The 576,716-nt window shown below is 45.3% G+C and overlaps 2 protein-coding genes across 3 annotated transcripts; one reads left to right on the forward strand and one right to left on the reverse strand.

The window, feature by feature from the left end:
- Positions 1–462,897: 462,897 nt before the first annotated feature.
- zic3 (zic family member 3 heterotaxy 1 (odd-paired homolog, Drosophila)) lies at positions 462,898–466,479 on the reverse strand. Of its 2 annotated transcripts, XM_063061463.1 has the most exons (3): positions 465,284–466,479; positions 463,981–464,144; positions 462,898–463,771 (listed from the first exon to the last, which is right to left on the reverse strand). In XM_063061463.1, the coding sequence occupies exons 1-3, from the start codon at positions 466,275–466,277 to the stop codon at positions 463,589–463,591; spliced, it is 1,341 nt and encodes a 446-aa protein (XP_062917533.1). In that variant the 5' UTR covers positions 466,278–466,479; the 3' UTR covers positions 462,898–463,588. The 2 variants fall into 2 exon arrangements, with proteins under 2 accessions (XP_062917533.1, XP_062917534.1); XM_063061464.1 differs by lacking the exon at positions 463,981–464,144.
- A 13,166-nt stretch (positions 466,480–479,645) lies between these two features.
- LOC134352576 (zinc finger protein ZIC 1-like) lies at positions 479,646–483,156 on the forward strand. The gene is made up of 2 exons (XM_063059829.1): positions 479,646–480,540; positions 482,035–483,156. Exons 1-2 carry the CDS (start codon positions 479,646–479,648, stop codon positions 482,982–482,984), a joined length of 1,845 nt encoding a protein of 614 aa, XP_062915899.1. The 3' UTR covers positions 482,985–483,156.
- The last annotated feature ends 93,560 nt before the right edge of the window (positions 483,157–576,716 follow it).

Here is a 576,716-nt window from a genome sequence, read left to right on the forward strand (position 1 = left end):
AGTGTAGCAGTAAGTTCAAAGTTCAAAGTAAATTTATTATCAAAATACAATTATGTCACCATATACAACCCTGAGATTCATTTCCCTGCGGCTGTTCACAGTGAACACAACAGAATCAATGAACGACCACACGCAACGAGGTGGACAAACAACTGATTTGCAAAAGACAACAAACTGTTCAAATACAAAAAAAACCCACCAGAATAAAAGTAAAATAAAAATTCAAGAACATGAGATGAAGAGACCTTGAAAGTGAATTCATCGGTTGTACAAGTGTTGAGGTGAGTGAAGTTGAGACCACTGGACAGTAAGATATAGGTGCAGAATTAGGCCATTTGGCCCATCAAGTCTGCTCAATTTCAATGGATCAGTCCCAATCTTCTGCCTCATCCCCGTATCCCTTCATGCCCTGACCATTCAAGAATCTATCAACCTCTACCTTAAATATACATAAAGACATGGCCTCCACAGCTGCTTCTGGCAAAGGATTACACAGATTCACCATTCTGTGACTGAAGAAGTTCCTCATCTCCATTCTAAAAGAACACCCCTCTATTCTGAGTCCTCTGGACTTAGACACTCCCATCATAGGAAACATCCTCTCCACATCCACTCTAACAAGGCCTTTCACCAGTCGATATGTTTCAATGAGGTCACCCCTCATTCTTCTGAATTCTAGTGAATACAGGCCATCAAACACTCTTCATGTGACAAGCCATTCAATCCTGGAATCATTTTTGTGAACCTCCTTTGAATCCTATCCAATTTCAAAATACTCCAAGTGAGGCTTCATCAGTGCTTTGTTAAGTCTCAACATTACGTCCTTGCTTTTATATTCTAGTCTTCTTGAAATGAGTACCTTCCTCACCACAGACTCAAGCTACAAATTAACCTTTATAGAATCCTGCACAAGGACTCCCAAGTTCCTTTGCAACTCAGCTTTTTCTATATTTTCTGTCCTTTTAGAAAACAGTCAACCCTTTCATTTCTTCCCCGACACTGTATTCCATCTGCCACTTCTTTGCCCATTCTCCTAATCTGTCTACGTCCTTCTGCAGCCTCTCAACTTCCTCAAAACCACCTGCCCCTCCACCTATCTTTGTATCATCTGCAAACTTTGCAACAAAGCCATCAAATCCATCATCCAAATCATTGACATATGACATAGAAAGAATTGGTCACAACACAGACCCCTGTGGAACACCACTAGTCACCAGCAGCCAACCAGAAAAGGCTCCCTTTATTCCCATTGTTTGCCTCCTGCAGCCACTGCTTTATCCATGCTAGTATCTTTGCTCTAATACATGGGCTCTTAATAAGCAGCCTCATGTGTGGCACCTTGCCAAAGGCCTTCTTAAAATCCAAGTACACAACATCAGCCAATTCTTCTTTGTCAGTCCTGCTTGATATTTCTTCAAAGCACTCCAGCAGATTTTCCCTTGCTGAAACCATGCTGACTATGGCCTATTTTATCATATGCCTCCAAGTACCCCAAAACCGCATCCTAAACAATCAACTCCAACATTTTCTGAACCACTGGGGTCAGACTAACTTTATACTTTATACTTTATTGTCGCCAAACAATTGATACTAGAATGTACAATCATCACAGCAATATTTGATTCTGCGCTTCCCGCTCCCTGGATTACAAATCAATAGTAAATATTAAAAATTTAAATTATAAATCATAAATAGAAAATAGAAAAATGGAAAGTAAGGTAGTGCAAAAAAACCCAAGAGACAGGTCCGGATATTTGGAGGGTACGGCCCAGATCCAGGTCTTATCACAGTTGGAAAGAAGCTGTTCCCAAATCTGGCCATATGAGTCTTCAAGCTCCTGAGCCTTCTCAGGAAGAGGGACGAAAAGTGTGTTGGCTGGGTGGGTCATGTCCTTGATTACCTTGGCAGCACTGCTCCGACGGCGTGCAGTGTAAAGTGAGTCCACGGACGGAAGATTGGTTGGTGTGATGTGCTGTGCTGTGTTCACAATCTTCTGCAGCTTCTTCCGGTCTTGGACAGGACAACTTCCGTACCAGGTTGTGATGCACCCCAGAAGAATGCTTTCTACAGTGCATCTATAAAAATTAGTGAGGGTTTTAGGGAACAGGCCAAATTTCTTTAGTTTCCTCAGGAAGTAAAGGCGCTGGTGGGCCTTCTTGGCAGTGGACTCTGCTTGGTTGGACCAAGTCAGGTCACTTGTAATATTGACCACGAGGAACTTAAAGCTTTTGACCTGTTCCACTTGCTCACCACTGATGCAAATTGGGTCGTGCGGTCCGCTACTCCTTCTGAAGTCAACAACCAATTCCTTCGTCTTGCTGACGTTGAGGGATAGGTTATTGTCTTCGCACCATGCCACCAGGTTCTTAATTTCCTCTCTGTACTCAAACTCATCGTTACCCAAGATATGGCCTATGGCCTATTAGTCAGATTTTAGATGTAATGTTGAATTTCTTCTGGCTAGTTTTGACGTTTGATCATTGAAGCATTTTCTTTGCCCATCAGGGGTTAGAAATGAAGTCAGAAAATACTGGAAACACTCATCAGATCAGTCAGCATCTGTGGAGCTCATCCTTCCTCAGCTGGATCCATCTGTCACTTACAGGTTCTTAGAACATAGAACATTACAGGAACTTTAGCCCATGATGTTGGGCTCACCTTATAACCCACTCTAAAATCAACCTAACCCTTCCCTCCTAACTAGCCCTCCATTTTTCTATCATCCATGGGCCTATGTAAGAGTTTCTTAAATGTCCCCAATATATCTTCCTTCACCATCATCCCTGACAGCATGTTCCATTCATTCACCATTCTCGGTGTAAATCATCATCAGCGATCACTTGTAGTCGAGTATGATTCTTCACCTGGTGGTTGTTCTGGTCACTTGTGGGTCTTGAGATGGCTGAAGAGGCCAATCTGTGATCCACGTGTCCTATTGCAATGTTGGCAGGTGTAGGTCATTGGGGTGGTAGTGGATGTAGCTGGTTGGGCCTTTCCCAGTCTCTCCTTACAGTCTCTCCAAATCATGCGCTAGTCTCGACACCATCATAATGGTGTCGAGGTCCTCATCGATGTTGACGATGGACAAACGGTTTGTGGGTCTTAAGATGGCTGAAGAGGCCAATCTGTGACCCACGTGTCCTATTGCAATGTTGGCAGGTGTAGGTCATTGGGGTGGTAGTGGATGTAGCTGGTTGGGCCTTTCCCAGTCTCTCCTTACGATGAAGCCGTTTAGTCTCAACGGCATACTGGAAGTGTTCATTGAGCTGTGCAGACCCCTCATGAACAGTCCTTCTCTAGCTTTCCCTATAACCATATAACAATACAGCATGGAAACAGGCCATCTCGGTCCTTCTAGTCCGTGCCGAACTCTTACTCTCACATCCTCTGCTAGCTTCTCACATCCATTCAGGTTGATGTGGCACTTCCTGAGGTGGCTCTTGATATTGTCCTTGAACCGCCTTTTCTGTCGTCCGGGAGTGTGCTTTTCATCCTCGAGTTGGCTGAAGAGGAATTGTTTATGGAGGTGGGAGTCAGGCACACAGATGATGTGGCCGACCCATCACAACTGTGTTGAGTCACGATTGTGGCCGTGGAGTTAATGTTAGCTTCCTCCAGGATGCTGGAGTTATTGCGCCTGTTCTTCCGTCTAACTCTCAGAATCTTTCAGAGGCATGTAAGTTTCTTGATGATAAGTTTTGAGGGATTTTATGTGCCTGCTGAATGTTGTCCATGACTCTGCTCCATATAGCAAGGAGGGGAGGCCTACAGCTTTATAGAGCAGAAGCTTAGTGCTGGTCTTGATATACTGATCTTCAAAAATTCACTTTCTCAGCCTGGCAAAAGCTCCACTCTGTCAGCTTATTGCAAGTTAATTCTGCGATTTATCTCAAGGTCAATGTTGGATCTTGAAGAAAGAAGGCTGCCAAGATATGGGAAATGATGAGTGTTCTCCAGAGAGACGTTGTCATCTTGGATGGCTGGCAGTTTAGGAGCTTGACGTGGAGCAAGTTGATGTGGAACTTGGGATTACTTCATGTTTAGTCAAGTTACAGGAGCTTGTATGCTCTGGCAAAAGAATCCAATATGCACTGCAGATCCTCCTCAGAAAGAACTACAATGGTGTTGTCTGCTACAATTTGGAGCTCCATGATAGAAGTAGTTGACACTTTACTCTTTGCCTTGAACCTGCTAAGGTTAAAAAACCACCCATCTGTCCTAAATAACCTGCCTCTGACATCTCCCACGAAGGTACATGAGTCACCCGGACCAGATGAACCGCATTCTACGGTTCTGAAAGAGGTAGCGTTAGAGATTGTGGAGGCATTAGTATGATCTTTCAAAAATCATTGGATTCTGGCATGATGCCAGAGGACTGGAAAATTACAAATGTCACTCCACTCTTTAAGAAAGGAAATTATAGACCAGTTAGCCTGGTGGTTGGGAAGATGTTGGAGTCAATTGTTAATGATGAAGTTATGGAGTGCTTGGAGACTGAGGACAAGTTAGTACAAAGTCAGCATGGTTTCCTTAAGGGAAAATCTTCTGTGACAAACGTATTGAAATTCTTTGAGGAGATTACACAAAGAATAGATAAGGGGGTTGAGTGGATGTTGTATATTTGGACTTTCAGAAGGCCTTTGACAAGGTGCCACATATGAGGGTGCTTACCAAGTTAAGAGTCCATGGTATTACAGGAAAGTTACCGACATGGTTACAGCATTGGCTGATTAGTAGGAGGCAGTGAGTGGGAATAAAAGAATCATTTTCTGGTTGGAATGCCAGTCACTAGTGGTGTTTTGCAGGGGTTGGTGTTGAGACCACTCCTTTTTATGCTATATACCAATAGTTTAGATGATGGAATCGATGGCTTTCTGGCAAGTTTACAGATGATATGAAGATTGGTGGAGGGTCAGGTAGTGCTGAGGAAACAGATAGGCTGCAGAAGGACTTAGACGGATTAGAAGAATGGGCAAGAGAGTGGCAAATGAAATACAGTGTTGGAAAATGCATGGTCATGTGCTTTGGTAGTAGAAATAAATGTGTGGACTATTTTCTAAATGGGGAGAAAATCCAAAAACCTGAGATTCAAAAGGACTTGGGAGTTCTTGTGCAGAACACCCTGAAGGTTAATTTGCAGACAGAGTCAGTGGTGAGGAAGGCAAATGTAATGTTAGCATTCATTTCAAGAGGTCTACAATACAAGAGCAGGCTGTGATGCTGAGGTTTTATAAGGCACTGGTGAGGCCTCACTTTGGGTATTGTGAACAGTTTTGGGCTACTTATCTAAGATAAGGTGAGCTGGGATGGGAGAGCATTCATAGGAGGTTCACAAGGATGATTCTGGGAATGAAAGGGTTATCATTCAAGCAATGTTTGATGGCTCTGGGTCTGTACTTACTGGAATTTAGACGTATGAAGGGGCATCTCATTGAAACCTATTGAATGTTGAAAGGCCGAGACAGAGTAGATGTGGAAAGGATGTTTCCCATGGTGGGGGAGTCTAGGACAAGGGGGCACAGCCTCGGGATGGAGGGGTATCCATTTTAAACAGAGATGCAGAGAAATTTCTTTAGCCAGAGGGTGGTGAGTTAGTGGAAGCTATTACCACAGGCAGCTGTGGAGATGGAGATGGAGACCCAGCCATTGGGTGTATTTAAGGGAAACCTTGATATGTTCTCAATTGGACATGGAATCAAAGGTTACGGGGAGAAGGCCGAGGAGTGGAGGTGAGAAGGGGGAGAAGTATTAGTCGTGATTGCATGGCGGAGCAAACTCAATGGGCCAAATGGCCTAATTCTGTTCCTATATCTTATGGCCTTATGACCTTATACTTTCCTCAAATCACCTTAAAATTATGCCCCCCTGTATTAACCATTTCTATTCTGGGGAGAAGTCTTTGGCTATCCGCTTGATCGATGCCTCTCATAACCTTGTACACCTCTCTCAAGTCTCCTCTTGCTTGACCGCTTCCCTTCACCTCTTCATACTATCTGTCTCCCCTGCATCTTTCAGTCTTGATGAAGGGTCTTGACCTGGCATATCGACTGTCCCCTGCATAGATACCGCCTGACCTGCTGAGTTCCTCCAGCATTTTGTATCTGTAGCTTCAGATTACGGTATTCAAGATCTCCAACAGCTGAAAGCTGATAGACTGAAGAGGTAAAGAAGGAATCTGATAAGAGGGAATGGGAAGTTGAATCGAAATGGGTGGCTCTACCAAGAGATCTTGCCTTCTATGTCGATGTGCTTGACAAAGTGGTTCCTCAATCTGCAATGGGTCTTACGGATGCAGAGGAGGCTGCATTGGGGGCATTGGACCCTGACTGACTCACAGGTGAAGTGTTGCCTCACCTGGAAGGATTTTTTGGGGCCATGAAAGATCGTGACATTCATCGCCGAGATCAGCCGGCAATTGGCTTTTATTGAAGTCGCAGGGTGTGTGGCTCAGTTTGATCTGACCGAGTGGAGGAGCAGCCTTATGGGCACACAGCGTGTCAAGCTGCTCCTCGTCTTCTGCTTGCTCTTTGATGCATCTTCTGTAAATCACTTTGGAGGATTTTATATCACTAAACATAACAAATAAATACCTGTTGTTGTTGCTCTTGTTCTCCAATCTCTCAGAGAGCTCAAAGTTCAAACTCTGGCTGGAAATGTCATGATCCATGTTTCACCAATCAGTCCTTCACATCCCATCCTTCCAGAGACAGGCCAAACAATCTCTCAGCCTAATGTTTCTTGTCTTACCAACATCATTAAAAGTAGTTGAAGTGCTCAGTCCTTATTCGTGATGCATCGTGTAAGTAACCATAGTTTCACAAAGATTCATTGACCGTTGACAGCTGTGCAACCTTGAACACAAGGAATTCTGTGGATGCTGGAAATCCAGACTAACACACAAAAACTGCTGGAGGAATTCGGCAAGTCAGCAGGGGTCTGTGGAGGGAAATAAGCCATCGATGTTTCAGGCTGAGACCCTTCATCAGGACTCGAAAGGAAGGGGGAAGGTGGGGGTAAGGGAAGGCGTGCAAGCTGGCAGGTGATAGGTGAGACTCAATGAGAGGAGATGTGGGCGGGTGGAGAAGGAGAGATGAAATGAGAAATGAAGAGGATAGGTGCAAAAGGTACGGGGATGAAGAAGAAGAAATTGGAAAGGAGAGGACAGTAGATCATGGGAGAAAGGGAAAGAGGAAGGGAACCAGACGGAGGTGACAGGCAGGTGAGGAAAAGAGAAGAGATGATACAGGAGACAAAATGGGGAATGGAAGAAGAGAGGAGGGTGAGGGGTTGAGATGACCAGAAGTTAGATAATTCAGTATTCATGCTGACAGATTGGAGGCTACCCAGAAGGAATATAACGTGTTGCTCTTCCAGCTGAAGTTGGCCTTATTATGGCAGTAGAGGACATGTTGGAATGGGAATGGAAGATGGAATTAAAGTGAATGGCCAATGGAAAATCCTGCCTTTCATGGCAGACAGACTGCAGGTGCTTGACAAAGCAGAATCTCACCAATACAGAGGAGAATGCATCAGGAGCAGCAGATGCAGTAGATCTATATCCTGAAGGGCTGATATCATAATACAATATGAAAATATAGAATCTGGTCCAGGACCAGATTCCCTGGGTCCAATAATGTATCATATTTGATAGAAAAACAAATCACAAGCAGGTGAAGCTGGTTGTGAAACAGGTAGTGTATGCTATCACTGGAATATGCACAAGGCAAAAGAGGATTAAATTATTCAGAGAGGCTGGATAAATATAATTGATATTCTCTTGAATTTCAATTATCATTGATTGGGCTGTGTAAAATGTTAAAAAGATTCGATGAAGAAACTATTTTTATCCCACAATCAAAGAAAATGGAAGGAAGCTTAAATGTCGATTTCAACTGTTCAGACTGGCAAAGAGGCTCAGAAAGTCGAATGTTCAGACGAGCCATGAGGCTCAGTAAGTGGGGTGTTCATCTTAATTCTCAACACTGCAACTGAGGGATTCTTCATAGAATAGGACATCTTAGGATGTCAGGCAAAGATGAGGAATGGAACTGCAATGAAGAATTTGATTTCAGAACACACTCACTGGGTTAAAATCTTTTTATGTTTGCCACTCCAAACACATTGCAAGAAGCTGCAGTAAATTGTGGGCACAGAATGTCACAGAAATCAGCCTTCCTTACATGGTCTCTGTCTACACTTCTCACTGAATCAGTAAAGCAGCTAAAATAATCAAAGATCTTACCCACCCTGGAGATTCTCTCTTCTCCCCTATCCCATTGGAAAGCACTTACGACCAGGTTCAAGGACAGCTTCTAGCTGCTGTTATAAGCCCATTGAATGGTTCCCTACTGTCATAAGACAGGCTCTTCTCTCACAATCTAAATGTTTTATTCCCGCAATGTATCGTCTACCTGTGCTGCACTTTCTCTGTAACTGTGACTCTTTATTCAGTATCCTGTTATTGTTTTACCTTGTTCTACTCTGCACTGTGTGATGACCTGATCTGTATGAACAGTGTGCAAGACAAGTTGTTCACTGTACGTTGGTGCATGTGACAATAATAAACCAAAATCAATCCCAATCCAGTTTCAGATCCATTTATAAAACCATAAGACTGAAGAACAGAATTATGTCATTAGGCCTATCGAGTCTGCTCCACCATTCCATCATGGCTGACTCATTATCCCTCTCAATCCCATTTTCCCGCCAAATCCCTGCAACCTTTGACACCTTTACTAATTATGAATGAATTAAACGTTAAGCCTTGAACGTAGCTTTTGGCCAGCAGCAATTTATTCTGTCATTATCCCGGACCGGATGGCTGATTTGGGACTGATCTGACACCTCCCTAATGATTTTGCATGATGAACGAGAATCTGCTTGTACGTCTCAGTATTGAAGATTCAATTTATGCTGAGCAGATAACCAACTCAATTTGCAGAAAAGCAGCCCCAAACCTGCAGGGCACTTCCGCTGGATTTTACTGCTGGTTGCAGACATACGTTTGTACATCCATGTTATGCTCTCTGCTATTCTACAGACAAACTGCCTCCTGTTTGAGCCAAAAATTTCAAATTTTGACTCATCAGTCTGGAGCATTTGCCATTGTTCAGCACGGCAGTACTTGTGCTTTTGTGTGTAGGAAAGTCTCTTGGTTTTGTTTCCACTTCAGAAGAATGGCTTTTTGGCAGCAACTCTTCTATGAAGACTGCTTCTGACTCAGACATTTACATAGAACATAGAACATAGAATAGTACAGCACAGTACAGGCCCTTCGGCCCACAATGTTGTGCCGACCCTCAAACCCTGCCTCCCATATAACCCCCCACCTTCAATTCATCCATATGCCTGTCTAGTAGTCTCTTAAACTTCACTAGTGTGTCTGCCTCCACCACTGACTCAGGCAGTGCATTCCACACACAAACCACTCTCTGAGTAAAAAACCTTCCTCTAATATCCCCCTTGAACTTCCCACCCCTTACCTTAAAGCCATGTCCTCTTGTATTGAGCAGTGGTGCCCTGGGGAAGAGGCGCTGGCTATCCACTCTATCTATTCCTCTTATTATCTTATACACCTCTATCATGTCTCCTCTCATCCTCCTTCTCTCCAAAGAGTAAAGCCCTAGCTCCCTTAATCTCTGATCATAATGCATACTCTCTAAACCAGGCAACACCCTGGTAAATCTCCTCTGTACCCTTTCCAATGCTTCCACATCCTTCCTATAGTGAGGCGACCAGAACTGGACACAGTACTCCAAGTGTGGCCTAACCAGAGTTTTATAGAGCTGCATCATTACCTCACGACTCTTAAACTCTATCCCTTGACTTATGAAGGCTAACACACCACAAGCTTTCTTAACTACCCTATCCACCTGTGAGGCAACTTTCAGGGATCTGTGGGCATGTACCCCCAGATCCCTCTGCTCCTCCACACTACCAAGTATCCTGCTATTTACTTTGTACTCTGCCTTGGAGTTTGTCCTTCCAAAGTGTACCACCTCACACTTCTCCGGGTTGAACTCCATCTGCCACTTCTCAGCCCACTTCTGCATCCTATCAATGTCTCTCTGCAATCTTTGACAATCCTCTACACTATCTACAACACCACCAACCTTTGTGTCGTCTGCAAACTTGCCAACCTGCTATGTACATACATCTATTGATGCTTCTGGACACATCTTCAGTGATGTTCCTGGAATCATCGGGTGTTTCAGGTCTTTCAACATCATACAACCTCCTCCAGGTGACCCAGCCGGGGCTGATCAGACCCCAGCTTGTGTCCAGATGGCTAGCTACTTATGACTCCATGGCTCCCCTCTTTTGAGCCACAGCCATCTTGAGGCCCTCTCTGCCGCATCGGTGGTACTGTGGATGGCTCTCCTCTTCCTCTCTCCCTCGATGCCCAAATTGCTGAAGGCTCTAACTAAAGAACGGGCTGCAAATCCCCTACAACCAACCTGCACTGGGCTTGCAGCTTCCTATCAACCCCTCCCTTCGTCGTTGCCTCCAGAATTTGGTTAACATCTTCATCAAACTGCTTCCACAGTGAAGTCATGTCAGCTGCAGGCCATTTGATCCGCCTCCTGTTAGACTTCATGTTAGAGGGATTAGTTTGAAACACTTGGAGTTTCCAGGCACTATGGGGTCCACACTTCCACCCCCACATCCCGGTCGTTAATAAAAATCACAAAAAGTAGAGGTCCCAGAACCGATCCTTGTGGGACACCGCTAGTCACAGCACTCCAATCCGAATGTACTCCCTCCACCACGACCCTCTGCATTCTGCAGGCTAGCCAATTCTGAATCCATCATTTTAGAGAGGTAAAGATTAGTGCAACGCTATTACAGCTTGGCATCGGAGATTGGAGTTCAAGTCTGACATCTTCTGTAAGGGTCTGTCCGTCCTCACCATTTCCTCCAGATCATTGTAGGTTGTCCTGTGATGAGGCTCAGGTTAAATAAGTGGGTGGCTGGGCAGTGAGGTTCATTGAGTTGAAAGGGCCTGTTCCAGATAAAAATAAAATAAATAAAATTGAACACAAAGTCTGCAGATGCTGGAAATCCAAGCAACACACATAAAATGCTAAAGGAACTCAACAGGAGGCATTTACGGAACAGAGGACAGTCGACATTTTGGGCTGAGGTCCTTCAGTGGGACTGGAGAAAAAAGATGCAAAGTAGATTATAAAATAAAATTAAATGCCAGCTTCCAGGTAGAAACTCACAGTAAATTCAGAGTCTGGCCTTTGACCTCTGGCCAGTGCTGAAGAGCATTCTTATCAACCACACGCTGCTAAAGCGATGGATTTTCTAATTGTCGGCTGGTAAAAGCTGACAAAGAAGTAAAATGAATAATTGATTGCCAAGAAAACACTTCAAGAGCCAAAAATAGTGTCAGATTGTATAGCTGAGTAGGAGGCCGTCACGAGAAGCATTTCATCCGTGGTCTTCAATTCCTCTTCAAATGTAAATCGTGTTCCACTTTGCACAGGGTAATGAAGATTCAAACACGGCAGCACAACCAGCAAACGTTAAACACCAGCAGGCTGCCCGGGTACTCCAGAAAGCAGTTTGCAAAGAGGCACTCTAATATTCATCAAGGTACAATGCCTTAGAGAAAGGACAAAAACACAGTTAATTGTAACTAGGCAGCACGGATTATAATCAGTTGCAAATTACTTTAGGCTGTCAGTGCCAGTGTGTGTACAGTGGGGAGGGGTGTGTGTAGTGGGGAGGGGTGTGTACTGGGGAGGGGTGTGTGTAGTGGGGAGGGGTGTGTACAGTGGGGAGGCGTGTGTGTACATTGGGGAGGGGTGTGTGTACAGTGGGGAGGGTTGTGTGGTGGAGAAGGGTGTGTACAGTGGGGAGGCGTGTGTATACATTGGGGAGGGGTGTGTAGAGTGGAGAGGGGTATGTGTAGTGGGGAGGGGTGTGTACAGTGGGGAGGCATGTGTGTACATTGGGGAGGGGTGTGTAGAGTGGAGAGGGGTGTGTGTAGTGGGGAGGGGTGTGTACAGTGGGGAGGGGTGTGAACATTGGGAAAGGGTGTGTGTAGAGTGGAGAGGGGTGTGTGTAGGGGGGGGTGTGTGTGTAGTGGGGAGGGGTGTGTGTAGTTGGGAGGGGTGTGTGTACAGTGCGGAGGGGTGTGTGTAGTGGGGAGGTGTGTGTGTAGTCGGGAGGGGTGTGTAGAGTGGAGAGGGGTGTGTACAGTGGTGAGGGGTGTGTGTACAGTGGGAAGGTGTGTGTATAGTGGGGAGGGGTGTGTGTAGTGGGGAGGGGTGTGTACAGTGGGGAGGCATGTGTGTACATTGGGGAGGGGTGTGTAGAGTGGAGAGGGGTGTGTGTAGTGGGGGGGGTGTGTACAGTGGGGAGGGGTGTGAACATTGGGAAAGGGTGTGTGTAGTGGGGAGGGGTGTGTGTAGTCGGGAGGGGTGTGTGTACAGTGCGGAGGGGTGTGTGTAGTGGGGAGGTGTGTGTGTAGTCGGGAGGGGTGTGTAGAGTGGAGAGGGGTGTGTACAGTGGTGAGGGGTGTGTGTACAGTGGGAAGGTGTGTGTATAGTGGGGAGGGGTGTGTGTGTGTGTAGTGGGGAGGGGTGTGTACAGTGGGGAGGGGTGTGTATAGTGGGGAGGGGTGTTATAGTGGGGAGGGGTGTGTACAGTGGGGATGGGTGTGTGTACAGTGGGGAGGTGTGTGTAGTGGGGAGGGGTGTGTGTAGTGGGGTGGGGTGTGTAGTGGGGAGGGGTGTGTGTAGTGTGGAGGGTGTGTACAGTGGGGAGGGGTGTGTGTACAGTGGGGAGGGTTGTGTAGTGGGGTGGGGTGGGGTGTGTACAGTGGGGAGGGTTGTGTAGTGGGGAGGGGTGTGTGTACAGTGGGGAGGTGTGTGTAGTGGGGAGGGGTGTGTGTAGTGGGGTGGGGTGTGTAGTGGGGAGGGGTGTGTGTAGTGTGGAGGGTGTGTACAGTGGGGAGGGGTGTGTACAGTGGGGAGGGGTGGTTGTTGTGGGGAGGGGTGGTTGTAATGGGGAGGGGTAGGTGTCATGGGGGAGTGTACAGTGGGGAGAGTTGGTGTAGTGGCGATAAGCTCCCACAACCTACTAAATGCCCCCAGTCACATGCATCTCAAGTAGCCTCTGACAACCAGGTCTGACTCTTGCCCTTCACGTGTGGCTCTGACTGATCCTGGCAGGAACATGTCTGCTGACAGGAGGAGGGCAAAGGTGGGTCACTGCCACCTTAAAACAAGTTGCACTGGGCAGATGGCACTCATCGGCCTGGGTTTGCAGTTCATCCAGGAGAAGGAAAACTCTGCTCTCAAACTCCACTCACTCGCAGCTATTCCCACTCAAGGGGAAGACTTTGGGAGTAAACGCCGGGGAAAACCCCAGAGCTGGAGTCTACTGCATGGACAACAGCTTGGTCTCCATATCAAACTGTCTCGACAATGGAGGGCCTCAGAATAAAACTGGTTGTTTTCCCAGGAGTTTCAAAGTTTCTAGGAGTTGATAATTGGACAAGAAGAGGCTTTTCCCCTCACACTAGGAGTTTGTAGGTTTAGTGAACCATAGTACAGTGTAGTCAGATCATCAAATGCTAAAAACTTCATCATCCCAGAACATTGAATTATCTTGCTCCTTATCGCTGGAGCAATTGATGCAGTCACTGGACATTGTGTGACTGTGGGAAAAATTGGAAATCTGCCTTCTGCAGTTGACACAGAAGGTTGGCTTCTCTCTGACCACACAGCAGACCAGGCAAAGCTTCACCTCACTTCAGCAGCATCTCCACTTCCTGAGAAGACTGAGGTGAGTGAGGCTCCTCTCTTGCCTCCCCATTCTAATCAAGTTTTTCAAAAGCATCATTGAGCGTGTCCTGGCCAGTTGCCTCACCGTCTGGTACAGGAATTGCAAGGCATCTGACCGTAAGACCCTACAAAGGATTGTGAGAACCGCCGAGCGGATCATCGGGATCTCTCTTCCACTCGTCAGACATATTTATCAGGAGCAAGAGTATGCAGGGCTCTTAGCATTGTCAGTGATCCCTCCCAGCCATCCAACAATCTCTCTGACCCCTACCATCAAGCAGGACATGCAGTAACACTAGGACGAGAACTATTAGGATGAGAGTCAGCTTCTTCTCCCAGGCCGTAAGATAACTGAACTTCCTGCCACCATCCAGGTCTTATCACATGAGAAGTTCCAGTGCCATTATACTGTTTGCTTTCTAACTTGTGTCATAAATGCACCTTATTATTTGTTAATTTATTTCTGATAATATTGGTCTGGAGAAACGTTGTTTCGGTTGATGGTACACATGTGTATGGATGAATGACAATAAACTGAATGTGAAGTTGAACATTCTGTGGAAGAGTTGGTGACCCCCACTTAGCTCTCAGCAACCCAGAGAAGCTACAAGTCTGAAGTAGAAGTGAGTTATCCTTGGTCCCCAGGGGCTGTTTTATAACAAGATCAGATCTTTAAATTTTTGTTATTGCCTTTTATATCTGTCATTTTCACCTTGAGATTTGAATTTAGAGTGTTTCTTCAGGCATTTTTAATGGAAACAGACTTGGCACAGTGCTTTAGAATGAGGTTACCAGCTGTGCCAGGTTCAAATTTGGGTCCCACACTACTGTTACTGGTTCATTTCTCCTCATCAGCTTGTGTCAGTTGACACCATTAATTCAGATTTAGATAAATAATCTTAAAATGAGATCTGGCCTATTTAGGATTGAAGTCAGGAGGTGAAATTTCATTCAATGATATTAGAAATCTGAAATTCTATCAGAACTCTGAATGCTTGGGGCTGAGTGAAGTTTCAGGCTAGGCATTGATAGATTTTTGTTCATATGTTGATGTTACAAGATGGCGACGCGCACAGTCACCATGGCCTCTCCAGCTCCAAGCAACGGTGAAATTTCTTGTTCTGTTCCTCTCTTATATGAAGGAAACACACTGCTGATCATGAAGTTCACTGCTGTTTACGTCGACTGTACCTCTTCCTAGAGATGTTGCCTGGCCTGCTGCGTTCACCAGCATCTTCGATATGTGCTGCTGTTTACTGTTTACTGGTGCTGCACACTACAAGAATTTTGCATTATATTTTATTAGTTTATTTATGGTAATACTTTCTTTTGCATGCTGCTTGTGATATATATTTGGTGCGTGCACCGTGGTCCAAAGGAATGTTGTCTCATTTGATTGTGTCTATGTAGTCAGATGGCAATAAACTTGAACTTGAATTTGTTGCCTAGCCCCATCACCCTAATTCTTTCTCCCTTTCCCTTTTCATCTGTCGTCACCCATACACTCCCACTGGTTTCTCTCCCCACCTCCCTCCCTATATTCCATGGTCCACCTTCCTCTCCAATCAAATTCCATCATCTTCAGCCTTTTGTCAGTTCCATCCATCACGTCCCATCTTCTCACATCATTTCACACTCCCCCTCCCCCTTACCCCAACTATGCATGATATCCCCTCTCTTATACCCCTCCTTTTCTTGCTGCAGCTCTCACCTCCGCCTCATTATACTGGCTATCTTCACTCTATCTTGAACACAAGAGATTCTGTAGACACTGGAAATCCACAGCGACACACACAATGCTGGAGGAACTCAGCAGGTCAGGCAGCATCTATGGAGAGGAATAAACAATTGACATTTCTGGCTGAGGCTTTTCATCAGGAGGGGTCTAATAGAAGGATGTCATAAGACTAAAAGAGCAGAACAAGGCCACTCAGCAAGTTGACCTGCATGTGAATGTAACAAGAGCTGTATAGCTCATCTCCTTCTACCTTAGGTCACAAACTTATCAATCACCCCTTCTGTGGACCACCTGGAGGTCCAAGACGTTCTCGTTACATGCACGTGCAGTTCAACTCTGAGTGAAAATGCAGAAAGTTTGAAGTTAATAACTCATCTCCTTCTACCTTAGGCCACGAACTTACCAATCACCCCTGCTGTAGACCAATTCTACAAAGAAGGGATCCATATGCTCCACGACCGCTGGACTAAGTGTGTACATGTAGGAGGGGACTATGTTGAAAAATAAATGTTCTAGGTTTTCTGAAATTGACTCCTTCTACCTTAGGCCATGAACTTATCAATCACCCCTTGTATTTTGAAGAACACACGGCAATGCCTCTACTTCCTTAGGAGTTTGTGGATATTCAGCATGACATCTAAATCTTTGACAAACTTCTATAGATGTGTGGTAGAGAGTATATTGACTGACTGGAAACACCCATGCCCTTGAACAGAAAATCCTACAAAAAGTAATGGATATGGCCAGTCTATCACAGATAGTCATAGCCATACTTTATTGATCCCGGGGGAAATTGGTTTCCGTTACAGTTGCACCATAAATAATAAATAGTAATAAAACCATAAATAGTTAAATAGTAATATGTAAATTATGCCAGTAAATTATGAAATAAGTCCAGGACCAGCCTATTGGCTCAGGGTGTCTGACCCTCCAAGGGAGGAGTTGTAAAGTTTGATGGCCATAGGCAGGAATGACTTCCTATGACGCTCTGTGTTGCATCTCGGTGGAGTGAGTCTCTGGCTGAATGTACTCCTGTGCCCACCCAGTACATTATGTAGTGGATGGGAGACATTGTCCAAGATGGCATGCAACTTGGACAGCATCCTCTTTTCAGACACCACCGTCAGAGAGTCCAGTTCCATCCCCACAACATCACTGGTCTTATGAATGAGTTTGTTGATTCTGTTGGTGTCTGCTACCCTCAGCCTACTGCCCCAGCACACAACAGCAAACATGATAGCACTGGCCACCACAGACTTGTAGAACATCCTCAGCATCGTCCGGCAGATGTTAAAGGACCTCAGTCTCCTCAGGAAGTAGAGACGGCTCTGACCCTTCTTGTAGACAGCCTCAGTGTTCTTTGACCAGTCCAGTTTATTGTCAATTCGTATCCCCAGGTATTTGTGATCCTCCACTATGTCCACACTGACCCCCTGGATGGAAACAGGGGTCACTGGTACCTTAGCTCTCCTCAGGTCTACCACCAGCTCCTTAGTCTTTTTCACATTAAGCTGCGGATAATTCTGCTCACACCATGTGACAAAGTTTCCTACCGTAGCCCTGTACTCAGCCTCATCTCCCTTGCTGATGCATCCAACTATGGCAGATGAAGCTCTCCTTACCACTGAGCACATCTACCAAAGACACTGTCACAGGAGAGCATCATCCATCACCAGCGACGCCCACCGCCCACTCTCTTTTCACTGCAGCCAAGGAGAAGGTGTAAGAGCACTGGCGGTTACTACCCTCAACCAACAGCCCTTGAACCAAAGAGAATAACTTCACTCATCTTCACTTGCCCCATCACTAAATGTTCCCACAACCAATAGACTCACTTTCAAGGACTGTTCATCTCATGTTCTCGATACTTATTGCTTATTTATTTATTACTATTGCTTCTTCATTTTGCATTTGCGCAGTTTATTGTCTTCTGCTCTCTGGCTGAACACCCCAGCTGGGATGTCTTTCATTGATTCTGTTATAGTTATTATTCTATAGATTTGTTGAGTATGCCCACAAGAAAATGAATCTCAGGGTTATAGATGGTGACATTTATGTACTTGGATTATAAAATTTACTTTGAGCTGTATCACATCTGATCCCCCACTCTCTCTGTCACCCTGCTACCCCACTCCAGTGCCACATCAAGCCCTGCCTCCAGATCAGGTGGAGTGGAGTCCTCCCCTCAGCTGATCACAACAGATGGCTCCCCTGCAGCTTCCAGGTTGCCTGCATGCACTGGGATTGCTTGTGATGAAAGTCAACCATATTCCCAATTGTCTCTAGATACCTCTGAAAATCAGACATTTGGACTCAAACATGTTCAAAAAATACTTGTATTTACTGATGATTGCAATTTAGGTTAGTGTTCCCATTCAAGGAAGGAGTCATGCTCCAAATAACAACTATTGAATAGGCTGTGCAACAAACAAAAGCCAATGAATAGGGTTGTGCTACAAACAGCCAATAAATGGGGCCGTGCCCCAATTGACGGCCAGTGACTAGGGTCATGCTAGAAATGACAGCCAAAGAATGGGACACTACTGAAAATGACAACTGTTAATGAGGCTGTGTAACAAATGATAGCCAATGAATGGGACTATGCAATAAATGACAGCTAATGAGTGGGGCTGTGCTTCAAATGACAACCAACGAATGGAGCTATGCTCCAAATGATGACCATACATATGCTTCAGCCAATGAATCGTACCGGGGAAGTATTTCCGTAGTTGCCACACTGCCCACTGAGTTGCAGCATTCTTCTGAATTCGGAGGAGTGTGTGAAGATCAAGAATGCACTGAACCCACAGGGCTGTCAGTGGAACCAGACCCAGTACTGTCGGTGTGATATAGACTGATGGAAGGGATTTCCCCTCTCTGCTGATCTCAGTCACACAGCTACAGTAAGTTGGCAGTTTAACAGATCACACGTGTGATAGAGCAGGCTTGAAGTTGACTCCAGTAATGAAAATCATAAAGCTGGATATTCCAGGCTTCATATAAACGCAGTCCTGATAAGTGGTAAAATGGCAATGTGCCAATTTATACTCCTTACCCTGCCCCCACCCAACTACTCTGGCTTCTTAGTCCCACTCACGATCCACACGTGTGTCTTAGCTACTAACCCGGCAGATCTGTTTCTAATAACAGAAGGGGCAAAGGCAGGTTACTGGCACCTTCAAACCAGTCACTCTGGGTAATGGGGTGACTGACAGTTCATCAAGAAGGAAACTCTGATCTCAGACCTTTGCTGCTTTGTGTCTATACCCACTCAAGGGAAAGCCTTTGGAAGCAAACCCTGAAGAGAAATTGGAGCTTTGACCAGTGAGCAAATGGGACATCATTGAGAGGAGGGAATTTCATTTGGTTTGCTGACCGAATATAAAGGACAGCAACTCACAGTCGTTTCTTTGGAGCTTTAACCAGCTGATTTGGGATTGATTAGCAAGAACAAATCAAGGGAAGGCAGGGGCAAGTTGAGTGGCCATCATCGGAATGGACAGTTGGAGTGGAGAATTTGAGGCTTCAGCAAAGAGAGGTTTCAGACATAGAAGGCAAAAAAGAAAAGCTGTCGGTAGAGTTTTTTCAACCCTATCCCTTCTTTACATTTAGGACAGTAGAGATGCCAGGCAGGGTAGTTGAATGTGGGATGTGGGAAGACAGGGAAATCTCTGTATCCCTGACAACTGTAACTGTGAGAAGTTCATCCACCTGCAGCTTCTAACCATCCGCATTAAGGAGTTGCAGCTGGAACTGGATGAACTCCAGATCATTCGGGAGCCTGAGGGTGTTATAGGACATATGGAGAGGTAGATACACCCAAGGTGCAGGACACAGGAAACTGGGTGACAGTCAGGAAAGAGAGAGGTTAAGGAGCCAGTGCAGAGTACCCCTGTGGCCATCCGCCTCAACGACAGGTATATCACTTTGGATACTGTTGGGGGGCTGACCTAGCAGAGGTCTCTGGCACTGAGTCTGGCTCTGTGACTCAGAAGCGAAGAGGGGAGAACAGACAAGCTATGGCGATAGGGGATTCGATAGGGGAAAAGACAGGAGGCACCGTGGCAGGAATGAGATTCCCAGATGGTATGTTGCCTCCTGGGTATCAGGGTCTGGGGTATCTCACATTGAGTCCTCAGCATTCTTAAGTGGTCCATGCAGATATCAATGACATGAGTAGAACGTGTGATGAGGTTCTGCATAAAGAGTTCACGGAGATAGCTGCTAAATTAAAGGCAGGACCTCCAGGGTTGTGATCTCAGGATTGGTACCCATGTCCCATGCTAGTGATAGCAAAACTAGCAATATTATACAGATTCATATGTGGCTAAGGAGTTGGTGTAGGGGGGAGGCATAGGATTTTTGGATCATTGGGCTCTCTTCCAGGGAAGGTGGGACCTGCACAGAAGGGATGGTTTGCACCTGAACTGCAGAGGGACTGATATCCTACCGGGAAGGTTTGTTAATGCTGCATGGTGGGGTTTAAACTGGAGTTGCAGGGGGATGGGAAACAGATTGTTAGAACAGTTCATGCAGAGATTGTGGAGATAGATGTTGATAAGAGCTCAGACAAGGTCAGGAATCAAAAGTGTGAGCATGGTGTGACTGGTGTGCTGAGCTGCAACACAAGAGGTATTGTAGGAAATGCGGATGAGCTCAGAGCACAGATCAACACCTGGAATTATGATGTTGTAGCCATTAGTGAGACTTGGTTGCAGGAGGGGCAGGGCTGGCAGCTCTACATTCAGGGGTTCAGTTATTTTAGACATGACAGAGCAGGAGGGATTAAAGGAGGAGGGTGGCGTTACTAGTCAGGAAAAATGTCATGGCAGTGCTCAGTCAGGATAGACTAGAAAGCTCATCCGGTGAGGGGTTATGAGGAATGAGAAAGGCATAGCACGTTAATGGGGCTCTATTACAGACCACCCAGCAGACTGAGGCATTTAGAGGAACAAATGTGTCGAGGGATTGCAGACTGTTGCAAGAAACATAAGGTTGTTATAGCAGGTCACAGAGGAGGAGCAAAACGTCAGATCCATCGGCGTGTGCAGCTCCCGCCCGAACATGAGCACAGCCGGCGTGCACCTGGTGCTCTCCTGAACTGCTGTCCGGTATGCCCACAACACGAGGGGCAGGAGATGATCCCAATCACGCTGGTGTTGGCTGATGAGGACAGCAAGCTGTGTAGCCGCAAGCTGGTTAAACGCTCCACCAGCCCATCACTTTGCCAGTGAAGGGGGCGGTCTGCATTTTGGTGATTCCCAGCCACCTGTAGGCCTCGCCAAACACCTGCACCTCAAAGTTAAACCCCTGGTCACTGTGGAATTCCGCAGAGATGCCCAAATGGCAGAAGAACTCCTCCACGAGGCTGTCAGTGGTAGTGTTGGGGCTCTGGTCTGGGACTGCGTGTGCTTCTGGCCACTTTGTGAAGCAGTCCATGGCCATGAGAACATAGCGGTTCCTGGAGTCAGTGCGAGAAATCCATCTCTGTGCGCTCCATTGGGGCCCCCACCTGGTACTGCTGCACTGGTGCCCTAGACTGGCAGCCCGGCCCCTTCGAGGACATGCGAGGGTCACAGCAGTGCGCGAACAGCTCCACATCCTGCCTGCACACAAGCCAGCAGAAGTATTTGTGCAGCTCGCCTGCACCAGCCCGTACACCGACGGCAGCACTGAGGCACGTGGCCAGCTGCAGGAGATGTCTGTCTCCTCCAGTGGAACAGCAACCCGTCGCACACCTCCAGCACGCTCCACTGAGGGTGTAGGGCTGAGTCTGCAGATCCAGGGTGGAGGACTCCCCCACCCTGGCTGTTGTTGCGTGCTCAGGGCAGCTGAAGATGCGGCTGAAATACACCACAACACGATCCCCTTGGCCCCCTCGCGGTGAGAGCATTGCTCGGAGCCCCCATTGCTGGCGTCTGTGTCAGCAATGAACGGGGCGTGCTGGATCGCGATACTGTGCTCTGTGCTAGCACAGCTTGGAGCTGATCCCAGCGCGGTTGTTAGTCTAGGCAATGGGCCTCCCCTTTTTGGTGAGCTGGAATAGGGAACTGGCGATGGTGGCAAAGTCTTTAATAAACCAGTCGTAGTAAGATGCCAGCTCCTGGAAGCTGTGAATCTCAGAGACATCCCTGACCACCACCACTCTTCGGGGTCTGTTACCACTCCTTCCGTACTCACCACGTGCCCCAGGAATTTTGTCTGGCGGCACAGCGGGTAGCATTTTGCAGGGCTGAGATGCAGGTTTGTTGGGCAGATAGTGGCAAAGGCATCTTGCATTGGGCACCATCAAAAACAGAAGATTGTCCAAACAGATGACACAGCGACTCCACAGAATGTGAGCCAACACCCCCTCCATCAGTCTCTCGCATGTGGCAAGGACATTACACACGCAAACGACATTTCCTGGATGTGTCACAGCCCTTGACCAATAGTGAAGGCAGTTCGACCTGCCAGTAGTCACTGTGGAAACCCAGAGAGCTGAAGCAGGTCAAACCTGCAATACTGTACTGGGCATCATCAATTCAGGGCAGCAGGAAGGAGTCCTACTAGGTCATGACACTGAGACAGCGGTAGTCTACGCAGAACCACCACAACCCGTCTTTCTCCCTGACCAACACCGCTGGGACTGCCCATGGTCTGTCAGATGGGTTGATAATGCCAGCCGTTGCCACCGCTTTGATCCACTGCTCCTCTCCCTGGCGTTTGGCAAGGGACAGGCAATGAGGCTGCAGGTAGAAGGGCTGGGTGTCCCCAGTGCTAACATGCTGTTGGACCAGCCCTCTGCATCTGCACTCCTCGTCTCTGGCTGCAAAGGTGTTGAGGAGCTGGTCCAAGAGGTCTTTTTGCCGCCGTCACTGGTCCTGATCTGAGCCCTGGCAGCTCCACCACCACAGCCCTCGCACTGCTTGGACAGTATCACTAAAGGACGGCGAGGTCGTGCTGGCGATGTCAACACGTTGTGAAGATGTGATTGCTGATAACAGGGACGCAGTGAGCTGCACTTGGTTGGCCAGTTGTAGTTGTAGCCACACCAGCCTGGTCTGCTCCCTGGAGATGCCCGGCCAGGGAGCCACGGCTTCAGCGCCACGGTAGAGTGCTGCCCCCGGCACATCCTCAAGGGACCCCAACGGGACAGCAGGTCAAGGCCAACGATGCAGGACTCCCAGATGTCGGCTTGCCACACCTAATGCTCCACTGTGCTTATCCTCACTGTGATACGCAGCCTTCACTTCCCTCACATCGCCGGTGACTGTAGCCTGCTGGACCACCATCGCTGACCACCCAGGTGGAGATGGCTGTCCATGTTGGGGAGGACACCCGGACAGAGGATGGTGATGGTGTCCACCAACACACGCCATCTGATGTCCTCCACCACTCAGTCCGTGTATCACCCTTGCTCTTCACCCAAACGGGTAGGCAACTACAGAGAGATTCCACTGGTGGTGTCAAGCAGCACCGCCCATTCAGCATCTCCTAATGGCCGTGGCATGGCACTGGTGCAGAGCAGTGCTGGGGCACATGGCCTGCCTCACCATACCAGTGGCAGCAATCGCTCCTTGGCTCACGGCGGGGTCAGCGTGACACTGGCCTTACGGGTCTCAAGGGGTCCTCCTCGTCAGTTTCCTCCTCCACCTCAATGACACAAACCCGGGCTCGCAGCTTGCGGGGGGACGCTGGAACGCCTTGGGGGGCTAAAATTACTTCTGCCCTCTCCGCCTCAGCCAGCAATGATGATACAAGCTTTTCCTGGACAGCGGGAAGGAACTGGGGTAGCTATACCAAGCACAGTGGCAGAGATCTGCTGTGACCGCCCCATTATTCCTTCATGTCCTGACCAATCAAGAATCTATCAACCTTGGTCTTAAATATACGTAAAGACGCGGCCTCCACAGCAACGTGTGGCAAAGACTTCCACAGATTCACCACTCTCCGGCTAAAGAAATTCCTCCACATATCTATTTTAAAGGATGCCCCTCGATTCTGAGGCTCTGTACTCTAGTCTTAGACTCTCCCACCATTGGAAACGTCCTCTCCACATGCACTGTTTCAAGGCCCTTCAACATTCTGTAGGTCTCAATGAGGTCGAGGTGTTGGATTCTTCTGAATCCTAGTGAATAAAAACCCACAGCCATCAAATGCTCTTCATACGACATGTCATTTAATCCTGGAGTCATTTTTGTGAATCTACTTTGAACCCTGTCCAGTTTCAGCATACCCTTTCTATGAAAAGGGGCCCAAACTGCTCACAGTTCTCCACGTAAGGCCTCGCCACTGCTTTACAAAACCTCAACATAACATCCTTGTTTTTATACTCTAGTCCTCTTGAAATGAATGCCAACATTGAATTTGCCTTCCTCACCACAGGCTCAACCTGCAAATTACCCTTTAGGGAATCCTGCACAAGGACTCCCAAGTCCCTTTGTGTTTGTTTTTTATGGTTTTTCTCAATTTAAGAAACAGTCAACCTTTTCATTTCTTCAACCAAAGTACACGACCATACTCTTCCTAACATTGTATTCCATCTGCCATTTCTTTGCCCATTCTCTTAATCTGCCTGTCTTTCTAAAGCAATTCTACTTCTTCAAAACTACCTGCACCTCCACCAAACTTCATGTTGTTTGCAAACTTTTCAACAAAGCCATCAATTCCATCCTTCGTATCATTGACATATAACATAAAAGAATCAGTCCCAACACAGAAGCCTGTGGAACACCACTAGTCACTAGCAGCCAACTAGAAAAGTCCGCCTTTATTCCCTCTCTTTGCCTCCTGCCAATCAGCCATTGCTTTTTCCATGCTAGAATCTTTTATGTAATACCATGGGCTCGTAGCTTGTTAAGCAGTCTTATGTGTGGCGCCTTGTCAAAGGACTTCTGAAACTCCAAGTACTCAGCATCAACCGATTCTCATTTGTCTATCCTGCTTTTTATTTCTTCAATAAATTGCAATGTATTTGTCAGGCAAGATTTTTCCTTGAAGAAACCATGCTGACTATGGTTTATTTTATCATGTTGTCCAAGTACCCCGCAATCCTAAATAATCAACTCCAACATCTTCCCAACCACTAAGGTTAGACTAACTGGCTTATGATTTCCTTTTTCTGCCTCTGTCCCTTCTTGAAGAGTAGAGTGACATTTGAAAATTTCAAGTCTTGCAGAACCATTCCAGATTCTTGAACAATCATTACTAATGCTTCCATAATCTCTTCAACCACCTCTTTCAGAACTCTGGGGTGTGCACCATCTGATCCAGGTGACTTATCTACCTTCAGACCTTTCAGTTTCCCAAGAAACTTTTCTTTAGTTATGGTAGCTTCACACACTTCATGACCTTGAAACCTGGAACTTCCACAATACTGTCAGTGTCTTCCACAGCAAAATACTTATTTAGTTCATCCGCCTTTTTGTTGTTCCCATTACTACCTCTCCAGCATTATTTTCCAGTGGTCCAATATCCACTCTCTTTTACACTTTCAATGTCTTCTTTAATATTTTTGGCTTGCTTCCTTTTGTATTCTGTCTTTGCCTTCTTTAATAACTTTTTAGTTGCTTTCTGTTAGTTTTTAAAAACTTCCCATTCCTCCAGCTTCCCACTAATTTTTGCTGTATTATATAAATATATAAATTGCATAGGTTATCGCTCCACTACGAACGTGCCTCGCTTAAAGTAAACACCAAGTTAGGCTCACATTTCAGACTCCCGTGTCTTCCTTTGAATTAGTTTTGAAGTTACAGAACATAACAATGGAAATGAGGTATTTTTAAAAACTAATCCGAGATGGCTACCAACTTGATGAAGCGCAGTGAGAAATGGCGAGTGAAAAAGCAACTCAGCATGTGCAGAGTTTAAAAAAAGGCAGTAAATGGAAGAATTCGGGGTTCATAAACAGTGAATGCCAGGTAATAATAATCACAAATAAAAGCGGAAATGGCTGGCTACAATGGAAAGACTGACATATCTGATCAACTACTGCACAGAGTCTTGTCATCTTCAGAAGTTTTCGGATGACTCTGCCATAGTTGGATGCATCAGCAAGGGAGATGAGGCTGAGTACAGGGCTACAGTAGGAAACTTTGTCATATGGTGTGAGCAGAATTATCTGCAGCTTAATGTGAAAAAGACTAAGAAGCTGGTGGTAGACCTGAGGAGAGCTAAGATACCGGTGACCCCTGTTTCCATCCAGGGGGTCAGTGCGGACATGGTGGAGGATTACAAATACCTGGGGATACGAATTGATAGTAAACTGGACTGGTCAAAGAACACTGAGGCTGTCTACAAGAAGGGTCAGAGCCGTCTCTATTTTCTGAGGAGACTGAGGTTTTTTAACATCTGCCGGACGATGCTAAGGATGTTCTACGAGTCTGTGGTGGCCAGTTCTATCGTGTTTGCTGTTGTGTGCTGGGGCAGCAGGCTGAGGGTAGCAGACACCAACAGAATCAACAAACTCATTCGTAAGGCCAGTGATGTTGTGGGGATGGAACTGAAATCTCTGACGGTGGTGTCTGAAAAGAGGATGCTGTCCAAGTTGCATGGCATCTTGGACAATGTCTGCCATCCACTACATAATGTACTGGTTGGGCACAGGAGTACATTCAGCCAGAGACTCATTCCACCGAGATGCAACACAGAGTGTCATAGGAAGTCATTCCTGCCTGTGGCAATCAAACTTTACAACTCCTCCCTTGGAGGGTCAGACACCCTGAGCCAATAGGCAGGTCCTGGACTTATTTCCTGGCATAATTTACATATTACTACTTAATTATGTATGGTTTTATTACTATTTAATTATTTATGGTGCAACTGTAATGAAAACCAATTTCCCTCGGGATCAATAAGGTATGACTATGACTATGACTACACAACAGATAACTGGATTTTATATACTGAGCTAATGGAACAAATTGTGTTACTGTTGTGGCAGGGACTCACATAACCCAAACAAATGCAGGTTTAAACATGAAATTTGCAGAAAATGCAGCAAAGTAGGACACATGCAAAGAGCATGTCAGGCATACAAAAATAAATGGACTACTCAGGGAAGAGAAAAAGCTAATAAGTCAAGTTGCAGTTTCAAAACAGTGCAATAATTTGCATGCTGTTGATGAAAAATCTGATAATGATGGGAGTGACACAGGAAAGGGTAGTTTTGAGATTTACAATGAGAAAACAAACAATAGACAAACAATCTAGCTTACACTAGAAGTGAATGGAAATTTAATCAAAATGGAATTGGGCACTTGCTTGGCTGTTTCAGTCATTCCACAAAATGAGCTACGGGTCTCCAATGCTCATTGTGAAGGAGGTTGAGATTCACCACTCTCTGGCTAAAGAAATTCCTCCTTATCTCCATTCTAAAAGGATGCTCCTCTATTCTGAAGCTGTATCCTCTGGTTTCAGACCTATCCACAACAAGAAATCCTCTCCACATCCACTCTATCAGTACGTCTCGACATTCGATAGGTTTCAATGATGTCACCCCTATTTCTTCTGAATTCGAGAGAGTACGGTTCCAGAGCCATCAAATGCTCCTCATATGACAAGCCTTTTTAAACCCAGAATCATTTTTGTGAACCTCCTTTAAATCCCTTCCAATGTCATCAAATCCTTTCGAAAATAAGGGGCCCAAAACTGCTCACAATACTCCAAGCAAGGCCTCGCCAATGCTTTACAATGCCTCAACATTACATCTTTGCTTTTATACTCTAGTCCTCTTGAAATAAATGTTAACCTCACATTTGCTTTCATCTCCACTGACTCAACTTGCAAATTAACCTTTAGGGAATTCAACACGAGGACTCCCAAGTCCCTCTGCTTCTCTCTATTTAGAAACTTCTATTTCTTTGATCAAAGTGCATGACCGTACTATTTCTGAAATTATATTCCATCTGCCAATTCTTTGCCCATCTCCTAATCTGTCTGAATCTTTCTGTGGCCTCTCTTCTTCCTCAAATCTACCTACCCCTCCAACTATCTTCATATTTTATGCAAACTTAGCCAGAAAGCCATCAATTCCATATTCCAAATCTTTGACATGTAACGTTAAAAGAATCGGTCCCACACAGGCTCCTGTGGAACACCACTAGTTATGGGCAGCCAATGAGAAAAGACTCCCGTTATTCCTACTCTTTGCCTCCTGCCAATCAGCCAATACTCTATTCATGAAGTATCTTTCTTGTAACACCATTGGCTCTTAAATTGTTAAGCAGTCTCAAGGGAGGCACCTTGTCAAGGGACTTCTGAAAATCCAAGTAAGCAACATCCACAGATTCTACCTTGTCTATCTTGCCTGTTATATCCTCAAAGCATTCCTAAAGATTTGTCAGCCAAGATATTCCCCTCGGGAAACAATACTGTCTACAGCCTATTTTATCATGTGCCTCCAAGTACACTGAAGCCACATTCTTAACAAATCAACTCCAACAGCTTCCTAACCGCTGAGGTCAGACTAATTCTTCTATATTTCCCTTCTTCTGCCCCTCTCCCGTCTTGAAGAGTGAAGTGATGTTTACAATTCCCCATTCTCTGGAACCATACCAGAATCAATTGATTCTTGAAAGCTCATACCAACCCCTCCAGAATCTCTTCAGCCACCTCTTTCAGAACCCTGGGACAGAGACACTCTAGAAACTCCCCTATTAGGATCTAACACCAACCTAACTGCATATTGAAGTCCCCCATACTATTGAAACATTGCCCTTTTGGCATGTATTTTCTATGTCCTGTTGCCATTTGTAGACCACATCCTTACTACTGTTTGAGTCTGTATACAATTCCCATCAGGGTCTTTTTATCCTTGCAGTTCCTTAGCTCTATCCACAACAATTCAACACCTTCTGATCCTATGTCACTTTTTTCTCATGATTTGATTTCATTTTTTATCAACAGAGCCATGCCACACCCTCTGTCTCCCTGCCTGTCTTGTTGATACAATGGGTCTGCTTGGATGTTAGGCTCCAGCTATAATCTTCTTTCACCCACGATTCAGTGATGCCCACAACATCATAAATGTCAATCTGTAACTGTGCTACAAGTTGGTCTAACTTTTTCTGTCTACTGCGTGCAGTCAAATATAACACCTTCAGTCCTGTATTCACCTTTTTCAATTTTGTCCGGCTTTTGTGTTGCAACTCATCCTGTTGACTGTAATTTTGCCCTATCATCAGCCTCTCCTTGCTCGGAGTTTCAGTACACACTGCCTTTATTTGTAAACCAACAACCTCATACTCAGCATTATCACTCTGGTTCCCATCCCGCTGCCAAATTAGTTTAAACCCTCCCAAGCAACTCTAGCAAACCTGCCCATAAGGATATTGGACCCCCTTTAATTCAGGTGCAATCTGTCCCTTGTGTACAGTTCATACCTTCCTCAGAGAGATCCCAGTGATCCATAAATCTGAAACCCTGCTGCCCTGCACTAGTTCCTCATCTGCCAAGTCATCCTATTCTTGCCCTCACTGGTGCGTGGCACAGGCAGCAATCCAGCAATTACTACCCTGAAGCTCCTGATTTTCACCTTTCTACCTAGCTCCCTAACATCTCTCTTCAGGACCTCCTCACCTTTCCTACCATGTCATTGGTGCCAATATGTACCAAGACTTCTGGCTGCTCATCCTCACACTTTAGACTGCTGCGGACCCAATCTGAGACATTCCTGACCCTGGCACCAGGGAGGCAACGTACCATCCGAGTATCTCTGTCGCATCCACAGAACCTTGTCTCTGTTCCTCTGACTATGGAATCTCCAATGAACACTGTAGTCCTCTTCATCACTCTTCATTTCTCAGTGACAACACCAGATTTAGTGCTAGAGGCCTGGTCACTGTAGCTATCCCCTGGTAGATTGTTCCCCCCTCCCCCAATAGTATCTAAAATGGCATACTTATTATTGAGGAGAACGGCCACAGGGGGGTACTCACACTGCCTGTCCATTTCCCTTCCTTATTCTGACTGTCACCCAGTTATCTGCCTCCTGCAGCCTAGGGGTAAGTACCTCCCTGTCGCTCCTATAATCACCTCCTCATTCTCCCATATGAGTCGAAGGTCATTGAGTTGCAGCTCCAGATCCTTAACACATTCTCTGAGGAGCTGCAGCTCAGTGCACCTGGTACAGGTGTGGTTATCCGGGAGGCTGGAGGTTTCCCAGAATCCCCACATCTCACACACAGAACAAAACACTGCCCCTGCAGCCATTCTCACTGCACTAACTGTGCCCTTACAGGTAGGGAATGAAGAATAAAGAAAAGAAAAGAAACTTACCAAATGCTGTACGTACCTCACCCAAGCCTGGTCTCACCTGAAGCCTGATGAGCCAAATCCACTTTAACACTGGCCACTCACACAATGGCCGCTCCACTTGCACTTGCCTTAATCTTATTTGTCTTTTCTAATGAATCCCACTCGGTGATTCTTTGCATTACAACTCTGAATAACTGAATCAGAATCAAAATCAGGTTTATTATCACCAGCATGTGTCGTGAAATTTGTTAACTTAGCAGCAGCAATTTAATGCAGTACGTGGTAATATGGAAAGAAAAGATAAGTAAATCAATTACAGTAAGTATATGTATGTATACTGAATAGATTAAAAATGGAAATAATATATATATATTTAAAACAGTGCTGTAGTGTTCATGGGTTCAATGACCATTTAGGAATCGGATGGCAGAGGGGAAGAAGCTGTTCCTGAATCGCTGAGTGTGTGCCTTCAGGCTCCTGTACCTCCTACCTGATGGTGATAGTGAGAAAAGGGCATGCCCTGGGTGCTGGGGTGTTCCTAATACAGTAAAGGATGTCGCCTTTCTGAGGCACCGCTCCTTGAAGATGTTTTGGATACTACAGAGGCTAGTATCAAAAATGGAGCTGACTGCAGCTTCTTTCAGTGCTGTCCACTAGCCCCCACCCCCTTCCAGACAGTGATGCAGCCTGTCAGAATGCTCTCCATGGTACATCTATAGAAGTTTTCAAATGTTTTAGTTAACAAACCAATTCCTTCTTTATAACTGCTTCGATATGTTGGGACCAGCTCAGATCCTCAGAGAACATGACACCCAGGAACTTGAAATCACTCTCTATCTCCACTTTTGATCCCTCTGTGAGGATTGGTTTGTGTTCCCTCATCTTACCCTTCCTGAAGTCCACAATCAGCTCTTTTGTCTTACTGACATTGAGTGCCAGGTTGTTGCTGCAACACCACTCCACTAGTTGGCATATCACACTCCTGTACACCCTCTCGTCACCACCTGAGACTCTACCAACAATGGCTGTATCATCAGCAATTTTATAGATGGTATTTGAGCTATGCCTATTCACACAGTCATGTGTATACAGAGAGTAGAGCAGTGGGCTAAGCACACACCCCGAAGTTGCACCAGTGTTGATCATCAGCGGGGAGGAGAGAATTAGGTGCAAAACTCTGAGCTATAGTCAATGAACAGCATGCCGACATAAGTGTTTGTATTGTCCAGGTGCCCTAAGGCCATGTGTGTAAATGCCCAAACAATAAAGACACGCTTTACTTTTGTTTAAACAACTTTCTTTCAATGTCTCAGTTCACCTTTTCATCCCACAAACCCCGCCCCCCCACCACCACCGGTGCGCACTTGCATAACGGGGAAAGTGTACATGCCTACTAAATGCTTACATAGTCCAAATGAAGAGAACTCAACAGTCTCCCATCCTTTTTTATGTATATATTTAAACATTTTTTTTAATTAAAGACAATTCAGATGTCCATTAGGACATGTGAATTAATTCTAACCCTTGATGTTAATGCATCCTTGAGGTACCAAATGCCTTTGCTAAACTGGTGCTCCCTTTGTGAGACAGTCAGCCAGGTGGTCCTTTCTAGTTGACCTAGAACGTGATGGATTTTCTGTGCTTGGACAAGTGCTTTGATGCTGCTTATCGCTCTCTTTTCTGTAACTGACTTGGTGGATTGGATGGCACCAACCAAAGAGTAGCTGGCTGTGACACAAGTTATATGCAGACTGTTCTTCTTTGGGTCCCATTGGAAAAGCACAGAATAGAGTGTGGCCAGAAAAACAGCATTGCCAATACCTTCAGACATTGCAAGGGTTTCTCCTGTCTGCGTACTCTGTACACCTCTTCAGATCTTTTTTTGATCGTCAATAGAGAGGTGAAAATCTTCCCTCTTCTCCCATCAGTACAATAAAATGTCCCCTTTGAGTCCTCCCCATCGGGGAGATTTCCAAGTGAGATTACTAGATTATTAGATTATGAGGACACGCAGTCCTCTTTTATTGTCATTTAGTAATGCATGCATTAAGAAATGATACAATATTCCTCTGGTGTGATATCACAGAAACACAGGACAGACCAAGACTGAAAAACTAACAAAAACCACATAATTATAACATATAGTTACAACAGTGCAACAATACCATAACTTGATGAAGAATACGCCATGGCACAGTAAAGAAGTTCAAAGTCTCTCAAAAGTCCCACATCTCACACAGACAGGAGAAGGAAGAAAACTCTCCCTGCCATGCCCGACCACAGTCCAACTCTGAGTCGTCCAAAAACTTTGAGTTCTGATCAGCCCTCCGACACCGAGTACCTAGCACCATCTCTATCTGAAAGCTTCGACCTCAGCCTCGGTCACCAGCAGCAGGCAAAGCCGGGGATTCTGGGGCCTTCCCTCCGGAGATTCTCGACCACACAGTAGCAGCAACAGCGAACAGGCATTTCAGAAATTTCTCCAGATGTTCCTCTGTGCTTTCACATCTGTCTTCATCAAATCAGAATTGTCCACGGCCCCTATTTGACAGAGGCATCACTGAAGACAACTAACCTCACCGAGCAGTCTTTCTCTTTCTGTTGAAACTTCAAGACTTCTTCTTCAGATTGAATTTTGCGCACCATCTTGTTTGTCTCATGTAAAGTTTATACTATCGGCATTTTTTGTGCTGGATGCCAAGTTGCAGGTCTGCTCGGCCTTGCCATCCATAGAATTTGACCTGTCTCTTACCCAAGTTTCTCAGCTTCAGCTTCACTGAGGGGTGCATGCCGTTGTGTGGCACGTGAATACATGCGTATTGTCTGAAGTTTCCTGATGCAGGTTTCTGGGTGCAGTTGTACTGTTCCAGTTGTACTGAATCTGTCATATTCCCTGCACCCAGCCTGAACGGCTGACTTGAGCTGTTGTGGCAAAGTTTTGTAAGCATCCCCATATGAAGCCAAGCACTCCAATCACATGATATCCTGAATCTTGCCAGTAAAAAAAAACAGTTGGATCCACTTATGATATTTTTCCATCTGTTATCAACATTATTTCCTTGATCTTTTTATACCAGTAGTGTGATGCATCTGCTATCCCATACACACACTTCTGAGTTTCCACATTGTTCCTTCACTTCTGGCTTCAGGCAGGAGTTGAATGTCAATGTCCATTCCCTGTAAGAATGTCCATGCAATGGGGTTGCCAGTGCTTTTGACCTATCACTGAGAGAAGTAGTTGTAGAGACTCTGATGCACATGTTGGTGAGGTTCTTTTTGGAGTTCTTTTATGTTCAGTTCCTCAAAACCTCTAGCCACAAGATGTGCTTTTGGTATAATTCCTTTCAGGGTGCACACCCATCTTGTAGACACTGTCTTTTGGCCAATGTCTCTGGCTTCCTCAAACACTCCATTATTTCTCCAACTTCTGATTTCATCCTGTTTTGCAGATTCAAATGACACCTCTTTAGTTACTAGGTCATCTTCATCTTGACATTTCTCAGATGGTCCAGACTGGTCTATACTTGATTCAATATGAAGTCTGCCTACACATGACATAGCGACTGACCCTGCAGTGCCAGCGACCATGACTAGTTCTATGTAATTCAAGTTGTAACAACTTCTGTTCCTCCCAGTGGCTTTGCCTGCTCATCTTAAGACTTCAGCTTTGTGTGAGGTACCTGTGTTTTGTCTACAAATCTCACAGTTTGTCCTCTTAAGACTGAAACTTCCATGTTATCTTTGCACTTGTGATCATTTCTGTTCAAGGAAGTCCGTTGAGTCTGCATCTGCACTCTCTTCCACACGTTCTGTGGCACTGTTGAACGACTCTCTTGGGCCCTTAGCTGCACTCCCCTCATCCCTGTCTGTGCTATGTGACAGTGTGCCAGGTAAATGCTTTCCAATTTTTGTATCATTCTCCATGGAGTTCCGGTGGTCTTCAATTTGTGCTCTACGTAGTGTGGAATGATGCTCTTCCACATATGTACCTCCATGTCTCACGAATACCACAACTCCATCCTGACCAATGGTGACTCCAGGACCTTTCCATTCTGTACAGTCCGCTCTTTTGTAATGCACTTTGTCCCCTGTGTCATATTTGTCATTTGTACCTCTATGTCTCACGAATACCACAACTCCATCCTGACCAATGGTGACTCCAGGACCTTTCCATTCTGTACAGTCCATTCTTTTGTAATGCACTTTGTCCCCTGTGTCATATTTGTCATTTGGAGGATAGACCTGTGCCCTCAATGCTCTTTGAAATCTCTCTGAACATTCTGCTTCAGTGACAGCCTTCCTTGATGCATGCAGTGCTGAAATATGTTTCCCTACCCACTCACTCCTTGTAGGGCCCTCTACAGCAGGTGGTCTGTCAACCAGTTCAGAGGGAAGGTTTGGATTCTGGCTGAACACCAATTGTTATGGGCTATAGCCATATACATTGTGCATGGTATAAAGGTCCAGTCCAGGGCTGTGTTCCAGTCATAGCCATTGTTTTTCTTTACCTTCAGCATTATTTTAGAAAGCATTTGATTGTGTCACTCCAGAAGCCCATTACTCCAAGGACTATCTACCACTGATGATTTTGTTCCAATGTTAAAGTTCTGCGCCATATCTCTGAATTCATCATTGTTAAATTCACCACCATTATCTCTGAATACTTTCCGAGGTGGGCCATGCACACAAATCCAGGAATGGGTGAAGTTTTTTTGCTATCTCTTGGGGTCTCTGTATTTGTGCTGGTACCAGCACTGAAACGTGTGAACTCATCCAAGATGTGGAGATACCACACTCTTTGCTCCAGTTCAAGTAGGTCTACGGCTACTGTTTCATTGTATTCAGATGCTAGTGGCAGACCAACTGGAGGCTTGGGTTTGGACTTTCCAAATTTTTGTCATTTCTCACAGCTGTCAATTATCTGCTTTAGAATGGGAAAATAATCTGCATCTTCGTTTCTTCAAATCCTGAGCAGTTTCTGAAGTCTATCAACTGGAGTGTGTCCAAACTACTTTTAAAGTTTGAGCAACACTTTTTACTTTTTGTCTATGGTCATGTTTCATGTGACAGCCAGTACTTCATTCTCACATTGGTTCTCGCTAATGTCTTTATCTAGGATGTTCACACAGCAGTGTCCAGAGCTGGTGAGCTCAAGAGAGATCATTGCTTGGTCATTCTCCAGTACTGCTCCTGCTTTCTTTAGGGAGGTTTTACTCAAGAGTAATGGAACGTTCACTGGTACCATCTCCACTTCAAGGTAACATTTTGTCTGCCCTATTTCTGCAGGAATTTTCACTCTTTTCGGTGAAACGTACAATCTTTCCATCACCAAATTTGAATGCTTTGTTACTAGGCTTATCTGTGTTCACAGTTTCTGCTCTTCGTTTCGGTTTAGTTCACTTTTCATCACACACTGTGTGTGTGCGTGCTGTATCAATAGCCGCAGATCCTAGAGACTCTATCATCAAAACCTCTGCCTCAGATGTCTCGGCAATAGTAAGTGATTCCTTCACAAACAATGTGATATGGCACTCTTCTACATCTTCAGATCTGTTATTTTCTTCAGTTCGTCTAACTTGTTCGGTTTAGTTCGGACAGTTTCTTGCCCAGTGGTAAATACTTCAACGTAACACACACTTTGATCTCCTACTGTACTTGTTTATTGGATTTGTGCCTGATAATGTTACCCTTGTCTGGTCCTTCGTGGATCTACACTTGTTAAACTTTTTTTTCTGTTCAGTGAGGTATAAGAACATAAGAAATAGGAGCAGGAGTAGGCCATCCGGCCCATCGAGCCTGCTCTGCAATTCAATAAGATCATGCTGTTTCCTGACTCAAACTAATTCTGACATAGCGGTCTTCTCTCCAATAAGCCTCTTCAGTGTTGATTTCCTGGATGCAAACGTAAGTTCTGTACATGCAGTCATTGCACATGTCTGTCCTTTATGTTTAGACATGCAGTATCCAACAATTTAAAGGCTAATACAGCATCAGGAAGTTCCATTTAGTATTAACACATGTGAGTGTACATTTGTTCAAAATCAATAACATAATCAACCATATTTTTAGAATTGTCTCTGTAAATTTTGTCAAAGTTTGAATATGCCTCATTCATCCAATCATTTCCTTCCATCAAAAACAACAAAGTCAAGTGTACAAGCAACACACATAAAAGTTGCTGGTGAACGCAGCAGGCCAGGCACCATCTCTAGGAAGAGGTACGGTCGACGTTTCGGGCCGAGACCCTTCGTCAAGTGTTTTTATTAGCATATTCGTGCATTCATTTTTGTTCAAGACTTCCACCGAAATTCCCGTCGCGATCTCTGTCGTTCTTCCTGAAAGTGACACCACATCAGCCAAGGCTCGTTGCTTCCTCTCCAGTTCCGTAACATGAGTCTATATTCCAATTTCATTTTTCCAGCTTTCGTAAGGCTTGCTCCCATCAAGTGCCAGCAGGATCCTATAATTGGACCTATCCTCTGCTACCACTGTTAACGCCCAAACATTAGACACGGTTTTTTTTTGTTCAAACAACTTTTTTTTCAACGTCTCAGTTCAATACATGAGGTCCGCCACCTTTTGACCCCACAATTCCCCCTTTCCCCCTGGTGTGCACCTGCATTACAGGGAAAGTGGGCGTTCCCACTAAATACTTATACAGTCCAAATGAACAGAACTCAACAATGGGAGGAGCCACTGAGTTTGTGTCTGCCATAGACCTATTGTGGCGACAGACAAATTGCAGTGGGATATTCCAGTGGTGCCGCCACAGAAAACTAGTGTGTCGTGGGAATACACGGAAGATCGAAAGCGGCGAACTGGCTGCTGGCTGTGTGAACAGAGACCCAAGATCTTTGTGCACAGAGCTCGGAAAAAGCAACACAACAGACTTTTAATACCATAAATCGGCGAGTTGTTTTGTTATGTCTCCCCTCTCGCTGTAAAATGGGGATACCTTTTTTGCCCTTATTAGGGAGAGAGCGAGCCTGTGGTATGTTGAATACCAGGTGAACAAGTAGTTTTTGGGGTACTGCAAGTCTTTGTCTTTATTGATGCTTTGCTGCACGCTTGAGTGCTCGGTGGAGGGGTAGGTGCTTTTTTGCTGGTGGGGGATGGGGGCCGTCGCTTTGCTGTTGCTTATGTGTGAAGGGGGAGTTGGGGGGCTTTGGGGTTCTAACATTTAACTGTCATTCATTCTAGATGTAAATTGTATACATTTCTCTGACATTAATTGTACCTATTATGTACCATCCTGGTTCATCCACGGCTTTTGGTTTGAGAATGTACAGCAAGTTTTTGTAGGCACACGCTCGTCCACACAGGTTTTGATGAAGTTGGTAACAACTGCAGTATACTCATCCAGATTTGAAGATGAATCCCTGAATACAGTCCAGTCCACCGATTCAAAGCTGTCCTAGAAACCATAGAAAACCTACAGCTCAATACAGGCCCATTGGCCCACGATGCTGTGCCAAACATGTACTGACTTTAGAAATTACCTAGGGTTACCCATAGCCCTCTATTTTTCTAAGCTCCATGTCCTGTAAGCACTCCTGTGCGTCCCTTGTCCATACCTTCTTGGTCCTCACCGCTGGGGCTGCAGTTTTCAGTCTCTGGGAGTAGAAATACAGCCAGGTGATCAGACTTCCCGAAGTGAAGGTGTGGACTAGCACAGTAGGCATTCTTGATGGTGGTGTCACTCTGGTCCAGTGTGTTGTTTCCTCTGATACTGGAAGTGATTTGTTGTTGGCAATTATTTAGTGACTTTTTCCAGCTGGCCTGGTTAAAATCTCCCAAAACGATGATGAAGGCATCAGGGCGTGCTGTGTCGTGCATGTTGATCCCGTTGCTTAGATCATCCAGAGCCTGTTTGACATTGGCCTGAAGTGGAATATACACCCCTGCCAAAATGAGCGCAGAACTCCTCACAGCAGGTAAAATGGCTGGCACTTAATTGCGAGATATTCCTGGTCTGGTAAACAGAATTGGGACAACACTGATACATTTGCACACCAGGAGGTGTTGATCATGAATAAACACCTCCACCTCTGCTTTTGAGAGACTCAGCAGTCCTATCCTGACGGTGTATAGTGAACCCGTCAATCCGAATTGCTGTGTCCGGTACGGAAGGTGTTAAGACCATAGACCATAAGACGTAGGAGCAGAATTAGGCCATTTGGCCCATCGAGACTGCTCCACCATTTAATCATGGCTGATCCTTTTTTCCTCTCCTCAGCTCCACTCCTGGGCCTTCTCGCCATAACCTTCAATGCCACATCCAATCAAGAAGCTATTAATCTCTGCCTTCTCTGCTTTTGAGAGACTCAGCAGTCCTATCCTGACGGTGTATAGTGAACCCGTCAATCCGAATTGCTGTGTCCGGTACGGAAGGTGTTAAGACCATAGACCATAAGACGTAGGAGCAGAATTAGGCCATTTGGCCCATCGAGACTGCTCCACCATTTAATCATGGCTGATCCTTTTTTCCTCTCCTCAGCTCCACTCCTGGGCCTTCTCGCCATAACCTTCAATGCCACATCCAATCAAGAAGCTATTAATCTCTGCCTTAAGTACACCCAACGACCTGACCTCCACAGTTGCCTGTGGCAACAAATTCCAGAAATTCACCACCCTCTGGCTGAAGAAATTTCTCCACATCTCTGTTTTAAATGGACACACCCTCTATTCTGAGGCTGTGCCCTCTTGTCCTAAACTCTTCCACAATGGGAAACATCTTTCTACATCTATTCTGTCTAGGCCTTTCAACATTCCAAAGTTTTCAATGAGATCCCCCCTCATCCTTCTGAATTCCAGTGAGTACAGACCCAGAGCCATCAAATATTCCTCGTATGATAACGCTTTCATTCCTGGAATTATCTTTGTGAACCTGCTCTAGACCCTCTCCAATGCCAGCACATCTTTTCTCAGTTGAAACGAAGCACGTTCACAGTCCTAATGTCCCTCAGGTACAGCTCCCTAGCTCTGAGATCTTTGATTTTATTTACTGGAGCCTGTATACTTACCAGCAAGGTAGTTGGTATTAGGGGTCTAACATTCTGTTTTCTTAAACACATGTATTCCTGACCTGCAGCCACATTTCCTACGAGGAATCCGGCAAGATGTATGGCCACATTCGGCATTGTTTCTATTGTTTTTAAGCAGTGATAGTTTATTCAATCACATTTAGTCATCTTTATTAACTGTACAGACCTTGGAAGTAGTTGTGATTCTAAGCTGCATGAGGCTGAAATGGGAATATTTAATCGTATCCATTGAGCTGTGCTGTACAAGATCACCATTCCAAGTGCTGCCTTTTAACCTTGAGTACAAACCTAAGTGAAAAGGTAGCTCTCTTCTCGTGTCGCTGCTAGTGAATGGGCACAGATTAACTCACAAGTGCTCTGCCAGATTCCACTCAAACCGTATCATCAAGTTCGCTGATGACACCACAGTGGTTGGCCTCATCAACAACAATGATGAGTCAGCGTGCGGAGAGGAGGTAGAGAGACTTGTCAAATGGTGTGAAAATAACAACCCGGGTCTCAACATGGACAAGACAGTAGAGATGATTATGGGCTTCAGGAGGGCGCAGGCTGACCACTCTCCAATGGCTCAGCCACTGGGCTCAGAGTGAAAAGCACAAAGCTCCTTGGTGTGAACATAACAGACGACCTAACCTGGACCCACAACACCTCCTCACCAGTCAAGATGGCACAGCAGCATCTTCACTTTCTGAGGAGATTTGGACATGCAAGTCTCCCTGTCCCCATTCTAATAGCTTTCTACAAATTGAGTTCCTTTTCCCAATCCTGTTTAATCTTAGATAAAGCACATCTTTCCCTCCTCCCCTCTTTCTGCTTTCCGCAGGGATCGCTCCCTATGCGACTCACTTGTCCATTCGTCCCCCCCATCCCTTCCCACTGATTTCCCTCCCGGCACTTATCCGTGTAAGCAGAACAAGTGCTACACCTGCCCTTACACTTCCTCCCTTACCACCATTCAGGGCCCCAGACAGTCCTTCCAGGTGAGGCATCACTTCACCTGTGAGTTGGCTGGGGTGATATACTGCGTCCGTTGCTCCCGATGTGGCCTTCTATATATCGGTGAGACCCGACGCAGACTGGGAGACCGCTTTACTGAACACCTATACTCTGTCCGCCAGAGAAAGCAGGATCTCCCAGTGGCCACACATTTTAATTCCATGTCCCATTCCCATTCCGATATGTCTATCCACGGCCTCCACTACTGTCAAAATGAAGCCACACTCAGGTTAGAGGAACAACACCTTATATTCCATCTGGGTAGCCTCCAACCTGATGGCATGAACATCGACTTCTCTAACTTCTGTTAATGCCCCTCCTTCCCTTCTTACCCCATCCCTAATTTTTTTTCTCTCTGTCCCTCGCACAATAACTCCTTGCCTCTTCTCCATCTTCCTCTGGTGCTCCCCACCCCCTTTCTTTCTTTCAAGGCCTGCTGTCCTGTGATACTCCCCCTTCTCCAGCCTTGTATCCCTTTTGCCAATCAACTTCCCAGCTCTTGGCTTCATTCCTCCCCCTCCTGTCTTCTCCTATCATTTCGGGTCTCCCACTTTCAAATCTCTTACTATCTCTTTTTTCCGTTAGTCCTAACGAAGGGTCTCGACCCGAAACGTCAATTGTACTTCTTCCTAGAGATGCTGCCTGACCTGCTGCGTTCACCAGCAACTTTGATGTGTGTTGACTGAGAGTGTCCTGTCTGGCTGCATCATTGCGTGATAAGGAAGCTGCATGGCATCAGACTGCAAGATCCTACAGAGGACAGTAAAAACCGCTGAGAGGATCACCGGGGTCTCCCACCCCGACTATTTGTGACATTTACCAGGATATTTACAGACAAACAGCCCAAAGCATTGCTGAGGATCCCTACCACTTTGACTCACTACCATCGGGGGGGGGGGTACAGGAGTATCAGTACTAGGACTGCCAGACTGGGTAACAGCTTCTTCTCTCAGACTGTGAGACTAATGAATCCCCTGTCACCACTGAGGTCTTGTCACCAGGACAGCAAGCTGTTTGCTGTTTACCTAACCCTGATGTGCATTACATGCATTTTGAATTATATTTTAATAACTTACTTGTTGAGGTATTTTGTTTTATATGCTGTGTGTGATGTATGTTTTGTGGGAGCACAGTGGTCTGGAGGAATGCTCTTTTGTTTGGTTGTATATATGTACAGTTAGATGACAATAAAGTTGACCTTGATATCCCTCCTTGTTACCCCAGTCAATGAAATCCTTCATGGAATTCTCTCCTGTAAGTAACACAACATCACACCAGCTCGGTGCAGATTAAGAGCCGGACGATGCTGAGGATGTTTTACGAGTCTGTGGTGGCCAGTGCTATCATGTTTGCTGTTGTGTGCTGGAGCAGCAGGCTGAGGGTAGCAGACACCAACAGAATCAACAAACTCATTTGTAAGGCCAGTGATGTTGTGGGGATGGAACTGGACTCTCTCACAGTGGTGTCTGAAAAGAGGATGCTGTCTAAGTTGCATGCCATCCTGGACAATGTCTCCCATCCACTACATAATGTACTGGGTGGGCACAGGAGTACATTCAGCCAGAGACTCATTCCACCGAGATGCAACACAGAGTGTCATAGGAAGTCATTCCTGCCTGTGATCATCAAACTTTACAACTTCTCCCTTGACACCCTGAGCCAATAGGCTGGTCCTGGACTTATTTCATAGTTTACTGGCATAATTTACATATTACTACTTAACTATTTATGGTTCTATTAATATTTATTATTTATGGTGCAATTGTAACGAAAACCAATTTCCCCCGGGATCAATAAAGTATGACTAAATATTCATGTTAAACTCATTAAGTTTTCTCTCCCATCAAATGCAAAGGAGTTGCAGCATGAACCCTCTGTAGCCTGTGAAGATCATACGACCATAAGACACAGGAGCAGAATTAGGCCATTCGACCCATCGAGTCTGCTCTGCTATTCCATTAGCACTAATTTATTATCCCTCTCAACCCCATTCTCCTGCCTTTTCCCCATAGCCTCTACTTACATAGAACATAAAACATCAAAACACAACATAAGTTCAAAGGACAGTTATTATCAAGGTATGTATACTCTATACAACCTTGAGATTCGTCTCCTTACAGCCGTCCATAGCAATGACTTCCACAGATTCACCACCCTCTGGCTAAAGAAGTTCGTCCTCATCTCTGTTCTAAATGGTCGTCCCCCTGTTCTGAGGCCGTGCCCCCTGGTCCTGTGTGACAAGATGCAAAGCTTGTATCCCATCAGGATGCATCCAGTCATCCACACGTTGCCTCCAGTTTGAAGTTACGATTTATTATTTATACTTATGTCTGGTACTTTGATCAGATGGGAAAGATTCTGCCAGTGTTTATTTTATTGAGCACCAGTAAAGTGCAGTCCCAGAAAATATGAAGAGTTTAGAGTACTCTCATGTCCAAGAGAGTTGATAATATTCGACAGCATTGAAAATTATTTAATTAGGCCTGGCCTTTCCTTGCTCTCGAACCCGGCATCAATTCAGCCTGTTGCTGATTTTCCCAATCTCATAGTCATAGTCATACTTTATTGATCCCGGGGGAAATTGGTTTTCGTTACAGTTGCACCAGAAATAATTAAATAGTAATGAAACCATAAATAGTTAAATAGTAATATGTAAATTATGCCAGGAAATAAGTCCAGGACCAGCCTATTGACTCAGGGTGTCTGACCCTCCAAGGGAGGAGTTGTAAAGTTTGATGGCCACAGGCAGGAATGACTTCCTATGACGCTCTGTGCTGCATCTCGGTGGAATGAGTCTCTGGCTGAATGTACTCCTGTGCCCAACCAGTACATTATGTAGTGGATGGGAGACATTGTCCAAGATGGCATGCAACTTGGACAGCATCCTCTTTTCAGACACCACCATCAGAGAGACCAGTTCCATCCCCACAACATCACTGGCCTTACGAATGAGTTTGTTGATTCTGTTGGTGTCTGCTACCCTCAGCCTGCTGCCCCAGCACACAACAGCAAACATGGCCCAGTGCTTAAACTGGCCAAGCTTCGGCTAGTTCCTCGCTCCCGGACCCTGGCCCTGCTGCTTCGATTCAGTCCCAGGCTCTCTCCAGCAATGGCCAAATATCAGTTTATTCCTCCCTCTCATGCCCAAGCCCCGCTGCCTTGATTCGGCCCTTACCCGCTGCTCCGCTGCACTGCGCCTTCGAGATTCCGGTCACCGAATGCCAAGTCATACAGGTGGTTCAAAAGTACAACTCCAAAAAGGGAATTTACAGGCTATTGATTGCAGTGATCATTGGCCAAAAATATATGATTAATAGCGTAGTCAGTAGATTTGTTTGTTGCCAGGAAAGTATCACTGTGTCTCACCAGCACCATCTTAAACTGGAAGATTCTGCCATTTCACATCTTAACCCCCATTTTCCTGTCTTTTCTCCATAACATTTGATGCCCTTTGAAAACCAATAATGAATCCCCAATTATTGAAAAACAAAATACCAAGTCAAGTCAAGTCAAGTTTATTCGTCATTTTGACCATAAGCTGCTGGTATAGTACACAGTAAAAACGAAACAACGTTCCTCCAGGACCATGGTGCTACATGAAACACAAAACTACACTAGACTGTGTGAGACAGCACAAGGCTACACTAGGCTACGTAAAACAACATAAAAACTGCACTAGACCACAGACCTGCACAGGATTGTTACCAGTGCCACGTGCAGGCAGATTTAGAAATAGTAAGATAGCGCAGATCAACACGTGGCTGAAGACATGGGGCAGGAGGGAGGGCTTCAGGTTTATAGATAATTGGGCAGTTTCCCAGGGAAGGTGGGACATGTTCCAGTGGGATGGTTTACATCTGAACTGGAGGGGGACAAATATTCTTGCAGGTAGGTTTGCGAGAGAGGCTCCAGTGGATTTAAACTAGATATAAGGGGGAGGGGAACCAGAGTGTAAGAACAGATGTACGGGAGAAGGAAGAAAACGGAGATAGTAAAGTTGTTTGCACCGTTAGTGATAAACAGAGAGTAAGAGGTGGAAAGTTTCTTAAATGCATTTATTTTAATGCTAGGAGCATTGTAAGAAAGGTGGATGAGCTTAGAGCATGGATTGATACCTGGAAGAATGATGTGGCAGCTATTAGTGAAACATGGTTGCAGGAGGTGTGTAATTGGCAACTAAATATTCCTGGATTTCATTGCTTCAGGTGTGATAGAATTGGAGGGACAAGAGGGGGAGGTGTTGCATTGCTTGTTAGAGAAAATATTACAGTGGTGCTCTGACAGGATATATTAGAGGGCTCATCTAAGGAGGCTATGTGTGTGGAATTGAGGAATGGGAAAGGTGTGGTAACACTTATAGGGGTGTATTATAGACCACCAAATGGGGAGCGAAAATTGGAGGAGCAAATTTGTAAGGAGATAACAGATATTTGTAGTAAGCACAAGGTTGTGATTGTGGGAGATTTTAATTTTCCACACATAGATTGGGAAGGCCATACTGTAAAAGGGATGGATGGTTTGGAGTTTGTAAAATGTGTGCAGGATAGTTTTTTGCAGCAATACATAGAGGTACCAACTAGAGAAGGGGCAGTGTTGGATCTCCTGTTAGGGAATGAGATAGGGCAGGTGACGGAGGTTTGTGTTGGGGAGCACTTCAGGTCCAGTGATCACTAATGATCACCATTAGTTCCAGTATAATTATGGAGAAGGATAGGACTGGACCCAGGGTTGAGATTTTTGATTGGAGACAGGCTAACTTTAAGGAGATGCGAAAGGATTTAGAAGGAATGGATTGGGACAATTTGTTTTATGGGAAGAATGTAATACAGAAATGGAGGTCATTTAAAGGTGAAGTTTTGAGGGTACAGAATCTTCATGTTCCTGTTAGGTTGAAGGAAAGGTTAAAAGTTTGAGAGAGCCATGGTTTTCAAGGGATATTGGAAACTTGGTTCGGAAAAGGAGAGATAGCTACAATAAATATAGGAAGCATGGAGCAAATGAGGTGCTCGAGGAATATAAAGAATGTAAAAAGAAGCTTAAGAAAGAAATTAGAAAAGCTAAAAGAAGATACGAGGCTGCTTTGGCGAGTAAGGTGAAAATAAATCCCAAGGATTTCTACAGTTATATTAACAACAAAAGGATAGTGAGGGATAAAATTGGTCCCTTAAAGAATCAGAGTGGACAGCTATGTGTGGAGCCAAAAGAGATGAGGGAGATTTTGATCAATTTCTTTTCTTTGGTATTCACTAAGGAGAAGGATATTGAATTGTGTAAGGTAAGGGAAACAGGTAGGGAAGTTATGGAAACTATGATGGTTAAAGAAGAGAAAGTACTGGTACTTTTAAGGAATATAAAGTGGATAAGTCTCCGGGTCCAGACAGGATATTCCCTAGGACCTTGAGGGAAGTTAGTGTGGAAATAGCAGGGGCTCTGACAGAAATATTTCAAATGTCATTAGAAATGGGGATGGTGCTGGAAGACTGGTGTATTGCTTATGTTGTTCCATTGTTTTAAAAAGATTCTAAGAGTAAACCTAGCAATTATCGGCCTGTGAGTTTGACGTCAGTGGTGGGTAAATTAATGAAAAGCATTCTTAGAGATGGTATATACAATTATATGGATAGACAGGGTCTGATTAGGAACAGTCAACATGGATTTGTGCGTGGAAGGTCATGCTTGACAAATCTTATTGAATTTTTTTGAAGAGGTTACTAGGAAAGTTGATGAGAGTAAAGCGGTGGATTTTGTCTATATGGACTTCAGTAAGGCCTTTGACAAGGTTCCACATGGAAGGTTAGTTAGGAAGGTTCAATCGTTAGGTATTAATATCAAAGTAGTAAAATGGATTCAGCAGTGGCTGAATGGGAGACGCCAGAGAGTAGTGGTGCATAACTGCTTGTCAGATTGGAGACCAGTGTCTAGTGGTGTGCCTCAGGGATCTGTACTGGGTCCAATGTTGATTGTTGATTGTCATATACATTAATGATCTGAATTATGGGGAGGTGAATTGGATGAGTAAGTATGCAGATGATACTAAGATAGGTGGAGTTGTGGATAATGAAGTAGGTTTTCAAAGTTTGCAGAGAGATTTAGGCCAGTTAGAAGAGTGGGCTGAATGATGGCAGATGGAGTTTAATGCTGATAAATATGAGGTGCTACATTTTGGTAGGACTGATCAAAATAGGACATACATGGTAAATGGTTGGACATTGAGGAATGCAGTAGAACAGAGGGATCTAGGAATAATGGTGCATAGTTCCCTGAAGGTGGAATCTCATGTGGATAGGGTGGTGAAGAAAGCTTTTGGTACGCTGGCCTTTATAAATCAGAGCATTGAGTATAGGAGTTGGGATGTAATGTTGAAATTGTACAAGGCATTGCTAAGGCCAAATTTGGAGTATTGTGTACAGTTCTGGTCACTGAATTACAGGAAAGATGTCAATAAAATTGAGAGAGTACAGAGGAGATTTATTAGAATGTTACCTGGGTTTCATCACCTAAGTTACAGAGAAAGGTTGAACAAGTTGGGTCTTTATTCTTTGGAGAGTAGAAGGTTGAGGGGGGACTTGATAGAGGTATTTAAAATTATGAGGCGATAGAAAGAGTTAATGTGGATAGACTTTTTGCATTGAGAGTGGGGGAGATTTAAACAAAAGAATATGAGTTGAGAGTTAAAGGGCAAAAGTTTAGGAGTAACATGAGGGGGAACTTCTTTACTCAGAGAGTGGTAGCTGTGTGGAACGAGCTTCCAGCAGAAGTGGTTGAGGCGGGTTTGATATTGTCATTTAAAGTTAAATTGGATAGCTATATGGACAGGAAAGGAATGGAGGGTTATGGGCTGAGTGCAGGTCGGTGGGATTAGGTGAGAGTAAGCGTTCGGCATAGACTAGAAGGGCCAAGATGGTCTGTTTCTGTGCTGTCATTGTTATATGGTTATATGGACTACATAAAGTGCACAAAACAGTGCAGGGCAGTACAATGATTAATAAACAAGACAATAGGCACAGTAGAGGACAGTAGAGGACACAATAGTGGTAATATCAGAATGTAGAGGTTTGTAATTTAACAGCAGCAAAAGTGGCAAAAACAACTGTCTGCCAAATTATTGCTGGCCAGATTATTAGTGTGTGGAGTTTTGAGCTCTCTACTTTTGAATTTCTTTCACAGGGATATGGTTTTATGAACCTGTCACACACTTGGCTACCCAAACAAAAGTATAATTGATGAGTCATTTGCTGCCAACAATATCAGTGTATGTTGGTGCCTGTAGTATGATGTCACCCATCTCGAGATTCCCTGAACCATGAGATTTATGACCCCGTCACATGGTTGTTGCCCAGATATATGCGCTTGTCAAACAGCAGCAGATAAAATGAAGCAGGAGCTCTTTCACTGCTCTAATTTCACTGCAGTAAGTTTTTGTTAGGTGTATTCAGACTCCCACACCAGACCTGTCTGATGTACCTCGAATGAATTTTCCATAAGACCATAAGACATAGAGTCATAGCAAAATACTGCACAGAAACGGGCCCTTCGGCCCTTCAAGTCTGTGATGCATCATTTAAGCTGCCTACTCCCATCGATCTGAACCAGAACCATAGCCCTCCATACCCCTACATCCATGCACCTATCCAAATTTCTCTTAAAAGTTGAAATTGATCTTGCATGCACCATTTGTGTTGGCAGCTCATTCAACACTCTCACCACCCTCTGAGTGAATGAGGTTCCCCTCTTGTTCCCCTTAAGCTTTTCACTTTTCACCCTTAACCCATGACCTCTGGTTGTAGGCCCACTCAATTTCAGTGGAAAAGCTTGCTTGCCATTACCCTATCTATACCCCTCATCATTTTGTATAACTCTATCAAATCTCTTCTCACTGTTCTACACTCCAAGGAATTAAGTCCTAACCTATTCAATCTTTTCTTATAACTCAGGTCCTCCAGACCCAGCAACATCCTTGTAAATTTTCTCTGTACTCTTTCAACTGACCAAAACTGCACACAATCCTCCTTACTACACCTCACCAATGTCTTACAAAACTTCAACATTAGAACTCATCTCCTGTATTTGATACTTTGATTTATGAAGGCCATTGTGCCAAAAGCTTTCTTTATGACCCTATCAACCAGTGACACCACTTTCAATGAATTATAGACCTATATTCCTAGATCCCTTTGTTCTACCACATTCCTCAATGCCCTGCCAGTCATTGTGTAAAACCTACCCTGATTGGTCCTACCAAAATGCAACACCTAACACTGGTCTGTATTAAATTCCATCTGCCATTTTTCAGCCCATTTTTCCAGCTGATGCAGATCCCTCTGCAAGCCACGATAACCCTCTTCACTGTCCATTACACCCTCAATCTTGGTGTCATCCACAAATTAACTGATCCATTTAACTACATTATCAACCAGATCGTTGATATAAATGACAAATAACAAAGGACACAGCTCTGATCGCTGCAGTACTCCAGTCAGAGAGGCAACCATCTACAACCACTCTCTGACTTCTCCCACAAAGCCAATGTCTTATCCAACTTATTACCTCCCTCAAATGCTGAGCAACTTGAAAAACCTCCCATGTAGGACCTTGTCAAAATTTTACTGAAGTCCATGTAGGCAACATCCACTGCCTTGCCTTCATCAAACTTCCTGGTAAATTCCTCGAATAACTGTATAAGCTGGCCATCAGAAAATTGTCTCCAACACCACCACTGACCTCATCAACTCTGGAGAATCCCATCCACTGCTACCAAACTCATAGGTCCCGTGCCCCACACTTCTCGTCTCTACCTCCTGCCCAAGATCCACATGCCTGACTGACCAGGTAGGCCCATTGCCTCTGCCTGCTCCTACCCTCATATCTTGATTCTATTCTACCCCACTTGATCCAGTCCCTTCTCACCTACATCCATAACACTTCTCAGGCTCTTGATCATCTCAGTAACATTCAGTTCCATAGCCCTCATTGTCACCTGGATGTGCAGTTCCTATACACTTCAATCCCTCAAAGCTTTCTGCTTCTTTCCGAACAAACAAACCAGCCAATCTCCCACCACCCTTCTCTGTCTGACAGAACTGATCCTCACCCTCCACAATTTTCCTTTTGCCACATGGAATATTGAGCTGCCAGTCCTGCTCCTCCTGCAACCACATCTTACTAATGGCCACAAAATCATAATTCCATGTGTTGGTCCTTGGCCTGAGTCCAACTGCTTTCTTACAATACCTCTTGTATTGAAATTATATGCAGCTCAGGACAGGAGTTGACCATGCTCAACCTGTAGGTTCCTAACTTTGAGTTCTGAACAACATCTGTCTGCATGACCTCTCCACTACCTGTTCTGGCACTCTGGTTCCCATTCCCCCAATCTAGTTTAGACACCACCTTCCTCCCCACCCCCACCACCCCATGCCGCACTAGCAAACCTTCCTATGAGGATATTAGTCCCCCTCCAGTCCATGTGCAAACTGTTTCTTCTGTACAGGTCCCACCTTCTCTGGAAGGGAGCTCAATGATCCAAACATCTGCCACCCTTCCTCCTACACCAACTCCTTAACCACATGATACACTTCAACACACACAAAATGCTGGAGGAAGCGACCAGGTCAGGCAGCATCTATATTGCTGTGGAGTAGAAGGAATTACAGAGGCATGAGAGAGGAGATGGCCAGAATTGAATGGAAAAGAACACTGACAGAGATGAGTGCAGAGCAGCAATGGCTGGAATTTCTGGAAGCAACTCGGAAGGCACAGGATATATATATATCCCAAAGAGGAAGAAGTATTCTAAAGTCAAGATGATGCAGTCGTGGATGAGAGAAGTCAAAGCCAACATAAGAACCAAAGAGAGGGCATAAAACAGGGCAAAAATTAGTGGGAAGTTAGAGGATTGGGAAGCTTTTAAAAACCAACAGAAGGCAACTAAAAAAGTCATTAAGAAGGAAAAGGTGGAATATAACAGTAAGCTATGTGGACCAGTAACTAGAAAGTGTAGATACAAGACAGAAAGGGAGATTCTGGGAAGAGTTCCCAGCTGAAGGAGTGGACACCAAGAGGACTCCAAAACTGATCAAGAATAACCAGGAGACGAGATGTGGAGGAGCAGAAAGGTCTTGATAGGGCATTGTTCCATTGGGGTCAGGTAGGAAACTCTTTGGGAGATGGAGATTTAATCTCCTTTGGTGTCTATTTTTCATTGATTTTATTGTGTCTCTCTGTACCACTGTGAATACCTACAAGAAAATGAGTCTCCAGGTAGTATATGATGCGCTCCTTCCCTCTCCTAGCCTGCAGGTCACCCTTGGGCAAGGTGTAGCACCTGCTTAGCTCCCTCCCCCAGTCAGGGTCACATGAAGCCATGGGAGCAGGTGGTGGATGGTCGTGTGAGCAGCTAGTGTACATCACAAGTGCTGGTTATGCAACCACTCACACCAGGCAGACAAGCTCTGAAGAGTATTAATAACAGCTGGAGTCACCCATCTTGTAAAGACACTGTCCAGAAAAAGGCAATGGCAAACCACTTCTGTAGAAAATTTGCCAAGAACAATCATGGTCATGGAAAGACCATATTAATGCATGTCATATGACATGGCACTTAATGATGATGTTGATGATGATATGTACTTCCATAATAAATTAACTATCAAGATCAGGAGCAAAATGATCCCAGACCTCTCAGGAAGGATTAACCATTTCCTGCCAACTTCCTGTCAATTCCATGCCAAATCTGTTCCCTGAGTTGCCTGAAAGCTCAGTGTCCACCCCTGAGAAAACCATCCCACAGCTGAACAGAACTTTTATTCTGTATAAGAACCATAAAAAATGGTAAGATTCCAGAGACTGGTAATTCCAGGGTTTACCCTGAGCTATTTGATTAGACATTAGAGATTAACTTTCTTTGTCACATCTACATTGAAACAGTGAAAAGTATTGTTTGCGTCATCGATGAACACTGTCCGAGGGTACGTTGGGGCAGCCTGCAAGCGTTGCCAAGGTTCCGGCCACCAAAAGAGCATGTCTACAATTTACTAATCCTAACCCGTACATGTGGGAGGAAACTGGAGCTCGTGAAGAAAATTCATACAGTCACGGGGAGAACAGAAAACTCCTTACAGACAGTGGCGGGAATTGGTCCTGGGAGGCTGAAACGATAACAGGGTTTCAGCAACTGCTGCACTATTGTGCTGCAAAGCCTATCGAACCCAGCATTTAGCAACAATAATCCACAGTGCTGGAAACCACGTTAAGCTTCTGCTGTGGACTTCTGGCCCTGCTCAGTCTCCATATCAGGTTGTTACACAGAGCTAACCTGTACGGTTTTGGAATGTGGAAGGAATTCAGGGCACCTGGAGGAAACCCACATGGTCACATGCAAACACCTTACAGGCAGAGAAGGGAATTGATGGGCATTGTAAAGACCTATGCTAACCACAACACTACTGTGCCTACGTTCAGATCAGAATAGAATTATCAATTGTTGCAGAAGTAGGTCATTCAGCCCATCAGGACTGTGCTAGTTGTCTCATTCCCCACAGACCATAGACTATTATCTCACTGCCTTGACTGATTCTGCTCCCAGTCTGCAATCAAAAACCTGGAAAATTAAAATCAAGTATAAGCTGTTACAAATACGCATAAAGTTTCTGGCCTGTGGAAAATCAGGGAGAGTGTGTGTTACAGCCAAGTGTCTGCAGCTGGTGGGTATGAACAACAAGTGATCTATGATCTCAACAAGTGAGCAGTTCGCTCCATGGTACAGAACAGGGCTGGCAACCAGCTGCCTGGCACTCTCACCTCTCAGTCACACTCAGGGGAATCAAGGCCCTCAGAGGGCCTGAATTGGTGCATGAGATTAACCCCTTCTTTACGCTCCATCATATGATCTTAAGACCAAAAGGCATAGAAGCAGAATAGGCCATTTGGCCTATTGAGTCTGCTCTGACATTTCATCATGGCTGATACAATTTTTCCTCTCAGCCCCAATCTCCTGCCTTCTCCCCATATCCCTTCATGTGGAGGGAATGTTTCCTATCATGGGGGAATCTAGGACCATTGAGTATATCTAAAGTGGAGATTGATAGGTTCTTTATCAGTAAGAGTCAAAGATTTCAGGGAGAAGGCAGAGGAATGGGGTTGAGAGAGAAAATAAATCAGCCATGCTAGATTGACAGACAAGACTCAAGGTGTAATGGCCTGATTCTGTTCCTACGTCTTATGATTTATGTTTACTGCTGGAGTGAGTAAATATGGACATCCATCTCCTTTGCAATAGAATCCACTAATTACATCACTGACATTACATCACTTACATCAGTGACATCATTATATTACAGAATTACATCACTGGCATTACTGAACATAGAAACATAGAAACATAGAAAATAGGTGCAGGAGTAGGCCATTCGGCCCTTCGAGCCTGCACCGCCATTTATTATGATCATGGCTGATCATCCAACTCAGAACCCAGCCTTCCCTCCATACCCCCTGACCCCTGTAGCCACAAGGGCCATATCTAACTCCCTCTTAAACATAGCCAATGAACTGGCCTCAACAGTTTGCTGTGGCAGAGAATTCCACAGATTCACCACTCTCTGTGTGAAGAAGTTTTTCCTAATCTCGGTCCTAAAAGGCTTCCCCTCTATCCTCAAACTGTGACCCCTCGTTCTGGACCTCCCCAACATCGGGAACAATCTTCCCGCATCTAGCCTGTCCAATCCCTTTAGGATCTTATACGTTTCAATCAGATCCCCCCTCAATCTTCTAAATTCCGACGAGTACAAGCCCAGTTCATCCAGTCTTTCTTCATATGAAAGACCTGCCATCCCAGGAATCAATCTGGTGAACCTTCTTTGTACTCCCTCTATGGCAAAGATGTCTTTCCTCAGATTAGGGGACCAAAACTGCACACAATACTCCAGGTGTGGTCTCACCAAGGCCTTGTACAACTGCAGTAGTACCTCCCTGCTCCTGTACTCGAATCCTCTCGCTATAAATGCCAGCATACCATTCGCCTTTTTCACCGCCTGCTGTACCTGCATGCCCACTTTCAATGACTGGTGTATAATGACACCCAGGTCTCGTTGCACCTCCCCTTTTCCTAATCGGCCACCATTCAGATAATAATCTGTTTTCCTATTTTTGCCACCAAAGTGGATAACTTCACATTTATCCACATTAAATTGCATCTGCCATGAGTTTGCCCACTCACCCAACCTATCCAAGTCACCCTGCATCCTCTTAGCATCCTCCTCACTGCTAACACTGCCACCCAGCTTCGTGTCATCCGCAAACTTGGAGATGCTGCATTTAATTCCCTCATCCAAGTCATTAATATATATTGTAAACAACTGGGGTCCCAGCACTGAGCCTTGCGGTACCCCACTAGTCACCGCCTGCCATTCTGAAAAGGTCCCGTTTATTCCCACTCTTTGCTTCCTGTCTGCTAACCAATTCTCCACCCACACCAATAGCTTACCCCCAATACCGTGTGCTTTAAGTTTGCACACTAATCTCCTATGTGGGACCTTGTCAAAAGCCTTTTGAAAATCCAAATATACCACATCCACTGGTTCTCCCCTATCCACTCTACTAGTTACATCCTCAAAAAATTCTATGAGATTCGTCAGACATGATTTTCCTTTCACAAATCCATGCTGACTTTGTCCGATCATTTCACCGCTTTCCAAATGTGCTGTTATCACATCCTTGATAACTGACTCCAGCAGTTTCCCCACCACCGACGTTAGGCTAACTGGCCTATAATTCCCCGGTTTCTCTCTCCCTCCTTTTTTAAAAAGTGGGGTTACATTAGCCACCCTCCAATCCTCAGGAACTAGTCCAGAATCTAACGAGTTTTGAAAAATTATCACTAATGCATCCACTATTTCTTGGGCTACTTCCTTAAGCACTCTGGGATGCAGACCATCTGGCCCTGGGGATTTATCTGCCTTCAATCCCTTCAATTTACCTAACACCACTTCCCTACTAACATGTATTTCACTCAGTTCCTCCATCTCACTGGACCCTCTGTCCCTTACTATTTCTGGAAGATTATTTATGTCCTCCTTAGTGAAGACAGAACCAAAGTAATTATTCAATTGGTCTGCCATGTCCTTGCTCCCCATAATCAATTCACAGTAGAGACAGGTCTGAGCAATGGAGAAGGTAATACAAACAGGGGATTGGAGTGGAAGGGTGGTGATGGGGAAGCCAGCTCACTTCCGTTACACCATCAGGATCACGAGCTTATCACCTGTTTCACTCAAACCATGAGACACCGCACTGCAAAACAGGTTTTGGAATGTTTCAGCTATAGGAACAGCAGGACATTCATAGTTCAAAGTAAGTTTATTATCAAAGTATGTAAATATTACCATATACTACCCTGAGATTTGTTTTCTTGCAGGCATTTACAGGAAAATAAAGAAAAAGAATAGAATTTATGAAAAACTATACATAAATAAATACTGAAAACATGAGTTGTAAAGAGTTCTTAAAAGTGAGGCCATAAGTTGAGAAATTAATTCAGTGTTGAGATGCGTGAAGTCATCTACTCTGGTTCAAGAGCCTGTCTGGTCTGAACCTGGTGCTGTCACACCAAAGGCTCCTGTACTTCCTTCCTGATGGCAACAGTGAGAAGAGAGCGTGGCCTGGACGGTGGGGATCTTTGATGAAGGACGCTGCTTCCCTGTGGCAGCGCTCCTTGTGTGTTCAGTGATGGGGAGAGCTTTGCCTGTGATGGAATTGATCCTATGATCTGTTAATACCATCAGTTAGCCCCTCAAGCCTATTGCACTGGAACAGGAGGAGGCCAATCAGCCCCTTGAGGCTATCCCATAATTAAACATGATCCAGGAATATCAGCTGAGACTTTGTGCTGCGTAACACACACAAGATGCTGGAGGAACTCAGCATGTCAGATAGCATCTATGGAGAGAAATAACCAGTCGATATTTCAGGCCAAGACCCTTCATCAGGACTGGAAAATAAGGGTAAAATTGCCAAAATAAGAAGATGGGGGATGGGAAGGGGGACAAGCTAGAAGATGATAGGTGAAGCCAGGTGGGTGGGGAAAGGGGAATGAAGTAGGAAACTGGGAGGTGATAGGTGGGAAAAGTGAAGGGCTGGAGAAGAAGGAATCTGATAGGAGAGAAGAGTGGGCCATGGGAGAAAAGGAAGGAAGAGGGGCACCAGGAGGAGGTGATGGGAAGGTGAGGAGAAAGGTAAAAGGCCAGAATGAGGGAAGGGGAAGGGAGAAAAACATTTACCAGAAGTTGGTGAAATTGATATTCATACCATCAGGTTGGAGGCCACCTGGACGGAATATACTGTAAGAAGTTGCTCCTCCAATCTGAGAGTGGCTTCATCATGGAAAAAGAGGAGGCCATAGACCAACATGTCGGAAGGGGAATGGGGTGGACTTACAGTGGTTGGCCACCCGGAAATCCTGTCTTTTGAGTAAACTACAAAGGTGCTCAACAAAACACTCCTCCAATTTATGTCGGGTTTTGTACCGGGTCTCTGAGTTCAGGTCAAAGTACACAGCCTTCTGACAGGCAGGTGAGGCAGGAAAAGAAAGAACTTCTGTTGTGATTGCACCATAACAAGAACATAATAGACAAGAGAAAGTGTGAAGTATTATACAGTGAGCGGTCAAGCTTTGCAGAGTGTTGTAGAACAGAGGGATCGAGGAGTACAGGTACGTTGTTCACTGAAGGTGTTGTCATAGGTAGAACATAGAACATTACAACACAATACAGGCCCTTCAGCCCACAGTGTTGTGCAGACCTTTTAATCTACTCCAAGATCAATCTAACTCTTCCCTCCCTGCATGTATTCCTCCATTTTTCTTTTATCCGTGTGTCTAGCTAAGAGTTTCTTAAATGCCGCTTATGTGTCTGCCTCTACCACCACTCCTGATAATGTATTCTACACACCCACCACTCTCTGTAGAAAAAACCATCTCTGATATCATAGAAACATAGAAACATAGAAAATAGGTGCAGGAGTAGGCCATTCGGCCCTTCGAGCCTGCACCGCCATTTATTATGATCATGGCTGATCATCCAACTCAGAACCCAGCCTTCCCTCCATACCCCCTGACCCCTGTAGCCACAAGGGCCATATCTAACTTCCTTTTAAACATAGCTAATGAACTGGCCTCAACAGTTTGCTGTGGCAGAGAATTCCACAGATTCACTACTCTCTGTGTGAAGAAGTTTTTCCTAACCTCGGTCCTAAAAGGCTTCCCCTCTATCCTCAAACTGTGACCCCTCGTTCTAGACCTCCCCAACATCGGGAACAATCTTCCCGCATCTAGCCTGTCCAATCCCTTTAGGATCTTATACGTTTCAATCAGATCCCCCCTCAATCTTCTAAATTCCAACGAGTACAAGCCCAGTTCATCCAGTCTTTCTTCATATGAAAGACCTGCCATCCCAGGAATCAATCTGGTGAACCTTCTTTGTACTCCCTCTATGGCAAAGATGTCTTTCCTCAGATTAGGGGACCAAAACTGCACACAATACTCCAGGTGTGGTCTCACCAAGGCCTTGTACAACTGCAGTAGTACCTCCCTGCTCCTGTACTCGAATCCTCTCGCTATAAATGCCAGCATACCGTTCGCCTTTTTCACCGCCTGCTGTACCTGCATGCCCACTTTCAATGACTGGTGTATAATGACACCCAGGTCTCGTTGCACCTCCCCTTTTCCTAATCGGCCACCATTCAGATAATAATCTGTTTTCCTATTTTTGCCACCAAAGTGGATAACTTCACATTTATCCACATTAAATTGCATCTGCCATGAGTTTGCCCACTCACCCAACCTATCCAAGTCACCCTGCATCCTCTTAGCATCCTCCTCACTGCTAACACTGCCACCCAGCTTCGTGTCATCCGCAAACTTGGAGATGCTGCATTTAATTCCCTCATCCAAGTCATTAATATATATTGTAAACAACTGGGGTCCCAGCACTGAGCCTTGCGGTACCCCACTAGTCACTGCCTGCCATTCTGAAAAGGTCCCGTTTATTCCCACTCTTTGCTTCCTGTCTGCTAACCAATTCTCCACCCACACCAATACCTTACCCCCAATACCGTGTGCTTTAAGTTTGCACACTAATCTCCTATGTGGGACCTTGTCAAAAGCCTTTTGAAAATCCAAATATACCACATCCACTGGTTCTCCCCTATCCACTCTACTAGTTACATCCTCAAAAAATTCTATGAGATTCGTCAGACATGATTTTCCTTTCACAAATCCATGCTGACTTTGTCCGATCATTTCACCGCTTTCCAAATGTGCTGTTATCACATCCTTGATAACTGACTCCAGCAGTTTCCCCACCACCGACGTTAGGCTAACCGGCCTATAATTCCCCGGTTTCTCTCTCCCTCCTTTTTTAAAAAGTGGGGTTACATTAGCCACCCTCCAATCCTCAGGAACTAGTCCAGAATCTAACGAGTTTTGAAAAATTATCACTAATGCATCCACTATTTCTTGGGCCACTTCCTTAAGCACTCTGGGATGCAGACCATCTGGCCCTGGGGATTTATCTGCCTTCAATCCCTTCAATTTACCTAACACCACTTCCCTACTAACATGTATTTCGCTCAGTTCCTCCATCTCACTGGACCCTCTGTCCCTTACTATTTCTGGAAGATTATTTATGTCCTCCTTAGTGAAGACAGAACCAAAGTAATTATTCAATTGGTCTGCCATGTCCTTGCTCCCCATAATCAATTCACCTGTTTCTGTTTGCAGGGGACCTACATTTGTCTTTATCAGTCTTTTCCTTTTTACATATCTATAAAAGCTTTTACAGTCCGTTTTTATGTTCTCTGCCAGTTTTCTCTCATAATCTTTTTTCCCCTTCCTAATTAAGCCCTTTGTCCTCCTCTGCTGAACTCTGAATTTCTCCCAGTCCTCAGGTGAGCCACTTTCTCTGGCTAATTTGTATGCTACTTCTTTGGAATTGATACTATCCCTAATTTCTCTTGTCAGCCACGGGTGCACTACCTTCCTTGATTTATTCTTTTGCCAAACTGGGATGAACAATTGTTGTAGTTCATCCATGCAACCTTTAAATGCCTGCCATTGCATATCCACCGTCAATCCTTGAAGTGTCATTTGCCAGTCTATCTTAGCTAATTCATGTCTCATACCTTCAAAGTTACCCCTCTTTAAGTTCAGAACCTTTGTTTCTGAATTAACTACATCACTCTCCATGTTAATGAAGAATTCCACCATATTATGGTCACTCTTCCCCAAGAGTATATCCCCCTATACTTTCCAAGTTCAAGTCCAAGCTCAATTTATTGTCATTCAACCTTACCACTAAATTAAGCAACGTTCCTTCCTTCAACCATAAAATTATGCCCCATTGTATTTGCCATTTCCACCCTGGGTAAAAGGCGCTGGCTGCCCACTCCATCTTAGTATCTCATAGACAGGGCAGTGAAGAGGCATTTGATATTCAGGTCTTCATTGGGACAATGAGTATGCGAGTTGGGGATGTTTGGTTGCAATTGTACAAGACATTGGTGAGGCTGCACTGTGTTCAGTTATAGCAAAATAGACAATTACATTGGAGAAAGTGCAGAAATTTACAAGGTGTTTCCTGCACCTTCAGGGCCTGAGTTGCAGGGAGATGTGGGGCAGGAAAGGACTTTATTCCTGGAACACAGGAGACTGAGGAGTGATTTCAAAGTGGAGTTTTAAATCATGACACATACTCCATAATTTTTTCAGGAAAAAGAAACCAAAAACTAGAGGGAATAGAGTTAAGATGAGGGGAGAAAGATTAAAATGAACCAGAAGAACAATTCTTCACGCTGAGGGTGGTACGTATATGGTGTGTGCCGCCAGAGGAAGTGGTTGAGGCAGGGACGACTGCAACATTTAAAAGACATTTGGAAATGTCTATGGATAAGCAGGGGTTCCCAATCTCTATTATGCCACTGACCCTTACCATTAACTGAGGGGTCCTTGGTAAACCCGGACTGGTGGACATCTTGGTGAGATGGGCCAGTGGGACCAAAGGGCCTGTTTCTGTGTTGTGTGACTGTCTAACTTAACGGATTTATTTAAAAAGAATATTGGAAGGTATGGAGACAGCTCAGGAAACAGGATTAGATTATGAAGACACAGAGTCCTCTTTTATTGTCATTTAGTAATGCATGCATTAAGAAATTATACAATATTTCCTCCGATGTGATATCACAAAACACAGGACAGACCGAGACTGAAAAAACTAACAAAACCACATAATTATAACATATAGTTACAACAGTGCAACAATACCATAACTTGATGAAGAAGTCCATGAGCACAGTAAAAGTTCAAAGTCTCTCAAATGTCCCACATCTCACGAAGACGGGAGAAGGAAGAACTCTCCCTGCCATGCCGACCACAGTCCGACTCTGAGTCATCCGAAAACTTTGAGCTCTGATCAGCTCTCCAACACTGAGTACTGAGCGCCATCTCTGTCCGAACGATTCGACCTCCTTCTTGGTCACCAAAAGCAGACAAGGCCGGGGATTTTGAGGCCTACCCTCCAAAAGAGTCCCGACCACGCAGTAACGACAGCAGCAAATGAGCTTTTTAGAAATTTCTCCAGGTGTTCCTCTGTGCTTTCACGTCCATTCTCCATCAAATCAGAATTGCCCATGGCCCCTATTTAACAGATACGATATCATTTTACACTGGAGGGCTGCGCACGCGCAGGCACGTCGCCATCTTCTCCTCAGTGATATCCCGAAGGAAATAGTATCAAACAGAACGTAGAACAGTACAGCACAGGAACAGGCCCCTTGGCCCACAAAGTCGTGTCAAAGCAATAAAATTATTAATCAAATGGTCAACTAAAGTAATACCTCTGAGTCCATATCCTTCCATTTTCCTCACATTCATGTGCCTATCTAAACATTTCTTAAAAGTCTGTAATGTATCTGCCTCTATCACCACCCCCGGCAGTGCATTGCCCCTCACATCTCCATCTCATCTTAAATGCTTGCCCTCTGGTATTAGATATTTAATCTTTGGGAAAAAGATATTGTCTGTCTGCTCTATCAATGCCTCTCATAATCTTATAAACCTCTATCAGATCTCCTCTCAGCCTCTGCCGCTCCAGCGAAAACAACCTAAGTTTGTCCAAACTCTTGTCCTCTAATCGAGGCAACATCCCGGTAGACCTCCTCTGCACCCTCTCTAATTCCTCCATATCCTTCTTACAATGGAGTAACCATAACTTTTTGAACTACTTGTTTAATTTTTATTTATATTCCTTCCTATAAGTTATAGCTTTTTATTATGTATTGCAATGTACTACTGCCACAAACAACAAATTTCACGGCAGATGCCAGTGATATTACACCTGATTCTGATTCTGATCTGAGAACCGTATACAATACTGATATGGGAAGGATGGGCTGAATGCTTTCTGGCAGTAAAGTCAGTGCTTTAAATGTTAAGGAAGAATAAACAAGAAGGTAACAGAAAGTAACTCGGGACAATTGACTTCAGGAAGGCAGAGTTCCTGAACAAATCTCATTATTCATAAGTGGTAAGGCAGTGGGAAGGGGCTTCAGTTTTACTGAAGTCTATGTGTGGGAATATGCAGAGGGATGATGTTACAGGGTCCATGTGCTATCAGTTCAGGCAAGCAGCTAACAGCATCCAAAACATAAACTCCTGGAAGGAGTGTTGTGACCATCATAAGCTTCAAAGAAGGGCAAAGGAATGAGCTCCACATTGCTGGCCTCACAAGGGGAGGATGTATTTCACTGAACGTTTGCAGAAAGGGCATTTATTCAATATATCTTACAAAGATCAGAGGTAATTCAGCCCAGAAAATAAGAACATGGTGTGACATCAGTGACCTACAGTGACCTCAGGGTCATGAGACATCATAGAAATCACTATTTGGTTTCAAAAAGAGACTGGCAGAAATTCGGTTTGTTAGCAAAGGGTCAGTGAGAGATGTTGTCAACATCCTTGAAAATGTGCTTTAAGAGCTCAGCTAAAATTATGTGCATTCTGGCTAGACTTTGCCAGTGACTAATGACAGAGAAGTTGGATACAACAGAAGAAATCTGCTCACAAGACACAGATCTGTTCCTGTTGTGGTCCACTTTGAGGACTCTGTAGTACACACTATATGCTGGAGGAACTCAGCAGCTCAGGCTGAATCTATGGAAATGAATGAACGGTTGATGCTCCAGGCTGAGATCCTTCATCAGGACTGGAAAGGAAGGAGGCAGAAGCCAGAATTTTTTTTGTGGGGGTGAGGGGTGGAAGAGTACAGACTGGCAGATAATAGGTGAAACTAGGTGAAAATGGTGAAGTTGGGTGGGCGGGGGAGGCAGATGGTGAGATGCTGGGAGGTGATAGGTAGAAAAGGAAAAGTGCTGAAGAAGAAAGGAATCTGATCGGAGAAGTGAGTGGACCATGGGAGACAGGGAAGGATAAGGGGCACCAGAGGGAGGAGATGGGCAGCTGAGGAGAAGAGAAGGGATAAGAGGGGTGCCAGATTGGGACAATGGTGGCAGTATTGCTGGGTTCACTTACTGCTTGCTGTAGACAGAATGAGAAAGCACAGTGAGAGATGACATCAAAGTCAGACCAGGGAACATCGAACACAGAACACTACAGCACAGGCCCTCAGCCCACGATTCTGTGCTGACCATCATGCCAAATTAAGCTTATCTCATCTGCCTGCCCATGATCCATTTCCACCCTTCTGTGAGCTAAGTATAGGGTTGTCCATACAGATCGATTCATTATTTGTTTATTTAGCGATACGGCATGAACTGGCCCTTTGGGCCCTTTAAGCCACACCACCAGTAACCTTCAATTTAACCCCAGCCCTATCACAGGACAACTTACAATGACCAATTAACTTACCCATCAGTACGTCCTTGGAGTGTGGGAGGAAACCAGAGCACCCAGAGGAATCTCATGCATTCTATGGGGAGAACATACGAACTCCTTACAGAGGACCCCAGGATTGAAATCCAAACTCCAACAGCCTGGGTTGTAATAGTGTCGCGCTAACCGCTAAACTTGCATGGCGCCTTACATTGATCAGTGCTCAGTGCATTGAGGTAGTACAAGGTAAAACAGTAGCAGAATGCAGAATAAGGTGTTGCAGGTACAGAGAAAGGACAATGCAGGTAACCAATAAGGTGCAAGGTTGTAACGAGATAGGTTGTGAGGTGAATTATTGTATTAGGGGACTGTTCAATGTTCAATGGTCTTATAGCAATGGGATAGAAGCTGGCCCTGAGCCCAATGGTATGTGCCTTCAGACTTTTGTATCTTCTGCCTGATGGGAGGGGAAAGGATTATGCTGGCTGCTTCACTGAGATACAAGAAGTGTAGACAGAGTCCCTGGAGGGGAGGCTGGCCTCCATGATGTGGTGAGCTGTGTTCACAACTCTCACAGTTTCTTGCATTTTTGGACAATGTAGTTGCTGTACCAAGCCATGATGGATCTCGATAAAAATTGGTGAAGGTCAGAGGGGACCCGCTAGATTTCTCTTCGGAGTTGGTGTGGTACCATCTCCACTCTCAAGGTGCTCAATATTGGTACAAAGTACAAGTTGAAAGTCTAAATGGTGCTGTCAAGAAGCAAGACCATGGTAGGAGGACACAGGTAGCACCTGGATGCAACAATTATATTACTGAGAGCTATTGGACAACCTGGGAACGGTGAAGTAGGGGTGTGGTTAGAAGAGGGCCTGCATTAGATCAAGGACAGGGGGAGAGCGCTGTTGGCCGAGGACATGATGGTTTGGCCAGACCAGAGCTCAGTCAGGAATGAAAACAGGCACTATGGTAGGGTAGTGGTTAGCGTATTGCTGTTATACTTCCGGGAATCAGAGTTCAATTCTGACAACATCCTGTAAGGAGTTTGCACGTTCCTCCCTGTGCAGCATCTGGGCTCCCTCCAGGTGCTCCAGTTTCCTCCCACAGTCCAAAGACAAACCAGTCACTAGGTTAACTGGTCGTTGTAATTGTCCTGTGACTAGGCTGGGGTTCAGACAGTGGTTGTCTAGGCAGTGTGGCTCAATGGACTGGACGAGCTTGTTCCACACTGTTTCTCAAAATAAAAGTAAATAAATAAATAAAGATAAGTGAAGGTAGGGGTGGGTTATAGTACAAGTCCTGAGATGAGACTATGTGGGAAAGGGAGTAAGAATGTGATTAGTAAACGTAAATCATAGAGCATACCATGAGATCATAAGGCTATAAGATATAGGAGCAGAATTAGGCCATTTGGCCCATCGAGTCTGCTCCACCATTTCATCATGGCTGATCCAATTTTCCCCTCAGCCCCAATCTCCAGCCTTCTCCCCACATCCCTTCATGCCCTGACCAATCAAGAATCTAGCAACCTCTGCCTTAAATATACACAAAGAATTCCACAGATTCACCACAGTCTGGCTAAAGAAATTCCTCCTCATCTCTGTTGTTAATGGTCACCCCTCTATTCTCAGGCTGTTATCTCTGGTCTTAGACTCCTCCACCATAGGAAACATCCTCTGCATGTCCACTCTATCAAGACCTTTCACTATTCGATAGGTTTCAACCAGGTCACCCCTCACCCTTCTGAGTTCTAGTGAACACAGGCCCAGAGCAATCAAGCTCTCTTCATATGTCAAGCCATTCAATCCTGGAATCATTTTTGTGAACCTCCTTTGAACCCTCTCCAGTTTCAGCACAACCTTTCTAAGATAAGGGACCCAAAACTGCTCACAATACTCCAAGTGAGGCCTCGCCAGTGCTTTATAAAGTCTCAACATTACATCCTTGCTTTTAAGTTCTGGTCCTCTTGAAATGAATGCTAACATCACATTTGCCTTCCACACAATATGGAACATAGAACAGAGAACATTACCGCACAGTACAGGCCCTTCAGCCCACAATGTTGTAACGACCTTCAAATCTGCTCTAAGATCAATCTAATCCTTCCCTCCTACATAGCCGTCCATTTTTCTATCATCCATGGGCCAATCGAAGAGTATTTTAAGTATCCCTTTAGGGGTTGCGGTAACAAGTAACGAGAGTGAGCAGTGTGATAAGAATTTACAATGGGCTGCATATGTTACTCTGTAATTTAAACTACAGATGTTAAATTACCACGGAAGTATTATTTACTTGCCTGACAGTAATTATTACCAAGTGTTCAGGAAAACAAACACTTTGCAATGAGTTGAAATGTGCTAATTAATGAATTAAAAACCGAAGTAGTAATCTCAATAACGTACAGAACACAAACAGAACTGTGCTTAAACTGGCAGTGATTGTGACACTATCCATGAACCACTCCAATCACCTGTATGTTCCGAGAATGAGTCAGTATTGTAGGTCACTCAGCCCCTTCGTGACTGTCCTGTCTCACAAATGAATCCCACACTCTGCTCTTCCCCTGGGCAGCCCCGTGAACAGGCCCTTTTCCCAAATCAGTCCAATGCCCCTTTGAAAGAACGGGAAGCTGCTGAGGGAACTCAGTCTGCTGCCGGCTGATGGTAGACAGACACATGAACAGACAAGGAAAGGAGCAGTACAGATGAGGGGTCTCAACCTGAACTATGGAACATTCCTTTCCCTCCACAGACCTGCTGAGTTCTTCCAGCTTCTTGCTTTGTAGCTCCAGATTCCAACAGTAGCAATCTCTTGTTCCTCCCATCCCATTTTAATGCACTTAACGTATTTGTTCATACTCCCAATCAAAGCAACTCCTGCGATAACAGAATTCTCCCGAACTCTAGCTGGGGTTCTTCCTCATCTCCTTCCTCCCCCAGTTAGGAAACAGTCTCCACAATCTACTAAATCAAAACTCTTCCTAATCTTTCACACTCTAAGTAAATCCTCCTTCAACCCTCTTGTCAGAAATCGAAGTCATTTCTTCTTCTGATCAAGATAGCACTGAGCAGTCCATCGAGATCGGAAGGATGGTTTTTAGGGGTGTTAGGAGTCGGGTTGTGGTCTAGGGACAGAGATGTAAGGAAAGGAAAATCATGTCTGACGAATCTCATAGAATTTTTTGAGGATGTAACTAGTAGAGTGGATAGGGGAGAACCAGTGGATGTGGTATATTTGGATTTTCAAAAGGCTTTTGACAAGGTCCCACACAGGAGATTAGTGTGCAAACTTAAAGCACACGGTATTGGGGGTAAGGTATTGGTGTGGGTGGAGAATTGGTTAGCAGACAGGAAGCAAAGAGTGGGAATAAACGGGACCTTTTCAGAATGGCAGGCGGTGACTAGTGGGGTACCGCAAGGCTCAGTGCTGGGACCCCAGTTGTTTACAATATATATTAATGACTTGGATGAGGGAATTAAATGCAGCATCTCCAAGTTTGCGGATGACACGAAGCTGGGTGGCAGTGTTAGCAGTGAGGAGGATGCTAAGAGGATGCAGGGTGACTTGGATAGGTTGGGTGAATGGGCAAATTCATGGCAGATGCAATTTAATGTGGATAAATGTGAAGTTATCCACTTTGGTGGCAAAAATAGGAAAACAGATTATTATCTGAATGGTGGCCGATTAGGAAAAGGGGGGGTGCAACGAGACCTGGGTGTCATTATACACCAGTCATTGAAAGTGGGCATGCAGGTACAGCAGGCGGTGAAAAAGGCGAATGGTATGCTGGCATTTATAGCGAGAGGATTCGAGTACAGGAGCAGGGAGGTACTACTGCAGTTGTACAAGGCGTTGGTGAGACCACACCTGGAGTATTGTGTGCAGTTTTGGTCCCCTAATCTGAGGAAAGACATCTTTGCCATAGAGGGAGTACAAAGAAGGTTCACCAGATTGATTCCTGGGATGGCAGGACTTTCATATGAAGAAAGACTGGATGAACTGGGCTTGTACTCGTTGGAATTTAGAAGATTGAGGGGGGATCTGATTGAAACGTATAAGATCCTAAAGGGATTGGACAGGCTAGATGCAGGAAGATTGTTCCCGATGTTGGGGAAGTCCAGAACGAGGGGTCACAGTTTGAGGATAGAGGGGAAGCCTTTTAGGACCGAGATTAGGAAAAACTTCTTCACACAGAGAGTGGTGAATCTGTGGAATTCTCTGCCACAGGAAACTGTTGAGGCCAGTTCATTGGCTATATTTAAGAGGGAGTTAGATATGGCCCTTGTGGCTACAGGGGTCAAGGGGTATGGAGGGAAGGCTGGGGTGGGGTTCTGAGTTGGATGATCAGCCATGATCATAATAAATGGCGGTGCAGGCTCGAAGGGCCGAATGGCCTACTCCTGCACCTATTTTCTATGTTTCTATGTTTCTATGTGGGGGGATCTGAGGTCAGATTCGGGTTTAGGATCAGGGATGTTGAGGAGTTAGAGGTTACTGAAGTCGTGGCCTGTGCTCCACTTCCTGTGTGATGTGGATAGATAATGAAGGGCATCCAGAGTCAAGGCCTCCATTCCAGCAACGTGGATGGATGATGTGTCATGTCCTAGGGTTGGACTCCGTGTGTGTGCGCGCGCATGTGTGTGTGTGTCTGTGTGTGTGTGTGTGTGTGTGTGTGTGTGTGCGCGCGCATGTGTGTGTGTGTGTGTGTGTGTGTGTGTGTGTGTGTTTCACTGCACGTTTTGATGAATCACACACCGCAAAGTAGAGAAGTAGAGTACAATCTATAAGAGTGTGGGTCTAAAGTGGACGAAGAGGCACAGAAGTGACTGACAGTGGGGATGCAGGGGAAAGATGAGGCTTCAGTACAGATGCTCTAATGGTGGCATCACTGGCTCACATCCCCGCCGGATGTTTTCAGCAGGAGTCTGGCTGAGGTCCCTCCTGCTCAAGCACCAACCCCTAACAAGAGAAGGTTGAGTATTGTGCATCCAGTGTCCTGTGTTGCATAAATGTCGATGCAAGAAGCATTGTTGGAAAGTCGGGCTGAAAGGTCAACTGTACTTTTTCTCCATAGACACTGCAAGGCCTGCTGAGTTCTTCCAGCATCTTGTGTGTGATGTTACAATATTCATGGGGGATTTCATTATGCGGGTCAGTTGGGAAAATTAGGTTAGTGCTGGATTCCAGGAGGGGGAGTTTCTAAAATGCCTATGAGATGGCTTTTTGGAGCAGCTCGTGGTTGAGCCCACTGGAGGATCAGTTATTCAGGATTGGATGTTGTGCAATGAACCAAAGTTGATTAGAGAGCTTAAGGTAAAAGAACCTTTAGGGCTAAGTGATCATAATAAGACCAAACTCACCATGAAATTTGAGAAGGAGAAGCTAAAGCAGTATGTATCCATATTATAGCAAGTAAAGGGAGTTACAGAGGCATGAGAGAGGAGATGGCCACAATTGATTGGAAAAGAACACTGGCAGGTATGGCTGGAATTGCTGGAAGCAATTCGGAAGTCACAGGATATATATACATCCCAAGGAGGATGAAGTATTCTAAAATACTGGTGACACAACTGTGGCTAACAAGAGAAGTCAAAGCCAACATAAAAGCCAAAGAGAGGGCATATAACAGAGCAAAGAATAGTGGGAAGTTAGAGGATTGGGAAGCTTTTAAAAACCAACAGAAGGCAACTAAAAAGTCATTAAGAAAGTAAAGATGGAAACAAAAGTAAGCTAGCCAATAATATGAAAGAGGATACCAAAAGTTTCTTCAGATGCATAAAGTGTAAAAGGGAGGCAAGAGTGGATATTGGACTGCTGGAAAACAATGTTAGAGAGGTAGCAATGGGAGACAAGGAATAGCAGACGAACTGAATAAGTATTTTGTGCCATTCTTCACTGTGGAAGACGCTAGCAGCATGGTGGAAGTTTCAGGTTTCAGGAGGCATGAAGTGCGTGAAGCTATCATTACCAGAGAGAAGGTTCTTGGGAAACTGAAAGGTCTTCAGTCACCTGGACCAGATGGTGTATGCACCAGGGTTCTGAACGAGGTGGCTGAAGAGATCATGGAGACATTGATAATGATCTTTCAAGAACCACTAGATTCTGGAATGGTTCCATAGGACTGGAAAATTGCAAATGTCACTCCACTCTTCAAGAAGGAGAGAGAAGCAGAAGAAAGGACACTATACATAATTCAGTCTGATCTCTGTGGTTGGGAAGATGTTGGAATCGACTACTAAGGATGAGGTCTCAGAGTATTTGGAGGCACATGATAAAATAAAGTCAGCATGGTTTCCTGGAGGGAAAATCTTGCTTGACAAATCTGTTGGAATTCTTTGAAGAAATAACAAGCAGGGTAGTCAAAGGTGAATCGATTGGTGTTGTGTATTCAGATTTTCAGAAGGCCTTTGATAAAGTGCACCATATGAGGCTGCTTAACATATTATGAGCCCATGCTATTACAGAAAGTATTCTAGCATGGATAAATCAGTGACTAATTGGCAGAAGGCAAAGAATGGGAATAAAGGGAACCTTTTCGGTTTAGCTGCCAGTGACTAGTGGTGTTGCACAGGGATCTGTGTTGGGCTGATCCTTTTTACGTTATATGTCAATGATTTGGATGAGAGAATTGATGGCTTTGTTGCAGAGTTTGCAGATGATATAAAGATAGGTGGAGGGGCAGGTAATTTTGTGGAGGTAGAGAGGCTACAGAAGGATTTAGACTTAGGAGAATGAGCTAAGAAGTGGCAGATGGAACACAGTATGGGAATTGTAAGGTCATACACTTTGGTAGAAAAGATGAAAGTGTAGACTACTTTCTAAATTGAGAGAAAATACTGAAAAACAGATGTGCAAAGGAACATGTGTAACCTTGTGCTGGATTCCCTAAAGGTTCATTTGTAGGTTGAGTCCATTATGAGGAAGGCAAATGCAATGTGGGCATTTATTCCAAGAGGACTAGAATACAAAAGCAAGGATGTAGTGTTGAGGCTTTATAAAGCACTGGTGAGGCCTCACTTGGAGTATTGCGAGCAGTTTTGGGCCCCTTATCTTAGAAATACTACTACTACTACTATGTCGACTCAGGCCTAGGGGGCCGGTTAACCGAAGTGCACCAGGGGGTGTGCTGGTTGAGTCACACCCAGTCTTAGAAATGATGTGCTGTAACTGGAGAGATTTCAAAGGAGGTTCATGAAAATGATTCCAGGACTGAACGGCTTGTCATATGAAGAGAAAGGGAAATGACAGTGCGATAGTGGACAGTATGATACCCTGAAGAAATATGCCTCCTCTCTTCCTCAAGAGTTCTGTGAGAGCCTCTCTCCAAGTACCCCCTTTGACTTCAACCATGTATTCCCGCAGTCTTGTTGCCACAGGCATATGTTCTTCCTGGTCCCTTGTCACTAGCACCACCTATTGTCCCATCACCACCAGCTCGTCCTCCTGCTCCTCCCCTTGCCTTTCATTCTGGCTTCTTCCCACTTCGTTCCAGTGGTGATTAAGGGCCTCAGCCCAAAATGTTGACTTTTCATTCAGCCCGTCACCTCATTCAGTTATCTCCTCCCAGCTTCTTACTGCTCACGTGGTCTCACTGATCACCTGCCAACTTACACTCCTTCCCTGCCCCCAACCTTCTTATTCTGGAATCTTCCCATTTCCTTTCCACTCCTGATGAAGAGTCTTGGCCTGAAACATCAACTGTTTAATTACTTCCATGGATGCGGCCTGACCTGCTGAGTTCCTCCAGTGTTTCGCGTGTGTAGGCCAATGTTTTCAGCGTATACTTGCACACATGACAGCAATAAACATTTTACCAGTTCAGAGCATCAACCCAGATTTTGTGCTCCAGTATTTATCGGAGGAGTCGAGTATACATCCTTCTGAAATATAAGTGGGAATATCTCCCTTGGCCCTTGACCATCCCATTATTTGACGGGGTCACTGGAGGAATTGTAAGGTGCTATGTGCTAATTTTGTCTTTATCCAATAATCTGAGTATAACAATAGCTGTCTCTCTGTCCCCAGTTTCATGTCCTGGTCTTGACTGTATGGAGCAGAACAAGGTAAAATATCAGTATTGTCCCTGATATACAGGGTCCATATGAATCAACTTATCCCTACATGCGGGACAAGTGCTACACCTACCCCTACACCTCCTCTCTCACCACCTTTCAGGGTTCCAAACAGTACTTCCAGGTGAGGCTGTATTTCACAAGTCTGTTGGGGTTGTCGACTACATCCCAGTATAGGTTCCTCTACATTGGCGAGACCCAACATAGATTGGAAGACTGATCCACTGTCCGGATCCAACCAGTAGATGCCACAGTTAAGAAAGTTCACCAGTGCAAAGAGCCATACCCTCTTTGACCCTCATCAATTTTTATTGATACAGCACAGAAAGCATCCTACACAAGATGCATTATGCTTTGGTATGGCAAATACTCTACCCTTGACCACAAGAACTTGTAGAGAGTTGTGGACACAGCTCAGCACATCATGGAAACCAGCCTCCCCTTTGTGGACCTTGTCTATATTTCTCACTGCCTCAGTAAAGCAGCCAGCATAATCAAAGACATTCTCTCTCCTCCTCTCTTCCATTGGGCAAAAGATACAAAAGCCTGAAGCACATATCACCAGCTCAGGGAGGCTTCGTTCCAACTATTATAAATCTATTGAACAAAACTACATGTATGAGATGGACTGTACACCTCACAATCTGACTTGTTATCTTACAATTAATCTACAATGTACCATCTTGCACTTTATTGTCTACCCACACTGTACTTTCTCTGTAACGGTAACACTTTATTCTGCATCCTGTTGTTGTTTTCCATGTACTCCCCAATGCACTACAGCCTGAAAGATCGACTGATTATTCATTTCCACAGATGTTGCCTGACCTGCTGAGATTCACCAGCATTTTGTGTGTGTTGTAATGAAGTGGAGTACAAAACAAACGTACGTACGTATAAGTGACAATAATAAAACAATTTATGAACTTAGATAGGCTGAAGAATTCAATCATTTTCAAAAGCCTGCAATAACTGTCTCTAATATCATCATCATCATTGTGTGCTGTGTTGTATGACGTGGGCAATCACGATCTACATGACCATGACTTTTCTTGACTAACTTTTCTACAGAAGTGGTTTGCCAATGCCTTTTTCTGGACAGTGTCTTTACAAGTCGGGTGACCCCAGCCATTATCAATACTCTTCAGAGATTGTCTGCCTGGCATTACTGCTCACATAACCAGGACATGCTATGTACCAGTTGCTCATACCACCATCCACCACCTGCTCCCATGGCTTCATGTGACCCAAATCGGGTGGGTGGGGGGCAGGTGCTACATCTTGCCCAAGGGTGACCTACAGGCTCGTGGAGAGTGCCTTACCTCCTAACACCCCCCCCCCCCAACTTTGGTATGATGTTTCTCCACTATGCCGCGTGTGATGCTAATGATCAGAATGTTTTAACAGGTTAATATCCAATGTCAAAATATATCAAAATATATCTTAAATTAACTAATTTTGATTATTGGTTCAGTAAAAGGGACTCTTCTCTGTAAGACCATAAGACACAGGAGCAGAAGTAGGCCATTCAGCCCATCGAGTCTGCTCCGCCATTCAATCATGGGCTGATCCAATTATTCCAGTCATCACCGCTCCCCTGACTTCTCTCCATACTCTTTGATACCTTGGCTAAGCAAGAACCTATCTACCTCTGCCTTAAATGAACCCAATGACTTCGCCTCCACAGCTGCTTTTGGCAACAAATTCCACAGAATTACCACCCTCTGACTAAAGTAATTTCTCCACATCTCTGTTCTAAATGGATGTCCTTCAATCCTGAAGACATACCTTCTTATCTTAGACTCCCTTACCATGGGAAATAACTTTGCCATATCTAATCTGTTCAGGCCTTTTAACATTCAGAATGTTTCTATGAGATCCCCCCTCATTCTCCTGAACTCCAGGGAATACAGCCCAAGAGCTGCCAGACATTCTTCATACAGTAACTCTTTCATTCCTGGAATCATTCTCGTGAATCTTCTCTGAACCCTCTCCAATGTCAGTATATCCTTTTTAAAATAAAGAGCCCAAAACTGCACACAATACTCCAAGTGTTGTCTCACGAGTGCTTTATAGAGCCTCAAAATCACATCCCTGCTCTTATATTCCATATCTCTAGAAATGAATGCCAACATTGCATTCACCTTCTGCACCACTGAATCAACCTGGAGGTTAACCTTTAGGGTATCCTGCACAAGGACTCCCAAGTCCCTTTGCATCTCTGCAATTTGAATTCTCTCCTCATCTAAATAATAGTCTGCCCATTTATTTCTTCCACCAAAGTTCATGACCATGCACTTTTCAATACGGTGGGAGGAGAAGATGGCGGTGCGACGCAGCGTGCGCAGCTCTCCAGTGAAAGGATATCGTATTTGTAAGTAGGATGCCGTGCACAATTCTGATTTGATGGAGACAGACGTGAGAAGCACAGAGGAACATCTGGAGAAACTTCTGAAATGCCCGGTTCACTTCCACTGCTACTGTGCGATCGAGAATCTCCGGAGGGAAGGCCCCAAAATCCTCGGTTTTGCCTGCTGCTGGCGACTGAGGCTGAGGTCGAAGCGCTCGGCAGAGATGGTGCTCGGTACTCAGTGTCGGAGGGCTGATCAGAGCTCGAAGTTTTCGGACGACTGAGTCGGACTGTGGTCAGGCATGGCAGGGAGAGTTTTCTTCCTTCTCCCATTTGCGTGAGATGTGGGACTTTCAAGAGACTTTGAACTTTTTTTACCGTGCCCATGGCCTGTTCTTCATCAAGTTATGGTATTGCCTGCACTGTTGTAACTATATGTTATAATTATGTGGTTTTTGTCAGTTTTTCAGTCTTGGTCTGTCCTGTGTTTCTGTGATATCACACCGGAGGAATATTGTATCATTTCTTAATGCATGCAAATGACAATAAAAGAGGACTGCGTGTCCTCATAATCTAATCTAATCTAATATTGTATTTCATTTACCACTTTTTTGCCCATTCCCCTAAACTATAAGTCTCTCTGTAGGTTCTCTGGTTCCTCAAAACTACCCGCTCCTCCACTTATCTTTGTATCATCGGCAAATTTAGTCACAAATCCATTAATCCCATAGTCCAAATCATTGACGTACATCGTAAAAAGCAGCGGTCCCAACACCAACCCCTGTGGAATTCCACTGGTAACCGGCAGCCAGCCAGAATAGGATCCCTTTATTCCCAGTCTGTTCTCTTTTCTTTTTCAATATTTTTATTGATTTCTTACATAAAAGAATACAGAGGCAGTGATCATAATATGATTAAGTTCGACCTGAATTTTTATAAGGAGAAAGTAAAGTCTGACACAGCTATATTTCAGTGGAGTAAAGGAAATGACAGTGGATGAGAGAGGAGTTGGTTAAAGTAAATTGGAAGGAGATGCTGGCAGAGATGACAGCAGAGCAGCAATGGCGTGTGTTTCTGGGAAAAATTATGAAGGTGCAGGATAGATGTATTCCAGAAACAAAGCATTACTCAAATGGCAAAATATTACAACTGTGGCTGACAAGGAAAGTCAGAGCTCATGTAAAAGCAAAAAACAGGGCATACAACAAAACAAAAATTAGTGGGAAGACAGAAACTTTTAAAAACCGACAGAAAGCAACTAAAAGAATCATCAGGAGGGAAAAGATGAAATATGAAAGCAAGCTAGCAAACAATATGGATAGAAAAAGCTTCTTCAAGTATATAAAACATAAAAGAGAAATGAGAGTGGATATAGGATCACTAGAAAATAAGGACAGAGAAATAATAATAGGGGACAAGGAGATGGCAGATGAACTGAATGAGTATTATGCATCAGTCTTCACTGTGGAAGAGACTAGCAGAGAGCCTGATGTTGAAGGGTGTGAGGGAGGAGAAGTGAGTGCAGTTACTATTACAAGGAAGAAGGTGCTCAAAAGCTGAAAGACCTAAGGATGCATAAGTCACCCAAAACAGATGAACTGCAGCCTAGGTTTCTGAAAGGCATAGTGGTACAGACTGTGGAACAGGAGCAGACACTGTGAGGAAGTTCACTTGTGCAGCAAAGTTTCTATGTATGGTATTCTGCTTCAGTAGTTTGCTTTCATTGTTAGTTACGTCACTGTATCTGACACTTCCTTGAAAGTTGCATCACGGATAGATATGGTTGTAAAGAGGGAGCTTAAGTTCAAGTTCAAGTTTATTGTCATCTGATTGTACAAATATACAATCAAATGAAACAACGTTCCTCCAGACCATGGTTACCCACAAAACATATATCACAATATGTAAAACAAAATATTATACTATAAGTTAATAAAATATTAATTCAAAATGCAGCAAAGGTAAACAGTAAACAGCTTGCTGTCCTAGTGAGAGGCCTCATTGGTGACAGGGTATTCATTAGTCTCACAGCCTGAGGGAAGAAGCTGTTACCCAGTCTGACAGGCCTAGTCCTGATGCTCTTGTACCTCCTTAGTGGTCAAAGAGACTGTGGGATGGGTCATAGGGATATTCACCAGTGATTTGGGCTCTTTATCTGCAATGCTCCCTGTAAATGTCACAAATAGGATGGACTTCAAAATTCAAAGTATTGAGTTGAGGAGTTGAGTTTTTTTTAAATCATCATCATCATCATTATGTGCTGTGTCATATAACCTGGGCAATCATGCTTTCATGATGATTATTCTCGGCAAACTTTTCTACAGAAGTGTGGTTTGCCATTGCTTTCTCCTGGGCAGTGTCTTTACAAGATGGGTGACCCCAGCCGTTATCAATACTCTTCAGAGATTGTCTGCTTGGCGTCAGTGATCACATAATCAGGACTTGTGATCTGCACCAGCTGCTCCTATGACCATCCACTACCTGCTCCCATGGCTTCGCATGACCCTGATCGTTGTGGGGGGGTGGGGGCTAACCTTGCCCAAGGGTGACCTGCAGGCTACCAGGTGGAAGGAGTGCCTTACACTTCCTTTCCTTTGGTAGAGACATATCTCCACCCCACTAATCACTGAACATATGATGTAAAATTTGTTGGTTTTCAGCAGCAATACAGAGCAAAGACACAAAATTACGATGAATTATAAAATAAATAACTAGTGCAATGAGGTTGTGCTGAGAAATCTGATGGCGGAGGGAATTAAGCTGTTGCTGAATGACTGAGTGTGGTTTTTAAGCTCCAGTACCTCCTGTGCAGAGGTAGCAAAGTGAAGATCAAGGTCAGCGCGGTTCTGCCACAGCAGGGCAGAGGGAAGTGCCCAGTGTCCCAGGTACGGACAGAGCTGCAGAAACTCCACTCTCTGTTCCGCTCCACTCATGCCAGTGTTGGCATCGACACAATGAGGCAGACTTACAGGAGGGGACCGGGCTGCCCACAGGCAAGGCTGCTTGTCCAAGCCCTCCCACAATCTCACTGCTTTGCCCTGGATTATCTGGGAGAAACACTTTGAAGATCAAAGGATCATGAGGAATCAAATAACAGAAGCAGATGGAGTCCCATCTCTCTCTCTCCCCCCTCTCTCCCTTCCTCTCTCTCTCTCTCTCCTCTGACCTCAGAGAACCATAAAAAACATACAGCAGCTCTTCGGCCCATCAGGTCTGTACTAGTGGAGAAACATGCTCCCGCCTCACTCTATTGGAAACTTCAGAGAGTTGTGGACACAGCGTAGAAAGCAGCTGCATCAGCGTGGACTCGGTTGCCACTTGTCACGGCCTCAATATCGCAGCCAGAACAATCAAAGCCCCCACCCGCCCTGCACGTTCTCTGTTCCGCCCCCTTCGTCCGGAAAAAGATACAAAAGCTGGAAAGCTCACACCACCAGGATCATGGGCAGAGTCCACCCCACTGTTATCAGATGACTACATGGATCCCCCCTATGGTAACATGGTCTCTCGGCCTCACAAACTATCTCATTATGATCTTGCACCTTAATGTTTACCTGCACTGCACTTTCTCTATAAATGTGACAGTTTATTCTGCATTCTGTTATTGTTTTAACTTGAAAAGCCTACAGCACAATACAGGCCCTTCAGCCCACAAAGCTGTGCCAAACATGTCCCTACTATAGAAATTACCTAGGGTTACCCATAGCCCTCTATTTCTAAGCTCCATATACCTATGTTATCCTATCCTTAGTGGGTAGTGGCTCCATATGTCACTACTACAGGGGGTGACGACCCTGCCTTACACGAGTCCCGGGCTCAGCTGGCTCCAGCTGACAGTACCCGGTATGGGCCCCTATCCAGGGTTACGGATCCCACTGCCTTGTGGGTATCTTCGGGAGAAGAGGAGGCTCAGGAGTAAATCCTACACAAATCCGGAGTGGAGCCCCTAAGGCGGTTGGATGATGTATCACGTCACCTCCCGGCAGCTCCTGCAGCCAAGCTGATGCCAAATGTACCGCTTCACATTCCTTCAGACCACATCCGCAAGGCTGAGAGGGGGATCTTAATGTCTGGGCAGCCCAGGATCTCTATATTCATCACCCAGGTCTGCGCCCCGGAAAACCGGGTGCATCCGTTGTCTACTTAGACAGACGGAGCCATTAGATTAGATTATTTGTGGTATAATTGTGTGAATTCTATGTACTGTGTTGTGCACCTTGGTCAGGATGAACATTGTTTTGTTTGGTGGTGTACATGTGTACAGTTGAATGACAATAAACTGAACTTGCACTTGAACTAGAACATGGAAGAAACAGTTTAGTGAAAAAATGTCAGTGTTCTAACAAATGTTTGGACGTTTTGGTTGCCCCCTTGTACTGATCTCTGAGATGGGTCAGAACATCACAGCAGTGAATACACTTCAAAAAAATCGACTGTAAATCATGTTGGGACCTCCAGCACATTCTCTTTCTTAATATCTATATGCTCAAGCTTTTCAGTCCGCTGTAAGTCATCCCTACAATTGCCAAGATCCTTTTGCATAGTGAATACTGAAGCAAAGTATTCATTAAATACCTCTGCTACCTGCTCTGGTTTCATACACACTTTTCCACTGTCACACTTGATTGGTCCTATTCTCTCACATTGTATCCTCTTGCTCTTCACATACTTGTAGAATGCCTTGGGGTTTTCCTTAATCCTGCTCGCCAAGGCCTTCTCATGGCCCCTTCTGGCTCTCGTAATTTCAATCTTAAACTCCTTCCTGCTAGCCTTATAATCTTCTAGATCTCTATCAGTACCTAGTTTATTGAACCTTTCGTAAGCTTTTCTTCTTGACTAGTTTTTCAACAGCCTTTGTACACCACAGTTCCTGTACCCTACCATCCTTTCCCTGTCTTATTGGAACGTACCTATGCAGAACTCCACATAAATATCACCTGAACATTTGCCACATTTCTGCTGTACATTTTCCTGAGAACATCTGTTCCCAATTTACGCTCCCAAGTTCCTGCCTGATAGCTTCATATTTCCCCTTACTCCAATTAAATACTTTCCTAACTTGTCTGTTCCTATCCCTCTCCAATGCTATGGTAAAGGAGGTAGAATTGTGATCACTGTCTCTGAGATGTTCTCCCACTAAGAGATCTGACACCTGACCAGGTTCATTTCCCAATACAAGATCATGTACAGCCTCTCTTCTTGTAGGCTTTGCTACATGTTGTGCCAGGAAGCCTTCCTGAATACACCTAACAAACCCCACCCCAAATAAACCCCTTGCTCTAGGGAGATGCCAATCAACCTTGGAGTTTAGAAGAATGAGGGGAGACCTCATAGAAACATTTTGAGTGTTGAAAGGCATGGACAGAGTGGATGTGGCAAAGTTGTTTCCCATGATGGGGGAGTCTAGTACGAGAGGGCATGACTTAAGGATTGAAGGGCGCCCATTCAGAACAGAAATGCGAAGAATTTTTTTTAGTCAGAGGGTGGTGAATCTATGGAATTTGTTGCCACAGGTGGCAGTGGAGGCCAAGTCATTGGGTGCATTTAAGGCAGAGATTGATAGGTATCTGAGTAGCCAGGGCATCAAAGTGTATGGTGAGAAGGCGGGGAAGTGGGACTAAATGGGAGAATGGATCAGCTCATGATAAAATGGCGGAGCAGACTCGCTGGGCCAAATGGCCGACTTCTTGCTCCTTTGTCTTATGGTCTTATGGTTTAATATTTGGGAAATTAAAATCTCCCACCACGACAACCCTGTTATTATTATACCTTTCCAGAATCTGTCTCCCTATCTGCTCCTCGATGTCCCTGTTACTATTGGGTGGTCTATAAAAAACACCCAGTAGAGTTATTGACCCCTTCCTGTTCCTAACTTCCACCCACAGAGACTCAGTAGACAATCCCTCCATGACTTCCTCCTTTTCTGCAGCTGTGACACTATCTCTGATCAACAATGCCACGCCCCCACCTCTTTTGCCTCCCTCCCTGTCCTTTTCAGAAGGCCTTTGACAGGGTGCCGCACATGAGGCTACTTAACAAGATAAGAGCCCATGGAATTATGGGAAAGTTACATACGTGGATAGTCTGTGCAGGAAACAGAGAGTGGGAATAAAGGGATCCTATTCTGGTTGGCTGCTGGTTACCAGTGATGTTCCACAGGGATCCATGTTGGGGCCGCTTCTTTTTACATTGTACATCAACGATTTGGATTATGGAATAGATGGCTTTGTGGCTAAGTTTGCTGACAATACGAAGATAGGTGGAGGGGCCAGTAGTGCTGAGGAAACAGAGAGTCTGCAGAGAGACTTGGATAGATTGGGAGAATAGGCAAAGAAGTGGCAAATGAAGTACAATGTTGGAAAGTGTATGGTTATGCACTTTGGCAGAAGAAATAAACGGGCAGACTATTATTTAAATGAGGAGAGAATGCAAAGTTCTGAGGTGTAACGGGACTTGGGAGTCCTCGTGCAGGATACACTTAAGGTTAACCTCCAGGTTGAGTTGGTGGTAAAGAAGGCAAATGCAATGTTGGCATTTGTTTCATTCATGTTTCCCATGATGGGGGAGTCTAGTACGAGAGGGCGTGACAAGGATTGAAGGATGCCCATTCAGAACAGAGGTGCGAAGAAATTTTTTCAACCAGAGGGTGGTGAATCTGTGGAATTTGTTTCCATGGGCAGCAGTGGAGGCCAAGTCATTGGGTGTATTTAAGGCAGAGATTGATAGGTATCTGAGTAGCCAGGGCATCAAAGGTTATGGTGAGAAGGCGGGGGAGCAGGACCAAATAGGAGAATGGATCAGCTCATGATAAAATGGCGGAGCAGACTCGATGGGCCGAATGGCCAACTTCTGCTCCTTTGTCTTATGGTCTTATGGTTTTTCTGAAACATCTATAGCCTGGCACTCTAAGTAACCATTCCTGCCCCCGAGCCATCCAATTCTCTGTAATGGCCACATCATCATAGCTCCAAGTACTGATCCATGCTCTAAGCTCATCCGCTTTATTCATAATACTCCTTGCATTAAAATAGACGCATCTCAAACCATCAGTCTGAGCGCGTTCCTTCTCTATCACCTGCCTATCCTCCCTCTCACACTGTCGACAAGCTTTCTCTATTTGTGAGCCAACCGCCTCTTCTTCCGTCACTTCAGTTCGGTTCCCACCCCCCAGAAATTCTAGTTTAAAGTCTCCCCAATAGATGTAGCAAACCTCACTGCCAGGTTATCGGTCTCCTCGGATTCAAGTGCAACCCGTCCTTTTTGTACAGGTCTCATCTGCCCCAAAAGAGGTCCCAATGATCCAGAAATCTGAATTCCTGCCCCCTGCTCCAATCCCTCAGCCACGCATTTATCCTCCACCTCATTCTATTCCTATACTCACTGTCACGTGGCACAGGCAGTAATCCCGAGATTACTACCTTTGCAGTCCTGCTTCTCAACTTCCTTCCTAACTCCCTGTAGTCTGTTTTCAGGACCTCCTCCCTTTTCCTACCTATGTCGTTGGTACCGATATGTACCACGACCTCTGGCTGTTCTCCCTCCCACTTCAAGATATTGTGGACGTGATCAGAAACATCCCGGACCCTGGCACCTGGGAGTCCAGCTACCATCCGTGTTTCTTTCCTGCAACCACAGAATCACCTGTCTGACTCCCTAACTATAGAGTCCTCTATCACTGCTGCCTTCCTCTTCCTTTCCCTACCCTTCTGAGCCACTGGACCAGACTCTGTGGCGCGGCCACTGTTGCTTTCCCCAGGTAGGCTGTCCCTCCAACAGTACTCAAACAGGAGTACTTATTGTTAAGCGGGACAGCCACAGTGGTGCTCTCTGGTATTTGACTCTTGTCCTTTCCTCTCCTGACTGTTACCCACTTCTCTGTCTCCTGTGGTCCCCGGGTGACTACCTGCCTATAGCTCCTCTCTAATCACCTCCTCACTTTCCCTGACCAGACGAATGTCATTGAGCTGCATCTCCAGTTCCCTAGCCCAGTCCCTTAGGAGCTGCAGCTCGACACACCTGGCGCAGATTTGGCCGTCCGGGAGGCTGGGAGTCTCCAGGACTTCCCACATCTGACACCGAGCGCAGAACACTGACCTCACACATGTATTCCTGTCTGCATTCTACACAGGCAACCTACCTAACTTGTTCTATCTCAGTACACTATGTAATGATCTGAACAGTAGACAAGAAAAGTCTTTCACTGTATCTTGGTACATATGACAATAACAACCAATTCCGATTTCAGCAGCACTGCCTACTGTGCTACTGTGCTGCTCTCTCCGAGCACAGACACAAGATATCACTGCAGGGTTCTCGGTACCAATGGAATTCAGTCAATCTCCAGCACGGCGGGCGATCTAGTGCTTCCCAGGGCTGTTGCCTTCAGGACAAAGGCCAGGAGAGATAGAAGGAATTAATCATTTTAAAACAACAGTTGTCTTTGTGATAGATGCAAATCGGGGTAAAGTTTCAAACACCGACTTAAAAGTTCCGAGTAAATTTATTCTCACAGTTCAGATACACTTCGTGGCTGCTTGATTAAATACACTCAGTACCCAATAAAGTGGCCTCTGAGTGTATTTCGTGATCGTCTGCTGCTGTCGCCCATTCACTCAAAGTTCGACATATTGTGCGTTCAGAGATGCTCTACAGCACACCGCTGTTGTAATGCGTGGTTATTTGAGTTGCTGCCGTCTTCCTGTCAGCCTTTACCAGTCTGGCCATTCTCCTCCGACTTCTCTCTTTCACAGGGTGTTTTCATCTGCAGTGGTGGGGGCAGATCCACACGTGAAGTTTAAGAGACTACTAGACAGGTATATGGAGGAATTTAAGGTGGGGGGTTATATGGGAGGCAGGGTTTGAGGGTCGGCACAACATTGTGGGAACAAAATTATATGTTCTATAATTGCTGCTCACCTGATGTTTTTTGTTTTTTTGCACTGTTCTCTGTAAACTCTAAAGACTGTTGTGTGTGAAAATCCCAGGGGACCAGCAGTTTCTGAGATACGCAAACAACCACCCTTGGCTGACACCAACAATAATTCCACGGTCAAAGTCACTTAGATCACATTTTCCCCCATTCTGATGTTTGGCCTGAACAACAACTGAACCTTTTGACAATGTCTGCGTGCATTTATGTACAGAGTTGTTCAGGTGGCCCTGAGGATATGTCACCATACTCACCATATGTCACCTGAGATTCATCTTCTTGGTAGAACAAATAATTACAGCAGAATCAGTGAAAAGCTATGCCGTAAACACTGACAAACAACTAACGTGCGGAGGCACATGAACTGTGCACACGATAACAATAAAAGGAAGTAAATGATACTGAGTTGTAAGGTCCTTGAAAGTGAGTCTGCAGGTTGTGGATTCAGTTTGGTGTTGAGTGAGGTGAGTGAAGTTAATCACACAAGGTTCAGGAGCCTGATGGTTTGAACACCACCATGGCCACAATGCAATTTAAATTCTGTTAATTAAATTTGGAAGCAATAAGCTTGTAGTAATAGTTTTGTAATTTATTAATGACTTAGAATTATCTGGAGCGGAATAATCGTGGATCCAGTGTTTGAATGTGTGGGTGATGGTGAGAAGGGAGGTTCCACATGGCAGGGAATTAGAGACAGAGTAATCAGCTGGCCAGAAAAATGGGAAACACACTTTAATCCAGAGGTGGCTGAGGTGTGACCACAGACAATGTACAATAAGCAGGTGGATTTTGAGTGGCAGAGAGTTACAGATTGTCCACAAATCCTTAAAGACCAAGTGCCAGTATAGTGGTTACAAAGGGCATGAAATACTTCCATTCATTAGCTAAAGAGGTGGTTTTCTTGAATATTAAATCAAACATTAATATTTCTTGAACTTCCAGTAATGCCCCCCTCTCCTTCGCTATCACCCATCTCCTTTTCCCTCTCTCACCTTATCTCAGTGCCCCCTCTCATCGCCTCCCTCTGGTGCTCCTCCCCCCTTTTCTTTCTTCCATGGCCTTCTGTCCTCTTCTGTTAGTCTCCCCCTTCTCCAGCCCTGTATCTCCTTCACCAATCCACTTCCTAGCTCTTTACTTCATCCCTCCCCTTTCAGGTTTCACCTACCACCTTGTGTTTCTCTCCCCCACTCCCCCCACTTTTAAATCTACTCCTCAGCTTTTTAATATCAACTGTACTCTTTTCCATAGATGCTGCCTGGCCTGCTGAGTTCCTCCAGCATTTTGTGTGTGTTGCTTGGATTTCCAGCATCCGCAGATTTTCTCTTGTTTGTGATTAATATTAATGTTAATGTTACTTTAAGTAATGTAACATTAATAACATTACTATTATTTAATGTACAACACCAGTAAACTTCGGAACTGCTCAATGCTTTGGTCATCGCATTACAGAGAAGATGGAACATCACATAAAGGGAAGCCTGGGGCCAGGCCCAAGAGCATAAAGCAACTGATGTTTAGTTGATTTAAGCACTGAAATTAAGACGATTAAGGTGTCAAGGCTGAGGGCGAAGGACAAACCGGTGTTCAGCTGACTGCTCCAAGGTGTACTCAGCTCAGCGCTGAACTGACTCTGCACCTGTGGCCTGCATTCATCGGGCTCCTAGACTGGCTGCAGCACCGAACCGGCCCCGTGGCTGTGGACTCACCTCTAAGGACTATCGTTCATGTTCCTCAGATTCTTTGATTGCTTTTTTTTATTGTTTGCACAATTTGTTCTTTCTTTTCACACATTTGATATTTGACAGTCTTTGTGGTGTGAGGCTTTCTCATGAATTCAATTATGTTTCTTTGTTTTGTGGTTGCCAGCAAGAAGACGAATCTCAAGGTTGTATATAGATAGACAGATATTTTGATAATAAATGTGCTTAGGACTTCTAAACTTCTCTTGAAATGGGAAATGGGATAAACTGGGGGCTACACCGTAAAATGGCGGCTAGTCTAACACTATAGCAGCGGCAGCTTTCCGGGCTTAACTCCCACACTGTTTGAGAGGAGTTGATACATATTCCCCGTGACCGCGAGGGCTTTTCTCCAGCTGCCCCAGTTTCCAAAGACAGACCAGCTACACGGTCACATGGGTGTAATTTGCCAGTGTGGGCTCATTGGGCCGGGAGGGCCTGTTAATTAAACAAAGAGATGCTGACAAGGTGACTAAGGTAGGGAGTTAAATATCTGGGGATAGTTCAACTTTAGAAGAAAAAGGCAAAATGGGAAATCTAAGCAACACACGCAAAATACTGCAGGAGCTCAGTAGGCCAGGCAGCATCTATGGGAAAGAGTACAGTCGAAGTTTTGGGCCGAGACCCCTCATCAGGACTGGAGAAAAAAGTATGAGGGGTCAAAGTTAGAAGGTGGGGAGAGGGAAGGAAGAAACACAAGGTGATAGGAGAAACCAGGGGCGGGGGGGTGGTGGCAGGGATGAAATAAAGAGCTGGGAAATTGTTTGTTGAAAGAGATACAGATCTGGAGAAGGGGGAATCTGATAAGAGAGGATTGAAGGCCATGGAAGAAAGAAAAGGGGGAGGAGCATGAAAGGAAGGTGCTGGACAGATAAGGAGATAAGGTGAGAGAGGGAAAAGGGAATGGGGGATGGTGAAAGAGGGGGTGGGGCATTACCAGAAGTTCAAGAAATCAACTTTCTTGCCATTAGGTTAGAGGCTACAGAGACGGACTATAAGGTGTTGCTCCTCCAACCTGAGTGTGGCCTCATCATGTCAGTGGAGGAGGCCATGGATGGACATGTCAGAATGGGAATGGGAAGTGGAATTAAAATGGGTGTCACTGGGCCGCTGGGAGATCCCACATATTCTGTTGTCGCCATTTGACGTAACAATAATGCCCCCCCTTTTAACCATTCCCCATTCCCTTTTCCATCTCTCACCTTATCTCCTTACCTGCCCATCACCTCCCGCTAGTGCTCCTCCCTCTTTTCTTTCTTCCATGGCCTTCTCTCCTCTCTTATCAGATTCCCCCTTCTCCAGCCCTGTATCTCTTTCACCAGTCAACTTCCCAGCTCTTTACTTCACCCCTCCCTCTGCCCGGTTTCTCCCATCTCCTTGTGCTTCTTGCTCCCCTCCCCACATTCTCTAGCTCTGACTCATCATCTTTTTTTTTGCCAGTTCTGATGAACGGTCTCAGCCCAAAACTTCGACAGTTCTCTTTTCCTAAATGCTGCCTGGCCTGCTGAGTTCCTCCAGCATTTTGTGTGCGTTGCTTGCATTTCTGGCACCTGCAGACTTTCTCTTGTTTATGGTGGTAAAGGAGAGATGTTAATAAAGGAGGGGAGGAAAAAAGTGAAGGGGAAAATAATTTAGCTCGGAAAACCTAATTTGATGAGCTTTAAAGAACCAATGACTGCAAATGTTGTTGAACCTCTTCACAGGGCAACATTATTGGAGGAGCAACTCCTAACAGTCCGACTGGGTAGCGTTCAGCCTGACTGCATGAACATTGAATTCTCTAAATTCTGGTAATTTCTTCCTATTCCCCCTTCTCCCTTTTTCCATTGCCCATTCTGACTCCCCTCTCATCCTGTCTCTTCTCCTCACCTGCCCTGCACCTTCCCCTGGTTCTCCTCCTCTTTCCCTTTCTCCCATGGTCCACTCTCCTCTCCTATTAGATTCATTTTTCTTTAGCCATTAACCTTTTCCACCTATACCCTCCCAGCTTCTTATGTCATTTCTCTTTCCTCACCCACCCACCTTCCCCCTCACCTGGTCTCACCTATTACCTGCTTTCCCTCCTTTCCCTCCCCCACTCTTTTATTCCGGCTTCTTCTCCCTTCCTTTCTAGTCCTGATGAAGGGCGTCAACTGTTTATTCCTCTCCGTAGACGCCACCTCATCTGCTGAGTTCCTCCAGCATGTTGTGTCTGTTGCCATGATGGGAATGTTACGACCGGTAAAAATCCAGAAATTAGGACAAAATGTCTCAATAATCATGTGGGATTTGATTGACACTGAGATGGGACAAATAACTAGCAGTAACAAAGTTCAAATTTCAAAGTAAATTTATTGTCAAAGTACATATATGTCACCATATAGGCATCCGTTAGTCTTGCGAGACCATGGATTTGCGCCTGGAAAGTCTTCACTCTCCAAGGTGCAGGCCTGGGCAAGGTTGTATGGAAGACCGGCAGTTGCCCATGCTGCAAGTCTCCCCTCTCCACGCCACCGATGTTGTCCAAGGGAAGGGCATTAGGACCCATACAGCTTGGCACTGGTGTCGTCGCAGAGCGATGTGTGGTTAAGTGCCTTGCTCAAGGACACACACGCTGCCTTAGCCAAGGCTCGAACTAGCGACCTTCAGACCACTAGACAAACGCCTTAATCACTTGGCCACGCGCCAACTGAGGGTTGTATATGTCACCATATACAACCCTGAGATTCATTTTCTTGCTGGTATATGCAGTAAAAACAAAAAAACATAATAAAATCAATGAAAAACCTCGCACAAAGGCAGATGAGCCAAAGAAGATAAACTGTGCAATTAAAGATAAGAATAATAAACAATATTGAGAATGTGAGATGAAGAGTTTTTGAAAATGAGTCCATTGGTTGTGAGAACAGTTCAGTAATGGGGTAAGTGAAGTTATCCCCTCTGGTTCAAGAGCCTGATGGTTGTATGGTAATAACTATTCCTGAACCTGGTGGTGTGGGTCCTGAGGCTCCTGTATCTCCCTTCCGATGGCAGCAGCAAAAGGGAGCATGACCTGGATTGCGGGGTCCTAGATGATAGATGCTGCTTCCTTGTGGCAGAACTCCTTGTAGATGTGTTCAATGATGAGGAGGGCCCTTCCTCCTTCCTGATATCTCATGGTCCACTGTCCTCTCTTCTCAGATTCCTTTTTCTCTAACAGGCAGACATCAAAGTCATATAGTACATGAGAGATGGTTTTCTAGAACAGTCTGCAGAGAGACAATGAGGGATAGGGTATTTTGAGTATGGTTTTCGAGATCAGTCTGCAGGATAGATAATGAGGGACAGGGTATTTTGAGTATGGTCAGACAGGCGATTCTGTGGATGAAGAAAAGAAACATGGATGGTAGTTTGCCTCCCAGGTGCCAGGGTCCAGGTTGTTTCCGATCGGATCCATGATATCCTGAAGTGGGAAGGTGAACAGTCAGAGGTTGTGGTACATATTGGTAGCAACGACATAGGTAGAAAAAGGAGGAGGTCCTGAAAACAGACTACAGGGAGTTAGGAAGGTAGTTGAAAAGCAGGACCTCAAAGGTAGTAATCTCGGGATTACTGCCTGTGCCACGTGACAGTGAGTATAGGAATAGAGTGAGGTGGAGGATAAATGCGTGGCTGAGGGATTGGAGCAGGGGGCAGGAATTCAGATTTCTGGATCATTGGGACCTCTTTTGGGGCAGGTGTGACCTGTACAAAAAGGCAGGTTGCACTTGAATCCCAGGGGGACCAATATCCTGGCAGGGAGGCTTGCTAAGGCTACTGGGGAGAGTTTAAACTTGGATTGCTGGGGGGTGGGAACTGAACTGGAGAGACTGGGGAAGGGGTGGTTGGCTCACAAATAGAGAAAGCTTGTAGACAGTGTGAGAGGGAGGATAGGCAGGTGATGGAGAAGGGATGCGCTCAGATCGATGGTTTGAGGTGTGTCTATTTTAATGCAAGGAGTATCATGAACAAAGCGGATGAGCTTAGAGCGTGAATCAGTACTTGGAGCTATGACGCTGTGGCCATTACAGAGACTTGGATGGCTCAGGGGCAGGAATGGTTACTTAGAGTGCCAGGCTTTAGATGTTTCAGAAAGGACAGGGAGGGAGGTGAAAGAGGTGGGGGCGTGGCACTGTTGATCAGAGATAGTGACACAGCTGCAGAAAAGGAGGAAGTCCTGGAGGGATTGTCTATGGAGTCTCTGTGGGTGGAAGTTAGGAACAGGATGGGGTCAATTACTCTACTGGGTGTTTTTTATACACCTCCCAATAGTAACAGGGCAATCAAGGAGCAGATAAGGAGACAGATTCTAGAAAGGTGTAATAATAACAGGGTCATTGTGGTGGGAGATTTAATTTCCCAAATACTGATTGGCATCTCCCTACAGCAAGGGGTTTAGATGGGGTGGAGTTTGTTAGGTGTGTTCAGGAAGGTTTCCTGACACAATATATAGATAAGTCTACAAGAGGGGAGGCTGTGCTTGATCTGGTATTGGGAAATGAACCTGGTCAGGTGCCAGATCTCTTAGTGGGAGAGCATTTTAGAGATAGTGATCACAATTCTATCTCCTTTTTTGGACAACAGACAAGTTTGGAAAGCGTTTACTTGGAGTAAGGGGAAATACAAAGCTATCAGGCAGGAACTTGGAAGCATAAATTGGGAACAGATGTTCTCAGTGAAATATATGGCAGAAATGTGGCAAATGTTCAGGGGATATTTGCGTGACGTTCTGCATAGGTGTGTTCCAATGAGACAGGGAAAGGATGGTAGGGTACAGGAACTGTGGTGTACAAAGGCTGTTGAAAATCTACTCAAGGAGAAAAGAAAAGCTTACAAAAGGTTGAAAAAACTAGGTAACGATAGAGATCTTGAAGATCATAAGGCCAGCAGGAAGGAGTTTAAGATTGAAATTAGGAGAGCCAGAAGGGCCAAGAGAAGGCGTTGGCAGACAGGATTAAGGAAAACCCCAAGGCATTCTACAACTATGTGAAGAGCAAAAGGATAAGACATGAGAGAATAGGACCAATCAAGTGTGACAGTGGAAAAGTGTGTATGGAACCGGAAGAGATAGCGGAGGTACTTAATGAATATTTGCTTCAGTACTCACTACAGAAAAGCATCTTAGTGGTTGTAGGGATGACTTACAGCAGACTGAAAAGCTTGAGCAAATAGACATTAAGAATGAGGATGTGCTGCAGTTTTTGGAAAGCATCAAGTTGGATAAGTCTCCAGGACTGGACAAGATAATACGCCAGGCTACTGTGGAAGGCATCATCAATGGGGACGGAGAGGTTCCAGAGGATTGAAGGGTTGCGGATGTCATTCCCTTATTCCAGAAAGGGAGTAGAGGCAGCCCAGGAAACTTGGCCTTTTCTCCTTGGAGCGACGGAGGATGAGAGGTGACCTGATAGAGGTGTATAAGATGATGAGAGGCATTGATCGTGTGGATAGTCAGAGGCTTTTTCCCAGGGCTGAAATGGTTGCCACAAAAGGACACAGGTTTAAGGTGCTGGGGAGTAGGTACAGAGGAGATGTCAGGGGTAAGTTTTTTTACACAGAGAGTGGTGAGTGCGTGGAATGGGCTGCTGGCAAAGGTGGTGGAGGCAGATACGATAGGGTCCTTTAAGAGACTTTTGGACAGGTACATGGAGCTTAGAAAAATAGAGGGCTATGGGTAACTCTAATTTCTAAGGTAGGGACATGTTCGGCACAGCATTGTGGGCCGAAGGGCCTGTATTGTGCTGCAGGTTTTCTATGTTTCTATGTCTCTATGAAATTATAGACCAGTGAGTCTTACTTCAGTGGTTGGTAAGTTGATGGAGAAGATCCTGAGAGGCAGGATTTATGACCATTTGGAGAGGCATCATATGATTAGGAACAGGTAGCATGGTTTTGTCAAAGGCAGGTCATGCCTTACGAGCCTGATTGGATTTTTTGAGGATGTGACTAAACACATTGATGGAGATAGAGCAGTAGATGTAGTGTATATGAATATCAGCAAGATATTTGATAAGGTACCCCATGCAAGGGTTTCTTGAGGAAGTAAGGAGGCATTGGATCCAAGGGGACCTTGCTTTGTGGATCCAGAACTGGCTTGCCTACAGAAGGGAAAGAGTGGTTTAGATGAGTCAAATTCTGCATGGAGGTCAGTCACCAGTGGTGTGCCTCAGGGATCTGTTCTGGATTCCCTTCTCTTTGTGATTTTTATAAATGACCTGGATGAGGAAGTGGAGGGATTTTGCTGATGACACAAAGGTTGGGGGTGTTGTGGATAGTGTGGAGGGCTGTTAGAGATTACAGCGGGTCATCGATAGGATGCAAAACTGGGCTGAGAAGTGGCAGGTGGAGTTCAATCCAGATAAGTGTGAGGCGGTTCATTTTGGTAGGTCAAATATGATGGAGGAGTATAGTATTACTGGTAAGTCTCTTGGCAGTGTGGAGGATCAGAGGGATCTTGGGGTCTGAATCCATAGGACACTCAAAGCTGCTGCGCAGGTTGACTCTGTGGTTAAGAAGGCATACGGTGCATTGGCCTTCATCAACCGTGGGATTGAGTTTAAGAGCCGAGAGGTAATGTTACAGCTCTATAGCACCCTGGTCAGACGTCACTTGGAGTACTGTGCTCAGTTCTGGTCATCTCACTACAGGAAGAATGTGGAAACCATAGAAAGGGTGCAGAGGAGATTTACAAGGATGTTGACTGGATTGGGGAGCATGCCCTGTGAGAATAGGTTGAGTGAACTTGGCCTTTTCTCCTTGGAGCGACAGAGGATGAGAGGTGACCTGATAGAGATGTATAAGATGATGAGAGGTATTGATCATGTGGATGGTCAGAGGCTTTTTCCCAGGGCTGAAATGGCTAACACGAGAGCGCACAGTTTTAAGATGCTTGGAAGTAGGTACAGAGGAGATATCAGGGGTTAAGTTTTTACGCATAGAGAGGTGGGTGTGTTGAATACACTGCCGGCGAAGGTGGTGGAGGCGGATACGATAGAGTCTTGTAAGAGACTCTTGGACAGGAACATTGAGCTTAGAAACATAGAGGGGTATGTGTAACCCTAGGATTTCTAAAATAAGTATGCGTTCGGCATGGCATCCTCGGCCGAAGGGCCTGTAATGTGCTGTAGGTTTTCTATGTTTCTATCTTTCTATGGTTTTTGAGATCAGTCTGTCAGAGAGATAATGAGGGACAGGGCATTTTGAGTATGGTTTTCGAGATCAGTCTGGTAGAGAGACTGAGGGTGTTTCAGATCCAAAAGCAATAGCTGTAGGTAATAAAATCTGAAGCTAAACAGAAAATGTTGGAAATACTCATCAGATCATGCAGCATCCATGGTGAGAGAAACTGAGTTAGAACTTCAGGCCTTCATCAGTTCTACTCTACTAACACATCCCAGCATTGGGAGTGACAGGAGAGACGGCAAATGCTGGAAATCTGGAGCAACGCACAAATGGCTGGAGGAACTCAGCAGGTCAGGCAGCATTTGTGGGCAGAAATGGACAGTCAGTCTTGCATTTCAAGTTCAAGTTTAATTGCCATTCAGCCATACACATGCATACAGCAGAACGATACAGCACTCCTCCGAGGCCAGGGTGGAAAACACAGCACGTACCGTCCCCACAGTGCACACATGATAGCACATATAGTTACAAAAATAATGTTAGCAATATCAGGTCAGGCACTTAATCAGGGCTGGAGTCCTGATCTAGTCCTGATAAGACCATAAGATATAGGAGCAGAATTAGGCCATTTGGCCCATCAAGTTTGCTCTGCCATTTGATATTGGGTGATCCAATTTTTCTCTCAGCCCCAGTCTACTGCCTTCTCCCCGTATCTCTTCATGCCCTGACCAATCACGTATTTATCAACCTCTGCCTTAAATACACATATAGACTTAGCCTCCACAGCTGCCTGTGGCAATGAATTCCACGGTTTCACAAATTCCTCCTCATTACCATTCTAAAAGGATGCCTCTCTATTCTCTGGCTGTCTCCTCTAGACTCTCCCACCCTAGGAAATGTCCTCTCCACATACACTTTATCCAAGACCTTTCACCATTTGATAGGTTTCAATGAAGTCACCCCTCATTCTTCTGAATTCTAGTGCATACGGGCCCAGAGCCATCAAACATCCTCATATAACAAGCCATTCAATCCTGGAATCATTTTCATGAAACTCCTTTAAACCATCTCCAGTTTCAGCACATCTTTTCTAAGATAAGGAGCCCAACACTGCTCACAATACTCCTCGTGAGGCTTTATGAAGTTTCAACATTTCATCCTTGCTTTTATATTCTAGTCCTCATGAAATGAAAGCTAACATTCAACCTGCCTTCCTCACTGCTGACTCAACCTGCAAATTAACCTTTAGGGAATCCCAAGCCCCTTTGCATCTCAGTCTTTTTTGTATTTTCTCTCCATTTCGAAAATAGATAACCCTTTCATTTCTTCTCCCAAAGTGCATGACCATAGACTTCCCAACACCATATTCTGATATTTCTAAATCCTGTATTCTGTCTAAATCCTTCTTTAGCTTCTCGATTTCCTCAAATCTACCTGCCCCTCCAGCTATTTTCATATTGTCTGCAAACTTTGCAACAAAACCATCAATTCCATCATCAAAATCATTGACATGTAAAAAGAATCGGTTCAACACAGACACCTAATGAACACCTTTAGCTACTGGCAGCCTGTCAGAAACGGTTCCTTTTATTCCCACTCTTTAGCTCCTGTCAATCAGCCACAGCTTTATCAATGCTAGAATCTTTCCCATAACTCCATGGGTTCACAATTTGTTAAGCAGCCTCATGTGTGGCACCTTGTCAAAGGCCTTTGAAATTCCAAGTACTTAGAAACATAGAAACATTGAAAGCCTACAGCACAATACAGGCCCTTCGGCCCACAATGCTGTGCTGAACCTGTACTTACTTTAGAAATTACCTAGGGTTACCCATAGCCCTCTATTTTTCTGAGCTCCATGTACCCATCCAGGAGCCTCTTAAAAGACTCTGTTGTATCCACCTCCACCACCATCGCTGGCAGCCCATTCCACACACTCACTACTCTCTGCGTAAAAAAACTTATCCCTGACATCTCTGTAACGTCAATCGATTCTCCTTTGTCTTCCCTGCTTATTATTTCTTCAAAGAATTGGAATAAATGTGCCAGGCAGTATTTTCCCTTGAGGAAACCGTGCTGACTGGGGATGGTGGCTGGCTCTTTGCGTGCAGAGAGCTGGAGAGAAGGAGAGTCCTCCGGAGCGCCGGCACAATCGTTGGTGACTGTAAAGAATTGCCAATTCTGGATCCGCAGACACGGCAACAGCTGGAACGTGGGCGCTTGGGAAGTTGGATCCTTCCTCTATCTCCCCTTCCCTTCAGCAGTCGCTCTTTGGGATTCCTCAGAATTCCTGGCTGCTCCGTGGATCAGCGTTCTCCAGCGGTCTCTGTCACAAGCCAGCTGCTGCCGCTCAGTGACCTCAATGTCCGCCTGAGAGAGCTGCTGCTTAAGTTGGTCTTGGTCCCTCTTGTGCAGGGCACCAGGATCTCTCCTGCCCTGAGAGAGTTCTCTGTAGAGTACTGTTTGTCAGTAACCTGGCATTGTCCATGTGAGACACGTGGCCTGACCAGCAGAGCTGCTTGAGCAGCAAAGTGGCTTCACTGCCTGGAAGTTAAACCTTCTCTGGGACCTGATTGTTGGACACACGATCCTGCAAGCCGATACCTACGATGGAGCAGCGGCAGTGCTGATGGAAGCATTCGGACAATTGGATTTGCTTGTGGTACGAGACCCAGGCTTCGGAGCCGTATCGCGGTGTTGTAATAACGGTAGTTCTGCATACCTGGATTTTTGTGGGTGGGTGCAGCAGGTGACTCTTCCACACAGGTTTCTCAAGCCTACTCTGGGAAAGGCTATCTTAGACTGGGTGTTGTGTAATAACCCAGATCTTATGGGGGAGTTTAACCTAAATGAACCCTTAGAAGCCAGTGATCATAATATGATTGAATTCATACTGCAATTTGAGAGGGAGAAGCATAAGTCCCATTTATCAGTATCACAATGGAATAGAGGGAATTACAGAGGCATGAGAGAGGAGCTTGCCCGGGTGGATTGGAGGAGGATACTGGTGGGGATGACGGCAGAGCGGATATAACTAAACTTTCTGGGAATAGTCCACAAGGTGCAGGATAGAAATGTCCTTCCCCTCTGCCACCGATTCCTAAATGGACATTGAAACTTGGGACACTACCTCACTTTTTTTACTATCCAGTATTTCTGTTTTTGCACATTTAAAAAAATCTACTCAATATACGTAATTGATTTACGAGTTTATTTATTATTGTTTTATTTCATTTATTTATTTTTCCCTCTCTTTTCTATATTATGTATTGGATTGAACTGCTGCTTGCCTCCCATATAAGCCCCCACCTTAAATTTCTCCATATACCTGTCTAGTAGTCTTCTAAACTTCACTAGTGTATCTGCCTCCACCACTGACTCAGGCAGTGCATTCCACACACCAACCACTCTCTGAGTAAAAAACCTTTCTCTAATATCCCCCTTGAACTTCCCACCCCTTACCTTAAAGCCATGTCCTCTTGTATTGAGCAGTGGTGCCCCGGGGAAGAGGCGCTGGCTATCCACTCTATCTATTCCTCTTATTATCTTGTACACCTCTATCATGTCTCCTCTCATCCTCCTTCTCTCCAAAGAGTAAAGCCCTAGCTCCAATCTCTGATCATAATGCATACTCTCTAAACCAGGCAGCATCCTGGTAAATCTCCTCTGTACCCCTTCCAATGCTTCCACATCCTTCCTATAGTGAGGTGACCAGAACTGGACGCAGTACTCCAAGTGTGGCCTTTGGTTGGGACAGTGCCGATCACAGGGTGATGTAACACAGAAATCAAATGTAGCTAACAGTAGATGTAACAACAGAGAACAGACTGCTTGGTGTAACCTTCCCATGGCAGTGTTCCGCCCATACTGTCCTCCTCCCACCCCACCACCCTCTCTCTCATTCCTTACAGTACACCTCAGCCTCTGTTTATGGTGGCCAGTTTCACTACCATCTGGGACCAGACTATCATCTTCCTATAGATTCTTTTGTAGACAGATGCAGAAATTATAGCTGCTACCATCAACAGATACGTACAAAATGCTCAGATCTCCAGACTCACACAAAAAAACAACAAAAATAACTGAAATACAAACAAGAGAAAATCAGCAGATGCTGGAAACCCAAGCAACACACACAAAACCACCAGTATTTTGTGTGTGTTGCTTAAAAAGATTTGAAAATAACCTCCATGAGTGTAAAACAAAAAACTGAATGAATTAAATTTGAATCAAAACGATGACAAAATAATTGCTTACAACAAAAGCATCTGCCTATCTAAGTTTGAACAATAATTGGCTCGAGAATTGATCTCAGATTATAATTAAAGTAAAATTATCCTTCAATTTTCCACAAGTCGACAATTTACTTAACCCCCAAGATAAGAGTAACATTGCAGTAAATGCCATCTCCTGTGATATTAATTTCACAGTATGTCTCCCGAGTGCTTAAATCAGTTTCAAAGCTGACAAGCAAAGAAAGGATTTCATGTAATTAATTTCTACGGAGTCTGTTATATTTCTATAACTTGAAGCCTGGATTTAAAAATAAGCCAAAATTTTTCTCCAACATCCTTTTCAACTATGAATCATAGATATTTTTAGCAGAAAAAGCCAATTCCATTTGACATGTTGCATACAGTGAGAGCTGAGATTGTACAATTGACCAGTGTACCTGGAACTCAAACTAACAACGAACAGAAAGAAACAGCTGACATCAGAGATCTGAGGACATGAAATATTAACTTTTCATAGATGGTGCCTTATCTGTGAGTGTTTGTAACACTTTATGTTTGTATTTCCGATATTACTACGTCCTACACAGACTGTACTTAAGATATTGACCTGTACTCTCACAGAGTTAACCTCTTGAAATCCTGAAGTCTTTTTTAAGCTAAAATTCTCTGCTCTTCAACCCGCCTTGCTTCCTTGCATGCACTCTTTACTGAGGACGGATGCCTGCGATCATGTCTTCATTGACGAGTATTTCACTGAGGGAGACCGTGTGGATTTGACCTTGAACTCAGAGTGTCCCAGAGCGCCTGACAGCGCATGCAGCTGTGATTGACGTCACTGCGGCGGTTGTAGAGAGCATGGCCGCGAGTTTTCGTAGAGCATGCGTCAGAAGACAGAAGCAGAATTAGGCCATTCAGCCCACTATTCCATCATGGCTGATTCATTATCCCTCTCAACCCCACTCTCCTGCCTTCTCTCCATAACCGTTGATGCCCTGACAAGCAAGAACCAATTAACCTCCACCTTAAATATACCCGGTAACTAGGCCTCCACAGCCATTTGTGGCAGTGAATTCCACAGATTCACCACTCTCTGGCTAAAGAAATTCCTCTTCATCTCGGCTTTAAATGGAACAAATGTCCCTCCATTCTGAGGCTGTGCCTTCTGGTCCTAGGGAGGGGAACGTCGAGGGGAGGGGAGTCGAGGGTCCTAGAGTCACCCACGAGAGGAATCATCCTCTCCACATCCACTCTGTCCTGACCATTTCAATATTCAATAGGTTTCAATGAAATCCCCCCTCATTCCTCTAACCTCCAATGAGTACAGGCCCAGAGACATCAAATGTCTCTCATACATTAACCTTTTTGTTCCCGGAATCATTCTTGTTAATCTCCTCTAGACCCTCTCCAATACCAGCACACCTTTTCTTAGGTAATGGGCCCAAAACTGCTCACAATACTCCAAGTGCAATCTGACCAATTCCTTCTAAAGCCTCAGCATCATATTGTGCTTTTATATTTTAGTTTTTACGATATATTCCCGAGAAGCGCATTGCCTGTGTTAATGAGGGGAAGGTGGTAAATAAATGCAGATTGTACACCAGTAGAGTAAAACACCAAATGTATCCTAAACCGAGGAAGCATACAGACCACACACATAAAAATTGCTGATGAACGCAACAGGCCAGGCAGCATCTCTAGGAAGAGGTACTGTCGATGTTTCGGGCCGAGACCCTTCGTCAGGACTAACTGAAAGAAGAGATAGTAAGAGATTTGAAAGTGGGAGGGGGAGGGGGAGATCCAAAATGACAGGGGGAGACAGGAGGGGGAGGGATGGAGCCAGGTAGCTGGACAGGTGACTGGCAAAAGGGATATGAGAAGATTATGGGACGGGAGGCCTAGGGAGAAAGAAAGGGGGGGGGAAGCCCAGAGGATGGGCAAGGAGCATAGTGAGAGGTTCAGAGGGAGAAAAAGGAGAGAGAGTAAAAAAAATTAATAATAATAAAAGATAAATAAATAACTGACCTCCACCTTGCCGAGGCACAACGACAACTCGCGGATACCTCCTCTTATTTACCCCTCGATCATGACGCCACTAAGGAGCACCAGGCCATTGTCTCCCACACCATCACCGACTTTATCCGCTCAGGGGATCTCCCATCCACTGCTAACAACCTTATAGTTCCCACACCTCGCACTTCCCGTTTCTACCTCCTACCCAAGATCCACAAACCTGCCTGTCCTGGCCGACCTATTGTCTCAGCTTGCTCCTGCCCCACCGAACTCGTTTCTGCATACCTCGACACGGTTTTATCCCCCCTTGTTCAATCCCTTCCGACCTATGTTCGTGACACTTCTCACGCTCTTAAACCTTTCGATGATTTTAAGTTCCCCGGCCCCCACCGCTTTATTTTCACCATGGATGTCCAGTCCTTATATACTTCCATCCCCCATCAGGAAGGACTCAAAGCTTTCCGCTTCTTTTTGGATTCCAGACCTAATCAGTTCCCCTCTACCACCACTCTGCTCCGTCTAGCGGAATTAGTCCTTACTCTTAATAATTTCTCCTTTGGTTCCTCCCACTTCCTCCAAACTAAAGGTGTAGCTATGGGCACCCGTATGGGTCCTAGCTATGCCTGCCTTTTTGTTGGCTTTGTGGAACAATCTATGTTCCGTACCTATTCTGGTATCTGTCCCCCACTTTTCCTTCGCTACATCGACGACTGCATTGGCACTGCTTCCTGCACGTATGCTGAGCTCGTTGACTTCATTAACTTTGCCTCCAACTTTCACCCTGCTCTCAAGTTTACCTGGTCCATTTCTGACACCTCCCTCTCCTTTCTTGATCTTTCTGTCTCTATCTCTGGAGACAGCTTATCTACTGATGTCTACTATAAACCTACTGACTCTCACAGCTACCTGGACTATTCCTCTTCTCACCCTGTCTCTTGCAAAAATGCCATCCCCTTCTCGCAATTCCTCCGTCTCCGCCGCATCTGCTCTCAGGATGAGGCTTTTCATTCCAGGACGAAGGAGATGTCTTCCTTTTTTAAAGAAAGGGCCTTCCCTTCCTCCACCATCAACTCTGCTCTCAAACATATCTCTCCCATTTCACGCACATCTGCTCTCACCCCATCCTCCCGCCACCCCACTAGGAATAGGGTTCCCCTTGTCCTCACCTACCACCCCCCCCCAGCCTCCGGGTCCAACATATAATTCTCCGTAACTTCCGCCACCTCCAACAGGATCCCACCACTAAGCACATCTTTCCCTCCCCCCCCCTCTGCTTTCCGCAGGGATCGCTCCCTACGCGGCTCCCTTGTCCATTCGTCCCCCCATCCCTCCCCACTGATCTCCCTCCTGGCACTTATCCGTGTAAGCGGAACAAGTGCTACACATACCCTTACACTTCCTTCCTTACCACCATTCAGGGCCCCAAGCAGTCCTTCCAGGTGAGGCGACACTTCACCTGTGAGTCGGCTGGGGTGATATACTGCGTCCGGTGCTCCCGATGTGGCCTTCTATATATTGGCGAGACCCGACGCAGACTGGGAGATAGTTTCGCTGAACACCTACGCTCTGTCCGCCAGAGAAAGCAGGATCTCCCAGTGGCCACACATTTTAATTCCACATCCCATTCCCATTCTGACATGTCTATCCATTGCCTCCTCTACTGTAAAGATGAAGCCACACTCAGGTTGGAGGAACAACACCTTGTAGTCCGTCTGGGTAGCCTCCAACCTGATGGCATGAACATTGACTTCTCAAACTTCCGCTAATGCCCCACCTCCCACTCGTACCCCATCCGTTATTTATTTATATACAGGCATTCTTTTTCTCTCTCTCCTTTTTCTCCCTCTGTCCCTCTGACTATACCCCTCGCCCATCCTCTGGGTTCCCCCCCCCGTCTTTCTCCCTGGGCCTCCTGTCCCATGATCCTCTCGTATCCCCTTTTGCCAATCACCTGTCCAGCTCTTGGCTCCATCCCTCCCCCTCCTGTCTTCTCCTATCATTTTGGATCTCCCCCTCCCCCTCCCACTTTCAAATCTCTTACTAACTCTTCCTTCAGTTAGTCCTGACGAAGGGTCTCGGCCCGAAACGTCGACTGTACCTCTTCCTAGAGACGCTGCCTGGCCTGCTGCATCCACCAGCAACTTTGATGTGTGTTGCTTGAATTTCCAGCATCTGCAGATTTCCTCGTGAAGCATACAGACATAAGACTTCAGTCCACCATCTCTGTGCCAACATCAGCTACGCATTAACACTAATCTCATCTTAATCGTAGTTTTTATTCTTCCCACATACGCCTCATCTCCTGCCCACTGACCCCCCCCCCCCCCCGATTCTACCACTCACCTAGACATTGGGGCAATTCACAGTAAACAAATTCATTTACCAATCTGCTTACCCTCGGAAATGTGGGAGTTGTAAACTCAGCTCCATCACGGGCATGAGCCTCCCAGAATCAAGGACACCTTAAAGGCAATGCCTCAAAAGAGCAACATCCATCATTAGGGATTCCCCATCACCCAGGACATGCCCTCTTCTCATTGCTACCATCAGGGTGGAGGTACAGGAGCCTGAAGACACTCACTCAACAATACAGGAACAGCTTCTTCCCCTCTGCCATCAGATCTCAGAATGGACCATGAACCCATGAACTATTTATGTAACTTAGTTTTATATATATGCGTTTTATTGTATCTTATAATTTTTATATGTACTGCTGCCGCAAAACAGCAGATTTCACAACGTAGGCCAGTGATATTAAACCTGATTCTGATTCTGAAACCAGAGCCTCTGAGTGAATCCCACGCGGCTGCTGGGAGAACCTGCAAACACCACTCAGACAGCACTGAGGCCAGGACTGACCCCCAGTCTCTAGCAGCAGGTTAGTACTAGCTGTGATGCAGATGTATGGGACAGGGTATGAAGAAGGGACGTCGCATGGTAACATGACGGTTATTGTAATGCTGTCAGGGACCGGGGTTCAATCACCGATGCTGTCTGTAAGGAATGTACACCTTCTTCCCGTGACTGCACGTTTCCCCTGGGTGCTCCAGTTCCCGCCAACATACCCACTGGTCGGTCAATTGGTCATATGGGTGTTATTGGGTGGCAAAGGTTTGTTGGGCCGAGAGGACTCGTTCTCGGGCTGTATCATTAAATAAATAATTTAAAAGCCTTCATCACTGACTGATGACCAGTCCTGATGAGTGTTTCACCCTGAAACGTCGACTGTTCATTCTCCTTCATAGATGTCGTGTGACCCGTTGAATTCCTCCAGCATTACTCTAAATTTCCAGCGTCTGCAGAATCTCGTGTTTATTCTTCACTGCCTCTTTGTGTCCAGAGGAAGGATCTCACCTCGAATGTTCGACTGTCCGAAGATGCTGCTCAACCTGTCTCAACTGTCCAGTGTTTTTGTGGGTTACTCCGAATTCCAGCAGCGTCTGGTCCCCCTCTAGATCTGTACTGGCTGTCATCCCAAGAGTTAACTGCCATGTGGCTGTCACAATTGCTCCTTTCTCCTGGGCTGCTCCAGCGCACTGAATCTCATCTGAGGAGTTAATTTGCCCTGCAATGATTGTTGGGGTGTGATTCTCAGAATCCTTGCCTTCCTCTGTCACCACTCCCAGACGGTACCTCTGTGATCTACTGCCATGCTGGGCATTTCCTCTCTCTCAAAGCATCGGTGCGGCAATTAACTGGCTGGAAAAGCTTAATGAGGAAGTAATTAAGAGGTGTCAAAGTCCAATTCACACTCTGCTGTGCATTAAAGGGGTGAGAGGGTATCGATGTTTATTTGTCGTTGATAGCTGGTGGTTTTGTTATTTGTCTCCTGTTACTGAGCAGGGTCTGTGCTCCTTTGTCTTACACCCTCAGCCCAATACCAGACAACTAATTAGCTACTCTCTGCTCAAACACCCCACCATAATTGCCGCTTCTTTGACTGAAGTGTTAGTGGATAAAACCCATGTCCCTTTCAGCCAAGGAAAGGCTCCCTAAAATGGCAGAGTGGGTGATGTCAGGGAGGTCTGGACAGATATAGAACGTTACAGCACAGCATCATCACAGGAGATTCTGCAGAGTAACATACATATAGTGCTGGAGCAACTCAGCAGGTCAGGCAGCATCTCTGGAGAGGAATAAACAGTCAGCATTTTGGGCCGTGTCCAGCTGAACGGTTCTTGGTCCAAAACATTAACTACTTACTCCTTTCCATAGATGCTACCTGATCCTTGAGTTCCTCCAGCATTTCATGTGTGTTACATTGCATTACAATGGTCCTTTGGCCCATGATGTTGTGCTGACATTTCAACCTTCTTCAGGATCACTCTAACCCTTCCCTCCCATTTTCTATCATCCATGTGCCTATCTAAGAGTCTCTTAAATGTCTCTATTGTATCTGCCTCCACCACCAAGGTGTTCCACATGTGAACCACCCTCTGTGTGAAAAAACTACCCCTGACATCATCTTAGAATTATACTCCCTGGCCATTCCTGCCCTGGTAAAGTCTCTGACTGTCCCCTCATTCTTTGTCTAGAGATGATCATCTTGTACACCTCTATCAAATCACCTCTCATCCTCCTGCACTTCAAAGAGAAAGCTCTGCTCACTCAGCCCGTCTTCGTCAGACACGATCTCTAATCCAGGCAGCATCCTGGTGAATCTCTTCTACACCCTCTCTAAAGCCTAAAGTTTTAGATGATTTTATACCATGTGCTCTTTGTTCTGCAGTCAGTATTTATATTGGTATGAAGGCCGGAAGGCATAATTATTGCTGTTGGTTTATTTTTGACACAGATACCAAGAAACAGTGGGAGAACTTGTTTTGTGAACTGTTCATACAAATCAAATCTTCACACTATGCATTGTTTGAGGCCCTTGTTGGTCGGGGTCAGCCGTGGATGCTGTGTCTAAGCTGTCCACATGGTACGCAAACCAGGGCAGTACGATATGGAGAGCAAGCTGTTGCCCATGTAGCAGGCTGCCCCATCCACGCAGCTGATGAATCCAAAGAAACGGCAAAGACCGATATAGTTTGGCACTAAAGACATCGCGGGCATAGCCAGTCAGCATTGAACTCAGTGTTGGACTGCCTTAGGGTTTCCAGCTCTGGATCTTCCCTCAGGGTTTTCTCCCGAAGCCTTCCCCATGAGTGGGTACAGCCACAAGGCAGCAGAGCTTTGAGATCAGAGTTTCCTTCTCCAAGGTGAGCCCCATCAGTCCAAAGCAGCTGGTTTTAAGGTGCCAGTAACCCATTTTTGCCCCTCTGCCAGTAGAAAGGTCTTTTCTGAGCTAAGTTACATGCGACAGCCAAGAGCTGGACTTGGTAGTCAGAGGCTCTTTAGGATGCACGCCATTGGAGAACACTCAATAGATTGTGGGAGTTTATCTCCACTACCTCCCCCAGCTATGGCAACTTTAAGGAACTGAGCTAGAATAAGGTAAAACATTTATGATGCAGAGTTAAGTGTAAAGCTGTAAAGGAATCAAAAGCTGCAGGGAGAAGGGGTTGAAAGGGACATCATGGAATGACACACACAAAGTGCTGAAGGAACTCAGCAGGCCAGGCAGCATCTATGGAAAAGAGTGCAGTCTGGTATGGAAGTTGTCCTGTCCAAGACCGAAAGAAGCTGCAGAAGATCGTGAACATGGCGCAGCACATCACACAAACCAATCTTCCGTCCTTGGACTCACTTTACACCGCACGCTGTTGGAGCAGTGTTGCCAGGATAATCAAGGACACGACCCACCCAGCCAACACACTTTTCATCCCTCTTCCCTCCAGGAGAAGGTTCAGGAGCTTGAAGACTCGTACGGCCAGATTTGGGAACAGCTTCTTTCCAACTGTGATAAGATTGCTGAACGGATCCTGACCCGGATCTGGGCCGTACCCTCCAAATATCCGGACCTGCCTCTTGGTTTTTTTGCACTACCTTACTTCCCATTTTTCTCTTTTCTATTTATGATTTAAAATTTAAATTTTTAGTATTTACTAATGTTAACTATTTTTAATATTTAATATTTGTAATCCAGGGAGTGGGAAGCGCGGAATCAAATATCGCTGTGATGATTGTACGTTCTAGTACCAATTGTTTGGCGACAATAAAGTATAAAGTATCAAGTTGATGTTTCTCAGCAGGCTCAATTGGCTGGATGGCCTCATTCTACTCCATGGCATTACGGTCTTATGGTCTTTCTGCTTCACCCTCAGTTCTGCATACATTAATACGGTTCTCGTTGACTTTGTTTGTTTTCATGGTTAGCTATGGCAGGGAGAGTTTGCATCTGGTGTGGTTTGAAGAGTTGTTGTTATTACACCAGTTTGCTGACAGCTGTCCCCAATCCAGTGAAGTGAACGCTGTTGGATTGACTTCGTATTGAAGTTCTATGGCTCTTCATCACTTCCACTGCTTGCAGAAACTATTTATCCTCACCCCTACATGCATTTCCAGCACTGCTCGCTCCTGTGAGAGAGACTGAAGGGAAATGACAACTCATTCAGAGTCCAATCATATTTACAATATGTCCAAGGCTTGCATTTCTATCCTGCTTTTAACACAGCTGGTTTGCTCATTACAGAGGAACTATAAATATCCCTCTCAGCACAAAGCAACACTTAATGGTTTCAATGTGCAGGAAGGAAACTGCTCCCATTTTTATTCAGAAGTGGTTGACATAATTATTAGGTGTCAGTCACCATGTTCATTGTGTTTTCTGTTGTATGGGTGCAGTTGCACATAGTTATCAATAGATGGCAGGCTTGGCCAGTTAACTGAGCTGAGAACCATTGACTGGGTGGATTAGCAGTGTAGCTGGTCCTGAGGTTAATTTGCTTGTTATAGGGGCATCCACCGCACTTGTGTCCTGAGATGTTGTGGAGAGAAAGGTCACACAAGGGCTCACTCCTTGCTGGGATGTGAAAAGATATAAAGATCACCGGGGTCTCCCTCCTCCCTACTTGTGACAATTATCGGGAGCATTGTAAACAAAAACCCCAAAGCATTGTTGAGGATCCCTCCCACCCATCCGACGCACTCTTTAATCCACTACTGAAAGGAAGGAGGTACAGGAGTATCAGGACTAGGACTGCCAGACTGCCACCACTGAGGTCTCATCATTAGGATAGTGAGCTGTTGACTTCTTACTGTGCTGCACACGTCACATGCATTCTGAGTTATATTTATTAACTTACTTATGGCAATATCTTGTCTGATGTGCTGTGTGTGATATATGTTTTGTGGGTGCACTGTGGTCTAGAGGAACATTGTTTTGTCTAGTTGTATATTTGTACAGTCGGGTAACTATAAACTTGAACTTAAACTTTCACTTGAATAACTTCAAGGGAATCTGTAAATATTTGATCTGTAAAACTAAATTAGGACAATAAATTCTGTGCACAACTGATTCTGCAGATGTTGAAAATGATAAGGAACACACATGGGATCTCAGTCCAAACCGTCAACTGTTTATTCCTCTCCACAGATGCTGCCTGACCTGCTGAGTTCCTCCAGCCTTTTGTGTACATTGGCCAGTTAACTCTGTGCTCTTCTTCGGAGGTAATTCCTTGGGACCGAGGATGACAGATGACATAAGAATCAAAATCAGATTTATTATCACTGACGTAAGTTGTAAAATTTGTTGTTTTACGGCAGCAGTACATAAAAAAGATATTGTAAGTTACAAGGCTAAACAGTGAAGAAGAAGAATAGTGAGGTGATGTTCATTGGTTCGTTTTCCATTCAGAAATCTGATGGTGGAGGGGAAGGAGCTGTTCCCGAAACATTAAGCGTGTGTCTTCAGGCTCCGACTTGTACCACCTCCCTGATGGTGGTAACAAGACGAGAATATGTCCTGGATGGTCGATGCCACCTTCCCGAGATATCGCCTTGCAAAGGTGTCCTGGAGCCTGGGGATTGTTGTGCTTGTGATGAAGCAGCCGGAGTTTACAACTCTCTGCAGCTTTTTTCCATCCTGTGTAGTGGCCCCTCCCCACTAGACGCTGGTGCAACCAGTCAGGATGGACCCATGCTACATCTTGGAGATTTTCTAGAACCTTTGATACTGTACGATCTACATCATGGTCCCTCAACTACCATAGTCCTCTTGAGCTGCACTATTCATGTATAATCCTCACAGATAAGGTCAGGACAACTCTGGGGGTTGGAGGGTCCGTACTAAGCTGCACTCTTCTATGTTTTGTAATATGTTAAACTTTGTGAGATTTAAAGGCTGCAGTCTGTGAGCATTAATACTAATGTCTGAACAACTGCTAGGTCCCAAAAGCTCACCTTTCATGTCGCCTACCTGAAGTGTTGCAGCTTCTGAGGTGCATCAAATGCAGGAAGAGCAAGCGTACACAAAACTATCATGATAATGGCATTACTGTGGTTCTGCTGGAGTGTACTGGGTATCCAAGGAGGGATAGTGCCTCTGTTGAAGGGGCTTGCCATGTCCATTGTGGGGAGGCTCACTCATGTTTTGGCCCCACTGGACTCTCAGCATTTACCTGTGGCTCTAAGGAGTTGTTTGCATGCGACAACAGCCACAGCCCAGTACATGGCTTCAGCCGGTGGCCTGAATCAGGTGAGGGTAGCCACCTGGCCTGATACACCGGTGAGGCAGGACCGTGCCTGTGCTAGCACATGAAGTCAGCCCCAGCGGACTGGGCAGATGAGACCCACAGTGAGATCCAGTGAGGGCGGTTCGACAGTGCCTCATGGAGAGCATTAGGTTCATAGGTCATGTGTTAAGGGTAAAAGGAAAAATGTTTAAGGAGAAGATAAGGGGGAATCTTCTTCACTCGGAAGGGAATGAGCTGCCAGCAGGAATGGGGGGCTATGGGTTCGATTGTGACATTTATGAAAAATTTGGATAGAGTCATAGATACACAGAAATCATTTAAACTGCCTAGTCTGATCAACCTACACTGTGATCGTAGCCCTCCATACCCCTCTATCCACGTACCTATCCAAATTTCGCTTAAATGCTGAAATCCAGCTCACATGCTCTACTTGTGCTGGCAGCTATTTCACACTCTCACAGCCCTCTGAGTGAAGAAGCTTCCCCTCATGTTTCCCTTAAACATCTCACCTTTCACCCTTAACCATGACCTGTGGTTGTGTCCCACCTAACCTCAGTGAAAAAAGCCGACTTGCATTTACCCTATCTGTAGCCCTCATAATTTTGTATAGTTCTATCAAATCTCCTCTCAATCTTCTAAATCCCAGGGAATAAAGTCCTAACGTATTCATTCTTTCCTTATAACTCACGTCCTCCAGACCCACCAACACCCTTGTAGATTTTCTAGATACTCTTTCAATCTTACTTACATCTTCCCTGTAGATAGGTGACCAAAACTGCACACAATACTCCAAACTCAACAACATCTTATACAACTTCAACATAACATTCCATTTCTTTGCTCAATATTTTCATTTATAAAGGATAATACACCAAACACTTTCTTTACAATGCTATCTATTTGTGACACCACTTTCAATGAATTATGGATCTGTATTCCCAGATCCTTTTGAATTGAAGTAAATTGGATTGAATTGACTTTATTCCTTACAACCTTCATGTACGTGAGGAGTAAAAATCGTGTTACGCCTCTGTCTAAATGTGCAATGTGCAATTTATAGTAATTTGTAATAAATAATATGTACAACAGGACAGTCAATGTAACAAAGAAATACAGTTGTGTCAGCATCAATTAATCTGTCTGCTGGCCTGGTGGAAGAAGATGTCCTGGAGCCTGTTGGTCCTGGTTTTTATGCTGTGGTACCATTTCCCGGATGGTAGCAGCTGGAACAGTTTGTGGTTGGGGTGACTCGGATCCCCAATGATCCTTCAGACCCCTTTTACACACCTGTCTTTGTAAATGTCCTGAATAGTGGGAAGTTCACATCTACAGATGCACTGGGCTGTCCACACCACTCTCTGCAGAGTCCTGCGATTGAGGGAGGTACATTTCCCATATCAGACAGTGATGCAGCCAGTCAGGATGCTCTCAATTATGCCCCTGTAGAAAGTTCTTAACTCTTTGTTTTACCACACTCCTCAGTACCCTACCATTTATTGTGTGAGACCTCCTGTGGTTGGTCCTACCAAAGTGAAACCCCTCAGATTTGTCTGCATTAAATTCCATCAGTTATTTTTCAGCCCATTTTTCCAGCTGATACAGATCCCTCTGCAAGCCATGATAGTCTTCCTCACTGTGCACAACATCCCCAATCTTGGTGTCATCTGCAAATCTGCTGGTCCAGTTAATCACATTATTATCCAGATCGTTGATATAGATAATAATCAACAATAGACCCAGCTCTGACCCCTGCGGCACACCACTAGTTACAGGACTGCAGTCAGAGAGGCAACCATCTACTACCACTCTCTGGCTTCTCCCACAAAGCCAACGTCTAATCCAATTTACTACCTCATCCTGAATGCCAAATGACTGAACCTTCTTGGCTATCCTTCCATGCAGGATCTTGTCAAATGCCCTGCTAAAGTCCAGGCAGGTAACATCCACTGCCATGCCTCCATCCACTTTCCTGGTAACTTCCTTGAAAAACTCTGTAAGATTGGTTAGACACAACCAACCATGCACTAAGCCATGCTGACTATCCTTAATCAGTCCATGTCTATCCAAATACTATTACATCCAATCCCTTAGAATACCTTTCAATAACTTTCCCACAACTCATGTCATACTTACCAACCTATAATTTCCGTGTTTAAGTTTAGAGCCTTTCTTAAACAGCAGAACAACACTGGCTATCCTCCAATCCTCTGGTACCTCTCCTGTCTCTAAAGATGTTTGAAATATCTCTGCTAGGGCTCCGACAATTGTCAGGCCGTGGGGACTTATCCACCCTGATTTACCTCAGGGCAGCAAAGACCTCCTCCTCTGTAATCTGAAAGGGTCCATGAAGTTGATGCTGCTTTGCCTCACTTCTGTAGACTCTGTATCCGTCTTCTGTGTAATTTTTTTGTGTGTGCCAGACTCTGCCAGAGCCTCAGTGACCACTTTTCAAGTAGATGTCTTGGAGGAAAGATTCTGTGAGTGGTTCCCCACGTCCTTCTCACAGCACAGTTTTTTTTTTTACGAGGCCGAGTTGCGAGCTCGACACTCAACCCGGCGGGGATGGAAAGCGTGCCCGGGAGCGGCCCGACAGGATTCAAACTCGGGAACCTTCGCTCCAGAGTATGGTGCTGATGTCACTGTGCCACCAACCTGCGTAAATACAGGTGCAGAAAATCTATTTAAGATCTCCCCCACTTGTTTCAGCTCCACACATCGGTTACCATTCTAGTCTTCCAGAGGATCCATTTGATCCCTAGCAATCCTTTTGCTCTTAACACATCTGCAGAATCCCTTAGGATTCTCCTTCACCTTGTCTGCTAGGGCAACCTCTTGCCTTCTTTTAGCCCTCCTGATTTCTTTCTCGTGTTCTCTGTCATTTCTTGTACTCTGTAAGCCCCTCATTTGTTCCTACCTGCTATGCACCTCCTTTCCTGTTAACCAGTGACTCAATATCTCTTGAAAACCAAAAGGTTCCCTAAACCTGTTATCTTTACCTTTTACTCTGACAGGCACAGACAAGCTTTGTACTCTCAAAATTTCTTTTTTGAAGGCTTCCCACTTACCAAGTATACCTTTGCCAGAAAACAGCCTGTCCCAATCCACTCTTTTCAGATCATTTTCTCTAATTTAGAATCTCAACCCACAGACCAGACCTCTCTTTTTCCATGTTTGCTTTGAAACCAGTGGCATTGTGATAACTAGATGCAAAGAGTTCCCCTGCACAAACTTCTGTCACTTGCCCTGTCTCGTTCCCTAATAGCAGATCAAGTATCACACACTCTCTGGTTCAGACTTCAATGTACTGACTAAGGAAACTTTGCTGAATACATTTGACAAACTCTATCCCATCTAGTCCTTTTACAGTATGGGACTCCCTGTCACTATGTGGAAAGTTAAAATCACCTACTATAGCAATCTTAACTTGTAACTGTCTGTCATCTCTTGTTCCTCTAAATCCCCAGGACTGTTGGGTGGTCTGAAATATAGCCCTATTAACATGATCATACCTTTCTTATTTCTCAGTTCCACCCATATCGTCTCACTAGATGAGTTCTCCAGTCTATTCAGATGGAGCACTGCTGTGACATTTTCCCTGACTAATAACACCATCCCTCCTTCTTTAATCCCTTTTGCCCTGTCACGGCTAAAACAACAGATCCCCAGAATACTGAGCTGCCAGTCCTGCCCCTCCTGCAACAAAATCTCACTGACGGTTACAATATCAAAGTTCAAAGTAAAATTTATTATCAGAGTACATACAGGTCACCACACACAACCCTCAGATTCTTTCTCCTGTGGGCATACTCAGCAAATCTATAGAACAGTAACTGTAACCAGGATCAATGAAAGAGCATAGAAGTCAACAAGCTGTCAAAATGCAAAAGTAGGTAAAGAGCAACGAATTACAAGTCAAATAGTCCTTAAAATGAGATAATTTGTTGTGGGAACACCAGAAATAGAATGACTGTAGTTATTCCCTTTTGTTCAAGAGCCTGATGGTTGAGGGGTAGTAACTGTTTTTGAACCTGGTGGTGTGTGTCCTGAGCACCTGTACCTTCTACCTGATGGCAGCAGCGAGAAAAGAGCTTGGCCTGGGTGGTGAGGATCTTAATGATGATGGATGCTGCTTTTCTACGGCAACATTTCATGTAGAGGAGCTCAGTGGTTGGATGGGTTTTATCCGAGATGTACTCAGCTGAATCCACTATCTTTTGTAGGATTTTCCACTCAAAGGGATTGGTGTTTCCATACCAGCCCATAGTGCAGCCAGTCAATACACTGTCCACCACATATCTATAGGGGTTTGCTAAAGTTTTCAATGACATGCTGAATCTCTGCTGACTCCTGAGGAAGTTAGAGGCCCTGTCGTACTTTCTTTGCAATTACATTGACATGATGGGTCTGGGACAGCTCCTCTGAGATAGTGACACCCTGAAACTTAAGTTTACTGATCCTCTCCACCTCTGATCTTCTGATGCATACTGGCCTCTGATTGCCCTTTCCTGAGTCTACTATCAGTTCCTTGATCTTATTGACACTGACTGAGAGGTTGTTGTTATGACACCACTCAGCCAAGTTTTCAGTCTCCCTGATGACTGTATGCTGATTCATCACCCCCTTTGATACAGCAAACTTGTATATGGTGTTGGAGTTTTACTTAGCCACACAGTCATAGGTGTAAAACGAGTCAAGCAGGGGACTAAGCACACATCCCTGCTGTGCACCAGTGCTGATTGAGATTGTAGAGGAGATGTTTTTGCCAATCCGAACTGACTGGGGTCTGCAAGTGAGGAAATCCACGATCCAATTGCACAAGGGCGTATTGAGGTGTATGCCCTGGAGTTTACTGATTAGTTTTGAGGGGATGATGGTGTTAAATGCTAAGTTGTAATCGATAAAGAGCATCCTGATGTATGCATCTTCGCTGTCTAGATGTTCCAGCATTGTGTGAGGAGACAATGAGACGGACCAGTTGCTCTGACAGCCAAATTGGAGCGGATCCAAGTCACCAATCAGACAGGAGCTGATCTGCTTCAACACCAGCCTCTCAAAGCACCTCATCACTGTGGGTGCAAGTGCCACTGGGCGATAGACATTTAGACAGGTTACCATGGTCTTCATGGGTACCGGTACGACTGAAGGCTGCTTGATGCAGGTGGGTACATACAGTGCTGGAGTGAGAGGTTAAGGATATCTGTGGACACACCAGCCAGTTGGTCAGCACTCTGAATTCACTGTCCGCACGTCATCTTCAGATACTGACACCAGAGGATCACCAGGGTGCACCATGGTTCCTCCCTGTTCTACTGGTCAAAGCAAGCATAGAAGGCATTGAGCTCATCATAATTCCAGATGTTGATCCATGCCCTGACCTCGCCTGCCTTTCCTATGATATTTCTTGCATTGAAATATAAGCAGCTCAGGACACGAGTTCCACCATGGTCAACCTTTTGATTCCTGACTTTGTCTGAGAATAAGTTCATGGATAGGACAGTACTAACAGTCCACCACAGGGTCAAGGTACCAACAGTCATGGTCATCCACTGCAACTGAGGAATAGCCCAGTTGTGATGACCACTTGACCCACTGAACCAGGATTTCTGAAGTTGAGAGATTGGATTGCCCCAGTGCAACGTATTTTCCATTTTAAAAACTCCCCCGCACAGGTTTCCTGGTCATCGTCGGACATGATGAACAACCAACAAGAACTGGCTTTGCTACAACTGGTGAAGGAGTAGATACTCTACATTCCTCGAAAGAAGACCCCCAGTGTAACATCTCACCCAAAAGCTGCCACTCTAACGGGCACAGACCTGTGCTAGATTTTTGAAATTAAATTGCTAAGATTATCTTCATTTGTCATCTGTACATCAAAACACTGACATGTACGGTGAGATGTGTCATTTGCATCAGCAACCAATACAGTCTGAGGTAAAGTCGAGGGCAGTCAGCACCTGTCACCGTGTTACCATGCCAACATAACGTGCCCACAACTCACTGACCCTAACCCCTATGTGGGGGGGGGGATATCAGAGGAAACCCATGTGGTCACAGGGAGAATGTACAAACTCCTTACACACAGCTTCAGGAATTAAAACCCTATTGTGATCACTGCAATTACACTAGCCACTATCTACTGTACCGCCCTAGACTGGGATTGGAACCCAGCATGTTTAACTCAGGGGGGAGAACTTTCAGCTGAGACTACAAGTGAGTGAAGATAAGGCAATGCCAGTGCTGTCTGCGGGCACACTCCCTGACATTTACCTTTGAGCCATACCTATAAGACCATAGAACAGTCCTCTAGTTCAATCAGAGACTCTTGATTCACAATCCACCTTGTCTCGGCATTGCACTGTCTTCATTATCTGCCTGCACTGCACATTCTCTGTAAATGTTACAATTTACTCCGTATCCTGTCACTGTTTTCCCTTGATTGTCTCGAAGGACTGTTGTAATGAATTGATCTGTATGGATGGCATGCAAAACGTTGTACGTCAGTACGAGGCATAATAAAACAGTTTGCTAATTTACTGCTCAACATTTTAAATTTGGTCTCACCAGCCACTGTGCCAAACATCAGCTCTTCCTTTCCCCTGGCACAGGACATAGTTTCTTGAAACACACGGTGCATCCCTTCCAGGCCGACGTCAGTCTGTGAAGCACTATGAAGAAAAGATTGAATGCATGTCGAGGAACAAACAGATGGTACGTCCATACTATATGGAATTGCTACCATGTCACTGGAGAAACTCACTAAACTTCACCACCTGTGAAAAGCTAATCACACCCTAATGAACACGTTTCGATCTGTCTGGGTTTCATTAGTCCTGGTAGGAATTGGCCTACAGGTACGAGACTCTCTCAAAGGATTGTATAGTCAGTGTAAAAAAACAGGAGACCTTTAGCTAGATTGTCTAATTAAGAAACACGTGTTTGTTCTTTCTCAGAACTGCCTTTTCCTTACACAGCTTATAAAAGGTGTTCTATCAGAACTCAATTCAGCAAATAAATGGTGTGAAACACTGAAGACTTAACACCTGCTAAAATATACCACTCTTAAAATAAAATGACATCTTTACGTTCTTTAATTCTCGAGGAACATCTCAGCCTTTTTTCCTTTTTTAATCTTGTCGGCCGGAGTTATTCGGTTTTGGCCAGATCTTCACATCTGAGCATTTCCAAGGCTGCCCTGACTGTTAATTGCAGTGAATTTCCATGTAACTTCAAAATGGAAAAAATGTTCCTCAGGAGATTACAGAGAAGACATTTCCGTTGCTGGTATTCGCGTGTGAATACTTCCCATGTCATTTCTCAGTGCTGTAAATTACTGGAGGTGCTGGTGAACATCTGCCTGGGGTGGTGGTCGACACAGATACATTAGTGACCGTTAAGAGATGGTTCAATTGTACATGAATGTGAGGAAAATGGACAGATATGGACATTGTGTAGACAGAAGGAATTTGCTTAGTTACCCATTTAGTTACTGATTATTTGGTTCAGCACAATGCTGTAGGCTGAATAATCTGTTTCTCTGCTCTACTGCCTGTCCTATGTTCTACTTTTCAGTTCTATCTCTAATGGAAAATCAGACAGAGGATCATCATTTCAACCACATAAAACATCTATCAGCTAAATATGCCAGCGATCTTTTCCAGACCCTCACAGCACTGAAGCTTTATACATTAAAACCAAAGTTTCTACTGGTTTTGTTTTAAAGTTCACCACTTGTAGATGCACATGTCTATAAGTGCAGTTGTTGCCCTACGACCATCGGGCAGGAGGCGCAGGAGCCTGGGGTCCCACACCATCAGCTTCAGGAACAGTTGTCCCCTACGACCATCGGGCAGGAGGCGCAGGAGCCTGGGGTCCCACACCATCAGCTTCAGGAACAGTTGTCCCCTACGACCATCGGGCTCTTGACCGGCAGGAATGGCTTCACTTGCCTCGGTGGTGAATAGACTCTGTGGCTGTAGACTCACTTTCAGGATCTCTGCAGCTCAGAATCTCACTGTTATTTTTTATTGATTGCACGATTTGCCCTCCTTTACAGTTTGGATGTTTGTCTGTCTTTGTTTTGTGTGTGTTTTTGCTCATGGAATCTGTTTTTGTTTTCCTGTGGGTGCTCACAAGAAAATGAATCTCAGGGTTGTATATGGTGTGCACTTTCAGTGATAGACCAAGACATCTGCACTGCTCCAAAGAGCGCTGTATAAGGTCATTCTTACCGTCAACCATTAGCTCTATAATGAGTCACCCTACAGCCGGGGAAGGGTTAGACTGTTATTAACCTCTGTTTACCAGAGCTCTGTTTAACTCTGTTTACTAGACCCTGCTATTGCAGACTCCCTGTACAATACTGTGCAATACCACCATCACTTCTTAACTGGACGGTGTGAATGTGTACTGTATACTGTTGCAGTAATTCTTGCACTTCCATCTGATCAGCGTGAACTTGGAAATCTTGTACTCTTTGACTTGTAAATCCGGTACATCTTATTTTTAAGGTAACTTATTTTATTCTTTCTTACTTCTCTTCTAATATTTGTATATCTGTGCACTTGTAATGCTACTGTGACACTGTAATTTCCTTTGGGGTCAATAAAGTATCTATCTATATATCTATCTATCTATACTATGATAATAGTTCCTTTGTACCATTGAGAGCATACTCACCAGTGTAGTATGACAATTGTCCCGTATCGGGCCACAAAGCACTCCAGCGTGTGGTGAAAACTGCCCAGCGGATTATCGGCACCCAGTTGCCCACCATTGAGAACATCTACCATAAACGCTGCCTGGGCAGGGTGAAAAGCATTATCAAGGATGCATCTCACCCTAACCATGGACTTTTTACTCTCCTCCCATCCGGTAGGCACTACAGGAGCCTCCGCTCCCGCAGGCACAGGAAGAGCTTCTTCCCTGAGGCTGTGACCCTGCTGAACCTCACATCACAGCGCTAAGCAGTATTGCACCCATATTGTACTGTCTCAGTACTTTTATATTTGTGTGTGGTAACACTTACTTTTTATTCGCAGTTATCTTGTAAATAACACTATTCTTTTGCACTTTTGGTTAGATGCTAATTGCATTTCATTGGCTTTGTATCTGTACTCGGCACAATGACAATAAAGTCGAGTCTAATCTAATCTAATCTTAAAGTTGTCATTGACAGCTAGGGGTGGGTAGTGGGGACAAGCTCCCACTACCTATTAAATGCTCCCAATGACTTGCGTCTCACATAGCCTCTGACAACCAAGTCCAGCTCCCAGCCTTCACATGTGGTTTAGCTACTAAGCCCGGCAGATTCATCTTTACTGACAGGAAAAGGGGCAAAAATGGGTTACTGGTGCTTTAATACCAGTCACTTCAGGCAGATGGGGCTTGTCAGCTGTGGTTGGCAGCTCATCTAGAAGGAAAACTCTGATCTCAAATCTCTGCTGTCTTGTGGCTAAACCCACTCATAGGAAAGGTTTCAGGAGTATACCCCAAGGAAAAATCCGGAACTGGAGTCCCGAAGGAAGTCCTACGTTGAGTTCAACTCTGACTGGCAACTCCTGCGATGCCGCTGGTGCCAAACTGTGTCGATCTCTGCCAATCCTTTTCTGCATTGAGATCGGGCGGGGGAGGGGGGGCTTCCACATGAGCAATAGTTTACTCTCCATATCGTACTGTCCCATATTGCACGCTAGCTTACATATCTAATGTCGACAACTAGAACGCGACATCCATGACCAACCCTGACGAATAGAGGCCTCGACTTCGATAGTAAATTCACTTTGAACATTGAATTTTTCTCCTTAAAGCAGAGAGGTAATTTTTCATTATTGCTCTTTGTAGCCAATACCTTATTCTGGCCACTCTGCCAATACCACTGAGGTTGAAACATGCTGGTTTGAAACTGCCTCCGTTCTTTTATGTCTAATGCAAGCCTGCTGCTAAAAGTGCAAACCGGTGTAAAGCAACAGTACAAAGTATTCCTAGCTACATATAAAGAGCTTTCTTAATGATTTGTTTCAAACTTTGCCAATTCCAATAATTGTATAAATAGGCTAGGGATATAAAATGAATATAATCAGCAGAGTGGTAGAATATTTACAACATTTGACCTGCCCTGGGCAATACTATTATAGCTCAAAATCCTATTAGCAGATCTGCCTGGGTTTAGCACTCTGACGATGTCATTCACTTCAGTTCTTTGAACTTTCAGAAAATGCACAGACTTCTTCCGATACTCAACACTTTAATGTTCGCTGTTTCAAAGGGTTGTGTAATCTTTCATGTTTCTTGGTTGAAAGTGGTAAATAGTGCGAGGTAGCTCAGAAACAATGTGAATGCTGACAGGTAAACATAGATGATGAAACATAGAACGTGGAACAGTACCGATTAGTGCAGGCCCTTCAGCCCACAATGTTGTGCTGACCCTTTCAGAATCGGGTTTAACATCACCAGCATATGTCCCGAATTTGTTGTCTTTGCAGCCGCAGTACATTGCAATACGTAATAATAGAAAAAGTGAATTACAGTAAGTACATAGTAAGTGCAAAAAGAGAGGCAGTGTTCATGGGTTCAATGTCCATTTAGAAATCGGATGGCAGAGGGGAAGAAGCTGTTCCTGAATCACTGAGTGCGTGACTTCAGGCTTTGACCCTTGGATGCTGCCCGACCTGCTGAATTCCTCCAGCGTGTTGTGCGTGCCTGAGTCACTGAGTGTGTGCCTTCAGGCTTCTGTACCTCCTCCCTGATGGTAGCAATGAGAATGAGGCATGAAATTTTAACCTATCCTAAGAGCAATGTTACCCGTCCTTCCCACATAACCCTTTATTTTTCTTCCATCCATGTCCCTAAGAGTCTCTTAAATGTTTAATTATTCATTTTATGTGGAGATTCAGAACGGAACAGGCCCTCTGGACCTTTGAACCAGGCTGCCCAGCAACCCATCGATTTAACTGTAGACTAATCACAGGGCAATTTACAGTGACCAATTAACCTACTAACTAATACGTCTTTGGGCTGTGGGAGGAAACACACATGCACAGGGGAAGGGCTTAGTATAAGATTTAATATCACCAGCAAATGTTGTAAAATTTGATGACTTTGCGGCAACAGTTCAATGTGATACATAATACAGAAAATGTGAATTACAATATGAATATATATATTGAATGGCTAACTTAAATTAGTGCAAAAAAAATAGAAATAAAAATATAGTGAGGTAGTGTCCATTCAGAAATTGAATGGCAGAGGGGAAGAAGCTGTTCCTGCATCACGGCGTGAGTGCCTTCGGGCTTCTGTACCTCCTTCCTGGTGGTAGCAATGACAACAGGGCATGTCCTGGGTGGCAGGGGTCCTTAGTGATGGACACCACCTTTCTGAGACACTGCTCCTTGAAGGTATCCCAGATACTACAAAGGCTAGTGCCCATGATGGAGCTGACTAAGTTTACAACTTTATGTAGCTTACTTCAATCCTGTGTAGTAGCCTCCCCCCATACCAGACAGTGATGCAGCCAGTTAGAATGCTCTCAACGGTACGTCTGTCAGAATTTGCGACTGTTTTGATGACAGACCAAATCTCCTGAAACTATTAATGAAATATAGCTGCTGTCTCGCCTTCTTTATACCTGCACCGATACGTTACATTCAGTTTAGGTTCTCAGAGATACTGACACTCAGGAATTTGAAACTGCTCACTCTTTCCACTTCTGATCTCTGAGGATGTTTGTGTGTTCCCTTGCTTTACCCTTTCTGAAGTCCACAATCAGTTCTTTGGTCTTAGTGACATTGAGTGCAAGGTTGTTATCACAACACCACTCAACTAGCTGGTATATTTTGCTCCTGTACACCATCCCGTCACCATCTGAGATTCTGCCAACAATGGTTGTACCAGCAGATGGTTTTCGAGCTGTGCCTGGCCACACAGCCATGGATGTAGAGAGAGTAGAGCAGTGGGCTAAGCACACACCCCTGAGGTGTGCCAGTGTTCATTGTCAGCAAGGTGGAGATGTTATTTCCAACCTGTACAGATTGAGGTCTTCCAGTTAGGAAGCCAAGGATCCAGTTGCAGGGGAAGGTACAAATTTCTTGCAGACAGTGTTGGAGTTGTACTCTGAACTATAACACCCTGAGCTGTAAAAGCCTTGCACTAACCCCAGTGCTAATGCACCTCATGGTAAACTTACCCCTAACATTCCCTTACACTTTCCTCCAATCACATTAAAATTATGCCTTCTCATATTAGCTATTTCCAACCTTGTAAAACATCTCAGGCTGCCTGCTCTATCTATCGCCCTAATCATCATATACATCTCTATCACGTCATCTCTCATTTGCTCCAGAAAGAAAAGCCCCTAACTTGCTTAACGTATGCTTTCTAATCCAGGCGGCATCCTGGTAAATCTCTTCTGCAACCTCTCAATAGCTTCAACATCCTTCTTATAATGAGGTGACCAGAACTAACATAATCGCCCAAGTGTGGTCTAACCAGGGTTTTATAGAGTTGCAACATTACCTCAGCTCTTGAACTCAATCCTCCGAATAATAAAGGCGAACATATCATTTGCCTTCTTAACCACCCTGTCACCTTGCACAGAAACTTTGAAGAACCTCTGGATGTAGATCCCAATATGGTTGTTAACGTACAACACATCAAAGTTGCTGGTGAACGCAGCAGGCCAGGCAGGGTCTTCATCAGGGTCTCGGCCCGAAACATCGACTGTACCTCTTCCTAGAGATGCTGCCTGGCCTGCTGCGTTCACCAGCAACTTTGATGTGTGTTGCTTGAATTTCCAACATCTGCGGAATTCCTCGTGTTTGCATGATTGTTAACATATTTGGCAATAGCAAGAAAATAAGGATATTCAGCCTCTCAAACCTTTTCCACTTTGGCTGATCTGTATAGCTCCATTGCATAGTATTGTGTTACACAATATTACAACAGAGAAATAGGCTATTCATTCCACCAGTCCATGTGTCACGTACCCCGTGACGGGTTAAAGAACCAGCAGAGATGGAAAACACTTTGGAGTCCAGTATTGCTATTAACTATTATTTATTAGTATCTACGCAATGCAGTAATTTAAATGCAGATAAATCTAACAGGTTAGCAATGATTATATCTAAGTAAGTGTGGAAATTATAGGAAAACCAAGCTTCTTCAAGTCTAGGGGTAAATAGATAGTCTTACGACAATGAGTAAAGTTCAGTTCAGTCATGGTGTTGAGTTGAGTAGTGATGGAGAGAGAAAGGGAGAGATTTGAGTCTTCAGGTGAGCTGACACCGTTGATTTTCCTGTTGTCCTCCGAAATCCTTTAAAAGTCACCAACTGTGACTTCAACAAAGGGGAACGTTTTTCTGTGGTGGAGCTATCAACCCAGGCAAGGGTGGACACATGGACAACTCCCCACCGGTCACACCCTTTTCACACTGCAAGAGCCACTGATCGATCCGCCTGATTGATCCTCCAAAAACCCACTTTTTCTCTGGGCACCACAAAGCTCATTCAGTGTCCAAAAACATGTGCCTGAGGTCTATCATCTGACCTCCTATTGATCTCACCGTACTAAGTACCAATTGTCTCTCAAATAACTCCTCCTTCCTTTGTCTGTGTTAGAAATGTACAAGCAGGCAATGTCCTTGGAGAAAGTATAAACATACTCTGGAGAAACTATAACATCGATTGTCCATCAATTAACACCGCCCTCGGTCACTATGGTGATTTACGAGCTGTTCAGTGCTTTCTCTCTCTCCAACTCAGCAGAAAAGTTGGTCTCAGTTCCTCCTCGTGCCTTAAAGTGACAGTCCAACAGTTAGTCTTCATCTCTCTTCAAAACAAGATGTTGGTGTCACACATGCTAGTACATATCCTCCACTTGTCTACCTTCTGTTGTTTCATCTTGAGCTTCCTCAGTGCACTGTGTAATAATCTAATCTGTAAGACAAGCTTTTCACTGTATCTCAGTATGTGTGACAATAATAAACCAATTCCTTGTGTAAATCTATTAGCTCTTCCTCTATCACAAAGAAGACGTAATAACACCTCTACTTGCTTTGAAGTCTGGGTAGATGTGTAGATGTCTCACAATGTCTAAAGCTTTGACAAACTTCTCTAGATGCAGAGTGGAGAGCATCTTGTTTGGTTGCATCACAGCTTGGTATAGAAACTGAATGCTGAGGAATGGAAACGTCCAAAAGAAAGTGATGGATACAGCCCAGTCCATCAAAGGAAAAGCCCTCCCCACTATTGAGCATATTTACAACAAGCGTTACCACAAGAAAGCAGCATCCACTATCCAGGCCATGTCCTCTTTTAACCACTGCATTCAGGGAGAGGTACAGGAGCCTTAGATCCCACACCACCAGGTTCAGGAATGGTTGTTATCCTACCGACAACACACACAAAATGCTGGACGAACTCAGCAGGCCAGGCAGCATCTGTGGAAAAGAGTACAGTTCGATTCCTGCCGAGACCCTTCACAAGTCCTACTGACAGGTCTCGGTCCTATCTGAGCTGGGGAATTCCTCCAGCATTGTGTGTCTGTCTGTGGGTGTTGTTTGGGTTTCCAGCATCTGCAGATTTTGTGATTATCCTACAGCCATCGTGCTCCTGACCAGAGTAGGTAACTTCACTCACCTCAGTACGGAACTGATTACACAACCTACGGACTCACTACCCAGCACTCTACAGCTCACCTCCTCAGTATTATCTTTTGCACAGTTTGTCTCCTGCATGTTGGCTGTTTGTCAGTCTTTGTTCATGTGTAGTTTTTCATAAATTCTCTTGTATTTCTTTGTTTTTCACCCTACTCAGTTCTTTCAGCAGTGTGCACTTTGATTCCTTTCCAATAACCTTGAGTCACAGTTGCTGAGCATGAATGTCTAATTCTGTCTCGCAACTTATTAAGAATTCTACAATTCCCAGAGAGCCAGTAATCTGTTCCACAAGCTCATGGCTCTGTTGTAAGAGATTCCTCCTTCATTTCTAATTTCCTTTTCGTGTCTTTAATCTCCAAATGTGACCCTTTCTGTGTTGTGCTCCTAGCACCTGGCTTATTAAAACCTTCCCTAATTTCAGACACTTCCACTATAATAAACATTCTAACAGCAAGGCATCTCGTGTTTTTAGACTGCACATTATCCTCTGATTTCAATCCTCGGAAACGGTGACTTCAAGGTCATTGAGCCACAAGTTGAGACAGCACGAGCTGCCCATTCAGCCCTTCGTACCAGGAAGCGCCCTGTTGGTCACGCTGGACCGTGGATGTTGTATCCTAGCTGTCAAGGCAGCACAGTATGAAGCGCAAGCTGCTGCCCGGGTAGTAAGCTTCTCCTCTCCACACAGCTGATGATCGGAGGAAATGGCTGCCAGCGATACAGTCTGGCACCAGCAGCGTCACAGGAGCTGCCAGTCAACATAGGACTGCCGTAGGAATTCCAGCTCCAGAGTTTTCTCGCAGGATTTACTCCCGGCGCCTCTGAGGCAGAGGAGATTTGAGATCAGAGTTTTAAGGTGCCAGTGGTCCACCTTTGCCCCTTCTCCAGTCAGTAGAAATGGTTCTAACAGGCTTAGTAGCTAGGCCCACGTGAAGGCCCCAAGCTGGACTTGGTTGTCAGAGGCTATTGGAGACGCACACCATTGGGAGCATTTAATAGGTAGAGGGAGCTTGTCCCCATCATTCCCTCCCCACCTACAGCAATCTTAAGCAGCTCTTTGTACCAATGGCCTCTTTCAATTAGCTTACGGCTCAGTCCCTCTCTTCAACCTGCAGGGTTTATCTTCACAATTATATGGAGTTTGAAGAGGAATTATTTGTCAAACCAGGCTCAGGGATCGATACTGCCCTGCTGTTAAAAGATTCTTAGATGAGAAAAGTGATCTCTTCATCTCAGTCTGTCTTTGCACCTCATTAACTGCCCTTACCATGCTTTCTCATGTCCATGGGCAGCACCAAGTGATCACTGTATCATCATCATCATCATCAGGTGCCGTGCCCAGTTTGAGCTTTGACTGCCATGGCCCACACACTCCTGTTTCGGGTCAAGTGGATCAATTCATTGGAATTCATTTCCAGTTCTCTGGCTGCTGTCTCCATCATCATTTGTCTTTGTCTTCCTCTTGCTTTCTTCCCTTCAATCTTTCCCATAATTACCACGCATTCTAACTCTTCTTTCCTAATCACATGTCCAATGAAGTTACGTTACCTTTTCATGATCTCATACAAACTCCAGGCCGGGTCTTTATGTGCTGCTATTGTGACTCCCATCTCCCTTTCCCCCACCGCCACTCTGCAACCCCCGTCACCCTCAGATCCCACCGTCAGCTCCTGGCCCCTCAGAGGCTCCATCTTCCTCTCACCCCAACCCTCCCCTCTCCACTGACACCCCCAGCCTCCCCCCTCCCCCCTCTGATCCCAGCTCTCATCCGTGCCGGGTCTTTACCATCCCCTCCGACCTTCAACTGTCAGAGGCAGAACGCTCTGTTCTCAGTAAGGGCCTCACCTTTGTCCCCCTTCGCCCACACCTCAGCGAGTTCCGTGTTCGCCACGATGCGGAACTTTTCTTCCGCCGTCTCCGAGCCTACTTCTTCGGCAAGGACTCTTCCACCCCCACCGATGACCCCTTCTCCCGTCTTCAACCCTCTTCTTCATGGACACCCCGCTCTGGTCTTCTGCCTGCTCTGGATCTCCTTATTGCTAACTGCCGACGGGACATCAACCGTCTCGACTTCACCGCACCTTGTTCCCATTCCAACCTCACTCCTTCGGAACGCTCTGCTCTCCACTCCCTCCGCACTAATCCTAACCTTACTATTAAACCTGTCGATAAGGGGGGTGCTGTTGTAGTCTGGCGTACTGACCTCTACCTTGCCGAGGCACAGCGTCAACTCGCTGATACCTCCTCTTATTTACCCCTCGATCGTGACCCCACTAAGGAGCACCAGGCCATTGTCTCCCACACCATCACCGACTTTATCCGCTCAGGGGATCTCCCATCTACTGCTACCAACCTTATAGTTCCCACACCTCGCACTTCCCGTTTCTACCTCCTACCCAAGATCCACAAACCTGCCTGTCCTGGCCGACCTATTGTCTCAGCTTGCTCCTGCCCCACCGAACTCGTTTCTGCATACCTCGACACAGTTTTATCACCCCTTGTTCAATCCCTTCCGACCTATGTTCGTGACACTTCTCACGCTCTTAAACTTTTCGATGATTTTAAGTTCCCTGGCCCCCACCGCTTTATTTTCACCATGGATGTCCAGTCCCTATATACTTCCATCCCCCATCAGGAAGGTCTCAAAGCTCTCTACTTCTTTTTGGATTCCAGACCCAATCAGTTCCCCTCTACCACCACTCTGCTCTGTCTAGTGGAATTAGTCCTTACTCTTAATAATTTCTCCTTTGGCTCCTCCCACTTCCTCCAAACTAACGGTGTAGCTATGGGCACCCATAAGGGTCCTAGCTATGCCTGCCTTTTTGTTGGCTTTGTGGAACCATTTATGTTCCAAACCTATTCTGGTATCTGTCCCCCACTTTTCCTTCGCTACATCGACGACTGCATTGGCACTGCTTCCTGCACGCATGCTGAGCTCGTTGACTTCATTAACTTTGCCTCCAACTTTCACCCTGCCCTCAAGTTTACCTGGTCCATTTCCGACACTTCCCTCCCCTTTCTAGATCTTTCTGTCTCTGGAGACAGCTTATCCATTGATGTCTACTATAAGCCTACTGACTCTCACGGCTATCTGGACTATTCCTCTTCTCACCCTGTCTCTTGCAAAAACGCCATCCCCTTCTCGCAATTCCTCCATCTCTGCCGGCCGCATCTGCTCTCAGGATGAGGCTTTTCATTCTAGGAGGAGGGAGATGTCCTCCTTTTTTAAAGAAAAGGGCTTCCCTTCCTCCACTATCAACTCTGCTCTCAAACACATCTCCCCCATTTCACATACATCTGCTTTCACTCCATCCTCCCACCACCCCACTAGGAATAGGGTTCCCCTGGTCCTCACCTACCACCCCACCAGCCTCTGGGTCCAACATATTATTCTCCGTAACTTCCGCCACCTCCATCGGGATCCCACCACTAAGCACATCTTTCCCTCCCCCCCCCCCGCTTTCCGCAGGGATCGCTCCCTACGTGGCTCCCTTGTCCATTTGTCCCCCCCATCCCTACCCACTGATCTCCCTCCTGGCACTTATCCGTGTAAGCGGAACAAGTGCTACACATGCCCTTACACTTCCTCCCTTACCACCATTCAGGGCCCCAAGCAGTCTTTCCAGGTGAGGCGACACTTCACCTGTGAGTCAGCTGGGGTGATATACTGCGTCCGGTGCTCTCGATGTGGCCTTTTATATATTGGCGAGACCAGACACAGACTAGGAGATAGTTTCGCTGAACACCTATGCTCTGTCCGCCAGAGAAAGCAGGATCTCCCAGTGGCCACACATTTTAATTCCACATCCCATTCCCATTCTGACATGTCTATCCATGGCCTCCTCTACTGTAAAGATGAAGCCACACTCAGGTTGGAGGAACAACACCTTATATTCCGTCTAGGTAGCCTCCAACCTGATGGCATGAACATCGACTTCTCTAACTTCCGCTAATACCCCACCTCCCCCTTGTACCCCATCTGTTATTTATTTTTATACACACATTCTTTCTCTCACTCTCCTTTTTCTCCCTCTGTTCCTCTGAGTATACCCCTTGCCCATCCTCTGGGTCCTCCCCCCCCCCCCCGTCTTTCTTCTCGGACCTCCTTTCCCATGAGCCTCTCGTATCCCCTTTGCCAATCACCTGTCCAGCTCTTGGCTCCATCCCTCCCCCTCCTGTCTTCTCCTATCATTTTGGATCTCCCCCTCCCCCTCCCACTTTCAAATCTCTTACTAGCTCTTCCTTCAGTTAGTCCTGATGAAGGGCCTCGGCCTGAAACGTCGACTGTACCTCTTCCTGGAGATGCTGCCTGGCCTGCTGCGTTCACCAGCAACTTTGATGTGTGTTGCTTGTATTTTTGTGTTTGCTCTTTTCATGACATCCTCGTTAGATATTCGTTCTGTTCATGATATTCTTTGCATCCTCCTCGAAAACCACATCTCTGCTGCTACAATTCGTTTCCTCATGTTACTAGATATTGTCCAGTATTCTGAGCCATATAACATAACTGGATAAACGTAACATTTCAGTACTCTGAGACGTGTTGTCATGCCTAGTTTAGTATTGGTCAGTATACTCTTCATTCTCGTAAAGGTGTCTTTTGCCATCCCTATTCTTCTTTTGATGTCCATGTCGCACCTGCCATCTGATGTCACCCAGCTTCCTAAGTAGCAAAAGTTCTGTACTTGTTTTATGTCTTCCCCATTTATTCTCAGCCTGCAGATAGGATTCTCCTTCTTTTTGGATATGACCATACATTGTCTTTTTGCAATTGATAGATAGACCCATTTTTGCACTTTCTTCAACAATTATATCAATTAAGTTTTGTAGTTCTTCCTCTGTACTTGCAATTAACAGTGTCATCTGCATATCTGAAATTATTGATGCTTTCACCGCCAACTTTGATTCCAGGGTGTCTTATTTTTTGTAATATTGTTTCACTGTACACGTTAAATAAATCAGGGGAGAAAACACACCCTTGTCTAACATCTCTCTTGATTTTCGTAAACTGACTACTCGCTTCTCCATCTATTCTTACAGCGGCAGTTTGCTCCTAGTACAGATTTCTGATTAGGCGAGGTCTTTCAAATCTAGATCTAGAGTTTTCTGTAATATTTCAAATAACTTATTGTGCTTCACTTTATCAAATGATCACTGCATAGCATCATTATATGAACACCGGAGGGCAGCACCGAGGTCCTCTCTGAGCAAACACCAGAGGGCAGCACCGAGTGATCACTGTAGAGCAGCATCTTATGACCAGCAGAGGGCAGCACTGACTGCCTCTGAGCAAACACTGAAGATCAGCACCGAGTGATCACTGAAGGGTCAGCCTCCAATGCAGTTGCTCCATTTCAAGAATTTTAAATGGCAGTTACACCACAAGTCCTTAAGACATAGAAGTAAAATTAAGCCATCAAGCCTGCTACACCATACCATCATTATTTTCCCACTCAATCACATTAGGGTCACAGAGTCATAGAACACTACAGAACAGAAACAACAGCACACATAAAAGTTGCTGGTGAACGCAGCAGGCCATGTAGGGTCTCGGCCCGAAACATCGACTGTACCTCTTCCTATAGATGCTGCCTGGTCTGCTGCGTTCACCAGCAACTTTTATGTGTGCTGCTTGAAATTCTAGCATCTGCAGATTTCCTCGTGTTTGAAAACAGAAACAACTGTTTCACCCATCTAGTCTGTTCCACCATACCATCATTATTTTCCCACTCAGTCACATTAGGGTCATAGAGTCATAGAACACTACAGAACAGAAACAGGCTGTTTCACCCATCTAGCTGGTCCAAACTATTATCCTGCCTAGTCCCATCAAACCACACCCAGACGATAATCCTCCACACCCCTCCCCTCCACATATCTATCCAAATTTCTCTTAAATGTTGAAATTGAACCCACATCCACCAATTCCACCCTCTAAGTGAAGAGGTTCTCCTCATATTCCCCTTAAATATTTCACCTTTCACCCTTAATCCACTCTTCTGTCTTTTCCCTGTAACCTTTGATGTCCTTATTAATCAAGATCTTATCAACCTCCACTTGAAACATACCAAAGGACTTGGCCTCTACAGCCGTCCATGGCAATGAATTCCACAGATTCACTACCCTCTGGCTAAAGAAATCCCTCATCTGTTCTGAATGGGCATCCCTCTATCTTAAGTATGTTCCCTCGGGTCTAGACTCTCTCACCATAGGAAGCATCTTCTCCACGTTCACTCTATTTTCAGACTTTCAATATTTGATAGGTTCAAATAAGAGCCCGCTCCCGCATTCTTCCAAACTCTAGTGAGTGCAGACCCACCCTGAGGCATCAAACACGCCTCATATGTTAACCCTTTCATTCCTGGAATCACACTTGTGGACTTCATTTGGAGCCTCCCCCACACCAACACATCTTTTTTTAGGTAAGAGGCCCAAACCTGCTCTCAATAAGGCTCATGGCAATGATGCGGAAAGACCCAAAGGCATCTGTCTGGAATGAGAACCACATGAATATCTCTACCTCTCCCTCTCAGCTCACCATAGAAAAAAAAACCATAGAAACTACAGCACAGAAACAGGCCCTTTGGCCCTTCTTGGCTGTGCCAAACCATTTTCTGCCTAGTCCCACTGACCTGCACACGGACCATATCCCTCCATACACCTCCCATCCATGTATCTGTCCAATTTATTCTTAAATGTTAAAAAACCTGCATTTACCACCTCGTCTGGCAGCTCATTCCATACTCCCACCACACTCTGTGTGAAGAAGCCCCCCCCAATGTTCCCTTTAAACTTTTCCCCCCCTCACCCTTAACCCATGTCCTCTGGTTTTTTTCTCCCCTTGCCTCAGTGGAAAAAGCCTGCTTACATTCACTCTATCTATACCCATCATAATTTTATATACCTCTATCAAATCTCCCGTCATTCTTCTACGCTCCAGGGAATAAAGTCCTAACCTATTCAACCTTTCTCTGTAACTCAGTTTCTCAAGTCCCGGCAACATTCTTGTAAACCTTCTCTGCACTCTTTCAACCTTATTTATATCTTTCCTGTAATTTGGTGACCAAAACTGAACACAATACTCCAGATTCGGCCTCACCAATGCCTTATACAACCTCATCATAACATTCCAGCTCTTATACTCAATACTTCGATTAATAAAGGCCAGTGTACCAAAAGCTCTCTTTACGACCCTATCTACCTGTGACGACACTTGTAGGGAATTTTGTATCTGTATTCCCAGATCCCTCTGTTCCACTGCACTCCTCAGTGCCTTATCATTAACCCTGTATGTTCTACCTTGATTTGTCCTTCCAACATGCAATACCTCACACTTGTCTGTATTAAACTCCATCTGCCATTTTTCAGCCCATTTTTCCAGCTGGTCCAAGTCCCTCTGCAGGCTCTGAAAATCTTCCTCACTGTCTACTACACCTCCAATCTTTGTATCATCAGCAAACTTGCTGATCCAATTTACCACATTATCATCCAGATCATTGATATAAATGACAAACAACAATGGACCCAGCACTGATCCCTGTGGCACACCACTAGTCACAGGCCTCCACTCAGAGAAGCAATCCTCCACTACCACTCTCTGGCTTCTTCCATCGAGCCAATGTCTAATCCAATTTACCACCTCTCCATGTACACCTAGCGACTGAATTTTCCTAACTAACCTCCCATGCGGGACCTTGTCACCATTAACTAGGTTTGCATCCTCATGGAATCTCCTCAACTTTTGAACTTCAATTCATGTTTATCTTTCTGAGGAAGCAGAACAGAGCGAGATAATGCAGGGTGTGATAGTGTGCAGTCTCAGAGTTCCCTCCAGGTAGCAAGTACAGGATACTACACAAGCAGGAAAGCTCGTCAATGCCACTACGTGCTGAGGAGGTTGAAGATGGCTGGACTATGCACATGTCTGACTACAGACGTGCAGTAGAGAGAAACCTAACAAGCTGCATCCCTGCATGGGATGGAAACTGTCCTGCACTGGACAGGAGGGATCCACACGGAATAGTAAAAACTGCCCCACTCATCAGCAGCACCAGTCTAGCCACCATCAAGGACATAGATCGATACTTTATTGATCCCAAAGGGAATTACAGTGTCACAGTAGCATTACAAAAAGGTACTGAGAAAAGGACAGTAACCTCATAAGGAATCCCTTCCACAACAATGAATTTGTTCTCCTTTAACACTAAAACAACCTTGAAACTTGAATCTTAAAAAATAAATTTCTTCACATCCTCACACTGGCAGAATCTTTAAAGATTCTGCAGGTCAAATAAAACATTTTTTTTTTGGAAATTTATTGGGAAATTCTTCTTCAAAATAGCAACAACCTTTGGTCTGTTAGTCTGAACTCTTTGTTGGTCCACTGCCTCCTCTATTGCCATGATGAGGCCAAATTCAGGTTGGAGAAACCACACTTCATACTCCAACTGGCATGAACATCGATTTCTCAAACCTCCAGTGCCTCTCCATCCTCCATCGTTCTCTCTTGTTATATTTCCCCATCAGACCTTTTCTTCTGCTAGGCTGCCTATCCCTGCCCCCCGGTACCCTCCACCTTGCCCATCACTGCCCCCCAGTACCCTCCACCTTGCCCATCACTGCCCCCCGGTACCCTCCACCTTGCCCATCACTGCCCCCCGGTACCCTCCACCTTGCCCATCACTGCCCCCCGGTACCCTCCACCTTGCCCATCACTGCCCCCCGGTACCTTCTACCTTCCCTATCACTCATGTTTCACCCTCATCTTCTATTAGATTCCCTCTTGTTCAGCCCTTTACCTCTTCCACCTCTCACCTCACTTCATTACCTCCTCCACTACTCTCCCACTTTCCCTTTCACCTGGCCTGCCGTCTTGTTCTCCTTCCTCTCCCCCCACCTTCTTATTCTGGATTCTGCCTGCTTCCAAATGGAGAGTCCTGATCCGAAACATTGTCTGCTGATTCATTACCATAGATGCTGAATGACCTGTTGAGTTTTCCCGTCAGTTTGCGTGCAGTTCTGGATTTCCGGCATCTGCAGAAACTCTTGTGTTTCGTCCGTTTACTGGGAAGTTGCAGTGTGATGTGTCAGCATCAGAGAGCAGCAAATCAGCCACCAGTCTGGTCAGGTGAGAATCTGCTGGGGAACCTCAGTAAGATTGAGGTGAGACAATCTGCTGGGGAACCTCAGTAAGATTGAGGTGGGACAATCTGCTGGGGAACCTCAGTAAGATTGAGGTGGGACAATCTGCTGGGGAACCTCAGTAAGATTGAGGTGGGACAATCTGCTGGGGAACCTCAGTAAGATTGAGGTGAGACAATCTGCTGGGGAACCTCAGTAAGTTCAGCAGCATCTGTGGAGAAAGGAATGCTACTTTAGGAGACGAAATATCGACAACTCCCTCCACAAATGCTGCTCCACCTGCCGAGGCCCTCCAGCAGATCATAAACACAAGAGGTTCTGTGGATGCTGGAAAGGAAGGGGGAAGCAGCTGGAATAAGGAGGTGGGGGTTGGGAGGGGGACAAGCTTGAAGGTGATAGGTGAAGCCAAGTGGGTTGGGGAGGGGACTCCCCCCCATTTCCCTCTTCTTCACTTCCCCACTGTCCTCTCTGCTTCTCTACACCTCCCTCCTTCTCTTCCTCCATCTTCTCCAAACTTCCCATTACTTCCCTCCTTCTCTGCTATTCCACTCCCCTCTCCTACCAGATTCCTTCTCCAGCCCTTTACCTTTCACCTCCCAGCTTCTTGCTTCATCCCCTCCTCTGCCACCCATCTCGTTTCAGCTACCACCTTCTAGCTGGACCTACTACCCCTCCCCATCTTTTCTGGGGGGAGGGGGAGGGGGAGGGGGACTACAGCACAATACAGGCCCTTCAGCCCACAATGATATGCTGAACATGTACGTACTTTAGAAATTACCGAGGGTTACTCATAGCCCTCTATTTTTCTGAGCTCCATGTACCTGTCCAGGAGTCTCTTAAAAGACCCTATTGTATCCATCTCCACCACCACCGCCAGCAGCCCATTCCACACACTCACCACTCTCTGTGTAAAAAAAAATACCCCTGACACCTCCTCTGTATCTACTCCCCAGCACTTTAAAACTGTGCCTTCTCATGCTAGCCATTTCAGACGTGGGAAAAAGCCTCGACTATCCACACGATCAATGCCTCTCATCATCTTATACACGTTTTCTGTGCCAAACTAACATGCCCACAACTTACGAAACCTAACCTGTATATCCTTGGAAGGTGGGAGGAAAGCAGAGCACACAGGTGAAACCCACAAGGTCACAGGGAGAATATACAGACAGCACTGGTCACTATTGCTGTAATAGCACAAAACTAACTGCTACGCTACATGCTGTCCAAACTGTAACCCTGTGTACTCAGCTCAAAGAAAAAAATTGTGCTGCAATTTGTTTTTTTAACTGGACTGTTTTTCACCGCACTTTGTTGTTTAATTCGAGCATCTCGCAGCGCTTCAACAGGTAGGTAGTCACCTCGGGTTCATTTTAAAATAACTCATCGCCACTGTTATATTTTGCAACTCCAAAACATAAAACAAGGGAGCTCAAAATCTAAAAACGCAAACACGAGGAAATCTGCAGATGCTGGAAATTCAAACAACACACATAATAGTTGCTGGTGAACGCAGCAGGCCAGGCAGCATCTCGAGGAAGAGGAGGTACAGTCAACGTTTCAGGCCAAGACCCTTCATCAGGACTCAACGAAGTCCTGACGAAAGGTCACAGCCCAAAACGTCAACTGCACCTCTTCCTAGAGACGCTGCTTGGCCTGCTGCGTTCACCAGCAACTATTATGTGTAGCTCGAAATCTAACCTCATTTTTACTTTAAGCAAGGCGCAAATGTATGACATGATGGCTTAATGATGTATGCCATTTACGTACTGTTACATATAATCCACAATGCATTACCTAAACAACAAAGAATTCTTAATCAAACAATATTACAGGAAAGATTCTAGCAAGGATAAAGTGGTGGCTGATGGGCAGGAGGCAAAGAGTGGGAATAAAGGTAACCTTTCCTGACTGACTGCCAGTCACTAGTGGTGTTCCACAGGGGTCTGGGCTGGGACCAGTTCTTTTTACGTTATATTTCAATGATCTGGATGATGGAATCAATGGCTTTGTTGCAAAGTTTGAAGACGGTAGGGTGAGGGGCAGATAGTTTTGAAAATAGGCTACAGAAGGATTTAGACAGATTAGGAGAATAGGCAAAGAAGTGGCAGGTGGAGTATAGTGTCAGGAAGTGTATGGTTGTGCACTTTGGAAGAGGAAATGAAAGGGTTGACTATTTCTAATTGGAGAAAGAATACAAAAATCTGAGGTGCAAAGGGATTTTGGAGTCCTCGTGAAGGATTCTCTAATGGTCAATTTGCAGGTTAAGTCTTTGGTGAGGAAAGCAAATGTTAACAGTCATTTCAAGAGGTTTAGAATATAAAAGCAAGGACGTAATGTTGAGACTTTATAAAGCACTGGCAAGGCCTCACTTGGGGCATTGTAAGCAGGTTTGGGCCTCTTATCACAGTGTGAACTCTCTTTTGTGAACTTCAGTACTGAATGTTTTTTGCATATTATTTTCTCTTTCTCTCTCTCTGAACATTGGGCATTCGACAGACTTTTGTTTTAATGGGTCCTATTGGGTTTCTTTGTTTTCCTACGCTGGTAAGAAGGCGAATCTCAAGGCTGTATAAAGTATACATGCAGTACTTTGAGAATAAATGTGCTTTGACTTTGTCTTGACCTTATCTTAGCAAAGATGTGCTGAAACTGTAGAGGATTCAAAGGAGACTCACAGAAATGATTCCAGGATTGAACCGTTTGTCTTATGAAGAGTATTTGATGGTTCTGGAACTGTATTCACTAGAATTCAGATGAATGAGAGGTGACTTCATTGAAATCTATCGAATGGTGAAAGGGTGGGTGTGGAGAGGATGTTTCCTATGGGGGAAAGAGTCAAGGACCAGAGGGGACAGGCTCAGAGTACAGGGGCAACCTTTTGGAACAGAAATAAGGAGGAACTTCAGCTAGAGAACAGTGAATCTGTGGAATTCTTTACTAATATTACTGAAATATTAAATACATACTAGTAGCTAACCACTTAACTCCCAGACCCATTCGCATTCCGCATGTCGGTTCATGCCACGATGAAGCCACGTTCAGGTTAGAGCAGCAACACCTCATATTCTGTCTGACAGCATGAACGCTGATTTCTCCGACTTTCAGTAATTTCTCCACCCTTCCCCTTCTCTCTTTTCCATTTCCTATTCTGGCTCCTCTCTTACCCCTTCCCTCCTCCATCAACTCCCTCCGGTGCCCCTCCTCCTCCTCCCTCCATCACCTCCCTCTGGTGCCCCTCCTCCTCCTCCCTCCATCACCTCCCTCCTTCCCTCCTCCTCTCCTCTGTCACCTCCCTCTGGTTCCCTTCCTCCTTCCCTCCATCACCTCCCTCCTTCCCTCCTCCTCTCCTCCATCACCTCCCTCTGTTGCCCCTCCTCATCTAGTCTCACCTATCACCTTCCAAAGCGTACGCCTTCTCCCCCCACCTTCAAAGTCTGGCATTTGCCCCCTTCCTTCTCCTGATGAAGGGTCTCGGCCTGAAACGTTGACTGTTTATTCCTCTCCATAGATGCTGCCTGACCTGCTGAGCCTCTGCGGTATCTTGTGGGCATTAACCAAGGATAGGGTAATGGATACAAGTGAGGCTGATTGCTAGAGTGATTATACATTGTTGTACATAGGTAATCCCATTTATGAGTGATAAATTTGTTTGTACATTTTTGTTGAGATGCGGCGGAATGGGCCTGTCCGGCCTCTTCAGCCACTCCACCTCGCCTAATCATGGGACAATTCATCATGATCGATTAATCTACCAACCAGCGTGGGAAGAAACTGGGGCACCCGGAGGAGGCCCTCGGGGTCACGGAGAGAACAGACAGTGGCAGGAATTGAAGCCAGTTCGTTGGTCCTGCAAAGAGTTGTGCTCACCACCCATGCAACTAGACAACCCAGTGTATTGCTGCCGTGCCACAGCAGAAGCAATGAAAGTGACTGGAATCAAAGAGCATACGTGACCCCTACAAGGTTCACAGGACCAAAGAGGGGGCGAGGGGAGATGCGTCTTTACTTCGCAAGCTGCCACACATCAAGGATGTGCTGCTGGAAGCAGAGAATGAAAGTCAATTGGAACTTTCACTTTAGATTCAAGTTTATTTGTCACACCTACAGGTACATCAAAACGTACAGATAAATGCATTGTTTGTGTTAGCAGCCAATGCACCTGAGACTGAAGCTTTGTAAGGCATTGATCAGACCTTGCTTGGAGTGTTGTGAGCAGTTTTGGGCTCCTTATCTCAGAAAAGTTGTGCTGGCATTGGAGATTGTCCAGAGGAGGTTCACACCAATAATTCAAGGGATGAAAGGGTATGAGGAGTGTTTGATGGCTGTGGGCCTGTACTTGCTGGAGTATAGAAGAACCAGGAGGGGCGGGGGGCCAGTTGAAACTGATCCAATACCGAAAAGCCCAGATAGCGTGGATGGTAGGTGTGGAGTGGATGCTTCCTATAGTGGTGGACTCTAGAACCAGAGGGCACAGTTTCAGAATAGAGGGACCTCTGCTTAGAACAGAGAAGAGAAGAAATTTCTTTGGCCAGAGGGTGGTGAATCTGTGGAATTCATTGCTAGAGATGGCTTTGCAGGCCAAGTCACTGGGTATATTTAAAGCAGAGGTTGGTAAGTTCTCGACCAGTCAGGGTGTCAAAGGCTACGGGGAGAAGGTAGGAGAAAGAGATAGTGTAAGGAATAATAATCAATCGTGATGGAACAGTAGAGCAAACTCAAGAGACTGAACGGCCCAATACTCTATGTCTTATAGTCTAATATGGTCTTACACCCACGGATGTGCTGATAGCAGACCACGTGTCTCCACACATTTGGATGCCAAAATAACATGCAGACAGTATTCAGCAGAACACAGAACAAAACAAGTCCCGTTTTCCCCTCCCACCCATGTGCACACACAGCCCTCCAGTGCCAAGTCTGTTTTTGGCCCCCAGCCTCCAGTGCATCCAGATTCGGACTTGACCTCGCAGACATTAGACCTTTGACAACTACAGTGGACTTACAGAAATTTGCAGACCCAGTGCTCCGACCAATGGGTCTAAACCTCCAATTTGACCCAGATCCTCCATCTTTGGCATCAATCACAGTAGCCGCCGATCACCAGGCTTCAAACCCCAGACTCACCAATGCTGGGACACTGAATACTAGGCCTTAAACTCAGTCTCAGTGACTCTTTGGAAAAGGGAAATCATCAGGGAACACGTAACCCCAAGATGCTGAAAGCATGAAATCAAAATGTAAAAATGTAAGAAAATTCCAACAACTCAGCTAATATCTACAGAGAAAAAATTAGCTGATGTTTCGGGTTGATGAACTTCCACTAGAGATAAAAACCATAGAAAATCAGCCTGCATGAAGTTGCAGAAAAGGAGGGTGAACTATGTGTCCCACCCTGCTCTTGTTGGTCAAACCCAGCCTGACCATCCCAGTGTGCACTGGAGCATGGCTGCATTTTCCTTCACGGGGTCAGTAACTGACTGACTGTTCAACACATGATGGTGGGTGAGATGGAGCACCACTACAAGTCCCTAGACAAATAACTTTCGAGATACACCGACACTAGCTCCTGTAATTAAATCTGCAGATCAGTCCCTATCCTGTCAGTAACTGTCCTCAGTGCAGGCGGTTGCTCCAAGTACCACAGGGCAGAGAAGAGGCAGTCTGTACTTCTTCCATTCCAGAAAACAATTACTCTCTGCTGTAGCAGAATGCCCTTATACCAAGTTTGTTTTCTTGCCTTGTGCCTCAGCAACGCAGAGGAAGCCACTTGCGGGGCTCTGCTGTGGAGAACATGCTGATCTTCACACCCTGGCGTCTCTACTCTCAGATGTTTGCAAAGATTCAACACGCTATCTAAAATTTTGCCAGACCTCTATAGATGCGCAGTGGAGAGTATATTGACTGATTCCATCACAGCCTGGTGTGGAAACATAATGCCCTTGATTGAAAAAGCCTACAAAATGTAGTGGATACAGCCCAGTCCATCACAGGTAAAGCCCACCCCACCATTAAGCACATCTACATGGAGCATTGTCACAAAAAAGCAGCATCAGGGACCCCACCACCCAGGCTATGCTCTCTTCTCACTGCTGCCATCAGGAAGACACAGGAGCCTCAAGATTCACACCGCCAAGTTCAATGACAGTTAGTATCCCTCAACTATCAGGCCCTTGAACCAGTGGGGAAAACTTCACTCGCCCATCACTGAACTGTTCCCACAACCTATGGACTCACTTTCAAGGACACTTCATCTTATATTCTTGATACTTATTCTTTATTTATTATTATTTTGTTTGTTTTGTTCCTTTTTGCATTTGCTCAGTTTATTGCTTTTTGTACATTGGTTGATTACCTGTCTTTGTGTGTGCAGTTTTTCGTTGTTTCTATTAAGTTCCTTTCTATTTACTGTGAATGCCCACAAGAAAATGTACTTTGATAATAAATTTACTTTGAACATTGAACGGACTAGCTGGTCCTGCGGAACGCATCTCCAGGCTCGTTTTCCCACTGGTTCTCCGGGCTGGTCCTAGTCCACATTCAATCGTCATTCTCTCTTCCCTTCCCCCCTCCACCTTTCAAATCTACTCTTCAGCTTTCTTCTCCAATCCTGACGAAAGGGTTCAGCCCAAAACATCAACTGTAATTTCTTCCATAGATGCTGCCTGTCCTGCTGAGCTGCTCCAGTATTTTGTGTGTTGCATAAGAATCACTGTAAGGCACAATAAATAAGTGGTAGATAGATAGTCAGTACAGAAGAATAGTGTCTCAGTGTTCATGGGCTCATGGACAGATCAGAAATCTGATGGTGGAGAGGAGGAAGTAGCTCCTGAATCCTGTCCTCAGGCTCCTGTACCTTCTCTCTGAGGGAGTAGTGAGTATGTCTGAATCTGATTGTGAACCCTCACCACAGCTCAGCGGTAGCTAGTTAAACCTTTGCCAAGTTTGTGAATAAGACTGGGAAGACGGCCCTCCTACATCGAACAGCATTCCACAACATTCCACACCATTCAAACACCGACTGGAGACGAGTTCAAATGACAAACAGTATTTTTGAGCCCAAGAATTTCTTTCTTTGTAACTGAAAGGAGCATCTCAGAATATAATTGTAAATGTATTCAGTATGCACAGGTGCTAGAACTGTGGGTTCATGGGTTACTAAAGAGTACAGATCTCTACAGTCAACACACGTCTAAGTGGCTGGTGAACGCAGCAGGCCAGGCAGCATCTCTAGGAAGAGATACAGTCGACGTTTCAGGCCAAGACCCTTCGTCAGGACTAACTGAAGGAAGACCTAGTAAGAGATTTGAAAGTGGGAGGGGGAGATCCCTCTACTGTATAGGATGGACCTCTCACTCTGATGGTTAACCTCAGTCTTCAGTGATGATTCACAGAAGGGCAGCATCCCTCACCATCCGGGATGTGCCCTCTTCTCATTCTACCCTGAAGACCCACACTCAGCATTTTAGGGGCAGCCTCCCACCTCCTGCCCATCGCTCACCATCAGATTTATGAACGGGCCATCAACATCCTCTCACTTCTTGCTCTGTTTTTGCACTTATTTATTTTTAATATATATTTCTTGTGTACCTTGTTGTAATTTTTGTCACATTGTCAAGCACTTTCTCAGTGACCAACCATTTTAATTTTAATCCCCATTCCGACATGTTGGTCACTGGCTTCCACTACCACTGGGAGGAGGCCACTCTCAGGTTGGAGGAGCAACACCTCATTCATTCTAGGTAGCCTCCATCCTGATGTTATTTCTTCAACTCCTGGTTATTCCTTCCCTCCCTCTTATCTCTTCTTCCATTCCCCATTTAGACCCCCTCAACTTTTTTCTACTCTTCACCTGTCCATCACCTCCCCCTGGTGCCCCTCCTCCTTCTCTTTCCCCCATGGTCCACTCTCCTCTCCTATTAGATTCCATCTTCTTCAGCCCTTTAGCTTTTCTACCCATCACCTCCCAGCTTCTTACATTATGCCCCTCCCTCACCCATCTACCATATCCATCACCAGGTCTCAAAATCACCTTTTTGCTTGTACTCCTTCCCCTCCCCATACCCCGCACCTCCTTACTCTGGATTCTTCCCCCGAAGGAGGGTCTCTGCCCAAAATGCCGACTCTTTAACCCTTTCCTTCAAGGCTGCCTGACCTGCTGAGTTCCTCCAGTGTTTGTGTGGACTGCCCTCCATTTCCAACATCTCCACAAACTCTTGTCTCTGTAATATTTATTATTATTATGAATTGCAATTTATGGCTGCCTCAAAACAACAAATTTCATGACACATGCTGGTGATATTAAACCTGATTCTGTAGAGAGATGCACAGGTAAAGTTACCGCAATCCCCATAGCTGTTTCAATTATTTGAAGACAATGCTTGTTTTTGAAGGATATGGTTAAATTCTGAATGCTCTTTATATTCTGGAATAAAACTCACTGGGGAAGTGTCAGTACGGGCACAAGAAATCTGTCTTGCAACCTGCAGCTTTACAATGATTAAAAGCTCATTGGCCAATTTAAAAGCTCAAAAATAAAATCCTATTGTCCTAATGAAGAGAGAAATTTCAGGCTAATCAGGCAGACAGGAAATGCAGCATTATGAAACATTGCCATTAGGTACAGTACTATAATCCAACACCCAGACAGTGAAATTTCACACAGGCTGCTATTGGCCAAGAGACAAAAGCCCTGATGAAGAGTCGCACTCAAAACAGCAACTGATTATTCATTTCCATAGATGCTGCCTGACCTGCTGAGTTCCTCCAGCATTTTACATGTTGCAAAAGATGTGTTTCAACCTAGCATTTCCGCAGTAATTCCTGAAGGTCCATGTGGAATGTTAATGGTTGGGAGAACAGAGGGATTGTGTACATTGGATTCAGTGCTGTCATTGAAGAGGCCAAGGTATGGAGCTGATCTTATGCTCTTGTTCTGTAACCCTGAGGAACAGTCTGATATGAACATGAGTCCAAAGCAGAAGCCCTTAGGTCCCACACACCTAAGTTCAGGATCTGTCCTGGGCCCAGCTCATAAGTGACATTACAAAGAGCACAGCAGTGACTACTTTCTTAGAAGTTTGCTTAGATTTGGCATGTCAGATGAAACTTTGACAAACTTCTATAGATACGCAGTGAAGAATATAATGACTCTGCATCATGACCTGGTATGGAAACACTAATGCCCTTGAATGGAAGGGTTAGACCTAAGAATAGATAAGTCTCCTGGTCCAGATGAGGTGCACCCAAGGGTTCTGAAGGAGGTGGCTTTGGAGATTGTGGAAGCATTGGAAATGATCTTCCAGGAATCAATAGACTCTGGCATGGTTCCAGAAGACTGGAAGGTCGCAAATGTAGTTCAACTATTTAAGGAAGGAGGCAGCAAAAAGAAAATTACAGACCTATTAGTCTGACATCAGTGGTTGGAAAGATATTGGAGTCAATCCTCAAGGACGAGGTTATGAAATACCTCGAGGTGCATGACAAGATAGGCTGAAGCCAGCATGGTTTCATGAAGGGAAGATCCTGCCTCACCAACCTTTTGGAATTTTTTTGAGGTAATCTCGAATAAGATTGACAAGGGAGAGGCTGTGGATGTTGTGTATTTGGATTTTCAAAAGGCCTTCGATAAGGTGCCGCATATGAGGCTGCTTAATAAGATGAGAGCCCATGGAATTATAGGAAAGATATTGAAATGGGTGGAGCATTGGCTGATAGGCAGAAAGCAAAGGCGGGGGAATAAAGGGATCCTATTCTGATTGGTTGCCGGTTACTAGTGGTATTCCACAGGGGTTGGTGTTGGGGCCGCTTCTTTTTACGATGTTTATCGATGATTTGGATTATGGATTAAATGGTTTTGTGGCTAAGTTTGCGGATGACACCAAGATAGGTGGAGGAGCAGGAAATGTTGAAGAAACGGAAAGGTTGCAGAGAGACTTAGTCAGTTTAGGAGAGTGGGCAAAGAAATGGCAGATGAGATACAACATTGACAAATGTACGGTTGTACATTTTGGAAGAAATAATCAGGCAATTATTTAGATGGGGAGAAAATTCAAAAATCGGAAGTGCAAAGGGACTTCGGGGGTCCTTGTGCAGGATACCCTAAAGTTTACCCACCAAGTTGGATTGGCGGTAAGGAAAGCGAATGCTATGTTGGCATTCATTTCAAGAGGAATAGTGTATAAGAGTAAGGAGGTGTTGATGAGGCTCTATGGGGCACTAGTGAGACCTCATTTGGAATACTGTGTGCAGTTTTGGGCCCCCTATCTTAGAAAGGATGTACTGATGTTGGAAAGAGTTCAGAGAGGATTTACGAGGATGATTCCTGGAATGCAGGGGCTAACATATGAGGACTGTTTGTCGGCTCTTGGATTGTATTCATTAGAGTATAGAAGAATGAGAGGGGATCTCATAGAAACGTTTTGAATGTTGAAACGGTTGGACAGAGCAGATGTGGAAAGGTTGTTTCCCTTGGTGGACGAGTCCAGGACAAGAGGCCATAGTCTTAGGATTAGAGGGTACCCAGTTAAAACAGAGATGAGGAGAATTTTTTTTTTTTAGCCAGAGGGTCGTGGATTTATGGAATTCATTGCCACATACAGCTGTGAAGGCCCGATCATTGAGGGTGTTTAAGGAGGAGATTGACAGGTATCTAATTAGTCAGGGTATCAAGGGATATGGGGAAAAAGCCGGAAATTGGAACTAGATGGGTGAATAGTTTAGCTCATGGGGGAGCTGCGGAGCAGCCTCGATGGGCCGAATGGCCTACTTCTGCTCCTTTGTCTTGTGATCTGTGAGAACCACCTCCCCAGCTGTTGGAACTTACCATAGCTCTTATCCACCCAACATGTCCCTATTCCACCGGGGGGTGAGGCCCGCTAGCTACCCCCGCCTGGTTTAGCGGTGTAAAGGGGGTGTGGCCATTGCTGATTGGAGCCACAGGTGAGCTGAGTGTCTAGAGGGGTCAAAAGGTGAGTGAGCTGCCCCAGATTGGACAGGACAAGCCCATTCACCAGAGGCACTGCTCCTCCCAGGGCAGCCCATACATGCCAAACTGCCCTCCTGTACTCCTGAGATCTAGACCACCTACAGAGGGCACTTCAAGGAAATAAAAGAACCTCGACTCTGCGTCTGCAAAACCTTCCAAATACATTGTAAGGTCAGCCATGCTGATGGAGTAATATTGAAGGATGAATTCAGCAGTCCGGAATTCAAGATCGTTGAGATCCTAGATGTGTATTTACAGAATTTGGAGACCATTGAGAATCCTCAGTAATCTCCTTACCCAATCCATGTGGCCCACCTAACCCTAAACCAGTCACTGAATAGTCCTTTTCTGTGGGTTAGAAGATAATAGGTCATTCTTGCAAATTGTGAGCCAAAGATGTGCATTAAATCAGAAATATCCAATAGGAATGCCCAGGGCATGTGTGACAAATCTGCCAGATCGCAGCATTGTCTCAATTAATCGCAGAGTAACACTCATTTCCTTTGCTTATTAAGGGAAAATGCTCCATTTCCCATTCCAGTGTCAGACGGGGTCAGAATGTGTGGTGGGGTTGATATCAGTGTGTGAAACAGACCGAAGCCTCAGACCTCTGCAGCACTTCAGTATTGTATACAGCTTTGTACCTTTGATCAAGTAGTTTGATCAAACTACATCACTCACTGAAGCTTGGGAAGAAGAAATGCAATTGTTAAAATTCCTTCCTTTGGAAAGCACGAGTCAAACTCAGACAGCAATTTATTGTATTGCCAAAGAACGGTTTGTATGACTGAGAAGACCGTCATACATAGGAGCAATATTAGGCCATTTGGCCCATGGAGTGAGTTCCGTGCCCGCCATGACGCTGAACTCTTCTTCTGTCGCCTACGTAACCGAACCTACTTCTTTGGCAAGGATTCCCCCTCCCACTATTGATGACCCCTTCTCCTGTTTTCAACCCTCATCCTCCTGGACACCCCGCCCAGGCCTTCTACCTGCGCTTGATCTCTTCATCTCTAACTGTCGCCGAGATATCAACCGTCTCAACTTCACCACTACTATCTCCTATTCCAACCTCCCCCCCTCTGAACGCACTGCCCTCCACTCTCTCCGCACTAATCCCAACCTCACCATCAAACCCGTTGACAAAGGTGGTGCTGTAGTAGTCTGGCGGACGGACCTCTACCGCACTGAGGCCAAACGGCAGCTCTCTGACACCTCCTCTTACTTACCCCCAGAACAGGACCCCACCAAAAAAACATCAAACCATTGTCTCCCACACCATCACTGCCCTTATCAACTCCGGAGACCTTCCATCCTCAGCCACTAAACTCATTATTCCCACACCCCTTACCACTCGGTTTTACCTCCTCCCCAAGATCCACGAGCCTGACTGTCCCAGTAGACCCATAGTTTTGCCTGTTCCTGTCCCACCGAACTTGTATCTGCCTACCTGGACTCCATTTTGTCACCCATAGATCAGTCCCTCCCCACCTACATCCGTGATACCTCCCATGCCCTCCACCTCTTTATAACTTCCAGTTCCCCGGTCCCGACCGCTTCATTTTCACTATGGATGTCTAATCCTTATACACCTCCATTCCCCATCAAGAAGGCCTCAAAGCCCTCCGCTACTTTCTGGATAATAGACCTCACCAGTTCCCCACCACCACCACCCTCCTCTAGTTGGCAGAACTGGTTCTCGCACTTAATAACTTCTCTTTCAGCTCTTCCCACTTTCTTCAGACTAAGGGTGTAGCTATGGGAATTTGCATGGGCCCCAGCTATGCCTGCCTCTTCACTGGTTATGTGGAACAGTCTGTGTTCCAAACCTATTCTGGTACTGCTCCCCAACTTTTCCTTCAGTACATTGACGACTACATTGGTGCTGCTTCCTGCACCCATGCTGAGCTCGTCAATTTCATCCACTTTACTTCAAACTTCCACCCAACCCTCAAATTCACTTGGTCCATCTTAGACACTTCTCTCCCCTTTCTCGGTCTCCATCTCTGGAGACAGACTGTCCACTGACACCTCCAAGCCCACTGACTCTCATAACGACCTCGACTATACCTCTTCCCACCCTGCCACATGCCAAAATGCCATTCCCTATTCCCAGTTCCTCAGTCTCCACTGCATCTGCTCCCAGGATGAGGCTTTCCGTTCTAGGATATCTCAAAAGTCCTCTTTCTTTAAGGATCCTCCAAACTGATGGAATGAATATTGATTTCCCTTTCTGGTAAAATATATTTTCCCTCCACCTTTCTCCCACAATTGACACTTCCCTCCTGTCAGACTCCTTCCGCCCCAGCCCTTTGTTTCCCCTCCCCACCTGGATTCACCCATCACCTTCTAGCTTGTCCTGCTTCCCCTCCCCCACCTTTTTATTCTGCTCTCTTCCTTTCCAGTCCTGAAGAACAGTCTTGACCCAAAACATCAACAGTTTATTCATTTCTGTAGAAACTATCTGCGCTGCGGAACTCCTGCAGCATTCTGTGTGTGTTGCTTTGGATCTCCAGCACCTGCAGAATCTTTTATGTTGACAATTATTCTGTTCTCCTTTACCCTTGTACTGGAAATGACATCAAGCAATCCTGAATCTTGAACCCGGTTGCCTGCACCACACCTTTTCTGCATTAGGGCCATGGCCAGGTTACTGGGGCTGGTCTCAAATGCCGCCATCATTTGGGCAATATGATGGCATAATGGCCAGTGACACTGGTTCAATTCCTACCACTGACCGCAAGGTACTTTGTCCCCTGATCACGTGGGCTTTCTCTGGGTGCCCCGCTTTCCTACCACATTTCAAAGATGGTGCTCGGGTAATTAGGTAGTGTGGGCTTTTTGGGCTGGAAGGGCTCATTAATGTGCTGTAGCTCTAAGTAAATAAAAATAGGAAGTTATTCTTCAATCTGTTACCTTGTTTTAGCTCAATGCACCAAGTAATGATCTGATCTGTATGATCAGTATGCAAGACAAGCTTTTCCCTGTATCTCAGTAATCGTGACAAAAGCAAACCAATCCTTTTATTTCAGAAGTTTACTGATCTCATCTTGAGTCAAATTCTGATTCAGATTCATTTAATTATTGTTAGTACATCAAAATACCCTGGAGTCCACTCAATAATTGAGCATCTACATCCCTCTAAGATAAATGTAAGTTTCTTCATTTGCTATCCTTATCTTGTTTTAAATGGCCAATCCCTGAAACTGTGCCACTGAACTAGGTGAGGTGAGGGATCTGTAGTCTAGTGTAGTTTTGTGTTGTCTTACGTAGTTCAGTGTAGTTTTTGTATTGTTTCATGTAGCACCATGGTCCTGAAAAACGTCTCATTTTTACTGCGTACTGTACCAGCAGTTATGGTCAAAATGACAATAAAAAGTGTCTTGACTTTGGCTTGACTTGACAATATGTTCAGAGAAATATGGACCAATCTAGGCATTGTGGAAAACAAAACAGTTCCTACTGGAGGAGGTAAAAGATGAACTCCGAGAGATGGCAAGTGTTGTAAAGTGCAGGCTCCAACAGGCGGGTTTTGTTTGACCAACATTACTGAATATTTGGAAAGATAAATGAGTATGCCTGTCAAAGGCCAACCCCACGTCCTGACGTGAGAGGTGGAAATGGGCAAGGGCTTCAGTGAAGCTGTATAGACCGATCTCCTGTACAATGGACGGTAGTGATTGCAGAAGCGTTGATGAACTTCAAACACACCTTTGACATCAGAGGACGATGGAGGTGGGAGGGGCATCAGTGACCTGTGCTCCACTGGGAGATGAGGGCCCGAGTAAGTGACAGCATAGTCAATGGTATGAGCGAGGCTGCCAGTAATCTGGATTTCCAACAAGTGTTTGATGGGACACTCAGTGATAGGCAAGTAGGAAATGCAGCCAAGGACAAGTAAAAAGGATTTAGGGAGTGGAAGTAGGCAAATAGTCAGTGGGTAGACGTTGCTGGTCTTTTGCTAAGTTTCCAGATAGTACTAAATGGAGATAGTCAAGGGGCAGAAGATCATTACAGATTAATGTATTTCAAAGTTCAAATTTTAAAGTAAATTTATTATCACAGGGTTGTATCTGGTGACAGAATTACAGAATACACATGGACTAAGATGTTAACTGTCCTGTGCTATCACCAGTGGGATCATCAGTTGATCTGCCACCTGCCTTCAGGAACTTTGGCCCACTTGTGATCAAGACTCCCTCAAGGTGGTGGGCCTTGAGGGAGTCTTGATCATAAGCGGGCCGAAACTCCTGAAGACAGGTGGCAGATCAACTGATGGTCCCACTGGTGATAGCACAGGACAGTTAACATCTTAGTCCACGTGTATTCTGCAACTCTGTCACCAGATACAACCCTGAGATTCATTTCCTTGCAGGCATACTCAGTAAACACCAGAAACGTAATAGAATCTGTGAATGACTGCACCCAACAGGATGAACAGTGTGCAAAAGACAGCAAGCTGTGCAAATACAAAAGAACAAAAAATCAATAATACTAAATAAATAAGCAATGAATATCAAGAACATGAGATGAAGTCTCCTTGAAAGTGAGCTTGTAAAGATTTGGCATGTCATCTAAAAGAGTATATTGACTGGTTGCACCAATGGCCTTGAATGGAAAATCCTACAGAAAGTAGTGGATACTGCCCAGCTCATCATGGGTCAAGCCCTCTCCACTATTGAGTCCATCTACACCAGGTGCTTTTACAGGAAAGCAGCATCTGTTATCAGGGACCCCCAGTATCCAGAACGGATAATGGGTGATGGTCACTAATTGTGTCTTTCGTGATTCGTATTGTTATTTTATTTCTGTACTATTCTGTGTTCTATGTTTATTTCTAATTACTATAGAACATAGAATGGTACAGAACAGTACAGGCCATTCAGCCCATAATGTTGTGCTGACCCTTAAACCTTGCCTCCCATATAACCCTCCCCCCACCTTAAATTCCTCCATATACCTGTCTAGTAGTCTCTTAAATTTCACGAGTGTATCTGCCTCCACCACTGACTCAGGCAGTGCATTCCACATACTAACCACTGAGTAAAAAACCTTCCTCTAATATCCCCCTTGAACTTCCTACCCCTTACCTTAAAGCCATGTCCCCTTGTATTGAGCAGTGGTGCCCTGGGGAAAAGGTGCTGGCTGTCCACTATCTATTCCTCTTATTATCTTCTACACCTCTATCATGTCTCCTCTCATCCCCCTTCTCTTCAAAGAGTAAAGCCCTAGCTCCCTTAATCTCTGATCATAATGCATACTCTATAAACCAGGCAGCATCCTGGTAAATCTCCTCTGTACCCTTTCCAATGCTTCCACATCCTTCCTATAGTGAGGCAACTAGAACTGGACATAGTAGTCCAAGTGTGGCCTAACCAGAGTTTTATAGAGCTGCATCATTACATCGTGACTCTTAAACTCTATCCCTCGACTTATGAAAGCTAACACCCCATAAGCTTTCTTAACTACCCTATCTACCTGTGAGGCAATTTTCAGGGATCTGTGGACATGTACCCACAGATCCCTCTGCTCCTCCACACTACCAAGTATCCTGCCATTTACTTTGTACTCTGCCTTGGAGTTTGTCCTTCCAAAGTGTACCACCTCACTTCTCCGGGTTGAACTCCATCTGCCACTTCTCAGCCCACTTCTGCATCCTATCAATGTCTCTCTGCAATCTTTGACAATCCTCTACACTATCTACAACACCACCAACCTTTGTGTCGTCTGCAAACTTGCCAACCCACCCTTCTACCCCCACATCCAGGTCGTTAATAAAAATCACGAAAAGTAGAGGTCCCAGAACAGATCCCTGTGGGACACCACCAGTCACAATCCTCCAATCTGAATGTACTCCCTCCACCACCACCCTCTGCCTTCTGCTGGCAAGCCAATTCTGAATCCACCTGGCCAAACTTCCCTGGATCCAATGCCTTCCAACTTCCTGATTAAGTCTACCATGTGGAACCTTGTCAAATGCCTTACTAAAATCCATATAGATCACATCCCACTGCACTACCCTCATCTATATGCCTGGTCACCTCCTCAAAGAACTCTATCAGGCTTGTTAGACACGATCTGCCCTTCACAAAGCCATGCTGACTGTCCCTGATCAGACCATGATTCTCTAAATGCCCAGAGAGCCCATCTCTAAAAATCTTTTCCAACAGCTTTCCCACCAAAGATGTAAGGCTCGCTGGTCTATAATTACCAGGACTATATCTACTACCTTTTTTGAAAAAGGGGACAACATCCGCCTTCCTCCACTCCTCCTGTATCATTCCCGTGGACAATGAGGACATAAAGATCCTAGCCAGAGGCTCTGCAATCTCTTCTCTCGCCTCGTGGAGCAGCCTGGGGAATGTTCCGTCAGGCCCCGGGGACTTATCCATCCTAATGTATTTCAACAACTCCAACACCTCCTCTCCCTTAATATCAACATGCTCCAGAACATTAGCATCACTCATTGTCCTCATCATCATCAAGTTCCCTCTCATTGGTGAATACCAAAGTATTCATTGAGGACCTCGCTCACTTCCACAGCCTCCAGGCACATCTTCCCACCTTCATCTCTAATCAGTCCTACCTTCACTCCTGTCATCCTTTTGTTCTTGGGGTTTTATTTTATCCTACTCGTCAAGGCCTTCTCATGCCCCCTTCTTGCTCTTCTCAGCCCCTTAAGCTCCTTCCTTGCTACCCTATATTCCTCAATAGACCCATCTGATCCTTACTTCCTAAACCTCATGTATGCTGCCTTCTTCCACCTGACTAGATTTTCCACCTCACTTGTCACCCATGGTTCCTTCACCCTACCATTCTTCATCTTCCTCACCAGGACAAATTTATCCCTAATATCCCGCAAGAGATCTCTAAACATCAACCACATGTCCATAGTACATTTCCCTGCAAAAACAGCATCCCAATTAATACCTGCAAGTTCTAGCCTTATAGCCTCACAATTTGCCCTTCCCCAATTGAAAATTTTCCTGTCTTCTCTGATTCCATCCTTTTCCGTGATAATGCTGAAGGCCAGGGAGCGGTGGTCACTGTCCCCCAGATGCTCACCCACTGAGAGATCTGTGACCTGACCCGGTGACTATATCTCACTGCTTACTTGTGGGTTCACAGCTGATGCTGATTCCTCAGTATCGCATTGTTAAACAACTAGTGTTCACCATCAAGCTGTCCATTTTATATTGTTTGTACCTTTGATTTAGTAGTTAACTGCACTTGTTGGAGGTGCAAGGAATTTCAATCAACATTGGAACCTGAGCAACACACACAATGCCCTTTATTCGAAGACTGAGAAGTACTGTTGTTTTACATGGGCTCTTTGTGCAGTGTAACACGTCGGGGAATAATAAAACCGCCTTCAACTGCAACTCTGTCAGAACTGGAGTGAGCTTTTCGTCTGGCTTCAGAAAATGGGAAAAACACTTGCTCAAGGTCAGAATACTAATTATTTGGAAGTTTCAGATTCAGATTTATTTAGCACATCTACATGGAAACAGACAGTGAAATACCTCATTTGTGTTAACAACCAACACACCTGACGATGTGCAGGGGACCCCTGCAAATGCTGTTCCTCAGTCCAGTGGCAACACAGCACGTCCACAACATTCAATAGAACACAAGCAGGAACATCAAAACAAGCCAACAACAGCAAAACAAACCCATTTCAGGCACACACAAACCTTTACACACTCACATGGACAAACGCACACAAATACACAAGACACTCAGAAACAGTCACACACACACATACACAAAAATTGACAAATACACAGCCACATACATACACATACATAGACACACAAATGCACACATACACAGACACACAGCTAGAACTATACACACATACAGACACACACAAAACAGACACACAAATATGCATATTATTTTTTGTGTTCTATCACTGAGCATCAGTGAACCATCTGATTGGACTATCAGTTCTCTTTGGGAACTAGTTGACTTGATCAGCATTTCTGATTTGCCTATTGTTCACAATTGCACTAAAAAAACAACAGATGCATAGGGACCCACACACTCACACAAAAACAGACACATGCATACAGACGCACATAGAGATACACAGTCACACAAACAGACACACAGACACATACAACAGGCACACACACACACAGACACATACACACACACCCCAGGACTCCAAGCACAGGAGTTCTGAACTCCAAACTACCTCTAGTCATTGGCCCTGGTCTCTCAAATTTGCATGTGTCAGGCCTCAGTCCTCTGAATTTGGCAGGTGTGGGTGGGGTAATGGACCAGGGGGAAATTTTTTTAAAGACAAAAGTGACTGTTGCAGCATCCTCATACAGAAAAGTCCAAGGATCTAACACAGATCCATTGGACCATTAAGCACATTGGACATTCAGTCATTCCTGTGCAGTCTGTCATGTGTACCGTGTGAAGGCAGAGATTCGAGAAGCTGACTCAGGAGCATCAGGGCTAGGACTGTTGACTGGGTAACAGCTTCTTCCCTCAGGCTGTGAGACTAATGAATGTCCTGCCACCACCGAGGTTTCATCACAGGGACAGCGAGCCGCGACTGTTTACGATTTACATATGCTGCACACTACATGCACTTTAAATTATATTTTATTACCATATTTGTGGTAATATTTTGGTTTATGGGCTGTGTATGTATATGTTTAGTGGGTGCACCGTGGTCTGGAGGAATATTGTTTAGATTGATTGTACAGTCAGATGACAAACTTGAACTATGTTACTTTGTCAAATTTCCGAAGACTTGCAGGTTTTGTCCGAAGCACAGTGCACAGTGGGTAATAGAACAGTACAGCCTAGGAAAAGGCCATTCAGCCCACAATGTTGTGCTAAACCAGCCTAAAACCAAATCAAAAATACCCAAACACTAATCCTCCTACACGATGTCCACATCCCTCCATCTTCCTTACCTCCATGTGCCTATCCAAATGTCTCTTACAGCCTCTAATATATTTGCCTCTACACCACATCAGGCAGCGCATTCCAGGCATCCATGGCTCTGAGTGAAAAACTTAGCCCGTGAACCTACCCACTCATTTTCAATGCATGCCCTCTAGTATTAGACATTTTAGGAAAGATACTCTGTCCACTCTATCTATGCCTCTCATCATCTTGTAAACCTCTGTCAGATCTCTCCTCAGGCTCTAGAGTTCCAGAGGAAACAGCTCAAGTTTACCCAGCCTCTGATGATAGCACATGATCTCTAAACCAGGCAGCATCCTGGTAAAACCTTTTCAGCATCCTCTTCAAAGCTTCAACATCCTGTGGGACAGTCTGAACTATAAGCAATACTCCAGATGTGACCTAACCAGAGTTTTATGAAGTTGTAACATAACCTCCTGACTTTTGAACTCAATGCTTCAACTAATAACAGCGAGCATTCCATAAGCCTTCTTAACCACCTTATTGACCTGTGTAGCCACTTTCAAGGAGCTCTGAACTTGGATCACAAGATCTCTCTGCTCAGCAACACTATTAAGGCAGAGGTTGATTGGTCAGGGCATGAAGGGATATAGGGAAAAGTCGGGAAATTGGGGCCAGGAGGAAAATTATGAAATGGCAGAGCAGACTTGCTGGGCCAAATGGCCTAATTCTGCTCCTATTGCTTATGGTCTTATGGGTAAGGATCTTGCCCTTAACAGTATACAATCTCCCTGCATTTGACCTACGAGGTGAAACACCTCACATTTATTTTGGTTAAACTCCATATCTGCAACCAATCTATATCATGCTGCATGTTTTGCCAGTCTTCTACTCTATCCACAACTCCACCAATCTTGGTATCATCCACAAATTTACAAGCATACCCATCTGAAATTTCATTCAGGTTATTTATAAACATCTGGGGTCCTAGCACAGATCCACGCAGAACTCCACTATTTACAGACCTCCAGCTTGAATGTCCCTTCAACCATTATGTGCAAGCCAGTTCCGAATCTAAACAGCCAATTTGCCACGGACTACATGTATCTTAATCTTTTAGATTTGACTTCCATGAGGGACTTCATCAAACATCTTACTAAAATACACGTAAATGCCATCCACTACCCTACATTCATCAATCTCTCTCATCACCTTGTCAAAAACTCAAGTCAAGTTGGTAAGGTATGACCTACCACACACAAAGCAATGATGACTCTCCCTAATCAGGCCATGGGTTCCCAAATACTCACATATCCTATCCCTATGAATTTTCTCCAGCAAGTTTCCTACAACTGATGTGAGACTCACCAGTCTATAGTTCTCAGATTTTCCCTTGTTTCCTTCTCAAACAGAGATAAGCATTAGCCACTTGCCAGTCCTCCAGGATCATGCCTGTGTCCAGGGAAGACAAAGATACTGGTCAAGGGCCCAGCAATTTCATCTCCCACCTCCTTCAATAACCTGGGGCAAATTCCATCAGATCCCAGGGTTTATCCACCTTAATATTCATTAGGAGGCCCACACCTTCCTCCACCTTGACCTCTAAACTCCCTAACGTATTTGTACACTCAGCACTGATATCCTGATCCTTTTCCTTGGTAAATACTGAAGCAAAGTATGCACTTAGTATCTCACTAACATTCTGTCATCCAAGTAAAGGTTCCCCACTCTATCCTTGTGGTCCCACCCTTTTCCTAGTTATCTTGTTGTATGTATAAAATGCCTTGCGATTCACCTTAATTTGACTTGCCAAGGTCTTTTCATGGCCTCTCCTGGCTTTCGTAATTCCCTTCTTTAGTTCTTTCATGGTTTCTTTATATGCCTCATGTGCTTCGTTTGATCCCAGCTTCTGAAGCTTCACACGCTTTTCCTTTTTCTTCTTGACAGAATTGATCACCTCTCTGGACATCCAATGTTCTCTTGTCTTTCCATCTCTATCCTTCCCTCTGACAGGAACACACCTTTCCTGCACTCTGTACAATTGATTGTCAAACGCCCTCCACATGTCTGATGTGGACTTGCCAAAAAGACGCTCCCAATTAATGCTTCCCAGTTCCTGCCTAATGCCTTCATAATTTTCAATTTAAAGCTCTCCCGCAAGGACCATACCTATCCTAATCTATAGCTATCTTGGAGGCCAAGGTCACTGTTGCCTAACTGTTCATCCACTGAAAGATCAGTCACCTGATCAGGCTCGTTACCCATCACCAGGTCCAGTACGGCCCCTCCTCTCATTTCACTGTCCACATACTGATTCAAGTAACCTTCCTGGATGTACTTAAACTCTGCCCCTTCTAAACACAAAATACTCTGCAGACGCTGGGCTCAAAGCAACACTCAACACGCTGGAGGAACTCAGCAGGTCGGGCAGCATCCATGGAAAAGATCGGTCGACGTTTCGGGCTGGAACCCTTCGTCAGGACTGTAGTGGGGGAAGGGGCAGAGGCCCTATAAAGAAGGTGGGGGGGGAGGGTGGGAAGGAGAAGGCTGGTAGGTTCCAGGTGAAAAACTAGTAAGGGGAAAGATAAAAGGGTGGGGGAGGGGAAGCAGGGAGGTGATAGGCAGGAAAGGTGAAGGAATAGGGGAAAACACAATCTAAATGTCCCATCTAAACCTTTCACACTAAGGAGGTCCCTGTTTGTATTAGGGAAAGTAAAATCCCCCATAACAACTTTTTTTTAATATATAAACACATTTCCTTAATCTGATTACTTTTCTGTCCTGGTGGCTGTTAGAGAGTCTGTAGTATAATCTCATCTGCACCCTTCTGTTCCTGAGTTCCACCCAAATGAACTCTGTGTTTGACCCCTCCATTAGGTCTCTCCTGAGTGGAGCTGTGATATTCTCCCTAGTTAGTTGTGCAACTCCCACCCCACCACTTGTATCTCTTCCTCTATCTTTTCTAAAACTTTGAAAACCTGGTACATTAATTATCCATTCCTGCTCTTCTCTCAACCAAGTTTCAGTAACAGTACAACATTGTAATTCCATGTACTGATCCATGCTCCAAGTTCATCACTCCTAGCATTAAAATAGATGCCTTCAAACTATCCAACCCATCATATCAAAAAAGTTTTGATTTTGCCTTTCAGTACTTTCCCTGACATCTGCCTGCTGGTCAGATCTTTCCCTCACTGACCTGGGGGCTTTGATACCCAGCCCCCTGTAAGATTAAACTCCCCTGGGTAGCACCAGCAAATCTCCCAGCCAGGATAATGGTTCCCCTCCAGTTCAGGTACAGCCCCTCCCTCTTATACAGATCACCCCTTCCCCAGAAAAAGTTCCGGTGATCCAAGAACTTGAACCCTTGTCCCCTGCACCATCTCAGCAGCCACTTGTTCATCTGTGCTGCACCCCATTCCGACCTGCACCCACCCATGGAACAGGGAGTAATCCAAAGATTACAGCCTTGGAGGTCCTTCCTTTCAGACTCTTTCCTAACTCTATATACTCATGCAAGAGGACCTTTTCCCCTTTTCTGCCTGTGACATTGGTGCCAATATGCACCATGAGATCTGGCTGTTCCCCTCCTGTCAGAATGTCCTGCAGCCTCTCCGATACATCAATGACCCTAGGGAGAGGCAAAGCACCATCCTGGTGTCTCTTCTGCAGCCACAGAATCTCCTTTCTGTCCCCCTAACTATCGAGTCCCCTATAACTGCTGCACTGGCTGACTTTACCCTTCCTTATGAAACATCAGAATTGGTCACAGTGCCACCAGCCTGGCTGCTGCTACCGTGATTTAATAGGTTATCCCTGCAAGCAGTGTCCTCGGAAGTATACTTTTTGCAGGGGATAATGGCCTCAGGGGTACCCTGCGCTGACTTCTTAATCACCTTTCCTCTCCTGGTGGTCACCTGTCACGGTCTGAAGCCTGTACCATGGGTGTGGCCACCTCTTCAAAAGTCCTGTCTACAATACCTTCAGCCTCCTGAATGATCTTGAATACATGTCAGCCCAGCTCCATTTCACTGACCTGGCCAGTCTTGCACTGAAGTTGTGTGCACTTCCCACAGATGTAGTCATCAGGGAAACTATCCAGTATTCTGAATTCCCACATCTGACAGAAGGACCATTCCATCCTGACCATTCTATACCAAAAAAAGGTTTGCTGCTTCTTAACTGTTCATGCTGAAGCCGGCTAAACCCAAGTCTTACATTCTATCACTGGCACACTCTGACAATGGCCTCTCCACTGGAGCCCACCCTCCAATAGACAATAGGTGCAGGAGTAGGACATTCGGCTCTTCGAGCCAACACCACCATTCACTGTGATCATGGCTGATCATCCACGATCAGTATCCAGATCCTGCCTTATCCCCATAACCTTTGATTCCGCTATCTTTAAGAGCTCTATCCATCTCTTTCTTGAAAGCATCCAGAGACTTGGTCTCCACTGCCTTCTGGGGCAGAGCATTCCATATATCCACCACTCTCTGGGTGAAAAAGTTTTTCCTCAACTCAGTTCTAAATGGCCTACCCCTAATTCTTAAACTGTGGCCTCTGGTTCTGGACTCACCCATCAACGGGAACATGCTTCCTGCCTCCAACGTGTCCAATCCCTTAATAATCTTATACGATTCAATAAGATCCCCTCTCAGCCTTCTAAATTCCAGAGTATACAAGCCCAGTCGCTCCAATCTTTCGACATATGACAGTCCCACCATCCCGGGAATTAAACTTGTGAACCTACGCTGCACTCAATAGCAAGAATGTCCTTCCTCAAATTTGGAGATAAAACTGCACACAGTCCTCCAGGTGTGGTCTCACCAGGGCCCTGTACAGCTGCAGAAGGACCTCTTTGCTCTTATACTCAATTCCCCTTGTTATGAAGGCCAGCATGTCATTAGCTTTCTTCACAGCCTGCTGTACTTGCATGCTTGCTTTCAGTGACTGATTGAGAAACTGACACAGGTCAGTCAGATGACTTTGAGCCTACAAAATTGAAACATCACAGATCAATCTGGTAAAGAATAAGAATGGAGGATTTTGAGAGCACGGGCAGAGCTAAAGGTGGCGCCAGAGTGTGGCTTCTCCCAGCTTATTAGTGAAGCAGTTAAATTCTTCCTGTCCTGATGCCTCTATTTCCCTTTTCAGGGTGGCAAGGGTCCTATCGGGATCTTTGATCTACAGAAGCACTCAGAATTGCAGCTCAGCACAACAGTGTGTTCCTGTTTTTGGAGTGTGCTGGTCAGCCGTGTCTCAATATCTCCATGTTCAAACCGAAGACGGGCGACTTCAGGGCCTAGTGCAGCCCTGTGGACACAAATTCTCGCTGGTGTCACAAACTGAACTGGAACATCAAAGAGAGTGAGAGTGGAGGTTGAAAGTCTCTGCACTGGGTAATCAATCGATCTGTCTCTGGCCGGTGAGGCAGAATGACTAACATTAAAACAGTGACCGTTGTCTCCCCTGTCACTGTGGAAGGAGTGATATCCATCTCTCCCTTGTTCGTGAGAGAGCCTGTGGGATGTGGAAATGTTGGAGTGAGCAGTTATTGTTAATGTACTGTTGGCCATGGTCTCTCTTTGGGGCCTGTACTATTTCCTGCATGGTGGGTGGTGGGAATGCTGATGCTTTATGCGAGAGCCAGCTGGGGGAAGAGGGGGAGGGCTAATGCTACTTCCTGCTGCTTGTGCATAGAGGGTGTAGGGGGCTTTGGGGTTCTTTTTTTCCTGTTATTCATTCTTTGGTGTTTTTCTTTTGTTTTGAGGATGTCTGCAGATAAGAATTTCAGGTTATATATTGTATAGATTATCTGACATTAAATGGAACTATTGAACAACTCTCCAGAGATGAACCATCACAGATGTGGAGGACCCCCACATTAGGACCCTGAGAAAGGTCTAGCCAGCATGAACTCCCTTTCATTGACTTCTTTGACTGTTCATGGAAACCGAGTAGATGTGAACACAGATGTTCAGTTGTGTAAGTTCTTGTGTTGTGAACCGAGTCAGTAAATGCAGATCCTGTGTCTAAATGACCATTATTATTGAGTCATCCTTGTTCACTGGGATGGAGCAGTTATGCAGAGAGGCTGGGTAGGCTGCCATATCCCAAATATTAACAACTTTTTAAAATCCACCATTTTCCAAATCAGACTCAAGAAAATCTGCAGATCCTGATGAAGGATTTCAGCCTGAAACTTTGACTGTCCATTCAATTGAGAGGTGGAAAAATGGCAGATGGAGTTTAACCTGGCAAAGGAGAAGCATTGTTCCTTGGTAGGTCAAATGTAAAGGAATTTACTTTATACTTTATTGTCACCAGTTGATACTAGAATGTACAATCATCACAGCGATATTTGATTCTGTGCTTCCCACTCCCTGGATTAAAAATTAGTAAATATTAAAAACTTAAATTGTAAATCATAAATAGAAAATACAAAAATGGAAAGTAAGGTAGTGCAAAAAAAAAATCGAGAGGCAGGTCCGGATATTTGGAGATACGGCCCAGATCCGGGTCAGGATCCGTTCAGCAGTCTTATCACAGTTGGAAAGAAGCTGTTCCCAATTCTGGCCGTACGAGTCTTCAGGCTCCTGAGCCTTCTCCCAGAGGGAAGAGGGACAAAAAGTGTGTTGGCTGGGTGGGTCATGTCCTTGATTATCCTGGCAGCGCTGCTCCGACAGCGTGCGGTGTAAAGTGAGTCCACGGACGGAAGATCGGTTTGTGTGATGTGCTGCGCCGTGTTCACGATTTAAAGCCCTTAACAGTGCTGATGAGCAGAGGGATCTTGAGGTTCAAGTTCATAGCGCACTGAAAGTGGCTCCACAGGATGATAGGGTGAGTAAGGCAGCTTATTGAATACTTACCTTTATTAGTCGAGACACTGAGTTCAAAAGTCAGGAGGTTATGTTGCAGCTTTATAAAACTCTAGATAGGCCGCATCTGGAGTATTGAATACTGTTCTGGTTACTCCATGACAGGAAAGATGTTGAGGCTTTGGAGAGGGTGCAGAAGAGGTTTATGAGAATGTTTCTGACGAAGGATCTCGGCCTGAAACGTCGACTGCACCTCTTCCTATAGATGCTGCTTGGCCTGCTGCGTTCACCAGCAACTTTGATGTATGTTGCTTGAATTTCCAGCATCTGCAGAATTCCTGTTGTTTATGAGAATGTTGCCTGGATTAGAAGGCAAGCACTATAACAAGAGGTTGGACAAACTTGGGCTATCTTCTGGAGCAGCTGAGGGAGATTTGGTAAAGATTTATAAGATTATGAGAGGCATAGACAGAATAGACAGACAATATCTTTTTCCCCAGGGTTGAAATGTCTAATACCAGAGGACCTGCATTTAAGGTGAGAGGGGGTAATTTCAAAGGAGATGCGAGGGGCAAGTTACCCCCCCACACACACAGAGAGCACTGGGTGCCTGGGGGTGGTGGTAGAGGTAGATACATTAGAGACTTTTAATAGACATGAATGTGAGGAGAATAGAGGATATGGAGATTGTGTAGACAGAAGGGATTAGTCTAGCTGGCCATTTGATTACTAATTTAATTTGTTCAGCACAACATTGTGGACCTGTTCTTGTTCTGCGTTCTCTGTTTGTTACCCTCCATATTTGCTGCTGGTCCTGCTGAGTTCCTCCAGCATTTTGTGCACAGTGCTCGCTATCAGATTCCCAACTATCAGAGTCTGCTGTCAGGCAGCTGGCCTGTATTTGTCCTGGTGCTCCTGTGTCTGAGTGTCTATTCATAACAAGCTGCTAAACATCAGAGGTTTCACAGCATGATCACAGGAGACTCCCCAAGCCCATCCACAGCAGTTAAAACAGACAACAGATGCGAGGGTAATGAACATTTAGTGCCCCGCCTCCCCCTTCGATTCTCAGTCTAACACACAACCTGAGTAATGATCATTTAAAAGGTGCGAGAGACATCTGGCTGTGTTTGTGTGACACCACCTTCATCCTCAGTCTGAGATTCCAGGGATGTTCATTCCAATGGTTGTTGCATTGAATCAGGTCAGAAATGCAGTGCAGACAAGACTAGTCAGGCCCACCACTGAGTTCAAAGTTCAACATTCAAAGTACTGTACATTCATTTCACCAGATACAACCCTGAGATTCATTTTCTTGGAGACATTCATCGTAAATACAAGAAACACAATAGAATCAATGAAAGACCACACCCAACAGGGCAGGCAAACCACCAATGTTCAAAAGTCAACAAACTGCAAATACAAAAAAGCAAAATAAGTAAAAAATGAGTAAGCAATAAATATTGGGAAGATAAGATGAAGATTAACTGGGCTGCATCCATTATGTTTTGTAGGGTTTTCCATTCAAGGCCATTGGTGCTTCTGTTCCACACAAGCCTTATACTTCCTACCCTACCACCACCCTTTCTATTCTTCACCCCCATGTTTATCTTCTTTAAAGCCCCCTTGCCCACTCAACAGAGATGCACACATCTCCACCAAGACATACTTACCAACTTAAACCCATCACCCTACTGAGCACAGGCCACTGACAGCAGCCTCAGCCTGCCACAGTCCTCTGTTCTGGGCTAGTCTTTCATGCTGTTTCCAGGTGCAGCCCATCTTCTTGTTGTACCCTTCCTCTCCCAGGGATGAGGACTTTGGAGCTTCTGTGGGCATTTCTGTGACTTTGGGTTTTTAAATAGGATGAGGTCACTGGCCCCATGCCCAGCACTCCTCCTTCCACATCTGGGATTGGAACTGTCCATGGTGAAGTTCCACCATAGTCAGTCATACTTTATTGATCCTAGGGAAAATTGATTTTCATTACAGTTGCACAATAATTAATAGTAATAAAACCATAGTAATATGTAAATTATTTATGCAGGAAATAAGTCCAGGACCAGCCTATCGGCTCAGGGTGTCTGACCCTCCAAGGGAGGAGTTGTAAAGTTTGATGGCCACAGGCTGGAATGACTTCCTATGACGGTCTGTGTTGCATCTTGGTGGAATGAGTCTCTGGCTGAATGTACTCCTGCGCCCACCCAGTACATTATGCAGTGGATGGGAGACATTGTCCAAGATGGCATGCAACTTAGACAGCATCCTCTTTTCAGACACCACTGTCAGAGAGTCCAGTTCCATCCCCACAACATCACTGGCCTTACGAATGAGTTTGTTGACATACTCAAGACAGAAATAGGAAAGATTAGTTTTATTTGTCACATGAGACCATACAACCATTAGACATAGGAGCATAATCAAGTCTGCTCATAATGGTGGATTTATTATCATTCTCCTTCCTTCTCCCTGTAACCCTTGAGGTCCTGACTAATAAAGACCCTATCAATCTTCAGTTCAAATATACCCAATGACTTGGCCTCCACAGCTGTCCGTGGTAAGGAACTCCATAAACTCACCACCCTCTGGATAAAGAAATTCCTCCTCATCTCTGTTCTAGATGGACATCTCTCTGTTCTGAGGTTGTGCCCTCTGGTTGTGGACACCCCCACAATAGAAAACATCCTCTCCACATCTGCTTATCTAGGCCTTTCAATATTCAACTGATTACTTCAATTAAAGAAAAAAATCATTATTCTAAACTCCAGTGAGAACAGGCCTAGAGCCATCCTACACTCTTCATACATTAACCCTTTCATTCCTGGAATTATTCTTGTAAACCACCTTTGAACCTTCTCCAATATCAACAGATTTTTTTTTTCTTAGATAAGGAGCCCAGAACTACTCAATACTTCAAGTGTGACCTGACCAATGCCTTATAAAGCTTCAGCATTATATCAACACTACTGTGCAAAAGTCTTAGGCACATATATAGCTATGGTGCTTAAGACCATTGCACAATACTGTATTTGTCAACAGAGAGCAAGTTTCTAAATTTGGCAGAAGCAAGGGATGTTGGAAACAGTGAGGGTGGAGCACCACAGGAGGGGTGTGGGATAGGTGGGAAAGAAGGAGTGCCAAGAGCAGGATGGGGGGGGGCAGTGTGAGGCAGTAGACACACCTAGCTCTCAGACACCAAAGTCTGTTGATTCCAAACAATTGGTGTACTGATTATTACAGAATGTCTCCCTTGTGCTCCTCACTCACCTGGAGAAGAGGGATGCATACATTAGAATGCTGTTCCTGGACTACAGTTCAGCTTTCAACACTATAATTGTTGGGTTTCAGTGGGACTCAAGTGCAGACCAATGAATACTTTTTCACCAGGGTTTGTTAGGGAGCACAAAGGCAACAGTCTTTCAAAAACAGAAGGCAGGCACAAATCCAAAATGGCAGGCAGAGGTCTTACCAGGAAAGGCCATCAGGCAAGGGCAGACAATCCAGAGCACACAGGCAAAATCCAAGACACAGAATCAGGCAAAATCAGTTGGCAGAAGTCACAATGACAGGTCAGAACTGGGACAAACTGGCAGAGAATACTGTCTGTCTGTATCTTGTTTTACGGCGGTTGGCATCCAGCTTAATGGTGCATTACCGCCACCCTCTGTTCCAGAATGTGCACTAGACATACATTCTAAATCCCTTCACCCAATCACACACACACGCACGCACACACACACACACACACAAAACCTACACTTCACCCTCCCATCTTTGACCATCCTAGTATCCTATTCCTGTTTATTCGTCATATTCTATAAAAAACCCCTGTACCCCTTAAAAACGCTAAAAATACCCGGACTTGTGCTCTCTCACCCATGCCCAGCAACCTTTTTAATGTAAATTCCTGCATCCCCAACTCCCTTAATTTATTTCTCATCATCTCTCTCTGTATCCCATATTTCCTGCAACTCAGAACTACATGTTCTACTGACTCCTCTTCCTGACATTCCTCACACAATCCTGTCTGGTGTTTCCCTATCATTTTCAATGTTTTGTTTAATGCACAGTGCCCCAGCCTTAACCTAGTCCACACAATTTCCTCTCTTCTGTTTCCATTACCTACCCTAGTAACTGCAATACTCTTTTGTATTTGATATAAATGCCTCCCTTTCCCCTCCCTGTCCCATCTTTCTTGCCACATTCAGTTGACTTTTTCCCAGATTACACACTTAACCTCTGCTTTACTGATACTAATGTGCATTTCCACATTTTCTGTCTTTAACGCCCTCTTTGCCAACTCATCCACCCTCTCATTCCCCTTCACCCCTACATGTGCTGGAACCCATAGAAATTTTACCTGACCTCCCTGATTTGCAATTCTTGTAACTAACTGAAGGACTTCATAAAGTACATCTTGCCGACTGTTTGTGTGAAAAGACCTTAAACTTGCTAGAACTGAGGATGAATCTGAACATATCAATGCTTTGGATGGTCTGGCTTTCTGCACCCATTGCAATGCAACCAACACTGCCAGCATCTCCACTGTAAACACCCCTAACTTATTAGATGTTCTTCTGCTGATTCCAATTTCTTTCGCTGGTATTACCACCCCAAACCCTGTCACTCCTGTTTCAGGTTCCTTCGCACCATCTGTATAAATGTGAGTATAATCACTATACTTTTCCATCACATGACAGTTAAATGCATTTACCAAATCTGTTTTATATCTTTCTTTCCTTTTTATCTCTAACAAATGCCAGTCTATGTCAGGCCATACAAGCTTCCATGGAGCTACAACCGGATAAACTACTGAAGGACTTATCCTCAGATCAAACACTCCACATTCTTTCACGATATCATTCCCTACCCGACTAAAGGTATCCCTCTGAAACCTCCCATTTTCCCAGCACTCCTGCAACACTCCTTTAGTAGGGTGAGAATCATTGTGCCCCTGCAAGTTAGCCCAGTAGTTTGCCATCAGTTGCATCCTTCTTAGTTCCAAAGGCATTATTCCCATTTCTACCTGTAGGGCTGACACTGGTGACGTTTTAAAAGCCCCACTGCACACTCTCAAGGCCTGAGCCTGAATCACATCCAGTTTCCTTATAAGAGACCTAGCTGCTGATCCATATACTATATTTCCATAATCCAATACAGATCTTACTAAAGCCACATACATTCTCTTCAAAGCTGAACAACTTGCTCCCCATTCCCTACCAGTCAAACATCTCATCACATTTATTACTTTTTTACATTTCTCCTCAACTTTCCTGATATGGTCTGCCCATGTTAATCGTGAATCAAATATAACTCCCAGAAATTTAAATGATGCAACCCTTTCTAATTCAACCCCATACATCCTTAACTTCTTCCCTACCTCAACCCTTTTCCTGGTAAAGAATACAGTTTGGCAGAGAATATTACTCAAGGCAGTGTTTAAATGGATGGGGTAATGAGTGAAAATTAGAAACAGGTGGGTGCAAATGAGGAGACAAGCAGGTAATTGGAGGAAGTCCAAAAAGGAAAGGGGCTGGGCCAGAGCCCCCATGGCCAGGTGAAAGAAAACAGAAATTAAAGACTGTCGTGATCCAGAGCTACCAGCAGAGGCCCTTCGACCCAGTGTTCAGGCCAAATCCTTAACAATAATTCCCTCCAGACTCAACAAGAAGTTCAGAGGCCTTGGCCTTGTGCAACTAATTCTTGGACTTCCTATTGGATTGCCAACTGGTAGTAAGGATGGGCTCCCTCACCTCTGAGCCTCAGCACAGATGCCCACTAGGATTGTGTCCTGAGTCCCGTCCTCTACTCCCTTTACACCCTGACTGTGCTGCCACACACAGCTCCAATCTGCTGATCAAATTTGCAGATGACACGACATTGATCGGCCTTATTTCTAGTGGTGATGAGACAGCCTACAGAGGAGAGGTTGACACCCTGCCACAGTGGGGCCAAGGTAACAACCTCTCCCTCAATGTCCAAAAAATAAAAGAGCTGACTGTGGATTACAGGAAGAACGGAGACAGGCTCGCCCTAATTGACATCAACGGGTCTGCAGTTGAGAGGGTGAGCGGTTTCTTGCTATACACGTCACCAATGATCTCACCTGGACTGTACACACCAGCTGTGTGGCAAAAAAAGCACAACAGTGTCTTTTCCATCTCAGGAGACTGAAGAAGTTCGGCATGAGTCCTCCAGATCCTCAAGACCTTCTACAGGGGCACCATTGAGAGCATCCTGACTGGCTGTATCACCACCTGGTACAGGAACTGCATCAACCTTGATTGCTGGGCACTGCTGAGAGGGGTACAGACAGCCCAGCACATCTGTGGATGTGAACTTCCCTCTATTGACGACATTTACAGCAGCAGGTGTGTAGAGAATGCCTGGAAGATAATCAGGGACACCAGTCACCCCAACAATAAACTGTTTCAGCTGCTTCTGTCTACAGCATTTAAAACCAGGACCAACAGGCTACAGGACAGCTTCTTACTACAAGTGATTAGACTTTTTATTCCTTACATTGTGGGACAGACATAAGATTTAAATAAATTCAATCAAATCCACTGAGAGAGTGTGCGATTATTGATCTGGTACTAGGGAATAACACAGGGCGGGGGACAGAGGTTTGTGTAAGGGAACATTTTACATTAGTGATTACAATGTCATTTGTCTCAAAGTAAGTATGGTCCTTGGGTTGAGATTCTGAACTGGAGAAAGGCCATTTTGATGACATCAGAAAGGATCTGGCAAGTGTGGATTTTCTGGCAGAGATGTACTTTGTAAGAGAGAAGTCCTCAAAAGTGAAATTTTGAGAGTACATAGCTTGGATGTACCTGTCAGAATGAAAGGTAAGGATAACAGGGAACCTTAGTTTTCAAGAGATATTGAGGCACTGGTTAAGTTAAAAAAAAAGAGGTGCATGGTAGCTATAGGCAGACACTTGTGGAGTATAAGAAATGTGAGAGTACTCTTCAGAAAAAAATCAGGAGGGCTAAAAGAAGGCATGAGGTTGCCCCAGCAGACAAGGTGAAAGAGAATCCTAAGGGATTCTGCAGATGTGTTAAGAGCAAAAGGATTGCTAGGGATCAAATGGATCCTCTGGAAGACTAGAATGGTAAACCATTTGTGTAGCCAAACTAGATGGGGGAGATCTTAAATGTATGTTTTGCATCTGTATTTACTCAGGAGACAGACACAGAGTCTATAGAAGTGAGGCAAAGAAGCGGTGGAGTCATGGACCCTGTACAGATTACAGAGGAGGAGGTGTTTGCTGTCTTGAGGCAAATCAGAGTGGATAAATCCCCAGGGCCAGACAAAGTATTCCCTCAGAGCCTGCAGGAGGCAAGTGCAGAAATTTCTAGTGCAATTACAGAGATATTTAAATCATCTTTAGTGACAGGTGAGGTGCCAGAGGATTGGAGGATAGCCAATGCTGTTCCACTGTTTAAGAAAAGCTCTAAAAATAAACCAGGAAATTACAAGCCGGTGATTCTGACATCAGTAGTGGGAAAGTTATTGAAAGGTATTCTGAGGGACCAGATATAGCAGTATTTGGATAGACGTGGACTAATTAAGGATAGCCAGCATATGGCAGGTCGTGTCTAACTAGCTTTATAGCAATTTTTCGAGGAAGTTACCTGGAAAGTAGACAGAGGAAAGGCAGTGGATGTTCTCTACAAGGATTTCAGCATGGCATTTGACAAGGTCCCACATGAAAGGTTTGTGAAGAAGGTTCAATCACTCGGCATTCAGGGTGAGGTCGTAAATTGGATTAGACATTGACTTTGTGGGAGAAGACAGAGAATTGCCTCTAGCTGGAGGCCTATGCCTAGTAGAGTGCCACAGGGATGGATGCTGGGTCCATTGTTTGTCATCTATATCAATGATCTGGATGATAATATGGTTAACTGGATCAGCAAATTTGAAGATGACACTGAGATTGGGGGTGTAGTGGACAGCAAGGAAGACTATCAGAGCTTGCAGTGGGATCTGGCCCAGCTGGAAAAATGGGCTGTAAAATGGCAGATAGAATTTATTGTAGACAAGTGCAGTATTGCACCTCAGAAGGACCACCCAGAGGGTTGTGAGAGTATAAAATGGGTTGACAGCACGTGGTACATGCAAGCTCAATTTCAACATTTTGGAGGTTTGGATAGGTACGTGGATGGGAGGGGTATGGAGGATTATGGTCCGTGTGCAGGTTGATGGGAGTAGGCACTTTAAATGTTTCAGCATGGACTAGATGGGCCAAAGGGCCTGTTTCTGTGGTGTACATTTCTATGATTCTATGACAAACACAATCCAAGGATGTCCTGGAGGGGCTCCCACAAGAGTCGCTACATTTCCGGTACCAATATAGCATGCCCATAACTTACTAAGCCTAGCCCGTATGTGTTTAGAGTACAGGAGGAAATTGTAACATCTGCAGGAAACCCACACCATCAAGGGGCGAACAAGGCTTTATAAGTCATTGGTCAGATTGCACTCGGAGTATTGCAACCAGTTTTTGGCTCCTTATCTAAGAAAAGATATGCTGGCATTGAAGAGGGTCTAGTGACGAAAATGATTCTGGAAATGAAAGTGTAACATATGAGGGGTGTATTAATGCTCCGGGTTGTACTCGGTGGAGTTTCGAAGAGTGAGTGGGGATTTCATTCAAACCTATTGAATAATTAAAGGCCAAGATAGAGTGGATGTGAAGAGAATGTTTCCTCTCATGGAAGAATCCCAAACCAGAGAGCACAGCATCAGAATACATGGATGTTCTTTTAGAACAGAGATGAGGAAGAATTTCTTTAGCCAGAGAAATCTGTGGAGTGCATTGTCACTGACACAGGAGGCCATATCATAGGGTATATTTAAAATGAAGGTTGATAGGTTCTTTTTTGATAGAAAGAAAGTAAAGTCTGACAGCACTATTTCAGTGTCGTAAAGGAAAGTGTAATAAAGTGGTATGAGAGAGGAGTTGGTGAAAGTAAATTGGAAGGAGCTGCTGGCAGGGATGTCAACAGAGCAGCAATGGCATGAGTTTCCGAGAAAAATGAGGAAGGTGCAGTATAGATGTATTCCAAAAACAAATAAATATTCAAATGGCAAAATAGTACAATCGTGGCTGACGAGGGAAGTCAAAGCAAATGTAAAAGCAAAAGAGAGGGCAGACAACAAAGCAAAAATTAGCGGGAAGATAGAGGATTGGAAGGCTTTTAAAAACTTACAGAGAGCAACTAAAAGAATCATTAGGAGGGAAAAGATGATACTGTATATGAAAGCAAGCTAGCAAACAATATCAAAGTGGATAGTTTAAATTTTTTAGAGTATGTAAAAAATAAAAGAGAGATGAGAGTGGATATAGGACCACTAGAAAATGAGACCATAGAAATAATAACGTAGATGGTAGATGAACTAAATGAGTATTTTGCATCAGTCTTCACTGGAAGACACTAGCAGTGTGCCAGATGTTGTAGCGTGTGAAGGGAGAGAAGTGAGTGCAGATAATATTACAAGGGAGAAGGTGCCACAGAGCAGAAAGACCTAAGGGTACACAAGTCACCTGGGCCAGATGAACTGCATCCTAGGGTTCTGAAAGACATAAAAACATAGAAATGTAGAAAATCTACAGCACAATACAAGCTCTTTGGCCCACAATGCTGTGCTGAATATGTACTTATTTTAGAAATTACCTGGGGTTACCCATAGCCCTCTATTTTTCTGAGATCCATATACCTATCCAAGAGTCTCTAAAAAGAATCTATCATATCCGCCTCCACCACTGTCGCCAGCAGACCATTCCACGCACTCACCACTCCTTACATAAAAAAATTTACCCCTAACCTCTCCTCTGTACCTACTTCGAAGCACCTTAAAATCGTGCCCTCTCATGGAAGCCATTTCAGATTTGGGAAAAAGTCTCTGACTATCCACACGATCAATGCCTCTCATCAATTTAAACACCTCTATCAGGTGACCTCGCATCCTCTGTTGCTCCAAGGAGAAAAGTCCAAGTTCACACAATCTATTCTCACAAGGCATGCTCCCTAATCCAGGCAACATCCTTGTAATATTATTTCTGCATTCTTTCAATCTTGTTTACATCATTTCTGTAGGTAGGTGACCAAAACTTCACACAATACTCCAGATTATGCCTCACCAACGTCTTTTTCAATTTGACATAACATCCCGTCGTCTGTATTTAAATACATTGATTTATGAAGGCCAATGTGCTAAAAGCTTTCATTATCAAATGTGGTTACATGTGACAAGAGTAGACCAATTTACCAATTTAACTTATTAAAATGAGTATTTATCTCCAAGCCTTGCTGGGAACTTTCTGGGCGTTCATCTATAACCCTAGTACTTCCTCTTGTTGAGGGAGGTGAGTCTCTGGCCTGTGAAGTTAGATTATGGGAGGGGGGTAGAGGGGGGAGAGGGTTTAAAGAGGTTTCTACAGACAGGAGAAGAGGAGAGGTGGGTTAAGGTTATGGCTATGGATCCCACAATGCACCTGGGTTATTGTATCGATGAGAGCTGCACCAGTTGCCTCCGTCTTCCACAGTTGTGGATGAATACCTGGGTTGCGACAAAGCTCTCTCTGGTCCACTCTGCAATATTGTCTGCCCATTTTTTCCTCTGTCTGTCCCTTTTTCTTTTCGCTGCACTATTCCCTGAAGAATGGTCTCTGAGAGTCCACTTGATCTTGTTATGTGGCCGTACCATCTCAGGCCCCTCTTCTTTACTGTGAGCAGTAGATCTTCGCCGTGTCTCGAGCTGGGTGATGGTTCGTCGTACTTCATCCTTTGAGACATGGTCTGTATAGGAGGTGCCAAGGAGCCTTCTGAAGCATCTCATTTCTACTGTCTGGATCTTCTTTTGCAGCTCTGCTGACAAAGTCCATTATTCGCATGCATACAAGAAGATGGCGAGCACAAGTGTATACAGGAGTTCAACTTGGATCTGAGCACAATGTGATTGTCTCACCAGATTGGTTTTAGTTTATCCAGCATCGTTGTTTGGACTGTTCTTGCAAGGACTTCAGGCTTTGATCCTTCTTGGTTGATGATGGTGCCAAGATACTTGAACTGTTTGACAGTCTCTCATTCTTGTCCACTGACTGTGGTATTTGTTGTGATTGGCTCCTCAATGTTTCTCATCAGTTTGGTTTTCTCTGTGCTGATCTCCATATCTGGTAGATGTATCATCCAGATAGTTCATGACGCAGGCCAATTCCTCCTCACTTCCTGCCAGCCTATCAATGTCATCGGTGAACTCGAGGTTGGTTATGATCTGTCCTCCGATGCTGACTGTACCGATATGGCCTTACAGGGCATCTGTTATTATTTGCTCCAGGAAACTGTTGAACAGCATGCATGAAAGTAGGCAGCCTTGTCAAACTCCTTCCATTGTGTGGAACCACTCTCCAACTGTGCCTTGAGCAAGTACCACACTGCTAGCTTTGGCGTAGAGCTGCTTGATGGCTTGGATCAGCATCTGGCCCATGTTGTATCTCTTCATTGTGGCCCAGACTGCATCGTGCCGTATCAAATGCCTTCTTGAAGATGTCCTGTTGATGTTGGTTGTATTTCTCACACAGTATCGGAGGTTGAATATCTGTTCTGTTGTATTTCTTCCACTTCTGAATCCAGCCTGCTCTTCGGTGATAATTTCTTCTGCCTGTGGTTTCAGTCTGTTCAAGATGACTTTCAACATCACTCTGCTTGCGTGGCTGATAAGACTTATAGTTCTATAATTCTGGCACTGCTGTAAGTTGCTTTTCTTGGGGAGAGTGATGACGAATGATTTTGTCCAGGGTGTTGGCCATTCCCTGATCTGCCAGATTTTGATGCAGATATTGGTGAGGATGTCTATCACTGTCTCTCCTCCATGTTTTATCAGCTCAGCTGGGATGTTGACTGTTTCTACAGATTTCTCATTCCTCAGCAACTTACTGCTGCTTCTACTTCTTCCTGCAGAACTGGAAAGTCATCGTCATTTGATGAGTCCTGGGTTATGAGTACACTGTGGTCTCCTTGGGTCTGATGGTTGTAAAGGTCTGAATAATACTCTGAATATCTTCTTCTTCCGTGAGACAGTATCCATCTTTGGTGCTGACTTGTGACGGTCTCTGTTTAGTGAGGTCCTTCACAATTTGAAATGCTTGTCTGCTGTTGTTCTTGTTCAGGCTATCTTCTACCTCTGAACACTCTCTCTCAATCCATTCTTCCTTGGCTTTGATCATGTTTTTCCTGATCTTGCTGATCTTTTTGTATGCTAGAGATCTAGTTGTTGTGTTCTCAGTTTTCAACAGGCCTCTTCTAGTGTCAAACATTTCTAGGATCTCCTCTGCTATCCAGGGTTAGGTTTTCTGGCAGTGTTTTCCAAGTATCTCATTGGCTGTTTCTATCATCACTTCATTGAACTTTGCTGTCAATGTTTCAGCATTTTCGTCAAGCGTCAGGAGTGGTGCAAGTTTTCAGCCAACTATAGCTTTGAAGGATTCGGCGATGGGGGTGTCCTTCAGTCTGTCGAAGTCTGTTCTTCAGCCTGATTTTAAAGTTCATAATCACCAGGTCATGGTCACTACCGATATCAGCACCTGGGAATGTCCTTGTTGTGCCTCTCTTGATCCCAGACCGAAGCCGGTTCTGCGCCAGTATGTAATCGATCTGGCTGTGATGTATTCCATTGGATGCGTGCCGGATCCAGCATCACAATGCCTTGTGCTCTCTTAGAGTGTTCACAAGCACCATGTTGTTGTAGCCGGCGAACTCAAGTAGGCGTAATCCTCACTCATTGGTTACGACAATACAGGAGGGGCCGCAGAATTCCTTCCAGTCTTTCAGTGTGTTTGTGTCCACCTTGTCAACGATGCCCTGGAGTTAGGAGTGGAATTCCTCCACTTGCTCATCTTCACAGTCAGTTGATGGTGTGTAGGCCTGTAATTACTGTTGAAAGGTGCTGATGTAAGGCAGATAGAAATAAGCCTGCTGGTTACTGTGCAGCACCTGAGTACTGAGTTCTTGATAATCTTATTGACAAGAAATCCTATGCCGCTGGTATGTTTGTCAAGTTCTCTACTGTTTACAGGATATGGCCTTCCTCAGTGAGATGGTCACCGAGGTTTTTCCACCTGATCTCACAGAGTCCCACAATGTGCCAGGTAGATCTCTCTAGATATGCAAGCCCCTGCAGTTTCCCTGACTGGGCAAGTGTTCTCACGTTCCATGTGGCTAATGAGATGTAGGCTCTCCCACAGGTACTCTGTGGTGAGGTTTCACCAGTAGCAAACTTGACACCTCTGCCCTGGTGTGCAACGGATGTCACGGTCCTTGGTGACCTGGGCAGCCACCAGTCCGGTATAGGGTCTGTTGCTGTGTTCATCATGTTGTGTGTCTTGGCCCAGTGGCGTCTATCCCTCTCCAGGCCAAAGGCGGGTTACTGGCTCTTAAAGCAAGTCACTTTAGACAGATGGAGCTCAACAGCCTTGGTTGGCAGCTCACCTGGGAGAAGGAAACCTCTGAACTCAAACCTCCATCACCTTGCGACTATACCCACTAATGGGGAAGGATAAGGCCGTCCTACGTTGAGTTCAACTCTGACTGGCAACTCCTCTGATGCTGCTGGTGCCAAACTGCATCAGTCTCTGCCATTCCTTTGGATTCATCATCTTCATGGAGAGAGGGAGAATGTTGCATGGGCAACAGCTTACTCTCCAAATCGTACTGCCTGGGCCCTGACACCCTGACCTTTTCATTCATAGACAGCTAGGAGGCAACATCCATGGCCCACCCCAATCAACAGAGGGCCTCCGAATGAGGTAGGCACATGTTTGATCGATCTGGCAACTGAGAGCCTTGCGGAACTCTGAGAGAAGAGGAGACCAAGGCCTACGGCAGATCACATTGAATGGCAGGGCAGGCTTGAGGGGTCAAATGGCCTAGTCCTGCTGCCATTTTCCCTTGTTCTCCTGTCATAGTAATTTGTCACTCTGAAGAGATTGATCAGTGACCTGCATTTACCCGGAGTTGCACAGACCTTGACAGAGAAAACAAGGAGAACTTCTTTCCTAAAGGGTGGAGAGTATCCTAACCAGTTGTATCATAGAAACACCAATGCTCAGGAACAGAAAGCCTGACAGAAATGACGGATACGGTCCAATCCATCACAGGTAAAGCCCATCCCAGCACTGAGTACATCTACATGAAATATTGTTGTGGGAAAGCATCATCCTTCATCAAGGACCACCCCCCCCCACCATCCCCATCCATGCCATGCTGTCTTCACACTGCTGCCATGAGGCAGGAGGTATAGGAACTTCAGGCCCTCACGGTCAGGTTCAGGAACAGTTATTATCCCTCAACCATCAGGCTCTTCAACCAGAGGGGATAACTTCACTCACCTCAGCTCTGAACTGATTCCATAACTCACTTTCGAGGACTCTACAACCCACGTTCTCAGCTTTTTTTTGTTATTTGCCGTTTGTCTTCCTTTCCAAATTGGTTGTTTGTCAGTCTTTGTTTGATTTTGTAAGTTCTTTATTTTTCCTATAAATGGTTGATAGAAATGGATCTCAAAAAATGTTGATAATAAATTTGCTTTGAATTTGAACTTTGAACTTAGAAAGTATTAGTTTTGAACATTGAGGGGATTACTTTTATATGGCAAATGACAATTTTACTGTCTGGTGGCTGTCTCTTTTTAAACTGAATTTAAATCCCCAGCAACACCCACCCCCAGATGCTGTTGTGGCATTTAAACCAGCCCTTCAAATATCAGTGCATTAACACAAGCACCATGCTACCACACCGTGATCAAGAAAGGTGAAGTACCTCATGAATTGTAGTTTAATCATGCAGTTTGAAGGGAACATTCATGTAATTGAACAAATCTACAGAGGGCACTGTCACAGAAAGGCAGCATCCATCATCAAAGTTCAAAGTGCATTTACGATCAAAGTATGTATGCCTTATGCAACCTTGAGGTTTGTCTCCTTACAGGCGGCCATAAAACAAAGAAACCCAAATGAACCCACTAAAAAAAAGACCAGTGAACACCCAATGTCCAGAGAGAGAGAAAAAATCATGCAACAATAACTGCAAGCAAGCAGCCTTCTGAACTGAAGTTCAGCGCAAAGCCGAGGAAACGTTGTGAAGCCGTGAGCTGAACCGGCCCATCCTTTGCTTCGGGCCCTGACAGCCTGACCTTTTCAGTCTGGCCTGTCACCTGAATCAATGCCCAAACATCGGTTCAATCACCTCGATACACTCTCTGCGGCCTGCAGCTTGCTGCCTCCATTCTGCCTGTGCCCAACCTTTCCGAGGCGGCACGGCATCTAAATCGGTCGAAACAAAGAAACCCAACAGAACCTATGTAAATAAAAGATTGTCAAACACCCCAACGTGCAGAGAGAAAAAAAATGTCCCAACAGTGAAAATAAGCAATTAGCATTCAGAGCAAAAGGGAGCCCATAGACACAGCATCAAGCTCAGTTCAGCCCAGAATCAAATAAACATCATGGAGCACTCATAAACAGAGCCCGGGGCCGCCATGGCAGGCCACAGCACCAAGCTCAGTTTAGTGCAGAGCCACGTTTACTCGCTGAGCACTCCTGAACCAGCCTCGCTCTCCTCAGCACTGAATTGGCTCTGTGGCTGCGGACTTGCTTTCCGGGACTCTGCAATTCGCATTATCTATTTGTTTTCATTTTTATTATTTGCACGATTTGTGCTTTTTTTCGCACATTGGATGTTTGTTGGCCTTGACTGTATGGTGTTTTTCATGGATTCTGATGTGTTTCTTGGTTTTGTGGCTGCTTGCAAGAAGATGAATCTCAAGGAGGTAGAAACATAGAAACATAGAAAACCTACAGCACAATACAGGCCCTTCGGCCCACAAAGTTGTGCCGAACATGTCCCTACCTTAGAAATGACTAGGCTTACCCACAGCACTCTATTTTCCTAAGCTCCATGTACCTATCTAAATGTCTCTTAAAAGACCCTATCGTATCCACCTCCACCGCCGTTGCCACAGCCCATTCCACGCACTCACCACTCTCTGCGTAAAAAACTTACCCCTGGCATCTCCTCTGTACCTACTCCCAAGCACTTTAAACCTGTGCCCTCTTGTGGCAGCCATTTCAGCCCTGGGAAAAAGCCTCTGACTATCCACACGATCAATGCCTCTCATTATCTTATACACCTCTATCAGGTCACCTCTCATCCTCCGTTGCTCCAAGGAGAAAAGGCCAAGTTCACTCAACCTATTCTCATAAGGCATGTTCCCTAATCCAGGCAACATCCTTGTAAACCTCCTCTGCACCCTTTCTATGGTTTCCATGTCCTTCCTGTAGTGAGGTGACCAGAACTGAGCACAGTATCATAGTCTGAGAGCAATTTTACTTTGGAACTTTGAAATTTTGAAAAGCCTCAGCCCCTGCCTGCTGGGTAAGGAGATAATGATTTGGGCAGATACGATCGGCTGTTCTCACAGCCTCTACATACCAGAGTCACGGGGGTTGAGACGTGACCTGGTCTTGCTCCCCCCAGGCTCCCAGTTTGATTTTCAACACCATTTGTCTCCTGAGCTGATCAAATGGCAAGGTGCGGACATCAGGGAGGGTGAGAGGAGCCATGTGTGAAGGGGGAAGACTGTGTGCAAACAACAACAAGCAGCAGTGAAAAACATTTCAATGATTTGCACAAATATGTGAAGTGCTTCAAATTGTTTGAGTTAGCAAGAACTTGTCAAAGCAAGTCAACAAAAGCAACAGCCCCACTGAGCGGTATTTACATCTGAGAGAGCTTTCAGCAGATCTGGGCTGTAGCCCATGGAATTTCCATGAATCAGAGAACCCAAATTATCAGTAAATTAGGAGATGACCCAAATATTTAATCAGTTATACACAGGGTGACTGATGTGACTTTCAATCTCTCCCCACCTCACTGTCCCTGCATGCTGTCAGAGTACCTTCTCTTCATCTGATCTCCCACCAGGGCCTCAATCACAATTGGGTACCTCAGGGAGCAGCAGGGGCGCAATTACAGAGTTAATGTGTGATCATTTGCCGCTCCGTGAGGACAACAGCTGACCATGTGTTCAGGGACTGTGGGATATCCACCTCCCGCTTCAGGTGGACAAATACAGACTGGGTTTCCTACGTTCATTCCACCATTCCAGCGAGAACTTCCTCGCTGATCAATAAAGCATGATTTCCCCTTCAACTCAATCAGAATCAGGTTTAAAATCATTGGCTTATGTCGTGGAATTTGATAACTTTGTGGCAGCAGTACAATATAATACATGAATTACACTAAGTATATCTATATATATACAAACGTACTTACTGTAATATATTTAAAAGTTAAATTAAGTAAGTAGTGCAAAAATATTTTTAAAAAGTAGTGAAGTAGTGTTCTGGGTTCAATGTCCATTCAGAAATCTGGTGGTGGAAGGAAAGAAGTTGTTCCTAAAACGTTGAGTGTGTGTCTTCAGCCTCCTGTACCTCTATTCTCATGGAAGCAATGAGAAGAAGGCATGAAGCGGGTGATGGGGGTCCGTGATGACGGATGATGAACACTATGTGCCCATGATGGAGCTGACTAAGATTACAAGTCTCTGCGACCTGCTGAGATTCTGTGCCGTAGTGCCCCCTCTCCCACCCCCATTACCAGATGGTGATGCAGCCAGTCAGAATGCTCTCCATGGTGCATCTGTAAGAATTTGAGAGTGTCTGTGGTGACATACCAAACCTCCTCAAACTCCTAATGAAATACAGCCACTGTCATGTCTTTTTGTAGCTGCATTGATACCTCAGGCCCAGGATAGATCCTCAAAGATAGTGAAACTGCTCACTCTTTCCACTTCTGATCGTTCTGTGAGGACTACGTATGTTCCATCGTCCTACCCTTTCTGAAGCCCACAATAGGTTTTTTTGGTCTTACTGATGTTGGGTGCAATGTTGTTACATTGAATAAGAAGAAATTTTCGAATGAATGAAGGACGCTACCATGACAGACAAGTGAAGTCAGAGCCAAAGTAAAAGCGAAAGAGAGGCCGTACAAGGAAGCCAAAGCTACTGGGAAGATATAAGATTGGGAAGTTTTTAAAACCTTGCAAAAGGAAACTAAGAAGGTCATTAGGAAGAAAAAGATGAATTATGAAAGGAAGCTGGTGACTAATATCTAAGAAGATACTAAAAGTTTTTTTAAGTATATAAAGGGTAAAAGAGATTCGAGGGTAGATATAGGACCAATACAAAATGACACTGGAGATATTGTAATGAGAGACGCAGAGATGGCAGAGGAACTGAATGTGTATTTTGCATCAGTCTTCACAATGGAAAACATCTGCAGTATACCGGACATTCAAGAGTGTCAGGGAAGTGAAGTATGTGCAGTGAAAATTACGACTGAGAAGGTGCTGAGGAAGCTTAATGGTCTGAGGGTGGATAGATCTCCTGGACCTGATGGAATGCACCCATGGGTTCTGAAGGAAGTAGTTGGAGAGATTGCGGAGGCATTAACAATGATCTTTCAAAAATTGATAGATTCTGCCATTGTACTGGATGACTGGAAAATTGCAAATGTTACTCTGTTATTTAAGAAGGCTGGGAGCAGCAGAAAGGAAACTATAGACCTGTTAGCCTGACATCAGTAGTTGGGAAGTTGTTGGAATCGATTGTTAGGGATGAGATTACAGAGTACCAGGAGGCACATGACAAGATAAGCCAAAGCCAGCATGGTTTCCTGAAAGGAAAATCCTGCCTGACAAACCCACTGCAATTCTTTGAGGAAATTACAAGTAGGGTAGACAAAGGAGATGCAGTAGACATGGTGTACTTGGATTTTCAGAAGGCCTTTGACAAAGTACCACACATGAGGCTGCTTAGCAAGATAAGAGCCCATGGAATTACAGGGAAGTTAATAGCATGCGTGGAGCATTGGCTGATTGGTAGAAAACAGAGAGTGTGAATAAAGGGATCCTATTCAGTTACCAGTGGAGTTCCACAGGGGTTGGTTTTGGGATCACCGCTTTTTACGGTGTATGTCAATGATTTGGACGATGGGATTAATGGATTTATTACTAAATTTGCTGATGATGCAAAGATTGGTGGAGGAGCGGGTAGTGTTGAGGAAACAGAGAGCCTGCAGAGAGACTTAGATAGTTTAGGGGAATGGACAAAGAAGTGGTAAATGAAATACAATGTTGGAAAGTGTATGGTTATGCACTTTGGTGGAAGAAATAAACAGACAGACTATTATCTAAATGGGGAGAGAATTCAAAATGCAGAGATGCAAAGGGACTTGGGAGTCCTTGTGCTGGATACCCTAAAGGTTAACCTCCAGGTTGAGTCGGTGGTGAAGAAGGCAAATGTAATGTTGGCATTCATTTCCAGAAGTATAGATTATAAGAGCAGGGATGTAATGTGGAGGCTCTATAAGGCACTCATGGAGTATCGTGTGCAGTTTTGGGCTCTTTATTTTAGAAAGCATATACTGACATTGGAAAGGGTTCAGAGAAGATTTACGAGAATGATTCCAGGAATGAAAGGGTTACTATATGAGGCACATCTGGTAGCTCTTGGGCTGTATTCCCTGGAGTTCAGGAGAATGAGGGGGGAATCTCATTGAAACATTCTGAATGTTAAAAGGTCTGAACAGATTAGGTATGACAAAGTTATTTCCCATGGTAGGGTAGTCTAGGATAAGAGGGCACAACTTCAGGATTGAAGGATGACCATTTAGAACAGAGATGCAGAAAAATTACTTTAGTCAGAGGGTGGTAAATATGTGGAATTTGTTGCCACAAGCGACTGTGGAGGCCAAGTCATTGGGTGCATTTAAGGCAGGGATAGATAGGTTCTTAATTAGCCAGGGCATCAAAGAGTATGGGGAGAAGGCAGGGGAATGGGGATAATTGGAAGAATTGGATCAGCCTATGATTGAGTGGTGGAGCAGACTCAATGGGCTGAATGGCCTACTTCTGCTCCTATATCTTAACACCACTCAACTAGCTGATGCATCTCACTCCTATATGCCCTCTCCTCGCCATCTGAAATTTTGTCAACAATGGTTAATTTATAGATGGTATTTGAGCTATGCCTAGCTACACCAACGTGGGTATAGAGTGATCAGAGTAGTGGGCTAAACACACATCCCTGTGGTGCACCAGTATTGACTGCCGGCGAGGATGGGATGTTATTTGCGATCCGCACAGATTGTGGTCTTCCGGTGAGGATGTCGAACATCCAGATGCAGAGAGAGGTATGGGGTCCAGGTTTTGGAGGTTTTCGATCAGAACTGTAGGGAAGTAACTCTCAGTAATACCCATGAGGGTGATTGGAACATGAGGGAGATTGAAGAGAATTGCACTGATGGGGGTATCTGAACACGAGGGAGATTGGATCGGGATTATATTCATGGGGATGATCAGAACACGAGACACTGGACCAGGATTGTACTCATGGATATGAGTTGAACACGAGGGAGATTAGAACAGGCTATACTCATGGGTGTGACCTGGAGAGAGATGAGGATACACTCAGACAGACCAGAATAACTGGCCCAAAGGATCACGTTCTATCATCGACCTTCTCTATGTTACCTAATTATGTCATTCAGGTCACTTGGTTTGGATAAACTTCAGAGTACAGTCCATCAATCTTTGCAACACTATAAAAGATTAAGGCACTGTTTTTTAAGTTCTTTTAAAATGTGCAGAAAATAAATACTGTGTTTCAAATGAATAAATGGCAGATGTTGAAAATGAGAAACAAAGAGTGGGGAAATACACAAAGCACTCAGCAGGGCAGATCAGACCCAACCCAGCAAACAACGTGGATTTAATACTTCCCCCTCTTCACCCTGCTGCATTTTCCATTCTAAATCCCAGAGGTTCATCGGGGTCTCTCTTCCACCCATTACAGATATTTTACAGGGCAATCTGTATGTCAGTGATCCTTCCCATCCATCCAACAATCTCTTTGACCCCCTACCACCAGGCAGGAGGTACTGTAGCATTAGGACAAGAGCTGTTAGAATGAGAAACAGCTTCTTCCCTCAGGCTGTAAGATCACTGAACTCCCTGCCTCCACCCAGGCCTCATCACAAGCGAAGTGCTAATAACATTATACTTTTAATCTGTATCAAAGAATATTCACACCTTTTTATTTGTTAATTCAGTTGTGTGTTTATGTGTTGTGTATGTGAGTTATATGTACTGTATTGTGTTGTGCATCTTGGTCCAGGGGAACTTTGTTTCATTTGGCGGTATACATGCGTATAGTTGAATGACAATAAAGTGAACTTGGACTTGATCAAGTATTGCTTAAAGTGTTCTGTGCGGTGACTGTACAGAGTAAGTCAGAGATGTGCACACACATCATTATGTTTTCACTGGCTAGACATACATCAATGAACACTTTCACTTGTCTTCATGTAAATTCAGCTCAGTTACAGAACTGAAGATGACAGAAGCTCAGAATCAGAATCAGAGTCAGGTTTTTTATCACCGGCATGTGTCGTGAAATCTGTTAACTTAGCAGCAGCAGTTCAATGCAATACCTAATATACAAGAAGAAACATAAATTAAAGATAAATAAATCATTCAATTACAGTATACGTATAATGAATAGATTTTAAATCGTGCAAAAACAGAAATAACATATATTAAAAAAGAGAGGTAGTGTCCAAGGGTTCAATGTCCATTTAGGAATCGGATGGCAGAGGGGAAGAAGCTGTTCCTGAATCGCTGAGTGTGTGCCTTCAGGCTTCTGTACCTCCTACCTGATGATAACAGTGAGAAAAGGGCATGCCCTGGGTGCTGGAGGTCCTTAATAATGGACACTGCCTTTCTGAGACACCGCTCCCTGAAGATGTCCTGGGTATTTTGTAGGCTAGTACCCAAGATGGAGCTGATTAGATTTACAATCCTCTGCAGCTTCTTTCGGTCCTGTGCAGTAGCCCCTCCATATCACCAACCAGATAGTGATACAGTCTGTCAGAATGCTGTCCATGGTACAACTATAGAAGTTGAAGATAGAGTTACAGAACAAAGTCTGTAGAAAGTGGTCGATACTGTCCATTACAAGCAAAGCCCGCCCCACTATTGAGTACATCTACATCAAAACACTGCCACAGGAAAGCAGCATCCATCATCAGGCACCCCCACCACCCAGAACATGCTCTCTTCTCCTTGATGACATCAGGATGAAGGTACAGGAGCCTCAGGGCTCACACCAGCAGGTTCAGGAACAGTTATTACCTCTGAACCATAAGGCTCTTGAACCAGAGTGGATAACTTCACTTACCCGAACACAGAACTGATTCTGCAACCTATGGACTCAACAAGTCGTATTCTCAGTATTACTTTCTTTTGTATTTGCATAGGTTGTCACCTTCTGCACATTTTTTTGTGTCAATCTTTGTTTATATACATTTTCTCATAGATTCTTTACTTCTCCCGTAAATACCCGCAAGAAAACAAATCTAAAGGTAGTATGTACTTTGATAATAAATTTACTTTGAACTTTGAACTTCCTTTAGAAGCTAACTCTGAGATGTGAGGACAGGAAGTGATACATTGGCATGTTATCAGTGGAAGAAGTAATTAGCATATTCATGAAAGCACTGTTTGCTTTAGGATTGTATCTTATCAGTAAAGTGTTTTGATTAGGAGTTGAAGCTGGTGGTCTCTAGAGTCCTGGGGTTTGGAGCAGCTGACATCTGCTTGTCAGACAGGAGAGTGTTCACTCAGAGAGCAGTGCCTGAAAACCACCTTGTCCAGTGGTGTAGTTGGGGAGCAGATTGTCAGTAGTGCAGAATTCCATGTGTCAGGGCCATGGTAACAAACAGCTATTCTTTAACCCCCATCCTCATCCCTTCCAAATCCTGTCAGCTGTCCAGTAAGGTCACAGCAAAAGTGTAATGTAATTCCAGTTGTATCTTTCCCCTTCATACTTTATTTATCAATTTTAAATCAAATTTCGCTAATCTATCACTTGCAGAAGAGATCTCTGCCCTCTGTGAGCTGAGGCGCTTCCCAAATTTAGTCCGAGGAAATGTCACTCCTTATCTCCGTGCCTTAATGTGGGTGCATTTCGAGATTCAAGATTGCTTAATGTCATTTCCTGTAAATAAGTGTAACAGAGAACAAAATAGTCATAGTTACTCTGGATCTGATGCTGCACAAAAAAACAAAAATAAAGAGCAATAATATTACAAAAATGTAATAAATATAAATACATAACATAACTTATACACATAGGTTGAGTGTATGTCCATAAAGTGACACTGTGACAGAAGTGTCTGTACATAAGGTGACTGACAGGAAATGATAAAGTCGTGGTGGAGTCAGTGGGTGGAGATGTTGATCAGTCTGACTGCCTTTCCAAAAGGGAGCACGATCTGTACAGTGAAAGTCATTCCCATGCCTACAGGTCCACGTGTGCACAAATGCCATGGAAACCTGGCTTGCTGCTGCGTCACAGAGCATCAGAAACACAACTTTCACCAAAAAACATCAATTATACTGGAAAGATCACAGCTGGAACTAAACATGTCAATTGTAGGACAAAGTAGTCAAAGTTGTCATTCTTCTTCTTCTTCAGTTGTCCATCGAAATCCAATGATGATGTCCACTCTTTTAACGGTGAGATCTTTGATGACTATACAGTCCTATCCTGGACCCACAAGCTCTATCATAGGTGGGACATGTATATGTGGTAGTGGTGGCAACCATGGCTGCATTTCTCCTGACTCCCTTCTGCTGTCTTCTGGTTGTTCTTTCCATCTCCAGAATACAAACCCCGTCCTTACACAGCTGTCGCCAAGTGGTACGGTCAGCAGCAACCTCCTCCAGGTCCTCGGGTCTGATCTTGCACTTCTTTAAAAGAAGTGTCATAGTGCTACTGTACACAGGCAGTGATTAGGTTTGGGCTCGCTGGTTCCAGAACTGAATGGGTGAAGGAAAGTAGCCATTCCTGAACCTGGTGATGTGAGACTTCAGGCTTCTGTATCTCCTGCCTGATGGTAATCAGAATCAAGTTTATTATCACCGGCATGTGACGTGAAATTTGTTAACTTAGCAGCAGCAGTTCAATGCGATACACAATCTAGCAGAGAGAGAAAAAATAAATAAAATAAACTAAAACATGACAATAAATAAACAAGTAAATCAATTACATATATTGAATAGATTATTAAAAATGTGCAAAAACTGAAATACTGTATATAAAAAAAGTGAGGTAGTGTTCAAAGCTTCAAGAAGAACTGCCCAAAACTGCAAGAAGAGGAGTATGGCCGGGTTGGTGGACATCTCCGATTATAGATGTTGTCGCCTTAAGGTAGCACCTATTCTACCCTACCTGTTCATATCCAGAGTGGGGAGGGATGTGCCCGGATATGGACCCAAAGCAAAAAGTTTGTCCATTGTATCGTGTGTGTGTGTGTGTGTGTGTGTGTGTGTGTGTGTCTCTGTACGATGTGTGAGTGTACATGTACGTGTGTGTATGCACGTGTATGTACGTGTGTATATGTGAGTGTGTGTGTGTGTGTCTGTACAATGTGCGTGTGTACGTGTGCGTGTGTGTGTACGTGTGTGTGTACGTGTGTATGTGTATGTATGTGCGTGTGTGTGTCTGTGTCTGTATGTATGTAAGATGTGTGTGTGTGTGTGTGACATAAATGACAACAATGCTACAGTTTTCTTGACAGTAGATGTCACTGAAAGATTTCAACTGAGGATACAACTGACTATGAACAGGTAGGCTACACATGACTATGTATAGTTGGGGTACAACTGACCATGTGAAGGTGGGGTACACCTGACTATGTACAGGTAGGGTATTTGACTGCATGTGGGGTACACCAGAATGTGTAGACGTGTGCACACCTGACCATGTAGAGGTGGTACACACCTGAAAATGTAGAGATCGGGTACATCTGACAATGTAGAGGTGGAATACACTCGACCATGTAGAGGTGGTATACAGCTGACCGTGTAGAGGCAATATACACCTGACCATTTTGCTGTACTTCCCCCAGTGAAAATGATCCTTGGAGCATCACAAAGCAAACATTTACTACATGTGTGAATTTCTATGTCTGTGTTATCTGCTACTGTACCTACAGTACATCCCACATTGCTCCAATCTCACATTTCGTTTCTCCACGGGGACCATCTTATTCCACTCTACCTCACCTTTGAGGCTGTCTGTTTATCGTGTCTATTACACCGAGGTTTTCTCAGCTCAAACAAGAGAAAATCTGTAGATGCTGGAGGAACTCAGCAGGCCATGCAGCATCTAGGAAAAGAGTACAGTCGATATTTCGGGTGAGACCCTACAGCAGGACTCACTGGCTGTATCTGTTCACTTCCTAGACAGTCTGTCTGAAGTAATAGTTACCCTCCTGAACTTGCAGCGTAGTATCTTCAAACAGTCATTTCTTTGGTAGCTACGGTAAGATCAGTGCCTCATATATGGAGTTTCACACTTGTAACTCAGACCCAAAATAATTCAAATTACTATTAATTCTTTGTAGATGTTGTCAATAAGATAGTTGTCTTCTGGCACACCAGAAAATAGTTTTCAGATGCTGGAATTCTTGAACAACACCCTTCTGAAATGTTGACCATAAGACCATGAGACATGGGAGCAGAATTAGGCCATTCAGCCCATTGAGTCTGCTCCACCATTCCATCATGGCTGATTTATTTTCCCTCTCAACCCTGTTCTCCTGTCTTCTCTCTGTAACCTTTGATGCTAATACTAATCAAGAACCTCCACTTTACAGTAAATATACCTAATGACTTGGCCTCCACAGCCAACAGTGGCAGTGAATTCCACAGATTCACCATTTTCTGGCAAAAGAAATTCCTCTTCATCTCTGTTCTAAAAGGATGTCCCTCTATCCTGAGGCTGTGCCCTCTAGTCCTAGACTCCTCACCACAGGAAACCATGATGCCGCCTGACCTGCTGAATTCCTACGGAATTTTGTGTGTGTGTGTGTGTGTGTGTGTGTGTGTGTGTGTGTGTGTGTGTGTGTGTGTTCTGAGTATTTATAATCCAGTTTGCTGATAATATTCAACCCACTGACATGAAGATTGGTGGTGGCTTGGGTAGTTTAGAAGGTTGCTATAGGTTACAACAGGGTTGGGCTGAGAAATGAAGTGGCAGGTGGAGTTCAACGTGGAAAAGTGGAAGTGATTCACTGTGGAAGGTCAAATTTGAAGGCAGAATACAGGGTATACAGAATACAAGGTTCTTGACAGTATGTAGGAGCAGTGGGGTCTTGGGGTCCACATCCGTAGATCCCTCAGAGTTGCAGTGCAAGTTGATAGGGTGTTGAGAAGGCAGATGGTGTGTTGGCCTTCGGTAGTCAGGGGACTGAGTCAAGAGCCACAGGTAATGTTGCAGCTGTGTTAAACACTGGTTGGACCACACTTGGAATACAGTACTGCATTCAGTTCCAGTCACCTTATTACAGGAAGGATGTGGAAGCTTTACAGGAAGCTCAGTGGAGATTCACCAGGATGCTGCCTGGGTTTGAGATCATGTCTGATGAGGATAGGTTGAGTGAGCAGAGCTTTCTCTTTGGAGTGAAGGAGGGTGAGAGGTGTATGTGATGATAAGAGACATAGATGGAGTGGATAGGCAGAGACTATTTCCTGTGTGGAAATGGCTAATACAAAGTGGGCATAATTTTAAGGTGATTGGAGATTTTCAGGGGGAATCTTTTACGCAGAGATTGGTGGGTGTGTGAAATGCCCTAGTGGGGTTGGTGGTATAGGCAGGGACATTAGGGACATTGAAGAACATGTTAGATAGGCACATGGATGGTAGCAATATTGGAGGGCTATGTGGGAGGGGGGTGGTTAAGTTGACCTTAGACTAGGTTGAAAGGTCAGCACAACATCGTAGACCCTGTGCAGTAACGCTCTATGTTCTATGCCCCAGATTTAACCATGGCAGCTCTGCGGCAAATAACCTCATTTCCTGCAGTCTGAAGTAGTGGACTGTGGCAAAGGCAGCCAAGTCCTAGCTTTCTGTGCCGTGACGGTTGTGGGACTCACACTATTCTCACATTGAATATCAATTCACTTTTTTGATGAATCGGCTGCTGTGCCAAGTTACAAACTGAAGCTGCTGAGATGCTTGAAGATGCCTGCTGTGATTTTATTGAGGAGCAAAATCTCCCAGCACCAGGGAGCGGGGGTGGCTGTACTCCACAACTACGTCACTCAATATAATCAGTAGGAATCTGTTCAATCAGCTTCCCCGGCCCAGTGAAGCATATGGGCAGCCTGACTCATTGAAAGAACCGTTGATCACTCACTGCCTCTGCACACAAGGACGGGCACAATTTAAAAAAGGGAGTGAGGGAGAAAGAGGCAGAAACCTCTGCCTGAGGTATGACTGGCTCCTCAAAAAAGTTGGAGAATCTTGCCTTGACACAATTCAGAACAGGGAAAACATGAGGTGTTCGGATGAGCCACCTTCTCGTCTTTAAACTTAGGCGAGTGAAGATCATCTCTAGATCAAGGTCAAAGGCAAAACCTGAGTTTACTGTCCTCTGCACAAATCCACATGTGCACAGATGCAATGAAAACCTGACTTGCAGCTGCATCACCGGCACAAATCATCAGATAAGCAGCATTCACAAGGAAACAGTAAATTAAACATAAGTTACATTTTTTTCACAAGAATGAACACAATTAGAACAAAATTAAACTGTCCATTTTAGGCCAAAGTGGTCACAGTGTTGCTAAACTGTTGTGATTAAGATTGTGCCGCCCTTGGTTCAGAACTGAATGTTCAGGTAGCTGTTCCTGAACCTAGTCATAGTCATAGAAAAATACAGCTCAGAAACAGGCCCTTCAGCCCATCTAGTCCATGCCAAGCGATTTAAACTGCCTGCTCCCATCAACCTGCACCAGATCCATAGCCTTCCTCGTACCCTACCATCCATGTACTTATCCAAACTTCTCTCAAACATTGCATACACCACTTCTGCTGGCAGCTCATTCCACACTCTCTCGACCCTCTGTGTGATGAAGTTTCCCCTCATGTTCCCCTTAAACTTTTAACCTTTCACCCTTAACCCATGACCTCTGGTTGTGGTCCCACCGAAATTCAGTGGAAAAAAGCCTGCTAGCATTGACCCTATCAATACCCCCCATAATTTTGTATACCTGTGTCAAATCTCCTGTCAATCTTGTACATTCCAAAAAATAGAATCGTCACCTTTTCAATCTTTCCTTAGTACTCAGGCCCTTCAGTCCATGCAACATTCTCTGCACTCTTTCAACCTTGTTTACATCTTTCCGCAGATCGGTGAACTGGTGAGGGGCTTCAGGCTTCTATATCTCCTGCCCGATGGTAGCTGGGAGAAGATGATGGGGATACTTGATGATGGATATTGCCTTCCTGAGGCAGCGACTCCTGTAGATACTATGGGTGGTGGGGAGGGAATTGTCCATGATGAATTGGACCAAATCCATTACTCCCTGCAGCTTTCAGTATTCAAATTGCCACACCAGACCATGATGCAATCTGTCAGGATGCTTCAACAGTGGATCTGTAGAGGTTTGCTAGAATGTTCAGTGACAAGCTGAACTCCTTAACCACCTCATTTAATCCAACCTGTACACGGTAAGATGTGTCGCACGTATACATGACCAGGTGTACTCTAACATGCACTGTCGGGTTTACCCACCTCTACATGGACAGGTGTACCCAACATCTACATGGTCTTGTGTACCCCACCTGCACATGTTCAGGTGTACCCACCTCTACACGGTCAGGGATACCCCAACTGCATGTATACATGGTCAGGTATGCCCCATGTGCTGAAGCTTTTGAAAAGCATTAAGGTAGATTAGTCACCAGGACCGGATGAGATGTACCCCAGGCTACTGTGGGAAATGAGAAGGAGATTGCTGAGTCTCTTGCGATGACCTTTGCGTCATCAATCGGGACGGGAGAGGTTCCGGAGCATTGGAGGGTTGCAAATGTTGTTCCCTTGTTCAAGAAAGGGAGTAGAGACAACCCAGGAAATTTAGACCAGCGAGTCTTACCTCAGCGGTGGGCATTGTTGGAGAAGATCCTGTGAGGCAGAACTTATGAGCATTTGGAGAGACATAATCTGATTAGGGATAGTCAGCATGGCTTTGTCAAGGTCAGGTCATGCCTTATGAGTCTGATTGAATTCTTTGAGGAGGTAACAAAACACATTGATGAAGGTAGAGCAGTGGATGCAGTGTATATGGATTTCAGTCAGACATTTGATAAGGTTCCCCATGCAAGGCTCCTTCAGAAAGTAAGGAGGCATGGGATCCAAAGAGACCTTGCTTTGTGGATCCAGAATTGGCTTGCCCACAGAAGATGGATGCAGATGGTTCATATTCTGCGTGGAGGATGGTGACCAGTGATGTTCCGCAGGGATCTGTTCTGGGATCTCCCCCCTTTGTGATTTTTATCAATGATCTGGATGAGGAAGTAGAGGGTGGGTTATTAAGTTTGCTGATAACACAAAGGTTGGGAATGTTGTGGATAGTCTGGAGGGTTGTCAGAGGTTACAGCAGGACATCGATAGGATGCAGAATGGGCTGATGGACGTCAAACCAGATAAGTGTGAAGTGGTTCATGTTGGTAGGTCAAATTTGAAGACAGAGTATAATATTAATGGTGAGACTCATGGCAGTGTGGAGGATCAGCAAGATCTTGGGGTCCATGTCCGTAGGGCACTCAAAGCTGCTGTGCAAGTTGACAGTGTTAGCACTCATCGGCTGTGGGACTGAGTTCAAGAGCCATGAGGTAATATAATGGCTATATAGGACCCTGGTCAGACCCCACTTGGAGTACTGTGTTCAGTTCTGGTCACCTCACTACAGGAAGGATGTGGATACTATAGAGAGAGTGCAGAGGAGATTTACAAGGATGTTGCCTGGATTGGAGGGCGTACCTTATGAGAATAAGTTTAGTGAACTTGGCTTTTCCTCCTTGGAGTGATAGAAGATGAGAGGTGACCTGATAGAGGTGTATAAGATGATGAAATGCATTGATCATGTGGATAGTCAGAGGCTTTTCCCCAGGGCTGAAGTGGTTAACATGAAGGGAATAGTTTCAAGGTGTTTGGAAAGAGGTACCGAGAGGATGTCAGGGGTAAGTTTTTCACACAGCGAGTAGTGGGTGCGTGGAATGCACTGCCGATGGCAGTGGTTGAAGCGGATACAGTAGGATCTTTTAAGAGCCTTTTAGGTAGGTACATGGAGCAGAAAAATAAAGGGCTATGCGTTAGGGAAATTCTAGGCAGGTTCTAGAGTAGGTTACATGGTCAGCATAACATTGTGGGCCGAAGGGCCTATAATATGCTGTAAATTTCTATGTTCTATGCACCTGTTTAAGTGTACCCCAAATGCACATGGTCAGGTGTACCCCATCTCTATGTGGCCAGGTGTAACCCACCTGTACATGTTCAGGGTACCACACCTATACATGGTCAGGTGTACCTCACCTCTATACAGTCAGGTGTACCCCATCTGTACACGGTTAAGAGCAGCCCATGTAAGACCATGGCCATAAGATATAGGATTAGAATTAGGCCATTTGGCCCATCGAGTCTGCTCTGTCATTCCCATGACCCAATCAGCAGTGGGAGCAGCACACAGTGAGGAGTAAATAAAAGTACAGAGGGGACAAACAGAGTGGCCATTGTTGGAGTGGGCCAGTGGTGAGAGTGGGAGCGTCACTCAAGGGAGACTTCAACTTGGAAAAGGGTTGGCTCTAGGTAAGATGTCAGGGTAAGTTTCTGTTAAGTTCCCCTTTTTACTTACTGTGTCAGGCATAGAGTAGTTTAAATGCCCGTTGCAGGTTCTCCGTGCTGAATGTTGGAGTCTTGGGAGACCCTGAGTCTCCTGGGGAACTACACCTGTGTGAAGTGTATAGTCATAGTCATAGTCATACTTTATTGATCCCGGGGGAAATTGGTTTTCGTTACAGTTGCACCATAAATAATAAATAGTAATAGAATCATAAATAGTTAAATAGTAATATGTAAATTATGCCAGTAAATTATGAAATAAGTCCAGGACCAGCCTATTGGCTCAGGGTGTCTGACCCTCCAAGGGAGGAGTTGTAAAGTTTGATGGCCACAGGCAGGAATGACTTCCTATGACGCTCTGTGCTGCATCTCGGTGGAATGAGTCTCTGGCTGAATGTACTCCTGTGCCCACCCAGTACATTATGTAGAGGATGGGAGTATCTGGCTGCAGCTCCTTGAAGACCGTGTTAGGGATCTGAAGCAGCAGCTGGATGACCTTCGGCTTGTATGGGAGAGTGAGGAGATCATCGATTGGAGTTACAGGGAGGTAGACACCCCGAAGTTGCAGGAAGTGAGTGTCTGGGTGACTGTCAGGAGAAGGGATTGGAAGTTGAATAGGCTGTTAGCGCAGAACACCCCTGTGGCCAGTGCCCTCAATAATAAGGATACGATTTTGAATATTGTTGTGGGGGATGATCTCCCAGGGGAATGCTATGGAGACCAGGTTACAGACACTGATCATGGGTTCATGGTGCAGAAGGAAAAGAGGGGGAAAAGGGGAGCAGTAGTGATAGAGGACTACATAGTCAGAGGAACAGACAGGAGATCTGTGGATGTGAATGGGACACCCGGATGGTACATTGCCTCCCTGGTGCCAGGGTCAAGAATATCTTGGATCACATCCAAAACATTTTGGAGGGGGAGGGAGAGCAGCCAGATGTCTTGTTACATATTGATACCAATGACTTAGGAAAGGAAAACAAAGAGGTCTTGAAGAGAGAGAGAATTTAGGGAGCTATGCAGAAAGCTGAGGAGCAGGACCTCCAGAGTAATAATTTCAGGATGAATTTGAGAAACAGGATGATTTGGTAGATGAATGCGTGGCTGAGAAGCTGGTTCAGGAGCAGGGCTTCAGGTTCATCGATCACCGGGATCGCTTCTGGGGGAGTTATGACTTGTACAAAGAGACGGGTTGCATCTGAACCCGAGGGGGACAAATATTCTCATGGGCGGGTTTGTTGGAGCTGTTGGGGAGGGTTTAAACTAATGTGGCAGTGGGGTGGGAACTGGAGTGAAAGTGCTCAGGGTAGGACGGATGCTTAAAAAAAGCAATGATAGCATGCAGTCGGACTGTCAGGAAGGGTAGGCAGATGATAGGACATTGCAGATGATAGGACATAATTGGTGGGTATCAGTGCATTAGGGATGCAGAATCGAGAAGGGCAGCAATTACGATACTCAAAGTGTTATACTGTATCTCAATGCACAGATTATAAGAAATAAGGTGGATAATCTTGTTGCACTGTTACAGATTGCCAGGTATGATGTTGTGGCCATCACTAATTTGCAGCTGAAGGAAGGTTATACTTGGGAGCTGAATGTCCAAGGCCACACATTGTATGAGAGAGACAGGAAGGTAGGCAGAGGGGATGGCATGGTTCTGCTGGTAAAGGTTGGCATCAAAACATTAGAAAGATGTGACATAGGATCAGATGTGGAGTCCTTGAGGGTTGAGTACAGAAAATGTAAGGGTAAAAGGACCCTGATGGCAGTTATATACAAGCCTCCCAGCAGTAAAACATAGAACATAGAACATAGAATAGTACAGCACAGTACAGGCCCTTCGGCCCACAATGTTGTGCCGACCCTCAAACCCTGCCTCCCATATAAGCCCCCACCTTAGATTCCTCCATATACCTGTCTAGTAGTCTCTTAAACTTCACTAGTGTATCTGCCTCCACCACTGACTCAGGCAGTGCATTCCACGCACCAACCACTCTCTGAGTAAAAAACCTTCCTCTAATATCCCCCTTGGACTTCCCACCCCTTACCTTAAAGCCATGTCCTCTTGTATTGAGCAGTGGTGCTCTGGGGAAGAGGCGTTGGCTATCCACTCTCTCTATTCCTCTTATTATCTTGTACACCTCTATCATGTCTCCTCTCATCCTCCTTCTCTCCAAAGAGTAAAGCCCGAGCTGGGATTTGGGCTACAGATTACACCAGGAAATAGAAAAGATGAGTCAAAAGGGCAATGTCATAACAGTCATGGGAGATTTTAACATGCAGATATATTGGGCAAATCAGGTTGGTGATGAATCTCAAGAGAGTGAGTTTGTTGAATGCCCAAAAGATTGCTTTTTAAAGCAGTTTGTCCTTGAGCCTTCTAGGGGATTGGCTATACTGGATTGGGTGTCATGCAATGAACTGGAGTTGATTCGGGCGCTAAAGGTAAAAGAACTCTTAGTAGGTAGTGATCACAATATGCTTGCGTTTAACTTGAAAGTTGATAGGGAGAAAGTAAAGTCTGACATAGCAGTATTTCAGTGGAGTAAAGGAAATTACAGTGGTATGAGAGGGGAGTTGACCAAAGCAAATGGGAAGAAGATGCTGGCAGGGATGACAGCAGAGCGGCAATGGCATGTGTTTCTGGAAAAAATGAGGAAAGTGCAGGATAGATGTATTCCAAAAATGAAGAAATACTCAAATGGCAAAATAGTACAACCATGGCTGACAAGGGAAGTCCAGGCTGATGTAAAAGCAAAAGAGCTTTTACAACAAAGAGTACAACAAAGCAAAAATTTGCATGAAGATAGAATTGGAAGGCTTTTAAAAACCTATGGGAATGAAGGATTTATCATACGAGGAAAATTTAATGGCTCTGATTCTTCTTCTGAATTCCAGGCCCAGAGCCACTGGACTCATTTTTGTGAACCTCCTTTGAACCCTCTCCAATGTCAACACATCATTTCTTAGATAAGGGCCTAAAGCTGTTTGCAATACTCCATGTGAGGCCTCATCTGTGCCTTATAAAGCCCTAACATTACATGCTTTTATATCCTAGTCATTTCAAATTGCATTTGCCTTCCTCACCACAGATTCAATCTGCAAATTAACCTTTAGGGAATCCTGCCCAAGGACTCCCAAGTCCCTTTGCAAATTAGATTTTTGAATTTTCTCTTTGTTTAGAAAATAGTCAACTCTTTCATTTCGTCTACCGAAGAACATGACCATACATTTCCTGACACTGTATTCCATCTGCCATTTCTTTGCCCATTCTCCTAATCTGTGTACGTCCTTCTGTAGCCTCTCTACTTCCTCAAAACTACCTTTGTGACAAACTTTGTGACAAACTTTGTGACAAAGCCTTCAATTCCATCACGTGTCATTGACATATTGTGTAAAAAGAAATGGTCCCAACACAGACCCCTGTGGAAGACCATGAGTCACCAGCAGCCAACCAATAAAAATTTCCTTCATTCCCACTCTGCTTTCTACCAATCAGCCAATTCTATATCCATGCTCGTATCTTTCCTGGAATTAATTGGCCTCTGAACTTGTTATGCAGCCTCATGTGTGATACTTGTCAAAGGACTTCTGAAAATCCAAGTACTGTACACAGCTTCCACCAATCGTCCTTGGTTGATCCTGCTTGTTATTTCTTCAAAGAATTCCAACAGATTTGTCAGGCAAGACTTTCCCTTGAGGAAACCAAGCTGACTACAGCCTATTTTATCTTGTGCCTCCAAGTACAACAAACCTACATCCTTAACAATCGACTCCAACATTCATCCAATCACTGAGGTTAGACTAATTGGCCTATAGTTTCCATTCTTCAGTCTCTCTCCTTTCTTGAAGAATGGAGTGACATTTGCAAATTTCCATTCCGCCAGATCCATGCCAGAATCAACTGATTCTTGAAAGCTCAGTACTAATGAGCTTATTACTAATGAGCAGACAGGATTAAGGAAAACTCCAAGACATTCTACAAGTATGTGAAGAGCAAGAGAATGAGACGTGAGGGAATAGGACCAATCAAGTGTGACAGTGGAAAAGTGTGTATGGAACCAGAGGAGGTAGCAGAGCTACTTAATGAATACTTTACTTCAGTATTCACTATGGAAAAGGATCTTGGTGATTGTAGGGATGACTTACAGCAGATTGAAAAGCTTGAATATATAGACATTAAAAAAGAGGATGTGCTGGAGCTTTTGGAAAGCATCAAGTTGCATAAAGCACCGGAACAGGATGAGATATGCACCAGGCTACTGTGGGAGGCAAGGGAGGAGATTGCCGAGCCTCTGGCAATGATCTTTACATCATCAATGGGGACGGGACAGATTCCGGAGGATTGGGGGGTGCCTTACAAGCCTGACTGAATTTTTTGAGGATGTGACTAAACACATTCATGGAGGTAGAGTAGTTTATATAGATTTCAGCAAGGCATTTGATAAGGTATTTCATGCAAGGCTTATTGAGAAAGTAAGGAGGCATGGGACTGTGCCTTGTGGATTCAGAATTAGCTTGCTCACAGAAGGCAAAGAGTGGTGGTAGACGGGTCATGTTCTGCATGGAGGTTAGTGACCAGTGGTGTGCCTCAGGGAATTGTTCTAGGACCCCTTCTCCTCGTGATTTTTATAAATGACCTGGATAGAGGGATGGGTTAATAAATTTTAGTAAATGGGTTAGTAATGACACAAAGGTTGGGGGTGTTGTGGATAGTGTGGAGGGCTGTCAGAGGTTGCAGCAGGACATCAATAGGATGCAAAACTGGGTTGAGTAGTGGCAGATAGAGTTCAACCCAGATAAGTGTGAGGAGGTTCATTTTGGTAGGTCAAATATGATGGGAGAATATAGTATTAATGGTAAGACTCTTGGCGCCTCTTTCACCTCAAACGGTTGAGGAAATTTGGTATGGGCCCCTAAATCCTAAGAACTTGCTACAGGGGCACAATTGAGAGCATCCTGACTGGCTGCATCACTGCCTGGTATGGGAACTGTACCTCCCTCAATCGCAGGACTCTGCAGAGAGTGGTGCGGACAGCCCAGCGCATCTGTAGATGTGAACTTCCCATGACTCAGGACATTTACAAAGGCAGGTGTATAAAAAGGGCCTGTATGATCATTAGTGACCCAAGTCACCCCAACCACAATCTATTCCAGCTGCTACCATTCGGGAAATGGTACCACAGCATAAAATCCAGGACCAACAGGCTCTGGGACAGCTTCTTCCACCAGGCCATCAGACTGATTAACTCATGCTGATTTGAGTGAACTCTATGTTACATTGACTGCTCTGTTTATCATCATCATGGCTTGGCTTCGCGGATGAAGATTTAGGAAGGGACCTGCCAACATCTGCTACAGGTTCACTGGTGGCTGACGAGGCCAATACAGGACAGGCAGGTCCGGCCACAGCGGCTGCAAGGGAAATTCTGTTCTGAGTTTGGTGCTGCTGTGTCACGGTTCTTCCTCCTTCTCCTTTTGTCCTCAATGTCAGCCCTGCGTGCGTTCTCGAAGGAGGAGACAGACTGATGAATGGTGTGTCATCAGTCCTCATGATCGGAGGCTAGATTAGATCATGTGACAGGCACCAAGGGATTTCTTCAGAGAAATTATAATAAATTACAGTAAATTCATAGTAAATTATAATAATTTATAAATTATTATAAATTACTATGATTGCACATTTAGATGGAGATGTAATGTAAAGATTTTTACTCCTCATGTATGTGAAGGATGTAAGAAATAAAGTCAATTCAATTCAATTCAATTCAATTCAGTGTGGAGGATCAGAGGGATCTTGGGGTCTGAGTACATAGGACACTCAAAGCTGCTGTGCAGGTTGACTCTGTGGTTAAGAAGGCATATGGTGTGTTGGCCTTCATCAATTGTGGGATTGAGTTCAGGAGCCAAGAGGAAATGTTGCAGCTACATAGGACCCTGGTCAGACCCCACTTGGAGTACTGTGCTCAGTTCTGGTCACCTCACTACAGGAAGGATGTGGAAACTATAGAAATGGTGCAGAGGAGATTTACAAAGATGTTGCCTGGCTTGGGGAGCATGCCTTATGAGAGTAGGTTGAGTGAACTTGGCCTTTTCTCCTTGGAGCAACAGAGGATGAGAGGTGACCTGATAGGGGTGTATAAGATGAGGATTTTTCCCAGGGCTGAAATGACTAATATGAGAGGGCACAGTTTTAAGGTGCTTGGAAGAAGGTACAGAGGAGATGTCCGGGTTAAGTTTTTTATGCAGAGAGTGGTGAGTGCATGGAATGGGCTGCTGGAGGCAGATACAATAGGGTCTTTTAAGAGGCTCCTGGATGGGTACATGGAGCTTAGAAAAATAGAGGGCTATAGGTAACCCTAGGTAATTTCTAAAGTAAGTACATGTTCAGCACAGCATTGTGGGCCAAAGGGCCTGTATTGTGCTGTAGGCTTTCTATGTTTCTATTTTTCTGATACCTGTACAATCTCTTCAGCCACCTCTTTCAGAACGCTGGGGTGTACACCATCTGGTGCAGGGGACTTACCACTTTCAGACCTTTCAATTTCCCAAGAATCTTCTCCCTCGTAATGTCAACTTCACGCCAACTTCACACACTTGTGCTTCCTGACATTCTCAAACCCCTGGCATATTGCTAGTGTCTTCCATAGTGAAGACTGATGCAAAATACGTATTCAATTCATTCACCATTTCCTTGTCTCTCTTTACTACCTCTCCAGCATCATTTTCCTATGGTTTGATATTCACTCTTACTTCTCTTTTATACTTCATGTATCTGAAGAAACTTTTAGTACGTTCTTTAAAATTATTGGTTAACTTACCTTCATATTCCATCTTTTCCTTCTTGAATACTTTTTTGGTTGTCTTCTGTCGGTTTTTATGAGCTAGTACACGGTTAAGTGTACGCCAGCTGTGCATGGTCATGTATACCCCACTTGTACATAGTCTGGTGTGCCCCCTTGTACATGGTTGAGTGTACCCCCCTGTATGTCATCATGTGTACCTCTCCGGTACACGATTAAGTGTTTCCCACTGTACATATTCAGGTCAGTGCCGGTTTTACTGGATGCCCTGCAATTGTACATCCTAACAGAGTCCTTCATTGACGCAAGTCGTCTGTAGACACTCCTGGCTCACAATATCAACCATGCAGAAGAGAAACTGATGGAATCGCAAGCCCTGAGGATCCTCTACTCTGGGCCCGGGCAGGCGGAGGTTTATTGACCTGGTGGGATTTGAACTCCTGACCTCTGGAATTTGGTGTCATTAGTCACAGATGGATCCCCCAGCACCAAGCCACTAATGTGATGTGAGTGAGCAGACATCACTTTCCTGTGCTGTGACTATCGCACTGCAAACATCACTCCAACTGAGTCTCACCTAGCCAATTTCGTTCATTAACAGTTCTCAAAGAGCAGGCTGTCTCACTGATCAACAGGTGATACAATAAACTCAAATGGTAATCCCTCCCTGGGTCATGCCACAGCTGTAGATCACTGGGTAGTGGGCGCTGTCTCACTTGAACAGACACCTTGGTTCTGACTACGGGTCAGAAGGACAGAGTGGGCTGTACGGTGTGTCCAGAAAAAGGTAGAACCTCTGGTGAAGGGGCTCGTCGTGTCCAGTCTGGGGCAGCTCACTCACCTTTTGTCCCCATTATGCACTCAGTGGCTCCAAGTAGCTATTTTCCTGCAACAGTGGCCACACCGCAGTACTCCTCTTCAGCAGGCGAGCTCCCCCAAGGAGATAGGGACGTGCCTATCCTAGCATGCAGTGTCAGCCCCAACAGATGAGATCTACAGTGAAAACCACCAGAAAGGTGATTCAGTGATGCTCCAGGGAGGGTGAAGGCACAGAAGAAGTCATCGTCATCCATTGCAACCAAGGATCACCCCAGTCGCGGCACTTGTTCATATCACTGGACCCAGACTTCCGAGGTTAGAGAGTGGAAGTGCCCCAGTGCAACCGCTTTTCCACTTCAGAAGCCTCCGGGACAGATTTCCTATCATCGTTGGATATGACAGACCAGCACAGGTCATTGTGAGCAGAATGCTGCATCATCAGTGGTATTGACCTCTCAATGAGATGTTGAATCTCTCAGGTGTCCCCAGAGCGTGATAGGATCAGAGAATCAGACAACACACAACGCAACACAGGCCCTTCAGCCTATTCAAGATTCCAAATTCACGGCAGCGTAGCGGCAAGCACGGTGTTATTACAGATCAGGGCGTCGGAGTTCAAACCTGGCCTCCTCCGGAAAGAGTTTATTTGAAATGCATGCATTTCCTCCAAGTGCTCTGATTTTCTCTCACAGCCCAAACACATTCTGGTTAGCGGACCAATGGGCTGAACGGCCTAATTTTGCTCCAATGTCTTAAGATCTTATTTGCTTAGAAGTTGGGGATTTCCAGATAAGATCTTTCTAACCACTGTGGTGATATGTTACATTGAGATTGAATATGTAGTCCAGTCTGATGCTTAATAAGCCCCAGGATGTGAGTTTCACACACAGTGAGGGTATTCTCACTCCCAGTTTGGGCAGAATCTCTCCTGGTGAAGGTATTCTCTCTCCCAGTGTGGGTAGTTTCACTCCCAGTGAGGATAGACTCACTGTCAGTGTGGATAGTTTTACTCCCAGTGAAGGTAGTCTCACTTCCTGAGTGGGTAGTCTCACTCCCAGTTTGGGCAGAATCTCTCCCAGTGAAGGTATTCTCTCTCCCAGTGTGGATAGTCTCACTCCCAGTGTGGATAGTCTCACTCCCAGTTTGGGCAGAATCTCTCCCAGTGAAGGTATTCTCTCTCCCAGTGTGGATAGTCTCACTCCCAGTGAGAATAGTTTCACTCCCAGTGTGGATAGTCTCACTCCCAGTGAGGATAGACTCACTCTCAGTGAGGGTAGTTTCACACACAGTGAGGGTATTCTCACTCCCAGTGTGGGCAGAATCTCTCCCGGTGAAGGTATTCTCTCTCCCAGCGTGGGTAGTCTCACTCCCAGTGTGGGTAGTCTCACTCTCAGTGTGGGTAGTTTCACTCTCAGTGTGGGTAGATTCACTCTCAGTGTGGGTAGTCTCACTCTCAGTGTAGGGAGATTTAAACTGTAATGGAGATATTTTAAGATTTTGTTACATGTACTGAATGAAAAATCTCTGCCATGGATGGTCCCAAGCCCAGCTATGAAAAGAGGAGTGTCGTGCATGGAACTATCAACGCCATCCCGTAAAACCCCAGAGCTACAGAAACACCAACAGAAGCTCCAAGGACCTCATCCCTGGCAGAGCAACAGAGAAAGGATCTTTGCTGAAAAGACATATGAAGTTATGTGGTGAAAGGTGCAGGTCAGTGGAAGCCATGGGGCCAATCATCCTTCCATCATCCAGGACCAGCACCACACTAACTCAGGAGAAACATAGAAACATAGAAACATAGAAAATAGGTGCAGGAGTAGGCCATTCGGTCCTTCGAGCCTGCACCGCCATTCAGTATGATCATGGCTGATCATCCAACTCAGAACCCTATACCAGCCTTCCCTCCATACCCCCCGATCCCTTTAGCCAGGACACTGTGGGAGTGCTGGGCTAGAGTAAGCACTGAGTGAAAGCGTTGTTTTGTATCATCTTACAAATGATTACATACATCAGTATATTGAGAAAGTACAGGGAAAACAAGAACAGAATGCAGAACAAAACACATAGTACAGTGCAGAAAGACAGAGTGGGTAAGACCATAATGAGGTAGATTGTTCAAATGGCTCAAATGATTCAATTTAATATCAGATAATGGATACAGTTACAACCTGAAATTCTTACTTTTCACAGACATTCCCATAGAGTGAATGATAGAAACATCAGAACCCCTAATCCCCGCTCCCCTGCCGTTGCACAAGCAGAAGCAGTAGCATTGACCCTCCCCCACCCCACTTGTGCCAGCAAAAGCACCAATACCCCCACACCCCCTCTATTCAAGCAGTGGCAAAAGCCCCCCAAAGTTACCTTGACCTAGAGTCCATCAAAACTACACTGCATAACCCCGCACTGGTTCCTGAGAGAGGCTCCCTCTCACCAGCGAGGGAGCGAGAGGTCACTCCCGCAACAAGAGTGGAAATCAGCAGCTCGCTGTTTCAGTGTTACACTTCCGCATTGCCACTCCAAGAGCCCCGACTCGAGGACCGAAAGTCTCCCACTCTTGATGAGAGGAGAGAGAGAGGAGGATCACTTGGGTACAGCCTGCTGTCCCAATGTTTCAGTCTTCCATGATGCTTGAGTTGGTGAAATCGGATCGACTGCGGGCCTGCTCCCTGAAGGCAGACATCTTCTAGGCCATTCCTGGAGGTAACAATGCACCGGGCCACACAGCTAGCCTGAAGAGCCACCACTGTGAGGAACCATTGTTCGAACTGCAGATCACGGACTCGGACACAACCCCAGCCACCCTGAGAGGAAAGGAAAGGCATGAGAAAAGAATAAGCTGTTTCATGGACAAAGTTGCCTGGATCTGCAAAAACCACTGGTGCCATCTTTCCACACTCATCCTCCTCGGATTAGCTTTATTTGTCACATATACATCAAAACATGCAGTGAAAATTGTTGTTTTGCCAATGTCTAAGGACATGCTGGGGAAAGCCCACAAGCTTCTGCAACACCACACAGAGCCCTGCATTTCATCATTTCCCCCAAAACGCACGCTCATAACTGAGTTACACACATCAAAGTTGCTGGTGAACGCAGCAGGCCAGGCAGCATCTCTAGGAAGAGGTGCGGTCGACGTTTCAGGCCGAGACCCTGACGAAGGGTCCTGACGAAGGGTCTCGGCCTGAAACGTCGACTGTACCTCTTCCTAGAGATGCTGCCTGGCCTGCTGCATTCATCAGCAACTTTGATGTGTGTTGCTTGAATTTCCAGCATCTGCAGAATTCCTGTTGTTTGCACTCTTAACTGAGTTGCTCCCTGATGTGGAAGCTCCTGGCTGGGTGGGATGTGTTGCCCATCACTAACTCTCTGAAATGGGCCATGTTGTTACAGTCAGACCAGTCATGTGCAGGACAGGAGTGGCCTGTAGGCCCAGAGTCCTCCTGTGGGCCCACACCAGGTGAGGATTCGGAGCTCCATTCCGAAGGCACATCTGTGGACCGGATTCAATGAGAATCAACAGATTCACAGCCATTTTCCCTCAGACTTTTCCTTACATTTTTACTTAAAAATGGGCAGAAGTACATGCCTCAGAAAAACTTCTACATCATTGTTTTATCACTACTCTATGGTTCCCTTGCACATTCATTGGACTCCTGACCTTACAGTCTGCCGCATTAGAGAGGGGCTACATTGCCCAGGGAGATATGATACTGTACAAAGTTCAAAGTTCAAAAGTGCATTAAGTGGTTAGCGTAAAACTACTACAGTGCCAGTGAACCGGGTTCAATTCACCGTGTGTAAGTATATCGAAGTGCACGTTGAAAAATGAAGCTGATCTTTATAATCGTTTTTATGTATCTTTACGCACATAATTGGTTTACACACTAGAGGGAGCCAGTGTCCTTCTCAGCGAAAAGTTTGATCACACTTTCAGAAAATACCATGTTATGAATTCAACTGCGCTGCTGCAGAGATGTGGCCATTCTTACCCTCAGCCATTAGGCTCTATAGTGAGTCAACCTATAGTGGGGGCTCGTGATGACCCCCTCCTGTCAGACTGTTTGTGGTAACATAGTTTTTATTCTTTCTACTTCTCTTCCAATATTTATACCTGTGCAGTTGTAATGCTACTGTGACACTGTAAGTTCCTTTGGGATCAATAAAGTATCTATCTATTTACTGTAGCATATTTAATATTTCAACTATATTTGAGTAATCTTGTAGAAACATTGTTTTGCTCCACCATTTCATCTCGTTTGCTCTCAGCCCCAATCTCCTGCCTTCTCCCCATATCCCTTCATCCCCTGACCAATCAAGAGTCTATTAACCTCTGCCTTAAATATACTTGGCCTCCTGAGCTGCCTGTGGCAAAGAATTCCACAGATTCACCATCCTCTGGCTAACGAAATTCCTCCTCATCTCTGTTCTAAAGAAAATGGCCAGTGAGTGAGTGGGCCAGTGAAGGAGTGGAGCTTTGAGGCTTTGACTCGAGAGGATTCGACGAGAAGAGGCGGAGGACAAGCTAGCTCGCAGTTAGTTTTTACAATGTCTCCTGAGACGGTGATGTGCCTCTCATGTGCAATGTGGCAGTCTTGGGGCCCCTCTATTCTGAGGCTGTGTGCTCAAGCCTTAGACTCTCCCACCACAGGAAAACATCCTCTCCACACCCACTCTGTCAAGGCCTTTCACCATTTGAAGGGTTTCAATGAGGTCACCCCTCATTTTTCTGAATTCTACAGACTACCAGCTCAGAGCCGTCAAAGGTTCTTCGTATCACAGCCCGTGCAGTCCTGGAATCATTATCTTTTAGAACCCCTGAGCATCAGGAGACTGACCTGTTCACAAGCACCAGGCTTGGATATTGAGTAGCGTCATTAAAACGCCTGTAGCAAGCATTCACACACATATTGAGCAGAAGCCAGATGTGATCAGGAGACACCTGGAGTTCAAGTGGGGCCTGTGCAGAATTCAGAATGTAGGAGCGTTGGGTTATTGATAATGAACATGGAGGGACAGGGGATAGCAGAGTTAATATCAGGGTTGTGGAGAACAGGGGCAGGAAGATGGAAGCAGCCTGGGGATCTGGGAATCTGGACATTGGAGTCTTGCCATGTACAGAGAGGTCTGCTGGAATATTAACTGGCCAGTGAGTGCATGATAGACAACCTGGTGAGACAGCAGCACCAGTCGGAGTGGATAATTTCACACGTCAGTGAGGCCCCAGAAGTGGGAGATTTCTCACAGACTCCCAAAGAAGTGCATGAGTTATCATCTCCCAACCCCTTCGTCCAGCCAGGATGAGTTTTACAGCTTCATGTGAAATTTTCCAATTTTATTATTCATTATCAGTATTTTGTGCTATGGTGTATAACATGGGCGATCATGGTCTCATAACCATGATTGTTCCTGGCAAATTTTTCACAGAAGTAGTTTGCCATTGCCTTCTTCTGGGCAGTGTCTCTACAAGATGGGTGACCCAGCCATTATCAATACTCTTCAGAGATTGTCTGCCTGCTGTCAGTGGTCGCATAACCAGGGCTTGTGATCTGCACTGGCTGCTCATATGACCATCCACCACCCGCTCCCATGTCTTCACGTGACCCTGATCTGGGGGCTAAGCGGGTGCTACACCTCGCCCAAGGGTGACCTGCAGGCTAGCAGAGGGAAGAAGCACTTTACACCTCCTTTGGTAGAAATTTATCTCCACCCAATTCTTATTCTTACTGAACTTATATTTCAGACACTGTGTGTCCAAGCTGAACAGGACACCATGGTAACATGGTGGTTAGCAGAGTTCAGAGTTTAGTTCTGCGTTCTATGAAGGCAATCTTATACGTTCCTTCCCAAGAGCACATAGGTTTCCCCCGGATGATCCGGTTTTCTCCCACAGTCCAAGGAAGTACCGGTTAGTATCTTAATTGGCTATTGTAAATTGTCCTGTGATTAGGCTGAGGTAAAATCAATGGATTGTTGGGTGGTGCAGCTCAAAGGGCTGGAAGGGCCTGTTTCACGCTGTATCCCTAAATAAATCAAAAGCGTCTGGAACTCTGTCAGCAGTTTCCTGCACATTCCTGTCGGTCCGGTAGCAATGAGAAGAGGGCATGTCCTGGGTGATGTAAGTCCTCAACAATGAATGTCGCATTTTTGAGGCATCGCTCCTTGAAGATGTCCTGGAAACTGGGGAGGCTGGTGCCCATGATAGAGCTGACTGAGTTTACAACTTCCTGCAATTGATTTTGATCCTGTGTCGTGGTCCCGCCATACCAGATGGTGATGCAACCTGTTAGAATCTCCTCAAACTACTTATGAAACATAGCCGCTGTCATGCTTTCTTTGTAACTGCATCGACATATTAGACCCAGGATAGATCCTCAGAAGCAAGACACACACACAAAACAGCAGGTCAGGCAGCATCTACGGAAAAAAGGAAACAGTTGATGCTTTGGGCCAAGACCCTTCATCAGGACTGGAAAGAAAGGGGGAAAATGTCAGAATAAGAAAGTGGGGGTCAGGAAGGAAGAAGTACAAGCTGGCTGGTGATAGGAGAAACCAGGAGAGGGGACGGGGTGAAGTAAAGAGGAGGGAAGTTGATAAGTGAAAGAAATAAAGGGCTGGAGAAGAGGGAATCTGATAGCAGAGAATACAACACCATGGAACGAGGAGGAGCACCAGAGGGAGGTGATGGGCAGGTAAGAAGAGAAGGTGTGAGAGAGAAACAAGAATGGGGAATGGTGAAGGAGAGGAGGTTGAGGTAATTACTCAAAGTTCAAGAAATCCAATTTGGAGGCTACCCAGACAGAATATAAGGTGTTGCTCCTCCAACTGAATGTGGCCTCATTGGGGCAGTAGAGGAGGCCATGGACTGATATGTTGGAATAGAAATGGGAAGTAGAATTGAAATGGTGGCCACCATGAAATCTCACTTTTTGTGGCAGACGGAGCAAAGGTACTCGGTGAAGCGCTGTCCCAGTCTATGCTGGCTACCACTGATATACAGGAGGCCACACCAGGAGCACCTGATGCAGTACATGACCCCAACAAACTCACAGGTGAGGTGTCGCCTCACCTGGAAGGACTGTTTGGGGCTCTGGGTGGTAGCGAGGGAGGTGTGGCATTTGATCTGTTCGCAAAAATAATTGGCAGGAGGGAGATCCATGGGGAGGGATGAGTGGACAAGGAAGTCACATGAAGGACAATCTCTGAGGAATGCAAAAAGTTAGGGAGAAGGGAAAAATGTACTTGGTGGTGGGATCCAGTTGATGATGGAGGAAATTACGGAGAATTATGTGCTGGATGTGTAGGCTTGTGGGGTGGTAGGTGAGAACGATGGGTTGTGGGCACTTGTGTACGAAATGGAAGAGATGGGGGTGAGGGCTACGTTAATGCTAGAGGAAGGGAAGCCCCTTTCTTTGAAGAAGGAGGACATCTCAGTTGCTCTGCAATGAAAAGCCTCACCCTGAGAACAGATTCAGTGGACACAGAGGAACTGAGAAAAGGGAATGTAGTTTTATAAGTGACAGGGTGGGAAGAGATAGAGTCAAGATAGCTGTGAGAGTCAGTGGGTTTATAAAATATATCAGTATATAGACTATCTCCAGAGAAGGGGACAGAGAAATTGAGAAAGGAGAGGGAGATGTCAGAAATGGACTAAGTAAATTTGAGGGCAGGGTGGAAGTTGGAGACAAAATTGATGAAATTGACAAGCTCACCATGGGCTCAGGAAGCAGCACCAATGCAGTCATCAATGTAGCAGAGGAAGAGTTGGGGAGCAATGCCGGTGTAGTCCTGGAATTTCGACTGTTCCACCTAACCAACGAAAAGGCAGGCATAGCTGGGGCCCATGGAATGCCTTGAGCTTAAAGGAGGTGGGAGAAGCCAAAGAAGAAATTTTTTAGAGTGAGGACCAGTTCCGTCAGATGAAGGAGAGTTGTGGTGGAGGGGAACTGGTTAGATCTGTTATCAGAAAAAGTGAAGAGATTTAAGGCCTTCCTGATGGGAGATAGAAGAGTATAGAGACAGAACATTCGTAGTGAAAATGGGACAAAATTGGGGCCAGGGAATTTAAAGTCATGAAGAGACCAAGAGCATGTGAAATGCATGGATGTAGGTAGGAAGGGACTGAATCAAGGGAGATAAAATGGAGTCAAGGTATGCAGATATGTGTTCAGAAGGGCAGGAGCAGGCAGAAACAACGGGTCTACCTGGACAGACAGTTTTATGGATCTTGGGTAGGAGGTAGAAATGGGAGGTGTGGGGTAAAGGAACTATAAGGTTGGTGGAAATGGCTGGGAAATCTCCAGAGTTGATGAGGTTGGTGATGGTGTGGGAGGCAATGGCCTGGTGCTCCTTAGTGGAGTCCTGTTTTAGGGGTATGTAAGAGGAGATGTTTGACAGTTGTCACCTGACCTCAGCAAAGTAAAGGTCAGTCCACCAGACCACTACAGCACCCCCTTTTCTGCAGGTTTGATGGTGAGGTTGGGATTAATGCAGAGAGAGTGGAGAGCAGCATGTTCAAAAGGAGTGAGATTTGAACTGGAGAGAAGAGTATTAAAGTCAAGACAGTTAATGTCTTATCAGCAGTTAGAGATATAAACATCCGGAGTCAGCAGAAGACAAGAGTGGGGTAGCTAAGAAAAGGAGGAGGGTTGAAGGCAGGAGAAGGGGATATTGGTGCGGGGAGGAGAGTCCTTGCCAAAGAAGTAGGCACGGAGATGGAGACAGCATAAGAAGAGCTCAGCGAGATGGCGGGCACGGAACTCACTGAGGTGTGGACACAGGGGGATAAAGGTGAGGCCCTTACTGAGGACAGAACATTCTGCCTCAGAGAGGAGAAGATCAGAGAGAATGTACAGACCTGGTGTGGATGGATGGATAGATCTTCAGAACTGTTGACACCCAGGAAGTTGAGATTAATCACCCTTTCCACTTCTGATCCCTCAATGAGGACTGGAGTGTGTTCCCTCGACTTACCCTTCCTGAAGTCCATAACCAGTCCTTTGGTCCGACTGATGTTGATGCAATGTTGTCGTTGCAACACCACTCAACCAGTTGGTATATATCTCGCTCCTGTATGCCTCATCACCATCTGAAATTCTGCCAACAAAAGTTGTGTCATCCGCAGATTTAAAGATGGCATTTGAGCTGTGTCTACCATGCAGTCATGGGTGTGTGAGAGTAGAGCAGTAAAGCATTCATCCTTGAAGTGCGCCAGTGTTGATTGTCAGTGAGGGGGAGATGTTTTTCCAATCCACACAGGCTCTGGTCTCCTGGTGAGGAAGTCAAGGATCCAATTGCAGAAGGAGATACAGAGGCCCCGGTTTTAGAGCTCATTGATCTGAACTGCAGGAATAATTGTATTGCATGCTCAGCTGTCGTCAATAAAAAACAGACTGACATAAGTACTAATATTGTCGAGGGGATCCAATGATCCAATCGATCATTGAAGAGCCAATGAGATCATGTCTGGCATAGACCTATAGTGACAGTAGGCACTTTGCAGTGGGTCCAGGTCCTTGCTGAGTCAGGAGTTGATTTTAGTCACAACCAACCTCTCACAGTACTTCATTACCTCAGATGACATTACAGGAAAAATACTGGCGTGGATAGAGGAATGGCTGACAGGCAGAAGGTGGTGAGTGGGAATAAAGGGGGTATTTTCTGGTTGGCTGCCGGTGGCTAGTGGTGCTCCTCAGGGGTCAGTATTGGGACCACCACTTTTCATATTGTTTGTCAGTGATTTGGATAATGGAATTCATGGTTTTGTGGCAAGTTTGCGGATGATACGAAGATAGGTGGAGGGGTAGGTAGTGCTGAGGAAGCAATGTGATTGCAGCAGGACTTAGACAAATTGGAAGAATGGGCAAAAAAAGTGGCAGATGGAATACAGTGCTGGGAAATGTATGATAATGCATTTTGGTAAAAGGAACAATTAGTGTGGACTATTATCTAAATGAGGAGAAGGTTCAAATATCAGAGATGCAGAGGGACTTAGGAGTCCTCGTGCAAGACTCCCAGAAGGTTAATCCACAGGTTGAGTCTGTGGTAAAGAAGGTAAATGCAATGTTGGCATTTATTTCAAGGAGAACAGAAAATAAAAAACAAATACATAATGTGAGCCTTTATAAGACACTAGTCAGGCCACACCTGGAGTATATGGCCCCTTATCTCAAAAAAGGATGTATTGTCATTGGAAAAGTTCCAGAGGAGGTTCACGAAGACGATTATGGGAATGAAGGGGTTAACATATGAGGAGTGTTTGGCAGCTTTGGGTCTGTACTCACTGGAATTTAGAAGAATACATGGGGATCTCACTGAAACCTACCGAATGTTGAACGGACTAGATAGAGTGCGTGTGGAGAGGATGTTTCCTATAGTGGGGGTATCCAGAACTAGAGGGCACAGACTCAGAGTTGAGGGGTGACCCTGTAGAGCAGAGGTAATTAAGAATTTCCTTATCCAGTAAATCTGTGGAACGCTGTGCCACAGACTGTGGTGGAGGCCAAGTGCATGTGTACATTTAAGGCAGAAGTTGATTGTTTCCTGATCGGTCAGGGCATCAAAGGATATGGCGAGAAGGCAGGAGTGTGGGGTTGAGTGGGATCTGGGATCAGACTCGATGAGCTGAACGGCAACCTCTCTCAGCATCATTTTACAGTGGTCCAATATCAACTCTCACCTCCCTGGAGTCCAAAGAGGGGAGGAGGATGGTTCCTGTGATGAGCTGAGCTGTGTCCACAAGGCTCTGCAGTTCCTTCCGCTCACGGACAGAGGGGTTGTTCTACCAAGCCGCGGTGTATCCAGAGAGAACACTTTTTATGGAGCACCAACATAAACTGGCAAAGGTCCGACGGATCATGAAAAATTTCTTTAGTCCGCTGAGGAAGAGAAGGCGTTTGTGAACTTCCTTGGTCATGACATCAACGTGATTGGACTAGGACAGAATGCTGGTGATATTCACTCCTAAACACTTGAAGCTCTCGACAGTCTCATCCTCAGCACCATTGACGTAGACAGGAGCATGTGTACTGCCTCCTTTCTGAAGTCAATGACCAGCTCTTTTGTTTTGAGGACATTGAGGATATTGCCATGACAACATGTTAGTATACTCTCTATCTCCTTCCTGTATGCTGACTCACCATGATTTGAGATAGTTATTGCTTTTCCCTCGATAATACTACCTCGATGTATGACCGTGAGACTATAATACATAGGAGCGTATTGAGAGTGTTATCTCTCTCAACCTCATTCTCCCCGGGAACCTTTGATACCCTTACTAATCACAAACTTACCAATCTCCATTTTAAATATATCCAATGACCTGGCTTCCACAGCTGCCTGTAGCAATGAATTCCACAGATACGCCACTCTTTGGCTGACAAGATTCATCCTCAATATACTGATGTTTGTCATGATCTGTAGAGATAGCATGATAACGCATTGATCATCGACACAAGAGATTCTGCAGATACTGGAAACCTTTAACAACTGAGGCAAAATGCTGGAGTAACTCAGCAGGTCAGGCAGCATCTATGGAGTCCTGGTGAAAGGTCTTGGCCTGAAACATTGACTCCTCCAGAAATGCTGCCAGACCTGCTGAGTTCCTCCACCATTTTGTATGTGTTGCTCTGGGGTTTTCGCTGTACAAGTGACAACAATAAAACAGTTTCCCAATTACCCTCCTGGGTACTGACAGCTCTTTCCTACAGTCCATCAGTCCTGATGAAGGGTCTCAGACTGAAACATCATCTGTTTATTCCTCTCCATTAATCTGCCTGAACAGCTGAGTTCCTCCAGTATCCGTGTGTGTTGCTCTGGATTTCCAGCACCTGCAGATCCTCTTGTGGCTCCTCTACATTCGGGTCCTGGGCACGCAGAGAACCCGGGCATTTCTCAGCAAGTCCATGATCTTCCTCTACATTTCAGTCAACATGTAGAATTGAGATGTATAATGTGCAGAAACAGGGCATTACACAGTCCATTTCCTGCCTGTGACACCCAATCACAAGAACTCTCCAGAGGAGAAACAGTGTGGTCGTCACTCACCAGTCGGTCTCTCTGCTCTTGGCTCAGGCTACTGGGCGTTACTGTCAAGGAGTTTTAAAGTGCTTCATTGTATTTTTCTGCGATACCACATTTGCAGACGGCTCTCCAGCAGACAGCTGAATAATAATTGTTCTAATGATTTAATCGGTGCTGCAGCCCAGCTTCATATCTTGTGATATTTTGACCACTGAGAACATTTTGACGGGGTCACTTGTACAGATTGTTGGTTTCTGCCTAACCAGGAGCCATTAGTTGTAACCCTGGACAGAAAGGAAAACAATGGGAATCTCAGCAGCGTTAATCTTAGCTTTTAGCAGGGGTTTTTAGCCATTATGACAGTGATGCCTGATGCAGCCAGAGTCCCTGCCTCCTTCTGTGCCTTTATACTTCTGTCAGGTGGAGTAATTTTACACTTGACTGAAGCAGACAGCCTGCTTCCAATTGTCAGATAATTTCACCAATGTGTGGCAGGGGGTGGGGGAGAGAGGTTACTGCATCTTATACTTCTCATTTCCATGCCTATGTACCATTTCAGGGTACCCAGCCATGCAGCCTGCACCTTCACAGCAGCCTGTGTGGACACTGCTTGGAATGAGGGTGAGGGAAGCCATTGCTGGGCTGGGAAGTGGGGCTGGTGACCAGGGTGACCACTTCAGATGTGACAATAGACCATACACCACAGAACACAGAACAGTACAGCACAGTACAGGCCCTTCGGCCCACAGTGTTGTGCTGACCTTTTAACCTACTCTCCCATCAATTTAACCCTCCCCTCCTACACAGTCCTCCATTTTTCTATCATTCATGTGCCTAAGAACCTCTTAAATGCCCCAAACGTATCTACCTCTACCACCACCCTTGGCAGTGTGTTCCACACACCCACCACTCTCTGGGTAAACAATCCACCTCTGATATACCCCCTGTACTTTCCTTCAGTCACCTTAAAGTTATACCTCATATTAGCCATGACACTATATCACCTCGTCCTTTAAGTCAGGTTCTGTAGTTCTGGCAACATTCTCATGAGTCTTCTCTGCACTATTTCCAGTTTAACCATGTCTCCTCACAGACAGGGTGACTAAAACCACACACAACTCTCCGAGTGTGACCTCACCAACAACTTACTCAACAGCATCATAATGTCCCAACAAGGCTAATATTGTAAACACCCATTTCACCACCTGTTTACCTGTGATGCCGCTTTCAATAACTATGTACTTGTACTCCTCAGTCCCTCTGTTCCATTACTCTCCCTAATATCCTACCATTCATAGTACAAGCTCTATGCAAGCTTGACTTTCCAAAATACATCACCTCACATTTATCTGTATTGATGTCCATTTGCCATTCCTCAGCCCACTTCCCTAAGCAATCAAGATTTCCCCCTGTAATCTACAATAATCTTCTTCATTATCAACTTCTCCAAACTGTTGGGTCATCTGCAACTTTACTAAATAGACCTTATGCATTTCTATAAATAACAAGGGTCCCAACACTGACTCCTGCAGCACACCACTGGTCAGCAGTCTCAAGTCCAAGAAACAACCTTCAAACACAACCCTCTGCTTTCTACTTCCAACCTCCAACACCTCCCTCTCTGTCCTACTTCCAAACCAATTCCAAGTCTAATCATCTCTTCCGACAAAAGAGTGAGGGGAGACCACATAGAAAGATTTTGAATGTTGAAAGGCATGGACAGAGTGGATGTGGCAAAGTTGTTTCCCATGATGAGGAAGTCTAGTACGAGAGGGCATGACTTAAGGGTTGAAGGGTGCCCATTCAGAACAGAAATGCGAAGAAATTTTTTCAGCCAGGGTGGTGAATCTATGGAATTTGTTGCCACAGGTGGCAGTGGAGGTCAAGTCATTGGGTGTATTTAAGGCAGAGATTGATAGGTATCTGAGTAGCCAGGGCATCAAAGGTTATGGTGAGAAGGCAGGGGAGTGGGACTAAATGGGAGAATGGATCAGCTCATGATAAAATGGCGGAGCAGACTCGATGGGCCGAATGGCCGACTTCTGCTCCTTTGTCTTATGGTCTTATGGCCTAATCCCTATAATGGATCTGCTGGCACTGAAGAGAGTCCAGACCAGTTATACAAGAAAGATAGGTTTAATATATGAGAAGCATTTGATGGCTCTGTGCCTGGACTAACTGGGATTTAGAAGAATGAAGGAAAAATTCATTGAAACCCATTGAATACTGAAAGGCCTAGAGAGAGTGGACATGGAGAGTATGTTTCTCATAGTGGGGGAATCTAGGACCAGAGGGCACAGCATCAGATTGCAAGTTCGTCCCTTGAGAACAGAGATGAGAAGGAAATTCTTTAGCTAGAGCATGGTGAATCTGTAGAATTAATTGCCACAGACAGCTGTGGAGGACCTTGGGAATATTTAAAGCAGAGGTTCACGTACTTAATTTTCAAAGGTTACGGGAGATAACAGGAGAATGGGTTTAAGAGGGAAAATAAATCAGCCATGATCGAATAGTAGAACAGACTTGATGGGTGAAATGGCTAATTCTGCCGTTACGTTTTATGGTTTTATGGTCTTAAAGATTCCATTGAACCCAACCATCCATACAGCTTGCCATGTGGGACCTTGGCGAAGACCTTGCTAAAGTCCAAATAGATACTGCCCTACCTGTATCTACTGTTTTGGTTATCTCTTCAAGCACGACTTCCCACACACAAATCCATGCTTGCTTATGCTAGTCAGCCTCTGTCTATCCAGATTCTGGTAGACAGTGAAACATCAGAACCTTTGCTCCGGGTTCAACTCTGAGACCCCCAGTACAACTGAAAGAAACTTCACCTGCCGAGTTCTGAGGTAATGGAGCCTAGCCTGGGGAGGTCTCAGTAAATTCTCCTCTTACCCATTCCTACGCCTCTCTATCAACTGTACCTTAGCTCAACTCCGATCTTGACATCCTTCCCCACCACCGCTCTCCTACCTCACAGTCATTATCAGTTTACCATGCCCTGTAATGGCCCTTCCATCCTCCCATTCCTCATTCAAATGCATTAGGGATATATCCTTATGCACCTAGTGCATTCAAGTGTCTATCTAAATGTAGAGAGTGTATCTGATTCCACCATCTCCTCTGGTAACAAGTTCGAAACATCAGATACTCTGCGTAAGAAACATTACCTTCAAATCCTCTTTAAAACTCCTTTCCCTCACCTTAAACCTGGGCCTCTACCTACCATGAGAAAAAGACACTAAACCTCTACTCCAAACACAAGAGATTCTGCAGATACTAGAGCAAAGCAACACACACAACATACTGGAGGAACTCAGCAAGTCAGACGGCATCTATGGAAATGAATAAACAGTAGACGATTTGGGCTGAGATCCTCCATCAGCCAGTCCTGATGAAGAATCCTGGGCCAAAGCTTCAGCTGTTTATTCATTTCCATACATGCTGCCTGGCTTGCTGAGTTCCTCCAGCATCTTCTGTGTGTAACTCTCTACTCCATCTACAGTACGCTTCTTATAATGTTGTATACTTGTATCAGTTCACCCACAGCCTCCAGCAGTGCAGGGGAAACAAGCCCAGACTGTCTGCTCTCTCCAGAACTGAAGTCCTCCAATCCAAGCAGCGTTGTTTTTTGTTTTGGAGAGTTTGAGGTTCATGTTGCATGTGTTCCTGATTCAGGTTACTTGGTTCCTTGCTATTTTTGGGCGGTTTGATCAGGGTGATAGGTGCGGACTGGGACACTTCGATGAAGAATAGCCCAGCGGTCTGCACTGGCTACAAGCAGGCCACTGAACTGAACTAACTAAACTGAATACGACAGGACTGCTGCTTTGATGTTTGATATTCTATGTGTTGTTCACTCATTTTTTTGCCATTTGCACAATTTGCTGCAAATCTCCTGGACCTGATGGAATGCACCCCTGGGTTCTGAAGGAAGTAGCTGGAGAGACTGTGGAGGCATTAACAATGGTCTTTCAAGAATCGATAGATCCTGGCATTGTACCGGATGACTGCAAAATTGCAAATGTTACTTCGCTATTTAAGAAGGGTGGGAGGCAGCAGAAAGGAAACTATAGACCTGTTAGCCTGACATCAGTGGTTGGAAAGTCGTTGGAATCAATTGTTAGGGATGAGATTACGGTGTACCTGGAGGCACATGACAAGATAGGCCAAAACCAGCACGGTTTACTGGAAGGAAGATCCTGCCTGACAAACCCACTGCAATTTTTTGAGGAAACTACATGCAGGGTAGACAAAGGAGATGCAGTAGATGTGGAGTACTTGGATTTTTAGAAAGCCTTTGACAAGGTACCGCACATGAGGCTGCTTAGCAAGATAAGAGCCCATGGAATTACAGGGGAGTTACTAGCATGAGTGGAGCATTGGCTGATCAGCAGAAAACAGAGAGTGGGACTAAAGGGATCCTATTCTGGCTGGCTCCTGGTTACCAGTGGAGTTCCACAGGGGCCAGTGTTGGAACCGTTACTTTTTACGATGTATGGTGGAATTCTTCATTAATATGGAGAGTGACATAGTTAATTCAGAAACAAAGGTTCTGAACTTAAAGAGGGGTAACTTTGAAGGTATGAGACGTGAATTAGCTAAGATAGACTGGCAAATGACACTTAAAGGATTGACGGTGGATATGCAATGGCAAGCATTTAAAGGTTGCATGGATGAACTACAACAATTGTTCATCCCAGTTTGGCAAAAGAATAAATCAAGGAAGGTAGTGCACCCATGGCTGACAAGAGAAATTAGGGATAGTATCAATTCCAAAGAAGAAGCATACAAATTAGCCAGAGAAAGTGGCTCACCTGAGGACTGGGAGAAATTCAGAGTTCAGCAGAGGAGGACAAAGGGCTTAATTAGGAAGGGGAAAAAAGATTATGAGAGAAAACTGGCGGGGAACATAAAAACAGGCTGTAAAAGCTTTTATAGATATGTAAAAAGGAAAAGACTGGTAAAGACAAATGTAGGTCCCCTGCAGACAGAAACAGGTGAATTGATTATGGGGAGCAAGGACATGGCAGACCAATTGAATAATTACTTTGGTTCTGTCTTCACTAAGGAGGACATAAATAATCTTCCAGAAATAGTAAGGGACAGAGGGTCCAGTGAGATGGAGGAACTGAGTGAAATACATGTTAGTAGGGATGTGGTGTTAGGTAAATTGAAGGGATTGAAGGCAGATAAATCCCCAGGGCCAGATGGTCTGCATCCTAGAGTGCTTAAGGAAGTAGCCCAAGAAATAGTGGATGCATTAGTGATAATTTTTCAAAACTCGTTAGATTCTGGACTAGTTCCTGAGGATTGGAGGGTGGCTAATGTAACCCCACTTTTTAAAAAAGGAGGGAGAGAGAAACCGGGGAATTATAGACCGGTTAGCCTAACGTCGGTGGTGGGGAAACTGCTGGAGTCAGTTATCAAGGATGTGATAACAGCACATTTGGAAAGCGGTGAAATGATCGGACAAAGTCAGCATGGATTTGTGAAAGGAAAATCATGTCTGACGAATCTCATAGAATTTTTTGAGGATGTAACTAGTAGAGTGGATAGGGGAGAACCAGTGGATGTGGTATATTTGGATTTTCAAAAGGCTTTTGACAAGGTCCCACACAGAAGATTAGTGTGCAAACTTAAAGCACACGGTATTAGGGGTAAGGTATTCGTGTGGGTGGAGAATTGGTTAGCAGACAGGAAGCAAAGAGTGGGAATAAACGGGACCTTTTCAGAATGGCAGGCAGTGACTAGTGGGGTACCGCAAGGCTCAGTGCTGGGACCCCAGTTGTTTACAATATATATTAATGACTTGGATGAGGGAATTAAATGCAGCATCTCCAAGTTTGCGGATGACACGAAGCTGGGTGGCAGTGTTAGCAGTGAGGAGGATGCTAAGAGGATGCAGGGTGACTTGGATAGGTTGGGTGAGTGGGCAAACTCATGGCAGATGCAATTTAATGTGGATAAATGTGAAGTTATCCACTTTGGTGGCAAAAATAGGAAAACAGATTATTATCTGAATGGTGGCCAATTAGGAAAAGGGGAGGTGCAACGAGACCTGGGTGTCATTATACACCAGTCATTGAAAGTGGGCATGCAGGTACAGCAGGCGGTGAAAAAGGCGAATGGTATGCTGGCATTTATAGCGAGAGGATTCGAGTACAGGAGCAGGGAGGTACTACTGCAGTTGTACAAGGCCTTGGTGAGACCACACCTGGAGTATTGTATGCAGTTTTGGTCCCCTAATCTGAGGAAAGACATCTTTGCCATAGAGGGAGTACAAAGAAGGTTCACCAGATTGATTCCTGGGATGGCAGGACTTTCATATGAAGAAAAACTGGATGAACTGGGCTTGTACTCGTTGGAATTTAGAAGATTGAGGGGGGATCTGATTGAAACGTATAAGATCCTAAAGGGATTGGACAGGCTAGATGCAGAAAGATTGTTCCCGATGTTGGGGAAGTCCAGAACGAGGGGTCACAGTTTGAGGATAGAGGGGAAGCCTTTTAGGACCGAGATTAGGAAAAACTTCTTCACACAGAGAGTGGTGAATCTGTGGAATTCTCTGCCACAGCAAACTGTTGAGGCCAGTTCATTGGCTATGTTTAAGAGGGAGTTAGATATGGCCCTTGTGGCTACAGGGGTCAGGGGGAATGGAGGGAAGGCTGGGGCGGGGTTCTGAGTTGGATGATCAGCCATGATCATAATAAATGGCGGTGCAGGCTCGAAGGTACCGAATGGCCTACTCCTGCACCTATTTTCTATGTTTCTATGTTTCTATGTCAATGATTTGGACTATGGGATTAATGAATTTGTGGCTAAATTTGCCGATGATACAAAGATAGGTGGAGGAGTGGGAAGTGTTGAGGAAACAGAGAGACTTAGATAATTTATGGGAATGGGCAAAGAAGTGGCGAATGAAACACGATGTTGGAAAGTGTATGGTCATGCACTTTGGTGGAAGAAATAAATGGACAGACTATTATTTAGATAGGGAGAGAATTCAAAATGCAGAGATGCAAAGGGACTTGGGAGTTCTTGTGCAAGATACCTCAAAGGTTAACCTCCAGGATGAGTCAGTGGTGAAGAAGGAGAATGCAATGTTGGCATTCATTTCTAGAGGTATAGAATATAAGAGCAGGGATGTGATGTTGAGTCTCTATAAGGCACTCATGAGACCACACTTGGGGTATTGTGTGCAGTTTTGGGCTCCTTATTTTAGAAAGGATATACTGACATTGGAGAGGGTTCAGAGAAGAATCACGAGAATGATTTTAGGAATGAGAGGGTTACCATATGAGGAACATCTGGCAGCTCTTGGGCTGTATTCCCTGGAGTTCAGGAGAATGAGGGAGAATCTCATGGAAACATTCCAAATGTTAAAAGGCCTGAACAGATTAGATATGGCAAAGTTATTTCCCATGGTAGGGGATTCCAGGACAAGAGGGCACGACTTCAGGATTGAAGGACGACCATTTAGAACTGAGATGTGGAGAAATTACTTTAGTCAGAAGGTGGTAAATCTGTGCAATTTGTTGCCACGAGTGGCTGTGGAGGCCAAGTCATTGAGTGTATTTAAGGCAGAGATAAATAGGTTCTTGATTAGCCAGGGCATCAAAGGGTATGGGGAGAAGGCAGGGGAGTGGAGATGACTGGAAGAATTGGATCAACCCATGATTGAACGGCGGAGCAGACTCAATAGGCCAAATGGCCTACTTCTGCTCCTATATCTTATGGTCTTAATGTTCTTTCCTCGTGCATTGGGTGTTTGATATTTTCTTGACCGGGTTCCATGGCGTTTCTGTGTTCCGTGGCTGCCTGTGGGAGGGCAAGTCTCAGAGTCGTATTCTGTTTATATTTTTCGATAATCAATGTACTTTGACTGAATTTGAAGATCTGGTGAATCTCCTCAGCACCTACCTCCAACCACTTCCTTCCTATAGTGTGATGACCAGAACAAACACAATGCTTGAAGTGAGTGGATCCTTTGGGTGATTCACAGTCTTCTAGAGAGTTTAACAAACTATGGCCACTTTGATCACTGTGATTCACTAGAATGAACTTTGTTTAATTTTGCTCATGCTGAGGGAGGGCTGAAGTGGGTGTAGTTACTGCAGAGGTTCAATGGGGAAAGCCCAGACTTTGGGAGCCTTCTCATGCATGCTGTGGGATGGTATCTACAGAAAAGGTATAGGACATAGGAGCAGAATTGGCTCACTAAGTCTGCTCCACCAATCCATCATGGCTGATTTATTACCCTCTTAACTCCATTCTCCTGCCTTCTTCCCATAGCCTTTGACACCCTGACTAACCAAGAACCTATCAAACTCTGCTTTAAGTATACTCAATGACTTTGCCTCCAAATCCACCTGTGGGAATGAATTCCACAGATTCATTACCCTCTGGCTAAAGAAATTCCTCTTCACTGCTGTTCTGAGACTGTGCCATCTGGTCCTGGACTCCCCTACTATAGGAAACATCTCTCCAGGTCCACTTCTGTCTAGTATTAAATAGATTTTAATGAAATCCTACCTCATTCTCCTAAACTCCAATGAGTACAGGGCCAGAGCCATCAAACACTCCTCATTTGTTAACCCTTTCGTTCCTGGAATCATTTTTTTCTTCTGCCTCCCTCCCTTCTTGAAGAGTAGAGTGACATTTACAAATTTCCAGTCCTCTGGAACCATTCCAGAATTTAGTGATTCTTGAAAGATCATTATTAATGCCTCCACAATTTCTTCAGCTTTCTCTTTCAGAACCCTGAGGTGTAGTCCATCTGATCCAAATGACTTATCTGTCCCTACCTCCAGACTTTCATCTTCCCAAGCAACATCTCCTTAGTAATAGCAACTGCACTCGCTTCTGCTCCTTGACACTCAAATTTCTGGCATACTGCTAGACTCTTCCACAGTGAAGGCTGATGCTAAGTACTTATTATGTTCATCTGTCATTTCCTTTTCCCCCATTAGCACCTCTCCAGCATCATTTTCCAGTGGTCTGATATTTACTCTCACCTCTCTTTTACTCTTCATATATTTGAAAAAACTTTTGGTATCCTCCTTGATATTATTAACTAGGTTATCTTCTTATTTCATCTTTTCCCTCCTCTTGGGTTTTTTTAGTTGCCTTCTGTTGGTTGCTAAAAGCTTCCCAAACTTCTAATTTCCCACTAACTTTTGCTCTATATTATGCCCTCTCTTTAGCTTTCATGATATCTTTGACTTGTCAGCCATGGTTGCCTCATTCTCCCTTTAGAATACTTATTTATCTTTGGAATGTATCTACCCCGTGCCTTCCAAACTGCCCCAGAAACTCCAACCATTGTTGTTCTGCCATCATTCCTGCTCGTCTCCCCTTCCAATCAACTTCCCTTGGACCAATGCTCAGGGAATGATGTGTAAAGGAAAACTGAACTTCCGCTGATGTAACATGAAGCGGAAAAAGTCACCAACATGTAACAATAAACTGCCACAGTGATGATTGTTTTATGAGAAAAGAGTCAGCATGCTAGGGCTTTTGTGTTTGGAGTGAAGGAGGATGAGCGGTGATAAGAGGCAGAGATAAAGAGGACAATCAGAGAGTTTTTGCCGGGGTGGAAATGGTTTATAAGAGGGGTGATAATTTTCAGGTGTTTGGAGGAGAGTACAGGGGATGTCAGAGGCAGGTTTTTTACACAGAGTTGTGCGGGCCTGATACACCCTGGCAGGGATGGTGGCACAGAGTTGTGCGGGCCTGATACACCCTGGCAGGGATGGTGGCACAGAGTTGTGCGGGCCTGATACACCCTGGCAGGGATGGTGGCACAGAGTTGGGCGGGCGTGATACACCCTGGCAGGGGTGGTGACACAAAGTTGGGCGGGCGTGATATACCCTGGCAGGGATGGTGGCACAGAGTTGGGCGGGCGTGATACACCCTAGCAGGGATGGTGGCACAGAGATGGGCGGACGTGATACACCTTGGCAGGGGTGGTGACACAGAGTTGGGCGGGCGTGATACACCCTAGCAGGGATGGTGACACAGAGTTGGGCGGGCGTGATATACCCTGGCAGGGATGGTGGCACAGAGATGGGCGGGCGTGATACACCTTGGCAGGGGTGGTGACACAGAGTTGGGCGGGCGTGATACACCCTAGCAGGGATGGTGACACAGAGTTGGGCGGGCGTGATATACCCTGGCAGGGATGGTGGCACAGAGATGGGCGGACGTGATACACCTTGGCAGGGATGGTGACAGAGGCAGATACATTGGCACTAAAGAGACTCTTAGACACATGGATGAATGAAAAATGGAGGGTATGTGGAGGGAAGGGTTAGGTTGATCTTAGAGTAGGTTAAAAGGTCGGCACAACACTGTGGGCTGAAAGGCCTGAACTGTGCTGTAACAGTCTGTGTTCTGTCTTGTACTGTGAGCAGCATCAGTGCATTGAAACAACAGTCCTGGTTCTATGCTGTCAGTGTCCATGACTGTATGAGAAACTGACAGATGATAGATTAGAGCTGGTGAGGAAGGGTGAAGCAAGAAGCTGAGAGGGGACAGGTGGAAGAGTAAAGGGCTGACATTGCAATGAAACAGGCCTGGAGCTGAGATGGCAACAATGTGCAGGTTAGAGAAGGAGAGAAATTTATGTAGTGTGTTCAGGAGGAATCTCAATCAACAGTAATTGAGCCAACAGTTGGACAGGTGCATGATTTGTGAAAATTGGCATGGATTGGTGAAAGGCAAACCTCAGCCGTTTTTTAATGAAGCTACAGAAGAAGTGATAAAAAATGTGACTGATGAGGTATCTGAGGTAGCCTTCAACCTGACGGTATGAGCACAATGCAGGTTACAGTTGGCAATGGCTTATTGGGTTAATGTAAGACAACAAAGTTGTTCAATATTAGTACAGCATTGGAAGCACAGCATTCGTAAGGTCTTTTGTTTTGGCTGCATGGGTAATGAATGGGCACAGACTCTTGGGTTGCTTAATGTGGATTATGGACTCAGTGTATCCCTTTCTGTCACTGCTCCATGGTTTTTCCATTTGACTGTGGTTGATCTGAGGCTTCAGGGAAAGATCAAGGTGAGAAGTGATTGAGTGTCTGTGGCCCAGGAAGTTCATCAATATATACAAGGCAGGTATTGCTCCTTACCTATCTACACAGGTGGTTCGAAAGATCCAGTGACAGGTCATTCAGGTGTTTCTGTTTCGGTTCCAAATTTCAGGTGAAAAGATTATCAAAATGTTTGTTTCACATCTGAGATGTATGCTATCATTTTAGCCTTGGAATGGGTCGAAGAAATTAGCCCTGCTTATGTATTTCTGTGCTCTGATTCGTTCTTGGTTTTGACATCTATTAAAACAGGATTTTAAACTGTGGGCAGACATTCTTCTAGAGATTCGCCAACATCTACGGAGGCTGCAGGGTCCCGGTGTGTGTCTGCATTTCTTATCGGTTCCTGCCCATGTTGTAGTTGAAGGAAGTGAGGTGACAGACACTCCAGCCAAGCCATCACTAAAATTAAGCATGTAAATGTAGTGGTGCCTTTGCATTAGCCTCCATTTAAAACACCATTTGATCACTGTGACAGCAAAGTTAGGATAAAGAAAAGAAAGGACAGCATTTATATAAAATTCAGAGAATGGTGAGAACTCAACTGGGGGGTGTGAATAAAAGGAGGGAAGATGTTACACTTACACATTTACATATTGGATGTACAGGGTTGAATAGTTCCTTGTTCAGAATTAATATGCATGATACAGTACTAGGATCTGCAGGGAGTGCATTTGTCAAGAAACACTGCAGCATATATTATTTGAATGCCAATCCTATCAGGTGCAAAGGAAACATCTAATTGCTAGATTGAAGTCTTTGGGACAGACACAGTTTAACATGAAGAGTTTGTTTGGACATCACTGCTGTTCTAATGTATATATGTGCAGATTTGAGTTTCTGAAAAAGCATTAGACTTTTAGAATTCTTTGTGATTTTTTTGGGGGAAAGGTGAACTTAGTGGGTATACTTCCTGTCTTGTTGCTCCACACCAACTCACTTTGTGGTGGTAATGTATTTTATGTTGGTCTGCCAACTGTCATTAAAGCTTACAAGAAGAAGAGGAACATGGCATGAACATCAACTTCCGGTAATTTTTCCCTCCCCCTTCTCTCTTCTATTCCCCACTCTGCCCTGTTACGTCTACCCTTCACTTGCCCATCACCTCCCCTCGTGCCCGTGCTTCTCTCATGGTATATCTTACTCTTCTATCTGATTCCTTCTTCTCCAGCCCTTTGCCTTTTCCACTCATCAACTCCCAGCTTCTTACTTCATTCCCGCCCCCCCCCCCCCACCAACCTGGCTTCCAGGCAGTGACTAGTGGGGTACCGCAAGGCTCAGTGCTGGGACCCCAGTTGTTTACAATATATATTAATGACTTGGAGGAGGGAATTAAATGCAGCATCTCCAAGTTTGCGGATGACACGAAGCTGGGTGGCAGTGTTAGCTGTGAAGAGGATGCTAAGAGAATGCAGGGTGACTTGGATAGGTTAGGTGAGTGGGCAAATTCATGGCAGATGCAATTTAATGTGGATAAATGTGAGGTTATCCATTTTGGTGGCAAGAACAGGAAAACAGATTATTATCTGAATGGAGGCCGATTAGGAAAAGGGGAACTGCAACGAGACCTGGGTGTCATTGTACACCAGTCATTGAAAGTGGGCATGCAGGTACAGCAGGTGGTGAAAAAGGCGAATGGTATGTTGGCATTCATAGCAAGATTCAAGTATAGGAGCAGGGAGGTTCTACTGCAGTTGTACAAGGCCTTGGGGAGACCACACCTGGAGTATTGTGTGTAGTTTTGGTCCCCTAATCTGAGGAAAGAAATTCTTGCCATAGAGGGAGTACAAAGAAGGTTCACCAGATTGATTCCTGGGATGGCAGGACTTTCATATGATGAAAGACCGGATCGACTAGGCTTATACTCACTGGAATTTAGAAGATTGAGGGGGGATCTTATTGAAACATATAAAATCCTAAAGGGATTGGACAGGCTAGTTGTAGGAAGATTGCTCCCGATGTTGGGGAAGTCCAGAACGAGGAGTCACAGTTTGAGGATAAAGGGGAAGCCTTTTAGGACCGAGATTAGGAAAAATTTCTTCACACAGAGAGTGGTGAATGTGTGGAATTCTCTGCCACAGGAAACAGTTGAGGCCAGTTCATTGGCTATATTTAAGAGGGAGTTAGATATGGCCCTTGTGACTAAAGGGGTCAGGGGGTATGGAGGGAAGGCTGGTACAGGGTTCTGAGTTGGATGATCAGCCATGATCATACTGAATGGTGGTGCAGACTCGAAGAGCCGAATGGCCTACTCCTGCACCTATTTTCTATGTTTCTATGTTTCTATGTAGATTAGATTATGAGGACACGCAGTCCTCTTTTGTTGTCATTTAGTAATGCATGCATTAAGAAATGATACAATGTTCCTCCAGAATGATATCACAGAAACACAAGACAAACCAAGACTGAAAAACTGACAAAAACCACATAATTATAACGCATAGTTACAACAGTGCAAAGCAATACCGTAATTTGATAAAGAACAGACCATGGGCACGGTAAAAAAAAGTCTCAAAGTCTCTTGAAGGTCCCATCATCTCACGCAGACGGTAGAAGGAAGAAAAACTCTCCATGCCATGAGCTTCCAGCGCCGCAAACTTGCCGATGCAGCACCCTGGAAACACCCGACCACAGCCGAATCTTGTGTCCGTCCGAAAACTTTGAGCCTCCAACCAGCCCTCCGACACCGAGCACCGAGCACCGAGCACCATCTCTGCCGAGCGCCTCGACCGGGCAACAGGCAATGGGCAAAGCCGAGGATTTGGGGCATTCCCCTCCGGAGATTCTCGATCGCACAGTAGCAGCGGCAGCTATAATAATAATAATAATAATATATAGGCATCCATTAGTCTCATGAGACACACATAAAGTTGCTGGTGAACGCAGCAGGCCAGGCAGCATCTATAGGAAGAGGTGCAGTCAACGTTTCAGGCCGAGACCCTTCGTCAGGACTAACTGAAGGAAGAGTGAGTAAGGGATTTGAAAGCTGGAGGGGGAGGGGGAGATGCAAAATGATAGGAGAAGACAGGAGGGGGAGGGATAGAGCCGAGAGCTGGACAGGTGATAGGCAGAAGGGGATATGAGAGGATCATGGGACAGGAGGTCTGGGAAGAAAGACGGGGGGGGGTGACCCAGAGGATGGGCAAGAGGTATATTCAGAGGGACAGAGGGAGAAAAAGGAGAGTGAGAGAAAGAATGTGTGCATAAAAAAGAGTAACAGATGGGGTACGAGGGGGAGGTGGGGCCTAGCGGAAGTTAGAGAAGTCAATGTTCATGCCATCAGGTTGGAGGCTACCCATACGGAATATAAGGTGTTGTTCCTCCAACCTGAGTGTGGCTTCATCTTTACAGTAGAGGAGGCCGTGGATAGACATGTCAGAATGGCCCCACCGCTTTATTTTCACCATGGATGTCCAGTCCCTATATACTTCCATCCCCTATCAGGAAGGTCTCAAAGCTCTACGCTTCTTTTTGGATTCCAGACCTAATCAGTTCCCCTCTACCACCACTCTGCTCCGTCTAGCAGAATTAGTCCTTACTCTTAATAATTTCTCCTTTTGCTCCTCCCATTTCCTCCAAACTAAAGGTGTAGCTATGGGCACCCGTATGGGTCCTAGCTATGCCTGCCTTTTTGTTGGGTTTGTGGAACAATCTATGTTCCGTGCCTATTCTGGTATCTGTCCCCCACTTTTCCTTCACTACATCGACGACTGCATTGGCGCTGCTTCCTGCACGCATGCAGAACTCGTTGACTTTATTAACTTTGCCTCCAACTTTCACCCTGCCCTCAAGTTTACCTGGTCCATTTCCGACACCTCCCTCCCCTTTCTAGATCTTTCTGTCTCTGTCTCTGGAGACAGCTTATCCACTGATGTCTACTATAAGCCTACTGACTCTCACAGCTATCTGGACTATTCCTCTTCTCACCCTGTCTCTTGCAAAAACGCCATCCCCTTCTCGCAATTCCTCCGTCTCCGCCGCATCTGCTCTCAGGATGAGGCTTTTCATTCTAGGACGAGGGAGATGTCTTCATTTTTTAAAGAAAGGGGCTTCCCTTCCTCCACTATCAACTCTGCTCTTAAACGCATCTCCCCCATTTCACGTACATCTGCTCTCACTCCATCCTCCCACCACCCCACTAGGAATAGGGTTCCCCTGGTCCTCACCTACCACCCCACCAGCCTCTGGGTCCAACATATTATTCTCCGTAACTTCCGCCACCTCCAACGGGATCCCACCACTAAGCATATCTTTCCCTCTCCCCCTCTCTCTGCATTCCGCAGGGATCGCTCCCTACACAACTCCCTTGTCCATTCGTCCCCCCCATCCCTCCCCACTGATCTCCCTGCTGGCACTTATCCGTGTAAGCGGAACAAGTGCTACACATGCCCTTACACTTCCTCCCTTACCACCATTCAGGGCCCCAAACAGTCCTTCCAGGTGAGGCATCACTTCACCTGTGAGTCGACTGGGGTGATATACTGCGTCCGGTGCTCCCGATGTGGCCTTTTATATATTGGTGAGACCCGACGCAGACTGGGAGACCGCTTTGCTGAACATCTACGCTCTGTCCGCCAGAGAAAGCAGGATCTCCCAGTGGCCACACATTTTAATTCCACATCCCATTCCCATTCTGACATGTCTATCCACGGCCTCCTCTACTGTAAAGATGAAGCTACACTCAGGTTGGAGGAACAACACCTTATATTCCGTATGGGTAGCCTCCAACCTGATGGCATGAACATTGACTTCTCTAACTTCCGCTAGGCCCCACCTCCCCCTCGTACCCCATCTGTTACTCTTTTTTATGCACACATTCTTTCTCTCACTCTCCTTTTTCTCCCTCTGTCCCTCTGAATATACCTCTTGCCCATCCTCTGGGTCACCCCCCCCCCGTATTTCTTCCCGGACCTCCTGTCCCATGATCCTCTCGTATCCCCTTCTGCCTATCACCTGTCCAGCTCTCGGCTCCAACCCTCCCCCTCCTGTCTTCTCCTATCATTTTGCATCTCCCCCTCCCCCTCCAGCTTTCAAATCCCTTACTCACTCTTCCTTCAGTTAGTCCTGACGAAGGGTCTCGGCCTGAAACGTCAACTGCGCCTCTTCCTATAGATGCTGCCTGGCCTGCTGCGTTCACCAGCAACTTTTATGTGTGTTGCTTGAATTTCCAGCATCTGCAGAATTCCTGTTGTTTGAGTCTCATGAGACCATGGATTTGTGCCTTGGAAGGTTTCCAGGGTGCAGGCCTGGGCAAGGTTGTATGGAAGACTGGCAGTTGCCCATGCTGCAAGTCTCCCCTCTCCACGACACTGATGTTGTCCAAGGGAAGGGCATTAGGACCCATACAGCTTGGCACCGGTGTTGTCGCAGAGCAATATGTGGTTAAGTGCTTTGCTCAAGGACACACACACTGCCTCAGCTGAGGCTCGAATTAGCAACCTTCAAATCATTAGAGGAACGCCTTAACCACTTGGCCACGCGCCAACACATAATAATAATAATAATAATAAAAAATAAATATTGAGAACAGGAGATGAAGAATCCTTGAAAGTGAGTCCATAGGTTGTGAGAACATTTCAGTGTTGGTGTGAGTGAAGTTTGAGTTATCCCCTCTGATTCAAGAGCCTGTAGGGTGAGGAGTAATAACTGTTCCTGAACCTGGTGGTGTGGGTCTAGAGGCTCCAATACCTCCTTCTTAATGGTAACAGAGAGAAGAGAGCATGGCCTGGATGGTGGGCATCCTACTTTCCCGTGACAGTGCTCTATGTAGATATACGGGGTGGTTTTACCCATGATAGATTGGGCCATACCTGTAATTTTTGTAGGCTTTTCTATTCAAAAGCATTGGTATTTGCATAGTAGACAATGATGTAGCCAGTCAATATAATCTCCACTGCACATCTAAAGAAGCTTATTGAAGTTTTAGATGATACGCCAAATCTTCACCTGCTTCTAAGAAAGAAGAGGTGATGCAATGTTTTCCTTGCAATGGCACTTACGTGCCGGACCCAGGACAGATAAACTGAGGAATTTCAGTTTGCTGACCCTCTCCACCTCTGACCTGCTCGATGAGAACTGGCTCAAGGACCTATGCTTTCCTCCTGCTGAAGTCAATAATCAGCTCCTGGGTCTTGCTGACCTGACAGTGATATTGTGGCGCCACTCGGCCAGATTGTCAGTCATCCCTCCTGTATGCTGATTCATCACCATCTCTGAGTTGGCCATCAACAGTGGTGTTGTCAGCAAACTTGAATACGGGTTTGGAGCTGTGCTCAGCCCGACAGTCATAAGTGTAAAGTGAGTAGAGCAGGGAGCCAAACACACAGCCTTGTGGTGCACCTGTGCTGGTGGTGATTGTGGACGAGATGTTGCCAATCCCAGCAACCACACCTCCTGCACAAGTTGTTGACACGGACCTTCTGTATATTTCACCAGCAGCCAGACGTTGGCGTAAATTCCTGCAGTCTTCTGCTCATTTGAGAGAGGTCGGTAGAGAAAAAGACTTGCATTTAATGTGAGTTGAGACAATTTAATGCCTTGCTAGGCTCACATTCTTTTAGTGCAGGACTAGATGCAACATGCTTTAGCAACTGAAAGGGTTCCGCTTGCATCTTTTGTTATTTTGACTCGGGATTCCCACTGTGCACCCTGAGGCAGGTGCAGCAGGGAGCAGATCAATAGCCTGGCTTGTTGGTCCTTTTATCCTGGGCACTTAATGCCGAATATTCAAATATTCACAGAATATTTTAGTCTTCTCAGTGGAGCCCTGCATTCGTAAGACAGTCAGCGCATATTTAGAATGAAAGACCATGAAACAGTTTTATTAAGGGGACAAAGCCTTGCCTGTGTTATCAATCATAAAGTACTCATGACCAAACATTCCCTTTGTTGTACAGAAGCCTTCTCCTCAGCTTAATTTTGGAGAACTGATTCCACTGAGTGGCGTGGAGAATCTTTTTATCACTTCAGTGGAAGTTTGATGAACGCTGCTAACTCACTTGTGTGAGTTATGATGGACAATGCCACAGACAGACATCTTCAATGTTTCAAGATTCCACCCGTTTCCAGCCCTGATGAAGGGTTTCAGACTGAAACGTCGACTGTTTATTCCTTTCCATAGATGCTGCTTGATCTGCTGAGTTCCTCAGGCATTACGCCACCCCGGATTTATCAGTGTGGATCATTACAGTTATAAATGGATAAAGTGTTCCAGTTTGCCTGGCTTTAGAATAAAACATACAGTAAATTTAAGTTTTTTATCAAAGTACGTATATGTCAAAGTATAATCCTCAGAGATTTGTTTTCTTGCAGGCATTCACAGAACAAAGGAACACAAGAGAACCGATGAAAAACTACACACAAAGACCAATGTGCAAAAGAAGGCAATCTGAGCAAAACAAAAATAAACATATTATAGTAATAAGTAAATAAATAACTCAGAACACAAGATGTGGAGTCCTTGAATGTGAGTCCATAGATTGTGGAATCAGTTCAGAGTTGAAGTTTAGTGAAGTTATCCCCTCTGGTACAAGAACTGGATGATTGTAGGGTAATAACTGTTTCTGAACAGGCTGGTGTGGGACCTGAGGCTCCTGTCCCTCCTACCCAGTGGCAGCAATGAGAGGAGAGTATGGCCTGGAAGCTGGCTCTCCATCCATTGGCTTTAATCCAGGATTAAACTGAAACCTGAAATCAAAGATCAGAATATCAGAAAAATTGCTGGAACACTGACTCTTTTTCTATCCTCACCAACGCTGCCTGACCTGCTGGGTATTACGTGCATTTTCTGGTTTTAGTCAGGATTTTACATAATTAATTTGGTGTCGTGGTTGACACATTGCTGACCTAAATTCTGTTCCTGTGCTATAAAGTTCAACCTGCAGAGTTTTTGATTTTAGTTAAACTGAAAGCTTGGTTTACCAGTTTAGGTCCACTGGCAAAGGAAGGAAACTCAGGTCAGTCACTAGAGTTTACTGTCACGTGCATGATACGTACACATGCAATGAAACAGCACCATCACAGGCACACATAGGCAGAACTCACAAGAAAAAACGTACCTTACACACCACTTTTACAAGAAAGGACACAATTAGAATAACAAAGCCCATTCGAGCGCACAAAACTATTCAGCTTCTGCTGATTGTTTCAAGAATTGAATGGTTCAAGGGAAGTAGCTCTTCTTTAACCTGGTGAGGTGAGATTTCAGGCTTAAACTATAAAACAGAGGAGCAGAATTAGGCTATTCAGCCCTTCGAATCTACCCTGCCATTTCATCATGGCTCATTTATTATCCCTCTGAGCCCCATTTTCTCCATAACCTGACTAATCAGAACCTATCAACCTCCATGGAAATATACCGAGTGACCTGGCCTCTACGGCTGTCTGTACCAATGAATTCCACAGACTCACTTATAAAGCAGGGCGAGGCCTCATTTGTAGTGTTGTGAGCAGGTTTGGGCCCCTTACCTTAGGAAGGATCTGCTGAAACTGGAGAGGGTTCAAAGGAGGTTAATGAAAAGGAGGTTAATGAAAATGATTCCAGGATTGAATAGTTTATCATATAAAGAGGATTTGATGGCTCTGGGCCTATATTCACTCGAATTCAGAAGAATGAGGGGTAACCTCAATGAAACCTATCATATGGTGAAAGGCCTTGATTGAGTAGATGTGGAGAAGTTGTTTCCTATGGTGGGAGAGTCTAAGACCAGAGGACACAGCCTCAGAAAAGAGGGGAATCGTTTTAGACTGGAGAAGAGGAGGAATTTCTTTAGCCAAATGTTGGTGAATCTGTGGAATTCTTTGCCTCAGGCAGCAGTGGAGGCCAAGACTTTATGTATATTGAAGGCAGAGGTTGATAAATTCTTGATTGGTCAGGGAATGAAGGGATATTGGTTGGGGGGAGGGCAGGAGATTAGGGCTGCCAGTAAAATTATATTAGCCATCATGAAATGGCAGAGCAGACTCGATGGGCCAAATGGCCTAATTCTACTGCTCTGTCTTAGGACTTTATATCTTATCTCTGGCTAAAGAAATTACTCATTCATTCCATATGACTATTAGGAATAGTCAACATGGCTTTGTTAAAGGCAGGTAGTGCCTTACAAGCCTGATTGAATTTTTTGAGTATGTGACTAACACATTAATGAAGGTAGAGCAGTAGAAAAAAAAATTAAAAAGAAAATTAGTGAGCAGGATTAAGGAAAACCCCAAGACATTCTACAAGTATTCAAGCAAGAAGGCCGCGAGTGGAACGGCTAAGGATTTCTGGAGCAAAGGCATTTTACTACTCGGGGTAAAGAGAGGCAAGACTGTGCAGGCATGTGACGACAGCCAGCAGAGCGGGAAACGTTTAAAAAGAAGTCCGCTATATCCAGCGGGCAGCCTTCGGAATGGACAGCAGAGTGAGAGGGCTTTGGCTCAATGGGACGAGGCAAGGTAGGTTTACCTGTGTTAATTGTGGAAAGGAAGTATGTGTGTGAGGCCGGTGTTCTGTTCTCGGTGTCAGATGTGGGAGGCCCTAGAGTCTCCCAGCCTCCCAAACGGCCATACCTGCACCCAGTGTGTCGAGCTGCAGCTCCCAAGGGACCACATTAGGGAACTGGAGATGCAGCTCGATGACTTTCGCTTGGTCAGGGAGAGCAAGGAGGTGATAGAAATGAGTTATAGGCAGGTGGTCACACCGGGGCCACGGGAGACAGACAGGTGGGTCACAGTCAGGAGAGGGAAAGGGAAGAGTCAGGTACTAGAGAGTACACCTGTGGCTGTACCCCTTGACAATAAGTACTCCTATTTGAATACATTTGAGGGGGGGACAGCCTACCTGGGGGAAGCAACAGTGGCCATCCTGGCACAGAGTCCAGCCCTGTGGTTCAGAAGGATAGGGAAAGGAAGGGGAAGGCAGTAGTGATAGTGGACTCTATAGTTAGGGGGTCAGACAGGCAATTCTCTGGATGCAGGAAAGAAACTCAGATGGTAGTTTGCCTCCCAAATGCCAGGGTCCGGGATGTTTCAGATCGCGTCCAAGATATCCTGCAGTGGGAGGGAGAACAGCCAGAGGTCGTGGTACATATTCGTACCAATGACATAGGTAGGAAAAAGGAAGAGGTCCTGAAAACAGACTACAGGGAGTTAGGAAGAAAGTTGAGAAGCAGGACTGCAAAGGTAGTAATCTCGGGATTATTGCCTGTGCTACACGACAGTGAGTATAGGAATAGAATGAGTTGGAGGATAAATATGTGGCTGACGGATTGGAGCGGTGGAAGGGATTCAGATTTCTGGATCATTGGGACCTCTTTTGGGACAGGTGTGACCTGTACAAAAAGGATGGGTTGCACTTGAATCCGAGGGGGACCAATATCCTGGCGGGGGGGGGGAGGGGTTTGCTAAGGCTACTGGGGACAGTTTAAACTAGAAATGTTGTGGGGTGGGAACCATACTGAAGAGACTGGGGGAGAGGTGGTTGGTTCACAAATAGAGAAAGCTTGTAGACAGTGTGTGAGGGAGGATAGGCAGGTGATAGAGAAGGGACGCACTCAGACCAAAGGTTTGAGATGTGTTTATTTTAACGCAAGGAGTGTTGTGAACAAAGTGGATGAGCTTAGAGCGTGGATCAGTACTTGGAGCTATGATGTGGTGGCCATTACAGAGACTTGGATGGCTCAGGGACAGGAATGGTTACTTCAAGTGCCAGGCTTTAGATGTTTCAGAAAGGACAGGGAGGGAGGCAAAAGAGGTGGGGGTGTGGCATTGTCGATCAGAGATAGTGTCACGGCTGCAGAAAAGGTGGATGCCATGGAGGGATTGTCTACGGAGTCTCTGTGGGTGGAGGTTAGGAACAAGAAGGGGTCAATAACTTTACTGGGTGTTTTTTATAGGCCGCCCAATAGTAACAGGGACATCGAGGAGCAGATAGGGAAACAGATCCTGGAAAGATGTAATAATAACAGAGTTGTCATGATGGGAGATTTTAATTTCCCAATTATCAATTGGCATATCCCGAGAGCAAGGGGCTTAGGTGGGGTGGAGTTTGTTAGGTGTGTTCAGGAAGGATTCTTGACACAATATGTAGATAAGCCTACAAGAGGAGAGACTGTACTTGATTTGGTATTGGGAAATGAACCTGGTCAGGTGTCAGATCTCTCAGTGGGAGAGCATTTTGGAGATAGTGATCATAATTCTATCTCCTTTACAATAGCACTGGAGAGAGATAGAAACAGACGAGTTAGAAAAGTGTTTAACTGGAGTAAGGGGAATTATGAGGCTCTCAGGCAGGAACTTGGAAGATTAAATTGGGAACAGATGTTCTCAGAGAAAAGTACGGAAGAAATGTGCCAAATGTTCAGGGGATATTTGTGCGGAGTTCTGCATAGGTACATTCCAATGACGCAGGGAGGTTATGGTAGGGTACAGGAACCATGGTGTACAAAGGCTGTAATAAATCTAGTCAAGAAGAAAAGAAAAGCTTATGAGAAGTTTAAAAAATAGGTAATGATAGAGATCTAGAAGATTATAAGGCTAACAGGAAGGAGTTTAAGAAGGAAATTAGGAGAGCCAGAAGGGGCCATGAGAAGGCCTTGGCAGACAGGATTAAAGAAAACCCCAAGGCATTCTACAAGTATGTGAAGAGCAAGAGGATAAGACGTGAAAGAATAGGACCTATCAAGTGTGACAGTGGAAAAGTGTGTATGGAATCAGAGGAAATAGCAGAGGTACTTAATGAATACTTTACTTCAGTAGTCACTGTGGAAAAGGATCTTGGTGATTGTAGGGACGACTTTCAGTGGACTGAAAAGCTTGAGCATGTAGATATTAAGAAACAGGATGTGCTGGTGCTTTTGGAAAGCATCAAGTTGGATGAGTCGCTGGGACCGGATGAGATGTACCCCAGGCTACTGTGGGAGGCGAGGGAGGAGATTGCTGAGCCTCTGGCGAAGATCTTTGCGTCATCAATGGGGACGAGAGAGGTTCTGGAGGATTGGAGGGTTGCAGAATTATTCAAGAAAGGGAGTAAAGATAGCCCAGGAAATTATAGACCAGTGAGTCTTACTTCAGTGGTTGGTAAGTTGATGGAGAAGATCCTAAGAGGCAGGATTTATGAACATTTGGAGAAGTATAATATGATTAGGAATAGTCAGCATGGCTTTGTCAAGGGCAGGTCGTGCCTTACATGCCTGATTGAATTTTTTGAGGATGTGACTAAACACATTGATGAAGGAAGAGCAGTAGATGTAGTGTATATGGATTTTAGCAAGACATTTGATAACGTACCCCATGCAAGGCTTATTGAGAAAGTAAGGAGGCATGGGATCCAAGAGGACATTGCTTTGTGGATCCAGAACTGGCTTGCCCACAGAAGGCAAAGAGTGGTTGTAGATGGGTCATATTCTGCATGGAAGTCAGTGACCAGTGGTGAGCCTCAGGGATCTATTCTGGGACTCTTACTGTTCGTGATTTTTATAAATGACCTGGATGAGGAAGTAGAGGGATGGGCTACTAAATCTGCTGATGACACAAAGGTTGGGGCTGTTGTGAATAGTGTGGAGGGCTGCCAGAGGTTACAGCGGGACATTGATAGGATGCAAAACTGGGCTGAGAAGTGGCAGATGGAGTTCAACCCAGATAAGTGTGAAGTGGTTCATTTTGGTAGGTCAAATATGATGGCAGAATATAGTATTAATGGTAAGATTCTTGGCAGTGTGGAGGATCAGAGGGACCTTTGGGTCTTGAGTCCATAGGATGCTCAAAGCAGCTGCGCAGGTTGACTCTGTGGTTGAGAAGGCATGCGGTGTATTGGCCTTCATCAATCGTGGAATTGAATTTAGGAGCCGAGAGGTATCGTTGCAGCTATATAGGACCCTGGTCAGACCCCACTTGGAGTACTGTGCTCTGTTCTGGTCGCCTCACTACAGGAAAGATGTGGAAACCATAGAAAGGGTGCAGAGGAGATTTACAAGGATGTTGCCTGGATTGGGGAGCATGCTTTATGAGAATAGGTTGAGTGAACTCGGCCTTTTCTCCTTGGAGTGACGGAGGATGAGAGGTGACCTGATAGAGGTGTATAAGATGATGAGAGGCATTGATCATGTAGATAGTCAGAGGCTTTTTCCCAGGGCTGAAATGGCTGCCACAAGAGGGCACAGGCTTAAGGTGCTGGGAGTAGGTACAGAGGAGATGTCAGGGGTAAGTTTTTGACTCAGAGAGTGGTGAGTGCGTGGAATGGGCTGCCAGCAACGGTGGTGGAGGTGGATACGATAGGGTCTTTTAAGAGACTTCTGGATGGGTACATGGAGCTTAGAAAAATAGAGGGCTATGGGTAACCCTAGTAATTTCTAAGGTAGAGACATGTTCAGCACAACTTTGTGGGCCACAGGGCCTGTATTGTGCTGTAGGTTTTCTATGTTTCTGTGTTTAATTATGTGAAGAGCAATAGGATAAGACGTGAGAGAATAGGACCAATCAAGTGTGACAGCGGAAAAGTGTGTATGGAACCAGAGGAGATAGCGGAGGTATTTAATGAATACTTTGCTTCAGTATTCACTATGGAAAAGGACATTGGCAGTTGTAGGGATGACTTACAGCGGACTGAAAAGCTTGAATATATTGACATTATGAAAGAAGATTTGCTGGAGCTTTTGAAAAGCATCAAGATGGATAAGTTACCGAGACCAGAGGAGATGTACCCCAGACTACTGTGGGAGGTGAGGGAGGAGATTGCTGAGCCTCTGGGAATGATCTTTGCATCATCAATGGTGACGGGAGAGGTTCCAGATGATTGGAGCATTGCAGATGTTGTTCCCTTATTCAAGAAAGGGAGTAGCGATAGCCCAGGAAATTATAGACCAGTGAGCCTTACTTCAGTGGTTGCTAAGTTGATGGAGAAGATCCTGAGAGGCAGGTTTTCTGAACATTTGGAGAGGCATAATATGATTAGGAATAGTCAGCATGGCTTTGTCAAAGACAGGTCGTGCCTTACGAACCTGATTGAATTTCTTGAGGATGTGACTAAACACATTTGTGAAGTTGGTGCAGTAGATGTAGTGTATATGGATTTCAGCAAGGCATTTGATAAGATACCCCATGCAAGGCTTATTGAGAAAGTAAGGAGGCATGGAATCCAAGTGGACCTTGCTTTGTGGATCTAGAATTGGCTTGCCCACAGAAGGCAAAGAGTGGTTGTAGACGGGTCATATTCTGCTTGGAGGTCGGTGACCAGTGGTGTGCCTTAGGGATCTGTTCTGGGACCCCTTCTCTTACTGATTTTTATAAATGACCTGGATGAGGAAGTGGAGGGAGAGTAAAGTTGCTGATGACACAAGGTTTGGGGTTGTTGTGGTGTCAGTACCTCCAGTTGAACTCTGTCTTTTTGTGTGTTTTCCTCAAGCTGTCAGTCTGTGGTTTTGTATTGCCATGTGTTCCTGTCCCCGCTCCTGCTCTACTCCGGCCTCTGTATTACTGAGTATTCCGTCTCTCATCTGCTTCTCATTATTACCTGTTTTGCTGTGGTTTCTGTCTCATTGTGCTCCACCTATCATCTGCCTCTCTGTTTATTGCTCAGTGTATTTCGGTCCTGTGTTTTCACCTGTTTTTTTGCCAGATTGTGCCAGTGAATTTTCCTGAGCCTTTCCAGCATTCGTATCTGTACTCTGTCTGTGTGAATATCAACTCTGACTGTTTCCCGATTCCGGTTTTTGGATTTCTCTGGATGTTTTGATCTCTGCCTGAACTCTGACACTGACCTTGTTTGCACCTTGGGATTTGTTACTCAATTAATATCACTGTGTGCACAGTACTGGGTCTGCGATTGGATCCCTGCTCCAGCATCCTGACATGTGGATAGTGTGGAGGCTGTCGTAAGTTACAATGAGACATTGATAGGATGCAAAACTGGGCTGAGAAGTGGCAGATGGGGTTCAACCCAGATAAGTGTGAGGTGGTTCATTTTGGTAGGTCAAATATGATGGCTGAATATAGTATTAATGGTAATCCTCTTGGCAGTGTGGAGGATCAGAGGGATCTTGGGGTCCGAGTCCATAGGACACTCAAATTTGCTACACAAAGTTGACTCTGTGGTTAAGAAGGGATTCAGTGCATTGGCCTTCATCAACCATGGGATTGAGTTTAAGAGCTGAGAGGTAATGTTACAGCTATATAGGACCCTACTCAGACCCCACTTGGAGCACTGTGCTGAATTCTGGTCACCTCACTACAGGAAGGATGTGGAGTCCGTAGAAAGGGTGCGGAGGAAATTTACAAGGATGTTGCCTGGATTGGGAATTTCCTTATGAGAATAGGTTGAGTTAACTCAGCTTTATTTCCTTGGAGCGACGGAAGATGAGAGGTGACCTAATAGAGATGCACAAGATGATGAGAGGCATTGATCATGTGGATAGCCAGAGGCTTTTTCCCAGGGCTGAAATGGCTCGCACGAGAGGGCACAGTTTTAAGATGCTTGGAAGCTGGTACAGAGGAGATGGTAGTTTTTTACTCAGAGGATGGTGTGTGTGTGGAATGGATTGCTGGCGATGGTGGTAGAGGTGGATACAATAGGGTGTTTTAAGAGACTCCTGAATAGGTACATGGAACTCAGAAAAATAGAGGGCTATGGGTAACCCTTGGTAATTTCCAAAATAAGTACATGTTCGACACAACATCATGGGCGAAGGGCCTGTATTGTGCTGTAGGTTTTCTATGTTTCTGTTCTGAACAGACGTCCCTCTATTCTTAGGCTGTGTCCTCTGGTCCTAGACTCAACCACAAAGGAAACATCCACACTGTCTCGGTCTTTCAATAATTTGGTAGGTTTCAATGAGATCAGAATCAGGTTTATTTTCACCGGCATATGTCGTGAAAGTTGTTAACTTAGCGGTACAGACCAATGCACGATAATATAGAAAAAAATAAATACTTAAGTAAATCAATTACATAAGTAAATCAATTACAGTAAATCTTTCAACCAAACACCTCCTTTCTCCACCACACTGTCTCAGGCATTACTGTATATATAACAGTTAGATTAAAAATAGTGCAAAATAGAAATAATAAAAAAGTGAAGTAGTATTCATAGATTCAATGTCTATTTAGGAATCAGATGGCAGAGGGGAAGAAGCTGTTCTTGAATCGCTGAGTGTGTGTTCAGGCTTCTGTACCTCCTTCCTGATGGTCTCAAGGAGAAGAGGGCATGTCCTGGGTGTTGCGGGTCCTTAATAATGGATGCTGACTTTCTGAGGCACTGCTCCCTGAAGATGTCTTGGATACTGTGGAGCCTAGCACCCAAGATGGAGCTGACTAATTTTACAACTTTCTGTAGCTTCTTTTAATCCTGAGCAATAAGCCCCGCTTACTCTTTGGTCTTACAGACACTGAGTGCAATGTTGTTGCTGCAACACCACCTCATCCCACGTTATCCTTCGAAACTCCAGAGAACACAGGCCCTGCACCATCAAACACTCCTCATATGTTAACCCTTTCATTCCTGGAACTACTCATGTCAATCTCCTCCGGACTCTCTTCAAAGCCATCCCATCTTTTCTCAGGTCAGGACCCGAAACTGCTGACATTATTTCAAGTGCAGTATAACCAATGCCTTACAGAGCCCCAGCATCACATCCTTGCTCTTGTACTCCATTTCTCTTAAAATGCTAGCATTGCCTTTGCCTTCCTTACCGTATCAAGCTGTAAGTTAACCTTTATGGAGTCCTACACAAGGACTCCCAAGTCACTTTGCAACTCGGATTTTTCAATTTTCTCCCGGTTTAGGAAATGGTTATGCCTTTATTCCTTCTACAAAAGTGCATGACTATACGCTTCCCTACACGATATTCCATCTGCCCCTTCTCCCAATCTGTCCAAGTTATACTGTAGACTTCCTGTTTCTTCAATACTACCTGCCCCTTCACCTATATCTGTATCGTCTACACACTTGGCCACAAAGCCATCAATTTCATCATCCCAATCATTGACATAGAAACATAGAAGCATAGAAAATAGGTGCAGGAGTAGGCCATTCGGCCCTTCGAGCCTGCACTGCCATTTATTATGATCATGCCTGATCATCCAACTCAGAACCCTGCACCAGCCTTCCCTCCATACCCCCTGACCCCCGTAGCCACAAGGGCCATATCTAACTCCCTCTTAAATATAGCCAATGAACTGGTCTCAACTGTTTCCTGTGGCAGAGAATTCCACAGATTCACCACTCTCTGTGTGAAGAAGTTTTTCCTAATCTCAGTCCTAAAAGGCTTCCCCCTTATCCTCAAACTGTGACCCCTCCTTCTGGACTTCCCCAACATCGGGAACAATCTTCCTGCATCGAGCCTGTCCAATCCCTTTAGGATTTTATACGTTTCAATCAGATCCCCCCTCAATCTTCTAAATTCCAGCGAGTACAAGCCTAGTTCATCCAGACTTTCTTCATATGAAAGTCCTGCCATCCCAGGAATCAATCTGGTGCACCTTCCTTGTACTCCCTCTATGGCAAGGATGTCTTTCCTCAGATTAGGGGACCAAAACTGCACACAATACTCCAGGTGTGGTCTCACCAAGGCCTTGTACAACTGCAGTAGTACCTCCCTGCTCCTGTACTCGAATCCTCTCGCTATAAATGCCAGCATACCATTCGCCTTTTTCACCGCCTGCTGTACCTGCATGCCCACTTTCAATGACTGGTGTATAATGACACCCAGGTCTCGTTGCACCTCCCTTTTTCCTAATCGGCCACCATTCAGATAATAATCTGTTTTCCTATTTTTGCCACCAAAGTGGATAACTTCACATTTATCCACATTAAATTGCATCTGCCATGAATTTGCCCACTCACCCAACCTATCCAAGTCACCCTGCATCCTCTTAGCATCCTCCTCACAGCTAACACTGCCACCCAGCTTCGTGTCATCCGCAAACTTGGAGATGCTGCATTTAATTCCCTCATCCAAGTCATTAATATATATTGTAAACAACTGGGGTCCCAGCACTGAGCCTTGCAGTACCCCACTAGTCACTGCCTGCCATTCTGAAAAGGTCCCGTTTATTCCCACTCTTTGCTTCCTGTCTGCTAACCAATTCTCTATCCACATCAATACCTTACCCCCAATACCGTGTGCTTTAAGTTTGCACACTAATCTCCTGTGTGGGACCTTGTCAAAAGCCTTTTGAAAATCCAAATATACCACATCCACTGGTTCTCCCCTATCCACTCTACTAGTTACATCCTCAAAAAATTCTATGAGATTCGTCAGACATGATATTCCTTTCACAAATCCATGTTGACTTTGTCTGATGATTTCACCGCTTTCCAAATGTGCTGTTATCACATCTTTGATAACTGACTCCAGCAGTTTCCCCACCACCGATCTTAGGCTAACCGATCTATAATTCCCCGGTTTCTCTCTCCCTCCTTTTTTAAAAAGTGGGGTTACATTAGCCACCCTCCAATCGTCAGGAACTAGTCCAGAATCTAACGAGTTTTGAAAAATTATCACTAATGCATCCACTATTTCTTGGGCTACTTCCTTAAGCACTCTGGGATGCAGACCATCTGGCCCTGGGGATTTATCTGCCTTTAATCCCTTCAATTTACCTAACACCACTTCCCTACTAACATGTATTTCGCTCAGTTCCTCCATCTCACTGGACCCTCTGTCCCCTACTATTTCTGGAAGATTATTTATGTCCTCCTTAGTGAAGACAGAACCAAAGTAATTATTCAATTGGTCTGCCATGTCCTTGCTCCCCATAATCAATTCAGCTGTTTCTGTCTGTAGGGGACCTACATTTGTCTTTACATACAACGTGAAATGAAGCGGTCCCAATACCAATGTCTGCAAACACCACTAGTCACCAGCAGCCAACCAGAAAAGGCTCCCTTTATTCCCCCCCCCCCGTTTGCCTGCTGCCAATCAGCCAATGCTCTATCCATGTTCATATCTTTCCTATTATACTATGAGTTGTTATCTTGTTAAGCAGCCTCATGAGCAGCACCTTGTCAAAGGCCTTCTGAAAATCCAAGTACTCAACATTCACCTATTCTCCTTTGTTTATCCTGCTTGTTATTTCTTCAAAGAATTCCAACAGATTTGTCAGGCAAGATTTTCCCTTGAGGAAACCGTGCTAGCTTTGGCCTCCCTTAACATTCCAGTAACTTGAATCCTCATTCTTAATAATGGACTCCAACATCTTCCTAACTACTGAAGTCAAGCAAACAGGCCTATAATTTACTTTCTTCTGTCTCCCTTCCTTCTTAAAGAGTGGAGTGACACTTGCAATTTTCCAGGCCACCAGAACCATTCTAGAATCTAGTGATTCTTGAAAGATCATCACTAATGCCTGCACAATCTCTTTCAGAACCCTGGGATATACACCATCTAGCTCTGGTGACTTGCCTTCAGACCTTTTAGTTTCCCAAGCACCTTCTTGTTAGTATTAGCAAGATCACTCAATTCTGCCCCCTGACACCTCTGAATTTCTGGCATATTGTTCATGTCTTCCACAGTGAAGACTGATGCAAAATACTTATTAAGTTCCTCTGCCATTTCCTTGATCCCAATTACTACCTCTCCAGTGACATTTCCCAGCAGTCCAATATCCACTCACTTCTCTATCACTCTTTACATATCTGAAAAAACTTTTGGTACGCTCTTTGATATTTTTGGGAAACTTACTTTCATATTTCATCTTTTCTCTCCTTATGTTTTTTTTAGTTCCCTTCTGTTGGTTTTTAAAAGCTTCACAATCCTCTAATTTTCCATCAATATTTGTATATTATATGCCATCTCTCCCTTGTTTTTATGCTCTCTTTGATTTCCCTTGTCAGCCACGGTCATCCACCTTTTAGAATATTACATAATCTTGGGGATGTACAGGGTATCTATCCTGCACCTTCTGAATTGACCCCAGAAACTCCAGCCATTGCTGTACTGCCATCATCCCTGCTGGTGTCCCCTTCCAGTCAACTGTGGCCAGTTCCTCACTCATACCTCTGTAATTCTCACTATTCCACTGTAATACTGATACATCTGACTCCTTCTCAAACTGCAGGGTGAATTCAATCATATTATGATCACTTGTTCCTAAGGATTCTTTTACTTTAAGCTCTCTCTCCTACACTTCCTCAGTGTCACATACCCCGTGACAGGAATAAAGAACCAGCAGAGATGGAAAACACTTTGGAGTCCAGTATTGCTATAAACTAATAATATTTATTAGTAACTATGCAATACAGTAATATCAAAGTAAATAAATCACACAGGTTAGCAATGAATATATATATAAGTACGTAAATCAGTAAGTGTGGAAATATATATGTATGAAAACCAAGCTTCTTTAAGTCTAGGGGTAAAAAGATACAGTCTTATGATGTTGAGTAAAGTTCAGTTCAGTTCAGTTCGTGGTATTTAGTTGAGTAGTGATGGAGAGAGAGTGAGTTGAGTCTTCAGGTGAGCTGATGCCGTTGATCTTCTCGTTGTCCTTCGAAATCCTTTACAAGTCACCGACTGTGACTTTAACCAGGGGGACCGGTTTTCCTGTGGTGGAGCTATCACCCTGGCAAGGGTGGACACATAGACAACTCCCCACCAGTCAACCCCTTCTTCAGCAGTGGAATGGTAATTTAGATCAATCCGCCTGTTTGATCCTCCAAAACCCCACTTTCTCTGCGGGCACAACAATGCTCATTCAGTGTCCAGATCATGTGTCTGAGGTCCGTACCATCTGACCTCCCATTTATTTCTCTGTGCTGAGCATCACCTGTCATTGAAAGAGTCCCTCCTTCCTTTGTCTGTGAAGAAATGCACAAGCAGGCAACAAGTCCTTGAAGAAATATCAACAACCTGCTAAAAATCATAATATCGAGTGTCCATTAAATAACACTGCCTTTGGTCACCATAACAACTTATGAGCTGCTCGGTGCTAGCTCCAACTCCAAACTCAGTAAAAATCCAAAGTTACTTCCAATGCCTTAAAGTGACAGTCCAACGGTTAATCTTCGTCTCTATCTCTCTCCTTTCCAAACAAACCATCAATGATAAATGTCTCTCTCCAAACAGTTAATAGGGGCACTCCTGGATCCCCTCACACTCAGCAAATAGTGCATCTTTCCAGGTTTCCATCGATGCAGTGTGTTGTTGTCAGCTCTCTGAGGTAGGTGGACGCATCTCGCGGGGATCAATTGGCAGGTCGCGTCGTCGTGCGCTCCGGGTCGGGCCGAGTAACAGGGGAGGCTCCGTTGCCACTTCCAGCTACTGGGGGCCCGGGCTGTCGATTGGGTCTGGCCTCGAAGCTGACTCTTAATCCCAGAGGGCCGGGCTCCTGGCTGAAACAAGTCCCGATTGCGGAGGCCTCCGCTCCAGTCGAGCCTCGGGCTCGATTTCCGAGGTCGGCGGCGGAGACCTCACTTCCGGCAGCTGTGGATGGCCACCAACGGGGTTTTATGGTGGTCGCTCCGGAGAAGTGTCTGTGTCCAGGTGCGGTCCGTAGTTTAAGAAGCAGTTCTGGTGCGGTGGTCTCCAGCTGGGTCAGTAGCTTCGCCAGGGTGTTGTTGATCTTGATCTTGCTAGATTGGAGGTTTAGAAGGGTTTCTCTGGTATAGGATAGTGGAGAGGGCAGTTTTCTCAGGAGAGCATGCGCAAAGTCGCCAGTTACCGGCGCCATCTTGCGATGAGGTGGAGGATAAATGCGTGGCTGAGGGATTGGAGCAGGAGGCAGGGATTCAAGTTTTTGGATCATTGGGACCTCTTTTGGCGCAGGCGTGACCTGTACAAAAAGGACGGGTTACACTTGAATCCTAGGGGGACCAATATCCTGGCAGGGAGATTAGCGGGGGCTAATTTAAACTTTAAACTAGAATGGTTGGGGGGTGGGAATCAAATTAAAGAGGCTAGGAGAGAGGAGGTTAGTTCACAACAGTGGGATGGGAACCAGTGCAGAGAGACAGAGGGGTGTAAAGTGAGGGTAGAAGCAAAAAGTACTAAGGAGAAAAGTAAAAGTGGCAGGCCGACAAATCCAGGGCAAGCATTAAAAAGGGCCACTTTTCAACATAATTGTATAAGGGCTAAGAGAGCTGTAAAAGAGCGCCTGAAGGCTCTGTGTGTCAATGCAAGGAGCATTCGTAATAAGGAGGATGAATTGAAAGTGCAGATTGTTATTAATGATTATGATATAGTTGGGATCACAGAGACATGGCTCCAGGGTGACCAGGGATGGGAGCTCAACGTTCAGGGATATTCAATATTCAGGAGGGATAGACATGAAGGAAGGGGAGGTGGGGTGGCGTTGCTGGTTAAAGAAGAGATTAACGCAATAGAAAGGAAGGACATAAGCCGGGAAGATGTGGAATCGATATGGGTAGAGCTGCGTAACACTAAGGGGCAGAAGACGCTGGTGGGAGTTGTGTACAGGCCACCTAACAGTAGTAGTGAGGTCGGAGATGGTATTAAACAGGAAATTAGAAATGTGTGCAATAAAGGAACAGCAGTTATAATGGGTGACTTCAATCTACATGTAGATTGGGTGAACCAAATTGGTAAAGGTGCTGAGGAAGAGGCTTTCTTGGAATGTATGCGGGATGGTTTTTTGAACCAACATGTCGAGGAACCAACTAGAGAGCAGGCTATTCTGGACTGGGTTTTGAGCAATGAGGAAGGGTTAATTAGCGATCTTGTCGTGAGAGGCCCCTTGGGTAAGAGTGACCATAATATGGTGGAATTCTTCATTAAGATGGAGAGTGACATAGTTAATTCAGAAACAAAGGTTCTGAACTTAAAGAGGGGTAACTTCGAAGGTATAAGACGTGAATTAGCTAAGATAGACTGGCAAATGACACTTAAAGGATTGATGGTGGATATGCAATGGCAAGCATTTAAAGCTTGCATGGATGAACTACAACAATTGTTCATCCCAGTTTGGCAAACGAATAAATCAAGGAAGGTAGTGCACCCGTGGCTGACAAGAGAAATTAGGGATAGTATCAATTCCAAAGAAGAAGCATACAAATTAGCCAGAGAAAGTGGCTCACCTGAGGACTGGGAGAAATTCAGAGTTCAGCAGAGGAGGACAAAGGGCTTAATTAGGAAGGGAAAAAAAGATTATGAGAGAAAACTGGCAGGGAACATAAAAATGGACTGTAAAAGCTTTTATAGATATGTAAAAAGGAAAAGACTGGTAAAGACAAATGTAGGTCCCCTGCAGACAGAAACAGGTGAATTGATTATGGGGAGCAAGGACATGGCAGACCAATTGAATAATTACTTTGGTTCTGTCTTCACTAAGGAGGACATAAATAACCTTCCAGAAATAGTAGGGGACAGAGGGTCCAGTGAGATGGAGGAACTGAGCGAAATACATGTTAGTAGGGAAGTGGTGTTAGGTAAATTGAAGGGATTGAAGGCAGAAAAATCCCCAGGACCAGATGGTCTGCATCCTAGAGTGCTTAAGGAAGTAGCCCAAGAAATAGTGGATGCATTGGTGATAATTTTTCAAAACTCGTTAGATTCTGGACTAGTTCCTGAGGATTGGAGGGTGGCTAATGTAACCCCACTTTTTAGAAAAGGAGGGAGAGAGAAACCAGGGATTTATAGACCGGTTAGCCTAACGTCAATGGTGGGGAAACTGCTGGAGTCAGTTATCAAGGATATGATATCAGCACATTTGGAAAGCGGTGAAATCATCGGACAAAGTCAGCATGGATTTGTGAAAGGAAAATCATGTCTGACGAATCTCATAGAATTTTTTGAGGATGTAACTAGTAGAGTGGATAGCGGAGAACCAGTGGATGTGGTATATTTGGATTTTCAAAAGGCTTTTGACAAGGTCCCACACAGGAGATTAGTGTGCAAACTTAAAGCACACGGTATTGGGGGTAAGGTATTGGTGTGGGTGGAGAATTGGTTAGCAGACAGGAAGCAAAGAGTGGGAATAAACGGGACCTTTTCAGAATGGCAGGCGGTGACTAGTGGGGTACCGCAAGGCTCAGTGCTGGGACCCCAGTTGTTTACAATATATATTAATGACTTGCATGAGGGAATTGAATGCAGCATCTCCAAGTTTGCGGATGACACGAAGCTGGGTGGCAGTGTTAGCAGTGAGGAGGATGCTAAGAGGATGCAGGGTGACTTGGATAGGTTAGGTGAGTGGGCAAATTCATGGCAGATGCAATTTAATGTGGATAAATGTGAAGTTATCCACTTTGGTGGCAAAAATAGGAAAACAGATTATTATCTGAATGGTGGCCGATTAGGAAAAGGGGAAGTGCAACGAGACCTGGGTGTCATTATACACCAGTCATTGAAAGTGGGCATGCAGGTACAGCAGGTGGTGAAAAAGGCAAATGGTATGCTGGCATTTATAGCGAGAGGATTCGAGTACAGGAGCAGGGAGGTACTACTGCAGTTGTACAAGGCCTTAGTGAGACCACACCTGGAGTATTGTGTGCAGTTTTGGTCCCCTAATCTGAGGAAAGACATCCTTGCCATAGAGGGAGTACAAAGAAAGTTCACCAGATTGATTCCTGGGATGGCAGGACTTTCATATGAAGAAAGACTGGATGAACTGGGCTTGTACTCGTTGGAATTTAGAAGATTGAGGGGGGATCTGATTGAAACGTATAAAATCCTAAAGGGATTGGACAGGCTAGATGCAGGAAGATTGTTCCGGATGTTGGGGAAGTCCAGAACGAGGGGCCACAGTTTGAGGATAGAGGGGAAGCCTTTTAGGACCGAGATTAGGAAAAACTTCTTCACACAGAGAGTGGTGAATCTGTGGAATTCTCTGCCACAGGAAACAGAGATGAACCGGACCTGGTGGCATCGAGATTCATCGTCACCGAGGAGGACGTTAGAAAGGCGTTCCTGAAGATAAATCCAAGGAAGGCGTTGGGCCCAGATGGCGTCCCAGGACGGGTTCTCCGGGCCTGTGCAAGCGAGCTATCTGGAGTGTTTGCTGACATCTTCAACTGCTCCTTGAGGCCAGTTCATTGCCTATATTTAAGAGGGAGTTAGATATGGCCCTTGTGGCTACGGGGGTCAGGGGGTATGGAGGGAAGGCTGGTACAGAGTTCTGAGTTGGATGATCAGCCATGATCATAATAAATGGCGGTGCAGGCTCGAAGGGCCGAATGGCCTACTCCTGCACCTATTTTCTATGTTTCTATGTTTCTATGTTAACGGAAAAAAAAAGTTGGAAGCACAGGCTAACCAAAGGGATGCCAGTAGACTATGGCAGGGTCTAAATGAGATCACTGGGCACAAAGAAAAGGCTGAGAATATCAATAACTGTGGCGCTTCTTTTCCTGATGAACTTAACGTATTCTACACAAGACTTGAACAGAAGAGGAGCGTCCCGCTCCCTCCAGATGAACCGGACCTGGTGGCATCGAGATTCATCGTCACCGAGGAGGACGTTAGAAAGGCGTTCTTGAAGATAAATCCAAGGAAGGCGTTGGGCCCAGATGGCGTCCCAGGATGGGTTCTCCGGGCCTGTGCAAGCGAGCTATCTGGAGTGTTTGCTGACATCTTCAACTGCTCCTTGCCTCAGTCTAAGATCTCCTCGTGTTTTAAGAAGGCAACAATAATCCCAGTGCCGAAGAAGAGCAAGGTGGCATACCTGAATGACTATTGACCTGTGGCTCTGACATCAATTGCTATGAAGTGCTTTGAGAGATTGGTTACGGCACACATCAACCACAGCCTACCGGTCAACCTCGACGCTTTGCAATTCACCTACCGGAGCAACAGGTCAATGACAGGTGCCATCTTGCTGGCCCCACATTCCCCCTTAGAACACTTGGAGAATAAAGATGCATACGTTAGGCTCCTTTTCATTGACTACAGGTCTGCCTTTAATACCATCATTCCAAATCAACTGATTCCTAAGCTCTGGAACCTGGGCCTTAGCACTGCAGCTGGATCTTCAACTTCCTCATAGATAGGACCCAGGCTGTAGAAACAGGGGACAAGCTCTCCTCTACAATCACTCTGAGCAACGGTGCCCCACAAGGCTTTGTACTCAGCCCCCTGCTGTACTCACTGTACACCCATGATTGTGTAGCCAAGTTTCCATCAAACTCAATGTATAAGTTTGCTGATGGCCCAACAATTGTAGGCCGTATCTCGGGTAATGATGAGTTTGAGTACAGAGAGGAAATTAAGAACCTGGTGGCATGGTGTGAAGACAATAACCTATCCCTCAACGTCAGCAAGACAAAGGAATTGGTTGTTGACTTCAGAAGGAGTAGCGGACCGCACGACCCAATTTACATCGGTGGTGCGCAAGTGGAAGAGGTCAAAAGCTTTCAGTTCCTCGTGGTCAATATCACAAATGACCTGACTTGGTCCAACCAAGCAGAGTTCACTGCCAAGAAGGCCCACCAGTGCCTTTACTTCCTGAGGAAACTAAAGAAATTTGGCCTGTCCCCTAAAACCCTCACTAATTTTTATAGATGCACAGTAGAAATCATTCTTTTAGGGTGCATCAAAATCTGGTATGGAAGTTGACCTGTCCAAGACCAAAAGAAGCTGCAGAAGATCGTGAACACGGTGCAGCACATCACACAAACCAATCTTCCGTCCTTGGACTCACTTTACACCACACGGTGTCGGAGCAGTGCTGCCAGGATAATCAAGGACATGGCCCACCCAGCCAATACACTTTTCATCCCTCTTCCCTCCAGGAGAAGGCTCAGGAACTTGAAGACTAGTACGGCCAGATTTGGGAACAGCTTCTTTCCAACTGTGATAAGACTGCTGAACGGATCCTGACCCGGGGATCTGGGCTGTACCCGCCAAATATCCGGACCTGCCTCTCGGTTTTTTGCACTACCATACTTTCCATTTTTCTATTTTCTATTTTGATGTATAATTTAAATTTTTAATATTTACTAATTTAAACTATTTTTAATATTTAATATTTGTAATCCAGGAAGTGGGAAGTGCAGAATCAAATATCGCTGTGATGATTGTACGTTCTAGTACCAATTGTTTGGCGACAATAACGTATAAAGTATAAAAGTATAATCAAATCTGTTTCATTACACATCACCCAATCCAGAATTGCCTTTCCCCTAGTGGGCTCAACTATAAGTTTTTCTAAAAAGCCACCTCATAGCCATTCTACAAATTCCCTCGCTTAGTATCTAGCACCAACCTAATTTTCTCAATTTGCCTCCATATTAAAATCCCCCATGATTATTGTAGCATCACCCTAATTACATACTTTGTTTTAATTCCTGTTATAATTTGTACCCCACATCCTGGCTACTGTTTGGAGGCCTATATATAACTCCCATCAGGTTATTTTTACCATTGTCGTTTCTTAACTCACAAGGATTCTACATCCTCTGATCCTCTGTCACGTCTTTCTAAGGATTTGATTTATTTATTTACCAACAGACCCACCCCTCCCCCTCTGCTTACCTGCCTGTGCTTTCTCGTTTCCATTCACAGGAAATACAAAGAAACAAACGAAATAACAATAATAATACATATATAAGCAATAAATATTGAGAACGTAAGTTGAAGAATCCATGTAAGTGGTTGTGGGAACAGTTCAGTGACGGGGAGAGTGAAGTTATCCCCTCGGTTTCAGGAGTCTGATAACTGATGAGTAATAACTGTTCCTGAACCTACTGGTGTGGGTCCTGAGGCTCCTATACCTTCTTCCTGATGGCAGCCGCAGGAAAAAGAGACCATACTCAGCGCTGTTGTCAGGCAGCCTGGTTTGTGGACAAGTTTAGTTTGTGATGAAGCTGAATTAACCCGGTTAGAAAAAGTTTGAGAACTCTGTGGGGAGCTGCATGGACACAGCTGCTCTCCATATTGTTCTGCCCTGTCTTGCATATTGACTGGAACGTACACAGCTAGGGTAAAGCATCCATGGTGGACCACAACCAATGGAGCACCTCAGCAACCGAACAGAGTGCAGGCACTTCATTCAGCCTATTAAAGCTCAATAAGACAAGATAATAAGACAAGATGATGCAGAAAGGAAATTATAGACCAGTTAGCCTGACCTCAGTGGTTGGGAAGATGTTAGAGTAAAATGAGGTGATGGAGTATTTGATTACACAGGACAAGACAGTACAAAGTTAGCATGGTTTCCTTCAGGAAAAATCCTGCCTGACAAACTTGTTGGAATTCTTTGAGGAGATTGCAAATAGGATAGATAAAGAGGATGTAGGGGATATAGCGGACGTTGTATATTTGGACTTTCAGAAGGCATTTGACAAGGTGCCACACATGAGGCTGCTTACCAAGATAAGAGCCCATGGTATTACAGGAAAGTTACTGACATGGTTAGAGCATTGGCTGATTGGTAGGAGACAGCGAGTGGGAATAAATGGATCCTTTTCAGGTTGACTTCCAGTGACTAGTGGTGTTCCACAGGAGTTGGTGTTGGGACCAATTCTTTTTGTGCTGTATATAAATGATTTAGATGATGAAATAGATGGCTTTGCAGATGATACGAAGATTAGTGGAGGGACAGATAGTGTTGAGGAAATGGGTTGGATGCAGAAGAACTTAAACAGATTAGGAGAATGGGCAAGAAAGTGGCAAATGAAAAAATAATGTTGGAAAATGCATGGTCATGTACTTTGGTAGTAGAAATAAATGTGCAGACTATTTTCTAAATGGGGAGAAGTTCCAAAAATCTGACATGCAGAGGGACTTGGGAGTCTTTGTGCAGAACAACCTGAAGGTTAACTTGTAGGTTGAGTCGGTGGTGAGGAAGGCAAATGCCATGTTAGCATTCATTTCAAGAGGTCTAGAATACAAGAGCAAGGATGTGATGCTGAGGCTTTATAAGGCACTGGCGAAGCCTCACCTTGAGTATTGTGAACAGTTTTGGGCCCTTCATCTCAGAAGAGATGTGTTGACTTTGGAGAGGGTCCAGAGGAGGTTCATAAGGAAGATTCCAGGAATGAAAGGGTTATCATATGAAGAATGTTTGATGGTTTTGGGTCTGTACTCGCTGGAATTCAGAGGAATGAGAGGGGATCTCATTGAAATTTTTGAGTGTTGAAAGGCCTAGACAGAGTAGATGTGGAAAGGATGTTTCCTGTGGTGGGAGAATCTAGGACAAGAGAACACAGTCTCAGGACAGAGGGGCGCCCCTTCAAAACAGAAATGTGGAGAAATTTCTTTAGCCAAAGAGTGGTCAATTTGTTGCCACATGCAGCTGTGGAGGCCAAGGTGTTTTCAAGGAAGAGATTGATAGGTACTTGATTGGACATGGCATCAAAGGTTACGGGGAGAAGGCCAGGAATTGTGGTTGAGGAAGAGATTTAAAAAAAGGATCAGCCATGATTGAATGGCAGAGCAGACTTGATGGGCCAGATGGCCTAATTCTGCTCCTAAGTCTTTTGGTCTTGTGGTCTTACGGTCTGACCATTATGCAACAGTGACGCTTTACTGCATGCTTGAGTGTTCAGTGGGGGGTGCCAATGCTTTTTTGCTGGGGGGGGGAGTGGGTGACGGAATCTTTGTCTTGATGCTGCTTATGCGAGGGACGGGGTGCTGGGGTGGGCTTTGGGTTTCTAGCATTTAACTGTCATTCATTCCTTGGGGAACTCCTCTGTTTTCATGGATGGTTGCAAAGAAAAAGAATTTCAGGATATATTATATACATTTCTCTGACATTAAATATACCTATTGAAACAGTGCCTCTCCACAGATACTCCCTAACATGCTGGGTTCCTTCAACATTTTGTGTGTGTTATCTAGAGAAGGCCAATCAGCCCATCACACCTGCTCCATCATTCAGTAAGACTACGTACATCATTTAACTCAGTGCTAAACCAAAGATTAAAAATTAGCCTTGTTTGTCATATGTACATCAAAACACCAAAACATACAGTGAAGTGTGTTGTTTGAGTTGAGGATGTGCTGGGACCAGCCCACAAGTGTTGCCATGCTTCCAGCACCAACATGCATGCCCACAACTCACTAACCCTAACCTGTACATCTTGGGAATGTGGGAGGAAACCAGAGCACCTGGAGGAAACCCACACGGTTACTGTGAGAATATACAAACTCCTTGCAGACAGTGGCAGGAATCGAGCCCTGATCCTACAGTTGGTGCTGTAAAGCATTATGCGAGCTGCTATGCTGCCATGCTACCCATTTCCTGTACTAATTCAGTGACCTTCTGATATCTCCCCAGAATGTAATGGGGTCTCCAGTGCCCTCCTGGACAGAGACATTCAAGCCCAGCTCCAGGCCTTCATGTGTGGTTTAGCTACCAAGCTTGGCAGAACTGTTTCTACTGCCAGGAGGAAGGACAAAGCTGGGTTATTGGTGCCTTGAAACCAATTGCTTCAGGCAGATGGGGCTCGTCAGCCGTGGTTGGCAGCTCATCTAGAAGAAGGAAAACTCTGATCTCAAACTTCCTCTGCCTTGTGACTATACCCACTCATGGAGAAAGCTTTTGGAGTAAATCCCAAGGAAAAATCCAGAGCTGGAGACCCTAAGGCAGTCCTGCGTAGAGCTCAGTGCTGACTGGCAGTTCCTGTAATGCCGTAATTCCTGTAACTGTATCGGTCTCTGCCGTTCCTTTGGATTCATCAGCTGTGTGGAGAGGAGGAGCTTGAGAAGAACGTAAGAAATATGTTTACACACTACTCTCCATACTGAACTATAAAGGTTTGCACACTGTCTTGCATATCACAACTAGGGCTCAACATCCATGGTTGATTCAGACCAATCGAGGGTCCTTAGAGAACATGCTTCCTGTCAGGGGCTCTGCTCCGACAGACAAAGACAAAAAACCTCTATCAACCTGCCTGGAAGGAGAGAGGAATCCCCTGAGGAATATGCACACACAATACAACCAAAATAACACTCACAGGGAATGACAAAACTTGCTTCAACACCTCTCTGTATGACCGTGGCCTTCAATGATGTCATGAGGGGAACTCAGAGGCTTAAAGTGGGACATTTTTCTTCTCATTACCTTTTCCTTGTTGATTCCTGTCTGAAAAGTGACAGGAAACCAGGGGGCAAATACATTCAATCTGTTCAAGGTATGCTGGCTCTGAAGGAGATGAAATCTTCTCTTCGATGGGAGTTCAGTGAAACCTTCTCTCACTGCCCCCTCTCTGTGATCTCTGCTGCCCTCCAACTCTTTGACCACGTACTCACCACAGCACCGTATACAGTATTCCTTCATATTCAGCATCTTGCCTTTCCAAGCTATCACCTCCCAGGTTCTTACTTCATCCACCCTCCCACACACGCTGGGCTTCACCTTTCACCTTCTAACTTCTCCTACTAACCATCCTCCCACATTTTTATTGTGACATCTACCCCCTTCCCGTCCAGTCATGATGAAGGGTCTCAGCTCAAACTGTCGACTGTTTATTCATTTCCATAGATGCTGTCTGACCTGCTGCGATTTTGTGTGTGGAGGTTGTGGTGACTACTTCTTCCCCTTGACTTGGAGAGGCTACAACTGAACCATTTTTCCCATAACCATTGACTAATTAAGAACTTATCAAACTCCATTTTAAATACACCGAGTGACTGACGCTCCATAGCTGTCTGTGACATTGAATTCCACAGATTCACCATTCTTGGGCTAAAAGAATTCCTCCTCATTTATGTTCCAAAGGGATATTCTTCTATTCTGAAGTTGTACCCTCTCGTCCTCAACTCACCTACTACAGGAAGCATGTTCTCGACAACCACTTGAACCAAGCATTTGAATTTTCAATAAGTTTCAGTGAGATTCCCCTCACTCTTCTAAACTTCAGTGAGTAGAGATCCAGAGCTTATGCATTAACCCTTTCATTTCTGATCTCTCATGAAACCCCTCTGGGCCTTCTCTTATGTCAATTCCCCAAGTATGGTCTGGATATAATAATCCACTGTCACTACACACTTTGGCAAATGAGAGGAAGCTGCAGAGAGGGACATGTGCAAGCTGCACACAGACAATATCAAAGAATAGGTTTGAGCCTTAAATTGTGGTGCTGAGAATGAGCAGCTCTACAATCAGGTCAGGACTGAAGAGTCTATGGTGTTGAGAGCGAGGGGATCAGCAATCTGGTCAGGATAGGACCATACTCTGTGGTGCCGAGAGCAAACAGCACTACTATCTGGTCCAGATAGAACATTATTCTGTGGTGCTGAGAGACAGCAGTTCCACAATCTGTAGATAATATGTAGATAAGCCTACAAGAGGGGAGGCTGTACTTGATATGGTTTTGGGAAATGAACCTGGTCAGGTATCAGATCTCTCAGTGGGAGACAATTTAGGAGATAGTGATCACAATTCTATCTCCTTTACCATAGCATGGGAGAGGGATAGGAACAGACAAGTTAGGGAAACATTTAATTGGAGTAAGGGGAAATATGAGGCTATCAGGCAGGAACTTGGAAGCATAACTTGGAAACAAATGTTCTTGGGAAAAGTACAGATGAGATGTGGCAAATGTTCAGGGGATATTTGCATGGAGTTAGAACATAGAACATAGAATACTACAGCACCGTACAGGCCCTTCGGCCCACAATGTTGTGCCAACCCTCAAACCCTGCCTCCCATATAAGCCCCCACCTTAGATTCCTCCATATACCTGCATAGGTACATTCCAATGAGACAGGGAAGGGATGGTAAGGTACAGGAACCATGGTGTACAAAGGCTGTTGTAATTCTAGTCAAGAAGAAAAGAAAAGCTTACAAAAGGTTCAGAAAACTAGGTAATGATATGAATCTAAAGATTATAAGGAACATAAGAATGAAATAAGGAGAGCCAGAAGGGGCCATAAGAAGGCCTTGATGGACATGATTAAGGAAAACGCCAAGGCATTCTACAAGTATGTGAGGAGCAAGAGGATAAAACATGAGAGAATAGAACCAATGTGACAGTGGAAAATGAGTATGGAACCAGAAGAGGTAGCAGAGGTACTTAATGAATACTTTGCTTCAGTATTCACTACGGAAAAAGATCTTGGCGATTGTAGGGATGATTTACAGTGGACTGAAAAGCTTGAGCATGTAGATATTAAGGAAGAGGATGTGCTGGATCTTTTGGAATGCATCAAGTTGGATAAGTCACTGGGACCAGATGAGATATACCCCAGGCTACTGTGGGAAGCAAGAGTGGAGATTGCTGAGCCTCTGGCGATGATCTTTGCATCATTAGAAGACGGTCCCTTATTCTTGGCAGCTGGGAACATGCATTACTGGACCAACTACGGTGATAGACCAGCCCCGAGTAGCTGTAAGCCGGGGTTTTATCCTGCAGTTTCAGATGAAGATCAGGTGCCCCAACCAAGGAGCCCGGTGGAACACAGGGAAAAGGAAATTAACTAAAATGAGTAGTTGAAGGACCGGACCATGACATGCAGAGAGAGAGCAGCTCAGCAACCTGCTCAGGGTTGAAATAATCTTTGATGATGAGAGCGAGCAGCTCTGCAAACTGGTCACGTCTGAACCGACCACGGTGCCCACACGATCAGCTCAACAATGCGGTGTGCTGAGAGTGAGCAGCTCTACCATCTGGTCTGGATTGAACAATCTATGGCTATACAATCTGTTCGAGATTGAGCTTTAGACTGTATCACCGAGAGCGAGCGGCTCGAGAATCTGGTTGGAATTTAACCCCATTTCCTGGCGCCAAGAGGAAGCAATCTGATCACAACAGAACCTTGACATGTGGAGCCGAGAGCGATCAGCTCTACAATCTGATCACAACAGAACCTTGACATGTGGAGCCGAGAGCGATCAGCTCTACAATCTGGAACGGATCGAACCTTAGTCAGTGTAGATGAGAGCAAGCAGATCTACAGTCTGGTCGGGATTGAACAGTCGGTGGGAGAAGGATCGAGCAGCTCCACAATCTGGTCAAAAGTTTGTAGCTTAGCCTGTGAATCTGAGAGAGAACAGCTCTACAATCTTATCAGCATTGAACAGTCTGTGGTGCTAAGAGCGTGCAGTTCTACAATCTCACCGGGATTCAACAGTCTATAGTGCTGAACAGGAGAAGATCTACAATCTCACTGGGACTGAACAGTCTGTGGTGCTGAACGGGAGCAATTGTCCAACCTGGCCTTGTTTGAACAGTCTGTGGTGCTGAACGGGATCAGATCTACAATCTCACCGGGATTGAACTGTCTGTGGTGCTGAACGGGATCAGATCTACAATCTCACCGGGAATGAACTGTCTGTGGTGCTGAACATGAGCAGATCTACAATCTCACCGGGATTGAACAGTCTGTGGTGCTGAACGGGATCAGATCTACAATCTCACCGGGATTGAACTGTCTGTGGTGCTGAACGGGAGCAGATCCACAATCTAGTCAGCATTGAGCGGTCTATGGTGTCAAGAGCGCGCAGCTCTCCAATCTGGTCAGGATTGACCAAACTGTGAAGTTGAGAGCGAGCAGCACCACATTATAGTCAGGATTGAACAGTCTGTCGTACTGAGACGGAGCAGATCTAAAGTCTGGTCAGGATAGGTTCTTAGAATGTGGTGCTGAGAGCTAGAGGGACTACAATCTGATCTGGATAGAAAATAACTCTGTGCTGCCAAGAGAGAGCACTTCTACAATCTGGTCAGGATTCAACATTCTGTGGTGCCGAGAGCAAACAGCTCCACAATCTGGTCTGGATTAAACAGTCTGTGGTGCCGAGACAGCGCAGCTCTACAATTTGGTCTGCATTGAACCTTAGTCTGTAGCGCCGAGAACGAGGAGGTCTACAACATCTTCAGGATAGGACCTTAGTCTGAGGTGCTGAGAGCGAGCAGCTCTACAATTTGGTCTGGATTGAATATTAGTCTGTGGTTCTGGGAGTGACAATCTTTACACTCTGGTCTGGATTGAACAGTCTGTGATGCAGAGAGCTAGCAGCTCTACAATCTGGTCTCGAAAGAACACTTGTAAATCCTCACAGAGGGATCAGAAGTGGAGAGAGTGAGCAGTTTCAAGTTTCTGGGTGTCAAGATCTCTGAGGATCTAACCTGGTCCCAACATATTGATGCAGCTATATAGAAGGCAAGACAGCGACTATACTTCATTAGGAGTTTGGCGGGATTTAGCATGTCAACAAATACATTTTAAAACTTCTATAGATGTACCATGGAGAGCATTCTGACAGGCTGCATCACTGTCTGGTATGGGGGTGAGGGGCTACTGCACAGGACCGAAAGAAGCTGCAGAGGATTGTAAATCTAGTCAGCTCCATCTTGGGTACTAGCCTACAAAGTACCCAGGACATCTTCAAGGAGCAGTGTCTCAGAAAGGCAGTGTCCATTATTAAGGACTTCCAGCACCCAGGGCATGTCCTTTTCTCACTGTTACCATCAGGTAGGAGGTACAGAAGCCTGAAGGCACACACTCAGCGATTCAGGAACATCTTCTTCCCCTCTGCCATCCGTTTCCTCAACGGCCATTGAACCCGTGAACACTGCCTCACTTTTTAAATATACAATTATTTCTGTTTTTGTACGTTTTAATCTATTCAATGTACGTAATTGATTTACTTATTTATTTTATTACTCTTTTTTTTTTCTTCTTCTTCTTCTATATTACGTATTGCATTGAACTGCTGCTAAGTTAACAAATTTCACGACACATGCCAGTGGAAAAAAAAACCTGGTTCTGATTCTGATAGTGCTGAAAGCGAGCAGCTCTACAATCTGATGAGGATCGAATTGTTTGTGGTGCTGACAGCGACCAGCTCTACAATCATACCAACCCTCCCCTCTCCACTGACACCCCCAGCCTCCCCCCTCCCCCCTCTGATCCCAGCTCTCAAGATTCCAGCCTTGAACTCCAGGCCGGGTCTTTATGTGCTGCTGTTGTGACTCCCGTCTCCCCTTCCCCCACCACCACTCCGCAGCCCCGTCTTCCTCAGATCCCACCGTCAACTCCTGGGCCCTCAGAGGCTCCATCTTCCTCTCACCCCAACCCTCCCCTCTCCATTGACACCACCAGCCTCCTCCCTCCCCCCTCTGATCCCAGCTCTCATCCGTGCCGGGTCTTTACCATCCCCTCCGACCTTCAAATGTCGGAGGCAGAACGCTCTGTTCTCAGTAAGGGCCTTACGTTTGTCCCCCTTCGCCCACACCTCAGCGAGTTCCGTGTTCGCCACGATGCGGAATTTTTCTTCCGCCGTCTCCGTCTCCGAGCCTACTTCTTCGGCAAGGTCACTTCCACCCCCACCGATGACCCCTTCTCCCGTCTTCAACCCTCCTCTTCTTCATGGACACCCCGCTCTGGTCTTCTGCCTGCTCTGGATCTCTTTATTGCCAACTGCCGACGGGACATCAACCGTCTCGACTTCACCGCACCTTGTCCCCATTCCAACCTCACTCCTTCGGAACGCTCTGCTCTCCACTCCCTCCGCACTAATCCTAACCTTATTATTAAACCCGCTGATAAGGGGGGTGTTGTTGTAGTCTGGCGTACTGACCTCTACCTTGCCGAGGCGCAGCGACAACTCGCGGATACCTCCTCTTATTTACCCCTCGATCGTGACCCCACTAAGGAGCACCAGGCCATTGTCTCCCACACCATCACCGACTTTATCCGCTCAGGGGATCTCCCATTCACTGCTACCAACCTTATAGTTCCCACACCCCGCACTTCCCGTTTCTACCTCCTACCCAAGATCCACAAACCTGCCTGTCCTGGCCGACCTATTGTCTCAGCTTGCTCCTGCCCCACCGAACTCGTTTCTGCATACCTCGACACTGTTTTATCCCCCCCCTTGTTCAATCCCTTCCGACCTATGTTCGTGACACTTCTCACGCTCTTAAACTTTTCGATGATTTTAAGTTCCCTGGCCCCCACCGCTTTATTTTCACCATGGATGTCCAGTCCTTATATACTTCCATCCCCCATCAGGAAGGTCTCAAAGCTCTACGCTTCTTTTTGGATTCCAGACCTAATCAGTTCCCCTCTACCACCACTCTGCTCTGTCTAGCGGAATTAGTCCTTACTCTTAATAATTTCTCCTTTTGCTCCTCCCATTTCCTCCAAACTAAAGGTGTAGCTATGGGCACCCGTACGGGTCCTAGCTATGCCTGCCTTTTTGTTTGGTTTGTGGAACAATCTATGTTCCGTGCCTATTCTGGTATCTGTCCCCCACTTTTCCTTCACTACATCGTCGACTGCATTGGCGCTGCTTCCTGCACGCATTCAGAACTCGTTGACTTTATTAACTTTGCCTCCAACTTTCACCCTGCCCTCAAGTTTACCTGGTCCATTTCCGACACCTCCCTCCCCTTTCTAGATCTTTCTGTCTCTGTCTCTGGAGACAGCTTATCCACGGATGTCTACTATAAGCCTACTGACTCTCACAGCTATCTGGACTATTCCTCTTCTCACCCTGTCTCTTGCAAAAACGCCATCCCCTTCTCGCAATTCCTCCGTCTCCGCCGCATCTGCTCTCAGGATGAAGCTTTTCATTCTAGGACGAGGGAGATGTCTTCATTTTTTAAAGAAAGGGGCTTCCCTTCCTCCACTATCAACTCTGCTCTTAAACGCATCTCCCCCATTTCACGTACATCTGCTCTCACTCCATCCTCCCACCACCCCACTAGGAATAGGGTTCCCCTGGTCCTCACCTACCACCCCACCAGCCTTCGGGTCCAACATATTATTCTCCGTAACTTCCGCCACCTCCAACGGGATCCCACCACTAAGCACATCTTTCCCTCCCTCCCTCTCTCTGCATTCCGCAGGGATCGCTCCCTACACAACTCCCTTGTCCATTCGTCCCCCCCATCCCTCCCCACTGATCTCCCTCCTGGCACTTATCCGTGTAAGCGGAACAAGTGCTACACATGCCCTTACACTTCCTCCCTTACCACCATTCAGGGCCCCAAACAATCCTTCCAGGTGAGGCAACACTTCACCTGTGAGTCAGCTGGGGTGATATACTGCGTCCGGTACTCCCGATGTGGCCTTTTATATATTTGCAAGACCTGACGCAGACTGGGAGACCGCTTTGCTGAACACCTACGCTCTGTCCGCCAGAGAAAGCAGGATCTCCCAGTGGCCACACATTTTAATTCCACATCCCATTCCCATGCTGACATGTCTATCCACGGCCTCCTCCACTGTAAAGATGAAGCCACACTCAGGTTGGAGGAACAACACCTTATATTCCGTCTGGGTAGCCTCCAACCTGATGGCATGAACATCGACTTCTCTAACTTCCGCTAAGGCCCCACCTCCCCTTCGTACCCCATCTGTTACTCATTTTTATGCACACATTCTTTCTCTCACTCTCCTTTTTCTCCCTCTGTCCCTCTGAATATACCTCTTACCCATCTTCTGGGTCACCCCCCCCCCCGTCTTTCTTCCCGGACCTCCTGTCCCATGATCCTCTCGTATCCCCTTTTGTCAATCACCTGTCCAGCTCTTGGCTCCATCCCTCCCCCTCCTGTCTTCTCCTATCATTTTGCATCTCCCCCTCCCCCTCCAGCTTTCAAATCCCTTACTCACTCTTCCTTCAGTTAGTCCTGACGAAGGGTCTCGGTCTGAAACGTCGACTGCGCCTCTTCCTATAGATGCTGCTTGGCCTGCTGCGTTCACCAGCAACTTTGATGTATGTTGCTTGAATTTCCAGCATCTGCAGAATTCCTGTTGTTTGAGCTCTACAATCTGGTCTGGATTGAATTGTTTGGGGTGCTGACAGCGACCAGCTCTACAATCTGATCAGGATCGAATTGTTTGTGGTGCTGAAAGCGAGCAGCTCTACAATCTGATCAGGATCGAATTGTTTGTGGGGCTGAAAGCGAGCAGCTCTACAATCTGATCAGGATCGAATTGTTTGTGGGGCTGACAGCGACCAGCTCTACAATCTGATCAGGATCGAATTGTTTGTGGTGCTGAAAGCGAGCAGCTCTACAATCTGATCAGGATCGAATTGTTTGTGGGGCTGAAAGCGACCAGCTCTACAATCTGGTCTGGAATGAACAGCCTGTGCTGCCGACAGCGAGCCGCTCTACAGCCTGCTAAGGATTGACAGATTGTGGTACCGAGACCGAGCAGTTCTACAAACTCGGTCGGACTTTAGTCTGTGGTGCTGAGAGCGAGCAGCACTACAATCTGTCCTGGACAGAACATTACTCTGTCGTGTTAAGAGAGAGCAGATCTACAATCTGGTTGGGATTCCACACACTGTGGTGCCAACAGCGAGAAGCTCCATAATTAGTTCAGGGTTGGACCTGAGACTGGTGCAGAGAGACAGCAGCTCAACAATCTGGTTAGAATTGAACAGTTTGGAAACTCGACAATCTGGTCAGGATTGAAATAATCTGTGGTGCTGGGAGCGAGCAGCTCTCTAACCTGGTCACGTTTGAACCGACTGTGGTGCCGACACGAGCAGCGCTGCAATTCGGTTTTGATTGAACAGACTGTGACGCTGAGAGCGACCTGCTTGAGAATCTGGTCAGGATTGAACCTAGCCGCTCTACAATCTGGTGAGGATTGAATCTTAGTCAGTGGTGCTGAGAGCGAGCCGCTCTACAATCTGGTTTGGACAGAACATTATTCTGTGGTGCCAAGAAAGAGAGAGAGAGAGAGCAGTTCTACTATCTTCGCAAACACAAGGAAATCTGCAGATGCTGGAAATTCAAGCAACACACACAAAAAATGCTGGTGAACGCAACAGGCCAGGCAGCATCTCTAGGAAGACGTACAGTCGACGTTTCAGGCCGAGACCCTTCGTCAGGACTAACTGAAGGAAGAGTGAGTAAGGGATTTGAAAGTTGGAGGGGGAGGGGGAGATCCAAAATGATAGGAGAAAACAGGAGGGGGAGGGATGGAGCCAAAAGCTGGACAGGTGATAGGCAAAAGGGATACGAGAGGATCATGGGACAGGAGGTCCGGGAAGAAAGACAAGGAGCGGAGGGGTGGGGGAGGGGACCCAGAGGATGGGCAAGGGGTATATTCAGAGGGACAGAGGGAGAAAAAGAAGAGTGAGAGAAAGAATGTGTGTATAAAAATAAGTAACAGATGGGGTACAAGGGGGAGGTGGGGTATTAGCGGAAGTTAGAGAAGTCGATGTTCATGCCATCAGGTTGGAGGCTACCTAGACGGAATATAAGGTGTTGTTCCTCCAACCTGAGTGTGGCTTCATCTTTACAGTAGAGGAGGCCATGGATAGACATGTCAGAATGGGAATGGGATGTGGAATTAAAATGTGTGGCCACTGGGAGATCCTGCTTTCTCTGGCGGACAGAGCATAGGTGTTCAGCGAAACTATCTCCTAGTCTGTGTCTGGTCTCGCCAATATATAAAAGGCCACATCGAGAGCACCGGACACAGTATATCACCCCAGCCGACTCACAGTATAAGTGTCGCCTTACCTGGAAGGACTGTCTGGAGCCCTGAATGGTGGTAAGGGAGGAAGTGTAAGGGCATGTGTAGCACTTGTTCCGCTTACAAGGATAAGTGCCAGGAGGGAGATCAGTGGGGACAGATGGGAGGGATGAATGGACAAGAGACTGGGAGTGAAAATGAAGCAACACACATAAAAGTTGCTGGTGAACGCAGCAGGCCAGGCAGCATCTCTAGGAAGAGGTTTCAGGCCGAGACCCTTCGTCAGGACGAACTGAAGGAAGAGTGAGTAAGGGATTTGAAAGTGGGAAGGGGAGGGGGAGATCCAAAATGATAGGAGAAGACAGGAGGGGGAGGGATGGAGCCAAGAGCTGGAGAAGGGAGAGGATCATGGGACAGGAAGCCTGGGGAGAGAGAGAAGGGGAGAGGGGAGCCCGGAGGGTGGAGAGCAGGCAAGGAGTTATAGTGAGAGGGACAAAGGGAGAAAAGAGAGAGACAGAGAGAGAGAAAAGGGGAAAAATAAAAAATATATTTAAAAAATATTAAATAAATAAATAAAGGTTGGGGTGTGAAGGGGTGGAGGGGCATTCACGGAAGTTAGAGAAGTCAATGTTCATGCCATCAGGTTGGAGGCTACCCAGACGGAATATAAGGTGTTGTTCCTCCAACCTGAGTGTGGCTTCATCTTTACAGTAGAGGAGGTCGTGGATAGACATATCAGAATGGGAATGGGATGTGGAATTAAAATGTGTGGCCACTGGGAGATCCTGCTTTCTCGGGTGTTCAGCGAAACGCTCTCCCAGTCTGTGTCGGGTCTCGCCAATATATAGAAGGCCGCACTGGGAGCACCGGATGCAGTATATCACCCCAGCCGACTCGCAGGTGAAGTGTCGCCTCACCTGGAAGGACTGTCTGGGGCCCTGAATGGTGGTGAGGGAGGAAGTGTAAGGGCAGGTGTAGCACTTGTTCCGCTAAGGATAAGTGCCGGGAGGGAGATCGGTGGGAAGGGATGGGGGGGGGGGTGGGGGAAGGAATTGTCAAGGGAGTCGTGTAGGCGTGTAGGGAGCGGAAGGCAGAGAGTGGGGTGAGGGGAAGATGTGATTGGTGGTGGGATCCCGTTGGAGGTGGCGGAAGTTAAGGAGAATAATATGTTGGACAATCTTGTCAGGATTGACGCTCAGTCTCTGGAATGGAGAGCGTGGACCACCGCAACCTGATCAGGATTGAACAGCCTGTGGTGCCGAGAGGTAACTGCTCTACCATCTGCTCTGGACTGAATCCTGGCGGTGCTGAGAGCTGAGCTGTGCTGTGGTGCTGAGAACGAGCAGCTCTACAGTCTGATCAGGTTGAATATTCGCTAGTGCGGAGGATCGAGCAGCTCTCTAGTCTGGTCAAATATTTGAAGTTTAGCCTGTGATGCTGAGAGAGAGCACTTCTACAATCGTATCAGCATTACACAGTCTGTGGTGCAAAGAGCCAGAAACTCTATAATCTGTTCAGGTTTGAACAGCCTGTGCTGCCGACAGCGAGCTGTTCTATGATCCGGCCAGGATTGAACAGACTGGTGCCGGGAGTGAGCAGTTCCACAATCTGGTCAAAAGTTTCAACCTTAGCCTGTAAAGCTCAGAGCGAGCAGCATTACAGACTGGTCGGGATCGAACTGTCGGAGGTGCAGTTCTACAATCTGTTCAGCTTTGAACCGACTGTGTTGCGAACACGAGCAGCTCGACGATCTGGTCTGGATTGAACAGTCCGTGGTGCCGAGACCGGACACCTCTGCAATCTGGTCGGTATCCTACAGCATGTAGAGCAGCTCTACATTCAGGGCAAGACTGATCAGTCTGTGGTGCGGAGACTAAGCAGATCTGCAGTTAAATTGGGATTGAAAAATTAGTCTGCGCTGCTGCGAGCAACCGCCTCCGCAACCTGATTTGGATTGACCATAAATTTGTGGTGCTGACAGCGAGCAGCTCTGCAATCTGGTCGGAATTCTACAGTCTGTGGTGCTGAGATCGCACAGCTCTACATTCTGGTCAGGATTGATCCTTTTTCTGTGGTGCTAACAGAGAGCGGCTCTGTAATCTGGTCTGGATTGAACAGTCCGCCGAGACCGAGCAGCTCTACTGTCCGGATAGGATTAAACAATTTGTGGTGCTGGGAGCGACCAGTTTTACAACATGGTGTGGGTTGAACCTTAGTCTGTGTTGCCGAGAGGTGCAGTCTGCAGTCAGGTCTGGAATGAACATGTCATGGTCCGGTCCTTGAAGTCCGCATTCGGGTTCACGGTCCGGTCCGTGGACTCAGGACTCCGGGCCTTCCAGCTGTCCCTTGTTTGAGTTAATCACAGGTAACTGATTCTCATCTTGTGGCTTGGAATATAAGTAGCCTTGGGGTTGAGTGTGAGCTGCTGGTTTGTTTTGTCAAGATCCCCTGGGAGCAACCTGCCGGTGGAAGGCTAGAGCAGCCAATTGCCATCTTTAGGCCATGTTGGGAAACCATTCCCTCATGGAGCCTTGCTGTCAGTGGTTGGAGCTGTCTTTGCGGTATGGATTCGGCTGTTTCTGGGGCCAGCTGAGTGGCTGCCAGCAACTCTGAGCTAGGGAGGGATCGGGCTGTTTCCATAGCAAGCTGAGGTTGCTGGCCGAACTGAGACTCGGAGCTACCCCGGAGCAGAGATGGAACTGTCTGTCGTACTTTGGTGTTGTCGCTTCTTGTCCTCGCCTCCGTGGGGTAAGCCAGGCCGTTTTGCCGTTGACCTGCGAGGGGATCTGTCTTGTCCTTGCCTCCGTGGGGTAAGTCAGGCCGTTCTGTTGTAACCTGATGGAGAGACTTGTCCCACCTTGGTGTGGAGATGAAGTTGAGTCCCGGCTTGTCTTAGGATAAATCCCGCCTCTATGTCTATGTTCTGTCCTGTCTCATGTTAGTGTCGGGTTAAAGATGAGTCCCAGCTTGTCGAAGGATACGTCCTGGCTCTATGTTGATGTTCGGTTCCCAGTCTGTCTCTGAGCTCCAAGAACCCAAGCCTCGAAGATCCAGCAGCCAAGCTCCAAGAACCCAAATCTCGACGATCCCGCAGCCAAGCTCCAAGAACCCAAGCCTTGAGGATCCCAAGCCAAGCTCCAAGAACCCAAGCCTAGACGATTCCAAGCCAAGCCCCAAGAACCCAAGCCTGCATCCAGCCTCAAGACACCAAACCTGTATCCAGCCTCAAGACATCAAACCTGCCTCCAAGCCTGTCTCCAAACTCAAGCCTCAAGACCAAGACCCCAGCCGGCCTCCAAGCTAAAACCTCAAGACCAAGACACCGGCTGGCCTCCAAGCTCAGGCCTCTAGTCCCCAGCCACGTCCTGTCCTGAAGCCATGTCATGTCCTTGCCTGGTTCTGGGGTCTGAGCCCGAGATAAGACCTAGGTTCTGGGTCCTTGTCCAGTCTCGGGCTCGGAGTTGATGCCTTGTCTCCTAGTCCATGGTGTCTAGTCCTGGTCCCGCTTTCCCTAGCCCAAGTCTGCGTACTTGTCCCTGCTCCTGGTCTGAAGCCTGTTGTGTCCCTACTCTAGTCAAGTCCTGTTCCTTGTACATAGGTTTGTACTTCAGTGTCTGTGTCTTGCATTTGGGTCCGTTCCCAGCATCCCATTGTGACAGAACATTAGTCTACGGTGCTGAGAGCGAGCAGCTCGAAAATGTGGTCAAGGATTGAGCAGTCTGTGGAGCCGAGAGCCAGCCCCAGTACATTCTGGACAGGACGGAAACTAATTCTGTCGTGCATCGTGCGAGCAGCTCGACAGTTTGGTCTGGGTTGAACAGACTGCGGTACTGAGAGGGAGCATCTCTACAATCTGCTCTGGATTATACAGAGCAGCTCTACAATCTGGAATGGACTGAACTTTAGACTGTGGTACTGAGAGCGAGAAACACAGCAGTCCAGTCAGGATTGAACAGTTTCTGCTGCTGAGAGTGAGCAACTCTACAAAAAAGGGCAGGATTAACCCCAAACAGCCCTTCCAGTTCAGGCGCCACTTCACCTGTGAGTCTGTTGGGGTCATGTACTGCGTCCAGTGATCCCGGTGTGGCCTCCTGTATATCCTGAGACCCGACATAGGCTGGGAGACTGCTTCGTCGAGCACCAACACTCCGTCGACCAGAGAAATCGGGATCTCCCAGTGGATTCCCATTTTAATCCCACTTCCCATTCCCATTCTGATATGTCTATCCATGGCTTCCACCAATATCGTGATGAGGCCACATTCAGGTTGGAGGAACAACACGAACCTGATGGCACGAACATCCATTTATCGAACTTCCTGTAATGCCTGCTCCTCTCCTCCCCTCCTCCTTCAACATTCGCCATCCCCTTTCCCCTCCCTCAGCTGATCTCTTTGCTGGGCCATCGCCTCCCTCTGGTGCTCCTCCCTCCTTTTCTATTTTCCTTGGTCTTAAACCATAGAAACCATAGAAACTACAGCACAGAAACAGGCCGTTTGGCCCTTCTTGGCTGTGCCAAACCTTTTTCTGCCTAGTCCTACTGACCTGTACACGGACCATATCCCTCCATACACCTCCCATCCATGTATCTGTCCAATTTATTCTTAAATGTTAAAAAAGAACCCGCATTTACCACCTCGTCTGGCAGCTCATTCCATACTCCCACCACTCTCTGTGTGAAGAAGCCCCCCCTAATGTTCCCTTTTAACTTTTCCCCCCTCACCCTTAACCCATATCCTCTGCTTTTTTTCTCCCCTTGCCTCAGTGGAAAAACCCTGCTTGCATTCACACTATCTATACCCATCATAATTTTATATATCCCTATCAAATATCCCCTCATCCTTCTACGCTCCAGGGAATAAAGTCCTAACCTATTCAACCTTTCTCTGTAACTGAGTTTCTCAAGTCCCGGCAACATCCTTGTAAACCTCCTCTGCACTCTTTCAATCTTATTTCTATCCTTCCTGTAATTTGGTGACCAAAACTGAACACAATACTCCAGATTCGGCCTCACCTGCATCATAACATTCCAGCTTTTATACTCAATACTTTGATTAATAAAGGTCAATGTACCAAAAGCTCTCTTTACGACCCTATCTACTTGTGACGCCACTTTTAAAGAATTTTGTATCTGTATTCCCAGATCCCTCTGTTCTACTGCACTCCTCAGTGCCTTACCATTAACCCTGTATGTTCTACCTTGGGTTGTCCTTCCAACGTGCAATACCTCACACTTGTCTGTATTAAACTCCATCTGCCATTTTTCAGCCCATTTTTCCAGCTGGTCCAAGTCCCTCTGCAGGCTCTGAAAACCTTTCTCACTGTCTACTACACCCCCATTCTTTGTATCATCAGCAAATTTGCTGATCCAATTTACCACATTATCATCCAGATCATTGATATAGATGACAAATAACAATGGACCCAGCACTGATCCCTGTGACCACCACTCGGAGAAGCAATTCTCTACCACCACTCTTTGGCTTCTTCCATTGAGCCAATGTCTAATCCAATTTACCACCTCTGCATGTATACCTAGCGACTGAATTTTCCTAACTAACCTCCCATGCGGAACCTTGTCGACGGCCTTACTGAAATCCATGTAGACAATATCCACTGCCTTCCCTTCATCCACTTTCCTGGTAACCTCCTCGAAAAACTCCAATAGATTGGTCAAACATGACCTACCACGCACAAAGCCATGTTGACTCTCCCTAATAATTCCCTGTCTATCCAAATGCTTGTAGATTCTGTCTCTTAGTACTCTCTCCAATAACTTACCTACTACCGACGTTAAACTCACTGGCCTATAATTTCCCGGATTACTCTTCGGTCCTTTTTTAAACAACAGAACAACCTGAGCCACTCTCCAATCCTCCGGCACCTCACCCGTAGACAGCGACATTTTAAATATTTCTGCCAGGGCCCCCGCAATTTCAACACTAGTCTCCTTCAAGGTCTGAGGGAACATTCTGTCAGGTCCCGGGGATTTATCCACTTTAATTTTCCTCAAGACAGCAAACACCTCCTCCTTTTCAATCTGTACAGTTTCCATGATCTCACTACTTGATTCCCTCAATTCCATAGATTTCATGCCACTTTCCTTAGTAAATACAGATTCAAAAAACCTATTTAAGATCTCCCCCATTTCCTTTGGTTCCACACATAGCCGACCACTCTGATCTTCAAGAGGACCAATTTTATCCCTTACAATCCTTTTGCTCTTAATGTACCTGTAAAAGCTCTTTGGATTATCCTTCACTTTGACTGCCAAGGCAACCTCATGTCTTCTTTTAGCCCTCCTGATTACTTTCTCAAGTATTTTCTTGCACTTCTTATACTCCTCAAGCACCTGATTTACTCCCTGTTTCCTATACATTTCATACAACTCCCTCTTCTTCTTTATCAGTGTTGCAATATCCCTTGAGAACCAAGGTTCCTTATTCCTATTCAATTTGCCTTTAATCCTGACAGGAACATACAAACTCCGCACTCTCAAAATTTCCCCTTTGAAGGCTTCCCACCTGCCAATCACATCTTTGCCAGAGAACAACCTGTCCCAATCCACGCTTTTTAGATCCTTTCTCATTTCTTCAAATTTAGCCTTCTTCCAGTTCAGAACCTCAACCTTAGGACCAGATCTATCCTTGTCCATGATCAAATTGAAACTAATGGTGTTATGATCACTGGAACCAAAGTGCTCCCCTACACAGACTTCCGTCACTTGTCCTAACTCGTTTCCTAACAGGAGATCCAATATTGCATCCCCTCTAGTTGGTCCCTCTATTTATTGATTTAGATAACTTTCCTGAACACATTTTACAAACTCTAAACCATCTAGACCCCTAACAGTATGGGAGTCCCAATCAATGTATGGAAAATTAAAATCCCCTACCACCACAACTTTATGTTTCCTGCAGTTGCCTGCTACCTCTCTGTAAATTTGCTCTTCCAAGTCTCGTTGACTATTGGGTGGTCTGTAATACAATCCCACTAATGTGGCCATACCTTTCCTGTTTCTCAGCTCCACCCATAAGGACTCAGTAGACAAGCCCTCTAATCTGTCCTGCCTGAGCACTGCTGTAATATTTCCCCTAACAAGCAATGCTACTCTCCCACCTTTCATTCCTCTGCCTCGATCACATCTGAAACATCGGAACCCTGGAATATTAAGCTGCCAGTCCTGCCCCTCCTGCAGCCAAGTTTCAATAATTGCTATAATGTCATAATTCCACCTGTCAATCCACGCCCTCAACTCATCCGCCTTCCCCGCAATACTCCTAGCATTGAAATATATACACCTCAGAAGATTTTTACCACCACTCACAACCTTTCTATCAGCGGATTTGCTTGAACTTTTAACATCATTTATTTTCACCCCAGCCACACTGTCAGCTCTGGCACTCTGGTTCCCATCTCCCTGCAAATCTAGTTTAAAGCCTCCCCAATAGCACTAACAAACCTCCCTGAAAGGATATTGGTCCCCCTGTAGTTCAAGTGTAACCCGTCTCTCTTGTACAGGTCCCACCTGCCCCAGAAGAGGTCCCAATGATCCTGAAATCTGAAATCCTGCCCCCTACACCAGTTCCTCAGCCACTTGTTCATCCTCCAGAGCATCCTATTCCTACCATCACTGGCACCTAGCACAGGTAGCAATCCTGAAATTACCACCCTCGAGGTCCTGCTTTTCAACTTCCTACCAAGCTCTCTATACTCACTGTCCAGGACCTCTTCACTCTTCCTTGCTATGTCATTGGTACCGATGTGCACCACTACATCTGGCTGATCACCCTCCCACTTCAGAATGTCATGCAAGCGATCAGAGACATCCTTGACCCTGGCTCCCGGGAGGCAACAAACTATCCTGGATTCTCTGTCACGACCACAGAACCTCCTATCTGCACCTCTAACTATCGAATCCCCTATCACTACCTCTCTCCTCTGTCGTCTGTCGTCTTCTCTGGACTCTGCCTTTCCGGCCCTGTATCTCTTTCACCAATCAACTTCTCATCTCTTTAATTCATCCCTACCCCTTCAGGTTTCACCAGTCACCCTGTGTTTCTCCCCATCTTATAAATCGATTCCTCAGTTTTTTTCCCTCCACCCTTGCCGTGAGGTCTTGTCCCGAAATGTCGACTGTACTCTTTTCTATATATGCTGCCTAGCCTGCTAACTTCCTCCAGCATTTTGTGTGTGTTGCTTGGATTGAACAGAATGCGGAGCCGAGAGCGAACAGCTCTACAATCCGGTTAGGATTGAACTGTCCGTGGTGCTGAGAGCTAGCTGATCTCCAGTTGAATAGTCTGTAGTGCCGAGGACTAACAGTTTAGCAATCAAGTCCAGATTGAACAGACTGGTGCAGCGAGTGAGCGGCTCGGCAGTCTGCTTGGGATCGAACAGTCTGCGGTGCTGAGAGCGAACAGCTCTCCAGTCTGGAACGTTAGTCAGTGGTGCTGAGAGAGACCCGCTGTACAACCTGATTGGGATCGAATCTTTGTCAGTTGTGCCGACAGCAAGCGGTTCTGAAATCTGGTCAGGATTGAACAGTCTCTGGTACGGAGAGCGAGCAGCTCTACAATCTGGTCTGGACTGATGGTCCTCCGGGTCCAACGTATAATTCTCCTTAACTTCCGCAACCTCCAACGGGATGCCACCATTAAGCACATCTTTCCCTCCTCTCCCCCTCCCCCCGCTTTCCGCAGGAATCGCTCCCCACGCGACTCCCTTGTCCATTCGTCCCCCCACCCCCATCCCTCCCCATCGATCTCCCTCTTGGCACTTATCCTTGTAAGCGGAACAAGTGCTACACATGCCCTTACACTTCCTCCCTTACCACCATTCAGAGCCCCAGACAGTCCTTCCAGGTGAGGCGACACTTCACCTGTGAGTCGGCTGGGGTGATATACTGTGTCCGGTGCTCCCGATGTGGCCTTCTATATATTGGCGAGACCCGACGCAGACTGGGAGATCGTTTTGCTGAACACCTACACTCTGTCCGCCAGAGGAAGCAGGACCTCCCGGTGGCCACACATTTTAATTCCACATCCCATTCCCATTCTGACATGTCTATCCACGGCCTCCTCTACTGTAAAGATGAAGTCACACTCAGGTTGGAGGAACAACACCTTATATTCCGTCTGGGTAGCCTCCAACCTGATGGCATGGACATTGACTTCTCTAACTTCCGCTAGTGCCCCACCTCCACCTCGTACCCCATCTGTTATTTATTTTTATACACACATTCTTTTTCTCTCTCTCCTTTTTCTCCCTCTGTCCCTCTGACTATACCCCTTGCCCATCCTCTGGGTTCCCCCCCCCCACCTTTCTATCTCCCTCGGCCTCTCGTCCCTTCTCCAGCCTTGCATCCCTTTTGCCAATCACCTGTCCAGCTCTTGGCTCCATCCCTCCCCCTCCTGTCTTCTCCTATCATTTCGGATCTCCCCCTCCCACTTTCAAATCTCTTACTAGCTCTTTTTTCAGTTAGTCCTGACGAAGGGTCTCGGCCTGAAACATCGACTATACCTCTTCCTACAGATGCTGCCTGGCCTGTTGCGTTCACCAGCAACTTTGATGTGTGTGGCTTGAATTTCCAGCATCTGCATATTTCCTCGTGTTTGTGCTCTGGACTGATCCTCAGTCTGTGCTGCCGACAGTCTGAGCATTCTATAATCTGGTCAGTGTTGTTGCTGAGAGTGACCAATTCTACAAGAAGGGCAGAATTGAACAGTTTGCGTTGCCGACACCGGGTAGCCCTACTATCTGGTCTGGATTGAACAGTCTGTGGTGCCCAGGACGAGCACCTCGACGACCTGGTCTGAGTTGAACCGACTGCGGTGCTGAGAGCGATGAGTTCTACAATCTGGTTTGGACTGAACAGTCCGAGTTGCCGAGTCTGTTCTGGATTGAACCTTAGTCTGTGCTGCCGGCAACGAGCAGTTTGCAATCTGGTCAGTTCTGAACAGGATGTGCTGCCAAGAGGGAAGAACTCTACGAGAAGGGTGGGATTGATCAGTCTGCGGTGCAGAGCGAGCAGTGTGCAGTTGGTTTGGATTGAGCATCAGCCTGCGGTGCTGAGAGTGAGCAGCTCTGTGGTGCAGACAACGTAGCAGTAGGCAGGTAGTGCAGGAGTCCCCTGAGGTCATCTCCCTCCTAAACAGATATACTGTTGGGGGAGATGTCTCATCGGGGAAGGCAGCAGCAGCCGAGTTCATGGCACCATGGGTGGCTCTGCGGCACGGGGTGGAAGGAAAAGGTGTGGGAGAGCTATAGTGATAGGGGATTCGATTGTAAGGGGAATAGACAGGCGTTTCTGCGGCCGCAAACGAGACTCCAGGAGGGTATGTTGCCTCCCTGATGCAAGGGTCAAGGATGTCTCTGAGCGGCTGCAGGACATTCTGGAGTGGGAGGGTGAACAGCCAGTGGTCGTGGTGCACATAGGTACCAACGATATAGGTAAAAAACGGGATGAGGTCCTACAAGGTGAATTCAGGGAGTTAGGAGATAAACTAAAAAATAGGACCACAAAGGTAATAATCTCTGGATTACGACCAGTGCCACGTGCTAGTCAGAGTAGAAATAGGAGGATATATCAGATGAATACGTGGCTTGAAAAATGGTGCAAGGGGGAGGGATTCAAATTTCTGGGGCATTGGAACCAGTTCTGGAGGAGGTGGGACCGGTACAAACAGGACGGTCTGCACCTGGGCTGGACTGGAACATTTGCTACTGTTGTTCAGGAGGATTTAAACTAATGTGGCAGGGGGATGGGAACAAGTGCAGAGAGACAGAGGGGTGTAAAATGAAGGTAGAAGCAAAAAGTAGTAAGGTGAAAAGTAAAAGTGGCAGACAGACAAATCCAGGGCAAAAATCAAAAAGGGCCACTTTTCAACATAATTGTATAAGGGCTAAGAGTGTTGTAAATCCCTTACTAACTCTTCCTTCAGTTAGTCCTGACGAAGGGTCTCGGCCTGAAATGTCGACTGCACCTCTTCCTAGAGATGCTGCCTGGCCTGCTGCGTTCACCAGCAACTTTTATGTGTGTTGCTTGAATTTCCAGCATCTGCAGAATTCCTGTTGTTTGCGTTTTTAAATTAGGGATAGTATCAATTCCAAAGAAGAAGCATACAAATTAGCCAGAAAAAGTGGCTCACCTGAGGACTGGGAGAAATTCAGAGTCCAGCAGAGGAGGACAAAGGGCTTAATTAGGAAAGGGAAAAAAAGATTATGAGACAAACCTGGCAGGGAACATAAAAACTGACTGTAAAAGCTTTTATAGATATGTGAAAAGAAAAAGATTGGTTAAGACAAATGTAGGTCCCTTACAGTCAGAACCAGGTGAATTGACCATGGGGAACAAGGACATGGCAGACCAATTGAATAACTACTTTGGTTCTGTCTTCACTAAGGAGGACATAAATAATCTTTTGGAAATAGTAGGGGACCGAGGGTCCAGTGAGATGGAGGAACTGAAGGAAATACATGTTAGTAGGGAAGTGGTGTTAGGTAAATTGAAGGGATTAAAGGCAGATAAATTCCCAGGGCTAGATGGTCTGCATACCAGAGTGCTTAAGGAAGTAGCCCAAGAAATAGTGAATGCATTAGTGATAATTTTTCAAAACTCTTTAGATTCTGGATTAGTTCCTGAGGATTGGAGGGTGGCTAATGTAACCCCGCTTTTTAAAAAAGGAGGGAGAGAGAAACAGGGGAATTATAGATTGGTTAGCCTGACATCGGTGGTGGGGGAAATGCTGGAGTCAGTTATCAAAGATGTGATAACAGCACATTTGGAAAGCGGTGAAATCATCAGAAAAACTCAGCATGGATTTGTGAAAGGAAAATCATGTCTGACGAATCTCATAGAATTTTTTGAGGATGTAACTAGTAGAGTGGATAGGGGAGAACTAGTGGATGTGGTATATTTGGATTTTCAAAAGGCTTTTGACAAAGTCCCACGCAGGAGATTAGTGTGCAAACTTAAAGCACACGGTATTGGGAGTAAAGATGTGGATACAGAATTGGTTGGCAGACAGGAAGCAAAGAGTGGGAATAAACGGGACCTTTTCAGAATGGCAGGCAGTGACTAGTGGGGTACCGCAAGGCTCAGTGCTGGGACCCCAGTTGTTTACAATATATATTAATGACTTAGATGAGGGAATTAAATGCAGCATCTCCAAGTTTGCGGATGACACAAAGCTGGGTGGCAGTGTTAGCTGTGAGGAGGATGCTAAGAGGATGCAGGGTGACTTGGATAGGTTAGGTGAATGGGCAAATTCATAGCAGCTGCAATTTAATGTGGATAAATGTGAGGTTATCCACTTTGGTGGCAAAAACAGGAAAACAGATTATTATCTGAATGGTGGCCGATTAGGAAAAGGGGAGGTGCAACAAGACCTGGGTGTCATTATACACCAGTCATTGGGCCCCTGGTAGAAGCAGAGATACAGAGGAGCAGATTGGGAGGCAGATTTTGGAAAGGTGCAAAAATAACAGGGTTGTTATCATGGGTGACTTTAACTTCCCTAATATTGATTGGCACCTGATTAGTTCCAAGGGTTTAGATGGGGCAGAGTTTGTTAAGTGTGTGCAGGACGGATTCCTGTCACAGTATGTGGACAGGCCGACTAGGGGGAATGCCATACAGATCTAGTACTAGGTAATGAACCGGGTCAGGTCACAGATCTCTCAGTGTGTGAGCATCTGGGAGACAGTGACTACCAGTCCCTGGCCTTTAGCATTATCATGGAAAAGGACAGAATCAGAGACGATAGGAAAATTTTTAATTAGGGAAGGGCAAATTATGAGGCTATAAGGCTAGAACTTGCGGATGTGAATTGGGATGATGTTTTTGCAGGGAAATGTACTATGGACATGTAATCGATGTTTAGAGATCTCTTGCAGGATGTTAGGGATAAATTTGTCCCAGTGAGGAAGATAAAGAATGGTAGGGTGAAGGAACCATGGGTGACAAGTGAGGTGGAAAATCTAGTCAGGTGGAAGAAGGCAGCATACATGAGGTTTAGGAAGCAGGGATTAGTTGGGTCTATTGAGGAATATAGGGAAGCAAGAAAGCAGCTTAAGAAGGGGCTGAGAAGATCAAGAAGGGGGCATGAGAAGGCCTTGGAGAGTAGGGTAAAGGAAAGCCCCAAGGCATTCTTCAATTATGTGAAGAAAAAAAGGATGACAGGAGTGAAGGTAGGATCGATTAGAGATAAAGGTGCAAAGATGTGCCTGGAGGCTGTGGAAGTGAGCGAGGTCCTCAATGAATACTTCTCTTCGGTATTCACCAATGAGAAGGAACTTGATGATGGTGAGGACAATATGAGTGAGGTTAATGTTCTGGAGCATGTTGATATAAAGGGAGAGGAGGTGTTAGAGTTGTTAAAATACATTAGGATGGATAAGTCCCCAGGGCCTGACGGAATATTCCCCAGGCTGCTCCACGAGGCAAGGGAAGAGATTGCTGAGCCTCTGGCGAGGATCTTTATGTCCTCGTTGTCCACGGGAATGGTACCGGAGGATTGGAGGGAGGTGAATGTTGTCCCCTTGTTCAAAAAAATGTAGTAGGGATAGTCCGGGTAATTATAGGCCAGTGAGCCTTACGTCTGTGGTGGGAAAGCTGTTGGAAAAGATTCTTAGAGATGGGCTCTCTGGGCATTTAGAGAATTATGGTCTGATCAGGGACAGTCAGCATGGCTTTGTGAAGGGCAGATCATGTCTAACAAGCCTGATAGAGTTCTTTGAGGAGGTGACCAGGCATATAGATGAGGGTAGTGCAGTGGTTGTGATCTATATGGATTTTAGTAAGGCATTTGACAAGGTTCCACACAGTAGGCTTATTCAGAAAGTCAGAAGGCATGGAATCCAGTGAAGTTTGGCCAGGTAGATTCAGAATTGTCTTGCCTGCAGAAGGCAGAGGGTGGTGATGGAGGGAGTACATTCAGATTGGAGGATTGTGACTAGTGGTGTCCCACAAGGATCTGTTCTGGGACCTCTACTTTTTGTGATCTTTATCAACGACCTGGATCTGGAGGTAGAAGGGTGGGTTAGCAAGGTTGCAGATGACACAAAGGTTGGTGGTGTTGTAGATAGTGTAGAGGATTGTCAAAGACTGCAGAGAGACATAGATAGCATGCAGAAGTGGGCTGAGAAGTGGCAGATGGAGTTCAACCCGGAGAAGTGTGAGGTGGTACACTTTGGAAGGACAAACTCCAAGGAAGAATACAAAGTAAATAGCAAGATACTTGGTAGTGTAGAGGAGCAGAGGGATCTCAGCCTACATGTCCACAGACCCCTGAAAGTTGCCTCACAGGTGGATAGGGTAGTTAAGAAAGCTTATGGGGTGTTAACTTTCATTAGTCGAGGGATACAGTTTAAGAGTCACGATGTAATGACGCAGCTCTATAAAACTCTGGTTAGGACACATTTGGAGTACTGTGTCCAGTTCTGGTCGCCTCACTATAGGAAGGATGTGAAAGCATTGGAAAGGGTACAGAGGAGATTTACCAGGATGCTGCCTGGTTTAGAGAGTATGCATTATGATCAGAGATATAAGGGAGCTAGGGCTTTACTCTTTGGAGAGAAGGAGGATGAGAGGAGACATGTTAGAGGTGTACAAGATAATAAGAGGAATAGATAGAGTGGATGGCCAGCGACTCTTCCCCAGGGCACCACTGCTTAATACAAGAGGACATGGCTTTAAGGTAAGGGGTGGGAAGTTCAAGGGGGATATTAGAGGAAGGTTTTTTACTCAGAGAGTTGTTGGTGCGTGGAATGCACTGCCTGAGTCAATGGTGGAGGCAGATACACTAGTGAAGTTTAAGAGACTACTAGACAGATATATGGAGGAATTTAAGGTGGGGGCTTATATAGGAGGCAGGGTTTGAGGTTTGGCACAACATTGTGGGCCGAAGGGCCTGTACTCTGCTGTACTATTCTATGTTCTATGTTCTATTGAAAGTGGGCATGCAGGTACAGCAGGCAGTGAAAAAGGTGAATGGTATGCTGGCATTCATAGCAAGAGGATTCGAGTACAGGAGCAGGGAGGTACTACTGCAGTTGTACAAGGCCTTGGTGAGACCACACCTGGAGTATTGTGTGCAGTTTTGGTCCCCTAATCTGAGGAAAGACATTCTTGCCATAGAGGGAGTGCAAAGAAGGTTCACCAGATTGATTCCTGGGATGGCAGGACTTTTATATGATGAAAAACAGGATCGACTAGGCTTATACTCGCTGGAATTTAGAAGAGTGAGGGGGGATTTCATTGAAACGTATAAAATTTAGAGGGATTGGACAGGTTAGATGCAGGAAGATTGTTCCCGATGTTGGGGAAGTCCAGAACGAGGGGTCACAGTTTTTGGATAAAGGGGAAGCCTTTTAGGACCGAGATGAGGAAAAACTTCTTCACACAGAGAGTGGTGAATCTGTGGAATTCTCTGCCACAGGAAACAGTTGAGGCCAGTTCATTGGCTATATTTAAGAGGGAGTTAGATATGGCCCTTGTGGCTACGGGGATCAGGGGGTATGGAGGGAAGGCTGGTGCAGGGTTCTGAGTTGGATGATCAGCCATGATCATACTGAATGGCGGTGCAGGCTCGAAGGGCCGAATGGCCTACTCCTGCACCTATTTTCTATGTTTCTATGTTTCTATGTTCTGAAGTCTGGTGGGGATTGACCAGACTGTGGGGAAAAGAGCGAGCAGCTCGATAATCTGGTCTGGATAGAACCGTCTGTGGGGCCAAACGAGCAGCGCTACAGTTTGATCTGGACTGAATCTTAGTCTATGGTGCCGAAAGCGAGCAGATCTACAGTCTGGTCGGAACTCTCCAGAATGTGGTGCTGAGAGCGAGCAGGTCTACAATGAACCTTCCTCTGTGGTGCCCTGAGCAAGCAGCTCTACGATCTGGTTTGGACCGAACGGTCTGTCTTTCTGACAGCGAGCACCTCTATAATCTATTCCGTATTGAACCTTGGTGCGGGGTGCCGAGGGCAAGCAGCAATCTGATCTGGAGTGAACCTTAGTCAATGGTGCTGAGAGCGAGCAGTTCGACATCGTGGTCCAGGATTGAACAGTCTGCAGAGCCGAGAGACAGCAACTCTGCATTCTGGATAGGACGGTTCCCAATTCCGTCGTGCACAGTGCGAGCAGCTCGACAGTCTGGTCTGGGTTGAGCAGACTGCGGTGCTGAGAGCCAGACCTCTACTGTCTACTCAGGACTGAGAAGTCTCAAAAAGTTTGAGAGAAAGCAACTCTGCAATCCGCTCTGGATTGAACGTTAGTCTGTGGTGCTGAGGGCGAGCAGTTCTACAATCTGGTTGGGGTTGACCTGCCTGTGTGTTGAGAGCGATCAGATCTGCAATCTGCTCTGGACTGAAACGTATCTCTTTAAACTGAGAGCGAGCCACTGTACAATCTGTTCTTGTTTAAACATTGGTCTGTGGTGCTGAGAGAGAACAGCCCTATAATCTTCTCTGCAATAAACCTTATGTCTGGTGCCGAGAGCGAACAGCTCTGCAATCTGCTCTGCATTTAACATTAAGACCACAAGACCATAAGATATAGGGGCAGAAGTAGGCCCTTCGGCCCATCGTGTCTGCTCCACCATTCAATCATGGGCTGATCCAATTCTTCCAGTCATCCCCACTCCCCTGCCTTCTCCTCATACCATTTGATGCCCAGGCTAATCAAGAACCTATCTACCTCTACCTTAAATACATCCAATGACTTGGCCTCAACGGCCGCTGGTGGCAACAAATTCCACAGATTTACCACCCTCTGACTAAAGTAATTTCCCCGCATCTCAGTTCTGAGTGAGAACAGCCCTGTAATGAACCTCACTCTATGGTGCCGAGAGCATAGAGAGAGAATGGATTAAACATTGCAGCTCTACAGTCTGGAATGGACTGAATTTTAGACGTTGAATGGATGAAACATTGCAGCTCTACAGTCTGGAATGGACCGAATTTTAGTCGATGGTGCCGAGAGCGAGCAGCTCTACATTCTGGTCTGGATTAGACAGTCTGCCGAGAGTGAGAAACTCGGCAATCAGGCGAAGATTGAACAGTCTATGGTGCCGAGTGCGTGCAAATTTACAGTCTCGTCAGGATTAAGCAATCTGTGGCGCTGAGAGCGACCAGTTTGACAGTCTGATCTGGATTAAACCTTGGTCTGTGTTGCTGAGAGCGTGCAACTCTGCAGTCTCGGCTGGATTGAAAACTGCAGCTGCACAATCTAGTCTCGACTGAACCTTAGTCTGTGGAGTTGAGAGCGAGCAGCCCTACAATGTTGTCAAGGAACGAACAGTCTGTGGAGCTGAGAGACAGCAGCTCTACATTCTGGACCAGATTGAATCTTCGTCTTTGGTGCTGAGTGCGAGCAGCCCGACAACCTGGTCCGGGTGCTGTTAGCAAGCAACTCTACAGAAAAATCGCAGGATTGAACAGTCTGTGGTGCCGAGTGCGATCAACTCTGCAATCTGATCGGCGTTGAACCTTAATCTATCGGTGCCGAGAGCGAGCAGCTCTGCAATCTGATTTGTATTAAACTGACTGCGTTGCTGAGAGCGAGCACTTTCCAAGCTGGTCCGGATAGAACCGTAGTCTGAACCGCCGTCAGTGAGCAGTTTGCAGTCTGTCGGGGACTGAACAGCCTGTGCTGCTGCGAGCGAGCAGCTCCACAAAAAGGGCGGGATTGAACAGTGTGCGGTGCCGACACCGAGCAGCTCCACAACCTTCTCTGCAGTGAACCTCCCCCCTTTTCTTTCTCCCATGGCTCTCTGTCTTCTGTCAAAGACCACCCCCCCCCCCACCTTCTCCAGCCCTTTATCTCTTTCATCAATCAACTTCCCAGTTCCTTAATTCATCTTTAATTAATTCCTTAATTAAAGCACACGGTATTGGGGGTAAGGTATTGGTGTGGGTGGAGAATTGGTTAGCAGACAGGAAGCAAAGAGTGGGAATAAACGGGACCTTTTCAGAATGGCAGGCGGTGACTAGTGGGGTACCGCAAGGCTCAGTGCTGGGACCCCAGTTGTTTACAATATATATTAATGACTTGGATGAGGGAATTAAATGCAGCATCTCCACGTTTGCGGATGACACGAAGCTGGGTGGCAGTGTTAGCAGTGAGGAGGATGCTAAGAGGATGCAGGGTGACTTGGATAGGTTGGGTGAGTGGGCAAACTCATGGCAGATGCAATTTAATGTGGATAAATGTGAAGTTATCCACTTTGGTGGCAAAAATAGGAAAACAGATTATTATCTGAATGGTGGCCGATTAGGAAAAGGGGAGGTGCAACGAGACCTGGGTGTCATTATACACCAGTCATTGAAAGTGGGCATGCAGATACAGCAGGCGGTGAAAAAGGCGAATGGTATGCTGGCATTTATAGCGAGAGGATTCGAGTACAGGAGCAGGGAGGTACTACTGCAGTTGTACAAGGCCTTGGTGAGACCACACCTGGAGTATTGTGTGCAGTTTTGGTCCCCTAATCTGAGGAAAGACATCTTTGCCATAGAGGGAGTACAAAGAAGGTTCACCAGATTGATTCCTGGGATGGCAGGTCTTTCATATGAAGAAAGACTGGATGAACTGGGCTTGTACTCGTTGGAATTTAGAAGATTGAGGGGGGATCTGATTGAAACGTATAAGATCCTAAAGGGATTGGACAGGCTAGATGCGGGAAGATTGTTCCCGATGTTGGGGAGGTCCAGAACGAGGGGTCACAGTTTGAGGATAGAGGGGAAGCCTTTTAGGACCGAGATTAGGAAAAACTTCTTCACACAGAGAGTGGTGAATCTGTGGAATTCTCTGCCACAGCAAATTGTTGAGGCCAGTTCATTGGCTATGTTTAAGAGGGAGTTAGATATGGCCCTTGTGGCTACAGGGGTCAGGGGGTATGGAGGGAAGGCTGGGGCGGGGTTCTGAGTTGGATGATCAGCCATGATCATAATAAATGGCGGTGCAGGCTCGAAGGGCCGAATGGCCTACTCCTGCACCTATTTTCTATGTTTCTATGTTTCTATCTACAGTATCCAGTTTCACCAATCACTTTGCGTTTCTCTCTATCCCCGCTCCCCACCTTTTAAATCTACTCAATTTCTTCCCCTCGAGTCCTGCCCGAAACACGACTGTACTCTTTTCCATAGATGTTGCCTGGCCTGCTGCGTTCCTCCAGCATTTTGTGTGTGTTGCTCGGATTGAACAGTCCGTGGTGCCGAAGGGGACTACTCTCCAATCTGGTCAGGATTGAATAGTCTGTGGTCCCAAGAGTTAACAGCTCGACCATCAGGTCAAGATCGAACAGTCTGTGGTGCTGAGAGCGAACAGCTCTCCAATCTGGCCTGGACAGGACATTAGTCATTCGAGCTGAGAGCGAGCAGCTCTACAATCCGGTCTGGACTGAACCTTAGTCAGTTTTGCCGACAGCGAATCGTAAACAGGGTAACCAGCGAGCAGCTCGGCAACCGGGTCAGGATTGAACTGTCTCTGGTGCCGACAGCGAGCAGCTCGACCATCTGGTCTGGACCGAAAGTCGGTCTCAGCTGCTGAGAGCGAGCAGCTCTGCGACCTCGCCTGGATTGAACAGTCCGCGGTGCCGAGAGCGAGCACCTCAGTAGTCTGGTCGGAATTCTACAGAATGTGATGTCGACAGCGAGCTGCTCTACATTCAGATCAGGAGTGATCCATTGTCGGTGGTGACCAGAGCAAGCGGCTCTACAATCTCCTCTGGACTGAACTTTTGTCAATGGTGCTGAGCGCGAGCAGTTCTACAATCAGGTCCAGATTCTACAAAAAGGCGGGAGGGGAAGATGGCAGCGCGATGCAGCTCGCAGCGGCCACTCCGGCGAATGTTATCTGTTATCTGTCAAGTTGGGTGCCGTGCACAATCCTGATTCGATGGAGACAGACGTGAGAGTATGGAGGAACATCTGGTGAAACTTCTGAAATGTCTGCTTCGCTGCTGCTGCTACTGTGTGATCCAGAATCTCCGGAGGGGAAGGCCCCGAGTCCTCGGCTTTGCTTGTTGCTCGGCGGCCGGGGCGGAGTCCAAGCGCTCGGCAGAGATGGTGCTCGGTGCTCGGTGTCGGAGGGCTGGTCGGAGGCTCGAAGTTTTCGGACGGACTCAGAGTCGGCTGCGGTCGGATGCTTCCAGGATGCTGCATCGGCAAGTTTGCGGCGCTTGGAGGTTCATGGCAGGGAGAAATTCTCCCTTCTACTGTCTGCGTGAGATGATGGGTCTATCGGGACTTGAGACTTTTTTTTTACCGTGCCCATGGTCTGCCTTTATCAAATTACGGTATTGCTTTGCACTGTTGTAACAATATGTTATAATTATGTGGTTTTGTCAGTTTTAGTCTCGGTTTGTCCTGTGTTTCTGTGATATCCCACCAGAGGAACATTGTATAATTTTTTAATGCATGCATTACTGAATGACAATAAACGAGGACTGAGTGTCCTCATAATCTAAAAAAGATTGCCAGTCTGTGGTACCGAGAGCAAGCAGCTCTACAATCTAGTTTGGATTGCAAGTCAGTCTGCGGTGCTGAGAGTGAGCTGCTCGGTAATCTAGTCTGGACTGAAATTTAATGTTTGATGCCCACCGCAAGCACTCTGTAATCTGCTCAGGATTGAACAGTCTGCGCTGCTGAGAGTGAATCAAACTCTGCCATCTGGTCTGGGTTTAGTATTAATCTTTGCTGCCGAGACCGAGCAGTTCTACAATCTGGTCAGGATTGATCCATTGTCTATGGTGCTGAGGGCGAGCAGGTGTACAGTCTTCTCTACAGTGAAACTTCCTCTGTGATGCTGAGAGCTAGTAGTTCTAGAGTTCGGTATGGATTGAACAGTTTCTGGTGCCGAGAGTAAGGAGCTCAATAAGTGTGAAGTGTTTCATTTTGGTAGGTCAACTATGATGGCAGAATATAGTAGTAAAGGTAAGACTCTTGGCAGTGTGGAGGATCAGAGGGATCTTAGTCCGAGCCAATAGCACACTCGAAGTTGCTGCACAGGTTGACTCTGTGGTTAAGAAGGCATATGGTGCATTGGCCTTCATCAATCGTGGGATTGAGTTCAAGAGTCAAGAGGTAATGCAGCTATATAGGACCCTGGTGAGACCCCACTTGGAGTACTGTGCTCAGTTCTGGTCACCTCACTACAGGAAGGATGTGGAACCCATAGAAAGGGTGCAGAGGAGATTTACAAGGATGTTGCCTGGATTAGGGAGCATGCCTTATGAAAACAGGTTAAGTGAACTTGGCATTTTCTCCTTGGAACAACGGAGCATGAGAGGTGACTTCAAAGAGGTGTATAAGATGATGAGAGACATTGATCGTGTGGATAGTCATAGGATTTTCCCCAGGGCTTAAATGGCTTACACAAGAGGGCACAGTTTTAAGGTGCTTGGAAGCAGGTATAGAGGATATGTCAAGGGTAAGTTTTTTTAACATAGAGAGCGGTGGACGCGGATACGATAGGAATTTTAAGAGACTCGTGGACAGGTGCATAGAGCTTAGAAAAATAGAGGGCTTTGGGTAACCCTAGGTAATTTCTAAAGTAAGTACATTTTTGGCACAGCATTGTGGACCAAAGGTCCTGTATTGTGCTGTAGGTTTTCTATGTTTCTATGTTTGTATGCTCGCTCTCAGCACCACAGACTGTTCAATCCTGACCAGATTGTAGAACTGCTCGCTCTGAACACCACAGGTATGAGGTTGAATGCAGAATGTATTGTAGAGCTGCTCGATCTCGGCACCAGAGACTGTTCAATCCAGACCAGATTGTAGAACTGCTCGCTCTCATAACCACAGACCTAGCTTCTGTCTAGACCAAATTGTAGAGCTGCTAGCTCTCAGCTCCATAGACTAACGTTCAGTCCAGACCAGCTGAAAAGCTGCACGATCTTGGCCCCACTTACTGTTCAATGCCGAAGAGATATTCGAGCTGCTCGCTCTCGGGACCAGAGACTAGTCAGTCCTGACCAAATCGGAGAGCAGCTCCCTCTCAGCACCACAGTCAGCTCAATCCAGACCATACTGTATAGCTGCTCACTCAGGGCACAAAGACTTGGATCCCGAATGGATCACTCTTGGCACCACAGACTGTTTTGTACTGTAGTGTTGCTCATTGTCAGCAGCACAGACTATTCAATCCTGAACAGATTGCAGGGTGCCTGCTGTTGGCAGTATAGGCTAAGGTTCAATCCAGACCAGATTATACAATTGCTCGCGCCCAGCACCACACATTAGGGTCAGTGCAAATCAGACCATAGCTCCTCGCTCTCGGTATAAATAGAGGGATAGCTCAAGTGAAGCAGCCAGTGCGTGAGTGGGCTAGTGAAGGAGTGGAGCTTTGAGGCTTTGACTCGAGAGATTCTGGCAGTCTTGGCAGTTGGTCTGTGCAATCAAGTCAATCAAGATTTGAATAGATCAGCAGAAAGCTGTTGATTAGACAATCAAGATTTGAATACCTCAGACTCAGCAGAAAGCAGCTGATTGGGCAATCGAGGTCAGGTGACCAAGCATTTTGAAAAGTTCAAACAGGTAAATAGAGGGATAGCTCAAACGGAGCGGCCTGTGGAAAGTGGCCAGTGACTGAGTGGGCCAGTGAAGGAGTGAAGCTTTGAGGCTTTGACTCGAGAAGCTTCGACGAGAAGAGGCTCGCAATGAGTCTTTACAATGCCTCCTGAGATGGTGATGTGCCTCTCATGTGAGATGTGGCAGTCTTGGGGGAATGCCCCTCTCCCACACAGTTACATCTGCCAGAAATGCATACGGCTGGGCGATCTGAAAGACAGTGTAAGGAATCTGGAGCAGCAGCTGGATGACCTTCGACTCATAGGGGAGAATGAGGCAGTCATAGATGAGAGCTACAGGGAGGTAGTCACACCTAGGCTGTCGGAAGCAGGTCGTTGGGTGACAGTCAGAGGGGGGAAAGTGAAGGTGAGCAGACAGGTAGTGCAGAGCACCCCTGTAGCCATTCCCCTGAATAATAAGTTTACCGTCCTGGATACTGTTGGCGGGGATGACCGACCAGGTGTGAGCCACGGTGGCAGGGCCTCCGGCACTGAGTCTGACCCTGTGGTGCAGAAGGGTGGGATGGCGAAGAGGAGAGCTGTCGTCATTGGAGAATCTATAGTCAGGGGAGCAGACAGGAGATTTTGTGGACGTGAGAAGAACACCCGCATGGTTTGTTGCCTCCCGGGTGCCAGGGTCCGGGATGTCTCTGACTGGGTGCACGACATCCTGGTATGAGAGGGAAAGCAACCAGAAGTCATGATACCCTGTTGGGACCAATGACATAGGCAGCAAAAGGGATGAGGTCCTGAAGTGTGAGTTTTGGGAATTAGGCAGAAGGCTGAAGAACAGGACCTCAAGGGTGGCATTCTCAGGATTGCTGCCAGTGCTACGTGACAGTGATGGTAAGAATTGGAGGAGATGGCAGTTGAATGCATGGCTGAGGAGTTGGTGCAGGGAGCAGGGTTTTAGATTTTTAGATCACTGGGATCTCTTCTGGGGAAGGTGGGACCTGTACAGATTGGATGGGTTGCACCTGAACTCGAGGGGGAGCAATATCTTTGCAGGTAGGTTTGCTAGCATGGTCCAGGAGGGTTTAAACTAATTTGCGAGGGGGATGGGACCCAGAGCGATAGAGCAGTGAAAGAAGTGCATGGAGTAAAGCCAGATCTAACATACAGAGAGGCTTTGAGGAAAGAGAAGCAGAATAAACGGTGTAAAGACAGTAAGGTAGAAGGGCTGAAATCTGTGTACCTCAGTGCAAGAAACATCAGGAACAAAGGTGATAAACTGAGAGCTTGGATACATACATGGAATTATGATGTAGTGGCCATTACAGAGACTTGGCTGGCACCAGGGCAGGAATGGATTCTCAATATTCCTGGATTTCAGTGCTTTAAAAGGGATAGAGAGGGCTAAAAAAGGGGAGGAGGGGTGGCATTACTGGTCAGCGATACTATTACAGCGACAGAAAGGGTGGGTAATGTAGCAGGATCCTCTTTTGAGTCAATATGGGTGGAAGTCAGGAATAGGAAGGGAGCAGTTACTCTACTGGGGGTATTCTATTATTCTATAGGCTCCCTGGTAGCAGCAGAGATACAGAGGAGCAGATTGGGAGGCAGATTTTGGAAAGGTGCAAAAATAACAGGGTTGTTATCATGGGTGACTTTAACTTCCCTAATATTGATTGGCACCTGATTAGTTCCAAGGGTTTAGATGGGGCAGAATTTGTTAAGTGTGTCCAGGATGGATTCCTGTCACAGTATGTGGACAGGACGACCAGGGGGAATGCCATACTAGATCTAGTACTAGGTAATGAACCGGGTCAGGTCACAGATCTCTCAGTAGGTGAGCATCTGGGGGACAGTGACCACCGCTCCCTGGCCTTTATAATTATCATGGAAAAGGATAGAATCAAAGAGGACAGGAAAATTTTTAATTGGGGAAAGGCAAATTATGAGACTATAGGGCTAGAACTTGCGGGTGTGAATTGGAATGATGTTTTTGCAGGGAAATGTACTAGGGACATGTGGACGATGTTTAGAGATCTCTTGCGGGATGTAAGGGACAAATTTGTCCCGGTGAGGAAGATAAAGAATGGTAGGGTGAAGGAACCATGGGTGACAAGTGAGGTGGAAAATCTAGTCAGGTGGAAAAAGGCAGCATACATGAGATTTAGGAAGCAAGGATCAGATGGGTCTATTGAGGAATATAGGGAAGCAAGAAAGGAGCTTAAGAAGGGGCTGAGAAGAGCAAGAAGGGGGCATGAGAAGGCCTTGGCGAGTAGGGTAAAGGAAAACCCCAAGGCATTCTTCAATTATGTGAAGAAAAAAAGGATGACAGGAGTGAAGGTAGGACCGATTAGAGATAAAGGTGGGAAGATGTGCCTGGCGGCTGTGGAAGTGAGCGAGGTCCTCAATGAATACTTCTCTTCGGTATTCACCAATGAGAGGGAACTTGATGATGGTGAGGACAATATGAGTGAGGTCGATGTTCTGGAGCATGTTGATATTAAGGGAGAGGAGGTGTTGGAGTTGTTAAAATACATTAGGACAGATAAGTCCCCGGGCCTGATGGAATATTCCACAGGCTGCTCCATGAGGTGAGAGAAGAGATTGCTGAGCCTCTGGCTAGGATCTTTATGTCCTCGTTGTCCACGGGAATGGTACCGGAGGATTGGAGGGAGGCGAATGTTGTTCCCTTGTTCAAAAAAAGGTAGTAGGGATAGTCCGGGTAATTATAGACCAGTGAGCCTTATGTCTGTGGTGGGAAAGCTGTTGGAAAAGATTCTTAGAGATAGGATCTATAGGCATTTAGAGAATCATGGTCTGATCAAGGACAGTCAGCATGGCTTTGTGAAGGGCAGATCGTGTCTAACAAGCCAGATAGAGTTCTTTGAGGAGGTGACCAGGCATATAGATAAGGGTAGTGCAGTGGATGTGATCTATATGGATTTTAGTAAGGCATTTGACAAGATTCCACACAGTAGGCTTATTCAGAAAGTCAGAAGGCATGGGATCCAGGGAAGTTTGGCCAGGTGGATTCAGAATTGGCTTGCCTGCAGAAGGCAGAGGGTGGTGGTGGAGGGAGTACATTCAGATTGGAGGATTGTGACTAGCGGTGTCCCACAAAGATCTGTTCTGGGACCTCTACTTTTTGTGATTTTTATTAACGACCTGGATATGGGGGTAGAAGGGTGGGTTGGCAAGATTGCAGACAACACAAAGGTTGATGGTGTTGTAGATAGTGTAGAGGATTGTCAAAGATTGCAGAGAGACATTGATAGGATGCAGAAGTGGGCTGAGAAGTGGCAGATGGAGTTCAACCTGGAGAAGTGTGAGGTGGTACACTTTGGAAGGACAAACTCCAAGGCAGAGTACAAAGTAAATGGCAGGATACTTGGAAGTGTGGAGGAGCAGAGGGATCTCGGGGTACATGTCCACAGATCCCTGAAAGTTGCCTCACAGGTGGATAGGGTAGTTAAGAAAACTTATGGGGTGTTAGCTTTCATAAGTCGAGGGATAGAGTTTAAGAGTCGCAATGTAATGATGCAGCTCTATAAAACTCTGGTTAGGCCACACTTGGAGTACCGTGTCCAGTTCTGGTCACCTCACTATAGGAAGGATGTGGAAGCGTTGGAAAGGGTACAGAGGAGATTTACCAGGATGCTGCCTGGTTTAGAAAGTATGCATTATGATCAGAGATTAAGGGAGCTAGGGCTTTACTCTTTGGAGAGAAGGAGGATGAGAGGAGACATGATAGAGGTGTACAAGATAATAAGAGGAATAGATAGAGTGGATAGCCAGCGCCTCTTCCCCAGGGCACCACTGCTCAATATAAGAGGACATGGCTTTAAGATAAGGGGTGGGAAGTTCAAGGGGGATATTAGAGGAAGGTTTTTCACTCAGAGAGCGGTTGGTGCGTGGAATGCACCGCCTGAATCAGTGGTGGGGGCAGATACACTAGTGAAGTTTAAGAGACTACTAGACAGGTATATGGAGGAATCTAAGGTGGGGGCTTATATGGGAGGCAGGGTTTGAAGGTCGGCCCAACATTGTGGGCCAAAGGGCCTGTACTGTGCTGTACTATTCTATGTTCTATGTACCACAGACTGGTCAATCCCAACAGGATTCTAGAATGGCTCGCCCTCAGGACTGTAGACTAAGGTTTAGTCCAGAGAGATTGTGGAGTTGCTAGCTCTCAGCATCATGGATTTAGGTTCAATCCAGACCAGATTGTAGAGCTGTTCGTTCTCGGCACCAGAGAGTAATGTTCATCCCAGAGCACATTGTGGAGCTGCACGCCTTTGGCACCACAGACTAATGTCCATTCCAGTCCAGATTATAAAACTGTTCCCTCTCAGCACCACTAACTGTTCAATCCCAATCAGACTGTAGACCTGTTGACTCTCTGTAGCAGGGACTATTCAATCTTGACCTGATTGTCGAGCTACTGGCTCTCGGCATCTCAGACTGCTCAATTCTGAGTAGATTGTAGAGCACCTCGCTCTCAGGACCCCCATGCAGAATATGATCCATCTAAACCAGTCTTTGCCTTCTGTGAGCAAGCTAATTCTGGGTTCACAAAGCAATGTCCCCTCGGATTCCATGCCTCCTTACTTTCTCAATAAGCCTTGCATGGAGTATCTTGTCAAATGCCTTGCTGAAATCCATATACACTACATCTACTTCTCTACCTTCAGCAAAGTGTTTAGTCACATCTTCAAAAAATTCAATCATACTCATAAGGCACAATCTGCCTTTGTCAAAGCCATGCTGACTATTCCTAATCATATTACGCCTCTCCAAATGTCCATAAATCCTGCCTCTCAGAATCTTCCCCATCAACTTACCAACCACTAAAGTAAGACTCACTTGTCTATAATTTCCTGGGCTATCTCTACTCACTTTCTTGAATAAGGGAACAACATCTGCAACCCTCCAATCCTCCCGTACCTCTCCCATCCCCATTGATGATGCAAAGATCATTGCCAGATGCTCAGCAATCTCCTCCTGGGTACATTCCGTCTGGTCCCGGAGACTTATCCAATTTGATGCTTTCCAAAAGCTCCATCACATCCTCTTCCTTAATGTCTATATGCTCAAGATTTAAATCAGCTATAAGTCATCCCTAACATTGCCAAAGTCCTTTTCCGTAGTGAATACTGAAGCAAAGTATTCATTAACTACCTCTGCTATCTCCTCCTGTTCCACACGCACTTTTCCACTGTCACACTTGATTGGTCCTATTCTCTCACGTCGTAACCTCTTGCTCTTCACATACTTGTAGAATGCCTTGGGGTTTCCTTAATCCTGCTCGCCAAGTCTTTCTCATGGCCCCTTCTGGCTCTCCTAATTTCCTTCTTAAGCTCCTTCCTGCTAGCCTTATAATATTCTAGATCTCTATCTTCCAGACCTAGTTTTTTGAACCTTTCATAAGCTTTTCTTTTCTTTTTGACTGGATTTTCAACAGCCTTTGTACACCATGGTTCCTGTACCCTAACATCCTTTTCCTGTCTCATTGGAACATATCTATTTAGAATTCCACGCAAATATCCCTTGAACATTTGCCACATTTCTGCCGTACATTTCCCTGATTACATCTGTTCCCAATTTATTCTGCCAAGTTCCTGCCTGATAGCTTCATATTTCCCGTTACTCCAATTTAACGCTTTCCTAATTTGTCTGTTCCTATCGCTCTCCAATGCTATGGTAAAGGAGATAAAATTGTGATCACTATCTCCAAAATGCTCTCCTACTGAGAGATCTGATACCTGACCAGGTTCATTTCCCAATACAAGATCATGTGCAGCCACTTCTCTTCTAGGCTTATCTACATATTTGTCAGGAAAGCTTCCTGAACATACTTAACAAACTCCACCCCATCTAAACCCCTTGTTCTAGGGAGATTCCAATCAACATCTGGGAAATTAAAATCTCCCACCACGACAACCCTGTAATTATTACACCTTTCCAGAATCTGTCTCCCTATCTGCTCCTCGATGTCCCTGTTACTATTGGGTGGTTTATAAAATACACCCTGTAGAGTTATTGACCCCTTTCTGTTCCTAACTTCCACCCACAGAGATTCAGTAGACAATCCTGCAATTACTTCCTCCTTTTCTGCAGCCGTGACACTATCTCTAATCAGCATTGCCATGCCCCCACCTCTTTTGCTCCCCCCTCTGTCCATTCTGAAACATCTAAAGCCTGGTACTCTAAGTAACTATTCCTGCTCCCGAGCCATCCAAGTCTCTGTAATGGCCACAACATCATAGCTCCAAGTCCTGATCCATGTCTAAGCTCATCCACTTTGTTCATGATGCTTCTTGCGTTAAAATAGACACATCTCAAACGATCGGTATGAGCGTATCCCTTTCTCTATCACTTGCCTATCCTCCCTCTTGCACTGTCTCCAAGTTGTCTCTATTTGTGAGCCAACCGCCCCTTCCTCCACCTCTTCAGTTCAGTTCCCAACCAGCAATTCCAGTTTAAACTCTCCCTTTGGCTTTAGCAAACCTCCTGCCAGGATATTGGCCGCCCTGGGATTCAAATGCAAACTGTTCTGTTTGTACAGGTCACGCCTGTCCCAAAAGAGATCCCAATGACCCAGAAATCTGAATCTCTGCCTCCTGTTCCAATCCCTCAGCCACGCATTAATCCTCCACCTCATTCTATTCCTATACTCACTGCCGCGTGGCACAGGCAGTAATCCTGATATTACTACCTTTGAGGTCCTGCTTTTCAACTATCTTCATAACTCCCTGTAGTCTGTTTTCAGGACCTCCTCCCTTTTCCTGCCTATGTCGTTGGTATCAATACGTACCACGACCTCTGGCTGTTCTCCTTCCCACTTCAGGATATCGTGGACACGATCAGAAACATTCCAGACCCTGACACCTGGGAGGCAAACTACCATCCGTGTTTCTTTCCTGCCTCCACGGAATCGCCTGTCTGACTCCCTAACTATAGAGTCTCCTATTACTCCTGCTTTCTTCCTTTCCCTACCCTCTGAGCCACTGGGCCAGACTCTGTGCCAGAGGCACGACCAATGTTGCTTTCCCCAAGTAGGCCGTCCCCCCTCCCCCAACAGTACTCAGACAGTAGTACTTATTGATAGATAGATAGATATACTTCATTGATCCCGAGGGAAATTGGGTTTCGTTACAGTTGCACCAACCAAGAATAGAGTAGAAAGGGGGACAGCCACTGGGGTACTCTCTAGTATCCGACTCTTGCCCTTCCCTCTCCTGACTGTTACCCACTTATCTGTCTCCTGAGGCCCCCGTGTGACTACTTGCCTATAGCTCTTCTCTTCACTTTCCCTGACCAGACGAAGGTTATCGAGCTGCATCTCCAATTCCCTAATGCGGTCACTAAGGAGCTGCAGCTCGACGCACCTAGCACAGATGTGGCCGCCCGGGAGGCTGGCAGTCACCCGGACATCCCACATCTGAAACCCAGTACAGAATACCGGCCTCACAGGCATACTTCCTGTTTCTATTCTTCACAGGTAATTTATCTCGCCTGTGACGCTGAGAACGAGTAGCTCTGTAATCTGGTCTGGATTGAATAGTCTGTGCAGCAGAGCGTGAGCAGTTTGACAATTCGGTTGGGATTGAACTGTCTGTGTTGCAAGAGTGAACAGTGTTAAAAATCCGGTCTGCACTGAGCCACAATCTGTGGTACTGAGTGAGGAAATCTCTGCAGTTTCATCAGGATGAAACAATCTGTGGTGCTGAGAGTACCAGCTTTACAATGTGGTCTGGACTGAACCACAGCGTGTGTTGCTGAGAGCGAGCAACTCTACAATTTGGCTGAGGCTTTGAATGACTATCTTGTGTTGGTCTTCATGGTGGAGGACATATCTAACATTTCAAAGAGAGGTGTTACAGATGCAACGAGATATGAGGACTTCGATACAACAGCTATCACTGAAGAGGTAATGATGAGCAAATTTGTGGGTCTGAAGATAGATAAGTCCTCTGGTCATGATGGAATGCATCCCAGAGTACTGAAAGAAAGGGCACAATTTACAGTAGAGGCTTTGGTGATCATTTACCAAAATTCTCTGGACTCTGGGCAGGTCCAGCAGATTGGAAGATGGCGAATGTCACACCACTGTTCAAAAAAGGATATAGGCAAAAGGCAGGTAACTATAGGCCAGTTAGTTTAATATCTGTAGTTGGGAAGAATGCTTGAAGCTATCATGCTGCCTTCATCTTATGAGAGATGGCGCACCACACGATCAAGTTTATCTGTGCCTGCTCATACCGTTTCTATGCCTGATGTGAGAACCTACACACTGGATAGAAGCTTCCTTCACTGTGCTATCAGAAGTTGGAACAGCCTTCCAGATGCTGTGGTTGGAAACATCTGCGACGATGGGATCCAAGCCTTCAAGAGTCGAGTGCACAAACACCTATCATCTCTGGGAGGGAAGTCACATGCTTCTTCATAAGCTGTCATGAAGGGGTAAGGATGGCAATGCTTGGTCGTTGGTTGACTTTCAAGAGCACTTGTGAGTTATGTTCCGGCTGGACTTAGTCCTTAAACTGCTGGAGAACAGTGCGGAAAGAACAGGTGCTGTTTTCTCCCGGTAGGGATTAGTTTTTAGTTCCAAGTGCTCTTGCCACGTTTTGTCACCCTGCAACCTTATCCTTCAATCTCTTTGAGTTATGGAGGACAGCATGTGTATAAATGTCTCTCTCCAGCAGACTTCATCATGATCATCATGACTCCAGTATTTCTACTATTTTTTACTGTTTCTTAATTGTACATCTGATTTTTTGTGTTCTATCGCTGAGCAGCAGTGAACCATCTGATCGGCGTATCAGAGTTCTCTTTGGGAACTAGATGACTCGATCAGCATTTCTGATCTGGCTATTGTTCACGATTGCACTTAATAAATAAAAAAGAAAATAGCGAGGCATCTGGAAAGAAATGGATCCATCAGGCAGACGCAGCATGGATTCACCAAAGGAAGGCACAGTTTGACAAATTTACTGTAGTTCTTTGAGGATGTAAAATGTGGATACAGGGGGACTTGGATTTCCAGAAGGTATTCGATAAGGTGTCACATAAAAGACTTATCCATAAGATAAGGATGCATGTAGTTGGGGGTGATGTATTAGCATGGATAGAGGATTGGTTAGCTAACAGAAAGCAGAGAGTTGGGATACATGGGTGTTACTCTGGTTGGCGATCAGTGGTGAGCGGTGTACCTCAGGGCTCAGTGCTGGGCCCACAACTGTTCACGATATACATTAACGATCTGGAAGAGGGGGCTGAGTGTAGTGTATAGAACTTTGCTGATGATATCAAATTGAGTGGAAAAGCAAATTGTGCAGAAGATACAGAGTGTCTGGAGAGAGATATAGATAGGTTACGTGAGTGGGCAAGGGTCTGGCAGATAGAGTACAATGTTGGTAAATATGAGGTCATCCACTCTGGAAGGAAAAATAAAAGTGCTGTTTATTATTTAAGTGGGGCCAAGATCGTGCAGCTCTTCAGTTTGGTCTGGACTGAACGTTAGTCTATGGAGCTGAGCGGTAGCAGCTCTACAATTTGGTCTAGACAGAAGCTAGGTCTGTGGTTATGCCAGCGAGCAGACCTGTAGTCTGGTTTGGATTGAACAGTCAGTAGCGCTGACTGCGAGGAACTTTGCAATCTGATCCGTATTGAACCTTAGTCTGTGGAGCCGAGAGCGAGCAACTCTGCAAAATGGTCGGGATTAATCCATTGCCCATGGTGCTGAGAGCGAACTGGCCTACAATCTTCTCTGCGGTGAACCTTCGTCTGTGATGCAGATTGCGAGCAGTTCTACAGCCTGGTCTAGATTGAACAGCCTCTGGTGGAAGAGCGAGCAGTTCTACAATCTGTTCTGCATTCAAATCTAGCCTGTGGTGCCGAGAGCGAACAACTAAACCGCCTGGTCAGGATTGAACAGTCTGTGGTGCTGAGAGCGAGCAGTTCTACAACTTGGTCTGGATTGAACCTTCGTCTTTGCTGCCAACAGCAAGCAGTTTTCAATCTGGTCAGGACTGAACAGTCTGCAGTGCAGACAGCGGGCAACTGTACAAAAAGCGTGTGATTGAACAGTGTGCAGTGCCGAGAGCGAGCAGCTCCACAATCTGGTCTCGATTGAACATTAGTCTCTGATGCTGAAAGCGAGCAATTCTTCAGTCTGTTTGGGATTGTCTGTACTGTGGGGTAGAGAGCGAGCAGCACTACAGTTTGATCTGGACTGAATCGTAGTCTTTGTTGCTGAGAGCAAGCAGATCTACAGTCTGGTCTAGAGTGAACCTTAGACTGTGGTGCTCAAAGGAAGTAGCCCTCCATTCTAGTTAGAATTCTACAGAATGTGAGGCCGAGAGTGATTCCTTCATTCAGGTAGGGATTAATGCATCACCTGTGGTGCTGAGAGCGAGCAGCTCTGCAATTTGGTCAAGATTACTCAGTGCAGCTCTATACCGCAAACAACAGGAAGCCTGCAGATGCTGGAAATTCAAGGAACACACATCAAAGTTGCTGGTGAACGCAGCAGGCTAGGCAGCATCTCTAGGAAGAGGTACAGTCGACGTTTCAGGCTGAGACCCTTGTACTTTACAAGTACAGTAAGAGGGTGGGACAAGGTAGCTATGAGAATCCGTGGGGCTATAATAGACATCAGTGGATAAGCTGTCTCTGGAGATAGAGACAGTGAGGTCGAGAAAGGAAGGGAGCTGTCGGAAATGGACTGGGTAATTGAGGGCAGGATGAAAATTGGAGGCAAAGTGGTTGAAGTCGATGAGTTCAGCACTGGTGCAGGAAGTAGAACCAATGCATTCGCGATGTAATGGATAAGTGAGGGACTGTGACCAGTGTAAACTTGGAACGTAGACTGTTCCACGTAGCCAACAAAAAGGCAGGCATAGCCGGGACCCATGCGAGCCCATGGCTACCCTTTTTGTTTGAAGGAAGTGGGAGAAGCTAAGGGAAACATTATTTAGAGTGCGGTCAAGTTCCGCTAGGTGGAGGAGAGTGGACGTGGAGGGGAACTGGTTAGGTCTAGTGTGCAGAAAAGAAGAATACCTTTCAGGTCTTCCTCGTGAGGGGTGGGTGGGTATAGGGACTGGATATCCAGAGTAAATATAAGATGTTAGGACACAGGGAACCTGAAATCATTGAAAAAAATCTGGAGCGAGTGAAGTGTCACGGTTGTAGGTAGGAAGGGACTGACTGGTGTGTGTTGCCGACGGCGTGTAGATCACAATCTGCTCTGGACTAAACCTTAATCTGTGACGCGGAGAGCGGGCAGATCTACAATCTGATCTGGATTGAACCGAAGCCTGTGCTGCCGACAGCGAACAACTCTGCAATCTGGTCGGGATTAAACAGTCTCCGGTGCCGACAGCGAGCAATTCCACAAAAAAAAAGGGCAGAATTGAACTGTCTGTGCCGCCGAGAGCGAACAGCTCTAAAGACTGGTCGGAATTGAGATGTGTGTTGCGCCGAACGCGACCTGCTCCAGTCAGGTCTGGATTGAACAGTCAGAGGGGTTGAGAGCGAGCAGCCCTTCAATCTGTTCTCGGTCGGAAGCAGCTCTTCAATCTGGTCAGGATTAAACAGTCTGCTGTGCTGAGAGGGAGAACCTCAACAACCCCGGTCAGGGCTGATCAGTCTGTGTTGCCGACAGCGAGTAGCTCTCCAATCCGGTCTGGACTGAACCCTTTTCTGTGGCGCCGAGAGCGAACCGCTCTGCAATCTGGTTTGGATTGAATTTTACACCGTGCTGCCGACATCAAGTACGCTGCAATCTGATCAGGGTTCAGCAGTCTGTGCTGCTGAGAGCGAACAACTCTACAAAAAGGACAGTATTTAACAGCCCGTGGTGCCGAGAGCGAACAGCTCTGCACTCTGGTCGGGATTGAACGGTCTGTGGTGAAGAAAGCGAGCAGCTCTACAATCTGGCCTGGACCGGACCATGTCTGTGGCACTGATAACGATCCTTTTACTGTATGGTCAGGATTAAACTGTAGTCTCTGCTGCCGACTGCTAGAATCTCTTTTGAGGGTTCAACTTTAGTCTGAGGTGCTGAGAGCGAGCAGCTCTACAATCTGGAGTGGATTGAGCGGTCTGAGGTGCTGAGAGCGAGCAGCTCTACAATCTGGAGTGGATTGAGCGGTCTGAGGTGCTGAGAGCGAGCAGCTCTACAATCTGGAGTGGACTGAGCAGTCAGTCTGTGGGGACGGGAATGAGCAGCTACAATCTGGACTGGTTGAAACCTTGGTCAGTGGTGCTGAGACTGACTGCCTCTACAGTGTGGTCGTATTGAACCTCAGTCTGGTGACAGGAGCGGCAGTTCTACAATCCTGGTCAGCAGAGAACAATCTGTGGTGTTGAGAGCGAGTAACTGTACGTTCTGGTCGCGATTGAATAGTCTTTGGGGGCGAGAACGAGCAGCTCCACTATCTAGTCGGAATTATACAAATCTGTGGTGCTGAGAGAGAGCAGATCTACAATCATAGAACATAGAGAACATAGAATAGTACAGCACAGTACAGGCCCTTCGGCCCACAATGTTGTGCCGAATCTCAAACCCTGCCTCCCATATAAGCCCCCACCTTAGATTCCTCCATATACCTGTCTAGCAGTCTCTTAAACTTCACTAGTGTATCTGCCTCCATCACTGACTCAGGCAGTGTATTCCACGCACCAACCACTCTCTGAGTAAAAAACCTTCCTCTAATATCCCCCTTGAACTTCCCACACCTTACCTTAAAGCCATGTCCTCCTGTAATCAAGTTGGTATTCTACAGTCTGTGGTGCCGAAAGCAAACAGCCCTACAATCTGTTCTGGATTGAACAGTCCATGGTGCTGAGAGCGAGCAGATCTTCAATATCTCCTGGATTGAACCTTAATCGGTGGTGCTGCAGGAAGCAGATTTACCATCTGCTCAGGACCGACAGTCTGTGGCGTCGAAAGCGAGCAGCTCTGCAGAAAGGGCGGGATTGAAGAGTCTGAGGTGCGGACAGCGAGCAGCCCTACAATCTGGTCTGGTTGAAGCCTTATTCTGTGGTGCTTTCAGTCGGCAGTCTGTGGTGCTGAGTCTCTGGTGCAGCAAGCGTTGAACAGTCTCTGGTGCCAAAGCGCGCATCTCCAAAATCTGTCTGGGTTTGAACACTCTTCGGTGCCGAGAGCAAACAGTCTACAGTCTGGTTGGGATTAAAATTTCTGTGGTGCCGAGTTGTGTTGGCGCGTGGGTTAAGGCGTTCGTCTAGTGATTCAAAGGTCGCTAGTGTCTAAGGCAGTGTGTGTGTCCTTGAGCAAGGCATTTAATTACACATTGCTCATCGGTGCCAAGCTGTATGGGTCCTAGTGCCCTTCTCTTGGACAACATCGGTGGCGTGGAGAGGGGAGACTTGCAGCATGGGCAACTGCTGGTCTTCCATACAACCTTGCCCAGGCCTGCGCCCTGGAAACCATCCAAGGCGCAAATCCATGGTCTCATGAGACTAATGGATGCCTATAAATAAGGTGCCGACAGTGAGGAACTCTTCAATTTGGTCTGTATTGAACACTAATCTGTCGCGCTGACAGCAACCAATCTGGTCAGTGGGCCGAGAGCGCGCAGCTCTACAATTTTGGTCAGGATGTAACAGTCTGTGGTGATGAAACATAGAACATAGAATAGTACAGCACAGTACAGGCCCTTCGGCCCACAATGTTGTGCCGAACCTCAAACCCTGCCTCCCATAAAAACCCCCACCTTAGATTCCTCCATATACCTGTCCAGTAGTCTCTTAAACTTCACTAGTGTATCTGCCTCCACCACTGACTCAGGCAGTGCATTCCACGCACCAACCACTCTCTGAGTAAAAAACCTTCCTCTAATATCCCCCTTGAACTTCCCACCCCTTACCTTAAAGCCATGTCCTCTTGTATTGAGCAGTGGTGCCCTGGGGAAGAGGCGCTGGCTAGCCACTCTATCTTTTCCTCTTATTATCTTGTACACCTCTATCATGTCTCCTCATCCTCCTCCTCTCCAAAGAGTAAAGCCCTAGCTCCCTTAATCTCTGATCATAATGCATACTGTCTAAACCAGGCAGCATCCTGGTAAATCTCCTCTGTACCCTTTCCAATGCTTCCACATCCTTCCTGTAGTGAGGTGACCAGAAATGGACACAGTACTCCAAGTATGGCCTAACCAGAGTTTTATAGAGCTGCATCATTACATCGCGACTCTTAAACTCTATTCCTCAACTTATGAAAGCTAATACCCCATAAGCTTTCTTAACTACCCTATCCACCTGTGAGGCAACTTTCAGGGATCTGTGGACATGTACCCCGAGATCCCTCTGCTCCTCCACACTACCAAGTATCCTGCCAGTTACTTTGTACTCTTCCTTGGAGTTTGTCCTTCCAAAGTGTACCACCTCACACTTCTCCGGGTTGAACTCCATCTGCCACTTCTCAGCCCACTTCTGCATCCTATCGATGTCTCTCTGCAATCTTTGACAATCCTCTACACTATTTACAACACCACCAACCTTTGTGTCGTCTGCAAACTTGCCAAACCACCCTTCTACCCCCACATCCAGGTCGTTAATAAAAATCACGAAAAGTAGAGGTCCCAGAAACAGATCCTTGTGGGACACCACTAGTCACAATCCTCCAATCTGAATGTACTCCCTCCACCACCACCCTCTGCCTTCTGCAGGCAAGCCAATTCTGAATCCACCTGGCCAAACTTCCCTGGATCCCATGCCTTCTAACTTTCTGAATAAGCCTACCATGTGGAACCTTGTCAAATGCCTTACTAAAATCCATGTAGATCACATCCACTGCACTACCCTCATCTATATGCCTGGTCACCTCCTCAAAGAACTCTATCAGGCTTGTTAGACACGATCTGCTCTTCACAAAGCCATACTGACTGTCCTTGATCAGACCATGATTCTCTACATGCCTATAGATCCTATCTCTAAGAATCTTTTCCAACAGGTTTCCCACCACAGACGTAAGGCTCACTGGTCTATAATTACCCGGACTATCCTTACTACCTAAAAGCGAGCAGCTTTTCGATCTTCTCTGCATTGAACATTATTCTGTGAAACTGAGAGCGAGCAGCTGTACAATCTGGCCTGGATTGAACTGTCAGTGGTGCTATGACTGACTGGCTCTACAGTCTGGTCAGGATTGAATAGACTATGGTGCCGAGGGTGAGAAGATCTGCATTCTTGGTAAGGATTGAACAGTGTGTGATGCTGAGGATGAGCAGCTCTACATTCTGGGCGGGATTGAATTGTCGATGGGGACGACAGCGAGTCTATTTGAGATTGAACTTTCTGTAGTGCCAAGAACGGGCAGCTCTGCATTCTGTCTCGATGGAACATTCTCTGGTTCAACAAGTGTTGAACAGTTGGTGGTGGTGGTGGGAGAGAGCAGCTCTACAGTCCGGCCTGGGCTGAACAATCTGTGGTTCTCAGAGCGAGCAGCTCTGTAATCTGCTCCGGATTGAACGGTCTCCGGTGCAGGAAGCGTACAACTCTGCAATCTGTTCTCGATTGAACATTAATCTGTGGTGCTGAGAGCGAGCAGCTCTATATTCATGTCTGTATTGAACTTTAGTTTGTACTGTTGATAGTGGCCGGCTCTTCAATCTGTTCTGGATTGAAAAGTCTGTGGTACTGACAGCGAACAGCTCTTCAGTCTGTTCTGGACTGAACCTTATTCTGTGCTGCTGAGAGCGAGTAGCTCTACAACCTGGCCCGCATTAAACAGTCTATGGTGCTGAGAGTCAGCAGCACTACAACCTTTGTCAGGTTGGAACGGTCTGTGGTGTCAATAGGTGAGCAGCTCTACTACCTGATCTGGTTGAAACATTGGTCTGTGGTGCCGAGACTGGGTCGCTCTACAGGCTGGTCGGTTTTGAACCTTAGTCTGTGGTGCCGAGAGCAGCAGCTCTAAAATCTTCTTCAGAATGGAGCAGTCCGTGGTGCCGAAGGCGAGCATCTCAGCAATCTGTTACCAGTCCGTGGTGCCGAAGGTGAGTATCTCCAAAATCAGGATCGGTTTCGAATAGTCTTCGGTGCCGGGACCGAACAGCTCCACAATCTGGTTAGGATTAAACGTTCTGTGGTGCTGAGAGCGAGCATCTCTACATTCTGATCTGATTAAAACCTTAGTTTGTGGTACTCAGGCTGAGTGGCTCTTCAATCTTTTCTGCATTGAAAATTAATCTGTGGTGTCGAGAGCGAGCAGCTCTACAATCTGGTCAGGATTCAGTAGTCTGCGGTGGTGCGACAGGCTGATCTACAGTTTGATCTGGTTGAAACTTTAATCAGTGATGTTGAGAGGGAGAAGCTCTAAAATCTGATCTGGATTGACCCTTGGTCTGTGGTGCTGAGAGCAGCAGCTCGGTGTTGAGAGCGATCTGTTCTACAATCTGATCTGGATCAAACAGTCTGGGGTGCTGAGAATGTTTAGCTCTACAGTCTAGTCGATATTGAACCTTAGTCTGTGGTGCTGAGAGCGAGCAGCTCTACAATGTGCTCCGGGTGGAACATGCGCTGGTGCAGCAATCGTACGTCTCTGCAATCTGTTCTTGATTGAATATTAATCTGTGGTGCTGAGAGCCAGCAGCTCTGTATTCAGTCAGGATTGAATCTTAGTCTGTGGTGCTGATAGTGAGCGGTTCTTCAGTCTGTTCTGGATTGAACAGTCTGTGGTACTGAGATCGAGCAGTTCTACAGGCTTCGTTGAGATTGAGCTATCCGGTCAAACTTTAGTCTGCGGTGCGCGACGGAGTAGTTCTACAATCTGGTCGGTATTGAACCTTAATCTCTGTTGCCGATAGCAACAGCTCTCCAATCTTGCTCAGTGTGGAACAGTTCGTGGTGCTGAGAGCAAGCATTTCTACAATTCGTTAAGACTGAACTGTCTGTGATGTCAAGAGCGAGCATCTGCAGAATCTGACTGGGTTTAAACAATCTTCGGTGCCGAGCGGGAAACAGCTCTACAGTCTGGCTGGTTTGAACTTTCTGTGGTGCCGAAAGCGAGCAACTCCACAATCTGGTTTGAAATTAACATTAATCTGTGGGTCTGACAGCGAGCCTCTCTACAATCTGGTCAGTATTGTACTGTAGTCCTCTGGTAAGCCTCGGGCTCGCTCAGCTCGCTCTCGTCTCGGGAAAGCAGCCTTCGGCCCCGCCAAACTGGGTAATCAAGTTTGTGTGGATGCTGTGTGATGTACCCCACCCCGCCAAATAACAGACAATACATCATATGCGAGTAAATGATTACAATTTATAGATCTTGCTGGAACTATGTAATTAATAGAGATAAAATATAAAAGGAAAATAAAAGGCGCCAAACTTATCAAAGTTCAACCACTTCATGCACAACAGTCGGAGCTCAAGTAACAGAGTCTTCTTTCCACCATTCGATCCCCTCCGACCACCTCGACCTGCCGCCTGGGACCAGCCACGGTGGTCCACCAGAGAGCTTCCTCCTCGGTTCTCCTCCCCACAACCCTGGGCCTCTGACTCCCGCTCGGGGTCCATCCCGCCACCCAGTTTACAGCATCGCGTCTCCTCTCTCTGTCCCCATCAGCCTTCTGCTCCAAAGCCCGCGAAAAACAACAGTTTACAGACACACAAGAAAGAATAACATCTATCCCAATTGGTTCGTTCACTCTCTTATCAATAATATAACCCAAACAAACAGAGAGAGAGAGAGAGAGAGAGAGAGAGAGAGAGAGAGAGAGAGAGAACTCCTTACATCGCAGGTATTATTACAGAAAATCCATTTTTATTATAACATAACAAAGAAGCCATTTTGTTAGCCTTCGCAGTAACATAAAAGAAGAAACCCCTTACATACAGACTGTGGAGCCGAGAGCGAGCGGCTCGACAATGTTGGTCAGGATAGAACAATTTTTGTTCGTCCATCATTGACGTCGATGAGGACCTTGACACCATAATGATGGTGTCCAGACTAGCGTGTGATTTGGATTTAAGTGAGGGAGAGTTGCGCAGCGTCAGCCTCACTCTTTCTTCCCAATTCCCATCTGTATCCAATGGCAAGACAGAGTCTAGACGGCTGGAGATGGGACTAGGCGCAGTGGATGACCAGGACGTCTTCTGTGTCTTGTCCTGCTCTACACATTCCACGACGCTTGCAGAGACCGCCTTCTTGACCGTTGGACCTTCCATTGGTCTCATCCGCTCAATCCGCCGGAGTCTGTCTTCACATGCTGGGATAGACAATTTATAGTGCTGAAAGCCAGTAGATCTTCAATATTTTCTGCATTGATCATTATTCTTTGCTGCTGAGAGCGAGCAGCTCTACAATCTGATCTGGTTGAAACCTCAGTCTGTGGTGTAGCTCTGAGTAACTCTCGAGTCTGGTTGGTATTCAGCTCTAGTCTGTGGTGCCGAGCAGCTCTACAAACTGGTCCGGATTAAATAATCTGTGCTGCCGAGAGCGAGCAGCTCTACAAAGGCATCCATTAGTCTTGCGAGACCAAGTCTTTACTCTCCAGGGCGCAGGCCTGGTCAAGGTTGTATGGAAGGCCAGCAGTTGCCCATGCTGCAAGTCTCCCCTCTCCATGACATCAATACAGCTTGGCACCCATGTCGTCGCAGAGCACTGTGTGATTTAGTGCCTTGCTCAAGGACACAACATGTTGCCTTGGCTGCGGCTCGAACTCACGACCTTCAGGTCACTAGTCCAATGCCTTAACCACTTGGCCACGTGCCCACAGCTCTATAAACCGGTCAGGATTAAATAGTCTGTGGTGCTGGGAGTGATCAGATCTACAATCTGGTCGGGATTGAACAGTCTGTGATGCCGAGAGCAAGCAGTTCCACAATCTGGTCTAAAATAAACCACTTGTGGTGCCCAGAGCAGCAGCTCTACAATCTTGGTCTGGATAGAACAGTCTGTGGGGCTGAGAGGGAGCAGCTCTGCGATCTGTTCAGAACACAACAGTATCTCGTACTGACAGCGAGTAGCTCTACCAACTGGCCTGGATTAAATCTTAATCTGTGGTGCTGAGAGCAAGCAGCTCTACAATCGGGACTGCATTAAGCAGTATGTGGTGTCGAAAGCGAGCAGCTCTTCAGACGGTTCAGGACTGGACCTTATTCTGTGCTGTTGAGCCGGGTAACTCTACAATCTGGTCGGTATTCTGCAATGTATGTCATAAGGAGGCGTTGGGAGTGGACCCAAATGCAAGCCACAGACACTGAAGTACCAGGAACAGGTCTAGGTTTGTCAAGAAATCAAGGGAAGAAACGAAGCCGGACATTGACACAGACCCTGGATGGGTCTGGGATTCGGGGCCTGGGCTAGGACTTGGGCTAGAAGCATGGGACCCGGACATGGAACTAGGAACAAGGAGCCTGGACTAGGAACTCGGATCTCCAGAACCAGAGCCTGGACAAGGACCCAGAACCTCGGTGTTGACTTGGAATCGGAACCCGGGTCTAGGCTAGGAGTTGGGACTAGGATCTTGGCAAGGACAGGACGTGGCTAGGCTACAGGACTAGATGTAGAAATCCTGCACAGGACGAGGCACATGGACAGGATGAGAACACAAAGCCTTGACTTAGATAGGACGAGGTTCTCCAGAGAAGGACAAGGTACTCCAGGCTTGGTTAGGCTTTTGGGTACGGAGCCAGCACTCATCCTAGGAGCGCAGGGCTGGGACCCTTTCTAGGACGCAGGGCCAGGATGACTGCCGAGGTAAATTGCTGAGGTAAGCTGCCGAAGATTCCGATGGGGACGATCCAGCACAGGATGAGGAATCTCCAGCACCGGACTGGGCGAGGTACTCTTGGGCTGGGCGAGGACACGAAGCTCAGACTTGGACAGGGCTGGAACACGGCACCTGGACTAGAAACACAAGAACACAGAAACACAGAGCCTTGGACTTGAGCACAGGAACAGGGAACACAGAATCAGGACCTCTCCTTGGGAACAGGACATAGGGCCAGGACTCATACACAGAAGACAGACACTAAACACGGGGACAGAGAGAGACAGCTCCAAACTCAATGACAGATAGCTCCTTCTCTTGGCATATCAAGGCTCTGCTCTCACTCTGGCAGTAGAACTTGATGGGGATACTGACGAGGTTGCAGGCAGAGGTGCAGAAGGGAAGGGAACAGTCCAGCGAACAATCCTTAGTTTGCAGAGGTATTTATGTGCCAGCCGAAATGAGAATCACCCAACAGAACAAGGGAGAAAACAGGAAAATCTGGAACAAGGTTCGATGGACTGGACCGTGAACCGGAAGGCGGACTTCACAGACCAGACCATGACAATGTGTGGTTCTGAGACCAAACAGCTATGCATTCTGGTCAGGACTGAATCTTAGTCTGTGGTGCTGAGAGCAAACAGCTCTACGGTCTGGACAGGATTTAGCAGCCTGTGATGCAGACAGTGTGCACAACAGGACTGGTCAGGACTGAACCTTAACCAGCGAGCAGCTCTACAATCTCTTCCATATTAAACCATAAGACATCAGAGTACAGATAGGCCATTTGGCCCTTCTAGTCTGCTGCACCAATCAATCATGGCTGATTGTTTTTTATAACCCTCCTCAGCCCCACTCCCCATCTTCTCCCCGTAACCTTTAATGCCATGCTCAATCAAGAGCCTATCAAGCTCTGCCTTAAATATACCCAACAATCTGGCCTCAACAGTTTCTGGTGTTAACAAATTCCCACAAATTTATCATGCTCTGTCTAAAGAAATTTATCAGTATCTCACTTTTAAATGGACGCCCCTCTATCCTGAGGCTGTGCTCTCTTATCCTAGATTCCCCCATTATGGGAAACATCCTTTCCACATCTGCTGTGTCTAGGCCTTTCAACATTCGGAAGGTTTCAGTAAGATCCTCCTCATCCTTCTAAATTCCAGTGAGTACAGACCCAGAACCTTCAAACTTTAGCCGTATGATAACCCTTTCATTCCCAGAATCATCCTTATGAACCTCCTCTGGGCCCTCTCCAATGCTAGCCCATCTTTTCTTAGATAAGGAGCCCCAAACTGCTCACAATACTCAAGACGAAGCCTCACCAGTGCCTTATAAAGCCTCAGCATCACATCCCTGCTCTTCTATTCTAGCCCTCTTTTTTTTAATATAATTTTTATTGAGTTTTCAAAAAGAATACATGAAAAGATAAAATCTACCCTCCCCCCTCCCCTTAACCCTCCCCCCCCCATATATATAGTCCTACCTAAAAAGGAAGAAAGAGAGAAAAAAGAAAAGAGCCACCTGGGTGTTGGAAGGTTTCCACATGCTCCATGGGATTCAAAATAAATTTGGTATAATTATTCGTTACTTTCCCCAAGGGACCAAGGTCTTTATCGGAGCACTTAAATATGCCATCCTATCTTTTGTAAATAAGGGCGCCAAATATTCAAAAATGTTACATATTTATCTCTTAAATTATAAGTAATTTTTTCGAGTGGAATAGAACTAGCCATTTCATTATTCCAACGATCCATACTTAAATACGAATCAGATTTCCAAGTAACTGCTATAGTCTTCTTAGCTACTGCCAATGCAATTTTTATAAATTCTTTCTGATATTTATTCAATTTAAGTTTCGGTTTTATCCCTTCAATATCACCTAATAGAAATAATACAGAGTTATGTGGAAGTTGAGTTCCAGTAATTTGTTCCAATAAGACTCTTAAATTTATCCAAAAGGGTTGAATTTTAAAACAAGACCAAGTAGAATGTAAAAAAGTACCAATTTCTTGATTACACCGAAAGCATTTATCAGATAGATTTGAATTTAATCTATTTATTTTTTGTGGTGTAATATATAATTGGTGTAAAAAATTATATTGTACTAATCTAAGTCGAACATTTATTGTATTTGTCATACTGTCAAGACAGAGTCTTGACTAATTTGTTTCATCAATATTAATATTCAAATCTGTTTCCCATTTTTGCTTTGACTTATGGGTTCCTTGTTTAATTGTCTGTTCTTGAATCAAATTATACACACAAGAAATAAATTTTTTAATTTTCCCTTTTTGAATTAAAATTTCAATTTCATTAGGTTTTGGCAAAAACATTGTTTGACCCAGCATATCTTTTAAGTAAGCCCTTAATTGAAAGTAATAAAAGAAAGTATTATTAGATATTTTATATTTATCCTTTAATTGTTCAAATGACATCAATATACCTCGTTCAAAACAATCTCCTATAAATTTAATCCCTTTTTGGTACCAATTATATAAAAGTTGATTGTCCATTCTAAAAGGAATAAGTCTGTTTTGAAACAAAGGTCTCCTTGCTAATAGAGATTTCTGTGTTTCATTATCATCATTTATCTTATTCCATAAATCAATCAAATGTGTTAATATAGGAGATTCTTTCTTTTCCCGTATCCATTTAGATTCCCATTTATATATAAAATCTTCAGGTCTATTTTCTCCTATCTTATCTAGTTCTATTTTAATCCATGCTGGTTTTTGATCATCGAAGAAAGATGCAATAAATCTAAGTTGATTTGCTTTATAATAGTTTTTAAAGTTTGGAAGTTGTAATCCTCCTAACCTAAATTTACATGTCAATTTTTCCAATGATATTCTTGACATTTTACCTTTCCAAAGAAATTTTCTCACACATTTATTTAACTCTTGAAAAAATTTCTGTGGCAGTTGTATTGGTAATGTTTGAAACAAATACTGTAATCTAGGAAATATATTCATTTTTACAACATTGACTCTACCTACTAATGTTATTGGTAGTATCATCCATTTGTCAAAATCTTCTTGAATGTTTTTCAACAGTGGTAAATAATTAAATTTATATAAATTCTTTACATCATTATCAAGTCTTATACCTAAATACTTTATACCATTTACCGGCCATCTACATTGGGTTACTAATCGACATTGACTATGGTCTCCTTTAGTAAGAGGTAAAATTTCACTTTTATCCCAATTTATTTTGTAACCTGATACCTTCCCATATTCATCCAATCTAGAAGATAGTTTATATAACAAATGTTGTGGGTTTGTTAAATAGATCAAAACATCATCGGCAAAAAGATTAATTTTATATTCCTCCTGATTAACTCTAAAACCCATAATATCTGGATCAATTCTGATTAGTTCTGCTAATGGCTCTAGCGCCAGTACAAATAAAGCAGGTGATAATGGACAACCTTGTCTAGTTGACCTTTTTAACTGGAATGGTGTTGAAATTTGAGAATTTGTCACTACTTTAGCTTTAGGGTTAGAATTTAAAGTTTTAATCCAATTTATAAAAGATGTTCCTAACCCATATTTTTCTAATACTTTAAATAAAAAATCCCATTCTAATCTATCAAATGCTTTTTCTGCATCCAAAGCTACTACTATACTCTTCTCATCCCTTTTTTGTGCCAAATGAATTATACTGAGTAGCCGGGTTACATTATCTGCCAGTTGTCTATTTTTAATAAATCCTGTTTCATCCATATGTATTAATTTTGGTAAATATTTAGATAATCTATTCGATAAAATTTTTGCTATTATTTTATAATCTGTATTCAATAATGATGTTGGTTTCATAGGGTCTCTGTCTTTTTTTGGCAATACTATTACAATCGCTGTTGAAAAAGATTCTGGAAGCTTATGTATTTTTCCTGCTTGACGTATTAGTTCCATAAAAAGAGGAAATAATAAATCTTTAAATTTTTTATAAAATTCAGGTGGAAAACCATCTTCTCCTGGAGATTTATTACTTTGGAGTGATCCTAAAGCTTCTTCAACTTCTTTTAATGTAAAAGGCATATCTAATCCCTTCTGTTCTTCCAAATTCAATTTTGGAAGAGAAAATTGTGATTAAAAACCTTTCTATCTCATTAACATCATTTTGGGATTCTGATTGATATAATTCAGAATAGAAATTTTCAAAAGTTTCATTTATTTCAAGAGGTTTATAAGATATTTTATTTGCCCTTGTTCTAATTGCATTTATTGTTCTAGAAGCTTGTTCTGTTTTCAACTGCCAGGCAAGAATTTTATGTGCTCTCTCACCTAACTCATAATACCTTTGTTTAGTTCTTATAATTGCTTTTTCCGTTCTATATGTCTGAAGCGTATTATATTGTAACTTCTTATTAACAAGTTGTCTTCGTTTTTCTTCTGACATATATCTTTGAGATTCTTTTTCTATTTTTGTAATCTCTTTTTCCAATTGATCTAGTTCTGCCATATATTCTTTCTTAATTTTAGACGTATAACTTATTATCTGGCCCCTAAGATATGCTTTCATCGCATCCCATAATATAAATTTATCATCCACTGAATGAAAATTTGTATCCAAAAAAAATTGAATCTGCTTTTTCATAAAATCACAGAAATCTTGACGTTTTAATAATGTTGAATTAAATCTCCATCTATAAGCCACTTCTTCCTTATCAGCCATTATTATTGTCATTAATAAAGGGGAATGATCTGATAATATTCTTGCTTTATATTCCATATTTTTCACTCTGTGTTGAATATGCATTGATAATAGAAACAAATCTATCCTTGAGTAAGTTTTATGTCTATGGGAGTAGAACAAATAGTCTCTTTCTTTAGGATTGATTCTTCTCCATATATCAATCAAATTTAAATCCTTCATCAGTGATAAAGTTAAATTTACTACCTTCGATTTTATAACAGCCTTGGTTGATCTATCTAAGACGGGGTCTAAGCAAAAATTAAAGTCTCCTCCAATTAATATTTTTTCATGTGCATCCGCCAAATTCAGAAAAGCTTCTTGTATGAATTTTGCATCATTTTCGTTTGGTGCATAAATATTCATAAAAGTCCATAATTCAGAAAAAAGTTGACAATGTATAATCACATATCTCCCCGCAGAATCAGTTATTACATTTTGTATTCTAATTGGTAACGTTTTATTGATCAAAATTGCTACTCCCCTCGCTTTTGAATTAAATGAAGCCGCAACAACATTTCCCACCCAATCTCTCTTTAGTTTCTGATGTTCTGTTTCTGTTAGGTGCGTTTCCTGTAAAAAAGCTAAATCTATCTTCATTTTTTTAATATGTGTTAAGATTCTTCTTCTTTTCACTGGTCCATTAAGCCCATTAACATTAAAACTCAAAAAATTCAATAAATTAGTCATTATTCTTAACAAAGTTACTCCAATCTAAAACATTACTTATCTTCTCAACTCTCATAGTTCCTTGGGGAATCTCTTTAAACTTCACCATGTTGCTATGTGTTTCCCTCCCAACCTTCCAGGCAAAAAGAAAAGAAAAGATAGAAAGAATACAAAAAAAGAAAAAACAAAATACCCCCCCCCCACTAATGTTGTGAATGAAAAGATACACAACACTACCCCCCTCCATTTTACGGGTCGTGGCAAAAGCCACGCTTGCACACATGATTATCGTAGCAATCGATCAGTGCTTCTTCCAGCTCCCCCGCAACAAAAAAAAATTATATATATATAGGCAAAATTAATGTTACTATTCCCAACTAATATTCCTCCAGTTTTAACCTTTCTTACCCCCCTCGTATAATTAATAATATATTTATACATTTATCCAGCTTCAGAAATCCAACAAGTCCATTCTTTAACCCAATCTTCATCTTCAATCTGTAAAGTAGTCTTACAAAGTTTATAAATAGTTTTCAGAAAATATTTACTAACTTTGTTTTGTTTAAACGGTACTTTACTGATTTTTGCAGGAGAGCTGGATTTACACATCTCAATCCCACGTCATCACGTGACGCCCCCCCCCCCCCTATTCTAGCCCTCTTGAACTGAATACTAACATGGCATTTGCCTTCCTCACCACTGACTCAACCTGCAAGTTAACCTTTAGGGAGATCGCCACAACAACTCCCAAGTTCCTTTGCATCTCAGATTGTTCGATTTTCTTCCCATTTAGAAAATAGTCTGCACATTTATTTCTACTACCAAAGTGCATGCCCATGCATTTTCCAACATTGTATTTCATTTGCCACTCTCTTGCCCATTCTCCTAATCTGTTTAAGTCCTTCTGAAGTGTACCTGTTTCCTCAACACTACCTGCCCCTCCACCAATCTTCATATCACTTGCAAACTTGGCAAAAAGCCATCTACTCCATCATCTCAATCATTTATTACAGCACAAAAGGAAGTGGTCCCAACACCAAGCCCTGCGGAACACCACTAGTCACTGGCAGCCAACCAGACAAGGATCCCTTTATTCCTACTTGCTGCCTTGTACCAATCAGCCAATGCTCTAACCATGTTAGTACCTTTCCTGTAATACCATGGGCTCTTAACTTGGTAAGCAGCCTCATGTGTGGCACCTTGTCAAAAGTCTTCTGAAAGTCCAAATATACGACATCCAATGCATCACCTTTATCTATCCTACTTGTAATCATCATGGTCCAGTCCGTGAAGTCTGCATTCCGGTTCACGGTCCGGTCTGTGGACTCAGGACTCCGGGTCTTCCAGCTGTCCCTTGTTTGAGTTAATCATAAGCATCTGATTCCCATCTTTGGGCTTGCAATATAAGTAGCCTTGGGATTGAGTGTGGGCTGCTGGTTTGTCTTGTCAGTCTCCCTTGGAGCAACCTGCTGACAGAAGGCTAGTGAAACCATTTGTGATCTCTAGGGCTGGTTGGAGGACCACTGCTTCATGGAGTCTTGCTGTTGGTAGTTGGAGTAGTCTTTGCAGCATGGATTTGGTTGTTTCTTGGGCCAGCTGAGTGGCTGTCAGCCACTCTGAGCTAGGTAAGGATCTGGCTGTTTCTGTAGCCAGTGAAGGTAGCTGGCTGAGCTGAGACTTGAAGCTACCCTGGAGCAGAGATGAAACTGTTGTTCTTTGGTGTTTGTTTCTTCTTGTCCTTGCCTCTGTGGGGTAAGCCAGGCCATTTTGCTGTTGACCTGCAGGAAGGGGGCTATCTTGTCTTGTCCTTGCCTCTGTTGGGTAAGTCTGGCCATTCTGCTATTACCTGATGGAGAGACCTGTCCCACCTTGGTGTGGAGATGAAGTTGAGTCCTGGCTTGTCTTAGGATAGTCCTGGCTGTTATGTCTATGTTCTGTCCTGTCTCATGTTAGTGTTGTGTTAAAGATGAGTCCTGGCTTGTCGAAGGATAAGTCCCAGCTCTATGTTGATGTTCAGTTCCCTGTCTGTCTCTGAGCTTCAAGAACCAAGCCTTGACGATGCAGCAGCCAAGCTCCAAGAACCCAAGACCCCAGCCTGCAACCATGTCATGTCCTTGCCTGGTTTTGGGGTCTGAGCCCGAGGCAAGACCTAGGTTCTGGGTCCTTGTCCAGTCTCGGGTTTGGAGTCTAAGCCTTGTCTCCTAGTCCATGGTTTCTGGTCCCGCTTTCCCTAGCCCAAGTCTGTGTTCTTGTCCCTGCTCCTTGCCTGTATCCTGTCATGTTCCTACTCTAGTCAAGTCCTGTTCCTTGTACTTCAGTGTCTGTGTCTTGCATTTGGGTCTGTTCTCAGCACCCCATGTGACAGTAATCTCCTCAAAGGATTCCAACAGGTTTGTCAATCAAGATTTTTCCTTAAAGAAACCATGCTGATGTTGTCCTATCTTGTCCTGTGTCACCAAGTACTCCATAACCTCGTCCTTAACAACTGACTCCAACATCTTCTCAACCACTAAGGTCAGGATAACTGTTCTGTAATTTTCTTACTGCTGTCTGCCTCCTTAGAGTGGAGTGGCATTTGCAATTTCTAGTCCTCTGGTACCATGTCAGAGTCCAATGTGTTTTGAAAGATCATTTCTAATGCTTCTACAATCTCTAGTGCTATCACTTGCAGAACCCTTGAATGCAAATCATCAGGTCCAGGTGGTTTATGTACCCTTAGGATTTCAGCTCTTTGAGAACCTTCTCTCTTGAAATAGTAACTGCACTCACTTCACTTCCCTTACATCCTTCAGCACCAGGGACACTGCTAGTGTCTTCCATGGGGACAACTGATGCAAAATACTCATTTAGTTTAGCAAGCAGTGGTAATCAAGGCAACAGGTCTTGCTTGTTTATGTAAGGGGGTTTCTTTTTTTTAATGTCACTGCTTAGTATAATTAAAATGACTTCTTTGTTATGTTATAATTGAAAGGGCTTCTTTATGTTAACTGCTGAGAAAGTCCTTCCTGCTAGCAGTCTGTTTTGGATTAACTGTTGATAAGAGGACAAATGAACCAATTGCAATGGTTATGTTTTTGGTGTATCTGAAGATATTGTATGCGTGGGGGTTTTGGGGCAGAAGGCGGGAGAGAGAGACAGAGGATGAACCAGGTGCTGTGAGTCCACTAACGGGGTCGGACCCCGAGTGGGGCGTTCTGCGAGGAGAGGGGACAGAGACGGACTCGTGTAGAGCGTCTGGTCGACCACCGTTGTTGATCCCAGGCGGCCGGTCGAGGTGGTCCGAGGGGTCGCAGGGTAAAGAAGGATCCTGAGCTCCAACTGTTTGTGCATGAAGAGATTGAACTTTGATAAGTGTGGTGCCTTTTATTTTCCTGTTATATTTTATTCTCTATTAATTATATAGTTCCAGTAATATCTATAAACTGTAAATCATTTAATCGTATCTGGTATATTGTCTGTTATTTGGGCAGGGTGGGGTACCTCACACAGCATCCACACAAACCCAGTTTGGTGGGGCTGAGGGCTGTTTCCCTTGACAACAGTGAGCTGAGCAACCCTGAGGGTGGCCAGGGGAGCTACATTGTGTGGGCTTTTGTCCGGGATTGGATCTACTGGTATGCTGTGTGGTGGCCCTGTTTAAATCAGTAATATGTGTCTCTGTGGGTTATTTGCTGGTTATTGCTGCGTGCATGGTGGGTGCGGTCTTTGTTTGAGTTCAGGTTGGAGGTGGCACTAGGGGCTGTCCATGCGGTTGGGAGAGAGAGGAAAGAGTGGTCTGATTTGAAGGTAGAGTCTGCGAATAAATGTTCTAGCTCTGGCAGGCTCCGCCTGGCGTTTGGGATTGTGTCCACCCCAGGAGGGGCAGAGGCATGTGAAACGTGGGCGGAGCAGATCTCACAGCTGTTACATGAGTGGCAGTGCTCGGTTGAGGGAGAGCGACAGGGATTGGTTGAAAGTTTAAGTAGGTGGGCTGGTGACAGTGTTAGAACTGTCAGGTTCACTTACACCGTAGTGACAGCTGTCAGTTATTTGAAAGGAGGGGGGGAAGTTTTCAGTGTGTCTTCTCTGGCTAGGAGGGCGGCTAAATTGCTTGCAGTGCCAGGGGGATCATTTCATGGGATCAGCCCCTCCTTCAGTTGTTCAACTGATCAGAGAGGTGTCGGGAAACTTAGTGGAGGCCCAGTGGGGGAACGGCTTGGGGTCTCTGAGGAAGCACGTTCCCAGCAATGTACCGATGAACTTCCGAAAGGAAAAGACCCCATTCCTGAAGGCTTAGAGGGACCACGCCCCAGGGTGTCGTTATGGATAGAGGGAAGCGATGCCAAAGCCATCCTTGACCCCAGGGCGCAGGTCAAGTTGTTGTACAGTTCATTTTACAACCAGTGTCTGAAGCAATTACCCTTGACAACTACAAGGGCACCGGAGTCTTTGGGTAACAGTGCCAGTAGTAATCCAGAAGATGATGATTGGTTAATGACCCTGGAGCTCTCCATCTCCTCTCCTCGCCGAACACCCTGCTCGGGGTCCGACCCCCGTTAGCGGACTCACAGCACCTGGTCCGCTCTCTCGCTCTCTCGCTCTCTCGCTCTCTCGCTCTCTCGCTCTCTCGCTCTCTCGCTCTCTCGCTCTCTCGCTCTCTCGCTCTCTCGCTCTCTCGCTCTCTCGCTCTCTCGCTCTCTCACAGGAACACCAAAAGCATAACAACCATCGCAATTGGTTCATTTGTCCTCTTATCAATAGATAATCCAAAACAGACTGCTAGCGGGAAGGACTTTTTCAGCATTTAACATAACAAAGAAGCCCTTTCAATTATAACATAACAAAGAAGCCATTTTAATTATACTACGCAGTGACATAAAAAAAGAAATGCCCTTACCTTTACAAGACAAATCATCCAAATCATCACCACTCATCCAAGAAGTTTCTCCAGTTCTGATCCATGATAGGTAGTTTATGATTTATAAACTGAATTGTTTAAAGGTATAGCAATCACATGAGGGTTTTTAAGGGGTGAACCTTGGTCTGTTGCATGAATGGAGTTGTGAGCTGTTGTGGAGATGCTGGGGTCGAGATGTTAGGACTGCATTGCAAGTAGCTGATAGGTGTTCAGGGATGGGTTTTCCAGTTTGACAAAGATGGCTTCTTTAACCAAATACAATGACCTGGATGACTGAGAACCTTTAAGGACATACTCCTTTAGTTCATCTGCCATCTCCTTCTCCCCGTTATTATTTCTCCAGCCCCATTTTCTCATGGTCCTATATGCACTCTCATCTTTTTTTATGTTCTTGAAAAAGCTTTTGCTATCCACTTTGATATTGTTTGATAGCTTGCTTTGCAACCAGCTTGTATTGTAACCTGAGTCTGTGGTGCCAACAGTGAGGAGCTCTACAATCTGCTCAGGGGTGAACCTTGGTCTGTTGCTGAGAGTGAACAGCTCTACAGTCTCTACAGGATTGAATACAGAATTTTAGAATTTAGAATTTATTTAAAATCTTGCATCCATCCCACAATGTGAGGGAGTAAAAATTTTTGTGTTATGACTCTTGCAATGACAGACATGTGAATTTAAAAGACTAATGGCTTGTAGAAAGCAGTTGTCACATAACATGTTGATCCTGGCTTTAATGCTATGGTAGTGATTGCCAGATGGAAGCAGCTGAAACAGTTTATGATTAGGGTGACTGGTGTTTCCGATTGTCTTCCAGACCTTCCTTCTGCACAATGGCCTCAGTGGAGGTAAGTTTACATCTACAGATGTGCTGGGCTGTTTGTTCCACTCTCTGCAGTGCCCAGTGATCAAGGTTGATGCAGTTCCTGTACCAGACAGTGATGCAGCCAGTCAGGATGCCCTCAATGGTGCCCCTGTAGAAGATCTTAAGGACCTGGGGACTAATGCCAAACTTCTTCAGTTGCCTGAAGTGGAAGAGGTGCTGTTGTGGTTTTTTTTTTTGCCATAAAGCCAGTGTGTACGGTCCAGGTGAGATCATCGGTGATGTGTATACCAAGGAACTTGAAACTACTCACCCTCTCAACTGTAGATCCATTGACGTTGATTGGGGTGACCCTATCTCTGTTCCTCCTGTAATCCACAATTAGCTCTTTTGTTTTTTGGACGTTGAGGGAGAGGGTGTTATCCTGGCACCACTGTGTCAGGTTGTCAATGTCTCCTCTGTACGCTGTCTCATTATTGCTAGTAGTAAGGCCGATTAGAGTCATGTCATCTGCGTGTAACAACCTGGGAAATGTTTCACTGCTAATGTAATGGTTTCTCCAGAGCAGTGTTTAGGTTATGACTAGAGATAACGGGGACTTTGGAATGTGCACTGGCCAATGAGGGCAGGTGTTTTTCTTTCTTGTGTGCTGGAGAGATGATTTCACTATCTTTTGTTCGGTGGAAGATGGAGGGAGAAGATGCTGGAATGGGGAAGTCGTAGACTGCAGGATGGAGTGGACTAGGAATGGGATCAGGAGTGGACATTGCACGGGGAATCGATGGAGAACAAACAGACGGGAAAACCGTGAGCTCCAACATTGCGAGTTAGACTGTTTCATGAAAATGGGCCCTTTTCTGTTTCTTTCCTAACCCTCTAGTCAAATTAAGAATTATAAATCTCAATTGTTTAATTACATATTGTGTACTGTTTGTTATTTCATGGTACTGTTTTCTAACAGGGGACACATCATGCAGCATCCACCCAAACAGATGTCTCAAGTTTAGCTGGGCCAGAGGCCATCCTTCTTGTGGGATTATTGTTCGGGATTGATTTCGTTGGATGCTGTGTGATTACCCTGAGCATTAAATCAGTGGGGTAGACATTCGTACTCCGGATGAATTGTTTAATTTGACTGTTAAGTACTGTTAAAGTTGTGAATGTGGGGTGCAGGTTTGATAAAATGGTGGGCGCAGCTCTCCTTTTAAGGCAGACCAGCGCTGACGTAGTGGCGGCGGGCCGGGGCGGGCCGAACCGCAAGCTGTGCCTCCCGTGGCTGGGGCTGGAGATTTCAAAGGCAGGGCTCTATTGTTTCTGAGGAGTGAGGGGAAGGAGTGTTTGGATTTGGGATGTCTAGTTAGTCCACGTCCCACATCCCCCAGGGAAGAGTGTGAGTTATGAGGTAGCATCCTCCATTATCTCACTGGCAAATAAATGGAAAAGTACCCAGGTTCAAAATCCTAGCTATGGCAGGCTCCACCTATTCTCTGGAATAACTCCCACCCCTAAAGGGGCAGAGGAGTATGAGACTTGGGCGGAGTGGACCTCAGTGGTTAGGTGAATGGCAGTGCTCTGAGGACATAAAACGACAGATTGGTTGCGAGTTTGAGTGGGCAGGCAGCTGACATTGTGAGAGCCGTCAGGTTACGGTATCCCATAGCTAAAGTTGTTGATTACATGAAAGCACTGGAAAGTGCCTTTGGCACGACAAGAAGCCCAATGAAGCTCATGGTGGGGTTTCAGAACATGCATCAGGAGAAGGGGGAGAAGATTTCTGCTTTTATTTTTTTGGCTAGAGAGGCAGCTAAATTGCTTGAGGCACAGAGGGGCCATTCAGGCGGCTGAGGTGGATCAGTTAAGAGTGAACCAGATAGCAAAGGGCGCCCAGGACCTGATCGTTTAGGGTCTCCGACTGTCTCGTAAGATGTGTCCCTCTCCCTTGTTTGTTGAGATGATCAGAGAAGTACGAGAGGAGGAGAATGTGTCGGAGGCGCGGGAGGTCTCAGTCAGCAGGGTAAAGTCCTCAGTAGTGGTCCCCTGCGGTGAAGTGACCACGGATAGCCTGTCCCAGAGAGTGGTAGAGGAGATTGTGGCAGAGTTGAGAATTGAGATGTCTTGGCTGTTATCAGCATATGTGACCCCCCCGCCCATATGATGGAACTGATGTGGGGCGGGGGGAGACGGCGTATTCCTGAAGGCTTACTGGGACCATGCTCCAGTGTATTGCGACAGATAGAGGGTATTTACGCTAAAGCCATACTCAACACTGGGTCACAGGTCACATCGTTTTACAGCCAGTATCTGACGCATTTACCCTTGACACCCTTCGGTGCACTGGAGATCTGGGGTCTCAGTGCTGGTGATTATCCATACGATGGTTATTTGTCACTGAAGTTGGAGTTCTTGGAGGCCGACGTGGGAGTGTCTGAAGTCCTTGATACATTAGTGCTGGTTTGTCCAGACCCTGTTGAGAAGGGCAGCGTTTCAATTCTGATGGGGACCAACACCCCTCTGTGAGGCGGTTCATGGGGGCCTGCAAGGAGAAGGCTGGCGAGAGCTTTCTGTGAACATTATCTGTGCACCTGGTGTTTCGAGCGGCTTTTGAGGAAGCTCATGGCTGCATTAGGCCGGATATCGAACTTAGACGAGTGACTGTGTGGTTCACCCAGTCGAAGCCAATGGTAGTACGGCCCGGGGAAGTAGCGAGACAGATGGGGACCCCCAAATTTCCTGGAGTGCCTGAGGGTGAAGCTCTCTTAGTGGACGTTCCGGAAGACCATGAGGTGGAGTCGGGATTTCTGGCTGGGGTACTGGTGAGACCCGAACAGCTGTACAGGCGAACAGGATGGCAGTGATTGTCAGGAACACTACGAAGCGAGAGGTCACCTTTAAGCAGGGGATGCCGCTGGTGGATCTGCTCCTGGTGACAGTAATGTCTAGTGTCCCTGTGAGACAAGCTGGGGAGAAACTATTGGGAAAAGGGGGGAAAGGTGACCGCTGAGTCATTCAACCAGGGATTACCCAGTTCCTGTGGGTTGGAAGAGGAGGTTGGTAGAGAAGATATTGACGCTGGGAGGTGTCTTTTCCATTGACGAGTTTGAGTGGGTTGTTCCTAGAGCACTTGTCACACTGCCCGGGTGACAGAGGACACCCTGATTAGATTAGATTATGAGGACACAGTCCTCTTTTATTGTCACTTAGTAATGCGTGCATTAAGAAATGATACAATGTTCCTCTGGTGTGATATCACAGAAACACAAGACAGACCAAGACTGAAAATCTGACAAAACCCACATAATTATAACATAATTACAACAGTGCAAGCAATACCATAACTTGATGAAGAACAGGCCATGGGCATGGTAAAAAAGTTCAAAGTCTCTCGAAGTCCCACATCTCACGCAGACAGGAGAAGGAAGAAAACGCTCCCTACCATGCCCCACCACAGTCCAACTCTGAGTCATCCGAAAACTTCGAGCCTCCAACCAGCCTTCCGACACCGAGCACCAAGCACCATCTCTGCCGAACGCTTCGACCCCAGCCCCGGCTGCCAGCAGCAGGCAAAGCCGAGGATTTTGGGGCCTTCCCTCCGGAGATTCTTGATCGCACAGTAGCAGCGGCAGCGAACCGGGCATTTCAGAAATTTCTTCAGATGTTCCTCCGTGTTTCTCCATCAAATCAGAATTGTGCACGGCATCCTTTAATACTTTATTGTCGCCAAACAATTGGTACTAGAACGTACAATCATCACAGCGATATTTGATTCTGCGCTTCACACTCCCTGGATTACAAATATTAAATATTAAAACTAGTTAACATTAGTAAATATTAAAAATTTAAATTTTAAATCATAAATAGAAAATAGAAAAATGGGAAGTAAGATAATGCAAAAAAACAGAGGCAGGTCCAGATATTTGGAGGGTACGGCCCAGATCCGGGTCAGGATCCGTTCAGCAGTCTTATCACAGTTGGAAAGAAGCTGTTCCCAAATCTGGCCGTCTGAGTCTTCAAGCTCCTGAACCTTCTCCCAGGGCGAAGAGGGATGAAAAGTGTATTGGCTGGGTGGGTCGTGTCCTTGATTATCCTGGCAGCACTGTTCTGACAGTGCGCGGTGTAAAGTGAGTCCACGGACAGAAGATTGGTTTGTGTGATGTGCTGGGCCATGTTCACGATCTTCTGCAGTTTCTTCTGGACTTGGACAGGACAACTTCCATACCAGGTTGTGATGTACCCTAGAAGAATGCTTTCTACAGTGCATCTATAAAAATTAGTGAGGGTTTTAGGGGACAGGCCAAATTTCTTTAGTTTTCTCAGGAAGTAAAGGCACTGGTGGGCCTTCTTGGCAGTGAACTCTGCTTGGTTGGACCAAGTCAGGTCATTTGTGATATTGACCCCAAGGAATTTAAAGCATCTTTACCTGTTCCACTTGCACACCACTGATGTAAATGGGGTCGTGCGGCCTGCTACTCCTTCTGAAGTCAACAACCAATTCCTTCATCTTGCTGACATTGAGGGATAGGTTATTGTCTTCGCACCATGCCACCAGGTTCTTAATTTCCTCTCTTACAAATATGATAGCATTTCACTGGCCATCTTGTCCTCCCGCCTCCTCAGAGACATCATGGTAACTGGCCCCTGCAGAGGTGGAAAATGTTCGGCAGCATTTGCATAAGTTGAAGGAAGCTGAGATCATTACCTAGTCCAGAAACCCCTATGCATCCTCAATAGTAGTGGCCAGGAAGGAGAACGTGAAGGTACGGATGTGTGTGGATTATAGGACTCTGAACAGGCGCACCATCCCTGACTAGTATACGGTCTCGAGGATTGAAGACACGCTGGCCTGTCTGAGTGGTGCAAAGTAGTTCAGTGTGCTGGACTTGACGAGTGCATATTACCAGATCCCCATGAGTGAGGCTGATGAAGAGAAGATGGCATTTGTATGTCCCCTGGAATTCTTCCAGTTCGAAAGGATGCCCCAGTGCATATCGAGAACCCCTGCAACCTTCCAGCGGGCCATGGAGAAGACGATGGGGATATGAACTTGAGGTATTGATGTACCTTGATGACTTCATAGTACGTGGGTCTACCTTGGAAGAACATAAAGTGAGGCCACTGAAGGTGCTGGGTCACCTGAAAGCTGAAGGGTTAAAACTTTCCCTGGAAAGTGCCTGGACAAGACGTCTGTCAGCTATGTTGGGCATCCACCCAAACAAGATTTCTCAAGTTTGGCCAGGCCGAAGGCTGTATCCCGCTAGATTAAGCCACTAGCCGAACCTAAGAGTTACATGCGAATTTGATCAGTGGATTGGAGCTGTGTGTGGCAGCACAGTCATTGGTGTAAAGGGTGAAGAGAAGGGGACTCAGGACACAGCTTTGAGGGGCACCTGTGTTGAGGGTCAGGGGCAGAGGTGAGGGATCCCATCCTTACTATCTGATGGCGATCTGATAGGAAGTCTAGCTGCACAAGGTGGAGAGCAGGTCAAGGTCTCTGAGCTTCTTGTCAAGGCTGGAGGGAATTATGGTGTTGAATCCTGAAGCGTAGTCCGGGAACAGCATTCTAACGTATGCATCCGTCTCCTCCAGGTGAGTGAGGGCCGTGTGCAGTGCTGTGGCTATGTCATCATCTGTCGATCGGTTGTGTCAGTAGGCAAATCATAGGGGGTCTAGTGTGGGCGGTAGCATGCTGAAGATGTAGCCTTTAACCAGCCTCTCAAAGCGTTTGCTTATAATTGAGGTGAGTGAGACAGGGCGCCAATGGTTCAGGCATGCTAACTGGGTTTTCTTGGGTACAAGGACAATGATGGATGATTTGAAACAGGAGAGCACTACACACTGGGGGAAAGAGAGATTAAAAATGTCCATAAACACTCCAGCCAGCTGTTCCCCACACACTTTGAGGACCCACCCTGCTGCCTTGTGACTGTTGACACGTTGGAATGTTCTACATACCTCAGCCTTGGAGGTGACCAGGGAGTAGGTCTCGTCCGCAGCTCTCTTCGGGGAGAGTCTATTGAGCTGAGAGTGAGCAGCTCTACAATCCAAACTTCTGTGCCACACTTTCACCCTTGACTGCCAATCAGCCCAAATGTATCATGAGCAAAGTCTCCAACTGACAAAACTCTTCATCTCTCACCACTGGTGCTGCCTAACCTGCTAAGTATTCAATGATTCCTGATTCAATGCAATGTCTCTTTCAGGTGGATGAGTAAATTCCTTAGACTTCATGGCAGAGCCAAAACTTTGCCCAAAAGTCACATCAAGTGGTAGGTCAAATATGATGACAGAATATAACATTAATGTTAAGACTCTTGGCTGTCTGGAAGATCAGAGGGATCTTGGGGTTCAAGTCCATAGGACACTCAAAATGGCTGTGCAGGTTGACTCTGTGGTTAAGAAGGCATACAGTGCATTGGCCTTCATCAATGATGGAATTGAATTTAGGAGCCGAGAGGTAATGTTGCAGCTATGTAGGACCCTGGTCAGACCCCACTTGGAGTACTGTGCTCAGTTCTGGTCACCTCACTACAGGAAGGATTTGGAAACCATAGAAAGGGTGCAGGGGAGATTTACAAGGATGTTGCCTGGATTGGGGAGCATGCCTTATGAAAACAGGTTGAGTGAACTCAGCTTTTCCTCCTTGAAGTGATGGAGGATGAGAGGTGACCTGATAGAGGTATATAAGATGATGAGAGGCATTGATCGTGTGGATAGTCAGAGGCTTTTTCCCAGGGCTGAAATGGTTGCCACAAGAGGACACAGTTTTAAGGTGCTGGGGAGTAGGTACAGAGGAGATGTCAGGGGTAAGTTTTTTACGCCGAGAGTGGTGAGTGCGTGGAATGGGCTGCCGGCAACGGTGGTGGAGGTGGATACATAGAAACATAGAAACATAGAAAATAGGTGCAGGAGTAGGCCATTCGGCCCTTTGAGCCTGCACCGCCATTTATTATGATCATGGCTGATCATCCAACTCAGAACCCAGCCTTCCCTCCATACCCCCTGACCCCTGTAGCCACAAGGGCCATATCTAACTTCCTTTTAAACATAGCTAATGAACTGGCCTCAACAGTTTGCTGTGGCAGAGAATTCCACAGATTCACCACTCTCTGTGTGAAGAAGTTCTTCCTAACCTCGGTCCTAAAAGGCTTCCCCTCTATCCTCAAACTGTGACCCCTCGTTCTAGACCTCCCCAACATCGGGAACAATCTTCCTGCATCTAGCCTGTCCAATCCCTTTAGGATCTTATACGTTTCAATCAGATCCCCCCTCAATCTTCTAAATTCCAACGAGTACAAGCCCAGTTCATCCAGTCTTTCTTCATATGAAAGACCTGCCATCCCAGGAATCAATCTGGTGAACCTTCTTTGTACTCCCTCTATGGCAAAGATGTCTTTCCTCAGATTAGGGGACCAAAACTGCACACAATACTCCAGGTGTGGTCTCACCAAGGCCTTGTACAACTGCAGTAGTACCTCCCTGCTCCTGTACTCGAATCCTCTCGCTATAAATGCCAGCATACCGTTCGCCTTTTTCACCGCCTGCTGTACCTGCATGCCCACTTTCAATGACTGGTGTATAATGACACCCAGGTCTCGTTGCACCTCCCCTTTTCCTAATCGGCCACCATTCAGATAATAATCTGTTTTCCTATTTTTGCCACCAAAGTGGATAACTTCACATTTATCCACATTAAATTGCATCTGCCATGAGTTTGCCCACTCACCCAACCTATCCAAGTCACCCTGCATCCTCTTAGCATCCTCCTCACTGCTAACACTGCCACCCAGCTTCGTGTCATCCGCAAACTTGGAGATGCTGCATTTAATTCCCTCATCCAAGTCATTAATATATATTGTAAACAACTGGGGTCCCAGCACTGAGCCTTGCGGTACCCCACTAGTCACCGCCTGCCATTCTGAAAAGGTCCCGTTTATTCCCACTCTTTGCTTCCTGTCTGCTAACCAATTCTCCACCCACACCAATAGCTTACCCCCAATACCGTGTGCTTTAAGTTTGCACACTAATCTCCTGTGTGGGACCTTGTCAAAAGCCTTTTGAAAATCCAAATATACCACATCCACTGGTTCTCCCCTATCCACTCTACTAGTTACATCCTCAAAAAATTCTATGAGATTCGTCAGACATGATTTTCCTTTCACAAATCCATGCTGACTTTGTCCGATCATTTCACCGCTTTCCAAATGTGCTGTTATCACATCCTTGATAACTGACTCCAGCAGTTTCCCCACCACCGACGTTAGGCTAACCGGCCTATAATTCCCCGGTTTCTCTCTCCCTCCTTTTTTAAAAAGTGGGGTTACATTAGCCACCCTCCAATCCTCAGGAACTAGTCCAGAATCTAACGAGTTTTGAAAAATTATCACTAATGCATCCACTATTTCTTGGGCCACTTCCTTAAGCACTCTGGGATGCAGACCATCTGGCCCTGGGGATTTATCTGCCTTCAATCCCTTCAATTTACCTAACACCACTTCCCTACTAACATGTATTTCGCTCAGTTCCTCCATCTCACTGGACCCTCTGTCCCTTACTATTTCTGGAAGATTATTTATGTCCTCCTTAGTGAAGACAGAACCAAAGTAATTATTCAATTGGTCTGCCATGTCCTTGCTCCCCATAATCAATTCACCTGTTTCTGTTTGCAGGGGACCTACATTTGTTCTCCATGTTAATGAAGAATTCCACCATATTATGGTCACTCTTACCCAAGGGGCCTCTCACGACAAGATCGCTAATTAACCCTTCCTCATTGCTCAAAACCCAGTCCAGAATAGCCTGCTCTCTAGTCGGTTCCTCGACATGTTGGTTCAAAAAACCATCCCGCATACATTCCAAGAAATCCTCTTCCTCAGCACCTTTACCAATTTGGTACACCCAGTCTACATGTAGATTGAAGTCACCCATTATAACTGCTGTTCCTTTATTGCACACATTTCTAATTTCCTGTTTAATACCATCTCCGACCTCACTACTACTGTTAGGTGGCCTGTACACAACTCCCACCAGCGTCTTCTGCCCCTTAGTGTTACGCAGCTCTACCCATATCGATTCCACATCTTCCCGGCTTATGTCCTTTAGGGTCTTTTAAGAGACTTCTGGATGGGTACATGGAGCTTAGAAAAATATAGGGCTATGGGTAAGCCTGGTAATTTCTAAGGTAGGGACATGTTCAGCACAACTTTGTAGGCCGAAGGGCCTGTATTGTGCTGTAGGTTTTCTATGTTTCTGTGTAATCTGCACCTGAGAGATCTGGAGCCACAGAAGTGTGTGATAACTAATAGATCAGTGACCTATTCAAACCATTATCTCATTAAACCAATGACCTCAATCATCCAATGATGTCACCAAACCAGTGACACCTTCATACCAAAGACCTCACCAGTGCAGTGACCTCAATGAACCATTTACACTCACTAGACAAGTGACATCAGTGACATCACAAAACCAAAAACTCTGATAAACCATTGACCCCCAGACCAGTATCCTCAGCGAATCAGCGATTTCATCTAACTACCGAATTAATTGGACTAGTGACCCTATCAGACCAGTGACCTCAGCAGACCAGCAAACTCAGAGAATCCGGGGCCTCGATGAACAAGTGATCTTAGTGATCTCACCAAGCCAGTGCCCTTAGTGACCTCCGTGATCCAGTGAGGTGTTTTGCAACAATGGGTGACTTCAATCTACATGTAGACTGGGTGAACCAAATTGGTAAAGGTGCTGAGGAAGAGGATTTCTTGGAATGTATGTGGGATGGTTTTTTGAACCAACATGTCGAGGAACCAACTAGAGAGCAGGCTATTCTGGACTGGGTTTTGAGCAATGAGGAAGGGTTAATTAGCGATCTTGTCGTGAGAGGTCCCTTGGGTAAGAGTGACCATAATATGGGGAATTCTTCATTAAGATGGAGAGTGACATAGTTAATTCAGAAACAAAGGTTCTGAACTTAAAGAGGGGTAACTTTGAAGGTATGAGACGTGAATTAGCTAAGATAGACTGGCAAATGACACTTAAAGGATTGATGCAACATACATCAAAGTTGCTGGTGAACGCAGCAGGCCAGGCAGCATCTATAGGAAGAGGCGCAGTCGACGTTTCAGGCCGAGACCCTTCGTCAGGACTAACTGAAGGAAGAGTGAGTAAGGGATTTGCAGGATTGATGGTGGATATGCAATGGCAAGCATTTAAAGGTTGCATGGATGAACTACAACAATTGTTCATCCCAGTTTGGCAAAAGAATAAATCAAGGAAGGTAGTGCACCCGTGGCTGACAAGAGAAATTAGGGATAGTGTCAATTCCAAAGAAGTAGCATACAAATTAGCCAGAGAAAGTGGCTCACCTGAGGACTGGGAGAAATTCAGAGTTCAGCAGAGGAGGACAAAGGGCTTAATTAGGAAAGGGAAAAAAGATTGAGAGAAAACTGGCAGGGAACATAAAAGCGGACTGTAAAAGCTTTTATAGATATGTAAAAAGGAAAAGACTGGTAAAGACAAATGTAGGTCCCCTGCAGACAGAAACAGGTGAATTGATTATGGGGAGCAAGGACATGGCAGACCAATTGAATAATTACTTTGGTTCTGTCTTCACTAAGGAGGACATAAATAATCTTCCAGAAATAGTAAGGGACAGAGGGTCCAGTGAGATGGAGGAACTGAGTGAAATACATGTTAGTAGGGAAGTGGTGTTAGGTAAATTGAAGGGATTGAAGGCAGATAAATCCCCAGGGCCAGATGGTCTGCATCCTAGAGTGCTTAAGGAAGTAGCCCAAGAAATAGTGGATGCATTAGTGATAATTTTTCAAAACTCGTTAGATTCTGGACTAGTTCCTGAGGATTGGAGGGTGGCTAATGTAACCCCACTTTTTAAAAGAGGGAGAGAGAAACCGGGGAATTATAGGCCGGTTAGCCTAACGTCGATGGTGGGGAAACTGCTGGAGTCAGTTATCAAGGATGTGATAACAGCACATTTGGAAAGCGGTGAAATGATCGGACAAAGTCAGCATGGATTTCTGAAAGGAAAATCATGTCTGACGAATCTCATAGAATTTTTTGAGGATGTAACTAGTAGAGTGGATAGGGGAGAACCAGTGGATGTGGTATATTTGGATTTTCAAAAGGCTTTTGACAAGGTCCCACACAGGAGATTAGTGTGCAAACTTAAAGCACACGGTATTAGGGGTAAGGTATTGGTGTGGGTGGAGAATTGGTTAGCAGACAGGAAGCAAAGAGTGGGAATAAACGGGACCTTTTCAGAATGGCAGGCGGTAACTAGTGGGGTACCGCAAGGCTCAGTGCTGGGACCCCAGTTGTTTACAATATATATTAATGACTTGGATGAGGGAATTAAATGCAGCATCTCCAAGTTTGCGAATGACACGAAGCTGGGTGGCAGTGTTAGCAGTGAGGAGGATGCTAAGAGGATGCAGGGTGACTTGGATAGGTTGGGTGAGTGGGCAAACTCATGGCAGATGCAATTTAATGTGGATAAATGTGAAGTTATCCACTTTGGTGGCAAAAATAGGAAAACATATTATTATCTGACTGGTGGCCGATTAGGAAAAGGGGAGGTGCAACGAGACCTGGGTGTCATTATACACCAGTCATTGAAAGTGGGCATGCAGGTACAGCAGGCGGTGAAAAAGGCGAATGGTATGCTGGCATTTATAGTGAGAGGATTCGAGTACAGGAGCAGGGAGGTACTACTGCAGTTGTACAAGGCCTTGGTGAGACCACACCTGGAGTATTGTGTGCAGTTTTGGTCCCCTAATCTGAGGAAAGACATCTTTGCCATAGAGGGAGTACAAAGAAGGTTCACCAGATTGATTCCTGGGATGGCAGGTCTTTCATATGAAGACCTGGATGAACTGGGCTTGTACTCGTTGGAATTTAGAAGATTGAGGGGGGATCTGATTGAAACGTATAAGATCCTAAAGGGATTGGACAGGCTAGATGCGGGAAGATTGTTCCCGATGTTGGGGAGGTCCAGAACGAGGGGTCACAGTTTGAGGATAGAGGGGAAGCCTTTTAGGACCGAGATTAGGAAAAACTTCTTCACACAGAGAGTGGTGAATCTGTGGAATTCTCTGCCACAGCAAACTGTTGAGGCCAGTTCATTGGCTATGTTTAAGAGGGAGTTAGATATGGCCCTTGTGGCTGCAGGGGTCAGGGGGTATGGAGGGAAGGCTGGGGCGGGGTTCTGAGTTGGATGATCAGCCATGATCATAATAAATGGCGGTGCAGGCTCGAAGGGCCGAATGGCCTACTCCTGCACCTATTTTCTATGTTTCTATCTCAATGGTTCTGATAGATGGTCATTTCTATTCCAGATCTCTGCCATGAATTTGCAGACTGACTGATTTAAGTTTGGACATGGGAATGTTGTCATGAGCTAGTGCTCACAGTCACTTACTGTCACCACTGCACACTAGACTCAGTGTCTACTTTACCTCCTGTACCTAATATAAGTGGCCACGGAGTGTATGTCCGTAGTCGTCTTCTGCTGCTGTAGCACAGCCTCTTCAAGATTCGATGTGCTGTGGGTTCAGAGATGCTGTTCTGCACACCACTGTCGTAACGTGTGGTTATTTGACTTGCTGTCAGCGTGAACTAGCCTGGCCGTTCTCCTTTGACCTTTCTCATTAACAAGGTGCTTTCATCCACAGAACTGCCACTGAATGCATGTTTTTTGTTGTTTTTCACACTATTCTCTGTAAACGCTGGAGATTGTTGTGCATGAAAATCCCAGGAGAGCAGCAGTCTGAGATAATCAAGCTACCCCATCTGACACCAAAAATTATTCCACAGTCAAAGTCACTTAGATCACATTTTTTCCCATTCTGATGTTTATTCTGAACAACAACTGAACCTCTTGACCATGTCTGCATGCTTTTATACACTGTGTTGCTGCCACCTGATTAGCTGCTTAGATATTTGAAATAGTGAACAGTGTACAGGTGTACCTAATAAAGTGACCACTGACTGTACATTTGCCATTTTCAATATGAACCAGGACACCGCGTGTATGTTCACACGTGTAAAACCAGACCCATCTGGAGTCACGGTCATTGATTTACTTAGCAACAGAGGATGGACATGTCTGAGACATTTGTTCTTTTATAGGTTCAGGACCATCACTGAGTTGTACAACACAGAAACAGGCCACTCAGCCCTTTGTACGCATGCTAGTTCCTTGCTGCAGACTTTGCATTACCCCTTATAAGTTCTCACAACTCTGAAAACTTCACATTCTTAAAAAATTCCTTTCAGAAAGTTCTGTCAAAAGCACCTGCTACCATCCCAGGCAGTACTTTTCAGATCCACTGTCAAAGTAAATTTATTATCAAAGTATATATGTCACTATATACTACCCTGATATTCATTTTCTTGCAGGCATTCACAGTAGAACAAAAAAAACACAAAGTCTGACAAGAGACTAATGGGCAATTGAAGACAAACTGTGCAAATGAAAATAATAATAATAAATACTGAGAACATCAGTTGTTGAGTCCTGGAAAGTGAGTTTACGGGTTGTGCTATCAGTTCAGTATTATGATGAGAGAAGTTACCCACAGTGGTTCAAGGGGCTGATGGTTGAGGGGTAATAACTGTTCACGAACCTGGTGGCGTGAATCCTGAGGCTCCTGTACCTCCCTCCTGCTGGCAGCAGTGAGGAGAGAGCATACAAGGATGGTGGGGTCCTTGATCATGGACATTGATTTCTTGTGGCAGCACACCTTGTAGATGTGGCCAGTGGTGGGGAGGACTTTTCTCATGATGGATTGGGCAGTACCCACCACTTTTTATTTACTGATTTATTGAGATACAGTCTGAAGTAGGCCCATCCAGCCCTTCAGGCCACGCTGCCCAGAATTTTTGTGATCTTTTCCGTTCTAGATGATGATGCAACCAGTCAGGATACTCTCCACTGTGTGTCAATAGATTATGTACAGATTACAGCAACACACTGTGGAAACCATTCCCTTTCTCTCCCTTCTGGATCATTTGCCAGTGCGCGCCCCCCCCCCCGCCACATCACTGGGACCTGTTTCTCATTATCTCCTCAGTCAAAAGGCTCTCGGATTGTACGTCTCCCCGAACCCTGTCTGAAGTCGAGATATTATTGTAAATGCTCAGTGCTGTCAAGTGAAGTTCTTCCCATGTCGTTATAACAGAGGCAATTAAAGACGGGTTTAATCTCACAGCTCTCCTATTGTTACCATCTCGTTCCTCTGATTTATTCTCTGATGTTTGTGCAACATATTAATAGAATGCCTTCATGTTTTGCTCATTATAATGCCGAGTCTATTCTTTCCACGTGCTCTCTGTTTCTATGGCAATATTATTTTGATATGTTCTGTATTTGCTCTCCCATCTTTGTACCTATTATGATCTGTCACCAGTTACTTGGTCTCTATTATTCCCTGGAGAACTCAGTGTCAAATCATCTTGTTTTGCTCCTGAGGTAATTTTGAGTTTGATGGGACAATCCAGTGCCTGATTTGATTGGGCATTTATATCTCTGCTTTATAGAAAGAACATCTTTTAAAAAAAAAAGGAAAGATGGTTAGGGAGAGATATTGAGAGACAACAAGAAACAGAAGGAGAAAGACAGTGAGCGGAAGAAGAAAGATTAAAAGAAACAAGAATTTCTATGAGGTATCAGAATTTTACAATCACCTGGTATCTGATTATCCATTTGACTAGATTCCAATTTATTTATTACATGCCCATCGAAACATAGAGCGTTATTTGCATTAACAACCAACACAACTACAGATGTGCTGGAGCCAGCACATCCTTGTCACTTTTTGAACTTCTAAAATCACTGCTGTAATGTGGGAAATAATACACACACTCACACTCATTCACACACACACTCACACACACATTCACACACACACTCACACTCACACACACACACTCACATTCACACACACTCACATTCACACACACACTCACATTCACACACACACAAACACAGGCACGCACACACACAGACACAAACACACACACACACAAACACAGGCACGCACACACACACACAACCACAGGCACACACACACATTCACAAACACACACACACACATTCACAAACACACACACACACACACAGACACACACGCGCGCGCATTCACAAACACACACATTCACAAACACACACACACGCATTCACAAACACACACACACACGCATTCACCAACACACACACACGCATTCACCAACACACACACACGCATTCTCAAACACAAACACAGACACACACACGCATTCTCAAACACACACACACACGCGCATTCACACACACACGCGCATTCACACACACACGCGCATTCACACACACACGCGCATTCACACACACACGCACATTCACACACACACGCGCATTCACAAACACACACACATGCATTCACAAACACAGACACACACACGCATTCACAGACACACACGCGTGCATTCACTGACACACACACACGTCCATTCACAAACAGAGACACACACACGCATTCACACACACGCATTCACACAGACACACACACACAGACACGCATTCACACACACACACACACACGCATTCACACACACACACGCATTCACAAACACAGACACACACGCATTCACAAACACAGACACACACACGCATACACAAACACACACACACGCATTCACACACACACACACACACGCATTCACACACACACATACACACACACACATTCACAAACACAGACACACACACACGCATTCACAAACACACACACATTCACAAACACACACACACGCATTCACAAACACACACACACGCATTCACAAACACAGACACACATGCATTCACACACACACACGCATTCACACACACACGCATTCACACACACACGCATTCACAAACACGCGCATTCAGAAACACGCACGCGCATTCACAAACACAGACACACACGCACACGCATTCACAAACACAGACACACACGCACACGCATTCACAAACACCCACACGCATTCACAAACACACACACACACACAGACACACACACACGCATTCACAAACACACACACACAAGCATTCTCAAACACAGACACACACACACGCTTTCACAAACACACACGCATTCACGAACACACACACACACACGCATTCACAAACACAGACACACACACACGCATTCACAAACACACACACGCATTCACACACACATGCTTTCACAAACACACACGCGCATTCAGAAACACACGCATGCGCATTCACAAACACACACGCATTCACAAACACAGACACACACGCACACGCATTCACAAACACCCACACGCATTCACAAACACCCACACGCATTCACAAACACACACACGCATTCACAAACACAGACACACCGCATTCACACACACACACGCATTCTCAAACACAGACACACACACGCATTCACAAACACACACGCATTCACAAACACACAAACACACACGCGCGCATTCACAAACACACACACACACACACGCATTCACAAACACACACACACGCACGCATTCACAAACACACACACGCACGCATTCACAAACACACACACACACGCACGCATTCACAAACACACACACACGCACGCACGCATTCACAAACACACACGCGCACGCATTCACAAACACACACACGCGCACGCATTCACAAACACACACACACACGCGCACGCATTCACACACACGCGCACGCATTCACAAACACACACACGCACGCATTAACAAACACACACACGCACGCATTCACAAACACACACACACACGCATTCACAAGCTCACACACACACGCATTCACAAGCTCACACACGCACGCATTCACAAACACACACACACACGCACGCATTCACAAACAAACACACACACACGCACGCATTCACAAACACACACACACGCACGCATTCACAAACACACACACACACACACGCACGCATTCACAAACACACACGCACGCATTCACAAACACACACACACACACGCACGCATTCACAAACACACACGCATTCACAAACACACACACACACATGCATTCACAAACACAGACACACACGCATTCACCAACACACACACGTATTCACAAACACAGACACACACGCACACGCATTCACAAACACCCACACGCATTCACAAACACAGACACAGACACACGCATTTACAAACACACACACATGCATTCTCAAACACAGACACACACACGCATTCACAAACACACACGCATTCACAAACACGCGCATTCACAAACACAGACACACACACACGCATTCACAAACACACACGCATTCACAAACACACACACATTCACGAACACACACACACGCATTCACACACACACGCGCATTCACAAACACACACACACACGCATTCACAAACACACACACGCATTCACAAACAGACACACACACACACGCATTCACAAACACACGCACACGCATTCACAAACACACACACGCATTCACAAACAGACACACACACGCATTCACAAACACACACACACACGCATTCAAAAACACAGACACACACACACGCATTCACAAACACACACACATTCACGAACACACACACGCATTCACACACACACGCGCATTCACAAACACACACACACACGCATTCACAAACACACACACGCATTCTCAAACAGACACACACACACGCGCATTCACAAACACACGCACACGCATTCACAAACACACACACGCATTCACAAACACACACACACACGCATTCTCAAACACAGACACACACACACGCATTCACAAACACACACACATTCACGAACACACACACACGCATTCACACACACGCGCATTCACAAACACACACACACACGCATTCACAAACACACACACACACATGCATTCACAAACACAGACACACACGCATTCACCAACACACACACGTATTCACAAACACAGACACACACGCACACGCATTCACAAACACCCACACGCATTCACAAACACAGACACAGACACACGCATTCACAAACACACACACATGCATTCTCAAACACAGACACACACACGCATTCACAAACACACACGCATTCACAAACACGCGCATTCACAAACACACACGCGCGCATTCACAAACACAGACACACACACACGCATTCACAAACACAGACACACCGCATTCACACACACACACGCATTCACAAACACACACACTCACACGCATTCACACACACTCTCACAAACACAGACACACACACACACACACACACGCATTCACAAACACACACACACATTCTCAAACACAGACACACACACACGCATTCACACACACACATGCATTCACAAACACACACGCATTCACAAACACACACGTGCATTCACAAACACACACGCGCGCATTCACAGACACGCGCGCATTCACAAACACAGACACACACGCACACGCATTCACAAACACACACGTGCATTCACAAACACACACACGCATTCACAGATACACACACGTGCATTCACAGATACACACGCGCGCATTCACAAACGCGCGCGCATTCACAAACACACACTCACATACATGCATTCACACAGACACACACACACGCACGCATTCACAAACAACACACACACACACGCACGCATTCACAAACAACACACACACACACACGCACGCATTCACAAACACACACACACACGCACGCATTCACAAACACACACACACACGCACGCATTCACAAACACACACACACACACACACGCACGCATTCACAAACACACACACACACGCACGCATTCACAAACACACACACACACACGCACGCATTCACAAACACACACACACGCACGCATTCACAAACACACACACGCACGTATTCACAAACACACACACACGCACGCATTCACAAACACACACACACGCACGCATTCACAAACACACACACACACACACGCACGCATTCACAAACACACACACACACACACGCACACATTCACAAACACACACACGCACGTATTCACAAACACACACACACATGCACGCATTCACAAACACACACACACACGCACGCATTCACAAACACACACGCATTCACAAACACAGACACACACACACGCATTCACACACACACACGCATTCACAAACACACACACGCGCGCATTCACAGACACACACACACACGCACATTCACAGACACACACACGCGCGCATTCACAGACACGCGCGCATTCACAAATAAAGACACACGCATTCACACACACACACTCACGCATTCACAAACACACACGCACGCATTCACACTCACACACACATTCAGAACACACACACACACGCTTTCACAAACACACACGCAGTCACACACGCGCACACACACATGCATTCACAAACACAGACACACACACACATGCATTCACAAACACAGACACACATTCACAAACACACACACGCATTCACAAACACACACACGCATTCACAAACACACACACACACGCATTCACAAACACACACACACACACGCATTCACAAACACACACACACACGCATTCACAAACACACACACACACGCATTCTCAAACACAGACACACACACACGCATTCACAAACACACACACATTCACGAACACACACACACGCATTCACACACACACGCGCATTCACAAACACACACACACACGCATTCACAAACACACACACGCATTCACAAACAGACACACACACACGCGCATTCACAAACACACGCACACGCATTCACACACACACACGCATTCAGAAACACACACACACGCTTTCACAAACACACACGCAGTCACACACGCGCACACACACGCATTCACAAACACAGACACACACACATGCATTCACAAACACAGACACACATTCACAAACACACACACGCATTCACAAACACACACACGCATTCACAAACACACACACACGCATTCACAAACACACACACACGCATTCACAAACACACACACACATGCATTCACAAACACAGACACACACGCATTCACCAACACACACACGTATTCACAAACACAGACACACACGCACACGCATTCACAAACACCCACACGCATTCACAAACACAGACACACGCATTTACAAACACACACACATGCATTCTCAAACACAGACACACACACGCATTCACAAACACGCGCATTCACAAACACAGACACACACACACGCATTCACAAACACACACACATTCACGAACACACACACGCATTCACACACACACGCGCATTCACAAACACACACACACACGCATTCACAAACACACACACGCATTCACAAACAGACACACACACACACGCATTCACAAACACACGCACACGCATTCACAAACACACACACGCATTCACAAACAGACACACACACGCATTCACAAACACACACACACACGCATTCAAAAACACAGACACACACACACGCATTCACAAACACACACACATTCACGAACACACACACACGCATTCACACACACACGCATTCACAAACACACACACGCATTCACAAACAGACACACACACACGCGCATTCACAAACACACGCACACGCATTCACAAACACACACACGCATTCACAAACACACACACACACGCATTCTCAAACACAGACACACACACACGCATTCACAAACACACACACATTCATGAACACACACACACACGCATTCACACACACGCGCATTCACAAACACACACACACACGCATTCACAAACACACACACACACATGCATTCACAAACACAGACACACACGCATTCACCAACACACACACGTATTCACAAACACAGACACACACGCACACGCATTCACAAACACCCACACGCATTCACAAACACAGACACAGACACACGCATTCACAAACACACACACATGCATTCTCAAACACAGACACACACACGCATTCACAAACACACACGCATTCACAAACACGCGCATTCACAAACACACACGCGCGCATTCACAAACACAGACACACACACACACGCATTCACAAACACAGACACACCGCATTCACACACACACACGCAGTCACAAACACACACACACACGCATTCATAAACACACACACACATGCACGCATTCACAAACACACACACATGCATTCACAAACACAGACACACACACGCATTCACAAACACAGACACACACACACGCATTCACAAACACAGACACACACACACACGTATTCACAAACACAGACACACACAGACACAGACACGCACTCACAATCACAGACACACACACACGTATTCACAAACACAGACACACGCACACGCATTCACAAACACACACACACACGCATTCACAAACACACATAGGCATTCACAAACACACACACACACACACACACACACGTATTCACAAACACAGACACACACACACACGCATTCACAAACACAGACACACACACACACGTATTCACAAACACATACACACACACACACATATTCACAAACACAGACACACACAGACACAGACACGCATTCACAATCACAGACACACACACATGTATTCACAAACACAGACACACGCACACGCATTCACAAACACACACACACACACATTCACAAACACACACACATGCATTCACAAACACAGACACACACACGCATTCACAAACACAGACACACACACACGCATTCACAAACACAGACACACACACACACGTATTCACAAACACAGACACACACAGACACAGACACGCACTCACAATCACAGACACACACACACGTATTCACAAACACAGACACACGCACACGCATTCACAAACACACACACACACACATTCACAGACACACACACGCGCGCATTCACAAACACGCGCGCGCATTCACAAACACACACTCACATACATGCATTCACACAGACACACACACACGCACGCATTCACAAACAACACACACACACACACGCACGCATTCACAAACAACACACACACACACACGCACGCATTCACAAACACACACACACACACGCACGCATTCACAAACACACACACACGCACGCATTCACAAACACACACACACACGCACGCATTCACAAACACACACACGCACGCATTCACAAACACACACACACACACACGCATTCACAAACACACACACACACGCACGCATTCACAAACACACACACACACACATGCACGCATTCACAAACACACACACGCACGCATTCACAAACACACACACACACGCACGCATTCACAAACACACACACACGCATTCACAGACACACACACACGCATTCACACACACACACGCATTCACAAACACACACACGCGCGCATTCACAGACACACACACACACACACATTCACAGACACACACACGCGCGCATTCACAGACACACACGCGCGCATTCAGAAACACAGACACACGCATTCACACACACACGCATTCACAAACACACACACACTCACGCATTCACAAACACACACGCACGCATTCACAAACACACACACACATTCACACACACACACGCATTCACAGACACACACACGCATTCAGAAACACACACACACACGCTTTCACAAACACACACGCAGTCACACACGCGCACACACACGCATTCACAAACACAGACACACACACATGCATTCACAAACACAGACACACATTCACAAACACACACACGCATTCACAAACACACACACACGCATTCACAAACACACACGCATTCACAAACACACGCATTCACAAACACACACACACACATGCATTCACAAACACAGACACACACGCATTCACCAACACACACACGCAGTCACAAACACACACACATGCATTCTCAAACACAGACACACACACGCATTCACAAACACACACGCATTCACAAACACGCGCATTCACAAACACAGACACACACACACGCATTCACAAACACACACACATTCACGAACACACACACACGCATTCACACACACACGCGCATTCACAAACACACACACACGCATTCACAAACACACACACGCATTCACAAACAGACACACACACACGCATTCACAAACACACGCACACGCATTCACAAACACACACACGCATTCTCAAACACACACACACACACGCACGCATTCACAAACACACACACACGCACGCATTCACAAACACACACACGCACGTATTCACAAACACACACACACACGCACGCATTCACAAACACACACACACACGCACGCATTCACAAACACACACACACACACACGCACGCATTCACAAACACACACACACACACACACGCACACATTCACAAACACACACACGCACGTATTCACAAACACACACACACATGCACGCATTCACAAACACACACACGCACGCATTCACAAACACACACACGCATTCACACACACACACGCATTCACAAACACACACGCGCGCATTAACAGACACACACACACACGCACATTCACAGACACACACACGCGCGCATTCACAGACACACACGCGCGCATTCAGAAACACAGACACACGCATTCACACACACACGCATTCACAAACACACACACACTCACGCATTCACAAACACACACGCACGCATTCACAAACACCCACACGCATTCACAAACACACACACGCATTCACAAACACAGACACGCACACGTATTCACAAACACAGACCCACACACGCATTCACAAACACCCACACACGCGCATTCACAGACACACACGCGCATTCACAGACACACACGCGCGCATTCACAGACACACACATGCGCATTCACAAACACGCGCACGCATTCACACACACACACACACATTCAGAAACACACACACACACGCTTTCACAAACACACACGCAGTCACACACACGCGCACACACACGCATTCACAAACACACATGCACACACACGCATTCACAAACACACGCACACACGCGCATTCACAAACACACACATGCACACATGCGAATTCACAAACACACACACATACACACGCGCATTCACAAACACAGACACACACGCACACGCATTCACACCCACACGCATTCACAAACACAGACACACACACACGTATTCACAAACACACACACACACACACACACACACACACGTATTCACAAACACAGACACACACAGACACAGACACGCATTCACAATCACAGACACACACACATGTATTCACAAACACAGACACACGCACACGCATTCACACACACACACGCATTCACAAACACACACACATGCATTCACAAACACAGACACACACACGCATTCACAAACACAGACACACACACACGCATTCACAAACACAGACACACACACACACACACGTATTCACAAACACAGACACACATAGACACAGACACGCACTCACAATCACAGACACACACACACGTATTCACAAACACAGACACATGCATTCTCAAACACAGACACACACACGCATTCACAAACACACACGCATTCACAAACACGCGCATTCACAAACACACACGCGCGCATTCACAAACACAGACACACACACACACGCATTCACAAACACACACACACACACACACGCATTCACAAACACACATAGGCATTCACAAACACACACACACACACACACACGTATTCACAAACACAGACACACACACACACGCATTCACAAACACAGACACACACACACACGTATTCACAAACACATACACACACACACACATATTCACAAACACAGACACACACAGACACAGACACGCATTCACAATCACAGACACACACACATGTATTCACAAACACAGACACACGCACACGCATTCACAAACACACACACACGCATTCACAAACACACACACATGTATTCACAAACACAGACACACACACGCATTCACAAACACAGACACACACACACGCATTCACAAACACAGACACACACACACACGTATTCACAAACACAGACACACACAGACACAGACACGCACTCACAATCACAGACACACACACACGTATTCACAAACACAGACACACGCACACGCATTCACAAACACACACACACACGCATTCACAAACACACATAGGCATTCACAAACACACACACACACACACACACTTATTCACAAACACAGACACACACACACACGCATTCACAAACACAGACACACACACACACGTATTCACAAACACATACACACACACACACATATTCACAAACACAGACACACACAGACACAGACACGCATTCACAATCACAGACACACACACATGTATTCACAAACACAGACACACGCACACGCATTCACAAACACACACACACACACATTCACAAACACACACACATGCATTCACAAACACAGACACACACACGCATTCACAAACACAGACACACACACACGCATTCACAAACACAGACACACACACACACGTATTCACAAACACAGACACACACAGACACAGACACGCACTCACAATCACAGACACACACACACGTATTCACAAACACAGACACACGCACACGCATTCACAAACACACACACACACACATTCACAGACACACACACGCGCGCATTCACAAACACGCGCGCGCATTCACAAACACACACTCACATACATGCATTCACACAGACACACACACACGCACGCATTCACAAACAACACACACACACACACGCACGCATTCACAAACACACACACACACACGCACGCATTCACAAACACACACACACGCACGCATTCACAAACACACACACACACGCACGCATTCACAAACACACACACACACACGCATTCACAAACACACACACACACGCACGCATTCACAAACACACACACACACACACGCACGCATTCACAAACACACACACACGCACGCATTCACAAACACACACACACACACACGCACACAATCACAAACACACACACGCACGTACTCACAAACACACACACACGCACGCATTCACAAACACACACACACACGCACGCATTCACAAACACACACACACGCATTCACAAACAGACACACACACACGCATTCACACACACACACGCATTCACAAACACACGCGCGCATTCACAGACACACACACACACACACATTCACAGACACACACACGCGCGCATTCACAGACACACACGCGCGCATTCAGAAACACAGACACACGCATTCACACACACACGCATTCACAAACACACACACACTCACGCATTCACAAACACACACGCACGCATTCACAAACACACACACACATTCACACACACACACGCATTCACAGACACACACACGCATTCAGAAACACACACACACACGCTTTCACAAACACACACGCAGTCACACACGCGCACACACACGCATTCACAAACACAGACACACACACATGCATTCACAAACACAGACACACATTCACAAACACACACACGCATTCACAAACACACACACACGCATTCACAAACACACACGCATTCACAAACACACACGCATTCACAAACACACACACACACATGCATTCACAAACACAGACACACACGCATTCACCAACACACACACGCAGTCACAAACACACACACATGCATTCTCAAACACAGACACACACACGCATTCACAAACACACACGCATTCACAAACACGCGAATTCACAAACACAGACACACACACACGCATTCACAAACACACACACATTCACGAACACACACACACGCATTCACACACACACGCGCATTCACAAACACACACACACGCATTCACAAACACACACACGCATTCACAAACAGACACACACACACGCATTCACAAACACACGCACACGCATTCACAAACACACACACGCATTCACAAACACACACACACACACGCACGCATTCACAAACACACACACACGCACGCATTCACAAACACACACACGCACGTATTCACAAACACACACACACACGCACGCATTCACAAACACACACACACACGCACGCATTCACAAACACACACACACACACACGCACGCATTCACAAACACACACACACACACACACACACGCACACATTCACAAACACACACACGCACGTATTCACAAACACACACACACATGCACGCATTCACAAACACACACACGCACGCATTCACAAACACACACACGCATTCACAAACACAGACACACACACACGCATTCACACACACACACGCATTCACAAACACACACGCGCGCATTAACAGACACACACACACACGCACATTCACAGACACACACACGCGCGCATTCACAGACACACACGCGCGCATTCAGAAACACAGACACACGCATTCACACACACACGCATTCACAAACACACACACACTCACGCATTCACAAACACACACGCACGCATTCACAAACACCCACACGCATTCACAAACACACACACGCATTCACAAACACAGACACGCACACGTATTCACAAACACAGACCCACACACGCATTCACAAACACCCACACACGCGCATTCACAGACACACACGCGCATTCACAGACACACACGCGCGCATTCACAGACACACACATGCGCATTCACAAACACGCGCACGCATTCACACACACACACACACATTCAGAAACACACACACACACGCTTTCACAAACACACACGCAGTCACACACACGCGCACACACACGCATTCACAAACACACATGCACACACACGCATTCACAAACACACGCACACACGCGCATTCACAAACACACACATGCACACATGCGAATTCACAAACACACACACATACACACGCGCATTCACAAACACAGACACACACGCACACGCATTCACACCCACACGCATTCACAAACACAGACACACACACACGTATTCACAAACACACACACACACACACACACACACACACACACGTATTCACAAACACAGACACACACAGACACAGACACGCATTCACAATCACAGACACACACACATGTATTCACAAACACAGACACATGCACACGCATTCACAAACACACACACACACGCATTCACAAACACACACACATGCATTCACAAACACAGACACACACACGCATTCACAAACACAGACACACACACACGCATTCACAAACACAGACACACACACACACACACGTATTCACAAACACAGACACACACAGACACAGACACGCACTCACAATCACAGACACACACACACGTATTCACAAACACAGACACATGCATTCTCAAACACAGACACACACACGCATTCACAAACACACACGCATTCACAAACACGCGCATTCACAAACACACACGCGCGCATTCACAAACACAGACACACACACACACGCATTCACAAACACACACACACACACACACGCATTCACAAACACACATAGGCATTCACAAACACACACACACACACACACACGTATTCACAAACACAGACACACACACACACGCATTCACAAACACAGACACACACACACACGTATTCACAAACACATACACACACACACACACATATTCACAAACACAGACACACACAGACACAGACACGCATTCACAATCACAGACACACACACATGTATTCACAAACACAGACACACGCACACGCATTCACAAACACACACACACACGCATTCACAAACACACACACATGCATTCACAAACACAGACACACACACGCATTCACAAACACAGACACACACACACGCATTCACAAACACAGACACACACACACACGTATTCACAAACACAGACACACACAGACACAGACACGCACTCACAATCACAGACACACACACACGTATTCACAAACACAGACACACGCACACGCATTCACAAACACACACACACACGCATTCACAAACACACATAGGCATTCACAAACACACACACACACACACACACACGTATTCACAAACACAGACACACACACACACGCATTCACAAACACAGACACACACACACACGTATTCACAAACACATACACACACACACACATATTCACAAACACAGACACACACAGACACAGACACGCATTCACAATCACAGACACACACACATGTATTCACAAACACAGACACACGCACACGCATTCACAAACACACACACACACACATTCACAAACACACACACATGCATTCACAAACACAGACACACACACGCATTCACAAACACACACACACACACACGCATTCACAAACACAGACACACACACACACGTATTCACAAACACAGACACACACAGACACAGACACGCACTCACAATCACAGACACACACACACGTATTCACAAACACAGACACACGCACACGCATTCACAAACACACACACACACACATTCACAGACACACACACGCGCGCATTCACAAACACGCGCGCGCATTCACAAACACACACTCACATACATGCATTCACACAGACACACACACACGCACGCATTCACAAACAACACACACACACACACGCACGCATTCACAAACACACACACACACACGCACGCATTCACAAACACACACACACGCACGCATTCACAAACACACACACACACGCACGCATTCACAAACACACACACACACACGCATTCACAAACACACACACACGCACGCATTCACAAACACACACACACACACGCACGCATTCACAAACACACACACACGCACGCATTCACAAACACACACACACACACACGCACACATTCACAAACACACACACGCACGTATTCACAAACACACACACACGCACGCATTCACAAACACACACACACACGCACGCATTCACAAACACACACACACGCATTCACAAACAGACACACACACACGCATTCACACACACACACGCATTCACAAACACACACGCGCGCATTCACAGACACACACACACACACACATTCACAGACACACACACGCGCGCATTCACAGACACACACGCGCGCATTCAGAAACACAGACACACGCATTCACACACACACGCATTCACAAACACACACACACTCACGCATTCACAAACACACACGCACGCATTCACAAACACACACACACATTCAGACACACGCATTCACAGACACACACACGCATTCAGAAACACACACACACACGCTTTCACAAACACACACGCAGTCACACACGCGCACACACACGCATTCACAAACACAGACACACACACATGCATTCACAAACACAGACACACATTCACAAACACACACACGCATTCACAAACACACACACACGCATTCACAAACACACACGCATTCACAAACACACACACACACATGCATTCACAAACACAGACACACACGCATTCACCAACACACACACGCAGTCACAAACACACACACATGCATTCTCAAACACAGACACACACACGCATTCACAAACACACACGCATTCACAAACACGCGCATTCACAAACACAGACACACACACACGCATTCACAAACACACACACATTCACGAACACACACACACGCATTCACACACACACGCGCATTCACAAACACACACACACGCATTCACAAACACACACACGCATTCACAAACAGACACACACACACGCATTCACAAACACACGCACACGCATTCACAAACACACACACGCATTCACAAACACACACACACACACGCACGCATTCACAAACACACACACACGCACGCATTCACAAACACACACACGCACATATTCACAAACACACACACACACGCACGCATTCACAAACACACACACACACGCACGCATTCACAAACACACACACACACACACGCACGCATTCACAAACACACACACACACACACACACACGCACACATTCACAAACACACACACGCACGTATTCACAAACACACACACACATGCACGCATTCACAAACACACACACGCACGCATTCACAAACACACACACGCATTCACAAACACAGACACACACACACGCATTCACACACACACACGCATTCACAAACACACACGCGCGCATTAACAGACACACACACACACGCACATTCACAGACACACACACGCGCGCATTCACAGACACACACGCGCGCATTCAGAAACACAGACACACGCATTCACACACACACGCATTCACAAACACACACACACTCACGCATTCACAAACACACACGCACGCATTCACAAACACACACACACATTCACACACACACACGTATTCACACACACACACGCATTCAGAAACACACACACACGCTTTCACAAACACACACGCAGTCACACACGCGCACACACACGCATTCACAAACACAGACACACACACATGCATTCACAAACACAGACACACATTCACAAACACACACACGCATTCACAAACACACACACGCATTCACAAACACACACACACGCATTCACAAACACACACACACACATGCATTCACAAACACAGACACACACGCATTCACCAACACACAGACGTATTCACAAACACAGACACACACGCACACGCATTCACAAACACCCACACGCATTCACAAACACAGACACAGACACACGCATTCACAAACACACACACATGCATTCTCAAACACCGACACACACACGCATTCACAAACACACACGCATTCACAAACACGCGCATTCACAAACACAGACACACACACATGCATTCACAAACACACACACATTCACGAACACACACACACGCATTCACACACACACGCGCATTCACAAACACACACACACACGCATTCACAAACACACACACGCATTCACAGACACACACACACGCATTCACAAACACACGCACACGCATTCACAAACACACACACGCATTCACAAACAGACACACACACGCATTCACAAACACACACACACACGCATTCTCAAACACAGACACACACACACGCATTCACAAACACACACACATTCACGAACACACACACACACGCATTCACACACACGCGCATTCACAAACACACACACACGCATTCACAAACACACACACACACATGCATTCACAAACACAGACACACACGCATTCACCAACACACACACGTATTCACAAACACAGACACACACGCACACGCATTCACAAACACCCACACGCATTCACAAACACAGACACAGACACACGCATTCACAAACACACACACATGCATTCTCAAACACAGACACACACACGCATTCACAAACACACACGCATTCACAAACACGCGCATTCACAAACACACACGCGCGCATTCACAAACACAGACACACACACACGCATTCACAAACACACACACACACGCATTCATAAACACACACACACATGCACGCATTCATAAACACACACACACACGCATTCACAAACACACACACTCACACGCATTCACACACACTCTCACAAACACAGACACACACACACACACGCATTCACAAACACACACACACATTCTCAAACACAGACACACACACACGCATTCACACACACACATGCATTCACAAACACACACGCATTCACAAACACACATGTGCATTCACAAACACACACACGCATTCACAGATACACACACGTGCATTCACAGATACACACACGTGCATTCACAGACACACACACGCGCGCATTCACAAACACAGACACACACACGCACGCATTCACAAACACACACACACACATTTACACACACACACATTCACACACACACGTTTTCACAAACACACACGCAGTCACACACACACGCACACACACGCATTCACAAACACACACGCACACACGCGCATTCACATACACACATGCGCATTCACAAACACACGCACACGCATTCACATACACACACACGCATTCACAAACAGACACACACACGCGCATTCACAAACACACGCACACGCATTCACAAACATACACATGCATTCACAAACAGACACACACGCACACGCATTCACAAACACCCACACGCATTCACAAACACACACACGCATTCACAAACACAGACACGCACACGTATTCACAAACACAGACCCACACACGCATTCACAAACACCCACACACGCGCATTCACAGACACACACGCGCATTCACAGACACACACGCGCGCATTCACAGACACACACATGCGCATTCACAAACACGCGCACGCATTCACACACACACACACACATTCAGAAACACACACACACACGCTTTCACAAACACACACGCAGTCACACACACGCGCACACACACGCATTCACAAACACACATGCACACACACGCATTCACAAACACACGCACACACGCGCATTCACAAACACACACATGCACACATGCGAATTCACAAACACACACACATACACACGCGCATTCACAAACACAGACACACACGCACACGCATTCACACCCACACGCATTCACAAACACAGACACACACACACGTATTCACAAACACACACACACACACACACACACACACACACACGTATTCACAAACACAGACACACACAGACACAGACACGCATTCACAATCACAGACACACACACATGTATTCACAAACACAGACACATGCACACGCATTCACAAACACACACACACACGCATTCACAAACACACACACATGCATTCACAAACACAGACACACACACGCATTCACAAACACAGACACACACACACGCATTCACAAACACAGACACACACACACACACACGTATTCACAAACACAGACACACACAGACACAGACACGCACTCACAATCACAGACACACACACACGTATTCACAAACACAGACACATGCATTCTCAAACACAGACACACACACGCATTCACAAACACACACGCATTCACAAACACGCGCATTCACAAACACACACGCGCGCATTCACAAACACAGACACACACACACACGCATTCACAAACACACACACACACACACACGCATTCACAAACACACATAGGCATTCACAAACACACACACACACACACACACGTATTCACAAACACAGACACACACACACACGCATTCACAAACACAGACACACACACACACGTATTCACAAACACATACACACACACACACACATATTCACAAACACAGACACACACAGACACAGACACGCATTCACAATCACAGACACACACACATGTATTCACAAACACAGACACACGCACACGCATTCACAAACACACACACACACGCATTCACAAACACACACACATGCATTCACAAACACAGACACACACACGCATTCACAAACACAGACACACACACACGCATTCACAAACACAGACACACACACACACGTATTCACAAACACAGACACACACAGACACAGACACGCACTCACAATCACAGACACACACACACGTATTCACAAACACAGACACACGCACACGCATTCACAAACACACACACACACTCATTCACAAACACACATAGTCATTCACAAACACACACACACACACACACACACACGTATTCACAAACACAGACACACACACACACGCATTCACAAACACAGACACACACACACACGTATTCACAAACACATACACACACACACACATATTCACAAACACAGACACACACAGACACAGACACGCATTCACAATCACAGACACACACACATGTATTCACAAACACAGACACACGCACACGCATTCACAAACACACACACACACACATTCACAAACACACACACATGCATTCACAAACACAGACACACACACACGCATTCACAAACACAGACACACACACACACGTATTCACAAACACAGACACACACAGACACAGACACGCACTCACAATCACAGACACACACACACGTATTCACAAACACAGACACACGCACACGCATTCACAAACACACACACACACACATTCACAGACACACACACGCGCGCATTCACAAACACGCGCGCGCATTCACAAACACACACTCACATACATGCATTCACACAGACACACACACACGCACGCATTCACAAACAACACACACACACACACGCACGCATTCACAAACACACACACACACACGCACGCATTCACAAACACACACACACGCACGCATTCACAAACACACACACACACGCACGCATTCACAAACACACACACACACACGCATTCACAAACACACACACACACGCACGCATTCACAAACACACACACACACACACGCACGCATTCACAAACACACACACACGCACGCATTCACAAACACACACACACACACACGCACACATTCACAAACACACACACGCACGTATTCACAAACACACACACACGCACGCATTCACAAACACACACACACACGCACGCATTCACAAACACACACACACGCATTCACAAACAGACACACACACACGCATTCACACACACACACGCATTCACAAACACACACACGCGCGCATTCACAGACACACACACACACACACAATCACAGACACACACACGCGCGCATTCACAGACACACACGCGCGCATTCAGAAACACAGACACACGCATTCACACACACACGCATTCACAAACACACACACACTCACGCATTCACAAACACACACGCACGCATTCACAAACACACACACACATTCACACACACACACGCATTCACAGACACACACACGCATTCAGAAACACACACACACACGCTTTCACAAACACACACGCAGTCACACACGCGCACACACACGCATTCACAAACACAGACACACACACATGCATTCACAAACACAGACACACATTCACAAACACACACACGCATTCACAAACACACACACACGCATTCACAAACACACACGCATTCACAAACACACACGCATTCACAAACACACACACACACATGCATTCACAAACACAGACACACACGCATTCACCAACACACACACGCAGTCACAAACACACACACATGCATTCTCAAACACAGACACACACACGCATTCACAAACACACGCACACGCATTCACACACACACACGCATTCACAAACACACGCACACGCATTCACACACACACACGCATTCACAAACACACACGCATTCACAAACACGCGCATTCACAAACACAGACACACACACGCATTCACAAACACACACACATTCACGAACACACACACACGCATTCACACACACACGCGCATTCACAAACACACACACACACGCATTCACAAACACACACACGCATTCAAAAACAGACACACACACACACGCATTCACAAACACACACACACACACGCACACATTCACAAACACACACACGCACGTATTCACAAACACACACACACATGCACGCATTCACAAACACAGACACACACACACGCATTCACAAACACAGACACACACACACACGTATTCACAAACACAGACACACACAGACACAGACACGCACTCACAATCACAGACACACACACACGTATTCACAAACACAGACACACGCACACGCATTCACAAACACACACACACACGCATTCACAAACACACATAGTCATTCACAAACACACACACACACACACACACACACGTATTCACAAACACAGACACACACACACACGCATTCACAAACACAGACACACACACACACGTATTCACAAACACATACACACACACACACATATTCACAAACACAGACACACACAGACACAGACACGCATTCACAATCACAGACACACACACATGTATTCACAAACACAGACACACGCACACGCATTCACAAACACACACACACACACATTCACAAACACACACACATGCATTCACAAACACAGACACACACACACGCATTCACAAACACAGACACACACACACACGTATTCACAAACACAGACACACACAGACACAGACACGCACTCACAATCACAGACACACACACACGTATTCACAAACACAGACACACGCACACGCATTCACAAACACACACACACACACATTCACAGACACACACACGCGCGCATTCACAAACACGCGCGCGCATTCACAAACACACACTCACATACATGCATTCACACAGACACACACACACGCACGCATTCACAAACAACACACACACACACACGCACGCATTCACAAACACACACACACACACGCACGCATTCACAAACACACACACACGCACGCATTCACAAACACACACACACACGCACGCATTCACAAACACACACACACACACGCATTCACAAACACACACACACACGCACGCATTCACAAACACACACACACACACACGCACGCATTCACAAACACACACACACGCACGCATTCACAAACACACACACACACACGCACACATTCACAAACACACACACGCACGTATTCACAAACACACACACACGCACGCATTCACAAACACACACACACACGCACGCATTCACAAACACACACACACGCATTCACAAACAGACACACACACACGCATTCACACACACACACGCATTCACAAACACACACACGCGCGCATTCACAGACACACACACACACACACATTCACAGACACACACACGCGCGCATTCACAGACACACACGCGCGCATTCAGAAACACAGACACACGCATTCACACACACACGCATTCACAAACACACACACACTCACGCATTCACAAACACACACGCACGCATTCACAAACACACACACACATTCACACACACGCATTCACAGACACACACACGCATTCAGAAACACACACACACACGCTTTCACAAACACACACGCAGTCACACACGCGCACACACATGCATTCACAAACACAGACACACACACATGCATTCACAAACACAGACACACATTCACAAACACACACACGCATTCACAAACACACACACACGCATTCACAAACACACACGCATTCACAAACACACACACACACATGCATTCACAAACACAGACACACACGCATTCACCAACACACACACGCAGTCACAAACACACACACATGCATTCTCAAACACAGACACACACACGCATTCACAAACACACACGCATTCACAAACACGCGCATTCACAAACACAGACACACACACACGCATTCACAAACACACACACATTCACGAACACACACACACGCATTCACACACACACGCGCATTCACGAACACACACACACGCATTCACAAACACACACACGCATTCACAAACAGACACACACACACGCATTCACAAACACACGCACACGCATTCACAAACACACACACGCATTCACAAACACACGCACACGCATTCACACACACACACGCATTCACAAACACACACGCATTCACAAACACGCGCATTCACAAACACAGACACACACACGCATTCACAAACACACACACATTCACGAACACACACACACGCATTCACACACACACGCGCATTCACAAACACACACACACACGCATTCACAAACACACACACGCATTCAAAAACAGACACACACACACACGCATTCACAAACACACACACACACACACACGCACACATTCACAAACACACACACGCACGTATTCACAAACACACACACACAAACGCATTCACAAACACACACACGCACGCATTCACAAACACACACACGCATTCACAAACACAGACACACACACACGCATTCACACACACACACGCATTCACAAACACACACACGCGCGCATTAACAGACACACACACACACGCACATTCACAGACACACACACGCGCGCATTCACAGACACACACGCGCGCATTCAGAAACACAGACACACGCATTCACACACACACGCATTCACAAACACACACACACTCACGCATTCACAAACACACACGCACGCATTCACAAACACACACACACATTCACACACACACACGTATTCACACACACACACGCATTCAGAAACACACACACACACGCTTTCACAAACACACACGCAGTCACACACGCGCACACACACGCATTCACAAACACAGACACACACACATGCATTCACAAACACAGACACACATTCACAAACACACACACGCATTCACAAACACACACACGCATTCACAAACACACACACACGCATTCACAAACACACACGCATTCACAAACACACACACACACATGCATTCACAAACACAGACACACACGCATTCACCAACACACACACGTATTCACAAACACAGACACACACGCACACGCATTCACAAACACCCACACGCATTCACAAACACAGACACACGCATTCACAAACACACACACATGCATTCTCAAACACCGACACACACACGCATTCACAAACACACACGCATTCACAAACACGCGCATTCACAAACACAGACACACACACACGCATTCACAAACACACACACATTCACGAACACACACACGCATTCACACACACACGCGCATTCACAAACACACACACACACGCATTCACAAACACACACACGCATTCACAGACACACACACGCATTCACAAACACACGCACACGCATTCACAAACACACACACGCATTCACAAACAGACACACACACGCATTCACAAACACACACACACACGCATTCTCAAACACAGACACACACACACGCATTCACAAACACACACACATTCACGAACACACACACACACGCATTCACACACACGCGCATTCACAAACACACACACACACGCATTCACAAACACACACACACACATGCATTCACAAACACAGACACACACGCATTCACCAACACACACACGTATTCACAAACACAGACACACACACACACGCATTCACAAACACAGACACACACACACACGTATTCACAAACACATACACACACACACACATATTCACAAACACAGACACACACAGACACAGACACGCATTCACAATCACAGACACACACACATGTATTCACAAACACAGACACACTCACACGCATTCACAAACACACACACACACGCATTCACAAACACACACACATGCATTCACAAACACAGACACACACACGCATTCACAAACACAGACACACACACACGCATTCACAAACACAGACACACACACACACGTATTCACAAACACAGACACACACAGACACAGACACGCACTCACAATCACAGACACACACACACGTATTCACAAACACAGACACACGCACACGCATTCACAAACACACACACACACGCATTCACAAACACACATAGGCATTCACAAACACACACACACACACACACACACGTATTCACAAACACAGACACACACACACACGCATTCACAAACACAGACACACACACACACGTATTCACAAACACATACACACACACACACATATTCACAAACACAGACACACACAGACACAGACACGCATTCACAATCACAGACACACACACATGTATTCACAAACACAGACACACGCACACGCATTCACAAACACACACACACACGCATTCACAAACACACACACATGCATTCACAAACACAGACACACACACGCATTCACAAACACAGACACACACACACGCATTCACAAACACAGACACACACAGACACAGACACGCACTCACAATCACAGACACACACACACGTATTCACAAACACAGACACACGCACACGCATTCACAAACACACACACACACACATTCACAGACACACACACGCGCGCATTCTCAAACACGCGCGCGCATTCACAAACACACACTCACATACATGCATTCACACAGACACACACACACGCACGCATTCACAAACAACACACACACACACACGCACGCATTCACAAACACACACACACACACGCACGCATTCACAAACACACACACACGCACGCATTCACAAACACACACACACACGCACGCATTCACAAACACACACACACACACGCATTCACAAACACACACACACACGCACGCATTCACAAACACACACACACACACACGCACGCATTCACAAACACACCCACACGCACGCATTCAAAAACACACACACACACACACGCACACATTCACAAACACACACACGCACGTATTCACAAACACACACACACGCACGCATTCACAAACACACACACACACGCACGCATTCACAAACACACACACACGCATTCACAAACAGACACACACACACGCATTCACACACACACACGCATTCACAAACACACACACGCGCGCATTCACAGACACACACACACACACACATTCACAGACACACACACGCGCGCATTCACAGACACACACGCGCGCATTCAGAAACACAGACACACGCATTCACACACACACGCATTCACAAACACACACACACTCACGCATTCACAAACACACACGCACGCATTCACAAACACACACACACATTCACACACACACACGCATTCACAAACACACACACGCATTCAGAAACACACACACACACGCTTTCACAAACACACACGCAGTCACACACGCGCACACACACGCATTCACAAACACAGACACACACACATGCATTCACAAACACAGACACACATTCACAAACACACACACGCATTCACAAACACACACACACGCATTCACAAACACACACACATGCATTCTCAAACACAGACACACACACGCATTCACAAACACACACGCATTCACAAACACGCGCATTCACAAACACAGACACACACACACGCATTCAGAAACACACACACATTCACGAACACACACACACGCATTCACACACACACGCGCATTCACAAACACACACACACGCATTCACAAACACACACACGCATTCACAAACAGACACACACACACGCATTCACAAACACACGCACACGCATTCACAAACACACACACGCATTCACAAACACACGCACACGCATTCACACACACACACGCATTCACAAACACACACGCATTCACAAACACGCGCATTCACAAACACAGACACACACACGCATTCACAAACACACACACATTCACGAACACACACACACGCATTCACACACACACGCGCATTCACAAACACACACACACACGCATTCACAAACACACACACGCATTCAAAAACAGACACACACACACACGCATTCACAAACACACACACACACGCACACATTCACAAACACACACACGCACGTATTCACAAACACACACACACATGCACGCATTCACAAACACACACACGCACGCATTCACAAACACACACACGCATTCACAAACACAGACACACACACACGCATTCACACAGACACACGCATTCACAAACACACACACGCGCGCATTAACAGACACACACACACACGCACATTCACAGACACACACACGCGCGCATTCACAGACACACACGCGCGCATTCAGAAACACAGACACACGCATTCACACACACACGCATTCACAAACACACACACACTCACGCATTCACAAACACACACGCACGCATTCACAAACACACACACACATTCACCCAGACTCACGTATTCACACACACACACGCATTCAGAAACACACACACACACGCTTTCACAAACACACACGCAGTCACACACGCGCACACACACGCATTCACAAACACAGACACACACACATGCATTCACAAACACAGACACACATTCACAAACACACACACGCATTCACAAACACACACACGCATTCACAAACACACACACACGCATTCACAAACACACACGCATTCACAAACACACACACACACATGCATTCACAAACACAGACACACACGCATTCACCAACACACACACGTATTCACAAACACAGACACACACGCACACGCATTCACAAACACCCACACGCATTCACAAACACAGACACAGACACACGCATTCACAAACACACACACATGCATTCTCAAACACCGACACACACACGCATTCACAAACACACACGCATTCACAAACACGCGCATTCACAAACACAGACACACACACACGCATTCACAAACACACACACATTCACGAACACACACACACGCATTCACACACACACGCGCATTCACAAACACACACACACACGCATTCACAAACACACACACGCATTCACAAACAGACACACACACACACGCATTCACAAACACACGCACACGCATTCACAAACACACACACGCATTCACAAACAGACACACACACGCATTCACAAACACACACACACACGCATTCTCAAATACAGACACACACACACGCATTCACAAACACACACACATTCACGAACACACACACACACGCATTCACACACACGCGCATTCACAAACACACACACACACGCATTCACAAACACACACACACACATGCATTCACAAACACAGACACACACGCATTCACCAACACACACACGTATTCACAAACACAGACACACACACACACGCATTCACAAACACAGACACACACACACACGTATTCACAAACACATACACACACACACACATATTCACAAACACAGACACACACAGACACAGACACGCATTCACAATCACAGACACACACACATGTATTCACAAACACAGACACACGCACACGCATTCACAAACACACACACACACGCATTCACAAACACACACACATGCATTCACAAACACAGACACACACACGCATTCACAAACACAGACACACACACACGCATTCACAAACACAGACACACACACACACGTATTCACAAACACAGACACACACAGACACAGACACGCACTCACAATCACAGACACACACACACGTATTCACAAACACAGACACACGCACACGCATTCACAAACACACACACACACGCATTCACAAACACACATAGGCATTCACAAACACACACACACACACACACACACGTATTCACAAACACAGACACACACACACACGCATTCACAAACACAGACACACACACACACGTATTCACAAACACATACACACACACACACATATTCACAAACACAGACACACACAGACACAGACACGCATTCACAATCACAGACACACACACATGTATTCACAAACACAGACACACGCACACGCATTCACAAACACACACACACACGCATTCACAAACACACACACATGCATTCACAAACACAGACACACACACGCATTCACAAACACAGACACACACACACGCATTCACAAACACAGACACACACAGACACAGACACGCACTCACAATCACAGACACACACACACGTATTCACAAACACAGACACACGCACACGCATTCACAAACACACACACACACACATTCACAGACACACACACGCGCGCATTCACAAACACGCGCGCGCATTCCATACACAACACACACACACGCACGCATTCACAAACACACACGCACGCATTCACAAACACACACACACCGCACGCACGCATTCACAAACACACACACGCACGCATTCACAAACACACACACACGCATTCACAAACACACACACACACGCACGCATTCACAAACACACACACACGCACGCATTCACAAACACACACACACACACGCACGCATTCACAAACACACACGCACGCACGCATTCACAAACACACACACACACGCATTCACAAACACACACACACACACGCACGCATTCACAAACACACACACACACACGCACGCATTCACAAACACACACACATACGCACGCATTCACAAACACACACACACACACACGCACGCATTCACAAACACACACACACACACACGCACGCATTCACAAACACACACACACACACGCACGCATTCACAAACACACACACATGCACACGCATTCACAAACTCACACACGCACGCATTCACAAACACACACACACACACGCACGCATTCACAAACACACACACGCACGCATTCACAAACACACACACACACACACACACGCACGCATTCACAAACACACACACATGCACACGCATTCACAAACTCACACACGCACGCATTCACAAACACACACACACACGCACGCATTCACAAACACACACACACACACGCACGCATTCACAAACACACACACACACGCACGCATTCACAAACACACACACACGCACGCATTCACAAACACACACACACACACGCACGCATTCACAAACACACACACGCACGCATTCACAAACACACACACACACACACACGCATTCACAAACACACACACATGCACACGCATTCACAAACTCACACACGCACGCATTCACAAACACACACACACACGCACGCATTCACAAACAAACACACACACACGCACGCATTCACAAACACACACACACACGCACGCATTCACAAACACACACACACGCACGCATTCACAAACACACACACACACACACGCACGCATTCACAAACACACACACACACGCACGCGTTCACAAACACACACACACGCACGCATTCACAAACACACACACACGCACGCATTCACAAACACACACACACACACGCACGCGTTCACAAACACACACACACGCACGCATTCACAAACACACACACACGCACGCATTCACAAACACACACACACACGCACGCATTCACAAACACACACACACAGGCACGCATTCACAAACACACACACACACATACGCGCACGCATTCACAAACACACACGCACGCATTCACAAACACTCACACACACGCACGCATTCACAAACACACACGCATTCACAAACACACACACACACACGCACGCATTCACAAACACACACACACACGCACGCATTCACAAACACACACACACACGCATTCACAAACACACACACACGCATTCACAAACACAGACACACATGCATTCACACACACACACGCATTCACACACACACGCATTCACAAACACACGCGCATTCAGAAACACGCACGCGCATTCACAAACACAGACACACACGCACACGCATTCACAAACACAGACACACACGCACACGCATTCACAAACACCCACACGCATTCACAAACACACACACACACACAGACACACACACACGCATTCACAAACACACACGCATTCACAAACACACACACACAAGCATTCACAAACACACACACGCATTCACAAACAGACACACACGCACACACATTCACACACACACACGGATTCACAAACACACACGCATTCACAAACACGCGCATTCACAAACACAGACACACACACGCATTCACAAACACACACACATTCACGAACACACACACACGCATTCACACACACACGCGCATTCACAAACACACACACACATGCATTCACAAACACACACACGCATTCACAAACAGACACACACACACACGCATTCACAAACACACATAGGCATTCACAAACACACACACACACACACACACACGTATTCACAAACACAGACACACACACACACGCATTCACAAACACAGACACACACACACACGTATTCACAAACACATACACACACACACACATATTCACAAACACAGACACACACAGACACAGACACGCATTCACAATCACAGACACACACACATGTATTCACAAACACAGACACACGCACACGCATTCACAAACACACACACACACGCATTCACAAACACACACACATGCATTCACAAACACAGACACACACACGCATTCACAAACAACACACACACACGCATTCACAAACACAGACACACACACACACGATTCACAAACACAGACACACACAGACACAGACACGCACACACAATCACAGACACACACACACGTATTCACAAACACAGACACACGCACACGCATTCACAAACACACACACACACACATTCACAGACACACACACGCGCGCATTCACAAACACGCGCGCGCATTCACAAACACACACTCACATACATGCATTCACACAGACACACACACACGCACGCATTCACAAACAACACACACACACACACACGCACGCATTCACAAACAACACACACACACACGCACGCATTCACAAACACACACACACGCACGCATTCACAAACACACACACACACGCACGCATTCACAAACACACACACACACACACGCATTCACAAACACACACACACACGCACGCATTCACAAACACACACACACACACACACGCACGCATTCACAAACACACACACACGCACGCATTCACAAACACACACACACACACACGCACACATTCACAAACACACACACGCACGTATTCACAAACACACACACACACGCACGCATTCACAAACACACACACACGCATTCACAAACACAGACACACACACACGCATTCACACACACACACGCATTCACAAACACACACACGCGCGCATTCACAGACACACACACACATGCACATTCACAGACACACACACGCGCGCATTCACAGACACACACGCGCGCATTCAGAAACACAGACACACGCATTCACACACACACGCATTCACAAAGACACACACACTCACGCATTCACAAACACACACGCACGCATTCACAAACACACACACATTCACACACACACACGCATTCACAAACACACACACGCATTCAGAAACACACACACACGCTTTCACAAACACACACGCAGTCACACACGCGCACACACACGCATTCACAAACACAGACACACACACATGCATTCACAAACACAGACACACATTCACAAACACACACACGCATTCACAAACACACACACACGCATTCACAAACACACACGCATTCACAAACACACACGCATTCACAAACACACACACACACATGCATTCACAAACACAGACACACACGCATTCACCAACACACACACGTATTCACAAACACAGACACACACGCACACGCATTCACAAACACCCACACGCATTCACAAACACAGACACAGACACACGCAGTCACAAACACACACACATGCATTCTCAAACACAGACACACACACGCATTCACAAACACACACGCATTCACAAACACGCGCATTCACAAACACAGACACACACACACGCATTCACAAACACACACACATTCACGAACACACACACACGCATTCACACACACACGCGCATTCACAAACACACACACACGCATTCACAAACACACACACGCATTCACAAACAGACACACACACACGCGCATTCACAAACACGCACACGCATTCACAAACACACACACGCATTCACAAACACACGCACACGCATTCACACACACACACGCATTCAGAAACACACACACACACGCTTTCACAAACACACACGCAGTCACACACGCGCACACACACGCATTCACAAACACAGACACACACACATGCATTCACAAACACAGACACACATTCACAAACACACACACGCATTCACAAACACACACACGCATTCACAAACACACACACACGCATTCACAAACACACACGCATTCACAAACACACACACATTCACAAACACACACACACACATGCATTCACAAACACAGACACACACGCATTCACCAGCACACACACGTATTCACAAACACAGACACACACGCACACGCATTCACAAACACCCACACGCATTCACAAACACGCGCATTCACAAACACAGACACACACACACGCATTCACAAACACACACACATTCACGAACACACACACACGCATTCACACACACACGCGCATTCACAAACACACACACACACGCATTCAAAAAACACACACACGCATTCACAAACAGACACACACACACGCGCATTCACAAACACACGCACACGCATTCACAAACACACACACGCATTCACAAACAGACACACACACGCATTCACAAACACACACACACGCATTCTCAAACACAGACACACACACGCATTCACAAACACACACACATTCACGAACACACACACACACGCATTCACAAACACACACACACACGCATTCACAAACACACACACACACACATGCATTCACAAACACAGACACACACGCATTCACCAACACACACACGTATTCACAAACACAGACACACACGCACACGCATTCACAAACACCCACACGCATTCACAAACACAGACACAGACACACGCATTCACAAACACACACACATGCATTCTCAAACACAGACACACACACGCATTCACAAACACACACGCATTCACAAACACGCGCATTCACAAACACACACGCGCGCATTCACAAACACAGACACACACACACACGCATTCACAAACACAGACACACCGCATTCACACACACACACGCATTCATAAACACACACACACATGCACGCATTCATAAACACACACACACACGCATTCACAAACACACACACTCACACGCATTCACACACACTCTCACAAACACAGACACACACACACACACGCATTCACAAACACACACACACATTCTCAAACACAGACACACACACACGCATTCACACACACACATGCATTCACAAACACACACGCATTCACAAACACACACGTGCATTCACAAACACACACACGCATTCACAGATACACACACGTGCATTCACAGATACACACACGTGCATTCACAGACACACACGCGCGCATTCACAAACACAGACACACACGCACACGCATTCACAAACACACACACACACGCATTCACACACACACACACACACGCATTCACAAACACAGACACACACACGCACGCATTCACAAACACACACACACATTTACACACACACACATTCACACACACACGTTTTCATAAACACACACGCAGTCACACACACACGCACACACACGCATTCACAAACACACACGCACACACGCGCATTCACATACACACATGCGCATTCACAAACACACGCACACGCATTCACATACACACACACGCATTCACAAACAGACACACACATACGCGCATTCACAAACACACGCACACGCATTCACAAACATACACACGCATTCACAAACAGACACACACGCACACGCATTTACAAACACCCACATGCATTCACAAACACACACACGCATTCACAAACACAGACACGCACACGTATTCACAAACACAGACCCACACACGCATTCACAAACACCCACACACGCGCATTCACAGACACACACGCGCATTCACAGACACACACGCGCGCATTCACAGACACACACATGCGCATTCACAAACACACACACACATTCAGAAACACACACACACACGCTTTCACAAACACACACGCAGTCACACACACGCGCACACACACGCATTCACAAACACACATGCACACACACGCATTCACAAACACACACACATACACACGCGCATTCACAAACACAGACACACACGCACACGCATTCACACCCACACGCATTCACAAACACAGACACACACACACGTATTCACAAACACACACACACACACACACACGTATTCACAAACACAGACACACACAGACACAGACACGCATTCACAATCACAGACACACACACATGTATTCACAAACACAGACACACGCACACGCATTCACAAACACACACACACACGCATTCACAAACACACACACATGCATTCACAAACACAGACACACACACGCATTCACAAACACAGACACACACACACGCATTCACAAACACAGACACACACACACACACACGTATTCACAAACACAGACACACACAGACACAGACACGCACTCACAATCACAGACACACACACACGTATTCACAAACACACGCATTCACAAACACGCGCATTCACAAACACACACGCGCGCATTCACAAACACAGACACACACACACACGCATTCACAAACACACATAGGCATTCACAAACACACACACACACACACACACACGTATTCACAAACACAGACACACACACACACGCATTCACAAACACATACACACACACACACATATTCACAAACACAGACACACACAGACACAGACACGCATTCACAATCACAGACACACACACATGTATTCACAAACACAGACACACGCACACGCATTCACAAACACACACACACACGCATTCACAAACACACACACATGCATTCACAAACACAGACACACACACGCATTCACAAACACAGACACACACACACGCATTCACAAACACAGACACACACACACACGTATTCACAAACACAGACACACACAGACACAGACACGCACTCACAATCACAGACACACACACACGTATTCACAAACACAGACACACGCACACGCATTCACAAACACACACACACACACATTCACAGACACACATGCGCGCATTCACAGACACACATGCGCGCATTCACAAACACGCGCGCGCATTCACAAACACACACTCACATACATGCATTCACACAGACACACACACACGCACGCATTCACAAACAACACACACACACACACGCACGCATTCACAAACAACACACACACACACGCACGCATTCACAAACACACACACACACACGCACGCATTCACAAACACACACACACACACGCACGCATTCACAAACACACACACACACACACACGCACGCATTCACAAACACACACACACGCACGCATTCACAAACACACACACACACACGCACGCATTCACAAACACACACACACGCACGCATTCACAAACACACACACACGCACGCATTCACAAACACACACACACACACACGCACACATTCACAAACACACACACGCACGTATTCACAAACACACACACACGCACGCAATCACAAACACACACACACACGCACGCATTCACAAACACACACACACGCATTCACAAACACAGACACACACACACGCATTCACACACACACACGCATTCACAAACACACACACGCGCGCATTCACAGACACACACACACACGCACATTCACAGACACACACGCGCGCATTCACAGACACACACGCGCGCATTCAGAAACACAGACACACGCATTCACACACACACGCATTCACAAACACACACACTCACGCATTCACAAACACACACGCACGCATTCACAAACACACACACACATTCACACACACACACGCATTCACAAACACACACACGCATTCAGAAACACACACACACACGCTTTCACAAACACACACGCAGTCACACACGCGCACACACACGCATTCACAAACACACACTCGCATTCAGAAACACACACACACACGCTTTCACAAACACACACGCAGTCACACACGCGCACACACACGCATTCACAAACACAGACACACACACATGCATTCACAAACACAGACACACATTCACAAACACACACACGCATTCACAAACACACACACACGCATTCACAAACACACACGCATTCACAAACACACACGCATTCACAAACACACACACACATATGCATTCACAAACACAGACACACACGCATTCACCAACACACACACGTATTCACAAACACAGACACACACGCACACGCATTCACAAACACCCACACGCATTCACAAACACAGACACAGACACACGCATTCACAAACACACACACATGCATTCTCAAACACAGACACACACACGCATTCACAAACACACACGCATTCACAAACACGCGCATTCACAAACACACACGCGCGCATTCACAAACACAGACACACACACACACGCATTCACAAACACACACACACATGCATTCATAAACACACACACACATGCACGCATTCATAAACACACACACACACGCATTCACAAACACACACACTCACACGCATTCACACACACTCTCACAAACACAGACACACACACACACACGCATTCACAAACACACACACACATTCTCAAACACAGACACACACACGCGCATTCACACACACACATGCATTCACAAACACACACGCATTCATAAACACACACGTGCATTCACAAACACACACACGCATTCACAGATACACACACGTGCATTCACAGATACACACACGTGCATTCACAGACACACACACGCGCGCATTCACAAACACAGACACACACGCATTCACACACACACACACACGCATTCACAAACACAGACACACACACGCACGCATTCACAAACACACACACACATTTACACACACACACATTCACACACACACGTTTTCACAAACACACACGCAGTCACACACACACGCACACACACGCATTCACAAGCACACACGCACACACGCGCATTCACATACACACATGCGCATTCACAAACACACGCACACGCATTCACATACACACACACGCATTCACAAACAGACACACACACACGCGCATTCACAAACACACGCACACGCATTCACAAACACACACACGCATTCACAAACAGACACACACGCACACGCATTCACAAACACCCACACGCATTCACAAACACAGACACGCACACGTATTCACAAACACAGACCCACACACGCATTCACAAACACCCACACACGCGCATTCACAGACACACACGCGCATTCACAGACACACACGCGCGCATTCACAGACACACACATGCGCATTCACAAACACGCGCACGCATTCACACACACACACACACACATTCAGAAACACACACACACACGCTTTCACAAACACACACGCAGTCACACACACGCGCACACACACGCATTCACAAACACACGCACACACGCGCATTCACAAACACACACATGCACACACGCGAATTCACAAACACACACACATACACACGCGCATTCACAAACACAGACACACACGCACACGCATTCACACCCACACGCATTCACAAACACAGACACACACACACGTATTCACAAACACACACACACACACACACACACGTATTCACAAACACAGACACACACAGACACAGACACGCATTCACAATCACAGACACACACACATGTATTCACAAACACAGACACACGCACACACATTCACAAACACACACACACACGCATTCACAAACACACACACATGCATTCACAAACACAGACACACACACGCATTCACAAACACAGACACACACACACGCATTCACAAACACAGACACACACACACACATTCACAAATCCAGAAACACACACACACACACGTATTCACAAACACAGACACACACAGACACAGACACGCACTCACAATCACAGACACACACACACGTATTCACAAACACAGACACATGCATTCTCAAACACAGACACACACACGCATTCACAAACACACACGCATTCACAAACACGCGCATTCACAAACACACACACGCGCATTCACAAACACAGACACACACACACGCGCATTCACAAACACAGACACACCGCATTCACACACACACACGCATTCACAAACACACACACACACGCATTCATAAACACACACACACACGCACGCATTCATAAACACACACACACACGCATTCACAAACACACACACTCACACGCATTCACACACACACTCACAAACACAGACACACACACACACGCATTCACAAACACACACACACATTCTCAAACACAGACACACACACACGCATTCACACACACACATGCATTCACAAACACACACGCATTCACAAACACACACGTGCATTCACAAACACACACACACACGCATTCACAGATACACACACGTGCATTCACAGATACACACACGTGCATTCACAGACACACACGCGCGCGCATTCACAAACACAGACACACACACACACGCATTCACAAACACAGACACACACGCATTCACACACACACACACACGCATTCACAAACACAGACACACACACGCACGCATTCACAAATACACACACACATTTACACACACACATTCACACACACACGCATTCACAAACACACACACACATTCACAAACAGACACACACACGTGCATTCACAAACACACGCACACGCATTCACAAACACACACACGCATTCACAAACACACACGCATTCACAAACAGACACACACACGCGCATTCACAAACACACGCACACGCATTCACAAACACACACACGCATTCACAAACAGACACACACGCACATGCATTCACAAACACACACACGCATTCACAAACACAGACACACACACGTATTCACAAACACAGACCCACACACGCATTCACAAACACCCACACACGCGCATTCACAGACACACACGCGCATTCACAGACACACACGCGCGCATTCACAGACACACACATGCGCATTCACAAACACGCGCACGCATTCACACACACACACACACATTCAGAAACACACACACACACGCTTTCACAAACACACACGCAGTCACACACACGCGCACACACGCATTCACAAACACACACGCACACACACGCATTCACAAACACACACACACGCGCATTCACAAACACACACACACGCATTCACAAACACAGACACACACGCACACGCATTCACAAACACCCACACGCATTCACAAACACACACACACACACACACACACACACACACACACACGTATTCACAAACACAGACACACACACACACACACACACGTATTCACAAACACATACACACACACACACACGTATTCACAAACACAGACACACACAGACACAGACACGCATTCACAATCACAGACACACACACATGTATTCACAAACACAGACACACGCACACGCATTCACAAACACACACACACACGCATTCACAAACACACATACATGCATTCACAAACACAGACACACACATGCATTCACACACACACACGCATTCACAAACACAGACACACACACACACGTATTCACAAACACAGACACACACACACACACGTATTCACAAACACAGACACACACAGACACAGACACGCATTCACAATCACAGACACACACACATGTATTCACAAACACAGACACACGCATTCACAAACACACACACACACACGCATTCACAAACACACACACACACGCTTTCACAAACACACACGCAGTCACACACACGCGCACACACACGCATTCACAAACACACACGCACACACACACATTCACAAACGCACACGCACACACGCACATTCACAAACACACACACGCATTCACAAACACAGACACACACGCACACGCATTCACAAACACCCACACGCATTCACAAACACACATAGGCATTCACAAACACACACACACACACACACACACACACACACACACACACACACACACACACATTCACAAACACAGACACACACACACACGTATTCACAAACACATACACACACACACACACGTATTCACAAACACAGACACACACAGACACAGACACGCATTCACAATCACAGACACACACACACATGTATTCACAAACACAGACACACGCACACGCATTCACAAACACACACACACACGCATTCACAAACACACACACATGCATTCACAAACACAGACACACACACGCATTCACACACACACACACACATTCACAAACACAGACACACACACACGCATTCACAAACACAGACACACACACACACACACGTATTCACAAACACAGACACACACAGACACAGACACGCACTCACAATCACAGACACACACACACGTATTCACAAACACAGACACACGCACACGCATTCACACACACACACACATTCACAGACACACACGCGCGCATTCACAAACACACACACACACACATTCACAGACACACACACGCGCGCATTCACAAACACGCGCGCGCATTCACAAACACGCGCACGCATTCACAAACACGCACGCGCATTCACAAACACGCGCGCGCATTCACAAACACACACTCACATACACGCATTCACACAGACACACACACACATGCATTCACAAACACACACACGCATTCACACACACGCATTCACACACGCATTCACACACACACACACGCATTCACAAACACACACACACACACGCATTCACAAACACAGACACACACACACGCATTCACAAACACAGACACACACACACGCATTCACAGATACACACACGTGCATTCACAGACACACACACGTGCATTCACAGACACACACGCGCGCATTCACAGACACATACGCACGCATTCACAGACACACATGTGCGCATTCACAAGCACACGCGCGCGCATTCACAAACACACACACACGCATTCACACAGACACACACGCATTCACAAACACAGACACACACACACACATTCACAAACACACACACACGCGCATTCACAAACACACACGCACACGCATTCACACACACACACACACACACGCATTCACACACACGCATTCACACACACATGCATTCACAAACATACACACACATTCACAAACACACGCGCATTCACAAACACGCACATACACACGCGCATTCACATACACAGGTGCACACACACGCGCGTGCATTCACAAACACACACACACACGCTTTGACAAACACAGGCACGCACACACACACACATTCACAAACACAGGCACACACATTCACACGTACACAGACATATAGAGAGGTACACACACACACACACACACACAAGCACAGGGACACAGACACACACATGCACACACGAGCAGACACAGAATTGTACTGAAGCTTTGCATTTTGCTGTCAGTGTTGCTTAGCACAAACTAGGTAATGTTTGTATATTTGTCTGAGAGATGGGTATAGTTGGGAAGTTGGAAAGTCAAATTAAAGTAATAGGAATTTTGGATCAGCTCAAGGACTTACAATTTTGAATAGAGATTATGAAAAGAAAGCCTTGCCTTTCACAACCCAAGGGTTACAGGTAAACTGCGGTCTCTGTTGTAATGTACAAAACAAAATATACCACTAAACTCCCAGCAAGATGACAGCAGACTCAGACACAGCGACCACTCTGCATCCAATTCAAAGTGTATTTTTTCATCTGGTATGTCTATTTTATGACTATAGTTCACTGCTGGGTACCAAGATCATTCATTATTGCAGGAGAATACCATCAGCGAGATGCTTGATAGTGATGGAGTTGGACACTGTGTCCTGTTGTTGTATTATCACCTGGACTTGTTGTGCACTATTGTGCCGAGATGCTGCATGACCCAAAAAAGATGTGAATGACTGACTTGACATTTTTATTGTGATCATAGGACCCTGTTAAACATTGGTAACCAAGAATGCTGCAAGCCAGTTCATTGGTTCATTGCGAGTCTGACGGCAGGGGATCTGCAATGCCTCAGTTGTTGCTCAGACAAAGCCCACATGATTCAGTTGCCTGTTGACAATTGCCAGCAAAGGAGATGCCAGAGCTGGCTTTGTGCTGCTGGATTCCATACTGGATTCTGTCTGGTCCCTCTTATCCATGCTGCCCTCCAGTGTTCACTCGGCACTCTCTACACAACTGCCTTGTCCATTCGTCCTCCCCCATCCCTCCCCACCGATCTCCCTCCTGGCACTTATCCGTGTAAGCGGAACAAGTGCTACACATGCCCTTACACTTCCTCCCTCACCACCACTCAGAGCCCCAGACAGTCCTTCCAGGTGAGGTGACACTTCACCTGTGAGTCGACTGGGGTGATATACTGCGTCCGGTGCTCCCGATGTGGCCTTTTATATATTGGCGAGACCCGACGCAGACTGGGAGACCGCTTTGCTGAACACCTACGCTCTGTCCGCCAGAGAAAGCAGGATCTCCCAGTGGCCACACATTTCAATTCCACATCCCATTCCCATTCTGACATGTCTATCCACGGCCTCCTCTACTGTAAAGATGAAGCCACACTCAGGTTGGAGGAACAACACCTTATATTCCGTCTGGGTAGCCTCCAACCTGATGGCATGAACATTGACTTCTCTAACTTCCGCTAATGCCCCACCTCCCCCTCGTACCCCATCCGTTATTTATTTTTTATTATTTTTTTTTCTCTCCTTTTTCTCCCTCTGTCCCTCTCACTATACTCCTTGCCCATCCTCTGGGCTTCCCCCCTCCCCCTTTTCTTTCTCCCTAGACCTCCTGTCCCATAATCCTCTCATATCCCTTTTGCCAATCACCTGTCCAGCTCTTGGCTCCATCCCTCCCCCTCCTGTCTCTCCTATCATTTTGGATCTCCCCTCCCCCTCCCACTTTCAAATCTCTTACTATCTATTCTTTCAGTTAGTCCTGACGAAGGGTCTCGGCCCAAAACGTCGACTGTACTTCTTCCTAGAGATGCTGCCTGGCCTGCTGCGTTCACCAACAATTTTTCGCTGTCCACTTATCTAAGTCTCTCATCATCTTGTACACCTCTATTCAGTCACCTCTTGCTCAAACTCTTCCTTTCACCTCTTTATACTATCTCCCCTGCTTCTTTTAATCTAGATGAAGGGTCTCAACTTTTCACTCACTGTGTAAGTAACGTACCTCTGATATCACCCCCCCCCATACTTTCCCCCAATCACTTTTTGCCCCCTGATCATTGAGGAGCACGAGGGACTGATTCCCGGAAAAATCTGATTGGCTGTAATTTTTTTTATCACAGCTCACAGAATCTTATATTGGTTGAATTGCAGTTGAAACCTGCACCTCACCACTGTTTTGTTTACATGTCATAAATTATAATGAAAAGCAGACATTTCTTTCAGTTATTTCAGCAACAGAGAAAAATTTAATGTTCAGTCTGCAGTCTCCATTCCTCAGTCACATATCGATAACAGCCAACTGATCCATAGACTGGAGCAGAATTTTCTGTAGTTTGTAAATCACAAATAGTTTTCAATGGCCAAGCGTTCTCATTGTGAGCTGAGACACATGTTAACTGTAGGTTTGTTTAAAGAATGACACATACGAATTAGAAAAGAGATTCCAAAACAATTGAATACAGATCTGTGAAGAACCTTGTCTCTGAGGTTAAGATCCCTGCAAATGTAACTCACAGATTGTCAAATGTGAAAGATGTCTCCCAGTGTTATAAACATGGTACTTTCTCCAACATTATGAAATGTCCGTGTTCTAACTAATGGCTCAAAGATCTGAAATGCCTAGCTACCGCCACTTCCCTCGAGTTCTAATCAAAGCCAGCTTTCTGGACCTCTGATGTTTGAAATCTGTAGGGGGGCTTCAGACGTCTATGCATTGATCCAGCGAGAAAAAAAAATGAAAACTATTTCTGCAGTATTAAACATAAAGCCATCTCTCCTTCAGTCGAAGACAAATCAGAAACACACAAGTAAACTGCCCACCAGCCCTCTAGGTAAATAGCTGATGGTTGTTTAATGAATATTAATTTCACCAAAGTGTGGGAAGATTGTGTATTGAAGCTCCAATCCAACCTTTGCGATAATTTTAACACTGCTGTGCTGGTAAACAGCCTCTCCTGATTATTTAATCACTGGCATCTCACGCATGGATCTGAACTGGATCTTGCCCTTCTTAGAGCAGTAATTAAATTTTCATGGATAAACTGCTGGCTGATAGCTCTGCATTCAAACTCAAATAAGTAAAGCTCAAATTTTTCAATCTGACTGGTGATATTTTTTAAAATACACTCTTAAAATTTATATAAACTATTTGTTTATTTTTCATATTTTACAGTGATTAGATAGTTTTCTAATGTCAACCTGAATTTCAATTTGAGAGGTGCTCCAGGAGTATAAGAAGTGCAAGAAAATACTTTAGAAAGAAATCAGGAGGGCTAAAAGAAGACATGAGGTTGCCTTGGCAGTCAAAGTGAAGGATAATCCAAAGAGCTGTTACAGGTATATTAAGAGCAAAAGGATTGTAAGGGATAAAATTGGTCCTCTTGAAGATCAGAGTGGTCGACTATGTGCAGAACCAAAGGGAATGGGGAGATCTTAAATAGGTTTTTTGCATCTGTATTTACTAAGGAAACTGGCATGAAGTCTATGGAATTAAGGGAAACAAGTAGTGAGATCATGGAAACTGTACAGATCGAAAAGGAGGAGGTCCTTGCTGTCTTGAGGCAAATTAAAGTGGATAAATCCCCGGGACCTGACAGGGTGTTCCCTCGGACTTTGAAGGAGACTAGTGTTGAAATTGCAGGGGCCCTGGCAGAAATATTTAAAATGTCGCTGTCTACAGGTAAGGTGCCAGAGGATTGGAGAGTCACTCATGTTGTTCCGTTGTTCAAAAAAGGATCGAAAAGTAATCCGGGAAATTATAGGCCGGTAAATTTAACATTGGTAGTAGGTAAGTTATTGGAGGGAGTACTAACAGACAGAATCTACAAGCATTTGGATAGACAGGGACTTATTAGGGAGAGTCAACATGGCTTTGTGCGTGGTAGGTCATGTTTGACCAATCTATTGGAGTTTTTCGAGGAGGTTACCAGGAAAGTGGATGAAGGGAAGGCAGTGGATCTTGTCTACATGGACTTCAGTAAGGCCTTTGACAAGGTCCTGCATGGGAGGTTAGTTAGGAAAATTCAGTCGCTAGGTATACATGGAGAGGTGGTAAATTGGATTAGACATTGGCTCGATGGAAGAAGCCAGAGAGTGGTGGTAGAGAATTGCTTCTCTGAGTGGAGGCCTGTGACTAGTGGTGTGCCGCAGGGATCAGTGCTGGGTCCATTGTTGTTTGTCATCTATATCAATGATCTGGATGATAATGTGGTAAATTGGATCAGCAAATTTGCTGATGATACAAAGATTGGAGGTGTAATAGACAGTGAGGAAGGTTTTCAGAGCCTGCAGAGGACCAGCTGGAAAAATGGGCTGAAAAATGGCAGATGGAGTTTAATGCAGACAAGTGTGAGGTATTGCATGTTGGAAGGACAAACCAAGGTAGAACATACAGGGTTAATGGTAAGGCACTGAGGAGTGCAGTGGAACAGAGGGATCTGGGAATACAGATACAAAATTCCTTAAAAGTGGTGTCACAGGTAGATAGGGTCATAAAGAGAGCTTTTGGTACATTGGCCTTTATTAATCAAAGTATTGAGTATAAGAGCTGGAATGTTATGATGAGGCTGTCTGAGGCATTGGTGAGGCCGAATCTGGAGTATTGTGTTCAGTTTTGGTCACCAAATTACAGGAAGGATATTAATAAGGTTGAAAGAGTGCAGAGAAGGTTTACAAGGATGTTGCCAGGACTTGAGAAACTCAGTTACAGAGAAGGGTTGAACAGGTTGGGACTTTATTCCCTGGAGTGTAGAAGAATGAGGGGAGATTTGATAGAGGTATATAAAATTATGATGGGTATAGATAGAGTGAATGCAAGCAGGCTTTTTCCACTGAGGCAAGGGGAGAAAAAAACCAGAGGACATGGTTTAAGGGTGAGGGGTGAAAAGTTTAAAGGGAACATTAGGGGGGGCTTCTTCACACAGAGTGGTGGGAGTATAGAATGAGCTGCCAGACGAGGTGGTAAATGCGGGTTCTTTTTTAACATTTAAGAATAAATTGGACAGATACATGGATGGGAGGTGTATGGAGGGATTATGGTCCGTGTGCAGGTCGGTGGGACTAGGCAGAAAATGGTTCGGCACAGCCAAGAAGGGCCAAAAGGCCTGTTTCTGTGCTGTAGTTTTTCTATGGTTTCTAACTGTTCTAAGAATAAAGGTATGGTCCCTAGATGACTGGTCAGTGTCAACACTGGCATCTTGGAGCAGGATCTGGGTTCAGTGAAAGGCTGAGTGACAAGAAAGGACTTGGCCCACGGTGGCGTAGCTGCTAGCATAACACTTTATGCTTGAACCCAACAATCAAGGTTCAATTCCCACCAAAGTCTGTAAGGAGTGTGTACGTTCTCCCTGAACCGAGTGGGCCTCCACCAATGCTCCGGAGTTAGTCATTTGCAGGCATGTTATATTGGTGTCGGAAGCATGGTGGCACCTACAGACTGCCACCAGCACATTGGGCCAACACACTTCATAATGTTTCCATGTTCATGTGACAAATAAAGCTAATCTTTACCTTTATCAATGATGTTACATATGATCATTAACAATTTAATTACAATGTTTGCAGAAACCAATGGATTTATGTACTAATTTGCCAAATAAAAATATCTCATCTTGCCAATGATAATTAGCAGGAAACCACGACATACTAAATAAAAATTATTTGGGAATTAATAGGTAATGAATTTATTATTGTCACATGTACCAAGGTACAATGAAAAATTGCTGCTTTGCATGCCATCCATAGGGACAGTTTCATTCATCAGTGAATGAAGTTGTACAAGGTAAAGAAATAACAGAATTCCCAAATTGGCCGATCACTCTTCCCAACCCAATTTAACCAAAAGGACATATATCGCACATTAACAGCCCAATAATACCTTCTTAGATTAGGCAAAGCAAGACCTCCATCCTTTTTCAATTCTCGTAAGTGACATTTACTAATTCTTGGTCTTTTATTATTCCAAATAAAAGATAAAATATAGAATCAATCCGATCAAAAAACTTCTTAGTCAAAAAAACAGGGATATTCTGAAATAAATATAAAAACTTCGGTAAAATCATCATTTTAACTATATGGATATGACCAACAAGTGAAAATGTAAGTGGACTCCATCTACTAAATAAGTACTTCATAGAGTCTACCAAAGGAACAAAGTTGGCTTTATAAAGATCCTTATATTTTTTAGTAATTATAATACCTAAATATCTAAAAGAATCCATGACTTTAAACGGAGTATTATCATATATAGAGACAGAATCATTTAAAGGAAACAATTCACTTTTACTGAAATTTATTTTATATCCTGAAAAATCTCCAAATTCATTGAATAATTTTAGCAAGGCAGGAATAGATCTGTCAGGATTAGATATATAAACCAATAAATCTTCAGCATAAAGAGAGATCTTATGCATGGTCTCATTCACAAAAATCCCATGGATATTTTTAGCCTCACAAAGAGCAATAGCAAGGGGTTCTAATATTAAATTAAATAAAAAAGGACTTAATGGACAGCCTTGCCTTGTCCCCTGTGAAAGCTGAAAAAAAGGAGACCTACAATTGTTAGTGACAACAGTAGCAATAGGAGCTTTATATATCATTTTAATCCAATTATTAAAATTAGCACCAAAGCCAAATTTCTCTAAAACATTAAATAAATATTTCCATTCGACTCGATCAAACGCTTTTTCAGCATCCAAAGATACAACACATTGTGGAGTTTTAAAAGAGGACGAATATATAATGTTAAATAGTCTCCAAACATTTGAAAAAGAATAGCGACCCTTTATAAAGGCTGTTTGATCTTTAAAAATAATTTTACCCAAAATATTCTCCAACCAATTGGCCATTATCTTTGACAGAATCTTAACGTCGACATTCAGTAATGGGTAGACCTGGAACTGAAAGTTGTAAAACAGTTTTATTTAACCTCGTTATTGGGAGCTGCTTTACCTATACAATTAGCTAAAGTTGCTAATTTAAACCTATATCCTGTGATTAAGTATTCTTTACAAATTTGGCTCCAGTTCCGCAATATTTTTAATCTTAAAAAATTTAAACTTTGTAGTTTAATTTATCGAAATTACTTTTTTAAGCCTTCTTTGAGTGATCCAATTTTTTTACTTTGGAAAAATAAAGGTATTAATTCTTTTTTGGATTTATTTAAAGAAGATAGATTGATGTCTTTTGAACAATTAATTGATAGATATTCTCTTTCATACACTTTCTGCAATACCTTCAAGTTAGATATTTTTTACAAAAATATTTAAGTAATTTTCCTTACATATTGGAGGCTGACCTATTAGATATTATTATGAGTATGAACCCTTGGATCAAGGGTTCTATTGGAAGAATTTATAATTTATTATTACAATGGGTTAAGTGTCCTTTATCTAAGATTAAACAGGATTGGGAAAAGGAACTCAATTTGACTTTTATGACGGAGGATTGGACGCGGGTTTTGAAGTTGGTTAACTCTTCTTCAATTTGTGCTAACCTTTCACTGATTCAACTTAAAATTGTACATCGTTATCATTTGATGAAGGAGAGACTTTCTAACATATTTTCTAATGTTGATAGTTATTGTGAAATAACAGAATTCAGAGTGTGCAGTGGAAGCAGACCATAAAATGCAAGGCCATAATGGTTAGATTGTGACGTCAAGAAACAATGTTATGGTACTAGGAGATTGTTCAATGATCTTATAAAAGTGTAACAGAAACTGTCCACGAGCCTGGTTGAACATGCTTTACAACTTTTGTATCTTCTGCCTGATGGGAGGGGGAAGAGGTGAGAATGCCTGGGGTGGGTCTTTGATTATGTTGGTGTGCAACAATACATGGCACTACAACATTGTAGTTATTATAAGGGCAGGAATTGCTTCTGGATGTTCTGGGGTTTAGATGTTTCAAAAGGGACAGGGAGGAGCTAAAAGAAGTGGGGGAGTGGCATTGCAAATCAAGGATAGTATCACAACCGCAGAAAGGGAGTATACCATGCAAGGATTGTCTACTGAGTCAGTGTGAGTGGAAGTCAGAAACAGGAAGGGAGCAATCACTCCACTGAGAGTATTCTCTAGACCCTCTCAATAGCAACAGAGACACTGAGGAACAGATCAGGAAGTAGATTTTGGAAAGGAGCTAACATGACATGGTTGTCATGGGGGACTTCAACATCCCCATTATTGATTGGAACCTCCTTAGTGCAAAAGGCTTAGATGGGGCAGAATTTGTAGTACGTCCTGTTAGGATTCTTGACGCAGCCTGTGAACAGGTGAACAGAGGAGAGGCCATACTGGATGTGGTGCAAAGCAACTAACCTGGTGAAGAGTCAGATCTTTCCATGAGAAAGCATTTCCGAAACTTGGGAACATAAATTAAGATCAGATGTACTTGGGGAAATGCACAATGGAAATGTGGAGCTTTTTTATGTAGCACAGGGTTCTGGAGAAGTTTGACCCAATGAGGCAGGGAAAGGATAGTGGAATGAAGGAACAATAGTTGACAAGAGATCTGAAACATCTGGTCAAGAGAAAGTAGTTTGGGTTCAAAGTTCAAAATAAATTCATTATCAAAGTACATATATAGTATGCCACCATATACAACCCTGAGGTATATTTTCTTGAGGGCATTCACAGTAAATACAAAGAAACACAACAGAATCAATGAAAAAAATCGTACACAACAAACAACCAATGTGTAAAAGCCAACAACCTGTGCAAACATAAAAAGAAAAACAAACAAAATAAGCAATAAATATCGAGAACATGAGATGAGGAGTCTTTGAAATTGAGTCCATAGGTTGTGGGATCAGTTCAGTGGGGTGAGTAAAGTGATCCATACTGGTTCAGGAACCTGATGGTTGAGGGGAAGAAGGAAGGATATTAAAGGTTTAGAAATCAAGGATCAGACAGATTACAAGGAAGCCAGGAAGGACCTGAAGAATGGACTTAGGAGAGCTTGAGGAGGACATAAGAAGGCCTTGGCAAGTAGGATTAATGAAAACCCCAAAATAATTTTTCGCCTACATGAAGAACAGGAGGATGACTAGAATGATGGTAGGACTGATCAGGGATAAAAAAGGGAACTGTGTGCCCGGAGTCAGAGCAGGTATGGAAGGTCCTTAATGAATATTTTGCGTCAGTATTCACCAGTGAGCAGAACATTGATGAACATGAGTGCAGCGTAAAACAGGCTGATGTGTTGAGACGTGTCACTGTTAACAAAAAGGATGTGCTGCAACTTTCGAAAAGCATTAGGGTAGGTAAGTCCCAAGGGCCGGAGAGAGATACACCTGAGGTTACTACAGGAAGGGAAGGAAGAGATTGCTGTGCATTTGGTGATGATTTTTGCATCCTCACTGGCTACAGGAGTAGTACCAGATGAGTGGAGGATGGAAAATGTTATTCTTTTGTTCAAGAAAGGTAATGGGGATAATCCTGGAAATTATAGACCACAGAGTCTTACTTCAGTGGTGGGTAAATATATTGGAGAGAATTCTTAGAGACAGGATGTACAAGCCTTTGGAGGAGCAAATCTGATTAGGGATGGTCAGCATGACTTTGTGAGGGGCAGGCCATGCCTCATTAGACTGATTGAATTCTTTGAGGAGGTGAAAATATAAGTTGATGAAGGTAGAGCAGTGGATGTGCTGTATTTGGGTTTTAATAAGGTGTTTCATGTCGTTCCCCATGTTGGATTCATTCAGAAAGTCAGGAGGCACAGGATCCAGGGAAACATGGCTGCCTGGATTCAGAAATGGCTCGTCCTTAGAAGAGAAAGGAATGGTAAAACCATTCAATTAGTCATGACCAATACACAATAAATGCTAGAGGAACTCAGAAAGTCGTGCAGCATCTACAGCGGATAATAGATAGTCGATGTTTCAGGCCGAGACCCCCGATTCTGTTTACTTTTAAAATTGTTCACGTACAATTTTAACAACTCTCATAACTAAAATCGTAAAAGACTGTAGTGACTAATTTTTATCAGCCAAATTATTGATTAACAAGAATTGAGACCATAAGGCTGTACGGCGAAGAGGAGAAGTTGGGCATTTGGCCTGTCGAGTATGCTCCACTATTGCATTATGGCTGATTTATTATCCCTCTCAAATCCTTTCTCCTGCCTTCGCCCCGCAACCTTTGATAATAACAGTCAAGGACATAGCAACCTCCACTTTGAATATATTCAATGACTTGGACTCAGTTGTGTGTTGCGATGAATTCCACAGATTCATCTGTGCAACATGACAGTAAAGATAGGAATAGAATGAGGTGGCAGAAAAAATGCATGGCTGGAAAACTGGAGCAGGGGGGCAGGGGTTCAGATTTCTGGATAATTAGGACCTCTTCTGGGGCAGGTGTGACCTATACAAAAGGGATGGTTTGCACTTGAATCCAAGGGGGACGAATATTTTTGCAGGCAGGTCTACTAGAGCTGTTGGGAGTGGTTTGAACTAATATGGCAGAGGGATGGGAACCAGGCAGTGAACATAATATGATTGAATTCTTACTCCAATTTGAGAGGGAGAAGCAGAAGTCACATGTATAAGATGATGAGAGGCATTGATCGTGTGGATAGTCAGAGGCTTTTTCCCAGGGCTGAAATGGCTGCCACAAGAGGGCACAGCTTTCAGGTGCTGGGGAGTAGGTACAGAGGAGATATCAGGGGTAAGTTTTTTACGCAGAGAGTGGTGAGTGCGTGGAATGGGCAACAGTGGTGGAGGCGGAAACGATAGAGTCTTTTAAGAGACTTTGGATAGCTACATGGAGCTTAGTAAAATAGAGGGCTATGGGTAACCCTAGTAATTTCTAAGGTAGGGACATGGTCGGCACAACCTTGTGAGCCGAAGGTTGTGCTGTAGGTTTTCTATGTTTCTATGTATCTGTATCCATAAGACCATAAGACATAGGAGCAGATATTAGGCCATCTGGCCCATCAAGTCCACTCCACCATTTAGTCATGGATGATCCTTTTCTTTCCTCCTTGGCCCCACTCCTCAGCCTTCTCCACGTACCTGTTGATGCAGTGTCCAATCAAGAAGCGATCACATTTTGCCTTAAATACACCCATTGACCTGACCTCCACAGCTGTCTGTGGTAATAGATTCCACGGATTCACCACCCTCTGGCTTGAGACATTCCTCCACAGCTCTGTTTTAAATGGACGCCCCTCTATCCTGAGGCTGTTTCCTCTTGTCCTAGACTCCCCCACCAGGGGAAACATCCTTTCCACATCCTCTCTGTCTCGGCCTTTCAATATTCGAAAGTTCCATTGAGATCCTTTCTCATCCTTCTAAACTCCAGCAAGAACAGACCCAGAGCTATCAAAAGTTCATCGTATGATAACCCTCCTCCTGGCAGGGAGGTTTGCAAGGCTACTGGGGAGAGTTTAAATTAGAATTGCTGGGGGTGGAAACTGAACTGAAGGGACAGAGGAAGGAGTGGTTGGCTCACAAATAGGCAGTGTGAGAGGGAGGATAGGCAGGTGATGGAGAATGAGTGCACTCAGACCGATGGTTTGAGGTGTGTCTATTTTAACGCAAGGAGTATCATGAACAAAGCGGATGAGCTTAGTGCGTGGATCAGTACTTGGAGCTATGATGTGGTGGCCATTACAGAGACTTGGATGGCTTAGGGGCAGGAATAGTTACTTCGAGTGCCAGGCTTTAGATGTTTCAGGAAGGACAGGGAGGGAGGCAAAAGAGGTGGGGGTGTGGCACTGTTGATCAGAGATAGTGTCACGGGTGCAGAAAAGGAGAAAGACATGGAGGGATTGTCTACAGAGTCTCTGTGCGTGGTAGTTAGAAACAGGAAGGGGTCAATAACTCGACTGGGCGTTTTTATAGACCTCCCAATAGTAACAGGGACATCAAGGAGCAGAGTTTCTGGAAAGGTGTAATAATAACAGGGTTGTCGTGGTGGGAGATTTTAATTTACAAATATTGATTGGCATCTTCGTAGAACAAGGGGTTTAGATGGGGTGGAGTTTGTTAGGTGTGTTCAGGAAGGTTTCCTTACACAATATGTAGATAAGCCTACAAGAGGAGAGGCTGCACTTGATCTGGTATTGGGAAATGAACCTGGTCAGGTGCCAGATCTCTCAGTGGGAGAGCATTTTGGAGATAGTGATCACAATTCTATCTCCTTTACCATAGCATTGGAGAGGGATAGGAGCCCACAAGTTTGGAAAGTGTTTAATTGGAGTAAGGGGAAATATGAAGCTATCAGGCAGGAATTTGGAAGTGTAAATTGGGAACAGATGTTCTCAGGGAAATGTACGACAGAAATGTGGCAAATGTTCAGGGGATATTTGCATCATGTTCTGCATAAGTATGCTCCAATGAGACAGGGAAAGGATGGTAGTGTACAGGAACCGTGATGTACAAAGGCTGTAATAAATCTAGTCAAGAAGGAAAGAAAAACTTACGAAAGGTTCAAAAAACTAGATAATGACAGAGATCTAGAAGATTATAAGGCTAGCAGGGAGGAGTTTAAGAAGGAAATTAGGAGAGCCAGAAGGGGCCATGAGAAAGCCTTGGTGAGCCAGATTAAGGAAAACCCCAAGGCATTCTACAAGTACGTGAACAGCAAGAGGATAAGACATGAGAGAATGGGACCAATCAAGTGTGACAGTGGAAAAGTGTGTATGGAACTGGAGGAGATATCAGAGGTACTTAATAAATACTTCACTTCAGTATTCACTATGGAAAAGGACCTTGGCAAATGTAGGGATGACTTACAGCAGGTTGAAAAACTTGAGTGTATACACATTAAGAAAGGCAATATGCTGAAGCTTTTGGAAAGTCACCAGGACCATACGAGATGTACCCCAGGCTACTGTGGGAGGCGAGGGAGGAGATTGCTGAGCCTCTGGCGATGACCTTTTCATCATCAATGGGGACGGGAGAGGTTCCAGAGGGTTGGAGAGTTGCAGATGTTGTTCCCTTATTCAAGAAAGGAAGTAGAGATAACCCAGGAATTTATAGACCAGCAAGTCTGACTTCAGTGGTTGGTAAGTTGATGGAGAAGATCCTGAGAGGCAGGACTTACGAACATTTGGAGAGGCATAATATGATTAGGAATAGTCAGCATGGCTTTGTCAAGAGCAGGTCGTGCCTTACGAGCTTGATTGAATTTTTTTGAGGATGTGACAAAACACATTTATGAAGGGAGAGCCATAGATGTAGTGTATATGGATTTCAGCAAAGCATTTGGTAAGGTACCCCATGCAAGGCTTATTGAGAAAGTAAGGAGGCATGGGATCCAAGGGGACCTTGCTTTGTGGATCCAGAATTGGCTTGCGCACAGAATGCAAAGAATGGTTGCAGACGGATCATATTCTGCATGGAGGTCAGGGACCAGTGGTGTGCTTCAGGGATCTGTTCTGGGACCCCTTCTCGTCATGATTTTTATAAATGACCTGGATGAGGAAGTGGAGGGATGGGTTAGTAATTTTGCTGATGACACAAAGGTTGGGGGTGTTGTGGATAGTGTGGAGGGCTGTCAGAGTTTACAGCAGGACATCGATAGGATGCAAAACTGGGCTGAGAAGTGGCAGATGGAGTTCAACCCAGGTAAGTGTGAGGTGGCTCATTTTGGTAGGTCAAATATAATGGCAGAATATAGTATTAATGGTAAGACTCTTGGCAGTGTGGAGGATCAGAGGGATCTTGGGGTCTGAGTCCATAGGACAGTCAAAGCTGCTGCACAGGTCAGCTCTGTGTTTAAGAAGGCGTACAGTGTATTGGCCTTCATCAACCGTGGGATTGAGTTTAAGAACCGAGAGGTAATGTTACAGCTTTATAGGTCCCTGGTCAGACCCCACTCGGAGTACTGTGCTCAGTTCTGGTCACCACACTACAGGAAGGATGTGGAAACTACAGAAAGGGTGCAGAGGAGATTTACAAGGATGTTGCCTGAATTGGGGAGCACGCCTTATGAGAATAGGTTGAGTGAACTTGGCCTTTCCTCCTTGGAGCGACGGAAGCTGAGAGGTGACCTGATAGAGGTGTATAAGATGATGAGAGGCATTGATCATGTGGATAATCAGAGGCTTTTTCCCAGGGCTGAAATGGCTAACACGAGAAGGTACAGTTTTAAGGTGCTTAGAAGTAGGTACAGAGAAGATGTCAAGGGCAAGTTTTACATGCAGAGGGTGTTGAGTGTGTAGAATGGGCTGCCGGCGACAGTGGTGGAGACGGATATGGTAGGGTCTTTTAAGAGACTTCTGGATATGTACATGGAGCTTAGAAAAATAGATGGCTTAGGTAAATTCTAAAATAAGTACATGTTCGGCACAGCATCGTGGGCCAAGGGGCCTGTATTGTACTGTAGGTTTTCTATGTTTCTATATTTCTTTCATCCTTGTGAACCTCCTCTCGGCAGAGTAGTACTCGAGTCAGTGACATCAGCAGGAAGCACATTCCAGAGTTGGAGCTGGTCCAAAGCAACATCAGCTAGGGGCTTGAAGATACATCAGGGCAGGATGAAGTACTTGAAGGAGGCAGGATTGGGACCTTGCATTGACCAGTATTTCTTGGGGGAAAGGACTACAAAATCAAATGAAGTTCAACGGCATGATGGAAGCCAAAGTCCGCAGAGCATCGGTAACCCAGGCACCGTCTCAGAAGAGCACATCAGCACTGAAGACCACGGCTCACAGGAAAGACAAGGCCAGCCGGCAGAAAAGAAGCTGCAGGTGAAAAAGCCATGTGTGAAATGGCCAAAAACCTGCAACAAGAAAGAGTGGGCAACAGTCGACGAGGATCTATTCAGACTCCTTAGAGGTCTAAAGGGCACAGTTGAGAAGAGAATTGAGAGGATGGGCGACCTCATATTCAACTATAGAAAGATTTGGAGTGGCAGAAATAATTAAGACAAAGCTGTCAGCACAACCCAAATCAAGAAGACAAAAGGAGATAGAGGGCCCCATGAAGGAGAGATGGCAACTGAAGAAACAGTGGAGAAGATCAACCACGGAGGAAAGAGACGAAATCAACAACCTGCAGGCAGAACTAAAGGCACAAATGTCGACTCTAAGGAGAGCAGAAAAGCACAGGCTTCAAAGAAAGAAGAAAGAACTTACTCAGACACGATTCTATAAGGACCCCTACAAGTTTGTGAAAAGCATTTTCACAAAGCAGAAGAATGGAACTGCTAAGATGTACAGGAAGAATTGGAAGACCATCTGAAGCTGACATACTCAAACAGCTGGAGAACTGAGCACACCTCAATACCATCAGATATACCAGCCATCCACCTCCACATCAGAAGTTTGATATCAGTCCCCCCAGACAGAGTGAGATAATAAAAGTAGTAAAATGGGCAAAGGCTGCTTCAGCGCCAGGGCCAAATGGAGTTCCATACAAACTCTACAAAAATGCACCAAGAGTCCCAAACTTCTTATGGAAATAGATGAAGGTGATCTGGAAGAATAAACTTATTCCTGGAGCTTGACAGCAGCAGGAGGAATTCTAATTCAGAAAGAAAAAGATTCCTCAGAAATTGGACAGTTTCAGCAAATGAATCTACTAAATGTTGAAAGGAAAATATTTTTCAGTGTCACAGCACTTACCTGGAGAAAAACAAGTTCTTCATTACATGTGTGCAGAAGGCAGGGATGCCAGGTTTCACTGGCTGCTTGGAACAGGCAAGTATAATTTGGCATCAAACACAAACTGCTAAAAAGGGAAAGAAGGGGTCTTGTTCTTGGACCTAGCCAATGCCTTTAGGTCATTTTCACATAACCTCCCAGGGTCTTCATTTGAATTCTTCTGTTTACCAGAATGTGTCACAACCCTACTCAAAGACTACTTTCGAGATCTTCAGTTCTCATTGATAACTGCGGAGTACAACACAGCCTGGCAGCCTGTGGAGGTAGGCATAATGGCAGGTTACACCATCTCTCCGTTGGCCTTTACCATGGCAATGGAAGTCATCATTAGAGCTTTTAAATGGGTAGTAGGAGGAGAACGATTGGTCAGGACTACACATACCACCAATCCGGGCATTTATGGATGATTTAACCATCCTGACAACTACCATCCCATGTACCAAATGGTTGCTTGAAAAGATCCATTCAAACATCAAATTGGCCCAAATGACGATTAAAACAAGGAAGTCCAGGTTCATTTCCATAGTCAAAGGAAAGCTGGTTGACTACAAGTTCCATGTGGATGAGAAAGTAATCACACTGTATCAGAAATGCCAGTTAAAAGCTTGGGCATTGGTTTGATGTAAACCCCAGATCTGTTGAGAGAAGAAATCATCAAAGGGCTGAAAGCCTTCGATAAGAGCTTGCTGCCAAAACACCTCAAGCTCTCGTGTCTTCAGTTTGGATTGCTCCCTTGGCTGTTGTGGCCACTGACTCTGCATGAAGTCCCCATCAGTCATGTTGAAAAGCTGGAGAGGACAGTTAGTTCCTTCATTAAAAGTGGATGGGCCTACCAAGATCACTAAGTAACATCTACTTGTATGGCAAAGAAACTCTGAAGTTGCCTGTCACTGAAGGGCTGACTGAAGAGTTCAAGTGTGCCAAGGTGAGGCTTGAGAAGACTCTCTCGGAATCTCTTGACAGACTTGTCCAGGATACTACATCCAGGACCTCAACAAGGAGAAAGTGTCATGTAGCAGAGTCAGTAAAACAGCCAAAAGCAGCACAGGTTTGTAGAGGTGGTGGGCCGGGTGCAATCTGGAAAGGGAGCCTTGGCACAGGCTTAAAAGGCCCATTTGGCAAAAGGCAACAACGCAAAAGTAAAAGCAAGCTATTGTGGTGGAGTGAGTACAGCGACAGGAGGAACAGATTGAGTTGTGCAAGAGCAGTGTCTCAGAGAAAACAGGGACAGTGGACAAGGTGGGAAAACACTGAGAAAAGAAAATTCAGCTGGAAAGACTTATGGGAAAAGGAAGGAAGAAAGATTAGCATCCTTATAAGGGCAGTTTATGATGTTCTCCCAACTCCCAAAAATCTGAACCTGTGGCTCGGTGAAGACCCAGCTTGTCCACTCTGTGAAAGAACAGCAAACATCAAGCACATCCTCTCATCTTGCAAAATAAGCCTCACTCAAGGAAGATACACATTGAGGCACAACCAGGTCCTCAGATGTTTGACATCCATTGTGGAGAAGCAAGGGCTGAACAACAACTCTCAGCCCCATATGACTGGAAGAACCACCATCGCCTTTGTACAGCAAGGACCGACAGTGCCGCCCTCAGTGACTGAGTTGGCATCAAGCACACTGGAGCATACTTGTGACTGGAACATAGCGGTCAACCTTGACAAAAGGCTAATATTTCCCCCGGAGATATCTACTACCACCCTCAGACCAGACTTGGTCTTGTGGTCCAGCAGTCTGAAGGCTGTAGTAATCACAGAGCTCACAGTGCCCTGAGAAGATGCAGTCTGTGAGGCGTATGAGGGGGAACATGTAAGATACGCTGAGCTGGCCACAGGGGCGAGGTAGTGTGGATGGAAGGTGCAGATTTTCCCAGTGGAGGTTGGCTACTTCCATGGTCAGATTGCTGAAGGGATTGGGAATCCGTGGCCAGGGCCGGCGGCAAGCTATAACGAACTTTCGGAGGCAGCTGAGTGAAGCCGCCACTGGTTATGGACGAAGAGGAGTGATGGCAGCTGGGCCCTAAAATGACCCATGGGTGGCCAGATGTGGAGGGGGTACACTTGGGATGCCAGGTCGCACTGTTGAGCCCTCTGGAGATGTAGTGGGCTTAAACTGACAAAACATCTTGGGGGGGGGGGGTGCTCACCTGATGACCCCAGGAAGCATCTGCCACCCACCAAGCCCCACCTCAAGATCTCTGTGTTATGACCCGAGTTAGGACCTGCTTATCAAAAGGATTGAAACATCTAGTTCCATGAGCTCAAACCATGCCACTCATGGTTGGGCGGCAGTGTTAGCTGTGAGGAGGATGCTAAGAGGATGCAGGGTGACTTGGATAGGTTAGGTGAGTGGGCAAATTCATGGCAGATGCAATTTAATGTGGATAAATGTGAAGTTATCCACTTTGGTGGCAAAATTAGGAAAACAGATTATTATCTGAATGGTGGCCGATTAGAAAAAGGGGAGGTGCAACGAGACCTGGGTGTCATTATACACCAGTCATTGAAAGTGGGCATGCAGGTACAGCAGGCGGTGAAAAAGGCAAATGGTATGCTGGCATTCATAGCAAGAGGATGCGAGTACAGAAGCAGGGAGGTACTACTGCAGTTGTACAAGGCCTTGGTGAGACCACACCTGGAGTATTGTGTGCAGTTTTGGTCCCCTAATCTGAGGAAAGACATCCTTGCCATAGAGGGAGTACAAAGAAGGTTCACCAGATTGATTCCTGGGATGGCAGGACTTTCATATGATGAAAGTCTGGATCGACTAGGCTTGTACTCTCTGGAATTTACAAGATTGAGGGGGGATCTTATTGAAACATATAAAATCCTAAAGGGATTGGACAGGCTAGATGCAGGAAGATTGTTCCCGATGTTGGGGAAGTCCAGAACGAGGGGTCACAGTTTGAGGATAAAGGGGAAGCCTTTTAGGACCGAGATGAGGAAAAACTTCTTCACACAGAGAGTGGTGAATCTGTAGAATTCTCTGCCACAGGAAACAGTTGAGGCCAGTTCATTGGCTATATTTAAGAGGGAGTTGGATATGGCCCTTGTGGCTACGGGGATCAGGGGGTATGGAGGGAAGGCTGGTACAGGGTTCTGAGTTGGATGATCAGCCATGATCATACTGAATGGTGGTGCAGGCTCGAAGGGCCGAATGTCCTACTCCTGCACCTATTTTCTATGTTTCTATGTTTCTATTTCATTTGCCACTCTCTTGACCATTCTCCTAATCTGTCTTTCAGCAACCTACCTGTTTCTTCAACACTACCTGCCCCACCACCAATCTTCATATCATCTGCAAACTTGGCAAAAAAGCCATCTACTCCATCATCTAAATCATTGAAACACAGCATAAAATGAAGTGGTCCCAACACAGACCCCTGCAGTACACCACTAGTCACTGGCAGCCAACCAGAGAAGGACCTTTTTATTCCCACTCGCTGCCTCCTACCAATCAGCCAATGCTCGAACCAGGTTAGTAACTTTCCTGTAATGCCATGGGCTCTTAATTTGGTAAGCAGCCTCATGTGTGGCACCTTGTCAAAGGTCTTCTGAAAATCCAAATATATAACATCCACTGCATCCTCCTTATCTATCCTACTTACAAGTGCCTCAAAGTATTCCAACAGGTTCATCAAGCAAGATTTTCCCTTGAGGGAACCATGCTGACTTTGTCCTATCTTGTCTCATGTCACCAAGTATTCCATATCTCATCCTTAGAAACTGACTCCAACATCTTCCCAACCACTGAGGTCAGGCTAACTGGTCTGTAATTTCCATTCTGCTGTCTTCCTCCTTTCTTAAAGAGTGCAGTAACATTTGCAGTTTTCCAGTCCTCTAGCACCATGCCAGAGTCCAATATTTTTTGAAAGATCATTACTGATGCTACCACAAACCCTACCTCTGCCTCTTTCAGAACCCTAGGGTGCAGTTCATCTGGTCTGGGTGACTTACGTACTCTTAGGTCTTTCAGCTTTTTGAGCATCTTCTTCCTCACACCCTTCAACATTTGGCACACTGCTAGCATCTTGCACAATGAAAACAGATGCAAAATACTCAATTAGTTCATCTGCCATTTCCTTGGCCCCCGTTATTTCTCTGGCCTCATTTTCTAGTGGTCCTACATCCACCCGCATCTCCCTTTTATTTTTTACATACTTGAGAAAGCTTTTACTATCAACACACATAAAATGCTGGAGGAACTCAGCAGGCCTGGCAGCATCTATGGGAAAAAGTACAGTCGACATTTCAGGCTGAAACCCTTCAACAGGACTGGAGAAAAAAAGCTGAGCAGTAGATTTTAAAGGTGGGGGAAGGGAGAGAGAACCACCAGATAAATGACGAATCTTGGAGGGGGTGGGATGAAGTAAAAACCTGGGAAGTTGATTAGTGAGTTGAAGTGAGAGAGGGCATATGAGATGGGAAATGGAGAAGGAGAGGAGAGGTTAGTGGGCATTACCGGAAGTTTGAGAAATCAATGTTCATGCCATCAGGTTGGAGGCTACCCAAACGGAATATAAGGTGTTGTTCCTCCAACCTAAGTGTGGCCTCATCACAACAGTGGAGGAGGCCATGGATGGACATATCAGAATCGGAATGGGAAGTGGAATTTAAATGGGCGGCCACTGGGAGATCCTGCTTGTTCTGAGGGATCCTGCATAGATGTATGGCGAAGCAGACTCCCAAGCTCTGTCGGGTCTCACTGATGTATAGGAGGCCACACCGGGAGCACCGAACACAGTAAATGACCCCAACAGGTTGACAGGTGAAGTGCCACCTGCCTCACCTGGAAGGACTGTTTAGGGCCCTGGATAGTGGTGAGGGAGGAGGTGTAGCATTTGTTCCGCTTGCATGGATAAGTCTGGGGGAAGATCCTGTAGTAGGGTGGAATGAGATATAGTCTAAATAGCTGTGAAATTCCGTGGGTTTGTAATAGACATCAGTGGATAAGCTATCTCCAGAAATAGAGACAGTGAGATCAAGAAAGGGAAGGGAGGTGATTGAAATGAACCAGGTGAATTTGAAGGCAGGATGGAAGTTGAAGACAAAGTGGATGAAGATTCCAAAGTTAAGATGGCACCGGTAACTAGCGACTGTGCACGTGCTCTCCTGAGCAAACTGCCCTCTACACTATCCTATACTCAAGAAACCCTTCTACACCTCCAATCTGCTACATCTAGCAAGATCAACAACACCCTGGCGAAGCTACTGACCCAGCTGGAGACCACCCCGCCAGAATTGCTTCTTAAACTCTGAACTGCGCCTGTACCCGATCAGCGAGGCCTGGTCCGAAGCCCACCACGTTCCCGGAGACCCGCAGTCTGCTACTGTGCCAGAGAGCTTGGAGACACGGCCCATTCCAACCAGCACCTCTCCGGAGCAGACGACCACACAGACGTGACTGCGGAGACCTCAAGGTGCCCCAGATGCTTCCCCGGAGTGACCACCATAAAGCCCCGTTGGTGGCCATCCACAGCTGCCGGAAGTGAGGCCTCCACTGCCGACCTCAGAAATTGAGCCCGAGGCTCAGCTGGAGCGGAGGCCTCCGCAACCGTGACTTGGCTTAAGGACTTGTTTCAGCTAGGAGCCCGGCCATCCGGGATTAAGTGTCGGCTTTGGCCCAATCGACAGCCCGGGCCTCCGGCAGCTGGAAGTGGCAGTGGAGCCTCCCCCATTACTCGGCCCGACCCGGAGCGCCCAACGACGCGACCCGCCGATCGATCCCCACGGGATGCGTCCACCAACCTCAAAGAGCTGCCAACAACACACTGCATCGATGGAGATCTGGAAAGATGCACTATTTACCGAAGAAGCATGGGAAAAGAGCTGGGCTGCTGGTCAGATTGAAGCTGAGGGGCTTCAGGGTCCCTATGCCCACTATCCTACTAGCTAATGTGCAAGCTATAGAGAACAAGGTGGATGATCTTAAAGGGAGACTCACCAACTGCAGGGAGATGCAGAACTGCTGTGTGTTCTGTTTCACTGAGACCTGGCTCTCCCCTGCCACCCCCGACTGTGCCATCTGACCAGAGGGATTTTTGAATCATCAGATGGACCGCACGGCGTCTTCGGGCAAGACAAGGGGAGGTGGTGTCCACCTACTGATCAACACTGCGTGGTGCTCGGACACAGTGGCACTGACAAGCTCCTGCAGCCCGGACCGGGAACACCTGGCGGTGAAGTGTCGTCCCTACTATCTGCCACGGGAATTCACCTCGGTCATACTGATAGCGGTCTACATTTCCCCCCAGGCAGATGTGGAGTGTGCTCTGAACAGAGAGTATGCCAGCATCAGTGAACTTGAGACCAGGTATCCGGAGGATTTGCTCATCACAGCCAGGGACTTTAACCTGGCCAACCTCAGAAAGGCGCTGCCAAAGTTATACCAACATGTCTCCTGCCCCACTAGAGGCCCGAATATACTTGACCACTGCTACACAGCAGTCAAGGATGCCTACCGTTCTGTCCCACGACCTGACTTCGGAAAATCGGACCATCAGGCCGTACTCCTCCTCCCGGCTTACAAACAGAAACTGAAGCGGGAGGTCACGGTATCAAAAGTAGTGTCGCGTTGGACAGAGGAAACGGATGAGGTCCTCCGTGCCTGCTTTGAATCGGTGGACTGGTTAGTATTCAAGGTCTCGGCAGCTAACATCGATGAGTATGCCTCAGCTGTCACGGACTTCATTTGGAAATGCACGGGGGACTGTGTGTCTCGCAAGACGATCCGGATATTCCCTAACCGGAAACCTTGGATGAACTATGAGGTCAAGTCCCTTTTAAAGGCTAGAGCTGCGGCTTTTAGGTCCGGGGATACCAGTCACTACACAGAATCCAGGCGTGAACTTCGGAAAGCCATTAAGGGAGCCAAGAGGCAATATCGAGCCAAGTTGGAAGCCCAGGCTAACCAGAGGGATGCCAGTAGACTATGACAGGGTCTAAATGAGATCACTGGGCGCAAAGAAAAGGCTGGGAATATCAATAACTGTGGTGCTTCTCTTCCTGATGAACTTAACGTATTCTACGCAAGATTCGAACAGAAGAGGAGCATCCCGCTCCTTCCGGATGAATAGGACCTGGTGGCATCGAGATTCATCGTCACCGAGAAGGAGATTAGAAGGGCCTTCCTGAAGATAAATCCAAGGAAGGTGACGGGCCCAGATAGCATCCCGGGATGGGTTCTCCGGGCCTGTGCAAGCGAGCTAGCTGGAGTGTTTGCTGATATCTTCAACTGCCCCTTGCTTCAGTCTAAGATCCCCTCGTGTTTTAAGAAGGCAACAATAATCCCAGTGCCGAAGAAGAGCAAGGTGGCATGCCTGAATGACTATTGACCTGTGGCTCTGACATCAATTGCTATGAAGTGCTTCGAGAGATTGGTTATGGCACACATCAACCACAGCCTACCGGTCAACCTCGACGCTTTGCAATTCACCTACCGGAGCAACAGGTCAACGGCAGATGCCATCTCTCTGGCCCTATATTCCTTCTTAGAACACCTGGAGAATAAAGATGCATACGTAAGGCTCCTTTCCATTGACTACAGCTCTGCCTTTAATACCATCATTCCAAATAAACTGATTCCTAAGCTCTGGAACCTGGGCCTTAGCACTCAGATCTGCAGCTGGATCTTCAACTTCCTCACAGACAGGACCCGGGCTGTAAAAATAGGGGACAAGCTCTCCTCTACAATCACTCTGAGCACCAGTGCCCCCCAAGGCTGTGTACTCAACCCCCTGCTGTACTCACTGTACACCCATGATTGTGTAGCCAAGTTTCCATCAAACTCAATATATAAGTTTGCTGATGACACAACAATTGTAGGCCGTATCTCGGGTAATGATGAGTTTGAGTCCAGAGAGGAAATTAAGAACCTGGTGGCATGGTGCGAAGACAATAACCTATCCCTCAACGTCAGCAAGACAAAGGAATTGGTTGTTGACTTCAGAAGGAGTAGCGGACCGCACGACCCAATTTACATCAGTGGTGCGCAAGTGGAACAGGTCAAAAGCTTTAAGTTCCTCGTGGTCAATATCACAAATGACCTGACTTGGTCCAACCAAGCAGAGTCCACTGCCAAGAAGGTCCACCAGTGCCTTTACTTCCTGAGGAAACTAAAGAAATTTGGCCTGTCCCTTAAAACCCTCACTAATTTTTACAGATGCACCATAGAAAGCATTCTTCTAGGGTGCATCACAACCTGGTATGGGAGTTGTCCTGTCCAAGACCGGAAGAAGCTGCAGAAGATCGTGAACATGGTGCAGTACATCACACAAACCAATCTTCCATCCTTGGACCCATTTTACACCGCACGCTGTCGGAGTAGTGCTGCCAGGATAATCAAGGACACGACCCACCCAGCCAACATGCTTTTTGTCCCTCTTCCCTCCGGGAGAAGGCTCAGGAGCTTGAAGACTTGTACGGCCAGATTTGGGAACAGCTTCTTTCCAACTGTGATAAGACTGCTGAACGGATCCTGACCTGAATCTGGGCCGTACCCTCCAAATATCCGGACCTGCCTCTCGGTTTTTTTGCACTACCTTACTTTCCATTTTTCTATTTTCTATTTATGATTTATAATTTAAATTTTTAATATTTACTATCGATTTGTAATTCAGGGAGTGGGAAGCGCAGAATCAAATATCGCTGTGATGATTGTACGTTCTAGTGTCAATTGTTTGGCGACAATAAAGTATAAAGTTGAAAGCACATCTTTCCCTCGGCCCCTCCCCACTTTCTGCTTTCCACAGGGATCGCTCCCTACACGACTCTCTTGTCCATTCATCCCTCCCCACTGATCTCCCTCCTGGCACTTATCCTGGCAAGTGGAACAAGTGCTACACCTCCTCCCTCACCACCATTCAGGGCCGTAAACAGTCCTTCCAGGAGAGGCAGGCGACACTTCACCTGTGAGTCTGTTGGGGTCATTTACTGTGTTTGGTGTTCCCGGTGTGGCCTCCTGTACATCGGCGAGATCCGACAGAGATTGGGAGACTGCTTCACCGAGCATCTACGCGGGATCCCTCAGAACAAGCAGGATCTCCCATTGGCCACCCATTTTAATTCCACTTCCCATTCCCATTCTGATATGTCTATCCATGGCCTCCTCCACTGTTGCCGTGATGAAGACACACACGGGTTGGAGAAACGACACCTTATATTCCTGAAACCACCCTGGATTCCTTGGCTGCATAAGTCTAAGGAAGACAACCTCTGGCCCCACCAAACTCATGAGACTGAGGTGCGCTCGATCCCACCCCAAACCCCAGCTTGTGTGGATGCTGTGTCATTCGCTACTCCATTACAAATTAATGCAACAAAATAACAGACAGCACACTAGTAAAGAATAACAAAAAGAGCTCATTCTATTAAACAGACAAATGTGCACAAGTCGGAGCTCATCTTGAACTTCTCAGTCACTCATGCGCTGGGCACTCGGTCAACGTGAAAGCACACACCACCTTCCCAACGTCGCTCGAAATCCATCTCAAACAGATGGGTCTCCCACCGGATCGTATGCTACGCCCGGTTCTCCCCAGCGTCTTCTCTCTTCATCTCCTCTCAAACAAAAACCCAAGACCAACCCTATTGTCCCTCAGCAAGAAACACCTCCTGCTAATTGGATGACACACATTCCACATCATCCCTTATCTTCAATGATAACCCAAACAGGCTGAAAGCAGAACAGCAGCTCTTACACAGCTGCTAAATGAAATACATACAGCGTAGCAGTAAAGATGTGAACCAGGCATTACATTCAGTTTGGGTAGCCTCCAACCCGATGATATGAACATCAATTTCTCAAACCTTTGGAAATGCGCCTCAAACCACCCCCCTTCTCTATTTCCCATCCACTTTTCCCTCTCCCACCTCATCTCACCAATCAGCTTCCCAGCTCTTTGCTTCATCCCTCCCCTCCAGGTTTCACCTATCACCTGCTGGTTCTCTCTCCCCACCCCACCTTTTAAATCTACTCCTCAGCTTTTTTTCTCCAGTCCTGTTGAAGGGTCTTAGCCAAAACGTCACCTGTACTTTTTTCCATAGATGCTGCCTGGCCTGTTGAGTTCCTCCAGCATTTTGTGAGTGTTTCTCAGATTTCCAGCGTCTGCATATTTCCTCATGTTTGCGTCTGCATATTTTCTCTTGTTTGTCTCTTACTACCCACTTTGATATTGCTTGCTGGCTTGCTTTCATATTTCATCTTTTCCCTCCTAATAATCCTTTCAGTTGCTTTCGGTAGGGTAGTAAAAGCTTTCCAATCCTCCTGTCTTCTCCTATCATTTCAGATCTCCCCCTCCCCCTCCTACTTTCAAATCTCTTACTAGCTCTTCTTTCAGTTAGTCCTGACGAAGGGTCTCGGCCTGAAACGTCGACTGTACCTCTTCCTAGAGATGCTGCCTGGCCTGCTGCGTTCACCAGCAACTTTTATGTGTGTTGCTTGAATTTCCAGCATCTGCAGATTTCCTCGTGTTTCCAATCCTCTGTCTTCCCACTTAGCCCTCTCTTTTGTTTTTACGTTAGTTTTGACTTCCCTTGTCAGCCAAGGTTATACTATTTTGCCATTTGAGTATTTCTTTTGTTTTGGGAATTCATCTATCCTGCATCTTCCTTATTTTTCCCTTGAAACATGCCATTGCTACTCTGTTGTCATCCCTACAGCATCTCCTTCCAAATTACTTTGATTAAATCCTCTCTCATACCACTGTAATTTCCTTTACTCCACTGAAATACTGCTACATTAGACTTTACTTTCTCCTGCAACACACACAAAATGCTGGACAAACTCAGCAGGCCAGGCAACATTGATGGAAAAAAATACAGCCGTTTTGGGCTAAAAACCTTCAGTGGGACTCCAGCAATTCTCCCTATCAAATTTCAAGTTGAACTCAATCATATGGATTGGAATAAAGGGAATTATTGTATCATTTGTTAATAAAATAAGTAAAATTCAGCATGATTTTTGCTGAGGAAAATCTTGCCTGGTAGATCTGTTAGAGTTGTTCGAGGAAGTAACAAGCAGTGTGGACAAAGGAGAGGGAGTGAATGTCATTTACTTGGATTTTCAGAAGGCATTTGATAAGGTGCCACACATCAGGCTGTTTAACAGGATAAATTCCTATGGCATTACAGGAAAAGTACTGGCATGGATAGAGAAGTAGCTGACAGGCAGGAGGCAGCAAGTGGGAATAAAAGGTTGGCTGCCAGTGACTAATGGTGTTCCTCAGGGGTCAGTATTGGGAACCATCAAAGTTGCTGGTGAACACAGCAGGCCAGGCAGCATCTATAGGAAGAGGTACAGTCGACGTTTCGGGCCAAGACCCTTCGTCAGGACTAACTGAAGGAAGAGTTAGTAAGAGATTTGAAAGTGAGAGGGGGAGGGGGAATTTCAAATCTCCCAGTGACCACTTTCAAATCTCTTACTAACTCTTCCTTCAGTTAGTCCTGACAAAGGGTCTCGGCCTGAAACATCGACTGCACCTCTTCCTATAGATGCTGCCTGGCCTGCTGCGTTCACCAGCAACTTTGATGTGTGTTGCTTGAATTTCCAGCATCTGCAGAATTCCTCTTGTTTCAGTAATGGGACCGCTGCTTTTCATATTGTTTGTCAATGATTTAGATAATGGAATTGATGGCTTTGTGGCAAAGTCTGCAGATGATACAAAGGTAAGTGGAGGGGTAGGTACAGCTGAGGAAGCAATGCGATTGCAGCAGGACTTAGACAAATTGGAAGAATGGGCAAAAAAGTGGCAGATGGAATACAGTGCTGGGAAATGTATGATGATGGATTTTGGTAAAAGGAACAATATTGCAAACTATTATCCAAATGGGGAGAAAATTCAAACATCAGAGATGCAGAGGGACTTAGAAGTCCTCGTGCAAGACTTCCAGAAGGTTAATTTACAGGTTGAGTCTGTGATGAAGAAGACAAATGCAATGTTGGCACTTATTTCAAGGGGAATAGAATATTAAAGAAAGGAGATAATGCTGAGGTTTTAAAAAACACTAATCAGGCCGCACTGGGGTACTGTCTACATTCTTGGGCCCCATATCTCAGAAAGGGTGTGTTGTCTTTGGAGAGAGTCCAGAGGAGGTTCACATCTTCCTTGTGTTCAGGGATCAGGGATCATCTTCAATCACCATTGTACCGTATAGCCTACATTATAATAAGGGACTACTTTATGTTTCAGTAACACATCGTTGTATGCGCTATTAGGCGCGTATTGAGCATGTGCTATTAGGCACGTATTAGACCATAAGACAAAGGAGCAGAAGTCAGCCATTTGGCCCATCGAGTCTGCTCCACCATTTTATCATGAGCTGATCCATTCTCCCATTTAGTCCCACTCCCCCGCCTTCTCACCATAACCTTTGATGCCCTGGCTACTCAGATACCTATCAATCTCTGCCCTAAATACACCCAATGACTTGGCCTCCACTGCTGCCCGTGGCAACAAATTCCATAGATTCACCACCCTCTGGCTAAATACATTTCTTCCCATCTCTGTTCGAAATGGGCGCCCTTCAATCCTTAAGTCATGCCCTCTCGTACTAGACTCCCCCATCATGGGAAACAACTTTGCCACATCCACTCTGTCCATGCCTTTCAACATTCAAAATGTTTCTATGAGGTCTCCCCTCATTCTTCTAAACGCTAAGGAATACAGTCTAAGAGCGGACAAGTGTTCCTGCACCTGTGCAGTTAAATTACTTGTTAACAGATGAACAGATAATGGAAGACCTGCAAACTTTCAATAAGCTTAAATCTCCGAAAAGACCAGCATCTCCGTCTTCTCCTGAGCATCTTCCCAGCGCTCCTGCTGAATCACCAGCACAGAGATATGAAGCACGAATAGAAGATGGAAAGTTATATTACGATAAGAGATGGTATCAGAAAGGTCAGGCTATCTATTTGGAATCTAAGGAGAATACGAAGATTGGCTGTGTAATTAGCTCAGTTGGAACAAATGAGATATGGGTAAGGAAGACAAGTGATAGCACAAAGATGCGTATATATCTAGGACAGCTGCACAGAGGAGTCTTCATGATACGGAGGCGATCTGCTGCCTAGAACTCTTAGCAAGTTGGAGACGCACATCTTCTTAACTCCCTATGCTCAGAGGTCAACTGTTCATGACTTTTACATGGAAATCTGTATTAAAACAAGTTTACTGACAGAACACACTATTTGAAGACACTTCAATGCCATCTCAGTTTTGATGATTGTACATATTTTTAAGAATAACATTCACCTCTTTAGGGATTTCACTTTGCTTTCGACATCTTTGCAAGATGGAGGTGACTACTCTTTATGGCTGGAACCTGCCAATTTGTGGATTGTTTAATTTATTCCAAACAATAGAGTGAAGACCTATTTGCTTCAGTGCTGGATAATCGAAAGAAGAACACCCCCCCCCCGAGACTTGAGTTATAAATGGGTCTTAGACTAAAAGTTAAACAAAAAAAGCTTGTTATTATTTGATATTATTACGTTAATTTGTTATAATTTGATATTATTAAGTTGATAAGTAAACAAATAGTAGGCGTTTTTATGTTAAGGGTAAACATATTTGTTTAACATAATGCTCCAGTAAAAAAAACAGTTGATACACTATTAAAATAAAAAGGGAGGAGTGTACCGTATAGCCTACATTATAATAAGGGACTACTTTATGATTTAGTAACACGACGTTGCATGCGCTATTAGGCACAAATTGATCTGTACGTGTGTACTGAGTTCGGTTTCTGCCAGTAAAGAACCATGAACCTTAGCTCCCATCTCCAGCGTTTTTATTAATAGCATTGTTGTGTAACCAGGCCACATACACAATAACCATATACATTTATACAAATTAAGAATTTGCTGAGGTGCGTTGGTCAGGGCATAACCTGCAACAAAAATATTACATTCCACAATTATACAGAATACAGAATTATATAAAAATAAAGTTAGAGGGGTGAGGAAATGGAATAAAATGTGCAGAAATACATAAATACCAGCATGTATTTACAGTGTAATCCATCACCTTCAAAAGGCAATGCCTCAAAAAGGCAGCATCTGTCGTTAAGGACCCACCACCCAGGGCTCCTCTCACTGCTACCATCAGAGAGCAGGTACAGGAGCCTGAAGGTACACACTCAACGATTTAGGAAGAGTTTCTTCCCCTCTGCCGTCAGAATTCTGAATAGACAATGAGCCCATGAATACCACCTCCCTACTTCTTTCCTCGCTTTTTGAACTACTTAAATTTATTTTTATATATATTTCTCATTGTAATTTATAGTTATTATTATATACCGCAGCGTACTGCTGCCACAAAACAGATTTCACAACATATGCCAGTGATATTAAACCTGATTCTGATACTGGTTTTGAAAAGAAGTTTAAAGGGTTTACAGTGCAGTCACTGAGGTAAGGAGTTTAGGCAGGCGGTGGGGGGGGGGTTCTAACAAGAATGGTTGATCAGATTAATTCCCTGGGGGAATAAAGTTTTCAAATGGCATGAAGTTTTAGTTTTAATGGCCCTCCCCAGAAGGGAACTTTTAGAAAAGGCAACATACATCAAAGTTGCTGGTGAACGCAGCAGGCCAGGCAGCATCTATAGGAAGAGGCGCAGTCGACGTTTCAGGCCGAGACCCTTCGTCAGGACTAACTGAAGGAAGAGTGAGTAAGGGATTTGAAAGTTGGAGGGGGAGGGGGAGATGCAAAATGATAGGAGAAGACAGGAGGGGGAGGGATAGAGCCGAGAGCTGGACAGGTGATAGGCAAAAGGGGATACGAGAGGATCATGGGACAGGAGGCCCGGGAAGAAAGACAAGGGGGGGGTGACCCAGAGGATGGGCAAGGAGTATATTCAGAGGGACAGAGGGAGAAAAAGGAGAGTGAGAGAAAGAATGTGTGCATAAAAATGAGTAACAGATGGGGTACGAGGGGGAGGTGGGGCCTTAGCGGAAGTTAGAGAAGTCGATGTTCATGCCATCAGGTTGGAGGCTACCCAGACGGAATATAAGGTGTTGTTCCTCTTCTACTGTAAAGATGAAGCCACACTCAGGTTGGAGGAACAACACCTTATATTCCATCTGGGTAGCCTCCAACCTGATGGCATGAACATCGACTTCTCTAACTTCCACTAAGGCCCCACCTCCCCCTCGTACCCCATCTGTTACTCATTTTTATGCACACATTCTTTCTCTCACTCTCCTTTTTCTCCCTCTGTCCCTCTGAATATACCCCTTGCCCATCCTCTGGGTCACCCCCCCCCCCGTCTTTCTTCCCGGACCTCCTGTCCCATGATCCTCTCATATCCCTTTTGCCTATCACCTGTCCAGCTCTTGGCTCTATCCCTCCCCCTCCTGTCTTCTCCTATCATTTTGCATCTCCCCCTCCCCCGCCAGCTTTCAAATCCCTTACTCACTCTTCCTTCAGTTAGTCCTGACGAAGGGTCTTGGCCTGAAACGTCGACTGCGCCTCTTCCTACAGATGCTGCCTGGCCTGCTGCGTTCACCAGCAACTTCGACGTATGTTGCTTGAATTTCCAGCATCTGCAGAATTCCTGTTGTTTTAGAAAAGGCAGTTGTAGTTGAGCTTCTCCACTGTGGTCCAGTTCTGAAAGTACTCACCCTTTAACCTGTTCACACTCTGCACCCCCACCCCCAGGCTAATCCAACTATTTAATGGGTCTAGTTTCAGATTCTAAGCATCCACACTGTTTCTCATTTTATTTTAATTAATTTATCTGATTTTCCAAGTGAATTGCTGATTCCAATTACACAGAATAATCTTAACTAAAAAGTTAATAAGCTTGGCATCATTGTTATCACTCCTCCCTGATTGGGGAAACAGTGAAGTCAATCTCCAACACATGAACCCTAACCCTGCTTCTTATTTGTTCAATGTGCTAATCAAAATATCTCCTTGTTTTCATGCTCAGTCACAGTAATTTAGCTCTGTGAAATAAATTGTTTCAAATGATAAAACTAAAGTTAATTTATTAAAATCTCCAACCACTCTGATGTAGCAGCATGACAACAGTGTAAAAAAAATCACAAATGCAATTGTTCAAGAACCAAAACCAAATTAATATAATTATAATTAATTGCAGCTTGGAAGAACAGAGGACAAGATTAATCAATGCCAGGGTTGACTCAGGGAGAGATGGCGCGAATGCACAGACCCAGCGCCCAATGGATAGAGTTCAGCTCTAACCAGCGCCCGCACGTTATGACAGTACCTTCGGCTCGCAGCACTCTGGGAGCAGCTACGAACAACCTGAATCAGGTTTAATATCACCGGCATGTGTCATGAAATTTGTTGTTTTGCAGCAGCCATACATTGCAATTCGTAACAATTTTTAAAAACTATAAATTACAATGTGTGTGTGTGTGTGTGTGTGTATCCAGTACATATAGACAGATAGAAGATAGGTGCAGGAGTAGGCCATTTGGCCCTTCGAGTCTGCACCGCCATTTATTATGATCATGGCTGATCATCCAACTCAGAACCCCGCCCCAGCCTTCCCTCCATACCCCCTGACCCCCGTAGCCACAAGGGCCATATCAAACTCCCTCTTAAATATAGCCACTGAACCGACCTCAACTGTTTCCTGTGGCAGAGAATTCCACAGATTCACCACTCTCTGTGTGAAGAAGTTTTTCCTCATCTCGGTCCTAAAAGGCTTCACCTTTATCCTCAAACTGTGACCCCTCGTTCTGGACTTCCCCAACATCGGGAACAATCTTCCTGCATCTAGCCTGTCCAATCCCTTTAGGATTTTATACATTTCAATCAGATCCCCCCTCAATCTTCTAAATTCCAACGAGTACAAGCCTAGTTCATCCAGTCTTTCTTCATATGAAAGTTCTGCCATCCCAGGAATCAATCTGGTGAACCTTCTTTGTACTCCCTCTATGGCAAGGATGTCTTTCCTCAGATTAGGGGACCAAAACTGCACACAATACTCCAGGTGTGGTCTCACCAAGGCCTTGTACAACTGCATACTACAGATAGATACTTTATTGATCCCAAAGGAAATTACAGTGACATAGTGGCAGTAGAATTGCACAGATATACAAATGTACAAATATTAGAAGAGAAGAAAGAAAGAAAGAATAAAAAATAAGTTAGCTCAAACAGTCTAACAAGAGGGGGTCATCACTTCCCTGGCTATAGGTTGACTTATTATAGAGCCTAATGGCTGAGGGTAAGAATGATCTCATATAGCGCTCTTTGGAGCAGCACAGTTGTCAGTCTATTACTGAACGTGCTCCTCTGTTCGACCAAGGGTATGCACAGGGTGAGAAACATTGTCCAGAATTGCCAGGGTTTCCCGTAGGATCCTTTGCTCTACCACAGCCTCCAGTGTGTCCAGTTTGACTCCTATAACAGAGCCAGACTTTCTAATCTGTTTATTGAGCCTGTTGGCATCACCCATTGCCCCAGCACAACACTGCATTGAAGATTGTACTGGCAAATACAGACTGATAGAACATGTGAAGGAAAGGCCTGCTTACTCCAAAGGATCTCAGTCTCCTCAGAAAGCAGAGGTGTCTCTGGCCCTTTTTGTCCACAGCCTCTGTGCTGGTGCTCCACTCGAGTCTGTCATCCAGGTGCATCCCCAGGTATTTGTGGGTCCTCACCACATCCACATCCTCACCATCAATAGTAACAGGGAGCAGTGAAGGCTTAGTCTTCCTAAAGTCCATCACCATCTCCTTTGTCTTACTGATGTTGAGCTGCAGATATTTCAGCTTGCACAGTTCAACAAAGTCCCCCACCAGGGCCCTGTATTCATCAACCCATCCTCCCTTTATACACCCAGATATTGCCGAGTCATCAGAGAATTTCTGCAGATGACATGATTCAGTGATTCAGTCCAAGGTATACCGGGTAAACAGGAAGAGAGCCAATACAGTCCCCTGTGGGGCCCCAGTGCTGCTTATCGCCATGTCTGACACACAGCTCTGAAGCTGCACTAACTGTGGTCTGCCAGTCAGGTAGTCCATTATCCAGGATACGATGGAAATGCTAGCCTGCATTGAATGGAGTTTTTCATCCAGCAATAAGGGCCGTATGGTATTGAAGGCACTTGAGAAATCAAAAAAGCATGATTTTCACTGTGCTATTTTGCTTATCCAAATGGGAATAAGCTCTGTTCAGCAGGTAGATAACAGCATCATCGATTCCAATATGCAAACTACAGGGGATCGAGGGCTGATCTGACCAGGGGCCAGAGGACCAGCCTCTCTAGGGTCTTCAGGATGTGTGAGGTCAGGGCCACTGGACAATAGTCGTTCCAGACATTGTTACATAAATTAAATAAGTGGTGTAAAAAGAGAACAAAAACCCCAAAAAAACTTTAGTATACGTGGGGTCATTGTCCACTCAGAAACCTGATGGCAGAGGGGAAGAAGCTGTTCTTGAATCATTGAGTGTGTGTCTTCAAGCTCCTTTGCCACTTCCCTGATCATAGCAATGAAAAGAGGGCATGTCCTGGGTGATGTGGGTCCATAATAGAGATGCCGTGCTCTTGAAGCATCAGTTTTTGAAGATAAGCATAAGACATAGGAGTATAGTTAGGCCATTCGGCCCATCAAGTCTGCTCCATCATTCAGTCATGGCTGATCCCGGACCCCACTGAACCCCGTACACCTGCCTGCTCGCCATAACCTTTGATGCCCTGACCGATCAGGAAATGATCAACTTATGCCTTAAATACACCCACAGACATGGCCTCCATCACAGTCCGTGAAAGAGCATTCCACATATTCACTACTCTCTGGCTAAAAAAAATTCTCCTTACATCAGTTCTAAAAGGTCGCCACTCAATTTTGAGGCTGTGCCTTCTAGTTCTGGATACCCCCACTGTAGGAAACATCCTCTCGACACCCACCCAATCTAGTCCTTTCAACATTCAGTAGGTTTCAATGAGAACCCCCCCCCCACCCCCCAAATTCTTCTAAATTCCAGTGAATACAAGCACAAAGTTGCCAAATGTTCATCTGGGAAGCTTCATTCCCAGAATCATCCTGGTGAACCTCCTCTGGACTCTGTCCAATGACAACACATCCTTTCTGTGTTTTTTAAAGCCTCTGCATTATCTTCTTGCTTTTATATTCTATTCCGCTTGAAATAAGTGCCAACATTGCACTTGTCTTCTTTACCACAGACTCAACCTGTAAATTAACCTTCTGGGAGTCTTGCACCTTCTCCCTATTTAGATAACAGTTTGAACGGTTTCACCAAAATGCATTATCATACATTTCCCAACACTATATTCCATCTGCCACTTTTTTGCCCATTCTTCCAATTTGTCTAAGTCCTGCTGCAATCACATCAATTCCTCAGCACTATCCTCCACCTATCTTCATATCCACAAACTTTGCCACAAAGCCATCAATTCCATTATCTAAATCATTTTCAAACAACATGAAAATCAGAGGTCCCAATACTAACCCCTGAGGAGCATCACTAGTCACCAGCAGGCAACTAGAAAAGGCCCTTTTAATTCCCACTCACTGCCTCCTGCCTGTCAGCCATTCCGTTATCCATGCCAGTATCTTTCCTGTAACACCATAGGACTTTATCCTGTTAAACAGCTTCATGTGTGGCACCTTATCAAATGCCTCCTGAAAATCCAAGTAAATGACCTCCACTGCCTCTCCTTTGTCCACCCTGCTTGTTACTTCCTTGAAGAACTCTTAACAGATTTGTCAGACAAGATTACCCTTCACAGAAACCATGCTGACTTTGACTTATTTTATCATTAGCCTCCAAGTACCCCAAAACCCCATCCTTAATAACAGACTCCAACACTTTCCCAGCCACTGAGGTTAGGCTAACTGATCAATAATTTTCTTTATTCTGCCTTCCTCTCTTCTCAAAGGGTGAAGTGACATTTGCAATTTCCCAGTCCTCCGGGACTATGCCAGAATCAAATGATTCTTGAAAGACCATGACCAATGCACCCATTATCTCTCAGGACTCTGGGATGTAGTCTACCTGACCCAGGTGACTTATCCTCCTCAAGAACTTTGAGTTTGCCTCGCTCTTTTACCTTTGTAATAGCAATTGCACTCACTCCTCCTCCCTGACACAGACCTCTGGCACACTGCTGGTGTCCTCCACAGTGAAGACTGATGCAAAGTACCCATTTAGTTCAACTGCCATTTCTTTATCACCATTACTACCTCACCAGCATCATTTTCCAGTGGTCCAACATCCACTCTCATCTCAATTTTACTCTTTATATAACTGAAAAAACTTGGTATCCTACTTTATATTACTGGCGAGTCTGCCCTCATATTTCATCTTTCCCCTTCTTATAGTTTTTTATTTGCCTTTTGGTGGATTTTAAAAGCTTCCTAATCATCCAACTTTCTAGTCACTTTTGCCCTTTCCTTGGCTTTTACGCAGTCCTTAACTTCCTTTGTTAGCCATGATTGCCTACCCCTGCCATTTGAGAACAACTTCTTCTGTGGGACACATCTATTCTGCATCTTGTGGACTGTTCCCAGAAACTTCAGCCATCTCTGCTCTTCCATTATCCTTGCCAGTATCCTCCTCCAGTCCACCTGGGCAAGCTCCTCTTTCATGCCTCTGTAATTCTCTTTATTCCATTGTGATACTGATACATGTGACTTAGGCTTCTCCCTCTCAAAGTGCTGTATGAATCCATTCATATTATGATCACTGCTTCCTATCGGTTCCTTTATGTTAAGCTCCCTAATAAGATCCGGGTTATTACACAACACCCAATCCAAGATAGCCTTTCCCCAAATAGGCTCAAGCACAAGCTGGTCTTGAAAAAAGACATCTCATTGGCATTCAACAAATTCCCTCTCTTGCGATTCAACACCAACCTGATTTTCCCAATCCCCTCGCATATTGAACTCCCCCATTACAATTGTGTCATTACCTTTATCACATGCCTTTCCAGCTCCCTTTGCAATCTCAACCCCACATCTTAGCTACTATTTGAAGGCCTATATATGATTTTCAAAGGGGAATTGCTGCTTTGTAGAGGCTTCACATAGTCAATGGATCTGGAATGTAACAATGGATGGTTTGTAGATGTTTTTCAAAGCAATAAGCAGTGGGGGAACTAGCAGGACCGTGCTCAGTGGAGTCAGTCCCTCCAGTACCAAGGATGTCAGTGGATGACTGGTGTCATGCAGTCTGATATGTGACAGCTTGCCCACAAGATGAGAGACTCAAAGATCTTATGGAGTATACAGAATGAGTCACGGTGGTTTACAAGAAAGGAATTAGTCTTCAACTGTGGTAACAGGCATGCAGGAAAATCTGCCAGTCAGCAGAAAGCCAATTCCCACCAACTTAAAACTGCTAAGGCAGGAAGATTTCGGAAAGATCTTCTTTTCTTCTCGATCATGGGAACTGCATCCACGTTCCTCAAAATGGTGGAATCTCTTCTTGATGATCATGACTCTGACGGCAGCAATTACTCAGCGCTGCCTCTTTTTTTTCCAAAACTAAAAAAGTTTATTTACACAACAAATACACAAAGTACAAACATTAAAAAAAGAGAAAATCTGCAGATGCTGGAAATCCGAGCAACACACACAAGATGCTGGGGAGCTCAGCAGGCCAGGTAGTATCAATGGAAAAGAGTACCGTCTCTTTTTCTGCCGAGACCCTTCAGCAGGACCGGAAGTACAAACATTATTTACAAGACAATGTATAATTCAAATTAAAAAATTATTATAGTCTATAAAACCGTTAATTCCCAGGGGGAGGGCCCACCGCTCCCGGAAATCTCCCACTGTACCCATGGTGATCACATCCTCCCTCTCCAAGGACAGCCGGGCATGAATGTACTGCCAGAAGGGGGACAGACTGTCGGCCCTGGCAGAGCCCTCGACTTTCTGTAGCCTAGATCCATGAAGGCCATCTTGGCCAGTCCCAGGAGCAAACCCACCAGTAGATCCTCCTCGTGGCCCACCCCTTCTGTACTGGGTGCCTGTATGTGAGAAGTGCAAGCAGAACCTGAGCATACTCAAAGGGGGCCTGCCCTCTCCCGTCTTCACCCTACAACCCTTCCCCAGGGACTCCAGGAGTCTCCTACACTGCCACCTCTCCTTATGGGTCACTTCAACTCCCCTCCTCTTCTTTTGGAGGATCATGCAGACAGACTAAATGACCCCTTGCAGACCCAACCTGATCAGTGGCCAACTGGGCCTTGAAAGGTTTCCTCTTGGAGTCCTTCACAAACTGCCGAATCTCCTCCACAGAGATGGGCTGGGGTTGAGGATGTCTGCCATCTTGGCTTCAGAAGAGTCCTCCTCTTCCCCCTTCCCACATCCAAAGCTCTTGCCACCCTCCAAGCAGTCATCGTCTGGACCAGTGTGACCACCTCACTCCCTCCATGGCCCTAACACGGCCTCTACCCATCCCGAGGGCCAGTGGCAGAGGGAGGCTCTGCCACCTCTGGATCACAATTCCTCCCCCACGCAGGATATGAGTCTGCTGGGCCATACCCATCTCCACACCCTTGTCATCCTCCCTGGAGTCAGCGCCAGGAGAATCCCCTCCCTCCTCACCCCTTGGGACACCCTCCCTCTGACTCACGGCACAGAATGGTGATCCAGGGTAGCTGCAGTTCTCCTCACGGACTAGACGTTCCTCAGCAGGGCACTTGACTTCAATTGAGCCAACCATCTGGGAAACTAATCCCACTGGTGACCCTATACCCTCAGGCGACCCCTATTCTACAGGGCTTCGCCACTCCGCAGGGAATAAATGCCCTGAACGTGCAGTCTCAAATGAAGGCAGGTCCACCTCCTCACTCAGCCCCTGTACAGAGGCGCCACTCACCAGCCCGGAGGACCCATGTGCCGAAGATGTCTCCCCGGGGGAGGGGGGGGGCCCTGTATGACAGGACTATCCTCCAGCTCTGGGGGAACATACTCCACACATACGGTCACTACCAGGGGTAAATCCCCCCCTCTTGAGGCTCCTGATTCCCAGCCTCTGTAGACACATCCCTCCGCCGTCTCAGACCACACATACACTGAGACATGCTGACCTCCATCTCAGAGGCATCCTCAGTCTCGGCAAAACTTCCCCTCCCCGACTTCCCCAGGCTCTTGCTGGATTTCAGGAGCCACAGGACTCTCCGGGCTCGGTTCAGCAACAGCAGCCTGCTCCTTCTCTGGGGGAGAAGCTTTCAGATGCTTTTTCTTCTTCATCTTCGTTCCCACCACCCGAACGCACCCCTCACCGGCATTCGCTCTGTGCCCAACTCCGACTCCCACAGCCAACGGCATAGGGGTGGGACAGCAGGAGGGGATCAGTGGGTGAAGCCCCAGCGGTCCCACCCTGTGCCTCCGAGGCAGAGTTGGCAGCCTGACGTTCAGGCAATTCCTCCAAATCTGCCCAAACTCCTTACAGGCATGGCACCCCAGGCAGCCCGTAGCCCACAGGATGGAATAATAATGCCCCTCAAAGTAAACCTGAAGCTGCCCCTTGGCACCTCCACCCCCCTCCAGCTGCATGAGCAGACGGCACTGAAATGAGAAAAGATGCTCATTATCCCGCGGGAGGAGCCCTGTACTATATTGCGGTTATTTTGGATCTCACCTTGCCAATGGAGCGCAAGTAAGGAAACAGGGCTTTGTCAGGGAAACAGGGGTGGACGTCTGAGAATATTACCATCTGCACGGGGGCCAACATGGGCTCCACCTGCATGAAAATCCTCCCCACTATTAACCCTTCACCTGCATAGCAGTTGCAAACAGATGAAAGCTTTGCCGGGCCGGTCGGCTGATCCAAAATCCAAAGTCCTCTTCACCCAGTCGCCCAGGGCTGGACATTCCAAACTGAGGGGTTTTCCGCTGTTACAAACAGAATAAATCCGTCCCCATTCCCAACAAAGTCAGGCTGGGTTCAGTGGCATTCACATTTACAAAATGAATCAGCACACCATCCTGGCGCCCAGTGAGGTGAAGCAGGTGGTTTGGCACAACTTCCTGAACCTGCAATATCTCAGTCTGGCAAAAACAGGCCAGAAAAATGGCCACCCCACTGGAAGTGGAGCTGGGGTGGCTCATGTAGACCCCCCACCCCACCCCACTTCGCCATTCCAGGAGCCAGGTGGAGCCATCTCCTGGAATTCCTGCAAGCAGCTGACCGCTTATTCCCCATCCCAGAGGACAGAGAGATGATGGAGTCTGTGGACAGCCACCTTCCGCCACTGACATTAAGGGTTGCAACACTTAGCGTATCTTACTGAGACTACGCACCAGAACCCCAGGCAAGGAGCAGAGATCTCCTTCCAGCCCTCTCCCATCTTTGCCATACTTCTTGAGGGACTCCAGGAGTCTCTTAAACTGGCAGCTGTCCTTACCGGTCATTTCAATTCCCTTCCCCTTCTTTTTGAAGATAATCTGAATAGACTGCATGACCCCTTGCAGACCCGACCATTAATCAGTGGCCATCTGGGCCTTGAAAAGCCTCTTCCGGCACTCCCTTATGAACTGCCAGACCTCCTCCAGAGAAACGGGCTGTAACTCGGTGCTGGGGTTGAGGATGTCTGCTATCTCAGCTTCAAAAGTGTTCCCCTCTTCCCCCTCACCGTGTCCAACACTCTCATCAGCCTCCAAGCAATACATCTACACCCAATACGACCACCCCATTCCTCACCTCACCGTGGCCCAAACAGATCTGACCACAGGCCGATGGCGGAGTGGGAGCAAGAGGGAGGGGGACTGTGGGGTGGGGGGTCAGAGGGGGAAGGGCCAGTGGTATCACCCTGCACTTCTGAGGCAGAGCTAATTGTCCCTCAATTGGAGCAATTCTTCCAAACACGCCCAAACTCCATACAGGCACGGCCCCTCAGGTGGCCCATAGCCCACAGGACGGTATAATAATGCCCCTCAAAATAAACTGAAGCTGCCCCTCAGCATCCCCACCCTGCTCCAGCTGCATGAGCAGACGGCACTGATATGAGAAGAGATGCTCATAACCCCGCGGGAGATACCCTGAACATATCGGGGTTATTTTCCAACGCACCTCGCCGATGGAGCGCAGATAGGGGAAGGGGGCCCTGTCACAGATATGGGGGCGGGCGTCTGCGAGTATAACCATCTGCACAGGGCCCAACACCAGCTCCACCTGCGAGTATAAAAACCCTCCCTACCTTTAACACTTGACTCAGGGTCACGAGCACACCCTCACCGATTTCAAATAGAAAATCGACTTCCCAATCAAAACCGCTAACGGCCTCACAGCTTTTACGGCGGAATTCCTACCCACTGAAGTAGTTACAGTACATTGTACAGCATTCTTTAGGGTCAGTTATTTGAACGAGTGGTCCACTTCGTGAGCTGCAACTCCTGATCCAGCAGCTTTACACACACGACTCCAGAAGAGCCCGTTCAGAGCCTCGCCCAGCCATGACACAGTCAGAATTCAAAAGTTCAAAACCACCGCCAGGATACTACATAGTCTACACCCAGCGGAACAGCAACGAACAGTCAAAAAAAAAGCAGTTCAGAGACGAGACGGGACGGGAGGGGAAAAAGGAGTGGATAGGCAGGGACACCCATAAGGTCAGACATCCCACCTCTCCTGGAAGTTCCAGGAGTCTCCCGCATATTAATAGCAGCTCCCTGATACCCACAAATTATATACAATGTCCCGGAAATTGATTTTTTGAGAGTGAGCGTGAGAGAATGCGTGAGAAAGAGCAAGAGAGTGAGTGCAAGAGCGAGAAAGCAAGCACGAGAGAGCGAGCGCGAGTGAGCGACCACAAGAGACAGCACGAGAGCGAGCGAGTGAGAGCAAGAGCGAGAGAGACCACGAGCGAGAGAGCGCGCGAGGGAGAGAGAGCGAGAGCAAGAGCGAGAGAGTTCCAAAAAAAAGTCAGAGTGGCAGAGTGTTCCAAAAAAAGAAAATATAAAACGTACGTCATCCCAGACTACACTAAAGTGTACCCCTGCCTAATAGGGGTCAAAAATAATGACAGTGTTGCTCGCTGCACTGTTTGCAACAGTGACTTTTCTATTGCCCATGGTGGGTTAAGACTGTACAAGACATGTTGAGGTGAGTTTAACAGGTGTCATTCGTTCATTAGCACAGCTAACGTTATTTAAACTAGCTGGCTAGCTGCTAAGGAGCTACTCTATTGCAGACATTCCACCTCTCCTGGAAGTTCCAGGAGTCTCCCGCAAATTGATGGTGCTACCTCCCTGAAATGAGTTTTTGCTGGGTGGGATGTCTGCAAGGTGTTAAAAACCTCCACGTTGTCCGTGCATAACCACGAAACAATAGGCCGGTCCGCTGCTCCAAAATCCTAAATCCTCTCCAGCCAGTCACCCTGGGCTAGGCATATTCCGAATGGAAGGGATTTCCACTGTACAAATCCACCCCTGCTCCCAGTAAAGTCAGACTTGAATTTTGGCAGCCTGCTAGCCACACCCACTGCTCAGCGTTGAGAGACACGAACCAAAGACCTGCATCGAAACAAATACTTCCAGGCAAGGAAACTGTTTCAGTCTGCTGCCGAGGTGATATTCTACACTCCCAAAATTCTCCGGTGGTCTCCAAAACCGTTCTTTGGCAAATTTGCAGCAAACTTCCAACTTTAGGAAGAAGAGCTCCAACAGAGTGAGCCTCTCCCCGTAGCCCCCACCCATTCACCCCCACAGATCTCCATATCATTCAGATGACTGCTCTTCCCGCCATTGGTGCATATGGAACATTCAGCCGGTGGCCGCTGCTATAAGATATAGGAACAGAATTACACCATTAGGCCCATTATGTCAACTCCGCCATTCCATCATTGCTGACATTTCTTCCTCCTCAACCCTGTTTTCATGCCTTCTCCTCATAATCTTTGGTGTCGTGACTAATCAAGAACCTATGAATCTTAATTTCACCTTACATATACCCAATGACTTGGCTTGCACAGTCATCTGTGGCAACAAATTCCACAGATTCACTACCCTCGGTTAAAGAAATTTCTCTCATCTCCGTTCTAAATGGATGTCCTTCTATTCTGAGGCTGTGTCCTCTAGTCCTAGACTCCCCCAAAATAGACAACATCCTCTCCACATCCACTCTATCTAGACCTTTCAATATTCAATAGATTTCAATGATATCCCCCCTCATTCTTATAATCTCCAGCAAGTACAGGCCCAGAGCCATCAAATGCTCCTCATATGTAAACCCTTGCATTTCCATGAATCTCCTCTGGAGCGTCTCCAGAGCCAGAACATCTTTTCTTTGATAAGGGGAAAGATGGTACACTGAACACCCACTCATTAATGTAAATATCCAATCAGCCAATCATGTGGCAGCAGCCCAATGCATGCAGACATGGTCAAGAGGTTCAGTTGCTCTTCACACCAGAGGAAATGTGAAATGTGTGGACAGTGAGACTTGTGGCTGTAAAACAATCTCATGTTCTAGGGCCTCTTCTGTGGTGCTTGTAGGAGTTAACTGTAGGACTGTGCCAAGTGGCTCTGACAGTTCTGGACAACGATTGATTCTGCTCTCCTTGTCTGACTGATGTGCAGTCTCTGGATGATAAGAGACACAAACTCTACAGTGTGGGAGTATGGTCCAGTTCTGTCCTTAATCTTCCCAAGTACATGCTCTGTAGTTCCTCATCAAGATTGCTTGTCCAGGAGTGAAACATGGAACCTTGTTGTTTGAGGAGCTTTCTGTTTGTCCTGCATACTCCTTCCACGAGAAGGTTTAGGGAGATCCAAGCCTTTTCTCCAGTGTTCGTTCTTAGTTGAATATCTGCGGGCTTCCATTCAATATCCTTGAAATGCCATTTGTGGAATAACTGAGACAGTTCAGCCAGTGTCCAATTCTATTTTAATTAATTTGACCTTCGCTCATGGTGTGAGCCATATTGTGCATCTATTGTTAGTTTTCACAGTGTAAATCCCAAGGTTACCCAGTACTGCATCACTCTTGTTGCTATCAGATGTTTCATCAGCAGCATGCAGACTAGTGCTCCTTCTAAAACCACAACTTGACTTCTTATCTTTTTTCTCTTCCCTATGCAGTCCTTTTATTTTTGTCTGCCTGACATACACTTTGTATGTGTGTTACTTGGTTGCATTTTTGTTAAATTTTAAACCGGCATTGGTCTGACGGATGTGAGCCCCTGCCACAAGGTAACCCAACTTGTTCAGCCAGGCTGGTTTCTGTGTAGATGCTGAAATTTCATTCACGCTCACTTTCATTCCTGACAACTTATTTGCACCTCTATCTGCTCTTTCCATTGATACAGCAATCTCAATTGCTCTTTTAGTAGTAAGTTGTGCTTCAGTTAGGAACCATTTATGAATGTTTTCTTGTAAGATTCTATTAACTAAGCAATCTCTCTGTGCATCATTAAGCACATCATTGAACTGCAATGTTCAGATAATCTTTTCAATTCAGCCATGTATGCTGAAATGGATTCACCTTCCTCATGATTCTATTTAAGAAACATAAGTTTTCTGAAATCAACAATATTTTCAGTTCCAAATATTCCTGCATTACTTACATGATATCAGCAAACCTCACTTCAACTGGTTTGGTTGGAGCAGTCAAACTTCTAAGCAAACTGTATGCACTTCCAACTATTACACTCAGCAAAACTGGGACTCACTTTTCATTGACAATTTAATTTGCTTTAAAAAATTGTTCAATTCGATCAGTATATGTCAGCCGGTTATCTGTTGTGCAATCGAACATTTCTCTCTTTCCGATGAGTTAGCCTTTTCTGCTCTTTTTATAATTTTTGATTATTATCATCCAGTGTTAATTGTTTCTGAACCTGTGAAGTCATCTGTTTATTGCCTTCATTTTCTTAACTTGAACACCTCACAACTCAGAACTGCTCAGTTCTGGTCGCCTCACTACAGGAAAGATGTGGAAACCATAGAAAGGGTGCAGAAGAGATTTACAAGGGTGTTGCCTGGATTGGGGAGCATGCCTTGTGAAAACAGGTTGAGTGAATTCAGCCTTTTCTCTTTTCAAATCTTTCTTTCTTTCTTTTTAAATCTTTTTATTGAATTAGTACACAAAGAGTAAAACATATAGCAACCAATACATTGTTAGGATATAAATACAAAAGTAATATTAATACAAAAAAAAATACAAACAACATATGTTAATTATAGAATAACAAGGTAATATAATTGTATACTAATATTTCATTATATACAAATCTTTTTATTATATTAGTCAAAAAAGAAATAACACGAGTACATCGAAGTAACAACACTTACAATGTCTCAAGGAAAAAAAGATTATCTTAAAGGTTGAAAAATTTTGTGATAATAAAAAAAACATACTAAGCAGAAAAAATGGGGAAAAAAAACCCATCAGGTGTACAACCTTGGAGCCATGCATCATACAAAAAGCTTTTTAAAAATAAACATCAAATGGCCAGCACTCGGCCTTTTCTCCTTGGAGCGACGGAGGATGAGAGGTGACCTGATAGAGGTGTATAAGATGATGAGAGGCATTGATTGTGTGGATAGTCAGAGGCTTTTTCCCAGGGCTGAAATGATTGCCACAAGAGGGCACAGGTTTAAGGTGCTTGGAAGTAGGTACAGAGGAGATGTCAGGGGTAAGCTTTTTTATGCAAAGAGTGGTAAGTGCATGGAATGGGCTGCCGGCAACGGTGGTGGAGGTGGATACGATAGGGTCTTTTAAAAGACTTTTGGATAGGTAAATGGAGCTTAGAAAAATATAAGGCTATGGGTATGCCTAATAATTTCTAAGGACATGTTCAGCACAACTTTGTGGGCTGAAGGGCCTGTATTGTGCTGTAGGTTTTCTATGTTTCTTCAACAGGTAGGTAGTCATCTCAGGTTCATTTAAAACTTCTTCATCACCACTCTAATGTTTTGTAACACCAAAACATAAAACTAATTGAAAGCAAATCACAGAACCAGGAATGCATGTCTTAAATTCATTTTTACTTTAAGTGAGGTATTTATGTGTGACGTGATGGCATGATAATGTATGCCATTCGCATACTTTTACGTATAGCCCATAATTATCTAAATAACATCGTAAGACCATAAGACATAGCAGCAGAATTAGGCCATTTGGACCATCGAGTCTGCTCCGCCATTCAGTCACGGCTGATCCTTTCTTCCCCTCCTCAGACCCACTCCCGGGCTTTCTCCCCATAACCTTTGAGGCCATGACCAGTCAGGAACCTATCAAGCTCTGCCTTAAATATACCCAATGACCTGGCCTCCACAGCTGCCTGGAGTAATAAATTCCACAAATTCACCACCCTCTGGCTAAAGAAATTCCTCTGCATCTCTGTTTTACATGGACACCCCTCTATCCTGAGGTTGTGCCCTCTTGTCCTGGACGTCCTCACCATAGGAAACATTCTTTCCACATCTACTCTGTCCAGGCCTTTTAGCACTCAAAAGGTTTCAATGTGATGCCCCAACTCATTCTTCTTCATTTCAGCGAGTACAGACCCTGAGTCATCAAACGTTCCTCATATGATAACCCTTTCATTCCTAGAATTATCCTTGTGAACCTCTACTGAACCCTTTCCAATGCCAGCACATCTTTTCTAAGATGTGGGGCCCAAAACTGTTCACAATACTCAGGGTGAGACCTCACCAGTGCCTTATAAAGCCTCAGCATCACATCATTGCTCTTGTATCCTCAACCCCTTGAAATTAATACTAACAATGCATTTTCCTTCCTCACCACCAACTCAACCTGCAAGTTAACCTTCAGGGTGTTCTGCACAAGGACTCCCAAGTCCCTCTGCATCTCAGATTCCTGGATTTTCGCCCCATTTAGAAAATAGTCTGCAAATTTATTTCTACTACTAAAGTGCATGACCATGCATTTTCCAACATTGTATTTTATTTGCCACTCTCTTGCCCATTCTCCTAATCTGTCTAATTCCTTCTGCAGCCCATCTATTTCCTTAACACTACCTGCCACTCCACCAATCTTCATATCATCTGCAAACTTGGCAACAAAGCCATCTATTCCATCGTCTAAATGATCGATATACAGCATAAAAATAAGTTGTCCCTACATTGACCCCTGTGTTACACCACTAGTCACTGGCAGCCACCAAGAAAAGGATCCTTTTATTCCCACTTGCTGCCTCCTACCAATTAGCCAATGCTCTAACCATGCCAGTAACTTTCCTGTAATACCATGGGCTCTTAGCTTGGTAAACTGCCTCATGTGTGGCACCTTGTCAAAGGCCTTCCGAAACTACAAGTGTACCACTGCATCCCCTTTATCTATCCTACTTGTAATCTCCTCAAAGAATTCCAACAGGTTCTTCAGTCAAGATTTTCCCTTAAGGCAATCATGCTGACTTTGTCTTGTCCTGTGTCACCAAGTACTCCATCACCTCATCTTTAACAATTGACTCTAACATCTTCCCAACCACTGAGGCCAGGCTAACTGGTCTATAATTTCCTTTCTGCTTCTTTCCTCCTTTCTTAAAGAGTGGAGTTACATTTGCAATTTCCCAGTCCTCTGGCATCATGCCAGATTTTTGAAAGATAATTGCTAATGCTTCCACTATCCCTAACACTACCTCTTTCAGAACCCTAGGGTGCAGTTCATCTGGTCCGGGTGACTTATGTACCCTGAGGTCTTTCAGCTTTTTGAGCATCCTCTCCCTTGCAATGGTAACTCACTTCTCTTCCCTCACACCCTTCAACATCGAGCACACTGCTAGTGTCTTCCACAGAGAAGACTGATGCAAAGTATGTACTCATTTAGTTCATCTTCCATTTCCTTGTCCTTCATTATTATTACTCCAGCCTCATTTTTTCAAGATCCACTCTCATTTCTCTTTTATTTTTTACATATTTGAAAAAGCGTTTACTATCAACTTTGATATTGTTTGCCAGCTTGCTTTCATATTTCATATTTTCCCTCCTAATGATTCTTTTAGTTGCTCTCTGTAGGTTTTTAAAAGCTTCCCAATCCTCTATCTTCCCACTAATTTTTGCTTTGTTGTATGTCCTCTCCTTTGTTTTTACATTTGTTTTGACTTCCCTTGTCAGCCACGGTTGTACTATTTTACCATTTGAGTATTTCTTCATTTTTGAAATACATCTCTCCTGCACCTTCCTCATTTTTTCCCAGAAACTCATGCTATTGCAGCTCTGCTGACAACCCTGCCAGCAGCTCCTCCCAATTTACTTTGGCCAACTACTGTCCCACACCGCTCTAATTTCCCTTACTCTACTGAAATACTGCTACCTCAGACTTCACTTTCTCTATCAAATTTCAAGTTGAACTCAATCATATTCTGATCACTGGTTCCTAAGGGTTCTTTTACCTTAAGCTCCCTAATCACCTCCAGTTCATTACATAACACACAATCCTGTATAGCTGATCCCCTAGTAGACTCAATGACAAACAGCTCTGAAAAGCAATCTTGAAAGCATTCAACAAAATCTCTCTCTTGAGATCCATTTTCAGCTTGATTTTCCCAAATGACCTGCATGTTGAAATCGCCCATGACTAACATAACATTGCCCTTTTGATATGCCTTTTCTATTTGCTATTGTAATCGCTGGTTCACATTGCATCTATTGTTGGGAGGGCTGTATATAACTGCCATCAGGGTGCTTTTACCTTTGCAGTTTCTTAAATCACCCACAAGGATTCAACATCTTCTGATCTTATGTCACATCTTTATACTGATTTGATGCCATTCTTTACCAGCAGAACCATGCCAACCCCTCTGCCTACCTTCCTATCCCTCCGATATAACGTGTAACCTTGGACATTCAGCTCCCAACTACAACCATCCTTCAGCCACGATTCAGTGATGGCCACAACATCATACCTGGCAATCTGTAATATTGCAACAAGATCATCCACCTTATTTCTTGTACTCCGTGTATTGAGATCTGACACTTTGAGTACTGCATTTGCTGCCCTTTTTGATTCTGCATCCCCAATGCACTGATTCTCACCCTGTTGCCTGCAATTATGTCCTTTCATCTGCCTGCCCTTCCTGACAGTCTGACCGCATGCTCTCTTTGCTTTTTTACCATCTGTCCTATCCTGAGTTCCTTCATTTTGGTTCCAACCCTCCTGCCAAATTATTTAAAACTCTCCCCAACAGCTCTAACAAACCTGCCTGTGAGAATATTGGTTCCCCCTTGGATTCAGGTGTAACCCGTCACTTTTGAACAGGTCATACCTCCCCCAGAAGAGATCCCAATGACCCAAAAACCAGAAGCCCTGCCCCCTGTACCAGCTTCTCAGCCACGCATTTATCTGCCAAATCATCCTGTTTCTATTCTCACAGGCAGCAATCCAGAAATTACTACCCTGGAGGTCCTACTTCTCAGCTTTCTACCTAGCTCTCTAAATTCTCTTTTCAGGACCTTTTTGCTTTTCCTCCCTATGTCATTGGTACCAATATATACCAAGACATCTGGCTGCTCTCCCTCCCCCCCCCCCCCCAGAATGTTGTGGACACGATCTGATACATCCCTGACCCTGGCACCTACGAGGCAACATACCATCTGGGTGTGCCATTCACATCCACAGAATCTCCTGTCTGTTCCCCTCGCTACTGAGTCCCCTATCACTACCACTCCCCTCTTCTCCCTCTTTCCCGTCTGTATCACAGACCTACGCTCAGTGCCAGTAACCCGGTCCCCGTGACATTCCCCTGGGAGGTCGTTCCCCACAACAATATCTAAAACAGTATACTTAGTATTAAGAGGAATGGCCACAGGGGTGCTCTGCGCTAACTGCCTATTCACGTTTCCATTTCTCCTGACAGTCACCCAGTTACTCACCTCCTGCAACTTCGGTGTGACTACCTCCCTGTAACTGACCGATGATCTCCTCACTCTCCCGTACAAGCCAAAGGTCATCCAGCTGTTGATCCAGATCCCTAACAAGGAGCTGCAGTCGGATACTCTTCACACAGATGTAGTTCCCTGGGAGACTCAGGGTCTCCCAGCACGTCAACATCCAGCACAAAGAGCACACAGCAGCCATTGACTACGCTCGGTACAGTAAGAGAGAGAAAACAAGGGGACCTGAACAGAAGCTTACCCAGGGTCAACGCCTCCTTTGACACTCCCACTCTCACCACTGGCCCAGTCCCAACAATGGCCGCCCTGCTTTTCCCTTCCGTACCTTTAAACAAGTGCCGCCGACCTGCGCGAAACCTCGTCGCCGTGGCCTGCTCCTGACGCTGATTGGGCTGTCGGAAATGAACAAGAATGCTTGATCATACAATAATTTACAATATTACTCAAATATTAAATACACAACAGTTCTGTGGGTAAAAACACTTTCTTCACGAGAGAGGTCGGAAGAGAATGGCCGGACTGGTTCAAGCAGACAGGAAAGTGACAGTAACTCAAACAACCATGCAATACAACAGTGGTTTGCAGAAGACCATCTCTGAACACACAGCACGTTGAACTTCGAAGTGGAGGGACTACAGCAGCAGAAGACCTTGAAGACCACTTTACTAGGTACAGGAGGTAGCTGATAAAATGGCCACTGAGTGCAGCACATCACAGCACTATATCAGCCATTCAGCCCACAATGTTGTGCTGATCTTTTAACCTACTCTAAGATCAATCTAGCCCTTCCCTCCTCCATAACCCTCCATCTGCGTGCTTATCTAAGATTTTCTTAAATGCTCCTAAAGTACCTGCCTCTATCCCTACCCCTGGCAGAGTGTTCCACATACCTACCACTCTGTGTCAAAAACCTACCTCTGATATTCCCTCTATACTTTCCTCCAGTCACCTTAAAATTATTCCCCTCCCATGAGTAAAAGTATCTGGCTGTCCACTGTGTCTATCCCTTGTACCACCCCTCGAACAATGTGGCACTTTCTCAGTACTGCCATTCTGATTGTCCACCTCTCCTTCAAAGATAATCGACATTCAATGCCTTTCATGAAATATTTGGCCTGTCAAACATGTGCCTTAATCAGCTAGAGTTAGTGATGACATGTATATCAAACACACAGTGAAATACGTCATTTGCGTCATGGGCCAACACAGTCTAAGGGCAAGTGGGGCCAGCAAGTCATGTCCACAAATATACAGAAAGTAGCAGATGTCAACTGTCAAGTATTGGCCGTACTTCAAATGACAATATCTTACTATTATTGTGTTGGTTCTCCCGTATGGCCTGTGTGGTCACTGGTGACTGCTTCACTCAGCACCTCCACTCCATTTGCCTCAAGAGGGAATTCCCGGTGGCCAAACATTTTAATTCCCATTCCCATCCCTGTTTTGACATGTCAATCCATGGCCTCCTCTTGGGGCAAGATGAGGCCACCCTCAGGGTGAAGGGCAATACCAAATATTCCGTCTGGGTAGTCTCAAACCTGATGACATGAATATTGATTTCTCCTTCTGGTGAACAAATTCCCCCCCCCCCCCCACACTTCCTCTATTCCCCACTCTGACATTTTACTTCTTATCACCCGCCTGTTAATCCACCTGGATCCCCTCCTCCTTCCCTTTCTCCAATTGTCCCTGCCTTAAATACACCCAATGACTTGGCCTCCACAGCCGCTCGTGGCATCAAATTCCACAGATTTATCAGCCTCTGACTAAAGTAATTTCTCCGCATGTCTGTTCTAAATAGACATCCTTCAATCCTGAAGTCGTGCCCTCTTGTCCTAAACTCCCCTGCCATGGGAAATAACTTTGCCATATCTAATCTATTCAGGCCTTTTAACATTCGGAATGTTTCTGTGAAATCCCCCCGATTCTCCTGAACTCCAGGGAATACAGCCCAAGAGCTGCCAGATATGTCTCAAAATGGTAATCCTTTCATTCCTGGAATCATTCTTGTGAATCTTCTCTGAACCCTCTCCAATGTCAGTATATCCTTTCTCAAATAAGTAGCCCAAAACTGCACACAATTCTCCAAGTGTGGTCTCACAAGTGCCTTATAGAGCCTCAACATCACATCCCTGCTCTTATATTCTATACCTCTACAAATGAATGCCAACATTGCATTCACCTTCTTCACAACTGACTCAACCTGGAGATTAACCTTTACAGTATCCTGCACTAGGACTCCCAAGTCCCTTTGCATCTCTGCATTTTGAATTCTCTCCCCATCTAAATAATAGTCTGCCCGTTTATTTCTTCTACCAAAGTGCATGACCATGCACTTTCCAACATTGTACTTCATTTGCCACTTCTTTGTCCATTCCCCTAAACTATCTCAGTCTCTCTGCAGGCTCTCTGATTCCTCAACACCACCCACTCCTCCACCTATCTTTGTATACCACTATTTCCCCACAACAGTTCCATCACCTGTCTCAAATCAACAGCACAATTTCCCCACAATGCTCCCATCTCCATCCCCACACAAATACCACAATATCCCCACAGCACCCCATCACCTCCTCCTCACCTATACCACTATTTCTCAACAACAGTCCCGTCAGTTGCCCTACAAAATCACCACCAATTCCCCAAAACACTCCAATCACCTGCCCCACCAAAGATCAGTATTTCCTGACAACATTCCCATGACCTCCCCCACACATGAAACACCTTTTCCCACAGCTCTCCCACCACATGCCCCACACCATCACCACCATTTTCCCAGAACTCCCTTCAGTATATCCACACCAACACACCATTTCCCACAACACTAACATCACCTGCCACACACCAACATCAGTGTTTCCCCACAACACTCCCATCAAATCCTGTTCACCAACAGCACCATTCCTCTACAACAACCCAATCACCTCCTGCATAAACACCTCCAGTTCCTGACAACATTCCCATTTCTTGCCCTACACATAAAACACCATTTCTCCAAAACATTCCCATCACCTGTCCCACACAAACACCACAAATTCCCAACTATCCCATTACCTGCCACACACCAACACCAATATTTCCGTACAGCTTTCCAATATACTTCCACTCACCTACACCAACATACGCCTACATGATTCTCATCACATACCCCCGATCAACAGCACCATTTCTCCACACCACTCCCATCACCTCCAGCAGACCTAAACCACCATTGCCCCCACAACACTCATATTACCTACCCCACACTACCACCCCCATTTCCCCAAACTCTCCCAACACATGCCCCACACCATCATCAGCATTTCCCCACAACACTCCCATAACCACCCCCACAGCAACACCCCCATTTCCCTACAACACTCCCATAACATGCTCCACACAATCAGAACCATTCCCCGACAACGCACCCATCACTTCCCCCACACTAACATCAACATTCCCACAACTCCCCAATCATATGCCACTCAAGAACACCATTTCTCCATAAGACTCCCCACATCTCCCACTCACCATGTCTTCCACACAACACCCCATCACCTGACCCACAACATCACTGTCTCCCCACCAAACTCCCACCACCTGCCCCACAGCTACACCACTATTACCCCAAAATACTCCCATCAACACCCTCATACAGACACCCTAACCACCCACCTAACCCAACCCCACCCCACTATCAACTCACACTTAACACTCCAATAACTGTTCATCGATGACTTCAAATAAAACCACCACTATGTTCCTGTCATGTTCCTCCAGGTGTTGTTTCTAAGCAATTGTCTGAAATTCTTTGGATCCCTAGGAATAGTGGCCTGTGGGACTGCTCTGCAAATGGATAGTTTTCCTATTTTTAAGATGCAAATAGAATTTGATGGGAAATTAAGGCATTAGGCAGACTGCACTTGGAGTCTGTGTATAGTTTCGGGCCCTTATCTAAGAAAGGATGTGCTGACATTGGAGAGAAAGTTCACAAGAATAATTCCAGAAATGAAAGGGTGATGGATTAGGAGCATTTAATGACTCCATGCCTATACTCAGCTGGAGTTTAGAAGAATGAGACGGGATTTTGCATGTTACTGTCCTAAGGAGACACCAGATTGTGTAGTGGCAGAGAGAGTTTAAAAGAAGTAGACAAGAGATGTTGGCACACTTTACACGCCACAATGCCGAGGAAACAGTGCTCTATGCATAATTAGACACTTCGCAAGATCCAATAACAAAACATTAGGTTTAAACACAGCTTCTAACAGGCCATGTTCAGGGGTTGGAGCTGAAATTGGATGAGCTCATACAGAGTGTTAGTTAGACCATAAGACAAAGGAGCAGAAATCAGCCATTCGGCCCATCGAATCTGCTCCGCCATTTTATCATAAGCTGATCCATTCTCCCATTTAGTCCCACTCCCCCACCTTCTCACCATAACCTTTGATGCCCTGGCTACTCAGATACCTATCAATCTCTGCCTTAAATACACCCAATGACTTGGCCTCCACTGCCGCCCGTGGCAACAAATTCCACAGATTCACCACCCTCTGGCTAAAAAATTTCTTCGCATCTCTGTTCTGAAAGGGCGCCCTTCAATCCTTAAGTCATGCCCTCTCGTACTAGACTCCCCCATCATGGGAAACAACTTTGCCACATCCACTCTGTCCATGCCTTTCAACATTCGAAATGTTTCTATGAGGTCTCCCCTCATTCTTCTAAACTCCAAGGAGTACAGTCCAAGAGCGGACAAACGTTCCTCATATGTTAACCCTCTCATTCCTGGAATCATTCTAGTGAACCTTCTCTGTACCCTCTCCAACGTCAGCACATCCTTTCTTACTGTTCTACCCAAGATACAGGACACAGGTAACTGGGTGACTATCAGAAGAGAGAAAGGGGATAATCAGTGCAGAGTACCCCTGTGGCTGTCCCCTCAACAACACGTTGAACACTTTGGATGGTGATGGCCCAGCAGAGGAAAACCACAGCGGTCAGGTCTATGGCACTGAATCAGGTTCTGTGGCTCGGAAGGAAGGGGGTAGAAAAAGTGAACTGTAGTGATAGGGGATTTGTTGGTTTGGGGAATAGAAAAGAGGTTCTGTGGATGAAAGTGAAATTCCCAGGTGTTTTTTGTCTCTTGGGTGCCAGAATCAAATCTACAGCATTCTTAAGTGGGAGAGTGGGCAACCAGAGGTCATGGAGGATTTGATAGAGGTATACAAATTTATGAGAGCAGTAAATAGGGTAAATGCAAGTAGGCTTTTCTCACTGAGGTTGGGTGAGACTAGAACTAGAGGTCAAGGGTTAAGGGTGAAAGGTGAAATGTTTAAGGGGAACATGAGAGGAACTTCACTCAGAGGGTGGTGAGAGCTTCCTGTGGAATCGGTGGATACAGGGTTGATTTCAATTTGGATTGGTGCATGGAAGGGAGAGGTATTGGGGGCTATAGTCTTGGAGCAGGTCAATGGGATGAGGCAGGTTAATGGTTCTGCATGAACTAGGTGAAATGAAGTTGAGTGAAGTTAGACCCTCTGGATCAAGAGCCTATGAGTGAAGGGTAATAACTGTTCCTGAACCTGGTGTTGTGGGTCCTGAGGCTCCTGTACATCCTTTCCGATGGCAGCAGAGAGAAGAGAACATGGCAGGGGTCCGGGATGATGACAGTGCCCTGTGTAGATGTGCTCAATGGTAGGCAGTGCTTTAACCATGACGAATACTACCTTACTATGCTTTTACTCTCTTTTTGCACTACTTACATAATTTAATTTTTTAATATTTATTTCTTAATGAATGTTATAGTTTTTAAAATTATATTTTGCAATGTATTACTGCCATAAAACAACAAATTTCACAGCATATGCCAGTGATATTAAACCCGATTCTGATTCCAGCTCTAATTGTAGGCTTGTGGCTTCATCCTCTGACACGTCACTTTCAGTGCTGATTGCAACGCAAGCCCGTCGCCGTGCCCGAGCAGTGGCAACACGTTGCCAGGGGGAGGCTGTTCTCGGCAGGGTCAATCAACACCAGGCTCTGCTATTTTAAGATACAATCTAACCCGTTCTCGGCCATTGACTGTACCTACCACTGTCCTCTTATGTTTTTCCTCTGTTGAAAGCTCATTTCATGCAGCATTTTAGCATTAACCACTCAAGCCAATTTCGTGCAAATGGAAAATATATTATTTTATAAATAACAATTTTAGATACAACTTGAGTTCCATAATTTCAATAGAACCAGATGCATTTATTTGGTATTTATGTATTTATGCACATTTTATTCCATACCCAGACCTTAACCATAGAAATCATAGAAAAACTACAGCACAGAAACAGGCCTTTTGGCCCTTCTTGGCTGTGCCGAACCATTTTCTGCCTAGTCCCACTGACCTGCACACGGACCATATCCCTCCATACACCTCCCATCCATGTATCTGTCCAATTTATTCTTAAATGTTAAAAAAGAACCCGCATTTACCACCTCGTCTGGCAGCTCATTCCATACTCCCACCACTCTCTGTGTGAAGAAACCCCCCCTAATGTTCCCTTTAAACTTTTCCCCCCTCACCCTTAACCCATGTCCTCTGGTTTTTTTCTCCCCTTGCCTCAGTGGAAAAAGCCTGCTTGCATTCACTCTATCTATACCCATCATAATCTTATATACCTCTATCAAATCTCCCCTCATTCTTCTATGCTCCAGGGAATAAAGTCCCAACCTGTTCAACCTTTCTCTGTAACTGAGTTTCTCAAGTCCTGGCAACATCCTTGTAAACCTTCTCTGCACTCTTTCAACCTTATTAATATCCTTCCTGTAATTTGGTGACCAAAACTGAACACAGTACTCCAGATTCGGCCTCACCAATGCCTTATACAACCTCATCATAACATTCCAGCTCTTATACTCAATACTTTGATTAATAAAGGCCAATGTACCAAAAGCTCTCTTTACGACCCTATCTACTTGTGACGTCACTTTTAGGGAATTTTGTATCTGTATTCCCAGATCCCTCTGTTCTACTGCACTCCTCAGTGCCTTACCATTAACCCTGTATGTTCTACGTTGGTTTGACCTTCCAACGTGCAATACCTCACACTTGTCTGTATTAAACTCCATCTGCCATTTTTCAGCCCATTTTTCCAGCTGGTCCAAGTCCCTCTGCAGGCTCTGAAAACCTTCCTCACTGTCTACTACACCTCCCATCTTTGTATCATCAGCAAATTTGCTGATCCAATTTACCACATTATCATCCAGATCATTGATATAGATGACAAATAACAATGGACCCAGCACTGATCCCTGTGGCACACCACTAGTCACAGGCCTCCACTCAGAGAAGCAATTCTCTACCACCACTCTTTGTCTTCTTCCATTGAGCCAATGTCTGATCCAATTTACCACCTCTCCATGTATACCTAGCGACTGAATTTTCCTAACTAACCTCCCATGCGGGACCTTGTCAAAAGCCTTACTGAAATCCATGTAGACAATATCCACTGCCTTCCCTTCATCCAGTTTCCTGGTAACCTTCTCGAAAAACTCCAATAACCTCTAAGTTTATAATTTTATATAATGCTCTAGATAAAAGGAAGCTCTAAAATGGGTAGTCAAACTGCCCAACACATCACTAGTACCAGCCGACCCGCCATCAAGAACTTATATACAGAAAGGTGTCGAGAAAGAGCCAGTAACATCATGTAGGATCCCACACACCTGCTCATTGTCTGTTTCTCCCACTCCCTTCAGAGAAACATAGAAAATAGGTGCAGGAGTAGGCCATTCGGCCCTTCGAGTCTGCCCCTCCATTCAGTATGATAATGGCTGATCATCCAGCTTAGAACCCTGTACCTGCCTTCTCTCCATTCCCCCTGATCCCTTTAGCCACAAGGGCCATATCTAACTCCCTCTTAAATACAGACAATGAACTGGCCTCAACTGTTTCCTGTGACAGAGAATTCCACAGATTCACCACTCTCTGTGTGAAGAAGTTTTTCCTAATCTCAGTCCTAAAAGGCTTCCCCTCTATCCTTAAACTGTGACCCCCTGTTCTGGACTTCCCCAACATTGGTAACAACCTTCCTGCATCTAGCCTGTCCAATCCCTTTAGAATTTTATATGTTTCAATAACATCCCCCCTCAATCTTCGAAATTCCAGTGAGTATAAGCATAGTCGATCCAGTCTTTCAACATATGAAAGTCCTGCCATCCCAGGAATCAATCTGGTGAACCTTCTTTGTACTCCCTCTATGGCAAGAATGTCTTTCCTCAGATTAGGGGACCAAAACTGCACACAATACTCCAGGTGTGGTCTCACCAAGGCCTTGTATAACTGCAGTAGAACCTCCCTGCTCTTGTACTCGAATCCTCTTGCTATGAATGCCAACATACCATTTGCCTTTTTCACCGCCTGCTGTACCTGCATGCCCACTTTCAATGACAGGTGTACAATGACACCCATATCTCGTTGCACTTCCCCTTTTCCTAATTGGCCACCATTCAGATAATAACCTGTTTTCCTGTTTTTGCCACCAAAGTGGATAACCTCACATTTATCTACATTAAATTGCATCTGCCATGAATTTGCCCACTCACCCAACCTATCCAAGTCACCCTGCATCCTCTTAGCATCCTCCTCACAGCTAACACTGCCACCCAGCTTCGTGTCATCCGCAAACTTGGAGATGCTGCATTTAATTCCCTCGTCTAAGTCATGAATATATATTGTAAACAACTGGGGTCCCAGCACTGAGCTTTGCGGTACCCCACTAGTCACTGCCTGCTATTCTGAAAAGGTCCCATTTATTCCCACTCTTTGCTTCCTGTCTGCCAACCAATTCTCTATCCACATCAATATCATACCCCCAATACCGTGTGCTTTAAGTTTGCACACTAATCTCCTGTGTGGGACCTTGTCAAAAGCCTTTTGAAAATCCAAATATACCACATCCACTGGTTCTCCCCTATCCACTCTACTAGTTACATCCTCAAAAAATTCTATGAGATTCATCAGACATGATTTTCCTTTCACAAATCCATGCTGACTTTGTCCGATGATTTCACCGCTTTCTAAATGTGCTGTAATCACATCTTTGATAACGGACTCTAGCATTTTCCCCACCACTGATGTTAGGCTAACCGGTCTATAATTCCCCGGTTTCTCTCTCCCTCCTCTTATAAAAAGTGGGGTTACTTTAGCCGCCCTCCAATCCTTGGGAACTAATCCAGAATCTAAAGAGTTTTGAAAAATTATCACCAATGCATCCACTATTTCTTGGGCTACTTCCTTAAGCATTCTGGGATGCAGACCATCTGGCCCTGGGGATTTATCTGCCTTTAATCCCTTCAATTTACCTAACACCACTTCCCTACTAACATGTATTTCCCTCAGTTCCTCCATCTCACTAGACCCTCGGTCCCCTACTCTTTCCGGAAGATTATTTATGTCCTCCTTAGTGAAGACAGAACCAAAGTAGTTATTCAATTTGTCTGCCATGTCCTTGTTCCCCATGATCAATTCACCTGTTTCTGACTGTAAGGGACCTACATTTGTCTTAACCAATCTTTCTCTTTTCACATATCTATAAAAGCTTTTACAGTCAGTTTTTATGTTCCCTGCCAGCTTTGTCTCATAATCTTTTTTCCCTTTCCTAATTAAGCCCTTTGTCCTCCTCTGCTGGACTCTGAATTTCTCCCAATCCTCAGATGCGCCACTTTTTCTGGCTAATTTCAGGGAGGAGTCTATGTAGCATTCATGCCAGGACCACCAGACTGAAAAACAATTACCTTCCCCAAGCAGTAAGGCTGATCAACACCTCCATCCACTCTCATCCCTCCACACCTCCCACCATGATTTCCTGTCAGAATCTCCTCATGCCTGGCATCACTTTATGGACATTCAATTAAGCTATCTACAGTATATTAGCTATCTTATATATTTATAATTATTGTGTTTTCTTATTATTGTGTTCTTTAATTTATTGTGTTTTTTTGTGCTGCATGGGATCGAGAGTACCATGAATTAATAGACTGGTCCTGGACTTATTTTCCATCTGGCATAGCTTGCATTTTGTTGTTCGGTTGTTTGTGGTTTTTGTATTGCTATATTTACGCTCTATTCTTGGTTGGTGCAGCTGTAACGAAACCCAATTTCCCTCGGGATCAATAAAGTATATCTATCTATCTAATTACGCAGCCACTTGCTCCAGCTCCCACTTGGACCTTGGTCAGTACATCCTCTCTCTGAGATCCTGTTTGCTGATGCTGAGCCTGTTGTCTCCCCTTCTGCCATCACCATTCTCTGACCCCGAGTACCTCACCCCTGTCCGCCTTCTGGAACCCCTCACTGAGTTCCAGGCCCTCCATGGCACCATACTTTTCTTCCGTTGCCTCCGTCTCTGAGCCCACTTCAATAGCAAGAATTCCGCACCTCGCACCGATGACTCCTTCTCCCATCTTCAAACCTCCTGCTCCTCTTGGACACCCCACTCTGGTTCTCTGCCTGCTCTGTATCTTTTCATCTCTAATTGTCGATGAGATTTCAGCATTCCTCTATCCTTCTTGAAACTTACCCCCTTTGAACGCATTGCTTTCTTCTCTCTCTGCGCCAATTCCAACTTTACCATCGAACCCCCAGACAAAGGGGGTGCTGCTGTACTGTGGTGGGCTGACCTCTACCTTGCTGATGTCAGGCAGCAAATCTTACACACTTCCTTTCACTTACCCCTTGAAAAGGACCCCATTCTGGACCATCAGAAAATTATCTCCAATGCCATAGCTGACCTCATCAACTCTGGAGAGCTCCCATCCACTGCCACCAAACTCATAGTACCCTTATCCTGTACTTTTGTTTTCATCTCCTACCCATAACCCACAACCCTGACCATCCAGGTAGTTCCATTGTATTGGCTTGCTCCTGCCCTACTGAACATGTTCACATATCTCGATTCCATTCTATCCCCCTTTGTTGAGACCCTTCCCACCTACTCTGCAACACTTCACGTGCTCTCGATCTCCTCTGATGGCCTCATTTTCACCATGGATGTTCAGTCGCAATGCACTTCTATCCCCCATCAATAAGGCCTTAAAGCTCTCCATCTCTTTCTCAACAAAGACCCAAACAGTTTCTTTACAGCACCAATCTCCTCCATATGGCAGGTCTCCCAACAATCCCTCCTTCTGTTCCTTTCACTTTCTCCAAACTCACCGGGCACCTGCTTAGGCCCCAACCATGCCTGCCTTTTTGTTGGCTACATAGAACAGTCCATGTTCCAAGCCTTCCTTGGTAGTACTTCCCAACTCTTCCTGCGCTACATTCATGCTGCTTCCTGCATCTATGCTGAACTCATCAATTTGCCTCCAACTTCCACCCTCCCCTTAAATTCACTTGGTTCATTTCTGATACCTCCCTCCCCTCTCTTGATCTCACTGTCTCCATCTCTGGAGACAAACTGTCTACCAACATCTTTTATAAACCTATCAATTCCCATGGCTATCTTGACTATACCTCTTGTGGAATGTGAACTTCCCAGTATTCAGACGTTTACAGTGACAGGTGTGTAAAAAGGGCCCGACAGATCATTGGGGACCTGAGTCACCCCAACCACAAACTGTTCCAGCTGTTACCATCTGGGAAACGGTACCGCAGCATAAAAGCCAGGACCAACAGGCTCCGGGACAGCTTCTTCCACCAGGCCATCAAACTGATTAATTCACACTGACACAATTGTATTTCTAAGGTATATTGACTGTCATGTTGTATATCTTACTGTAATTACTAATTATTACAAATTACTATAATTTGCACATTGCACATTCAGACGGAGACGTAACGTAAAGATTTTTACTCCTCATGTATGTGAAGGATGTAAGAAATAACATCAATTCAATTCACTTCCCATCCAAACTTCTGCAAAAATCTTCCTGTTTCTCAGTTCCCCTGTCTCCACTGCATCAGCTCCCAGGACGATTCTCTCCTTTCCAGCACATAAGAGCTTCACTCTAAGTGAGGTAAGGATGGGTAAGTTCCTTTAATTAATTTAATTACCTTAGGAGTAGGTAATGGAGGCAGCAGTCAGGGTAGTCGAGTGCTCCGTTTGCAGGATGTGGGAAGTCAGGGCGAGCACAATCGTCCCTGATTACTACACCTGTAAAAGGTGCATCCAGCTGCAGCTCCTGACAAACCGAGTTAGGGAACCGGAGCTGGAGCTGGATGAACTTCAGATCATTTGGGAGGCAGAGGCAGAAATAGAGAGGAGTTACAGGGAGATAGTCACCCCTAAGAGTCAGGAGACAGGTAGCTGGGTGACTGTCAGGAGAGGACAGGGGAAGAGACAGAATGAGCAGAGCACCCCTCTGGCCGTTCCCATCAACAATAAGTATATCGTTTTGGATACTGTTGATGGGGATGACCTACCAGGGACAAGTTGCAGTGGTTGTGTCTCTGGCACCGAGACTGGACCCTCAGCTCAGACGGGAAGGAGGGAAAAGAGGAGAGCAGTAGTGATAGGGGATTCGATAGTCAGGGGGACAGATAAGAGGTTCTGTGAAAGAGTTCGAGAATCCCGGATGGTCAGTTGCCTCCCTGGTGCCAAGGTCCACGATATCTCGGATCGAGTTCTCAGAATTCTCAAGAGGGAGGGTGAGCAGCCGGATGTCATGGTCCATGTAGGGACCAATGACGTGGGTAGGAAGAGTGAGGAGGTCCTGAAAGGTGAGTTTAGGGAGTTAGGCGCCAAGTTAAAGGACAGGACCTCCAGGATAGCAACCTCAGGATTGCTACCAGCGCCACGTGCAGGCGGGTTTAGAAATAGTAGGACAGCACAGATCAACATGTGGCTGAAGACATGGTGCAGGAGGGAGGGCTTCAGATTTATAGATAATTGGCCAGTTTTCCAGGGAAGGTGTGACCTGTTCCAGCGGGACGGTCTACATCTGAACTGGAGGGGGACAAATACTCTTACAAGTAGGTTTGCTAGAAAGGCTCCAGTGGATTTAAACTAGATACAAGGGGGGAGGGGAACCCAAGTGTAGGAACAGATGTAGGGGAGAAGGAAGAAAAAGAAGATAGTAAAGTTGTTTGCACCATAAGTGATAAACAGAGAGTAAGAGGTGGAAAATTTCTTAAATGCAGTTATTTAAGAAGGCAGGAGGAGAGAGAGCAGCGCGCCACGCGTGCGCAGCCCTCCGGTGAAAAATGATATCGTATCCGTTAAATAGGGGCCATGGAAAATTCTGATTTGATGGAGACGGACGTGAAAGCACAAAGAAACATCTGGAGAAATTTCCGAAATGTTCGTTCACTGCTGTTGTTACTGCGTGGTCGGGAATCCTCCGGAGGGAAGGCCTCAAAATCCCCGGCTTTGTCTGCTGTTGCTTCGGACAGAGAGGGCGCTCAGTACTCGGTGTCGGAGAGCTGAACGGAGGCTCGAAGTTTTCGGATGACTCAGAGACAGATTGTGGTCGGGCATGGCAGAGAGAGTTTTCCTTCCTTCTCCCGTCTGCGTGAGATGTGGGACATTTGAGAGACTTTGAACTTTTTACTATGCTCATGGACTTCTTCATCAAGTTATGGTATTGTTGCACTGTTGTAACTATATGTTATAATTATGTGGTTTTGTTAGTTTTTCAGTCTTGGTCTGTCCTGTGTTTAGTGATATCAGACCGGAGGAAATATTGTATCATTTCTTAATGCATGCATTACTAAATGACAATAAAAGAGGACTGCGTGTCTTCATAATCTAATGCTAGGAGCATTGTAAGAAAGGTGGATGAGCTTAGAGCATGGATTGATACCTGGAAGTATGATGTTGTAGCTATTAGTGAAACGTGGTTGCAGGAGGTGTGTAATTGGCAATTAATATTCCTGGATTTTGTTGCTTCAGGTGTGACAGAATTGGAGGGACAAGAGGGGGAGGTGTTGCATTGCTTGTCAGAGAAAATATTACAGCGGTGTTCTGGCAAGACAGATTAGAGGGCTCATCTAGAGAGGCTATTTGGGTGGAATTGAGGAATGGGAAAGGTGCAGTAACACTTATAGGGGTGTATTATAGACCACCTAATGGGGACTTAGAATTGGAGGAGCAAATTTGTAAGGAGATAGCAGATATTTCTAGTGAGCACAAGGTTGTCATTGTGGGAGATTTTAATTTTCCACACATAGACTGGGAAGCCCATACTGTAAAAGGGCTGGATGGTTTGGAGTTTGTAAAATGTGTGCCGGATAGTTTTTTGCAGCAATACATAGAGGTACCAACTAGAGAAGGGGCAGTTTTGGATCTCGTGTTAGGGAATGAGGTAGGGCAGGTGATGGAGGTATGTGTTGGGGATCACTTCGGGTTCAGTGATCACAATGCCATTAGTTTCAATATAATTACGGAGAAGGATAGGTCTGGACCCAGGGTTGAGATTTTTGATTGGAGAAAGGCTAACTTTAAGGAGATGCGAAAGGATTTAGAAGGAGTGGATTGGGACAATTTGTTTTATGAGAAGGATGTAATAGAGAAATGGAGGTCATTTAAAGGTGAAATTTTGAGGGTACAGAATCTTTATGTTCCTGTTAGGTTGAAAGGAAAGGTTAAAAGTTTGAGAGAGCCATGGTTTTCAAGAGATATTGGAAACTTGGTTCAGAATGAAGTAAGTTTTCAAAGCTTGCAGAGAGATTTAGGCCAGTTAGAAGAGTGGGCTGAAAGATAGCAGATGGAGTTTAATGCTGATAAATGTGAGGTGCTACATTTTGGTAGGACTAATCAAAATAGGATGTACATGGTAAATGGTAGGGCATTGAAGAATGCAGTAGAACAGAGGGATTTAGGAATAATGGTGCATAGTTCCCTGAAGGTGGAATCTAACGTGGATAGGGTGGTGAAGAAAGCTTTTAGTATGCTAGCCCTTATAAATCAGAGCATTGAGTATAGGAGTTGAGATGTAATGTTAAGATTGTACAAGACATTGGTAAGGCCAAATTTGGAGTATTGTGTACAGCTCTGGTCATCGAATTATAGGAAAGATGGCAACAAAATGGAAAGAGTACAGAGACGATTTACTAGAGTGTTACAGAGAAAGGTTGAACAAGTTGGGTCTTTATTCTTTGGAATGTAGAAGGTTGAGGGGGGGACTTGATAGAGGTATTTAAAATTATGAGGGGGATTGATAGAGTTGACGTGAATAGGCTTTTTCCATTGAGAGTGGGGGAGATTCAAACAAGAGGACATGAATTGAGAGTTAGGGGGCAAAAGTTTAGGGGTAACATGAGGGGGAACTTCTTTACTCAGAGAGTGGTGGCTGTGTGGAACGAGCTTCCAGCAGAAGTGGTTGAGGCGGGTTTGATATTGTCATTTAAAGTTAAATTGGATAGATATATGGACAGGAAAGGAATGGAAGGTTACGGGCTGAGTGCAGGTCGGTGGGACTAGGTGAGAGTAAGCATTCAGCATGGACTAGAAGGGCCGAGATGGCCTGTTTCCATGCTGTAATTGTTATATGGTTATATAAGAGATTTTCTCCTATGAACCTGGGGCTTCCCTTCATCCACCACTGATGCTGCCTGCATGCACATCTCTTCCATTTCTCAGCGTTCCGCACTTACCCTATCTTCCTGGAAGAGGCATTGGCTCTAGGTAAGTTGTCCAGGTAAGTTTCTGTTAAGCTTCCTTTTTCTCTTACTGTGTCCTGTCTCCCAGGGAACTACAAGTGCATGAAGGGCATCCAGCTGCAGCTCCTAGAAAACCGTGTTAGGGATCTGGAGCAGCAACCTAATGACCTTCGGCTTATACGGGAGAGTGAGGAGATCATCGATCGGAGTTACAGGGAAGTAGACACCCCTAAGTTGCAGGAGGTGAGTAGCTGGTGACTGTCAGGAGAAAGAATGGGAAGGTGAATAGGCAGTTAGTGCAGAGCACCCCTGTGGCCATTCCCCTCAATAATAAGTACACCATTTTGGATACTGTTGTGGGGGGGGTGACCTCCTAGGAGAATGCCATGGAGACCAGGTTATTGGTCCATGTACAGCCACCAGGACGCACATATCAAACCCCAGCAACTGACTGAAAGGAACCATCATCATCCTATGGGATGGATAGCCAGAGAGATTGGTCCATGGTGCAGAAGGTAAAGATGGAGTAGAGGGAACAGTAGTTATAGGGGACTCAATAGTCAGAGAAGCAGCAGTGATACTGAAGACGTGATCGGGACACCCATATGGTATTTTGCCTCCCATGTTCCATGGTCAGGGATGTCTTGGATTGCATCTATCATTTGGAAGGGGAGGGACGGCAGCCAGATGTCTTGGTACATATTGGTACCAATGACATAGGAAGGAAAAGCAAAGAGGTCCTGGAGAGAATTTAGAGAGCTAGGCTGAGAAGCAGGTCCTCCAGGATAGCAATTTCTGGATTGCTACCAATGCCATGCACCAGTGAGGGTAGGAACAGGATGATTTGACAAATAAATGTGTGGCTGGGAAGCTGGTGCAGGGGGCAGGGCTTCAGGCTCTTGGATCATTGGGATCTCTTCTGGGGGAGGTGTGAACTGTTCAAAAGTGAAGACTTGCATCTGAACCTAATGTGGAATTAATATTCTCGTAGACAAGTTGATTAGAGCTGTTGGGGAGAGTTTAAACTAATTTGGTGGGGTTTGGGAACCAGAGTGAAGGGACCCAGGGTAGGACGGATGGTAAAAGAGCAAAGAGAGCATGCAGTCAGGAAGAGTAGGCAGATGTCAAGACAAAATTGCAGCCAGCAGGATGAGTATCCGTGGACTAGGGATACAGAATCAAAAAGGTAGCAAATACAGTACTCAAAATGTTATACTGTATCTCAATGCACAGAGTATAAAAAATAAGATGGATGATCTTGTTGCACTTTTACAGATTTTCGGGTATGACATTGTGGCCATCACTGAATCGTGGCTGAAGGATGGTTGTAGCTGGGAGCTGAATGTCCAAGGTTACACATTGTATTGGAGGGATAGGAAGGTAGACAGAGGGGGTGGTGTGGCTCCACTGGTAAAGAATAACATCAGATCATTAGAAAGATGTGACATAGGATTGGAAGATGTTGAATATAAAAACTGTAAGAGGTGAAAGGACACTGATGACAGTTATATGCAGGCCTCCAAACAGTAGCTGGGGTGTGGAACATAGCAGCTGGGAAACAGGAAAGGCACCTCTAAGGGCAATAATATGATCATCATGGGACATTTTAACATGCAGGTAAATTGGGAAGATCAGATTGGTAATAAATCTCAAGAAAGTTAATTTGTTGAATACCAATGAGATGGTTTTTTAGGGCAGCCTGTCGTTGAGCCTGCTAGGGGATCAGCTATACTCGATTGGGTGTTATGTAATGAACTGGAGATGTTTAGGGAACTTAATGTAAAGGAATACTTAAGAGACAGTGATCACAAATGATTGAGTTCAACTTGAAATTTGATAGAAAGAAAGTAAAGTCTGACTTAGCAGTATTTCAGTGTAGTAAAGGAAATTACAGTAGTTTGAGAGAGGAATTGGCCAAAGTAAATTGGAAGGAGAGGCTGGCAGGGATGACAGCAGAGCAGCAAAGGTGTGAGTTTCTGAGAAAAATAAGGAAGATGCAGGATAGACGTATTCCAAAAACAAAGAAATACTCAAATAGCAAAACTGTGGCTGACAAGGGAAGTCAAAGCTAATGTAAAAGCAAAAGAGAGGGCATACAACAAAGCAAAAATTAGTGGGACAACAGAGGATTGGGAAACTTTTAAAAACCTACAGAAAGTAAATAGAAGAATCATTAGGAGAGAAAAGATGAAATATGAAAGCAAGCTAGCAAACTATATCAAAGTAGATAGTAAAAGCTTTTTCAAGTATATATAAGTCCTATGTCTTATGGTCTTATGGCTTTAATAGGAATAAAGTTCCTCTTGTCCCCACTCCTTGAGCCTCCACATCCAACACATCATTCGCCACAGCTTCCGGCATCTTCAATGGGATCCTCCCATCAAGCGCATCTTTATGTCCCCAGCCACCACTCTTTGCTTTCTGTAGGGATCACGTCCTCTGTAATTCCCTTATTCATTCATCACTCCCCACTAATATTCCTTGTGGCACATATCCCAGCAAGCAAACAAAGTGCTACATTCACCTCTTCCCTCACCTCCATTCAGGACCTCCAATGGTCCTTCCTGGTGAGGCAATGCTTCACCTGCAGATCTGCTGGGGCTGTCTATTGTATTTCGTGTTCCCGATGTGGCCTCCTCTACATTTCAGTTTCGTGGTTCTTATGTTCTGTGTTTTCACCAGTTCTCTCTGTGAGGGATGCTGTGTTTTGTTTTTTGTGCAAGGGAGAGGATTTGGGGGTCAACGTTCTTTTGTCGCGTTTGTCAGGCTTTTTTGTGCAAAGGAGGGATTTGCTAATCAATGCTTTTTTGTTGTGTTTTGTTTTTTGTGCAAGGGAGGGGATTTGGGGGTTGATGTTCTTTTGTTGTGTCTTTCTTATTTTCTTTTAGTGCAGCTGGAGGTGGGGGTGGTTTGTTGGTAAATGCTCTTGTTGCATTAAATTAGATTTGTTATGCAGTGGGGTGGTTTTCGTTTTGAATAACCTTCGTGGTTTTCTTTGTTTTGTGGTGATCTAAACATAGAACATAGAATAGTACAGCACAGTACAGGCCCTTCAGCCCACAATGTCATGCCAACCCTCAAACCCTGCCTCCCATATAACCACCACCTTAAATTCCTCCATATACCTGTCTAGTAGTCTCTTAAATTTCACTAGTGTATCTGCCTCCACCACTGACTCAGGCAGTGCATTCCACGCACCAACCACTCTCTGAGTAAAAAACCTTCCTCTAATATCCCCCTTGAACTTTCCACCCTTTACCTTAAAGCCATGTCCTCTTGTATTGAGCAGTGGTGCCCTGGGGAAGAGGCGCTGGCTGTCCACTCTATCTATTCCTCTTAATATCTTGTATACCTCTACCATGTCTCCTCTCATCCTTCTTCTCTCCAGAGAGTAAAGCCCTAGCTCCCTTAATCTCTGATCATAATGCATACTCTCTAAACCAGGCAGCATCCGGGTAAATCTCTGTACCCTTTCCAATGCTTCCACATCCTTCCTATAGTGAGGTGACCAGAACTGGACACAGTACTCCAAGTGTGGCCTAACCAAAGAAGACAAATCTCAGATGTATACTGCATACATACTTTGATAATAAATGAACCCTTGAAGCTTTGATTGGTGAGACCCGTCATAAATTAGGGAAATTGTTTTGTCGAGCACCTCCATTCCATCTGCCAAAATCGGAATTTCCTGGTGGCCAACCCTTTCAATTCCTTTTCTCATTCCTGTTCAGACATGTCAATCCATGGCCTCTTCTTTTGTCATGATGAGGTCACTCTGAGGTGGAGGAGAAACACCTCATATTTCATCTAGGTAGCCTCCAACCTGATGGCATGAGTACTGATTTCTCCTCCAGGTAATTTTTTTCTCCCCCCCCTTCCCTCATCTTCTGTTCCTCACTCTGGCCTCTTACCTCTTCTCCTCACCTGCCTATCACCTCTCTGGTTCCCCTCCTTCTTCCCTTTCTCCCATGGTCTACTCTTCTTTCCTATCAGATTCCTTCCTCTCCAGTCCTTTACCTTTCCCACCCACTTGGCTTCACCTATCATGGTCTAGCTTGTTCTCCTTTCCCTCCTCCCATGTTTTTATTCTGGCATTTTCCCCCTTCCTTTCTGGTCCCCATGAAGGGTCTCGGCCTGTAATGTTAATGTTTATTCCTTTCCATAGATGCTGCCTGACCTGCTGAGTTCCTCCAGCATTTTATTTGTGTTTCTCTGAATTTCCAGCATCTCCAGAATCTCCTGTGTTAACAATTATTTCTTCTCTCTTTACTCTCGTTTACTTAAAATGACATTATGCAATCTTGAATCTTGAATATCCATGCTTTAACTTCTAAGTTTATATTTTATACATGTTTTATTCTTTATCTCTGTTAAATGTTGGTCTTGTTGCATGTCACACCAATAGACCACAGAAAATTCCTAATGCTTGCAAATATTCTCGAGTGTACCAGCTAGCAGGATGCTATTACGGCTCGGAATGAGGAATGCATGGGTTTTCCCTGGATGCTCTGGTTTCCTCCCATAGTGCAGAGAAAGGATGTTAATTGGTCTTTGTAAATTGTCCAGTGATCAAATTAGGGTTAAATCAGGTGTTGTAGGGTTGCTGGGGAAGTGTGGCTCAAAGGCCCTACTCCACACTGTATCGCTTAATAAATAAATTAATTAAATAAAGGCACTAATACACTGCAGTTAGGCTGCACGCCACACAGCTGAAATCTACAGGCATACTGAATGCAACTTGTTGTGCAGCCACTCTCTCTCCTCTCGTTGGTCGGAGGTTTCCCTGGGATCCAGAACCTCCCACCCTGCTGTCAATCATTCCTGCGGCTGGTTGCAGCCAATACAACGGACTGCAGCGCATCAACCACTGCATGGGTCTTGTCTACATCTCAAGACTCTTTGCATCCATTGTGTAACTTCAGTAAAACTCTCTGACAAGTTCCAGAGCACCAAAATGGTGGAGAAACCAGAGAGTCAGCAGCATCTACGGAAATGAATGAACAGTCAGTGTTTCTGGCCAAGATCCTTCATCAGAACCGGAAGGGAAGGGGGATGTTGCCAGAATACGGTGGGGGAGGGGAAGGAGGGCAAGCTAGAAGGTGATAAACAAAGCCAGCTTGGTGGGGTAGGGAGGATGAAGTAAGAAACTGAGATGTGATAGGTAGGGAATGCAAAGGGCTGGAGAAGAATTAATCTGATAGGAGAGGAGAGTGGACCATGGGAAAAATGGAAGGAGGAGGCAGGGGGAGGTGATAGGCAGGTGAGTGGAAGAGAACAGGTAAGAGAGGGGGTGGGCAGAGAAGGGGATTGTAGTTTTTGCATTGGGATGCAGCACTCTGTGATTCAGAGTATGGTAATGCCTTTGCATTGTACTGCTGCTGCAAAGGGTGTGGGGAGAAGGCAGGGGAGTGGGGATGACTGGAAGAATTGGATCACCCATGATTGAGTGGTGGAGCAGACTCGACAGGCCGAATGCTCTACTTCTGCTCCTATATCTTATGGTCTTGTGGTCTAAACACTACACTTAACATCTTGTAAAATAGTGAAAATAAACTTGATTCTGATACCAAAGAACATAAAACCTGGACAACACAGTGCAGGCTCTTTGGCCCATGAAGTTGCGCCAATATTTTAACTTACTTTAATCTCTTTCCTCCTACACGTCCCTCCAGACATATCACCCATGTGCCTACCCAAGAGTTTATTAAATGTCTCTAATGCATCTGCCTCGGCCTCCAACGCCAGCACCCACCAATCTATATGTAAAAAATGTACATCAGACGTCCCTCTATACTTTCCTCCGGTCAGCTTAAAATTATGTCCTCTTGTATTAGCCATTTCTGCCCTGGGAGAATATCTCTGGCTGATCATTCTACCAATGCCTCTTATTATCTTGTACACCTCTATCATGTCACCTCTCATCCTCCTTGGTTCTCCAGAGAAAAGCCCAAACTTTCTCAACCTCCTGACAATAGGATTTGGGAGGGGCTGTACTAGAGTTATGGTGGTGGTGGTGGGGGGGGTGGAATTAATGTTTGCGCTAGTGGGTGTGTGCCAGTCAACCAGGCAGCTGTTGGTTTGACTTTGCTGTGCGTCGTAGGAGCTGACCTCACGCAAGCAGGTGGGGAATCTTCCCTCATAGCCCCGCCATGCCTTCTCCTTAGTGAAAAGACTTTAGATAACAGAGGTGAAACATTGACCTCCGGGTGATCAGCCCCTCACTGCTCTTGTTGGCTCGTGAGTGAGGTTAGTGGCCCCCATAGCTCACAGGACTGGAGAATGGATAAGTGCACAAATGGGAGGGCATGGGAAGCAATTGTCCAGGTGAGGGCCAATGGGACTAGACAGAATAAGAGTTTGGCATGGAGTAGATGGGCCAAAGGGCCTGTGGTGCTCTCTGACAATGAGGCCCATAGAGTCTCATAGACTCACAGACCCAACATGAAACCATTGAATGATACATGAGGTGGTTATTGACAGATGGAATGGTGACCCAGCCCTCGGATGGTCTGAATGTTACAGCCCATGCCTGCACATTGTCCAGGTTTTGGGATAAATAAGCACAGAGGCCTTATGATATGAAGATTCAATGATTGAACTGACCTGCCAATGGAGGGAAGTCAGCAAAGAGGCAAAGGAGGGTTTCTGGGTGCTTCTAAGCTGATTTTTCCCCAACACCCACAATTACTTACCACTCTTGTACTTGACTGTTTGTCCCATTCTTGTCAGGGAGAAGGCTACATAGCATCCACACCTGGACCACCAGATTCAAAAACATGTAGTTAGACTGATCAACACCTCCACCCACTAACCCATTAACTCAATGAGATGATGCCTTCCTCATACAATAACCCTTTCATTCCCGGAATCATCCTTGTGAACCTCCTCTGGACCCTCTCCAATGGCAGCACATCTTTTCTAAGATGAAGGGCCCAAAACTGTTTACAATACTCAAGGTGAGGCCTCACCAGTGCCTTTTCAAGCCTCAGCGTCACATCCCTGCTCTGGAATTCTAGACCTCTTGAAATGAAAGTTAACATTGCATTTGCCTTCCTCACCACGAACTCAGCCTGTAAGTTAACATTTAGGGTGTTCTGCCCAAGGACTCCCAAGTCCCTCTGCATCTCAGATTTTTGGATTTTCTCCCTGTTTAGAAAATAGTCTACACATCTATTTCTACTACCAACGTGCATGACCATGCATTTTCCAACATAGTATTTCATTTGTTACTCTCTTGCCCATTCCCCCCCAATCTGTCTATGTCCTTCCGCATCCTACCTGTTTCCTCAACGCTACCTGTCCCTCCACCAATCATCATATCATCTCAAACAACAGGAATTCTGCAGATGCTGGAAATTCAAGCAACACACATCAAAGTTGCTGGTGAACGCAGCAGGCCAGGCAGCATCTATAGGAAGAGGCGTCATATCATCTGCAAGCTTGGCAACAAAGCCATCTATTTCATCATCTAAATCATTTATATACAGCATAAAAAGAAGTGGTCCTAACACTGACCCCTGCAGAACACCACTAGTCACTGGCAGCCAACCAGAAAAGGATCCTTTTATTCCCACTTGCTGCCTCCTACCAATCAACCAATGCTCTAACCATGTTAGCAACTTCCCTGTAATATCATGGGCTCTTAACTTGGCAAGCAACCTCGTGTGTGGTACCTTGTCAAAATATACAAAGTCTCCATATACAATATCCACTACATCCCCTTTATCCATCCTTCTTGTAATTCCTCAAAAAATTCCAACAGGTTCGTCAGGCAACATTTTCCCCTAAGGAAACCATGTTGACTTTGTCCTATTTCGTCCTGTGTCACCAAGTACTCCATAACCTCATCCTTAACAATTGACTCCAAAATCTTCCCAACCACTGGGGACAGACTAACTGGTCTATAATTTTCTTTCTCCTGCCTTCCTTGTTTCTTAAAGAGTGGAGTTACATTTGCAATATTCCAATCCTCTGGCACCATGTCAAAGTCAAATGATTTTTGAAATATCATTGATAACGCCGCCATAATTTTGACTGCTACCTGTTTCAGAAACCTAGGGTGCAGTTCATCTGATCTGGGTGACTTACGGACTCTGAGGTCTTTCAGCCTTTTGAGCACCTTCTCTCTTGTAATAGTAACTGCACCCACTTCTCTTCCCTCACATCTGCAACACTGCTAGTGTCTTCCATGGTGAAGACTGATGCAAAATTCTCATTTAGTTCATCTGCCATCTCCTTGTCTCCCGTTAATATTTCTCCAGCCTCATTTTCTAGCAGTCCTATATCCATTCTCATCCTTCTTTTATTTTTTACATACTTGAAAAAGCTTTTACTATCCACTTTGGTCTTGACTCTTGAATTTGGCCTCAGCCAGTGCTGAGTTTACACTTTGCTCTTCAAATTTATGGATCCACTCCATTACACGTGGTCAAACATTGTTTCTGGATTCAGGATTCAGGATGGTTTAATGTTACTTCCTGCACACAAGGGCAAGGGTTTTCTCCAGGTGCTCCAACTTCATCGCACAGTTAGCTGGTTAATTAGACATTGTAGGTTGTCCTGTGAGTAGGCAGGTTAAATAGGTAGGTTGCTGGGAATTGTGGCCCAGTGGGCCAGAAGGACCTGTCTAAATAAAATAAGTTTTAAAATAAAGCAAAGGAATAGAACAGAATCAATGAAAACCTATACACAATGTCTGCATCCCGTGAATTGTTGAACTATTCGCATAATTCACTACAGAACAGAGCTCACAGCCATGTTTGTGTGATCACTTAGTTCCTTCCACTGCATACTGGCATCTCAGCTCCAATGAATTTGTATCTCATCCAGAGGTACACCTGTCCTGCACATTGAAACAGAGTCCAGCTCCTTGCATCAATCTCATTCTTGACTGACAGATAAGTAGTGACAAGTCATGATGAAATCCAAACACAAGAAGTTTTGCAGATGCTGGAAATTTACACTCAGAACCACTTTATGAGATACGCCTGTATACCTGCTCATTAATGCAAATGTCTAATCAGCAAATCATGCGGCTGCAACTCAATACATAGAAGCATGTGGACATAACATCATAAAATATAGGAGCAGAATTAGGCCATTTGGCCCATCGAGTCTACTCTGCCATTTCATCGTGTCTAATCCATTTTCCCTCTCAGCTCCAATCTTCTGCCTTCTCCCCGTATCCCTTCATACCTTCACCAATCAAGAATATATAAACCTCTGCCTTAAATATACCCAATAACGTGGCCTCCACAGTCGTCTGCGGCAATGAATTCCACAGAGTTACCGCTCTCCGGCTAAAGAAATTCCTCCTCATCTCCATTCTAAAAGGATGCCCCTCTATTCTGAGGCTGTGCCCTCTGGTCTTAGGCTCCCCCACCAAAGGAAACATCCTCTCCACATCTACTCTATCAAAGACCATTAGACATTCGATATGTTTCAATGACGGCAGCCCTCATTCCTCTGAATTCCAGTGAGTAGAGGTCCAAGACCATTAGATGCTCTTCAAATGATGCCTTTCAATCCCAGAATCATTTTTGAACCTCCTTTGAACCCTCTGCAATGTCAGCACATCCCTTAGATAAGGATCCGATAACTACTCAAAATACCCCAAGTGAGGTCTCACCAGTGCTTTAAAGCCTCTGTATTATACCCTTGCTTTTATTTTCAAGTCCTCTTGCAATGAATGCTAACATCACATTTGCCTTCCTCACCACTGACTCAACCTGCAAATTAACCTTTAGGGAATCCTGCACAAGGACTCCCAAGCCCTTTTGTACTTCAGATTTTTGAATTTTCTCTCCATTTTGAAAATTTTCTATTCATTTTTTCTTTCAAAGTGCATGGCCATACACTTCCTGACACAATATTACATCTTCCATTTCTTTGCCCATTCTTCTAATCTGTCTAAGTCCTTCTGTAACCTCTCTATTTCCTCAAAACTACCTGTCCCTCCACCAATCTTCGTATCATCCACAAACTTTGCCACAGAGCCTTCAACACTATCATCCAAATCAAAGAAAACGTAGAAAACCTACAGCACAATACAGGCCCTTTGGCCCACAAAGCTGTGCTGAACAGTGATATATAATGTAAAAAGAAGCCAGCTCAATACAGGCCCCTGTGCAACACCACATCACCAACAGCCAACCAGAAAAGGCTCCCTTTATTCCCACTTTTTGGCTCCTGCCTATCAACCACTGCTTTTATCCATGCTAATATATTTCCTGCAATACCATGAGTATTAACTATTAAGCATCCTCATGTGTAGCACCTTGTCAAAGGCCTTCTGCGAATCCAAGTACACAATATCAAGCAAATCTCCTTGGTCTATCCTGCTTGTTATTTCTTCAAAGAATTCCAAAAGATTTGTCAGGCCAGATTTTCCCTTGAAGAAACCATGCTGACTACAACCTATTTTATCATGTGCCTCCAAGTACCCTGAAACTACATGCTTAACAATCAATTCCAGCATCTTCCCAACCACTGAGGTCAGTCTAACCGGCCTATAATTTCTGTCTCTCTCCCTCCTTGAAGAGTGGAGTGACATTTGCAATTTTCCATTCCTCCAGAACCATGCCAGAATCAGTTGATTCTTGTAAATATCATTACTAATTCCTCCACAATCTCTTCAGCCACCTTATTCAGAACCCCAGGGTGTACGCCGTCTTGACCAGGTGACTTATCTACCTTCAGACTTTCGTTTTCCCGAGAACCTTCTCCAATTAATGGCACCTTCACCCACTTCTGCCCCCTGACATGCTGCCAGTGTCTACCACAGTGAAGACTGATGCAAAAAACATATTCAGTTCATCCGTTATTTCCTTGTCCTCCATTACTACCTCTCCAGCGTCACTTTCCAGTGATCCAATATCCACTCTCACCTCTCTTTTACACTTTATGTAGCTGAAGAAACTGTTGGTATCCTCTTTAATATTATTGACCAGCTTACTGTCATATTCCATCTTTCCTTCTTAATGACTCTTTTTAGTTGCCTCTGTTGGTATTGTTTGAATATCTTTTTCTGTATTATATGCCCTCTCTTTGGCTTTTATGTTAGTTTTTACTTCTCTTGTTAGCCACAGTTGTGTCATCTTGCCTTTAGGATACTTCTTCTTCTTTGGGATGTGTGTACAGTATCTTGTGCCTTCAGAATTGCTTCCAAAAGTTCCAGCTATTGCTGCTTTGCCATCATCCCTGCCAGTGCTCTTTTCCAATAAATTCTCGCCAACTCCTCTCTCATGCCTCTGTAATTCTCTTCACTCCACTGTAATACTGATACATCTGACTTTAACTCTCCTTCTCAAATTTCAGGGCAAATTCAATCATATTGTGATCACTTGCCCCTAACCTTTTTATTCAATTCTGGTTCATTGCACAACATCCAATCCAGAATAACTGGAGTTGCTCTGAAAGGCTATGTCATAGGCACTCTAGAAATATCCCCTCTTGGAATTCAGCACCAACCTGATTTTCCCAGTCTACCTGCATATTGAAATCCCCCGTGTCTATTGTAACATTGCTCTTTTAGTGTGCATTTTCTATCTCCTATTGTAATTCGTAGACCACATCCTTACACCTGTTTGGGGGTCTGTACATAACTTATGGCCAAGAGGTTTAGTTGTTGTTCAGACAAAACATCAGAATGGGTAAGAATTGTAATCAAAGTGGCTGAGCATGGAGTGATTGTTGGTGCCATTTGTGGTGGATTGAGTATCTCAGAAACAGCTGATCTCCTGTGATTTTCACACACAACAGTCTGTAGAGTTTATGGAAGATGGTGCAAACAACAAAAAAAATCCAGTGAGCACGGTTCTGTTGGTGAAAACTGCCTTGTTAATGAGAGAGATCTGGAGAGAATGGCCAAACTGGTTTAAGCTCAGAGGAAAACGACAGCAACTCAAATAACCACTCATTACCAAAGTGATGTGCAGAAGAGCATCTCTGAACATACAACATGTTGAACCTTGAAGTGGATAAGCTACAAGAGGCTAGGTGCACTCAGTGGCCTCTTTATTAGCTACAGGAGAGTGTAGAGCAACATACACAAATGTAGCAGGTCAGCCAGTATCTATGGAAGGGAACTAACAGATGACATTTCAGGCCAAAACCCTTCATCAGTCCAAATACAGCGATGAAATATTACTGCTGCTGATGGTCCAATGGATGTCCACTTTTGACCTGGCCAGTTGATTCTGAATCTTTCCTATTTATCACTGTAAACAACATTACAAAGGCTTTCTCCTTTACAAAGTTGCAACTTCATCTCTACAAAGACTGCAATGCCTAGCCTCACCACTACTCTCTTGCATCTTTGATGAGTGCAGGAGTGAAGTTTCAGGAAGAATCTCTCTCCAGCTGCCCAGCCTAGCTGCTTCTATCACTCTTCCCCCCAGCCAGTCTTCAGCATTATTGAAGAGGAACAAACTGAATTTTCTGGCTTATGTTTGAGCTGATTCCAACAAAATCTTTGGGGTCTGAAGTCTGTGCTGAAGACTCACCATCATCTATAAGAACATAAGATGTAGGAGCAGAATTGGGTCATTCAGGCCATCGAATCCACCCCACAATTCCATTATGTCTATTGTATTATCTCTCTCAACCCCATTCTCCTGCCTTCTCCCAATAACATTTGACACCCTGACTAATAAAAAGCCTATCTATGCCCGCTTTAAATATACCCAATGACTTGGCTTCAATAACCATCTGTGGCAATGAATTCCACAGATTCACCACCCTCTGGCTAAAGAAATTCCTCCTCATCTCCACTCTAAAGGGACATCCGTCTATTCTGAGGCTGTGCCCTACCTACTCTAACCAAGTCCGTCCTACTGACATAATGCCATGGCAAATCGAGTCCAGGTTTGAGCAGAAGAGTTCCTTCCTTAAATCTGATTGCAACATAAGAGAGTGAAGAGGAATCAGCCACATTTCAAGGCTGATGTGCCTATCTCAAATCCCAGCGCCCATCCCTGTCTGATTCCCATCTTCCCCTTCCCTATGTGTGAAAACATCTGATCTTGAATTTACTCGGGAGCTGAGCATCCACAGGCCTGGGAGTACAGTATGAAAAGGTCTTGCCAACCAGATGGAGTTTGACGATAATCCAGAAGGTTGGTGTCATCATAGCAGCACTAGCTATAATGACCTCAGTTTATAATCCCTGCAGCTTCATGGCATTTTCAGCTGTGACTTAAGATCAAGGACTGGGGAGTTCAAACTATAAGTTCAAAGTTCAAAGTAAATGTATATTGAAGTACACATATGTTTCCATATACAACATTAAGGTTCATTTCCTTACAGGCATTCACAGAAAATATAAAGGAAAACAATAGAATCAATGAAAGACCACACATAGGAAGCAGGACAAACAACCAACGTGCAAAAGATAACCAAGCATGCAAATACAAAACAAATAATAATAATAAATTAGCAATAAATACCAAGAACATGAGATGAAGAGTCCTTGAAATTGATTCCATAGGTTGTGGGAGTGTTCTGGTGAGTGAAGTTGAATGAAGTTACCTCCTCTGGTTCAAGATCCTGACGGCTGAGGGGTGATAACTGTTCCTGAACACAGTGGTGTGAGTCCTGAGGCTCCTGTACCTCCCTCCTGATGCCTGCAGTGATAAGACAGCATGTTCTGGATGGTGGGGGTGCTTGATGGATGCTGCTTTCCTGTGACAGCAGTGGTGGGGAGGCCTTTGCCCGTGATGGACTGGGCCGTATTCACGTCTTTTTTGTATTAGTCCACTCCAGTGACAAGTGTTAATCTACAGCAACAGTATACAGTCAGAAGATTACATACATTGTGACATTCACAAATCCAATGACACATGCACCATGACAGTATAGAACGTATATTCACCGCAGGGTATAGAAAAGTGGCATTTAAAATTATTGACGTTTGCAGAAAGATATATACAGGTACATGTGCGAATACAAAGACATATATATTGTCGGGAGCAGCACGATGTGGCCACTATGATGACTCGCACAATCAGTTTTACAATGCATGGAGGAAGAAGTCCTTACAGTGAAATTTACAGACAGGATGTCAGGCGCGATGTATAAGTGAGCACTGACACGTCCAGGTGTTTTAACATGTGGGAACATAGACAAAACTGGTGAATCGATGTGCTGATAGTCGCATGTACAAAGTGGGCTCACACATACTGTATCAGTGGGGTGCGTGAACACGGTGATGTAAACACAGATTGAGATGGAATGCAGTGATGGTGATGTTAACAACCAGTGAAACCTGGTGACATCTCAGATCGCTGCTCAACAAGTATACAAATAATAACCAATACAGACTGCGCCGTACGGCTCCACTGCACTGGGGCTCCACAGGGGACTGTCTTGTCTCTCTTTCTCTTCACCATTTACACCTCGGACTTCAACTACTGCACGGAGTCTTGTCATCTTCAGAAGTTTTCGGATGACTCTGCCATAGTTGGATGCATCAGCAAGGGAGATGAGGCTGAGTACGGGGCTACGGTAGGAAACTTTGTCACATGGTGTGAGCAGAATTATCTGCAGCTTAATGTGAAAAAGACTAAGGAGCTGGTGGTAGACCTGAGGAGAGCTAAGGTACCGGTGACCCCTGTTTCCATCCAGGGGGTCAGTGTGGACATGGTGGAGGATTACAAATACCTGGGGATATGAATTGACAATAAACTGGACTGGTCAAAGAACACTGAGGCTGTCTAGAAGGGTCAGAGCCGTCTCTATTTCCTGAGGAGACTGACGTCCTTTAACATCTGCCGGACGATGCTGAGGATGTTCTACGAGTCTGTGGTGGCCAGTGCTATCATGTTTGCTGTTGTGTGCTGGGGCAGCAGGCTGAGGGTAGCAGACACCAACAGAATCAACAAACTCATTCATAAGGCCAGTGATGTTGTGGGGATGGAACTGGACTCTCTGACGGTGGTGTCTGAAAAGAGGATGCTGTCCAAGTTGCATGCCATCTTGGTCAATGTCTCCCATCCGCTACATAATGTACTGGTTGGGGACAGGAGTACATTCAGCCAGAGACTCATTCCACCGAGATGCAACACAGAGCATCATAGGAAGTCATTCCAGCCTGTGGCCATCAAACTTTACAACTCCTCCCTTGGAGGGTCAGGCACCCTGAGCCAATAGACTGGTCCTGGACTTATTTCCTGGCATAATGTACATATTACTATTTAATTATTTATGGTTTTATATTGATATATTTATACTCTATTCTTGGTTGGTGCAACTGTAACGAAAACCAATTTCCCTCGGGATCAATAAAGTATGACTATGACTATGCAGCTACATGATGCGTACCTGATGCAGTGACTCACTGACATCTCCCTACCATGAAATGTACTGAGACAGAATTATGTATTGGTTGTGCCATGTACCGATGCAGTGGTAAACAGATCCAGTGGTGTTCTGATCCAGTGGTATACAGATTCAATGGTGCAAAGGTCCAGTGGTGTAAAGATTTGGCAATTTACAGATTCAGAGGTGTACAGACCCAGCGGTTCGCATATCTAGTGCTGTACACATTCAGTGGTGCACATGTCCAGCTGTGTACAAGCAGAGCCCATGCCTGCCGCACTCCACATCACCGAGAACTCTCTGTCTCTGCTTTACTTTCGACCAGGATCAGAATCGGGTTTATTATGAGGTGACATTAGTTGTTTTGTGGTAGCAGAACAATACAAACATAGAAACATAGAAAACCTACAGCATATTGCAGGCCCTTCGGCCCACAATGTTGTGCCGACCATGTATCCTACTCTAGAAACGCCTAAAATTTCCCTACCACATAGCCCTCTATTTTTCTAAGCTCCATGTAGTCTCTTAAAATACCCTATTGTATCCACTTCTACCACCTTCACTGGCAATGCATTCCACGCACCTACCACTCTCTGTTTGAAAAACTTACCTCTGACATCCCCCTTGTACCTACTCCCAAGCACTTTAAAACTGTGCCCTCTCACGTTAGCCATTTCAGCCCTGGGAAAAAGCCTCTGACTATCCACACGATCAATGCCTCTCATCATCCTATACACCTCTATCAAGTCACCTCTCATCCTCCATCGCTCCAAGGAGAAAAGCCTGAGTTCACTCAACCTATTCTCATAAGGCATGTTCCCCAATCCAGGCAACATCCTTGTAAATCTCATCTGCACCCTTTCTATGGTTTCCACATCCTTCCTGTAGTGAGGTGACCAGAACTGAACACAGTACTCCAAGGGGGTCTAACTAAGGTCTTACATAGCTGTAACATTACCTCATGGCTCTTGAACTCAGTCCCACAGCTGATGAATGCCAAAACACCATATAACATTCTAACAACACTGTCAACCTGTGCAGCAGCTTTGAGTGTCCTGTGGACACGGACCCCAAGATCTCTCTGATCCTCCATGCTGCCAAGAGTCTTACCGTTAATATTATATTCTGTCTTCAAATTGATCTCCCGAAATGAAGAGCTGTAACCTCTGACAAAGCTCCAGACTATCCACAACAACTGCAACTTTTGTGTCATCAGCAAACTTACTTACTAACTCACCCTTCTACTTCCTTATCCAGGACATTTATAAAAATCACACAGAGGAGGGGTCCCAGAACAGATCCCTGCAGAACACCACTGGTTACTGACCTCCATGCACGAACCATCTACAAGCACCCTTTACCTTCTGTGGGCAAGCCAATTCTGGATCCACAAAGCAAGGTCTCCTTGGATCCCATGCCTCATTACTTTCTGAATGAGCCTTGCATGGGGAACCTTATCAAATGCCTTACTAAAATCCAAATACATGACATCCACTGCTCTACCTTCATCAATGTGATTTATTACATCCTCAAAGAATTCAATTAGGTTCATTTTATCAGACCTGCCCTTGACAAAGCCATGCAGACTATCCCTAATCAGATTATATTTATCCAAATGCTCATAAATCCTGCCTCTCAGGATCTTCAACAATTTTCCCACCACTGAAGTAAGACTCTATGGTCTATAATTTCTTGGGTTATCTCTACTCCCTTTCTTGAATAAAGGAACAACATTTGCAACTTTCTAATCCTCTGGTACTTCTCCCACCCCTATTGATGGCACAAAGATCATTGCCAGGGGCTTGGTTCCACTGTAGCCTGGAGTATATATCTTCTGGTCCCAGCGACTTATCTAACTTAATACCTTTCAAAAGCTCCAACACATCGTCTTTCTTAATGTCTATACACTCAAGTGTTTCAGTCCACTGTAAGTCATCCCCACAATTGCCAAGTTCCCTTTCACTGGTGAATACTGAAGCAAAGTTTTCATTAAGTACTTCCCCCAGCTCCACGTACATGTTTCCACTATCGCTCCTGATTAGCCCTATTCTCACACGGCTCATCCTCTTGCTCTTCACATACTTGTAGAATGCCTTGGGGTTTTCCTTAATCCTGCTTGCCAAGGTCTTCTCATGGCCCCTTCTAGCTCTCCTAATTTCATTCCGGAACTCCTTCCTGGCACCCTTGTAATTTTCTAGAGCTCTTATCAGTACCTAGTCAAAGACATTAAATTACTTTAAATTACAAAATTAATTTCTAGGCCAGTAATGCTAAATTAATGTCTGTGTTTCACTGTCATCAAACTGTTCATAACCACTATTTATCTGGAAACAACTTTTTCATACCAAAATGGAGGTTAATTTTTCAACTTTGTTTTATTTCTATACAGTTTATTCAAGAGCAGATTCAATGAACAGCACCCGATCTCGCCTGAGCTCCTGAGCTTAAAACAGAGAAAGCAATTATCTTAAACTTCACCAGGATGTGAAATATGATAAACATTGATATTTTAAGTGTTCAGATTACTCCACAATGCTGTATAAATCTGTTCCAGATCAATTAGTTCCTTGAAAGATTTATCGCACGTATAAATGTGATGGACGTTGAGAGAGCCAGGTCTCGGAGATGGTCCAAACTTATATGGCAAATGGTGGGGTTACTGCACACTGTTACCTTCAAAGTACAGTACCGGCGTCAGTCAGCAAAAGATCAAAATGCTCAGAATCAGGTTTAATGTCAGTGGCGTAAGTCGTGGAATTTGCTGTTTTACTGCAGCAATACATTGCAATACATAATAAAAAAACTACCAATTACAATATGTGTATATAAACATAAATTAAATAAATAATACAAAGAAAACAAATGCTTAAATTGTGCTTATGGGTTCACTATCCATTACGAAATCTGAAGACTGAGGGGAAGAAGCTGTTCCTGAAATGTCGAGTGCATGGCTTTAGGGTCTTCTGCCTCCTCCTTGATGGTAGCAATGAGAAGAGGGCATGCCCTGGATTGGGGGGGGGGTGATGCCCTGGATTGGGGGGGGTGATGCCCTGGATTGGGGGGGGGTGATGCCCTGGATTGGGGGGGGGTTGATGCCCTGGATTGGGGGGGTGATGCCCTGGATTGGGGGGGTGATGCCCTGGATTGGGGAGGGGGTTGATGCCCTGGATTGGGGAGGGGGGTGATGTCCTGGATTGGGGGGGGTGATGCCCTGGATTGGGGGGGTGATGTCCTGGATTGGGGAGGGGGGTGATGCCCTGGATTGGGGGGGGATTGGGGGGGGGGTGATGTCCTGGATTGGGGAAGGGGGGGTGGTCTTTAATGATAGGTGCTGCCTTTTTGAGGCATCACCTTTTGAAGCTGTGCTAATAAAACCTTTCACTAAAGGGTTCATTTTTAAAATAACTCCTTTATTCCTTCAAAGAAAAAAGGTAGGATCACTTAATGAAGGTTTAAATAAATAATTTCGATAAATTAAACTAAAAGGTTTAAATTTTTTGAGATTAAAAAAATTACAAAACTGGAACCAAATTCATGACTGCTTAATCACAGGATATAAATTTAAATTAACAATTTTGGCCAGCTGTACAGGTAGAGGAGCTCCTAATAATGAGGTTAAGTGAAACTGTTTCACAGCCTTCAATTCCAAATCAGCCCAAGGCGGTTGTTCATTTCTATCAGCCCAATATAACCAAAAACACATATAACGTATATTAACAGCCCAATAATACAGCACAATTACCCTTCACTTAAGATTAAGCAAGATTGGGAGAGAGAGCTTAACATGACCTTGATAACAGAGGATTGGTTGCGGATTTTGAAGTTGGCTAACTCTTCTTCGATTTGTGCCAGTCACTCTTTAATTCAATTTAAAATTGTACATCGTTACTATTTGACAAAGGAGAGACTGTTTAAAATGTTTCCCCGCTACTATCATCTTATTTGAGTTAATTAATATAGTTTCCTTCCGATTTTTGTTTGAATGGATTTGAGTTGGTGGATTGATGTTTTTCTTTTATGGAAGCTTGTATGACGTATAGCTCCGGGGCTGTGCTCCCAATGGGGTTTTTTAGTTAGTAGGGTTTTTTTTCTCTTAGTTAATAGGAGTTCTTTTTTTTCTTTCTTTTTTTCTTTCAAAAAAATATTCCTAACACTATTATTGATATATTGCTTAGCTTTGTTAATCAGTTATTTGCTAATCTAATTCTTCATTGTACATATTGACTTGATTACCTTAATGCATTTTTGTTGATCTTTAATAATAATTAATAAAAAAGATTTTAAGAATGAAATTAAGCCGTCCTCCAGGCTCGTGCCTATGATGGAGCTGTCCTGCTGAAGGGTTTCGGCCCAAAATGTCAACTGTACTCTTTTCCATAGATGCTGCCTGGCCTGCTGAGTTCCTCCGGCATTTTATGTGTCTTGCATGGAACAGGCTGAGTTCACAACTTTCTGAAGCTTTTTCCAATCCTGTGCAGTGGTCCATCCAGATGATGATGCAAACAGTTCGAATGCTCTCCACCGTACATCTGTAGAAATTTGCAAGAGTCTTTGGTGACATACCAAGTTTCCTCAAATGTTTTCCTCCACAATGCTATTCTCAGTCCTGACCTGTGACAGTGTTTAAATGTGAATTGACTAATAGGTTTCCATTCCCCTGTATTTTCAGCACGTTATTTTTGAAATGTGCATCATTACAATCATTTTTTTTCAAAAAGATGCAAATTGTTGAACAACTGAGGCATGACCCACTGTGTCCGACGCTGTGCAGCAGTGTGTCTACGTGCCCTTACTGCAGTAGCTGCAGAGTGAACTTATGAAGAAAGTTTGATGGCTCTGGGCCTGCATTCACAGGAGTTCAGAAGAATAGGGGGCATTACATTGATACCAATCAAATAATGGAAGGCCTTAAAAGAAAACACAAGAGATCCTGTAGATGCTGGAAACCTGAGCAACTCACACATAATGCTGGAGGAACTCAGCAGGCCAGGCAGCATCTGTGGAAAAAGGTCAAACCCAACGCATTTTATATCATAATCGGGGATTGTAATAACCTTGTTTGAAGAAATTCCTGCCAAATTACCAACTGCATATAGCCTGTAGCACCAGAGGACCCAACACACTGGACTGCTGTTATACTAAGATAATGAATACCTACCGTTCCATGTCCAGAACGCATTCTGGGAAATCGGATCTCTTGACTGTCCTTCTCCTAACTGCATACTAACAAAGGCTAAAGAGTAAGGCTCTGGAGATCAGGATGGCAAAGAGGTGGTCACTGGGTTCAGAGGAGCGGTTATGGGGTTCCTTGGATTCAGTGAACTGGGCCGTGTTCAAGGACTCATCTATGGATCTGAATGAATACACCATGGTCATCACAGACTTTATTAAAACAATCGTAGACGAGTGTGTCCCAACAATATAATTCAGAGTCTTCCCCATAAAGAAGCCCTGGATGAAACAGGAGATCTGCAATCTGCTGAGGGCCAGATCAGAGGCATTCAAGTCTGGTGACCAAGAAGGTTACAAGAGGTCCAGGTACAATCTCTGGAAAGCCATCTCACGGGCGAAGTGGCAATTCTGGACTAAACTTGAATCACTGCATGATTTTCAACAGCTCTGGCAGGACTTGAATGCTATCACCTATTACAAAGAGAAATCAAGTTATGTAGGTGCCAAATGAGCTCAATCCCTTCTATCCTCACCTTGACCATCAAAACATGGAAGAAACATCAACAACTCCTACATCCCCCAATCACCCTGTGATTTTAGTCTCTGAGGCCGAAGTGTGAGCATCCTTCAGGAGGAGGAACCCATGAAAAGTATCCGTCCCAGATGGGGTACACGGCCAAGTACTGAAGACCAGTGCTGACCAACTGGCTGGAGGGCTTGCTGAGATCTTTAACCTCTCGCTTCGGCAGTCTGAAGTACCCACCTGTTTCAAGCTGGCTTCAATTATATCTGTGCCCAAGAAGAACAGAATAACCTGTCTCAATGACTACCGTCCAGTAGCACTTACATCCACAAGGATGAGGTGTTTTCAGAGATTGGTGATGAAACAAATCAACTCCTCTCTAAGAAGTGACTTGGATTCGTTCCATTTTGCCTACCAGCACAACAGGTCCACAGCAGATGCCATCTTACTGGCTCTTCACTCAACTCTGGAACATCTGGGCAGCAAAGGTGCACACACCAGGATGCTCTTTATCGATTACAGCTCGGCATCCATACTATCATTTCCTCAAAACTAACTCATATGCTTCAAGATAAAAGGGAAGGGTTGCATTTAAATCCAAGGGGGTCCAATATCTTTACGGGAGGGTTTGCTAGAGCTGTTGGAAGTGGTTTAAAATAATATGGAAGGGGGATGGGAACAGTTATGATAGAGCTGAAGATGATCCAGCAGGTTTACAGGTAATATGTAATATGAATGTAAGAAAGGACAAGCCAATGATTGGGTACAACTGCAGACAGAGCAAAGAATTAAATTGCATCACAGAGGCAAAATTCGTAAGGATGAAGAATGCAAGACTGAAGATGCTGTATTTAAATGCACATAGCATTCAGAATAAGGTGGATGAACTCATGATGCAATTACAGATTGGTCGGTATGATGTTGTGGCATCACTGAGTCGTGGCTGAAAGAAGGTCATAGTTGGGAGTTTAACATCAAAGGATATACTTTGTATTGAAAGGACAGGCAGGAAGGCATAGGCAATGGTGTGGCTCTGTTGGTAAGAGATGGAAGTACATCTTTAGAAAGAGGTGACATAGGGTCAGAGAATGTTGAATCTTTGTGGGTCGAGTTAAGAAACTGCAAGGGTAAAAAACTATTATGGAAATCATTTATAATCCTCCAAACAGAAGCCAAGACGTGGGGCTGAGATTGTAAAGGGAGCTGGAAAAGGCATGTAATAAGGGTAATGTCACAATTGTAATGGAGGACTTCAATATGCAAGGGAATTGGGAAGATCAGGTTGGTGTCAGGTCACAGGAGAGGGAATTTGTTGAATGCCTATGAGGTGGCTTTTTAGAGCAGTTCATGCTCAAGCCTACTCAGGGAGAGGGTATCTTAGACTGGGTGTTGTGTAATAACCCAGATCTTATTAGGGAGCTTAATGTAAATGAACCCATAGGAGACAGTGATCATAATATGACTGAATTCATACTGCATTTTGAGAGGGAGAAGCATAAGTCACATGTATCAGTATCACAATGGAATAGAGGGAATTACAGAAGCATGAGAGAGGAGCCTGCCCACATGGATTGGAGGATACTGGCGGGGATGCTGGCAGAACAAAGGAGTCTGAAGTTTTTGGGAATTGTTCACAAGGTGCAGGACAGGATTAGGCAAGCATATCTGATAAAGGAAGTTAACAGTGGCTGGGACGTGGACCACAGATTACAACAGGAAAAAGAAAAGGCATGTCAAAAGGGCAATGTTATGATAGTAATGCATGCATGTCGATTGGGAAAATCAAGTTGGCAATGGAACTCCACAGAGTGAATTTGTTGAATGCCCACGAGATGGCTTTTTACAGCAGTTTGTTGTTGAGACTACTAGGGGATCAACTATACTGGATTGAAATGAACCGGAGATGGTTACTGAGCTTAAGGTAAAAGAGCCCTTAGGAGCCAGTGATCACAATATGATTGAGTTCAACTTGAAATTTGATAGGGAGAAAGTAAAGTCTGAGGTAGCAATATTTCAGTGGAGTAAAGGAAATTACAGTGGTATGAGAGAGGAGTTGGCTAAAGTAAATTAGAAGGAGCTACTGGCAGGGATGACAGCAGAGCCGCAATGGCAGGAGTTTCTGGGGGAAATGAGGAAGGTGCAGGACATGTATATTCCAAAAATGAAGAAGTACTCAAATGGCAAAATAGTATGACAGTGGCTGACAAGGGAGGTCAAAGCTAATGTAAAAACAAAAGAGAGTTCATACAACAAAGCAAAGATTACCAGAAAGGTAGAGGACTGGGAAGCTTTTAAAAACCTACAGAGAGCGACTAAGAGAATCATTAGAAGGGAAAATATGAAATATGAAAGCAAGCTGGTGAACAATATCAACGTCGATAGTAAACGCTTTTTCAAATATGTAAAAAATAAAAGAGAAATGAGAATGGATCTTGAGAAAATGAGGCTGGAGTAATAATAATGAAGGACAAGGAAATGGAAGATGAACTAAATGAGTACATACTTTGCATCAGTCTTCTCTGTGGAATACACTAGCAGTGTGCTCGATGTTGAAGGGTGTGAGGGAAGAGAAGTGAGTTACCATTGCAAGGGAGAAGGTGCTCAAAAAGCTGAAAGACCTCAGGGTACATAAGTCACCCGGACCAGATGAACTGCACCCTAGGGTTCTGAAAGAGGTAGTGTTAGGGATAGTGGAAGCATTAGCAATTATCTTTCAAAAATCTGGCATGATGCCAGAGGACTGGGAAATTGCAAATGTAACTCCACTCTTTAAGAAAGGAGGAAGGAAGCAGAAAGGAAATTATAGACCAGTTAGCCTGGCCTCAGTGGTTGGGAAGATGTTAGAGTCAATTGTTAAAGATGAGGTGATGGAGTACTTGGTGACACAGGTCAAGACAAAGTCAGCATGATTGCCTTAAGGGAAAATCTTGCCTGAAGAACCTGTTGGAATCCTTTGAGGAGATTACAAGTAGGATAGATAAAGGGGCTGCAGTGGATGTTGTATACTTGTACTTTCAAAAGGCCTTTGACAAGGTGCCACACATAAGGCTGCTTACCAAGTTATGAGCCCATGGTATTACAGGAAAGTTACTAACATGGTTAGAGCATTGGCTGGTTGGTAGAAGACAATGATTGGGAATAAAATAATCCTTTTCTGATTGGCTACCAGTGACTAGTGGTGTTCTGAAATGGTTAGTGTTAGGACTGCTTCTTTTTATGCTATGCTTTAGGTGATGGAATAGATGGCTTTGTTGCCAAGTTGCAGTTGATACAAAGATTGGTTGAAGGGCAGATAGTGTTGAGGAAACAGGTGGGTTGCAGAAGGACTTAGATAGATTAGGAGAATGGTAAATGAAATACAATGTTGGAAAATGCATAGTCATGCACTTTAGTAGCATTAGATAAATGTGCAGACTATTTTCTAAACGGGAAGAAAATCCAAAAATCTGAGATGCAAAGGGACTTGGGAGTCCTTGTGCAAAACACCCAAAAGATTAACTTGCAGGTCGAGTCGGTGGTGAGGAAGGCGAATGCAATGTTAGCATTCATTTCAAAAGGTCTTGAATACAAGAGCAGGGATGTGATGCTGTGGCTTTATAAGGCACTGATGAGACCTCACCTGGAGTATTGTGAACAGTTTTGGGCCACTCATCTAAGAAGAGATGTGCTAGCATTGGAGAGGGTTCAGAGGAGGTTCACAAGGATGATTCCAGGAAAGAAAGGGTTATCATACAAGGAACATTTGATGGCTCTGGGTCTGTACTCGCTGGACTTTAGAAGGATGGTGTGGGGGGGGCGGGATCTCATTGAAACGTTTCAAATGTTAAAAAGCCTGGACAGATTAGTTGTGGAAAGGATGTTTCCCATGATGGAGGAGTCTAGGACAAGAGGGCACAGCCTCAGGATAGAGGGGCGTCCATTCAAAATAGAGATGCAGAGAAATTTCTTTAGCCAGAGAGTGGTGAATTTGTGGACTTTATTACCACAGGCAGCTGTGAAGGGCAGGTCATTGGGTGTACTTAAGGCAGAGATTGATAGGTTCTTGATTGGACATGGCATCAAAGATTACGTAGAGAAGGCTGGGGAATAGGGTTGAGGTGTGGAAAAAAGGATCAGCCATGATTGGATAGTGGAGCAGACCAGATGAGCCAATTGGCTCCTATGCCTTATGGTTTTATGGTCTGAAGGACTGCATAAAATCCAAGGAAAGGGCATAGAAGGTTGCAAAAGCGAGTGGAGAGTTGGATGATGGGGAAGCTTTTAAAAGCCAACAAAAGGCAACTAAAGGAAACAATAAGAAGGGAAAAATGAAATATGAGGGCAAACTAGCTGATAATAAAATTGCTATTACAGAGGAAAAAGTGCTCAGCAAACTAAAAGGTCTTAAGCTGGATAAGTCACCTGGAGCTGATGGAGTACATCCGTGAGTCCTGGAGGAGGATGCTGAAGAGATAGTGGATGCATTAGTCTTGATCTTTCATGAATTACTTGATTTTGACATGGTTCCAGAGGACTGAAAAATTGCAAATGTCACTCCACTCTTTAAGCAGGGAGAAAGAGAAAAGAAAGGGAAGGATAGGCCAGTTAACCTAACCTCAGCTGTTGCGAAGTTGTTGAATTTCATTATTAAAGATGAGGTTTCAGAGTACATGGAGACTAATGATAAAATAAGTCAAATATAGCATGGTTTCTGTAAAGGGAAATCTTTTCTGTAAATCTGCTGGAACTATTCGAGGAATTAACAAGCAAGGTCAGTAGGGAAGGGCTGTGGATGTCATTTATTTAGGTTTTCAGAAGGCATTTGATAAGATGCCACACATGAGGCTGCTTAACAAGATAAAATCCTGTGGTGTTATAAGAAATATACTGGCATGGATAGAGGAATGGCTGATGGGCAGGAGGCAGTGAGAGGGAATAAAGGGGCCTTTCTGGTTGGTTGCCAATGACTAGCAGTGTTCCTCAGGGATCAGTATTGGGACTGCTACTTTTCACATTATTTGTCAGTGATTTAGATAGTGGAATTGATGCTTTTGTTGCAAAGTTTATGGATGATACAAACGTAGATGGAGGGGTAGGTAGTGCTGATGAAGCGATGCAATTTCAGCAGGACTTAGACAAATTGGAAGAAAGGTTGCAAATGGAGTACTGTGTTGGGAAATGTATGACAATGTGTTTTGGTATAGGGGATAATAGTGCAGACTATTATCTAAATGGGGGGAAAAAAATAAACATCAGAGGTACAAAGGGAATTAAGAGTCCTTGTGCTAGACTCCCAGAAGGTTGATTCACAGAATGAGTCTGTGGTAAATGGCACTTATTTCAACGGGAATAGAATATAAAAACAAGAAGATACTGTTGAGTCTTTATAAGACAGTAGTCAGGCTGCACTTGGAGTATTGTGAACTGTTTTGGGCCCATTATCTCAAAAAGAATGTGTTGTCATTGAAAAGAGTCCAGAGGAAGTTTATGAGGGTGATTCCAGGAATGAAGGGGTTAACGTTAACATATGAGCAGCACATGTTAACCCTTTTTGGTTGTTTTGGGCCTGTATTCAATGCGGAGAGAGCTTATGAAACCTATTGAATGTTGAAAGGACTAGATGGTATGGATGTGGAGAGGATGTTTCCTCTAATGGGGGTATCCAGAACTAAAGGACACAACCTCAGAATTGATGGGCAACCCTTTAGAACAGAAGTAAAGAGAAGATTTTTTTTAGCAAAAGAGTGGTGAGTCTGTGGAATGTTCTACCTATGGAGGCCATGTCCATGGGTATATTCAAAGCAGAATTTGATAGATTCCTGATTGGTTGGGGCATCAAGGAATATGGTGAGAGAACAGGTGTATGGGGTTGAATGAGAACTGGGATCAGCCATGATGGAATGGCAGAATGGACTCAGTGCACTGAATGGCCAAATTCTGCTCCTAGTTCTTATGGTTTTATGGTCTTGTGGTCTAAGTCCTTGACCTCAGTACCTCTTTGTTCAATTGGATCCTTGATTTCCTCACTTGCAGACCCCAGTCATTTTAGATTCACAACATCTCTTACACAATCTCCATCAGCACAGTTGAACCACAAGGCTGTGTGCCAGCCTCCTGCTCTACTCACTTTAACTTATGACTGCGTGGCTAAGCACCGCTCCAGTGGCATATTTAAGGCTGACCACACCACTGTCGCTGGTTGAATCAAAGATGGTGACAGATCAGCATACAGGAGGGAGACTGAAACTCTGGCCGAGTGGCCACAACAACAACCTCTCACTCAGTGTCAGCAAGACCAAGGAGCTGATCGTTGACTTCAGGAGGAGGAAATTGGAGGTCCATAAACCAGTCCTCTTAGAGGGGTTCAGAGGTGGAGGAGGTCAGCAACTTTAAATTCGTCGATGTTATCATTTCAGAGGACCTGCCCTGGGCCTGGCACGTAAGAAAGCACGCTAGTGCATGCACTTCCTCAGGAGTTTGCGAAAATTGCCAAGCCATTTGGTATATTTAAAGAGGTTGCTAGACTCTTGATTAATCCTGGGGTCAAAGGTTACGGGGAGAAGGCTTGAGGATAGGGTTGACAGAGATAATAAATCAGCCGTGATGGATGGGAGGCGAAGGCTCGATGGGCCGAATGGCCTAATTCTGCTCCTATGGCTTATGGTCTAACGGTCTTGGTTACAGACTTCACAGCCAGACGTGGCGGTGTTCCCGCGGGACCGTGAGCGAGTGAAGGGGCAACATAAAGTTCAGCATTTCAAAATCTCGACAACGTTATTATAGAACAGCTTCCAGTCCTGCGCCGAGATATTTCCGCAATATCACCTTCTTAAACAGACTTTTACTTATGAATTTTATATTTATTCCCCGACATCGAGTGGATCAACGACTTCTACAATTTTTAATTAATTGCATTGTAAAATCTACCTTACTCAAAATCACATTAAATATTTGAATTTATCTTGCAGATTTGGGGTTGTGTAAGATGGCTCTGTGGAGGGCAGGTTAGAAACAAGCAGTCCCTGAAACTGCTCTCGCCACAGAGTGCTGTGACTGCACTCCGGAAGGCCGGTGGCCGAGAGTGGTCACTGCAGCCACTGGCCATTGTCAAGTTGAGAATACTGCAGCCACCCTTCACCCTAACCGGCCCAGCATTGTGCCTTCTGACCTACACACTCAAACAATCGCACTTACTCCCACTCTGACAAAACTAGAACGCAGACACAAGATCTTCACTCTCCGGTTAAACACCCTCACCCCGCGGATACCATATGTGCAGCGCACATTCTCGCACATACACTGTCAGGCTAAAATTCACACACACACACACACACACACACACACACACACTCACACACACACACTCACTCACTCACACGCACTCACTCGCTCACACACACACACACACACATACAGAGAGACTCACACAAATACACACATAAATTTTCACATATTCTTACATACCAGCGTTGCAATGCAAGGACGCAGTGCAAACATAAATCAAAATCAGTTTACTCACGAACATTCGCATTTGCTCACTTACAAATAAACCCGGGCTCAGTCTCAAACACACAAAAATATACTCAAGGACAGGCAGTTACACAAGTTAATATTCACTAGCATTTACACAGTCGCGCACAGGCTGCATACCAACACGACAGTCAGAGGAAATTGCCGATGCTAATTCTGACACCCTTAATCTTCGATATTGTTTGAAAGTCTGAACCTTCGGAAACTACTATTTGCGTTTAAACCCGCGTTTATTCCTTATTATTAATTTACGGACGTTTAATTTACATAAAATTGGGATATACTTTTATATAAACATTGAATATCTAATTAACTGGATGTAATATATATACTTCTTTGGGTGTTATTTAATGCAACTCTCTAAAACCAGTCTTTCCGGCGTTGGTTAAAAGAACCGAAATCTCCGCAGTAACTGGTGTATACAATATATTAAGATTTACTTCTGTAAACGAAGGCTAATAAACATTGAAATATGTTTTAATTCACCGAAGAGTCTGTGCAATTCGTTAGTTCAGTTTAAAAATGAAGCAAGAAAGGAGAAAATATTTAAAGCAGGGCGAAGAACGCGCAATAAATCCAGTTACACTAAACCTTCAAATGAATCGATTTAAATAAGCAACAGAAATTATCTGTGTGTCTTCCTGTCAGTGTTTTTTGCAGAGAACTGCGAACCCAGAAATGACTGAATATACGCCAACGCTGGAATGTGAATGTATTGATATTCAGCCTTTGGTGGGAGTATAATTATCCAGTAGGTATATCACAGTCAGTTGACTTCCCGAATTAACACACTGTCACCGTGGAGATGAACGAGCTGTTTGCACAACCGTGAATGCATGTAGTTTAAGCAATCCCTGTAGACATTTGCAGACCGCGAGATAAAGATTTTATAATTTATATTTTAAAAAATCACTGGAATCACCCAAGGTCAACATGATATTAAAGTTAATCTCTGCTGCCAGTTAGACACGTCCCACGTGATTTGTACTCGATCTTAATTAATACATGATAGAGCGACCCTGGCCACGCTGTGGTTTAGAAAGCCCAAGGCGACCAGCTTCTCTTGTATTATTCGTCCGTACGCAGCGCTTTGCCTGAACTCCGCCATGGACAGTCCCAAGCCCCGCTGCAAAAGGAGGAGAGTTGGGCATGGGGGGGGCTAGCAACCCCATCCCGTCAAAACCCACCACCGCAGAGACGCCAGCAAAGGCTGTAAAGGCTTCACTCCTGGGAGAGGTAGGATACGGATGAAGGTGGACTACACGTGGGGACAACTTGACAGACCCGCCCGGGACAGAGGCTCTGGCGAGCTGCTGTCGGCGGCCTATGCCCCAGTAGAGGCGTTGGCCTTAAGAGGACGCTTTGCCTGACTTTTGAAATAAATACATCTGTTTTGTTATTATCATTGTAACTTCCGATGGTAAAAGGTTTAAGTAATAGGGAAAAGTGAAAAGCTGGTGGTGACTGGACTCCAGTGAAAGGGAGAGCCCTGTAATATTCCTGTTTAACGGCGGCGTGGACGGGCTGGTGTTCGGAGCTATAAATCCCAACGCTTCTGTATATAGTTAAATGGAATTTAATTATTTTGAAACCTGAATGATCTCTTCCCCTGCCTGTCTGAAGATTGATGTAGCGATATTGTACAGGTTTCGGATCTGCCGGTCGCAAACTCTCGGCGCTGGAGTTGCATTTACCAATTGAAGTTTATGTTAAATCATTTCCGGCAGAGAATGTGGCAATCTGCGGCGGGCCGTGGTCACTCGCTGGATAAATGTTTGCTGTGGGCAAACAATCTTTTCTCGAGGGTGGTTGGGGGATGGGAAGGGGAAAATCAAGTTGAAATCTTACAAGTAAACAGAAGACGGCGTTAATTCAGTGATTTTGTGTGGTATAAATCCGTGATAATAAACCATATTCTGATGTGTAAACTTGATGTAGGACGGAATTATTGACTATAAGAAATAGGAACAAAAATCAGGCCATTCAGCCCATCAGGTTTTCTCCGCTTATTAATTAATAGGCGAATTAATTAATGGACTGACAGTACAAACAGTGATTTTTTTTAGGAAGACACAGCGTCATCTCTGAGGCCTCTTCCCCATCCATTACCACAACGATTCACACACACACACCCCGACTATTATTAATTCAGTCTCCTTTTAATTAATCGCTTTAAAATTTCTTTAAAATAATTCAGAATCTGCAATTTTATTTTAATTATCAATTAATTTTCGGAACGATTTAAATTCTTTTTTTCAAGACATGGGCAGTAAGTCACAGCAAAATTTCACTGCGAGTGATTTAAGGAGACGGGGAAGCTGAATACTTGACACGTCTTGGTTTTGTAAACGAAAATTGTTTAATGTTAACGCTGTTATAACCCTTTTTTTCAAAAAAAATCAAACTGTACATAGTTTTTTGTTAGAAAACAATTCTTCATAAATATTGTTTCAGCGTGTCACGCAAATATCGACAATTAAATTACAAAGTGATAAATATGACATTATGAATATGTATATTTACAGAAATTAGTTGTTACAAAAAAGGCAACGTTAATTGTCACGGAGCAGCGCCGGTGACAGGACTGCGCAACTTGCGAAAAGCGTAAGACCACAACAGCTTTGACCCAGTCGGACAGGAAATACATTCACAAGAATTCTTTTAACTTCAAAACATAATAAGACTTTGGCAGTTTCTTTTAAGACTGTCTGGATTTCACAGCCGCCACCTTTGATGTGCCGTGAACTTTACTAGAAATGGCAAACGCGAGTTCCCAACCCTCCTTTAAAAAATTCCGACAAAACAACGGGAAAAAAAATCATCACCTCTTGAGCGCCGGAGCAGTCGGTTGAAATCCTGAGTGTGTTCTCGGTGTCGACCAGCTCTACATTAGCCTTGAAACCGGAGCCAACCACCAGCCGCTTCCCGCCGGCAGCGCTTTGCCGGGACGCGGTTATCAGCTTGGTTCGGTAAAATTTCAACAGGTCGGAGGTGGTGAGCCGCCGGATGCGTCCCCGAATAGCCTGCTGTGTCCGGTCCTCACACATACCACTCGTTAAAATTGGGCGGCAGCGGCGGGTTGTGGTTGGGATGGTTCTGTGCGAGTGGCGCCGCGCTCTTGCCGGGATCTTCACTGTTTGAGGAGAGCAAGGCCGGGGGAGTGGAGGATTCGTATCCGGAGCTGGGCGCGGGAGATGTATCCGAACCCTGGCATTCGTGAACCTGCAACGACAAATCAGAAACGTGGCGACGCGAATTTCCTCAAACGCAAACCCGGCGCGGATTCCTTCGGCATAAGTTGGGCTCTGCAGAAACAGAAACGCTTCCAGTAGCGAAGTCGCGGGGCGAGCGGGGTGTGCACTGGGAATGTCAAGTGGGCTTGGGTTCCCGGAGTAAGTCCACATCCAGACCATCAGTAAAGAAGCGATTACCTTCATGTGCTTACGAAGGGAGCTGGGATGCGTATAGGACTTGTCACACATTCTACAGATGTAGGGCTTGTCTGATGTGTGCACATGCATGTGCTTCTTGCGGTCACTGCTGTTGGCGAATCGCCTATCACAGCCCTCAAATTCACACTTAAACGGCTTTTCACCTGTGCGGAATCAACAATAAATGTACCGTCAGGAACTATCTGTCTTACACATACGCAACCCGCATTATTTACTTGTTCATTATAGTCTTGCCGTCTTACTTTCAGGGCCAATGTTTAAAAGTAAATTTATTGTCAAAGGACATATATGTCACCATATATAACCCTGAGGTTCATCTTGCGGGAATTCACAGTAAAATGAAAGAATCAGGACAGAATCAATGAAAGACCGCACACAACAAGACGAACAAACACATGTGTGCAAAAGACAACAAACTGCAAATACAAAAAGAAAGAAATAAGTAATAAATATCGAAAATATGAGATGAAGAATCCAAAGACAAAGAAATCCAGAAAAATTGTAAAAAGACCATCTGTGGTTAAATTCTGCAATTGACTATTTCACCTAAATTAATAATGTAGCATAATTTTACTTGTAAATTTGATTTAGGTTAGTTTTTAAGAAAGATGTGAATTGTTTTTTTTAAATAAGGCGCTTGATGGTTTGAAACCTTTGGCCTACATCAGGGGGAAAAGACTAGAAAAACAGTGTGTAACCTTTCTGTGAATTGTAGTTCTCCGCGCAAGGACTTTGGCAATTTGATCTCTTTCCTTCGCTCAGAAACAAAACGAACTAACCTCATGGTATAACAAAAGTGCCGGTTGCGCTTTGCTTCAAGTGCGGACGTGAAGTGCGGCTACAAGGCGGTGGAAGCCAAGAGGCGAATGAGAGTTTCTCTCTAATCCTCGGTAAATGGAATAAAGTGTCATCCTTTATTGTTGTGAAAATAAAAGACAAAGACGCGCATCTTTAGAATTGTCTCTGGAAGTACCTCCTGCCTGGGGGGGGGGGGGGGAGTGCGAAAGAGACCAGCTATTTTTCCACTGTGAAAGTGAATGTTTTCCAAACAAGTTTCGTAAAGTCCCCGAACAACATCTCCGCTAAGTAACTGGGGTAGGGGGGGTGGGGGTGGGGAATGTGAGATCATTGAATTGTTTCTGGTCGAAGGAGCGTGGTGTAAGTATCCGTACGGGCCAGTGCTGTCAATGTCCACAGGGTAACACTGATCGCGGTTTGGGAAAAGGCCCCATACAAAAAGCACGGCTGCCCGGGCGGGCTCACCCCCTTGTTGCCCCCTTACCTGTGTGGGTCCGTTTGTGGATCTTCAGGTTTTCAGACCTGGCAAATATTTTCCCACATCCTGGGAAGGGGCACGGGAAAGGTTTCTCGCCCGTGTGCACGCGGATGTGGTTGATGAGTTTATATTTGGCCTTGAAGGATTTGCCTCCCCGGGGACACTGCTCCCAGTAGCAGATGTGGTTGGTGTGCTCGGGCCCGCCGACGTGCTCCACGGCCAGGTGGGCTACCAGCTCGTGCATGCTGCCGAAAGTCCGTTCGCAAGTGGCTTTGCTGCGATTGTTCTGAACTTCGTCCACCCACTTGCAGGGTAACTCCTGTTTGATGGGCTGCCTCATGTAGCGGAAGAACGCTCCGGGTCCCTGGTGTCGCGCCACGTTCATCCCCATCGTCATATTCATCGGGTTGTAGTTGTGCAGCTGCGCCGTCGAGTAGGACTCGACCCTCGGACTGCTCACGCCCCGGTAAGGGTCTGCCCTGGCGAACAGCTCACCGTGCAGTCCGAGGCGCATCTGACCGTTCACGACGTGCCCGGCGGTCGACGAGTGGTTGGAATTCTGCTCGTGAAGTCCTGGGAAGAGGAGATGTCCCGGAGTGTCCGGTATGGCCGGGGGTCCGTGCATCCCCCCGCCGGGCGAGCTGAAGAGGCTGTGCTGGGAGCCCGCGATGGCCGAGTCCCCGAGAGTGCCGCTCCGGTTGCGAAACAGAAACTCCCGGCTGGCGTTGAACGGCGTCCCACCGTAGGAGCCAACTTGGCCGGCGTGAGGAGCCAAAGCGGCTGTGTAGCCCGATGCCTGCGGGGTGAAGGCAGAGGTCTGACCGGCCGAGATCTCGTGAGACCCCGGGCTGAGCTTGAAGGTTCCAGGGTCAGGCGAGTCGCAGAAAGGGCCGAACCCCAGTGCCGGTTCGCGGTTACTCATGTCATGGTGTCGGGGGCTCCCGAAACCACCCATTCCCAGCGTGGGGAACTGGGGGCCACCGTCGAGCAGCATCGCCATCTACCCCAAAATACGCTCGCTCCGGGGGGAATCTGGAAGCAGATGGCCGGGGGGGGGGGGCGGGCGGGAGACCCTGAACTTTGCAAAATGTCCCGGTTCAGTCTTTTTGCATTAGAAACGCCTTTGATGAGGTCGCGCTGTTGAAAAAAAACCAAACTCCAGGAATAATTGTTGCTCTCAGCCGGATACCACCTCTTCAATAGGCTGGAGTTCTCTCACTGATAGAGTCAATCACACAACTGCCCAACTCAAGAGGCAACCAGCAGCCAGCCAATCAGGGGAAGGGGAGCTTTCCATCACGTGAGCGTCATGCTGTGAATTCATTGGAAGAAACCAAGTTGAGTGGCACAAATTGCTACTAAAATATCCAAGAGGCTCAGAGTTTCTTGATTCCGATTGGTTGATTCCCAGGGTTATTTACAGGTATGGCACCTCTATGTTATCGCCCTTGATTAATTATGCCTAGTTCAGTCTGATTTGCATCATACTCTTCCATTTAATTTCAGAAACAGCGGTTAAAATGTGTTGTATATTTGGACTTAATTACGCTCAACCAGTGGTACCGCGTAGAAGGGCAAATCCGCTCTTTGTGCTCCCCACTGCGCTCAGACCATTTGTTCCGCTGCAGATTCCTTTTAAAAGTAGAGATTTGTACACTAGGAAGGGTCGAGAAATGCACAACTCCTGCGTCAATCAAATCTGCACACATTTTCGTTGAAAGAGCCGCGATGGTTGGGGAGACTTCCCAAGTCTCAAATATTGAATCCGCAGAGCAGCTCGTATTGTTTCCTCCTCCCCCAACCCCACTTTCAAGCAGCCTTTACCCATCTGTTGGTTAAATTGGTCCCTTGAGCTCACAATGAGAAAGAATCTTCCTGACATTTAAAACTGTTCCGAGGATTTTAGAGACAATAAATGTGAAAATGTGTAAAACTGACAGTCTGTGGCGTAGCGTTACTTTAAGGACACACAACTAATCTATGTATATAGGCTACCTTCTGTATTTATAGTTATTGTGTTTTAATATTTTATCATTATTGAGTTCTCTATCTTATTGAGGTTTTCTGTGCTGCATCGGATCGGGAGTAACAATTGTTTTGTTCTCCTTTACACTTGTGTACAGGAAATGACATTAAACAATCGTAAATTTTGAATGCTGTCCAAACTGATTCTGCGGGAGGTGTCCGGTTGCACGCCTATTTAAAAGTTAACTATTATTTACAGAACTCGCTTCGGGTGTTTTCCTGACTACGCAATAGGAAGATTTCCTTTCTACTCGTACAAAGGGAGGGGGAGCTGTCATTGTATGATTATTGGCATTGTTTGTTTGCTCATTTTTGAAATTAAACCGTACTAAACTTGCTGTTCAGTTGTACTTGCAACCGACTCCAGTCTGTACACACACACTCTCTCTCACACACACACGGACACACTGACAAACACACTCCCTCTCTCCCTCACACACACTCTGTCTCACAGACACAGAGTTCACACGCACGCATTCACCCACACTCTCTCACATATACACACACAGAGTACACATATTCACATACACTCATACACACAGTACACGCACACACAGATACATTCACAGACAAACACAGGGTAGATACACACGCTCACACAGACACATACACACACTGACGCATACACACGTACACACACACTGACACATACACACATACACACACACACAGGGACAAATACACACACACTGACATACACACACATACATACATACACACACACACAGACACACACACATACACACATACATACACACACAGACGCATAAACATATACACACACATACACACGTACACACACTGGCATAGAGACACACACGTGCACACACTGACATACACACACAGACGCATAAACACATACACACGTACACACACTGACACACACACACGCACACACACAAAGGTGTAACACACATGCAAGTTGCTGGAGAAGGCAGCAGAGGTGTCGCTGGGTTTGGAAGGAGAGTCTTTGGAAGGTGTGGGATTGCAATTGTCCTAGCCAAAATCTGCCCATTGAACAGCCTCTACACAACCGCCGCCGCCTCGCTGCAGGAAACATAAAATCTGATCAAGTTCAGAGATTCATTGAGGCTCCGCTTCATGCAGAGCTTTATAACACGATTCTTTGACGGCCCTTATCCCCAAACAGTACATTGGAAAGAACTTCACTACCTCTTTTTTTTAGCTTTGCAGTGAGCTGTGAGTTCAGTGCAGCTCCGCAGACTTCTGCAGCTCCTCTTCCCACAAACGAGCTCAGTGCACGGGGGGGGTTTAGTGGCGAAAACAAAGGTAGAAGGTGAGTTCTTTGCAATGCTGAATAATTATAACCCTTTATTCAACACGTTTTTATAAAGAGAAAGATGTATAATTTAACCAGATTTCCTTAGCGCCAGCGATTTACGGGGTGGAAAGCTTTCCTGGTTTTGTTACAACACACTCCTTGCAAAAGAAAAGATTTGTTTAATAAAGGTGGACGGTTTAGCAATTTGACGTTGTTGCGCTGTTAATGTGTTTGTAGATGAAAGGGGTTGTTGTTGCTTTCAGAGGTCCAGAGCGCGTGAATGAAGAACAACCAGGAACCGGCGCAATCTCTTATGTTTTCACTTTAAATTGCAATTTTACAAAACAAAAACTCTCAATGAATTGTTGGGAATTTCCCTGCCCTATATCGACGAAATACCTTCGAGAATATTCCACCGCTGGAACTGTGCACGGTCTCCGAGTTGTTATAAAAGTTCAAAAAAATCATTTTGTTGAGAATTGTATTCGTCATTAAACTAGAAAACCGCCTCCCCACCCCCGTCGTAATCCGCTTCAATTGTTTCGGGGGACGCTGACTTTGAATGTTTCGGTGAAGGCCCGAAATGCCAGTTTATGTGGTTGTGGGAGATAATTAATGACAAGACGCACGCGCTCCGTTCTCCCTCTAACAAAAACGCCTAATTCAATTAGGTCATCAACTGACTATCCCGTTGTATCAGTCTTCTGATGTCGCCGACTTAGCGCAAGGCAGTCTCCTTGACCTCTGACTTATAGCCTGACACATGTGTATAGCCCGGTGGTGTTGCCTTTAAAATAATTTGAGCCGCAGAAGAAAGTAGAGACCGCATTATCACACCCCGGAGACCGGCTCCAGATCCCGCTATACTGTACCTGAACTTTTAAATGATCACGACAGTCCGGCCGATCGTACACAAAGCCAGGCCGTGTGGAGTTGTGCAGGATTCGGAACTGTGTTGGATTACACAGCTTAATTTCACTCTAAACTCTTAAACACAGTGAACCCGAAGCAGTCTTCACATTCCCCTCGAAATGCTGTGCAGATAGCCCCACGAGCCGCTCGGTTTTTTCTCCCTCTCAAAGATGGTTTACAGTCCGAACGAGCCAGAAACGTGGCTCCTGGACAATATCCCTGCACCATCGATCTCAAGGCCATGACACTCAGGGACATGGTCGAGATTATTTTTTTATAACCGTATGCCTTTCTGCTATCACATTTATATGTGATGTGTGCTGTGTGACTGTTGATAGTGTATTTTGCCCCCTGGCCCCAAAGGAAAGCTGTTTTCGTTCGGCTGTATTCTCGTGTGCGGTTGAATGACAATTAAACTTGAAACTATAATAGACACGCTCATCGATTGGGATTATTGAAATAATATTTAGTATTCCTTACCATTCCTTACCGGTCAGCACATACACATGGAACCAGTTTTAAGTGAGGGATATAAATAATGGAGGGAAGTAAGTATGTTGCTTTGTGGGGCAGATGTGCAATCAGTTCTCCCGCTCAACTCTCTCAGGCTCAAATTCTGCCGTAAAGTCCAATACACTAAGCAGGTTAAAGCGAAAATATCTCGGCTGTGTTTAGAACTGCACTATATGTCGTGTATACGTTTTGAAATTGGACCATCTAATACGGTATAATTCAGAGAAACGGTTCTCTTACTTCGTGACGACAAGACAAAGGCCTTCGTGTTTGATTAACACTTTATAACGAGAGAGGCGAGGGAAGTATTCTCTTCTGCAGCTAAGAATAAATCTGTTTCTAGACGAATCAATGTAGATTAACCAAAGTAAATTGGATGAATCATTTTTCTGGTCGCATTATTAGCTGAAATATTTAATATTTCTCATTGAGTTAGAGGTATCAAACCCGAGAGCGACGCGATTGAATTCGCTTTTTCCGAAATGATTTAAAATAATAAACCGATTCTACAAACCTCGTATTTATTTTGTAAAACGGCAGAATGCGCTTGGTTAAATAAAGAATTCTGTCGATCGAATTTACAACCCAAACAAGAGAAAATCTGCTCCGCCCAAAGCGTCGACTGTACTCTTTTCCATAGATGCTGCTTGGCCTGCTGAGTTCCTCCAGCATTTTGTGTGAATTTACAATCCAATTTGTTTCACTTCACTCCTAGAATATCCGGCTAATTGCGATCTGTAATATTATTAATCGTCTTTCTTTACGACAACTATATTACAGTTAGAACCATGGTTAACCTCATTCAATTGGCATATAGGTAATTAATGCAACTAATTTCAATTAATGTCACTCTATTTCACAAACGCACAAGAAACGGCCGTTCTCTTTGTGATTGGAGTTTAATTCAGAATTCACCGTACAATGCTAAATTGCTATTTTTGTATGTGTCTGAGACTTTAGTAACTACGGCAGGAGATTTTCTCCCATCTCAAGCTGCGTCCAAGCGTCTTCAAAAAATCTGTAATGGTCCTTTACCGCGAAATTATCAGTTACCCGATTTGAGTAAAATTGTTACATCGTGGCATCCAGTATTGAGAATAAAAATTGCCATCAAATATTCCTTCTTTGTCTGATCACATCTATCGAATATTTGGTCTCATTGCCCTTCAAATATTGCAATGTTATATATTTATGTAAAAGATACGAGAATCTCCAGTTGTTTTTTTTTCTTACATGAATATAAATCGACCACGCGAATTCTTTTTATCAGATAACATGGGCTCCGGTGTAAGTTTTCCAATAAATTATTTGTTATTTATCCAAAGTGCATATTCTGATTGACGTGAGTTAAATTTACCTTCTAAATAAAAATATCAAAACAAAATGCAAATAACCAGCAGTTTGTGGTACAGTAGATTCAATAAATACTAAAATAAAATCTGCAATAAGTTTGAAAATGGCGAAACAGAGAAATCTGTTTGTTTGTTCTGAATCCAGTCTGTCCACGGGCAATTTCTAGCTGTTTCTATAATGACCGTAATAGGTACTGTTCGCCGTCAGATGTGGAATGTAAAATCTCACAAGTGTTGCGCCCTTCCCCCCCACCCTCACCTCGCCCTTTCTCTCTCTCTCTCTCTCTCCCTCTGTTGTAAATAAAACGTTTGTTGTGTTTACAAATCGTTTAAACTCGGTGCCTTGCAACTTCGTGACCAAACAAATCACGTCGATTTTTTAAAATTAATTTTGGTCAGGGTTGAGAGCATGGAATATTTATTGGGTAGAATTTGGTGAATTCTGTTGTACGACTGAAGAAGGCAGAGCTTCCATAGAAGTTTCAAACTCCTCAGAGTTGTCCCGACATATTTTGTACAGTTTTGATGTCCTGTCAGGCGTTGTACAACTGGCGTTTTAAGTGCAATATTTAATGACACATACAATTCCTAAATTCCTGCGCGGTATTAAAATGTAATTTGGGCGTTCACCCAGAAAGCAGTATGAATATCGAGTGGCCGCCGGGAGATTGAGAACTGCAATTGTGTTTTTTGTAGATGATAGACGGAAAAACACATGTTCAATTGTCCCATGTTGTGGTCTAATCAATCAATAACCGAAGGGTCATCCCACGGGGATGATTAATGCGCATCACGCCAGAGTAAACGACGACAAGAATAATGGGCTTTATTGGTGTTCAGGGGAACCTTAACCAAATAGACCATCAACAAGCCTAAAACACCGTAAATCTCACCCTCTACTGAATAAATCAAATGACGGTATCGTTCCTAATTGCATTAGAGGGTTTGACGGGGCCGAGTAAAACAAGGCGTTCGTTCTTACTAAGGACAGCATCATTGTACGATTACCTTTTGCAGTTGAGAAGAGTTGTAAATATCTCAACCAGTAATGAAGGTGACCTGTGACACGGAGGGTGGTTTTATTGTATTTTGCTCTTTTGTTGTCCGCGTCACTTTTTTATTGACCCCTTTCTGCGTGACTGAACCCTGAGAAGCAACGCTAGTCAAGGAACACTTGAAGGTATTTGTGTGAGTCGGCAGCCGGCGGTCGGGGTGCTGACTGCAGCCACAATGCCAACCTTTCATCTGGAATCCCGCCCGAAATCGCCGTCCGGGAACAGGCTTCAAGACCATAAAACATAGGTTGAGAATGAGGCTATTCGGCCCGTCGAGACTGGTCCGCCATGCAACCACGGCTGATTTATTATTCCTCTCAAACCCACTCTCCTGCCTTCTCCCGGGAAACTGTGACGCCCTGAATCAAGAAACTAACTACCTGCGCTTTAAATACACCCATGACCTGGCCTCCACAGCCGTCTGTGGCAATGAATCCCACAGACTCACTTTCCTCCTGCTGAAGAAATTCCCTGTCATCCCTGTTCCAAATGGGCGTCCCTCTATTCCGAGGCTGCGCCCTCTGGTACTTGACTCACCCACTACTGGGAAAAATCCTCTCACATCCACTAGGCCAGGAATACCCAATCGTTTTTATGCCATACACCCCAACTATTAACCGAAAGGTCCGTGAACCCCAGGCTGGGAACTCCTGAAGTAGGCCTTTCAATATTCGGTAGGTTACAATGAGACCCCCCTCCTCTCTCATTCTTCAAAACTCCAGCGAGTACTGGCCCCGAGCCATCATACGCTCCTCATACGTTAACCCTTTCTTTCCCGGAATCATTCTTGTTAACCCCCTCTGGACCCCTTTCAAGGCCAGCAGTGGTAAAGTTGGACGCCACCCACGCGTAACTTTTTCCAAGCGCATCCTGATGCACAAAAAATGCCCCCAGGGGATAAGTATACCTCACAGTTTTTAGCAACACCGGTGTTTCGAAGAGAAATTGTGTGAACCCCGAGCCGGGAGATTGTGGGTTCAGGCATCGTACCTTGAAGTCGTGGAAGTGAAATCTAGCCAGGTCTTTGCAGTGGAAGGCTGAGAGGGGCTGTGCGCTGCAGACGCGATCCCAGGACATTATCCCCTCCGTCAGGACACGTGATCGACCTCACGCTACTACAGAAGGCGAGCTCTTGGCCAACACGAACCGAACCAGCCTTTGGTATCACTTGCAGAATCTTGACGTGAGCAGTTTGTCTGTCGAATTTCCCACAATGGAATAGCGAATGCTTCAAAAAGAGACAACTTGTAGCCAGTAGAACTCTTTCTCACGCCACAGCCACTGTGGTACCTACTGAACATAGGACATAGCACAGGAACAGACCTTCAGCCCACAACATTGTACAGGACCAAATAAATTAGTAATCTAAAGGATTCATCTCTGTCTACACAGTCCTCATCCCTCTATTTCCCTCAGATTCATGTGCCTATCCAAACGCTTCTTAAAAGTCCCTCATGTATCTGCCTCTACCACCACCCGGACAGTGTGTTCCAGACACCCACCACTATGTGTAAAACACTTGCCCCTCACATCCCCTTTGAAATTACCCCCTCTCACCTTAAATGCAGGTCCTCTGGTATTAGACATTACGCCCAATGGAAGCAGATACTGATTGCCTGCTCTATCTATGCCACTCATAATGTTATAAAGCTCTATCAGATCTCCCCAGCACAAGCTCGTTAATCCATGAGTAATTCAATGCAATGCAGGAGTCTTTGCTATTGGACTGTCAATCTGCCAGTTGATCTATTTGTCCATTTATCGATCTATCGGTTTATCTGCCAATTTGTAAAATACTCTTTGCACAATCTACAATTATAGTGGGCGACATGTAGATAGATAGATATACTTTATTGATCCCGAGGGAAATTGGGTGTATCTATGTCAAATGTGCATCTATGTCAAAGTGCAGTATTATTTGGAATCGCCGTTATTTCATGAACGCTCCTGATCTACACCAGGACAAGACCGGAAAGTCAAAATAGAATTTATTTTCACTACCAGTTTCAAAGTTGAAGTCATGACCTCAAACTAAATTGTTAGTTCAATTGGTAGCATCTTCACTGTATCGCTTTACAGCGGCAGCGACTGGAGTTCGATTCTCGCCGCCGTCTGTAAGGAGTTTCCTCCTTCCCTTTGTGACCATAGGGGTTGCCCCGGGTGCTCGGGTCACCCCCCGCCCCATTCCAAAGACATACCGGTTAGTACCGGCGAGTGCTCGTTGGGCCGGAAGGGCCCGTTACCGTGCTGTATCTCTAAATTAACACTAAATCAACTGAATTCAGATTGAAACATACATACTTCCAGCATCTGCAGTATCTCTGGTGCTCTGATTGAAATCTTTAGCTGTCTATGCTTCACAGTGCGGCGTACTTACTGAATACTATTTCCCACGGACTTCAATGTAGCTACTGATAATTCAAACAATTAAGATCTTCGGTAAAAAATTGCGGATCAATCTTACCGCACATTACTTCGTTCGACAATTCTTGAAAATGACACAGCGGCGAGCCCCACTGCTAACTAATACACCACGTTACCCGGAACATGATGCGCCTGTTTTAAATGCATTTCTGGATGAGAGCTTTGTGTCTCCGCATAGTATTAATGCTTGAAATATGCCTGTGATTTGATTCTCCGACATTTGTGTGCGGTCTAATAGAACTGTCCCATTTCAATACATACTGTGTTCAGAACAGAAAGATCATTAACGAAGAATTCAGTTTCTTGGTTTAAACTGAAGATCCAGAGTTTTCATTTCGCTGTAGAGAAGTTTTCTCAAATAAGCTCATGTGGGCCTCAAGCGAGAACGGAAATAAGACATTGAAATTTTGCAGTGCCGATCCCAACAATTAAACGGAGTAACGGTGTATTAATACCCAACCACCACCGAGATCTCGTCACTGCATTGGGGCAGCGTGCTCCCTACTTACTCTACAGTACGGGTTAGCTGTCCTGCGCACTGCATGCATTTTTGAATTATATTGTATCAATTTATTTATGGTAATAATTTGTTTTATGAGCTGTGTGTTATATACGGTTTGTGGGTGCATCATGGTCCGGAGGAAGGTTATTTCGTTTGTTTGCATATAAGTGCAGTCAGATGACAATAAACTTTAACTTGCACTTGAAAATGCTGGTGAAAATGTGTTCCATCCATATCGGAACCTCAAACTGCAAACACTACCCAGCCCTGGCGTCACGGGAACCGAACTCCGAGTTTACCAGATTAATTAGAATAAAGGGGAAAATCACGTCGACAGTCAGACAGCCAACGTCAGTCAACGGCAAGTCTACTTTTCCGTCTCTCTTTATGTTTTAACTTAAAAGTAGACAAGAGACGGAACACATTTTCATGAGTTTTCAGTTAACTCATCCTAATATCGATCCTGGTTCTACACACACACAGCTGATATTTTGGTGTGACCGCTGAGTTTGGACATGCGTGGAATCCTTGTCTCGGCGGTTTCACCCTGTGCTCCGGGTAGCTGGTGGGGCGATAATGTTGTCCCGTTTACACGTTCAAGAGTTGGAACCGATAGACAGATGGAAGGAAAGGCAAGTCCGGCTTCAGTTTATACAGTGCACGCGGCGTTGAAACAGTGTGCTACAACGTAACCACCATGTTCAGGAACAGACATTACGCCTCAGCCACCAGGCTGTTCCACAAAGAGGATAATTTCACCCAGCTTCATTCACCCTGTCACTGAACTGTTCCCACAAACTATGGACTCACTGGCAGGGGGTCTTCAAGTCATGTTCTCGATATTTATTGCTTCTTCTTATTGCTATTATTATTAGTGCTGGGTCCATTGTTATTTGTCATCTATATCAATGATCTGGATGATAATGTGGTAAATTGGATCAGCAAATTTGCTGATGATACAAAGATTGGAGGTGTAGTGGACAGTGAGGAAGGTTTTCAAAGCTTGCAGAGGGATTTGGACCAGCTGGAAAAATGGGCTGAAAAATGGCAGATGGAGTTTAATACAGACAAGTGTGAGGTATTGAACTTTGGAAGGACAAACCAAGGTAGAACATACAGGGTAAATGGTAAGGCACTGAGGAGTGCATTAGAACAGAGGGATCTGGGAATACAGATACAAAATAAAAGCGGCGTCACAGGTAGATAGGGTCGTAAAGAGAGATTTTGGTACATTGGCCTTTATAAATCAAAGTATTGAGTATAAGAGCTGGAATGTTATGATGAGGTTGTATAAGGCATTGGTGAGGCCGAATCTGGAGTACTGTGTTCAGTTTTGGTCACTAAATTACAGGAAGGATATAAATAAGGCTGAAAGAGTGCAGAGAAAGTTTACAAGGATGTTGCCGGGACTTGAGAAACTCAGTTACAGAGAAAGGTTGAATAGGTTAGGACTTTATTCCCTGGAGCGTAGAAGAATGAGGGGAGATTTGATAGAGGTATATAAAATTATGATGGGCATAGATAGAGTGAATGCAAGCAGGCTTTTTCCACTGAGGCAAGGGGAGAAAAAAACCAGAGGGCATGGGTTAAGGGTGAGGGGGGAAAAGTTTAAAGGGAACATTAAGGGGGTGCTTCTTCACACAGAGAGTGGTGGGAGTATGGAATGAGCTGCCAGATGAAGTGGTAAATGCGGGCTCACTTTTAACATTTAAGAATAAATTGGACAGATACATGGATGAGAGGTATATGGAGGGATATTGTCCAGGTGCAGGTCAGTGGGACTAGGCAGAAAATAAGTTCGGCACAGCCAAGAAGGGCCAAAAGGCCTGTTTCTGTGCTGTAATGTTCTATGGTTCTATAGTTCTATAGTAGTAGTAGTAGTTATTTTTGTGTTTGCACAGCGAGATGTCTTTTGCACATTGGTTGTTTCTCCGGCCTGCTGGATGTGGACTTTCGTTGATTTTATTGTGTTTCTTTTATTTACTGTGAATCTCTATAAGAAAATGAATCTCATAGTTGTATATGGTGACATATATGTGCTTTGATAAAAAAATGAACTTTGAACTTTGAAAGATACAGTGTGTTAATAATATTCAGATAGTGCGCTCCAGACAATGGACGGAACGGTAATGTTGTTCCCTTTTACACTTCAGAGGAAAATTAGAACCGATAGGCGGGTGGTAAGGCAAATCCGGGTTCAGCTCGGAAACGGGTACCGAGACAGCGTGCTGAACTGACACTGGGAGCCCGGTATCGAGAGAGTTTGCTGAACTCGAAAATACTTATTCTATTAGCTTCACCGAAACTGATCAAAACCGATGCAGGTCGGTGCCGTGAGCACGGGACTTCTGCCGTCCCGATCTCCTCACGTTAACCGGAGGCGATCATTTTCCTTCGTACTTTATGAGTAACTAACTAATCACAGGGCTGGCCAACCTCTCGTGCTTTATCGACGGATGAAATACCTAGGCAGCATGTCATAATTAATGCACATAATTTCCAAAATACAAGTTTAAACAAACCTTTATATCGAAAACAATCGCTTTGAACATGTCTGCCTTTAAAAGAAAAGCTATTTCGCTCTCGACCTCGAGCGTTGGCGTATCTGGTTTGTAAGAGTGCGTATGTCTCTCGACGTGAGCGTGCAGAGAATTGTTTCACTATTTGTTAGCCACTGTCTCGATGCGGATTGAAATTAGTGTAGATGGTTTTGTAACCCAGACTACGGTGTATCGCGTATCTGGAGGGATATGTGGCAGTAATTCGTGTGCAATTGCTGCTTTCCATGGTGTGTGAGTGTGAGTGTGTGTGTGTGTGTGTGTGTGGGTGTGTGTGTGGGTGTATGTGTGTGTATGTGTGTGTGTGTGTTTGTGTGTATGTGTGTGTATGTGTGTGTGTGTGTATGTGTTTGTGTGTGTGTGTGTTTGTGTGTGTGTGTGTGTGTTTGTGTGTGTGTGTGTTTGGGGTGTGTGTGCGTGTGTGTATGTGTGTGTGCGTGCGTGTGTGTGTCTGTGTGTGTGTCTGTGTTTGTGTGTATGTGTGTTTATCTGTGTCTGTGTGTATGTGTGTGCTTGTGTGTGTGTGTGTGTGTGTGTGTGTGTGTGTGTGTGTCTTTGATGAGAGAGATGGATAGGTTTGCGCATTCCTTGTTGACGTCACGATTAGCGGACTGACCATGCCATCTCAAGCCCGTCAATCAGTGCTGGAGAGGGAAGTCAAAAACCAAGTGAAAGAATTTCAGTCGATTGAAAATTCTGGCCAATTCAGTTGGGACTAAACTCTCAGCTCCTCGGAAGCTGACCACGGCGGTAGATAAATTCCGCCCTGGTTATTTCCCGTGGGCCTCAAGAGAATTCGCTGCTATTGTGGGTTTACCTCCGCTGGGAGGGTCCAATGCGCTCTAATGGACAACAGTCGGCGGAGCGCAGTACATGGCACTTCTAAACACGTATCTCAACAATCTCCGAAAGGCTGCATCTATCATTGAGAATTCCCTTTACCCAGGACATGCCCATTTCTGCTATCGTCAGGGAGGAGGTACACACACTCGGCGTTTCAGAACAGCTGCTTCCCCTCTGCCGTCAGATTTCTGAATGGACCCATCAACACCGCCACGCTAGTTTCCTTTTTTTTGCTCTCATTTTGCACTACTTGGTTATTTTTTGTTTATATATAGTTCTTGTTGTAATTTATAGTTTTAGTTATATACTGCTGCCGAAGAACACCAAATTTCACGACATTTGCCAGTGATATTCAACCTCATTCTGATTCGGATTCTCATTTGAAACCGTCACATTTAATGGTACAGTTTTGTGCTATTTACTGCGCGTTAATCTTTCGACTCCACTAAACTAAATGATCCAGACAAAACAATCCGTTCGCACGATGACGTACAGTGTTGCTCACAGTATTTCTTTTTGCAAAAAAATTGGCGTGGAATCACGCTGCGAGCGCATGCGTATCTTCCCAGCAAGCTCGTCTCGCGTCAGTCATTTTAAAAAAAATCCCTCCAATCCCCCTCGCCCTTCGTTTTGAAAAGCAGACCTTCCTGCTGCGCTTTTATTCCGGATCCCTGGTCCGTTTTGATGCCTTTGTGCTCCTGAGATTAGGGGCCTGACGCAGAATGGCAGTGTGAGATATGGATCAGGGAATCTGCCACGGCGCTCCCCACTCTGCTTAAGGGACTGTCGGGAGGTTGGTGCTGAGCAGCAGATTAGAGTGGGTATGGACACACGCTTCTAGGCGAATCCCGGCGCTCAGATTAGCGGATTTGCCCAGAGGTGACCGGCAGTCCAGGCAGATGATGACGGCCGTGCCAAGATTTAGCGGCTACCCACTCTCACACGTGTACCCGGGGGAGAGTGAGACCGAGGTCAGTGTGGGGTCGTCACCTTTGCCCCCAGAACACTTGGCGCTCTCCTTAAAACTGAGCCCCTCGCACAATCTATCCGAATACACCGGGGGCACGACTCTTGCAGCCCCCTACCAGTCTTATTCTGGCTTCAGTGGGAGGGAGCTCCTCGCCCGGCGGGATTTCTCGACAGCTTCCATGCCCGTAGTGCCCGACCATCCCCCGGGTGCCGGTCTAGCCCAGGGCGCGTTTGGCAAAGCCGAACGAATGTACCGCGAGTGTAGCGGCCGCGCCGGGAGTGGGGGTCACCCGTTCATCTCTGCCTTTCACGATCAGAGCACCAGGGCGCTCAATGAGCATATCCCACTAGGGATATCAGGGGGCCTGATCGGCAGGTCACGCCACTACCACCCAGTGACGGGGGCAAGCGGCGAGAATTACTTCACCTCGCTGCTTCAGAACTACAGCCCGATTAACCTGAGTTTATCTGCTCACGGCGGCTCCCCTCCGTTTCTGAGATACTTGAAGCCCATCAAACGGGAGCTGGTCTGCAGGTGGATCTGCCACGAGCCCATGTCCAAGGGCTGCTGCTCCCGGACCTTCGTCAGCATCCAGGAGTTGGTGGCTCACCTGACGGTAGAGCACGTTGCGACGTCTGGGCGCCTTTCTCACGTTTGCTGCTGGGAGAACTGTGCGAGGGAAGGGAAGGCCTTCAAAGCCAAGTACAAACTGATCAATCACGTCAGGGTCCACACCGGCGAGAAACCATTCCATTGCCCGTATCCCGGTTGCAAGAAGCTGTTCGCCCGCTCAGAGAACCTGAAAATACACAAGAGGACGCACACAGGTCAGTCAGCCTGCTTCCTCATCCTCCACTCCGTCGTGTCGGCCCTCCACAGACTCGGAATGCTGTTAAACACTAGAGATTCTGCAGATACTGGAAATCCAGACCAACACACACAACGTGCTGGAAAAACGCAGCGGGTCAGGCAGCATCTATGGAAATCGACGTTTCGAGCCGACACCATTCATCAGGAAGCGTCGACTGTGCATTCATTTCCATAGATGCTGCCTGAGCTGCTGAGTTCCTCCAGCATTTTGTACTTGATGCTGTTAAACTTTCTCTCGCTCTGCTGACAAGCTGTTGGTATAAATTCAAGAATAAGAAGAACGTTACAGCAACTATAATGAAACACCATTTACCATTTATACCTAACCTTTAAAAACTGAAACATCCAAGACGTTCACATAGAGATCAGTTGTAGAATTGTTTCAAAATCAGGTTTAATATCACTGGCGTATGTCGTGAAATTTGTTGTTATGTAGCAGCAGTGATTGCAATACACAATAATAATAATAATAAAGAACTATCAATTACTATACGTATAAATACGATATTCCGCGGATACTGGAAATCCAGAGAAGCACATACAAAATGTTGGAGGAACTCAGCAGGTCAGGCGGCATCTATGAAAATAAATATATAGTCTATGTTTACAGTGCACAGCATATATAATTTAAATAAGTAGTGCGAAAAGAGATGAAAAGTGGTTCATGTGTTCATTGTTCATTCAGAAATCTGATGGCAGAGGGGAAGAAGATATTCCTTAAGTATTGGGTGCGTGTCTTCAGGCTCATGTACCTCCTCATTGATGGCAGCATGTGGGTGATGGGGGTCCTAACGGGGCGTAGTTGCATTGACCGGGTTTAGTAGTGTATGGGAAAATCTGGTAGATTTGGTGTCTTTGAAAAGTTAGTCATGGAACTGTTATTGAAGAGTCCGGGAGACTAACAGTGGGTTTACATCCTTCACTGCCGTCAGTTAGTCGCTGTACCCCACTAGCTCCTGTATCACGTTGCCACATACTCCAATACCACAGGAAAGAAGAAACTACGGACCGGACTGTCCTCTAAATATATGGGCCCCGCGGGACAGTCCTGGCCTTGTGCGAAAAGGGCGTACAGAGAAACAATTGTTTGAATATCGGATCAATTCAGAAAGATTGCTATTTATTTATGATACGCGCTATTTATTCATGCAAATTTAACACGTATTCAATTAGTATATTCAAATTTAGTCCCAAACAGGTGCGCTATAAGCTGACAGTATTCAGAAATAGCAATTAGCCTTGGGTAACCCCATTAGAGCTGAGCGTACGAACAACTGACAAAGGGATTACTTGAAACAATGTATCTGTCCATGCGTCTGGAATATTTAATATACTTTTGTGAGATTATCTCGGGTAGAATTCATGTTTATATCTACATTTTCAGAACAAAATTTTATCGATTTTGAAGACTGGAAGATAAGTTTTCTACGGAATGTGTTTTCTTTCTCTAGGTGAGAAGCCCTTCAGGTGTGAATTCGAGGGCTGCGGAAGGAAGTTCGCCAACAGCAGCGACCGAAAGAAGCACGCTCACGTCCACACCAGCGACAAGCCCTACATCTGTAAGGTCAAGGACTGTGAGAAATCGTACACGCACCCCAGTTCCCTTCGGAAACACATGAAACTGCACTGTAAGCCTTCGCCCCCGACGAATTATGAACGCGACACTTTCACCGGGGGGGTTTATTCGGACACGGAGAGTGATTTTTCTGCAGGAGATGTTGTTTCCTTCCAGCCCAGTGCATCTTCTCTCCATTGTTCCGAGGACAAATCCGTTCCAGCGCCTAGGTTGCGTTCGCTGCCTTCCACAAGAATGGACAAGTTGGATGCGTCGACCAAGACGAGACCCGGAGTCCCCTTATCTCCCGTATCCACAGCCCTAACCGGAGACGGAGTCAATCAGATAACACTGGTTCGACCCGAATGCACTTCTGGCCAATTGGCTTCCAACCCGCTGGGGATAAAACTGGACCCGTCCGCTGGAATTAAAGCTGGAGCACCTCTCAGCAGGTTTTCCGCTGGTCTGTCTGAATTCGGGAACCAGCTGACTTCACCTCAGTCGGACATGAGTGTACCTTCTAGATGGCCGGAAGGTAGAATGAACTTCATGCCCTTGAACCGTTCTGACTTCAGAGTGGATTCCGTCCCTTCCGTTCGACTGCTGCCCCCGCCCCCGCACCGACCCGATGACAGGCTCGGTACCACCCTGCGCTCCCACGGTGAAGGCGTGGGGCTCCACGCTCTCGCGTACGGGGGACAAGGCGTAGCGGACGGGCTCCTAAATGCGTGGTATACCTGCCAACGGCGGAACAGAAACAACTATGTAAAAACTCTGAACCAGGACTGCCCGATAACGCAGGAGGATGGGCACTCCCCTAGATTTGTTAGGTATATAGAGGATTGAATTAGTTCACCGAGGATTGGAATGTCATTCTGAAATCATTCCTGATTTGCGGAACTATCATTATTCCCAAGCGAGGTGGACCCAACTACTCTGAATAGTCCAATAATGGAATGTTACTCTAACGATGTGATACTGTTCTTTCATATTTTGGGTCATTTGGAAATACTTTGCGTCACAGCCAATTCATCTGAAATATGCAAACGACAGAAACAATAAACGTGCTAATTGACGTGCACAGGGAGTTATTCGGGAGTGAATTTTCGGAAGCGCGGCGATATCTGTGAGCACTGACGTTCAAAAAAGCAGCTCAAAGTACAACAGTCCCCAGGGTTTCCGGCGCCCCCGGCTTGACTGGGCAACCACGGGGCGAGCCTCTGCTCATTCTGCATTGTGAACATCTGCCCTTCTTACCAGAACGATTTTTCTTCCTAGGACATTCACTACCTGCCATTCCTGACGGCGCCAACAGTCGATTTGTGAATAATAGGATGGCGCCGGAGACACTGATATGAAAGGTGTCTTACTTCAGACACAGTTTGTACTGGGGCAAGCGATTTCGATTTCCAGACTACAGAAGAGATAGTTTTTATTTAAAGATACACCGTGGAACAGACCATCCCGGCCCAACGAGCCGCGCAGCGCAGCAACCCACCGATATAACCCTTGCCTAATCACGGGATAGCTTACAATGGCGAATTAACCTACTTACTCGTAGATCTTTAGACCGGGGGAGGAAATCGGAGCACCCGGAGAAAACTCACGTGCACACAAGAAGGAACGTATAAACTGCATTGATTTATTTATTACTTAATCGATTGATCGTTTAAGACTAATTCAGAGGAGGATATCTGCACCGAATCTGTTTGGTGTTTCAAATAGCAGTATAGTATTGCTGTCGAAAAAAATGCGCAGAGAAACATATGAATTAAAAGTTTAAATAAGAGTATTCTTAATTATTCGAACAAAAATGGATTTATCTAAATGATTTTGAGGTAAATGGAGACGTTCAATTGTTAATGATATACCTGCTTTATTATATATCAGCTCCGACTGTAAATAAGCAAAAAAAAAACTGTGCTGCGCGTCACTTACAGCAGCTGTGATTAAATCATCACGGGTAAAGCCCTCCCCACCATTGAGCACATCTACACGGAGCGCTGTTGCAGGAAAGCAGCATCCATCATCAGGGACCCCCACCACCCAGGACATGCTCTCTTCTCACAGCTGCCATCAGGACGAAGGTGCAGGAGCCTCAGGACTCATATCACCAGGTTCAGGAACAGTTATTACCCCTCAACCATCAGGCTCTCGACCCAACACTAAACTGTTCCCACAATCTACTCATCATTTCACGTTCTCTAAATTTATTGCTTACTTATTTATTATTATTATCATAGTCATCATTATTATTTTTTCTTTTTATTGCTGTCTTTTGCACATTGGTTGATTGTCCGTACGGTCTTTCATTGATTCCTTTGTGTTTCTTGTAATTACTGTGATTGCCTGCAAGGAAACGAATCTTAGGGATGTATGTGATGACATATATGTACTCGGATAATAAATTTACTTTGGACACATTCTCCAGACTATCTGCCGAGGCTGACCGACCCTCAGATAGAAAGAGGACACGCCCAGTTGGCAAGTTATGCTTGGCCATGCCGTTTTAAGTGACGCTAAATTTGCAGGGACTTTGCAGAATCGGCCCCGCTCTCATTTTTTTCAGTGGGTTTGGCATTCAGTGTTCAAAGTACATTTATTATCAAAGTACGACCGTCGATTTTTCGTGGATTCCATTGTGCTTCTTTGTTTTGTGACTGCCTGCAAGCAGATGATCTCAAGGTTATTATCAAACATACTTTGATAATAAATTTACTTTGAAACTTTGAAATTCATTGCCTGGCACGCGTTTACATGGAAAACTAAAACAATAGAAATTTATGAAAAAAAAACTATACTCAAATACTGACGAACAACCAATGTGCAAAAGAAGAGAAATTATGCAAATACAACATAATTAATACCGAGAACATGATGGTGAGTTTGTGGAATCAGTTCAGAGTTGAGGTGAATTAAGTTATCCACGCCGGTTCAGGAGCCTGGCGGTTGTAGGGTAATAATTGTTCCTGATGCGCAAACACCATTGTGCAAAAAAAAATACAAAGTGCAAATATAAAGCAATTAAAAGAACATGATAGTGAGTCTGTAGGTTGTGGAATCAGTTCAGAGTTGAGGTGAGTGAAGTTAAAAAATAATACTGAGAACATGGGTTGTAAAGAGTCCTTGATGGTAGAAGGAGTTCAGAGTATTGGCGATTGAATAAGGATGCCGTCTACCAGATCTCCTACAATGGCCTGTTGTGTTACTTTTCCTCCGTCTATTTGATAGATTCTTTTTATAGGTTTACACATCACAATTAGCAGTTTATAATGGTCCGGCTATTTATTTTAATACAAGTGTTCTCTGAATGGAGAAAATTAAACACAATGACCAAACATACGATTCCTCTTCTTGAAAAAAAAACCCTGTGGTTAAATAAAAGACCTGCTTTTCCACCGCTGAATGTAAATTCCTTTGAAGTGGAACTAATCATCCAAGGATATTTTTTCGTTGTCCTAACAACCTCGCTGAATCGAATGGGCTTTCTTTTGTCGTGGATGTGTTTTTCTGTCTTTAGGTCAAAACTGATGATGATACTACTTTCACGCCTTGTCCTTTCTTGCATCGTGAGTCCATGCACCTCCCCTCCGAACCCCGCGCTTCGGGACACCAGCAGGTTCACCCCACTAGTCATCTGCATCCCAATCATCCACCCCAAACCTCCTATAATGGTCCTTGAGTGAGAGACTTCCGTATCCTGAGCGTTCGCGATCGGCCCAAGTTTCCCCATCCGTTTGCGTTGTGTTTTCTCACAATCTTTCTCCTGTGGTTCGGTTGAAGAGCCGCTCGCCGCACCGCACCGCACCGCACCGCACGGGCCGAGTGCTTCTGCGTGTAAATATGACGGGGGCCACACGGCGCCCAGACAGAAAAGAGGAAAGTAAAGGAAACGTTTGAACAGAACAAAAGACACAGAGAGGGAACCCCGAACTAGTCGACACAATGCACTAAGCTGTATTTCCGCATTTTAAAACTGGGCCGCGATTTACCTGCATCCGTTGAAGTAATTATGTGAATTTCTTGCGGAAAATGGGCATTTCTAGTTAATTAAAACAACAACCCTTTCTCTCCTGCTTACAATACAATCAGAATTCACTTGCCTATAGAGCGCGCACCCGCGGGGGTATTACAACCGCTCTGCATTAAACCCTGAATGACGTTTCTTAAAAAGGGACTTTGTCGGAGAGCACTCGACCTGAAACAACTCCTACACATTCTCTTCTGCATCCTGTTTAACCATTTAATCTAGTTTAATTAAACACACTTAAAATTCAATGCCTCTCCAGTGTGTCATTTCAAACTCCTGTCCTCGCTGTCAGGAAATATTCCAAACCATTCCCGTCTGCCTGAATCTTACACATTCATAATAGAGTCGCGACCTCCAACTCCTGTCACCGGACCAGAGCGGGAAATAAATACGGTGAAGGAACTGTCTTGCTGGACTTTTCCAGCTACCCGACTTGGGATGTCATCAATGACACTCGTACATTTCTACAGATGTAACGCGGAGAGCATTTTAACTGGTTGCAGGTTGCAGCACCGTCTGGTATGGAGAAGGCACCGCACAGGATCAGAAAAGCTGCAGAAAGTTGTAAACTCGGTCGGCTCCATCGTGAGCGCTCGCCTCCCCGGCATCGAGGACATCTTCAAAAGGCGATTCTTCAGGGAGACGTCATTCATCATTCCGAGGACCCCCATCACCCCCAACACTACCTCGCTACCTTCCCCCCTCTGTCTTTGCAATACGTACTTAATTTAACTTTTTGACACACGCACGCGCAGACACACACATACTTAATGTAATTCATATTTTTATGATTACGTATTCCAATGTACTGCGGCCGCATAACAACAAATTTCCCGACATATGCCAGTGATGTTAAACCCGATACTGAACCTGACCCTTCTCATTGCTACCATCAAAGAGATGGAACAAGAGCCTGAAGACACACACACACACTGAACATTTCAGGAACAGCTTCTTCCTCTCCACCATCAGATTTCTGAATGGACAATGAACCCATTATTTTTCTATCTTTTTGCACTAATTATTTAATTTAATTTATTACTTATTATAATTTATAGTTCTTAATTATTTTGCTGCAATGTACTGCAGCCGCAAAACAACAACTTTCAAGACCTTAAATCCGATTCTAATTCTAATTCACAGTCTGCTATGCCATAATGTTCTACACAATTATTTGTAACAGGCATATCTCACAAGCTGCAATCTCCGCAGCCTCCATCAGAGAGATTGTTTTAGCGAAGGGAACTCAGACCAGGTTTTGTGCTTCAGTCTCTTGGAGCGGTATTTGAATCGAAAACCTTCCGACTCCGAGGTGAGACGGTCATCAAGATGTGCCATGTCAGGTAAATTCAGAAATCGATGAGCCAAAAAGCCTGATTCTGATCCTATGTCTTGTGGTATTAAAGGTTACGGGGAGAAGACAGGAGAATGGAGTTGAGAGAGATAATATATCAGCCGTGGTTGAGTGCGGGAGCAGACTCGATTGGCCGAAAGGCCTGATTCTGCTCCTGTGTATAATGGTCTTATGGTTACCCACATTTATCTCACCTTATGGTAACTCCCTAACATTTCGGTGACCGACGAGATATCTTATATAACCTTGTGTTTACAAAGCACGTCACAATAATAATTTAAATGATCTGAAAACAGATTTATTTCCAAAGTCACGAAAAGGTGACCCTTCCCGCCATTCCCAGACCCACGTCTTTATCACTGCTGTAGCCTGACCGGCGATAGGAACGCAATCCGTACCCAGCAGGAGGGGTCCTGCGGCGGCGAAGGTCGCAGATTTAATTATAACCACCCGTAGTCTCGGCGTTTCTCCGGCCACTGGTCGCATTCATGAAAACATCAGAGCGTTCAGGGTGTGAAGGATGATTAGCGTTTATACTGTTACAAAATTACACCAGGTTAAAAATAAATGGTTATGACTTTATGTGTGTGAACGCGTGGGTGTGAGATTCTCCCGCCTGTCTCACTTCCTGCCTTTAGATGGGAAACTTCGCTTTGGCCAGCACTTTCGCCACAGCCGTTCCCGAGCGTCATGCATCGGTTTGAGTGGATATCCGAATCCGAACCGTTTCATCATCGCTCACCCGACACATGTCGTGAAATACGTTATCTTGCGGCAGCAATACGGTGCAATACATAAAATATACCATAAGCTACTGTATGTTACATATATATAATGTAGAATGTACATAAAAATAAGTAATGCAGAAAGGGAGGGAACAAAATAGTGAGGCAGTCTCCTGGATTTATTATCCGTTCAGAAATCTAATTTCGATGGGGATGTTTGTTTTCATTAAAATCTGTACTAGCTGCTTCTTGGCCGCTTAGGTTGAACGTAGTGTGACGTATTCATATATTATTTTAGGAAGCAGGAACATTTATGCACAGGCACGGCAACTGGAAAGCACTTACGGCGATATAATCGTTAGAGTTCGTCCGGAATGTAATGCAACGGTATTAATTTCGTTGCTGTTGGGAAAGTTAATAGAACATAGAATAGTACAGCACAGTACAGGCCCTTCGGCCCATAATGTTGTGCGACCCTTAACCCCTGCCTCCCATATAACCCCCCACCTTAAATTCCTCCATATACCTATCTAGTAGTCTCTTAAATTTCACTAGTGTATCTGCCTCCACCACTGACTCAGGCAGTGCATTCCACGCACCAACCACTCTCTGAGTAAAAAACCTTCCTCTAATATCCCCCTTGAACTTCCCACCCCTTACCGTAAAGCCATGTCCTCTTGTATTGAGTAGTGGTGCCCTGGGGAAGAGGCGCTGGCTATCCACTCTATCTATTCCTCTTATTATCTTGAACACCTCTATCATGTCTCCTCTCATCCTCCTTCTCTCCAAAGAGTAAAGCCCTAGCTCCCTTAATCTCTGATCATAATCCATACTCTCTAAACCAGGCAGCATCCTGGTAAATCTCCTCTGTACTCTTTCCAATGCTTCCACATCCTTCCTATAGTGAGGTGACCAGAACTGGACACAGTACTCCAAGTGTAGCCTAATCAGAGTTTTATAGAGCTGCATCATTACCTCGCAACTCTTAAACTCTATCCCTCGACTTACGAAGGCTACACCCCATAAGCTATCTTAACTACTCTGTCTACCTGTGAGGCAACTTTCAGGGATCTGTAGACGTGTACCCCCAGATCCCTCTGCTCCTCTACACTACCAAGTATCCTGCCATTTACTTTGTACTCTGCCTTGGAGTTTGTCCTTCCAAAGTGTACCACCTCACACTTCTCCGGGTTGAACTCCATCTGCCACTTCTCAGCCCACTTCTGCATCCTATCAATGTCTCTCTGCAATCTTTGACAATCCTCTACACTATCGACAACACCACCAACCTTTGTGTCGTCTGCAAAGTTGCCATCCCACCCTTCTACCCCCATATCCAGGTCATGGTTTCTATTCAGTGGGACTAGGCAGAAAATGGTTTGGCACAGCCAAGAAGGGCCAAAAGGCCTGTTTCTGTGCTGTAGTTTTTCTATGGTTTCTATGGTTTCATTAATAAAAATCACGAAAAGTAGAGGTCCCAGAACTGATCCTTGTGGGACACCACTAGTCACAACCCTCCAATCTGAATGTACTCCCTCCACCACCACCCTCTGCTTTCTGCAGTCATGCCAATTCTGAATCCACCTGGCCAAACTTCCCTGGATCCCATGCCTTCTGACTTTCTGAATAAGCCTACTGTGAGGAACCTTGTCAAATACCTCACTAAAATCCATGTAGATCACATCCACTGTGCTATCCTCATCTATATGCCTGGTCACCTCCTCAAAGAACTCTATCAGGCTTGTTAGACACGATCTGCTCTTCACAAAGCCATACTGACTGTCCTTGATCAGACCATGATTCTCTAAATGCCCATAGATCCTATCTCTAAGAATCTTTTCCAACAGCTTTCCCACCACAGACATAAGGCTCACTAGTCTATAATTACCTGGACTATCCCTACTAACTTTTTTGAACAAGGGGACAACATTCACCTCCCTCCAATCCTCCAGTAACTTTTCCGTGGACAACCAGGACATAAAGATCCTAGCCAGAGGCTCAGCAATCTCTTCCCTCACCTCGTGGAGCAGCCTGGGAAATATTCCGTCAGGACCCTGGGACTTATCCGTCCTAATGTATTTTAACAACTCCAACACCTCCTCTCCCTTAATATCAACATGCTCCAGAACATCAACCTCACTCATATTGTCCTCACTGTCATCAAGTTCCCTCTCATTGGTGAATACCGAAGAGAAGTATTCATTGAGGACCTCGCTCACTTCCACCGCCTCCAGGCACATCTTCCCACCTTTATCTCTAATCGATCCTACCTTCACTCCTGTCATCCTTTTGTTCTTCACATAATTGAAGAATGCCTTGGGGTTTTCCTTTACCCTACTCACCAAGGCCTTCTCATGCCCCCTTCTTGCTCTTCTCAGCCCCTTCTCAAGCTCCTTTCTTGCTACTCTATATTCCTCAATAGACCCATCTTATCCTTGCTTCCTAAACCTCATGTACGCTGCCTTCTTCCACCTGACTAGATTTTCCACCTCACTTGTCACTCATGGTTCCTTCACCCTACCATTCTTTATCTTCCTCACCGGGACAAATTTATCCCTAACATCCTGCAAGAGATCTCTAAACAACGACCACATGTCCATAGTACATTTCCCTGCAAAAACATCATCCCAATTCACACCCGCAAGTTCTAGCCTTATTGCCTCATAATTTGCCCTTCCCCAATTAAAACTTTTCCTGTCCTCTCTGATTCTGTCCTTTTCCATGATAATGTTAAAGGCCAATTGGAGGTATATTGGGTCAAGTTGGTTTTAATAACAACCTGCCCAAGTCAAGTGGCACTCAGCAGAGTGTGAAAAGCCTGTGAAGGTGATGGTGGGTCAGGCACATTTGCCTCGAACTTCAGAGCCGCGGCAAAGAGTCAGACCTTGGAGCTTCTGGGTCTTAGGTTAACAAGCATTGAAATATCAGTGCGTGCAAAAGTATGAGAATCAGGTTGATTTTCACTGCTTTACATGACATGTTGTTTTAATTGTTACATCATTCTATGGTATGCAGGGGCCACTGCACGGTGCTGGAAAATGCTGCAAAAAATTGCAAACTCAACCAGCATCATCATGGGCACTGGCCTCCCCAGCATCGAGGACACTTTCCAAAGGAGAAGCCTCAGAAAGACGGCATCCATCACTAAGGACCCTATCACACAGGGCCTGACCTCTTCTCAGTGCTGCAATCAAGAAGGAGATACAGGAGCCTGAAGACACACACTCAGCCATTCAGGAACAGCATCTTCCCCCCACCATCAGATTTCAGATTTCTGAATGGATACTGAAACCAGGTATACTACCACGGTTGTTCTTTTTTATTTTTTGCAGTACTTACTTATTTTATATTATCTTATTGTAATTTATAGTTTTTTTCTTATTATTATGTACTGCAATGACCTGCTGCAGCAAAACAACACATTAGGCCAGTGATAGTAAACCTGATTCTTCGGCAGCAATGAAATGCAAAGACATAAAATGACTGTAAATGACAAAATAAATAAATTGTGCAAAAACAGGAATAACGAGGTAGTGTACTTGGGTTCATTGTCCATTCAGAAATCTGATGCCGGAAGGGAAGAAGTGGTTCCTGAATTGTTGATTGTGTATCTTAAGCTTCTGTACCTCCTCTTTGGTGCACGAGAATTAGAATCAAAATAAGTTTTAATATCACTAGCATACATCGCGAAAATTGTTGTTTTGTGGCAATGGTCTTAGGCACATATATATAGAAGCATTGGAACATAGAAAATCCACAGCACAATACAGGCCCTTCGGCCCACAAATCTGTGCCGAACATATCCTTACCTGAGAAATTACCTAGGGTTACCCATAGCCCTCTATTTTTCTGAGCTCCATGTACCTGTCCAGGAGTCTTTTAAAAGACCCTATTGTATCCACCTCCACCACCATCACCGGCAGCCCATTCCACACACTCACCACTCTCTGCGTAAAAAACTTAACCCCGACATCTCCTCTGTACCTACTTCCAAGCACCTGAAAACTATGCCCTCTGGTGCTAGCCATTTCAGCCCTGGGAGAAAGCCTCTGACTATCCACACGATCAATGCCTCTCATCACCTTATACACCTCTATCAGGTCACCTCTCATCCTCTGTAGCTCCAAGCAAAAAAAGGGTGCAATACATTGTAATATAGCTAGGGTGCCCCAGAATTTTGTAGAGTACTGTAGTAATTTTATGTATTGCACTGTACAGTTGACACAAAAAAATACATGACATGTGTGAGAGATAATAAAAACCTGATTCTGATATGGGTCTCTATCGTGGACTGAGAGTAGGAAGGGGGCAGGGAGAGGGGAATCATGGTTGGAGAAAAAGGGAAGGGGAGGGAGCAGGAAGCACCAGAGAGACATTCTGTAATGTGTGTGTGTGTGTGTGTGTGTGTAGATAGATAGATAGATAGATAATAGAGAGAGAGAGAGAAATTAAATAGGTAGTGCAAAAATAGAGGAAAATGAAAAAAAAGATAGTGAGGTAGTGTATATTGGTTCAGAAGAGGGCATATCCCGGATAATGAGGCACCGCCTTTGGAAGATAGGGGAGGGAGGGTTGTGTCTGTGATGGAGCTGGCTGAGTTTACAACCTTCTGCAACAGAGAATCTCATCCTGGGTTCCACGGATCTGGAATCCCTGCTCTGCAGCCTCTTGTGCACTGGGGTTAGTTATAAGGATATAGTCTAAACCTGCTGAAGCTCGGTTGAGGTTCTTGACACGAATCTAACAGGATTACCTTTCCTGGAATCTTTGTTTTTCAGCTCCAGTCAGGCGCTCCACAAATATCATTCTATCAAACTTAGAATCGGTCACAGACAATCAACCGGAGAATCGATCATTGACAATCAACCAGAGAATCGATCATTGACAATCATCCGGAGAATCCGTCATTGACAATCATCCGGAGAATCGATCATTGACAATCACCCGGAGAATCGATCATTGACAATCATCCGGAGAATCGATCATTGACAATCAACCGGAGAATCGATCATTGACAATCATCCGGAGAATCGATCATTGTCAATCATCCGGAGAATTGATCATTGACAATCACCCGGAGAATCGATCATTGACAATCAACCAGAGAATCCGTCATTGACAATCATCCGGAGAATCCGTCATTGGCAATCAACTGGAGAATTGATCATTGGCAATCATTACATTAAAGTTGCAAAGTTGTTCCATGTTCTGTGGTCGGTATCAGGCCCACAGGCTGGAGAGAAGACTGAGCACGCAGAACAGATGACAAAACGTGTACACAGAACATGGAACAGTATGGCACAGAAAAAGGCACTTCGGCCCACAATGTTGTGCTGAACCAGCTAAATTAGTAATAACATAGCCAACTAAACCAATCTCTTCAGTCTAGAGAGTGTTGAATGCTGGGAAGCAGCTGATTGAGGTGAGTGTGCTTTAAAAGGAGTGTGGAGGGCAACTGAAGGGTTAAACAGAGTGTTGATTACTTGATTAGAGGGAGTGAGTACTTGAGATAATTGGCAGGGACAAAGGAGGGGTAACTGAAGAGGAGCGGCCAGTGTGCGAGTTGCTCAGGGTAAGAGTGGAGCTTTGAGGGTTTGGCTCGAGAGGCTTCATTGAGGCTTGCTCCCAGTGAGGTCAGGCTGGGTAAGTTCCTTTAATTAATTTAATTAACTTGGGAGTAGGTAATGGAGGCAGCAGTCAGGGCAGTTGAGTGCTCCGTTTGCAGGATGTGGGAAGTCAGGGACAGCACAATCGTCCCTGATGACTACACCTGCAAAAGGTGCATCCAGCTGCAGCTCCTGACAAACCAAGTTAGGGAACTGGATGAACTTCGGATCATTCGTGAGGCAAAGGCAGAAATAGAGAGGAGTTACAGGGAGATAGTCACCCCTAAGAGTCAGGAGACAGGTAGCTGTGTGACTGTCAGGAGATGTAAGGGGAATAGACAGAATGAGCAGAGCACCCCTCTGGCCGTTCCCATCAACAATAAGTACATTGTTTTGGATACTGTTGATGGGGACGACCTACCAGGAACAAGTTGTAGTGGTCGCGTCTCTGGCACTGAGACTGGACCCTCAGCTCAGACGGGAAGGAGGGAAAAGAGGAGAGCAGTAGTGATAGGGGGTTCGATAGTTAGGGGGACAGATAAGAGGTTCTGTGGGAGAGATCAAGAATCCTCGATGGTCTGTTGCCTCCCTGGTGCCAGGGTCCGTGATATCTCTGATCAAGTTCTCAGTATTCTCAAGAGGGAGGGTGAGCAGCCAGATGCCGTGGTCCATGTAGGGACCAATGACGTGGATAGGAAGAAGGAGGAGGTCCTGCAAAGAGAGTTTAGGGAGTTAGGTGCAAAGATGAAGGACAGGACCTCCAGGGTTGCAATCTTAGGATTGCTACCCACGCCACGTGCCAGTGAGGCCAGAAATAGAAGGATAATGCAGCTAAATATGTGGCTAAGGAGATGGTGCAGGAGGGAGGGCTTCATGTTTTTGGACAATTGGGCTTTGTTCCAGGGAAGGTGGGACCTGTTCCGACGGGACGGTTTACACCTGAACTGGAGGGGGACTAACACCATTGCGGGTAGATTTGCTAGTGCTGCTCCAGGGGGTTTAAACTAGATTTGCAGGGGAAGGGGAACCAGAGTGTGAGAGCAGATAGTGAAGTGGAGGAGGATAAAGGTCATGCAAGGACTGCATGTATAGACAGAAATCAAAGGTTTGTATGTGATAGAAATGTTCTCAGGTGCATCTATTTCAATGCAAGGAGTATTGTAGGTAAGGCAGATGAGTTTAGGGCGTGGATTGGCACGTGGGATTACGACATTATTGCTATTAGTGAGACTTGGTGGCAGGGGGGCAGGACTGGAATCTTAATGTTCCGGGGTTCCATTGTTTCAGATGTGACAGAGGGGAAGGGATGAAAGGGGGAAGAGTGGCATTACTAGTCAGGGAGAATATCACAGCTGTGCGTAGGCAGGACAGCCCAGAGGGCTCGTCTACAGAGGCCATGTGGGTGGAGCTGAGGAACGGGAAAGGTATGACCACACTCATAAGGCTGTATTATACACTGCCCCATAGTCAGAGAGAATTGGAGGAGCAAATCTGTAGAGAGATAGCAGACCAATGTAAGAAACAGAAAGTTGTAACAGTAGGAGATTTTAACTTACCACTTATTGACTGGGGCTCCCACGCTGTGAAAGGGCTAGATGGCTTGGAGTTCATCAAATGTGTTCAGGAAAGTCTTCTAAATCAATATATAGAGGTACCTATGAGAGAAGATGCAATACTTGATCTCCTATTAGGGAACCAGACAGGTCAGGTGACAGACGTAGGTGTAGGCAAACATTTTGGATCCAGTGACCATAATGTCACTAGTTTCAAGTTAATTATGGATAAGGATAGGTCTGGTCCTCGAGTTGAGGTTCTAAATTGGAGAAGGGCCAATTTTGTGGAAATGAGAAAGGATCTAGGAAGAGTGGATTGGGATAAGTTGTTTTCTGGCAAGGATGTGTTCAGTAAGTGGAAAGCCATCAAAGGTGAAATTTTGAGAGTGCAGAGTTTGCATGTTCCTGCCAGGATTAAAGGCAAGATAACAGGCATAGGGAACCTTGGTTTTCAAGGGATATTGGCAATCTGGTTAAGAAAAAGAGAGAGGTGTATAGCAGGTATAGGCAACTAGGAACAAATAAGGAAGAGTATAGAAAATGTAAGAAAATACTAAAGAAGGAAATGAGGAAGGCAAAAGGAAGACATGAGGTTGCTTTGGCAGATAATGTGAAGGTAAACCCGAAGGGTTTCTACAAGTATATTAAGACTAAAATGATAGTAAGGGACAAAATGGTCCCCTAGAAGATCAGAGTGGTCGTCCATGTGTGGAACCTCAGGAGCCGGGGGAGATCTTAAACAGTTTTTTTGCATCAGTATTTACTCAGAAAACTGGCATAGTGTATATGGAAGGAAGGGAAACAAGCAGTAGTGTCATGGAACATATAGAGATTAAAGAGGAGGAGGTGCTTGCTGCCTTACAGCGAATAAAGGTAGATATATCCCCGCGCCTGACATGATATTTCCTCGAACCTAGAGAGAGACTAGTCTAGACATTGCAGGGGCTCTGGCAGAACTATTTTAAATGTCCTTAGCCACGGGTATGGTGCCGGAGGATTGGAGGGTGGCTCATGTTGTTCTGTTGTTTAAAAAAGGCTCCAAAAGTAAACCAGGTAATTACAGGCCAGTGAGCCTGACATCAGTAGTAGGTAAATTATTGGAAGGTGTTCTGAGAGATCAGATATACAAGTATTTGGACAGCCAAGGGCTGATTAAGGATAGTCAGCACGGCTTTGTGCGTGATAGATCGTGTTTAAAGAATCTTGTAGAGTTCTTCGACAAAGTTACCAAGAAAGTAGATGAAGGAAAGGCTGTGGATGCTGTCTATATGGACTTTAGTAAGGCCTCTGTCAAGGTCCCACATGGGAGGTTAGTTCAGAAGGTTCAGACACAAGGTATCCATGGAGAGGTTGTAAACTGGATTCGAAATTGGCTGTGTGGGAGAAAACAGAGAGTGGTAGTGGATGACTGCTTATCAGACTGGAGGCCTGTGACTAGTGGTGTGCCTCAGGGATCTGTGCTGGGACCATTGTTGTTTGTTGTCTATATCAATGATCTAGATGATAATGTGGTAAATTGGATCAGCAAGTTTGCTGATGACACTAAGATTGGAGGCATTGTGGACAGCGAGGAAGGCTTTCAAAGCTTGCAGAGGAATCTGGACCAACTCGAAAAATGGGCCAGAAAATGGCAGATGGAGCTTAATGCAGACAAGTGTGAGGTGTTGCATTTTGGAAGGACAGATTAAGGGAGGACATACACAGTAAATGGTGGGGCACTGAGGAGTTCAGAGGAACAAAGGGATCTGGGAGTTCAGATACATAATTCCCTGAAAGTGGCGACAGGGGTAGACAGGGTTGTAAAGAAAGCATTTTCTTTCAGAAGGTGGCGAGTTTGAAACTTCCCCGAAGGGCGGTGTAGGCAGAGCCTGTCAATATTTGTACAGCACTGGGAGAAGTATTCTTGATAAGCGATAAGGGCTACCGGAGACGTGAATGTGAGGTTCGGGTTACAGTTAGATATTGCTAAAGGCAGAGTCATTGGGCCGAGTGGCCTTCTGTACCCGATTCCATTTTCGGCTGCAATACTCGGACAGGACAATCTAGGCAACACCTTATCCCAGTGACAATTATTCCCGTGGAATACACACAAGATGCTGGAAGAACTCACCAGGTCAGGCAGAATCTATGGAAATGAACAGTCAACATTTTGGCCTTCGTCAGGACTGGAAAGGAAGGCGGAAGATGCCAGAATAAGAAGATGGGGGTAGGTATACCTGTGAGATATACAAGCTGGCAGGTGATAGGTAAAGTGATAGGTGAGGGGGAAGGTGGGTGGATGGGGAGGTGGGATGAAGAGAGAAATATTCTTCACCAGAAGATATTCCATGCATCATGGCCAGTCAACACATTTTGCAGCAGCGGTACAAATATACAGATTTTACTATAGATGATTAAATAGAAACAGTTCAAAATAGGGCATAACGAGGTAGCATTTGTGGGTTTATCAGCCACTCAGAGAGTTGATGGTGGAGGGGAAGATGCTGCTCCTAAATCGTGGCCCAAAAGGCACCAGTGTTGTAGAAGGGCAGAGTGAGCTGGTGAATGCCTGCCACACTCACATCGGTCAGAACAAAGTTCTTCCACAGCTTAGTTATTGCTGGAGTTAACTCCTGCCTGAACAATAAGCTAGACCCGCTGCGATTTGACTACAGCCACGGCAGCTCGACAGTGGACACAATCTTACTGGCTTCGGACAAGGCTTTTGAGCAGCAAGACCGCTGTAAAATGCAAATATCCAGGTTGTTGCCCATAGTATAGAATACCAGGCTGCAGTTCATAGTATAGAATATCAGGCTGCTGTTCATTGTATAGAATATCAGGCTGCAGTTCATAGTATAGAATATCAGGCTGCTGTTCATAGTATAGAATACCAGGCTGCAGTTCATAGTATAGAATATCAGGCTGCTGTTCATTGTATAGAATACCAGGCTGCAGTTCATAGTATAGAATATCAGGCTGCTGTTCATTGTATAGAATATCAGGCTGCAGTTCATAGTATAGAATATCAGGCTGCTGTTCATTGTATAGAATATCAGGCTGCTGTTCATAGTATAGAATACCAGGCCGCTGTTCATAGTATAGAATATCAGGCCGCCGTTCATTGTATAGAATATCAGGCCACTGTTCATTGTATAGAATATCAGGCCGCTGTTCATAGTATAGATTGTATAGAATATCAGGCCGCTGTTCATAGTATAGAATATCAGGCCGCTGTTCATAGTATAGAATATCAGGCTGCTGTTCATTGTATAGAATATCGGGCTGCTGTTCATAGCATAGAATATCGGGCTGCAGTTCATAGTATAGAATATCAGGCTGCAGTTCATAGTATAGAATACCAGGCCGCTGTTCATTGTATAGAATACCAGGCCGCTGTTCATTGTATAGAATATCAGGCCGTAGTTCATAGTATAGAATATCAGGCCGCTGTTCATTGTATAGAATATCAGGCTGCTGTTCATAGTATAGAATATCGGGCTGCTGTTCATAGCATAGAATATCGGGCTGCAGTTCATAGTATAGAATACCGGGCCGCTGTTCATTGTATAGAATACCGGGCCGCTGTTCATTGTATAGAATATCAGGCCGCAGTTCATAGTATAGAATATCAGGCTGCTGTTCATAGTATAGAATATCAGGCTGCAGTTCATAGTATAGAATACCAGGCCGCTGTTCATTGTATAGAATATCAGGCCGCAGTTCATAGTATAGAATATCAGGCCGCTGTTCATTGTATAGAATATCAGGCTGCTGTTCATAGTATAGAATATCAGGCTGCTGTTCATTGTATAGAATATCAGGCTGCTGTTCATAGTATAGAACATCAGGCTGCTGTTCGTTGTATAGAATATCAGGCTGCTGTTCATAGCATAGAATATCAGGCCGCTGTTCATAGTATAGAATATCAGGCCGCTGTTCATTGTATAAAATATCAGGCTGCTGTTCATAGTATAGAATATCAGGCTGCTGTTCATTGTATAGAATATCAGGCTGCTGTTCATAGTATAGAATATCAGGCTGCTGTTCATTGTATAGAATATCAGGCTGCTGTTCATAGCATAGAATATCAGGCTGCTGTTCATAGTATAGAATATCAGGCTGCTGTTCATAGCATAGAATATCAGGCTGCTGTTCATAGTATAGAATATCAGGCTGCTGTTCTTTGTATAGAATATCAGGCTGCTGTTCATAGTATAGAATATCAGGCTGCTGTCCATTTTATAGTACATCAAGGTGCTGTTCATCGATGACAGCTTGGAGTTCAATATTATCATCACCAAGTTTCAACATTCGAGAAGGTAAGATTCAGCATCTTCAGGTCTTCGATATTTGAATATGTCCCAGAAAGGTTTAGAACCAGCAAGATAATCTTGGAGTATAATCACAGTTGTAATGATGAAGTTAGAACTAATATGCACAATAATTTAGACGGGAAAGGCAGAGACATTTTCTCATACAAACAGTTTTGATCTTAAAGGATACTGGAAGCAGATTCAGGAGAAATTTTCAAAGGGCAATTGAAATCTACTTGACGGAGAGGAAATTGTTTGATTATGGGAAAAGATTGGAAGGGTGTGGTTGTAATAATTGGAGCTCTCAATTTCAAAAGTAACATTTCCTGAATGGTTTCATTCTAAGCCATATAGTTCAGTAAATCTGCGATTCCAAGATCTGTGTAAATTCCCTGCTAATTTCCGACCAAGTGCTCACATACTGTTGTCATATTTTGTTGATATTTGATGCCAGTTTTTTCAGTCTATGCCATTCCTTTGGATTCATCAGCTGCATGGAGACTTGGAGCTTGCTGCATGGGCAACATATAGCTCTTCACATCGTACTGCCCTGACCTGCACATCTAGACATCTAGGACACAAAATTCATGGCTGAACCTGACCAATGGTGGGTTCATCAAGATATGGCCTCGAGAAAATACTTTGAAATTTAGCATCGATTTGCCTCACTGGTTCCATCAGACATCCCTTGGAATGTCAAGTTTCCAAGTGACAAGGGCCACATAATCTGTGGATTCAGTCAAAACCACTGCTAAGTTCTTTAGGTAGGTCCCCAGTGCTGTTATTCTGCCTAGTCCCATCTACCCGCACCTGGATGATAGCCCGCCATAACTCCTCCAATCTGTGTACCTATCTAAACTTCCCTTAACTGGAGGAGGATGAGGAGGAGAAGATGGCGGTCCGATGCAGTGCGCGTGGCCTCTCTGATGAATGATATCTGTAATCTGTCAAGTAGGGTACCGTGCACAATTCTGATTTGATGGAGACGGACTTGAAAGAATGGAGGAACATCTGGAAAACCTCTGAAATGCCTGCTTCGCTGCCGCCGCTACTGTGTGGTAACCGGAATCTCCAGAGCAGAAGGCCCCGAAATCATCGGCTTTGCTTGTTTCGGCAGCTGGGGCTAGGTCGAAGGCGCTCGGGAGACTGTATCGGAGGGGCTGGTCGGAGGCTCGAAGTTTTCGGATGGACGAACTCAGTGTCGGCTGCTTCCAAGGCATTGACAGTTGTCTGTGTCTGGAGGTTTATGTCAGGGAGTTTCGCCCTTTTGCCACCAGCTATCGGGGACTCGGGGGTCGATCGACTCGGGATTTGAGACTCTTTTTTACCGTGCCCATGGTCTGTTCTTTATCGTTTATGATATTGTTTTGCACTGCTGTAACTATATGTTATAATTATGTGGTTCTATCAGTGTTAGTCTTTGGTTTATCCTGTTTTCTGTGATATCACTCTGGAGGAACATTGTATCATTTCTTAATGCATGTATGAACCATAGAACCATAGAAACTACAGCACAGAAACAGGCCCTTTGGCCCTTCTTGGCTGTGCCGAACCATTTTCTGCCTAGTCCCACTGACCTGCACACGGACCATATCCCTCCATACACCTCCCATCCATGTATCTGTCCAATTTATTCTTAAATGTTAAAATAGAACCCGCATTTACCACCTCGTCTGGCAGCTCATTCCATACTCCTACCACTCTCTGTGTGAAGAAGCCCCTCCTAATGTTCCCTTTAAACTTTTCCCCCCTCACCCTTAACCCATGTCCTCTGGTTTTTTTCTCCCCTTGCCTCAGTGGAAAAAGCCTGCTGGCATTCACTCTATCTATACCCATCATAATTTTATATACCTCTGTCAAATCTCCCCTCATTCTTCTACGCTCCAGGGAATAAAGTCCCAACGTATTAACCTTTCTCTGTAACTGAGTTTTTCAAGTCCCGGCAACATCCTTGTAAACCTTCTCTGCACTCTTTCAGCCTTATTTATATCCTTCCTGTAATTTGTTGACCAAAACTGAACACAATACTCCAGATTCGGCCTCACCAATGCCTTATACAACCTCATCATAACATTCCAGCTCTTATACTCAATACTTCGATCAATAAAGGCCAATGTACCAAAAGCTCTCTTTACGACCCTATCTACCTGTGATGACACTTCTAGGGAATTTTGTATCTGTATTCCCAGATCCCTCTGTTCCACTGCACTCCTCAGTGCCTTACCATTAACCCTGTATGTTCTACGTTGGTTTGTCCTTCCAACGTGCAATACCTCACACTTGTCTGTATTAAACTGCATCTGCCATTTTTCAGCCCATTTTTCCAGCTGGTCCAAGTCCCTCTGCAGGCTCTGAAAACCTTCCTCACTGTCTACTACACCTCCAATCTTGGTATCATCAGCAAACTTGCTGATTCAATTTACCACATTATCATCCAAATCATTGATATAGATGACAAATAACAATGGACCCAGCACTGATCCCTGTGGCACACCACTAGTCACAGGCCTCCAGTCAGAGAAGCAATTCTCTACCACCACTCTCTGTCTTCTTCCATCGAGCCAATGTCTAATCCAATTTACCACCTCTCCATGTATACCTAGCCACTGAATTTTCCTAACTAACCTCCCATGCGGGACCTTGTCAAAAGCCTTACTGAAGTCCATGTAGACAATATCCACTGCCTTCCCTTCATCCACTTTCCTGGTATCCTCCTCGAAAAACTCCAACAGATTGGTCAAACATGACCTACCACGCACAAAGCCATGTTGACTCTCCCTAATAAGCCCCTGTCTATTCAAATGCTTGTAGCTTCTGTCTCTTAGTACTCCCCCCAATAACTTACCTACTATTGACGTTAAACTCACCGGCCTATAATTTCCCGGATTACTTTTCGATCCTTTTTTAAACAACGGAACAACATGAGCCACTCTCCAATCCTCCGGCACTTCACCCGTAGACAGCGACATTTTAAATATTTCTGCCAGGGCCCCCGCAATTTCGACACTAGTCTCCTTCAAGATCCGAGGGAACACTCTGACAGGTCCCGGGGATTTATCCACTTTAATTTTCCTCAAGACAGCAAGCATCTCCTCCTTTTCAATCTGTACAGTTTCCATGGTCTCACTACTTGATTCCCTCAATTCCATAGATTTCATGCCAGCTTCCTTAGTAAATACAGACGCAAAAAACCTATTTAAGATCTCCCCCATTTCCTTTGGTTCCGCACAAAGCCGACCACTCTGATCTTCAAGAGGACCAATTTTATCCCTTACAATCCTTTTGCTCTTAATATACTTGTAAAAGCTCTTTGGATTATCCTTCACTTTGACTGCCAAGGCAACCTCATGTCTTCTTTTAGCCCTCCTGATTTCTTTCTTAAGTATTTTCTTGCACTTCTTATACTCCTCAAGCACCTGATTTACCCCCTGTTTCCTATACATTTCATACAATTCCCTCTTCTTCTTTATCAGAGTTGCAATATCCCTTGAGAACCAAGGTTCCTTATTCCTATTCAATTTGCCTTTAATCCTGACAGGAACAAACAAACTCTGCACTCTCAAAATTTCCCCTTTGAAGGCTTCCCACCTACCAATCACATCTTTGCCAGAGAACAACCTGTCCCAATCCACGGTTTTTAGATCCATTTCTAAATGACAATAAAAGAGGACTGAGTATTCTCATAATCTAAAAAAATCTAAAAATGTGGAAATCGAACTCCCACTCATCATTTCCGCTGACAGCTCATTCCACACTCTCACCACCCTCAGAGTGAAGAATTTCCCCTTCAGGTTGACCGTCAACATTTTGCCTTTCACCTTTAACTTATGACCTCTTTTTCTGTCTCGCCCAACCTCGTAATTTTGTATATCTCTATCAAATCTCCCCTCTTCCTCCTACCCTCCAGGGTAATAAAATCTTAACCTATTCAACCTATCTTTATAACTCAGCTCCTGTATGATTGCTCGTCCTCCAACTTACCTTTCTAGATATCTGTGTAGTAGACATAAAGGCCAATTTCAAGAATAAAACTTGTGGCCTTTTCACCAAACAATAATTCTTTCAGCTTCTCCTCTATCCTCGACCTTTACCAGCAAAGTTGAGGACATAACCTTCAACTGATTCTGCTCTACTGAACAATATCATGATCTTGAAGCATATAACAGGCCCTTTAGGTCTAACCCCCAAAATCTGCACTACAACATATTGGATCAGAAGGACTATGATAGTTCAGTAATCACATTCTCACGTGTAATCAAGGATGGTTAATAAATATTGCATTAATACACAGCCAACATCCTGGAAACTGTATAGATAAAAGAACTCAAATAACTCATGGTAGAAGGAACTGTTGTCAGCATCACATCAAACATTGTGAGAGATCAAAAGACCAATGGTTTTGTCTATTCTCTCTGTAGATCCTTTGTGAGAACAGATAGTTAAGCTAAATGGTGCCCAACACATCACTGCCATCAACCTACCCACTATGAGGGATATATACAGAGAAAGGTGCTGGAAAAGGGCCAGTGACATCATGAAGGATCCCACCCACCCTTCTCATGGACTGTTTGTCCCACTCCCATCAGGGAGGAGGCTATGTAACATCCACGTCCAGACCATGATTCTATGACTTTATGACCACCAGCCTCAGAAACAGTTCTTTTCAGCCCTCTGCATATCTTGAAAAACACCCCATCCCCACCGTGAAGCAGGTGGTGGCTGCATCATGCTGTGGGGATGCTTCACTGCAGCAGGTCCTGGAAGGCTTGTGAAGGTAGGGGGTAAAATGAACACAGCAAAATACAGGGAAATTTTGGAGGAAAACCTGATGCAGTCTGCAAGAGAACTGCGACTTGGGAGAAGATTTGTTTCCCAGCAAGACAATGACCCCCAAGAATAAAGCCAAAGCGACACAGGAATGGCTTAAAAACAATAAAGTTAATGTCCTGAAGTGGACAAGTCAGTATCCAGACTTCAATCCAATCGAGTATTTGTGACTGGACGTGAAAAGGGCTGTTCACTCACGATTCCCATGCAATCTGAAAATAAGAAAGGGGAAACTTTGCAGTGTCCAGATGTGCAAACTGATAGAGACCTATCCACAGAGACTCACGCACGTAATTGCTGCCAAAGTTGCATCTTTCTAACTATTGACTTGAATGGGGTAGTGATTATGCAATCAATTATTTTGTATTTAATAATTGCGGTAAGCTTGTATACATTTGTAAAAATTTGTTTTTGCTTTGATACAGAAGAGTCTTGTCTGTTGATCAGTGTCAAAAAAGCCAAATTAAATCCACTGTGATTCAATGTTGTGAAACAATAAAACATGAAAACTTCCAAGGGTGGTGAATACTTTTTATAGGCACTGTATAATTAATCTATGTAATTAAAAATCTTATGTATTTACATTTATTGTGCATTGTTATTATGATGTTCTTTCTCTGTGTATGTTTGTTTTCAGGAATCAGGATCACGAATAACAATCATTTCATTCTCCCTTACACTTGGAAATGGAAATGACATGGAATAATCCTGAATCTTGAATCTTGAACTTGGGTTTCAGGAGACAGGAATACTGTCGCCTCTGCCCAAAACTTCTGACAGAATCTGAGACTCTTCTCCGGTTCCCTTTCAACCTTTGAAGTTTCAAAGATTCCATCTCAAGGACACCACAATAGTGGTAAGCGCAGCGTTATTACAGATGGGGCGTCGGACTTGGGCATTCACTTCTGGGGCCGTCCGTAAGGAGTTTGTCCATCCCTCCCGTGTGCACGTGAGTTACTTCCCAGTTCTCCGGTTTCCTCCCACAGTCTAAAGACGTGCCGGTTAGTAGGTTAAATGGTCATCGCAAATTGTCCCGTAGCTAGGCTCGGACTAAATCTGTGGGTTGCTTGGCGGCGCTGCTCAAAAAGCCAGAAGGTCGTCGCTGTATCTCTACATGAATAAAATGGGGAGGGGGGAGACATTCCTGCTCAGCCGGCGAGTGCAGACCACCGCGCAGCCCCGCCTGTGCCTCGGGAAAGGTGAACTTGTAATCTTCGAGGTTATTTCTCTAGGCTGGGGAACAGTGGGGCATGGGTCTGGAACAGACGGGCACCCACTGCCCCCTTTCTGTGTTAGTTTGTACACCTTCCCCTCCCTTCTCCCACCTTCTTACTCTGGCATCTTCACCCTCACCTTCTTTTCCAGTCCTGATGAAGGGTCTCAGCCCGAAATATCGACTATTTATTCATTTCCAAAGATGCCGCCTGACTTGCAGAGTTCCTTCAGCGTTTTGTGTGTGTTGCCTTGGAATTAATCAGCGCGCTGGTCAGGCCTGCTCCACCCCAGCGTTTGATGATTTTCACAGCTCAGAGTATCACGTTCTTGGGAATCGAAAAATTCATTAGTTTCACTCAAGGACACACAGCTGTGGTTTCGCTGTTAACTTGGCGCCCGCGCACGTCCGCTCTCCCCCGACCGCCACAATGAACACTCCATGGTTCCTGTGACTCGGTTCGCTACCACCTTCATTACATCAATTATTCGCCAAACACGTCATCACTTATTTGCAGTTAGTATCGAAGAACTTGATTCTATTTCAATAAGGGATTGCAGATGCGTCCCTCTTTGGCGCTCAGCAGCTTCACTGTAATATCCCATTAAGAGGAGATAACTTCACTCACCCCGACAACAAACTGTTACCACAACCTACGGACTCACCTTCAAGGACTCTTCATCTCATGTTCTCGATATTTATTGCTTATTTACTTATAATTATTATTTTGGGTTATTTTTGTATTTGCAGTTTGTTTTCTTCTGCACGTTGGGTTGTTTGTCCGTCCTGTTCTGTGCGAATTCCATGGTGTTTCTTTGTATCCATAGTGAATGCCTGCAAGAAAATGAATCTCAGGTTTGTATATAGTGCCATATAGGTACTTTAATGATAAATTTACTTTGAACTTTGAACTTTCCTTCAGACACAGATTCCTGGTTGTGCTGATTCGAGAGCGCAGCTGCAATTTTGGTTGTCCTCACCCCAAGCTACCCCACCCATGAGGAAAGATCCCACTAACCCATCCATCAATACCCCCATCTACCACTACTTTATCATTTTCTGCCAGTTGCTTTATGTACAGACACTCCTGTGCCTAACGCCACTGCTTAGACATACAATCAATCTTATGTATATAAGCTATCTTACGTATTCACAGTATACTGTACTTATTATGTTTTTATCATTATTGTGTTCTCTATCTTAGTGTGTGTGTTGTGTGTGTGTGTGTGTGTGTGTTGTGTGTGTTGTGTGTGTGTGTTGTGTGTGTTGTGTGTGTTGTGTGTATTGTGTGTGTTTGTGTGTGTGTTGTGTGTATTGTGTGTGTTTGTGTGTGTGTGTGTATTGTGTGTGTTGTGTGTGTGTGTTGTGTGTGTGTGTGTTTGTGTGTGTGTGTGTGTGTTTGTGTGTGTGTGTGTGTGTGTTGTGTGTGTGTGTGTTTGTGTGTGTGTGTTGTGTGTGTGTGTGTGTTGTGTGTGTTGTGTGTGTGTGTGTGTTGTGTGTGTTGTGTGTATTGTGTGTGTGTGTGTGTGTTGTGTGTGTTTGTGTGTGTGTGTGTGTGTTGTGTGTGTTGTGTGTATTGTTTGTGTTTGTGTGTGTGTGTGTGTGTTGTGTGTGTTGTGTGTGTGTGTGTGTGTATGTGTGTGGAAATGTATGTATGTGTGTGCTCTGCCCCAGATGGCTGTGGAGGCCAAGTCTCTGGATGCTTTCAAAAAGAGATGGATAGAGCTCTTAAAGATAGTGGAATCAAAGGTTATGGGGATAAGGCAGGAACTGGATACTGATAGTGGATGATCAGCCATGATAACAGTGAATGGCGGTGCTGGCTCGAAGGGCCGAATGGCCTACTCCTGCACCTATTGTCTATTGTCCATTGTCTATGTGTGTGTGTGTGTGTGTGTGTGTGTGTGTGTGTGTGTGTGTGTGTTGTGTGCCGCATCAGATCGCATCAGATCACATCAGTAGGTATAGCTGCAAGGCAACGGAGGTTTGAGATGACAGCTTTCGTTCTCCAGATGAGCAGCCAACGACGGCTGACGAGCCCCACCTGCCCGAAAACTGCATCAAATTCACGACGAATCGTGACAGATTCAGAGGTAATGGGAGGTCCGTGAGAGCTGAGAGACAACTGCGGCAGCCGGTACCCTCGGGAAGGGCGGTAAAGGAGGGGCGGGGACAGTGGAGAAAAAGGTAGATCAGACCCGCACGAGGACATTCAGGGCAGCAAACAGGTCCAGGAACGGCTAGAAACACTTGACGGGCCAGTCAACATCTGGGAAGGTTACACCCCGGGGAAAAATTCGGAGCTGAAGACACTAAGTGTTAAGTTCAACGCTGACTGGCAACTCCTGTGACGCCACTGGTGCCAAACACCAGTATCGGTCTTTTGCCGTGCCGCTGGATTCATCTGCGGTGAGGATAGGGGGAGCCTGCTGCATGGGCAACAGCTTGCCCCCCATATCATGCTGCCTTGGTTTGCGCATCAGCTAGGACGTAGCATCCGTGGTCGATCCAGACCAACGGAGGTCCTCTCTCATGTTGGCCTTGGGAGCGTAGGGACACTTGCTGAGCAGGATTGGTCGGGATCAAACCTTTGGTGGGTCAGACAACATCTCCAGAGAATGTATGTTCGTGTCAGGATTAAAGGCAAAGTGAATAAGAATAAGGAACCTTGGTTCTCAGGGGATATTGGAATCTGATAAAGAAGAAGAGAGAAATATACGACATGTATAGGAAACAAGGAGCAATTAAGGTGCTTGAGGAGTATAAAAAGTGCAAAAAATACTTAAGAAAGAAATCAGGAGGGCTAAAAGAAGACATGAGGTTGCTTTGGCAGTCAAGGTGAAGGATAATCCAAAGAGCTTCTACGGGTATATTAAGAGCAAAAGGATAGTAAGGGATAAAATTGGTCCTCTTGAAGATCAGAGTGGTTGGCTATGTGTGGAACCAAAAGAAATGGGGGAAATCTTAAATGGGTTTTTTTGCATCTGTATTTACTAAGAAAACTGGCATGAAGTCAATGGAAATAAGGCAAACAAGCAGTGAGGTCATGGAACCTATACAAATTGAAGAGAAGGAGGTGATTGCTATCTTGAGGTAAATCAGAGTAGATAAATCCCCAGGACCTGACAGGGTATTCCCTCAGACCTTGAAGGAGACTGGTGTTGAAATTGTAGGGGCCCTGGCAGATATATTTAAAATGTTGGTATCCACATGTGAGGTGCCGGAGGATTGGAGGATAGCTCATGTTGTTCCATTGTTTAAAAAAGGCTCTAAAAGTAATCTGGGAAATTATAGGCTGGTAAATTTGACATCGGTAGTAGGTAAATTATTGGAAGGAGTACTAAGAGATAAGATCTACAAGTATTTGGATAGACAGGGACTTATTAGGGAGAGTCAACATGGCTTTGTGCGTGGTAGGTCATGTTTAACAAATCTATAAGAGTTTTTCGAAGAGGTTACCAGGAAAGTGGATGAAGGGAAGGCAGCGGACATGGACTTCAGTAAGGCCTTTGACAAGGTCCCACATAGGGGGTTAGTTAGGAAAATTCAGTCGCTAGGTGTACATGGAGAGGTGGTAAATTGGATTAGACATTGGCTCAATGGAAGAAGCCAGAGAGTGGTAGTGGAGGATTGCTTCTCTGAGTGGAGGCCTGTGACTAGTGGTGAGCCACAGGGATCAGTGCTGGGTCCATTGTTATTTGTCATCTATATCAATGATCTGGATGATAATGTGGTAAATTGGATCAGAAATTTGCTGATGATACAAAGATTGGAGGTGTGGTGGACAGTGAGGAAGGTTTTCGAAATTTGCAGATGGATTTGGACCAGCTGGAAAAATGGGCTGAAAACTGGCAGATAGAGTTTAATACAGACAAGTGTGAGGTATTGCACTTTGGAAGGATAAACCAAGGTAGAACATACAAGGCAAATGGTAGGGCACTGAGGAGTGCAATTGAACAGAGGGATCTGGGAATACAGGTACAAAATTCCCCGAAAGTGGCGTCACAGCTAGATAGGGTCGTAAAGAGAGCTTTTGGTACATTGGCGTTTATAAATCAAAGTATTGAATATAAGGGTTGGAATGTTATGATGAGGTTGTATAAGGCCGAATTGTTAATAATGTTATGGTGAGGCCGAATTTGGAATATTGTGCGCAGATTTGGTCACCAAATTACAGGAAGGATATAAATAAGGTTGAAAGAGTGCAGAGAAGGTTTACAAGGATGTTGCCGGGACTTGAGAAACTCAGTTACAGAGAAAGGTTGAATAGGTTAGTACTTTATTCCCTGGAGCGTAGAAGAATGAGGGGAGATTTGATAGAGGTATATAAAATTATGATGGGTATAGATAGAGTGAATGCAAGCAGGCTTTTTCCACTGAGGCAAGGGGAGAAAAAAACCAGAGGACATGGGTTAAGGGTGAAGAGGGAAAAGTTTAAAGGGAACATTGCAGGGGGCTTCTTCACACAGAGAGTGGTAGGAGTGTGGAATGAGCTGCCAGATGAAGTGGTAAATGCGGGCTCACTTTTAACATTTAAGAAAAACTTGGACAGGTACATGGATGAGAGGTGTCTGGAGGGATATTGTCCAGCTGCAGGTCAGTGGGACTAGGCAGAAAAATGGTTCGGCGCAGCCAGGAAGGGCCAAAAGGCATGTTTCTGTGCGGTAATGTTCTATGGTTCAATGGTTCTATGAAAGGTCATTTCTGAATTTATAATGGGTTTACAGTATCTGCAATCTGCTGCCTTTCAGTTAGGGTAGAGTATCCGCACTCACTGAATGGTCACAATGCTCCCACCTCACGCACACCAGATCATCTGCACTCCGATTTCTGACAGAAACTCCCTCCCCCAACTCCTTGTGTTTCACAACGAATTCTCGGCACATTGAGCTTGATTGTTCAGTCTGTCTCAGCCTGGACTCCGGGTCAGCTAGATTAGATTCACTGTATTTGTTTGTCATGTGTACATCGAAACAGTGAAAATTGTCGTTTCCCTCCACGATCAACATCGTCCGGGGATGAGCTGGGGGAAGCCTGCGAGCGTCGCCGCGTTTCCGGCGCCAACATAGTATGCCCACAATTGAACAACTTGACTCCGTATGTCTGATCGGAATGTGGAAGTAAACCGGAGCGCCCGGTGGTCGCGGGGAGTACGAACAAACTCCTTATCGGCGGTGCAACACACACAAAAAGCCGGAGGTCAGACAACATCCATGGAAATTAATAACCAGTCCATGTTTCAGGCGGATACCCTCCATCAGGACTGGAACTGAAGGGGGAAGATGCCAGAATAAGAAGTTGGGGGACGGGGAGAAGGTGATGGGGGACGTCAGGCGGGAGGCGGGGTGGTGAAGTAAGAAGCCGGGAGGTGATAGGTAGAAAAGGCAAAGGGCTGGAGAAGAGGGAGTCTGCTAGGAGAGGAGAGTGGACCATGGGAGAAAGGGAAGAAGGAGGAGCACCAGGGGAGGAGAAGAGGCAAGAGGCCAAACTAGGGAATAGAAGGAAAGGAAAGGAGAGGCGAAATTACAGGAGGTTGGAGAAATTGAGGTACATGCAATCAGATTGGAGGCTAGCCAGACAGGTAATGAGGTGTTGCTCCTCCGACCTGAGTTTGCCCTTATTGTGGAAGATAGAGTCGGGAATGGACAGACAGTGTCGGGAATTGAACTCGGATCGCTGGCGCTGTAGAGCGTTACCCTAACCGCTACACTACAAGCAGAGACTTAATGCCGAAGTTCCGGGACAGCCGAACACTGGACAGCGGTCACTGCTCTGGCGCGCTGGCGTTTCGAGCAGTTCTGTGCGTTGATCCTCTCGCTTCAATATTAAGTCCAAGTTTAAGTTTATTAGCATTCAGCCGTACACATGTACATCGTCAAACGAAACAACATTCCTCCGGACTAAGATGCACAACACAGTACATATAATGGACACGCATGACACATGAAGTAATATTACCACTATTAAATTAACAACTCATAATGTGCTTTTACCACACGTTAAAAAGTAAACAGCAGAACGCTACTGGCGCCTCATCCGTGCTGAGAGGGCGATGACAGGGAGATCAGTAGTGTTACGGCCTGGGGGAAGAAGCCGGTTCTCATCCCAGCAGACCTTATCTTAATACTGCGTTATGGCTCGCAGGATGGTAAGGCTCAAAGAGATTGTTGGACGGACGGGAGGGATCACCGACAGTGTTATGGGCCCCGCGTGTGCAGCCCTCTTGATGAATGTCTTGAATGGGTGGAAGAGAGACCCCGATGAACCTGTAAACAGTCCTCGCAATCCTTTGTCGGGACTTACGGTCAGATGCCAGACGGAGAAGTATCCCGGACGAATGGACGGACCTCTCGAACGACGGGCGTCAACGCGTTAGCGAGCACCGTTGACACGTGGGCCTCATCGCTGTGGGATGGGTTGTACCGAGGGGGTGTGACACGGTGGGAGGGGTGGTACTGAGGGCGCATCACGCTCTGGGAGGGACCGTACGGTAGGAGGGTCGATACTGAAGGAGTGTCACACTGCGGAAGAGCCAGTCGCGGCGGGCACATTGAGGGATTTCCGTGAGTGGTGGACCCCCCCCCCACCACCCACCCCGCAGTCTAGACTGTTTTACAGACGGCGTAACTACCGTCTTGTAAATATTGATTGTCTTGTGTCAATGTGTTGGAAATAAAGTTTTATAGTTTTGATACAAGAAAGGGCCCATACCGAGGGAGTGTCATACTGTGGGAGGGGCGGTACCAGGAGACTGTTACACTGGGGGGGGTGTACCGACTGAGTGTCACACAGCGGGAGGGGCGGTAGATTGGGCATTATGCAGTACTGAGGAAGGGATACATGGACGGAGCGCCGCACTGTTAAGGAGTAGGGCTGAGGAACCGCCGCACGATTGAGGGGCAGTGCTGGGGGAACTCTGCACAGTTGAAGAGCGCCGCACGGGAAGCTTCGATCGTGGGAGGAAGACCTCCATCAATGAAGGAGCTGTGTAATGAACGTCTAAGATTAGGTCAGGGAATCTCTCACGTCATCGGAGGAAGATTCAGTGCGACTGTCGGTAGCGTAACTTGTGAAGTTACCTTGCAGTTTGTTGGAATTTACCGTTCGCACGCATCTGGTCTTAATATTCCAAAGCATTTACCAAAGCGAAGCACAGTGACGCATCAGCGGCAGCAGGTAGGAGCTCGCCCGCCATGGTGCAGGATCCCTGGAGAAGGTATGCAGACCGACCAGGGAAAGGAGAAAGATCCCCCTCTCCGAAGGACACGAAGTATGAACCACTTGGCGGACAAGGTAAAGCAGGAACCCAGCTGCAGCCAAAGTGTCAGGAAGTAATTTTTCACCTGGGGGCGAGCAACAGCTGGGACATGTTATCTAGGCACGGAACGGGCGCTAGGCGTCCTAAACCTGGAGTCAATGTGGCTCAGCCCGTAACAGTACGTAGTGTAAATCACAGGAAAGAAAGTGTCTATAAACCCGCCTTCCTCCAATCGCTACGATTTTATGTAAAAAGCGACGGGAAGCATTTGGATTGGTATCTTCACAGCATAAGAGTGGAGGCCATTTGGCCCTTCATGCCTCTGATACCTCTCTAATTCTCTCCAATCATCTTTCCCGCAACTAAGTCATAGAGTCATATACCACAGAAACAGGCCCTTTGGCCTAAATGGTCTATACCGACTAGACGTCTCAACCAACCCAATCCAATTCGCCAGCATTTGTTTCATAACTTTCCAAACTTTCCAATCTACCTGTCCATTCCACATCGTACTTGGAGTGCAGTGTGTAGTTCTGTTGTAGAAAAAAATGTGGTTAAACTGGGTAAAATTGCAAAGAAGATTTACAAAGATGTTGCCTTGAGTTAAAGGGAGCGGTTTATTTTTGCTCTCTTTTGCGCTACTAATTTATGTAACACGCTTCAAGGTTTCACTGCTAATATAATGGCTTCTCTGTAATGTTCCACTGCTGAGGTAATGGTTTCTCTGTAGCAGCAACGTTTGGGTTATGACTAGAGATAACGGGGCACGTTAGCCAATGAGCGGGATGTTGTTCTTTCTTGTGTGTCTGGGAGCCGGGAATTCGCGGTCTTTTGCCGGGGAGACATGAGGACAGAAGACGCGAATGGAGAGAGTTGGTAGACGGCCGGACGGAATTGACTTGGAGCGAGGGTCCGAAGGGCAGCGACGATCGGAGGAGGTCGATGCTGGACGAACGGCCTCATCAGTGAGCTCCAACCTTGCACAATAGACTGTTTCATAAGAATGGGCCCTTTTACTTTTTTTTGTTTTCTTTACTAACCATATAATATAGTCAAATTAAGAACTATAAAGCTCAATCATTTAATCGCATATTGTGTCCAATTTGTTATTTCGGGGTACTAATTTGTAACAGGGGACACATAGCGCAGTCTCCACCCAAACGAGATTTCTTAAGTTTGGCCGGGCCGGGGAAGTGGGGGGGGGGGGAGGGCTATCATCCCCTATCAGCAGCTAGCCGAAGCGAGAGTTACGTTTACTTTATGTAGTATAGTGGGAATAGCGGATAAGCTCAGGGCATGGATCAACACCTAGAGTTATGACTTCGTAGCTATTAGTGAGACTTGGTTGCAACATTCCGGCGTCCCGTCGTTTTGGAGGTGACAGAGCAGGAGAGGTTAAAGGAGGAGGGGTGGCAGTACCAGCCAGAGTAAATGCCACGGTAGCGCTCAGTCAGAACAGACTGGAGAAATTCTCCAGCGAGGCGTTATAAGATCATCAGACCTTAAGATATAGGAGAAGAATTAGGCAATTTTGCCCATCGAGTCTGTTCCGCCATTTCATCATGACTGGTCCAATTTTCCCCTCAGCCCCAATCTCCTGCCTTCTCCCCGTATCCCTTCATGCGCTGACCAGTCAAGAATCGATCAACCTCTGCCTTAAACAAACAAAAAGACTTGGCCTTACAGCTGCTTGTGGCAAAGAATTCCACAGATTCACCATTCGCTGACTAAAGAAATTACTCCTCATCTCCGTAGTAAAATGACTCCCCTCTGTTCTGAGGCCGTATCTTCTGGTCTTGGACTCTCCCACCATAGGAAACATCCTCTCCACATCCACTCTATCAAGGTCTTTCACCACGTGATAGGTTTCAATGAGGTCACCCCTCATTCTTCTGAATTCTAGTGAATACGGACCCAGAGCCATCAAACGCTCTTCATATGACAGGCCGTTCAAACCCGAGTCATTTTCGTGAGCCTCCTTTGAACCCTCTCCAGTGTCAGCACATCCTTTCTGAGATAAGGGGCCCAAACCTGCTCACAATACCCTCAGTGAGGCCTCGCCAGTGCTTTATAGAGTCTCAATATTACATACTTGCTTTTATATTCTAGTTCTCTTGAAATTAATGCTAACATTGCATTTACCTTCGTCACCACAGACTCAACCTACAAATTAACCTTTAAGGAATTCTGCACAAGGACGCACAAGTCCCTCTACACCTCAGTGTGTTTTGTATTTTCTCTCCTTTGAGAAAATAGTCAGACCTTTCATTTCTTACCAAAGTGCGTCACCATACATTTCTTCACACTGTATTCTATCTGTTATTCATTTGCCCGTTATCCTAATCTGTCTAAGTCCTTCTGTATACTCAACTTCCTCAAAACTCCTTTCCCCTCAACCTATCTTCATATTATCTACAAACTTTGCAACAAAGCCATCAATTCGATCATCCAAATCCTTGACATATAACTTAAAAAGAATTGGTCCCAACACAGACCCCTGTGGAACACCACTTGTCACCGACAGTCAGCCAGAAAAGGCTCATTTATTCCCACTCTTCGCCTCCTGCCAACTAGCTTTTTTTTACAAAACTATAGAAGTTCATTTACATCACATATTCACAAGATACAGACATTCAATATTTACAAGACAGTAAGTATACTCAGATTAAAATGTGGTTACTACCGTCTATAAAACAGTCAATACCCCGGGGACTACCTCCGTTCCCGGTAGTCACCTACTGTACCCATTGCGACCGGGTGCACCCTCTCCAAGGGCAGCCGGGCACGGACGTATCCTCAGAAAAGCGGCAGGCAGTCGGTCCAGGCAGCGCCCTCCACCTTCCGCCACCTAGACCCTTGAATGGCCGGTTTGGCAGGCCCAGGACCAAGCCCACCAGGAGATCCTCCTCTCGCCCCGCACCCTTCCGAACTGGGTGCCCGTAGATGAGGAGCGCGGGACTGAAGTGCAGCCAAAAACGCAACAGCAGCCCCTTGAGAAACTCAAAGAACGGCTGCAACCTCCCACATTCCGTGTACGCATGGTACACTGACACCTCCGGCCCGCAGAATGGACAATGAACCTGCTCAGGAATCTGTTGTACGGGACTGCCCGATGCAACATCTACCACCCCAGGTCCCCAATGTACAGGGGAAGCACCCCTTCGTAAAGAGACTTCCACTGGGGACCTCCTCAGCTGCCGGATGGTAATACGGACCCCCACGGCGAGTCCGGTCGGCAGACGAAGACGAGGAATCTGAGAGGGAGAAGGGAAAATCGTAAGCGTCAGTATTACAGTTGAACAAAGGGGTCTATGGAGCCATGACGGAGGAGCTGGCCAAAGTTGACTGGAAAGATACCCTATCAGGGATGACAGTGGAACAACAATGGCAGGTATTTCTGGGAATAATGCAGAAGGTGCAGGATCAGTTCATTCCAAAGAGGGAGAAAGATTCTAAGGGGAGTAAGGGGCGACTGTGGATGACAAGGGAAGTCAAGGACGGTATGAAAATAAAAGAGAAGAAGTATAACATAGCGAAGATGAGTGGGAAGCCAGAGGATTGGGAAACTTTTAAAGAGCAACAGAAGATAACGAATAAGGTAATACAAGGAGAAAAGAAACTAGCCAAGAATATAAAGGAGGATAGTAAAAGCTTCTTTAGGTATGTGAAGAGGAAAAAAATAGTTAAGACCAAAGTTGGGCCCTTAAAGACAGAAACAGGTGAATTTATTATGGAGAACAAAGAAATGGCAGATGTGTTGAACAGGTACTGTGGATCTGTCTTCAGTAGGGAAGACACAAGCAATCTCCCAGATGTAATAGTGGCCAGAGGACCTAGGGTAACGGAGGAACTGAAGGAAATTCACATTAGGCAGAAAATGGTGTTGGATAGACTGATGGGACTGAAGGCTGATAAATCCCCAGGGCCTGATGGTCTGCATCCCAAGTTACTTAAGGACGTGGCTCTAGAAATCCTGAACGCATTGGTAATCATTTTCCAATGTTCTAAAGATTCAGGATCAGTTCCTGTGGATTGGAGGGTAGCTCATGTTATCCCACTTTTTAAGAAAGGAGGGAGAGAGAAAACAGGGAATTATAGACCAGTTAGGCAGACATCAGTGGTGGGGAATATGCTGGGGTCAATTATAAAGGATGAAATAGCGGCACATTTGGATAGCAGTAACAGGATCGGTCCGAGTCAGCGTGGATTTAAGAAGGGAAAATCATGCTTGACTAATCTTCTGCAATTTTTTGAGGATGTAACTATGAAAATGGACACAGGAGAGCCAGTGGATGTAGTGTACCTGGACTTTCAGAAAGCCTTTGATAAGGTCTCACATAGGAGAGTAGTGGGCAAAATTGGAACACATGGTATTGGGGGTAGGGTACTGATATGGATAGAAAATTTGTTGGCAGACAGGAAACAAAGAGTAGGGATTAACGGCTCCCTTTCACAATGGCAGGCGGTGACTAGTGGGGTACTGCAAGGCTCGGTGCTGGGACCGCAGCTATTTACAATATGCATTAATGATTTAGATGAAGGGATTAACAGTAACATTAGCAAATTTGCAGATGACACAAAGCTGGGTGGCAGTGTAAAATGTGAGGAGGATGTTATGAGAATGCAGGGTGACTTGGACAGGTTGGGTGAGTGGGCAGATGCATGGCAGATGCAGTTTAATGTGGATAGATGTGAGGTTATCCACTTTGGTGGCAAGAACAGGAAGGCAGATTATTATCTGAATGGTGTCAAGTTTGGAAAAGGGGAAGTACAACGAGATCTAGGTGTCCTTGTTCATCAGTCACTGAAAGTAAGCATGCAGGTACAGCAGGCAGTGAAGAAAGCTAATGGTATGCTGGCCTTCATAACAAGGGGAATTGAGTATAGGAGCAAAGAGGTCCTTCTGCAGCTGTACAGGGCCCTGGTGAGACCACACCTGGAGTACTGTGTGCAGTTTTGGTCTCCAATTTTGAGGAAGGACATTCTTGCTATTGAGTGAGTGCAGTGTAGGTTCACAAGGTTAATTCCCAGGATGGCGGGACTGTCGTATGTTGAAAGATTGGAATGAATGGGCTAGTATACTTTGGAATTTCGAAGGATCTGATTGAAACATCTAAGATTATTAAGGGATTGGACACGCTAGAGGCAGGAAACATGTTCCCGATGTTGGGGGAGTCCAGAACCAGAGGCCACAGTTCAAGAATAAGGGGTAGGCCATTTAGAACGGAGCTGAGGAAAAACTTTTTCACCCAGAGAGTGGTGGATCTGTGGAATGCTCTGCCTCAGAAGGCAGTGGAGGCCAGTTCTCTGGATGCTTTCAAGAAAGAGTTAGATAGAGCTCTTAAAGATAGTGGAGTCAAGGGTTATGGGGAGAAGACAAGAACTGGATACTGATTGTGGATGATCAGCCATGTTCACAGTGAATGGCGGTGCTGGCTCGAAGGGCCGAATGGCCTACTCCTGCACCTATTGTCTATAGTCTATTGAATTGGAAGGTGCGCAGGAGCAGCCCGCACAAGCAGCGCTTCGGAGCGTCGCGGAACTGCACAATAGGAAACACCAGATGATGGCTCACGTTGTGCGGGACCATCTCCCATGTGGTCTCCCGAGGCCTGGGTCCGACGAGCACATCGCGTGGTTGTGCAAACGGAACCCCTCCATTACCCGGCCCCCTCCCGACAGCCTCTAGGGTCGGAACCAGCCCCCCCCCCAACCCCCCAGCAGCCAAGCACCGTCCAACCGCGCAGGAGCGACCTGCCTGGATGAGTCCTGATCCCATACCCTCCGCAAGTCCTGGTAGAAGCGGGGTAGTTCCCCCAGAGCGGCGCGGCTGACGCCGTCCACCACCGGGATTCGCGTGCCCTCCTGCAGGCAGCGGACCTAGCGGAGAAAGTGCGTCGTCAGCGCATACCATCTCTTTTTTATATATATACCATCTCGGGGGGTGGTCACAGTACAGGTATCTCGGCAGGGTCCTGAGGCGGACAGCCGCCAGCTGGGTGCGCACGCATACCAAGGACTCCGTCCAGCTCAGGCAGACCCCCAAGTAAAGGAGGTGCGTGGTGCCCCACGCAAATGGCCTCAACCTCTCCGATAGGGAATCCACCTGCCACTGACCCACCAAGAGCCCCGCGCTCTTCTCTTATTTGACCCTTGCAGAGAACGCAGCCGAGAAGACTTGCTGACAGTCTCGCATCCTCTGCAAGTCAACCGAGTCGCTGACCATAAGGAGGATGTCATCGGCGTAAACCCACAGGACGGCCTCCATGTCTGATTCGCGTAGAACCAAACCCAGTAACCTCTTAACGAGAAAGTACAGGAATGGCTCCACACAAACCGAGTACAATTGTCCCGACATGGGGCGCCCCTGGCGCATCCACCCCTCCAAAGCACAAGGGCGCTGTCGGGGACCCGTTGACCTGAGCTAGGCACTGCACAGCAGTGTACAGCAGTCCGAGCCCGAACGCTCGCAGAGTCCCAGAAAGGTACTCATGGTACACCCTGTCAATCGCCTTCTCTGTCGAGGGAGAGAAAGGCGACTGCCAGACCAGCTCCGGCACAGGTTGATCAGATCCCGGATGAGGTAGATATTGTGTTGGATCGACCGTCCCGGGACCGTGTAGGATGGGCCAGGGTGGACCACATGCGCCTGCACGGAGCCCAGACGATTGGCCATTGCCTGGGAAAATATCTTGTACTCCTCACTGAGGAGAGATACTGGGCGCCAATTCCGCGGGCAACGGAGATCCCCCTTCTTCGGCAGCAGGGCCACGACTGCTGTGTGCCAAGAGAGGGTCATCTCACCCGTCATCATGCTCTCCCCCGGTATCCCTGCATAATCAGCCCCTAGGATGTCCCAGAAGGCCTGGAGAAACTCCACCATTAACCCATCTGGCCCCGGGGACTTGCCTCTCTGTAGCTGGTTGAAGGCACTGGTCAGCTCCACTAAAGATAGCAGTGCATCGAGCCTCTCAGCACCACCAAGGCTGACCTACGGAAAGTCCTACCACAAAACTCTGCGTGCATCCTCACTGTACGGGCCCAGCGTGAATGGAGCCTCATAAAAGAAATGAACTTCTGCCACAATTCTCGGCGGATCCGTGACGGAGGAGCCATCCTCTGCCAGTTGCCTGCGGACACCCTCCCCTTCTCGAGAGAGTAGAAGAAGGGCGAGCCGTGGCCCGGATCCTGCAGCATCTGGACCCGCGACCTCACGTACCTCTCCAGCTGCAGGTGCATCAGTGCCTCCTTCTTCCGCTGGTACTCATCCCAGAGGGGTTGGTCCCCACTGGGCGGCCCCAGCCAGGACTGATCAGCTCCTTCTCAAGCCGATCGATCCCGGACATCCGCCACCTGGTCCACATCCCACCAGAGCCGCAGAGAAGGGAAACTCCCCCGCTCCTCCCGCCAGTGCTTTAGCCATGCTAGAATCTTTCCCGTAGTACAAGCAACACACACACAATGCTGGCGAAACTCAGCGGGCCGGACAGCACGTATGAAAAAGAGTACAGTCAACGTTTCGGGTGAGACCCTTCAGCAGGACTGGAGGAAGAAAGATGAGGAGAAGAGCTAAAAGGTGGGGGAGGAAAGGGACAAACACAAGGTGATATGTGAAGCGGGAGGAGTGGGGTGAAGTGAAGAGCTGGGAAGTTGATTGGTTAAAGAGATACAGGTCTGGAGAAGAAGAAATCACACAGGAGAGGATAGAAGACCATGGATTAAAGAAAAGGGGGAGAAGCACCAGAGGGGAGGTGATGGGCAGGCAAGGAGATAAGGTGAGAGAGGGAAAGTGGATGGGGAATGGTGAAAGGGAGGCCATTACCAGAAGTTCGAAAAATTGACGTTCATCCCATCTCCCCACTGGGAGATCCTGCTTTTTCTGGCAGACGGAGTATAAGTTTCCTCTAATACTATGGGCTCGTTAAGCATCCTCATGCGTGGCATTTGTCAAAAGCCTTCTGAAAATCCAAGCATACAACATCAATGATTCTTCTTTGCCTATCCTGCTTGTTATTTCTTCGAAGAATTCCAATAGATCTGTCAGATCAGATTTTCCCTTAATGAATCTATGCTGACTACAGCCTATTTTATCATGTGCCTCCATGTACCCTGTGACCTTATCCTTAATAATCTACTCCAGTGTCTTCCCAACCACTGAGGTCAGACTATGGTTTCCTTTATTCTGCCTCTCTCCCTTCTTGAAGAGTGGAATAACATCTTCAATTTTCCAGTCATCTGGAACTGTTCCAGAATCTAGTGATTCTTGAAGGATCATTACCAATGCCTCCATGATCTCTTCAGCCACTTCGTTCAGAACCCTGAGGCATACACCATCTGGTCCAGATGATTTATCTACCTTCAGTCCTTTCAGTTTCCTAAGAACCTTCACTTTAGTTTGGTAACTTCACACACTTCATGACCCCTGACACCTGGAATTTTAACCATGCTGTTAGTGTTTTCCACATTGAAGACTGATAAAAAAATTCTTATTCAGTTCATCCAACATTTCATTGTCCCTTCAGTTAGTCTGCCATTTTGTGGCCCTGTGTGGAACCAAGAAATAAGAAAGGTTAATGGGGTGATATTTCAATCTACCCAATAGTCCTAAGGATTTAGAGGAACAAATTTGCAAAGAGATCGCAAACTGTTGAAGAAATATAAGTGATCACAATGCCATTAGTTTCAAAGTATAACCATATAACCATATAACAATTACAGCACGGAAACAGTCCATCTCAGCCCTTCTAGTCCGTGCCGAACGCTACTCTCACCTGTCTCACCGATCTGCACTCAGCAAATGTTCAAACAGATAGGTCAGGTCTGTGGGTTGAGATTCTAAGTTGGAGACAGACCAATTTTGATGGTATCATAAAACCACAAGATATAGGAGCAGAATTAAGCCGTTTGTCCCATCGAATCTGCTCTGCCATTGCTCTCAGCCCCAATCCCCTGCTTTCTCCCCATATCCCTTCATGCCTGGACAAATCAAGAATCCATCAATCTGTGCCTTAACTGTACCACAGCCTCATGTGTCAATGAATTCTTCAGATTCACCACTCTCTAGCTAAAGAAATTCCTCCAAATCACTATTTGAAAATTATGGCCTTCGATTCTAAGGCTGGTCTTAGACTCCACCACCAGAGGAAGCTTCCACTCCACATCCACCCTATCAAGGCCTTTCAACACTCAATAGGTTTTAGTGTCATCCCTCTTTCTCCTGAATGCTCGTGAGTAGAGACCCAGAGCCATCAATCGCTCTTCATATAACAAGCCTTTCAATACTGGAATCATTTTTGTGAACCTCCTTTGAACCCTCTTCAATATCAGCACATCTTTTCTTAGATAAGAGGCTCAAAACTGCTCACAATACTCCAAGTGAGGCCTCTCTGGTGCTTTTAGATTCAATATTACATCCTTGCTTTTATGTTCTGGTCCTCCTGAAATGAATGCTAACATCATCAACTCAACCTGCAAATTAACCTTCAGGGAATCCTCCACTAGGACTCCCAAGACCCTTTGCACCTCAGATTTTTTAAATTGTCTCTCCAATTAGAAAACAGTCCACCCTTTTATTTCTTCTACCGAAGTGCATGACCATAGACTTCCTGAAATTGTATTCCATCTGACACTTCTTTGCCCTTACTCCTAAATTGTCTAAGTCCTTCTAAATTATCTTTAATTCCTCAAAACTACCTGCCCCTCCACCTATTCATATCATCTGCAAATGACAGTTCAGTTGCTTAGCATTCAAGATGAACTACATGAGGTGGGTCCTCTATTGTATCCGGTGCTCCCAATGTGGCCTCCTTTACATCACAGAGGCTTGAAGCAGACTGGGGGATTGCTTTGTTAACATTGCTTCACTCTGTCCACCTCATAAAAACAGAATCCCAGGAAAATATCAATTTCAGTTCAACTTCCCATTCCTATTCTGACATGTCTGTCAATGCACTCCAGTACTGCTATGATGTGGAGAAACTCAGGTTGAAGAAGGCTCATAGTCTGCCTGTGTAATCTCCAAGCTAATACCATGAACATTAATTTCTCTATCTTTTGGTATTTTCTCCCCCACCTCTTCCCATTCCCCATTCTAGTAATCTCTTTTCTTCTCTTCTCCTTACCTGCCTATCACCTCCCTCCGATACCTCTCCTGCTTCCCCTTCTTCCATGGTCCACTGTCTTTTACTATCATATTTCTTTTTCATTACCTCTTCCACCTATCCCCTCCCAGTTTCTTCCTTAATCCCCCTCCCCCACCCACCCACCACACCCCTCAGCAGCCCATTGCCACTCCTATTGCACTTAGTTTTGGTTGCCCCATTATAACGAAAACCAATTTCCCCCGGGATCAATAAAGTATGACTATGAATATGACTATAGGAAGGATGTTTAAGCTTTGGAAAGGGTGCCGAATAGGTTTATCTGAATGCTGTATGGACTAGAGGGCATATGCTATAAGGAGAGGGTGGATTGTTTTCTCTGAAGTGGTGGGACTGAGGGGAGATCTGAGAGAATTTTTTTTTTATATTTCAAAAATAAACATTTTTTCACAATAAAAATAGACAAAAGAAAAGTCCACCTTCCCTGTCTTATCTTTGGCCATCTTCTGTACTGTGTCCAGGTGTGGTTCATGGTCCTCATTTCTGCCTTTATGGTATGGCACCAAATTACCTTCGGTCTCCTGCATTTCCTACACACTTCACAGGTCCAATGAAGTGCTGCTTCGCTGATGGAGTTGGCCTCTCTTCTCATCAAGTGCTGAATCGATCTCCAGCATTTCCTCATGATGATTGTGGCCATGTCCTCTTGACTACATGGTGTAAACTTCTACCTTTCTGATCATTACATTCAGTAGAGTTAATTAACTTTTTCTTAAAACATAGCATCGTTGCTGCATCTAAAGGCAAGATGACACAACTGTAGCTAATAAGAGAAGCCAAAGAGAGGGCACATAATAGAGTAAATATGAGTGGAAAGTTAGAGCTCTAGGAAGCTTTTAAAAACCAACACAAGCAACTAAAAAAGTCATTAAGAAGGAAAAAATGGAATATGAAAGTAAGCTGGCCAATAATCTTAAAGATGATACCAAAAGTTTCTTCAAATGCATAAAGTATAAAAGGGAGGCGAAAGTGGTTATTGCACTGCTGGAAAACAATGCTGGAGAGGTAGTAATGGAGGAGAAAGAAATAGCAGATGAACTGATAAGTATTTTTCATCAGTCTTCACTGTGGAAGATACTAGCAGTATGCTGGAAGTTCAAGAGTGTCAGAGGGCAGAGAGTGTGAAGATGCCATTACCAGGGAAAAGGTTCTCAGGAAACTGAAAGAAGATAAGTCACCTGGACCAGATGGTGTACACTTCAGGGTTCTGAAACAGGTGGCTGAAGAGATTATGGGGCATTAGTTGTGATGTTTCAAGAATCACAATGATTCCAGAAGAATGGAAAATTACAAACATCACTCCACTCTTCAAGGAGGGAGAGAAACAGAAGAAAGGAAATCATAGAGCAGTTAGTCTGACCTCAGTGGTTGGGAAGATGTAGGAAATGATTGTTAAGGCTGTGGTTTCAGAGTACTTGGAGGTACAAGATAAAATAGGCAACGTTTCCTCAAGGGAAAATCTTAACTGACAAATTTGTTGGAATTCTTTAAAGAAATAACAAGCAGGATAGACAAAGGAGAAATAGTGGAAGTTGTGTACTTGGATTTTCAGTAGGCCTTTGACAAGGTGCCACAAATGAGCTTGCCTAACAAGTATTTCTGGAAAAATACTAGCATGGATAAAGCAGTGGCCGATTGGCAGGACGCGAAGAGTTGGAATAAAGAGAGCCAGTTGGAATAAAGGGAGCCTTTTCTGGTTGGCTGGCAGTGACCAGTGGTATTCCACTGTAGTCTCAATTGGGACCGCTTCTTTTTACGTTATATGTCAATGACTTGGATAATGGAATTGATGGCTTTGTTGCCAAGTTTGTGGACAATACAAGGATAGGTGGAGAAGCAGATATATTTAGGAAGTAGAGAGTCTACAGAAGAACTTAGATAGATTAGGAGAATGGGGAGAGAAGTGGCAGGTGAAATACAGTGTTGGGAAATGTATGGTCACTTTTTTCTCTAAATGGAAAGAAAATACAAAAAACTGACATGCAAAGGGACTTGGGAGTCCTTGTGCAGAATTCCTTAAAGGTTCATTTGCAGGTTGAGTCAGAGGTGAGGAAGACAAATGCAATGTTAGCATTCATTTCAAGAGGACTAGAATATAAAGGCAAGGATATAATGTTGAGACATTATAAATCAGTGGTGAGTGTTGGAGTCACTCCAAATCACTTGGAGTGTTGTGAGCAGTTTTGGGCTCCTGATCTTTAGAAAGTATGTGCTGAAACTGGAAAGAGTTCAAAGGAAGTTCATGAAAATGATTCCAGGATTGAACAGTTTGTCATATGAAGAGCATTTGATGGCTCTGGGCCTATCTTCAATATAATTCAGAAGAGTGAGGGGTGACCTAATTGAAACCTATCAAACATTGAAGGCCTCAATACAGTGGTTGTAGAGAGGATCTTTCCAGTGGTGAGAGAGTCTAGGACGAGAGGACACAGCTCAGTCGAGAATCTATCAACCACTGCTTTAAATACACTGTACATATAGACTAGGCCTCTGCAACTATTTGAACAGAGAAATTTCTTTGGCCAGAGAGTGGTGAATCTGGGAAAATCATTGCCACAGGTGGCTGTGGAGGAAAAGACTTTATGTATATTTAAGGCAGAGATTGAATATTCTTGATTGGTCAAGGCATGAAGTGATATGGGGAGAAGGCAGGAGATTGGGGCTGAGAAAATGGATCAACCATTATGAAATGGCGGAACGGACTTGATGGGCCAAAAGGCCTAATTCTGCTTCTATACCTTATGGTCTTATGGTTTGTAGGACTTCCCCCACCTGATTCTGTGCGCAGCAGTGAGGGGAGCCCTGACTGTGGTGGGTGCACCAAGCTTCAGTGCGACCCTCAGTATGCACGCCTGCAGCCTGAAATGTTCTAGTCAGCAGAATTCCTGCACAGAGGTCTTGATATGCCACCAGGCCAGCAAGTATCAGGCAGATCGAAAGGAGCCTTTCACTGAGCTGATGAACTTCCAGCAGCACTTGTTGTTTGTCTGAGAAGTCTATAAAATGTTGAAAAGGATGGATAGAATTGACAGAAGGAATTTTCTTTAACATTGAATTTAAGGTGAGGGGGCCAATTTGAAAGGAAATGTGCAGGGCAAGTATATACACAGAGAGTGATGGGTGCCTAGAATGCACTTGAAGGGCTGGTGGAGGAAGCAAATGCAACAGAGGCATTCAAGAAGCTCTTAGACACAGACAATGTTCAAAATTCAAAGTAAATTTATTATCAAGATACATATATAGTACCTACAATAAGTATTCACCTCCCTTGGAAGTTTTCATGTTTTATTGTTTTACAACATTGAATCACGGTGGATTTAATTTGGCTTTTTTGACATTGATCAACAGAAAGACCCCTTCATGTCAAAGCAAAAACAGATCTCTGCAAAGTGATCTAAATCAATTACAAATATAAAACAGGAAATAATAAATTGCATAAGTCTTCACCCCTTTTAACATGAGACTCCAAATCATCACTGGTGCAGCCAATTTGTTTTAGAAATCACATAATTACTTAAATGGAGATCTGTTTTTGGCGACCTGTGTGCAGTCAAGGTGTTTCAATTGATTGTAATAGAAATACACCTGTATCTGGAAGGTCCAACTGGCGGCGAGTCAGTATCCTGGCAAAAACTACACCATGAAGATTGAAGAACACTCCAAACAACCCTAACCCTAACCCAAGCAACTCTGCGAAAAGGTTATTGAAAAGCACAAGTTAAGAGATGGATACAAGAAAATTTCCAAGTCACTGAATATCTCTTGGAGTACAGTTAAGTCAATCATCAAGAAATGGAAAGAATATGGCACAACTGTAAATCTGCCTGGAATGGGTCATCTTCAAAAACTGAGTGACTGTGCAAGGGACTAGTGAGGGAGACCTTTGACCACTCTGGAAGAGTTAGAAGCTTCAGTAGCTGAGATGGAAGGGACCACACATGCAACAACTGTTGCCTGGTTACTTCTCCAGTCGCAGCTTCATGGAGGAGTAGCAAAGAGAAAGCCACTGTTAAGAAAAATCTCACATGAAATCTCTGCTAGTTTGCCAGAAGGCATGAGGAAGACTCTGAAGTCATCTGGAAGAAGGTTCTATGGTCTGATGAAACCAAAATTGATTTTTTGGCCATCAGACTAAACATTAGGTTTGGCATAAGCCAAACACTGCTCATCATCAAAAACACACCATCCCTACTGTGAAGCATGGTGGTGGCTGCATCATGCTGTGGGGATGTTTCACAGCAGCAGGGCCTGTAAGGCTTGTGAAGGTAGAGGGTAAAATGGATGCAGCAAAATACAGGGAAATCCTGGAGGAAAACCTGATGCAGTCTGCAAGAGAACTGAAACTTCGGAGAAGATTTGTTTTCCAGCAAGACAGTGACCCAAAGCTTAAAGCCAAGGCTTAAAAATAACAAAGTAAAAATCCTGGAGTGGCCCAGTCAGATTCCAGACCTCAATCCAGTTGAGAATTTGTGGCTGGACTTGGAAAAGGCAGATCACTTATCATCCCCATGCAATCTAACAGAACTTGAGCAGTTTTATAAAGAAGAATGAGGAAGAATTATAGTGTCCAGATGTGCAAAGCTGATAGAGACCTATCCACACAGACTCAAGGCTGTAGTTGCTGCTAAAGGGGCATCTACTAATACTGACTTGAAGGGGGTGCATACTTATGTAATTAATTATTTTGTGTTTTATATTTGTAATGAATTTAGATCACTTAGTAGAGATCTGTTTTCACTTTGACACGAAACAGTCTTTTTCTGTTGATCAGTGTCAAAAAAGCAAAATTAAATCCACTGTGCTTCAATGTTGTAAAACAATAAAACATGAAATCTTCCGGGGGGGGCGCATGAATACTTTTTATAGACACTGTGTTCACGATTATACAATCCCGAGACTCATTTTCTTACGGGCATTCATAGTAAATACAAGAAACACAATAGAATCAACAACAGACTGCACTCAAAATGACGGACAAGCAACCAATGTGCAAAAGACAACAAACTGCAAATAGAAAAAAATAATGATAATAATTATGCAATAAATGTTCATAACTACATTACTTAAGGGGAAATTACAGGCTGCATATTCCAGTGAGAGTAGTTCAGATGAAGTATACTTAGAAGTTATTTAAGCTGCCCACAAAGCATTGCTGTTTCTCACCAGTACTATCTGGATGGAGGGATATGGATCATGTGCAGACAGAAGGGATTAGTTGAGTTAAGCGTCATTAGCTTAATCAATCCAGCAGAAGACTGTGTGCTGCAGGACCTGTTCCTGTGCTGTATTACTCTATGTTCCATGTCCTATCCATTTTCATTGCAGAAGACACAAGTAATGTGGCAAAAATGGAGGGGAAATAAAGATCTGAGAATGGGGGAGGGTGATCTTAAAGCTGCTAATATGGCTAAACATAAAGTTCAGGTGATGTTAAAGGGTCAAAAACTGAACAAATCTCCTGAAGCTATCAGCTAGTGTCCATAGATTCTAAAAGATTGTAGATATGTCTATGATAATGTCCACAGTTCTATCAATCCTGAAAAATTTCCAACAGATTCCAGTTAATTGGGACACATTGGGACAGTGCATTTTGGCCCAATTAAGTGGCTGCCCCAGCAACTGAAGTTTTATGGAAATAGTTAAAAAGATATAAAAAAGACAAACTGCCATTTAATTACATTTGTATGTTACAAATTATGTATTTAAATGAAATACAGAACAAATTAGAACACAATCAATGTTTCTTCTATACTATAAAACAGTGCATCAGTTGCTAATAATTATCAGCAAGAGAAATTTATCTGATGTATGTCTGGGATGTCCAGTGGGGGATAACACCTCTGGTGAAGGAGCTTATCATGTCTATACTGGGGCACAAATATACATTTATATATATATATTTAACTTTCCCTGTCAACAGACCACTTGATTTTTCTATTTTGATTAAATTCTTTAAAAATACCAAAATACAAATCCCTTTAATGTCCAGCATGGATTTAATATGTACAGTCGAGCATACAACCACTATTAAGTAATGAATATATGATTTGAACAGCTGCAAAGCCTTGGCAAAGGAATACATTTTTTCAGATCTGTAATTTAGACTATTATTGAGTGAGTGAGCAGTGGGAAGTGAGCCTTGATATCCCTGATGGGTGTGATTCATCTGAAACCCAATTTCATGGTCAATAAATCTTCTTTGCAGTTATTTAAAGTTTGTTCAAACTGATGGAATACTCAGTTATAATCCTGAAAAACAATTTGAGATACAGTATATGAACATCTCATGTGTTATATGCAGTTTGTTCAGGAGCAATACAACAACAGAAGGAAGACATTCAGCCCCATTCACAATCATATCACACAGGCACAGGAAGAAACCATTCATCCTCTTGACACTGTTTATCAAATCATAGGTAACCTCTAGGTTCAGTAACCATTTGTAGCCTTGCTTATTAAATTTCCTAAAGCTGCCCTCACCGGGGGCTTCCTTTCTCATGTCTAGTTCTGTCGCAGGAACAAGAATAAAGATTGATTGGTGCAATCAACCCATTCCTCCTTTATTGCCCTTGTTGGGACACCCAGTGAGTTGGAAGGTGAAAAGATAGACCCTTAGTCATTTTTCACCCAACAATTCTCATGTTCTTTATGAGCCTGCAGACCTCTAAGCTCCAATGCATTGTGTAATGATCTGCTGGGTGCATTAACATTCCACTCCACGGAGGATACACGTGCACATTTCATTAGCAAGTGTCATAGCAATTATGTGAAACATAAGATTCACCCCTGGAGTGACAGAGTCACAAAACACTACAGCATGGAATATGCCCTTCAGCCCACCGAGACCATGCCAAACTATTAATCTGCCAAGTCCAAACGACCTGCATCTAGACCATAACCCTCCATACTCAACACATCCATGTACATATCCAATTTTCTTTCAAATGTTGAAATCAAACCTGCATCAACCACCTGAGCTAGCAGCTTGCTTCACGCACTCATTACCCTCCGAGTGAAGAAGTTCCCTCTCAGCTTGTCCTTAACCATTTCACCTTTCAACCTTAAACCATGACAACTAGTTGTAGTCTCATCCAACCTCAATGGATAAAGCCTGCTTACATTTACCCTGTCTATCCCCCATATAATTTTGTATACCTTAATCAAATCTCCACTCATTCTTTTACACTCTAGGAAATCAAGTACTAACCTATTCAACCTTTCACTAAAGCTCAGGTCCTCAAATCCTGGCAACATCCTTGTAAATTTTCTCTGAACCTTTTCAATCTTATTGATGTCTTTCGTGTTGGAAGGTGACCAAAGCTGCACATAATACCCTAAGATTAAGCCGCACCAACATCTTAATCAACTTCAGCATAACTTCCCATCTCTTGTACTTAATGGTTTGATTATGAAGGCCAATGTGCCAAAAGTTTTCTTTAGGACCCTTTCAACATGTGCCATAATTTTTCAAGGAACTATGGACTATATTCCCTGACCCTTCTGTTCTAATGCACTCCTCAGTGTTCTACCATGCACTGTGTAGAAGTTAATAGCAATCCAAACTCAGTGCCACTTTATTAGGTACACCTGTGCACCTACTCATTAATGCAAATATCTAATTAGCCAATCATGTGGCAGAAACTCAATGCATAAGAGCATGCAGACATGGTCAAGAGGTTCATCTGCTGTTCAGGTGAAATATCAGAATGGGGAAGAAATGTGATTTAAGAGGCTCTGACCGTGGATGCTCATTGGTGCCAGATTGGGTAGTTTGAGTATCTCAGAAACTGCTGATCGCCTGGGATTTTCATGGACAACAGTCTCTAGAGTTTACAGAGAATGGTGCAAAATAAACAAAAAATATTCAGTGAGTAGCAGTTCTGCGGGTGAAAATGCCTTGTTAATGATCAGAAGAGCATGTACTGGGCCCAGCACATAAGTGAAGTTATGAAGAAAGCATTGCAACACCTCTGCTTCCTTAGGAGTTTGCAAAGATTCAGCATGACACCTAAAACTTCCACAGACTTCTATAGATGTGTAGTGGACAGTATATTGACTGACTGCCTGGTATGGAAGATCCTACAAAAAGTAGTGGATACAACCCAGTTCATCATGGATAAAGCACATCTAGACAGAGCATTGTCACGTGAAAGCAGCATCGATCATCAGCAACCCCCACCACCCAGGTCATACTCTCTTCTCAGTGCTGCCATCAGAAAGAAGGTACAGGAGCCTCGGGACTCGCACCACTAGGTGCAGGAATAGTTATTGCTCTTCAAACATCAGGGTTCAATGCCCAGTCAGTGTGGACTTTCACTGATTCTATTATGATTATTATTCTATTATGCACTTACTGAGTATGCCCACAAGAAAACGAATCTCAGGGTTGTATATGGTGACATAAATGTACTTTGATAATAAATTAACTTTGAAGTTTGAACTTTGAGAAAGACCAGAATGGTTCAAGCTGACAGGAAAGTGGCAGTACCCTAAATAACTATGTGTTACAACACATGTGTGCAGAAGAGCATCTCTGAACATAAAACTTTGGAGTGGATGGGCTACTGCAATAGAAGACCATGAACATACACTCAGTAGCTGCTTTACTAAGTACAGGAGGTATCTAATAAAGTGCTACTGAGTGCATGTCATGAAATGTCTTATTTTGTGGCTGCAGTACAGTGCAATACATAAAGTAGATTATAAGTTACAACAAGAAATATATATAAATGAGTAGTGCAAAAAAGAGACAAAAATAGCCAGGTAATGTCCAGGAGTTCATGGTCTATTTAGAAATCTGATGATGGAGGGGAAGAAGCTGTTCCTAAAACATTGAGTGTGTGTCTTCAGGCTCTTGTACCTCCTCCTTGATAGTAGTATGAGAGGAGGGCATGTCCTGGGTGATGGAGTTCTTTAATAATGGACACTTCCTTTTGGAGGCATCACCTTTTGAATGTGTCCTCGATGCTGGGGAGGCCAGTGCACATGATGGAGCTAACTGAGTTTACAAATTTCTGCAGCTTTTTCCAGTCCTGTGCATTGGACCCTCAATACCTGATGGTGATGCAACCAGTTAAAACACTCTCTAAGTATATCTGAAGTAGAGTCTTACTGGAGTCTTTGGTGACATACCAAGTTTCCGCAAACACTTAATGAAATATAGGCACTGTCATGCTTTCTTTGTAATTGCATCAGTATGCTGGGTCCAAGGGAGATCTTGAGGAATCTTGATACCTTTGAACTTGAAATTCCTCACCCTTTCCATTACTGACCCCTTGATGAGAACTAGTGTGTGTGTATTCCCTCAAACTTGCTGAGGTCCTCCGGCATTTTGTGTGTGTTGATCAAATGCTTTTATTTGAAGTAATACAATTTATGAACCACACAGGAGGAGAGAAGCAGAAGATCAGGAAGTTATTGAGAGGGGGGGTCCAGGTTTTAGGATACTGGATCTTCTCAACACAATTAAAACTAGAGCAGAGAAACAGGGCCTTTGACCCATTTACTCTGTGTGGAACTTTTCATCTGCCTAGTCCCAAAAACCTGCATCCAGACCATCACTCTCCATACCCCTACCCCTCCTATCCATGTACCCATCCAAACTTCCCTTAAACGTTGAAATTGAACTCGCATCCATCACTTCTGCTGGTAGCTCATTCCAGACTCTCACCAATTTCCGAGTGAAGAAGTTCCCCATTATGTTCCCCGAGTGAAGAAGTTCCCCATTATGTTCCCCGAGTGAAGAAGTTCCCCATTATGTTCCCCTTAAACTTTTCACCTTTCACACTTAACCCATGACCTCCAGTTGTAGTCTCATCCAACGCCAGTGGAAAAAGTCTGCTTGCATTTACCCTACATATATATATCCCTCATAACTTTGTATACCTCTATCATATCTCCCCTCAATCTTTTACATTCCAAGAAATAGCGTCCTAACCTATTCAACCATTCCCTATAACTCAAAAGGTCATGTCCTGGCAACATCCTTGCAAATTTTCTCTGCATTCTTTCAATCTTATTGATATCTTTTCTGCAGATAGGTGACAAGAACTGCGCACAGTACTTCAAATTATACCTCAGAAATGTTTTATACAACTTTAACATAACATCCCAACTCCTGTATTTGATACTTTGATTATGAATGCCATAAGAAAAGTTTTCTTTATGACACTCTCTAACTGTGAAACCACTTTCAAGGAATTATGGATCTGCATTGCTAGATCCCTCTGGTTTATGCTCCCAAAGTGCAACACATCACACTTGTCTGCATTAAATTCCATTTGCTATTTTGCAGTCCAGTTTTCCAGCTGGTCCAAATTCTGCTGTAACCCTCACTGTCTACTGCTACCCCTATTTTGGTGTCTGCAAATTTACTGATCTAGTTAACCACATTATCATCCAGATCATTGATATCGATGACAAACAGCAATGGACCCAGCACCCATCCCTGTAGCACACCACTAGTCACAGGCCTCCAGACAGGGAGCCAACCATCTACTACCACTCTCTGGCTTCTCCCATGAAGCCAATGCCTAATCCAATTTACTATTTCATCTTGAATGCCGAGCAACTCAATCTTCTTGACCAACCTCCCGTGCAGGACCTTGTTAAAGGCCTTGCTAAATTCCATGCTAAAGACAACATCCACTGCCTTTCCGTCATCAACTTTCTTAGTAACTGCCTTGAAAAACTCTGTAAGATTGTTTAGACACAACCTACCACCCATGAGGCCATGTTGACTATCCCTAATCAGTCCCTGTCTATCTAAATACTTGTATGTCCAGTCCCTTAGAATGCCTTCCAGTAACTTTCCCACAACTGACATCAGGTTCACTGGCCTACAACTTAGAGCCCATGTTAAACAATGGAACAACATTAGCTGTTGTCCAATCCTCCGCTACCTCACCCATCTCCTCTATAATCTGCATAGGATCCATGACCTCACTGTTGCTTTGCCTCACGTCTAGACACTTTATATCCTTCTCCTGAGTAAATACAGATGCAAAATATCCAATTAAGATCCCCTCCCCCCACAACCCCATCTCTTTCATCTCCGTGCATAGATGACCACTCCAATCTACCAAAGGAGTAATTTTGTCCCTTGCAATCCCTTTGCTCTTAATAGGTATATCTGTAGAAGTCCTTGGGATTCTCCTTCACCTTGTCTGCTAGAGCAACCTCTTGCCTTCTTTCAGCCCTCTTGATTTCCTTCTTAAGTGTTCTACATTTCTTAGACTCCTCAAGTACCTCTTTTGTTCCTGCCTGCCAGTACCTGCTGTGCACCTCCATCCTTTTCTTAACCAGGGCCTCAATATTAGATTAGATTGGATTATGAGGACACTCAGTCCTCGTTTATTGTCATTTAGAAATGCATGCATTAAGAAATGATACAATGTTCCTCCAGAGTGACATCACAAAAAAAAACGACAAACCAAAGACTAACACTGACAAGACCACATAATCATAACATATAGTTACAGCAGTGCAAAACAATACCGTAATTTGATAAAGAGCAGACCATGGACACAGTATAAAAAGTCTCAAAGTTCTAATCAACTCCCGACAGTCCCGATATCAGGTGGTAGAAGGGAGAAACTCTCTCTGCCATAAACCTCCAGGCACCGACAACTGCCGATGCATTGGAAGCACCCGACCACAGCCGACTCTGAGTCCATCCGAAAACTTCAATCTTCCGACCAGCCCCTTGATACAGCCTCCCGAGCACCATCCTCTGCCGAGCACTTCGACCTCGCCCCAGCCACCGAGCGGCAAGCAAAGCCGAGGACTCGGGGCCTTCTCCTCCAGAGATTCTGGATCACACTAACAACGGCAGCAAAGAAGGCATTTCAGAAGTTTCACCAGATGTTCCTCCGTGCTCTCACATCTGTCTCCATCAAATCTGGATTGTGCACAGCACCCTACTTGACAGATTACAGATATCATTCACCAGAGTGGCCGCTGCCTGCTGCGTCGCGCCACCATCTTCTCCTCCAATATCTCTTGAAAACCAAGGTTCCCTCAACCTGTTATCATAGCCTTTTATTTTGACAAGAGCATATGAACTCTGTAGTTTTAAAATTTCATTTTTGAAGGTCTCCCACTTACTAAGCACACCTTTGCCAGAAAACAACCTGTCCCAATCCACTATTGCCAGATCCTTTCTGATACTATCAAAATTGGCCTTTTTCTAATTTAGAATCTCAACCCAACGATCAGACTTATCCTTCTTCAAAATTATCTTGAAACTAATGGCATTATGATCACACAAATTTTTGGTTCCTGCCTTGTCTCTGTTGCAAGGGAGGGACTGGAGAGGAACCCAAGTGCAGGACACAGGCACGGAGACAGGGTCAAGAGATGCTAGTTCAGTCGCGAACTTAGAACAGATAACCGGGGGGTCTTGATTCGAAGACGAGGTTTTCATAGAATCTCTAAAGAATGGAGTGGAGCTTAGAACTAACAGTCCTAAGGGACCAGGAAACAAGGTTAACACTCACTGGAATCAACCAATGAACTGGTGACCCATGGCTGTGACGCCAGAGTTCTTATCCTGCCTTCCTTGATGGGAACCAGGTGTGCTGTAATTAATGGAATTAGCCGCAATTGGGAATCAGACGACAGGAATTAAGGCACAATCAAGGAGATAGGAGTGAGATGGGGGATAACCAGACGGGACCATGACATTTCGTTTATTGAGATCAAGTATGACACTCTTTGTAGTTGGGACCTCTATGTATTGAGAAAGGAAACTTTCCTGAACACATTTGACAAACTTTTTCCCACCCAGACTTTTTGCAGTATGGGAGTCCCACTCAAATCAGTTTAAATCACCTATTAGCACAACCTTCTGTTTCTTACAGCAGTCTGTGATCTCTCTCCAAATGTGCTCCTCTAAATCCTGCTGACTATTAGGTGATCTATAATATAATCCCAGTTATTCGCTCATCCCCTTTCTTATTCCTCATTTGTACCCATACAGCCTGAGTAGAAAGGCTCTCCAGTCTGTCCTGTCTGAGCCCTGACTAGTAACGCCACCTTTAATCCCTCCTGCATCTGTAAAACTCTGCAACCCCTGGAACATTGAGCTGCCAGTCCTGCCCCTCCTCCAACCAAGTCTCAGTAATGGTTGATAGCTAAGTGTAGGCTTCCAGAGTGTTGGGCAGCTCAGGAAGGTTACAGAAAATTAAAATTGTGGAAATAGGGGTATCAGCAAATATGGGAATGGTGAAATGTAAACATTTTCAACCCATTTTCAGGTAATGAATTTTTGTACATAATTATGGAGGGTTCAAAGTTCAAAAAGCTTAAAGTAAAATTATTATCAAAGTATGATTACATTACCATATGCAATCCTACGATTCATTTTCCAGTGTGGAAAAGAAGACAAACTGCAAATTCAAATAAATAAAGAAAGAAAGAAAGAAAGCTGTGAACATGATTTGTAGAGTCATTGAAAGTGAGTCCTTAGGTTGTGGAGTCAGTTCAGAGTTGAGGCTATCTAGTGTACTGTAGGTTCTGACGTGTTGGTATGAGCTGATGGACAGGACAACTGCAACCGTTCCTATTATCAAAGTATATATATCTACATACAAGCCTGAGATTCATTTTCTTGCACGCATACTCAATGAATCTATAATAGGATAATAACCATAATAGAATCAATGAAAGACCGCACCAACTTGGGAGTTAAACCAAAGTGCAAAAGGCAACAAGCTATGCAAATACAAAAACAAGAAAATATTAAATAAGTAAGCCATAAATATTGAGAACACAAGATGAAGATTTGGCCCTGGAACCTGTGGTGTAACTCCTAAGGCTCCTGCACCTTCTTCCTGATGTCAGCAGCAAGAGGAGAGCATGCCTTAGGTGGTGGGGCTTATGCTTCACATAGATGTGCTCAATGTGCAAGGGCTTTACTCATAATGGACTGGGCAGTAACCACTTCTTTTTGTAGGATTTCCAAAGACAATAGAGCCCATTATCCAACAATCCTACTCTATAACACAAGAGAAACAGATTTAGAGCATTACGCAATGCTTTTTAATAACATGCAAAAACTTCTTGGTACAACTAAACTGTTCTACATCGACATGTTCCCATGACAATATTTTGCAGTTAAGTTAATTAATGTGAGTCACAAAGCCCAAAGAAGTACATGTTCTGCCTGAACATTTAACTAGGAATTGAATTGTATGGTGACTTTGACAAGAGGCTCTGAACTGTAAAGACAGGATGAAGAATAGATTATTCCGTGTCTGGTTAGGAAATAAAAACCAAAAGCCTGGCTGGAAAGAAAGGAAGATCCAGGAAGATGGTGTGAGTAAAATCAGTGACAACATTTTCATGACTTGTGTTCGTAGAAGTGCAGAACATAACGTGTGACACTGGAGATGGCTCTGGGTTGGAGCAGGGCATCCATTGCAGCAGATAACCAGGGATTCGATTCGATTGATAACTGCCTGTATTACGATGGGGAGAGAGCATTCTTCCATGCTCTGAGAAGTTTGTGATGAAACATATCAACTCCTGCCTGAAGAGTGCCTGACGAGCAATTTGCCTGCAGGCACAAGTCAACAGCAGATGCCATTTCACTGTATCTTCACTCAACCCTGGAACATCTGTATAGTGTAGATGTATACTCTGATAAAAAGTATTTTTCATCCAACCCATCATGGGCAAAGCCCTTCCCGCCAGTGAGTACATCCCTGTTGTAGGAAAGCAGCATGCATCATCAAGCACCCCCACCATCCAGGCCGTGCTGTTTTCTTGCTGCTGCCATTAGGAAGGAAGTACAGGGTCCTTAGGACAAAAAAAAACAGGTATAGGAACAGTTATTATCCCTCAACCATCAGACCCTTGAACCAAAGGGGATAATTTCATTCAACTTTACTCACTCCATCTCTGAACTGTTCCCTCAACTTATGGACTCACTTTCACAGTCTCAACAAGTACTCTTCATCTCATGTTCTCTTGGAATTTTAAATAACCAATCTCCAAATTTTCCAATATGTAGGTGATCACCAATGACTGGTATTGGTATTGCTATTGTATTGATATTGGTATTGGTATTGATAGTGGCATTGTATTGATATTGGTATTGTATTGGTATTGGTATTGATATTAGTATTGGTATTGATATTGATATTGTATTGACATTGGTTTTGGTATTTGTATTGATATTGATCCTGGCGTTAGTATTCAAATGTGTTTATTATTGTCACACGTACTGAGAAACAGTGAGAATCTTGTCTTGCATACTGTTTATAGTGATCAGATCATTATACAGTTCAGTGAGGTAGAACAAGATATAACAATAACCAAACGCAGCAGTGTAAAAGCTACAGAGAGAGTGCAGTACAGTACAGGTAAACAATAATATGCAAGGTCGTAACAAGGTAGATTGTGAGGTCAACAAACCAAGCTATCATACAAGATGTCTGATCAAGAGTCTGAGAGCAGTGGGATGGAAATTGTTCTTTGAGCCTAGTGGTACGTGATAGTAGGCTTTTGCAACAGAAATGTACAGATCAGTGAAGAAAAGGATTATGTAATTTTCATGATTCGGGAGAAGCACTTCCTTTCTCCCATCAGAGCTGAATAGAACTTATCTTCGCTTCCCACATACTTTACCACACGGTGTCATTCCTCAATCGAATCATACTATCTCAGGCAGACTAATTCAACATTTCATTCATTCTATTCTGGAACATAGAGCAGTACAGACACTTTAGCCCATAACATTGCACTGACCTTTTAACCTACTCTAAGGTCAATCTCACCTATGTAACCCTCCATTTTTCTATCATCTATGTGCCTATCTCTGGACAGTGAAGTTGCATACATCAGGATGCTTTTCACTGACTACAGTTCAATATTCCATAAGACATAGGAGAAGAATTTGACCTCTTCCCACCGAGACTACTTCGCCATTCCATCATGACTGATATACTATCCCTCTTAACCCCATTTCTCTGTTTTCTTCCTATAACCTCTGAGGCCCTTACAAGAACCTATCAAACTCCGCTTTAAATATACTCAGCGACTTGACCTCCACAGCAGCCTTTGGCATTGAATTCCACAGATTCACCACTATCTAGCTAAAGAAATTCCTCTTGCCATAGCTGAGTGAGTGATGTCATAAAAAAAACCTCAATGTCAGCAAAGCCAAAGAGCTGATTATTGACTTCAGGATGAGGAAGCCAGCGGACCATGAACCTCATGAGGAGATTGATGCTGGAGAGGGTCAATGAATGTAAATTCTTTGGTGTTTTCATACCAGAGGATCTGACCTGGGTCCAGCACATAAGTGCCATTACAAAGAAGGTACAGAATGCCTCTACTTTCTTAGAAGCCTTCACAGATTCAGCATGTCATCTGAAACTTAGACAAACTTCTGTGAATGCACAGTGTAGTGTATCCTGACTGGTTACAATACAACTTTGTATGGAAACACCAATGCTCAGGAATGGAAAAACCTGCAGAAAATAGTGTATACATAAAGTTCATCACAGGTAAAGCCCTCCCCAGCACAAATCACACCTGGAGCGCTGTCACAAGAAAGAAGCATCCATTATCAAGGACGCCCACTACACAGGACATGCTCTCTTCTCGCTGCTGTCATCAGGAAGGAGGTACAGGAGTCTCAGAGCTCATACCACCAGGTTCAGGAACCATTATTACCTCTCAACCTTCAGGATCTTGAACCAATGTGGATAACTTCACTCACCTCAACAACAAGCTGATTCCCCTATCAATGGACTCACTTTCAAGGACTCAAGTCATGTTCTCAGCATTATTTATGTACTTATTTATTTATTATTATTATTATTTTGTATTTCACAGTCTTCTTTTACACATTGGTTGTTTAGAGGTCTTTGTTTATGTGTAGTTTTTTATTGATTCTGTAAATGCATGCAAGCAAATGAATCTCAGGGTTTGTAAATGGATGTAAAAGGCTACTAAGAGCAGTTTGGAATATGATACCTCATTTTCCAGGTGGGAGAGGACACAGTGGAGGGGAGAGGCTATGCATCATCAGCAGATCGATTTGAGCAATAAGCAAACTAGAAAAGGTCCAGTGTAGCTGGGAGAAAGGCTTTAAGACCATGAGACCATGAGACATAGAAGCAGAAGTAGGCCATACGTGGTGTACCTGGATTTTCAAAAGGCCTTTGACAGGGTGCCGCACATGCAAGATAAGAGCCCATGGAATTACAGGGAAGTTACTAGAATGGGTGGAGCTTCGGCTGATCGGCAGAAAACAATGGGAATAAATCTGGTTTCCTCATCCTATTCTGGCTGGCTGCCGATTACCAGTGGAGTTCCACAGGGGCCAGTGTTGGGACCACTGCTTTTTATGATGTATGTCAATGATTTGGACTACGGGATTAATGGATTTGTGGTTAAATTTGCCAATGATACAAAGATAGGTGGAGGAGTGGATAGTCTTGAGGAGTTGTAGTGTTGTAGTCTAGAGGTATAGAATATAACAGCAGGGATGTGATGTTGAGGCTCTGTAAGGCACTCATGAGACCACACGGAGTATTGTATGCAGTTTTGGGCTCCTTATTTTAAAAAGGATATACCGACATTGGAGAGGGTTCAGAAGAGATTCACAAGAATGATTCCAGGAATGAAAGGGTTACCATATGTGGAATGTCCGGCAGCTCTTGGGCTGTATTCCCTGGAGTTCAGGAGAATGAGGGGGGATCTCATAGAAACATTCTGCATGTTAAAAGGCCTGAACAAATTAGATATGGCAAAGTTAGTTCCCATGGTAGGGGATTCTAGGACAAGACAGCACGCTTCAGGATTGAAGGACGTCCTTTTAGAACTGAGATGTGGAGAAATTACTTTAATCAGAGGGTGGTAAATCTGTGGAATTTGATGCCACGCGGGGCTGTGTAGGCCAAGTCAATGGGTGTATTTAACACAGAGATAGATGGGTTCTTGATTAGCCAGGGCATCAAAGGGTATGGGGATGACTGTAAGAATTTGATCAGCCCATGATTGAATGGCAGAGCAGACTCGATGGGCCGAATAGTCTACTTCTGCTCCTATATCTTATGGTCTTATTCTGCCCAGCAAGTCTGCTCCGCCATTCCATCATGGCTGATCCCAGATCCCACTCAACCCAATACTCTGCCTACTCGCCTTATCCTTTAATGCTCTGACCAATTAGGAAACTATCAACTTTCGTTTTAATATACCCTTGGACTTGGCCTCCACTGCAGTCTGTGGCAGAGCATTTCACAGATTCATTACTTTCTGGATAAAAAAATTCCTCCTTACCTCTGTTCTAAAAGGTCACCCCTCAGTTTTGAGGCTGTGCCCTCTAGTTCTGCATATCCCCATTAGAGGAAACATCCTCTCCACATCTGCCCTATCTAGACCTTTGAACATTCGGTAGGTTGCAATGAAACCCCCATGCATACTCCTAAATTTCAGTGAGTACAGGCCCAAAGTTGCCAAATGCTCCTCATATGTTAACCCTTCCACTCCTGGAATCATCCTCGTGTATCTCCTCTGGACTCTCTCCAATGACAACCCATCCTTTCTGAGATTCGGGGCCCAAAACTATTGACAATACTCCAAGTGCAGCCTGACTAGTTTCTTATAAAACCTCAGCAATACCTCCTCGATTTTTTATTCTATCCCCCTTGAAATAAATGCTGATGTTGCATTTGCCATCTTTACCACATACCCACAGTGTAAATTAGCCTTCTGGGAGTTTTGCATGAGGACCCCTAAGTCCCTCTGCACCTCTGATGTTTGAATTTTCTCCCCCTTTAGATAATAGTCTGCACTATTGTTCATTTTACCAAAATGCATTAGCTTACATTTTCCAACACTGTATTCCATCTGACTTTTTTTGCCTATTCTTCCAATTTGTCTAAGTCCAGCTGCAATCGCATTGCTTTCTCAGCACCACCTACCCCGCACCTATCCTCATGTCATCTGCAATCTTTGCCACAAAGCCATCAATTCCATGACCAACCACTCAAAGCATTTCATAATGGTTGTCACTGCACGATAGTCATTCAAGCAAGGTGCCACACACGAGGCTGCTTAACAAGCTACGAGCCCATGGTATTACAACAAAGAGTCTAGCATGGATAAAGCAGTGGCTGATTGGCAGGAGGCAAAGAGTGGGAATAAGGTGAGCCTTTTCTGGTTGGCTGCTGGTGACTAGTGATGTTACACAAGGGTCTGTGTTAGGACTGATTCTTTTTACTTTATATGTGCATGATTTGGATGATGGAATTGATGGGTTTGTTGATAATATGAAGATAGTGGAGGGGCAGGTAGTTTTGAGGAGGTAGAAAGCCCACAGAAGCACTTAGACAGATTAGGAGAATGAGCAAAGAAATGGCAGATGGAATACAGTGTGGGGAATATAGAAGCAAGGATGTAATGCTGAGAATTTATAAAGGTCTGGTGAGGCCTCTCAGAATATTGTGAGCAATTTTGGGCCTCTTATCTTAGAAAGGATGTGCTGACAATGGAGAGCTTTAAAGTGAAGTTCACAAAATGATTCCAGAATTGAGTAACTTGTCATATGAAGAGTGTTTGATGGCTTTGGTCCTGTATACACTGGAATTCAGAAGAATGAGGGGTGACCTCAATAAAACCTATCGAATGATGAAAGGCCTTGACAGAGTGGATGTGGATGTTTTCTTCGATAAGAGGTTCTAAGAACAGAAGACACAGCTTCAGAATAGAGGGGCGTCCTTTTAAAACAGAGATGAGGAGGAATTTTATTAGCCAGAGAGTGGTGAATCTGTGGAATTATTTGCCGTAGACAGATGTGGAGGCCAAGTTTCTTGATTTGTCAGGCATGAAAGGATATGGGGAGAAGGCAGGAAATTGGGGCTGAGAGGAGAATTGGAACTGACATGATAAAATGGCAGAGCAGACTCGATGGGCCAAATGGCCTGATACTGCTCCTGTATCTTATGGTCTTATCTAAGAGTCTGTTAAATATCCCTAATGTATCTACCGCTGCTGGTAGGGTGTTCCACTCACCCACCATTCTCCACGTAAAGAATCTAATTCTGACATGCCCCCTACACTTTCCTCCCATCACCCTAAAATTATGCCCCCTCATATTAGTTATTTCTGCCTTGGGAAAACGTCTCAGGCTATCCATTCTATCTATACCTCTCACATCTTGCACATCTCTATCAAGTCACCTCTCAACTGCCTTCTCGCTAAAGGGAAAAGCCCGAGCATTCTCAATCCAGCATGCAATCCTAATCTGCTATCTCTCCCCATCTAGTTCAATTCTATGCTCCCATTATTCCCCATCTATGTCTAATTTCATTTTATCCTGTCTTTCTATGCACTCTTTAAAATAACTCACACACTCTTTCCTCCTCTCACTGCAACCATTTTAAACGTACTCTTCCTTCACTCCTCCCAGATACAACACCCCAGTACCATCACTCTACTCCATCATCTGATTGCAGTCTTCCTTCATACTCCAGCTTTTTTATAACACATTGTATGAACACTGCCACTCTCATTAACTCTGAAAAGTATTTCAGACAGTCTAATCCCATTCTCAGAGAACGTAGATCATCACAAAACAATGGAACAGGCCTGTCAGCCCATAATGTCTGCTTATACAATCATCATCATCATCATTATGTGGTGTGTCATAATGTCTGCTTATGTAATCATCTTCATATCATCATCATCATTATGTGGTGTGTCAATGTCTGCTTATATAATCAGCATCATCATCATCATCATTATGTGGCGTATATGCTTATATAATCATCATCATGATCATTATGTGGCGTGTCATAATGTCTGCTTATATAATCATCATCATAATCATCATCATCATTATGTGGTCATAATGTCTGCTTATATAATCATCATCATAATCATCATCATCATTATGTGGTGTGTCATAATGTCTGCTTATATCAGCATCATCCATCATCATTATGTGGCGTATAGTCTGCTTATATAATCATCATCATCATCATCATCATTATGTGGCGTGTCATAATGTCTGCTTATATAATCATCATCATTATCTGGCATATAATATCTGATATAATCATCATCATCATCATCGTGGCGTATCATAGTCTGCTTATATAATCATCATCATCATCATTATGTGGCGCGTTATATGATGTGGGCGATCTTGGTCAATGACCATGACTGTTCTTGGCAAATGTTTCGACAGAAGTGGTTTGCCATTGCCTTCTTCTAGGCAGTGACTTTACAAGACTGGTGACACCAGTCATTGTCAGTACTCTTCAGAGATTGTCTGACTGACATCAATGGTCACATAACCAGGACTTGTGGTGTGCACCATCTGCTCATACAACCACTTGCTCTCATGGCTTCACATGACCCTGACTGGGGGGAGGCTAAGTAGGTGCTTAACCTTGCCCAAGGCTGACATGCAGGCTAGTGGAGGGAAGGAACGGATTAGATCTCCTTTGGCAGAGAGGTATCTGCACCCGCCGCCCAAGCTTGCTCTATGCCACGAGTAATCCCTTCTGCCAGCTCATGATCCATATCTCTGAATATTCTTCAAATTCATGTGCCTATCTAAAAGTACGTTTAACACCACGATGGTTTAAAAAAAGTTATTTAGGACAGAATAGGCTAAGTAATTGCAGTTGTTGGAATTGGAACACAGCACCACTAAGCATCTAAATGAGGGCTGATGTCAGTCAGCCCAGCCATCCTAGGCAACATAAGGAGAGAAAAAAAACAAGGGAAAACTAGCACAAGACTCACATTCCAATGACTGATGCAAGATGATCTATGGGTGTGACAAACAAAAAGGCAGATAAAGTTACACCTGGAACTTATTCCCAAATTAGGCATCTGCATTTCGAAATGGAATACTAGAAATGTGCAGAAGGCCATAAAAAACAAGTAAACCCGTATGCATGCAGCTTTCCAATCCACATTTGTGCCACTGCAAAATTCAGCCCTCCACCTGGTTGTCTTCACACTGTCTCTACAGGGTTGTCAAGTTTTATGGATAGGCAAGAATTATCTACAAATCAGATCAACTTCCAGGACATTGCTATAAACAGACCTGAAGAAAAATGGTCAGGGCATTAAATAAACTATGTTTAAAAACAAATCTTTTGACTGCAACTGCCTATTAATTATAATATTATCAGAGTTGGGAGGGATATGAACATTTCATAGCAATCTAACTTTTTTTCAACGGTGCTGCAAATGTGCAATCTTTATACTGTACAACCAAGAAAGTAAAACTTGCAAATTAACTGCCTCCCAGTTGTCTCAAAGCACTGTCAGGCAGTATGAAATAGATTGGAGGGGGTCAGTTTTCGTAGAATTAGTGGATTCTTTGTGGTTATGAAGCTGGAGATTTCTATCTCTTCATAGTATCCGCTTCTATCACCAACCACAGCAGCTCATTCCAGGCACCCACCACTCTCTGTGTAAAACAAACTGCCCCACACATTTATAAACTTCCCCTCCTCACCTTCAAAGTACCCCTTCCAGTATTTGATATTTCTACCCTGGGGAAAACATCCTGAGCATCTATCCTGTCTTTGCCTTGCATAATTTTAGAAATCTACGGCACATTACAGGCCCTTCAGCCCACAATGTTGTGCTGGCCATGTGACCTACTCTAGAAACTGCTTAGAATTTCCATACTGCATAGCCCTCTATTTTTCTAAGACCCTATTGTATCCACCTCTACCACCATCACTGACAGTGCATTCCACGCACCCACCACTCCCTGTGTGAAAAACTTACCTCTAACATCTCCCCTGTACCTACTTCCAAGCACCTTAAAACTATGTCCTCTCGTGTTAGCCATTTCAACCCTGGGAAAAAGCCTCTGACTATCCACTCGATCAATGACCCTCATCATCTTATACACCTCTATCAGGTCACCTCTCATCCTCCATCGCTCCAAGGAGAAAAGGCCAAGCTCACTCACCCTATTCTCATAAGGCACACTCTCCAATCCAGGCAACATCCTTGTACATCTCTTCTGCACTCTCTCTATAGTATCCACATCCTTCCTGTAGTGAGGTGACCAGAACTGAACACAGTACACCAAGTGGGTCTAACTAAGGTCTTATATAGCTGTAACATTACCTCACGGCTCTTGAACTCAAACCCACGGTCAACACACCAAATGACTTTTTAACAACACTGTCAACCTGTTCAGCAGCTTTGAGTATCCTATGGACATGGATCCAAATCTCTCTGATCCTCTACATTGCCAAGAGCCTTACTATTAATATAATATTCTGTCTTTAAATTTGACCTACCCAAATGAACCACTTCACACTTATCTTGGTTGAACTCCATCTGCCACTTCTCAGCCCAGTTCTGCATCCTATCGATGTCCCGCTGTAATCTTTGACAACCATCCAGACTATCCACAACACCCACAACTTTTGTGTCATCAGCAAACTTACTAATCCACCCTCTACTTTCTCATCCAGGTCATTTATAAAAATCACAAAGACGAAGCTTCCCAGAACAGATCCCTTCAGAACACCACTGGTCACTGACCTCCATGCAGAATATGAACTGTTTATAAGTTAACTGTTCTTTGCTTTCTGTGTACAAGCCAATCCTGGATCCACAAAACAAGGTCACCTTCAATCCCATGCCTCCTTACTTTCTGAATGAACCTTACATGGGGAACCTTATCAAATGCCTTACTGCAATCCATGTAAGCTACATCCACTGCTCTACCTTCATCAATGTGTTTTGTTACATCCTCAAGGAATTCAATCAGGTTCATAAGGCATGACGTGCCCTTGACAAAGCCATGATGACTATTCCTAATCAGATTATGTCTCTCCAAATGCTCATAAATCCTGCCTCTCAGGATTTTCTTCAACAACTTGCCCGTCACTGAAATAAGACTCACTGGACCATAATTTCCTGGGTTATCTCTACTCCCTTTCTTGAAAAAGGGAACAACATTTGCAACCCTCCAATCCTCTGGTATTTCCCATCCCTGTTGATGATGCAAAGATCATTCCCAGAGGCTCAGAAATCTTCTCCATTGCTTCCCACAGTTACATGGGTATATCTCATCTGGATCTAGTGACTTATCTAACTCAATGCTCTTAATGCCTATGTGCTCAAGTGTTTCAGTCTGCTGTAAATCATCCCTATAATTGCTAAGGCTCTTTTCCCTGGTGAATACTGAAGCAAAGTATTCATTAAGTACCTCTGCTATCTCCTCCAACTCCATGCACATGTTTCCACTATCGCACCTGAATGGTCTTATTCTCACATGGTTTATCCTCTTGCTCTTCACATACTTGTAGAATGCCTTGGGATTTTCCTTAATCCTGTTCACAAAGTCTTTCTCATGGCCCCTTCTAGCTCTCCTAATTCCATTCTTAAGCTCATTCCTGGCAACCTTGTAATTTTCTAGAGCTCTCAGGACCTAGTTTCTTGAATCTTCATAATCTTTCTTTATCTTCTTAACTAGATTTTTACATCCTCTTTACATGGTTCTTTTATTCTACCAACCTTTCCCTGCCTCAATGAAACATACCTATTCCCTGAACATTTGCCACATTTCTGCCTTGCATTTTCCTGAGAACATCTGCTCCCAATTTATGCTTCCAAGTTTCTGCCTAATAGCATCATATTTCCCTCTACCTCAATTAAATGCTTTCCCAAATTGTCTGCTCCTATCTCTCTTGAGTACTATGGTAAAAGAGATAGAGTTGTGATCTCTACCTCCAAAATGCTCTTCCACTGAGAGGTCTGACACCTGATCAGGTTCATTTCCCAGTACTAGATCAAGTACAGCCTCTCCTGCAGTTGACTTATCTTGAGGAGAAGTTAGGGATAAGTTTTTTACACAGAAAGTGGTGAGTGTGTGGAATGGGCTGCCGGTGGCAGTGGTGGAGGCGGAAATGACAGGGTCTTTTAAGAGACTCCTGGATAGGTACATGGAGCTTAGAAAAAGAGAGGGCTATGGGTAAGCCTGGGTAGTTCTAAGGTAAGGACGTGTTTGGCACAGATTTGTGGAATGAAGGGCCTGTGTTGAGCTGTAGGCTTTCTATGTTTCTATATACTGCATCACGAAACTTTCCTGAACACACCTCTATCAGGTCACCTCTCATCGTCCGTCACTCCAAGAAGAAAAGGCCATCCAAACCCCTTGCTCTAAGGAGATGGCAGCCAATATTAGGAAAGTTAAAATCACCCATCACAACAACCCCATTATTATTGCATCATTCCAGAATCTGCCTCCCTATCTGCTCCTCAATGTCTCTGTTACTACTGGGGGTCTATAAAAAACACGCAGTAGAGATATTGCCCCCTTCCTGTTTCTGAATTCCACCTACACTGACTCAGTAGACAATCCCTCCATGACTTCCTCCTTTTCTGCAGCTCTGATACTATCCCTCATTAGCAGTACCACTCCCCCACCTCTTTTGCCTCCCTCCCTGCCCTTTTTGAAACATCTAAAGCCCAGCACACTCAGCAGCCATTCCTGCTCCTGAGACATCCAAGTCTCCGTAATGGCCACAACGTCATAGTTCCACGTGTTGATCCACGCTCTAAGTTCATCTCCCTTGTTTATAATAGTCCTTGCACTCAAACCATCTGTCTGAGTGTATCTTTGCTCTATCATCTGCCTATCCTTCCTCACAAACTCCCTACAAGCGGTCTCTACTTGGGTGCCAACCACCCCATCCTCTGCCTCATCACTTCTGTTCCCACACCCGTGCAAATCTAGTTTAACCCCTCTCCAATAGCATTACCAAACCTCCATTCCAGGATATTGGCTCCCCCCCAGTTCAGGTGCAATATGTCCCAGTTATACAGGTCACCCCTTCCCAAGAAAAGGTTCCAATGAAACCCTGCCCCCCGCTCCATCTCCTCAGCTACTCATTCAAATGTGCTACCTTCCTGTTCCGACCTTCCCCAGCTCATGGCACTAGGAGTAATCTGGAGATTACCACCTTGGAGGTCCTGCTCTGCAGCCTCCTTCCTAACTCCCTAAATTTACTGCACAGGACCTCTACCCCTCCGGCTGCTCACCCTCCCCTTCAGGACTATTCTGCAACCGCTCAGAGATATCCTGGACCCTAGCACTCGGGAGGCAACACACTGTCCTGGCGTCTCTTTTTCTGCCACAGACTCTCCTGTCTGTCCCCCTAACTATCGAGACCCCTATGATTATTGCTCCACCTGACTTCACCCCACCCTTCTGAGGCTCAGAGCCGACCCCAGTGCTATTGGTCTGGCTGCAGCTGACTTGTCCAGATAGGTCATCCCCCTCAGCAGTATCCAAAGAAATTTTATGAATTTCTTTTAGGTCTTTCCTCAGCCTCCGATACTACAGATTCAACAAGTCTGTTGAACCTTTCCTTATAATTCATACCCTCTGATACAGACAGTTTGCAGCAAAGCCTCCATACCCTTCCTGCAACGGACCAACCAGAACTACAAACAATACTCCTCGTGTGGCCTAACCAAAGTTTTGTAAAACTGCAACATGACTCATGCCGTGTCTCTGATGATGAAGTCACCTCATCTGTCTGCTTCACCACCCTATCGACGTGTGTGCCCACTTTCAGGGAGCGACGGACTTGCACCACATACCCCTCTGTACATCAACACCACTAAAGGTCCCAAGCACGAGAAAATCTGAAGATGCCGAAGATCCAAAGCAACACAAACAAAAAGCTGGAGGTCAGGCAGCATCTATGGAAAAGAATAAACACTTTGGGCCTAGAGCGCTGGGAGTGGGGGAAGGGGTGAAGTAAAGAGACCGTGGTAGGAGGCCCGGGTGAGCACAAGATCAAAGAGTAAAGAGTTGGAGGGCCACAGAGATTACTGAGGGGGAACAGTGAGTGAGAGTATCACTGAGCTCCCATCGAACGGTCTTTTGGCTGCTGTCTTCTCAGCTGTAAAGGAAAATTATTTTAAAATCTGTTGTGTCCTTTTCTGGTTCAGCTCAGGGCATTTGCATATGTATCCACAACAAAAGGACACGACACACTCGTGCAAGGCCATAAGAGAATACCTGTAAGAACTAATAAATGCAATACAAAAGGAAAAACAAATCTCTATAGCAGTAAGTAATAATTGTACAGAAATCAAAATAATACTTGTCAGCCTCTAAATGAAATCTTCGACCACATCCTGACCCAGACCCACTACCACAGCCACGTCTCTACTGGCACCTACCAGCCTTCTCCTTCCCACCCTCCCCCCACCTTCTTTATAGGGCCTCTGCCCCTTCCCTCTTCAGTCCTGACGAAGGGTCTCGGCCCGAAACATTGACTGTTCATTTCCTTGGATGCTGCCCGACCTGCTGAGTTCCCCCAGCGTGTTGTGCCTGTTGCTTTGACCCCAGCATCTGCAGAGTATTTTGTGTTTACGACTCTCTAAGTGAGCTGATCTGCTGAATGCCAATAGACTTCAACACAGCTGCTCTCTCTCTCTTTTTGTATAAGTCTAAGTCTAACTCTGATTTGATAGACTCTACTCTCTTCACGTACCATTCCCTGTCTTAGCATTGGTCACTAGCCATGACCAAGCCAAGGACGGAACTCTCTACCCTGGCACCAAGAAGGTGCCCCTTTTATACCCTTCAAAACCCCTGACACTGGTACTTTTCCATGCATTTGGTACCTGCACCTACACAATGACCTCACCTTCCCATCGTCCACTGTAGAGCCGTAAACTGTAGAACAACATTCCCTCGACTTTCTCAAAACATTGTTGTGGACTGGTTCTCTTGTACTTTCTCAAACAATCCCACTCCAAGCTAATAGCATTTTGTCTCACAGACTTCCAGTTTATTTTAGCATTTACCAAGGAGGAATCATATTGAACTTTTTCCTTACATCAGCACAGAGAAGCTCGACAATTGAGGTCCTGATGCTGTGCTGTGTGATGTTCATGATCTGAAGAGAGAAGATGTGGCATTGCTCATTGCAGACAGGGAGACTCTATACCAGAAAACTATATATAACTGGTTAGAATAACTTCTTTCTTTGATCAGGGAGAGAGAAATGAAAGGGAGGATTGAAGTGAGGAGGAGTGGAGAATCAACTTTATTAGCCACATATACCTACATGTTTTAGGAATTTGCTGTGGTGTTCTGCACAATATACAACAGAAAACAATACTCAACAATTATAAACGATAGAGGATTATATAACATACACTCAGTGGCCACTTTATTAGGTACACTGTACACCTGCTCGTTAATGATCAGACCAAACATCAGAATGGGGGAAGAAATGCGATCTAAGTGCCTTGGACTGTGAGATAATCGTTGGGACATAAAAATGCAGAACATAAATGCCAACAGAAGCTCCAAAGATGCCTTCCCTGGGAGAGGAAGGACTTTTGATGGGCTGCACCTTGAAAGACTGAAAGACCAGACCAGGACAGAGGACTCCAGCGAGCTATGTCGGCAGCCTATGCCCTAGTAGGGGTGATGGGCTTAAGAAAAAAAATCTTGGGGACTTCAAATTGAAAACGTGTGCTAGCTGGCGACTTAAAAGCAGCAGAGGTCCTCAGCTCCCGAGTACCTGCACTGTCTGATACAGGTTAGAGTGAATGGCTGCAGTCCGGGAGCTGTAATCCCTGTTCAGAATCAGAATCAGACTTATTATCACTGGCATACATCGTGAAATCTGTTGCTTTGCGGCAGCAGTACAATTCAATACCTAAAACATATATGAATTATAATAAGGAATATAAAATATAAATACGTAATGCAAAAGAGAGCAAAATATTCAGCTAATGTTCATAGTTTCATGGACCGTTCAGAAGTCTGACAGCAGTGGAGAAGAAGCTGTTCCCAAAACATTAAATGAGGCTCCTATCCTCCTTCTTGATGGTACTTACGAGACGAGGGCTTGTCCCGAGTGACGAGTGCCCTCAATGAGGGCACTTTCTTGAGGCATTGTCTTTTGAAGATGTCCTGGATGCTGGGGAGGATGGTGCCTGTGATAGATCTGGCTGAATTTGCAACAGTAAAATGAAACACTTCTCTGCCTCCCCCTGTAGATTTACACACCTCCATAGACGCTGCCTGACCTGCCAAGTTCCCCCAGCATTTTTGTGTTTGTTGCTCTGGATTACTAGCATCTGCAGAATCTCTTGTCTTTATGTTCTTTAATCAGTTTTCTTCATTTCCAGCTATTTTTAAATTTGCCAATCAGCTAAATTACTTTCACCTCATTCCTTTTCTTCCAGATTTGTTTGCCTTTGTTTTATTATTTGTTAACATACCTTCTTAAGACACAAACAATTCTTAGCTCCAGAACATTGACTAGCTAACTGTATGTGGAGGAGGCACAGCAGACTGCAGCCACACATTCAAAGTTTTGGGAACAGCTTCTTCTCAACCGCCACCAGATTTCTGAATGGACAATAAAACCGCTTACATTACCTCAGTAACTTTGCACTACTTATTTAATTTTATATGCATCTTATTGCACTGTATAATTTTGTTATTATACAGCGTATTGTAAAACTTTATATTAAACTTGATTCTGATTCTAATGATTATTGGAATGTTTGATTTTAAAGATATATTCTAGTCTGTTTAAAATAAAGATCCGTTTCTACCCAGATGGCTTGTTGGTAATTAAACCATCTTTCTATCTTGTCACGTTGTGTTTGCAGTAGATTTAAAGCCTTTTAAACAGCTCCTTTGAACAAGAGGAGACCGGCTTTAACGGTGTCCAGTCGTCGAGTTGATCAAATTCCACAAAATGAAGAAAGTGTGTCAGATCAAATAGCGCCGTCTGTCATAGTACATTACCCTTCAAAACACAACAGCTCGACAGGAGAGCTGAACCTGGCGGGTCCGGGGATAAAACGAGCTTGTGCTGAGTTCCTCAGTCCTTTGGAAACTCCACTTTCCTACTCCGCATGCTGAATGTGAAACAGATGCGGGAATGTTGGCAAGTTACTTTCTGAAATGCTGAGTTCAGCGTCTCCAGTCAACCCCCGTCTCGGATCCACATAACTCCCGAGTGACACTGATCCTTGTCGCTAAGCACCCTCATTCTGAAAACAAACACGCCAATTAAGTTAAATGTTGATGCACAGTTTACTATAGAAGCACCTTCGAATGATTTGCTACTCTGATAAGAAGTACTTTTAGCCCAGTCCAAGACGGGAAAAGCCCTCCCCACCATTGAGCACGTCTACACTGATCGCTGTCGCAGGAAAGCAAAGTCCAACACAAGGACCCGCGCCGTCCAGGAATGCTCTCTTCTCGCTTCTGCCATCGAGAAAGGGATACATGAGCCTCAGGACTCACACCACCAGGTTCAGGAACAGTTATTACCCTCAACCATCAGACAAAGGGGGTAACTTCACTCAATTTCACTCATCACCCCCCCCCCGAGCCAAAAGGGATAACTTCACGCAATTTCACTCATGCCATCACTGAACTGCTCCCACAACCTATGGACTCACTTTCTACGACTTGATATTTATTGCTTATTTATTATTGTTATTATGACATTGTTTACTTGTCCGTCTTGATGTGTGACGTCTTTCACTGCGTTTCTTTGTATTTATTATGAATACCCAGAAGAAAACATATCTCAGGGCTGTATATGGTGACATGTTTGTATTTTGATAGTACATTTACTTTGAACTTTGAACCCAAATTTTTAATACTTCAGGTAATAAATGTGAGTTATCTGATAGCTGAGGCTGGATATCTTTGAGTGTATCTGGTGCACACCCTCGTTAAACACGGGGCAACTACCTGTATAACATAACTTATTCACTATGTGTCCTGATGAAGGGTCTCGGCCCGAAATATCAGAATGCTTGTTCCTTTCCATAGGTGCGACCTGATCTACCGAGTTCCTCCAGCATTTTCTGTGTGTTAATCTGGATCTCCAGCATCTGCAGAATCTCTCCTGTTTATTCACAGTTCCGCGTGCGTGCAGACGCTGGGCTTTGGCAGCAACTTGACACCGACAGCACAACTCTCTTCAAAGCGGAAGCCTGTTGTGCGCTACGACCATAGTACTGTCAATCTCACACTTTCAAAGCCAAATCTTTTTGTTACTCTCGCTAAAATGGTCATACCGTGTTTCTTCGGAGTGATTTTATATATAAAGTAACTAAATTTTTTTATCAACGTACATTTACATCACCATAAACTACCCTGAGATTCATTTTCTTACAGGCATTTCAGTCGAACAAAGAAATTCAATAGAAGCAATGAAACAAAGACTAACAAACAACCACTGTAAAAAAGAAGACAAATTGTGCACATACCAAATAGTAATAAATAAATAAATAGATAGATAAGTAAATATAGATATACAGACAGTTGGACAGACAGAAAGAGAGACGGACAGATGGATAGACAGACAGACGGACACACGAACAGACAGACAGATAGATAGATAGATAGACAGATAGATAGCAATAAATAGACAATACTGAGCATGAGTTGTAGGGTCATTAAAAGTGAGTTGTGGTGTCAGTTCAGTGTTGAGGTCAGTGAAGTTATCCACACTGAAAAAAATAATCTCTTCCTTATGGGGTCCCAGAATTTACCTAATACACTAGTGTGGGGAATGCTAAGGAGAATAACTAACATTAACCAATTAAAATCGACAGATGTTCTGCTGGTGTGCAGAAATGAGTTACCAGGTGGACAGGGGAGTGAGAATAGATGGCGTTACCAATGCGCATTGGATTAACTAGCTAGTAACTGCTAACTAGCTGGTAACTAATTGAAAGAGCTCCCTACAGGTGGAAGTGAAAACGGACAAAGCCTCCAACGTTCCGGTTACGAAAGTGATGAACGAATCTCATTTATTCGTTAGGAAATCTAGAGGGCTAAAATAACAGGTCGGTGCAATCTGAAATTGTTACTAACAATTCTAGGAGGGCTTAACCACATTTTGAATATTTTCTTCCATCAGTGTAAGTCTGTTTTTCTATCTTCAAAGCGGCATTTGGCTTTGTACTGTGGTCGCCCTGGGTCACAACCCTGCAGGAATACGTTGCCTTGACAACATTAAAATGACTGCTAGAGGCAAAGCTAAATGTTACTGTGATGGAAGAATCAGAGGAACAAAGTCCGCTTTGCAACAGAGCGGCCCCTTCTCAGAGGCGGTTTGCAGCCGCACCTCGCATCCTGTTGGCTCCAAGCACAGAAAGAGATCACGCGTGACGAGGCCATAAAACCATAAGGCATCAGAGAAATTAGGCTGTTCGGCCCATCGAGTCTGCTCCGCCATCTCATCACGGCTGATTTATTATCCTACTTAACCCCAATCCCCTGCCTTCTGCACGTAACCTTTGACGCCCTGGGTAATCAAGAACCTTTCAGCTTCCGCTTTAAATGTACTTGACCTCTGTAGCTGCCGTGGCAAGGAATTTGTCAGATTCGAGTCCCTGCGGATAAAGAAATTCCTGTTCACCTCCGTTCTAAATGGATGTCCCTCTATTCTGAGTCTGTGCCCTCTGGTTCTAGATATTCCCACCCTCCCCACATCCACTTTATCTAGGCCTTTCAATATTTGATATATTTCATTGAGATCCCCCTTATACTTCTAAACTCCAGACAATCGACACTTCCTTCAAACATAAATTATCACCCAGTTGTTGGTCAGGCGAGCTCCCGGCGACCGCGCTCCAATTTCACGTGGCTTCTTCGGCTTCCGCCATGTACTCTCCACGCAAAGACCATTCTGGCCGATTCCCAATTTGCTGCTACGAACTCCAGGAAAAACGAAAGACAACGAAATGCTGCCCACAACATCCTGACTCAACTGGAAAAAAACTAACAATTTAGCAATAAAAATCTCCTCTTCCTCGTGTTTTATCTGGACGTGGGAGTGGGGAACGGAGAAGGAGGCGCACAGTGAGAACAAAAAAGGGGAGGGGCTTACAGCAAACAGTTAACGTGAAGATTGTCCATTGTAGTGTAGTGGTTAGCGCGACGCTTAACAGCTGGTAGCGTTGGAGTTCGGAAATCAATTCCAGCTCCTTCAGTAAGGAGTTTATATTTTCTCCCTGTTACCGTGCTGGTTTCCTCTGGGTGCTCCAGTTTCCTCCCAAAATCCAAAGAGGTACCGCTTAGTACAGGGGTCCCCAACCTTTTTTGCACTGCGGACCGGTTTAATATTGACAATATTCTTGCGGACCGGCCAACCGGGGGGGGGGGCAGGGGGGCGGGTGGGTATTAATCACGACCGGGATATAGATAATAAGTCACTTATAAGTGGCTAATACACTCAATTTCGTTTCTAAAGGGGTTTATCTAACGAATTTAATATTAAACACACAGCCCATATTTTCCTCTCATGAATATGGGGTTAAGTCAATTATAACAGTGGTCCCAAATCTCCGGGCCACGGGCCGATACATTGCCGTGAAGAATGCAGCGGTACAGCGGTGGCCGGAACGCACCCAGCCCACCTTTAAGAAAAAAGCAGAAATAAACAAGCTAATTGATTAGGTGCTGCAGTCAGCAATGGCCTCTGATCTGGGCCAACATTTACGTGCCAGGAGGCACCTAATTGATTTGCTTGTTCATTTCAGCTTTTTTTCTTAAAGATGTGCTGGGTGCGTTCCGGTCACCGCTGTACCACTGCATTCTTCGCAGCCCAGAGGTTGGGGACCACTGAATTATAAGTTACTTATAAGTCAATAGCATCATAACACTTTGAGTAACGTTTGGATATTAAACACACAGCACATATTTTTCCCGTATGAACATATAAAATCATTGCAACACACCAATATCGCTGAATCAGTGGGAGACCTGGGCTTGTTTCCCTGTAATAAGACGGTCCCATCGAGGGGTGATGGGAGACAGCGATACTCGAAGGGGGTTCCTTATGTCCAGTCTATTCCACAATTTAGCTTTCATCGCACTCATCGCAGAAAACTCTGCTTCACAGCAATATGATGTTGGAAATGGAAGCAACGTTTTCAGTGCTTTCGTGGCTATCTCAGGATAGTTAGCCTTGACTTTGATCCAGAATGCCGGCAGAGATGTTATGCCAAACATACTTTTCAGCCCACCGTCATTTGCAAGCTCGAGGAGTTGATCTTCTTCCCGCGCTGACATGGAAGATTCACCGGAAACATTCACAAATGGGTCACGGACCCACTCCTTTGCACGTCCCGGGTCACTGATGACCTCGCGTGCGTTAAAGTTCAACAGTGGGCGTGACGGGGAATGAGGGAAGGTGCAGCTGACTCATATCGTTTCATATCGCCAAATCACATCATTTCCTCGCGGTTCACGGCCCGTGGCCCAGTTGCACGTGCTTTTCGGCCCGGTACTGGTCCGTGGCCCGGTGGTTGGGGACCGCTGGTCTAGACTGTCTGATGACCACGTCCGTTCTCTGTCTGGACTGTCTGTTGATCACTGTCCTTTCAATGTCCTGACTGTCTGCAAACAGTTGTCAATTCCATGTCCAGTCTGGTGACCATCTGGTGAGCACTGTCCATTCTCTGCCTTAACTGTCTTCTGAGTATTGTTCATTTTTTGACCAAACTGTCCAAAGGTCGCTCTCAATTCATAGCACAGACTGTCTGCTGTCTATTCACTGTCCAAACTATCTGCTGACTGCTGTCCATTCTGAGTCAGAATAGCCTGCTGATCCCTGTCCATTCTCTGTCCTGAATGTCTGTCTGATCACTGTCCATTCACTGTCCTTGCTGTCTGCTAACTGCTGGCCATTCGTGGTCTGAACTGTCTACTGCTCACTGTCCATTCACTATTCCAACAGTCTACTGATCATTGTCCATTCTCATTCTAGACTGTCTGCTGACCACTGCAAATATTTGGCCAGACAGTCTGCTGATCACTGTCCAGTAACTGTCCGAGCTGTCCCTAATCTCTGCCCTGTTACTGGCTGGACTGTCTGCTGATCACTGCCCATTGAATGTCTAGACAGTCTGCTGAACTATGTCCATTCTCGGTCCGGTCTGTCTGCTGAACTCTGTCCAGACTGTCTGCTGATCATTCTCCATTCCCTGTCCAAATTATCTTCTGAACACTGTCAGTCCAGACTGTCCATTGTTCACAGTCCATTCACTGCCCTGACTGTCTGCTGACCGCTGTCCATTCTCCATGCAGACTGTCTGTTGATCACTATATTTTCTCAATCCGAACTGTCCACTGTTCACTGTCCATTCTCTGCCCCAACTGTCTGCTCATCACTGTCCATTCACTGTCCAGACTGTCTCCTGATCTCTGACCATACACCATACAGTCTGCTCACTGCTGTCCATGGTTGGTCAGGACTGTTTGCTGACCCCTGTCCAATCTCTGTCTAGACTGTCTGCTTTTCACTGTCCAGGCTCTCGGCTGATCACTACCGGGAATGTCTGCTGAGTGCTGTCAATTTTCTATCCCAACCATCTGCCTTCACATAAGAACATCCTGGTTTTTACTGTTATGCTGTAGGTATTTCATTGTCGCAGTTCTGTAAGAGCAGTCTGTTCTCCTTTCAGCCTGTTTGGGTTATTGTTGAAGATAAGGGATGCTGAGGAATGTGTGTCATCCAGTTAGGATGGTCGAACTGGGAGAAGGTTCGATAGAACACTGGGTGGGGGGAGGTTTTGTGAGGGATACTAAGGCTGGTCTTGGGTTTTTTTTTTGTTTGACAGGAGATGACGTGAGAAGACACTGGAGGGAAGCAGTCATAGGATTCGAGCTGGAGAGGGACCATGATTTGATAGAGCAAGGTACCGGGTCTATTGAGAATCGGTGAACATGTATGACTTTTGGAAGAGCTGAGGTCCAACTTGTGCACTTGTGACAGTTTAATTATATGGGCCCTTTTTGTTTTTTTTTTCTTTTCTTTACTAACCCTTTAGTTATGTTAAGATTCATAAATATAATTCCATTAATCATCTGCAGTGTGCTGTCTGCTTTTTCTTGGATCTGAGTTGTAACAGGGTAGCAAATTACACAGCATCCACACAAACCAGGGTTTGAGGTGGGAGAGTCGTCTCAATCTCACGGGTTTGGTGGGACGGAGTGTGTATTCCCTAGACTTACACATCAAGGAAACCAATGGGGTTTCAGCCGTTATTCACTGTCCTGATTGTCTGCTGACCATTCTCTATCTCTGGCCGTACTGTCTGCTGATCACTGTCCATTTTCTGTCTGGACTGTCTGCTGATCACTGTCCATTTTCTGTCTGGACTGTCTGCTGATCACTGTCCATTTTCTGTCTGGACTGTCTGCTGATCATTGTCTAGACTGTCTGCGGTTCACTGTCCAGTCTGTCTGCTGATCACTGTCTGGACTGTCTGCTGATCACTGTCCAGTCTGTCTGCTGATCGCTGCCTGGAATGACCACTGAGCACCGTCTATTTTCTATAAAAACCATCTACAACTCGCTGTCCATTCACCACCCAGTCTGTCTGCTCACTGCAGTTCCATTCTCAGTCAGAACTGTCTGCAGATCACTGTCTGTTGACTGTCCAGACTGTCTGCTGACTGCTGTCAATTCTATGTGCGAATGGTATAGTGATCACTGTCCCTTCTCTGTCCTGACTGTCTGCTGACTGCTTTCCATTCTGTCCAAGCTGTCTGCTGACTGCTGTCAGTTCACTGTCTGGAATGTCTGCTGATCAATGTCCATCACTGACTGGACTGCCTGCTGGTCACTGTCCATTTGCTGTCCTAACAGTCTGCTGATCATTGTCCATTCTCAGTCTGGACTGTCTGCTGAACACTGTTCATTCTCTGTCCAAAGAGTCTGCTGACCACCGCCCATTCTTGCTCCAGACTGTCCACTTATCACAGTCCATTCACTGTCCTAAATTTCACGGACGGCATAAAATTCTCTGGCCGTACAGTCTGCTGCTCACTGTCCAGTAACTGTCTGAGCTGTCCGCTAATCACTACCCATTTACTGTCCGGACTGTCTGCTGATTACTGTTTATTCACTGTGTGGACAGTCTGCTGAACAATGTCCATTCTCAGTCTGGACTGTCTGCTGATCACTGTCTATTCACTGTCCAGACAGTCTGCTGATCACTGTCCATTTTTTGTCCAAATTGTCTTCCGATCTCTGTCAGTCCAGACTGTCTGCTGAACACTGTCCATTCTTGGTCCAGACTCTCCACTGATCACAGTGCATTCACTGTCCTGGCTGGCTGCTGATCACTGTTCATTCACTGTCCTGACTGTCTGCTCACTTCTGTCAGTCAGGACTGCTGGCTGCTCCCTGTCCATTATCTGTCCGGACTGTCTCCTGATTTCTGACTGTACATCATGCAGACTGTCCTTTCACTGCTGTTCATGGTCGGACAGAACTATTTTCTGACCGCTGTCCAATTTCTGTTCAGACTGTCTGCTTCTCACTGCCCAGGCTCTCTGCTGATCACCGCCAGGACTGACTGCTGACCACTGTTTATTTTCTATCCAAACCATCTGTGGCCTGCTGTCCACTCACTGCTCAGTCTGTCTCCTCACTGCAATCCATTTTCTTTCAGGACTGTCTGCTGATCACTGTCCATTTACTGTCCAGACTGTCTGCACACTACTGCCCATTCTTGGTCAGACTGTCCACTGATCACTGTCAATATCATTGCCCATTCTATCTGCTGCCTGCCGTCTATTCACTCTCCAAACTGTTTTCTGACTGCTGTCAATTCACTGTCTAGACTGTCTGCTGACTGCTGGCCATTATTGGTCTGAACTCTCCACTGATCACTGTCCATTCACTGTTTCGACAGTCTGCTAATCATTCCCCATTCTCAGTCCGCACTATCTGCTAAACACATTCATTCTCCATCCATGTCTGCTGATCAATGTCCATTTACTGTCTGGAATGTCTGCTGATCACAACCCATTCAGTGTACATATTGTCTGCTGACTGTTGTCCATTCTTGGTCAAGACTGTCTGTAGACCCCTTTCCATTCTCTGTCTGAACTGTCTGCTGATGAAGGACCACTCACTGTCCAGACTGTCTGCTGATTGCTTTCAATTTTTCATCCACTCTTTCCACAGATCACTGTCCAGACTGTCTGCTCATCACTGAGCATTCACTATATACAAATGTTTGTAGACTGTCAGCTCACTGCTGTCCATGCTTGTTCTGTCCATTCTCTGTCCAGACTGTCGGCTGACCACTATCCATTCTTAGTCAAGACTGTCTGCTGATTATAGTCTACTCACTGTCCTGACCATCTGCAAACCGTTGTCCAATCTCTGTCTAGACTGTCTGTTAATCACTGTCTATCTTCTACGCAAACCGTCTGTGGCCAGCTGACCATTCACCACCCAGTCTGTCTAGTCATTGCAATTCACTGTCCATTCTCAGTCCAAACCGTCCACTGATCACTGTCCAGTTATTGCCTGGAATGTCTGCTGATCACTGTCCATTCTCAGTCCAGTCCATCTGCTGAGTGCTGTCCACTTTCTGTCCAGACTGTCCACTGATCACTGTCTATTCAATGCGCGGAGTGCTCCAAAATGTCTGCTGATTACCATCCATTCACTGTCCAGACTGTCAACTGATTAATGTATATTATCAGTCTGAACTGTACACTAATGATTATCCATTTACTGTCTGGAATGTCATTGTCATTCACCATCCAAACTGTCTGCTTACTGCTGTCTATTCTCAGTCAAGACTGTTTGCTGACTGCTGTCAATTCTTTATACGGACTGTCTGCTGATCACTGTCCAATAACTGTCCGAACTGTCTGCCGATCACTGTCCAAACTGTCTGCTGACTGCTGTCAAATCTTTGTCTAGATTGTCTGCTGATCACTGTCCATTCACTATACAGCCTTTCCGCTCACTCCTATCCATTCTCTGTCCAGACTGTCCGTTGATCACTGTCTATCTTCTACGCAAACTGTCTGTGGCCAGCTGACCATTCACCACCCAGTCTGTCTAGTCATTGCAATCTACTTTCGGTTAGGACTGTCTGCTCACTGCTGTCCATTTTCTGTCCAGACTGTCTGATGACCACCATCCATTCTTAGTCAAGACTGTCCCCTGATCACAGTCTATTCACAGTCCAGACTTTCTGCCGATCACTGTGCAGTCAGTGTCCAGACTATCTGTTCACTCTTGTCCATTCCAGGTCAAAATTGACTGTTGATCACTGTCTATTCAGGGTTCTGACAGTGTGCTGATCATTCCCCATTCTCAGTCCGGACTGTCTGCTGATCACATTCATTCTTCATCCAGACTGTCAACTGATCAGTGTATATTACTGTATCAGTCTGAACTGTATACTGATCATTGTTCATTCATTGTCCAAATTGTTTGCTCACTGCTGTCCATTCTTGGTTGAGACTGTCCCCTGATCACAGTATATTCACTGTCCTGACTGCCTGCTGACTGCTGTCCAATCTCTGGCTGGACTGTCTACAGATCACTGTCCAATCTCAGTCCAAACAGACCGCTGACACTGTCAAGTTATTGTCCTGAATGTCTGCTGATCACTGTGAATTCATTATCTGGATGGTCTACTGATCACTGTCCAGACTGTCTGCTGGTCACAGTCTATTTTTTTATGCAAACCATCTGCGGTCAACTGACCATTCACTGCCCAGTCTGTCTAGTCACTGCAATTCATTCTTGGTCAGGTCTGTCTGCTGACCACTGTGCATTCTTGGTCCAGACAGTCAGCTGATCACAGTCCAATCACTATCCTGACTGTCTGCTGACCGCTGTCCATTCTCTGGCCAGACCGTTTGCTGATCACTGTATTTTCTCAGTCCAAACTGTCCACTAATCACTGCCATTTACTGTCCAGAATGTCTGCTGATCACTGTCCTTTCTCTATTCAAACTGTCTGCTCACTGCCGTCCATTCTCAGTCAGGACTGTCTGCTGACCCCTGTTAATTCTTTGTCCGTACTGTCTGCTGGTCACTGTCCAGACTGCCTGCTGATCACTGCCCATTCTTGGTCCAGAATATATGCTGATCACTGTCCATTCACTTTCCTGACTGCATGCTGACCGATGTCCATTCTCTGGATGGACTATCTGGTGATCATTGATCAGTCTGTGTCCGTACTGTCTGCAGTCCACTGTCCATCCACTGCCAAGACCGTCTGCTGACTGCTGTTAGTTTACTGTCAGGACTGTCTGCTTATCACTGTCCATTCACAGACCGGACTGTCTACTGACCACTGTCCATTCACTATCCAGACAGTCTGCTCACTGCTGTCCATTCTCGGTGAGAACTGCTTGCTGATCCCTGTCTGTTCTCTGTCCTGAATGTCTGTCTGATCACTGTCCATTCACTGTCCAGATTATCTGCTCACTCCTGTCCATTCTCAGTCCAGACTGTCTGCTGATCACTGTCCATTCACTGTCCAGATTATCTGCTCACTCCTGTCCATTCTCAGTCTGGACTGTCTGCTGAACACTGTTCATTCACTATCCAGATTATCTGCTCACTCCTGTCCATTCTCAGTCCAGACTGTCTGCTGAACACTGTCCAAGCAATCTGCTGACCTCTGCCCATTCTTGGTCCAGACTGTCACTGATCACAGTTCATTCACTGTCCTGACTGTCTGCTGACCGCTTAACATTCTCTGGCCAGACAGTCCACTAATCACTGCCCAGTTTCTGTCTGGACTGTCTGCTGAATGCTGTCCATTTTTAGTCCATACTGTCCACCGATCACAGACAATTCATTGTCCTGACTGTCTGCTGACCACTGTCCACTCTCTGTACAGACTGTCTGCTGATCACTATCTATTCTTAGTCTGAACTGTCTGCTGATTACTGTCTATTCACTCTCCAAACTGTCTGCTCCCGGCTGTCCATTCTCAGTCAGGACTGTCTGCTGACCCCTGTCCACTCTCTGGACTGTCTACTCATCACTATCCACTTACTGTTCCGACTGTCTCCTCATCTCTGACTGTACGTCTGCAGACTGTCCATTCACTGCTGTCCATGGTCTGTTTACTGACCCCTGGTGTATTTACTGTCCAGACTGTCCACTTTTCACTGTCCAGACTGTCTGCTTTTCACTGTCCAGGCTGTCCGTTGATCGCTGTCTATTTTCTATCCAAACCATCTATGGCCAGCTTTCCACTCACCATCCAGTCTGTCTGTTCACTGTAATCCATTCTCAATCAGGACTGTCTGCTCGTCACTGTCCATTCAATATCTAGTCTGTCTGCTGATCATTCTCCGTTCTCTGTCCAAACTGACTTCTCATCACTGCCCATTTTCTCTCTGCACTCTCTGTTGTCTATTCTCAGTCCGGTCTGTCTGCCGACTGCTGTCCATTCTCTAGTCAGACTGTCAGCTGATCAGTGTCCATTCATCATCCAGACCATCTGCTGATCACCGTCCACGCACTGTCCAAAGAGACTGCTTACTGCTGTCCATTCTCGGTAAGGACCGCCTGCTGACTCCTGTCCATTCTCTGTCCAGACTGTCTGCTGTTTACTGTCCAGATGTACTGCTGAACACTGCCCAGATAGCCGGCTGACCGCTGTCTGTATTCTGTGAAAACAGTCTGTGACCAGATCACTGTCCAGTTATTGTCCAGACTGTCTCCTAATAACTTCCCTTACTGTCTGGATGATCTGCTGACCCCTGTCTATTCTCAGTCCGGATTGCCTGCTGAATACTATCCATCCACTGTCCTGATTGACTTCTGACCACTGTCCGTTCTTGGTCCAGAATGTAGCCTGATCTCTGTCCAGACTGTCTGACGCCTGCTGGCCATTCACTGTCCAATCTGTCTACTGACTGCTGTCCATTCTTGATCTGGATTGTCTGCTGATCACTGTCCAATTACTGTCCAGACAACCTGCTCACTCCTGTCCATTACAGGTCAGGACTGGCTTCTGTTCACTGTCCATTCATTGTCCCAACAGTCTGCTGATCATTGTCCATTCTCAGTCCAGACTGTCTGCTGACCATTGCACAATCTTGGTCCAGACTGTCCACTGATCATAGTTCATTCACTGTCACTGACCACAGTCCATTCTCTGGCCAGACTGTTGCTGATCACTGTCCAGTAACTGTCCAAACTATCTGCTAATTACTGCCCTGTTACTGTCTGGACTGTTTGCTGACCGCTGTACATTCTCTGTCCAGACCGCTGTACCTTCTCTGTCCAGTCTGTCTGCTCTTCACTGTCCTTATTGACTATTGGTCACTGCCTGGACTGTCTACTGACCGCAGGATGCTGTTCATCGACTATAGTTCAGCATTTAATACCATCATTCCCACAATCCTGATTGATAAGTTACAGAATCTGGGCCTCTGTATATCCCTCTGCAATTGGATGCTCAACTTCTTAATCAGAAGACCACAATCTGTACGGATTGGTGATAACATCTCCTCCTCGCTGACGATCAACACTAGTACACCTCAAGGATGTGTGCTTAGCCCATGCTCTACTCTCTCTATACCCATGACTGTGTGGCTAGGCATAGCTCAAATACCATTTATAAATTTGCTGATGGGACAACCATTGTTGGTAGAATCTCAGATGGTGACGAGAAGTGATGATGGCGCTAAACGTTGACTCCTTTGCTTGAATCTTTGGAAACAGCTCTATTTCTATCTTTAATATCTCTATTTTTCTCTTTCAGGGTCCTTTTGAAGACCCTGACCTGGAGTTACACACTGACTACGGTTCTTTGTGGGAATGGGACCCGCTCTCGGGGTTTCACTACTGGCTGTTATTCGGCACGCCAAGGGCTTGGCCTAAGAGTTCAGCTCACCTTCGGAGGACCGAGATCTTGTGGCTCTGGAGACGGGCAGATCGAGGGTCAGTGTCACAGCAGGAGATTGGTGTGTTGTCAGGGGAGTCGGAAGATCTACGGCTGTGTGCCCAGAGACCTGAGATCTTTGGGCACAGAGCTCAGAAAAAGCAATGCAATGAACTTTTAACATCATAAACCAGCGAGTTGTTTGTTATGTCTCCCCTCTCGCTGTGAAACGGAGACATCTCTTTCTCCCTTATTAGGGAGAGAGAGAGCCTGTGGTATGTCGAGTGCCGGGTGAACAATGTAGTCTTTGGGGTAACTGCAAGTCTGTGTCTTTACTGTTGTTTTGCTCACGCTTGAGTGTTCGGTGGTGGGTGTCGATGCTTTTTTTTTGCAGGTGGGGGGAAAGGGCGGATCGTTGTTTGTTGCCACTTACGCGTAGGAGGGAGAGGAGTTGGGGGGTACTTTAGGGTTCTAACATTTAACTGTCATTCATTCTTTGGGGCAATCCTCTGTTTTCAGAGGATGGTTGCAAAGAAAAAGCATTCCTGACTGTCTGCTGACGGCTGTTCATTCTCTTGCTAGACTGTCTGCTGATCACTGTCCATTTACTGTCCGATATGTTTGCTGATCACTGTCCATTCACTGCCCAAACTGTCTGCTCACTGCTGTCCATTCTCGGTCAGGACTGTCTGCTGACCCCTGTCAATACTTTGTCCAGACTGTCTGCTGATCACTTCTCATTCTCTCTCTGGACTGTTTGTTGACCACTGTCCATTGTCAGTCTGAACTGTCTGCTGACCACTGTCCATTCACTGTGAAACTGACTTCTGACCACTGTTCACTCACTGTCCAGACTGTCTGCACACTGCTGTCCAGTGTCGGTCAGGGTGGTCTGCTCATCACTGTCCATTCAATGTCTAACCTCGCTGTTGTTCATTCTCCATTCTATGTGATCACTATCCATTCTCTCTCTGGACTGTCTGATGATTGCTGTCCATCCTCAGTCTGAACTGTCTGCTGAAAACTGTCCATTCTCAGTCTGAACTATCTGATGATTGCTGTCCATTCTCAGTCTGAACTGAAAACTGTCCATTCTCTGTCCCGAATGACTTCTGGCCACTTTCCATTCTTGGTCTAGAATTTACCTAGATCTCTGTTCATTCAGTCCAAACTCTCTGCTGACTGCTGTCGATTCACTGTCCAAATGGTCCGCTGACTGCTGGCCATTACTGGTCGGGACTTTCTGCTGATAACTGTCCAAACTGTCCACTGATCACTGTGCATTCATGGCCCATATTTTGTGCTGACTACTGTCTATCAACAGTCCGAACTGTCTGCTGATCATAACCCATTCACTGTCCAGACTATCTGCTCACTCCTGCCATTACAGGTCAAAACTGTCTGCTGATCAGTGTCCATTCACTGCCTTGATAGTCTGCTGATCATTGGCCATTCTCAGTCCGGACTGTCTGCTCTTCACTATCAATTCCCTGTCCTAACTGTCTGCTGACCACTGTCTTTTCTCAGTCTGACTGTTTGCTAAATACTGTACTGTCCATTCCTGACTGACTTTTGACCACTGTCCATTCTTGGCCAAGAATGTACCCTGATCACTGTCCATTCACTGTCCAGACCGTCTGCTGACCGCTGTCAATTCTTTATCACGACTGTCTGCTGCCAGCTGTCAATCACTGTCCTGACTGTCTGCTGACCACTATCCATTCTATGGCCAGACCGTCAACTGGACAAACTATATTCTGAGTCTGAGTGTCCGCCAACCGCTGTCCATTTACTGTCCGAATGTCTGCTGATCACTGTCCATTCACTGTTCAAGCTGTTTGCTCACAGCTGTCCTTCTCATTCAGCACTTCCTGCTGACCCCTGTCCATTCTCTGTCCAGACTGCCTGCTCTTCACTGTCCAGGACGTATGCTGATCTCTGTGTGGACTGTCGGCTGACTACTGTCTATTTTCTAAGCAAATTGTCTGCAGCCAGCTGTCCATTCACTGCAATCCATTCTCGGTCAGGACTGTCTGCTGATCACTACTCATTCAAGACTGACTGCTGATCATTATTCATTCTCTGTCCAAACCGAATTCTGATCACTCTGCGCTCTCTGTCTAGTATGTCTGCTGACCACTGTCCATTCTTGGTTGAAACTGTCCGCTGTTCACAGTCTATTCACTGCTGACCATTGTCCATTCTCTGGCCAGACAATCTGCGGATAACTGTCCATTCTCAGTCCAAGCTGTCCACTGGTCACTGTCCAGTTATTCACTGGACTCTCTGATCACTGTCCATTCACTGACCAGATGGTCTGCTGATTACTGCCCATTATCGGTCCGGAATGTCAAAAAATCACTCTCCATTCACAGCCCAGACTGTCTGCTGACCACTGTCCATTCACTGATCAGACTGTCTGGTGACCACTGTCCATTCACAGCCCAGACTGTCTGCTGACCACTCTCCATTCACTGACCAGACTGTCTGCTGACCACTATCCATTCACAGCCCAGGCTGTCTGCTGACCACTCTCCATTCACTGACCAGACTGTCTGCTGACCACTGTCCATTCACTGACCGGACTGTCTGCTCATCACTGTCCATTCACTGACCAGACTGTCTGCTGACCACTCTCCATTCACAGCCCAGACTGTCTGCTGACCACTGTCCATTCACTGACCAGACTGTCTGCTGATCACTCTCCATTCACAGCCCAGACTGTCTGCTGACCACTCTCCATTCACAGCCCAGACTGTCTGCTGACCACTGTCCATTCACTGACCAGACTGTCTGCTGACCACTGTCCATTCACTGACCAGACTGTCTGCTCATCACTGTCCATTCAACGTCTAGACTGTCTGCTGATCTTTCTCCATTCTGTTTTCTAATCCAGTGCTTTCTTTGACCAGACTCTCTGCAGATCACTGCCCATTCTTTCTCTGCACAGTCTGTTGACTGCTGTCCATTCTCTGTCCAGACTGACTGCTGACTGCTGTCAATTCACTGTTCAGACCGTCTGCTGACTACTGTCAATTCTCGGTCAGAACTGTCCGCTGATCACTGTCCATTCATTGAACAGAAGAACAGAAGAAATAGGAGCAGGAGTGGGTCAAATGGCCTATCGAGCCTGCCCGACCATTCAATAAGATCATGGCTGATCTGGCCATGGATTCATCTCCACCATATATAACATGTAACCATATAACAACTATATAACATTTACAACATGGAAACAGGCCATCTCGGCCCTTCTAGTCCGTGCTGAACCCTTACTCTCACCTAGTCCCACTGACCTACACTCAGCCCATAACCCTCCATTCCTTTCCTGTCCATATATCTATCCAATTAAACTTTAAACGACAACATCGAACCTGCCTCAACCACTTCTGCTGGGAGCTCGTTCCACACAGCTACCACTCTCTGAGTAAAGAAGTTCCCCCTCATGTTACCCCTAAACTTTTGCCCTTTAACTCTCAACTCAGGTCCTCATGTTTGAATCTCCTCTACTCTCAATGAAAAAAGCCCATCCACGTCAACTCTATCTATCCCCCTCATAATTTTAAATACCTCTATCAAGTCCCCCCTCAACCCTCTACGCTCCAAAAAATAAAGACCCAACTTGTTCAACCTTTCTCTGTAACTTAGGTGATAAAACCCAGGTAACATTCTAGTAAATCTTCTCTGTACTCTATTTTGTTGACATCTTTCCTATAATTCGGTGATTTAAACTGTACACAATACTCCAAATTTGGCCTTACCAATGTCTTGTACAATTTCAACATTACATCCCAACTCCTATACTCAATGCTCTGAATTATAAAGGCCAGCATACCAAAAGCTTTCTTCACCACCCTATCCACATGAGATTCCACCTTCAGGGAACTATGCACCATTATTCCTAGATCCCTCTGTTCTACTGCATTCTTCAATGCCCTACCATTTACCATGTATGTCCTATTTTGATTAGTCCTACCAAAATGTAGCACCTCACATTTATCAGCATTAAACTCCATCTGCCATCTTTCAGCCCACTCTTCCAACTGGCCTAAATTTCTCTGCAAGCTTTGAAAACCTACTAAATCTATTCAATCTTGCCTTAAATATATTTACTGAGGTAGCCTCCACTGCTTCATTGGGCAGAGAATTCCACAGATTCACTACCCTCTGGGAAAAGCAGTTCCTCCTCATCTCCGTTCTAAATCTACTCCCCCGAATCTTGAGGCTATGTCCCCTAGTTCTAGTCTCACCTACCAGTGGAAACAACTTTGCTGCCTTTATCTTATCTATCCCTTTCATAATTTTATGTTTCTATAAGATCTCCTCTCATTCTTCTGAATTCCAGCGAGTACAGTCCCAGACAACTCAATCTCTCCTCATAGTCTAACCCCTTCATCTCAGGAATCAACCTGGTGGACCTCCTCTGCACCCCCTCCAAAGCCAGTGTATCCTTCCTCAAGTAAGGAGACCAGAACTGCACACAGTACTCCAGATGTGGCCTCACCAGTACCCTGTACAATTGCAGCATAACCTCCCTGCTCTTAAATTCAACCCCTCTAACAATGAAGGCCAACATTCTATTTGCTCTCTCGATAGCCTGCTGCTCCTGCAAACCAAACTTTTGTGATTCATGCACAAACACTCCCAAGTCCCTCTGCACAGCAGCAGGCTGCAATTTCTTATCATTTAAATAATAATCTGCTCTTCCATTTTTCCTTCCAAAGTGGATGAACTCACATTTAACAACATTGTACTCCATCTGCCAGACCTTTGCCCACTCATTTAACCTATCTATATCGCTTTGCAGACCATAAGACCATATGTTTGTTCTTTATAGGTAAACCAGAGAATTAAATGGAACTTTGTCCTAGGAGGGGGAGGGAGGGAACATCGATTCAGACTATGAGAGGCCTGCGTTGGGCATTTTCATGCCTTACAAGGCACAGATTGGAAGTCTGTGTGGGGCGCCACTCCTTGCACAGACACTGGAGCAATGTGTGGTTGAGTGCCTTGCTCAAGGCCACAGCTGAGGCTCAAACCAGTGACCTTTAGATCACTAGACAAACGCCTTAACCACTTAGCCATGTGCCCAACGCCTTAACCACTTGGTCAACGTTCCCCTTGTCCTAGAACAGGTGCAAACATGGCACCACCTTCTCTGAATCTTCAAACTCCTTTCTCATTTCTATGTACTCTGTTCTTTCTTTCAGAGGTACTTCACCTCACTCCAGACCCTTGCCCTTTGGCTCAATGTCGGCTCTTTTCTCTGAAGCACTCCACTGTCCCCCTCTCTTCATGAGGGGATCTTCCAATGCCTCTATGGGAAGAATTAGAACATAGAGCATAGAACAGAACTGCACAGTATAAGCCGTTCAGCCAATAATGTTGTGCCAACTTTTTAACCCACTCTAAGATCAATCCAGCACTTTCCTCCCACATAGCCATCAATTTTTCTATCCCCCATGCACCTACGTAAGATCTTCTTAAATGTCCCTAGTGTATCAGCCTCTACCACTACCCCTGGGCAGGGTATTGCACACGCCCACCACTTACCGGGGTTTATTTTATCTGGAGATACAGCACAGAACAGGCCCCTCCGATCCAGTGAATCACATCACTCACCTACCCACCTATTTAACCCTCATCACAGGACAATCTACAGTGACCAGTTAATCTACTAACCCACATGCCTTTGGAAGAAACCGGAGCACCTGGAGGAAATGCACGCAAGCATGCAAACTCCTTACAGACAGCGTTAGAACTGAACTCTGAACTCTGATGGCCCGAGCTGTAACAGTGTTGCTATGCAACTATGCTGCGATCTTACCCCTGACATCCCCCAATACTTTCCCCTAATCACCTGAAAATTATCTAACTATGTGTTCCACAAAAACTGATACCCAAATAAGTATAACCATAACAAGTGGAGGCTACAACTATTTGGTTTCGCTTGAACAAATGGACCCAGACTCATTTGTTCTTCTGAGACTCACTTTACTTTTAATACAGAGAAGAAAATAGAGAGTTGCGAGAAATGCTTCATATCGTACACTACCTACACCACTAATAGGTAGGGCTAACTTAAGCAACCCCTAGAAGTCTACACCACCAAGTATACTTAGCAACGTCTGTGTGGTCCCTGAGGCAGGCGACCGACCGTGGACTGGCTCAGGTGGGATCCTTGGCACCGGTTCAGCTGCTCGGCCCGAAGCTGGGACCCAGGCGAGTAGTCTGCACAAGAAAGAACTTGCCCACCTTTATAGAACTATCGCCACCTCCCAGTCCAGCATCCAATCCAACGTTTACACCTCCCTAACCTTTTGGTCAGGTGTCCTTCAACAATCGGCCTCTGCCTCCTCAGGGACAATGCGTCCTATTAATTTTACAACTAAACAATGTTAAAAAACGTTCTTAGAGACAAGGTGATTAATTACCTTTACACAAATCAGCACTTTTAGTTGCTTTCAGACCATGTTAAAAGGTAGACCAGAATCACGTTGTTCTCCCCTTATCTAGTATCAAGGGTCAATAAACACGCAGGTAACCTTCAAAACAGGACAGACCCACAAATTCCTAACTGTTAACTATTTCCCTGCCATATCCATTTTTCAGACCCACACATCTCACCCATACACTTACCTGTACACTATGCTTTTAATTTATTGAGATGCAGTGTGGAATTGGCCCTTCGGCCCTTCAATCCCTGATTTAACCACAGCTTAATCCCGGGGCCTACTGGGTCTTTGGACTGAGGGAGGAAACTGGAGCACCCAAAGGAAACCCATGCAGTCACAGGGAGAATGTGCAAACTCCTTACAGACACTATGCGGATTGAACCTGGGTCACTGGTACTGTCAAGCATCGTGCTAACCACTACACTATCCTGCCATCTTATATTAGCCATTTCTGCCCTGGGAAAAGTCTCTGGCTGCCCACATGATCAAAGCCTCTTACCATCCTGTACACCTCTATCAATCATCTCTCATCCTTCTCTTCAAAGCTTACTTGCTCAGCCTCTCCCCGTGAACAAGAAATTCTGCAGACGCTGGAAATCCGAGCAACACACACAAAATGCTGGAGGAACTCAGCAGGCCAGGCAGCATCTATGGAAAAGAGAACAGTGGACACCTTGGCCCGAAACATTGGCTGTTTACTCTTTTCCATAGATGTTGTCTGACCCAGCATTTTGTGTGTGTCGCTCTCCTCCTAAGACAATTTTCTTGATCACGTGCCTGGTGAAAGTGCTGGAAGGTCGTTGAGACCCGGTGATCAATGGGATGACAGGATGGTGGGACTGGGGGCAGGGGCAGGGTGATGGGGAGGGGGAGATAGCTTGCAGAAGTAATCTGAAGGAAGTAACAAGTTGGTAAAGATAAGCAAAAGCTGTCGCATCCTTGTTGCTGTGAAGGAACTATTGAAGTGATCAGCTGTTAACTGTGACTTCATTGATAAAAGTAATGCAAAATCTCCTTCACCCACCAACTTTCCAGCTCTTTACTTCATCCCTCCCCTTCACGTTTCACCCAGCACCTTGTGCTTCTCAAGCAAGAGAAAATCTGCACATGCTGGAAATCTGAGCAACACACTCAAAATGCTGGACGAGCTCAGCAGGCCAGGCAGCATCGATTGGAAAAAAATACAGTCGACGTTTCGGGCCGAGACCCTTCGGCAAGGCTTGTGTTTCACTCTCCCCTCCCCAACTTTTAAATCTACTCCTCAGCTTTTTTTTTCCTGTCCTGCAGAAGGGTCTCGGCCCGAAACTGTTCCCTTTTCCAGAGATGCTGCCTGGCCTGCTGAGTTCCTCCAGCAGTTTGTGTGTACTGTTTAATGCAAAATTCTCTTTCTTCTACACACAATTCCCGAAAAAGTTTTTAATACGTACATGTATATAGCTTATCTTTATTTGTCACCATTCTGCTAAAAAGTAAAACAAACATCGTCGGAGTGTAAAGCAGTACTGACTCGCGAAAAGAGCCAGAGTAATTAAGCTGAGAAGTAATGCGATAGTTAAGGAGGTTAACATAGAACATAGAATAGTACAGCACGGTACAGGCCCTTCGGCCCACAATGTTGTGCCGACCCTCAAACCCTGCCTCCCATATAAGCCCCCACCTTAAAATTCTCTGGTAACGGCGTCGATAAAAACGAACTCAATCCTCCTGCAACATTACGTCGGCCTTATGTGGTTTGTTTTCAGTTCAGTTAACCACTGACCAAATCAGTGGCGCGGTCCAGCGGCCTCCAATAAAGCATACAAGGCAGATCTGAAACTATTGTTCCCGTCGAAGTGACTCAGTAAGCTACCAGTTCGGAATGAGAATGCTCGAATAAAGGGAACAGACTTTGAACACCGACACATTGAACCTGAAGAATAGCGGAAACCTGTTATGACATCATTAAACCTGAAAGATTGCAGAGATCCAGCACAACCAATTAATACTAAAGTCCCAAATTGTCATCAATAACACTCATTAATTCGTCTGCAAGTGCTCACATCAGAACGATGATCCTGTTACCGCAGTCAAAGATAAACAGGCCGGAATTACAGTGACTTGACTGAACTGGACAACGGCGGATGCCGGGAATCTGTTTAATTCTCCTCCCCTGTCATGATGAGGGTGAAAGAACAACACCTCACATTCCACACAGAATACTGGAGGAACTCAGCAGGCCAGGCAGCATCTTTGGAAAAGAGTACAGTTGACGTTTTGGGCCGAGACCCTTCGACAGGACTGGGGGAGAAAAAGATGAGGAGTAGATTTGAAAGGCGAGGAGAGTAGAGAGAGAAACTCCAGGCGATAGGTGAACCTTGGAGGGGGAAGGATGAAGCAAAGAGCTGGGAAGTTGATTGGTGAAAAATATTGGACATACAGGAATGGGAAAGGAAAGTGGAATTAAAATGGGTAGCCACTCGGAGATCCCGCTTGTCCTGGCAGACAGAGCGTAGATGCTCGGCGAAGCGGTCTCCCAATCATGGATATTTCCATCCATGACCTCCTCCACTGGCTGGATAAGGCCACACCTAAGTTGGAGAAAAACACCTTTGGGTAGCCTCCAACCTGATGGCATGAACATCGATTTCTCAAACTTCCAGTAATGCCTCCCGCCCCTCCCCTTCACCATTTCCTTGTCCCTCTCTCAAGTTATCTCCTTGCCCGCCCATCGCCTCCCTCTGGTGTTCCACCCCTCCCGCTTTCTTCTTTCTTCCATGGCCTTCTGTCTTTTTCAACAATCAACTTCCCAGCTCTTTGCTTCATCCCTCCCCGTCCAAGGTTCACTTATCGCCTGACGTTTCTCTCTCCCCTTCCCCCACACTTCAAATCTACGCCTCAGCATTTTTTCTCCAGCCCTGCCGAAGGATTTCTGCCCGAAATGTCGACTTTACTTTTTTTCCCGTAGGTGCTGCCTGGCCTGCTGAGTTCCTCCACCATTTTGTGTGTGTTGCTCAGATTTCCAGCATCTGCGGATTTTCTCTCATTTGTGACTCTCGCATTCCGTCTAGGTAGCCTTCAAACTGATGGTATGAATATCAATTTCTTCATCCGCCGATAACGATCCCACTCTCCCTTCCTCTTCTTCAGTTCTCAGTTCTGGCCACCCTCTTAACATCGTTCTTCACCTACCTTTCACCTCCCTCTGTTCCTCTTCCTTCTCCCATGATCCACTCTCCTTTCCTATCAAATTTCTACTTCTCCAGCCCTTTGCCTTTTCCACCATCACCTCCCAGCTTCTTGCTTTATCTGCCCCCCCCCCAAACACTCTGCTTCTCCTGTCACCTCTAGTTAGACCTCCTTTCCCTCCCCTATCTTTTTATTCTGGCATCTTCCCCCTTTCGTTCCAGTTCTGATGAAGCATCTTGGTCCAAAACATCAACTGTTTCTATAGATGCTGCCTGACCAACTGAGTTCCTCCAGCATTTTGTGTATGTTGCTCTGGATTTCCAGCATTCACCAGAATCTTTTGTGTTAATCATTTAGTTTCCATCTGCCTGTTGCTCACAGTGACTTTGACTTGCACTTGAAGTTCACTAACTGACCTGACTGGGGCTGACCCAATGCAATTTTATCCTTTCCATTCCGGTGATTCAAAAATTCATGATCTTTCATTCTGTTATTTGGTCTCAAAGACAAGTCGAGTTTCCTTAATCCAACCCTATTGTCAAGTAAGATGAAGGAAGATTGCAAGGCACTCTACACATGCGTGAAGAACAGGAAGATAACCAGAATGAGGTCAGCAATAAAGGAAGAAGCATGTCCCTCAAGTCAGAGGAGGAATGAGAGGTCCTTAATGAATATTTTGCTTCAGTATTCACCAGTGAACAGAACCTTGAGAAATGTGAGGTCAGTGTAAAACAGGCTGATATACTGGAGCATGTCAGCATTAAGAAAGAGGATGTGCTGGAACATTAGAATAGAACAAACCTGTGGCTGGACAGGATATCCACCGGGTCACTACTGGAAACGAGTGAAGAGATTTCTGTGCCTTTGGCGATGATTCCTGTGTCTTCACTGGCCACTGGAGCAGTACCAGATGATCTGAGGGTGGCAAATGTTATTCCTGTGTTCAAGAAAGGTAATAGGGATCATCCTGAGAATTATCGACCAGTGGGTCTTATTTCAGTGATGGGAAATGGCTGGAAAGGATTCCTAGAGACTGGATTTATGAGAATTTGGAGAAGCATAGTCTAATTAGGATAGTCAATGTGGCTTTGTGAGGGGCAGGTTGTACCTTGTGAGCCTGATTGAATTCTTTGAGGATGTGACAAAGCACATTGATGAAGGGAGAGCAGTGGATGTGGTATATGTGGATTTGAGTAAATCATTTGATAAAGTTCCCCATGTTAGGCTCGGAAAGTCAGGAAGCATTGGATCCAGGG

The sequence above is a fragment of the Mobula hypostoma genome, chromosome 10, assembly GCF_963921235.1.
Source record: "Mobula hypostoma chromosome 10, sMobHyp1.1, whole genome shotgun sequence".
Taxonomy (NCBI): domain Eukaryota; kingdom Metazoa; phylum Chordata; class Chondrichthyes; order Myliobatiformes; family Myliobatidae; genus Mobula; species Mobula hypostoma.

Bases quoted from the DNA above. Each gene is read 5' to 3' on its own strand.
- LOC134352576 (XM_063059829.1), top strand. From the start codon at position 479,646: ATGACGGCCGTGCCAAGATTTAGCGGCTACCCACTCTCACACGTGTAC. The intron at 480,541-482,034 runs GTCAGTCAGCCT...TTCTTTCTCTAG, and splicing joins ACACAAGAGGACGCACACAG to GTGAGAAGCCCTTCAGGTGT.
- zic3 (XM_063061463.1), bottom strand. From the start codon at position 466,277: ATGGCGATGCTGCTCGACGGTGGCCCCCAGTTCCCCACGCTGGGAATG. The intron at 464,145-465,283 runs GTAAGGGGGCAA...GATTCCGCACAG, and splicing joins CCACAAACGGACCCACACAG to GTGAAAAGCCGTTTAAGTGT. The intron at 463,772-463,980 runs GTAATCGCTTCT...TTGTCGTTGCAG, and splicing joins CCCTTCGTAAGCACATGAAG to GTTCACGAATGCCAGGGTTC.